At 39.0% G+C, this 457,324-nt stretch overlaps 1 protein-coding gene across 1 annotated transcript; it reads left to right on the forward strand.

The window, feature by feature from the left end:
- The first annotated feature begins 6,560 nt into the window (after nucleotides 1-6,560).
- Nucleotides 6,561-440,568, forward strand: SMYD3 (SET and MYND domain containing 3). Its single transcript, XM_086460934.1, has 12 exons — nucleotides 6,561-6,721; nucleotides 63,079-63,142; nucleotides 71,248-71,355; nucleotides 72,449-72,506; nucleotides 77,653-77,789; nucleotides 352,331-352,398; nucleotides 354,834-354,936; nucleotides 363,583-363,693; nucleotides 386,218-386,305; nucleotides 389,794-389,968; nucleotides 431,693-431,801; nucleotides 440,467-440,568. Exons 1-12 carry the CDS (start codon nucleotides 6,561-6,563, stop codon nucleotides 440,566-440,568), a joined length of 1,284 nt encoding a protein of 427 aa, XP_086317060.1.
- The last annotated feature ends 16,756 nt before the right edge of the window (nucleotides 440,569-457,324 follow it).

Below are 457,324 nucleotides of genomic sequence, written 5' to 3' on the forward strand. Positions count from 1 at the left end.
CAGGCTGTACTGGTTCCGTGTTCTATACCATCTCTTCTGGGAAAAGCTGTGGCCAAAAAGATGCTTTTTTAGCAAAGCATGAGTTAATAAAATGCCTTTTCGGTAAAGGCTGAGCTCTTTTCAGGCTTTGGAAAACAGCAGTGACCAAAACAATGCAAACACAGAATTGTATTTCTTAAGCCTAGTGTGAGGTATAGATGTGACAAGCATTCGTCTTTGTCTTCCTCCTCCAGTTACTGCTGCAGAAGAAAAATTGACTTCAAGCAGCCTTGGTTCACTCTGCTAGCCGGGCTGCAGCTATCTGTTTAAACTGCTGATGAACCTTTGTAATGTTGTGGTGAAATTATTGGAAAGGCTGAGGTTTAATTTGCACTCTGTCTCGGAGCGTTACTGGTGTTCTGGTGTAGGTTGTGAAGATTTGAGGCTTTCTTTCTGTTTACATCTCTCACTGTTTCAGATAACTTGCACCACAAATTGACTATGAATGGCAAACTTGCATTAACAGAAGCAATTCCACCTTTTTTCAGTCTCAGTAGATGGTAACTGTCTTATCTACTGGCCTACAAGAATGCAGGGTCTCCTTGGCTGATTCCACCACCCCTACCTTGAATTGAATACTTTGCTCTTGTTGCAGCAGGATATCTCATATCGACACACCAGGAGAAGTATTCAATGCATAAAATGTAAGACCACCACTGTCTATGTATAAACTTCTATAACTGTGTTGCTGGTAACATTTCAAACATGAACTGAAAAAAAAAAGAAAATTATGCTGTGATTTTTTTGGATGCTATTGGAAAACGTTTACTGAGGCAATGCAGAGACTCCCAAGGTAACAGCAGGAGCCTGTAAGTGGAAGGAAGATTGTGTAACTGGGGACTTGAAATGAGGAGATTTAATGCTAACCAGAGCTCTGCTATTAAGTCTGAGTGTAAGCAGTATGTTTAGCCCTGATGACAAATGCGAAATGAAGAGAACAATGGCTGTCATAAAAATGATTTTGCTATTGATGGAAAAGATGGAAAAAAGCGAAAGTTACTGGTGTACGTGAATAAATATGGGAGAGTGAAATTGAAGTAGATTTCAAATCAAATCTATGGATTTGCCTAATTGATGCTATTCACTCGGTACTTCCTGCTGTTGCAGGTTTACAGCTTCTGTACAATAATGTTGAATGCAAACTTTAACTGAAATTTAAAATTGTATATAAAGGCTTCTCATGCATTTTTGTTATGTTTTTTAACCACCCCTGTACTACTTGTGCTTCTTTCCTTTGCATATCTGCCTTTGCCATATTCCTCAATACGTTGATGGAAAATTGAGCCAACATCAGTTATTTTTGATTCATATAACTGCAAAGACAGAACTTGCAACTAGGAAAACTATAGAAATTCAGGTTAGTACTTACAGTTTAATAACCCTCAAAAATGCTATTCAAAGAGAAAACAAAACTGCAAAGTGACTCAAAATTTAGAATGCTAGACCTTCTTGGAAGAGAAGATCATGCTAACTTTTGAGACCAAAAGGTTTACAGGAACTACTTTTCTACCATGGTGGGTTGACAAAGTTTCCCATTTCTGAAAGTGCATTAGTTTGAGTGAGTTACTATGCCAGATAAGAGTAAGTAATAAAAAATATTTTGAAATTAGCACCAACATTTAAAAACATTGCACATTTCAGTTGTTTTTACATAGTTTTGTGTACTATGATGCTTTATATATAAGATATAAAGTAATAGATTTTTAAAATTACATTAATTAGCTGCAATCTTTTAGGCAGATTTTGTTTCTTCCTATGTTTTCTCTTTGAATCTGTGATCTTGGATGAGGTGAAGGTTACACCATGTACACAATATACTTAACAGAAGGTCCACAGCATAGCATATTCCTTTCAGTTATTTCCAGACTGTGAGGTTGTAGTTTCTTTTTGTTTTCCTTTTTTTTTTCCCCTCAAGGCTGATTTAATCCATGAACCTCTAAAACATGAACCACACGACACATTTATCTAGTAGTTGCGCCCACTCTTCAAATACTGTTTCTCAGAGGAGTTGCAAAGAAAATGGCTGTTGGCATATTAAAGCACCACTATATCATAGTTTGTATATTGATTGTAACTTCGGAGGTGCAAAGTCTTTTCTAATGGCCCTCATCACTTCTGCCATCCATGTGCTTGTAAAAGAATATCCCATGACTGTGGTGGCAATTGCCTAAAGTTTTACTACTTAACTATGTTAAAATTACAGCAAACACAAATACAGAAAGCAACTTGGTCCTTATGATTAAGGATATACTTATTGGCCTGGCTAACGAGAAACTTTGCCACTTGGGAAGTAGGAGATCAGTCAAGTTGGGTTCTGTAGTTAGTAGTTTGCTTTTGATCTGGAAGAAAGGTTTGTGAGCATGTACTTAACAGCAGATGATGCGATAAGGGATTGTTAAGGTGGAATGTGTAAATACTGGCTACTAGGCCTGTTCAGCATTGGACATTTTAATAATTACAGCTTAGCCTTGCAGGTAATAATGATAACCTTGATAGAAATATCAACATAAAACTTGGGAAACAGATTGTGTAGTGTAGTTTAAGACTTGTAAGCGTGATAGGAAGAACCTGAGGCTTCCTGAGAAATAGGTTGAATTAATTGTGCTGGCAGGCTAAACGCAATCTATGGGGCTGTGGATTGAAAACTCCATCTAAGCTTTGCAAGTTTTTGATTAGCAAAGCTGTACCTTTCTTCTATAAACACTGAGAAAATGGAAGTAAAAAGTAACTTTTCCAGAAAGGACAAGTAATCAGTGGGAGATGTCCTTGCTCAACAGCTATTGCATCTTTCCCTGCGTGTGCTGTTTAACACGTCAGTGCTAAAAATAGACATGCTGGCTGTCCCCAGCTGATAGAATGCAACAGGCAGCAAGCATAGGAAGCCCAAGGGAAATTAGGAGTAGTTAAGATACACCAAATGGAACAGTCAATTACTAGTAATGTAAGCAAGACCTCGACACTTGATGTAGTTCCTATTGATAAGACACCAAATAGATGAACTTCAGAAGCTTGTGTCTGCTATCTGAAGGGAATTAATGTGTTTGAGGCAGGCAAAACTCAAAAGTAGAAAGTTTTTCTAAAGTTTGTAGTAAAAATTCAGCAGGCAAAATCTACATAACTGAGTGAAATTTATTATGAATTTGTGCTTAAAATGATTCTGCAGTGATTTTTTTTTTTTAGTTTCTAGAATCAATTTTTAACTAGCACACCAACATTAAAAGTGAAGAGACTCTGTCAAGAGATTCCTATGTGTTCATCTGTCTGTGCTTACAAGCTTTCAACTAATTGATAGTTAGTCTATGGCATTAGGGACACAGATTTTGTATTAATCCAAAATTTAACATTTTGTGTTTTGAGCCATAATTTGGTCTCAGAAAAAATCACTTTTGTGCCTTGTTGGTTGGAATGGGTATTGCACATTTACGACTAAAGAGCAGAATTTGGATTATTTCACTACTGCAATTCTTTCTGTAAATTCATGTAAAACATGCTGTCATGAGGTAGGAGAGCTAAACTTCCACTGTGGTGTCTCATATACGAACAGTAAGGAACTGTGACTAATTCAGCAGCATCAGCCACAATTAAGTGATATTTCCCACAAAAGTGCCTCCATTACATGCCTTGACAGCTGCTTCTGTCCAGAATGTGTCATGCATTTCAAATAGCTGTTGGGAAGTCTGGCCTGTCAGATGGATGACTTGGTCATATAAAAACGCCATACTAATAACAGGGATTAATTAAACTAAATATAGTCAAGCGCTAAATGACCACTTATTGGAATCTATTGCCATAATATCATTACGCTTTTCAGAAAATTCAGACTGATGTTTCCAAAAACGTCTGAGTTGGGCATTTGGTTGATTGTCATTGCTCAAAGACTCTGTTGAATGGCCCCCCTCAGCAGACCAGTCTATAAACTAGATATCCAGAATCATCCTTCCAGGCTCTTCTTATAGATGTCGAAATACCCAACACTGTATCAATGAAAATGTTTATGCTGTGTTTAAAAGCGTATCTATACTAGAAAAGCCTCTATTACTACAATGGTGGTGTTGTATCCGTTGAAATGCAATGTCAGCCAAAAGTTGTTCTTGGGCTTCTGTGGCTTCATTCACTGTACAACTTCTGCCAACCTGGTGAAAGCCCCTTTCTTCAGGCATTCATACCCGGGGTTTTGCTAGAGTAGCTGGGCTCTCTGAGGTTGTGATTTTATTTTTGTGTGTGTGAAAGACTATTGTTCTTCCCTCAGACATGTTTTTTTACTTTGTGAGATTCCGTTGTGTTATGGGACATGTAAGCAAGAAAACCTGACTTGGGAAACGGAGAAAATAATGAAAATTACATCTGGTGTCGAATATTCAGGGAATATTGTATATTCAGCTCTTCCCTGAATGTACTTTTTGCAGTTTATGGGTAGGACTTTAAGTTCATGTTTTTGTATATTGTTTGACCATTCATCTCTTAAGTTTATCCACACAAGGGGTAGGCATCAACTTCTGTTATTACTGGGTTTGTTTGTGTTAGAGGTTTTAGGCATTGCCTGCTTAGAAAATCAATAAAACAGCATACACAGGGAAATACAGAAGATTAAATAGGTGGAGTAAAGCATACAAGCCAAATACAGAGGTAGTAGTTTAATATTTCAATAACTGTCGAGGATAATTCTTGAGTATCTCACAATATCACTGTAATTGAACACTAAAAATTTGCTAGAAGTAAAGATAAGCACGGTAATGTGCATGACAGTTTAACTGACAGATTTCTGGCAGTTCTTTTTGTAATGAACTACGTCACTGCAGCCTTTAAGTGAATGTCAAAATACATTTTTTCTGTGGGAATCCTGTGGCTTGATGGACCTTGGTTCTTTGCAACAGGAGTATTTTGCATATGCATATTGCAATTTCCGATTACCGTGTTGCAAACTGGATGAAAACAGTTGCAGACTGAAATAATCATTACTGAGAACAAAACTGAGTTATGTTTTAGAAAGGAAAGGCTGTTTTGCACAACTGTTAGGTCTATTTCAGTGTTCTTTGACAGGGCGACTCAACACTCCTTTCCAAAACACGAGCCCTAACTCCCTCTATAGGCATAACAACGAAAAACAGACGAAGTCTACAGTTTAGCACATTTAGCCTGCATCACGTGTGTAATCTCATAAATGAATGAAAGCTATGTAGACCCGTATGGAAAGCACTTATCATCGCATGGGCTTTGGACATCACCATTTCAGAATGGTGCACTTAATTGTGCAAGTGTTTTGCTTTTCCCCTGTGATTTATCTGGTGCTTCTATAACTGATGGCTCTGACAAAAAGCAGCTGCTGTATGGGGTGCATTCCCAGTGATAACACATTGTCAGAGCTTGGGTGCTGAGCAGCTCCTGGACCAGCCATACTTTGTGTTCAGATCACAATGAGGTGCAGAAAAATGTCTAGATGCTAGCTCCTAAGTAAAACGTCCTATTTTGGGATGTTTTTCACAGAATCATTATTGTGTTTTTTCCTTGGTGAATGAAACTGTTTAGTATGTTGATCAAGATAATAAACTGAAAGGTATATCATCTTCTGCAACGAATGGGTTTATGTATGATGAAGCCCCTGCCTGAAATCTCACTTCTCTACTCTGGTTTCAATGTCACATCAGTGAAGAAAAGTCACTGACAAACCCTTGGGTGTCAGTACAAAATTATTTCCCCTTTTGCGGTACATTGAAGGATGCAGCGCACTTGCTGCACTCATGTGCATCAGCTGCCCAGCTGGAGGGGCTTTCTGGTTTCCTGCAGCCTCTTGGAGGACACAGCCCTGGGCTGGGGCTGCAGAGGGCTGCCCACCTCTGCGCAGCACAGGGCCTGGGGAAGCTCACCCCATTACACACAGAGCTGTGGGTATGCAACTGCCACGTGTCCTCATGCCATTTTTATTTTCATAAGTATTTTTTTCCACTGTGTCAGCGTTGAGGCTGGCTCGGTACAAAAGTGAAGCAGTTAACAGTGCTGACAAGGCCAACGTGGCAGCTGGAACTTTATCACCTCGGGTTTCTTCCAAGGCCGGACTATGGCAGCTGCGAGGCACCTGTGCCAGAAAGGTCCCGTCTCGAGGCTAACTCATGACGAGATATTTTCTCACTGCCCCATTTCCTTTAAAAATAAACCCACCAACCCACGAAGTAACTGGGAAAACTCAGAGATATTCCCTATTTGCAACTGGCCATAGAAACATCGATAACCACTTCTTTAGCATCACAGAATGATGCGTTAACAGAGACATATCCTTAACCCCCTCTTCAGGCCAAGGGCTGCCCTCTGCCCTGCGGCCTCAGCACAGGCAATATCTGGTCTCGGCCAGCAAATACGCGTGTCCAAAAACCCCAGCTCGGCCCCCGAAAACCAAGAGCCAGCGCCTCCTTCCCGCCGCGGGGGCGGCCCCGGCCCGCAGTTAAGATGGCGGCGGCAGCGCCGCATCACGTGGCGGCGGGCGGGGCTGCCGCTCGCTCTCTCTCCGTGGCGGCGCACGCTGGAGGATGGAGACGGCGCTGGAGCCGTTCCCCAGCCCGGGGAAGGGCAGCGGCCTCCGCTCCCGCCGGCGGGTGCTGCCCGGCGAGCTGATCTACCGCGCTGAGCCCTTCGCCTACGTCGTCACCAAGGAGCAGCTGGGCGGCGTCTGCGAGCGCTGCCTGCGCAGGTACCGGCGAGCGGGCGGACACCGCAGCCGCCTCTCCCGCCGGCCCCTCCCGGCCAGCGCCGCCCCTTCCGCTGAGGCGGGGCAGCGCCGCCGCGCCGGCGTGGCGTGGCGTGACGGCGGGGCGGGGGTGTCTCTCTGCGGTGGGGGCTGGGGGGCGGCTTGCCGCTTTCCGCTGCTCTGTTTAGTAGGGGCTTTGCTAAATGGCTTTTCTGTCTGGGCGTCTCTTCCCGGGCGGGCGAGTCTCGGGCGGAAGGTCCCCGGACTACCTGTCCGCTGCGGGCGACAGGAGCGGGCAGTGCGGGGGGTGGATCGGTGCCGTGCCGGTGCTCGGCGGCGTTTTCGCGCCGGGCGGGCGGTGGCTGGAGGGGCCGGGCTCCCCCTGGAGGCCTTCATGAGCCTGGAGGGGCCGGGCTCCCCCTGGAGGCCTTCATGAGCCTGGCGGGGCCGGGAGGGACGAAGGGGTGAAGGCCTGATCTGGCCGGCCGTAGCGAGCACTCTGTGAATGGCCCCGTCCTGCTCAAAACCGCCTGCCGCGGTGGGGAGAAGGTTCTCGCCCGCTGTAGCCCCGGCAGGAAGCCATCTGTATGCCTGTGGGCGTGACGCTGTTCCCTGCCGCGTCATGCTTTGCCGAGGGCATACGTAGAGGTGACGATGGGCGTGAGGCACCAGCAGTCTTCATGACAGGAGGCAGTGTGAGGTAGTTTCCTATCACATGCGCAAGCTCATCTCTCTAAGCAGTAGAGGTTTTGAGACACGTTGGATGAGTGCCTGCCTTTTTCCTCCAAAGCCTTACAAGAGAAAACTGACAAACCCACAGCAGCTTTCTGTTTTTGTTTAAGAAACCCGAACAAACCCAAACTGGTTTATACCCTTTAGTAATTTCCTAGCAAGGTCGATTGTGATAGAGCTGTTTGTAGGAGATCTGTATACTAGTACCTGAAACATACTTGTAGGTAGTCTGGAACAATGTATAATTACCAAGATTTGAAGAGGAGAAACAATTTAATACTTCTAGCCTTTGCCTTTTTTTTTTTTTTCTTTTTTTTTTTTCTTTTTGAAAGTGTTTGATGTTTTGTTTATTGAAACTTTCCCAGTGTTTTGCTTCATGTCCTTGAGGGGAATCCCAGCTTCTGTTTAAAGGAATTATAATGTGATCCTCATTTTCCCAGAGAAAAGTTTGACAATGAGTTCCAGGTGACACTTGTATCTAACCTCAGCATATTAAAAAAAACAAAACCAAAAAAGATTTTTTAGCTAATGTATCTGTGACATCTGACTCATGACTTTCGAGTCCTTCAGTGTGATGACTGCCTGGACCTTTTCGACTTCAAGTCATGAGTGGCTGCAGACTTCAGAAGACAGGCTGAGTGCATGTCCTGGTTTGGCTGGGACAGAATCACAGCCCAGCCATGCTAGGCAGGACGTTAGCAGTTTCGAGTCAGCTAGGGCAGCTGACCTGAGTTAGCTATAGATGTAGCCCATCCCATAATGTCGTGGTCATTATAAAGGGGGAAGGTTTGTTGAGGAGGAAGAGCTCTGGGTTACTGCTGGGGTTTCTTCAGCTCTTCCTCTGGCTTCTCCTGAGGACTGCTCTCTCGTTGATTGTGACAACTGGATATTCATTTGGCTGAGTGTAACTCTGTGCATCTCTGTTGGTGTTTCATTAAATCTGTTTTACCTCTACCCATGGGTCTGCTCTCCTTTTCCTGATTCCCCTCCCTGGCTGGTGAGGGGTTGTTGGGCGATAGAGTGACTGCTACAGTTTAGCCCCAGGCATAGGCTAAACATAGTCAGTGCAGCAACTGTTGGAATGAAAATGGATCTGAAGTGTTTGCATATAGAAGTGTAACCAGGTCAGGGTTTGTTGGGAGAAATAGTGGTGTTACCCACTGATATATCATGAAAGGTTATGTATTTGTGAAAGTTTGTCTTTTTTCTAAATGGTAATATCAGTTAAATTAAAAAGTTAAGTAAGGAAGTTAAAAGTAATTTTCCACCAATCTAGCTTCCATTGCAATATGTACTGTGGCTAGAGAGAGTTTATAGATCAAGACTGTGCAAGGTGACTTCTTATTCGTGTAATTAAAGGCAGTGACTTCTTATTCAACAGACTTTGTTAAATTAGTGAGTGATAACATAGGTCTCTTTAATGTATGGAAATTAGAAAAATGGTGAAGTACTGCTGAAATGATATGTGGAATTGAACTGTTTAATGAATACGCAGTGTGATCTTTGTTTTGTTCAAAGGCAGGTATCCGTAAAACTATTATTACTAACTTCCAGGACTACAGATAAAAGTCACGTTGTCTACTACTGTACCTGTTTTTCACTCTGATCTTCAGGTGGCAGTACAGGAACACGAATTAAAAAAAAGGTCTTGTGCTTGATGTTGATTTAGCATTTTAGCAATCTTATTATATGTAAAATGAATGTTTCAGGCTTTATACTGTGAAGTGTAATTCTATACTTACTTTTGCCTCACAGCTTTTAGTAGTAAATGTTGTTGGATGCAGCTTTTAGCTGTGTGAGAAGTGCTGTGTGAGCCAGAAGATGGGTGATGATGTGCAGACTATCTTATTTCTGGGCTGCATGCTGAGAGGCAGCATGGTCTCACCAGAATTTGGGGTCACAGACTTTCTATAGTGCTGACTCACTCTGTGACCTTGGCTGTCTGAGGTACCCAAGCAGGGTAAGGATGGCTGTTGGGGGCAGTTTGCTGATCTGATTGAGAGAGGAAGGCTTAGATAGTGCAGTAGTTCTGCTTAGTCTTATCTCAATTAAAGTGAATATTACTCTGGATTTAAAACACTGAAGTCTTTATACAGATAGATAGTAACCAGTAGAAAGACTAATGTACCTTCCTTAAATTATTGGGCTGTTGGTACTATTTGTATAGTGAAATTAAAATTCTTGGTCAATGTTGTTAGGTCTATGTTTTATGTAGACCAGATGGCAGATTATGGTAACTGTCTCCCTTTTTGTGATTTCTTTTTACTTTAGAGATAATCCTGTATCTTCTACTGAGTAGGTTCATGTTGTTTTTTATATAAGGCTTGGCTAAAATATTGTGATATAGCTGATTTTATATGATAACATAGCTGTTTTAAATCATATTCCATTAGCAATTAAAAATATACTGTCACAAAGTAAGATACGTAATAAGGATTTGCTTGGAAATATAAATTTTGATAAAGGAGAAGAGTGTTTGTTGACAGTGTGTATTTCTATGGAAGCAGCGTCTTGAGAGAACATATGACATTATGTGTGTGATTGTACCTTCTTTGCAAAAGAGTATCTGTAGTGTTAGAGTCAGTGCCTTGCTGAAAACCTGCTGTTTGTGCTTTTATGGAAGTCTGACAAGATTTGAATGACCAGCATCATCTTCCAACAACTTAATGGAGAAAGCAACAGAAAAGATTCTTCCTCTTTTACTAACTAAAATTTTTCTATATGGCTTCTTCCATGCTTTAATACCTCTTTAATGTGTGGTCAGTGGCAGTGCAGCTCAGTACAGTTTTATGTATCCCCTTTATCCCCAGGACCGAGGGGATAAAGAAAGCAGTTTCATTTATAAACTTAGGGGATTTCACTGTATTTTCCATTCTGCTGGACGCTGATAAAGATGGTGAATAAAGCTAATTGCCAGTGATTCTCAGAGGCTTCTATCACCTTTCTCTGTTCTGGAAAGTGACTATTACACCTTCTTTTTTTCTTCTTCTCTATCCTTTACCTGTCTATCAGGCTATAAAATGACTTTTCTTCCAGTTCCTGGCAATTTAGCTTAATTTAGCCTTTCCTCAATTATGTGATGTTCAGTGGGCCCCCTTTACTCCTATGTATGTTGACACCCTCATAGAACTCAGGCAAGTTAGCAAAGTAGACTGTCCTTTCATGAGAGCTCTGCTTGCTCTATCCTCCTAGATTTTATTCAGCCAGGTGATTAATGATCTTATTCCTGATTACAGTCTCTATTGTCTTGCCAAGGTCAGAAACCAGGCTTGCAGTTAGTATAGTCAAGTGAGTGTGCTGATTGAATTCTTTTATTTCCTTAAAAAAGCAAAGTATGGCAAACACTGGAATACTTGAGTTGTTTATGTTTAGAGTTCTGCTGTTAATGTTACATGAGACTATAGGTGACATGAGAATAGATCAGAAAATACCGATATTCTCAACTTTCTATGCAAATTTTAGGTTTAAAGGAAAAGATTTATTTGACTTCTTTTTCTGACTTTCACTTTAGTATTTTTAATATTACTTTTTTAATTTTATGGTTTCTTAGAATTTGCTTTTATGTAATTGATCAGATTAGAAGTTCTGTAAAATTCTGTAAAATTACTTCTTGATTTAACAAAATAATTCTAAATCAGTACTGACTTTTAATGTAGGCCAATTTAACATTGCAAAGTTTGCTTGCACATGCTGATTTATCAGGCTGCTATTTTATGTGGTGATGTTGCTCAGTTTGCCTAACTTGTTAAATCTTTACATGGCTTTTAAAGATGTTCTTTGTATGATAAGTGAATGCAGAAGTGGCATCTTGGTGCTTAGCCGTTCTCTTCCTCTGCATATTTGATGTTCTATTGGCCCTTGATCCCTGCTGATTGAGTTTCCTGCAAGGTACTGGTAGTGATGGCACTGCTTGATCTGGTTTTCAGGACTTGAACTGAAGGTACACCCAGTCTGTTATAGCATGGGAGTCCGAATGAGGGTGAAAGTCAATTATGCCTTTGGGGTGTGTTTGCTTTTTACAGAACATTTCTGTGATGGATTGTATTTACAAGAATCCACTTCAAGAAAACTTAAGTCCTGGCTGACTCTTGGGAACAAGCAAACAAACTTTCTAGAATTTGTCTTGGAGGAAGTAGGAAAAGAGGTAACACTAGCCTATTTCCAAATGCTGTACCACTTACATCTGTAAAGGAAAGAGACACTTAAGAAAAGGAATATTTGAGAACACGTAATGTACAATGTTATGTCTTTTATTTCATAGTTTATACATGTGTTTCTTGTTTGGGTAAGGTCAGAGATTCAGACTCTGGTAATGATATAAGAGGAAGTACAAATGTGTTTTTGTATGACTGCAACTTTTGTAGACCTATCTAGAGAGGGGAAAACCATCTCAGTTAGGACTATTGGGAAGCTAGCCATGGCAGCAGACACTACTGCAGTATGGGAAATACAACCAAAAATTTGATAAATAGCTGGGTAGTTACAAAGTGCTAAACACAGGCCAGGAAGTGTATGCTCCTTGCTCTGTTTCATCTGGCTTAAAAATATCCAAATGGATACTTCTTTATATTATCTTTGTGGTAAGAAACAACTGAAAATGTCTGCAGCATTTCTTCTACTAAACTGAAACTAATGGTAGGAAATGCTTCTGGAGAAATAAAGTATGTCAGAAACATGATTGGGTAAATGAATGAAGGTGGGGCCTGACTACCCAGGACGGAACCAGGCTACAAGCCAGAAAAAAGTTCTCCTCCACACTAACAAGCCAGTCAGTCCTGCACTCCTGAAGACACCCATCAGAGCTTGGAAATTCCCCTAACCGTCCTTTTTAAGGTTTCATTTTTAGCTACAGCAGACTAAAGGCTAGTTACTACCAGAAGGCACAGCCCTGACTGTTCAACCTTGACCCATCCCTTCAACGGCCACTTCAACTCCTCTCTCCCCAGAGCAATAATTTGATTCAAGGGCACCGACAGATTTTTATATTCTGGTAAAGTACGTTTTCTGCCAGCTTATCTCCCTGCACCAATATATCACAGGCCAGATAAGCAGCAAAGCTGCCAAATGAGAAGCAGAAGGAGCATACAGGAAGGAAAGCAATGACTTAGGGGAGCAGTAAGAATAAACTTTCTAGAGAGCACATCAGGTAGGCTGTCATGTGACCTGTACCCCACTTCAAAACATGAATAGGTGGGGTGGAGAGACATGCCAAAAATTCTGTAAGCCTTCCTATATAATTTTGAATAATTCACAACAGCTGTTGTGACTGGTACTGAAGAAGACTGTAAATGCTCCAAGGGAAAACAGCGTCACTCCATAAACCGTAGCCACTAAGTGCTTTTGGCTGTTTGAGTACACAATGGAAGACAGCACTAACAATTAATGAATTCAAATGCCTATGGACCTGATATCATTAATAGTTCTTAAAGAATTTAAACAAATTCTTTAATGCAGGGTAAAACTTCCAGGTCTTGTGCAAAATGAAAAACTTTCTCAGGAGCTATCTGAAACTAACTGTGTCATTATATATTACATAAGCTAGAAGTTACTCATGTTTTAATCACTTATGTTTTCCCTCATAGCGCTAATTTTAATTTTGTACTTGCACAATTACAATTCACCCTAAGAAAATGAATACTAAAGATAATCCAGTTCACTAACTTATTTTCATAGCTTTATCATTTACTGCAAGTGAAGAATATTCATACAGAACATTAATATTTTTAAGCACTAATATTATAGACTGCACTATGCAGAAAAGAAATACAGTATCAGGTGTGGATTGCAGATCATACTGAAGGCTAAATTCAGAAGAATTTACAAGATGACTACAACTTAAATTGTCAGCCACAGCTTGACAAGGCAACAATTTTGATATAATACCTTTCAAATTACAGAGCAGTATAAGCATGGAAATTGTAAACACAAAAAATCACAACATGGTAAGACCTTTAGGGACTTTTAAAGCATGGCTAAACTTAAATTTTCATTTTCCATAAGTGAGACATGGCAGTGAACACTTGACCTGGGAGAATTTATTTTTAACAATGCCTCTCCCTTTTATGTTCCTCCCGTTATTAACAGGAACAAAGCTAGGTTGGCAGCAGAAGGCATTAACTACAGCCTCGAAACTGCAAAGCAGAGGAGGAAGGGAAGGAGGAGATGGGCAAAGACCCACACCTTGCCTAAAGCAAGCCCAGAGCATCCAAAGCAGTATGGAGGCATGGAGCAAAGACCAAAATACTGCTCAATGGAAAGGAGAGGGTTTACTGCAAACAGAATCTGAATTACACTGCCAAAACAAATCTCAAAGAAACAAACAGTTGGTCAAGGAAAACACCTACCAAGGGATATTCCTACCAGGAACATGGGGCACTCCTGCCCACCCTAACAGGCACTGTGAGGGAGGCAAACCAAATCAATGGGCAGGCCAGGACAATTTAGTATGAATGCTACCCTTCAGGACAGCCAGAGCTTCCTCCTTCCCCACCTTCAACCTGACTCTGAGCAGAAGGAAAAGGAGATGGAGTCTGTAAGTTTAATTTCTGCTACAGGCTTTGTTCCTCTAGACAAGAAAGTTCAGGGCCTTCTCTGGAGGGAAATAACTGCAGGAAAGCAGTCAACAGCCTATTCTCTTCACTGCCTTGCAGAGTATTTTCCCCACAGCATGGTACAGCAGCCTGGAAGCCACTTCTCCTATGGCTCCAGCTGGCACGAGGACAGAAAAAAAGCATTTCTGTCCTGCTCTTTGTAAGGTTGCTTCAACCGTCACTATCACAGTAAGACAACATGGGGGATGGAGAGTATCTTCTTAGGAAAATGCTACTTTTTTAGGCTAGTAGTCATTCAGCTACAGATAGAAATGTTTCTGGTGGTGGTGTGTGATTTCTCAGCTCTTGCGAAACATTCTTACACATATACGTAGAACCTGAAATTCTGAGCGTTTGTATGGCTCGTGTCTCATACAATTTTGTTTCACATCCTTTGCCCTCACTTCACACAAAGCCAGAGATATCAAGAGACTAGAGCACTGCAGTTGCACTCCTACCGGATTAGTCAGAAGTGCTACATCAAGTTATAGCATATGATTCCCAGGATTATCCCACCCTGGAAGCACAAAAACATACCAGCTCCTAACAGTCACGCTGTTCCCACACTATGATTACCACTAATCAGATACAATTTGTTTATATTCCTATACTTCATACACGGCTAAGCATCTTGAAAACTACTGGAAATCCATCTGGAACTTTCGACTGTCACTGAAGGTATATGAAACCCACCATGCTTCTCACATCTTAAAAATGTTATTGCCAACAAACTCATGGCACCAAGTCACGCTGACCAACTTCAAATAATTCTTAGACTTGCCATGTAAATGGTTTTATACATAAGTTTTAAGGAATACTAAAAACCTTGTTATTCCAGTCTATTAACAATCATGGAAATACGATTGTCTACAAAATAAAAAATAAAAAGCTTTTTATATAAGCAAACTATAAAATGGGAATATTGTTTTATATCTAAAAAAATATAATACTTGACAATCTTCATATGATGAGAGTTGGGGGGAAATTATCAAAGAACATACCATCAAATATTAGTTTTCCACATTTCAGTATTCCTGTAGAACAAAATACAAGTATACCATGAACACCTAGAGCACCAAACCAGTATGTTTTCAAGAAGTTTGCATAGTTTTAAATCTCTCTCTATACTAACCAGCAACAGAAGTATTTTTCAGAGATAAAGGAGGAGACAGTGTAGATTTTTATAGCTCATGCATCACTGGAAGTCTCATATATGCTAAACTTCTATCTGCATAAAGAGCATCCCTTAGCTCATACCTCCTGATCACCCAGCTGGAAGCAGCAGAGTAGAGGTGCTGTGCCAACAAAGATGCTCTCCTTGGCATTTAAGGAAGAGTCTTAGGTTTGTTGGTGAATGACAGCACCTTCATGAAGAAACCCCCATTGCTACAGAGCCAAAATAATGAGCTCCGCTTCACTCTTGACCTCCCAGTTGTAGGGTGAAAGAGGTACACTTGGAGGGTTCAGGGCTAGCTGTCCTCAGGCAGAGCTGTGCAAGTCCAAGCCAGGGTCACAGTGGCATGAAGGATCATGCAATCACACTCATCACTTGCTCTGAATCCAACCCTGTTTCTCTCTACTTAAAATACTCCACACTGTGGTTATAACTTAATGGTATTTTTGTACCTTCAGGATGCCATTAACCTAGGCACACCACACTTTAACAATATTACACCAACTTTCATGATGATAACAATAATATAATGTAGTAATATTGTTAAAAATAATAAAATAAACCAGCAGCTCATTTAAGAGTGTGCCTATGCTGAAGGTACAGTACTGATGCATAGTCTTGGTTATGTGGGAGTGTTTTGACTTTTTGTCACTGATTTTACTTATTTCAGAATCCGTGCTTAATTCTTGAAATCCTAGTTATCACAGCTTGCCTCTGGCTCAATGGGGGATTTTATTTAGAGGCCAAGGTAACATTTTGAATCATTCCCAAAGGTGTCCCAATGACTGAAGGGTTTGTGCCAAGTGGCACAATTGCTTGAACACCAGTGAGTAGTTCCTATACTAACTCAAGCTGTAATCCCCTGTTCATGAAATATTTAGCTTTCCTGTTTATCATTTTAGCAACTAGCTGCTTCAGCTCAGGGCTTGTTCTGCTATGATCTTGATTGCTCAAGCTTAAGTGAAATTAAACACCAAATATTTTTTTAAAGTAAACTATCTTCCTGGCCTCTGAGTATCAGAGCACTTGGTCTTTCAGTCAATAGGCAGGAAATACCACTCTTGGCTTCACTGGGGAGGGCTTGCCTGGGTATTCATGTGGGGTTTGTGCGCTGCCTGCGTAATGAGGTTTCAGCATTCGAAGGAAAAAAAGCCAATAAGTGTGTTGAGAAGGACTTCTTAGGAGGGTGTGATTAGGAGTGGTTGTAATGTAGAAGTGCAGGAAAGGAGTAAGAGATCATCATTGAGAAAGGAGGAGTAAAAACGCTCTTATCAACTATAAGCCCTTTATTACAATTTGAATGAATATGGCCTATTTAACTGCTAGGGTGTGTGCTAGTGACCTGAAAAGCTGATTTCTGTGGTGGTGGCGGCGGCATTCTTGGTAGTGGGAAGGATCATGGTAGAATAAGGGCAGAGAAACTGAGACAAGATATATGGTGAAGTATTGCCCTCAAATAGGAAAGATTTGTCTTGGGAAATGTTGAGCACGAAATAAACTATGTATGTTTCCTATGTAAAAATTCTTTGTTCAGTGTATTTCATGCTTCTCAAAGGCCAGAAACTTCTTGTGGTTTAACCCCAGCCAGTGACTAAACACCACGTAGCCATTTGCTCAGTCCTTCCCCCTCCCAGTGGGATGGGGAAGAGAATCAGGAAAAAAAGGTAAAACGTGTAGGTTGAGATAAGAACAGTTTAATAACAAAAATAATGTCAAATATAACAACTGTGATACGTGATGATGATAATATACTGAAAAGAGAAATAAAACCCAAGAAAAGACAAGTCATGCACAATGCAATTGCTCACCAGCCATTGATGCCCAAGCAGCGATCTGTCCCCCTGGCCAGCTCCCTCCAGTTTGTACACTGAGCATGATGTCCTATGGTATGGAATACCCCTTTGGCTAGTTCGGGTCAGCTGTCCTGGCCATGCTCCCTCCCGGCTTTTTGTGTACCCGTATACTAGCAAAGCATGGGAAGTTGAAAAGTTCATGATTTCCTAGCAACAACTAAAACCGTCAGTAGATATTTGGGATTGTTTAGCCTGAATAAGAGAAGAGAAGGCTCCAGGGCCACCTTATTGAGGTGTTTTGGTACTTAAGGGGGCCTGTGAAAGAGATGGGGACAAACTTTTTAGCAGGACCTGTTGCAACAGGACAAGAGTAATGATTTCAAACTCAAGGAGGGTAGAGTTAGACTGAATATAAAGAAGAAATTTTTTTTTATAATGAGGGTGATGAAACACTGGAACAGGGTTGCCCAGAGAGGTGGTGGAAGTCCCATCCCTGGACACATTTAAGGTGAGGTTGGACGGGGCTCTGAGCAACCTGATCCAGCTAAAGATGTCCCTGCTCACTGCAGGGGGATTGGACTAAATGACCTTTAAAAGGTCTCTTCCCACCCAAAGTGTGCTACACTGTGATTACCAACATTGTTCTCACACTGAATCCAAAACATGGCAGTATTCTATCTATTAAGAGGTGAGATTTTGAGAAGGAAAAACACGAGCTCTATCCCAGCTGAAACCAGGACACTTTTAAAGTTTATTTGTCAGGAAAAGCTTGAAAGCAGCTTGCTTTAATATAAAGGTTCAAACTGGAGTGCCATCTTGAGTTGTGGGTTTTTTGTTTTTTTTTTTTTTTTTCCTTCTTCTTCTCTGCCTGCCCCCCCCCCCCAAAGAAACCAACCACCAAACCCAAAAAACCCCAAAAAACCAACTTCTACCTGATAAGACAAACCATAGCATCTTTTCTTCTGGATGTGGCCTGGCTGCTATTTTCCATCACGCAATCACAGAAATAGAGCTTGCAGCTCCTTCTGAGATAAGTGGTGTACCGAGGAACACTTGCTGTGTATAAAAGTATATCTCGCAAATTTTACCTTTTCCATTTCTATGCAACTTGTCTGTGTGTGAGGAGTAAATTCAAGTACCACTTTGCAGATCATTGTGCTAGGAATCTTTATTGAATATTGTATGGAATGAGAAAGGTTTGTGCCAGGCTAGTGCACTGCAGTTTAATTTCCTCTGAAAAAAAAAAAAAGAGATTTTTTTTTTTGATCAGACTCTTGATGCAGATATTATAAGCATTGGGTGAGTATTGATGTGGGTCTGTACTTTGTGTAGCTTGCTTTGATTTCTGTGGTGCATTGACTCCAAGTTCTCTAGCTGTTGAAAGTATCTTAGTCCAGTTTAATGAAGAAGCAAAAACAGACTTAAAATATTAAAAAGAAAAATTGGAGTGGCACAGAAAACCACTCCAGAGATTTAGGTTCCTAAGTGTCTATGTTTTTTTAGCAAATGAGACTGTCTACTTGCCTGTTTACAAATTTTATCCACTTGTTGTATTAAAACTGTCTTATTAGGTGATACTGCTGCACAACAGATGGAATAGCTGTGGAAACAATTTCTTTAAATACTGTATGAAACTCAACATGTGATGGTAGATTTATCTGAAGTTTTTGCCCCAGGAAAAAAAGAGGCTATGCAGTAATCCGCATCAGATATATATGACATCAGGTGTAAAACAGATAGAGCAGTGAGAAATGTATTTTATCTTTAATAAAATCTATTACAGAATTGTGTGGGTTTTTTTATAAAGACTGTAGTTTTGCTTTTAGTCCCCAAAATAAGCACAGCATAGTATCTCTTACACTAAGAACGTCCCTTTCTGTGCCTGAGGCAGTAGATGAATTGTGCTGATGAGCACTAAAAAGAGTGATAATAGCATAAGGCATAATAATAGCAGGAGAGTTATGAAGGCTCTTAGCAACCCAGTTACCGAAACAAGTGAATCTTGCCATTTCTAATAGATACCTAGTATTTTATTAGACATGTGGTCAGTCTGTATATTGCTCATATGTGGGTTTTGCTGCCACTTAGTAACCTTTGCTGCTTTGGGAGTCATTGTAATTGAACTACACTGGTTTTGGTGGTTAGTGCTTTATTTTGAGTCCTGATAAGTCAAAACTACTAAAATTAGGTTTTTAGTGAAACTCCATAAGCAGTGTGGACATGCTGAGTATTTTATGCAAAACAACTAGACCCCTCTAAAGACTTTGTGGAAATCTGAGGTGGGGTTGTTTTACTGGACTCACTTTCCGCTGAAAAGTGTGCTGACTGGAGAATCCTGTTGCATCTATATAAAGTATAACACAGGCTGGATTCACTTGTGATGAGTTAATGCCCCTTATAGGATTTAGGATTAAAAGTAAATAAGTGTGTGGAAGGTGGTGTGTGTGTTTGTGCTGAAATAAACATTCAACTAATTTCTCCTTGATTAGGAAGTTACTGAATTTATCAAGACTTAAGTAGTTGGTTTTTTATGGTGTTTGTTTTATTCAGTGTTTCAGGAGAGGTTTACCCTTCTGTTCCTCTTCACTGCCTTTATGGAGATGCCCTTTGTAATCATACCTGTCACTTTACTTATGTTTTTATCTGAAGAGTCTATTATAAGATTTCTCACTTGTAAGGGCTGGTTGTCATGTTCCTCCTTTTCTGCCACCAGACAAGCCTTTGTAGACAATCTTCAAATGCAACTTGGGACGGGAGGTCAATCAAAGCAAAGAATGGCAATGCTTGCCTCCTTATTAATTTGTCTTGCTCCTGTATAAAACTGAAGATATTCTCAGCTAATGGATATATTTTAATGCATGTATGAGGAACACAGCGTTGAGGGATGACCTTGTAGTTCAGATACATAACTGGAGGATTAGAGCCCTTGTTTTGTCACCAACTTCATCTGTGAACTTGAATAAGGTCTTTTATTGCTTACCTATTTGAGAGAGATTTGAAGTTTATTGCATTCACCTATATACTTACAAGTTGTTGATAGCATGTAAAATAGAAAATATTTTATTTATGTGTTTGTATATCACCTTAAGGGCACTATTTGCCCTTAGACCACTTGAACATCTTAAAAAGTGATTGTAGGCAGCAGAAGGCATACCTACTATAAATTTAATAGTACTACTAGGAAAAAGTCTAACACCGACAGGTTTGTATGTATATTTAGAATTAACATGGATTTTTAAAATTGCTAAAATATGTCCTTATTTTGCCAGAGCTGAAAGCTTTGCCGTGTGAAACTTTATGGCCTGTGCAGTTTACCAGATCAGAATATTATGATGCTAGATCATATGATAGTTCCTTTCAGCTTCAAAAGCTGTGAAACTTGCTTGTCCTTGGGCCAAAAAAAAAGTGTACATGTGGAAAAAAGGCAACTTAACTGATACCGCGGAAGAACAGGAAAGGGGCCAGTGGAATCTGAATTGCAACAGACTAAAGAAAACATCAATGTGAAAAATTGTTTACCTGAGATGGGCTCAGGAGACGTAACCTAGAGAGCTGCTCTAAGCAGAAGGGATATTAAATATTTCTTGAAAAAACTGATTGTAAAGTGCGGAGACGGGAGTCAGAGAATCCAGGAAAAGACTCAATGTGAGTTATGCCAAGAAGCTCACTCTATTGCGCAGATACATTTTCTTAAATAGCATACTTTTCCAAACTCATCGTGACTTGCAACTTTCATAAGCTCTGATTGTGTTATACATACATCAGTCATTTGCTTCTGCCTATCACTTTACTGCTAATTATAATATGTTCCGCCTCACACGGATGTTAGTTCCTTATTTTATATAACCTAGTTCCTCTATTCTGTCCCTCAAGGTCGAAGCATCCTTGAGGCCTACTATATTAGTTCAGACAAGCTGCTCAACAGAGTTTTCTTTGTGCAGGCCCTCTAGCATTCCATGCCCGTTTTCAGTGAGCCACGCTCCCACAGTAAAGGAAGAACATGTCAGTCTTTAAGTAGTGGTCTGCTGTGGGTGGTATTGTGATATGAATCACTTATCAATCAAAGAAAGAATTTAGCAGGTGGAATCTAAAGTATGGTATGAAGGGTTATGAAATGTGCTTTCTGATTTTTGCATGTGTATGTAAAAATCTCAAGAGAGATTTTGGAAGGAGAGACCTACAGTTCTTACTTTCCCTGGAAAGTTACAAGGCTGTGACCCCTTTGTGTGACTCATGGGAACATTTAAAAGAATGGAGGGGAAGTGGCAAATACAGATCTGGGAGGAGATTCATAATTTCCAAACAAGATTTGAATTTCCTGAAGTTGAGAAGCATCTTAAGGAGAGGATAAAAGCGTTTTAAATGAGCAGGATTCCTTAATGGTAGAGATCTCTAAGAACTTGTACGCAAACCAGCGTGGAGGGAACTGGATTTTGGGCTGGGCAGTAGAAAGTTTTGTCTTTGTATTTGGCCAGGAGAGCTGTGGGGTGGAGCACCAACGCTAGACAAGTAGCTGGAGAGCCTGGGGCTGTTGGCATGGTGGCATGGGGGTAGTTAGGCTGCCTGGTAGTGAAAGAGCATTTAGGTATCCTGACCCATACCAATGAACGTGGACATTACCTGCAATTCTGAATATCCTGTTTCAAAGTTGTTTTTAGCCTCTTATCTTGTTCCTCATTCTCAGGAGGAATTGAATTATTAAAGGACATGTTCTGCCTTTGAACAGGTAGCTCTTAGCAATGTCAGTGTTTTGTGTGTGCAGAATACAGCGATGTTTGGCTTTCTGTTGGGGGGAGCTGGCATAGGGCTCTGGTAACTTCTCCTGCAGCGTTCTTTCCCTTATTAATCTGCTTTGAGGCAGATAAAATAATTTACAGAACTCTCGAGTGCTTCAGAAATAATTATAGAGCCAAATTCCTTGTCCTTAGAGATTGCTGTGTGAGTTGTGACTTTGGGAATAAGTCTGTTCAGAACAACTGTACTGCAGACTTATTAATTTTTAATTTTCATATCGTCTTTTTAACCTCCCCCCATGGAGTCTTGCAAGCTGTAACTGTCTGTATGCATACTATTTTATGACCCTTGTAGTTAGAGCTGCTTGTGAAGCTTGTATTTGGTACTCATTCTCATATGCTCACATAAGCTTTAATTATAAAATTCATTTCTACTAAAAAGTACTTGACTCATAGCTGTTTGTTATTAATTGAATGATTATGCTTGCTTTTCTGCTTGATAGCACATACGGATTCTGTATCAGTTTAAAAAACTGCATTTGTTGGGACATTTCAATGTCGAGTCCATTTTACAGCCAGAAGGTAATGGCATTTTTAAATATTAATTTTATTTTCCAGATAGAAAGTCACCTGCACTGTGTGTTTACCTCTCTCTCTTTTGCTGTAAATTCTTTGAGGCATGAAATAGCTTGCCAGTTGTCTCTTATGCTCAGAAGTTAATGAATGGTTATCAGTTTACTGCAGATAATAACTTAGCTACAAACCGTAATGCATGCATAAGCTCATTGTGTAGAGTTTTTGCCTCAAGACAATGTTTAATTGGTGGTTGTAGATTTAGTAATGTCATCCCAGGCTGTGCTTTCCCCTAGGTCTCTGCAACAGAAACCTCCTCCTTCCCTGCCATCCTGCCCCATTCTGTGAGCAGATGAGGTTAGAAACTTTTCTCAGCTTTAAAGTGCTTCCAATTTTGCCACAAACTTTCAGTAGCTCTTAGTAGAGCAGGTATTTTAGTTTTATCTTGTGATGAGCCCTTAGTGTTTGTTCTGACTGGTAGAAATAAATGACCTCTAGTTTCTCCCAGGCTTGTACCTATGAAGTGAAGTCTGTCCTTGACATGTGTATGTCCTGTTTACTGCTGCTGGGGATGTGAGTTCACAATCAGGAATGACAAAATCTTTGTGGACTCACTCCTGCAGTTATTCCTATCAGAATTTCTAATAAGAAGGGAAAAAGGTTTTAGTTTTTTGGAACTTCTATGTCTCCTAGAATTAGTAATTTCCAAAAGTGCATTTTTTTTGTGTGTTCATGTGTGTTTTGTTTTTATGCATATGTATGCTGCTTAGGCAATAAAAAAACGTGGATTAATTTTAGTTGGAAGAACAATATGTTCTCTTAAATTTATTTTGTAGCTGAAATAGAAAATTATGTTTTAACAGCCTTTGAATAATTTAGTTCTTAGTTTTAAGAAGTTATTTCCCAAACAATTTTGGATTAATTTTTTTAAAAATCCATTAATTCCTTCTTGATTGTTATTTTACTCTTACTGAGGATATATTTAAAAAATAAATATGGTGTGCATTTGAGGAAACAAGTTTTATTATAGCAGTAAAGTTACTGCTGGCACTGTGTACTACAAGGTAGTATGGTGGTGGTAGGCCATCAGATCAATTTGTTACTTAAGGAGATTTACCGCAAAGCTTTGTACAGTAACGACTTCAATATCAGGCTTTTGGAGGAATCCTTCATATCAAAATTCCATTTTATTCTATTTTTAAAATGTCATAGCAGTTACTGGAAAAACATTTACAACACAGACTATTTTTTTTTTCTTGCATCACCTTAGGCTTTTCATCTACTTTGCATAACTGTGGGTTGACAAAGCCTCATCAACAGAAAGTTAACTCTCACTTTACATCTACAGTAAGCATAAACATCATATGTTAATGTAGTTCATGTGGCACTGTCCATGACGAGTGATGTTTTCCAATTACAGTTTAATTCCCTAGCCTATTTCAGCAGTAGACTTGCTTGAAAGCAAATGTTCCTCCTCATGTTGAAAGATTGTAAGGTTCTTGATTATGCCGTGGGGTTGGGGGGTGTCAGTGCAGTTGCTGCTCTTGTGCTTTGCTTTAAACACCCAAAGAGTGGTGTTTAAGTGGTGCCAAGGTAGGTGTTTGTGGGTGCTCTGTGTGAAGGTGAGGTGCTCCATGCTTTGTTTTTTGGATTACATGCTGCTAGCAGAGCCTGGCCTTGAGTGACTTCAGGAACTGTGGTTTCCTTTCAGCACTTGTGCCCTGCAACAGCTGCTGTGGCTTCATCTGTGACCAAGATGCTCTGGGGCGTGGACTTGCAGGGTGCTCCAGGGCTGAAGAGTTTCCTTAGGAAGGCTGACGTGTCCTGGTTTGTCATGTAAACAAAGCTGCTTCCCAATAAGATGAAGAAATTTTCCAGGACGTGTTGCTGTAGTGAGGAGAAGCTGTTCATGGTGAACATGGGTAGCAGCAGCTCAGGAAACAAACATCCGAGAGGATCAATGCAGTTTGATGAGGAAGTCAATGGACATGATTGTGATAGACATGATTAAAAATGCTCTCTTGTGTACTGCTTTACTAACTACGTTAGATTAGTGGAAGGAAGAAAGAAATTTTACCACCTGAAATATGATGGTGTCTGCTGATTCATATGCTGGTGTGAGGGTAGGAGAAGTCATGTTTGTATTTCAAGATTGGCTTTTTTTATATGATTGTTTTTCAACACCTAAATGTTTTATATGTGAGGAGAGGTGTTTTGGTGGTTTTGGATTGTTGAGGGTGGGTTGTTTTTTTTTTTTTTCACCTGGGAATATAGTCAACAAAAACTTAACAAGACTAAAATAAGAAAAATGCAAAGAATAGGAAAAATTAGTTTTTATAACTGGAAATGAAGTTGCAATGTGAAAAATAAAAAAAGGGGGCATTGCTTATATAAGAAAGAAAATGACTTGTTTGTGGGTGGTTTTTTTGGTGTGTGTTTTTTTTTTTTTTAATTTAAGTCTGGAGACTTAAAAAAATATGTCTGGAGAAAGCCTGACTTATAACAACTTTGGTTTGATTTCTTGTGTTAGCCTAACACAAGAATTATCTGGGAAAAAAATTATATGTCAGACAAAAACACTATTCTGTTTGATTTTTATTTTCCTAAGCCACGATTTTTAGTTGCATTTGTCTTACTTTTTCCCCTAAACTCACTTTAACTTTTTTAATGTTTGGTATTTAATGGGTCTAAAAAGCCTTAGTACTCAGGTTTTTTAATTCTATGCTCAGTTTCACTGAAAAGATGCTCATTGAAAAGATCAGTGCCAGACACAGAAACAGTATTTAGGTAGGATGTAACAACATGTTGTAAACACGCATAATGAATTAAAAACTGTCATGGATATGAATGGCAAATTTGTCAAAAACACTCTTACATAGTTATTATTTTTCTGCTGAACTCGCACGGAAGCCACCAGGTTTAATTTTGCCTGACTTGTGGTTTAGAAGAGTGCATGCGTCTAACCTATAGGAACTTAATGATATGGAAGTCACCCTTTTCCCTTTGCGTGGGGAAGACTGAATATTTACGTATGGTCCTCACATTTGTGATTTTGAACTATCTGAGTGTTTTTAATCGCATCAGAAATGTAGACTGCAAATGGACTATGTATGGGAGAAGTATTCTGCAAGTGTTAGAATGTCATTACTACATATTGGGTATGCTTAGTGCATTGTGCATATAGTAAAGTGACCTGTCCCTTTAGCAGACAGATCTTTAGGCACTATGAGGGTTTAAGGAAAAGCTGTTACAGTTGTGCTAGTGCTGCTCTTCATGTAAAGCCTCATGTTTTCCTAACTGCAAATGTATTAATCTCTTATCTCAATTACCGTTTTTCTAGATAAGAAGTAAGGTTATTTATTTCAATAATTCTGTGGGATTTTTTTTCCTCGGTTGGTGACTGATCTGTTACTTAGGGCTGTAGGACCTAACACTTAGACAACTCCATCTTTCTTGACAGCTGTTGAATTTCTCTGTGTGCATATAGATAGATGTTAAAAAAAAAAGGCAAAATAACAAACGAAGTGTCTTTACCTACTTGCAAAATGGCCAGCAGCAAGAAAAACAAGTGAAAACCACCAAAATTAAATTAACTACAGCTTGATGGTACTTTGGTTTTGTTTTCTAGGCAGCCAGAGTGCAGCTGGGTGTCTAAGAGAATAGGAGCTGGTGCTCTACAACAGAAATTTTGATTGATGCCTTCCACATGCCTCAGCTAATCTGAAATTTGAGGTTATACTCTATTTTGGAGTATGTTTTTACAGTTGCCAACAGATTTTTCGGTGAGTGTTAAGTTTGTAGCTCTCTTTTTCCCTGTGAACATGAAGTTTGACCTTGAGAGGTATGTAGGTGTATCCACTCCTGTTGAGGTGAATAGACATTGGACATGAGGCGCAGGAGATGCGCCATCTTGTAGGATTGAGCTGTTTCCATTTGCGGCCTAATCAGGATTTGAACTCAAGTTTCAGTAAATGAATGCTCACTCTTGCTATTACATTTCCATAGGTGCTGTAATGAATTAGAAAATTATACTTCAAGAGTACATGAGAACTCAGAACATCTGTTACAGCACTGGTGAAATGTGCATTTCACATGCCTGGCACAAGCCAAATAAATCTTCTAGATCTCCATATATCTTGCTATTGCATTTTACCCCTTTAACTTTTTGCCTTTCCCTTGTAAATTCCTAGTTTTCCTTGTAAATTCTTCCTCTATTATTTGCAGAAGACCTGAAACAGTAAGCCTGCAGCATTTTTTTTAGGATTATCATTTTATTTAGGATTATCAATTTTTATTAATTATCAATTATTTTTTTAGGATTATCAATTCATTTGCTGAAGTTACTTCTGATTAGAACTTGAACTCTGGATTTGGATGCTTAGAAAATCAAAATTTATTTTTAAAGCCTGATTGATGTACAGTGTATGTACAAGGAAGGTCTACTTGTTTTTCCTGCGCTTGTGAACTATTCTGTATAACATTTTGTGATACAAGATGTAGATCACACTTGATGCCGAAAGACAGTAGACTGTTTTTCGCATGTTTTTATATTAAACAGCCAAATGCTGAGACGTTTTCAGTAGTGGAGGAGGTTATCTATTTATGCCGCCCCCCCCCCCCCCCCCTTTTTTTTTTTTCCTCATAGCAAATGAAGATTTTGGTAAGCTGTCTTTGTTACTGTTGATGCAGTTGTATTTAAATCTGTTTGTTCCTTCCTTGTGATTCATCCCATCCTATGACAATGGATGGCTGACACTTTTCTGGAGGTTAGCTCTGCAGGATTGCTTACAAAACCCAACCCAGCTTGGCAAGGAATGGAAATTTCAAAACTGAAAGGTGAGGGAGTCCAATTGCACTGATTTGTGTCAGCCGGGGTTGGTTCCTTGTGTTCAGACGCTCACTGGCTTTAGTCTGCAGGTTCTCCCGCAGATGTAAATATACCTTCAGCACTCATGGTTATCATTCTGACAGATGAGGAGGCATATTCAACATTGGAATGCAAAGTTATCTTCAAATGATAGATCTCTTTTATTGGGAATTGTCTAGCGTAATGTGAACAATGAATATGGGCCACTATATGGCTAGAAGATGCTCAATTTTAGAGGTCTTACATTGGGAACCAGTCTTATTTATAGTGCTGGAATGTTTAAAACTACTTCTGAAGACACTAGCTATACTGTAGAGCTCTGTATGTGTCTAAGAAATAATTATTTGCTTGGTCTGGCTATTGATGCTTGATGCATTTGATGATTACTCTGCCAGCCAAGAAATGAAATTGCTGATGAGAAACAAAATGACTGTGAAGAACAAAAAACATGAAGATTGAGTCAGGTTCTGAAAAAGCTGTGCAGAGTCTACTTAAAAAACCCCCAAACCCTCCACTTTGAATATATGACATAGAATATAAAATTTACATATGCTGTCACTATATGGAATGAATAATAAGTGGATCAATGACCTGAAAAAAATGTCCAAACTGTGGATTTTATTAAGAAAATGGGCAGTATTGCAGTCTTCCATATTCAGTAGTAACAGGCTGTGCACAAAATCCATATATATCAGCTGCAGTTGCTATGAATACCTGAGTATGTTTTACATCATTTGTCTCTATGTGATCACTTCTAGGATCACAGAATTTTATGTGAAATGGTTTTGGTGGCTCAGAATTAATTTAAAGCATACAGAGTATATGGAACAGTTATCTGATCATGTGACACACTTGCAGGAGGAAAGATTTATTTGATAAAAAAAGATTTTGCCAGCTCTTTCTTTCTGCTGACAGATATCTTTTATATGTGTATGGATTTTGAGGGAGTTGAACTTTACAAGAGTTCTGTCTTAACTTCTGCCAGAGTCAATGTCATTTCTAGTTAAAAATGTTCTTTTGTCATGGTTGTATACATGCCAGATGAAAAAAAAAAAAAATTCTAGTATGCCATAGCGAAGGACAGAGTTTTTTTATTTAGCTTTAGTTTTGCAATTCAGGGCTATTTTTATGCCAGCAGTGAGATTTTCCTCAGACTAGTTTGCATCATGAAAAGAGATGACTTGACATCATGTATTCTTCAGCTGTTCTGTGGTAACAAGAAGCAGCCTATCTGCTGAAAAAACTAAACGACAAAACAAAACCCCACAACAGTAACAATTCTGGTGAGGGATGGGTGTTGCTAACTAGGGAGTTGTTATGCTCAGCTGTTATTAGTAGCATTTTGTAAGTGTAGGAGAAACTAGATTAAAATAATGCAAAAGCAATCTTGTTTGTGAAAAAAATGAAATCTGTTTTTAAAAGGGAATGTGCCTGGCTTGTTAAGGTAGTGGTTTTTTTGTGGGACAGGGGTCCGTAAAAGGGTGAGCTCAAGAACTGCAAGCTGAGGGCACCATGTGATGGGTGCTGCTGTTACTGTTTGCCTCTACAGAGGGCAGGTGAGCTTGTTTTCTGATTACCCAGAGAATGGACTGATTTTTAGTAAGCGATGGGATGCTACTCCACGTGGAGCTGTCAGAACGTTCCCTCTAACATGTTGCCTAGTGGCACCCCAGATCATATTCTGTTTAAAAAAACCAACAAACCAACAACCCCAAAACAAAAAGGCAGAATACGTTACTGACCTCTTGATATACTATGCATCCATCTGTTTCCTATATCCTTTAAAGGTGTGTCTTAAAGGTGCATAAGCCTCCCCTCCCCACCCGGCTAGTATCTTAACTGGAAGTTGTAGGGCTGCAGTGTACACTTCAGCCATGTGCTGTTCCACTGTGATGTGTTATTTCAGGACTGGGTGACTGACAGGGGAAGGTTAACTCTGCCACTTGTCTTTCAGAAGAACAGTGTGAACATTGCATATGTCTTTGCTCACTGCACTGATTTCCAGTTGCCTGTTACTGCATCCAGAAATGTTTGAGAACCAGGGCAGTTGATGCAGTTGAAGGTAGGCTGTGCATACTAATGTGTTCTCCTCAGCAGCCTGGCTGCAGTATCCTGAAATAACGAGGAGTTTTAGCTGGCCTTCAAGAATAACACTGGGATAAATGCATTGCTGTAGATGAATGCATGAAGGAAATGGTTGCAGGAAGGTCTAAGACGACCTTTTTTGTTGATTAGGCTGTAACTAACTAATGCTAAAGAACCACTATGTGCACATTGGCTGTGGCTTTGCAGCCCAGCGGCAGCTGGTGGCCCAAAGGCAGGGTGAGATTGATGGCTTTGTTCTGCTCGTTCTACTGTCTGTTCCCATGAGGTGCAGTGTGGTTAAAAACCCCAAGCTTTCTCTTTTTATTGGCAAACTGTAGGTGTAGCTAATACTAAACAAGAAAGAGAGCAAACCCTGCTTTTTTTCTTCTTACTTTGGTATAAACCTTGGAGTTTACTTCGGTTAGACGTTGAATCTGGGCTTCATGATATGCAAATTGTCCTGGGTCTGTTTGTTAATTTGTGTTTATTTTACAGCTTCCTTAGCTGTATCTGTTGCTGTGATCTGATGGATCCTTTTTTTCCCAAAAGACAGTTACGAATTTTTGTGGTATTTTTTGTATGTGTTTTATTTTAAACCTAGTAGAATTATTGTCCAAGATGATGCTATGCTTGTCCTCTTCTATAGAACAATCCAAATAAATGAGAATATATGCACATTTATTAAAAAAATTATGGGGAGCCCTCCCAGACACGTTTATGGCTGTCAGTCATCCGTATTCATAGTCTGTCAACATGCAGTGATTTTACTGGTCTGAACTATGTTCTATTAGAGGAGACAATTTTGATTTCTTCAAAACCATGTGGGGAGTGTTCTTTCTTGTGTTCCTGTTATGAATAAGCGGGCTTCCTCGCGAGAAACCAGCAGGGTATTGTTTTGGTAAGGGTTCAGCCATGGGGCTATGTTGTTCACGGGTGCCTGCAGTACAGCACTTGACGGGGCTCTCGAGTGCTTCTGCAGGGGGCAGAGTAGTGACAAATAGCTGGACTGCAGTTTCTAATTACTCTTTTGTATTGTGTTTATGTAACAAACACAATAAAAGATTATGTTTCGAACTGTGTTAGCTTATAAATTTGAGTTAGGTATTTATGTTAGAAGTCTGCTTTTGAGCATAAGCAGTAACTTTTTAATGCATATGAATATAGGTGTGCATTTTGAGTTTGCTCAAAATTCAGAATGTTTTGGAATCTGAAGATAAGAATAACTGGTAGAAATAAACTTGAGGCCTGTTAGTATTACATTACTGCCTAAGGTATGCAACTTGAACTGGAAAACTGGGTTGATTTGGTTCCAAGAGGGGTGAAAAACCAAAGGTTGAAGTAGCTTTGGTAGAATAAAGCTCAAATTTCTGAAATTGTGTACTATGTGAAGAATAACATTTCTTTTAAAGTTGCAGTTAATCTTTTGGTGCTGTTAGGAGGTTCACTTCTAATTGTTAAATTGTGGTGCTTTCATAGCTCAGCTGCCAAGCTGTCGGGTGTTCATACAATGATGCAGCCTGTATGATATTAGCACACGGTGCTAATCACCAGGTTGGATATCTGTGGCCCTGATACCCATTAGTGATGGCTGGCAAGGTTTGGAGTCCCGTGAGTATTTTTTGGTTTAGAAAGGATGGCTTTAGTTTGCAAGAGCAAAATTTGCTATCTAAAGATTAGGATTTATTTTGCTATGCAACTGTTACTTCAAATGTAATTCTGCATTAAAGAACAGATTTGAGACTGTGGTTTTTGATGAAAAGCCATCTGTAATTATAAATGGAGACATTTTCAAGGGTGTACGTATAATAGTAAGAAAAAGAGATAATTCTGTTTCAAGTTAAGTGCATTAATCCTGTGTAAAGTATTTAGTCCTGGGCAATAAACTTATTCAGATTGAGTATTCCTTTAATTTCTTTCATTAAGAAAACTATCTTTCTGAGAACATAATGATTAACTTCATAATTGATGTGAAATATCTAGAGTTCTTCCATGGAAGCAGGATTTTTTCCTTAAAAGGCAGATTTAAACTTGTAATCACTCTTTAGAGTATTTAAAATACAGTAGTGACTATAAATGAGAAATTTTGATAGGCTCTTTCTAAGCATCCCGCAACTGCTACCATCATCATATAAGCTTTTCCAAGTAAAAGGATATAATTCAAAGATTCATAGGCTGTCTAAAATATTTCTATATTCTTGTAATGGTGGTCATATGTAGACACTGGGTAGTTTTTCTGCCATATTGTCTTAGCTTATTTTTAGGAGGTGTATTTTTTTAATTTTGATTCAAGTAGTAAGTTTTGCGTATGTATTAAATATTTTTGTCTGCCACAGGCTTGGTTGCAGTGTATTTTATAAGTGCAACTAATAAGCCCACATAAATATTCTCTGCAAGGCAGATTTAAAATAAAATCCAAGTTGATTTTGTTTGTTTTCCATGTATGGGAGAAGTTTGCAGGTTTTTTAAAGAATGTCTATCAATTATAGTAAAGCAATATGAAGGTGTCCAAATATGCACATTTTTTTGTTGTTTTCCTGTTCTAATCTTACTCCCAATTGGTATCAGTAACTGTACCTTACATGGATTGAAATTCAGGCCAGTGTAGGTGCTCTCATAAATCCTTCCTTACTTTAGGGCCCTTATACTTTTATTTAGATTTTGAAAGATTTTTTTTTTCCCTTGCTATTTTTCATCTTAGAATATGGCTTTCATTTTGGAACACAAACATCTGCTTTGTTAATTACATTTACAGAAGGAAATACAGTGATATTACATGAAGGCATATTCTGCCAGGCTCAGGGTATGATAAGCCCCCCCTGTGTCCCTCATAGCTGTTAGGATGCACAATTTGAAATTGCTGAGATGATGCAAAAGGTGGAGAAATTTGCCTGGAGGCATGTGTGTGCTTTACTTTGAGTGGTGTGGCATGGCCTGCTGGCCAATGGTCTAATTGTCCATGTGTGCTGCAGCTTTGCTGTGATGGATGATGTGTGTAGCTCTGATGGGTGAGCTGTGAATGCCTGCTTGTCCAGATTGCTTATTGTGAGAGAGTGCAAGGGAAGAGAAGTTTGTTGTCCAAGATGGTATTTCAAGAAGAGCACTTCCTATGTAGGTAGACAAAAAAAGGTAACTAGCTGATCTGGTCTGATCTTCCAATATCTTTTTTGCAGTTAAGCACCTGTACACCACTGCGAGGAGGCTAAATGTCGAATTCTTTGGATGGTTATGCTTATTTTGATATAAGTACTGCAAATTTTATCTACAGACCTGTGAGATTTATTCTTAAAGAAAAACTTGCTGTGAATATGTGTCTTTCTGACGACCATTGTGTGCTTATCTGAATCTGACTTTCTCCATCTTTAAATCAAATAACTTGGATTAAAGAGGTGAGTTTTGGATTTGTAAAGTTACAGTGAGGGATTCATAAAGCTCCCTGGTTGAGGGATGCATCTTTTAGTGGTTGGGATGATGTCAGTAAAGATAATTACAGTGTTAATAGACTGTGTGGATTTTTCTATAATCTCGAGGAGATTGGTTGCTCTCTGGTTACAATTATGATGTAGTTAATGCATTTACTGGAAGGATTTATCTGTTTAAAACAAACCAGTAGAGGGTTCTGCTGTCAGGATAGTGAAGTCAGCCCATGCCAGGCTCTACTTTCAATATCAGTTCAGTTGTATTCACAAGTTTTGTAACTTGCAGGTACTTCATTCCTGTGATTTGGCCTTTTCAAAGTGTTCCCCTTCAGGTTCTACATTAGCTGCTTAATTCCTCTAGAGTTTCTATGTCGGTATCTAGTTCAAGTGTTTAAAGTATCTTACTCTTTGAAATCTGAATGTCTTTGAAAACTATTTGAAGCCATGCAAAGTGCATTTAAACTAGCAAAAGTTAAATGTTTTTATGTTTTTGATGTAGTTGCTTATCTCTTGCACTTTATATGATATTGCCTTTCTGTTTTCCATATGCGTAAACATTGCTCAGAATGGGCCCATCCGGGCTTCTACAGTCTTCATCATAACCTCCTGAACTTTTAGTATGGTGATAGGTTGTTTCCAGTCATGCTCTTATTTCCATGAAAAAATTGGTAGCTGATGTTTCTTGCTTTCATTGTCCCATGTATCACAAGTGTGATATTTGGCTAATTAAATTTACCTGCTTCTTTTCTGTAAGCATGTACTGCTTAAATTTGAGAATTATTTCCAGCAGATTTTATTAGAGCTTTCATAATTATGAAAGTAGTTCCTATACACAAAGCTACTCGAATCTTTCTTTGTAGAAGGATCAAAATTGTAGAAATTCAGGACTAAAATGATAATAATGGAAAAGAAATACCTAAAGTTCAATTAGTGCCTTTGTTGTACCAGTGTTCTATGTTCATAGAATCACAGAATGCATTGGGTTGGAAGGGACCTCCAAAAGCCAACCCCCAAAAGTCCAACCCCCCCTACAATAAACAGGGACATCCCTAACTAGGTCAGGTTGCTCAGAGTCCCATCAAGCCTGACCTTGAATGTCTCCAGGGATGGGGCTTCCACTACATTTCCAGGCAACCTGTCCCAGTGATCCGCCACCCTCATATTAAAGAACTTTTTCCTAATGGCAAACCTAAATCTACCCTTTTCTAGCTTAAAACCGTTACCCCTCATCTGATCGCTACAAACCCTTGTGAAGAGTTCTTCCCCTGATTTCTTACTGGTCCCTTTCGGGTATTGGAAGGTTGCTATAAGGTCCCCTGGAGCCTTCTCTTCTTCAGATTGAACAACCCCAACTCTCTCAGCCTGTCTTCACAGGAGAGGTGCTCCAGCCCTCTGATCATTTTTGTGGCCCTCCTGGACCCGCTCCAGCCAGGTCCACGTTCTTCTTGTGTTGGGGGCTCCAGAGCTTGGACGCAGCACTCCAGGTGAGGTCTCACCAGGGCAGAGTAGAGGGGCAGAATCACCTCTCTCAGGCTGCTGGCCCCACTTCTCTTGATGCAGCCCAGGATGTGATTTGCTATCTGGGCTGCAATTGCACACTGGTGGCTCATGTCCAGTTTTTCATCCACTAGTTACCCCCAAGTCTTTTTCCACAGGGCTGTTCTCTAGCATGCCTTCTCCCAGCCTGTATTGATACCAGCAGTTGCCTTGGCCCAGGTGCAGGACCCTGCACTTGGCCTTGTTGAACCTCATGAGGTTCACCTGGACCCACCTCTCCAGCTTGTCCAGGTCCCTCTGGATGGCATCCTGTCCCTCAGGTGTGTTGACTGCACCACCCAGCTTGGTGTCATGAGCAAACTTGCTGAGGCTGCACTCAATGCCACTGTCAATATCATCAATGAAGATATTAAACAACACTGGTCCCAGTACGGACCCCTGAGGGACACCACTTGTCACCATTTTCCATCTGGACATTGAGCCATTGACCCCTACTTTCTGGATGCGACCATTCAGCCAATTCCTTATCCACTGAACAGTCCACCCATTGAACCTGTATCTCTCCAACTTTGAGAGATGGATGTTGTGGGGAACAGTGTCAAAGGCTTTGCAGAAGTCCAGATATATGACATCTGTAGCTCTTCCCTTGTCCACTGATGCAGTCACTCCATTGTAGAAAGCCACTAGGTTGCTCAGGCAGGACTTGCCTCTAGTAAAGCCATGCTGACTGTCTTGAGTCACCTCCCTGTCCTCCATGTGCCTTAGCATATCTTCTAGGAGGATCTGTTCCATGATTTTCCCCAGGCACAGAGGTGAGGCTGACAGGTTGGTGGTTCCCAGGGTCCTCCTTTCTACCCTTTTTAAAAATGGGCGTAATGTTTCTTTTCTTCCAGTCACCAGGGACTTCCCCTGACTGCCATGACTTTTTGAATATCATGGAGAGCGGCTTGGCAACTGCATCAGCCAATTCCCTTAGGACTCTGGGATGCATCTCATCATGTCCCATGGACTTAAGGATGTTCAGGTTCCTCAGATGGTCACGAGCCTTGTCTTTGCTTATGATGGGAGGAACTTTGTCTCCCTGGTCCCTGTCTTGTGGGCTGTTAACTTGAGAGCTGTGAGGAGAGAGGTTGCCTGTGAAAACTGAGGCGAAGTTGTTGAGAACCTCAGCCTTCTCCTTGTCTGTTGTTACTAGTTCACCATTGCTGCTCATCAGGGGGCAGTATGCTTTCTTTGACCTTCCTTCTCTGGTTTACATACATGTAGAAGCCCTTCTTGTTTTTCTTTGCATCCCTTGCCAAGTTTGGGTCCAGCTGCACCTTGGTCCTCCTGATCTCATCCCTACACAACTGGGCAACATCCTTGTACTCTTCCCAGGATACCTGTCCCTGCTTCCATTTCCTGTGGTGTTCCATCTTGTCTTTCAGTTTGACCAGCAGGTCTTGACTCAGTCATGCTGGTCTCTTACCCTCCTTGCCCGATTTCTTACACCTGGGGACTGAGAGCTCTTGTGCTCTGTGGAAAGTGTCCTTAAAGATCTGCGAGCTCTGCTCTGCTCCCTTGTCCCTGAGGCCCATTTCCCAGGGGGTCCTATTGACTAACTCCTTGAAGGGCTGGAATTTTGCTTTCCTAAAATTTGAGGTCCTGACTATACTTTTCATCTGCCTCATACCCCTTAGGACAGTGAACTGCCCTAGTGCATGATTGCTGCAGCCCAGGCTGCTTCCAGTCTTGACATCCCTGATGAGTTCACTTGCATTTGTGACCATCAAGTCCAATATTGCATCCCCTCTGGTAGGGCTGTCTATTTCTTGCCTTAAGTTGTCATCTAGACACTCCAGGAGTCTCCTGGATTGCTTACAGCTTGCTGTGCCACTTTTCCAACAGGTGTCATAGTGGTTGAAATCCCTCAGCAGGATGAGAGCTTGTGTGTGCAAAGACTCCTGGAGCTGGAGTAAGAAGGCTTCATCAATATGTTTCCCTTGATCAGGTGGCCTGTAGTAGACACCAACCACAAGGCTTCCTTTGTTGTCTTGATCCCTAGTTCTTACCCATAAGCTTTCAACCTTCTCATGGCTGTTCTTTAGGGACAACCCTTCACACTCTAGCAATTTCTTAACATAGAGGGCAACACCTCCACTCCTCCTTCCTCTCCTGTCCGTTCTGAGCAGCTTGTAGCCGTCAATAGCCACACTCCAGTCATAGGATTCATCCCACCAGGTTTTGGTAATGGCCAGTATGTCATAGCCTTCCTGTAGCATGGTGGCTTCCAACTGCTTTTGTTTTTTGCCTATGCAAAAAAAAGTGTAGAGGCACTTCACCTTCTTAGAGGGACACTCCTTTATTCCCCCAAGGTGTCTCATGGATGCTACCCTGTCAGCTCCTATTTCCTCAGGAGCCCCTAGCTCATCTCTGTAAGACTTTGCCTGTGCTGCAGTGTCCACAGCATGCCTCAAGGCAGCAGATTGAAGGCCCTTACTGTCACCCCATCCTTCCAACCCTAGTGTGTCATCCTGCTGCTTATCACAGGTAATCTTGATGTTGTTATCCCTTAACATCTAGTTTAAGGCCCTGTCAATCAGCCCTGCAATCTCTTGGGCAATGACCCTCTTCCCCCTTTGAGAAAGGTGTCTCCCATTTGATGTCAGCATTCCCGATGCTGTGTAGGCCATCCCATTATCAAAAAAAAAAAAAACAACCAAAAAACAAACAAACAAAATTGTGGTGGCGACACCAGCCATGGAGCCATGTGTTGATAGATTGGATCCTCCTGTTCCTTCCAATGTCACTGCTTTCAGCTGGAAGGAGAGAATAAAAAATAACCTGTGCCCCAGATTATCTCACTAACTGTCCCAAGGCCCTGAAGTCTTTCTTGATTGTTCTTGGACTCCTAGTTGCTGCTTCCTCTCCACCCATGGAGGAAATGGGTAGTAATATGTGGACCTCACTAAGCTGGGAAGTTTCCTAGTGACATCCTTAACCCAAGCGCCAGGGAGACAGCAGACCTCCCTGTAAAGGAGGGTCTATGCTGCATATTGGACCCGCTGTTCCCCTCAGAACAGCGTCTGTTATGAGATGTCTTACAAAGATTTTTAGGGTGATGGTCAGTTTTAATGTCTTAACATTATGAGCTGAGATGTCCTGGTTTGGCTGGGACAGAATCACAGCCCAGCCATGCTAGGCAGGACATTAGCAGTTTCGAGTCAGCCGGGGCAGCTGACCTGAGTTAGCTACAGGTGTAGCCCATTCCATAATGTCGTGGTCATTATAGAGGGGGAAGGTTTGCTGAGGAGGAAGTGCTCCTCTGGGGGTTACTGCTAGGGTTCCTCCTGCTTCTCCTATTGCTCCTTCTCTGGCTTCTCATGAGGACTGCTCTCTGGTCGATTTGGCTGAGTGGATATTGATTTGGCTGAGTATAACTCTGTGTATCTCTGTTGGTGCTGGTGTTTCATTAAATCTGCTCTCCTTTTTTCTTCCTGGCTGGTGAGGGGTTGTCGGGTGGTAGAGCAACTGTTATATTTAGTTCCAGGCACAGGCTAAACATAGACAATAGTTGAAGGTTGCTAAATATTTATAGCTGAGGAGTGTCAATAAGTTTTGGAAAATGAAGGAAGAATTATGGGCTCTTTGTTTGGGGTTTCCAAATCTCTGAAAAAGGATTAACCCAGATCTTTTAACTTGCAAGTAAATAGAATATGCTTTCTCAATAAATTTATCTGTTTTCCTTTAAAATTTTGTAAAAATAAGGGATCTTGCTCTAGGGTAAACTTTAGAACATTTGGACAATTGCATTTGCACACTATATTAGTTTTTTTATGTGGATCCTGGTACTTTTTGAAAGGACAATATTTAGACAACGCTGGTTTTGCTTTCTGCTCCCACTTTGTTCCTGAAATATTTCCAGGTTTTTTTAGATTAGAGATTTAAAACTCCTTTTCTAATTTGTGGCGTAGAATGGGATGCAGTTGACTTGTTAACAGCCATCTCATAACGTCATCTCTTTTATATTCTATTGAGTTAGACTAAAACAAAGTGCTTATACATAAATCAGGCTCTCTGCTTTTAGTTATTGTGGGCAGTGATGCAGGGACCAATTCTAATAGAATTTGCAGGGAAGAAGTCAATTGAGTTTTGACAAGGGGTCATGTAGGATCCATAAACTCCCATGGGGCAGTTATCAAAGATGTAACTGTATGCAATGGAGCATAACGGAGCTAATGCATTTTACTTACTGACTCTTGATTGAACAATTAATTTGACAGTGGTCACCATGCACTTTGCCCTTATTAGATAGGTTTGATAGTACAAACAATCTTACAAGACGTTTATAAGCTTCAAGGTGATTTTAAGTTCACAGGTAGTTCTTCCCAAAAGCTAGTTAGGTGTTGATTATTATGAAACTTTACTTTTGCTTTCTACGTTGTAGTTCATAGTTAATGTGTTTGTTCTTAATATTATCACTGTTTTATAAAACCCAAAAGTTTGGGGTTTGCCAAGTGCCATTTTAAATCTTTTGTTTTAATTGGTTGGCTGGAGTGCTGCCATATGGCCCCTAGAAAAAGGAGGAAAGATCTTTGAGAAGACCTAGAACATACATATTCATGTCTTGGTGGGTGTGTTAATTTTTGAACAAAAGTTACACTATGACTGACCAATTTTTGGTAGACAGAGAAAAAAAAAATCAGGTTATAATCAACAGGCACAGCATTAAGTAATATCCCTGGAAAGTTTTTTAAAGGGTTAAAAAATAATTGCCAATTTATTTTGGGGCTATTTGCCTTAGCTATTTATGCCTGCAATTAATGTGTACAAATGATAATACTTTCATGACTAGAACATTACTATAGTAACAATCCTTATGGCAAAAATGGAATATAACGCATAGCTTTTATTCTGTACAGTATAACTCATGTTGAACCCATTGTTTCTAAATTTAGTGTGATGATGTGTCTTATTTCAGTGTTTGTGTTTTGAGTCACTGTTACCTTGTCTGTCTCATGTTTATGTAGGTAAATAGGCAGGAAAAATAGAAATTGTGCACTGGTTTTGATGGAAACTTTAAATTATTTTTATAGCTTTCACATACATAAAGTATTTTTGGCCGGGAATGATTGGATGGTAAATAATTGAGTTTCTGGTGTGTGTGTACATTAAAATATTGAATATTAAAAAACATTCAATGACTCAAAGTGACTTCAGTCACTTCCACATCTAGATTCATTCAAATAATAATTTTTGGAGCAGGAATGTAATTATTCTGAGACAGTTTTTATATAGCAGCTGGGTACTTAATTTAGTTGCATTCAATGCTCAGATTAGTTGCAAATCATTCCTAAGCTCTACAAGATAGTCATGTTGTTTTTCCTGAAGGAAATTTGGGCTTTATCACCTGTGGTTGTTAACTTGTAATCAGCTTCTGTGAAATCCAAATCTACACATACATTTGAAGGAAATTACAGGAAAAAAATAAAGATGATCAAAGCAAACCCAAACCTCTGCAGAATAAAAATAGACTGTCAGGACAACCTGTTTCATAGTTAAGGCAGCTGAACCATCCCTCTCCCACCTGGGAGCAGCGCTTCTGAATACTGACCCTGAGGAGGACCTTGTGTACAAACACTGAGGTGTGTGTGAGTGCATAGACAGACAGACAGGAATGTTGCTGGAATTGTGGACACAATAGAAAGCCCGTTTCAAAAGGGCATTGTTGGAGTTTAGTGCTTCTGCCTGAGATCAATTTCTGCTTTTTCATTGAGAGGACACAGCAGGGCTGGCGGTATTTGGCTGTAGGAGGGGGTGGTGCTTCTCCCCTCCCTTTCTCTTTCCTTTCTGTGTGCCTATCCCCTTCTTTATGGAGATGCCTGTAGCTCTGAGCTTGACCTCTGTGCCAGCTGGTGCCCCTTCACATCAGTCTCCTTTGTGCTGACTTGCTGTGGGACGTCTCTGAGCCTATCTGTTTCACGGCACCTCCCTTAATGCTTTCTGATACCCAGTGCTACTTAAGTGATGTTGCTAGACATGGTAACAAACACAGCACTGAAATGAGCAGTGTAGGAAGCAGTAGAAGTCACATTTGATTCTACCAGGGTTGTTTGAAGAGACTCTTCATTTCTCTGTCGTCCCCCTCCCCCCCCCCCCCATTTTAAGATAAGATTGGCAGAGAAATTAGATGACAAGGAGTAATGTAACAGTGTGTGAAATCCGTGGCATAATCTATCTTGTTTTTCTTTAGAACAAGTTTGTCTAGCTTAAAGAGGCTTAAAAATCTGTTCCTGGCCTTGGGTTAAGGCTTGTGGCTCTTGCAGTACAAAAATAGGTGAAGTCCAGGCTTCCAGACTGAGGGCACAGGACAAGGGGTTATTGCTATCACTAACCCCCAAGAGTTGTCATCTTTCAAGCACAGTGACAGGGGACACAAGGCGATGGAGCCTTGCTTCTTTGAGCCACTGCCCCTGCTGAGCAAAGCCACTGCCACTGAGATTGCTAGTGCTGGGGCTCTCCTGGCAAGTCAACCTCCTGGTGGTGGCCAAGCTGCTGACAAAGCACATCCGCCTGGGCTGTGGTGCTACTTGTCACAGTGATGCTCCTCCTGTTACTTGGGCAAATCCTGTTAAAGCATGTGTTGGTGTTTCTGTGTCCCTACAGTATTCAGCATGTGGGAATAGACACTTTTTTTTTTTTGACTTTGGTAGCCCTGCTCATGTCGTAAGTTGCCCAGCTGGTGTAATGTGGGATCTGCATTTGGCACTCTCAGTCAACATTACACCATGGTGGGAGTACAGCAGGGTCAGTTTCAAAGTGACCAGAAGCAGCTGTAATGTTGTACCATTTCCTTTTGCAGCGCTTATCCCCATGAAAATGTTGAATTCTCCAAGCTGAGTGTACCAATAATTATTGAAGTGTCAACAACATGTTTTCTTTTTTTTTTTCCTATTCATTATTAATTAAATGATGATGAAGTATTCTGAAAAAGGTTCATTGTGGATGGATTTCCCTGCCCCCCCCCCCCCCCCCCGAAACTCCTGAGTATATAAGGCTGGGAGAGTTACAGTGAAGACTTAAAAAAAGCGGAGATGCAAACCAGGAAAGATTATTCAATAATGTGAGTGCAGTCATAGGACTGAATTCTGCCACCATAAATACTATTTCCCATCTTCAGAATACACTGTAGAACACCTCTAGTGTTTTCCAGAAGCACTGTATTTTGAAATAGTTTTTAAAATTATAATTTTCCTTTTTCTTCCCATGAAACTGTATAAAGTTTTTCTCTGCTGCTTACAGCATCTAGTATGTTTTTAACAGCTTTTATGATTTTGAGACTAAGCAAAAAGGTGCTTTAAAAAACAAAGTGTTGAATACTTGCCTGGACATGATCAGTACTATGGTTTACTGTAACATACTTCTGTATTGTTGCTGCTTTGTGTGTTATAGGGGACGTTTTTGGCTTCTGGGTTATGGTAAATCATTGTATACAAATGGAATAATGTGGAAATAGCAGTGAAATGTGCAACAGTTCTCTCTCTGTGATATTAGATTTTGAATTGTCTTCATCTGGCTGCTAGATCAAGGTTGTTTTTGACAATTCTTGTGTTCAGCTCTGTATGCATAAGCAGTAAATGTCCAGTTCTCTCTTCTATCTGACTAGAGAGTGCAAAGAAATTTTACTGTGGATTGATTCTTGCTTTCTTTGATAGTGAATGGTTAAATGCATACCTGGAATCTATGATAATAAGGTAATCTGTTTCCATTTGCAGTAGGCTTTTATTATTCACTCTTTGTAAACCATTTAGGAGCAGGAGTATGGGCTAACATTGATTACTCCGTAATTACTGCTCACAGGCGGTATGGTTGGAGCCATGTTGGAGGGGAAAATTTATCAGCTGTTAAAAGCCACCTGACTTGCATAGAAGAACCAAAGTGCAAGCTCTAAAGTGTATTAAATTGCCATGTTTATCATCCACCTAAATGCTACTGTCAGTTTTCCAACTGCTTTATGTGCAACTGTTCCTCAAAGTGAGGCAGGAGTATTGTGCGTTTTGTTCATAACAGATTGAACATGAGGCAATTATCAGTAAGCCATTTGATGGTGAAGCTTATTCCCCAAGTCAGGAAACTAGGAACAGGTATTCTGTAACAGATTGGGAAAGGGCTTTTCAAAATGACCATGTCAGTGCAGATGCATAGTGGGGCATCTGTGCAACCTTCAGGAAGTCGTTTATATACATTAGTGAGAGCATCAGTCTTTGTGTGACTCTTGCAGGGCATGCAAGCACAGCTCAACTGTTATTTTGCTGGAAGATTTTCTTGCCAACTTTTATTGAAGTGCATCATGCGATAACGTACAAATGAAGTGAGATAAAATGCCTAAAAAGACTATTTGTGAGTCTGCTTTACTGCTGTGACTTGTGACTGTTTATTCTAGAGTTTGTCTTCCGTTAAGTTTCAGATCTTCACAGGCTGGCTACATTTGGCTTCCTTTAGAGAGATTCCCTGTGTAGCACTAAATGTAATCTAGCTGCCTGGTGTGTAATGCCAGTGCCACTGGCAGGGCTTGGTAATACTATTGGTGTTTGAGTTCACAGAAGCCTCTGGCACATAAAAGGACTTTGCGGCAGCAGTGGTTGTGAGAGAAGTTTGGAGGGCACAGAATTGCCCCTGTGGAAATGGGAGAGGCAGCATGGCCTCGGCAAACAGGAGGGTTGTGTGTCCACATGTGCTGCTGAGTGCATTTCTTCTGGTGTTAGCACACTATGCGGTGGTGGAAAGGCAGCTCCAGGTGCTGTTGCTCTGGGGTTGGCCAGGTCTGCTGTGGCTCTTCCCCTAAATCACTGCTCCTGGGCTCTTCTGAGCTTGGATTTTCAAAAGTTGCATGGTTTTCCTGCCCACTTTGCCTCATTCCTTGCAGTTTGCTTGGCATTTTTACCTTGTTTCTTATTTCATTCTCTCTTTTTGTTGCTGCCCAAACAAATAAAAATTAAAACTCCTACTGTTAACGTGAGTTCAGAATTGACACCAATGCTACAGTACTTGAAAATTTTCAAGAATTCATGCCACCGATCCAATAACTATTCCAGGTTTGTGGAAAATAACCAGCTGCACAGAACTCAAAACAATGAAGTGAGTGAAATTAATTTATACATTTTTGTTTGGAGGTTCATTTGCTCAATGCATGGAAACCCTGACCTCTAAAAGAATCAAACTTGCAAGTGCTTGACTGCAGGGGAGAAAAATAAAGAATCCTCCCAAGTGAAGGAGGATGATGATTTGGGCAGAAAACTCTCTTGCGTAATTGCAAATATTGGGAAATATAACTTTTAATGTAAGAATGTAGGTTTTGAGGTTGCATCTTGTATCTGAGCACTGTAGTTAAGGATATGCTTTCCCTCTGCTTGTTACTGTAAACAGCTACTGTCTTAGTGTTATGCATTGTAGTGAGAATTTGTATAATTATAATTTGTCTTCATAGTTTTATATCATGAACATGAACATTAATCCAAACTTTCCAACAGCTCAGTGACCTTTGGAAGATACTGTGTGTGTAGTGAAACACAGAAGTCAATCATGGATGTTCTTTGTCTATTAACTTGTATAATCTTTCCTTTCCTTTTGGTATGATGAATGGGGGAATCACTGCCATGAGCTCATAAGGCAGTTATATATGATGTTCCATCCTCTTTCAGATGCATTTGCTAAATTGTTTCAGCTGATGACGTACTTCATTTTTAACAGTATTTGTGTAGTTATTGAATGCGAGATAATGAATCCATTGTTAATATTTTGTTAAGTTTTGTACCCAGTGGGTTATTGCAAGCATTTTGGGTTTATGTTGTACATGTAGTAAGCTTCCTGGCTGTGTAATAAAAAATTATGTAATCTCTGCTATATATAGATACCACATTATTTTTTGAGTAAATGTCTTTATTGATTTTTTTTTTTTATGATGAGGGCCATATGTGCTGTTAGCTGCCCCTTTTTCCTACCTGTTCCTCCCCAGCAATACAATTCTTGAATATGTAGATCTAGAGAGCTGCTTTTTCTTCTGCTGCTTTTTTTTTTGTTTTGTTTTAAGCAAAAGATTTCTTTCTTTTGTTGTATGGAAAGAGACTGTGAAAATGTATGGTGTATACTTGATAGAGTGTTCCTTTGAGTCTTTGGACAGTTTGAAAGAACTGGATTTTCAGGTGATGAATATGACCTATGCTTATTGGTGCTAAATAATGACCTCCTCGAGTAGCTCTCACAAGTGTGATCTGCTTTGTTCCTCCATACTCTCCCTTGATTCTCTATACTTGCTGCTCCCAGTGATGGCAATTTGAGTGTCAGTGGCTTCTGGATGTCACCAAAAGGAATCCGTGACCCAACTCGTGTTGGTAGCTGCTCACCAGTACAAATAAATGGTTTGGATATATAGATGTATAGCAAGACCAGCGGAGTTGATGATTGTGGGATTTTCAGTGATGCCTACATTTAAGCAGAACATCTGATTGTATTAGCGCCTGATCAGCCTCAGAATTCAGCCCTACTTTGGGCAGGAGGTGGGACAAAGGTGACTTCCAGAGGTTTTGTGCAACCTAACAGGTTTTATGGTTCTGGGATCTCTTACGCTGAGTTGTGGTGTAAGCATCTTCCCACAGCTGCACACTACTTCCTCCTTGCAGTTATGAGCAGTCCTGAGAATGGTCCCCATGAAACTCGTCTGTTAATTTGAATTGAAAATCTTCAGGAAGCTACTCTTCTTAGGCTGGTCGAATCTATACCTGCTTTTTCCCTTTTTCTTTGTTTTCCCAGTCCCTGAATCAAAGACAGTTTAGTAGTTATTGAAGAACATGTTGATGAGTCTTAAATTTGAGGATGGACTACTTCCTGGCTGTCATTATGTAGATGGCTTGTTTATGAATAGCAGTCACTAAAACAGCTTTCCGTTACTGCTGAAGTTTTTGTAGAAGATTCCTCCCCCCCCCCCCCCCCCCCCAAAAAAAAAAAAAAATTAAGGTTTTGGGTTGTTTTTGTTACAAAATGTAGATCTGAATGTGTGTCTGTGCTGCAGAATGACTGACTGGATAGTACAACAGCTGAAGCAGACTTGCTGGGTTTACTGCTGGTTTCAGGTCATACCACAAGGGGGTGCCCCCTGTTTGCCCGAACTAATCTCACCAGACTGTTTTTTGCAGTGCGTTAGTGCACAGTTGATATACCCTGGGCTGATCTGAAACCTAGAGACGATGATTTGGTGTCAATGCTAGTTTATTTTTTTCACTGGCCAGTGGGGAGCAATCCTTGCTGGAAGAAACTGACCCAATTGTGTAACTTGTTTTTCTCCTACTGCCTTCATCCTGCACTAGTGTAGTCAGTGAAAACTTTGTTGAAGACATCAGTGGTAACAAGAGGAGTCCGTTGCTGAGCAAGGTGATTGCATTCTTCTAAGTTTTGTCTTCTAGACTCAGAATTCAGCACTGGAGAAAACACCAGTTCTTGTTCCCACAAATCTGTGGTTTTTCTCCTTTCATTTACGTAGTTGCCTTTATCCAGTATTTTTACCTGCAGCTGTCCACTCATCCAGCAAACATGTCTTCCACTAGAAAATGCTAATGTGTAAATGTTTTTGGTGTATACATCCTAAGTATGCTTTCATAAACAGAATTTTTGTCATCTTAGAAAATGTGCTTGGACAGTTTTAACTCTAAATCAAACAAGTGTTTGGGAAATTAATTGGTTTCTTCAGGTTATAGCTATGAGAGTTGTTGTATTGCTTGGTAATTACGCAGAATGAGGAAACTGTTAAGAGTAGAAGAGATCCAAGAATAAGTAACTCCTTTTTAAAAATACACAAATCCAGTGCAAAGATGGACTTAAGCCACTCTTTGGTTTATGTCTTTGTAAGAGTTCCAGTTAAACATTATAAGTGTTATGGGGTGGTAGGATGCTTTATCCTGCCAATTTGCCTGTTTGCAATTAGTTTAGGGTACACTGAATATGTTATTTTAATACTTCACAAGTTAAACTTAATGATGTACTGCATTTAGGATTTATTTTTCTTGCCAGCATTCTAAAACATTTGCACTTCCTCTTTTTAATTTTTTTTTCCAATCGAATTTTCTTTTCAAAGTCAGTGACTGTGAAAATAAAAGCACCTTCTAAGTCCATGTAAAAGTGTTAATACGTTGGTAATCTGTTATCTGCTTTTATCCTTAGCTAAGGCTTTGATTTTGAGAGTTGTTCCTTCTTAAGTATTTTATGGAGTCCAAGTCTCAGTGATTCTTCCCCCCCCCCCAATGTATTTTTCAATATGTGGTGGCACTATTAAGTATATCATATTTTCACTCTAGAAGAGATTTGTAGCATGTTCTTTTGGTGTCCTAAAACAACTGTGTTGGTACTGCCTTGTTTATGTTAATCTGTTTGGTATTTTCATAGGATATATGCTTTGCTTGGGGGTTATGTGTTTATAGATATTTAATTTTAGCAGATGACTGCATATCTATTTATTTTGGCAGTATCATTAATTGTTCAGAAGACTTTTATCTCCAAATCCCTTAGTTTTTCAGACAGACCCTGGAACATCTGTTTGTAATTCTGTCTTGGACATTGCCAACACAAATTAAGATTGGAAGCTAAGTCTATATTTTAGCTTCAAATGTTCACAGACACTTTCAAGGTTTCTGAGATTTACAAGAATGATACCAAACATGCACTAATCCAGATTTCCACCCAAGGTTTTCGAGGCTTTACAAATACGAACCTTGCAGTTTCCTGGTCAGGTAGGTTAAGGAATTTCTGATATCCCCTATGGGGTGAGACACTGCTGCTGTTCACCTAACCCATAGTTTAGGATGAGGAATGTAGAAAAATAACTTTTAAAGTTTGTGTTTGTGTGGGATTGATCCATCAGTCCTTGGCCTATCATGTTTGGGGATATGTTTTGTTGTGGTTTTTATTTTTGGCCAAAACCACTGAACTTGGGAGTTTTTTGTGTGTGGTGGGTTTTTTTTTTTTTGGCTGTGGTGGTTTTTTTTTCTTTTCTTTTTTTAATGAATGCTGTGCTCAGACCCTTGGTTTTTTTAGTCTCCCACAGAAAGCCTCATCTTTGGCAGTGCAACTACCTGGTATCATGCTGGGAACATCTTATCAAATTGGATGAAAAAGTAATTTTATGTGAAGTGCAAACACATGGTCCTGAATCAGCAAATTATTCTATGTCAGTGTCTCCTGTATACTCTCCCAATTTAAAGTGGCTTAGTTTGGAAACACCTGACGCATATATATGCACACACACATAAAAATATATGCAAGCTTTTCAGATTTTGGAAAATTTCTCTCTTGTGAAGAATTTCTACAAAATCCGGGGGGTTACTGATGTGAAGTTAACCAAACTTTGATCGATTGTCATGTAACCAGCATGTACTTAGCCTGACTTCAGTAACCCTAGTGCACAGCAGAAGGGATGCTGCTACTCAGCCCCCCAAGTGATGTTGTTTTAGAACTGAATTACCTTTCTTAGAGAAAAAAAACCCAAGAAATTTATTTCTAAGTAAGAATACAGCTTAATTAAAATATGTACGTTTTCTAATTGACAGCCCTGAACAAACATACATTCTTTAAACATAACCTGGTCAGTGTGGAAGCCATCATGCCGGTACAAAATGCACTACATGTAATTTCTGAAATATAGTTTACTTTAAAGTTAAATAAGTAATCACAAACAATATGGATTGTCTAGAGGTTAGATTTTTTTTTTTTAATTTGAAATCTGAGTGGCTCCTTGGCTGGTGGGAATTTTGTTCCATGGTCTGCAGCTGACAGCTGTCAAGAAATCTTATCTCCTCCAAAGTTCAGTTTTACCATGGTAATAGGTAGCTGCATTGTGGTGGGTTAAAGGTACTCTTCACCTTTTTGTCATTATGTTTGGCTTTCCTGTGTTGGAATTTTATCGTTTTTATTTTGTATTAGCAGAGATGATTTCCACAAGCAGTGCTTACAAATGCAAAAGAGTTTGTTTTCTTCAGACAAACATTTTGGTAGTAGAACTAGTTTTTGTAGATGATAAAGCTGTGTTCACTGAGAAGTAGCAGATCTCTTTTTCAGATGATGTATTCAGGTTTTGAAGAGTCCACCAAAAGGAGATGTGGAGTCTTTTCACGTTGAGTTCTTCTTATATTCATCTTAAATTGTACATGTGGTTTGGGTTCTTTTAGCTGTCTTAATGATCTGTGTGAAATTAATCAGAGGCTTCAGTCCACTTACTAGCTGAGAATAATACCAATTTAAGTGAAGAGAGGAGTTGGCCTCTTGATTGAAATAAAACAGAAATCCCTAAACCCAAAACTAAACCTGCATCTCCTACTGTTTATACTGACTATTCAACTCTGCTTTTTCTGTTCAGACCTTAAAAAAACCCAAAACTAAAACCAAAAACCCATAAAACACAAACCAAAAAAAAAAAACCCAAAACACTACCTTCCTTCAGGGAGTGTTTCCTGCACAGCCGGAGCAACCAGAATGACAGAGACCAGGTGCTTGCCTTGTGGTCTGCAAGGTGATTGCTCTCGCAGCTGGCCTGCAGAGGTATGCTTTCTCTGCACCTCTCAACTAACTCATGGTGAAGCTTTCATCAGAAATATTGAAATCAGCTTTAACTTAAGTACCTATTGCAGTCATGTAACAACAATGGGGACTTAACATGAGCTACTTAAAGTTGTTGGCATGCTTTGCCGTTTATAATGGCAAAGTCTTCAATTTCAACACAAAGTTTGAGTGGAAACCAACATTCAAACAGTAAAATAAGCTAAATGTAAGGTTTATGTAGATCATTCTGACACTGTACCAGACGTTCTAATGCGCATGAGCCATTCTTGTGGGCCAGCAGAGCTGTTCGAAGGGGGCAAGTGCACGAGCTGGTGAGGGACCTCTTCTGAGTTTCATTGTTACTGTAGGGGTGGTGGTGGGTATTCAGAAAAAGTGATTAATTGGAGTGTAACATTTTCATGAGACACAGGAGGAAGTAGGAAATAAAAGACGAAAAATTCAGAATAGGAATAAGAAAACCAAAGGAGATTGTATAGATGGGGAAAAATATATGCATACTCTTGAGAAAATATTTTTATTTTGCAATCTTAATGGACGTGAAGTTTTTACAAAGCAGTGTGATTGTGATAGATCATTCCTTCCTACATGCTTTTTCAGTTCATTGATTTGGGGCATGGTTGACTTTAGAAATTACCAGAGGCTTATGTTTTTTGAACATGCTGCTGGAGTTTCTTTTATTCTGCAAAGCAGAGCATTGCTGTTGGTTATTTAACTTTTGATATGTATAAGCCATATCAGCACTGATATACATTAACAAAAACTCTAGCTCTTTCCCAACGTTTGCCCATTACAATAAACCTTCACTTTCTTCCTTTGCAAATAAGGAATAACATATTTCTCATTTTCTTGTACTGTGCTCTGCAAAGTCTCATTCCGTGGTTGTTGAACTGAAACAAATAATCTGATTTTGCTCATGACCCATCGCTGAAGCTACAGTATGATGATTAAAGGCCTTTGTTTCTTGGGCATGGAGAAAATGAGATTTAACTGAAGACTTAGTGATGTAAAAGTAGTATTTTCTGGAACATAAAAAACAATTTTAACTGGGTAATTGGGCAAAATCTACATCCAATCAGTATCAATTTGTGATTCGCCATGTTAATTCAAACCTCCATACAATGTCTATACCTCTTTGAAGCTTCTTCAATACCAGTGGCAATTTTTGAAATGGAAACATTTGCACTTATGCATTGTGATTGGGACAAGTCATCAGGAAGGTAGATGTTGATCTCTCATCTTATTATGGCTTGGCAGCTCCTCCTTCTTTCAACATTTGCTATGGAATGTTGTTGTAAGAAAAATAAATGAGAACCAGTAGTTAAGTGTGAGGAAGCATGTTCTATGTTGAATTTCCCGTGACTTAATTGATTCTATTAATGAAAATAGCTTCAGATTTTTAAAAAGCACTGTGTTATTTCTCATGTTAATACAACATCATTATTATATTGTGTGATAAACTGAGCTAGAAATGGAGAAGGCTTAATTTAAAAATACATGGGATCTTTTACTAAGAATTTGTTTGAACAAAATTAGTTCAAGAGTTATTTGAATTCTGAAAGCTACCCATGTTTTATCTTCAGTTTTACATTTCCAACACAATTTATTAATTTTTTGCAAATGTTGTTTCTTCTCCCTCTCTAAAAAAAGGAGTAGTTTCTGGGAGACACGAAATTATTCAAATGCTTCCGTAGTTGGAATAAGTATCTTTTATGAAGGCATTGACTACAGTTAGAAATGTAGCAGTATTAATAACAGAACTGGTTTATGAGAGGGGGCTGCTATTTGCAGGCATGCCTAAGCATGTGCATATCTTCAAGCGTGTCAGTTAGTGCTACTGAAATTTTCAGGGTTACTCCTGGAGTTAGATGCCTTCCTGGTCAAACTATTAATTCTTCAGCATGAAGAATTCTTCATGCTGTTCTTGTTCTGAGGCTGCTGATGCCATAGGGTTCTCAAATACCCTTCTGAATTGGGCTCATTTCTTTTTAAAGACCTTGCTGTTAGAAATGGACAAATTTGGAAACCATGAAGGGTTGTATAGGTTTTGCTTACTTACTAATTGATATGTAGAATGGATATGTAGAATGAGGCAAATTAACACTAGTGCTCTCAGATGTTAAATTATAATTGTCTTTTTTCAGAAAATGTGTAGGTGTCATGATGGTTATAGAGGTGTTTCTTTTGACTTATTTTGCTTCTCTGCTAAATGGAAAAGGGAAACTTGGATGACTAATCTTTGAAACTGGAGAAACGCCTGTTACACTTCCAGCCATCAGATGTCACCAGAGTACAGAAAGTATTGGGTGATGTAGAACCCATTTATGGCTTTCCGTGGCTGTTTATTTTGGAGTGGGAAGACTCCAGTCCTGCAGAGGCTTTCTCAACTCAGTAGTTGCAGCATCTTGGCCAGCTCCACAATGGCTGTGACTCTCTTAAGAGTATTGAGGAAGAAGCAGGTTCGGGACCTCATGCTTCTATAAGGGCATTGACACCAAATGAAGTGGGGGTGGAAGCAAGCAAAAGGTGAACAGATACCACCACACAATTCAGTGTTGGTATTTCTGTGCTTGTTACAGTAGAATACTTAGCAGAGGCCTTAAAAGCAACTTGTGTCTTCACTACATGTGTAGCTATGGGAGTGCTTATTAGCTTGCATACCCTTGTTTGCTTTCCACAGTTTGAGTGGTGTTCTACTAGCCATGCAGCAGTGTGGACCTCTGCCCTGTTAGATACCTGGATGCTTACTGCTTTTTTCAGCAGCACCGTGCACTGCCTGTGCCTTCCTGTGGGCCCTCTGTCTGCAGTGGTTGAGGCTGAGTGCAGGGACGTCTTGCAAGAGTTTTGGTACAAACAGGTCAACTGAAGCGCAGAGGAACCTTGCGAAGATCTTTGAGAACAAGGTGGAGGCTCCAATGCATTTTTAAGCTCTAGGACTTTGTGGTTTGAGATGTGAAAACTTTAGTGACTACGGTTTTTGTTGGTGGTTTTTTTTTTTAATGGTAAGACTTCTTTCAGTCAATCTGGCATTATAAATGGACTTCAGGGCAGTTTTAAGGTTTAACTTCAACCTTTAGCTATTGCATGCTTAGTCCTGCTTGAAGGTCTTGCTTTCCATTAGTAATGGTGCAAAGCAGCTGTAATGAAAACAACCATTTGGCTTTAAGTGCCTGATAAAGTCAATAGTAAATATTTTAAAAAAATGTAGATGTTCTGCATTTTCTGAATAATTTTGATGTTGCATTGCTGTCTCATTGCTAATATGAAATACCTTCATTCTTATTGGTGAACGTCTCCAAAATTAGGCTTTAGAGTGGGACTCGCAGAATCTACCTTTCAGTGGTGTGTAAAGGAGGGGGGCAGAAGGGAAGGCATCCCTTCTGTATTGACATCCAGAACCTGTTGGAGAGAGAAGTGAGATGTAACCTAACAGATCTTATTTAACCACTTGTTAGAAAGAAACCTTGTAAAATGTTCTCGGATCAAGTTTCTTGAGTGTGATCACCCTGATGTGGAATAAAAATTGCTGTATGGAATGTAAAATGAAAAATCATCATTTAGTAAGGGTATTTGGTACTGTGCTTTAGAAATAAAAGTCCGTTCTTTTTAGGTATTTCCATGCCATGTTATGTTTCATTATTGAACAGAAATTATTGGGAGATAAAAACCTTTAGGGGCTTCTGGGAAACAAAGTGAGATTTCTCCAAGAAAAAAAAGGCCTTTGTAATCTAGAAAAGGGAAGGGAGATTCTCAAACAGGAAAGTTGTTGAAACATGGAGAAAATTAGAGAAAAAAAAACATGAACAGTGGCAAGAAAACCAAAATGCATGAAAAGGTGGAAATAACAAAATGCCAGGAAAAGAACTGATGAAATAGAGATTTGAAGACCAGTGAATGTTTAAAAAAAACTTGAAAGGTGTGTGTTAATGGTCATTTAAAAGACTGTTACATCCAGCTAGGCACAGAGAGAACTGGTTAGGCAGCTATTTGTAAATTTATTACAGGTGTTTGTAGATCTGCTAAAAGTGATCTATTCAGGTTTTTCCAGTGCCTCACAATTGTGTAGAATAGTTCAGGAAAGTAAACAGTGGTAGGGTCAGGAATAGTCTGCATTTCTAAGTGAAGATTTGGCTCTGTGTCAGAAATACTTTTATCTGAGGGAAGCTTACATGCATTTAAAGTGTGTCTCAAGAGGAACAAGTACAGCAGAAAGCCACCCTGCTCTGGAGGGCTGGCTGGAGGTGGGAAGCAGATTTGCTGATGTCAAGAACATTTTCACATTCTTGTAGTGCAAAAGTCTTCAGTGGGATTTTATGAGCATCCAGTTCATGACAAGAACGCTTCGAATATCTTGCAAGACTTCACAATATCAGATTACACCTAGGCAAAGGGGAAACAAGCTGTTTCTCTGGGCTCTGTGACGGTATATTTGTGCATCTCTTTCTCTGTGTCGTCAGCCCTCTCTGCTATCTGATAGAAATAATTTTTTTTTTTCTCCTGTATTTCACTCCTGTTTTCTAGCATTGTAAGTTCTTCAGCTTATAAGCAGAACTGACTATCCTGTTCCAGTCACCTGCATTTGTATCTTAACTTGGGTGTGACCATAAGGGCTAAGCAGGTGAAACTGAGGGGTTAACTTGGTGGACATCCTTACCCAATTCTAAATCTATGAGACAAAACGCACCATTTGTTTTGAGCCTGGCTACATTCCTATGTCTGTCCAAATTTGTTGCCTGAAATGTTTTTTTTTTTTTGCAGTACTTTCCAAATATGTTCTATAGGGGGTCAAAGGACTTTCGGATGTAACTGCTCATATTTGGAAGAAAAGCAAGTAAATAATTGCAGGACCTCTAAAAAAAAAAAAAAAAAAAGGGTATCCTAAAGCTACAAATATGGTCAAGAAGGGAAAGGAGCTAAGAAAGAAAAAAGCTGGTGAGGATATTCTGCTCTGAGAGGGTCAGCGGGGTTTATATTTTACTGAAAGTTGTAAGTCCATATGATCCAGGAGGTAATACTAGCAGGATGTAAATATTTACAGCAGTGTGATATTTTAGAGTAACAACTTTTTTTTTTTTTGTGGAATGTTGACTTAACTGGTCAAAGGAAAAAAATACTTGGACATACAGCAGATTAATGAACAACACATTTATCACTTTTATAGGGAAAAGTGAAAGATGGGATGTTTTGTTATACTTGGCTTCATTGGATTGTAACCACGTGTTCCAGAAATAAATATTTAAAAATATTACATGTAGCTTTTTTTAGATGTTTCTAAGTTATAGATATGACCTTTTCATATTGTGAAATGTAATCTTAGCCTTCCTCAGTATTTGGCTTTCTTTTTTGATTAAAATCCCAAGGTGGAATGAATGTACTGTGTGACTGAAATTAATCTGTTTAAGCCTGAAATTGCTGGAGGCATGTTGGCATGCCCACTGCAGGCAAAAAAGTGATGGCCTTGATTTGAGGGATATTGTGTCAAAGTTGCTTTGCAGAGCAAGTAGGTGTAGGAGACAATTTGTAGTATTTACCTTGTGCTCTGGGAGCCAACTTTTGCTGTGTTTCTGCTTCAGTGTGCTCAGTGGGGGGTTGCTGTGAGTTTCACTGGGAGGATAATTACAGTATTTTCACGCAATTATTGATTTCTGTTGTGATGGCATTTATTAATGTTCACAATTAATAAAACAAAGCGTGTGTATATATATGCTATGTGTGTGAACATGTATACACATATATAAATGTAAAAGGTGTTTTATTCTAAAGCTACTGTGTTTTCTAGAACAAAAAGTTACTATTTTGGGAGATGCCGAGTGCTTCTCCTGAACAACCTTTTCAGTTAAAGGGCCTTTTACTACTGAAATGGCTTCTGAAATCTTTTCTTGTTTTTCAGTAGAGAGATTTTGTTGTATTTCCTTGCATAGGTTAGGATCAGAGATAAACATTGAATGAAGGAGTAGAATTCAAAGGTAAGATTGAATTTCTTGCTTGTTTGAGGGTCATATTTTTAGATATTTCTTTATAAGTTCCTTCACTGCGTCTGAAACTTGTTATCAGTTACCAGTTTAATGGAGAGGTGTATAATTCTGTTCTTGGATGTGTTAGAATAAGTGCTGCCTTCTAGTGGCTCTATCTTCAGAAAATTAATGTGGGTTCTTTTTTTTTCAGTTTAACCAAAGGAGGATCATCTTTGTGGCTTCTAGATAACTTTTCAGTTCCAGTGAAGAATATTGCATGATTTTGTGAGTGGTGGATATTTTTAAAAATCCAGCCTTTTTCAAAATAGTGCAAAGAAGTTTTGAAAAAAAAAAAAAAATTTTCATATCAGAATTTAGCAATGTTGCAGTCACAGCATGAACACAAGGACTAGCTTCTACTTAAGAGTAAATGAAAATTTACCCTTTGGATGTTGTCTTACTGTTTTTCCAGCCTTGATTTTTGTCTCCTGTGACACCCTCCCCTGCCCCGAAGAAAAAGCTAAAAATACAACATAAATTGCCAGAAAAGATGATACTGGAATGAAGAAATGACTGTAGACCATAGCAAGCTTTCATTTAGAAAATATTTTTCACAGTTTCCAGACCAGGTATTGTTCAGAAGAAAAATGAAGATGCAGAAAATAATTTATGGGTCATAACACATAAAACCAAACAAAAAATACCATACAGGAACCTCCTGTCAGCTGAAGTTGTACGACCCAGCATGTTCATTACCTGTTCAGTGTATATTTTAAAATCAAATAAAGATAATGCATATGTTAAAAAACATTAAAAATTGTAACATCTGAGCAGAACTGATGCCCATAGTAAGCAGAAGGATCCTTTCTCTCCCCTCATCTATTTGGATACTATTTTTTCCTTATAGAATGTATCCAGAAATGTTTCGGGGTGTTAGATATATGGCTGGGTATAACTAATTACAGAAAGCGGCAAATGTAGGCATTCAGGGTGGCATGTGAGACTTCAGAAGGCAAGACTTAAGTTATGGGAAGTCATCCTGAATAACATGTATTTTTGTTTGTGTTAGTTGGTGGTGTGCTTAGGAGTGCAAATGCCTTAACTAAACTTTCGTCGCAGACCAGGTGTTTTGGTTATTCATGTGTTCTCTTTTTTTTTTTTAAACCTGGACACTGCAATACCACTTCTGTAGTATGTTCAGGTGTAAAGTAGGTGATCATTGTATTTGGAAATAAAGTAGGTGTGGGTTTTTTTTATATAAAAGGTCTTAGTTCTTACTTGAATAAGTGACTCCGATCATTGATGGTTAGCTATAGTTACTATGTTTTAAGTCTAAATATTTGTCATTCTTGCTACCTCTCAGAAAGCTATTTTACCCTGATGCTGCTGTTAGGTTAAAAAAGATTAATTCGTATACTTAACACAATGAAGTGTGCAAATGGAGAATATGGGATATTTTTGCACGACGCTTAGGGACAGATTTCAAAGGCTTCTTACCTGTTTTACACTTGTTTGCCCAGACCCAATGGGCTACTGTGGGACCCGAGAGCAGTGTAAAGAATAATCTTGGGGCAGAAAAACCTGGCAGCCTTATTTCAGAGGCCGTGGGCCATGAGGCACATGGAGGATGGCTTCTCTTCTGCCAGCTGACCTGCAATTGCAGAATGGGTCCAGGGCCCTGGCAGGGGAGAAGGGGGGGAAGCCCTGAGCCTGCCAAGCTGCCCCAAGTCAGCACCCAGGGCACTGGAGGGGCTGGGAACACCTGCTGGGGGCATGGCTTGCTGGCTGTGGAGAGTTGTTGCTTGCCAAGGGCTGGGACCTCAGATGTTGCAAAGGCATATGCCCTGGGGTTTTTGCTGCTTGTCCCCCAGCACCCTTCGTCCTTGTCCCCAGAGCTGTACTGCAGCTTTTTGGTATGCTGGAGATGCCCCCTACCTGCAGTGCCTGGTGCCCATCTGGGTCAGCAGTGGGGTAACAGCTGCGGACCAACTGTGCCACTACACTGAGTTATCCTGCTGGGAGAGAGGTGAGGAAAGCAAATTGTAGCTGCATTTAACATAATCGCTTTGCTCTCAAATCTACTGATTTTAAAATGGCTGTTTGTTATTCACATTTTTATTATTAGAAGACAGAGGCATATTAGTAAAACGATGAATGACGTGTTTGCCTACTATAGGTACTGATCACTTTCACTCTGTGACAGGTCTGAAATGCACAAACTTGAGAAAATCTGAGTAGACTTTATGCACTTGGCATGTTTGACTGAATCGCAAAGGTCTAAGTTTGTTCAGGAAATTAGTTCAAGATGACATGCGTCCGAAAGAGCTGTTCTTTTGTTACGTGTATTATAGGGCTGGATTATTAACTGAAAAAACAATATCAATAACAAAAATGCAGTAGGGGATTCGTGCGAGATTGCCCTTTTTTTTCCTGTGAACTGTGGCAGAAGCGGAAGTGTGAATAAACTGCATAGAAAGGAGTGTTGAGTGCAGTCTGGTAATCAGATGTTCTGTTATATCTGACACTTATCTTCTGAGTAGGGCTGAAAGTCAAGTGTCTGCAATCAACAGAGAAGTGTAGATGCATTTTCGTTATAAAATAAGTAGTCTAATTGTATTTGGTTGGGGTTTGTTATGTTTTTTAAAATTATATTAGAACCTTTCCTGGAAAACAGAAGTATTTTGTGATGTTTTTGAAAGGGCACGTTTTGTACGTTGTGAGAGTTCAGGTGTGGCTCTGGTAGGACCTGACAGTCCAGACAAACCCTCATCAACCACTTCACTCTGTGATTCAGACTTGGCATGTTCTTCTTGGGATATTAGCCATGCATCTTCAGGGTGTCTCTGTTGCTGCCGCTTATATTTGGGAGCAGCTTCCTATAGACTCAGCTGCCTCACCGCTCGTCATCAACCTCTCATTACAATGCTCTAGTCTTCTCACACCTTTAACAAAAAAGAGGTTTAAAAAAAGTGAAACGAAAAAAAGTTATTTTGCTGAGGAGGATGTGTGCACCTGTCCTGGGTTACAGTGTAAAATTTGCCAAAAGAAAAAAAATATTCTATTACCATCTTCAGGAGCTGTTGAGACCAGGTGGGGCGGTGCTCCCTGCCTCCCCCCTCTGGACTATCTCCTGTTAATGGGCACAACAATGCCTTATCGCCTGACCCATCGATAACTTGCTCCTGGGCTATCTCCTGTTAATGGCCCATCAAGGAACTGCCTCACGACTCCCCATCCCATTGTGAGCTGCTCCGCCCGGGGGGGGGGAAGGAGCCAAGCAGTCCATGCCAAATAAAAACGGAGATTTTGAACACCCTGGCAGCCTTTCTTCCACTGGATTCCCAGAGGAGCTTTTCCCCCCACTGGAGTTCCAGAGGACAAGAGCTACCTACCTACCACTGGACCTTCGGAGGAAGACCAGACTCTTTTACCTGATTGCTGCTTCCACAGAACTACATCCATCGCTTCAGGAGGACTGCAGCCACCATCTTATCGGACAGCTACTGCCACCCTAACGGTGTCAGGTTGTATTCCTGACTCTGTCAGTGTAAACCAGTGGGTTGTTTTTTTTTTTTTTTTTTTTTTCCCCTGCCTTGTGTTATATATATATATATATTAGTAAAGAACTGTTATTCCTGTTCCCCATATCTTTGCCTGAAGGCCCGTTAATTTCAAAATTACAATAATTTGGAGGGAAGGGGGTTGCACTTTCCATTTCAAGGGAGGCTGCTGCCTTCTTCCACAGACACCTGTCTTTCAAACCAAGACAGCACCACTTCCAGTCGAACTGTCTTACTAGTTTTTTCGTAACTCATAGGTTTTCTTTTGTCTCCTGTCCATATTGATCCCTTTGGACTTCCTCCACCTATCTATATATTTGTGTTTACTTCTTTTGCCTTCTTGGTACACATTGGGAGAGCTTATTCTGTGAATGGTTGTAGACAATAGTGATGAAAAGGTTTAGTAATGTGGAAATTCCTCCGGGTATAGATTCTTCACCTGACCATAAGACCGTGCTAGAGGACAACTGACAACCCCTGCTTGCTTTATTCTTGTGGATTTTTTTAGTATAAGCTAAGATCCTCACTTGTGTTTCTCAAGGGTTTGTGCCTGTTTCAAAAATCTTGTGGAAGCTGCATTGGAAAATTAATGACTTATTTTCAATTGCTGCATCTTTCTTTTGTTTTTTATTGCAGCAGAAACTTTTTCAGAGATTAAATTCTGTGCATTTTCTCATCCATGAAATTAGTCACATTAGGTGAGATGCAGTAGCTATCTTGTGAGTAACCTGACAAATGAGAGTATTTGACAGTGACTTTAAAATTGTTTCAATAAAACCTAAACATTAATAAAATATTGAGAAGGACTTGAATAAGCTTGGTGAATTGATTCATTTTTAAAAAAAAATGTTAGAGTACATGAATCCTGTATATATGAATACATGAATCTTATTCTTAAATTCTTTGTATTCAGATTAAGTGTTTTAGATCATGCTGTTTTAATATGTCATGCAGCAAGATTCATAGATGCTATAAATTTAAAGGAATTTTTTTAGTCCAAGAGGGACGAGAGGATTGGAAGAGAAAGCATGGATTTCATCAGTAGCTTTATTACTCAGCTCTGTAACAGGCGTTCGACATCTGCTTGTCATTCAAAGAAACATCAAAAGATGAATGGAGAGTTCATTCATTGCATGGTGCCAACACAGAGTTGTCTTATTCAAATAATCTGACTGGTACTGTCAGTTTGGCAAAAGTCCAAGTTTTGAGTGATGATCCTTAAATTTTTGTGCCTTTGTTACTGCAGCATTGTTAACCCTTAGGCATGAAGGAAATAATCCTGTACATTATTGAAACTTCAATGGGTGCTGGTGGTGACAGATCCACTAATTGTTTTACAAAAGAAAATGAATACACGTTGCTGACTTCACACCAATGATTCCAGTAAATCCTGGCATCTCTTGGAGAGATATCAAGAGGTATACCATGGTAAGGTATGCCTGCAGTATATTAAGGTTGTCAGATCTAGCCTTCTGATGGAAGAATGCGAAATCTGTAGGAGAGACTTCTCTGATAATTATGGGCATTCATTCCTTTAAATTCTTGCTCCAGAAAGTTATAATTACTCAGCTTTGGTAATCTGTATTTTACTTGTTACTGCTGAGACTTTTTGGTGCTTTAATATGTATGGGACTAAAGTCTCAAATGCTCTGTACCAAATTCCTAACTTGTTACCATGTTTTGATGAATGGCATTTAGAACAAAAAAGGTCTGCCTTCAAAATGGTTTTGCTCGGCCTTTCTGCAGTAGGGTGAGCATTTAGTCATTCAGATAATACTGTAGAATGATGAAAAGTTTGCTAGAGGCTGCTAATACCGGGTGTAGAATATTGAATACAAAGGAAGTATTGAGAAACAGAGAGATGAAAGTTCCTTTGTGACATCTCTGATTCTGTACAGCCACATAAAACAAACTTATGAAGAGTAACAGGGACACACTGCAGAGTGACCGTCTCCAGGGCTGTGGCTGTGTATGTGGGGAGCTGAACAGCAAACCAAAGTTCTAGATGCTTGGTCTGCTTTTTTTTGTTCTAGGTCGGTAGGCAGATTTTTAGTGGTAATGTTGCCTGCAATGTTGTGAATGGTTCACAGGGAGACACTAAAGGTAATAAAGCAATAACTGAACAAGTTAAAATGATTGTAGCGTCTTCTTTCAGTAATTTGAAAAGTCTAGCTTCAGAAAAGTTTTAATCTATCCTGTTAATTGTGAAATATCTAGAAAGAAGGTGTGGATTTCTTATACATGATTCTTTATGTCCTTAATACAAGGTGCTGCTTAGTATTAAAAGATGTGTCAAAACTTGTCTCGGTGGGAAAGAATTTGTATGTGTAGTTTATGATCATGTATTTACACGTGGACTGCTTCTGATATCCAAATCAATGAGCAGGTCCAAACAGCACTTCTAGTGGTGGTTTTTTTTGTCTACTATAATTATTCCACTGAAGGGAATTTTTTCCCAAAATTACTCTGATGTGAGCTTCTAGTCTAGAATGAGAAACATGCTCCTCTATCATAGGCTGGTTAAAGTTGTGTCATTGCTTGACTTTGAAAATGAAGCAGCTCTCCCCAGCTGGCAAAACGATTTCACATTTGTTTCTACCTCTGCATTGTCCTCCGACTTCGCACCTTGAAATCAAAAACTGACTGTGCATGTGTAAGATCTTAGATTCTGTTTATAGGAATTCAATAGTTGCCAGTTTTTATCAGTCTCCAGGGCTAGCTTTGCAGGTATGAAGGTAAAGAAGACAATTAGCAAAACGTGTGCTTATATCCGAAATATTTCAAATTTATTTTTCTCCTGTTACTTAGTAGTAATGCCTACAAAATATTGAGCAATAAAATAGTGATTTTATGAAGTAGAGATGAAAAGATTATTACTTGATTGTAATGATCTGTACATAATGCTCCTCTTATCTTTGACCAATGCAGCTATGTAAACTCCTTGAATGCTTACAAGAGTCCAAAGATAGCGCATAAGCTGTTATTTTTAATTATTCTAACATAGCTATACTTTGGTATATCAGCAAAATACCTCTTCTACTTGTGGGACTTGAGGGAAAGGAGGGGTCGGTTTGTGCTAGAGGATGCTCCACAGTATTTCTGGTGTTGTGCCCCTACTGATAGTTTTGGTGTTATGGCTGAAATCAGTGGGCAAAATTAATCATCCGGAAGTTCTAGTTTGAAGTTTGTGGGCGGGCTGGTGCTGTCTTTTTTGAATATGGCATTTGGAGAGCATTCTACCATTTTGAAGTCACCCATAGATATTAAAATTTGGGGACAACTGAGTGGTGTAAGTAAAAGAAGAAAGATCCTGTTATAAAAGCAGTTGAGTTGGGAATCTGAGTATATGACATGCAGTCTCTAGATTACTGATGACAGCAGAGGGTTTTTCTTTTGGTGTCAGCAGAGACAGAGAATTACACCTTGTTTTAGTTGCACCAGTTGGGAGTGTGAGTGAAAAGAGCCCATCTAGTACTGATGTGCAGATGTGGGGAATCTTGTAGAGAAAGGTCCTTCATCTGATCATTTAAACTTGCACTTTCAGTTTGAAATGGGCTGTGTACCCTTAGTTATCTCCCAATTAAATTTGAAATCTGAAATAATCTGTATAATAAGATTAGAGGCAGCTAAATGTAAAGCACTATAGCAATGCAAAGACTGCATTCCTAAAATTGCCTTTTGAGGGGAAAAGTGGCGTGACTGACACATACCTCCTTCCTTGCCTTGCAGAAGGATGGAGAAGCGGATACTGAGTAGCAGCTCATGGTGACAATTTCTTGGGTCTGAGCGAGCTGTGTTTGGCCACATGCAGCTCATGAGATAAGTGGTGTCCAGTGAGCTGCTGTGCTTGGTTAAGGTCAAACAGATGGCCATGAGGAAGTCTGAGGGGAAGTAATAAGGATTATGCTGTCCATACAGTCTAGTTAGTTATTGTGTCTGTATTTGTAACTCTCCTGCCTTCAGTTTTAACAACAGCAAAAAAAACATGTACTGTTTTCCCAGCCTAATGAATGCCTCTATAGCATATAAGTAATTTTGCATGTTAAGAAATCAAAATGAAAACTTCCCTGTGTTACCAGAATAATGTAACATGTTCAGTATTTTCTACAGGAAAGTAAGAAGAGAGGGAAGCTTGAAATCTATGTCTTGTTTCTACTCATTGGAATTAAATGTCTTTACTTCTGTATTTGAGTTGTAAGAACTAAGACAGCATCAGAAAGTGGTACTAGAATCAGGAGATGCTTTGTGATGTCTAACTCTGGCAGTTGTCCTTCGAGTTTTCACTGGATTTTCATCCACCCATCCACCCACAAATGAATTTTTATTTTGATCTCACTGTCCACCAGTCAGAAGTATTTTCTTAGAATGGAAATTTCTGCTGACATGTCAACTTTAGACTCTCTGATGTAGTAACTTCAGGTTCACAGCAGGGTCTTGCTTAAGACAGATAGTGATGCTTGTTTAAGACAAGACTCAAGGTAGATAATAAATAAAATAGCTGTATTGCACAACTCTAATTACGATGTTATCTACAAAATCAAACTCCTCAGGGTTATAGCTATATGGCAAAAAACCCCCCACATTTGGTATCTTTACTGTTGATCCAAAGTAGCCCCAGAGGTGCTGAGTGAATATAGCTTTGAATGTAACCATACACAATTTTTTCTTGTGTAACAGTGCATTTTAGACTACTATTTTTCAGATATTTTTGTTGCCTTGGAATATTTGAAAATTGCTAGTTAACTAAGAAGGATAAACACAAAACTCTATTTGTATTTATAACTGATTTTCTTTTTTTCTAAACAGGAATGAACATCTGCACAGATGCTCTCAGTGCAAGGTTGCTAAATACTGTGGTAAATCTTGTCAGGTAAGATGAAAAATAACAGCTATAAGAGGTTGAAGAAAACAATTTGAATACTTTATTCACAGGATCTTCATGCATTTTTGCACATTGTCATACCTCCACACTGCAATTTATTTGTAGCTAAGGACAGAGTGTGTAAACATGCTGCCTTGTTTTATTTGAGTATTTTTATAGTTACAAATATAAGATTATAATCAGTGCAATAGACAAAACCAAGCTAAAATGTTTGTGTTTGGCTGTGCTTGGTGAGAGGGGGAGACACAATTCTTCAGCTTTGATGGCTGTAGGCTGAAGGCTCTAAGTCAATTTTGCAATAAAAAAATTTGTATTTCAAGAGTAATTTTTATCATGACAAAGTACATGTTGCAGTTTCTTAAGAGGAAATGAAGGTCAAGAATGTGCAGACGTGAGGCAGCCTTGGGCAAAACTGCACCTCTGAGGAGGTTTTCAAGAAGGTGAAGCCAGGCTCTTCACAGTGGTGCATGGCAGGAGGACAAGGGACAATAAGCTTAAGTTGGAGGAAGAGAGATTCACATGGGATATAATGAAAAGCTCTTTCATCCTGAGGACAGCCAAGAGGTCATCTTGGAATCCTTAGCCAGCCGCACCTAGCCTCCCACCTCAGTGAGGAGTGTTAGAAAGCAGGGGGGTTTGGAAGCTCCAAATTTTGTTTAGGGTGGAACAGGCTGGCCCAGGGTGTTTATGTCATCTGCATACTTCGAGGGTTTCAAGACCCTGCTGGATAAAGCTCTAAGCTGGGTCTTACCCCAGAGCTGATCCTACTTTGCCACAAGAGATCTCTAGATCCCTTCCAACCTGAATTATCTAAGAATGCTATCATCTAAAACAGTTCTTAAAGGTGTTCACACCTAAAACTTTAGCTCTTGTATTTGGCTTGTCACTTCAGCATGTGTGGTGAAGTTGGCAGGACTCTGTACTGAGCGGACATGCAAGGGTAAATAAAGGGTAAATGACTGTGTAAAGTCTAACATAGTGGAGAACCAGGCATCTGAGATTTGAACTGTGAGGGTCCCCTTAGAGAAGACTTGAATTTTTAAATGATTCCTCTTAGCTTTGCATTGTGACTTCTGTGGTGTGTTTGTTGTTTGTTTGTGGGTGGTGTGTTGTTTGGGTTTTTTTTTGGTTTTTTTTGTTTTTTTTTTTTTGAGAAAAATGAAGACCAGCTAATCGTCAAAACATACTGGTAGTGATACTCTATTAAATGTTTATGTATTTAACTTTTTAAGTTAAGTCCTTGACGTTCAAATGATCTTTTCACATACTGTGCTTCTATAAACAATTCTGCCTCAGTATAATCTGCAGTGTTCTTCAACATGCCAGAAACCCCTCCTTTTGGGGATTAAAACATATGGAGAGAAAAAGGAGCAAGATATGTCATTTTGATTCATTGTATGGCAAATGTGTGCAACGTACACTAGGTGCTTACTGTAGCATCAATAATAATGTCACAGGTAGACTTATGGGAGATCATAAGGAAAATATGACTGAAGAATGTAAGACCAGAGTATTTGCAAGGTAAGTTTGAAACAAATATCTGCTAGGAGAGTCATTGGTAAAGCTTCTAATGGCAAGTCTCTAATGTGAACAGAGCAATGCAAGGTGTAATGCAACACCCTGTTCCAACTTATGTGTAGTAACAATGAAGGTAGGAAATGGGGCTTTGTCTTTAGAGAAAACAACAATGGGAACATGCTTCAAGGATTCACACTGGATAGCCTGAAGCTGTCTTGGGTATCTTTGCTTTGTGCTTCTAGCTCTAGGGTTTGTGTGCTTGAAGCCATCCACAGTTGTAGGTATTGATTTCAGCAAGACATGCTACTGCTGCTAAAAGTAATCTGCACTTAAAATGCTGTGTATTTACTGTTATGTAGTGTCTTGAACTATTAATATTAATAAAGTAATATTGAATTAGTATTATATAATATCCCATAATATTAGGTAGCAATTGAATAACTGAAAAAAATGTTCTTTTCTAGTCAAAACAGTGAATTTATTGGGATTGATGACTCAGGGCAGGTGATCTAAATAAAACTGAGACCAGCCAGATCTGTTTGCTTTTGAGGACTATCCTCTAATTCATATTTCTTTTGGTAAGCTAGCTAAACTACAGTGCAGTTCTGGTTTTATAGCAGCTGTTAGTGAAGCTGTCCTTGCCAAACCAAAACCTTTGTGCTCTACTTAGCCTCTGTAGCTTTAGTGCAATTTATTAATAGTGCACTTCTAATTGAACTAATTGCTGAGCAAAATAAGCAGGGTACTGAATGAAATTGGAGTTTGCACCTTTAAAAAAGTGAATATTGGCAGGACTATTTCTGTTTTATAATTATGGATAACTTCACAATGCAAATTGTGAAGTTGGATTTAAAATTTACACTTAGTTGTAGAATGATTTGAGTATTTTATGTGTGCTTAATGAATACTACTACTTAAAACACTTAGGCTTAAACAGGCAGTTTTCTGGAGTTTTCTGATGAATACACTAAATGAAATCAGAATGAATGTAAAAAATTGACTTAAAGATTAATCTGAGAAGCTGAACTAGGTTTATGATAAAAGCAGGGATTTCTGTTAGGATGTACTAAAATGAGCCGCACTTTAAAGCTGAAAATATCTTGTAGACTTAACTTGATTTAAAATGTCAGGTGATTAATAAAAACTGTTTTCAGGCTAACCTATAGGAGAAGAAATAGTCTTTTCAAAAATGTTTCGCTTTTTGCAACTTACCATGAGAATTCTTGTCCTTTAAGGGAGATGTGTGGGCAGAGCTAGGAGTCCTGAACAAAACTATATGGGAATTAGAATTTCCAGTTTGTAGAAATCTCCATAATGACAAGGTTGAAAATTTCATGTGAATTGTGCCAAACTTCAAAATTTCTCTCTCTTTTTCTTTTTTTTTTTAATTTGTTTGTTTTGTTTTCCCAAGCCAGTTGAAGCAGTTTGCTTTTACTTTTACCACTTCAATTTACTTCAATAAAAATATTAGAAATGTGGGACTGGAAGTTATCGCAAGAGATCCTTTGGGCTGACCTTTTTCAATGGAATTCTGATTTCAGGATCAAGTATATGTAGACCTTTTGTTTTTAAACTTTTTTTCAGTTGGATGTCACTGAATTTTGCACCTCTTTGACACTTCTCTATTGTAGACCCTTTCCCAGTTGTTGATGCCTAATTTCCTGGAGCTGCCTTCTAGCAGTGTTTTATGTTGGCTGGGTGTCCTTCCAAACATAGAGTTACCACATCTGCTGCTCCTTGTAATCACTGCTGTGATCTCTCCTGGCAATGTTTATTAATTTTGTTCATTCCATAGACTGGGGACCAGTGATATAGATAATAATCTCTGACGAATGGGAGAGTCATTTCAGGCAGAATTCAGAATGTGCCCTTATCAAACATTATTGAAATGGTTTAATTAAAAAGACATTTCTGCAAAAATTTGAACGATCCTTTGGAAATTACAAATTATGTCTTTTTAACAAATCAAAACCTTCCAATGGAAAAATATCTCACTTTGATATTTTTTTTAACAAGTTCTAGTCTGTAACTGCTTTTCATTACCATGTTAATCTGCAGGAAGCATTAATTTTTTTTTTTTTTTTTTTTTTAAATCTGCATAGGAGACAAGGGAAACATTAATTTCATAAACATTGGTTTTAGGTCTTTCATAGGGTAGGGGCCATTGGGAGACAGGGATAACATATGTCTGCGCAAGAATGGATGCGCATTGGCAAACTGACTCAGCTAAAAAGATGCAAGACATTGCAAGCAGGTGTGATGGGTCTCTGCCTGTGCCCTGCACCAGTAGGAGGTGATCCTTGGCCTGGGCTGCCCAGTGATGCATTGGTGTTTGTGTGGTGCTGGTTTGGGGTGGGAGGGGGGAAGACTCTCAATCTGCTACCAGTAAACAACTATATCCTGCACTGTCTCCTAAGCCATGTGCGTGCTGACCCTTTTCACTTGGGTAAAGCCTGAGGAATTGCTCTTGGGATACAGTAAGCTTGATTGAGAGATGATGATTTGGGAGGACATAAAAGGAGGGATAGTCTTCCTGAGTTAGGAAGTGTAGTGAAGCCAGGAGGAGGAGGAGAAGGGCTGGGTACTGCCCTGCACTGTTTGCTTGTCTGTCTTTGCCTCCTTCTGACAGTGTTCATTTCGAACAGGGGAAAAAAAATCTGTTGTTGGAAGACCTTCTCTGGTGGGGAGGGAGAAGAGTTGTACTAGGTGGCTGTACCTGTAGTATCTAGTATCTGCTCTGTAGTATTTATACTCATGCTGTATATGGGTTATAAATACCGTGAAAGACAGGATATGCAGAGCTATGAAAACCTTCCATAAGTATTGTTAGAGACTGACTTTAAAAGTAGGTCTCTCTAGGGTCACAAATCTTTGTGTTTGATATTGTTCTGTAATTTGTATCCCTGTTGTATTGGTAGTGAGAAGAAATATTGTTGAATTTCACTATCCTTAAAGCATTTGGAGCTTTTCCTCCTCTCCCTGGCCAGTTGGGAGGAAGAGAATGGCAGTGCCTGTACTACCTTCTGCAGAGGAGTCGGGCTAATTAATTTTGGCATCAGTTTTGGCCAAAGTGCTGTTTTGCAGAAGGTGTGTGTTTGAACTGTTCTTTTCACATGGGACACATATCAAAGAAACATGGCATATGATGCTATATGGTACTGCATATTTCATCTCATTAGAGCTTTATTGGTTGGGTAAGCTATTAATTATTTTGGTGTCACCTATATCATGTTTAGAATTCTGTGCGACATTTATGTAGGGAAAAAAATTGACAGATAAAGGCTTACTCCAAAGAACAATTTTAAGTGGAATAAAAATGCTGATATAATTATATTACACAGAATGATGTCTGGACATTTACAAGCATGACCTTGTTTCTTCTAGACAAGAATAATTCTATTCAGCACTAGGTACTTAACTTTTATTTTTCAGACAGTATGTGACACCAACTGTATTTGGATTAATGCCTTCTTGGTGTCATTTTTTCACCTTGTAGAGTTATAGGTAAAGGAAATGAAATCACAAATCTCCCATGTATCTGAAAGAAATAAAAAGTCCCATTTATTTATTATGTGTAAGCCAAAGGGGGGGCGGGAAAAAAGCCTGAACGCCTGAATGAAACAGAGTGAATGCTGCTGGTGCTGAAAACTGGTCACCTGAAACAATTTCCCCACTTAAATGCAGCTTAAGAAAAAGTTGTATGATAGCATTTGTAATCTTTATAACTAGCATGTCAGTGTCTACAGGTGTGATGTGCACTTGCACATATCATTGCTATTCCCTTTTTTTATTGCTGAACATGTAATTTCTATTAGACATTTTATCACGTTCTGTGTGGCAGTTACCTAACAGAAGCTGGTTTTCTGAGCTTGTTTTTTTTTTTTTTTTTCCCTCACTGCATATCTGTGAGAAACAGCCACTTTCAGAAGCCCTTGGTTATTTTGAGTTCTTGTCATTGCAGCAATTTTTTTTGTGGTGCCCTGTTTTTTCAATTTTCTTTTTAAAAGTATTTGAAACAGCTGGGTGGCTTCAGACATATACTGTGAATATATGGGACTGAGTGTACCCTCAGCAAGTTTGCCAACGACACCAAGCTGTGTGGTGTGGTTGACACTTTGGAGGGAAGGGAGACCATCCAGAGGGATCTTGACAGGCTTGAGAGGTGGGCCCCTGCAAACCTCAGCAAGTTCAACAAGGCCAAGTGCAAGGTCCTGCAGCTGGGTCAGGGCAACCCCAAGCACAGATACAGGCTGGGCAATGAGTGGATTGAGAGCAGCCCTGTGGAGAGGGACATAGGGGTGTTGGCTGATGAGAAGCTCAACATGACCTGGCAATTGTGCGCTCACAGCCCAAAAAGCCACCTGTAGCCTGGGCTGCATCAAAAGTGTGGCCAGCAGGTCAAGGGAGGTGATTCTCCCCCTCCACTCCGGTGAGACCCCACCTGCAGTACTGTGTCCAGCTCTGGGAGCCTCAGCATAAGAAAGACATGGACCTCTTCCAACTGGTCCAGAGGAGGGCCACGAAGATGATCAGGGGGCTGGAGCCACCTCCCCTATGAGGACAGGCTGAGAAAGCTGGCGTTGTTCAGCCTGGAGAAGGCTCTGGGAAGACCTTATAGTGGCCTTTCAGTACTTAAAGGGGGCCTACAGGAAAGGTGGGGAGGGACTGTATATCATGGAGTGATAGGATGAGGGGTAATGGCTTTAAAGTGAAAGAAGGTAGATCTATATTTGGTATTAGGAAGAAATTCTTTACTGTGAGGGTGGTGAGACACTGACACAGATTGCCCAGAGAAGGTGTGTCTGCCCCCTCCCTGGCAGTGTTCAAGACCAGGTTGGATGGGGCTTTGAGCAACCTGGTCTAGTGGAAGGTCTCCCTACGCAGAGGGGTAGGAACTTCATGGTCTTTAAGGTCCTTTTCAACCCAAACCGTTCTGTATGTGAATTAAACATGTAAATATGTATTATATTAATGAGATAGGCTTGGAGTTTTTGTAAATTATAAACAGAATTTTCATCTTGTAAAGACAGAAGGTAAAAAAAAATCGGAAATTGCCTGTCTCTTCCATCATGTTCCATTAGCTGGAGACTCATTGTTGTTGCTCTTCCATATTGATTTGGGGGGACAAGGAAGAGGAAAAAGAAATAATATTATGTATTTCAATATATAGCAGCTTTCTCTCACCTTTTCATCCTGTCTCTTCTCTGCTATGGTAGTGTTAGTCTTTATCTGCTGCTCCAATGAAAGTGTCTCATGAAACTAAATTTGCAGGTTCAAGTAGTACATGCAACTACAATAGTTTTGGTTCCGTGTTCTATTTTGGTAAATTTTGGTTACAGCAACCGTTCTGGGTCTGAACTGTGAAAATATCACAAGTGCTCCCAGCTATGGGCATTAATGCCTCATCAGCTTGGAGATCTTTGGGGACAGTTTTTGCAGTGTGGAAAACTTGACTGTTGCTATAGAGCAGCTGCATTTTGGTGGGTAGACTCTGAAGGCCTCTGTGCTCTTGACTGCTGAGTGGATGCTTGCCTAGAGTGTTGTGTATGTTGGCAGAATTAAGATAGTAGAGGAAATTTTAGCATCCCTTCTAGTTCTCTCCAATCTTGTGGAGTATGCACCTCCATCTCTTCTTGCCACAATGAAATGAGAATCGGAGCCCATTTATTTGTCTGGTGAAGATTTCAGCTGGCTGGATTAGTGATAGCAATTTGAACTAAGCTGATGATGCTATTTATAGCATGTTGCATAAAGGCAAAGAAAATTATTTGTATAGCAGAAACATGGGGCAAAACATAAAGGTGTTTCTTCTAGGTTTCTGTGCAGTTTTCATTCTATCTTTACATGTTCCTTTTGTGCATTAAAGGCATCAGATAAAATGTTCAAAAAAGCATGGTACAAACTATGTTGTTACAGTAGCATGAAACAGACTGAAGTAAGGTTTGTATTGGCAAGGAATTAGACTGGGAACTTGACCATACAGTTTTTTGTTTCTCTTGGGCTTTCTTAAAGGTAAAGTTAAATTCTGAGGTAGCATAATGGTAATACTGGTGTGTCCTGAACTTGCACTATACTGTAGCTCCCGTCTCCATAGTATCAGTTACACAATTAATTACATTAGAGGAGGGAATTGCATGATGGGAGTTGGTTTGAGTGGATAACCCAACGTGTCCCTTTCCACAATACTTCTGTTATAGCTGCAGTCTTACACTTTACCAGCATAGCCTATGTGCTGTTGTTTCTTTGACAGTCAGCATCTGAGGTTGCCTGTGTTGGAGGCTGCAAGAGTCAGTGGACATCGGTGCCCAAGGAAGGTCCCTTCCTGGTCCTTTGGAGCTGTCTTTTGGCTCTGCAGCTGTTCCTCCCAGCCCGGCTCAATGGCTGTGATGCTGTGGTGGTTCTGGATGCCCAGATCCAGCCAATGGTGAAGCTGAGCGTGTTTGTTTGTGTGCATACATAAATATAAATAACTATATATAAAACGTGCATGTGTATATGTATGAAAAAATGGGATATATGTCATATAGAATAACATGCAGTTTTTTTTTCTCTTCCTTTTAAAAATATCCTAATAGAAAGAAGCTTGGCTGGACCACAAGCAGGAATGCAGGTGTCTTAAGAGCATCAAGCCTAATTTTCCTCCAGACTCTGTCAGACTTGCTGGCAGGATTGTTTTTAAACTAGTAAGTGACATTCTTTTACATTTACTCAGTGTAACAGATTCAGATAAATACTTTTTCACTCTACATTTTTAATGTAATTAAGAGCTAGAAAGCTGAAGTGACTGGGATTGCTGAGTAAAATTGGAGACTGCATATTGCATTACAAGATTACTGATTAATTTGCAGAAATGCTGAAAGGATCAAGAGATAAGAAAATGGACATAATTAACCTTAAGGGACCTGTTTATTGACTTTCTCTTCCTATGACTTTGTGGTAGCATTCTAAACTTTTTTTCTGCCTTGAAGGAAAGGACACTGTTTTGTGTTTGGTAGGTTTTTTTGGATATGGGTTTTTTTTTTTTTCTTCATTCTGTGGTGTTGAAGTTATTGATGCTTTTCCATTAACTTCACTGGGAACCTCATTCAGCCTTATTTGGGTGAGTGGTAAGGACAGAAACACTTTTAGCTAGCCTTCCTTTTAGAGGCCATGCTTTCATTATTGGGTTCTCTTAGTCTTGATTACTTTTTTTTTTTTCTAAACTGTCTTAGAAGTCCTGGGTGTTTGACATTCCCATGGCTTGTTTAATTTATGTGGACTAAATTTTCTTTTAGTCTAAGCAGTTTATGACTGTGTGGGATTGTAAATCAAAATGATTTGCCCTTTTTTGCTGACCCTGCCATGGTGCTGTTTGTCTTGGATAAAAACATGTGCATTTGTTGTGGTCTGAGGTGATAAAATATGATTTAATATCTTAATTTATACATTGTTGGGAAGAGTGTGTGCATGATTGTTTTTAAAGGGCAAATATGTACCCAGCTATACTGTGCGTTAATTATAGTCACATGAAATCTGAGACTGCTAACCTTATAAACTGCTTTCTTTCAATTATTGTGTGAAGGGCCAAAGTAAATTACTAAGGGTAAGGAAAAAAGTAGCAAATGTTTTAATAGCAAAACAATTTACTATTTTTATGATAGTTTACAGAAAGTATGGGATGACCGAATTTGTTGATGCTGTTAGCCATACCTAATTATCTTACGTTGAATAATCAATCTTGTAGAGTGTTTTCAAGATAGTGTGCTGTGTAAGTGTTAATTATCTTTTTCTCTACAGCTTAGACAATCAGTATGCCTTTCTGAGAGACTCTACTCTTTTTCCGATCTTCAGTCAAGTAAGTAATTACTAACCATATTGCAGGAAATGCTTCCAAGTTCTGCTTTACAGAATGGCCATCTGATTTTTCTTGCAGCTTGCATTCTGAAGGTCTGCTCTGTAGAATAGCAGAATCAAAGACAAAACCTGCTAAAACCTCTGGTGGGAAAAAACCAGGTTTTTTTCAAAGATCAAGGGAAAAACATGTGTATCTTGTTAAAGCAAAACTTCCATCTGATTTTTTTCTCATTTCCCAGTGTACATCTTGCCTGTTCAGTTTTCAGTTTAACCCATGTCTACCTTATTACATACAATGCCAATATTTTGATATACGCATGCAAAAATATGTATATTTTTACATTGAAGTTTTACTATTTTAATATTAATGTGTTATTGAGTAAAGCTTCAAAATAACTTCCAGAAAAAGGAAAGAAATCTAAAAATTTACAAGAGATATGTGTATGTCTGGCTTCTACATGACTTTTCAATGGAGAAAAAACAGATAAAATTGGGCAGATATTATTTTTGTGGTTTCGCGAGTTTTAACTGCTTGGGTAGGAACAGATGCTCATTATAATTTCTCAGCATAGCTTATGTTAAAATAGAAAACATTTTTTCCAGATTTTGCGGTAGCTTAAAGACTTATAAAGGAAGAAATACATCCTTAGTTCATCCTTGCATCTTGCTTAAAGGGACTTTCTAGAGAGTATTTTGATTACTTCAACTTTTTTTAGTGTTATTCGGAGCTTTAGCTGTAAACCAGCTTTATCTATTGATATTGTTAGGTAGAAATAAAAAACATAGAAACAGAAAAAATACAGTAACTAGTAATACATTTTACTTCTGTACATCCTGACATTCTGTCGCCTCCTCCCAAACTGCAATGGCAAAAGACCTTAGTAAGGCAACAAATTAAAAGGGGTAGAGGGAATGCATTTCAATAATTTAAAACATCGGGATTTTCTGCCACCAATATTCTCAAATTGTGTTACAAAGGTTTATGGGGAATTAGATGAGTATCTGAATTTAGAATATTTCCAGATTCTTCAAATGAAGTTGAAATGATGAAGACTATGGACTTCTATGCTTCACAGCACTGCTGAAATCCAGGGAAAAAAATTCTTTATGGTCCTCTATAGTACCAATGGCTGGTTGCACAGTGGCACTGGTGGCAAGGGGATAGTTTTGCTTTAAAAATTAAATATTGATTGCCTATATAGCATTTTTCTGTAGTGTAGGCAATGATTTTTGTGTAACTGATAGTTCCATACAATCTGAGGTTTCTCGGTACCCCTCAGGAGATGATCTCCACTTCCTTTAACTTGACTGGAGACAAGGGAAAAAGTGTGATAAATTTTCTGGAGACAAGCTTGGTATTGAACAGTCCTGAACTGCAACGCACAAATTGTACAAAAATCTGTAAAATGGCTGGGAGCTTCTACTAAAATTCTCATTCTGAAGGGAATGCTGATATGCCCTGTGATACAGGAGGGATGACTGTGCTCTCACTGACACAGAAGCAGCTGGTCCTTAGCAATCTGGTTTAGGAGGAGGCAAATGAGAGATCCACAGCTACTGTTTCATCTGTATTTACTCTAAGATCTTTAATAACAATTCCTGTGTAATCTTCTTAACTCCAAAGCGCAAGGTGTTCAGGACTCCCAGACATTAGCCAAAATTGATACTGTACTGAATACAGTACAAATGGCTTGTGATGCTTGCATAATCTTATGTAAAGATTTTGGTTAACTCTTTCCTTTTGCTGTTTTCACAGCTTCCTTGCTAGAGTGAAGAGATGGTCTTTATGGTTTTGCAGTTAGAATAGGCCAAAAGAGTGGTTTTGGGGATGGTGTGACAGTTTGTAGTAGCTGTAATGTTTTTTCCTGCCTCTATATCCTCAAAAAGCTGCTGTTACTTCATAACAGTTTTCCTATTTAATGCACAATTTACAGGTGGTGTTGATAAAGATTTACTTTCCTTTGGTACTTGGTAGAATCCACAGGAAAGTCAGAAAAGCAATTTCATTAGAAGACTAAGTATATAGGGGAGAAGGCTTCATGGGGGGGGGGGGGGGGGTGTCACATGATCTACAAATACAGGTTGTGATCTTCTGAAGCAAAAAACTTCTCAGGAAGCATCTGTATAATAGAAGAGAATGTTTCAACACTAATCAGAAATATGATAGAATTCTAATTGATACTCTTGCTTTCTTTTTTTTTTTTTGTTTTGTTTTCCTGGAAGTCCAAAATATCTGAAAATGGTTATTGTCACTGTGCTGTCTCAGTCTCCTTTACACTATTCACTATTACTTTTCAATGCTATTTTATATGGTTGGGTGATTTTCAGTGTGGGTGACTTATGTAAACTGAATGAAAGCATATAAAGTTTTATACACTTATTGAATAATTATATGATAAAATATGTAATACTTATTAAAAAAAAAAAAGCCAACCCCAAATATGTGAAGGTATCTAGCCCTTTATAAAGTTCTATTCCTAGCTGCATAGATCCTTCAAAATCATTGAGTGCTCTGAAACTCAGATTAAGTAGGGAGGCGTGTCTGTGTGTATTGTTACTTTTGCTAATTCTCGTTTATTATAAGGCAATTCCTTACTTATGTGGCTCTACAGGCTTGCTATGGGTTATGACCATTCAGGAATCAACTTTGCTTTCACTTGCCAAGATTCGGGATGCAGAAAAGAGTTTGTTTGCTGTACTGTGGGCAGACTTTTTGCTACTTGTATCAGTATCACAGCTGCATAATTAAGTCCCCATGCCTTATTGAGAAAACTTTCCACAGGCCTTTTGTAGCATTTCCTATCCTACACCAGGGTTCTTACACAACTGGGAAAAAAAGAAAAAAATTCTTAAAAACACAAAATGAAAACATTCACATTTTTTTTTTTTTTCTTTTGATTTCTTGATATGCTGTGTAAAACAGGTCTTGATCATTTGCTATTAAAGATCCTGTGGGACTTTTTGCTGGGATCATTAACTCTGATGTCCTGGACAGATTTGAATGTGAATAATTGCATTGTGCTCCCATCTTTGCAAGTTCTCCCTGAAGTTCTAGTTGGATTTGGTGTTCTTGTTCACATCTGTCCTGAGCTGCAGTGTCCATTTATACAGTGCTGCTTAGTTAATTCCTTTTCTCCATTCTAAAGGTGTTTTATGTGCTAATAATAAAGCAAATTGTGCCTTCCTGTCTTTGTCGTAATACATTTTGCAATGTACATCAGGTAGTTTAAGATAAATGAAATGATGTCTTGAAAAATTACGTTTGAAGCAAAAAGCATCTTTAGTTTCAAAGGAATATAAGAAATGCAAGTGTATGTTTATGTTTTTTTTAAAAAATTTTTAAACTTGAGTTTTCCAGTCATCTAAAAGTTTGCTACTTTTCTTGAAGACACAGATATGATACTTCTCTGTACCAGAGATTTCCATATGTTGTGAAAAACGCACGTCTGGATTTCTGATATGTACATTCATTCAGGCTTGCAAGATCACCCTCAGATGTCTGCACTGTTAAGATGCATGCTGGTAGTGCTGTGGGTAGCTATAAAAAGGGAAATACTTTGATTAAATAGCTTTGTGCCAGGTATGGAGGGGCTTATCTCAACATTCTTTGGTTTGAACTTTGTGAGGAGCTGAATCCGATTGTTCTGGGAGAGCATGTCTCTCCTTCCCTAACCCTTGTAGGGACAGACCACCCTTAAGATTCCTCTGGAGTCATTGCTTGCTCAGCACATTGCAGAGTCACCCCAGGCATGGCTTGTAGATGGCATTTCAGCAGCCACAACTGACCATTGGAATGGGAGCAGATCTTGGAAGGTGTTACTTTACGCTGAAAGGGAAACAATATACAATAGATAATGAGAAATGAGACTAGAAGCAGATTGTAGCTGGTTCCACTGGAAGACTCCTAGCTGGTAGCTAACCATGGGTACTGGCCATTTTAGTAAGCCAATATTTAGTGCTCTGTCAGAAGTAGTTCGCAGAAGATTATTAAAGCAGCCCACTTGTGTGGTGAGTGTGAAATGGAAACTGTGATAGCCAATTTACAACTAACAAAATAGCCAATACCTTGAAGCAGAGGGATGGCAGGTGGGATAGAGCACAGAAGCCTAAGTATTGTACACAGTAGATGATTAACCAAACCCAGCGACATCTGCTTTAATTGCATCCTTTTTTCAAATGAGTTACTAGGAATTGGCTTTGAAGAGGAGCAGGTATCTTGAATTGCTCTTCCAGGAGGCCAAGCTTGCATCTAAAGCACAGGGAAGAACCTTTCTTGGTAAAAGGTTATTTCCATTCCCATTAAGGCTGGATATTTAAAATAAAAGAACAGTTCACCATTATGCAGAGATGAAGTTGATTCATAGTGCATAATAATCCTCTTTGCCTTTTGTTATAGACTGATGCTTGAATCTGTTCACCTTCACATTCTTCATTTAGGTCTTATTCATTTTGTGCTAAATGGCAGGAAAATGTGAAGCAGGTAATCAGGCACTGAACTTGCTAGGGCAGCTGAATTTCACTTTCAGTGTTATCAGGGACCTGATGTGTGCATGATCACGTCGTTAGAAAATAAGGCACTATGTTTCTTTCTGCTTCAAGTTTCCTGTCCATAAAGCATGACTAATTGTGCTTTAGTATTTAATAAAGTGATATTTGATTAGTATTCTTCCATATCTGTTCCTTTTACCGGCTGCTGTGTACAAAACTACCTTTGTCTCTAAGATACATTCCCTTTTGATCTGCTAGCATAAAATGTTTCTGATACATCTTTGGAGAATACAGTATAAAGTATGTACTGCTGCATGAACTTTCAAGTACATTTTTAATGTTATGAACCCAGATGCCTAATTTTCATATATAATGTCTTACATCTGCTGACACATCTGCTTTATCTATTGGCTTTTGATCTTTAACTCACCGTTGTATTCATATGATTTGGCAGTAACAACCCGATAAACTCTTCTATGTTGATAGGTAGCTGTCACAAAAAATGACAAATGTCTGCCCTCTGTCAAAATTACCCTCTGTCAAGATTAGTTCTGGGACTGGAAATGTCTAGACTGTATGGCTGCCATTGGGCATTTTCAAAATGTTGTCAAAGGGTGCTGTTTACGACATGGTATACTTTTTTCTCCCTTTCCCTTAAGATATTGAACACATAAGTGAAGAAATGAAAGACGGCCTCGGGCACCTTGCACAGATGTTGCAACTATATTTGAAAACTGAGATCCAGGATCTGTCTCGCTTGGCACCTGCAATTGACTTTTTTCAGATCTTCGCCAAAGTAAGTATTAAAATATGATTGCTTGACAACTAATAAATTATTCTTTTCTTGTGTTCTTGATTTATTTTTGAGTGGGAGTTCAATAGATATGTCCAGAATGTGAGATATGACAAAGTGAAATCAAACTATGTATTTTTTCTCTATTCAGTCAGTATTTAAGCAGAAGTATAGCTTTTATATAATTGTAACACTTCAAAATTAAAGCAGCAGCTGCCAGACAGTATTTTTTTCTTTTCCCTTTTTAAATTATCATGTTAAATATCTTGGGTGGGGAAGCTGCATTAAAAAGCAAGTTAAAAACCAATTAAGTTAATCTTAAGTAATTTTTCCACAGTGATAAAGAGCATATAGCATCACTTTTCAGCCTAGAATTTTTCTGCAAAGTGCAGTATCTTATATTTGCAGATATACTCCCATCCCGTTTTGTCATTTAGTAGTATATGCTCATGGGTGTTCATGACAGTACTGTATCCCACAAACTGCTTTCTCAGGGGTAATGTGGATCATCTATTCTAAAAGACTACATGTAAAGTACTTGAAATTGACTTCCACAGTATGTAAAATGTTTGTTATGTTACTAATGAAATATTGTTGGCTTTGGCTGTACATATTTTACTGCTTTCAATTCAGAAAGCTTAATTTGAGCAGAAATATTTCATATGGAGAATTCTTAGTTTTAACTTGATTTAATTTTTTCATTCTAATTGATTGATAAATTCTACTGTAACAGTTGCCTTAGCTTATGCATGTTTTAGTTGTTTTAATAAGTGTTTTCTTATGAAGTAAGAGTTTTTATTTACTTTAATCTTTTTGCACATCTGTGGAATACTTTTGCTGTGGACAGAAGGAGTAGGAGTAATATAATAAACTGTGTTGGTGTTTTTTTTTTTTTTTTTGATTGGTGATAGACTGCTGTGATGTGAAGTTGCAGTTTTCCCTGAAAAAACACACGGGCTGAAATACACCCAGTCAAAAGAACTCATAGATAAAAACCCTTATGCACTACCTAGTCTCCACTCAAACTATTTTACTGTATTGCGTTGGCATGCCAGTTAGGCCTGAATTTTTGTCAGATGCCCTTCATGTGAAATACACACTCTGTGTTATCCAGTTTAGAGAATTTGTACAGCTGAAAATAAAGCTGAGTATTGGAAGATAATCGCTGCCTAACTAGTTTGAACTGAGTCACAGCTTGTAAGAAATTCTTTACAAATATTGTCACCTATGTAATAATAAGCTTAAGATGGAAGCTGGCTGTGGTGGCTTTACAGGAGCAGTGTGATTGCCCAATATATTGGAGCACTGGTGAAGAAAATAAAGAAGCTTTTTAATTTTTTCATGTACACACATGCACAAGCGTCTGCACATATGAGTACCCTCCTCTTCCCTCCCATGTATTTTACCAAGGTGATGCAAGTGGGCATCAAGGGCAGAGTGGAAGTCAAGACTTTGTAGCTCCATATCCTGTTAACTGGAGAACTAGGAATGCTCCTGTTAGTAACAACGTTTGTCCCACTATAGCTTTTCTGTCACAAAGATACTTCTAACTTAATGCATTCCTTATGCTGGCTGTGAATTTATCCTTACCCTATTCAATGTGCTGCAAGTACTGCGTTTTTAAGTTGTTTCCTCTCCCCCGCCCCCCCGGAAATTCAGAGGCTACCAGACCATTAAAGTAGGTTTTATTTCCTTCTTTTGATCATGTTACTGAGTCTGTGTGATAGTCTGCCCTAGGAAAATGGAGAGCAAATGACGCAGACCTGTCATGGGTACAGGTATTTCATGTCATTAATAATAAAGAGAATTGATAGAAGGGACAGAAGAATTTGACTGAACAGGTGAGTTGTTTGGGAGAAAGGAGCTGTCAACTAAATATACCCTTATGCTTTACTTGTGAGTAAACTTAGTATCTCATACAGAGTTCTGTCAAGCACAATGCTTTTTTGGAAAGCTCTGTTGTCACTCTCTAATTTTCCATGTGGTAGTTTATAGCCTTCCCCATTTGGTTGTCAGATGAGTGCATTATGAAGTATGGCATTATATTAAAATATGATTTTAATATGCCCCCATCCCTAGTGAGATAGCAGCAGACATTTTCTGTCACTCCCATAGGATGTTTTTGGAAGATAAGCTGAATGTCAATGGAAAAGATACTGGTTTTCTATATTTTTTTTCCTTAAGCTGAATAGGGATGCTTATTTCCAGCAGGTAAAATTTAAGGCTTTGGAACTGTAAAGTCTCTGGTAAAAGACTTAGGCAGTCTCTTTTCTCTAGTGTAACTCTAAAAAAGACCAGCTGTGATGACTTCTCTGCGTGGTCATAGAATAAAGAAACACTGCAGATACCTGACTTCAAGATGTAATCTTGTTTTCCCAACCTCTTCCAACATTCTTTTCAAGTTCAGTAGGTGCTTATTCTACCATTGAACTTTTTTGGATCAGTTCTTTCATTGCATACGACAAAGAGATGCAGTCAAAGGTCATTTTTTATTCTGTTTGATGCTGGATCCTCAAGAAGGAAAACAAGCAGGCAGCCAGACAAAAGAGAAAAATGGTCCTGGAGCAAGATGACTAAATTCCGGATAGTTCTTGGAAAATCTCCAATCTGATTTAGGTCAGAAGAGCTTCTCAGAAGCTCTTATAAACAGTCATCCTTCTCTGCTGGCCACTGCTCTTGTCTTTGTGAAAATTAATTATAGTTTTATTCATTTGCTTGTGACACTCAATGGGCAGAGAGCCTCTTGAGTGCAAACTTGTGGAAACTTCCTATCAAAAATCAAAGAGTTTTGCCATTTCTTTCCATGTGAACAGAATTTTGCCCCAATGTATTTTTACTTTGCATAAGACCTGTGGAAAATATCAGCTGTACTGGATGGGGAGGTGTTTCAGAAGGGTAAAGTACCTTTCTTTTTGACAGTGTTGCCTTGATGATTTGCTTTTGTTTCGACTGTCCTTTGAGCTGGATTTTTTCGTTCTTGCTATCTGATCACTCTTTGGAAGCTCTAGTTTATTTAACATGCCATTTATCAAGGTTGTGACTGTTTTAAAATTCTGATCCTCAGTATTAAACAGAATTATCTGCAGTTAATTACGTGATAAGGCTTTAACTCCACTGAGACGTTTTCTAATGTCAAGATAAATTTTTAACACTATGGTTTTATGGTTTAATGATATTTCCATAACCTTGAGATAAAATCAGTCCTTGCTTTTTATTCTTCAGCTTTTACTTACAGGTGTGAGGAGGTGGCCTGGAATCCTGTGAGACATTTAATGGATGCGGGATAAAGAATTAAATTTTTTGTATACATTTACAGTTATTTTCATACTAGCAGACAGAACCACGGAAACTACTTACGGCATTGAATGAAATATGTATCTACTGTATTGTCTGTAAAACTGTGAGTGACTCCACTGACTGGAATCAGGCCTAAGACAACTTTGAAAATGTTTGGGGGTTTGGTTGTATATATATTTTTTTTTAATCAATAAGAAAAAGAAGAGATTCATATGTTAGATAAGCCATTTTAAAGATCTCCTTATTTCAGATCCTCACATTTATAAAAAAAAAAATACGTGCAACTCCTGTCATTAAGAAACAGGTAAAATCCAGTGACATTTAATGAACTGTAACATGGTAGACTTCTAGAGCAGTTTAGTAATCTGAAAACAAAATTTAGTTGGAAAAGAAAGGATTTCTAAAGGATGTGTTGATGAAAGAGTTGATAAACTTTTGGGAAAAGGATGCTGGACTGAAGATTCTTGGGAACCCCATAGAGCTGAGATGATACTTTACTCCTGAGACAGCAATCTCCCTAATTTTTCTGTTGTGCAAAATTTCACTTTCTGGATATTATCTTAACTGCACGTGGGGTGATGGGGCTTAGAGAGAGAATTTCTAGCTTTCTGGAAGCTTTAATCTTTCCTACAGTTCCAGTCTTGGTACTCTTTTCTTATGAGCAGATTCTACTTAGAAAGTAGATGTATTGCTTTCATTCACTTCACTGAAGAGGTCACACACCTGTTTATATGTGAGCTGAATATGCCTCTTTATGCAGGTGGTGTGCTGCCCACCACCCTCTTCTCAGTTCCCGTCCTACTCTTCCCTTTTCGGGTTGGTTTAAAATTGACACACATAATGACAGAGTAAAACCAGGTCTAAGTAAGCATGGAGCTGTAAGTCTAGGATAGGATTTAAGACAGTCAGTATCAATATATATTGGAAACATATGCATCTCTTACATGTCAGGCATTTTTTTTCTACCTCATTTTTTTTTGAAGTTTGTGGAGTTGAACTTAAAGTGAAGAGATACAAGTTTGATGCTGCATGCTAGTCTCTTTGTACCCACAGACAGCTTTAACCGAAAGACCAGTTGTCTGTTTAGGCTGTTGGCATAATTGATTTTATTTTTAGCCTAAGAAGAAATAAGGAGACTACTGTAAAGTGCAGAGGTACGTCTCTCAAGAAGTGAGGAGTCTGAAGTGCAGAGGTGTATCTCTCAAGAGACAAAGTGCCCTGTTCGCTTTAAAATATTTTGTTTATTCCAGCTATCAAAGTTTAAATATATTTTACTTATTCTTCTAAGTTTTCAGTACTTACTTTCTGTTCTACTTGATGCTTTGAAAGAGTCTCTTTTCACCATAGAGGGTATTAGTACGAAGTCAAAAATTCTTGTTAAATGGGTTTTGATATGTATCTTCATAGGCAGAAGAGAACTGAGAGTTAAGCAATGTCACTTGGCCTTTGTAAAGTCTGAATACTGAATGATGTGATCTGTTTGGGTATCTTTTCTAAGTGCAAGTTGAAGGAAATTGTCTCACTTAATGATATGCCTGGAAAAAGTGTATTTAATTTTCACATTGCTCCCTCAGATCTTACAGGCATCAGGTAGCATATGTTTTCAGAGAAGACCTTTGAAGACAAGGTATGTCTGCCTGCTCAAGATATTTTTAGCAGCACTTTCAATAGGTTACTCTTACTTAGGATTTACTAGTTAAGTTAGTAAGCCATGTTAGCAGGGAAATGAGTCATTTGTATTAAGAAAGTGAAAAGAAATATTGGATACAGTTAAGAGTGAAGTTCTAAGCAAGTTAGGAGCTGTTAAAGGCATACAGGTGGAGGTTACTTTCTGATGCCAGGTTTGCTAATCTAATTAACTTTTCATACACTTAGTCAGTTTCCCTATGATTAGGAGGCCCTGAAGTTCTTTTTCTGGAGATAACAAAAGCAAGTGTGTGTTTATCTGTCATTGCTCTTTTTGTAATTCAAACCTAATGTGTATTGCTACCCTGTTTCATGCAAACTTGTGTTTTAATGGTAAATTGAAGACCAGGCCACTATTGACAAATTTGATTTTAGTCATGGCTCAGGAAACTATTTTGCAAAAACCTTTTCATTTTGATAGTTCTTTTTTCTTATCATTTCCAGTCTTGTAATTTCCATAAATCATTATGCCTGAAAAAACAGTGGTTAAGCCTAAGTGCTCAGCACACAGTCGTTTTCATATCAGTCTTCTTGACTCTTTTATTTTCTGTTTTAGAGTTGGAGGGGTATGTTCCTGCTCATCAAACTACATCAGAACCTTTTTCTCTGACTATGGCCGTATTTGTCTATTACATGAGATTTGTGATTTAAAAAAAAAAAAAATCTGAAGTGCTATTGATTCAGTATTTCTGTTGATCAAGTTTTGTTTGGTGGGAATACGGACATGGTGTGTCCTCTCTCTTGCTTGCTGTATGTGTAGTTTTAAGCCATTGTGATCTTTACACTTATAGCTGTTAAGAACAGACTTGTGATAATCAGAAATATTGTGCTCAGTTACTGCCTAAATAATTTCGGGAGAATTTTTTCTGTATTCTTTCCAGTGTATTCCACAGGAGCTGTAACAAAACTCACTCTCATAGACCTTCATGTTTGTTTTCAGAAGATGTGAATGATGGCTTTCTTAACACTAATTGTTGATTCTGAGGAGAGGAGCTGTCTTATCTAACAAGAGGGAAATAAGCTAAGGTCAGCCTCTGCTTTTGCAGTGCATAAAACCAAGGGAAATGGGAAAAGCTAAATGTATTAGGAGAAAATTAAGCCCTGGTTCATGCAGCATACTAAAAAGCCAAGATTTATTTGAATATTGGATTTTATTGTTTACATACTTTGACTTCCACCTTTTAAACTCTTTTGTGATGATCCAGTAGCTGAGACACTAGAAAGATTCAGGTGTCCACGTGTGCTTCCTGCCAAAATGGCTCCATTTGATTTGTTAGACAGCCTTGCAGAAGCCTGGATGAGCCAGTGTCATCTAATGGGCAGAGCTGTTTGACCCCTGGAGTTGAGTACAGCACTAGAAAAAGTCCATGATAAAGACTAATTTCTGGCATAACATTCATTCTGCATCTTAGCTCTTTTGACAAAAGGTGACATTTCATAAGTACAGGGAGGGGAGAAAAGTCAGGAGGTTGTTTTGTAGTGAGGGAAGGTAGGGAAGATCTTGGAGCTATTTAACAAATTCTTTACTTGGTCTGGGATCACAGGGTTGTCTGCCTGCTGTCCCTTGTTCTCCTGTCAATTCTGCTCCTCTTGAAAGAGTAAGAGTGAGTATGAAATCTGAAGTTGACCTTTTTGTTTTTCATTATCTCTGCCTATGATTTCAGCATATTTATTAAATGGCAATAATTCTTTTCACTTGCGTAGTGCTTCTGATAAGACTCAAGAAGAACTTAAAGAATCATTGCTAAATCTTCTTCATAGTTTTCTTGTGTAGCAGGCTAATATTTCTAAGGAAGAAAATTAAGACTAATAGAGAATGATTGTACAGATGTCTCTTCATACGAGGTCTGTAGGGCAATTGGAACTAAATCACATGTCTCCTGCACAGTGTAGCAGTTACTCACTGCTGATTGTTTCCACAATGTAGTGATGAGTAAGTGTAAAAATAATTGGAATAGGAACAGTTGTGAATAAGGGACTACGTCTTAGTTTGAGTCTTTTTAATTTTGCAGAAATAGGTCTATACCACTGCTAAGATTCTCATGTTTGGTTAATTAGATGGCAACTGCTGTGCATCAGCTTTGGAAACAATGGTGTAAATAGAAATTAAAGAAAAAATAGTAAAAATTGTAATAAAATGGGAAGAAATGTTGCAGCAGGGTCTAGAATGAGGATGATAAACAGTCTGAGTAGACTTCTCTTTTTCTACTTCACCAAATTAAGTTTGTGTCTTTACAGGAAGTTATTTTTGTCTAATGTGATTTTTCATGTTTAGGTGTTTCCTGTTATTTCCCCATTGAATTATAATTTGGGGAGATACTATTTTCCATAGCAATTATCTTAATTTTTAGTCACAAAAGTTACCTTCAAAGGCAATAAGATATTGTACAGACCATGAAACAAGGCTTTAACTATCCTATCTGATTTAAAATTTAGAGCAACATGGTTACAATTAAAATGTAAGCTTTTGCTAACAAAGCTTGGTGCAGTGAATGTAAGACCACAAGACTACAATACTTCAAACTGAGCCTATGATACAATTTGTGTCCTCTCATTTAGTTGCATGATCTGTTTTACAAACTGCCTGCCGTATAACAAACATCAGGTGTAGAAAATGGGGTTAAAAAGTTCTAGAATAAGGAGTGGTTGGGTAAAATTTGTAATAATTTGGTTACATGTGATAGGAAAGAAATCTTTGTTCTTGGAGGGTGGGGGGTAGGGAAGAGAAAAGGCTATTTTAAGGAGGCTAATTCAGCCCTGATTGGAAAACATAAGCTTCTAGAAAAGTTGCTGCCTTGAGTGGGGCCAGGAGGAGGAAAGTGTGTATACTTCTTGTTCAGTTGACCCTTTTTCTGTCATGCTAAGTTGGAAGTAATGAGACAGAAAAGAGACTGAAGAAATAAATGGCAGAGTAGTGTAGGCTATTTTGCAACTCTCACTTTTTTAATGTTGGTGGGTGTGTGGGTGTGTTTGTGTGGGTGTTGTGTTTTTTTTTTTTTCCTTCCTCAGGTTTAGGTCTAGAGCTGTGATAGTGCTGTGCAGAACTGGAGGATCCAGGTGTCTAGGGACTTAATTACCATTACTTTGCCTAATGCTGCTCAGAGCATATCCACAAAACATAGTGCTTAAAAAGCTAATGGTCTCTGATGTGTGATATACATCAGTCTTTTTTCTGGCAGCATTATGGAAGTGAACTGGAAACAGCAATGTTAAAAAGCTTCAATGGTCTACATGCACAAGAATACATGGGGTGAGGCACCTTCTGTGTTTAGGAAAAGCCAGCATGAAACAAGGTCATGGAGATGTTTACTAAAGATCTGAGTGGTAAATGAAAAACATTTACATCCTCTATCAGCAATGTTAAAAGCCTTTAATTGAGGAGGATAAGCCTGATAACTGCTTGTAATGCTTTTGGCAGCAAACTGTTCTATCCTTGTCTTTAGCATGACCTGCAGTGGGGTTGCTTAAAGCGTTTTTGCTTGTTTGTTTTGGCTGTGAGCAGAGCTAGAATTCTGTGTGGCAGGATTATTAATCAGCTCTGAGACTTGTTTAACATGTTTAATAGATGAAAAGGCTAAAAATTGTTTTCTTTCCAGAATGGTGTTGGAGTAGATTGATAGTCTGTTGGAAAATACCATGCTCTTTGAATATAGGATGGGGAACAATGTATATGTGGTGTAACTGTTGACTTGCTGTTATTTCAGCTGCTTCAGAGCCTCTCTGAAAATGAGAGTGACTTTGTCTAAGGTATCCTATAGAGCTAAATAGCTGTTACAGTCTAAACATCAACAGGTGAGATGACTTCTGTCACATGTAGGCATTTCAGTGGGTGTCAAATTATACCTACTTACATGAAATTTAGTCCTTAAAAGTGTGTTCTCTCCCTCTTTCCCAGTGTGTGAGTACACATATTTTTGGTTTTTTTAACACTGTAGTTGTGATGTTAAAATTTGTTGTGTCCTATTTCATTAAAATTACTGGTTTTGTTGTGGGAATATGATGGAGAAAGAAAAAGTAGTCATACTGGGTCAGGATTGTAGTCTAATTGATCCACTATCCTGGATTTTAGTATGGGTGAGCAGCAGTCCCGAAGTGGTTGTAGCGCTGATAATGCTGTGAGCTTGCTTGAGATCACTTAACTTGTACTATCACAACCTGAAGCTGATGAAATCTAATTTAGACACTTTCTTGGCATGGCAGTGGGTAAAGCTATGCTGCAATAGCAGCTGGCAGTAGATAATGCAGAGCAAGGTGCAAGAACTCTGCAATTGATGGGCAAGATGATTTGTCATAGCTTTCTTCCTTGCATCTCCCTACATACCTGACCTGGAAGTTTCCATGCTGTCCTCAGGTAGCTAGATGTTGATTGACTGGCAGATTGAGATCCAGGAATAGTTCCTTTAGGAGCTCATCTAATTTGCCTTAGTGGTTTTTTTTTTTTTTCCTCCATACCTACCCCTTTCTTCTTGATTGTGTAAATATTGACTCGATTTTTCATACCTATAACCATCAATTAATTGCTTTTTTTTCTTACAGATACTTTGAAACTTCCTCTGCTGGTTGTGGGCTTTTTGAAATTTTAAATGTGTGCACTCAGATGTGTCTCCCTGATGTCACAGATACTGCAGATGAGGGATTTGAACATGTCTCCCTTCTGAATTTAAAGTAATTGTGGGCTGTTACTGAGGCTTTTATAAGCATGTTTAGAAACTTGGGGTATTTTTGTAGTTTAAAATAGAAAAACTGCAGGATTAAAGCTCCCTTCCATCTCCTGTTCCATAAGAACATTTTTCAGTCTGTCAACAAACCTTGTGCTTTGCCTGTACTCACAAGTACAAAATTAATCTTCTTTCTTCCATTACTATCAAGGCCAAGGTTTCACTCAGCTTTCAGAGGCAGCTGGTTTGGACACTCACTCGTTGATGGATATTTCTATGCATCACAAGATCACTGAAGTCCGAGTTGTGTACACTTATGTAAATAGACAGGATGTGGTTATGTGTTGCCACTAGTATGCTAGTATAGGTAGAAATAGCCTGCTGGTTTGTCAACGTTCATTCAGTGTTATGGGTGAAAAATCTTTACCTTTTTTGGGCCTCTAGCCTGGGAAGATAGCAAAGAAGGGAGGGAGATGCACAAATTTTGCTGTCTGTAACATCAGTTTTCTCTGCTATGCAGAATTATGTAGACTGAGTAATGCTGACATGTTTCTTGTTCTGTAGTCATTTCAGCCTTACTGAATAAGCTAATATTCAAATTAAAAAAAAAATCTGCATTTAAAATGGCAACTTGCACTGTGTGCATTTGTGCTGTCTAATCTTTTGAAGAGTTGTGTTTGCTTTTGTACTTTACAGAGCACAAGGTAAAATTCCATAAACTGCGTGATAATGAGAAACTCTTGTAACAGCATAGAATCACTTATTTTGCTTTTAAACTTCCAACTTCTTTTAAAATGTTTTTATGTGGTTGTTTTTTAACTTAAGATAATATTCATCATCTTGGTGATACATTAAATGGCATGAATCTGAAAGCAAAATCTCTGTAAATGAGAGATTTAACTGCCCTAGATTTTATAGTTAATGCTGCATGTGTGGACTGTGTTTTCTTGTGTATTAAAAAGCAAAGTATGTCTATAGTTTTATAAAAAGTTACATATTGGCTGGAAAAACAGCTTATCTTGGGAATATAACGATAGCTTTGGAATTTTTATAGTGGTTTTGGACGAATGACAGACGTCCAACAGGATTTGCTGTCTTAATTATACAAGTTCATTATGTTTCTTATTCCATAGCAATTTTTTTTCATTAAACCAACTTTTTAGACATATTGGACATGGTCTGGTAGTAATTTTTGATGTAAGTTCCAGTTCATTTGACTGAAAAGCCACAATTCTGAAAACAAGCTCCAGTGTAAAGCTTAGTGTAGTACTTCACCAGTTTACCCCCATTCTGTTAGTTTGCCAGCAGTGACACTCAGGGCCAAAGTTTGTACCGTTACCTGGATGATGTAACTAGGCTGATTCCACAGCTGACTGATGGCAGGAATGACCAAGAGAAGAATTTGGGTTATTATCTTAATTTCTTTATACCTGTTAGTTAATACAGGAATAAGCGTATTTAACTATCTCCTGTAAAAAGAATGTACTTGAGATAAATTAGCAGTGGCTGCTGAGAATTGTTGCAGGTTTTGTGCCATCATCTTCAGCATGCATGAACCACAGGGTATAAAAATTAGAAGCAGTTTGGGGTAATTGTGTTAAATGTAATTTTGAAAAATGTGTTTCCTGGTTAACTCGTAAGTTTACACAGTTCTCTGAAAGACTTCTTGACTTAATGAAAATGTTAATGGATATATTCCCTGTCTTTTATTTAACTGTCCTTGTAATATTTTGTTATGGCACAAAATTAGAGAATATAAGAACCTGGAAACAAAAAGTACTCTAACAGCAGGATCTTGTACAACATTAATGGTTTTTATATGCAATACTTGTATCTTCTTGGAAGCAGCTGAACTTAGCTAGATTTGCTGATGTCTTGGAATGACCCATTGCAAGACATGCTGCTGCAGGCAGTATCAGTAGATAATGAATCATAATGTATGTTCCTGTGTCAGAAAGATAAAAGCAAATCTGTGTGTGGATACAAGACCAGCGAGATAACATATTTCTGTAACCGCACAAATTGTGCATATATAGAGAAACCCATCCAGATAGAGATGTGTCTGGTAGCTTGAGTGTTGTAGAAGAAACTGTGATCCATTGGTATGGCTCTGCTGGGATTGTGAATCGAGTGTCCAGAGCTGTGAACAGTATGCTTTCAGCAAGAGATTTTTGAGCATGAAGCAGCCTACTGTTCAGGAGTAAGCATATGCACATCTGCTTTCCAAGTGTGTTGCTGCCAGTGGTATTTCTTTGAAAGTCTTTATCTACTAATAAAGGAATTGCACCACAAACAACAAAATAAATATAAATTATGCTGTCAAACCTGCCCATGATATAAACAAACCACCCAACCAACCCAGTTTAGTAGGTCCGCAATTGTGTGATTTCTAGTAACTATTTTTACTACTATGTAAATGTTGTAGAGTCACAAGAAATTGAGAGGGATGAGAGAAATGTGGAGTCTTGTGAGAAAGGCACAGAAAGAGAAAACGGAGCCCGGTTATTAGGGGAGAACATGGTGTTTTACAGTTTACTTTGAGGCAATGTTTGAGCGCCGTTGTTTGCTGCTGGACGATCTCTCTATTGGTTGGGATGAGAATACAGATATTTGTAGAAATTTAAGTGAATGTGCCCAAGTGTGAGAAATGGAGCTGGTGAGAGTGGGCTGGTGAGTTTCTGACTCATTTGTGTAGTTCGTAATATTTTGTATTAGTTATTTTACTAGTGTCACCCTGTTCAAGGGGAAGTAGGAAGTTGTGAATATATGTTACAACATGCTATTAATCACCCTGTATTGCTAATACACACTCGACTGGAGTTTTATTGTCAGTGTGCATTGGAGGAGGATTTCCCTGGAGTACATTTTTGCATTGCTGGGGTGGAGGGGAGAGATGGTGCATAGGCCAGTGAGATGAAGCTTGTTGGATCAAACAAGTGAATAATAACAGTAATTTGTATTTATCTACTGCGACCTCCTGAACTGTTTAACTCCACAGTTCTTGCAGTCAGCTTTCCAAGGTGTGAAGGTATGAGTGTGTCACGTTCTGTCTGTCTGTGGCATTTGCCATTTAGTTCAGCTAGGATTAAGTGGAGAATGCTCGATTGTCTGATGATAATTCTGTAATTAGTATTGTTACTGATTAGGAATCTCCTTGGGGTCTCGTTTAATGATTTATAATCATTCAGTAATATGAAATAAGGTGTGTAGCAGCAGTTTGGCAAGCTTTCTCCTGGTGTCTAGTATTTTCAGTGGGTATTTGTTGTACATCTCCAGCTGTTTCAGTGGAGAGATGTTAATTGTCGTAGTTCTTTATGGCAGAAAAAGGGACAAATCTTTTAAACCAATAAAATTTTATTCATCCACTTTAACCTGTCATTACTAACAAAAGTACTCATCGCTCAGCAGATGAGAAGCCCTGAGTATATGAATGCTCTTCCCACTTTTTTAGAATCAAAATTGCACAGAGAATTTGCAGGATGTTGGAGACGAAGGGCAGGTGGCTGTTCTAGCTCATGCAAGTAAATTCATGTAAAGATAAATAGTAGAATTTAGAATAACGAGGCACAGTGCCTTTGATTTAGCGTTCCAAGTAAAGCTCAGTTGTCAGGAAAAAGATAACAGTAGAAGAGCTGACCATGGGATCCTACAAAGTTCATCTGGTCATTTTAAAAACTCTTAACTAGCTTTGTTTAAATAGTCAACTTTGCTCTTCTCCCAGTAATGCTGATGTTATAACTAAGTCTAAATGGAAAGAAAAAAATGTATTATTATATCCAGAATGCCTGGAATATTTCTAAAGCTCAAAGATAATTTTACATAGCGATGTTTATCTGCTGTTCTGGCCCAGATTGCAGATTAGCTTGCAATTCCACTTGATTTACTCTCTCTGACACTCTGAATTTTGAGAGGTAGGAATGATTTCTGCAACTTCTGTTTTTGTCTATGCATTCAAAAAGTTTAGTCTAGGAAGATTGGCCTTGACAGACTGGATTATATCTATACAGATTTCTCCTCAGGATTGTGTGTAGCACTTTCTTGACAAAGGCAAGCAACAGCAGCTACTGCCAATGGTAATGCACTATGTGCATCTTCAGGAGGTCTCCAAACCCTGAAAAAATAGGGTTCATAATTTGACCTCCCTGAGGTGGACCCTCAAGTCTCATGTGCCAGGGCATGCTGTTCTGCTGTTGGCTCCATTCTTCACTAAGGCTCACTGATTTCTGTATTTACAGTGTAATACTCATCTTCTCATACCCCTTGTGCTAGATACAGGCGCAGTTAGGGAGTCCACTCATGCCTCCTGTGTGGAGTCCTAGAGGAAGTGCTACTGTGCAGCTGAAGCGCTGTCCTGTTGGAAGGCATGACTTCCAGCTGCATCTGGTCTCCAGGGACCTTGCCTTACTGTGTGCTCCCGTGTGCTGGGGACAAGCCTGTCCTGGGACCACATGCCCACCTGGGTATCCATTCCCACCGTGTAGCCTTGTCTTGAACCTTGTGTGTTGACATTCCAGTAACTTGAGATTCAGTCATTGGGAGTTCCAGTCATTGATTTCATGGGATCGGGGACAAGATCTGAATGTACTCATTGCTGCTTAGGAACAAACGGGGAACTAAACTTGATTTTTTTTTCCCTGCATGATTTGGTGCTAGAAGCTGCCTCCATCCTCTCACATGTCATTCTGTCTTGGTAAGTCGATCTACCTCCACATATCTGCCTTAGCTCTTCTGTGTGCTGGGGGATGTTATATTTGAATTACCTTCAGCACAATGCAAGTATGTTCAGTGTGAGATGTACACCATGGAGTAATTTTTAATGCTAGCAGCATTGTGCATACTGTTTTGCTAATGGTTAGGATGATTTAATTAGCACTACTATTATTATTGTGTTACTAATTAATCTTACACTGTAGTCTTATGCTATAAAAAGCTTTCAATAATCACTGTTTCACATGTGTAACTGGAATGTGTTGTTATGCAACTAAAAGGTAAGTGAAGTCAGGATTGCTTGAGGTTTTTACTTGATGTAGGATGCATTTTCCAGGTAAAATGAAACTAGCTCCTAGATCACACAAGACTTCTCTATGTGTACGTTATATAGAAGAGTATATGTAAACCTGTGAACTCTGAATCCCTTAGAGAAGACCTTTATAACTGTCATGAAACTTGATCTTATACTAGAACACTTTGAAAATATTATTGATGTGTTCATTGTAAGTTAAGACACTCAAAATCTTACAGAAGTACTAGTGTACTTTGGAAGTTAGATTGAAAACTATAAAAGTATCTCCCACAAAAACACTTGCTCTCTGATGCTTCCATATGGCTGTAACACATGCTTCTGCTCTTTTTCTTTTTTTTTTCTTTTCTTTCAAATTGGGAGGGAACCTGTAATTAAAATATAGAAACATGCACTGGAAGACAAATTGTGGTTTTACTTTCAGAATGCCACTGGATCTCCTAGCTGTGGGGATATTTGTATTTGTAGAAAAGTAAGATGTGCTTGGAAATGAAGAAGGCTGCTCTGATACTCTCTTGAGACATCTGTCCTTGATTAGCTGTTTGAATCAGTGATGTTATGTGTTTGTGTCTTGTTGCCAAGGAAGCCATCATTGATAGCTTTTTTTGAGAAAGAAAAAGCAGCAGAAGAAAATGTGCTTGTTTATTGCTTCATTCTGAGGTTTAAAGATTGCCCAAATTAACTCTTACGCATTTCATTTTTTGAGTGCTTTGTGGTTCTGTGACTGAATAATTGAGAAATAAGTTTGAAGACTTTGGTGCAAAAGCATAAACGATAGAAAATACACCCTTTGAAAAAGCTGAGCTAAGGTTCACCCATTTATAACTATAATGTGGTATAAAAGACACCCTGTAAACAGAATTTGGTTATGCAGTTATTTGTATTAATGGACTTAACCCATGAAAAATTATTTCAGATGTACTTCTAGTAGGTGGTAAGTTGAAAGAAGCAATTACCTTTTATGTCTTCTAATGTGAGGCAAACTCCTTACCTAATATCTCATATTTTAAGCATCAGCAGTTGTTGCCAACATCCTACCTGTCTAAGCTAAACAGCTTATGGATCACATCAAAATACTTTGAATAAAATTCTTTTAATAAGTAAATGCTTTTTGGGGTTTCTGGAACTTGCTTGGCTATGAGGATCTGGCAGTGCCGAAGCTGAAAAGATTGTTGGAATTAAATAGAAAAAGTACTTGTTTTTTACTTATTTCCAGGCAGATGTAGAGTTGAAATTTTAATAGGTCATAATAAATAATTAAACTTTTAAAAGTAATTTTTATAATTTTACAGTGGTTCTATCTTATCAGTATCATCATCCTAGCTTTGACTGTACATGATATTCTTTGAGTGGTGGGTTTATTACAGAAGAATACCCAAAGACTTTAAATAGGTATGTTTTTTGAGCTGAAATGGATCATCTTCACAGAAGAGGAGGGGGGCTATTGTGACACTTAAAACTTCCTAAACAGCTTCAGTATTGCTGCTCTTATGGAAAGATTTGGCGCTGTCTTTGGATCTAAATGGCTTTTTTCTTGGATCTGTCTGAATCAGCTTGGTAATACCACACTTACAGAAATGCATCCTATGGGAACTGCTGGCTACAGGAAAACATTGTTGCAAGCAGAAGAGATCTGTAGGTAGGAGTATCTCCTATGGGCTAGAAAGGATTTAAAAGAGCAGAAGAGGAAATCTAAAAGTTATTTGAGCATGGTTAAGAGGGGACTTTTTATGTGGTTCAAAATAAAATAAAGACATTTCACTACAGGGTTTATTTTCTTTTCTTGCAGTGTTACTGGATTACCAGAAAATCCATCATGTAAATAATTAGCTGCTAACATGATACCAAACCACAGTGAATATAAAATTACAAATAATGCTAAGTCCAGACAGGACGCGATGTAGAAATTTTCAGCAAAATCCCTCATGCATTTTATGGGTGCAGTGGAGTTACTTTTGGCATTTAAGAAATATGTAGTCACACAAGTGACATAAGACTTAGTGGATCTTTTTCTATAATTTAAAATGTATCATCGACTTTCAGTAGAAGCTGAGCTAGAAAACAGGAAATGTTGATCATATGTGACATGATCTAGGATTTAATTATTCATGCGTTTATCTCTTTTGGCATACATATTTCTCTGAAATTTGCTTGGTTTAGCATTAGAAAACACAGTGAAGAATAATCTCAATACAAAATTATTATAATTGATACTTCTGTGTAGGCTCAGCTTTGTCAGGAAAACTAGTTGTGACTACTGGGTGATTATAGGGTTGGGATTGCCCTTGGAAATCCAGATGAGTAGATTACTGTGGATCACTTAAAAGCTGGTGGACTTTTTGGGTTTCTTTAAAGGGATGTTGTTGTTGATAGCAACTTTTCCTTTTTTCATTAAACACAATCCATTTTGATAGATTAGGTTTCAAGCTCATTTTCTTTGTTAAAGAGGGACTATGTCAACTTTTTACATGCCTATTTGGATTGATTTGAATAACATGACTGGTGTTTAAATGTTGCTTCCAGAAACTGCTTTGTTAAGGGAGACTCTATTTGCTCTTGTCCTGTTACTAAACAATTTGAAAAGTGTAAGACTAGTTCACATTGAAGCTCTAGTGTCTTTAATGGCCTGTTAATATCATATAAATTAAGCTCAACTGGGTCGGTATATTGTGATCTTGATCTACTCAGGCTAATGCAATGATTTACTCCTTTTTTTTTTTTTTTTTTTTTAAATATTGCTGTCACTTGAGTGGTGTTTCCTGAACCTTGAACTTGAAAAAGAAACCCTTGTATGTTTACTCCAACTAGGTTTTTTTGAATTTTTTTTTCTATTTCAATTAGGAAAATGCTAATTGTTCTTAAGATAAGAGTAGAAAACCAAGAAACGATTTGACATGCTTGGGGAAAAGGAGCAAGAAAGGCAGAACTAAGGGGTAGGTGGCCTTTCCCTGTTCTCCAGTTAGCTTCAGGTAGAGAGATATCAGATCAATGAGAAAAGGGCTGGAGTTCCAGTCACAGTTGCATTTTACCTAGCATTTCACAGTAAATGGGCTCTGGATATTATGGCAATGGTTTTAACAAAGTCCTTTAAAAAAGGAATAAATTGTGCACCTAGTTTAGTGTTTCGAATGTGGAGGTCTTCTCTGGCTTGGTTACTATAACAAACAAACAGATTTATTAGATTCTGAAATGCTATAGAATATTTTTAATAACTCCCTTAACTATTTTGAATTGCATGGTACAGAATAAATCTAATGAAAACTGAATCTCACATTTCTGTGTTCCTGTAGCAGTGGAATTGTTAGATCTATGATAATTTGTGTTGGTTAAAACCATGGAAGAAAAACCATTGATAATATAAAGATACCACCTCTGGCTTGCAATGTGCTTGAGAAGCAAATCAAAACAAAGTTTCACCCAAAGTAGCATTTATCTTGTTCACGTGTCCTTCCCTTGACTCCTGCTGCTGGTCACTTTTGGAGACAGGCTAAAAGGATTGATGGATTTTGAGTCTGCACTGGTAGAGTTGTTTTGAAGGTCCCCCAGGCTGCTGACCAGCTCGTTTCTGGTAACAAGTACCTCTACTGTCTGACTGTGAGTTCAGGGTAAGGGTGCAGGCACCTGAGTAAGTTTCCAGGCGTGGGCCAGGTGGTGGCTGTGCTCTGCAGCTGCTGCGAGCATGCCCTGAAGAGCATTAAATGGCTGTGTTTTCATCTGACCTTTGGAGTGGGGAGAAATTGCACAGAGCTTCTGTGGGTGAGCTATGCTGAAGTAGAGCAACTCGTTTGTGTATCTGAAACCTGATCCTCACTTTCCCTGCTGTGGAAGAAAGAGACAGAAAAAGGGAAAGAAAGGGAGTATAAGAGGATGAGTAAAGGTTTTCATTTGGTGCTACAGACAAGTTATGGACTGAGAGATCTGTCCTGGCAGCCATTACCTTGGACTTTGGAGTATTTTCCCTCATCAGTGGTATCATTTGGCTGGTCTGATCTGATATCACTACTTCATCAGTATTTGGTAGTTGGGTAGATCTGTGGGAGCCATTTCATCCTGCATTTCTAATGCTGTGTTGCTGTTGTAATGTTAGTTGCATGTAAGAAGTTGAGAGATCGAAAAGTAAGGCCTGAGGGAAGAAGATAACATCAGATTTGTCGTGTCTTAGACTGGTGTGACTGCTGATCTGCTGATTTGAAGAAGTAGTCACTGTCATTTTTAAGATTAATTCCTTTGGCTCAGGAAATTCCGAAGGCAGAGGTTGGTGGGTGCTGGGATAGATATATTGGTGGAAAGATCCCTCTATATCTGTGCTGTTTACTGTGCCTTTTCACAAAGAATCTGGTGTGGGCTGGTCAGAAAGGTGATAATGTGCTGCACATCGACCTGTGGTTTGACCTGGAATAGCCATTCTTAAATGATTTGTTAATCCTGTTCTATCAAAATAGAAACCTGATGATCTGTCTAGAATACCTCTAGAATTCCTCATGTGTTTTCAAACACCCTTTAAAAGAAGGAAAGAAGGATTTTTCTCCGTATTAGTGGGCAAAGCAATGTGATCTGATTTGGAATGGTTACTTTGTTCCACCAATTCCTGATCCAAGCCCTGCTTTGCTTACAAGACACAACCTTAACATCATCTTTTGGCTCTATTGATACACCTACTCTGGGTCACTTGCTGCTTTCTCCATTTTACACCTCTTTCATCAGTGTCTTGTGGTGCAGAAAGTTAAATATTGTGTAATATTTCATTTTTTTATCTTGCTCTGAAGTCAGAATTGATTGAGACCTACTGAGACTTGTTACAAAAATACGTGCAAGTGAAGTAGCCAATAGTTCTCCTTATTCTCAATGCCAGAGTTTTTCCACAAATCTTTTTATTTTAAAAGATCATTTCTGTGTAAGATTCCTGAAGTTGCATTTTATTATTGTGCTGGAAAAAGGTGAACAGCACTCCAATGCTTAACCTCTGGCGCTGGATTTAGGCGGAAAATTAACTTAAGGTGAGAATTCTGATATATCTGCTTGTATTGGAACCCATGTTTGTAAGAATAAGAATTAAAACTCCCTGGTAGAGTGAAATTAAATTTTACACATTTCAACTGCTTTAAAAATATTTTAAATAGGTCACATTATTAAACAGGATGGATATTTAATGGAGGGATGAAATTATAGCAATCACTGTAAATGTTTATCCTTATAATGTGCGCTGCTCTTTTTTGTGCTCTAATATTCTCTCTTCATACCATGTGAAAAATCTTTAACTGATATAAAATCAGATAGCTTTGCTGGAATCAGTGGATAGCTGTAGTAATTTGTGTTAGGAACTGCAGTTGTACACTTTTTTTTCCCAGAAACACAGTATCATGGTCACTGGCACAGGGGCAAATGATTAATAACACGTGGATTTTATGATCAATCGATGGAAATGATCTGCACTTGATTTTTTATTTTGGAAAGTCAACAAATAAATTTACTTGTGTTGTTTTGCAGGAATTATGTATGTGCTTGCTGCAATAAACTGGTCTCTGGATGAGAATATAGCTATTGGCTAAAATATTACCAGTTATTATATTTATAAACACAGGAATGTTACATAAAACCAGTCTGATTTTTAATTTTTTTTTAATGTATGTGATCTTAAAAAACCAACAACCCACATTTTCTGTATTTGCTTTGTTTTAATGCCACACTATGTATTTAACACCATAATATGAGAACTTGGATTTAACAGGACAAAACAGTGTCAGGAATATTAATGCTGGTTGCCAGGTTTTTGAGTCGTGAATTTTTTGGAAACTGGACAAAAGCTGATGTTCACTCAGTATTAAAAAAAGTTCAGCCTGCCTCAGTTACTTTCCAGTTTCTCCTGATAATGTCACTGTCAAATACAAAATACGCTCAATAGAGACAACATACAGATAAAAATGAAATCTTATCAAATCGATCTTGACTGATTTAGCCCAGAGAAGAGGAGGCTGAGGGGAGACCTTATTGCTCCCTACAGCTACCTGACAGGAGGTTGTAGTGAGGTGGGGGTCAGTCTCTTCTCCCAAGTAACAAGTGACAGGATGAGAGGAAATGGCCTCAAGTTGTGCCAGGGGAGGCTTAGATTGGACATTAGAAAGAATTTCTTCACTGAACATCTTGTCAAGCATTGGACCAGGCTTCCCAGGGAAGTGGTGGAGTCACCATCCCTGGGGAGGTATTTAAAGGACATGTAGATGTGGTGCTTAGGGATATGGTATAGGTGGTCTTGGCAGTGCTAGTTAATGGTTGGACTTAATGATCTTAAAGGTCTCTTCTAACCTAAATGATTCTATGACCTTATGGAAAATAGATTCTTCTTAAACTGATGATATGATTGTTTGGTGAGTTTACATGTTTGGTGGAGAAAGATAATATTGATATTAAGCCAATTTTTAGGTTTTTTTGGTCATCTAAATTAAGAAAAAAAAAATCACATTTCAGCTCAAAGCCTTGTAGAATTTTACAGGTAACTCAACGTTCATTGAAAATGAGTGAGTAGTCACTGTGCAGACATGCTTTTTTGAGGTCTTACTCAGAGGGATAGATTCTTGACACTGTGCTATTCAATACTTTATTCATTTTTCTGAGCACTGACAAAAGCGATCATCTGCAAACTCTGACTAACGATTAGTCAGTGGTCAGCTATTTGGAATGACCTATATTGCTTGGTAGAGTGGGAAGAACCAAACTTTTAATTTCAATACAGCCAATATTTATTGCGTCATGTTGTGGCCAGTAAATTGCATCCTCAGTTGACCAAAACCATGTATTCTTACTGTAACAGAAATTGCTTATGGGCTCAAAGTGGCGATCTTGCAGGGATTTTTACAGAGTAAGGACTAAAATCTTTAGTATTCTACTTCTGTGGTGGGAGACAAAAGCTAATATATTTTCATTTATTTCAAAGTTTCCATTTCCTTAGTTTATTGTAAATAAGAAGCTGAAGAAAGTAAGATTTTTTTTGTATCAAAAGGAAATATTTAAACCAGTCAGTGCATAGAAATCATTGTCTTGTGTTTTAAAAGCTAGCGCGGCAGACTATTTCCTCCCTCTATCTAACATTACCACAGTACTATATCTTTTTACATTCAAGTGTTTTCATAATTCTTGGAAGACCTTTCGTGCTACTGTCTTTGAGTTTCACAATGTTTTTGTTACTTTTCTTTATAGCAAGGACATGGAGGTTAGAAGCTGTATGGTACTTACTCTGAGCTAAAGTTTTAACTTAATAGCTTCTTGAGAAAGAATGAGGAACATTACTCTCTTTCAGCAGTTCTTTACCAAAATGGTATGTGTGCCACAGCAGAAGTAACTGGGATGCTTTCCTCCTTCAGCTGTTCTCTAGGATTTAAAGATTTCATTTTGGGTACTGGTGAGGGGACCAATGGTGGGTATTGATGAAAAGCAGAGGTTGTGTGTGTGTACTTGTATTCAGCCTTTTTTACATCATGGTATATATTCTTGGAGGCAGAGCAGGGAGATGGTGGTGTCTTACAGTGGAGAACTGCAAACCAACATTTCTGTGGGGTTTATAGTCGTAGAAGTACTATGGATGGTCTTGATCTAGACGTTGTATTTAAAATTATATTAACACTTTAATAATATTTTCCCCGTATTTTTTTTAACTCTTCAGAGAACACTAGCTTGCTATTTACTTGCATAACTAGATAAAGATGTCTACAGTGTTTTAATTGGGATGAAGTCAAATGTTCACTTCCAGCTAAGACTCTCCAAAATATTTAAGTAACTTCTTTTCCAGTTATTGTGATAGCAAGTCCATCAAGTAGTGCAAATGTAAACATTTTATATGAGGAAGTCATAAAACTATTCTTAATAAAAGCATATTTAATAATTGTATAAATCTTATTTGCAAATCTTGGCTTCATAGAAGGATTAACTATGAAGAAGTTGCACAATTTCTTGGTGGACTCAAGACTCTCAGAGGGAGATAGAACAAGTTCAAACAATAGAGTATCCTCATTTTCTGTGGCTGACTGACTAAATTTATGCTGAGGTTGTATTTGGAGATAAGTAATCTTTTGATGATCTTCCTGACGATCAGATTGTCTGAGAAAATTCTCTGTCATAAATCCATGTCTGTACAGTCATTTTATGCAGCAATTTTAAAAGGGAGCTTTGTGACCTGATAGAAATGGAAATATTTTTTAGAAGTGAGAAGGGAGCATCAGTGAGGAATATATGTTTGAGATTATTACTCTTTAAAATCTACAGGCAAAAAATTGTAGACACTTTTTGAAAAATACACTATATCTTCACATCACATCTCAAGGAAAGCCTTGACAGTCTCATGCAAGGTTGCTTAACCGATTTCTATAAGAAGCCCTGTGTCCACCATTTCCTCCTATGTAAGGAGAAAAAAAAGCAGATTTGGTGCTGCTAAAATTGGCAGGCTCTGCCTTCGGCTGAGAAGTGAGCTCTGGAATTGAGGATATTTCATGGAAAACACCTGATTGTTAATGCTTTTTCTTTAAAGAGGAGTGATATTAGCTAGAGTATTAGCTGGATATTTGCCGGTAAACAAATGGCAACCTGTGTAGAGCTTTAAACAGTAAAAGCGATCTGAGAAGCAATATATAGCTAGAGGCCAATCTGCAGACAAGTTCTAATATGTTGCCAGCATATAGCAAAATTAAACAAGCAGCTGTTTTCTGCACTGGCTTCAGCTTTTAGCTGGCCTCAAGTGTCTGGCTGGATTGTTACAGTAATCTGTTCCAGATGGAACAGTCTCAGGTAAACATAACAAAAAACATAACTGGAACTATCCTTTCTTACAGACTTCTTCGTAGGAATAGAAGAGGCAAAAAAATAGTGCTTACAACTTGTGGCTATCCATTTGAATAGGATTGTCCCAAGAATTAGTGCACTTAGGTGTGTTCCTGTATGAAAAGAAATGGAGTTTAGCTCTTCCCCAGAAGAGTCACATGCACAGGTATCACTTGGTTGAAACGTAGGCTTTTTCTGGGACTTGTCTTTAATATTTACTTACAAGTTGTTGATAAAGACCAATCATGTATGTACTCCAGGTAGGGGAAGTTTTCCTTCTGTCATGTTGGGAATCCATTATGCCTGCTCAATAACAGCAGCAATATTCTCTGTGTCGTTTTCACCTGACCACTGCTCCTGTTAAGTTTGCCTTGGTAGAAGCCATGACACTGTGTCTCACTTGCTCTACCTCACAGTTTACCTGCTGGCAAACAAAAGCACCGAAATAATCTTCTCTCACTGTTCTGATTGATTTCCACCATCTTCTGGTATTTCGGTTTTGCCTCAGCAGTCTTAACCAGCTACTTCTGGTCCAACTTCTGGCTATATTCATGCACAGGGTTAGTAGCTCCAGTGAAGGACATACATCCGACTCACGTGCTTCAAGCCTCAAGAAATGATTGCAGCCCTATGTTCTTCCACAAGACAGTCTGACAGAACAAAGGATTATATGAGATCAGTGTAGTAAAACTGTGCCTGGCCACGATTCCTTTCAAACTTACCAGCTATGTCTTTTTTTATTGAACTGAAGAGTGGCATAAAACTTCTGCACTGTCCTGTTGGTGAGGGAGGGCTGGAATTTTCTGTAGCTAGCTCATGGGAATTTCAAAGAGCAAATACATTCACCCTTGCTGGGAACTGTTTATATGTCAACAATTTATTCTTTTATGGTTGCCACTACTTAATGCTTCTTTTAAAGTGTTGGTGTGTTATATGGATGCAGGTCAATTCAATTTGTCTTTCTGCACAAGTTATTGCAAATGCACCAGTACTGATACTCGGTCTTAAGTTCATCAGATCCCAATAAGACATGACTGGCTTAGTGTGTATTAGGAATGTGTGTTTGGTGCATTTTGTAGTGACATATGACACAGTTTTGCTTTTGTTTCTTAAACTACAGAGGGGAACGCCTCCCCACCTCAGATTTTCTGAAAAATAAAAAAATGCTCTAATAAATTATGTTTTGGGAGGTAGGGGGTAGGGTGTGGAGAATGATAGATGCTTAAAACATGGTCAGAAGTCACAGAAAACCTAAAAGGCTTAACATGCCAGTTTATACTTGCTGAGGGATTTGGTAAAGTGTTTCAAATTTTGAGTTATGACAGGGTTCTACTGTGCTGATTGCATGCTTACTAATGTTTTTTCATGCTCTGCTTGATTATAGATTATAGATTATAGACATGAAACTTGATGCCTGATAGTCAAAAATACTGAATTAGCCTTACTCCTCAGTGATACTATTCCTTTAGGCCAAAGCAGAGTAGAATGCTGGCAGGCATCGGGTGTAGTCCCAGGTATCTCGGGAGTTTTATGAAATAGCAGTTCTAGCTATTTCCTACCCTGTGTTACTAGTTCCAGCGTTCTGATTTGTAGCAAGTGAGGAAGAAACAGTTTGCTATTTATAGTCACATAAAATGAACTTCTGAACTACTTTAATGAAATATGAAGATATTTCATTACAAAAATTCTAGCCAAGTTATAATATGGTAGCTGTTGGAAGTCTAGTCCTTACAGTTATGAATTGTCTAAACTGTGACATTTCTGCCTAGTTGATCTTGCCACACAGGAATGCTAATGTATAATATTTCTTTTCAGTTTTACATTTAATTTAAATTTTGAGGAAAATCCTATATGATAGCTTTATAATAAGCATATAAGGTAATAGCTTCATAACCTTGTCCTGGCCCCTTTATCTGTAAAGGTGCTGCCTCTAAAGGAGGCAGAGTTTTTTGTCTCAATACTGTATGTATAGTATATGTACCTTTGTCCCCAAACACCTGCAACCAGGGGAAACAAAAGGTAAAATGAAATACTTGGAGTGAACACAATGATAAAATGACATTTTTAAACCTTTCTATAAAAGATTCTGTGCCTTTGGGAACTTTTACCATAGTATGAACAACTTCACCCTCTCCTAGAAAACCTGAAAATTGTACCGATGTAACCATGAAAAAAGCACACATGAAGGTAGCTCTCCCCTAATAATGCTTGCATTTCTCATTAAACATTGCCTGATGAAATACTTTCAACTTCATTCCTTCAATCTGTGTATATCTGTTTATGAAGGAAGATAAGATGTATTTAAGCACAGATCACATATTGTGTCAAATATTCCGAGGTCTTTAGTCAAAAATGCAGGACTACCTTTTGGTATACTGTGTGCTGCCAGTCAACATCACTTAGTAACAATTAAATGATTTTTTTTGACATACGATTCAATGTAAATGTATTTTATGAGAAGGCATGTAGGAAAAATGTGATCCAGTTGAGAAGCAGTATGCTTTTTTATAGAAGAAAACAGAATTAGAATGATATAATAGCTTGAATTTTACATTACTTAATGTTTTGAGTCCTCAACAACATAAGCTGGTTCTGTAACTTTCTGAGTTCGTTGGCTGATACACTTAAATTAAACAACTGAAGAAGGGAAAGGAAATTTGAAAGTAAAGTAATGCCACCATGACACTGTATTTGACTTCCTTACTTTCTTATGGGAAACTATATTTGTGATTAGGATGAGTGAGCTTCTTTTGGTTTAAAAAAGGAGAAACTGGAGTTTTTGTGCATTTTCCAAACTATTCAAAACTCACTCAAAGAGCTGAAATACCTTCCTTATCTTTACCACCTCATCCCTCTGGACACAGACCTCTTTCATCTGACTCCTTAAAGAGAGGAAGAGGTAAAATAAGGGTTTCCCCCCCTCCAGCTGTTGCTTTAATCTTCCTTTTTTTATCACCTTACCTGCTAGCATTTTCATTCCAGTCTCCATAAGAAGCGCCAGAATGAGCTCATGCTAGCTTCTTCATAGATCTTATAGTTTTATTTCCAGTTATTTCTCTTCCCATATCCCTTTTGTTGTTGGTGCTTCAGAAAACGTGTTGTTGCCGAATTTGGATATTCTGAAGCATGCAATGCAGCCTGTCGTAGAAAAATGCCAGAAAAAGTGAGATTTATAGGAGAAAAACAGATTATTGAAATCAGTCCTTGGTAAACAATTTGAAAGAGTGTGTTTAAACCCTGCCATTAACGTTCTTTCTATTTAAAAAAAAAAAGGTATTTTTTGAGCTACCTGAGTTAGCCTTATTTCCTGTTATGGATAAAAAGTATACTTTGATATTTCTAGTCTGTAACAATCCATACTTGCTGTATTGATTTGTGTGTTTCTAGCAAACACAATCAATGACTTTGATATAGCAGAGAGCAAATTATAGTCTGCACGCACAATCTTATTTCGAAATCTCAAACAACGAAGGGAAACTCTGAAAAGCACATTTTTCAATTAGATTTCTAATACATTCACTATAACGAAAGAATCTCGAGAGGTTTCAGGTGAAGGCAGATATTATAAAAAGTGCCAGTAAGCCACCAAATGAATATTATTTTTGGATACTTATCTAGTGTTGTTTAATTATATCAGAGTGGAATTGACAGTTTTCAATTATCTTGTTATAGGACTAAAACAACTTTTGCTCACAAGGGATTAATTATCAGGGTATGTTTCCTGATGAGCCTGTACTTGAATCACTATTGAGGTGTCACTTCAAGACTTTAAGTCTGTTTTTTTCATAGGTGACTGTAAAATCACGAAGTGCTGAAAGATTTATGAAGTCTGTCATGGAAAAACTACTTAATCTTTATTCTTCTGGTAAACTTGACTCTTAAGGACCCCCACATGTATTGGACTCTTACCTTGTATGGGGTTTGTGCTGTGTAAACAAAGCATCTGGTCTGGCTCTTGAGGTTGTGTGGCTGACACTAAATTAGTTGTGCAGTACCTTTGTATCTGAATTCTTATTACTCTATGAATTTTTGAGTCTTAGTTTTAGCAGGGCCAGGATGATGAGAGAGCAGGTGTTATTTGGTGAATTTTATGTGACTGGACCCCAGGTACCTAATCCAGAAATGGAAATGAATGGAAGTGTGGTCTTGCTATCATCATTAATGCTAAACTGGGCTCGCTGTGAAGCATTGCTGGTGGGGAAAACTAATTCTCCAAAAGGTGGTGTGGAGGGTGTGTGTTGCTGTTGTCAGCCAGTGAAAATGTCTTACCTCCTCCGCTTATCAGGCTGTGAGATCCTAGAGAGAGTAAAGGTGGACCAGGAACATAGTCAAGACTGAGCTGGAGAGGTTTGCCTCTTCTGATGATAAAGCTTATCTGTAGGGTCAAACTGTACCTCAGAGCATGCATGACTCCATGACTATGCAAGTCAAGCTGAAGTGGGGATACTTGTGATTTCTCTTTCTTGCCATCCTTAAGCACATAGTTGCATCTTCTTTGCTGCAGCATTGGCACTCATATGACCAAAAAGAGAAGGATGGTTCAGAGTCTGAACCAGCTAAAACTAATCCAGAGGAAGCAAGCCTCATCTGTGTGAGGTGAAAAAGCAGGCCATAGAATTAAGCAGTCTCAAAATCTGTGAAAGTTATAAATAAAAAAAGTAGGCATGAAGGTGGCGTCATAATTATAGGTTCAGACAGGACTTTATCGTGATGATTCAGAATTACTGTCGCATTTGGTTATAGCACATTTTTTTCCAGTGCTTTCTACTATAATTAATTTGTGGGTGACCGTTCAGTAAGTTAACTGATCTCATCTGTTTGCCTTTGGCTCATATAACAGAGCATTCTTCCTGTCTTTAAAATTATTTATCAGGAAACCCTACATCATGAAAACCAAAGTGATTTCAAGATCTGAATCTAAATGTTTCTTGGTAAAAGTCTCATTAACTCTAGTCATATTTCTGAGTGAAGTATAGTGACCCAGGTGTTGTTAAATCTGATTCTTTTAAATAAAAGATGCTAATCAGCAATTGTGAAGTGACGGGGAAAAAAATTATGCTTGCTACAGAAGAACTAGGATTTGAGTTGGTTTTGGCTGGAGAAAGCCAAGGGAATTTTTGAAAGTAAGGGGAAAAAATGTTAAGCTTTATGGTGCTTTATTGAGGGCAATATTAATAGATCTATTTAAGGTAGGGCTGTGAAATAGAAGGTTGGTTGAGCAAGACTTTGGTTCTATGTTGAACTTGCTTTAGAGAGAATTTGAACTGCAGATATTTCCACTTAGAAAGAGAAGCTAAATTTAGATGTAGTCATACTAAAATTAGTAATAAATATTCTTTAAATATTTTCATGTTACCATTGGGCTAGCTCTTCTCACAGTGGCAACAATTGTAGGGAAATTTCTGTTTCCTCCTCTTTAACACTAACCAAAGACTCCAAGGGGAAAAAAAAAAAAAATCTTGTAAGCGAAGTCATGCATGGGAGTGATTATAAGCAATAATACTAATACATGTGGAGACCCTATAGTTTAATTTGTGTGTTTGCATAGGGCCTTTGTTGCTACCATCGTATGCCAGCTATAGTAATCAGTGCTGGCAAAAATTTATATTGATAGTTTATTCTGATTTTTTTAAAAATTTTATTTCAGTATTATATAGGCAAAAGAAAATAAAAACACTAGCTTTGCCTTCCTTCTTGAGTAGAGCAATTTGTCAGCTGAATACATCTGGCCTTTGACAAGACATACTTGTATTTGATTACCTACTGAAGATGTAGTGCAGGCGCATACAAGTTTGGTAAACGTGCTGAGTGGGCAGTTTCCATACCTCCCATGAAGAGTATACTTAACAACTTGGTTTATGCAGAATTAAACTGATGCAGTTCTTGTCAGTAAGGAACTTTTACAGACTCATTCATTATTTTTATGAGCTTACATGCTGTACTTTTGCCGAAAAATGATTTTATGGTTTAATGTTGAGTTTATGAATATGTATAATAAAGCAGTGTTTTTTAAGATGCTGGATCTTAAAATAAGTAGGAAGCTTATTCTTTTTGCGTTTTACCTGCAGATGATGCAATTATTTTGTGTAAGTCTACTTAGAGAAGAGAGCTAGAGAGCATGAAGGGTTTAGTGATTCATTTGACCTTGATCCTCAGTCTACAACAGGACACAAGAAAGCCTTTGCTTAACCAGTACAGTTCAGCAAAATATCGGTAATATTTTTCTTGAACATTCTTCATTATGACAGTCGTCAGAACTTTATATTGCTGCATCAGCTGTTTTTCTATTCTACTCTTAGGTGCTATGATTTGATTTTTTTTTTTTAAAGGGAAAAAAGATGCATAGCTAAACCATAATGATTTACATGATGAACATTTTTAATGTAACAAAAAAATTTAAGTAAGACCTGACAATTGGAGTTATGATGTATGGCAGAGAGAAGGGAAAAATGCTTTAAGGGGGCTGTACTGCTCCAAGACATTGAGAGCTCTGCAAATCAATGCTGAGAGTGACGGACTCATATATCAACCATGACTCTGCACCAGCTTGACTGTAATGAGAACTTCAGTAATTTGGCTCTGCTATGGTTGAATGCTGCTTCTGGGTGAAATTTCATGAGCATGTTAAAAGTAAGACCAGGCCTCTTCTGTCTTAGCAGACAGAGGTAATTTTAAAAATAGTAATACTTGCCCTAGAAACAAAACTTCAGTGAACAGCAAACTGTAGCTGTACGAGTGTATGGGAATTAAGTGTATGCATTACACTTCAGCCATTTGTTTCCCTCTTTCCTGTATTGTTTCTGAATTTCCATTTTGTTAGCAGATAGATTTGAGGAAAAAACCTGTAAATAAAGAGGTTAAAAAAAGTGTTCAAAGGCAAATTTCGAGAAACTGGTGAGGTTTATATTGCTGGTTATTGGAATAATTCACTCTGCGGGAGATGTTAGAAAAGGTGTCGCTACTAGGGCCACTTCTGTTTCACATATTTAACAATGATCTCGATCAAGGGATAGAATGTACCCTTAGTAAGTTTGCAGATGATACCAAGTTAAATGGGAGTGTTGATCTGCTTGAGAGTAGGGATGCTCTACAGAGGGTCTTGGACAGGCTCGATCAATAGACGAGGCCAACTGGATGAGCTTCAACAAAGCAAAGGGCTGGATCCTGCACTTGGGCCACAGCAGCTCCATGCAGCGCTACAGGCTTGGGGAAGAGTGTCTGGAAAGCTGCCTCGTGGAAAAGGACCTGGGGATGCTGATTGACAAGCAGCTGAATATGAGTCAGCAGTGTGCCCAGGTGGTCAAAAAAGCCACTGGCATCCTGACTTGTATTAGGAATAGCGTGTCCAGCAGGAGGAGGGAGGTGATTGTCCCCCTGTACTGGGCACTGGTGAGGCCACACAGAATCACCAAATATTAGGGGAACCTCAAAACATCATCTGCCTGCCAAAGCAGGACCACCTAGAGTACATCACACAGGAATGGATCCAGGCAGGTTTTGAATGTCTCCAGAGAAGTAGACTCCACAACCTCTTTGGACAGCCTCTTCCAGTGCTATGTCACCCTCACAGTGAAAAAGTTTTTCCTCATGTTAATGTGGAACCTCCTACGCTCTAGCTTGCACCCCTTGTCCTTTGTCCTGTCATTGGGCATCACCAAGAAGAGCCTGGCTCCGTCCTCCTGACACTCACCCTTTAAGTATTTATAAACATTAATGAGGTCACCCCTCAGCCTCCTCTTCTCCAAGCTAAAGAGACACAGGTCCCTCAGCCTTTCATCATAAGGGAGATGTTCCACCCCCTTAATCACATTTGTGGCTCTGCGCTGGACTCTTTCCTGCACTTTGCTGTCCTTCTTGAACTGAGGGGCCCAGAACCGGACACACCATTCCAGATGCGGTCTCACCAGGACAGTGTAGAGGAGGAGGAGATCCTCTCTTGACCTGCTGACTATACCCCTCTTAATACACCCCAGGATGCCATTGGCCTTCTTGGGCACGAGGGCGCATTGCTGGCTTGTTGTCATCCTGCTGTCCACCAAGACCCCCAGATCCCTTTTCCCTATGCTACTGTCTAACAGCTCAGTCCCCAGTCCATACTGGTACAAGGGATTGTTCTTTCCCAGATGCAAGACTCTACACTTCCCCTTGTATTTCATTAAATTTCTCACTGCCCAGCTCTGCAGCCTGTCCAGGTCTCGCTGAATAGCAGCTCAGCCTTCTGGTGTCAGCCACTCCTCCCAGTTTTGTGTCATCAGCAAACTTGCTGACAGTGCACTCTATTACCTTGTCCAGGTCATTGATGAGTATATTGAATAGTACTGTTCCCAGTACCGACCCCTGAGGGACTCCACTAGATGCAGGCTTCCAACTAGACTTTGCCCCATTGACAACAACTCTCTGACTTCTTTCCTTAAACCAATTCATGATCCACCTCGCTACCCAATCATCTAGACCATGCTTCCTCAGTTTAGCTCTGAGGATACTGTGGGAGATGGTGTCAAGTGCTTTACTGAAATCAAGATAAACCACATCCACTGCACTACCATCATCTATCCACCTGGTTATGTCTTCATAAAAGGCTATCAGGTTGATCAAACGTGAATTCCCCTTGGTAAAGCCATGATGACTGCTCCTATTGACCCTCTTATCCTTGATATGCCCAGAGATGGCACTGAGGATAAGTTGTTCCATTACTTTTCCAGGGATGGAGGTAAGGCTGACTGATCTGTAGTTACTCAGGTCCTCCTTCTTGCCCTTTTTGAACACTGCAGTGACATTTGCTTTCCTCCAGTCCTCAGACACCTCACCTGTTCCCCACAACTTACCAAAGATGATGAAGAATGGTATAGCAATGAATTCCACCAGCTCCCTCAGCACCCGCAGGTGCATCCCATCATGGCCTATGGATTTGTGTATGTCCAGCTTGCTTAATTGACCCTGACCCAGTCATCATCAACCAAGTCAAACTCTTCCTTTATCCTGACTTCCTCTGGGGCCTCAGGGGTCTGGAACTCCTGAGGACAGTCTCCAGCAGTATCAACAGAGGCAAAGAAGGCATTCAGTAACTCTGCCTTCTTTGTATCCTCTGTCACCAGGGCACCCGCCTCATTCAACAGTGGACCTACATTGCCTCTGGTGTTAGTTATGTCTGCAATTTGAAGAAGTCCTTTCTGTTGTCCTTTACCTCCCTTGCAAGGCTTAACTCCATGGACTCCTTAGCTTTCCTATTTGGCTCCCTACATCCTCTGACAACAGTCTTATAGTCCTCCCAAGTGGCTATCCCCTCCTTCCAAGATCTATAGACTTTGTTCTTCCACTTGAGTTTACACATTAGTTCTCCACTTAACTATGCGAGTCTCTTGGCTCCCTTTCTTGATTTCCTACCTACTGGGATGCTCCGATCTTGAACTTGGAGTACACAGTACCCCTCAAGTACTGTGTTCAGTTTTAGGCATCTCACTGCAAGAAAGACAATGAGGTGCTGCAGAGAGTCCTGAGAAAAGCAACAAAGCTGGTGAAAGGCCTAGAGAATAAATCTTATGAAGAGCAGCTGAGGGAACTGGGGCTATTTAGTCTTAAGAAAAGGAGGCTGAGGGGAGACCTTATTGCTCTGTGCAACTATCTGAGAGGACATTGTAGAGAGGCAGGTGCTGGTCTCTTCTCACAGGTAATTGTCTTGGTTTGAAAGACAGGTGTCTGCTGAGGAAGGCAGGAGCCTCCCTTGAAATGGAAAAATGCAACCCCCTTCCCTCCAAATTATTATATTTTTGAAATTAAGGGGCCTTCAGGCAAAGATAAAGGGAATAGGAATAACAGTTCTTTACTAATATGTGTATATGTGTGTGTGTGTGTATATATATATATATATATATATACAACACAAGGCAGGAAAAACCCCCAACCCACTGGTTTACACTGACAGAGTCAGAAATACAACCTGACACCCTGTTAGGGTGGCAGTAGCAGTCCGATAAGATGCTGGCTGCAGTCCTCCCGAAGCGATGGATGTAGTTCTGTTGAAGCAGCGATCTTGTAAAAGGGTCTGGTCTCCGAAGGTCCAGTGGTAGGTAGGTAGCTCTTGTCCTCTGGAACTCCAGTGGGAAAAAAACTCCTCTGGGAATCCAGTGGAAGAAGGCTGCTAGGGTATTCGAGATCTCAGTTTTTATTTAGCATGCAATGCTTGGCTCCTTCCCCCCCACTCCCCCCCCCCCCCCCCCCCCCCGGCCGGAGCATCTCACAATGGGATGGCGAGTCGTGAGGCAGTTCCTTGATGGGCCATTAACAGGCGATAGTCCAGGAGCGAGTTATCTATGGGTCATGAGATAAGGCATTGTTGTGCCCATTAACAGAAATAGTCCAGAGGGGGGAGGCAAGGAGCACCACCCCACCTGGTCTCAACAGCTCCTGAAGGTGGTAATAGAATACTTTTTTGGGCACATCTTACACTGTAACCTAGGACAGTAATTAATGATAGAACAGGAGGGAACGGACTCAAGCTGTACCAGGGTAGGTTTAGGCTTGGCATTAGGAAAAATTTTTTCACTGGAAGTGTTGTCAGGCACTGGAATAGGCTGCCCAGGGAGGTGGTTGAGTCACCATCCCTTAATGTGTGTGAAGGTTGTTTAGATGTGGTGCTTGGAGATATGGTTTAGGGGTGTACTTAGAATCATAGAACAGTTTTGGTTGGAAGAGATCTTCAAGATCATCAAGTCCAACCTTTGTTCTAGCTCTATCAACACCACTAAACCATGTCCCTAAGTACAACTTCTACCCGTCTCTTATTATTGTTATTTTTCAAAATTTATCTCAGTATTTTAAAATTATATTTTCAACTATTTTTCATGTATTTGTTGTTTTCTCCACGATGACATTGATTTTAAAATATGCAATGATAAAAAAGTTTCATTACAGCATGAACAGATGGCACTTCAGTATTGAAATGATCTTTGAATTGAAAAAGAAGTTTTTATACAAGAACCTTTTTGACTTCCTCTTGACTTTGAAAATGGAACTAATAAGAGAGTCTGTTACACCAGAGTTTGCACTGAGTACCAGTCCATGAAAAGGTCTGATTTAAGGCAGTAATCCTGAAATAAAAATGTGTAGCAGGGTGAAATCCTGTTTCTTGAAGTCTTATCTTCCTTTCTGCCTATCTGCGTGATACCAATGGTAAATATGGGCAGGATCTAGCCTGAACACCTCCCAGTGCCAGGGTGATAAGTACAGGAGTCCTTGGGCATGGAGCTCAAGAATGACTGAAGTCCCAGTGTTTCTAGGACACATCACACTCTCATTTCTAACTGATAAGCATTTCCAGTAAAAGAATTGCGGAATAGTTAGTGTCAGCCTCCTGGAAGACACCTGATTAGATGATCTGTCTTGCAGAGTAGAACATGTCAACTAGGTGGAGGGAGGAGACATTTGGTCTTTTGGTGCTCAGTCAAGTTGATTTTCAATAATGCAGGTGGCATCTGCATGCTGGAGTTACAGACATAGAAAACAAATGAATGTGATTTTTGCCCCATTTCAATCAAAGTGCAGAGGTAATTACTGGCATAAGGAGCAAATGCCACTCCTTTAGACAACTGTTCAGCACATTAGATTAAAACATGAGTCACTTGGTAGGAGGAATAGCCATTGCAGAGACAGCTGTTGGGCTTTGACAGCTTGGATGAGGAAGGTTGTTAAAAGTCCTGAATAAGAATTTGAAATGAAGAGTACTGAATGTATTGCCAAAAATCTTCTTCCCAGGAACAGGTACTTTACATCCCATTTTAACATTAATTTTAAAATGAAGACATCTTTGGTACAAGAAATTAAGTTTATCTTTTGCTTTTCACAGTCAATCCTCTTAAACTCATTAGTTTTCCATGCATTAATCCTTTGTAGAGCATAATTTTGTGATAACCGTCTGTTCCGTTTATACCATCTGTAAGTTGTTCTTGAAGTGCACGTGAGCTTGTCGGTGCCTGAGAGAGTACCGGCGGTTACCTGAATGGTGGAGCTTGTCTGGAGAGTGTTGGGTTTCATGTGTCAGGGTTTTCTGCCCCGCAACCGGCCCAACCCCTTCTTTTCTAATTAGATGTTGCTCTGCAGACTTTTCAGCTGAGAAGTATATTAAGAGATATTCAGACTAGTTGTTCTATAATGAGGCTTCATTAATAATAACTTGCTTGACCTTAGTGCTACTCTGATACTCCTGTTACAAGTAGAAATTGCTTGCATAAGTTAGAGACAGGCGAGGGTTTTCATCCATCCCTGTGTCTTGTACCAGCCTTATTTTTAACCAATATGCAACCAATCTTGAAAATGAAATTTGAGGTTCATATTGCATGCCTCTTCACTGCTATCCGTGGAATAAGCTGCACCATCAAGCTCTTGTTCACTCCACATGGAAGCCTGTATTGGTGCTGCTGGACCCGCAGGTTTGCTGTGGTTTTGGGTGCCCACCCAGGGTAAGAGAGGCGATGGCTAGCCTGGAGAAGCACACTCCTCATCCTTGAGACTGTTAGTACACTTCCCAGCAGATAATTTCTCATGAGCCAGTGCCTCACTGACTTCCACAGAGAGCTAATACAATTTGCTTTGTAGTTTTAGTGAGAGAGAGATGCTACTTCCCACCTTCATGTTCAGTTGCCTATGATAAAACTGTGTGCCAAGCTAAAACTAAATGTGAATCAAGCTGCGTTAAGAAAAGGTGGTGTGTGTGGGAGAGAGCTGACTTATTCCCATTTGTTTGCTTTTAAGAAACACTGTCTGAACCAAGAGATTGCTACTTGTCAGGAATCTATTTTCTGTTTCATCAGCATGCAGTTGTTTGATTTCCAGTCCTTCATGTTTTGTGACAGGCTTATAAGAAACTAATGCTGCTGCTGTGACTGCTCAGAAAGAAAAAGGGAAAGGTGTGTTATCTAGAATTGTTTTGCAAACATGCTTTCACATAAAGACCCCATTATGGTTTTTATAGCTTTTATCTTCCACCATGTCCTTTGTGTTTTAATCAGGCCATGTCTAATTCAGTTTTGGGTTTTGTTTATTTTATTCAGCCTCTACTGGAGAAGATGATTAATGAACAATATTTGTGGATTGTGGGTGGGGTTTTTTTGTTGTTCTTGTTGTTTTTTAACCTGCTGTGTATGCAGTGCTGTATGCCACTGCAGTTTGTCTCTTCTTTTTGTATCCACTGGATAACTGTTTGGGGGTTTTTCCTTTTTTTTTTTTTTTTTTTTTTTCCTCCCTAATATAGAATCATAGAACAGTTTTGATTGGAAGAGACCTTCAAGATCGAGTCCAACCTTTGTCCTAGCTCTATCAACACCACTAAACCATGCTCCTAAGTCCAACATCTACCTGCCTCTTAAACACCTCCAGGGATGGTGACCACCTCCCTGGGCAGCCTGTTCCAAAGCCTGACAACCCTTTCAGTAAAGAAATTCTTCCTAATATCCAGCCTGAACCTCCCCTGGTGCAGCTTAAGGCCATTTCCTCTTATTCTATAAGTCTATTTAGGCTTGCTGATACCTCCCAGGAATATTTAGCCTCTCAAAAAGTTTGTGCGTGCGTACATGTGTCTATACACACGTAAAATACATATGTAGATGTTTGTCTTAATTTTAAATCAGATGTGTATGGTATTTAGTATTCGGATACAGTAGTTGGTTTTGGACATGTAAACGTTAATTATAAGGCAGATTCTACTTGTCTTTTTATAAACAGAGTACAAAATAAGAACCTACTGTGTTTTGTTTCTTTTCCTACAATAACCATTGCATAAAAATTCAAATTCATAGACTATTTGTCACACAAACAACTGTTCCTGCAGTTATAATTCATAAATAAGGGCAGCAATTAAATTCCAAACAGCCTCTTGGCAGGTGCAACAGAAGGAAAAATGGTCTAGTTCTATAATGGGGAGTCTGTTGTCTTCTGAGACAAGCCTGAGAATAGATAATGTGCATATGGGACTGATATGGAGGTCAAGTAAGGAGGAATCTTTTAATTTAATTAAAAGCATAATTAATCCTAGAGAGATTCTGTAACCCTCTACAGTTGGATTTTATGGGCCTGCACTGTTTGCAAGCCAAGTAGTAAATAAAATTTTGACATTTAAAGATAAGAAAGTATCACTTTTTGGTCAAGAAACTTATCTGATGGAGAAAGAATTAGCAAAATATTAAATGTCAATTTGCTGGCAAATATAAAATAGACAATGCAAACTTTTGCCTTTTATAGTGAAAAGATAATGATAAAACCAGTTTTTTTCCACACTGACTTGTTCTGATAAGTTTTGCCTCGGGTTTTCCGTGGTAGTGTTATATGCTACAATATTTGTAAATGGCGGTATGTTCCAGTGTTCATAAAAGCTAAGGTATTAAGTGTGCATTTTAAAACAAAATGATACATTAAGAATGTAAGAAAATAACATTTTCAGTATGAAACTGTCTTGCATTTTTTTTTGTGAACCAGCTGAAAAATGTAATATAGTTAACTCTATTTTAATGGAAGCAATTGATTAAGCGAGAATTCTTTTGCTTGATGAATCTTCATTTTATCAACTGTTAACGAGCCTTGGCTGCAGAGAAGAGGGTGGTTGTTTCACATGGCTGAAACACTATAGCTACTGTCACACTACTGATTCAGCATTTCTTGTCATTGGTCTGACAGCAAGGGGTCATCTCTTACGAAGCTGCTGTTCATCACCTCTGTCATACTAGAATGAAATCAATTTATGTATCTATCGTAAAGTTACTGGACCAGCAGTCTGAGACTGATGGCTTATTTCAATACATAGGCATCCTGAGATGTAATGAATTTTACTTTATGAATTTCTCAGATGCAGAAATACTGAAATAATGATTAGCAAAACTGGAATGGTTCTGACTTGTTTGTAGTCTGTGACTTTTTCATGCTTTACTCTGCTGTAATGAATAGTAAAATGTGTTTTTAAATTCTTATGTTGCACCCTGATTGCTCAGAAAAGTATCAATTGTCTTGAAACTAGCAATAGACAGTGACAGTTATGAAGACTGTTTAGAATAATTTACCAGGACTATATGAAAGGCCGGATTTGTGAGTCTTTCTAGCATAGTATCTTTAATTTGTTAGGGTGACTTCACAGTAATGTGATAGGTAGAGACACGGACAATTTAAAGTGTCAAAATCCAATGCGAATTTTATTATATTAGCAAGCGAACAAGAGCAAAGGCAGCGCTGGGCTGCCGGGGAGTCTGCGCTCCGCCAACGGCTCGCGCCTTCCCGTCTCGTGTAAGCACATTATATACAGTCTCATTTCCTGCATTCGTGATGTCGCAATCAGGTCGATACTCTGCGCATGTTCCTTCTGTTGCTGGGGGGTCTTTCTCTGCCTCCTGGTGATCCTAAGGATGAAGGCTGAAGGTCTTCCTCGTTGTCCTGTGGGTGGACTTATGCAAGAATGTGACTACTCAACCCCCTCAGTTACGGGTCCTGTTGACTTATGCAAGAATGTGACTACTCAACCCCCTCAGTTACGGGTCCTGTTGACTTATGCAAGAATGTCCTTCGGTTGGGCTATCAAGCCTTGTGGGCACATAAATCTTCCATCCATACCTTCCCATACAGGTTTAATGAACAAAGCACAATATGTTACTTATTACAATAACATCAGCTCTTCTCAAGTGGCAAAGATTAAACTTGAGTTACTGCCACTGAGGATGAATGTCTGTACTGACTAAGGGAAAGGAGAAGTTCTTGTCGGCCATGAGCTGGTAGAACTGGGTAGCCTCTTCTCTTCCCCGACATTGTGCTATGTGTACTTCCAGCTCATAGAAATTATTCTAAGATTCTTAGTTAACAGAAAACATATTTCTCTTCTGCATCACTTTGTTTCAGGATTTTCTGACTGGTTGTTCTGAGTTTTTGCATTTAAATCTTTTATTCTGTGTCCAAGCATAATTTTGTATTGAAAATCATGGACACCTTCCATGGATTGTGTTAACTGGAACAATTGCAGGCTTCTCAATTGCTATTTAGAGCATATAACCTCCTATTTACAGCATATAACAATTTACAAGAAATGAAATTATAGTGTGATTAAGTCCGTTCATCATTCTTGGGTTTTGAGCAGTGTTGAAAGTTTACATAAGAGGTTGCAAAGCCTGGATAATTAGACCATCATAGAATCTCATAAAAATTGATATGTTGGTATGTTTGCATAATCTTGTATATTAAATATGTTGCGAAGAGAAAAATTAATAGAATACAGTGGAAAAAGAAGCTTAATGACTTCTTCCCAAGTACCAAGAGGCGTGTAGCTAGAGGGTTTATACGTGTGTCCATGCACCAGTGTACAGGTTGCGTGTGACTCTACAAATTGGAATGTTCTTGTGGTCCCAGCTTTCGAGGAATGGAGCAGACTTCCATGCATATCCTTTATTCCTGACCCATTTGTTTAGATGCATTTGAAAGCTTCAGGTTTGGTGATGCCAGTGCTGCTTCTGTTTCCTCTGCCTCTGTAGGATCAGTTAACATTTGCTCCTGCATGCCTGCTTGTAATGTTCCACTTCATCACCTCTTTGTTCACTAATTAATCAGGGAGAGGAGGAACTTCCTCAGGTGTAGGAAAGAGAAAGGAATCAGGAACTTTGCTTTTAAGGGAAGTAGGAATATGGCCTCTTTTGCTAGCTGTTGATTTCACAGCTGTTGTCATGCAAAAAAAATGCAGATTAGTTACATCAGCGTAACTGTAATTTCTTCTCATTCAAAGGAGTCCACAGTGGCACAGAACCAGACGCTCTCCTGTATATTTTGGTAAGCCCAAGTATAAAATATTATAGCATAGGCTTAGAAGTCAACTAATTTAAATTTAGGAAGGAAATGCAATAATAAGTTAGATTTTTGTTCAACTTGCCTTTTGCTCTTCAATTTTGTTCTTTTTTTTTTGGGAATCTGCCCACAGTGGGCTTTAACCGACCTTCGTCAATCCCTCTTCTCACCTCTTTGCTTTTTTCCTTCCCACCACTTATCTTGGGGGTTGAAAATGAGCCCATGTACTCAGATGTAACAAGGCTTGTGTCCATGCTTCTGTGTCGGGAGAGAGTTTGGAAGAGTATTAGGAATGGCTACTTTGTGTTATAAATGGAAACTGGGATTTTGCACAGCAAAGCAATTTCAGTACAAAGGAGGATCACAAGTGTCACATATGCTGAGGTGCTGCAGCCTGGATTGGTCTTTGAGCAGATTGCATGAGCTACAATATTTGTAGTCTGCTTTGTGTTTAGCTGCAAGAACTTTTTTTTTTGAAGGTCAGGCAGTAAAGCAAGAGGAGATCATGCTGACGTGGAGGCTAGTAACAGAGAGCCAGCCAAAGAGAGTGGGATTTGAGTGAGTTTTAAAAGGTTGCATCCCAGGAAAAAAAAAAGACGACACCATTTGAAATACAGGCAGCTGTTGTAGGGTAAGCACAAAGTAGCAAGTGGGCTAAGGAGAGAAAAGAAAAAGCAGAGCATAGGGTACAAGAAATGGGTAGCAAGAGCTACCCAGGTTTCAGGTTATGATTGAAGGTGATACAAAAAAAGGCAGAAAATAAGAAATGATACTAGAAGAAGTGATGAAACTGGGAAGGTGATAAGAGCTGAGGAGAGGTATGATGTAGCTCTAACACTAGGGGTGGTAAAAATAGGAGAGATGCTTCGTGCTGATTTCATGTGGAAGTGGTAGGATTTCATAGTAGATTTCTGTGTCAGGCCATCCTTTTCCAAACCACTTACTCAGTTTATGTGCTATGTAGTGTGTATTCTGTCAGTGTGGTTTGAGTTATAAAAACTCAAATGCCTTGATGTGTTTAGAAATGCCATTGCAAATCTTCAATAAAATCTGTTTGAAAGCTGGGAAAGGCTTAAAGCTATAAAACACATCTTCTAGTGCAAAAAATGAACTTTGCTTGTAAAATTTGTGAGGCGAGCAGTTTTTTAAATCTCTGTGGTTCCTTTGAACATTGTCTTTGTTCTGCCTTTATGAATTCAGATCCCTTGTGTCCTTTTCTCCTCCCCCTCTTCGGTGCACCTCTTGACTGTTTCACAATTTATCTTTGCTGCCCGGGGAGTCCAACTCTCTGGGGCTGGTGGCTTCATCCCGCCTTGGTGTCAAGGTTGAAATCTTTTAATTTTGCAGGTAGAGTGGATATCATGACCCCAGGGTCTGCTGCTGTATATTTAAATGCTGTCAGTGTTCCCAGAATCAGTGTCTTGGTTTTATGTCTGTTAGATGCCTTGTTGAGCTCTTTGGTGATATTTTGTTTAGTTCTCTTGGCAAAAATATAACAGTATTTTCTTGTTAATGCTAAAAACCTGTGGTATTAAAAACTTTCAGATAAGCAAAAAGAGCTTAACAACATTCTTATTACAGTTGTTAAACTGAAGAGTATATTTACAGAAGGTAAAACCAACAGTTTTGGCAATTTAATAGAGATTAGTTTGCTTTTCTACAGTTTCTATATCCTATCTTTAATCAACGTTGGAAATGTTAGTTATGTTAAGGATGTCTTGTATATCTTTCCATTCTTGGAGTAGTCATTGCAAAAGTGGAGAATTTGAAATACCTTTTGCGTCTACATGGTTTAGGATTTTAACAAAAGATTAGGTTTTCCTTCAGTGAATTTTTAGCAGTACAGAGCCTAAGTACCTAGAGTTTGTGATTGGATTTGCCCATCTTTGAGCAATGAGGTGTAGTAGGAATGTAAACTGAAACACGTGATCTCTTGTGCATTTTCAGTGTGACTTGGATGTTAACAATGATCAAGATCAATATGAATTCACTGAAACAAATGCAGTAGCTCTTTTGCACTAATTTGGTCAACATACTGATATGTTCTCAAAAACTACAAGGTAAGTAAATTAAGGAAGGTCACATGAAAAGCCAGTTGGTCTGAAAGTGGCAAATAGATCTTCAATCACACACAAGAGTTAAGAGGCTAATGCACCTATGAAGCAAAACTAGAAGATAGTTCAGCTCTAACAAATTATTACTGGAAATTTGTACGCTGGCATTTTTTCCAGGTCTTATAAATTTGGTTTCTGGTGAATTATTTTTAGACACATCTAACAGATTTTGTCATTACTTTAAGGTGTAGAAGTGTTATAGTAACCCAACAAAATAAGTTGGTTGGTTTTTTTTTTTTTTTTTTTTTTTTTTTAATGAGCAAAAGAAAGTATTTCAATCAACTAAATCTTTCACTTCTCCCCCAGATCATGCTGCCTTATTCAGTTGAGTAACTGTGTTGACTTTTAGAGAGTGTGGCGTATTTGTGTGGGTAAGATGAATTATTTCTGGTCAAAAATGGTTTTATGTCTGCTCAGTTTGGAATAAGATAGATTACTCATGCTGTATGTGCAAATTGTGGTTGCACTCCGTGGTCTAGACATATGGCATTTATGTTGACTAAGCTATCTTATCAACTTTTATCAACACTTTCAGCAAAAATTTTCCATATTCTTAATGTAGTAGTATTCCAAGTTTCTCAGCATTCATCTCCTTTCTTATTATCTGTAAAAAGATTGCTGCACTTCATGAAGAATCTTTATTTATTAATTTTAATTTAGGAAATTATCTTATCTGAAACTGAGCTGAAGTCCACATATAAATAAGCAGCAAGACCAGATGCAGTGGGCCTCTTACACTCTTAATGGCCTCCAAATATGTGGTCTAGTACTTCTGGCTAAATGCAAGTCACAAATCAGGCTTTTATTACAAGTTCTGCCGTTATGTACCACTGCTCTGAACATGTAAATACAATTTACAGAAAAAAACCATTGAATTTCAGTTACTGATTCTGTGTGATAACTGTATTTTATGTGTATTCAAAAGACACAGAGATATAGTTTATTAAGAAACTGTGTTTAAGTTATGCAGTTTGCAAATAGTGGTATTCCAAATGTATAGTGAAGTCTGCCCTACTTGCTTAGGGTACAAGGATGCTAGGAAGCACTGGAAGTGTAGTTTTTACTTCTATTTTTTTTTTTTTTTTTTTCCTGAAACTTATCTGACCCAGTCTTTAAACGTCTCCAATTAAATGTGTCTTATTCTTAAATTTTTCAAAATTATTGTCAGATTTGATCTGTGTGCCTTTTTTAAAATAACCTTAATTGACTCAAGTTTGCTTGATACCTTGAACAGAATTAGCCTTTCTGGAGAGATGACTGACCATTTTGGTACGGTGTTTTGCAGGCATCTTTGAATATGCTCCTGTAAAGCTTTCAAGTAGCCAAATAGGAGGCTCTGTGACCAGCACCAGTAGCATAGAAGTGAACCTGAGCCCTTTCCTGAGCAGGTTTGGTTAGCTGGGACTCAGTGCCAAGGCAGTCCTGGCTTCTGAGTTGGAGTATGGGCACACCAAGCTTGCATTTGCTTTCAGAACATATTTTGTCCTATTGAAGAACAAGGCTTTTTATATTCCAGCAAGGTGCTTAAGCTGTAATGCAACTGAGTGAATAGGTGAGAGGACTTGCTTTCTGAACTAACTAGCTGAAATAGCATTTCATGTCATAAGCAGAATTATTCTGTTACTGTAATTCAGCAGGTCAGTGCCCTATTATATGAGCCTATGGTCTCATCTGTGTATTTAGTCTTTAACTTTTTTTTTATTAGTGTGTGGTTAATAGAAGATGCAAGGTGACAAAGTGGGGACAAAAGGTATTAAGCTTATGTTTTTACTGTGGAATGATTTGAAATGTTATTTGTATCTTTAGAATGTTTCTGGTTAATTTGTTATTATTATTGAGCGCTACATTATTTTACTTTTATTGTTCAGATGAGGAAACTAAGGCAGAAATGTGTTTGCTGAGTATACTGAAAAATCAATAACGCAAGCTAGAATTCTTGTCAACCCATTTCTTGCTTGTTGTGTTAGTCTTTGATACTTGTTCATGATTTTAATACGGAATTAGGCTTTGTGGTTTTATTTGGTGTTTTTTTGTGTGGGGTTTTTTTTTAAATAGTTTATTTTGCACTATGCATTCCCTCTGCTTTGGCTTTTTCCTTGAGCTACAGTAGTTTACTTCAGAGCGTGCTTAACTCATTTCCTTGTAGCACTCTGCATACAGTTCCATTTGAATGCTTAGAAATATAAAATATTTGCCTTGTAGAAATGAGGTTGACACATGGCTGGAAGAAATTTGCATCTGATAAGTGACAGCAGCAAGCTTGTATTATACAATTTAAGGAGGTTCATAGGTTTTGTCACTATCCTCCATTAATTTGGATTGTGGTATTGCAAAAAACCCAGGTTAAGCACGAAAGACTTTTGCTTCTTTGTGTCATCCCTGGAAGAATTTTTTTAGACAGCCTGGTCTAGTAAAGGGGCAGTTTGAAGGCAGTATCGCTTTATCAAAACAACGTAAATCTGAACCTCTCTGATCTCTTCAGTACTACTTTGCAGACAAATGTCCAGTAGTACTAATTTCAAAATGTGGAGTAGAAAATGTGTCTTCTGCATGAAGAAGCATATAATTTATCATTGACTGGCTGATAACCTCTGTGAATAAAACAGAGTTAATCTGCTAATTGTTGCACTTTAGATGTAAAACGTAATACTGTATCTTTAAAGAATGCTTGAAAACATGCTTTCCCAAAGAAGTATGAGATAATAAATTAATAAACCATTCTTTTTCTATTAAAGCATTTTTAATCTTCAGGAGTGACTTCGTCTTCAAGAACCAGCAAAAATTTATCAATTGGAGAAGCCAAGAAATAATTAAATAGCTATGTTGAAATTTGTATGCTGGGGAAACTTGTGAAGTGGTAGGTGAGAATAGCTCTTTAGCCAGAAAACTATGGTGTTCAGGTTTGTTTTGTTTTGTTTTGTTTTCCTTTTAATAGTTACATTTGAAGCTTTGTTTTGATTTCAGTACTGTAGGAAGGGAGGGAATGGATGTACATAACCCGTGCCCACTGTGGATACACAAATGTCCCACGGGCATAGGAAGCACCTCAGTTCCATACAGATGGTGGTTCTCTTCTGACTAAAAAGCATAGATTGTTTTTCCTGTGTGACGCACTAATACACAGCTTTGATAGTGTTTGTATCCATCTTTAAAAAAATCCATAAATTAAAAAATCCTCATTTAAGGTAAGATTTTAGATCATCTTAATTTCATCATAACATTTCCTTATGTGAGTGTGTATTCTTTGTTGTCAACTTTAGTATTCTAAAATGCTAAATAAAAGCAGATAGCATTTCAGAATGTCCAAACACACATGTGATAACCTAAAGATAACAGCAGCAACAAATACAAGGCCTGGCTAAAGAGTCTTTTTAAAACTCATTTACAGGGTTGTGGTCATATCTTGTAGCCTGTATCTGGCTACACCTGAGCCATTGTTGGTTATCAGGACTTAGTACCTGCTTTGCATTATCTAAAATATGTGCATGTCCACAAATGACACTTCATCAATCCCAGCCATCCAAATGTTTCAAATATATTCTTGAAGCTTTTTATAATTACACTTTGCACACATGTGCATATGACACTGAAATATATATACAACAGCTTGCCTATAGGTACTAGGGAGATGTGTGCACGTACATCTATAATAATCTACCCTGAGCCTGGTGGGATAAATCAGAACATAATAAAAGCCCACTTTGTAAAGTGTCAGCTTCTTTTTCTAGTTTTCCCAAAAGTGTCTTTGGAGAGTGTTAGTCTGCATTGGCTACTAAACTAAACTTCATCCCCCATCTTGCTGTTCTCAATATTTTCTTTCCAAGCATATATAACTTTGCACACTACATTTGCAATTGTTTGAAAGGACTAAAATATTGTATGAGTAAAATGACTAAATGAGTTCTTTTTGACAGGATGCAGAAAAAACAGGTACTCTGAAAAGTGGGATGGGTTTTGACTCTATTTTCCCGATGCTGTTATTTCACTGTTTTCAGTTGTTTTCTGCCATCATGCCACTCTCTTTAATTATTCTGTCCTAAGGCAAAAACCCAACAACATTACTTTCTAGGTCTTTTCTTCTGTAGTTTACTTCCTTTTTTATTCTTTTGCAGTCTTTATTTTCAATTCATATCCATTTTTGGCTTGGTTTCCTAAGGAAATATGTGACTTAGTTAATCATGCTCTGTATTGCCTATCTGACAATCATTTCTTCTTTCCCTGATAACTTTTAGAACTGCTAGCTCATCACCACCACCTTTAATAGAGGAACAGAGGTTTCATAGCTATTCCTACAAGTTTTATGAAAGTACACATGTATGTGAGAAGGAAAGAGACCCCTTAGTGTTTTCACTAAGGAAATGGCCACCACAATATAGTAATAGACACCAGGTGATTGAAACAGAGAGAGGTGTTGTGAATGAAAGCCAAGGAGACTAGGCTTTGTGAGTTCTGCTGTTTGTGGATTCCGTTTCTTTGTCTAACAGCTTTCAGTGTCAAAACATGTATGGAGCCCATGCATATTTTCAAGTTTGTTTCGTCACAGTAACCATGTTCGTTATGGACTGATGGAAAGAATTAGGTGCCATTTATTTTGATTTGTTTTAAAAAAAGATGCATGGACCCACCTATTTACACATGTATGTGTGTGCCTGAGAAGAGACCTTGTGTTAGTTCAGATTGCCTTTTCTGTGCATGCCATAGGCTGCCATTTAGCAGATGGGGAATAGCAACAAAGGAAATTTAGCAGAAAAAGAAATGGGGGAGAAGTGCAGTTGGACCTATTAAGGAACACTTTCAAGACCTGTAGGAAAACATGACAGCACTTTCTCAACTTTGTCTTGACCCTTCTCCTGATGAGTATTTTTATTTGCATGAGGCGCTGAAGCTTGGTCCAGGCCTGCAAAATCAGCTTTACCTTTGAGGTAGTATTTCTGAGAAAATTTTGTGATGGGATCCATGTGGGGGAATTTTATTACTCTATAGCATCCTTATGTGAGCATTCTCTGGGAAAAACTAACCTAACAGAGGAAAAAATCTCCAAGACAAACCATCAGTTTCAACACTTGCTGTTAACATTATACTAACCCCCCCCAAAAGTCAAGTATCTTAACCCTCACATTATGCAACTTCAAAAATGTGTGACTATATTAATATTTTAAATTTTTTCTTGTAGGTGACATTGTTTTGTTATGAAGAGTTTATATGATTTTAAGGTTGGGGAGAAAGTGTTATCTGTTAGGCACAGACTTGCTCAATAGCCACATGATCCTGAAGGTCTCTTCCAACCAAAACTGTTCTATGATTCTATGATCTTGTATGTCTGCCCTCACTTTTCCTCCCTAGACTCTGATTGCTTCTTTCTGGGTCATTTCAGAAACTGCTTTTTTGAGTTCCTTGGGTTACAAAGATTTGAACAAGGAGGTGGATTAGCACACTTTTGGGCGCCATTAAAAAATTTGTTTCCATCCTTATAAACGTTTTTAAAAATCCAGATGTTTTCAACAAATACATATCATGCCAGCAGGGGTCAGTTTAGCACCAATGGAAATTGAAGCTGCAGGCCTCTATACTTGAGGAGCTAGAACGAATGTGAAGCTTATATAATCAGACTACAAGTAAACTGTGTGTATAAGTTGGTAGACAGCCACTAAAACCATCTCTGCTATTCCTGTTTGGTTTTGGGTTTGAGTCCTTTTCTTAAAAATAAATGAATAAATAACTTTTTCTGGAGTTTTGCCGATTTTCAGTGTTTTCCCCTTGAAGAGTATGTGAATGGTGTATATGATACTTTGCAGAAGAAGTGCATATTCATTACAAAAAGCATATGAACAATAGGATAGGAAAAAGATTAATTTTTGTGGTGACTGAAATTTAAACTGAAAAATTTGAACCTGATGTAGGTATGTGAAAGTCCTCAGGTCAAGTTCTTCAAAGGCAGAAGTACTGGTATATCTATAGAGGCTATACACCAACTGAAGTTTCATATCTCTCCCACCTTTCTTCCCCCTTGTAAAAAAATCTGCATTGACTTTGTTAGGACCACTGGTGTGCTTTTGAATTTCTAGTGTTTGCCCAAGATTATGAGTGGCCATAGTAATTCATTAAGCTAAGCGTGTCTAACATACAAAATCAGAAGGCAGGAGGAGGATGAATTAGGGAAAAACAATAAATAAGTGTCTGATAAGGAGAGTCCCTGTTAGCTTTGTTTTTCATACAGTTGCTTTTTCTGCAGGTATCTAGCTTTGTCTTGTTTGCAGTCCTTGCCACTTTGATGCATGCTGCATGTATGGAATAGCTACCTAAGTGCATCCAGTCTTAGATTCTTGCATTCCAGAGAAAAGTAATTGACAGCATGTGTCTTTTAAAAAGATTTAGCTTTCTTAATTCAATAGTGACACCTGTAGAAATTCTTAGTTTGCATCTGATCACTCTTTCACAAGTACATGTGTGGCTCCTTCCCCTGTGAATATTAAAAACCTTGGGTATTAAGTGTCATGTGAGACATTTGAGCTCAGCAGAGTTACTAAATTTAACTTGTCCTATATTGGTTGATACTGTTAGCTAATATTAACAATAGGAATGTTAAAATGATGGTGTTTACAGAAGTATTTTGAAAAGGAGTAATCACCTTTTAATTTTTTCTGTGGTTTTTTTTTTGGTGTGTATTTTTTTTTTCTATGCTGCTTTCTAGTTGCCATAGTTCAAATTAGGTCCAATATTAGTTTTCTTAATATGATCGATGCAACGTAATGATGTAACTGAGGCCAGGGTTACAATGGACCGTGTTTTAATGAAAGTATAGAAGGAAACATGCCATTGAGAACATTCAAAATTTTGGGTTCAAACTTGTTGCCCAGTCAAGACTGAAATAACATAAAAAATGAAAGATTGGAATAATATCATGTTATTGGAAAGTATGAGTGGAGACTTTACCGCTTTCTACAACTACCTGAAAGGAAGTTGTAGCGAGGCAGGAGTTGGTCTGTTCTCCCTAGTAACAAGCGATAGAACAAGGGGAAATGGCTTTAATCTACACCAGGGGAGGTTCAGGCTGGATATTAGGAAGAATCTCTTTAATGAAAGGGTTGTCAGGCTTTGGAACAGGCTGCCCAGGGAGGTGGTGGAGTCACCATCCCTGGAGGTGTTTAAGAGGCAGGTAGGTGTTGGACTTAGGGGCATGGTTTAGTGGTGTTGATAGAGCTAGGACAAAGGTTGGACTCGATGATCTTGAAGGTCTCTTCCAACCCAAACTCTTCTATGATTCTATGATTTTACAACTGTGTTTGCAGCAGCAGCAAATACAACAACTTTGAATTTGCCTCAATTTTTTTTTTCTTCTTTAAAATTTCCTTTTCTTTGGCAAGTGTATCTTCCTCCTGCTTTTCTCTGTACTTTTATTTCCACTCTGTCACACTCTGCAGATTATGTAACTGAAGCAGATATGCCTTTATGCATTACTAAAATATATGCAATTAGATTACACAGAAATTCAAGGTGAGGACCTAACTTCTGTTTCTATTTGTCATCATTTCTCAGAGATTTGCTGTGATGATTTTGACCTTGTCTGGTATTTTAAGCTAGTGCAAGATTCCCAAAACTTTGGGACTTCAGGTGCAAACTTTAGATGCCTCTGTCCATGTGTATGTTTCTAAATGATATAGATAGACTTAAGGACTTGGCCATGTTTCTCTGGAAAGACGTCATGAATTAAGTACAGCTTTACCCACTGCTACCTTTTAAATACTTTGAAGGAAAACATTTTCCCGTTAGAATATAATATTCCTTAAAATGATCTTGTGTGAAGTTTTTGTTTAATACAAAATGGAAGGAATTAATTGTGACCATTTTGCGAGAAACTGTATTTTTTTTTAAAAGTTGCGTTGTCGATTCTGTGCTTCTTGACTGACTTTCAATTATAAAGTTAGCTTTGGCAAGCTTATGAAAAATTGCTGGTTGAAGGTTTGCTAATGCTTGTGGTATGTTACAACTGTTGAGGACCGTTTTCCTTCCTGAATTTAGAGAGTAGGCGTGTTGATAAATCTTAGTTCAAAAAGCATCTGGGAGCTGCTGTCTCTCTCAGTTGTCCCTTTTGAGCTGCCACAATTCAAAGCTCTTTGCCTCTTTCATGTCATTCCATGTGTTTATGTGTGTGTGTTGGCACCTGTGTTTTTTTCCTGGGCAGAAAACAAAAGAATACTTTTTTTTGCCAACCTACTTCCCCTGGCATGGATCTACAAGTCTTGGACACAGGTCCTAAGTTGTTATTTTTTCTAGTCAATTGAACCCTCAAACAAAAAATTAGAGTGACTTCCCTTCTCCCCAAATGTTTAATCAGTTCCTTCCTCCATTCCTCCATTTTGCTCTTGCACTATATTAAGCGTACCAGGAGGCATTCTTCCAAGATCTGTGCTCACTTGCTGTGTCTTCATCTTTGCTTAAATCTTAGCAACAGGGTTGCTTGCTCAGAACTGTTTGTGGCTCTCCATTTTATCTTCTGCAAAGGACAAACCCTTTCTTTTCTTGACTGCTAGTCTCCCTTGGAATGGGTAAGGTTTATCCCAGAAAAAATATTTAGATTTCAGCTCTTTACTTATCAGAGAGCATTGTGAGTGTCTTGAACTTGAATCTTGGCTTTGATTTCAAAAGTTCCAGCAAGACTTCTGAGCAAATGTGTCTTGTGCTTCTATTCATAGGCCCAAAATGGGCCAAGGTCTGCCAGTGTTTTGTGCCAGGGCATTAGAGGAGGACTGCTATATTTTCTGCAGAGGGCAAGTGGGAAGGAGTGCCAAAACTGCTAAGTCTTGAATTCCTGTTCCAACCCCTGCTATTACCTTCAATGTCTTGTCAATTGGTACATAACCCACGATGCTGCAAGCAGTGCTCCGTTGCAAGGCTTTTTGCTTTGCAGAACGTATGTCAGGCATATAGGGTGGTTCCTGCAAGATGTGGGAAATGGTTCAGGAGGATAATATGTTGCAAAATTGGCAAAACTCTCAATGATGTGGAAGTAATTTGCAATAATCAGCAGGTTTTCTGATGCAATCACTTGATAATTGCATACTTTGAGGCTAATAACATATAGTAACAAAGAGCAGGAAACCATACATCTGTAAGTGGAAATGTTGCTTTAAAATTTATATAAGCCCCCAATGCATAAAATGCCCCACAGGATGGGAGGTGGTATGTGGAAACTTCTTTTTCTATTTGTTTTGAAATCAACTCAAATCAGGTAGGTGGTCTGAAAAACCATTTGCAAAGGACTCTGAAGTCAAAAGATTCTCAGGAGTTTGGTGTTTCAACCTTGAAAAGGAAGCATTTCTATATGAAAGTACGTAGAATAGTGATAGTGTCCCCAAATTTATACTGCTGGGTAAAAGAAGTGTCTCAAGAGGAAACAAAAGATACTATTATGCACTTTAAAAGCACAAAAGCCCCATGTCCCCAACAACCAGTACACACCCTTACACCTTTGCAACTGAAAGATGGCTTATTTCAAGTGACTGATTTCAGTATCCTCCAATGACTGAGGCAGGAGCTGGTCTGTGCTTGTGTAAATCAGAAGACCCACAAGGCAGCAGTTAACAATGTGTGAGTTTTGTGGCTCTTAAAGCTTCGTTTCTCAATCTTCGTCAGTTATATTTGGGCCAATAGCCAGGGAATTCATCTTAATAGGGAGCCAGAAAGCAAGTAAGCAATGATCTGAGGTGGGTAATATGATTCTCAGTACAAAGAGAGTACTTGTCTGGTTTTTATGCTGAACTTACGCAGGGTGAGCCTCAGAAACACAAGAAAGCTATATGTTGGTGAAAATATGAAATGAAATGGGTTAAAGGAAAGCCAGCAGACCAGAATGTTGAAGTATTTGCCATCGCATTGCTTGATATTGCCAAATGATCCTTCAGATGGGAATAGGATAGTATACCTGAAAAATGACCCCCTGTGTGGGGGGAGAGCAGTGGTGCTGGATATTAGCATTCGATTAGGTCCATAGCCCCTCCCATCAAATAAACTCCAAAGGTACCTGCTCAAGGAGAGGATGACAGGAAGAGAATAGAGACAGACACTGGGTAGGAGGGTGCCTAAAAGCAATCAAGATGGGTGCTGACAAACAGAGGGTTTCAGGTAGGTTTTTCAGCAGTTCTGCTCTGTGACTGATGGTCTTTGTTGAGAAAGCATCCTGACTTTCAAATTAATCTTTTCTGAAATAAATCAACATATATCGACCTTCAGCATTCAGAAGTAATCTTGGTTAAATGTATTGGTGCTTGACATAACTTCCAGTGAGCAGTTCATTTTTGATTTCAGAGCAGGTAGGATCTCTAGAGAAGTCAGGAATTAAGTGACATCCTGGGATTTTCCGCTGTGATCTGAGTTGGAGAAGTTTTCGCTAAGATCAAGCCAAAGGTGGGCAAAAATAGTTGCTCAGTAAGATTGTCCAGTGGCTGAAGACCTTTAGCAGGCATTTTTAATGCAATAGTTAAGACACTTTTGGCCCTAATGGTTTAAGCAGCTGTATGTTTTGGCCCCTGCTGTGCAGAGTCAGATCTATCTGTATCAACTGTAGTACAGTCCTTTATTATGACTTCTGATACTCTTTAAGGAACCTTAGTAAAATATAGGAAAGGTAAATGATTAGGCTTGGGTTTTTTTTTCTCCCCACTTTAAGATGATGGCTAAACTAATGATTTAAATTTAGCCTTTTTATGATTAAATAAAATGTTACTAACCAGATATCCTACATGCAAGCCCACATCCTTCAGAAGTGTAGCTTTAAGTGAGACAGAGATGATAGTACCCAAAACTATCTTCTGTACTAAAAGAGATGCTGACAGACTCCACAACCTTTGGGGTGAATTCCTTATTAAAAGAAAAAGCCGTTATAGAAATCTGTGCTTTGAATTGCTTTTTGCCCTCTGAAGTGTAGATTTTTGTGTGTGGGGTTTTTTTTTTTTTTTTTTCTTAAACTAGTAAGAAGAAAGACTTCATTAATAGGAAGCTGTACATGTGATGTGTTCTTCTTCTTGGCTTAGTTTCTCACTTTGCCCTTACTGTCATTAAACAATTAGTCTTATAATAGTTTTATTTCTAAGGCAAGAACAAAGTGTTGTCAGGTTTTTTACGTATGTAAAAGGTGTGTTGTTGATGGTGAAAAAGGCTTTATGGAAAAGACATTTCTGTGTGCTGGAGGAATATTCTAAATTGCATTAGAGGAGGTCTTCAGAAGAAAATGAATAGGACACTGTTACTAGCAATAATTTGGATGACCTAGTGTTTTTCAGCATTTGCCCACATTTCCTACCAAACTAAACAAAGCAAAGCCAAATCTGTCTTAGGGCAGTGTCACTATGTTGATTATATAAATTAGGTATTTCCAGTATTGGATTAAATTGATAGGAGAAATCCATTGGTTTGGTCCATGGTTTACCCAGCTATACGAACAAATGTGTAAGGAGAGAAGAGACACAAACTAATGAACGTAAACATAATCTAATATTCTCTATGCAGCAGCATTTGCAGACCAGAGGATTGCTGCAAAGAATGACCTGCATGCTGGTTAATAAGAGAACACAGTAAAGCATTATTGATCCAGTAAACTGAAGGCTTTTTGTTCATTCTTATCTCTCTCTGCTTTGTGCCTGTTTGCAGATTTTCCCATTGTAAGCACTAGAAAAAATTTGGGATTTTTTTTCCTTTTGAATTATTTCACAGCAGGAATGAACTATTACATGAAGATGGTCATTGTCATTCTGACAAATCTGAATGTGCCAGCTTCTCCCTGTCTAGTCAGCACAGAAGTTGTTCAATTTAGCTAAAAACTGGTTTAGTTAAAATAGTGAAAAATCTTACTTGAACACAACTAGGTTGGTTTATGGTTAACACGAACTAGATCAGTATGAACTACATTGTACTGCTTTTATTCAGACCAAATTATTTCTCTTCAGCTTAACAAATAATTTTAAAACTAATTTCAGACTAGTGCATTTGGATGCTGATGGTGTACAGTAGCCTGTATTCAACTCTTCTATTGCAGTTTAATTCAGTAGACAGGTATGTCAAGTAATGAAACTATCTTAATTTTCTCATGTTTTTGAAGTTGAAATATCAGATTGACTTTCATCTTATAAAGGAAGGAAAAGAAAAAAAAAACAACCAACAAACCTCAAACCTCACTGAGCCATTTCAAGCTGTGAGAGTGTAAGGATTTAGACACGTGAACAAAGTACACGTTGTTAACTGCTCCACAGTAGCTGTCCATAAATATACTCTCTGGCACTTTGAGGTAAAACATTGTTAATGAACTCCTATTCCTAAACTGTATACTGAGAGTGTGCAGACTAGTTTCTCCAGTACGAACTGATGCCCTTTCAACTTCATCTATGATCACTTACCTTTGTAATGCCATCTCTAATAAACATTTTTTTAAATATTTGTGCTTTGAAAGCATGAAACAGTTTGAAGAGATATTTTCTGTGAATTCTGCTAAAGGTAAGAAGTTGGATTTTTGGCATCCCTTTCTTTTCTACCTCTGAGCTGTTGGAGATCCTGCATGGAGTGTGGAAATGGATGTCTGAATCACAGCAAGAGCCAATTATTTTAGATATCATGGCCATCCACAGCAGTCACCAAATTCCAAAAGTTATCAATTCTAGCTACATTGTTAGAAGAATGAATGAGGTTTTAATAGACAGATATTTGGTCTTATTGTCACAAGCAATTGATTTAAGCAAGATTAACATCTCTCCTATAAATTAATTTGAAACCCTATAGGTGTTACTGATAAATGTCTGAACGTATATTTCTGCCTTGAAATATGTTAAGTTCTTTTTTTCACTTACTTTTTGGTGGAAGTGAGTTTTAATCACATAATTTGGGGATAGTATTTGGTTTATCCATTTTGAGTATACTCTCTTTTGAGTGTTCTCTTCAGCTGAGATTTCCTTTGTTCTTACATTATGAGAAGCTCATAACTGATTTATAGACCACTCAGTGTCATGTGCTTTTAGGTTTTCCTTCTGAAGGTAACAGTGGTGATTTGTTTTTCATACATATGGCTTAAAGGGATTTTCTTCACTCTTCTTTTTCATCCACTAATTCAGTAATATCCTTCACATTTTAATCCACGTGCTTTGTCATAGTATTCCTTATGCATCACTGTTGGTCTTTAACCACAGCTGCTGACAAGCAGAGATTTTGTTCCTCTGCCATTGCTCTCTATGGTGCCAGCTTTCTCAAGTTGGTAATTTGGATGGTCGTTTTTCTTTCTTATTTTGCATTCGTCAACATGGGGTGTATTTTGCTATTGCTTTAGTAGTTAATTTAGTTTGCTCTGAAGTGCCTTATTGTATTCTCTGGTCCTGCACACTATACTACCTTCTCATCTGCAACTATTACTGACTCTTTTTGCTTTATCCATTTCCACTTTATTTCCTGTTCTAGATCATTGGTAAGTATGCTAATGATGGGAGATCTAAAGTGTATGTCATCTGAGGTGAAAAGGTACTGCTGTGCCTCTTCCCACAGGCAGTGTTTCATATTATCTATGCCAAGTCAAAATTTAAAACCAGGCAGAATTCACCATGCACCAAATCTGTTGGCTTGTTACACTGATGAAATGTGTGGGAAGGCTAAAAAATATGAAAGAGAATAAAGCTGCCAGCTTCCTTCTTCCTGCTTCCAAAGCATGAAGTAGGTAACTAAAATTGAAAATTTTAGCCTAAAGATTATAATTCCCCATATGTAATTACTGTATTGCATAATAATTTTTTTTAAAGCTCAGAAAACAGGAGAGAGAGGATTGCTTTAAGCAATGTCGATTAATGAATTTGGACTTGAGGAATTGCTCTGTTTCCCATGCTTAATTTCCTGCATCAGTTCAAAACCACCTACTTTTTGACATTTCACGGTCTCTGAAGCAATTAACGATGATATCCCAAACTACTGTTGTGAATTTAGATGAAGAGTAAGCTGCAGGGACAGAAGAACTGTGAAGCAGCGGTTAAGATCCTGCTTTGCTGTTGATACTTCTAGTAGTTTTAAAAAAGAAAGAATAAGAGGAAGATCTCTCAGCACAACTACCTGAAAGTGGGATTTTTTCTGAATTTTCTAGGTGGCATGAGTAGCTGTTTTATAGTTTTGTTTGCATGTTTCACCTCCTTTTTCTGCTATTTAGCATGCCCAGGTTGCAAATCATAGATTAGTATGTATCCAAGGACAAAGCAGATAGGCACAAATGCACAGGTTTATTTGCAGCAATTCAAAGCACAACTCTATGCTATACGTGTGTGTTGCCCCGTTAACTTTCTAGATTGGAGGCAGGTATCCACATCCAATAAGTTTCCTTTTAAGTGACAGCTGCGAAAAATATTGCTGCTATTTGTATCATTAATTAGATTCTTTTATAGATTTAATCTCTGCTGCAGTTTCCAGAGAAGAAAACTGGTGTATAACCTGTGAAGAGGAAAAGGGATCACTTATTTATATTTCCTAAGGTCAACTTGTACATTACTAACTCATTTTTTACTATCTCTTTTCTTCCATGTTATTAATTTTCCTGATTTTTTTCTAATTTTCATTGCTTCCTAGATTGTTTGATACATGTTTATTAAAACTTGCAGATTGTTGACCTTCCTCAATTTAGTGAGTGTCTTTCTTTGAAGATTATATAGCTTTGATGGGAGAAAATAGAAACTTTATTTCTGTAAGTAGCTTTATTGGCCGTATCGATATCAAATGATGGATTACTAACAGAATGTGGTTTAAAAGATTTATTATATTAGCGCTACTGCTTTAGTTCATGCAGTTTAGAATCAGTTATAGACTAAAACATTAATGCTACACATAAGTTGAAAATATTTTCAATTTGCTCCAAAGATTGCAATGATATTCAATATTAAAAATATAATTGATTTAATACTGCCTCTGTCAAATTGATCTAGTATTTTGAAATGATATTGGTTATGAATTTCACTTATTTTTAATGTGATATTGTTGCCTGTATGTTAGCTATTTCAGGGTAGTTATCAAATAATTTCTTTTTTATGTGACTGATTTAAGCTTCATTGGTAAATCACTTGAAGCCCCTTAGAAAAAGTATAGAAGTTCTCCAACTGCAGTTATATTCACTGGCACAGTTTCTACTGAAGTTTTTACTGATGATGTTAAGAGAACTTTATCTTTAAACTTTCTGTTTGTTCTGCTGCTTTTCCTGATGCCATTGTTATGGTCCTGTTTTTTCCCTGCCATCCTAGCAACTACAGTGAATCATGCTGTGGTACAGAATGACAGCCACCTTCTAGAGGATGATCCAAATGCATGGCTACCCTTGCTACTGCCATGCTCTGCATAGTTTTTGTAAGTTATTATGTAAATCTGGCATGGGTACTATGAAACTACAAAATGACTTAATTTTTTTTCATTTCTGTTCTTTATGCAAGACTTAAGTCTTTGAAATGTTATGTCACATCAAAGTAACGATTTGGATATGTAACCTGAAGGATGTCTTAACAGGAGTTTATGCTCGGATACAAATTTGAGCAATCAGTGAGAATGACAGCATTGTCCAGAGTGCACAGAGGGAAACTTGGTTAGAAATAAAAGGCAAAGAGCTTGTTTGTGCGTGCTAGATTGAGCGTGTGCCAAGACATCAAAAAGAGCTTTTCCACTCTCTCATCTGTTTCTATCACTTTGCCCATTGCTTGTACTCTGGTAGATGTTATTATGAAGTACCTACTTTCCTCACACATCATAACAAGCTCTAGAAAATGCAGGCAAATGAGTGGAGTTTCTCCTTGTTTGTGTTTTGTAGCCTTTATTTACTTTTTTTACTTTGTGATTGTGTACCGGTTCTGCAATGGAAACGCTATCTACGTACGCCATTGATAACAGCAGTGCTGACGTAACTCTCAAATGTCCTGTCATTTTATGGCTACTGTTTCTTTTTTTTCAAAGAGGAATTGGTGTCCAATTATTTGAGTGCTTGAAATTATTTACACCACAGTGAATCACGAAAATGAGATGAGAGGTGTGCTGATTTCATTGGGAGAACCAATCCCCCAACATTTTAAGTTGCTGACATGTGCATGTCTGTTGTGGCTCTTGATGTATGGAGAGAGATGAGCACAATTTTCTGAACTCGTTCGTGGAGATTACCGTTTGTGGTCATGAATTGCAGAGCCTGTCTGTCAGTGAAGGTTGTGGTTAATGCCAATAGTGATAGCAGCTGTATTACAAAGGAAACTGAGATCAGCAGCTTACTTGATATATGGAACATGTCATAGGATACTGTGGGATTTACTCTTCTTCCTTAGGGTTCATCTCTGTGATTTACACAGGGATTTCCCTGTGCCCTTTTGGATACTGCTGGTGAGATGAAGGAGTAGAAGTCAGGACAAGTAAGCTGATGAGCTTTCTCTTTCTGTGCCCTGAAGAAAGATGTCAGCAGGGTGGAATTTGCTGGGGTGAGGATGGGGCAATCAGAACGGCTGTGCTAGGTAGAGCCAAAATCCGCCTAGACCACTCACTTATATGATAGTGACTGGCAATAAATACTTCAAGACAGATACAAAATTATCTTCCTTCCAATGTAGCTTTCCAGGATGCAGTATGCTGTAGTTTGAGTCTTTCCAAGAAGAGTTAATTCTGGATTTGTTTGAGGTCTAAATATACTTTTTTCCTCTTAATTTAATTAATTACTTTTTTTTTCTACCTTTGTTTTCTACAGCATCCTACAGCAATACTGTCTATAATGTAATTATACTTTATATAGAGTTTAATTTGTGGTCAATATTCTGCATGATATTTCTATTCTGCTTCATATTTCTCATATGTGAGAAAATGAGTATTTGTTTATCATCTCCCTTCCATATGTAATTTTGCCTCATAAATATCTAAGATGTCTTTTTCTGAGGTGAGTCTGTTGAGCTTCTCTCGATGTATTCATCACCCCATAACTTCCATCCTTAGTGTTGCTCTTCTCTGTAACGTTTCCAGTTCTGTTATATTCTTTGAAATAGGGTGACCACAGCCACCTGCTGTGCTAGAGAACTGGATGCTTTATGGAATTACTCGTCACATTGACCTTTTTCTGGTTTGTTTCTTGTTCCATTGCTAATAGCACCTACCATTTAATTTGCTGGTTTTACTGCTGCTTGGCTTTCAACTGATGTTTTCAGGGAGTTTTAAACAATGACACAAATCTCTGGTCTGATTGGTGTCAGGATTTGCACTCTAAAGCCCGCTATGATGTGTGTCTTGTCACAGTTATTTTTTATGAAAGTGTTACTCTGTGTTTATCAAAGTTGAATTTAACCTGCTAGTTTATTTTCCAGTTGCTTATTATAGAAATTCCACAGGTCTTCATGATCATTTTAGAACTTGATTATCCCAAATAATTTTATATTGGCAACAGACTTTGCCAGCTCACCTCCTTTTGTATGGTTTGGCACAGATGCATGCGAGAGTCCACAGACCCTTTCCCCATTTCGAGAACAGACCATTTCAACAGTAATTTTGTACACTTTAACCACTTAATAATTTGCAAGAAAGTTTTTCCTTCTACTCGACGTCTTAGCTTCTGAGAGGGAGAGATTTTGGTGAAGAATTTTGTAAAAACCTTTCTTTGAAATTCAGGTATGCTGCCAGCTAAATCAGTCATCCACTCTATAAGTTAGATGATTTCTTTGATGAAGTCTGGTAGATTTGTGAGGTGTCATTTCTTCCAAGAGCCCTACATAGACTTGTTGTATTCCTCTCTGTCAATATTTGTTCTGTTCTGTTTGTTGTTTGGTAGGGTTTTTTTGGTTTGTTTTTTTTGGTTTTTTTTTTTTTTTTTTAAATTTCTACAATTTTGCATAGCATGCAAGTCTAACTTGGAGGTGTTCATTTCATAGGTGCCCTCTGAAACTGGTTTGAAAAACTGGTTTCATATTTTTCATGATTCATTTAATTTGACAGTTTTCTGATGTTAAAACAAAAATTGAATTTGTCGCTTTGATGCATTTGCTGTTTCGTATAAGTATGTCATTTCAGTAAGCAAAAGCGACTTGCTGTGTGTTTCCTGAGCAGCATCTGTTACCATGAGAAACAGCCTGGTCATAGATGACTCTTCTCACAGCATGCTCTGGTGGATGTAGCTTAGTGATGCAATGGTTTTGCCAACACAAACCTTTCTACTCCTTTGTCCCTGTCTGTCTGTACATGCTGTACTTCAGCAGACTTCATCACGCTGCTTACAGCAACTGTGCTATAAATTGTTCAAGAAAGTGTTCTGGTTCAAAATTCCTCCTCCCCTAAATTATTTTTAACCTGAGTCTCTCTTTTTTTGGTTCTTACTGATTAAAATCCTGTGCTGTATAAGCAAAGATTACAGCTGGGAAGAGGGGAGAAAGGTAAAAAGTCCATAAAATGCTATTGCTGTCAAAGTCCTTGTATTGTGAAATGACAGCTTGTATGAGCTACTTTCACAAGGAGTGCTTGGTTGGAAAAGGAATTGGTTTATGACAGAGCGTAGTGATAAACAGTGATTTTTACACCTAACCAAAATACACTATTAAAAGCTACAGTGACTAATAAATGATAGTTACTAATAACTTATATAGTTTATAATTTATTTTCTGTTTTGTTGTAACAATAGCCTTGAATATTCAGTGTCTAATTTATAAAAAGTTCTAAGTCTCTAAGAATGCCATAAAATAGTCTTCTGAGATCTAGTATCTGGCAAACTACAGAAAATCATGTTGCTAAACGATCTCTGGGTCAAATTCTAAGGTGGTTGAGGTTGTGGTGACTGTCTACTTTGTGCTCAATAAAACCTTCCTGATGGATGTTGCTCATTCAAGAGTTGACCACTAAGTTGGCTGAGGATCGATACTGCTTACTTTCAGATTCCCTGGGTAGTGATAGATTACACATAGCTACAGTATAGTATAGCTGCTGTAAAGCTAGTTGTTACTGTACTGTATGGGGCCTGAAGTTCAGGCTGCATGCCAACCACCTGTGCAACATGCAGCCTGCTATAAAACACGGAGCAGTTTTTAGGAGAGCTAGAGAGTTACCAAATGTAATTGACAACTGAAAGGTGTAAACGTTCCCCAGATACATCATCTCCCCCTGTGGTGGTAGATGATTACACTTAAAAGAGAACAGTTGTTACAAGAAACCACATTAGCTTACAAAAAATTCTTCAGGTTTAGTGATTAGCAGCATGCCTCCAAAGTACGAGGTCCGTTCTGCCTGCAGAGGTGAGTGTTTCTTTGGTACATCTCCAGTGGTTGTAGTACTACTTAATAAATCTTCTTAGAACAGTGTACATTGGGTTTTAAACTACATGTGTGTTTGCTTGTTTGTGGTACTCTTTCTGGCTTCTGCTACTTATTCAGAGTAGAAAATGAGTTGAAGGAATGCGTGCTTAGGGTTTAGCTTCAGGTTGCATTACAGTTTGGCTTCGTAACAGAGAAGGATTTGCTTTCAAGTATGAAAAGAGCCTTTGGACTGAAGCGTGGTATGTTGCATCACCTCTCTTTTCATTTATTTATTAATGTCACTGTACTGTGTGGCTTGCAGGGGAAGGAGGTTACCCTGAAAATGGCTTTAGGAACCGTGGCTGCTACAGAGCTCTTCTGAGCACCACAGGCCTGGCTCGCCTGGAGGGCTGTGGCTGGGGTCTCACAGCCACCTTGAAGGTGGGAAATTGCACCTGCAATCAGAAGGTAGGAGTCAGGAAGGGCTGTTATTTAGAGAGAAGCAAAGGCTTCATCCAAGTTTTGAAAGCAGCTGCTTCCTCTGGTGGGGTGCTAGCCTTCTGGCTTGTGTTTCTCAGTGCGTTCAAGAGCTTTTGTGTATGGTAATTCTTCTGCTTTCGGAGGCATATTCAGAATAGAAAATAGGTGGAGGAGACATGGGTGTCATGTTTAGCTTCAGAAGGTGCTAAGGAGACATTAGAAGCTGTCTTAGACCTGATAAGAGATTTTTCTTGAGAAGCAGAGTCTCCCAGCACTGCAGCTCAGTGGGTTTCTCGCTCTGAAACAGCAGCAAAAATCCATTGATCAGCTGGTCAATAGTGTCATGTCTCTACATAAAGTATGAGCAGTTAAATTACAAACAGTGTTTAATTTTCTTCTTTCCCTTTGATGTCCAGCTGTGTGTACACTTGTGCCACAGTGTCAAGATCTTATGTCACACACTGGAAATATGGGCTTAGGCAGTAGGATTCGGAGGAGGCAAGCCATTCTTATGAGACTCCTGGTTTCTTTGGAACAAGCATTAGAACGTTATGTGAGAGATAGACAACCAAAATCAGACTTTTTGTGCTTTTGGCGGAGTATACTCACTAATCCCTTGTATTGGTTGTTAGAGTCCTGTTTATTCTTTGCTGTGTTGTAACAAGACCTCTGTCGAGATCTCATTTGTTCAAGGCTGGTGACAAAGTGGCAGTGCTGATGACAAAAATCTAAAGCGTCATCCTTATGCATGTACTCCAGCTTGTTAGGATTTGTGATTGCTGATATTTGATTGCTACTTCAGTATGCTGCGGATCCTATTAAAAATGGCAAGGTCTGAGTACCTTCTATGACATCTGAAAAGCTTTGTCTTTCACTGTGTAGTGACGTGGCAATGAGCACCATGATAGAAGAGTGTCATCTTAAGTTGATTGGTGAGAACCCTCTTTGCCTGGAAAAGAAAATGTATCCATACCAGTACACTCCAATCATTCAATGCAGATTATTTTATTTTACTTGCTTTTATTGATTTGTTTTGGGGAAGGTTTTTTCCTTCTGGGCTGCTGTGTAATTACTTAGGTTCAGGGACTATTGTTCAGAAACAAATACAAGTCTTTATATAGAAGTCTTTTGGTTTTATAGCTGATGAGTTGGCTTAAAGAGATACTCTGCTTGTATAATCATAGAAACATTCAGGTTGGAAAAGACCTTTGAGATCATCAAGTCCAACCATCAACCCTACTGTAACAAGTACACCCCTAAACCGTATCTCCAAGGACCACATCTAAATGACCTTTAAACACATTAAGGGATGGTGACTCAACCACCTCCCTGGGCAACCTATACCAATGTCTGACAACCCTTTCAGTGAAAAAAATTTTCCTATTGTCAAGCCTAAACAACAAAAAAAATAATATTAAAATAATAATAAAAAAATCTCATTTATTCATTAATGACTAATATCATACGGAAAAGCTGAAATTTATTCTACAGCTTGGAAAGATTTTTGTGTTGCTGTGGTGTTGGTAGGGTTTGTTTTTTTTTTCTTGTTTGGTGAGGTTTTTTCGAGACCATCACTGGTGGAAGACAAACATCAGAATCACCTGAACCATTATCCTAGATAAATTAGAAAAGATAAAATAGCATCTGGGCCATCTTATCTAGATTGTGTTTTTCCTAAAAAAGGTTGGACCAGATGATCCTTGAGGTCCCTTCCCACCTGGTATTCTATGATCATTGAATAACTTGTGTCCAAGTCAGTGCTGAAAGCAGGATCTGCTCTGAGGTCAGACCAGGGTGCTCAGACCCTCTAAGGATGGCAAGACTGCAAAGCCTCACTGAGCAGCATGTTGTGTAATCTATAATTCTAAGTGAGGCTGCCATTGCAAATGTTTCAGCAAGTCTTTTATTTTCTCTTTTATTACAGGACTGATGTGCATATTTAGTTAGTGTTATGCTGCACCAGCTGCTGTGTGTTTGTGTGCTCCTGTGTGTTTTAATAAAGCTCTATTAACATCATTCTTAATTATGGCTGGGCAATACAAGTCAGAAGTGAAGAAAGTTTAATGTTTTTAATGATGCCAAAAGATATTTATCAGCCTTTGCAAGTTGTGGGTTGTATTTCCAGCCCTTACTTTATTTATTGTAAAGAGATACTATCTTGCGTAGTTCTGTTATGAGCCTGAACTCCAGTCTTTTACAAAGTTAAATTGAAGTTTCAGGATTGATTCTCTGTAGAGTAGCTGAACAAGATTAATTTTAATTGATGGTTTCAGACAAACTTCAGTGCTAAATAATACAGCTACATTTAATTTTTAATATGATTTAGACTTACAGATATGGATGGATCAAAAAAAAAAGGAACCTGAGTACTTCCTTGCCTGTAAAAAGCTCCTAGCATTTCTTCATTTGTAAATTTAAGATAAGATGCTTTATTTACGTGGATTGTTTAGTTAAAGAAAACCAAAAGTCTTTAAAGTCACAGAACCACCGAGCAGTAGGGATTGGAAAGGACCTCTGGAGATCATCTACTCCAACCCCTGTGCTAAAGCAGGTTCACCTAGAGCAGGTTACACAGGATCATGGCCAGGTGGGTTTTGAATATCTCCAGGGAAGGAGACTCCACAGCCTCCCTGGGCAGCCTGTTCCAGGGCTCTGCTGGCCTCAGAGTAAAGAAGTTTTTCCTGATGTTGAGGTGGCAGTTCCTGTGCTCCAGTTTGTGCCCGTTGCCCCTTGTCCTGTCACTGGGCACCACTGAAAAGAGCCTGGCCCCATCCTCTAGACACCCACTCTCTAGACCCTTCTCAGTCTTCTCCAGGCTAAAGAGCCCCAGATCTGTCAGCCCTTCCCTAGAAAAAGTCCCCTAGAAAAAAATCACTTTAGAATGTCAGTGAAACTGAGGGTAAAAACTAAGTACAAAAAATGATACTAGTGCAGTTGTTCTGTAAATGAGAATTGTAACTGGAAATTAGGAATTTTGGAGTCAGTTACAGAAATTATTAAATTAGAAAAACTAGGTGGATATAAAGCATCTGAATACCTTCAATAAATTTTCAATGGATTTTATGCATTAAAAAAATGACTGTGATAAAATGAATTTTAGTGTTTGTCAAATGTAAGTTCAATTACAATGACTTTTTTTAACAATGCTATACATTTTTTTTTTTAATATATTGTATTTGTCTCCTTATAGCCTCACTTCCAGCCAGTTAGGTCTGTGCTTCTTCAATAGCATGTATATATGTACATATATAAAGATAATAATTGTAACCATAAGTCCAAATTTCCAACAGTTGCAATTCCCTGGACTTTTAATAATTATAACTCCTTATATTTGTTTTTACCACTAAGAATGGATTTGTAAGTTTTGCTTTCACATGTAGCATAGTTTATTATTGAAATGGAAACTTTAAAGTATGCTGCTTTATGGTCTGTTTAATGACTTGGGGGTATTCTAAAAGCATTTGCCTCAGAATGGCAGAAATCATGCTTTGCTCTGTACTGCCCTAGTGCAGTGCTAACCTCCTGGCCCCCCATCCACAGCAGAGTCAGAGGATCTGCCTAGCAACATTAAGAAAGATCACTCTTTGCATATTAGCATGTTGTCTGCTAAGTGTGAGATGCCCGAGCAAAATTGGCAGCCCACCCTGGGTTCCTGTTCTCTGATTTACACTTGGCCAATCCTACAGATTCCTTTTTCTTATTTCTAACATTGAGTGCCTTCATTTTGACCCAACTGCCAGAATCTTGTAATGAAAAGATTGATTTATATTTTCTGTATTAACCAAATACTGCTTTCTGTGAGAAAAAACAGAGTGGAGGAGAGGAAAATTACAAAAAACCCAAACCCAAACTATAAAAAAGATTTCTTCCAAGGTAGTTAGAGAACTACTTTTCTACAACTCTGAACATGAATATTCCCAGTATCAAGGTTTTAGGGTGAAATACATATATTTTCTTTTTATTTAATAGTGGCAACTTTCTGCTCATCACAAGTCTATAGTGCCCAAGGTGTGGGAATGCAAACACCAGCTGCTGCTGCTTGCTGGTGCCACAGTGGGTTTGCCCCATTGCCATCCCTGACAGTTCCTTCGCTTGTAGAAGTCAGCTCCTGGGTGGTTTCTCTAGTTTTCCTAATTGACTTGTTGGTTGATTGTGGAGGTGCTAGGTCCGTGCTCACAGAAACTTGTATTTCCTGGCTTCCAGGTGCTGGCTAGAGCTCTGCAGCACCAGGGAGCTGCTGCAGGGTTTTAGCAACCTGGGACAGAAAGGTTCTTTTCTGCTGGCTTCAGGAAGGAAGCTGCTGAATCTGCCTTTTTCTGCATTTTTTTAATGCCACAAGGTGTGCCACAAACATTTGTGAGACTTACACAAGCCTGCTTCTGTTAACACATGTGTCTTCAAGAATCAAACTCAAGTGCAGAAAACTTCCTGTGTGATACTGCAGTGTATTTTGTGACTTGGTTGTTTTAAACCATGTTGGTGACAAACTACTGTCAGCATACAAAGCAAAGAGGTTTTGGTGTCTGGGTATTTTCTTTAAATGAAGAAACTTCTAAATCTTGCTACCTGCGACCATTAGAAACTTTTTTTTTTTTTCTCACTGCTGCAGTGCTTTTGCCTCTCCTCCTTTGCTCTCCCATTTCCCTTTCCACATGTAAATGCCTCATGAAAATGTTGGCAGCTATGTGTTTGCCTTCTCATTCTGTTTTCAGGCTTCTAATTTTTTGATCCCCTAATTCTATCTTTGGGATCTTGGTACTTTCTACTTGTACAGTTCTGTTTCTCTCTTCTTTTCCATTATTCATGTCCTGTCAAAGCTCATTCCACAGTGCTGACTGTCTTTGTTATCCTGACCATTCCTTTCCCTCCCTCCCTGCTCCCATCCCACACAACTGCACCATGCTTTCCAGGTTGTGTTCTCACCGTGCCACTCTTGCATTAAGCTGTGTTGATGCTGTGCTCTTTCAGCCATGTGGCTGTGCCTTCAGGGGGTGGGGGAGAGGGAGCAAAGCCCTCAGCAGTGGCTGTGTCTAGTGAATTTGGACAAATTTAGCATGTGGTAATGACTACATGGTATGAGATGTATGCAAGAGAAAAAGATAGCCATCTGCCCCTTATCTTTAATGAGAGGATGGTACAGACTTTGGATGTAACCACCCTGAGAGGAGAATGCACTTCATAATTTACTTACTGGAGTACCAAAATCACAGTGGTTTTTTGGGGCTTTGTTATTTTTGTTTGGAGTTTGGTTTGGGTTTTTTTGTTTGCTTGAAGCATTTTATAACTGTGAGTTGGTTAGACAAAACAAAAAGTGAATTTAGGGTTAATCACCCTGACTATGCAAATGCTTGTCTCTTGATAATGGGAAGTCTTAAACCCTTAACTTATCCTTGCATAGAATCTTTGTGTTTTTATTTCATCTCTCAAGTTTCCTTAGAGCCATCACAATCAAATTGTAAATGAGAGTGAAGAATAAGTAATTGTCGTATGTTCAAGTGGCCAAATGCTATTTCTGTGACAGCATCAAAATGAAACAGAAATGGTTGGGAATAATTTTTATATTTCTCTAATAAGGAAAAATTTTACAAGTGTGTTTTATGGTGCCTGATTTTATAGTGTCTCAGACACAACATACTTCCAGGCTGCTGTGTATTGTGAGATAGGTGAGGACTGAACGTTAAACTGTCTGAAGTCAAATTAATAAACAAAAGGAGAGATAATGCTATGAGGATTAATGTTAATTTTGCTCTTCTTGATATAACCAGGAATAAGTACTTACTAGTGTAGGTATAAATCCTATCTGGGAATATTTATGAAGAAAAGAGGTGGGGGTAACGAGGGAGTAAGGCTGGAATGTGAATGTTCAGCACAACATCTATGGGGTAAAAGCACACGAGTTCGGTTTTGGGAGGGTTTTGCATTGATTTGTATTGCAGAATGGAGGACTGTGGTGAGTGCGTGGGTAGGGCTGCGCCTGGAGTTGTGCCTCCCTATTTGGCCTCCTCCCTTGAAGGGGATTTCAAACTCAAATGGTCTGAAGCAAAGCAGACAGAAAAATGCAGTTAATAGCAGTCATAATGAAAGTGATATACAACAAATGATGGTTACGAGGGAAGAGTTAAGGGGATTAAGCTTATTTAGCCTTCAGTGACAGCTACAGGTTGCTCTTAGGCTGCTGCTCTACAGTCAGAGCATAGAAAGGGAGCATGGTGCCTGCGCCCTTGGACCTGGATCTGTCACAGGCAGGCACAGACTCTCATGCGGCTGTGGGTAGCTCTTTGGAAGGTTCTTCCTCAATACTCCACTGTGAGCAGCTCGCCATCAGTCTGCTCTGCTATCCCCTTTCATTCCCAGGCGTTCCCTGAGGGAAGCTTGCCTTAGCTGCTCTGCAGTCTGTGAGCCTCTCTGGTGTGTGCAGTAAAATCTGTAGGAAACAGAATTTTAAAATTAAACTTCTCATTAGATCTTAAGTAGTAGTTATTTTGCAAAGTAGGAGAACAAATCTGAAACACTGTCATGGAATCCAGAGAAAGAGCGAGTTTGTGAGGCATACAGGCTAAGCACCTTTTTTTTTTTTCTTCCTCTCCTCCTGTGCTGTAAGTGCACCTTGAAATGCCATTACCTGCTGTTGCTGAGAACAAGGTAATTTGTAATGTGGAACAGCTAATTTTTCATTGAGGTTCCACTGGGGCATAATGCAAAACAATCTGGTATAGCTACGGTGGTAGCGCAATAACCTACATTCAGAACAGGTACCGTGTCAGTTGCTGTATCCTGTCACCTTTGGCCAATAATGAAGCTATTTGCAAAATTACTGTAGGCTTTTAAATACATTTGATGTATTCTGCCTTTTGCAAAAAAGTGTGGAAGCCTATGCAGGAGGAAAAAATTGAGCTTGGGCCATTATAAAAAAAATAAATAAAAATGCAAATTATAGTTAGTTGATGTCTTCCCCAAATCCAGGAGCCTTAACTACTTTAAGGAGCTAATTTGGTGAACCAGATAGAAAGATAAATGTTTTCAGAGCCAGCTTAGGCAGTTTTCTGAGGTGTTTTTTTTTTTGTTGTGTTTTTTTTGTTGTGTGGTTTTTTTTTTTTTTTTCTCTAACTTGTAGTGCATGTGAAGGAGCTGGGAAATGCCAACTCTTTTAGACAGGCAGCACCCTGCATGTATTGACTTTGAGAAGAATCCAACTTAGAACAACTTTCAATAGGACAGTGAGCTGCTGTGTTTCGAAAGTGTTGGTGCGCAGCTGCAGAATTAAGCTGCCCCATGAATTTTGTTCTGTTGTCTGGAAGCTCGGCTTTCAGCTGCAAAAAAGCTTAAAAGTTAAAGTTTAAAAAAATCCCTAACTACTTGGAGTGTTAGGTCCTAAACTGCTCTGTTTCATCTATTCAATTTGGGTCACTTCCAGGTCACCGAACTAAGAGGCGGCATGCCCTGTGTCCAGCCAGAGCACTGATACGGTCATTCTGCTCGCGCCTCTTCAGAGGGACAATGTTTTGTATTTCTCTTGTTTTTACTCAGCCTCTAATTTTCCTGTAACTTGCTGAAATGTGATGTCTTCCAGACCATTGTTCTGTTGTTGAATTAAACTAAAATTGGCCAGGAAATTTGGGAGTTACTTGGAGGAGATCTGGTAGGATCTGTGATTGTACAAGCCTGCTTTCTTATACTCTCTGACTACAAAACCACCCTGACCCTCAAGAAAAAGAATCCTTTAATTTTGCTACAGAGGTGGTATTCAAATGTCGCTGTGTGTTTGATCTGCGTGTTTGGATTCAGCAATCAAAATATTACTGTACATAGCAGTATCTGTATCATTAATATGCTGGTACTCTCAGTGGATTTTTCTTCTTGGCAGAGCAAAATTTGCTGTATTATATTGAGTTCCTGGAGAATCCCTGAAAGGTGACTGAAATTTTAAATCTTGAATAGCATCATAATTCATTCCTTGTGGGACAGTCAGAAAACTCATTCTGCAAAGCTAGATTCTATCTTCTTTCCGTAGATAACAGGAAAAATAATTTTTACTGTGTAATCGCAATCCTCTTACAAGGATGCCTGAATTAGCAGTTCTGATAATCTTTAGTATGCTTCCTCAGTCCCTGTATTTACAAATGATTTACTTATTAAGGGCTTGCCTACCTGAGTCGAAACCAACTCATCTGCCTTCAAAGAGAAAAGGATTACAGACTCAAATCTCCTTTTTAGTATGAATTCTGTTTTGTATGGAACTAATTACTATTTTCCTGGCTTTAATAGAGCTTGAATTATTTCTGGTATCATTTGATATGAGAAAGAAACTGAAAGCTCTTAAAAATAATAGTAATAAAGGTAAATTCTCATTATAAGTTGCACTCAAAAATTTAAATTAAAGTCATGTAAGTTATCGTGCCTCAAATGAGAATCTGTCTCATTAATATTAATCTCCAGACTCTAATGAGAACACTAAGCTACTATGTAATACTAAAAGGGCACAGGTGTGACAGTCTCAGAGAAGGTGGAAGCCCTAAATCCCACAGGCTATTAAACTATAAATTGCACTACCTAATTATTAGGCAGTTTCTTGCCAGGTTATTGAAAGGGCTGAGGTTTTTAGTGTTTATCTGTGAAAAATAAATGCCTATAGAAGACAATTTGTCGTACATGGAATGACATATTGCTGAATTGCCCCCTGTAACGGAAAAATGGGATGGAAAGGAGTCTGTGACCCCACTGCTTTATCAATATACTTATTCATACACAGACAGAATAATTCCATGGAAATCCATATTTTCTTTTTTTTTTCTTCCATGGATTCATGATCTCCTGGGCTGCTCTGTTTGTGTCACAGTGATGCTGGGTTGGCAGTGTTGAAACTGCACTGCTCTGAGTTGCAAGCCATTAAAATGAAATACATCAATTCAAGTGCTTTGGTAGAGGGCATCTGTGCCAGGGAAGTTACAGGAAAAAGCTGATGCTTATATTTAGAAAAAAAAGATTTATTTTCAGTTTACAAACAGAAAACTTTTTTTAGCTAAAATTTTATTTTCCAAGCAGCTTTTTGGGGGCTTTCTGTCTTTCCATCACCATGTATCAATGTGTTAGGAAGACGAAAGTTTTGAAGCTTAGGTGTGTTCTCCACAGCTCAAGCATCCATCAGTTGGTCTGTGATTGACACTTGGTAAATACTGTGGTTTAGTCTCAGGAAGGAAAACTCAGTTCACAGTTTCACTGCTGTGCTCAGGTTTGAAGGGATAAAAGAGAAAATAGAATCTACAGTTGCTTTCCTGGGCAATGTCAACAGCAGCCTTGGTGCATGCAGGGAAAGTATTTAATCTGTTTATGCGCCTAGACTTTGCAGTGATGGATTCCATATAAATAAATAAAGACTCAGGAGATTTAGTAAGGTGCCATAGGAAGGTGATCACAATTCATCTTTACTAAAAGCCTTGTGGTAGAAACATACATAAGCTGTATACTAATATGTTGTCCACTCCCCCTGAAATTAAATAAAAATTAAAGGAGAGGAAAAAAAACTTTAAGTCTAAATGTCCTTTCATTATTCTGCCTGCTAGTGTAGCTGTTGTGTTAATTAATAGTTCTTAATGAGTCCTCTTGTGCTGGAACAGAATTGAGGTGGGAATGTGCTGTATATGTTAAACCCACAAGTAAAATATGATTCTGTTGTCTTGAACAGAGAATTATTTACGTGGTGAACTGTGCAGATGGCTTGTAAAGGAAAATTACTCTTCCTTCCTGAAAAAACACTTGATAAATCACAGGCTTCTCTTTATATTTGCTTCTCTTAATGTCTAGAAAATCCAAAAGTTATGCAAATGTGTAGTACTCCAATCACACTAAACACCTGGAAAAGCATAGTAAGTACTCTTAACGGATTATCTTAATATGCACTTTTTTATTCCTAACATTTGTTAAAAACCTCATAAGTCCTAGGCAATGTTTTTTTAATTGGAAATGAGAAGTTTCATGTGTTATGCAGTTAATGAATGTTGTATCATTTGTAATTGACAGAACCAATGTTTTTGAGTGGGTCACTAAATGGAGCATATTAATCTGTTGCTATTACTTTTTTCTATAATAAGCGATGGTAGTGCACAAAAAAGTCAATCCATAGGTTTTTTGCTACTTAAGGCTGGGCTTGAGTTTGATTTTCAAGTGGTGAACTGATTGGACTTTCAGGTGGGACAAAGTTTGAGATCCTAGCTCTTGATTGTTGGTGATCACCAGTAATGCTGTGGACCGCCTTGGAGTCGGGAGGTGTTGCTGTGTTGCTGTTGGGGACGTACGTCACAGTTGATATCGGTGTTACAAATTCCTCCTGTGATTCTCTATGGGAATGCAGTGTGTTTGGCTGCCTGTCCTGAAAACTTCAGTGTAGCTCTGCCCTCCTGCCATGCCTTGCTCCAGGTTACCCAAACTTTTAAACATGCATTTGAAACATGGCAGTTGGCACTGTTGTTTCTGCCCTGCACTCCTTGGGTGTTTCAAGGAAAAAGTGATCCTCACTTGGCCCGCTGTGCTGCAGTTCAGTGGTACCATGCCACTGCCTTACTTCCATGAAAAGAGTTGTAGGATAAGGTCTTAAAATTGTTTCTCTGAGGTGTGGAGAGCAACTGAAGTAACATATAGTGGATCATTAGTTCATCAGGATTGCTTTTTTAGGTATGCTGGATTTCTGTAGTCTCAAGAATCTGTTATTAGCAAGTCAGCTATAGCTGCCTCCTGTGCTTATTTTGCTGCAGTTGTTCGGCTGATTTTAGCCAGATCTGTTAGGCAGGCAATTTTTAATTTTTTTTTTTTTTTAATCTCTCTGTGTTGCTGCTGCCTCCTCCAGGAGTGTTTTAAACCTATCAGTGAGTTCTGAATGACTTTGGCAGGAGGATGGAGATCTTACAGTTATATTTGCATGAGCTTCCTCAGTACTGATAGCTTCGTTGGGGAGTGCCCAACGCAGGAAGAGGCTGTGATGTGGACTGCCGCTAACACCAGAGATGCCAGTGAGCCCATGTGAGCGAGGGCCTCAGAACCAAACTTTGTACTGTCAGCTGACCTGGGAGTGCCTTGGGCTTTCTGGCCTCTGAGAGGTGGAACAAACCTCACAGATGGGTCATCTCTTCCTTGTTCAGTCCAGCCAGTCTGTGTATCAGCAGTAGCTTCTCTCACATGAGCCTTCCTCATGGAATAAAGATCTGCTGCAGTTAAACTACTGGGTTTACTGCAGCAGATCTTTATTTCATGATATGAAATCACCACTGGCTTAACTGGTGGTCTTGTCCTTTGCTATTCTGAAATGGGAGTAGACTGTAGTGAGTCTAGACATGATAGATTGTACTGTCTCCATTCCCTGCCTCACCCATCCCGGCTTGTCCCTTGCTTAGAGGGGCTGCATGACTTTAGTGATCCCTGTGAAAATAGCAAATGTGGACATGTTCTTCACCTTTCATTCCTGTCCTTTCATTGCCGCTTAAGTCCAACAAAGTTTTGGTATCTAAAGGTACGTGTTCTGAACCAGAAAAGAGCACCAAATCTGATTATTACTTGTTGAAGTTTATTTCTTTTTCTTCAGTAAATATTTCATCTTAATGACTTTGTAGACAGCTTGCTGTTCGCATTTGGGAGAAAAAAAGAAGGAGGAATCCTCAAGAGAACAATGTCAGATCGTGGTAGGGGAAAAAGCTTTAATGCTTGTTAATTGCATGCTTTAGAGTCTTCTGTTATTAGCATAGCTTGTTAAAGACAAGTCTTTCCCTTTAAGCATTGCAGGAAAAGTATCATATGGTTTCACTTCCTTTTCTTAAAAATAAAAATCAAACCAACCAAACAACCCTCATCTAGCTTTTACTGAGAACAAGGCAGTGTCAAATCAAAAGAAGGTGGATAATGAGACAGTGTTGGAGGTAATGTTAAAATTTGAAAAAAACAATCCAAAAAATGTTGTGCCTCTACTTACCCTAGAGTATAGCTAACTAGAGAGTGTATGAACAGTCACGCAAAATGTTAATAAAATGTCAGTAGCTTAAATCTCATGTTTCAGGTCAAGACACTGTGCAGGCATGCCTTTGTGGTGTGGTGAGCTGTGCAGTTTTGGCATTAGCTCAGGGACCAGGAGCCAGACAGCCAGTTGGTGCAGTGTCATGTCTGAGCAGGGAGGCCGTGCCCTGGAGCCAGGCAGCTCAGACATGGCACTGCATCTGTGGCCAGAGCCAGGGTGGCACTGCTTACATAGAAACCTCTACTACTTGTTTGTATGAGATTGAAGGAAAAGGTGGAGAAAGCAAGTTTGCAGATGATACAGAGTTGGAAGGAGTGGCTGATATATCAGGTGGTTGTGATACCATTCAGAGGGACCTTGACAGGCTGGAAAAATGGGCTGATAGGAGTTGCATAAAGTTCAACAAGGGCAAATGCACAGTCTGGTCCTTGAGGATGAACAGTCTCAAGCACCAGTGTATACTGGGCACTCATTGACTGGAATGCAGTCCTGAAGAAATAGACCTTGAGATCCTGGTGGATAATGAACTGATCATGAACCACCAGTGCGTCCTCATGGCAAAGGAGGCCAACAGCATCCTGGGCTTCCTTAGGAAGAGTGTTGCTGGCAGGTTGTGGGAGGTAATCCTTCCTCCCTGTGCAGCACTGGTGAGGCCACGTCTCCAGTACTTTGTCCAAGATCTGGGCTCCCCTGTCAATGAAGAATATGGACTTACTGCAGCGGGTCCAGTGTAGGGGACTGGAGCATCAGTCGGAGAAGGGACTGGAGCATCAGTCGGAGAAGGGACTGGAGCATCAGTCGGAGAAGGAAAGGCTGATAGAGCTGGTGTTGTTGAGCCTGGAGAAGAGAAGGGTTGGGGAGGGTCTTATCAATGTGTATAAATACCTGATGGGAGGGAATGAAGAAGAGGGAGCCATACTCTTCTCAGCAGTGCCCACTGACAGTACAAAAGGCAATGGACACAAATAAAAAAACCCCCAGAAATTCCATCTGAACACAAGAAAAAACTTTTTCCTTTTTCACTGTGAGGGTGATCATATACTGGAAGGGATTGCCTGTAGATGTTGTGAAGTCTTCATTTGTGGAGGTATTCAAAACCTGATGTGGCATAGTCCTGGGCAACCTGCTTCAAGTGACCCTGTCTGAGCAGGGGAGGATGGATTAGAAGATCTCTAGTGATTCCCTCCATCGTCTGTTTCTGTGAATTACATTGAAAGTCACCCTATGTGGAAGATGTTAAAATGTCCACATAGCGTGGTATAGGCAATTGTTTAGGAGGTAAGCAGTTGGTTTTCAGTGCTTTCTGAGACTAGGGGCTTGAATCGAGTTAGGCTCTGAGAAAGGATACTTGCTACAAACTGTTCTGCATGTGACACACATCACTGAATTCATACCAGAGTCCTCTCGGGGGTCCATTACAGGCTCTATACAGTTTTGTCTAGGCTGGCTGGGTTTTTTGAAAATGAGAGGCTCAGGTTTTCCAGTGGTTGTGTGGGTTGGTCTGATCTTGGTCTTCCAGATAATGTCAGACAGATGAAAATAAAGGTCTATGCACAGCAAATGGTCAGAAAGCACATCTGCTTTGGGTTCTTTTTGACCCATACCTGTAGATTCCCCAAATGAGTCTTTGGGAAGTTCAGTCTGAGACCTGGATCAGCTCAAATCTTCCTGTCTTCCTTCAAATGTGGATGATATGCTTAATTCTTAAAGAGCTCTATAAGTGGTGTTTTCAGAGAAATTAGTAGTTCTGTACACATAAGCTTATTTGTCCTTTTTCCAAAATGATTGCTGGTGTTGTGAAACTGTGTTGGTTTGGGCTGGGCTTCAACCATAACACATATATGCTCTACTTGCCCAAATCAGTTTATTTTAGTGTGTGCTTTTTTTTTTCTTCTGATGAATAGCTAACTACCAACAAAACAACATTCTGTATTAGAAGCTTGTATGAACCTGAATTTTTGTCGTGTTTTGGCTTTTACTCATCTTAATGTTATCTTCTGCAGTTGTTATAATAAAAACGCAATACCTCCTGTCCAGACTTAAAAAACATCCTCGCAGTGAAAGATTTGGTGCAGAATGCTCTTTCTAAAGGTTTATACCACTGTGCATACTTCTAAACAAATGTTTACCTTATGACGAGGTTCATTTTGAAAGCTGCTAAATGCATACTGTTTTGCATGCTATATGCAGCATTCAGTAATGGAGAGAAATATAATTTCCAGGCGCTAAAATGCATACTAGCATATACAAACCAATAACCATCACAGTATGATTTGAAGAAATTACTTCACCCTATACAGTGCATGTTCCTTAAAGAGAGCAACCACTGCTTTCTAGCTCATTGTAATTCACACTGCGTCCAGCACTACTGGAAAACTAATGAAAATGCTGGGAGTACAAGGCTTTATTTTACTGTTGAGAATTCTCAGTGGTTACAATATTATGTTGTGCCTAATTCTCCTGGTATCACATTTTTTTTAACAGTGATTTTTATTTTCAGCCCAGTGATCCATTTCATGCATTAACCCCCTAACTACTGAATGTACCATATAGCACAAAGGAGCTTTCAAAGCAGAATGCTTTTACTAGATTAATTGTAAATAGGAAGAATCTTCTCAATCAGGTAGAAATCTTATATGCATAGGCTCACTGGCATGGAAATCTAGGAAGCAGGGGCTTTTAAGTTCACCTCCAAGATGATCAAATTGCAGGGATAGGAGGAGGCGGCGCTGGTTTTATTTCTTCATCCAAGACCGTGTGATATGAAGCGATGCATCTGTTGCCATAGTAAAGTTATACTGAATTGACTAGAAGGCAGTCAACACCACTGTGCCCCCCCCCCGCCCCCCCAAACAAACAAACCAGAAGGATAAACACTTCTCAATTGATTTTGTTTTCCCTCCTATAATAGGCAATTATAGGAACTGATTTTAGAACTCTCTTTAAAAAATATAATTGCCAGCAGTGAAAAGTCAGTCAATATTTTTGGGATTTGGGGTATATTGTGTTTCAGATATAATTAATGTTTTATCTAAAAAGTGTCGTTCATGAAGCACCTTCATTTGCCAACTGTGTGACAAAAATAATCTCCTTAGGTAACTGGGAGAGTATTAAAATGAAGAAGATATTATTGCTAGAATATTGTAAATGGCATCTTTACAAATTTGTTTAATTTTTGGAGGAATTTACTTTCATCCTTGCCTTGTTACTCCAGAGTAATTTATAATGCATTTAAAGAATTGTCTTATCTCCCTCTCTGCTGCACCTGACATACGCAGACTTGCAGGGACTGAAAGACCAGGAAATATCACATGTCCTGGTCTGTGCTCCTCAGGGTCTAATTTTAGGGAGACACCTAAGAGGGTGTGGCAATGAAATAAAAGAAAAAATAACTTTTGGCTGTGTTAGTGTTAATATTTGCGTGGTTCAGGAGTTCTGTTAAAGGTATACAGTGGAGTTGGTATCTGAATTGTTGCTACACTGTTAGAAAAAAGCCATCAAAAAATCCAACAAACCTGAATTCTTGTGACCAGAGCAGTTGGACACAAAGTGCAGAGGCCTGTCCATGTTAAGATCTCTTTCAAACATTGCCCTTCTGCCGCACAGGAGGTGAGGGCTGACAGCCTTGTTACAGAGCCCTTCTTTTACTTCAGAGGTTCTTAATTTCCCCTTGCTGCAACACTTGAAAACTTTGAGTAACATGTAAGAGGCTGGATGCTGCAATGTGAGCCTAAGCGTCCACTACTACTTGAGATGGTCTTGAGTGTCCCACCTGGCCTCCAGTTGCTGGTTTCTGTCAGGTTCTGTGTCTGTGTCATGTCTGCCAGCCTCTGAGGTTGTTTGAGATGCACAGAGCATCTCATGGGGCTCTCAATTTAGTTAACTAATCTTGCTTCAGGCAACTAATACCCTCAGTAATGTGATTTGCTCTTTCAACTTTTCCAGAGAGGCAGGTGTACTTTGAGGGGCTTTATTTTAATTGAAGGGGCTTCATGTGTTTGTTTTGTGCTGTGGCTTTAGGGGGGAAGGCAAATTGGATAAGTGTTTCTTGCCCACTGAAGGCAGGGATGCTGACGTTGCTCACAAATTTGTCAAGGAGCCATCTCCCTCATAGCTGTATTGCACAGTCAGGCTTCTCCGTTAGTGCTGAAGGCTTAGCCGTGTCAGGCGGGTTGACCATGGCCTTCCTTTCGGAGAGCAGGTGGTACCTTCCATGCTTAGAACCTGTGCCCTTGATTGTCTCAAATGTCCAGGTTGAAAATAGGCAACTAATTACCTTTTTTAAAATGAGCACTCCAGCAAACCCCTTCCTGACTTATTAGGTGTCTGAGAAATCACAGGTGTTCTCTATTTTGGCAGTGAAATTATGCAGATATTAAAACCTGCTGTCTTTGTGACAGAGCTAAGTATCTTAAATTGGCAGCAACAATCCGAAATCCCTGCCTGCATTTGGCCCAGAGACCTTGAATTTGGTTTGATGCTTTAGAGGGAACAGGCTTTAAAAACAGATTTCTTGTGTTAGAAGCTCAGAATCCACCTAAAAATGAGAAATAAGAAATAGAAGAAATAAAAACATTAATTGAAGTGGGCCTGGAAGAAGGGGAATAGCTGAAGATCCTTGTGGCCCATCCTGTCCTGCGGAGAGCGCAGTGAGACACAGCACTAGTCAGCGTGTTACGTGCTGATAGCAAAGCCCTGGAAAGTGAACTGCTGCTCCTTGAGGTACATACGAAAGTGTGGATTTGAAAATTTAACAAATAGGCGAAGGACCTCATTTGTTCTATCATTGGCAAACTGGGAAACAAAACATCAGGGATTTAAAGAGAAATGAGAATAGGCCAGAGAGCACCTTGACAGTCAAGGAGCCTGTGTCTGAATGGAGAGGAAAAGGGAAGCCAAGGTGAGCCGAAAGAGACAGGTGGCATGGCCACAGTGATGGGGCTAGGATCCTCTACAGCACCATGTGGGAATGCGTAGGAGTAAGGAACAACTGCATTTGCCAAAGGCAAAGAAGAATGGTTGTTCTTTCAGACTGAGTTTGTACCTAACAAAAAAGTTGTTTTTTTTCTGAAATCTGCACACACAGGTAAGGTTTCTGCTGTGAAAGTATTTGAATATGCTTAAAAAAAGATCAACCTGAGCGTGTTTTCATTTCAGTTCAATTTGTTTGAAGCAAATGCCTGGTAAATAACTTTTCCATTCTTGCTTTTAGTCTTTGTTAGAGAAATCAAAGCCGTTGTTACTCAGATGTCCCCTTTTTCCAGGAGCTGACATTCCTCTGCACTCTCTGAAAGCACATCAGAGTGCTGCAGGGTTCAGCTGCTTTTGACAAGGAGTGTCGGTTTTCCACATGTCATCCCCTCTCATATAAAAATATGGCTTTGGTAGTCAGGACTGTCCCAGGGGAGGTGTTGTCCAGGTAAGGTGCTCATTATCTGCAGTATATATTGAATAAAGCTTGGAGACTTCATGTAACGGTCAAGTGTGAGCAATAGGATACACATAGGACATACTGTTAGTTTTCCAGGTACTGCTATAATTAATCTTTTTTTTTTTTTTTTTTTTTCTTACAGCATAGCAATCTCATGAGTGTATACTTTTTATGTTTTGTCTTTACTAACCGTAATTTTCAATTTTATGTTTTTTTTTTTTTTTTCCCTACCACTTGTTTTCCAGTTAGGGAAGGCTTGATTTAGTGAGCAGGTACAATTCTTCTAAAATAAGTGGATTTTTCTAAATATTGTATTTTTGTACCTTTTAAAAAATAATTGTATGCTCCAGCGTTACAGCTGATCTTTCTTCTGCAAAACATAGAACACATTTAGGCATGAGCGGTAACGAATAGTATGGTGCTGTCCCATTTCTTCTTCTTGCTGCCTTGTAATCCACTAAGCAGCTTTCTTATTTACAGCATTGGCCCAATATGTTTATATGAGTGAATTAGGTATTACAAAAACAATTGTTGAGGAAACATCTGTTAGTTAAATTGTACTGACTTAGCACTATTGATTAGCAAGTGTTTATCATGATGTCTATTGACTACTTTTTTGGACTGGCATTTTTAGGGGATTATTTTATGGCATCCTCTGGCTGCAACTGGTAAGACAAAGCCTCCCGTATTTAAAATAAGCTCATCCATTATTTTTCATTGTCTTTTCTATTATAGCCATTACCTTAGATTATGTAGATGTAGAATAAACAATATTTATAGGAGACAGTTCAATCTCTTCTATTAAAAGGAAGCCTTTCCAGATTCTACCCCACGAGGAGGGTAAAGGAGATAAAAAGGGAAAAAAAAGGCATGTCTCAAGCTATATGTGTTACAGAAACAGCATCGTGTCTAGTACTTCTTTAAGGTAAAATTTGCACCCTTAATTTCGCTAATATAAACGTAATCGGAGGAGCACCATTAACATCAATGTTATGTTGGGCTGATACTGGATCAGAACTGTACACACAAGTTTAACCTTCAAGTGAGTAAGTGAAGATGGCGGTGATGTGGAATATGTATATTATTGAAGGACCCTGTTTATCTTCATGGTTCAGATTATATTGTAAAGATCATGGAGTGTATATAGAACCCATTTCCCCACGCTGCCTCAAGAATTTTCTTGGCTCATGTTTCCTAGTACCTCACTAACTTTTACCAAGAGGGTTTACATGGTGTTGCCTTCTTCACCATTAAAACTTGCTGGATTCAATCCTCACGTTCTGACCTTGTGTTTGGAGAAAACCCCCAAATATTACATAAAAAAGTTAGATGTCTCTTTCCTGTGGTTATTGATGAGGGCTGTGTTTTGAGTAATAAGAAATGGAGGAGATGCAAAGGGCCCCTTCATCAGAGAACAGCAGGAACAAGTCTTTTGAGGATTGCCCCCTTTTGTAGCTGTTGCAGAGAAAGCAGACCTTGCTAAAGCCTGTGCATAGGTCAGAGGTTTCACCCAGTCTGAGTATTGTTAATGGGAATCCATTTTCCCCCTCTAGAGATAGCCAAAGCGGGAGTGAGCTGACTGGCCATTAAGTGAACACGTCTTTGAATGCAGACAGGCATTTAAAGCCTTCTGCTATATAAATTACGATTGTTGCTTACAGAATCACATTTTCACAGAATATTTTTCTCATAAAAAATGCAAGCAACCTAAAAGCTGCACTATTAAACAATATTTAGAAAGAAGAGTTATGCTCTCAGAAAGGAAAAGAAATGCTGTTTTTCACACGTGCACTTTAGCTTTGCAGTGTCTTTCTGCATTCACTGTTTCATTCATTGCAGGTGAGTACGATTTGTAGCAATTTTCTCTTCTTATGAGACAAAAGAAGGAAAGAATAATCAGGGCTTTTTGGCTTTTTTTTGTGTTTTGTTAACTGATCTGGAGAAAGAGTATGCATTGGTGGGAACTTCAGACAATGACAGTAAAAGATGAGATATTTGCATAACTGATCTGTCTGCACCTATGTGAAACTTAGCTAATGGCAATTTAGTTCCTGATCACTAAATGAAGGACTTAAATTAGAAAAGACAACTTCTGCCAGAAAAGATGGAAGATAAAATGGATTTTGTCTCCTTTATAAAATGTTGTGTCATTAATTCAAAAACTTCTATGTGATAGATGAACCCGCATATATTATACAGGAAAAAACTTGCCAAAGCTTACCAGAAACTCTCATAAACCCTCTGTATGGAGAAATGCTACAGTAGTAACTTTCTCAGACCAAAGAGCTTAGAAGTATGTGCTATCTGTATCTGAGACCATTGACAGTCAGTACAGGCTTAGAGCATGCTTTTACAATTTTTTCTTTGATTTTACAGATGCTGGGATTTGGCTGAAAATTTGTTTTCCATTCAGATCTCTGCACAGTAGGCTAAAGGCTCTTGCCATCCAGGGAGCTGAAATAGGGGACAGCAAAATGTTAGTAGGCAAGCAGTTTTTCCCTTTGTCATTCAGGTTTCATTGTACTGCGATTTTGTTCAGAAATTTCAGGCTACTTGACAATGTAATACTGACATTTATCTGAATCAAATGAGATTTTTTTTTTCTTATTATTTTGCTTTTTCTGTCAATCTGTTTCTTCTCTGTTGTTTTTTGGATTGTTTTTTGTTTTTGTTTGGGTTTTTTTTTGGTGTGTTTTGTTTTGTTTTTTATTCAGTGCTAGTAAGCATAACTCCTGGAATATACTTTGGGGATTATGAAATGGAGTCTTGGAAGATTTCTGATGTTTGAAAAACACTGAAATGTCCAATAGACCGGAGAGGCTTATAAACCATTGGCTATAAGATACAATAATAGCTGTTTATCTCAAACCTTATTCTTATCCTTACCTCTCCAGCATTCTCCAGGAGGACTTTCACGGTTCAGTGGCATTAGTCATTTAGAGTACATGCTAAAGTACGTTTTCTGTTGTGTTGGAGAAGCCCAAGAAGTGAGGACTGAAGTTACTTCTATGCTTGCCTTGTTTGTCTGTACATAGGTGCAGAGGATAATTCTCTTATGTAGGCCCTTGCCTTGAGAGAGAGAGAGAACAGCTGCTGTGGGGTGGGTGCTTTGGTTTTTCTATAGGGGTGGACAGGTGTATGTGAGAGGGAATAAGCTGCTGGTGGAGCCATGGAAGGTTTTGTTCTGGTGAATGAGAGGAGAAGGAGAGGGCACTTTGCACTGATTTCATGTTTGCAAAACAGAAATATTTCCAAAATCCACTGCAAAACGGTGATAAAATAATATGTAAGATTTATCTTGAGAAAACTTAACTTTTGCTTCAACACCAAATTTGTTTTGATATTTATTTAATTTTTAGATTGTAGTGTAATGAAAGTAGTAGCAGTTCATGGTGTGCTTGGTGTTGTCACACTATGAATATTCAGTTGAAATACTTCAGTGATTGTAATATCTTGTCATTCTGGGCTATCAGTGGAAGTCTATCAATGATATTCTGAATGAGTATTGGGAATGCTTATGAGTAAGCAAAGTAAAATATGTTTTACATCAGACGTTGCAGTGAAATACAATATTTTGATTTAAGAAAAAAAGCCACTTTGAGTGTTATTTTAAATTAGTGTTTAGCAAAAGCACAGTGCCTTCGAAGACATACTGTAGTAGAAAACTGTTTTAATGGCAATTTTCAGTCAGTTGTGGTAGCAGTTTTCTTTTGCAGGAAAGCTGTCATGGCAATGTATATACATATATATTTGTATATAGTGAATCTCTCTGACAGAATTGTGGAAGTCAAGAAGATAGGATAGGTTAAGATAAGAAAAGCAATGCTAATGAATAATAACATGCATTATGCCATCATTTCTCCCTGAGTAGGAAAATAAAGGGGAGGTCACAAGAGAACAAACAAAAAAAAAATATTGAGCCCTCCTCTCTCCCTCCTCCTCAGGCACCCTATGTCTGAAATCCTTTCTCTTGTTAGGAGACTAATTATACGGAGGTAGCTAACCCAGTTCTCTTTCAAGTGCTAACATAATAGAGACTCTTTCTCAGTCCAGGTAGCAATTAGCAGTCACCTAGTTGTAAGGCTGGCACTATCCTGTTGGCAATCTACTCAGGGAGCCCTTCTGCATTGATTTGAATTGGAGCAGTAGAAGAATAGTTCCCATTAATTCCTGATGAAATTTTTTTAGTTCTTTATCACATGCCTGATTTCCCCTGTAGTACACTATTTTTTCTCATGTCACCTATGTTTACACTGGCTACTGTTAATTTTGCTATCTATTGTGTAAATTTGTTCACAGAGTTCATTGTTCTGCGAGATGTGTAGTCTTCCCTCCCTTTGCGGGTGACTGACACCACCATTAATACCTCCACTCAGGTCTGGGCACTGTGTTTGGGTGAAGTAGCTATGAGTGAGAGGAACGGTCTGTTCTTCCTCTGTGAAGTGTCCAACGTGCTTTTGGTACTTCGTGTTATGGTAAATAGATAAGCTACTTTAATAACCAGTTTTAGCATGTGGCCAAATCGCCACAGTCTAGAAGGCTGTTCCTCATTCTTACTATTTTTGGAAAGCTGGAGTTTAATAAACTCCAGTCCTATGGAAATAAGAAATCTACGCAGCACAGCTATCAAATGTGTTTAATTATTGCATGCTCTGAAATCAGAACCGTATATGGTTTATGAAGTCAGCTATTCTGCAGCAGCATCTAGGTTAATTAGTTTATTGAAATGAAGTTTTAAAACTTAGCACTGGAGCATATTGTTCTGTTTGGCCTTGTTAATCATAAATAGCTAACTGACATGTTCCAGTTGTCCCTTCGCTTTCTCATTCCTTTCTTCTTTACTCATGGACCAAAATTGGTTAGTAGAATGCTCATGACAAGAAGGATGTTTACAGATCTCCAGGACTGGTCATGTGTCCATGTATGAACACACATTTTTATGTGCCCGAAATCAATGTCATGATTTCCTCAAAATTCTGTAGCAGGCGTTCTGCAAACATGACCTGCTTGATAATGAAATAAAACATTAGATGGCTGCTTACAGTTGTGTGGTTTTTTGATTTTTTTTCTTTTTTTTTTTTTTTTACCCGAATAACAGAAGAAGCTTTTAAAGGAATGAAAATTAGGGTTTCATAGAATTTTTCTCTTCATTCCGAGCAGTCCATTTTGAACACTTACATATTACTGAGAAGTCTGTGACTGAATTTGGGGTTTGTAGGGAAACATGTAACAGAGAGACACTGTAGGTAATGCCATGCATTTGTAGAAAAAAAGTGGACAAAAGGAAAAAGAATCATATGTGAAAAAAATATACATGAAATTAAGTTATTTTAAAATCAGGAAAATTATTTATTTCATGTGATTCAAATAATAGCAGGGTTTGTTCTGTTGAGAAATACTTCCAGTTTGCCTGAACTCTCTTTTCCTTTTATTCCAGTGGTATGTATTTTATGGAGATGACACTTGGTGATATGACTACTAGAGAATGCATGAAAGTCCTGGTAACATGAACAGTCCCCCAGATATTTGTGGTTCAGCACCCAGCGTTTCTTGGGTCCTCTGTGGAACATCACATGCTTCATTTTTCACTGTTTAGCATTGCTTCCTTTGGAGAAGGAATAAAAAAAGAGGAGGGATGTCTGTACTGTGCTTAAGAAAGTCAATGTCATTGAAGAAGTGCTCGCAACAGTTTCTAAATTTTCTTTTCAGACAAGACTGGGTCATGTATTTAATTATTAACTTCTTTAATTATTTATGGATTTGGAACCAAATGTTTGTGTCTCTCTGTAAATGATTCTTCAGGAAATCAAAGGCTTCTCCCTGAGGACCTTGAAGCACGGACTGCTTTATGGCAACACTTTCTATTGAAAGCCTGATTTAGAGTGCTGTCTTGTTTTATCCTTATTATCACTGTTTTGTTCATCCTGTGCAAACCAGTAAGTCATTTTTCTCAATGTATGTTTTTCAGGGCCTCTGGTGGTTTGCTTAAGAATTTTGGAAATTTGATAAAAACTTTGTGGGGCTTTTAGGAGGACAGAGGGGAAGGCAGCAGGTGGTTTTACCAGTGTCAGGTTTGGCTGGGTGCTGTATGACTTTGTATACTTAGATAAGCTCTGGTGAGTGCATTGTTATATTTGTTCACCGTGAACATAGATGTAAACTTGGTGATTTATTTTGATGTCTGTTCTGCCTTGGGCTGTTCTGTAGATGGGACCACGTTGCACCCTTACAACCGCAGCAACAGTGGCAGGATGCAGAATCAATGTGTGCTAGCAACAGGAGGTGACTGTCCATGCACACAGTGCATGGACAGTTTTCTGGTAGCTTATGTGAAATGCTCCATATTTCTTGTCCCAGTTTCAGTGTATGGGTAACAGATATTTAACAGAGAAATTATTAGTCACTGGCCATTCTGCTGTCAACCTAGAGGACATGGGAAGCAACCCACTTCCCACTTCTCTGGGTGACATTTCTTTTTCAAGAGTAGTGCTTGTATTTTATTCATTTTTATGGACAGGATCATAGAATGTTTTGGGTTGGAAGAGACCTTAAAGACCATCTGGTTCCAACCCCCCTGCCATGGGCAGGGACACCTCCCACTAGACGAGGTTGCTCAAAGCCCCATCCAACCTGGCCTTGAACGCTGCCAGGGAGGCGGCAGACACACCTTCTCTGGGCAACCTGGTCCAGTGTCTCACCACTCTGGGTAATGAATGTCTTCCTAATATCTAATCTAAATCTATCCCCTTTCAGTTTGAAACCGTTACCTCTCATCCTATCACCACACTCCCTGATAAAGAGTCCCTCGCCAACTTTCCTGTAGCCCTGTACTGGGCTACAGTACTGGGAGGCTGCTATAAGGTCTCCCCAGACCCTTGTCTTCTCCAGGCTGAACAGCCACAACTCTCTCAGCCTGTCCTCACAGGGGAGGTGCTCCAGCCCCCTGATCATCTTTGTGACCCTCCTCTGGACTTGCTCGAGCAGGTCCATATTTTACACTGCAGACCCCAGAGTTGAACACTGTATTGCAGGCAGGGTCTCACCAGAGTGGAGTAGAGGGGGAGAATCACTGCTCTCGACCTGCTGACCATGCTTCTTTGATGCAGCCCAGGATGTGATTTGCTTTCTGTGGAAAATGAATAAGTACATCTAGGACTTTAGAGGATGGTTACCGTACTCCTCCTACGAGTAGTATGCTTATCTTAAAATACATAAACCCCCTTTATTTTTTAAGTTTGTTTGGTTCTCTCTAATTATTCTTTGGGGATTTAAAAATGTGCAATTTTGCATCTTCATATATACAGAAGTATATACTTGTAGTGATTGAAGGCTTTTTTAATAGCGTGAAAAAAATCATTTTAACTCTGCAATCCATAAAAATTAGTATAATTTACATTTAGTGTTGTCTTCTGTTTTCGATGTTCTCTGTGGTTGTGTGGGCTTTGGGGATCAGCTTTATGCCATTGCAATTGTTGGCAGGTATTCAAGCCTTAAAATAATTGCCCATCTGTGTAACTTCAGTGAAAAATTAACCATTCAGAAAGAGTAGCTGTGACATAATGTGAAGTCTGATTTGACAACATGTAAGATAACAGGAAAGTGAGAGGTAACGTAATACACAGTTTATCAGTAAGGTTGTTCATGAACCTCTGAATTTATGATTCATGGAAATGGCAAGTTGAAGAATGAAGAGCCCAAAAAATCCAGGCAGAATTTGAAGAAAACTCTGGACATCAAAGGAAGATGTAATCAAATGTCTCCTAGAAGAAAGAACTGTATATGGAGGAATGCAGAATCTGGGGTGGGGGCTGGAGGGGAAAGAAAAAGTAGTATTTGAGAGAAATAGTGAGGGGAAAAAGTGTGTGTGCTATCTTTGGGCAGCTGAAGTTGTGTGACAGTCAGCTTTCTGATAAACAACTATTGTTTCTGATCAGTGATTAAGAGAAGATAATACCAGAAAATACTCTTTTTCCGAACTCTTAACTCTCTTAACTCATTATTTTGATGAATGTCAATGTTACCTATTTGATCTACTCCATTCAGGGTGAACTTAAAAAAACCCCAACAATAAAAACTTGCCTCTGGTGCTGTGTGTGGCATCCACCTGTGCTCGAAGTGGATAGACTAGATGTGAATTTCTGTCTTGCAGAAACCAAAACTCTTTTACTGTTAAAAGAGTAACATATTGTAAACCCCCCCCCCCATATTGTAACCTCATGTTTCTTCAGGGACTGAGGTAATATGGTGATAGGAGAAATTGGTGTGGTTAAAGGTAGAGCAGCAGGGTAGGGTGTGACTGACTATGTGTCCCTGCCTATCTGCCTGCCGCTCTCACCCCACCACTACCAGACAGGTCCTGGGTGCGAGTTCATATTTGCTTCATGGTGCCTGGGTGGCTCAGCCTAAACACCTCACAGCAGTTGTGTGAGCAATACTGGTTGACTGCACAGAAGTGGATGACCAAGTGCTTGTGTGAGCTTTGTTTTTGGCAAGACCCTTATGTTAGCCCGACTGCTCTGCTTGTGACTTTGTTGGTACTAAATGTGTGATTACACATTTTCTCAACCCGTAAAGCTTGGATGTTTTTTGGAGAGAAAAGACAGCTACAGTGAGAAAGAGGCGAGGAGTGAGACAGACCTCTCCCTATTACAGAATAGCTAATAACCAACCTGTTACAGCAGCAATGTCATTATTTGGAAGGTACGGCCTGAAGTCTCAGAACTGAATCAAGCAGAGCAGGCCTTTATGTTTTGGTCTTTGAAGCCCCAGCTGTATTTCCATGCTCCAGGAGTAAGTTGAGGCAGTTGAAAGACCTTTGGCTGTACCAGAAATTCCAGTTATGCCAAAACGGGTTACTCTTGTTTCCACTGTTTTTGAAAAATACGTTTTCCCAATGAGCTCTGCTATGCATCTCTAAAATGAAAGGGTGGGGATTGAACTGCTAGGGTAAAGCCGTGCCTGTGTCTGAGATGACAATATAACCACAGCCTGAATGTTCGCCCTTCTCACCTCTGGGTCTTAACAGAAAATTCTCTGGGAGCACAAGTGATGTTGTTTTGTCCATTTAGCAAATAACACAGGATAACTTGGGAAAGTATCTTAGGAAAAATATCTTCTAGTTTGTTAAATTGCCTCTCCAATGAACTTTCCTGTAGTATTAATGCTTTGGATTCAGTCCTGTACCAGAAATACACACGAAACATCTGTAATTTGTGAATGATGCATTACTTTGGGCACGTGTGTTTGTGATATAGTGCCACATATGACTTGGAGCCAAGGAGAGCGTATGTTCACAAACAGCCAAAGAAAAAGAAGTTACTTGCCAGGTCAGTGTCTGATCTTCAGATCTACAAATCCTATATATCCTATCTCCTCTTATGCTTTGATTAAATGGTGTAGTACATTTGGGTCTCTGAAAGGGTGTGTGTGTATATATATTTAAATATACATATATTTATGTATATATAGGAAATGTGTGTGTATAGGCATACATATGTATCTTACATGTATATATAGGTGTATAAATGTATGCATACATACTAGTTCCAATATGCAGCCTTCATGGATTGAACTATGGCTAGCAAAATCTGTCATCTAGAACACATGAAATGTATAAGGAAAAAGAAAAAGAACCCCACTTATTAACTAAAAAGTAGCTCTATCTGTTTACTGATTTGTAAATTTACATGCTTTTAATAAAGACTAAATCTCTGAATTTCAAACATTTTTTTCTTCATTAGACTTTTTATAAGGGTAACCTGTTGTATAAAGTAAACGGAGTGAAATATTTAAAAGAGTAGATGACGGAGAAACATATGAAAGCATCTTACAGATAAGTCACCTGAGCTCTGGTTAAGGCAGAAAGGAAAAGAAAGCACAGCTCCTCTTCCAAACATTGTTGCATTTCAGGTGCTTTGATCAGCGTGTCAGTTCCAATGACAGCTTAAATAGCTCTGCTGTGTGCAGGATTCTGCAAGAGCAGCACATAGTGAATATGTATATAGCATATTAATTTAAATATTACTGCCTTATTTTCTCATTTCCGTGTCTAGGAAAGTATGTTCTAGACAATAGAGATTACAGTGGAACAGTAATTGTTGGTTTCTGGTTCACTCTTGTTAGGATTGTAGATTCTTAAATTTTTTTGTTATTCTCTAATATGTAGTGCATACTAAACCGTCTAAGGTGTTGCACAAGTTTGACAGTAAAAGCCAAGCAAACTTGTAATTATGAATCCTTCTGTCATTAACCAGTAATGATTTTTGACTGACCAACTTAGACATTCCCTAAGTGGCTAGAAGCACTAGGCATCCTCACAGTGATTATAGCCACATGAGAGGCTTAGCTTCGTATCGAATTTGCTTGCATTCACTTAGCAGAATTATTTTGAGAGTATATTGCTGCATTCACTTCGTTATTTGACTCTCGGGAACAAGAGTGATGCTTCTTAGAAATTGTGGTTTGTTTCACCATCTATGCAAATTACAAAAATGGTTGATTCTAAGAGGTCTACAGTAGCAAAGGTGTCACTGCAACACTAACTGCTGTGTTAATAGTGTTAACTGGATCAGCTGTTACTTGAGATATGTTGAATGTATGTATGCAGTAAACAATGCCATTTTTAAACTTCTTGAATGTGTAAAAAGTACCAGATTTTAACAAAGTAAGACACATTCCAATTTACTGGGAGATGATGACCTAATTAGAGCTTTAATGTCCCACCACTAAAAAGTTCCCATGAGCTTCCTTCCAGTTGTACAAACAAAATCAATAAATCAGCGAGAAGCCTTTGTTTTAGAATAAAGGGAGGATAATTTTAAGTCCTTGGATGTTAGATTATATAAAGGCACTGATGAACCCTAAAGCCGAATAAAGCCCTCTTGTAACATTGCGTTATGCTCTGAGCAATGTAACCTGCTAATTTAGCTGTAAAACTGTTTGGGTTTTTTTTGTTGTTGTTTTTTTGGTTTCTTTGTGGTTTTTTTTTTTTTTTTTTTTTTTTTTTCTGGTATATTTATCTTGAGTCCAGGTAAGGTGAGGAAAGAAATGTCCGGTTTCATCTTTAAAACAGTACATGTCAGCATATTTCTCTGAGCCTCATGAATTTCAGATGGGGACTTCTGCTGGTGATCAGTCTGAGGAGAAATTTCTGTTCAGAAAAGCTAATGGGGTGCCCTCCTTGCTCATATTTCACAAATCTGATTGGTGCCAGGTTTCTCATGTGATTAGGGGTAAATATGAACCATCTCTGGCCTTTCACTGTTCCTGCCTTCCAGAAGCATTACAGATGCTGTGGTAAGTCTGGTACTTGGGCACTGTGTGGTTGGCCACAGGGTGCTGCCCTGGTGTGGCTGTGTGCCCAGTCCCTCGCTGGTGGGGCTCCCCTGCACCCCAGGAGGCTACAATGCTGTTTTTCCCTTGGCTTTCTCTGGAATATTGACCAAACCAGGCCTCTCCTCTAGCTTCAGAAATGGTACTTCACTGTCCGGTTTCTGTGTGTCCTCAGGGTGAGGTGCTGCAGTCACCTGTGTTCACTTCTGCACCTCCACCAGGGAGCACAGCTGGTGATGCACAAGCTTTGCACAGGTTTCCAAACAGCTTTCTGGTACAGTTAAAAGTTAAACACAAGATTCTATGGAACAGTAGGGAAAAAAAAAGCCACCTTTCTAAGCACAGTACTGTTCCTTTAACTCACCAGTGTCCTGGGACACCACCTGTGCCCAGGAGGGCAGGTTATCTTCCTCCTAAGGTGCTGAGGAATACCTTGGATAGGAGGGCACCTGCCGGCTGCCATGTTCCAGTTGTCGCTGTTGCTTTGCCAAACGTAGAGGTGGTGGTCACAGGTGCCAGACTGGTGAGTGGGCCACTGAGTAACAAACTTCTTTAATGCCCTATTTCTCTCTAGTTGTGTCACTCTGAGGTGAGAGCATCTGCTCCAGGGCCAGATTCTTGGCCAACCCACCTCCTTAGCCCCCAGCTGCTGGCACACCGAATGGCTGTGGGCAGCATATGGTGAAAGCCACCATCTCCCATCTCTGCAGCAGGAGACGCTGCAGCTTGGGACTGGCACTCAGTGCCGAAAACCAACGGGTCCAGGGTCAGCACCTGACCCTGTGCTGCAGGTTGCCGAGTTGCTCTCTCCTTACAGCAGAAATGCAATTGTCTTTCTAGGATTTGACCCTCCTGTAGGGGAGAGTTTTTGGCCTCCTTCACAGCTGGTGTATTTATAGGTGTTGAATAACCTAAGATATAACATTTTGCTAATACTGATTAAATCTTGGATCACCTAGGTGTCAACGTAGAAAAATTTTTACTCTTTGTTGTCTTTCAGAAAGGACCATGAAAAAATATGACAGGTTGTAGTTTGGTTATTAAAGGTATCTGGTACAGGGAAAATGAACTATGTGGAAGGTATTAGATTAAAAAAACCCCAAACTTGTAAAGAGTTTGATGTAAATATTGTAATGAAATAATAATAAAAAAATTCTATAGAAGTAGCTCAGCAGCATAATTCCTACATATAATTATTCCATGATAGCAAAATAAAATAATACCATGTAGAAAAGATATGGGAGACTCCACAGGGAGTAGGAACAGAGACTGTGCAACTATTTAGATGACTTTTCAGAGGAAATTACAAGAGAAACTGTTGAGAGGGTAAACTTGTTTTGTGAAATTATAATCCAATACACCATCTGGGAATGTGCACAGTTCCAGCTGAGCAAGAAGTCTTAGTGGTTTAGTGTGATAAATACTAACTCATTGTAAAATTTCATTTTCCTAATGCTGTTAATTTATTTCTTCTGTTGAGGGAAAAAAATGGGCATAAATGTACATAACTTTATTTCTGAAAAAGAGAGTAGTAAGGGTAGAGAAAATGAACATATTTTCAGTACCTTAAATTGCTGAAAATTCACCATTTGTGAGGAACACTAATTAGTCTCTTAACTACATTACGCTATATGAACTATGTTAGTTTAAATGTTGGACACAAAACGCATCTTTTCGTTTATGTATTTTAACTGAAATTGATGAAATCTCCTCTGCTATGGGATGCCTATAAAATGCCCCTTGCAAAATTTGTTATTTTCAATATATTTATAGTCTAGCATGTATCAGAGGGCCTGGATCAAGTCCTTAAAAAGAAATAGATTAAGTTTATATTAACATTAAATGAGAAATAAGGTGTTTTGCAGATCATGGCTTTCGGATGTGTTTCACCCCCAAGTTAGTTACCTTTGCCAAGGCAATTCCTTTTTCTTATGGGTTAACAAAATGGGAAAACCTCTGACTTGTTGGAAAAAAACAACTTTAGCAACCAAATGTGAGTATGTGCCCTAAATGTTATGCAGTATACAGTTTATTTTTCATTAGTATAAGATCAAATTGTATTGTCTATAATAAAGCAAGACGCTTACTGACGGCCACAGGAGCTTTGCTTGTTAAGCCTCTAAAGAGTTGTTTGTTGATGTATAAATGTTTTTTTAAACTTGATTTGTTACATCAGGGAGTGCAGTGATATGACAAGGGGTAACGGTTTCAAACCGAAAGAGGGTACATTTCAATTAGCCATTAGGAAGAAGTTCTTTACTATGAGGGTGATGAGACACTGGCACAGGCTGCCCAGAGAAGTTGTGGCTGCCTCCTCCCTGGAAGTGTTCAAGGCCAGGCTGGATGGGGCTTTGAGTAACCTGGTCTAGTGGAAGGTGTCCCTGCCCATGGCAGGGGGTTGGAACTAGGTGATCTTTAGGGTCCCTTCCAACCCAAACCATTCTGTGATCAGCAAATGATTTTTGGGAACAGCTGCTGGCTTGTTTCCCCATGCATACCTGAAGTCATCACAAAGCTTTCTGTGTGGCTTGGTCTGTCCTTGCTGAGATGTACCAGGGACTGGGCACTCCTGCTGCCCTCCCATGCTGCCCCTGTTAACCCAGGGCTGCAAGCACCCACAGAACACAGGGTGATCATGGGGGACCATCGCAATATTCTTTGTAGAAAGAAATCCTGGTCGCGCCCAAGTCACTTTTAGTGGATGCTTTTACTCATTAATGTTATTTAAGCAAAACACTAAACGAAATGGATCCCTTCTCAGTTCTGCCTGCTTTTCCTGTTCCCATGCATATTGGGGTCAGCTCCCCACCCTTTCCCTCCACATGTGTCACATCCTGCTGAACACTCCATGGGGCTCTGAGCTCTGGTGCCCTTTCTGACAGAAATATTAGAAGGTTGCCTGATTCTTGGCTTCCAAGCTCATGAAGGGACAGGCAGCCCCTCTTGCCCCCATTGCTGTTAGGGGGAGCAGAGGAGGGAGATCGGGGTGCTAAGTGGGGCTCATCTCATGCAGGAGACCATGTGAAATATGGAGCAAGGTGCAAAATGGCAAGCTAACTGTCATAAAGTTGTCAAGCGTGTGATTGTGGCAAGTTAGGATTGGGGTTGAGTGGTTTTTACTGAGCAGCTCTGAAGCACACCGAGTTGAGTCTGTGAGGGAATACCTCTCTTTTTTTAGCTCCTTGGCCAAATTCTCAGTTGGTATGAACGCACAGTGATTTCCAGGGGCTGTACTGAATTATGCTGTGGTAGAATCAGGGTACATGGTATACAGAGAAGAGTAAGAAAAAACTACCTTGAGATTTTGAAAGAATTGTACAGACATTTAGATTTGAATGTCTGAAATATGGAGTTCCTGTTTTGTTTGAGCTTGGCTTTACTTCTAGTGCAACAGGTCCTACTTATCTTTGAAGTTGGTTTGGGTGGAAAACTAGCTTTTTTTTTGAAATTTTTTAAGAGCAAAATGTTAATAAAAATGTAAAATAACAATTATACCTATTCTTTTTAATATTTTGCATCACTCTTTGGTAGTTTTGTAGTGGTCAAATGAGATAAGTGATAAATTTGGCTCATCATTTGTTTTTTCATATTTCCTCCTGGACTGCTTAAGAGCCTTGATTGTGGATGAAGACTGCAAAGTGCTAGATAATGCACAAGTTTTAAAAAAAAATAATTCTGTTTGTTGCAGTCAAGCAGTTCACTCCTGTGTCTCACTCACATCAAACAAGCTCTTAGGATATTAATATTGTTAATAACCGTTTTTTAATTGCTTGCTAATATTTGGAGATGTATAAATGCCAGGAGAGCTGCAGATGAGGAAGAATAAATAATATGCCATCAGAAAATATTTAATTACAGTACAAAATTGAGACAGCAAGACTTTTTTTTCCTATGTGAAGGGAGGAGTGGAATTGGTAGCACAGCTATAATTCATGATAGGTCAAGCCATATATGAAGAAAAAACTTTTATTTGTAAACATTGTCAAGCCCGGGGGAAGCAATTACTGGTGAGAAACAACTTTCTTTCATGTCAATCTCATAATGAATTGAGGGGTTATTTTGTTTTTAAATAAGGGCTGCTCTTTTTTCCTGATTACCTGTCATGGTTTAACCCCAGCCAGCAGCTAAACACCATGAAGCTGCTTGCTCACTCCTCCCTGCCCTCACTAGTGAGACGGGGAAGAGAATCAAAAAAAAAAGTAAAACTTGTGTGTTAAGAACAGTTTAATAATTGAAATAAAATAAAATATAATAATAGTAATAATAATTGTAAAGAAAAGGACATTAACAAAAAGGGAGCGAAATAAAACCCAAGGAAGACAAGTGATGCACAATGCAATTGCACACTACTTGCTGACTGATGCTCAGCCAGTCCCCAAGCAGGCATCCATCCCTCCCAGCCAGCTCCCCCCTGTTTATATACTGAGCATGATGTCCTATGGTATGGAATATCCCTTTGGCTGGTTCAAATCAGCTGTCCTGGCCGCGCTCCATCCCAGCTTCTTATGCACCTCCTCCCTGGCAGGGCACAGGAAACTGAAAAATCCTTGACTTCGGATAAGGAACAACTAAAACTGCTCAGCAACAACTAAAACATCAGTGTGTTATCAACATTGTTCTCATACTAAATCCAAACTACAACAGCTGCTAGAAAGAAAATTAACTCCATCCCAGACGAAACGAGGACATTTCCCCAGAAACCAACAAAAGCAACATGCAATATAATGTAGATTGAAGAGGAGTTTCAACTGTCAGCTTCATGAACTGAACTAATTAGTACTCATTAAACAGACTCAGGTCTCTGAACGTACTTCTTGTAAAGGGAAGGGCTAGATCTCTCTTCTGGGCGCAACTCTGGATCAGGACAGCTAAGTCTGTTACTAGATTGGTAAAAGCCTGAGGAAGCAATGTTGCTACTGAGGCACCCTCTGAGATATGACTTTGTCCCATTTTCTCTTGCTGTGCCTGTGTGTAGTAGTTTGCCCTTGGCCTACACCAGTCTCCCATTATGATCTCTCTGCAACCATCCCAGCTGACTATTTTGGAGGAGTAAACCCCAGCATCTATCTATCCTTACCCATCTGCTCATACGGTGAAGCCTCAGTGCCTGCTTGCTCTTTCCTTGTGTCTCTGAGGGACTTTACTCCAAGTCCTGTCTCAGGGGAGGAGACAGAGTCTGGTAGGACTGGCTAAAGAGACAAGTAAATATTTGCTAACTTTTTTTGTGGGTGAACTGTAGAATAGAATCATACAATGGTTTGGGTTGGAAGGGACCTTAAAGACCATCTAGTTCCAACCCCCCTGCCATGACAGTGACACCTCCCACTAGAGCAGGTTGCTTAAGGCTCCATCCAACCTGGCCTTGAACACTTCCAGGGATGGAGCATCCACAACTTCCTCAGGCAGCCTGTTCCAGTGTCTCACCACCCTCAGGGTGAAGAACTTCTTCCTTTTATCTAGTCTAAAGCTTCCCTCTCCAAGCTTCCAACATTACCCCTTGTCCTGTCACTGCAGGCCATTGTAAAAAGTCCCTCCCCACCTTTCCTGTAGGCCCCCTCCAGGTACTGGGAGGCGACTATAAGATCTCCCTGAAGCCTTCTCTTTTCCAGGCTGATCAAGCCCAACTTGCTCAGCCTGTCCTCATAGGGAAGGTGTTCCAACCTTCTGACCATCTTGGCAGCCCTCCTCTGGACTCGATCCAACAGCTCCATGTCTGTCTTGTGTTGAGGGCTCTGGAGTTGGATGCAGTACTGCAGGTGGGGGTCTCATGAGGGCAGAGTAGAGGGGCAGACTCACCTCCCTTGACCTGCTGGCCACACATCTTTTGATGCAGCCCAGGATATGGTTGACTTTTTGGGCTACGAGTGCATATATTTGGCTCACGTTCATCCTATCACCCACCAGCACCCCCAAGTCCTTCTCCCCAGGACTGCTCTCAATCCATTCATTGCCCAGCCTGTATCTGTGCTTGGGCTTGTCTCAACCGAGGTGCAGGACCTTATGCTTGGTGTTGTTAAACTTCATGAGGTTGGCCTGGGTCCATCTCTCAAGTCTGTCAAGGTCCCTCTGTAATAACATGTAGAATCCTGTTTCCTCTGGTTTATCTGTCGTGGAAGGCTTTCTGCTAGTCTTTTGTGTTAGATCAAAGAATAAAGAGCACCTTTCCAAGACATTAGTGCTAACTTGTGTCTTTGCCATATCTAGTTTGTTATTAGTTTTTATCTCAGTAGAAGACTCTCCACTAGTTCTAAGCTTTTGTGATTGTCATATTTATACATATGTCTTTGTAAAAGAACTACATAAGTAAGATAAATTTAGCTGCTGTGGGGCTGTTCTCTGCAAAATTTTCTTTAGCATTTTGAAAAATATGCTAGAATGCGTTAGCTCCAACTCATTCTCATTTACATGAGAGATCACCTTCAATTTGAACAGCTGGTAAGTAAAGGTGTGGATCCAATAGGCAAAATTAGCAGGACCTCATGACTAGGAATGTGAAGAATTAGACAAACCATTTAGTGTGCAATCACTTGTTTATAGCCAGTTTGTTACCTTGCAACTTCAAGAGGCTAATGAAATGCTAGTTAAAAAAATAATAAAATAAAATAAAAAATTGTTCAAAGGTAAATCACAAACCAATGTTTCAGAGGAAGTGGATAGGAACTGTAGTAATGAGTGAAATTTATGGGCATGTGGCCCATAATTCTGGGGAATTTATAGGCCATATGGAAGAAGAACCAACACAGCATTTGTAAAGAGAATTTGTGCTTCAGAAATCAGTGGAATTCCTTGATTGTTTCAGCAAGTGTGTTGGCAAGGGAAGTCTCTCAAAGAAATTAAATCCCCATGAAGTAAGAGAATAAGCCATTGGTTGAAAGATAAAAAAGAAGAGGTCTATTAGTCGGTTTGGTCAAAGGAAAGAGGGCATCAGTGACGTCCAGTATGTGTGCATGTAGCACAACGTGTTCATAAATGATAGAGCTTGCATACTGTGGTGATTAATGGTGGGTCAAATTCAGTGTAGAGATATCTAAATGATGCATAAGGAAGGGGAAAAAAAATCAAAACCCCAAAATGAGAAGTAGAAATTATTGGAAGAGAAATGGAAAACAGAGCAGGGAACATCAATGCCAGTTTGTAGGTCAATGGTGCTCTCACATTTGGACCCTTCTTCCCTTTCCATTCATAAAGGTGTGGTAGATCTGAATTAGGTACCTAGAAGAAGGATTGAAATTATGGAGCAGTTTCCATTGTAGAGAATCACCAGCTTAGGACTCTTCAAGCTGGAAAAGTCAACTGTGAAGAAACGTATTTTCAAGCTGAGTTTTGTCAGCAATTACCACAGATACTTTTCCTGGATTGAAAAAATAGTAATTTAATATACCTCTTTAAACAAACAAACAAGCCCTCAGCTATAAAGAATTTAGTTGTGACTTCAAAGTATATTTTCAAAAGAGTGGTGCAATTACTAAACAATCTTATGTCAGACTTCCGTGATCTGTAGTTCTTAGTTATGGCCATGTCTATTAGCTGTTATTCTCATAGAATGTGCCCCAGTTATTCTGCTGAAGGAGCTGCACAAATATAGTGCATATTTTAAGAGGATGAAAGCTGGTACAAACACAGACAGTGCTAAACTGGAGTCACCGTGTGGCTCAAGCCTCCAGTAGTTTCTGGAATAATCAAAAGTCCATCTTGCATCCTATAGTGTTGCTGGTTTTGTGTGAATCCTGACCTGGAATAAAATGCTGTTTACATTAAAGTTCGTCTTTTAAGTAGAGATAAGCACAGCAGAAAAATCCAGGAGCTGCTTTTGCTAGAGTCTCATTTGACCTTGAGCTTCATGGACCACAGGGCACTGACGTGCAGAGAGAAGGGGAGGTGTGGAGGGTTCAACTTACTTGCCTTTTTATAGGTATGGGCAGATAAAAGAGAAGTGTCACATAATGGTCCATGCAGAGCAAGGAAATAACAAAATGTGTAAGCTTTTGTTTAAGTGCAGCTATATTATTCTATCTGTTGCTTCTTCATGCTTGGTTTTGTTATTTAGTCACCATTTGTTTAACATCTTTCTCAGCTAGCTGCTATCTGGTGAAACACCTGAATGTAGCAGATAGAAAAATAGTTTTTCCCTTTAAAAACTAGTCTATGGAAGGTTGGGGCTGGGTGGGTGGATGGAGGAACTTAAAAAATTGTGTACCATGTAAATACACATGGACAGCGTGTGTGGTGTGGAAGATGAAGAGCTAAGGGCAGTTGTGTCAAGTGGAGGAAATGCTGTTTTGGGGGCTGGCTGTAGACCAGGGAGTTTTCAGGCTCGAATGCAGACCTGGTAAAAGTATATCTGGACATAGTGGAAGAAAGGGAATATATAGGCACATCTAGGTTTTACCAACCTGTTTGATCCTTCCTGCTACCAAAGATAGTTGGTTTTGTGATGAGGAGAGTATGGGGCCTTTGATGTTCACCAATATGTTCCGTATGTAGTAAAAGCCATTTAAATCAAACTTCTACTCCTCTTTCAATATGGTTGGGAATAGAACTTGCTAAAACCTAATGAGTAGGCTTTACCAGCTTTCTTTACTTCATGTTTGATTGATTTGTTCCCTCACTTGCGTAGCCTGTTTAATATCTCAGATACTAATTTCTTTTTTTGTGTTGACGTGCACTCTGCAGTATGTCTTCTGATATTCAGCTATTACACGTATGATAAATGAACATTGTAATGTCAGGCATACTGAAAATCATTTATGTTAATATGCAAACAAATAACAGACCTATAACCTCTCTAAAGGAAAAGCATCTCGGTAACTACAGGAATCGAAACCTTCATGATTTGGTATTACCTTGTGAAATTTACATTCAGAATGATAATTCAGGCTAATGGCTTCAGGCTCCCATGGGGCAGCTGAAATAGATTCTGAAATGGCAGAAGAAAAGGGTATAGTAAATAAATGCAATGAGCTGTCAAAGAATATTTCTGCATCAAACAAGTCTCTGAACCTTTTTGTGCTTCATAATCTGACCTTTTCTGGTTGCTCTGTTTTTTGACCGAAGCAGATCATGAAATGAAACGTTAGCTATGAAATACTACTACTACTACTACTAAAGCATTTATATAGCTACTAAAACATAAGGTGTTATAGTATTGTAGAGGGATTTCTATTAATTTACAGTAGATCGGTGAGGGCAAAACACCCTTTGATTGTAGTTGCTAGGCAACCCTTCTCCGAGCAGATGTAGGTACCGTGCCTGTTTGTTTAACAGCAGCCGTACTGGAGTCTGTCAACAAAATATGCTGCTGCAGCAGCAGGGAATAGCAAAGAAGAACAATTTTAGCATCGTGGTGCTAAAGTATCTTTCTCTTGCATCCTTCAGGCATGAATAATACAAATGAGGTTGTGTGGAGAAAGCTTGATATGTTGGAGAAAATAAGCTTGTATTAGCTGTATGTATGTTTTCACCTGTTGATCATAAAGTGCTTTGTATAGAAAAATGCTGATATTCCCATTCTGCAGATGTGGAAATGGGGCACAAAAAGGTTAGACTTTCCTATGAAAAGCTGCTGTAGCTGCTTGTTAGGCAGTCTTGGTCCCATGCTCTGTGGGCTGTGTAGTATTTGCAAGACATACTGGTCCTCTGAATGCTACAGTCCAACCAGTTACGTAGGATGATTTTGTGGCATTTCTTTCACAGGAAACATCATTCCCATTCACAGGACTGTATCAGAGCTTAGAAAGAAAATAACCAGAGTGTTTAGAGCAATGTGATCTGTGCTTTTGTATAAACAGTAGTGTAACGTATGTTTTTGTTGTTTATACTCAACTCCCAGAATGTTCTTACTTATGTTATTTACTTTTACAATTAAAAACTAAGTATATTTTATTCCAGACAAAGACCAAGAGAGCAGTCTGTTTGGATAAGTCTATTGAAAATTCAGATTTAGTGTGTTAAAGTGTGGTAGTTTCCTTCCAGAAGACCTCAGACTTAGAAGACTCAATGTATGCAAAAGCACTTGTTTCAGAAGATCTTTGCCATTGAAAGTGGCAAAAATAACACAACATTTTTTTGCTACTTTGTGGTGTAGCATATGTTGAGGTGGCTTCTGGCATTAGGATGTGAATGAGGTAAAGAAATAAATGATAGAAAAGGTTCATCTTCCCACCCAATTTTTAAACTACAAATAATTAAATATGTAATTTAGGGAATATGAGGTCAAATAACTAGTTGATGCTGAGTATAAGGTAGTAAGATCTGTAATAGTCTTTAATTTGGTTTGTTTCACAGGTGTAAGCAGGCTTTTTTTTTTTTTTTTAATCTCTGGATAGAGGAGGGAGGATATACCATTTCCTTTGGGGAAAGAGAGTTCGGAGACAGGAGGTTACCCTTTGCTGTTCTGCCTGCAGCTTAAAAGGAGTAATGATCTCTTCAGAAGAAATGAATCTGGGTTTGTTTGTTTGGCTTTACAGTCTGCACCACAGCACGCATGCAGCTGTGGCTGCTGGTAGGAAAGCTGGGGTGTCCCAGAAGTGACATCACCAGGGCATCCTTAGTTACTCTAAAAAATGTCTGTTTCTGCAGCTGGGGAGGGAAGGAATGAGTGCTGGGGGAGAGCAGGAGGCAGGAGAAGTCCCCAAATAGTTTTAGTCACAGATATTCTGGCTTCATTTTCCTAATTAATCAGTGTGTGCAAACTTTCTTCCCAACTTTGCTGTCATTTGAGGAATTCTGTGTAATACAGCTGAGGGTCCACTGTGTGATCAATATTCTCAGTAACATAGACAAGTTTTACGGTGGGAGATCTAGGGCTCTGGACAGCCCTGTAAACAGGTCTGAGCTGCTGCATTGGTGAAAGTAGTGGGCAGTTTTCAGGACTGAAGTCCAGCAGACAGAGAAAATGCACATGCCCAGATTTATTATATGAAAAGGCGGGTTTAGAGTTTTGTGATGTTTATTCTGATGCTAGCATGTGCAGGTTTTTTTTTAAAGGTAGTAATAATGCAAGCTATAAACAGAATGGCTTTGCCTGGGAATTTGGATATTTCGAAGTGGAAATTTTGTCTGGTGATAGGTATTTTTAAAGCTTATACAGCTCTAGAGGAAAGTTTTGACCTCTTAAATAAGTTTACACAATAATACCATCTATATACTCAGAAGAGAAATGCGTGTGCTAAGGAGGAATGAGGTTTCAGTACAGCTGCAACTTTGCAAATAGAAAATGTGGTTTTCTAAGGACCCACATAAGGACCAATGCACACCGATTATTACTTTGCCCATCAAGTTGTTGTTATGCTTTCATCAGAACTAACAACGCAGATGTTTTATAAACATGCATATACAAATATTTATTAAGCTGGCCTTGCAATGTATTTCTGTTAATGACAATCTTAACCTTACTGTTTATCCCTTACAAGAGTTCTTTCAGTTTCTATTGTGTAGCATAATATCTGTCTTTTCTGTGTTTCCAGTTAAGTGCTTCATCAGGTAGGATTTAAGTGTTGTACTAATCAGCAATAAGAAGTATTTAATGTACTCTATAATGAAGGTGACTTACTTTACTTTTATATGTTGTACATTTCTTTCTTTTCCCTCCCCAGAAGAACTGCCTCTGAGGTAGGACAGAGAAATTACTGTGAGTTAAAAAAATTAAATTGAAAAATATACAGTTATATTTACGAACGATCTTCTCTTTAAATTGGCACTGAATGTATTTCAGTCATGAAGTTTAAGGGAATAATTCCGTTTTGTCTAAGAGGACCCTTCAGAGCTCAGTTTTCATCATCCTAACTATTAAATCCTCATTAAATGCACAGGCTCTCAAGAAAACCAGCAGCTCCGAAGCATGCTCTAATGTAGTGTAGGTATGATATAAAAGAAATGCTCATACTTCAGTTGCTTGATATGAATGGCAATAGCTTCCTTTTCAGTTTCATGGAGCAGTGCAATACTTGGTCTCAAGGTGTATAGTCTCCCTTCCTTCATACATGTACTTTACATTAATAACAATGAGAATTACACATGTGGATTATGGTCAGGATATTTTGAAAAAGCATTCAATAAGTTCTAAGGTGAATTCTTATTTAGTGTTCCAAGTGTGTTGAAAAGGGACAGATGACTTCAGCCATGAGAAAAAGAAAGGAATTGTGGAGAAACTGGCTGTTTTCAGTACCTTATTTCAGTTGAGAATCTGATAATTTAATAAACTGACAAAAGCTAATCTTTCCCAGTCTGTAAAAGTCATTACCGTTTGACAGCTGTTAGAAGGGCTTGCATGAAATATGTTAGAGGTCTCAGTTCGGTTTCCAGTGCATAGATATCTTTAAAACACCACAAGCACCACAAAAATAATGGTGTTGCAGCTCTTCTTGTGTTTGGAGCAGATGATCTTCTTGGTTATGGGTATGGAGAGGGATGTTTTACTAAAGCAGGTGTGTCTTTTGTTTAATAAGCAACACACATGATATTCTGGGATTTGAAGGAGAAATGAAAAAGCTCTGAGACAGCAATTATAATCATCCAGTTCAAAACAGAGCACAGGGAGAGGGGACTATGGCTTAGGAATCGTAATAGAAGATAATAGTACTTAAGTTTCAGACATTAGCTACTGTGCTAATGTGCTATTTCAAGTGACAGGAGTGGGTGCATATATTTCTGTCCCTGAAGTTGCTCATTTTTTGCTTGGCCAAATGAACATTGTCACTGTTAGCTTTCTTTAATTAGCCTTATTCTTAATGCAAAATATTCTCATCGGTCTGTCATATTTTGTGTTGAAAAAATCAGTAGTCATCTCCAGATTGCTTTTGTTCAGTTCCCCACCCACTAGTTGCTGTAATTTTCACATATTTTGTTTAAACTTCAGAAACACTGGCCAAGTCCTTACCCATAGGTTCATGCACATTGCACTATTGGGTAACAAGGCAGAATGAAAGTTGCCTCCAACTACAATCAAGTATCTGAAAGCTGGTATGGGTTAGGAGTAATGCATCCAGCTAGAGTTCGGTATCAGTCCTCAGCAGTGTGAAACGTCTTTGTGTTGCTTCAGATCCTGAATTCCAAATACTGTATTCTGACTTAACACAAAGGACATGGCAATGTTGTTTTAGAGGTATATGTGTGTCTCCTAAATGCTGTACTAAATGTCTTGCCATCTTTGTCTTCCTGGGTCCTGAATTTGTGAATATAGAGCACCTCCTATATAACTTCCTTCTGGTTTTACTTTTTACAAATTCTGATGAATGGTCCTACCTTTTGTTGTTTCTTCTCATCTGAGTCTCTGTGTGTGAAAACAGACTAGGCAGATGCTGCAGTACACCTGCCTTTGTGGGTTTTTTTGTTTTTTTTTTTCTTCTTCCTATTCAAGGTAAAAATGATCTCCCTGACTTTCCAGTCATGTGTTTCAACTTGCTATTTATTTTCAGTACCAGCCAATTTGTGTGCTTGCCCTTGCTGTTCAATGGGGAGCTGTGACTTGTTTCTTTACATTGTGCTGCAATTTCACTGCTTCTGAAAACCAGACCGTAATATATGAATTTTATGTACATCCTACTGACTACTGGAAACAGAGGAGGACAGGAACATATTCATGCAGGATAAGGATGAAAAAACAAAGAGTCTGAGATGCAGGCAAAAAGCGAGTGCTTGGTTATTTGAATGCACAATTGTTGTGGTTGACACTATTCAAAAGATAGAAGAGAAACTCAATTTAAAGGGAACACAATTTAAAAAATCAATTTTAGGAAAAAATTCTCTCTTAGTTGGCCTAAGGCCTGGTCAGATCATCTTCTTTGCAGTGACAGACCTGTGTGAGAGAGGCTGCCATTCCCAGACTAAGCAGGCACTGTCACTGGAGAAGGAAAATTAAAATTACAGGAAAGAGCAACTAGGGACAGTTGCATCCTAACCTGAATCTGCTGCTGGCAGAGTGTATTTGCTGGCCACAGCCAGAGGGGAAAAGCTGAATGTTTCATGTCTCAGCTTGGTATTACAATGATCTTTCAGCAGATTGCTCTGTGCTCGGGTCTTGCTGCTAACTGCTTTAAGACTCCTGAAAGTGCAGAAATCTGCAGACCTGGAAACTAAGGGGTGCTTTTATGATTTTGGGAGTTAAAAAGTGTTACATCATGTTTAAGCATATAAGTAGAAATAAGGGTAAAGTAACATAGTAGCTGCAGATGCCCTCAGCATTAGCACTGTAAGTCTGTATATTAACTCCTCCAAGGTTAACTTTGATTATTATTTTTTTTTTTAATTTACATGGTGCACTTGACTGCAGCCAAAATTCAGTACCAAGCTGTCTCACCCCGTGAGATGACCAGAATCTTTTGATGAACTTTGTCATTAAAACTAATTTTAATGTCTCCTCCGTAGAACAGCATAAATCTCAGTATCTTGTTTCTATAGCTTCAGTCTAAAAACTAGTCAACATCACTGGCAGAGGAGCAAAGATGTTCTGCATTACAAAGTGATCTAGAACATGCAGTGGATATTCAAGGTTGTGAAGGCTGTCTTATTTTCTAGCGACAAGGTTTTAGAAATCTTGTGGACTCCTGGAGTACAGGTGCTTTGATCATGGTTGATAATGGCTGATGCTCTTTCTGACTCTTGCTCTTCTTAGCATCAAAGACTAAATGCATTTTTTTTTTTTCAAGAAAAGTTATCTGTTAACTTTGTGCTTTGCTTACATATTTAAAATATACTAAATATAAAACAAGCTTGACTTGCTACCTGTTATCTATTGATTGTCAGAGGGAATGACAAATATACTCATCTAAGAAATGCTGAAGTAAGGATTCAGTGCAGCCAGGACCTAAATTGCTTTTGTGTACTACAGTGGATAAAAATCTAGAAAACAATTGAGTATTGATTTTCCTAATATAGTTTGTGTTTGTATCAACAGACAATGCCTACATATGCAATACCTATGCCAAACCCCCTTATTTTCCCAATAAACTTTCTTACATATTTATACATATATGCACAAAATATACAAAGATCTCACTTCTCTCACTTTCAGGTATTTTGCTTTAAATCCTCATTTAATTTGACATAAAGCATTCCCTTAACATCATAATAATTTTCTTTACAATCACCAAACTCTAAAATCACATCTAAGGTTTTGCTGAGCCTGTTATTTAAGTAATATTCTTTTGGCTTAAAAACTGAATCTCAACTTCTGCTTTTATTTATGTTTTATTTGCTTTCTTCATGCTGAGTCTGGAGTGGTATATGCCTCTGCAAATGATCTGGGTTAATGCAGACATTTATAGACATCTTATTTTCTCTCAACAAAATAGCAGAAATTAGTATAAAATTGCTGGTTTACCTGCACTTAGTAGTTTTTCCTAAATACCTGTGAGGCAACTAAACGGAAAGCATCTGTTTTGGTCAGCGGTTAGGTTTCTGTAGTCCCATAATATATAGACTTGCTATAACTCAAACTGTGGTCATGAATAGCCCTGCCTTTTGGCGGAAATTCACTTAGAAAACCCTTATTTTGAATTTTTATTATGATGGGATCTATCAGCTGCAGGCGGGTTAAGTGCTCTGCTGTGCTTAACTGCACTCAGCAGCTGATGGGGGCATTTTAGGCTTTAAACAAATTTAAAGCTACTTGTGTTTAATCTGGAGCTTAACAAAAGATGGTGGAAGGTCTGCAAGATTAAACCAGTGTATTGAGAATGGTAAATCGCAGGTTTTTGCAGAGGTAGACTGGTAGTGGGTCAGTGTGGGGAAAGCTAATGAGAAAGAGACTCCAGGGAGTGCTTTGCCTGAAACCCTCCAAATAAAGATCCTAAGCTGAGAATGAGCTTCAGATTTGAGGAAGTTTGGATTTGCCTTTAAATTTTGCAACACAAGTTCATCTTTAATATTTTACATCACCACTTCGTTGTACTAAACACATGAGAAGAAATGAGATACTTGCAGCTGGGTATGATTAACATACATTTATACCACTAATTTAACACTATGCAGATTGTATTCTTTCCCAGTTAGCTCATTGAGCACTGGATGTGAGGTGTCTCTCAGCAGACTGAGAGTCCTCTTTCTGTAATTGTTTCATGCTTTTTGCTTGCAGAAATTAAATTTTCTCTGTCTCGTCACACTTTTTATCATGTTTCTTTTAATCTTGTAGTTACTTGGAAGGAAAGCTTCTAAATGAGAAATGCAAACCCAACAAGTAATTACTTGACAAAAAAGATTTTGTGAAGGGTTCGGATTTATTGCCTCCCCCCCAAAGGCTTGGGGACTTTGATTTTGGGCCAGGCTTTCAAGAGATTTTTTGTTTACAATGAGCTGAAGATGGTGGGGGTTATTTTGATCTCATATGGGTGTAAATCAAGAAAAACTTTGAAGTTTGGCTTAGGCTAAAACCAATGCAACTCTGATGAGACTTGAACTCCTGTTGTTTTTATAAGCAGTGTGTGAGGAGCATATGCTTGTGCTGGTGGACCTGTGGCCCAAGTGACTGCGGCCAGTGCCAGAGCCACCTCCTGCGGATCGCTGCATCTCCTTTGCCACTGGAGTGCCATTTCCTTTTTGGTGTGTTATCATGTACACATTTGTTTACCAAATGTCTAAAAGGAGCTGAAGCAGCCACTGAAGAACTTCTGACATTTTTCCTTTTCTTCTATTTGAAATGGACAAAACAATGCAGTGACTTCAGTGAAGTGGTTTGTTACAAATTACCACCATCAGGGCCCCCATTATAGCTCTGCTCAGAACCTGACCAGCACAATGGAAAAAATCACAGGTTTCCCTGATGGATCATACCACTCCATATTCACAGAAAGGCTTGGGGGCTAAGGGACAGCAGTGCTTTGTGGGGGGAAAAAGAAAAAAGCAATTTGCAGTTGTTAGTACAAACCAAAATAACAGTCCCTTCTGTTTAATAGCAAAAAACCTGGGAGAAAATGGTCCCATGCTGAGCCCAGCTGTGATTTGTGTGCTGTTGGTGTGTTAGGGGAGCATGGCAGGGCAGGCACTGTTTTTTCTGCCAAGACCTCAACTGTGGAAGTTACTCCGTCTTCCTGGCTTTTGTTGGTCAGACCTGCAGGGGGTGGTGTGAGGTCTCTGTGGTTATGCTGCAGGGGCTTTCTTGGTAAGAGATGTTTTTGTTGGGAGTGTTTTACTTCAGTTGTTGTAGTTGAGCTCACTTGTTACTGCTGTTGTCAACAGGTGGTACTCAGATGTAGGCTATCCATGGTTTTCCTGGTTGGGAGAGTGGGTTTTTACCCTTGAAAGACAGCATGGTGTTAGAGGTACACTTCTTAGTGTGATCAGCTTGTGGAGAGAGAGGAGACCCTACAACCATCAGAAGAGCTGACATGTGGTCTTTGGTTTTGAGTAACACCTTCATAGTCAAATGTAACCATGAAAAACTATACAATGTGTGTATCTTCACCTCTGGCAGGACTTTTAGTGCTGTAACTGTAAACATGGGGAACATCACTGCTAAAAAGAAGTTTTGCTTTTGAAGCTTTTTTAGTTATACACCAGCTTAAGTAACTTTTGGACTCTTTTGAAAATGCTGTTTAGGAACTACCTCTGCAATTTAAACATTAACATGGCACTGCATTTATTTTCACTGTTTCCTGCTTCCAAGAGGATATTAGGAGATGAATGTCAGCTGCTGGTGTTGCTTTTAAGGAGTTTGTACGTTTGCCTGGTGGGAAACATTTTCCTGTTTTCCGGCAGTTTTCATTGGATCAGGCCGGTTTCCTTGACCTGAATTTATTACTCCTATGCTTTGTATGTTAATGAAATTAGTTCAGTGTACTGTCAACAGTGTCATTTTTGGTTGTGTGTGTGAGCCAAAAGCCTGTGAAGTCAGTTGGACTTCACACGTCCTGAGAGCAAGTGTGACATGACTGGGAGGCAGCAGTTGTGGACACAGTCCTCTGTTTAGTGAAGCACTGTGGGACCCAGGGAGATGAAAGGCAGAGTAAAATGTAAAATATTGTAATTACTCAAGCAGGATCATTACTAAAAGTCTCTTATTGTTCTTGTATGCAGGAATATGTGCCACACTCTTAATTTAAAAAGTAATTCAGATAACTTAATGAAGGCTTATTGGCTCAGTGATGGACAGCCTGAGCTAAGGGAGATGTTAGAAACACCTTTCCTGTATTTACTGAGAATATTTTGCTAAATCCAACTTTGTGGTGCAGCAAAGAGCTCCTGACTAGCTTGAAATTCTCAAATGTTTAAGATTGTTGGTTTTGTGAGAGTTTTCAAACCATAAAACTAGATTCTGTGCAGCTAGCTGTTGATCTAAAATGCAAGTACTTCACCTTCAACCCATGCAGAGAAGCAGGAGTGAGCTGTGCATGCTAAAGACAACCTGAAGTATGAAAAAGTCATAAGGCTTGCTTAAGAAATGTAACTTGAAATAACTTTCCCCAAAATTTTGGGTTAATTTTATTTTTAGCTTAGGCTTATTTTGTAATTTTGTACTGTTCTTACTAGCTCTTAATGCTTATGAGCTTTTTGTTGTTTCTGACTTTTAATTTGTGTTATATTCTAGGAGTTAAGATGTTAGGAAAAATGCATCTTTGGGACAAAGACAAAATCGAGAGCTTTATATTGGTGCAGGAGGCAGAGAATTTCTAACTCCCCTTTATTTGTATATCATCATCTGCCATGTGCTTCTGGCTATGAAACCTGGCCCAAGAGCTCTGTCTGTTCCTGGCCTCTCCTCTTTGTCCAGTGAGGGATGCTTACAGGTGGCAAAGCATGTATCTTACCAATCCTTATTCAGGGGCTACAGTTCTTTGCTTGGCTTTAAAGGCAGTGGGTAAGGAAGGCGAGATGGGTATTGCTATTCTTCTATCAGTCCATCATCCATAGTTCCACTGAGGAAGAGCACTTGTGGTAATTTATTGGTAGTGTCAGCTTATATAATTATCTGTAGCCAAATTCTGATCAGAATTAATGTGCTATACAGAGATTTGGCCGAGGACCTGAGAAGGATAAGGTGGTGGAGGCAGCACCTCTACAGGTTGCATTATTTTGCTGTCTTTAAGTTCTAAATTCATATGTGGGCAAGGTACAATGTGTGGAATGCTTCTTGCAATTACAGCATATTAGTCTAATTTCCTAGTTTTGGCTTCTATTTTGCAGAGGTGAGACCAAAGGAGGACTCAGGATGGGAAAAAGAGAGTAAAATGACTTTCTTTCAGTGTTGTCTAAACTCCACCAAGGTCAGCAGGCCAGAACACCTACTACTACTCTACCTTGCCTGGCATGATTAAATGTTTTGCATACTGTTCATGTACCATCTGTGATACAATGACCAAAATGAAAAGCAAAGACATTTATATTGGCATTGTGTGAAAGAGACTGATGGAAATCTAGAGCACTTCCTAGCTGCCTACTTTGATCCCTTGTTTATTCTGATAAATGGCTGTCCTGGATGGTTACTGCCAGCCTTTTGGAAGATTGCATGCCCAGGTGCTGAACGTTCAGCAGACACGTGTACACAAACATGCTGTATATCTGGCACTGGCATGCACTAGGGCCAGATTTTCAGAAGTCCTTCGCTTTCACAGAAGTGTTATGCTAAGGCTGCATTTCCAAAAAACTGAGTATCAGCAAGAACTCATATTTTTAAGAACCTGGCTGCTCAGAATAAATTATTTTGCTGCCTAAAATGAAACGAAGCAAGAATTTGCTTCTTGACAGAAGAAATGAGAAGAGCATGAGAAAATTCTGGCCAGGGTTAGTGACAGATAGCTGTGTTTCTCTTGGTTTCTCATTTGAAGTGTGAGCACTCGGAGAGAGCCTAAGTCTTTTCAGGAGCAATGACCTCCTAAAGTGAACTCTTACACATAGATTGAAGGGAATCTGCCATGTATGAAAAAAAAGTGCAAACCCCATGTTTTTAAGGATGTGGCAAATAATACATATTCTTTGTATTGTTTAGACAAATGCAGAAATTGTCTTTCTTGAAGTATATTCAGCAAAACCCACTACCTCTCTAAAAGAGGAGATTTTATGCAAAACACTGTGTTAAGAGAAAGCTGTCATTCAGATGTCTGCTGAAGTGTCAGCAAATGCCGAATTTAAGTTTAAATGTTGGATCTTTGTTCTGCCCTGCAAACGGTGCTGTTAAGGAGACCTGTACCCAGGAATGAAGGATTTGGCAGTCACAACTGTGACACTATCTCAACTTTGAGTTAAGTCAAAACTGGGTGGCTTTTGACACCGAATTATTTGTTCTACTCTTGCAGTTCAGACAGATGTAACAGACACATCAGAGGTCATCAGCACTAGTGAAGGCACGCCCCATCTTTTCACAAATCTTCCTAGAAGCTTTCTGTATATGCTGAGCTAAGGGATGACAGCAGAAGGTCCTGGGAGCATGCATAAGACATTGTTTTGAGAGGAGGAAGAACTACTCAGGAGTTAGGAGGAAACACCCTCTGCACTTCCAAATTCTTACCTTGCTCCAGTGCCTGCCTGTGACTTCTTTTGGAGAATGGGTCCATTAGATTTCAGTTTGACCTAGGAGAGCTGTCCTGTGCTTTTCAGTAGGATTGTGCTAATAAAGTGTTATTGCGAGAGGGAAACTGAGAAGAGGTGGGGGTCCATGGTCATTTGCGCCACTTCCATCCTCCCCCCTCTATGCAGGCATTGGAGTGAGGTGGTGCCACAACCTAAAGGGTTACCCGATCTGTGGGTGTATAGAGATGGCAAGCATGGGTAGGATTTCATGATACATGGAGGCTTTATCTTCTAAATTTCTCTACTTTATTACAGATTACTATAAATACTAAAAAAAATCACCACTAGTAGGTACAGCTAAGATTAATAAAGAAAAAATATTTATCTATATCTCAAACTATTACAAATTACTATCAGCAGTCAGTAATACAGTGTCAATCAATAGTATAGCAACAATAAATATTGTAGCACCAACTAAGTAGATATATACTATTACGGGTTACCACAAACTACTTCATGTTAGTGAAGCAAACTTGTCAACAATATAACACTGGATATACGTATGATCAATTACTTATATAAGACTGATATCAAGCAAATTAGACAGATTGCAGAAAGGGCCAGACCATCCTAGAGGGGAGGACAAACCAAACCAACCCCAAAAGCAGGCCCAGAGGAGACCAACAAGTTACAGACAGAGTTTCACTTCGTTCAAGTGCACACTAAGCAAGTTTGCTGATGACGCCAAGATAAGTGGTGCAGTCAACACACCTGAGTGACAGGATGCCATCCAGAGGGACCCTGACAGTCTTGAGAAGTGGGCTTGTGTGAACCTCATGAGGTTCAACAAGGCCACGTGCAAGGTCCTGCACCTGGGTCAGGGTAATCCCCGATATCAATACAGGCTGGGGGATGAAGGGATTGAGAGCAGCCCTGCCAAGAAGGATATGGGGGTACTGGGGGATGAAAAGCTGGACATGAGCTGGCAATGTGTGCTCGCAGCCTGGAATGCCAACTGTATCCTGGGCTGCATCAAAAGAAGCATGGCCACCAGGTCGAGGGAGGTGATTCTGCACCTCTGCTCTCTCTGGGTGAGACTCACCTGGAGTGCTGTCTTCAGCTCTAGGGCCCCCAGCATAAGACAGGCACGGACCTGCTCGAGGGTGTTCAGAGGAGGGCCACAAAGATGATCAGAGAGCTGGAGCACCTCCCCTATGAGGACAGGCTGAGAGAGTTGGGGTTGTTCAGCCTGGAGAAGAGAAGGCTCTGGGAGACCCTATATTGGCCTTCCAGTACTATAAGAAAGATGTGGACCCCTTTTTAGCAGAGCCTGTTGCAGTAGGACAAGGAGGAATGGTTTTGAACTAAAAGAGAGTAGTAGATTCAGACTAGATATAAGGAAGAAATTTTTTTACAGTGAGGGTGGTGAAACACTGGAACAGGTTGCCCAGAGAGGTGGTGGAAGCCCCATCCCTGGAAACATTCAAGTTGGACGGGGCTCTGAGCAATCTGATCCAGCTAAAGATGTCCCTGCTTACTGCAGGGGGGTTGGACTAGATGGCCTTTAAAGGTCCCTTCCAGCCCAAACTATTCTATGATTCTATGATTTTATAAAAGGTGATCTGTGTTACAGGGTCTGCAGTCAGCCAGGCGTCACAGGTAAGTGTTCAAGAGCTTGTAGAAAGCTTGAGCAAAATTCAGCCTGTTTAGGAAAAGGAAAGGTATGAGAAGTTCTTGGAGAGACCTTCTTTCTCTCTTTGCCAGACTATTTTTCACCTTTTCAGATGATAAGTTGCTGTCGCAGTTTCTGTTTTTTGCACCATTCGACGTTATCTGAGGATGTCTCCAGTTTCTAGGTACCTAGCTGTAGTCCAAAGAGAGCAACTGCACTTTTCAAGGATGTTTTCAAGGCTCACAGCTCCCAGGATGGCAGGCATTTTCTCTGTCAGTATTTTTCAGCAGACATTTTCTTTTGTACAGTAATTTTCCCCTTTTAGCCAGGCTGCCTTCATGGCTGCTCACATCAGGCAGACAAAATAGCATCCCCTCCTTACTGTGTCACCCTCCACAGTTCCCCTGACACCCCAAATGTGGTGGGTGTGGAATGGCAGCAGCTGTTCATCCCACATGATTTTAAGGTGTGCTACCCTGTAAGTTGATTGTGTAAGGAATCCCCGTGGGGGACCGTTCTGGATCAAGAAATCTTTAATTAGCCATTGATTCTTGCTTTTCCCCCACACAAACTGCTGTTTGCTTGGCCTTTGCACTGGGGGATTTACACAGAAGGGAAGGTAACTGAGCCTTTATTTCACACAAGTTCTTCTGCAGCATCTCACCTGATTTAAGATGTTATGGTAATATTTCTGTAATTAGTAAGAATATCTGCTTGCTGATCATGTCAATTTCATGAAATCTAGAAATAGAAATGATAAGGTATTTCAAGTGGTTTTCTGTTTGTTTGGACCAGTCAAGAGTAACTTATTAGCAACTTCTAACAGAGTTAAGTGCATGCTGGGGTGCTGTAAAAATCCCAGTTTGCTCATGTAAATGATGAACTTTGATAATTGATGCCAGTAATTTATTTTTCTATTTTATGCCGAGATTAGCACTTGCAGACAGAGTTAAAGTTCATAATTTACAAGTGCCAGAGGCACTGGTGGGCTATGTTGACAAGCCTTTTAATGACTCTGGTAGGTTTGATATTAAGCAAAGCCACTGGAAGTGCCACATGAATATTCATTTTAATGACATATATTGGTAGACAAAGAATTGCAACTTGCACAATATAGCTGTCTCTTAAAAATTAAATGAACATATGGTAAATGATAAGCATTTTAAAGAAGCTCCAAGTAGTTTCATTACAGTTAGCTGGCAGTGATGGAATTAAATAATAATAAGGAGAAAAAGAAAAGCTTTCCTTCTGTGAGCAGACTGAAACTGGGATTACATTGGTATCATCTGTATAGGGTAAGTGGGAAGGGACTGCCCATACCATCTGAAATTGCTGACAGATGATAAAATCAGTTTTGTACCATGTGCAAAGGCATTAATCTTGTTGCTGACTACATCTGTTCTTGGGAAAGGGGACACGTCTTGCCTTTGAGGACAGTTACCTGGCTAGAAAAGGCTTGTTTCCAATTGTTATGCAGAACCACATGTCATACCATTGCCACAGACTGTGAGCTCGTGATAAGAACTAATTGACTAGCAATTCCTTATTTGCATCACGTTTTTGATTCCCGGAAATCAATGAGTAACCTGAAAGTCATGACATTGTAGAGGTCAGTGTGTGCACACACACCACAGCAAGCCACAGAATTTGATTAGCTGAAATGGTAACAAGGTTTTTGTACAATTTTTACCTTTGCTACGCAACACAGCCAGCCAAGGTAGGTCTGGCTGAGATGTGTTTGCCTATGATTTTTTTTCTCTCTCATAAAACTGGTGGCAGTGTACTTGGGTGCCATTACGTGTGTATTGCTGACATCAGTTGGTGATCTTGGAGTTTCTGGTGAAGTGTTATGATGCTGAGGAAGCAACTCTTAGTTATTTCTGACATTGTTCCTACTCTGGCTAAATAACATAGGATTTTCAGGACAAGCCTAGGGAAAAAAAATAGTCCACTGAGGGAGTTGCTTTAATACCAAAAACGTGTGCGGAAAGCTTGAGTAATACGTTTTTGTTCCTCCAGAAGAGCAGCCCTTGCTTTATACTAAGCTGGATTTCTAATATGGCAATTAATCTAGATTTTCAGGTTCTGCAATGCAGTGTGCTGTATTCTGTATGAATAATGAATACTTTGAAAACCCAGCCATTCTGCAGCAAACTTAAAATCTAGGAATGTCAATTGTATGTACTTTGCATTATATTTATCATCATAAATGGTCTTGATACCGCAGAAAAGTTTTCTCCATGCAGCTTGTTTTCATTAACAAGTTGCATGAGAAAAGGAAGATTAGTAATCATTGCTCATGTAATGTCTCTAAATTGTCCATTAGAGTGCATGTTAACAGTGGCATGTTTTTTAAGAGGGAAAGGCTATTTGCTTGTCTTCGTTGTTGCTAATACGCTGAATGGGGTATTGAATTGAATGAAATGAGGTCGTGGCAGGAGAGAATGATGAGAAAGAAAGGGAATTGACAGAAGAGAAAGACAAGTGATAGAGAAAATGGAAGTAAGTAGAAAGCAGTGTGCAAGTGGGAAGAGATCAAGATGTCTACAGATAATTCAGGCTAGGTGGCTCTGGGAAAAGCAGGCTTCTGAAGTCTTCTACTGGGCTTTTGCTTCTGGTGGTTTTTTTTTTTTCAACATATGAAGTAGAAGAAAAATGAAATAAAACCTTGAAAAATATTGCCAAATACAAGAAACATTGAAAAGAAGATAAATCAAGGAAAAGAAAGGAAGAAAGAAAAAAAGGGGAAAATGCTCTGGAAAAGGGTACAGCTGTATATTAAACAGCAAAAAAATGCTGCTCTTCCTGACCCCACTCCCCTGCCATCTGCAAGCAAATGAAATGTTAACTAAAATACCCAGTTATATGAACATTTGTTCAGTAAGAGATGCAAGAGCAAAATCTAAGATGAAGGAGGGGAAATAACAAATCATAAAAGTGATGACAGGGATGTTACGTGAAAATACTATGTAAAACTAAGGGTGTCTGTATAGTTGCCAAAAATGAATAGCTGTTATTATTTGAGGCATCCTACATGGGATGGGTTGGTAAGATCCAGGCCTTATGGTAGTGTTGTAGCCTCAGGAGTGGTAGACGCCAGCACAGCCATCTAAATTGTCATTGGGTGCCTTTGGGCAGAGAAATAAATGCATCTTAGAGGTTACAAAGCCTCACAAAAAACCAATGGCGCTATAGATACATGTGTGTGCATGGTGTGTGCTTAGCATGTGCCAAGATATACTTTGTGTTAGAACACTAATAACTTCATAGTGCAGTGCAGTAATGGTGGGCAGCGCTGAAGAACTTTGTTTATTGTTATTTTATTTGATAAGCAAGTTAGATGCTGATGTATACTCAAGTTTTCTTAGGACCTAGAAGATTCTTCATCCTGCAAAACCACAGTGCGAGGAACTGTCTTCCCTGCCAGGCTTTTGGGCAGGTCTGGCTTCTGATTGGGTCAACATCTCAGAAGAACATCCTAGTTTGATCTCTACTATTTCTGTCTCTTGCTGCATGTGTGAGAAAGCAGTAGGAACTTAAGCAAGAGTGTAACAGCACACTTGCTTTCTTTGCGTCACTCATAACTTTTTTAGTCTAGTACAGCTTGTAATTTGGATCAAAATCAGTGTTTATTTTGTGTAATCTCATTCACAGATCTGTTACGCTAGATGCTGTTAAGGAATTAAAACGTGTATTAGAGTCATGTGGGCACTGCATATTTGTCAAATGTTTTAATCTGTGAACCAAATATGTGGAATTTGCACTTAACTCACAGCAGTAGGTCGTCATAGAGCTTTCTTTGCAGCGTTTGATTTGATGGTTGTTTTTTTTTCTAGTTTTGCAGATGTTTGTGTATCCTATCATGCTGCTTGTTTCCCAAAATTGAGCAGGATTGTAAGAAAAGAAAGGAAAAGAAGCTTCCAAAAAAGTTTGATTTAAAAAGCTCCCAACACCCCCAAACTACTAGCCATTTCATAAGAAGCAGTATTTGCATTGTACAATATGCATTAAAACGGGAGGGAAGGATGAAATGCTTTACAGCTTTCAAACAAATTGCTAATGTGCGCACTAGGACAAGTCTCCTTGCATCTTGGGCATTTTCATTTATTACATTAATATGACTAGGAGTTATAAATTTTTTTACTGCTTGAAATTTTCCTCTTTAGGGAATGAAAGATTTCTATGTTAGCATGGCAGAAATTTCCTCAAAAGTGTTATGATTTTATTTACTAATTAGGAAAATCTTTTTAATCCTGTGGACTGAAAAGAGACCAGAAGGTTTTTCATCTAAATAGCTAGCTGTTATGCAACATGTATGTTGACACAATATAAATAGCCTTTATTTCTCTTGTCATTTATGGATTTCATACACAAATATGAGTGTTCTCACCTACCAGTATGTTACTGTATATGCATGTAGCAAAGAATGTCACATATTTTCTCAAACTCTGTGTCCATGAAGTAGAGACATCTCTTCAGTAGAGCTACCAATTTTCATCAGCTCTTCATAAAAAAAACCCAACATAATACCAAATTGTGATATTATTTTTTAATATGGAATACATATTTTTCATTTTATTTAAAAAAAATCATTTTGAACAAGCAGGATTTTCCCCATTTTGAACAGTAAAAAAACAAAATCTGAAAATTCATTTAATAGAGGCATTCTCATACTGGTAGGAATGCATTATGAAATGGTGTTTTAAAAGAATTTGTAAGAAAATGTAAAATTATATTTGTAAATGCAAAATAATGGCAGCCAAAAGAAACAATTTCTTTTATAGGTTCTGCAGTGTTAAGACAGTGATGTAATTTATTTTTATTCATTGCAGAATGAAAAACACCCTCCCTAAGACAGAAATTCTTTTGAAGTTGCTGTATATGTTAGAGAAAACACCGTGGTACATGAACCTCTGCAGAGCTTAGGCTGTTAGTGCTGCATGGCTCAGCCTGAGCTCTCCTGCGGGGCTGCCCAGCTCCATCATGCAAACAGGGCTCCTGCTCCTGCATGCACTTAGCTGAAGAGCTTCATCACTAAAACAAAAATTTTTTAAAAAAAATAAAAATCTTCAGAGTGCTGGTTGCTTTGAAGACACATGGAAAATCCTTCAGTCCCTGTTACCTGTGGCCCTGTGGAAGAAGACAGGGAGGCCGCTGTCTTGGTGCTGCTCCTTTGCACTGTGTTCTTTCCACGACTTTGCTGGCCAGTACTGCCCCGTGATATCTCAGAGGTTCTACTTACTGGTGAAGATGGTCAGCAGTGTGTTATTTGATGTAAGCTTTGTGGTATTGGGGGTTTTTTAATGAATAGATAACATATAGTATCACCACCAGCACTGTTGTAGCTTTTGTTGATCTCTGTAACCTGATCTTCACAAGGCTGGGACATTGCGTGGAGAGACAGAAAAAGACACAATTTTGTACTGGTAGATGATAAGGGTGTGATCAAGCTCTGCAGCATGACGCCATCTGTAGCTTCTCTGTTGTGGAGTCATGTTATGGTTATGTTAAGCAGGCTTTTGGAGGACTAGGAAGCTGGAATCGATTTTTATTTTACTTATTTATTTTCTTTAAACAGAGGTACCTGGTATTTTATGGTTTATACAATAATGAACCAAATTTTAGCATATCAAAGATTGTTGTCTGACACTTTCCTGGGATGGATTGCACGTTGGATCTTTTATACCATAAGCATTTAGGAACAGCAGTGTTTGCAAATAGAGACTTCTCTATTCCACTACCTTTAGAAAATTATTTCTTGCTTGAAACAAGCATATCAAAAGACAATAATTAGTGCAACAGAAAAGAGATTAAATTAATACCATTGATTTGTGTTGGTCTCCTTTGAAAAAGCTTCATTTGGTGAAATTTGGAGGAGGAAGTGCAGTGGGCAGTGGGCTGAGTGCTTTGAAGGGTGCATTCATCAGCCCAGGGAAGAGGGCACCTGGGCTGCTTCACAAAGCTGGAGGGGAGGGGCACTAACCTGACCTTTGGTATTTCCTTCTCAGCATTCTTGGTTTGTTTCTCTGGTTTTCCTGGTGTGCTGCTAGGAAGAGTCAAGAAAGCACTTTGCATTATCTTCGTAATAGAAACCAAGCGCTCCTCTCCATCTCATATAATATTATGTTACCTCGTTTTTAGCAGCTTAATAAAAGAAAAGTTTTGCCTCATCCTCTGAGGTGCTGAGGATCCCTTCTGCTCTGTGACTTCTGTAAGAGACAGAGTTGGTCAAACAATTGAGGGACCGAAGCAATGCTGTTGTGCTGCAACAACATGGTGAATCAGACTGTATGTGTGGAAACTGTAATTCTCTCCTGCTGACTGGAGATTTCATGTGGATTTGAGAGTGCCTGCACAGGAACCAGTGTGATGGGTACAAATGTTTTAAACCAGTGATGTTTTTTTCACAACAGATTTTTTCATTTTTGTGGTATTTTTTTTTTTAATATCTTGATAATAAGGTTTTAGAAACAAAAGGATTTGATTCTGCAAGCCTTTACTCTTTTATTCAGTCCTGTTAATGTAAGTGGATTTTTCTGCTTTTTCAACTATATTAAAGATAAAATTGAAGAGGTGTTTTTGACTGCTGTTCATAAATGTATCACAATCTACAGTGTTTTTTACTGAATAGAATTTGAAGTCAAAATGGCCTAAAAGATTAGTATTGCAGTCATGTAATATCTTATCTCAAATGTCCCTTTCATTAATATGGGAGATGGTTTCAACTTTTATAATACTTAAACCTTCCTGCCTTGTAAATAATGCATATGTGCTATGCCCCTACTCAGTATTCAGTCTATTGTTTTCTATTATCTTTCTTATTTATACAGTCTTCCTGCAGTAAAATGAAGAAGATTTTGGACGTATTCCTCCAGGACAGGAAAGCTGTTAGTCAAATTCAATCCTCTCTCCTATAGAAATTTGAATATAATTGGAATGCATTAAAATTAATCTTAAAAGGTAGCATTCTTTGTGGAAAGGTATCAATAGGTGTTTTGCAACAAGTTAAGGAAGGATTTTTTATGTCCTAGTAGTTTGCTGTTGTCTTTCAACAGTCATAAAGAAAACTCAAAAAATGACTTTCAGAAGTCATTTTACAGTGTATTAGAATATTAGTATAACTAAAGTTTTACTTGTTGCAAATACAGTTCTTGATATCATTTTGCAAGTAAACGCACTGTCTCCAGTGCTACAGCATACCTTGAGAAATTACTTTCTGGGGCCTGCCAGGGGGCAGCTTCAGTTTGGGCTGGTTTCCAATGTACTGCTGTGTCCGAAAACTCGATGCATTACCTCTGCTAGCTTCTCTCTTTTCCAAAGGTGTGAACTGTAGAGCATTGTGCATCCCATGGTGGTGTATGGTGTTCTATAGACAGTCTTCTCAAAACTGTAAAATTTTTGAAGTAAGGAAATCCTTCCCTTAGGCTCAGGCTGGCATACCGTATTTGTCCAAGTAGATCTTGTGCAGCCTTTTCAAACACAGGCAACAGACAGTTGTGAGTAGGAATTAACTATCTGCATGAAGATTGATAGTGTAGGCATCTAACTTTGCACTATAAAAATGGCAGTAAGAATGGAATTTGAGTCAATCTGGTTTCTACGCCCCCCAAAAAAGAGAAGTGAAATAGAACAGAATTAATCCCTTTTTGTTGGACTCTAAACTACCACAGATGCAGTAATACAAAATGGTAAAGCCACAGAAATGAAGCAACACATCTGACACAAGGCTGTGTATGACAGTAGTTTTCTGAATAAAATAGCAATAATGCTAGATTCTTGTAGTCCATTACTCACAGTTCAGAAGACAGCTTTCTAAATATTTTTTCATTTACAGCATACAAATAAATCAGAGTAAAATAATTATACGTCAGACCACATGCTATCAAAGCATTATACTGTGTACATTTAAAGATCCTGTGTCACTTAGTCATTTCATAAATATGGGTTTTCATTGAATACAAAATGTATGCACAGTAAAGGCAAGTGATGTGGACAGTACCAAAGTGATACATACTACAGTAGTAAATAATCCAGAGAGTTGAATTTATCTACTCAGGGACACTTAACTGTCGCACTTCAAGTTGTATCGAACAGTTACAGTTATGGCAGTATAATATATCTCATGTTAGAGATGGACTTTGCCTCCTTTCCACCAGTTACAATTTATTTGAAGAGTTACTGCTTTTAAACTCAGCTAATTAATTATTGGCTTCATACTCGGCAGTCTTTTTACTTTGCAGCAGGGTCTAAATCCAAGCTATTTATGATGGTAGTTCAGGCACTGGAAGTGATCAGTTTTCAGGAGCTCCAATTTATTCTGGTTTGTGGATCAGCACACACTCAGTCATATACATAAGAAGAAGAAAGGAAAGCAGAGCAGTGACAAAGAAATTACTGCATGAAGAAGTGCAGCTCCCATCATGATGCAAGAGCAGCAGCAATTGCATCAGACACACCAAAATGTCAACATCTTGATTTCTGGAGGCAAACTCCTGTTTTGCAACCACAATTACTTTCAGTAGGGGTGTGCATGTGCGTGCATCTGTGTGTTGGGCCAGGGGTCCCACACGCCATGCAATCTCAGGTCTCAAAGTTAGCTTCGGTTCTTTAATTAGGACTTCTACAGAGAAATCGGAGCTTTTTGTTAGATAACTGCCTCTCTTTATTGACCTTATGGTATCAGGTAACCCAAGCATCTAATTTAGTGCCTTAACATTAGATACTAAACCCCTCCTTCCTATATATAGCTAAAACCCCAAACAGCTAGATAATCTTACACATACAGTGCCATGACTTGATTCTGCCTTAATTGAATGAAATGACTGTAATCAGAATTAAGTGATGGCAGGGTTTGGCTCATCATTTATACAGTATTGTTATGAGTAATGTAAGGTGAGAATTAGCAAAAGCTTGTCCTTCAGGGCAGTGTTTGGTTTGACGTGGAAGATGCTGGGAGTGTGGCAGGAAGCAGCTTGGAAGGTTGTGAGCAGGCTCACAGGCTGCTTCAAGCTCACGTGAGGGAGTGATTCAGTGTGCATTGCCCCTTGCTTTTGTCACAAGCAGTGTCTTGTTCAAATAGGTTGTCAAAGAAGACCAGAAAATGGGTCTATGTTAAGCTCTGGTGTTTCTAACCTCTGAACCTCTCCTTTCTTTCTCATCACGTTCCTTCAGAGGTGTGCCATAATTAAGCTGAAAATAACAGAGCTACTTCTGGTTTTATCTTCTGTGGTGTCTTACTGTGTCTAAGATGTTAAGTCATCGGTTTTATGAAAGAAACCAAATATGGAAAATTTGGGTTTTCTTTTGACATTATGTTTACTGAACACCCTGAATGATCATATTTTGTGAGTATTGGAAATTGCAGTCTGTGTCCAACCATACATAATGGGGAAATTTCACTGAGTTGCATGAATGTATAATGAATTTTTTTAGAGTTAATGGAAAAACTGAGGGAAATTTTATGTATAGATTTGGATCCAGAATTTTATAAAAAATGTAAATGCATTATAAAGTAGTAAAAGCCAATAATGTCTACCAAAAAAATCTATTATAGTATTATCTTTTAGTTAGTGTTAGTGTCAAATTCAAACAATTGGTAATTCTGGTTTGTTTTTTGTGTGGTGGTTTTTTGTTTTTTTTTTTTTTTTTCTTATTGAAGTTGATTTTGGGTGGGCTGAAGTACTCTTGGCCCATGAGTACCTGTCCAGGCAGAGCTCTGGGTGACATTTCTATATTAAGTGCCTCAATTGCTTTCCTAAATCCTGGCAGAGATGAATCTGTCCTCCATTTCATCTTTCCTTTTATGCCTGTGCAAGTCTTGATGCAAGTAAACAAGTTGAAATACAGTGAGAGAAGAGGAATGAAGCTGATTTTTATCCACAGGCTGTCGTTACATGTCATAGATCAAGGTTATAAAAGTTTGTAGCCTGCAAAATGGCAGTAAGCATGTGCTGCTGACTGCTGTGGCTCCTGTAGGTGCTGTTCCTATGAAGGAAACTACCAGACTTTGTCCTTCAGTCTGTCTAAAAGATGTCTTCTGTATGTCACTGTGCTCACACATTATACAATGCCCCTTCCTTAGATCAAGCACACAATCCTTGCATAGATGCTTAGATTTCTTATTTCAAATACAAGATCAGGATTGGTGTGATCTGTATTTACATAATCTAGGTTTTAGTTTTCAAATAGTAAAATATAAGTTGAATGTAGTTGAAGAGGCAGCTTTGGCCAGTCTTGCCAGCTGAGCACCCCTCAGCCCCACCTCTGTTCAGCAGCAAAGCACAGAGCATTGTCCTTTCCAGGAAGTCCACTCCCTGGACTCTCCTAGTGCTGGAGAATGGAAATAAAACAGGTTCTCAGTTGGTCCAGGCCCAGTTTGTTTTTTGCACCCAAACTAGATTGTACCAGACACAGATGATTCCTGGCATGTACAGTGTTCCTTTTATTCACCTCCAGGTATCCTTTCCCAAGACCAAAGAACAGAGTAGAAAATATACTAATATACTGATTTCTTATTTTTATTCTGTAAAAGAGATAAGGCCCAGGACACCAGCATTTAGTGATGCTTAACAGGACACAACTGTCTGAAGATACTGCATGCATCTTTAGTGTCAGCACATTTTATTGTGCAAACAAAACCAAAATCTAAAAATAAAATCCCACATTATTTTGGAGCAATAACAAAGCTCCCTCCCCACCCTTTTTAGATAAAGCATAAAATAAAATAAAAAGAAACTCCAAACCAAAATGCCATATTGCTTTTAGAGAATTCATAGCAAGATCTCTGTAAGCATCATGAATTAGTAGAGCATGGAGTTTCCATTATAGAAATTATTTGATTTTTCAACTTGAGGTGTAGATACAGATGTCTTAAATCACAGAAGCTAAAGACAGAGCAGACTTTACAATATTTAAACTTCTGCATGTAAAATTATGCCATTGTTGCTTGTAAATATGCTAAAAGCCTCATGTAGTATCTTGTAAATATGCTAAGCACCCCCTGTAGTTAATTCTTCCACTACTGTTATAAATGAGAGCAAAGAAAATGTATTTCTTACATTATAGCTTCCTTTCCCAGGTGTAAATCTGCTGTTTTGTTTGGCATTAGGAGCTCTGTTCCTTGACTGACAGGTTTTGGAGTTTGCTGTAATTGTGAGCCACGCTCACAGTCACTGTGCTTTAGAGTCAGCAGGGAATGGTACTGCATGCTATTTTTTCAAAGAAAGGGTATTACAGAGCCAACATCTAATAAATTCTGAAAGTTTCCCCCCTCCCCCTGCCCCCTCCTTTCCCTTCTTGGTATCTTTCAAATTACTGTAATGGCACAGTTACCTTTGCATTACAACATCATCGTCTGAGCTCCTGTAGTTACAATTGTCTTAGCACTCCCATTATAAACCTGAGTGTTATTGAAAGAAGTGGTGTAGGTTGGCCTGACACTATTAAATACTGTTGTGTGCTTGCTTCCTAATATTCATTCCAGAAGCAAAACAGTATAGGTAGAAAAAGAGAAAATTATTTCCAGGCAGTTCTAGTTACCAACAGTGAAAGAGGTGCTGCTATGCAAGTGCTGCGTTGGTGCAAAGATGCCAGAGCTATCCACGGCCAGCCAAAGCGTCAGTCATAGGCAAAAGTCACGTAAAGCGTTTGCACAGGATGAAGTCCAAGCAGCACGCAAGAGGCTGCCGGCAGCACAGGGTGCCTTTCTGCAGGGGCTGCCATGTGCCGCATTGAACTTGCTGTTTCTGCATCTGCTCTCCTCCACGGTCTGGCCAAGAGAGACCTCTCCTGGGTGCAGGTCCTTGGGGACCTGGGCAGGCCCTGCTCAGGATACCCCGATTTTACACAGACTCTTCTAGGGGAGGCTCAGGACAAACACCACAAGTCCTAAGCCAGCTCCTCAGTTTGCAAAGTGAGGTTGTGATCCAGCAGCACTAACCACGGATCTTTCTGGTCTCTTTCCCAGTGGGGACCATTTCACAGAGGTGCGGGCCACAACGATGAAATTGGTTTTGCTCTTTGTATTTCACCAACATTTGGGAGGGGGGCAGCCCAATAAGTATTTCGGGGCAGTTTGGGGATCAGGAAGAAGAAGAAAATATTATATATTCGTTGTGCAAGTCAGATTTTTCCCGCTGATGGCAGATATCAGCTGTAAGTTATACAGTTAAAAATACTAATTAATAAATCATTTACCATGTACTAAAACTCAAATATCCCTATTCATTAATGTGCTGTGGTCAGTAGAGTTTATCTGAAATGATGCCAGCTTAATGAAGAAGGACGTTGTATGGTCATAGCTCTGTGTTCTCTTTAATCATCTTCCGATTCTTTAAAAAACTGCTGCAGCTGTGAGACGCAGTTTCTGATACTATCTTGACTGCCATCTCTTTGTTTCGTTGTATTATTGGAAATTTATTATGTCGGCCAAAATTCATTATTTTGTTTTGCTGTTTGGCAAATGTAAAGTTCTAGGTCTCTAGGCAGACCACACTACTGCAGTCCTACCATCCTGTAGGTTCTGCTAAAATGGGATCATATTTATCGTATTATGTTCTTTAATGTATACAGCATACTTTGCATGCTTATTTAAATGTCCTCTTTCTGCTATTTATTATTTCATGTGCTGTTTTTCTGCTTTTAACACAAGTCGATATAATTGCCTTTATGTGCTTGCAGGTGGAGAATGATTTACTTACCAGACAAAAAATATGGTATTTGGCATAAATAACTTCTGAGTGTGTCTTAACGTTCTCATATTTATTATGTGGTCAAGAGAGACTGCTGCCTAGTTTGAAAGCAGCTCTTTCCAGAAAATAGATTTCAAAAAGTGTAGCATGTGTCTAGAGAGTTTTAAAAAACACAGTTCTATTTCTGGTGCAAGGAACAAAGAACTGTGACATACACGTTAAACCATAATGCAGAGTGGTTTTTGCATACCAAAGGTGCGGACACATGCTAAAAAAATACGTGCTAAGAAAGACCTGAATGTTAAAGGTCTGTTTAAAAACTGGATAAAATTCTGAATAGACTGGAAATATTCAGAAATATATTTTAAGGGCTTGAGAAACTTGAGGTATTATGTCTTTCTGCATCCTTTTTTGTGTGTCAGTTGGGACTTTATTTACATTTTTTGTACACTGTATTGTGTACCATCAGTTTTCTAGAAAGTAATTCTATAACGAGGTGTCAGTAAGATTTATTACACTTCTGTAACTGATTACCACTATAATTGTTGCAGTACATTATTTCACCATGGGTTAAGCTGGTTATTGTCTAACACCCTCTACTCATACTTCTTCCTGCTTCTATTTAACATTGACATTGAATATTCTATTTAATGTTTAGTGCAGTATGTTGGGTGGCTTTTGTAAGGTTGAACACTGTTTTTTCTCTAGAGCCTTAAACTTAGCACTAGAAAAGTGTCAGTGTTGCAAAACTGAAATGTTGAATAATTCATCTCATTTGGTCTGGATTTTTGTGGCAGCTTTAATTCTACTTGCCTTCTGAACTCAGTCTGGTGTGCATGGGAAGTCCCAACTCATTTTCTTGGTATTGTTTCCTTTATTAATAGAGAAAGCAATAAGAAACTAAAACTTACAGAAGTTATTATTTTTTTTTTTTAATTGAAGAATGGCTGCTTTTTTGTGGTTTGGTTTTTGGTTTTTTTCAGCACTAGTTAAAGCAGGTCCTTGAACTCCACAAGTTTGTCCACATATCACTTTACTAATTTCTGAACAGATTCTTCTACAGCTCTTCCTATGATTTTCTTGTTCCACTGGAAGTTGTTTGAATAACAAAAAGATAGATAACTCTTTTTCAACTGATTTGGACTTCTCAAAAGAGGTGGAGTGTTGCAAATGAACACTACTAGTTTGTTAAAATACTATTATGTTTAGAATCCAAGCTGTTTGATATTTGAGATATTTCAGGTTAGGTGCTTTTCAGTATATTAAATACTGATCCTTAGTACACAATAGAGCAATATGTCAGTCAAAACAAAGATGAAGTTAAGAAAATTAATGAAGAATATTCCTTCCTTTTCACTGTGTCATTTCTGTTCATCCTGTTGTGACTTTCAAGATTATCACTGATGTCTCCTGAAAACTTTGCGATTGCATAACAAGCTAAAAGACATGAATTAGAAAAATTGGAACGACTTCAAAGTCTTTTGGACCCTCCAGTGTCCAAAGGTACTTTTTGGTATCCTCAATGAGTAACTTTGCCACTAATTATTTATGATATGTGTTAAGTTTCAATGGATCAGCATCTTTCTCTTGGGGTATTTTTATTGTTCATTAGTCTCAATGCTGGATGTTTGGTTTGGGTATGATCTAATTTGCTAATCTGTGCAGCTGTCTACTATAAAACTCTTTCCTCCTCCTGAAGTATTTCCACTCAGTGTTCTGAATCCATCTGCATGGCTTTTTCCTTCCTTTCTTTTGAGTTTTTCCATATTAATGTCAATCCCAGTTGCAATATCTTCCATTACCGCTCTGAAGTCCATAAACATGCTATTATACTAATAGCTTTTCCTGGTGTCTTGGCACAGGTCTGTTCAACTGATAGTACTGGTGAAAAGCAATTTAAAACAACTTGTCAACCCTACCCAGTGAGTGCTGGCAGTCACTCTGCCATTTCTTACCTCCAGTTATTAAATGTAAATGTTCAACAACGTTAATTTTCTAGCTTCAGAAAGCTTATAACTTCTGTGACCCTGCAATACGACTGTGTGTGCCTGGTGGGGATAAGGAGCCAGGAGAGGTTTTTTGGCAATGATTTTATATTTTCCACTTCCATCCTCCTTTCTCTCTTTCCTTGCAAGGATCATACCAGTGTTCATACCCTTCTTGAGTCCTATGAGGACAAAGTGTCTTGTTCAGCCCACCCTTAATTATCCAAAGCTTCTTTTGAAAGTTCCCTTCATCCTTGGGGTGGAAATGTCTTTTCCTGTTGCCTTTGCCTGTTCGGGGTCAGTCCTGCCCAAACAATCAGGGAGCAGGAGTGGGGGCTCCTTGTTGCTTTGGCTTTGGGAGGCTTGTCTGTGCTTGCTGAGCCTGATCTTGCTGATACTGCTGCCTTTGGAGACATCCTCTTCAGAGTAGTCTCGCTTTTTAGGAATTACCTTTTCTTTTCCCAGGCACTGGGCCTTGGAGACATCCCTTGTGCTCCTGTAGCCAGGGAACTGGGCAGCAGGCTTTGAGATCTGAGGGGGGATGATGAGTACAAAGTTCAAAGTCTCTTGGGTCCTCCAGTATCTGAAGACACTTTCTGGTATCCTCAAAGAGAAATATTACTACTAATTATTTACACTAAATAGCTCCCAAAATGTCTTACATGTACTACCTGCACACAATCACAGCTCACTGAAATACTTTCATAGAATTATATTATATGGTATATATTTCCCAAACCAAAAAAGGTAGTGGGCAAGTTACAGTTGAATAGCTCCTTTTCCCTCCCTTTTCCTCTCCCAATTTTCTGTTTAAAGGCTTTAAAAAATCTTTTATAAACAGTACCTCTCAGTTAATTCAGAATTTTTAAAAACTTTTTTGTCTTAACTGTTGGATATCAATTCTGGCCTGCTGATGTGATGATAGAAAATGTGATATAAAGATTTTAATTGACAACCTGTGCTGAATCACTACGCCTCTAGCTGGCAGGGACAACCTGTCCTGGCGATATTCCTGCTGGTTTGCCAGGTCCCTCAGCAGTCCTGAGAAAACCACAGTAGCTCTGTCTGCCAAAATTTTTCTGTGTATATCAATGTATAATCTGGCAGGGTACTGAAGTCTGATTCTATTTTTTATTTTTTTTTCCTCTCCTCTCACTTAGACTTATTTTTAACGTAGACTTCATTACTTCATGTGTGTCTGCATCCACAGAGGAAAAAAAGCAGTAAATAATTTCTTCTTCACTGCTTTTGTTTGATTTTTCTAATTTGTGGTACTATGCTCAGGCCTCGAACCTTTTAAAAGTTGTTACATGCACCACTTCAGGTCTTGCTCGTGTTGATGCTTTGGGCTCTTGACTTAATGTTTCTCCACAGTATCCCTGTGGTTTCTCCCTCCTCTGAGAGTTCCACCAAAAGAGCATTTAGATGTGAAATGGATTGTTTCCTTACACTCCATTCATTCACTTTTGCTACTTTCTTGCGCAGTTTCTCTGTTGATGAAACAGATGCTTCTTTCAATGGAAATATTCATAGGTCTGCATGTGGTTGCAGGATTCACATGAGCCAGCCTTCCCCTTACCATTTGGGCAGGGCTGCTGTCATCCGGTGGTCCTTGCACTGGCCAGGCACAGGCAGAGCGCGGAGCTGGGGGCGGCCGCAGTTTGCACTGCGGGCTCTCTGCAGTGCCAGCATGACAGGCAAATATGTCACAGTTTTCTTGAGGCATGGGATCACGAGTAATCTTAGTTCCTCAGTCTTCTTATTTGTAAAATGGGAATAATAAGCTTTCTCGTATGGTTAGTGCTTGAGAAACTTTGGTGAAAACTTCTATAGCAATTGTTCATATAATACAAGAAAAAATCAATGGAGACTAATTAAAAAGTAGGTGTTGTGCTGCATACTTTTCATTACTGCAAAGCTAGTATAGGCAGGCCATCAGAATGAGAAATTGACTTGCTTGAAGTCTTCTTTTATTTCTTTAATTTTGCAAATGTCTTGTCAGTTGTTCCAGGTAAAGCCATCTTTAAATTTGTATCGCATGTGACAAATGAAAATGTTGCTGCCAGTCTCTGGACCTCTGAAGTCATATCATGTCTCAGTAACCCAGTTCTGTTTCACAAAGCAATACGCAGAGACTGTAGTGCTTGGCTATTAGGGTAAAATATGGAATCTCTTCCTGTTTGTAGATTTACAGGAGCAGGTTGAACTGCTGTGTTACAATTAGGCACAGAGACTGGGATTCTAAGAGTTCTGCTGAGTTAATGTCCTACAAAAATCAGATCAAATTTTCAGCTGATGGATTTAAGTGTGTCTTTATTAAAATAAATTAGTTTTTCACTATTACATTAGCAGTAATAAATTCTTCAGTATCACTGTGAGATAATTAATAATGTGCTATTTTGATCTCTCGATGTCAAAGTAGGCAAAGAAAGGATCCAGAGGCAGAAGAAGAAAATTTGATGATAACATTAAAGATAAAACAACAGATGGGTGAAGGAACTGTTAGATTTAAAGAGGTATCATGTAAATAGAAATGTCATAGAAGTGTATAAAGAACTGATAATGTAGAATAATGAAATGTGACATATATGATGCAAATATGTCTCATATTTCAAGGAAATATTTCGAGGAAATATTCCTTGAAATCAAAAGACAATTTTAACAGAACAGTCTTTAAAAGTCACAAGTGCTGTTTTGCAGAACATACAGTTTTCTCATGGTGTACGCTGTTTCTGGGGGAGTGGAGTTTATTGAAGTTCAATTAAGCTAAGTGTATATGTATTTATAAATCTGTATAATAGAGCATATGGCCATATGCTCCTCACACATCAAGCTTTGTATAAACACACATCAGTGAGATCTGGTGGGAGGACTGAGAAGAAGTAGTCTCAGCACACATAAAAAGAGAAAAAAGGAAGTGCATTTGTAGCATATAATAAAGAAAATTTTGAGTTAAGGAATAAATTCTGTCCTTTTGACTTCAGAGGTGTTGGACCTTTGTACCGTGGATCTGTCTGGCCTGCAAGGCAGGACAGTTCAGTGTCTGTGAAGCAGATTTGATGGGTTTTGATGGATTGGACTCATGCCAGGCTTCCATGCATTGACTGATCATTTCTTGTGAAATGCGTTCTTTTTTTTAACTTAGGAGAAATATTTTGTTTGCAAAACACGTAGCTGCCCATTTGCTTACGCTTCCCAAGCATCTGAGTGCATGGGGTGAGATGGATGACAGTAATTTTCACAGCTTAAGTTGCCACTTTATCACGAGGAAGTAAATAGGATCCATACGATGTACGTATTATTGCAGAGTATGTTCGCTGTGTAGCATTCGGCTGCAGTTAAAGCCCATCAACTCTCCTTTATGACTCCTTATGTCTCAAGACTCTATTTACGTCAGATTTAGGATGTGTAATTCACTAGTGGCTGAATTCAAAGCAACGTACGCCAATCAGGAGACTAGCTGCTGTATGCTGCCATGCTAGGATGGAAATTCAGGCAAAGAACATCTGCATAAGCAGGGAAAACTTGAATTCCCAGTGCTAAAGGAGATGGCTGATTCAAGATAGTGTATTTCTTTACTAATTCTTACCTAGTAAGAATTACTGGAATTTGCTGTTTATTAATCTCATTAGGTCAGACAGGATGCTTTCTTTTAATGTAATTCATACTATGAAAACCCCTCATGTTTAGACATAAAAGGCTAAGCAAAATGCAACTAATTAAAGAACATAGTTGTTTATCAGGTGGAGGTACTATTGCATCCTGGTACCCTTTATACCCTATTTCTTGTAACAAAACAGGTAGGGACACTAATTCAATGTTTTAAATATGCCAAAAATTATTAAAGATTACTTGAAATACTGACTTGATTGCAAGTGCTGCCATTTTCATGCATTAAGAAAGCAGGGATATTCATTCCTGGGAAAATACATTATCGTGTCTCTAGATTTTCTGCGTTTTCGAAGTCTGATGTCCATTTTGTAGCCCGTATCATTTGATTGAGGGTTCTGCTGGAAAGATCTATCTTTTAATGAAATGATCGCTTTGACAATGAGCTTTCTTGGGTCTCTACAGTTCTGCATTGGTTTTCATACTCCATGAATCTGTGCCACAGTTTGAATGATGATGCTGTTGAATGTGCAGGTGAGTGTTCTGTTTGGTGTGTCCTGCATCACCTCCAGGCACGAGAAGACGAGTTTGCTGCAGCTGCCATCTCAGAACCTGTGCCCAGGGCTCTGTAAGTAATTAGGTGGAATTATTGTATATTATGATATACATTTGAAAAGAGGTTACTGTAACAATGGGATTTTTAGAAATGAAAGCTGTCCTACTGTGTTTCAAGTCTGCCATGGCCAAGAGCTAGTCTAGTATGATACACAGCCTGCAATGATAGGCTTTTCTGGAGGATTTAGTAACCTGAATTTCTGCTACAAAAAGATTTTACAGCTGTCATATATCTTGATGAGGATAATCTATAGACAATTTATCTCTGTAATCTAATTTGACATATTATTTACTGAGCTGGTTTTTTTTTTTTTTTTGTATTTTATCCTTACATTCACAGTAGGTACTGTAATCCTAATTTACAGTTCATCTTTTACCAATTCAGAAATTGAACCTGTGCTTTTGAATGCCATGCTAACACCTGGCTTGAGTGACAAAACGGCATGGTACTTCAGATGAAACGTTGCTCGCTGCTTTCCTTCTGTAGTGGCTGAGAACAGCAGCCCCAGTTTTGCAGTCATGGCACCAGCACGGTCCCAAAAACACACTTCGGGAGACATTGCTTGCGTGGCACTGAACATGCTCTACTTGCTACTTTGGACTGTTGTACCTTAACCTGTATAGTTATGTAGGAATATGTAACAATACCATTTGTTTGAGGAAGAGTTGTAGCTTGCATTATTTTCTCCGTAGCAGAGTTCTTGTTTTCTGCTACCACTAGAGAATATTTCAAGTGGTTTATAGAAAATCCAGTCTCTTTGTGAGCTAGTTATATATGACTGTCATTTGCTCACATTATCACATCAGATTTTTCAATATTGTCATTCATTTTCAAAGTATCTGAAAAAGGCAATAAACTTCCTTAGTTCCTCTCCCTCCCTCTCCACACACTACACAGCCTTACAGCTGCATGACGTCGGCATTGTGTGGTTTTGGGCTGCCTGTATGGTGCAGACAGGTCAGGAATGTATGACAAAACACTGGCACCGATTTCTGAGGAATGGTGAAACAGTGATTTTTAGCTGAAAAGAGAGTAGAGGTGAGGTCTTGTGATAGTCTCTGAAAGATGAATGCTCAGGAAATGCAGGGGGAGGAAAATGAAAGGGGTAGGAGGAGGGTGAGTGGAACCTTTGGGGTATGCTTAGATTATCAAATTACAGACAGCTTTGTGAAAAAATGAGGTATGAACTACTCTGAGAAGCAGTAACACAACAGAGAGAAAAGATGTAATAAAACATTTCTGCATTTGAGGAAAGCTTCTTCGCTGCTCACCTGAACTTAATTTTGTTTTGAATATTGAAGGAAATTATGCATCATGTGACAAAAGGCTTTTCAGATGCCTCTGGCAGTTTGCATGCTAAATCACACCTTGATCAGTAATAATTCATTCAGAAAATCTTATAGGCATGGGGCTTCTGTAATGAGACCACATACTTTTTTTGGGGACATAGTCCTAGTCTAGAAAAAGGTGGCATTGAGCTAATTTTGAACCATTCTGATTTGGCATTTCAGTGGAAGTTGCATGGTAGCTCTGAATGGCAGGTAGATAAGGGTGTCTGCCAAAAGACCTGGGTCAGAGCATGGAAATGGCTTTCAAGCTGTTCTGCACATGAGAAACTATAGCTTTTAGTGTTGAAATTTTAATTCTCACAGAGAGCAAGCAAAGCTCTAACTGGGAACTTGCTCTCGCATCCAAATGAAGAAAATGTGGATTTGAAGTTCAGGTTCATTCTCTAATTACTGTTCTTACAACGTGGAAACAACCAAGATGGATGCTGTTGGAGATTGTTGCTGAGTGTAGAAATGCATCATTAAATTCATGGGAGCATTCAGTGCTCCCTTTTGTGCATGCATATTCTTGGCAGCTGAAAAAGTGCTGCCCTCTTAAATGAGTATAGTCCTAGCAGGCAATATCTGATCACAAGATGAACAATTGCAGTGTTTTATATTTCATTGTCAATTTTGTTAATTAATTTTTTTCCTTTTTAAACAAAGGCTATAATAGTAAGTTTAGTTTGAGCTCAGGTTATCTTCTTTTTTTAACACATACTGTTGAATGTACTGAGAATCTTTGGGTAATTAAGGAATTCTTTAATTTAGAGTGTAAATACTACTGCAGATCCATTAATTTTGTGACAGACATGCCTAATACAGCTTCTAATTTTTAGGAATTATTTAAACCAGCAGATAGCCTTCTGCTTTTTTAGATTCTCTATTAAGATAATATTTGAAATACCTCAGAACAACAGGTTTCTGTAAAAAAAAAATTTGAAATATGGAAGTGCTTTAAAATATGTATTGAGTCACAAATAGGAACTCTTGGATTCTAACCTGCTTGTTGCTTTGAGGGACAGCCAAAATTTCAATACAAAGTTTCAATATCCGTGCTTGCCAGAGACTTGATTTGTGATCCAGAACAAAATTGGGTGTGTAAACAGGGTTGCTCGTTAATGCTGAAATCCTGCCCAGCTTAAAGCACATCACTACTGCAACATGCACAGCAAGCTCAGCCAGGTGTGTGTCCAACAGGAGAGGGGAGGTGGTGGCAATTATATGTGAACATCCCTGTTCCATGTCCCTTCCATGCTGCCAGGACATGGCAAGCAGAATGGCTTTTCTGGCGTGACCACAGCAAGTGGCCTCAGCCAGCACTTAGTTAAAAAGTTGTTGTTTCAAAAAGGGGCAGAAAACCTGCAGTTATGGGTTAAGAGAGCTGGTTCAGCTTTGCTGATTGAAGTAAAAGCTTTGGTTTGCTCCTCAATCAGCAGATATGTCTGTGTACAGGCGGGCAGCAGATTTGCTGTAAAATTTTGTTTTATTATTTTATTCCATTTTATTTTAAATTTTTCACAACTGGTTTATTGTTGTGAAATATAGTACTCTGGTACTATATTTAAATAGGGTTTAGGGCATTGTTTTTAGAGCATGTAGAGTGAACATAACCCAGGGAAAGCCATGATTTTACCATGGGAAGCTTCATATGTGAATGTTTTCTAACAGCAGCTGAAATCTTGTATTTTGTTGAGGGAGAGGGCACCATCACTTCAGTTCTGAGAAATCTCTCTGGGGATCACTACGATGTTTGCCTATTCAGTTTTTAAGACAGACAGAGCATTAATGAATATTGCAAAGAAAACATGATCTATACTATTTTAAGCACTTTACCAAAACAGTAAGAAAACTTTCGTCAACTCATCTGATATGTTTTCTGTGATTATGCAATAAAGCCAGACTTAGCTTGTGGACTGGTTCAGGACCAGGAGGCAACTTGTCATGAAGTGGAGATCTTTCCACAGGTCTATTTTTGCCCTTCCACAGAGGCTGGCCAAATAAAATGTTTTCTTCGTGCCCTGCTCATCACTCTGGTGTTTCCAGCAATTTGCGCTCTGTCTCTGGGGTTACAAGTGTCAGTCAGCTGCAATAATGTGCAATAATGTGTCATTTTTACCGATTCTGTGTTTATTGAGAGATCTCAGATATTTAGTGCCCAGTTTCTTGGACCTGTGTCTTGGGTGAGCCATGTGGGACACATGCCCAAGAGCTGGCAGATAAATATGTGTAGCTGATCCCTGCACAGCAGTAATAAAATACAGAGCTAAGGATAGTCTTCTGCCCACTGACAGGAAAGTTCAGCTAACTTTGTTTCTTGCTTGATGCAAATTTTTGGCCTTTATAATTCAGAGGACCGCTTGAAAATACTGTCCAAGTGCACCGTTATGAATCAGTAGCCAAATAACAGGAATCTTGGCTTTGTTACTCATAGAAAAATCCTTGCAATTTTTAATATCTTTCTTCACTTATTTCCTTTTCAATGAAAATGACAAAAATCTGTGATTTTTTTTTTTTTTTTTGATTGCTTAAGCATGGTGTGACTGCAACTGCTGTTTCTCCACAAGATTTTGGGAAGTGGGCAAATTAGATCCTGGTCTGATGTCAAAAGTGCAGACACAGACATACAACAGCTGAGAAATCCTGCACTGGGGCAGTCCTGCTATATGCTGTCTGCCCTTTGAAATGAATCCAGGATGTTGTCTGGAGCCTTTCTGGGAATTTGTCAAAAAATCCCAGTGGCAAGATTGTTCCCAGTACATCTTCCAGCTAGGCCAGGTTAAGGTGAAGCTGTGTGATGTCCCAGCCCAGTGTGTTGAAGGCTGGGCAGTTAGGCAGCTAATAAACATTAAGCAGTTTAAATAGAAATGGGGTGCAGAGGATTTTGTGACTGTTCTGCACCTTGACTATTTTGCCATGTTAGGTATTAATGAGTGTATTGCCATTCTTCAGTGAGCCCCAGGCTGCTATCTCTGTTAGCTTAATTACCTTCGAGGTCTCTCTCCCCCACTTTTAAATCAGGCCAATTTTGTAAATATCAAGCAGTCTGGGACTAAGGAATGATTAATTTTGTGTCATTTTATATCTTTTGGTAACTATGATTATATCTTTCTTGAGTGTGATCACTTAGAAAACTTGAAAAACAGTGCTGTCTTCAATTTAGGCAAGGTAGTACCACAGCAGCATTTAGTAATCCTTTAAGATTTCAGAGTCAGAATGTTAGGATCCTGTAAAGTTTAAAGATGCACCGAGTAGTGAAAATGATGCAAAACCTCAAAATTAAACAGGATACTTCAGTTGCATATTGGAAGTTAGAGATGCATCTGGTGTTTTTCGCTTGCTATGAGGGAGTGTTGTGATGCGGTTTTGTTTTGGTCACCCTGTATGCAGTGCCTGTGATTGCCTTTGCAGGATGCATGTGCAAAATGCAGCTGAAATTGAAGAGCCACTTATGAAGTACCACAGGGGCATCACGTTCTGAAAAAGCATGACCAGGAAACAACTTGAGCAGCTAAAACATGGCCTATAGCATAGAGAATGTGATGTGTGATTTAAACGCTGGTAGTAAATAATGTAAAAAAAGAAAATACTTATAATCTGTCTTAGAATCCTGTCTACAGCTTGGATGAGGGAATGGAAGAAATTATTCTGGAAAAGTTTTGTGGGGCACACTTGGTATACTGGCTTTAGTGCTACAAATCCAGATTTCCTCTCACATCCAGAGAGTAGTGGTCAATGGCTCAATGTCCACATGGAAGATGGTGCCAAGTGGTGTCCCTCAGGGGTCCATTCGGGGACCAGTGTTGTTAATATTTTCATTAATGATATTGACAGTGGCATTGAGTGCAGCCTCAGCAAGTTTGCTCATGACACCAAGCTGGGTGGTGCAGTCAACACACCTGAGGGACAGGATGCCATCCAGAGGGACCTGGACAAGCTGGAGAGGTGGGTCCAGGTGAACCTCATGAGGTTCAACAAGGCCAAGTGCAGGGTCCTGCACCTGGGCCAAGGCAACTGCTGGTATCAATACAGGCTGGGAGAAGGCATGCTAGAGAACAGCCCTGTGGAAAAAGACTTGGGGGTAACTAGTGGATGAAAAACTGGACATGAGCCACCAGTGTGCAATTGCAGCCCAGATAGCAAATCACATCCTGGGCTGCATCAAGAGAAGTGTGGCCAGCAGCTTGAGAGAGGTGATTCTGCCCCTCTATTCTGCCCTGGTGAGACCTCACCTGGAGTGCTGCGTCCAAGCTCTGGAGCCCCCAACACAAGAAGAACGTGGACCTGGCTGGAGCGGGTCCAGGAGGGCCACAAAAATGATCAGAGGGCTGGAGCACCTCTCCTGTGAAGACAGGCTGAGAGAGTTGGGGTTGTTCAATCTGAAGAAGAGAAGGCTCCAAGGGGACCTTATAGCAACCTTCCAATACCCGAAAGGGACCAGTAAGAAATCAGGGGAAGAACTCTTCACAAGGGTTTGTAGCGATCGGATGAGGGGTAATGGTTTTAAGCTAGAAAAGGGTAGATTTAGGTTTGCCATTAGGAAAAAGTTCTTTAATATGAGGGTGGCGGATCACTGGGACAGGTTGCCTGGAAATGTAGTGGAAGCCCCATCCCTGGAGACATTCAAGGTCAGGCTTGATGGGACTCTGAGCAACCTGACCTAGTTAGGGATGTCCCTGTTTATTGTAGGGGGGTTGGACTAGATGGCTTTTGGAGGTCCCTTCCAACCCAATGCATTTTATGATTCTATGAAATGGCTTAAAAGTTCAGTTACCAAAATTAGTTCTCATAATACAGTTCAGACTTTTTGTTGGGTGAAAAGGGAGCAGATGGGGGAAAAAGGGAAAGGCCAGGTGGGTGTGCAGCGCTGTTTGAGACTGGTGGGTAAAGGGAGGTTTATGGGGTAGGTCTCCCTCGTTAGAAGAAATGCTCACTGCCCCATGTTTTCCAAAAATGGCCATCAACATAGGGAGGATTTCTACAATTATGTTGGAAATGTACTGGCTGGAAAGATGGTTGAGGAGAGTTGAAATTAAATATTACTACCTGTAGCAAAAGTATATCTGCATACTAAAGCTGATGGTGTGGCAGTGAAATATCTACAAAAGTAAACTGAGGTGTACTTCCACACTAATTCTCCCACTCTGAGTTAAGAGCTGATGCTTCCAGAATCCAGAAATGTTCATTCTGCAGCATCCCCAAACTGGGGACAGAGCAGTGTCCTATAAAAACCTATGTCCCTATCTCACCCTAATCTTATGGCAGAAGAGAAAGTGTCAGTAAGAAGACATAAGTGGAGCCCAACCAAAACCAGCTAACAAACCGTGTCAACATTTTAACATCAGAATAGTTATTAGGTATCAAAGTAATGATCCTGCTCTGAGATTCTGCCTCCAGTTGAAAGCATTTTCTCAAATGAGTGATAATGTCTTTGTCATGTGTCTGCCCTGTACTCTTATTGTTAGACTAAGTCCAAGTTTGGGGATTTCAGACTGATTAAATAACTAACAAACCGTGCGCATGTTCGGAGTCTGACATTGCTGATGAACTTTGCAGTAAAGAAGTGATTCTTCACCAGCTTCAGAGCATGTGACACCTGCTGCCATCCCTTAAGCAATAAATGAAAGAAGGGGTTTATAACAGTTGCTTTATAAGGCATTTTCCTAATGTAATGTTTTATGTTTCCTTTTACTCTCTCTATTAAATCAAAGTTTTTAGGCTGTTTTCTTTTCAGACAGATGACAAGTGAATCAGTAAGTAAAGGTACAGATGTAGACAGTTTGACAGCCCATGAAAACAACAATCCAAGGTACCAATGGCAAATCTGATTTGTAATTCTGATTTATACATTGCAAAACAGTGAAAGTTCCTAGGAACAGTTGCATACTCTTGGAAGTTTCTTGTTTAAAAATAAGCTTTCCCTGTGTTGCAAGTGAGTGTCAGTGGCTGCTGCTCAAAACATGGCCAAATATGAGGACTGAATTTGAATTTTGTTTTCTCTTGGAGTTCTCTCTTATCTGTCAGCACTGCAGTTCTCATGACTCTCTGCCCTCTGTTTCCTGTGATTTTTGAATGACTCCTGTCCCTTTGATGGCTGCATAATTCCTGCCTCTGCTTTCATAATATCATTTTCATGAAGGCCTGCTCAAATTGTTCATGGCTTTGCCACTAATGCGTAAAGTAGTCATTAAATCCGTGATGCTCTAGTAGAGGGTTTCTTTCCCTATTCCTGCTGAATGTTTCTGTGCACACACATTGGTGCAGGCGATTTTCAAGACCCACTATAAATTTCTCTGTGGTCTCTATGAAGAGTCTCTGCCATTTGGCTTGCTGGTGGTGAGGCAGGTGCTGCCGTGTATGCCCGAGTCCCTCCTTCGGTGGCACGGTGGTGCCAGGGCTCCCTTTGAGCTTGCTGCCGGGTGTGCTCTCTGGGGTGCAGAACTCACAGTTTCATCAATTTACATTTTCATCACTCCAACTGTTGCCAAACAGGCTGATTAATCAATTTGCCTATAGTAATTTCTGCATCTCCTTACTGTGTGTTAACACAGTAAAAGCTAATTACTTCAGCAGAGTGTAAGATGAGTTGAAATTGTTCCCTCCGAAGTGCATTACTTCAAAATTATTTTCACTAGTTCAGAGTCCTGTGCTGTTTTGAGTGTCCTAAAGAAGTTATTATTTATAAGTCATCTGTCTAGAACTGGGTAACAGCTCAAGGACTGCTATAAATTCTCCTAATATAATCAGGAGGATGGGATTAGACAGCTTTCCCAGCTGCAGGCTGATAACGCTTGCACTGAAAGGACAGATGATCCCAAACCAGGTAATATTCTGAAATCCAGAGGCAGAGAAAGAACTTCTTGAAGAGGTTTCCATTCTGATTACTCTTTTTTTTTTTTGCACTTCACAATCCAGTGTTTTTTTTTTTTTTTTTTTTTTTTTTTTCTTTCTGGGAAAATCTGTTGCTTCTTCAGAGTCTTTTACAGTTTGCCATGATGGCTATGGCTTGATGCCAGCCAGGCACACAACCTTGCTGTGAGACAAGACTGGGGACTGTTCCAAATAGCTGGCAACTACAAATATCTGCAAAACAGAGACAGGCAACCTTGCTGCCAGCTGTCACTGTCTGACAGAATGCCATCTTGGGTTATATGTACAGAAGAGAATGAATTAAAAAAATGTGGTGGGTTTTTTGTTTTGTTTTGTTTTTTAAGCCTACTGAGCTAAAGAATCAGAGTTTTGACAGCTTATGTAGAATTTGAGAGAGATACACACTATGGCTCATGTTTCTTTAACAGATCCAAGATCTTTGTAGCGATCTTTACAAAACCAAGGTAACTATTTTTATTTATGTTTAGAGAACAAAATAATTTATGTGTAGATGCTTCATAACAAAGAAGATGTTCACATAATTATGAAGAAAATTTACTCATTGGAAGGGGGGGAAGATTTTAAGATAAATGTGCATTAAATATAAATAAACACTAATAAAGGGGAAACTGCGCTTATCACTGTGTGATGGTGTGTATTAAGGCAAATAAATGTTTTCTAAGCTGTAGAACGAACCGGGAATTCAGTTGCACTTAAAAGTTGAGTGGGAGATGCTGTTTCATCATCTAATTCTCTACTTCCTACTACACCGAAATTTAATCATAGGGGCATCTCCCATGTCTCAGGGAGTTGAGTCTAGCCTATTATCTAAGCTGTTTGTATTGACAGAAAATATTTTATTGCTACTTTTGTCTTTTTTGTTTTGTTTTGTCTACAAGAATTATTTACGGAAAGTGCAGGAAAGTTCCTACGTTTACAACAGCAGCCAAGAGGTATAGAAAGGCAAGTATATAGCCATATAGTGTAATATGAGAATTGTCAGGAGCTTCAGGGTAGTAATAAGCCAATTCATTGGGCAGAAGTCTTTAGTGCTGGTTAGTGTACAAGAGAGGTGCAGTTCTGAGACAGTAGCCCCACTTTATATGTGGGTATAAAGATTTTAAAGAAATATTAACTGAAATGCAGATGAGAAAAGGTTCAGTTGCTGTAGGATTGCATCTAATGAGATTACAATTTCTGAGGACTGCGTGTCTGCCAGTGCCAGTACCACAACTAGGATGGTTTAAGATGTTTTGAACGCTAAACTCCAAGGACCCCAGTGTTCTTTTATTCTGGGCTTGGACTTGGCCCAGACTTTGGATTAAGGTCTGTTTTTGAACTGGCCAGCCCAAACATTTCTGAAGTCTGAAATGCAGAACCAAAGTGGAATCAGAAGTGTTTAACTTCAGCCATTCTCCAGTGATCACTGCAGGTCTCTCTCAAAGGACTGTAAGAGGTGTTTTTCCCTGTAGATATCAGTATAGGAATTGACAAGATAAGGCTATGCCATCTATCTCAAAACCATCAGGTGAAGTCTTGCTTTCTGTTTAAAAATCTCGTCTCACCCTGAAGTGTTACAATTCTGCTTATCCAGAATCTCACTGTAACTGCATGAACTATTAGAATTATAATCCTCTGAGGTGCAGGTGTCTGAGGGGCGAGGAAGGCAATGAAAACTCTGATCAGTATGGTATGAGAGCTCCCAGGTTGAGCTGCTTGGTGACTTAGCAGCAGTGTGAGAGGCCCCAGTTTTTATTGCACTACAGATGAAGGGCTTGGGCTGGACTGCTCCTGATGCGGGATGGGGATGAGGACAAAAACTGGTGCTGCGGAGGAGAGCCCTGCTGAGATGAGTGAGGGGCGTGAGTGTCCAAGGGGAGTGTGGTCTTTGCCAGAGTGGCTTGCATGTGCTGTCCCCTCTGAGGGGAAATGTGGGAGACCAGAGGCAGCAGCAGAAGTGAAGTGCCACATACTAGAAGAGAGAGAAGTGAACACACAGAATAAAAGTATTAACAAGTAGTACCTCTTACCTCTGTCTTCCTTTCCTCCTAGGAGGAAAAAACAACATAATGCCCCCCAGCCCTTTGTTGTTCTGCCTCTGTGATTTCTGTTCCTCTGCAGAGATCAGAGGAGCTGTGGTGGTGCAACTGGATGAGAACCGGGAGTTACAGGTAATCCTATTTACACTCACTCTCCAGAGGATTTAACTTTCCAGGTTAGTTTGAGGTCTGTAATTTAAATGTAATCCTGTAAGACAATAATACTGAAAGGAAAGGTACAGTGGTTAGAGCGGTGCTGAGCTGTGGAAAGCCACCCCACACAGTGGCACTAGCACAGGCAAAGACCAAGGGGGCAGTTGTCCTCCCTCGCATGGGACATACAGCCCGCTATGCGATGTGCCTCCCGCTCCAGAGACATCAGCATCAAAGCTGCATCCTGGTCGTCATTTCCATGCCCTCAGTGCATTGCCTTGCTTGCCTTCTTTTGATGATTCTTCAAATGATGCTCTAAGAGCAAGTGCCACTTCTCCCAGACTTATTTGCTGTTGTCAAAGCAGGTGATGTATGGTAGAGCGGCATGTCTTCTCTGGTGAAATGCAGCTGGTTGTTAATGAAAAGCCAGATCTGGCTCTTCCTCCTCAGCTAAAGCCTTCCCATCAGTCCTGTGAAGCACATCAGAAGCAGGCTTCAGAAATATGGAGTCCACTGTATGATGTCTGAATTTGTATTTGGTTATTGATCTGAATCTAGAGAAAGCCATTTTAAGGAGCAAAAAATCAGCTGAGTAAAGCTGAAAGCCTATTAATTACCTTACAGGAAGGTGCCATAAAAACTGTGTATTTCCCTTTGGTGCTAAAGCTGTGAATGATTCCTTCCAGGAGCAGAGCGGCTCTCCTCTCCACACAGTATGCTCGGCTCAGTAGTGGACCCATAAGCTACATGTTTTGGTTTATTTTACACCAGGCGTGACTAAGATGTAGAGGGATAATCTCTGTCTATTCCCCTTTCATCTCTGAAAAGTAGTATCATTCAGGATGAGATTCTCCACTTGGGAATCTTTCTTACACAGAGTTGCTTATGGATTCTGGCTTTCTAATTCATCCAAGGATTATACACACTTTGTCAGTTTTCACTGAGCTCTTTTTTGGTCTTGGTATAAATGTACAATTCTCATTCATGAGAAAAAAAACCAAACAGCTTTAGGTACATCTATCCAGGGTAAAATATAATTTATTATGTGACGTAATTTAACCCTTTAAAGGCATAACCTAGCTTTTATCGGGGGAGCTGCTTTGATTAAGCTAAACCAGAAAAGTGTATGTCTTCCATTCTGTTTAAGAGGCACAAGATTTTGAAAATGCTTTATGTTGCTTGTGAAATAGGAGACAGCTAACAGCCTATGCTAACAGATCTTGCTGAAAGGTGTTTGAAGGAGCATGTGAGGCCTGGATACCTCCAGTCCCACTGCAGCCTTAAATATGCCAGCAGTGCTGTCATAGAAGGACATTTCCTTGTTGCTGTCATGAAGGGAGGAAGTGATGCTTTTTAACCATTTTACACTTACATGCTTAGTGTGGAGATGAGCTTTTGTTTCTGAGCCTCCTCTAGATCTCAGAGCATAGGGAGTTGTCTGGCAACATGTTGTAGCAATTTATTTGCAGCTGAATCAGAAATCTACATGCAAAAAGCTTATTCTTAGGGGTTAACCAGCAGATCTCTTGACATCTTCGGGTGGAGATTTCTATAGGCTTTCATAGAGTTCTTTGTTTAACATTACTATTTGAGACAACTCCACAGATAAAATCTTTTATGTGTATTTTTCACAGCTCTGTGAATTTGTACCTTTGATGCTGAATGCCTTGCTGGTGTTGGATAGGCAACACAGAAATTGAAAATGGATGTCAGAGACAGCTTTTGGGTTCTGATACATGTATACCTCTCCCCAAATTTTCTCGGTCAAAAATTAATAGTCTCAAAAGCTCCCTACCTGTAAACATCAAGGTGTCATTAGCATAGATTTCAAAATTTTGATCTGTGCAAATCTAAACTTGCACAAGACCTAATGGGTTTTCAACTTGAAACTCCAAATCCAATTCTGAAATTTCTCAGCCCATTTTTGTTTTACAAGGAATCTAACCATGATGTGTATGTTAATATCATAACCCCATGCAGAAGCCAGAGGCCCAAATGCTCAGTTGCTATGCAGTGAAGGATTTTACTATGGGTATTAGGTGGGGAACACTGACTTAGCCCAGCTGAAGGTGCCACACCATATTTTCACTGTCTATTGAAAGTATTTTCCTGAACCAATCCTGTGCTCTGGTGGACAAGATCTCTGGATATATCTGTATGACTTTATGAGTATTCTGCGGCTTAATTGGTTTATAGAAATGTATACTATGTGACTGTTGGATTAAATCCACTGCACGCATAAACTGGTTAATTAATAGTAGAAATGTTATGAAACCAGTCTTGCAGTAGTACAGTGGACCAACCCTCTGCTTTAGGTGTGATTACAAAGCTCTGTACTATGTAGGAGGGTGGCAGAGCTGTGCATCGTGCCACCACAGGGTGATGTGGAGCAGAGGGTCTTTTAAGTCCCCAAGTTCCCTAGTCAGAAGGGGGAAACAGTTTTTACTATGTCATGAATGGAGATTTAGCTTCTCCTTTTCCTGAATTTGTACCTGCTGGTGTGCACACAGCTGTATCATTCTTCTGTTTGGGTCCCTGGCTGTCAGACCCTGCTGCTGGGCAGGGTGATGGGAGGCACTGGGGCAGGCAGTTCTGGATGTCTTGTGTCTTTGGGTCCTGGATGCTCATTCCTGCTCTGTTAACAGCTGAATCCGTCTCTGTATTGGCTGGTGCTCAGGCAGTCAGCCAGTCCTGCTGACGACTGCTGTGGTTGATGAATTCTGTTGGGAATCACATGTAGAGGTTTTGCAGGCTAGAAGTGACTTGCTGATTGCACTATGCAACTCTGCTGGAAAGTGATTGAATTTTTACTTATAGTAAATGCTGTGCTACATGTTTTTTGCATGTTCCTGCTAGAAATTACAGTATGATTAAAAAGCTTGTAGGCAGCCTTTCACAACATGACAGAAGCTAGGGAGTCACTAACTTTTTATACATCCTACAACCATCCTTTAGTCTCATAGAAGGCTACTGCTGACAGAAAAACGCAAAGGGTTTTAAAGCTCAGAGGTGTCATCTACTGCCTTTTTGATATAGAAGTCATTGGTTTGGTGGAATTAATTTTTTACTAAGAAGGATAATCCTGTATTTGATGTTCAACTCGCAGTCACCTGCTTGCATCCATTTATGCATGGTCCATGTGAGGCTTTGTAGTTTGAATATATTATCTGACTGGATTGCACATACTTGTGCCCAGTTGAGCTGACATCCTGTTTCTCAGCTTCTGGTTCGGAAGAAGCTCATTGGTTGTTGAAGGTGTTGGATTGATGACTGGGGGGGCTTTTTAGAGTAAAGGGTAGGAACAGCCAAGTTCAGTAAGCTTGTGAACCTTGAACCTGAAACAGAAAGATTGGTACGGTTATGTGCAATGTGCTCTTTTGACTAATGACAGTTCTGTTTCACTCATCAAACCAGAGCATGTGTTTACACAATTTTTATCTTACTCAAAGACCAGTGTCCAAATACTTCAGATCTTTCTGGATCCATGCAATGTAGGCTGTCATGAGCCAAACCTCCAGTTCTGAATGTCTCTGAATTGGGAGTCCTGTCTCCAAGTGAACTTTTTGGTTTGGGTTTGGTTTCAAGCTTTGTGAATACATATTTTCTGGTATACTTTTCTGAAGTATCACGTTATATTTTAGAAGAAGGTAGATGGTTATAATGAAGGGAGGGGAAGAGGATAGGATATAATGCAAACACCAAAATCAATGTATGCACATGGTTACAAATAGCAGTGTTTCTGCAGAGATGCATAGGCGTGCCTTAGGTGACCAATGCACCTTGAATAATAAAGTAATCCAAAATAAAAAACTTTCTTCCTGCAAAGATATTTTACAGTGGTATTCAAAACAAACCAGCTTAAAAATCCTAGTATTTTTACATAGAAGATGCTTTCCCACATGCTACAGCCTTTTATTTCTTTTGACTCAGCTAGTGGAACCAACCAAACAAATCACCTGTCTGAAGCATGTGAAGTGTAAGGGGAAAGAGCACCAAATCATTTTTCTTTTTTGTGGTGAGTGATAAGTAGTCCAAAATAGTTACTGAAAGTGATCAAGGAATAAAGTGTGAATCTTGCAAAATGATACACATTTATGATGGCCTGTTAACTATGAGAGAGGACGTGAAAATCTAGCCTGTAGGTCCCTTGATAAATTGTTCTACAGAATTATGTATTGCATTATAGTACAATCCTGAGCCAAGGGGTGCAACAGGAAACTTCCTAGAGAATTCAGTGGAGCCTGATTTTCATACACTGTTCTTTGAGAGCTGTGTAAGAAACAGTCTAAGACACTGTAGCTGTTGCAAAATTAGAGAATTAGCCTTGCTTTTGTTTTCCTGATAAATTTTTCACAATTTAATTGATATTTTTTCATTTCTAAATTTTCAAGAGTACTTTGATAACACTTTTTGATAAGACATGAGCAGAGGCAAAATTCTGTGTTCACTTTGCCAAATATCTGCTCATTTGTGCTTCTGGACTTGAATAGTCTAAGGCAAACTCTTGGTATTTTCCCCTTTGTCATCTTCACTACAGCAAATGCAGAAGAGCTGAGATTAGGAAACTTATTATATGATAAGAACTCCAGCAGTTATCGTTGGGTTTTCAGTTCTTAATGCTCCCTCCTATTTCCTATGAAAATTAACATGTTCAACAGTTTACTCCCTATTGGAAGTCTAGTATTTGATAGTTTAGACAGAGACTTTCTTTTTCTGGAATATGCAGTTTCTCTTCCTATACAAGAATCTTTAAAATACTAAGCTGGCAATTTCTATTATAGTTGCTTATTTGGACCAGGCAAATTGCCGAATAAAAGGTTTGTAAATTATCTGCTTTATATTTGTGCTGTCCTCAAAGGACTGAAATTTGCTTTGGGGAAAAGCAAAGGACCAAGTAATAACATTTTCTTTTTTAAAGCACTGCCAGAAACTTAATTTCAGAGAGCTTTTTATTATTGAATTTCCAAGCCTTCCTTTCAAGCACTTTATTAGGAACATGGCTCATTTATTTGAGAGGGGGAGGAAAGCATTGAAGAAGGGGGAGATGAAGGTGAAAAGCAAGCTCATTAATTCATATTGTGATCTAAGTGTAGTGTTCATGTTGGCAACAATTTCAGTTTTCTAATGTGCAGTCATTGTGAAAGACTGATTTTAACACGGAAATCTTAAAGAAGTAAGAAAATAATATCTCTTGAACTTTTTTTGGAGCTCATTTATATTGAAATTTTTAAGGCCTTTGGAGTTTTTTAGAGCTTCTTCTAGAGCAGGTGAAAAAGACCTTTGCTGCTTTATCAGCGAGAACAAGAGAAATCAAACCTTTGCTTGTTTTAATTACAAACTAGATGCAGCTTTGAGCACTGGGCTTGAGTCTGATGTGCTAGAAAAGTGAAGGGAAGTCTAGGTAATAGAAATAGTGCCAGAAGGAATTGACCCTGCTTGTGGGTTGTGTTCTGCAAATGTCTTTTTGTTCATTTACATTCAAGGCTTAGCAGATGGCACGTAACATTTAAGAAGGGACCATTTGTTTCCAGCCCATAAAAGAAAGTTCTCCTGGTAAGGTGCAACAGAAGAGTTCAGTGACTGCTATTAGTTATATAATAAATGCACTTATTTTCTCGGTGAAAGATAAATGGTGTTAGCCCACTTAAAGAAAACTTAGGTGCAGGGACAATCAAAAGTCTGATTTTGTCAGTGACACCTGGGAGAGCTGACTGGAAACTGGAATTTCCATTCTCTAGGAGCACTGGACATTTTGAAATTTTCTGTTGTTCTGCTTTGAGGTGAAGTATAGCAAAATTAGGATTCTATGATACTCTGGTTTAGGGGCATAGAAATAGTTCAGGCTTAGTCTTGTCCAAAGAAGTGAGAATGCTGTAGTTTTTTCTATTTAAATCTTTACCAAACCTAATCTGATTAAATTAAAATTTTCAACAGCGAACAGTTCTCCCGAGAAATGCCCTTGCTATTTGATTAACTGGGGACTGATGACACGTCCCTCTGAGAGAGGGCCTTCGTTTTCTGCCCATTTAATTTAACTATTTTTCTGTTTTTTCGACTAGCTGTCCAAGCTGAGGCTCTGAGCTGTTGACTGTCCTTCTCCAGCAGCTGTTTCTGTAGTGTGTGGATCTTGTCAAGGAAAACACTGAATAATATTCCACTTTGCTTAGCACCGTTGATGAGATGTTTCTAGCTTCCTGAAATCACTTTCAGGCACAGGTAGAGTTCTGAGGAGCCATGTGTGTCTCTGGTGCTTTTAGAACTTGAGATCAGGAATGTTCTGCTCTTCTACTCTACTTTTCCTTTATTTGCTTTAACTCTTTCCTCAAAAAAACTTGCTGCTGCCTTATTTATACAATTTGTCAAGCCTCCTTTTCCTGTTGATTTTTATCTTTCACAGTGTTGAGGTTTTTTAACAGCCTGATGTGTATTTTGCATGCTTTTTCTCTCTGACTGTGAGGCATAATCCTTCAGCATTTGTTGTGGTGCAAGGCTAAGGACAGGGTTGCTCTACAGCAAGTCATCTTGTTTAATGCGAAAAGGATTTGTCTGCAATGGCATCTAGGTGGAGGGAGCAGTGCAAATGATGTATTTTTTCCAGGTGGCACATTGCACTATTTGTAGGCTAGGGAATTGTGACAGACAGCACAGATTTGAAGGAATACACCATACTGTTTTAAAAATTACAAAAATAACAACAGTCAGCTGAGAGGAGGCAGCTTGAGCAAGGCAGAATGGGCAAATCCTACTTTTCTGTGTTGTGGTGATCTTCTGTGGGGTACAGCGGGACATAAGCTGTCAGGCGTACCTTCAGGTGTTTGAGAGATGCACCATTACAGTGTTAGTGCGAAAAGCAAAAAAGCTATTGGCACTTTTGCAAGAAATGAAGGAGAAAAGACCTTGCCACTGCTATTTGTAAATGCTAAAAAAATAAACAAATTTTGTAGGTGTTTGCTGCAGAGAAGTGAAGAGAAAAACGTCAGATAATGATCTGGTAGCTAGTATGTAGCATGTAGGTAGTGGTTTTCCTATGGTAAATCTGGTCCTGTTTCATCAAGTTTACTCCTCTGACCTTGACCTTTCTATGTCTATGAACTTTTCAAATCCCACCTAAGATGATGGGAATCTGATGGGGAGGCACTTCCAGAACTTTGCTGCTAGACATGTTTTTTCTTATTTTCCTTTAAAATTTATACCTGTGTGTCTTTTAGCTTAAAGCCCCCTTTGGACTGTTTAATTTACGTGGTAAGTGAATGGACAGGAATACTATCCTTCCTATCCTGGTCTTACGAGGGTAAAAGGTGAGGCTGTTTAGTCCTGTTGCATCAGAACATTATCTTGATAATTTTGAAGCCAGTTTCTGGGCCTGTTCTGGTTGGAAGGACTCTTTCTTGAACATGGCTGGCATTGTACACAGTATTTCAGAGGAGGCGTTCTCATAGGGGCATTTACCATGAGAATTAATCTTTCTTTGCTCTTCTGAGGGTACACCTGATGGGTTTAACCTTTTCATGGCTGAATGTTCTACAAACATACTTCTCCATACATAGCTCTTCCAGCTGACAACCTTGTAGTTTATAGCAGTAAGTCTTGTTATTAGTTCCAAAGCTTCTCATCTTGCACACCACTATTAAATTTCATCCCATTTCTACTACCCCTCCAGATAATCCAGCTCTTGCTGTGTGAGCCCCCAATCCTCCTTCTATTGACAAAGCCTCAAGACATTTTAGTCTCAGGAAATGTATTTGTTTGCTTTTATATTTTTGTGCCAATGTCATTAGTACTACTATTAAGTGAGATTGGTCCCAATACTAGTTTTCAAGGGTTTTCTTTATTAACCTGCTGGAAGTTTAACAGTTTCCCTCCTGCTGCAGGCCGTATGCTACTTTAACAGGCTGTAGCTGGGGAGCAGAGGAGAAGCCTGGTACAGCCCCTGTGCCCCACTTTTAGCTGTGCTTTTGGGGCACAGGGCAGGCTGCCGTTTCCCCAAGCACCACTGGGGAAGCCCACTGAGGAGAGGCTGGTGGAGCAGAGCTGATGAGCGCACACAGTGAGCACTGCCTCTGCAGCCAGGCCAGTGCCAGGAGAGACTAAGCCAACCTTTTGGGATGGCAGACAAGAGATATATGAAAGTGCATCAATAAAGACTATATACATTTTGCTTTGATCCAGGAAATGAGCAGGTATTGTTCAGCCAAGAGGCTGTCTGGAGAAAAGGATCTGCCCTGCGAAGGCACAGAGCTTGAGGAAGAGACTTATTTGCAGTCTCCCTTGCTTTCACTCTTTCATCCAGCAGAGCTGAGGATATATATTTCTTCTGTTTATAGTTTACTGCTCTAGCTGATGTTCAAGCAAAACTGACTCTCTGAGATGTTGGGGTACTCGCTTTAGGCAATAGATCTTGGCATCTCCTCCTAAAACCTCATGTTGAGTTGAGGTCTGCTACAGTTATGAAATAATAAAAAAAATGAAAGGTAGAAAGCTGAGAAATAACCTCCCTTTCACCAGGCAGTACAATGTAAGGCATTGAACCAAATCTGACTAAAGGTATTTTAACAACACAACACCTACATAGCCTTGCAGTGCCAAATGTGCTAGTTCAGTGGGTTGAATTGGTAAATTTATTGATGATCGCAGAGATTTTGTCATTTGGAAAAAATAAATTGCTCAGGATAGCAATATCCACTGATGATATCAATTTATGACTTAGTTTCCGTGGTCAGAAATGATGTAGAGAGACAATATGCTAAACACCACCTTTTGTGGGCAGTAAAGTGTGGGGGTTTTTTTGTTACAACACTCATGAACATGTCAAAGTTACCACTTTGCATATTCATAGCCTTGTACAAACATTCATGAATCAATGTAAACAGTCATTTTCATAATGTGGCTTAATATAATAAGGCACTGTGAACCTTGCTTTGCTTCTGTATGCTCAAGGGATTGTAATTTGTACCTTTTTGAAAGGGCAATGAAGGCTATACCCATCAGCTACGCTCTCCCATTCATCCTTTTCCTGTGCAGTTCCCGCCAAAGAGGGGAGCAACTTTGATTTCACATGGCTCCAAAGAGCCTGGGCCATAATTTGTCTGGCTCTCTTCCAGCCTTCTAGATGGTGCCAGTTTGCTCCAGGCTTCCTCTGTGCTGTTTCATTGCAAATCCCTTCTTTTGGGGGGTCGATTTCCCCACATCTGGAACTACTGCTCTCATTGCACTGCCAGGAATAAAAGCCCACCTGCATTTCAAAAGTGAATGCCTGCTACATTGCCTTACGCACTTGTCAGCAGGAAAATACTGCCTGCCTTGTGTTTATTTTACTTTTAAAATGCTAGTTATCCTTTTGCTTCAAGTTAGAACTATGTACATCTATTTTGGCAGTGTGATTTCAAATAGCTGTATTTCAGATATTAAGTGTGCACTCTTGAGACCTCCAAGGCCAGGAGCAAGTGAAATTAGTGCACTAGAATGAAGTAAAGTACTGCAGGATTTGAGTCAGTTTAGGATTACAGCAGAAAGCATAATATGAGGGCCAGCCTCCCAGTTGTGGAAAGTGTACTTAGAGAGAGCTGAGAAGATACCAGCAGAAGTTTTGCCTCCTACCAGCTGTGCTAACTGGGACTCCCACAGCACTTTAGTTTTTTTAAAAGCTGCAGTAGTCTTTATTGGAGGTGTCTCTGTATGATACTTACCTGCACTCAGGGTATGGCCTTTGTAGCCAAACTAGCCACATTCTGTGAAACCAGAGCATTTATTGACTCCACAGCAAGACCAGGCTCCTCATTTGCCCTCAGGGAGGGTTATCATCTTGGCCTGAAATGTTAAGATGAATGGGGGTGTGTGTGTGTTAATTTTATTATGCTGTTGGTGGACTACAGACTTCCACACTGGCTAAAATGTGATTAATTGAGCAGAAATAATTCAAGCCTCTGTCCTGCAGTTTGTTGAGGGGAGAGATGCACCTGACAGCTGATAGAGTTAAGCATTTGCAGCTTAAAGGTGTAGATCCTCAGCACTTCTGAAGGGAAAACAGGAGTTGAATTATTCACGTTATCCAGTGCAGATGTCTGGCTTTTAATCTCATCCTTCATCATTGCTCAGCAAGCACCTGTGTTCATACATTGCATCATAAATACTGCAAAAGGAATATGTAATTTTATATTCCTTGAATATGACTCTGATTCACAGCCACACAATGATATGCACAACAGCCATGCTGTATTCCTTGTTAAATATATATTGGAGAATGATGGTCAAACCCAATTATTCCTGTATATAAGAGATTTCTTTACTTAATAGCCCCTGTGCCAGCAGGGGATTGTGCTCTTTTAGGTTGGACTTAGGCATGCCAGAATGATGTCTGGGAAGAGCCTCCCTATAATGCCACTTTAATTAAATGATTGGATGGACAAAAGTAGGTCTGTAATTTGATGTATCTTCTAACTTTCAAAGCATAAACTTTAAGGAGTCTCATTCATGCCGATAGCTACAATGATGAGCTCAAGAGCTGAATATAGGGCCGGACTAGAATTCCATATGTCAGAGATGCAAAACCTGTAGAAAAGCCTGAATTCTTGTTTTGCTTGGGAAGAAAGGTGAAAGGCTCCTGATCCATGTGGATGAATAACCACCTCCAAAACAGACCTTAAGAAGTTGACAAAAAGCCTACAGCTTTGTTGTCACAGTCAGGAAAGACAGGGATAAAATTAAATCGCCATACTGGCTTAAATCTTGCAAAATAAGTGTAAAGAGTACCTTATGTATAGTGATAACAACAGTTCATTAGAAGAAACTGGCTGATCAGGTCACTAGAATAAAAGAACCCAAGAGTAATTTAGGTTGAAAGGAACCTCAACGGGGTCATCTGGTAAACCCCTTGTTCAAAGCAGGTCTAATTAGATCAAGTTGCTCAGGGCTGTGTCCAGTCAAGTCTTGAATACCTCCAAGGAGGGAGATCTACAACTGCTCTGGGCAACCTATTTCAGTATTATATTATTTCAGTATTTTACCTTATTGTAAAAACCAACCAACCAATCAACCAAAAATTTCCCTATATCTAATTGGAATTTCCCACTTCCCAGCTTGTGTCCATTGTATCTTGTCCTACTGCTGTGCAACTCCAGGAGTCAGATTCTGGCTTCTCTGTATCCTCCAGTCAGATAGCTCAGGAAAGGAAATGAGATCAGTCTGAATTGCAGTGGCTGGGGACAGATAACAAGAACTGTTTACGAAGTGGGAGTCACCAGCCCTAATCATTTCCACATCTGGAAATGACTAACCAGTATGTACCAGTGTGTAATGCGCAGCCATACCATGAACCACCAACACTAGTGAGATGCTGCCAAAAAGGCAAACGCACTCTTGAAATTTGTCAGTTCAGGACTTTCCAGAGATGGTTTTTAAATGTAGCACAAGTCCTGTTGGAGATGGATGAAATAAAAATGGAGCAGGTCCAAAGCAGGGCAGGCTATGAAAATGATCGATTATGGTGAATAGGGAGGAGTAAGAGAGTTTGATTGTTCAGACAAGTCAAATGAAGACTTTGAAAGGCATCTTACTGCTCTCTGTAAGTTCATTATCACTAATAGGTATAAATGGGAAAGGATAGATGAAGACTGTTAATTAGAAAAAGGTTTTGAGCATGAAAGCAGTGAGGCTTTGGAGCAGCTTTCAGAAAGAACAGTTGTAAAAATAGTGAAACAGAAGCAAAGCCAAACTGACATTGACATGGGGTCTGTGGGCGTAGCCTTTTGCTGAATAAGCCGTTTGTTTTTTTAGGGAAGACACTGTGTTCAGGAAGAATTTGCTTGGCATTTCAGTAGACGTGATAGCATTTTGGTTGCTCCTGTCATGCCCCATTATTTCCCGAGCACATGGACACAATGAGCAGTGTGTGTGCAGTTTGCTTGGCAAATCCCAGGTGCTCCCCAGTGCCTGCCCCTTGAGTCTGTGTGGTAAGACTGGACAAATCGTGGAAAGGTCATGTTTACTCTGTGTGTGTGTAAACCCTCAGTGCAGTGAGCCCATGTTAGGCCAGGGGCTTTGCTGATGTGTCAGCTAACTGCGTATGAGCTTTGCATGTGTGTTTCTGCTGAGGAAGTCCAAGACAAAAAATACTGCAGCCCACAGGAAGAAACATTTGTGAAAGAAATTGGATGATGTCTACTGAAGGTATACCCTGGGTTCCTGTGCTTTCAAACCCAGGTCTTTCTTATCCTTGAGCAGTTACAGTATTTTTCCATGATTAAACAAAATTTACAATTTTCTTAGAATGTTGACTGAATTTTTTTCAGTTTTATGTTTTATTTAGCATAATTGTATGCCCTTACAAGCAATTTAAGCTGAATCATTAAACTGAAAGTTGAGCTAGTGCTTGTTAATCCAGTTAGAAGTTTTGAACAACCTGGTTCTGAAGCAAACTAAATTGAAGTGAATTCCAGCTTAGAGCTGGTTCTAGTATTTGTGACTCTGAAGTCATGATTTGGAGTTCTCAGTTGTTACAGCATTTCTGTATTTCATATTTAATTTTAATACTGTTATGTATTTTGTGACCATAAATGGGATAGAGCAATGTGAGGGCATTGATGAAACAGAAAGATATTTCAGTGTAAAATAACAGGTTATCGTTAAATGTATCAGGAGTAACAATAAGGGCTTAGGCAGAATACAGAAATACCAATATGAGAGGCAATGAGTGACATGGGAGTTCAAATGAAGGAAAAGCATGGAAATACTAAAGGATACTTAAGAGGGGTTTTTTGGAGGAGGACAGTTTTAAGGAGGTTATCAATAGAATATTTTTTTAAACCCAATATTTAAAAATCAAAAGCAGACAGTAGAAAATAACAGTGCTGGTGAAAGGTGGCATGAAAAATGGTTTGGAAAGGCACATGTGGCTAAAAAAGAAACAGAAGCTGCCTGCTCAAAAAGGGTATGTCTGTCAGATAATCAACTGATGTTTGCATCAAGGTCAGTCACTGACAGTGACTGCAGTGTCTCTAAGTTTTTAGATAAAAAAAAATCTTTGAACTAGATTGATCCAAAGGAGTATTTACACTGAATTAATGGAACTGCTGACTGGGTTGTGTGATCCCCCGTTGTTTTGGTTTAGATCAGGTTTTGCCTAGCAAAGCTCAGTATTATTGTACTTTGTGTCACTGGGAGTTTTTATTAATGTGCAAAGCTAAAAATAACGGCATATCTGCTGCATTTCAAATGTGACCTTCTGGCACAAGCACAGACTTTTAACCCTGCCAATCATTGAGCTTCCGAAATTATTTGTTGGGGTGAATGACTTTGTCCAAAGCATAGATTGGATAAATCCATACGAATTTGCCAGCTTCTGGAGAAAAACTTTGCTCAATTTCTTGTAATGTAATTGTGCATACGATCACAGCTATTATTGTAGCTGTTTCTAGGTAGTTTTTGTGCTGGTAACATGAACAAGTGTTTGATGTTTGGAGAAAGGGGTGTTTTAAAAAATGAAATCCGGAGCTGTTGCATTGCCGTAGTGGGAAAAGCTGAAAACAAGGTGATCAACAGTGCTGCAGCTTTCATGTACCTGCTTTCATCTTGGCACTGATGACTTTCAATGTGATGGAGAAGAGCTTGTTTATACGGAAGAGGTGCAGATTTTCTAAAGTTAATCAACCATGTTTGTATCTTAGGAAATAATTGTTGCAATACATGTGAGAATTTACCCAGATTAAGTCAGACCTGTAACAGAAATCATGGTATTGCTTAAAGATCTATTGGCAGGAGGAACTTCCCTGTCAAGGTTCCCTTCTGAGTGTGAGCTCAAAATCTAGTCCTTGTTCAGGCAAAGCTTAGTTCGTGATCTATCGGAGTAAGAATTCTAGGATTTTGCCCCATAACTTGGAGACGTAAGGATTTTTAGAAAAGAACTGAAGTGCATTCTTATGGTAAGTGTTCAGGTGTAATGAGAGTACACCCAGAGATCTACATTTATTTATAAATGATTTTTGGTTTTTAATACTATTGATCACAGAAGTCATCAGGTTTGATATAAGCCTTTTTACTGGTTACCAGTACCTGGATAACCGTTGCTGTTCACAGTTTATGGATGAAGAGAATGACATGATTGTTGTTCTTTGATAATAAATAAGTTCTGACTCATACTGAAACACTAACTTAGTGGATGCGAGTTCATTGATGTTTATTTTTTAGGGACCACTTAAATCCTGATTTTTTTATTATTATTTGTGGAAAATTATATTTAAGAGATAGTTCCAGAACTGAGTTAAATATTTTTTGGGTGCAACAAAATATACTAAAAAATGTTTTCTTTGAGCACCAAAAACTTGATCCAAATGCCATTTAAAAGTCTGTAAAAGTTTGATTTGAATATGCTTTTGATTAGGCCACAGTGTGTGACATGTTTGATGTTAGGTGCATCTTAAATATCTTTGAAAGCTGGAGCATTATGCTTAGGAAGTGAACAAAAGCAAACTCTTTAGGCAGTAAATTTATTAGTGTGTATTAAACTTAAGTGTAGCCAAGCAGATCAGTTATAGCATATATGAGGGATGTTTGTGAAGCAGCAATACAATATCCTATCAGAGAAATAACATATACACACTACAGAAATATATACTAAACCAGAATTTAACCTTAAAGTATTTATATTTGTTGTCCAAAGGAATACATCCTTCTATCTGGGCATAGATGGGAAAAAACAGCTTGTGGGATCTCTTGTGGGCTCAAAGGAGGGTGTTAGTTTTAATAAGAGATTTTTGATAAAGCCCAAATGTTGAAAATTTTATCAGAGTTACAGTAGAAGACAGGAGGAATTTTGAAGGAGAGTTACAGGGATGCTCCTTACCCTTTATAGGGTAAGCTTTTCTGCAGATACATGTTGCTGTGCAAACAGAAATGTCTCTTTTCCTTTTTACCTCAGTGACCAATGACATTGTTAATGAGATTAACATGTATATATAAAAACCTGGAAGCTGGAGACCCTCTGTTGTGAGTTTAGAAATCTGTAGCGGTGTGGGTTTGCTCTGCCTGTTCAAAATGTATGGAAACACTCTCGTTTCTTGTGGGTGACAAATTATAGCCTGATGACTGAAAGCACATCCTTGCATCTTATAGCCTCATTCTGCTCTATCAGATGTTCCTATGATGACCTAGCCGTTCAATGAATTAACAGCTTCAAAAAGCAAACCAAGAACACCTACAGTCTCTGTGTTGTTTTCCCCTTTCTAAACCCAGTAAAAATCTGACTTTTGCTGATCTCCTGAGGTTGGCAAAAGCTTTTCAACAGCACTCTCTATATCATTAAAAGTATTATATTTCTGCCTCCTGGAAGGAAATGTGCATGGTAGGATTCAAGCCAGTCATTTAAATGATTCTCAGGGGCATGGCGTCAGATTGCACTGTTGGTGCCTTTTTATTGTCATCATATGAAGGCAGCAACTGTTGCATAAACAGAATTTTTTGAGGGAGAAATTTTTGAGGACAAATCCTGCCCATGTTTCTGTGGCCAGCTTGAAGCAGAACTTGTCCAGTGTGCAGGAGGAAAGAAAAGGACATGAGGTGCTATGAAAAGGCAGGTCTGGGAAGGCTGTGAAGCCCAACCAAGTCCGCTTGATTTGCTTCTGTTGAGTAGGAGTAGATGCAGAACTGCAAGTCAGCTTTCTGTTGGAGAAGACCTGTAAGATTTGAAGAGCCTTGGTTCCTCCTTAAAGTGGTGCGCCTTGGGGCAGAATTATTTACAAATAATAGCATGTAACAGCCCTGTGCAAACACCAGAGCTGGATCTCCTGTGAAATTAGTTGTTTCCGGAGTTCACTTTCATTGGAAGCTTTTCCTAACAGCTTTTCCTTCCCTCCAACTGGTTTGCGAGTTCAGAGTTTTCCAGTTTCCCAGAGACTCAGCAGTGCTTATCACTCCCTGTGGCAAGGACTGCAGACCTGTGTGTCTGTGCCACCCAGAGCCTTCACTGTCACTTGCTGACACCTCTCTTGTGTTTTCCCAGGAGCACCCTCGTGCAGGAGCAGGCACCAGCATTGCATTGTGCCCCTGGAGCTATGGCGGTGCCAGGGCTCGAGAAGTTGTTTGCCTGGGGTTGGTGTTGAGGGCAGAGTTTGTCCCAGAGCAGCAAGGCTGAGCCCCTCAGGGCACATTTCTGTTTCTTGTGGTAAAGCGTGTTTCTGAATACTAACTACCATTTACAACTTTTTTAATGTCTGCTGAGGGACTTAGCTCGAGGGAAGCAAAAAAAAAAAAAAGAAGATGGTAGTAGTTTCAAAAGAGTACAAAGGCCACATTTTTAGCATGCAATAATATCAAAAGACTACAAAGGCCGCAATTTTTAGCAAAGCGTTTGGCTTGCTTTACATTAAACATGCCCTCAAGTTCCATATTTATTTTTATTGTATTACTCCTACAGCTTCTCTTCCTCCACAGTGATTTTCCCTTGCTGAATAACATCTGCTCGGCTTTCCTTGTCTCAAACAGAGCTGTCAATCCTAAAGATTAAATTGGCACCATCCTTTCCCCAGCCCCAGCTGTCCTTGGCTTCCTTCAAGTTCTTGTCAATGCGATCAAAGTGTAGTGCACTTTTACCCATATATTTTAAAATCTATACTGGTTTTGTTTCTTTTGGATACTACCCAATCTCTCACACTGGTCAAAATTGTTTCTGGCATCCATGGAGATAATAATAGCATGTCATAATATTCTAAATGGTGTATTACATTAATCTCCTTACATCACCAGGGGAATTCCAGGTATGGAAAATAACTGTTGGGCTTATAGTCAGAAATATAGAGATTTCTGCTGTTCTGTAGTTTTTAGCATGATTGATTAACAAACTTGACTTAAAAGAAGAACATACCTATAAGCTTTTTCTGGATTTATTTAGACTGCACGAGACCTGTTTCAGATTTTCAGCTGAAATAAAATGCATTTAGCAAGAATTCTGGCACGATCAATGTTAAAGCTATCAGGGGGAATGTCTTGCCATTTTTAAGGCTGCAGTGCTGCTTCTGTCTTCATCCCAGTGATTTTTCTTTATTTATTTTTCTTCCCAAAACATACCTTTTTTTTTTTGACAAGGTTTATTGTTCAAATTTTTGTTCTATTTTAAATCTTCAAAGCAAAAGACATCATTGCCATGGTGGATTGTAGTAGATGATATTTCTAAATGATCTTCTGGTCCACTTGTCAGTCTTCTCTGTTACGGAAGCTGCCAGGACTCCAACATGAATGCAGGCCACCCTACATTTTTATGAATTTAGGATTTGGACACTGGGTATACATTGTAAAAATGTGACTTTGGTATGTGTGTGGACTGTAGATATATTAAAAAAATATGTAGCATCTTCATTTACATTTTGTATTTTAAGGGATAAATAACACAATATTTGGTTACCAAAAATGCTGCATCCCAAAGAGTATTCAGACAATTTTCTGTGAACTTTGGGTTTAAGTGAAGAACCTGCTAACTCCAGTAAGCTCAATCCTTTGTATCTCTAAGTACCACAGTAATAGAGTGTCTGCTGTAAAAAGATGAGGTGTCAGACTGTACTACATATTTAGAACTGCTTAATTATAGTATTTCACCAATGAAACAAGGGTTGTTCCTTTATTTAACTCCTTGTTTGATATTTGTATTTTAAAGAATACTAAACTCAAGAATTTATCTAATTTTATGAAAACGCATTCCCAGTAGAGGAAGTTGGACTAGATGATGTCCAGAGGCTCCTTCTAACCAACATTTTTATCATTGTTTGATTAAAGACACTGCCGTTAATGACTTACAACCTTGTAAATACTTTTGATAGAAAGATAACAGATGCTACATTTGTAGTTTTCACAAGGAAAAAAAGTTTTGAAAGAAAAATGAGGCTAAGACATGGCAATGTTAAATCCAGTAATGGGAGTACTGTTACCCAGCTCTCAGTGAGCTTGTACAGTACCTTAGTGGAGTTTGCTAATGAATTTATTTAAGTTGTGAAATTCTGTGTATATAAACGATATTGGTTCATTCTGGAAAAAGAACATGCTGGAGACTACCTCGTAAGGAGCTTGTATCCCGTGTTATAGAGGCTCATCTTAGGTGGGATAGAAGCAGTTCTGAGAGTCAGAGCAAGCAGGTCTTTGTGTGAGACCTTTGTCTTAGCAGTCTCACCATCACCTTGGCAAGGTCTTAAGTCATAAGGTGTTTTTGCTGAGACTGAGCCTTGGACAGCCCTTCCTGTGTTCAACCTGGAGTTTGTAATATATGTTTCTCTTTTTAGTAAATCCTGAGTTCACTCCATTCTTCCATCTAACTCTGGTATTAAGAATAGGAATGATTAACCACCGAGCCACCTAAATTATATCCACTCTTCCTATGCTGTTTATTGTGCTGTTAAGTAACTCTCTGTTTGTTTGGTTTGTTTTGCAGGTAAGTAGCACTTAGCATCTGTTAGTCAATAATTTATGGTAAGTATATTTTGTACTTAGCAAAAGCAAAGTTAAACTCATGTTATGTTCTTTAAAGGGGATATACGAACTAGGAAGTTAGTCATACAATAAAATCTGTTTCAGATGCTAGTTTGTGCCCAGAATCTGCAGATGTTGTGGGTTTACAAAGCTTTTTCTCCTCAAAGAAATCATCTATTGCAGGAAGAAATAAATATAAATACTCAAGGCAATATTTCAAGGAAGTTGAACAAGCAACGTTTACTTTAAACAAAATAAACAAATGGGTGGTTTTTTTTTTTTTACTCTCAACTACTTTCAGCTATAATAATCTTGGAAGTTGTTTGTAACTAAATGAAAATCTCATACACAAATGCAGTACCTAAACCTTGGTGTCCCTTTAACTTTTTTTGCTATGGGATATTTCTTAGACTCTTCTGCTTATCCTGTCTTTGGCTTGATGAAAATATTATTAATGCTTAGTTCTTAACTATCTAGTTTAATTAATAGATCTCAGAGTCCTTCTAAAAGATGCCAGTCTCATCATCTTTGTTATTCAGCTGGGGAAAGTGTGGTGAAGAGACCATGCTCACAGAGTATGGTGAAAAAATATGTCCTGGGTCACTATCAGGGCTCTGGCACGGATCTGTGGATGCATAGGTGTTCTAAAATAAATCTGATTTTTCTAGTATACATCATTGTCTCATTAGTTTAAAGGCTTAATATGGTAGTAAGTTGCTGTCCAAGCAAACTTTAAAATTTGATTTTTTATTTTTTGCTTTTTTTTTTTCCTCCTAGCCTCTCCAAAGGCAGTTGTTAGACTGTTAAAATTCTGTGAAAGGTGTTACAGCTTTGCACTGCAGTGTGCGGAGTTTAATAAGTGTACATGGTACATTTTTTCTTGTACTGAGACTGATAGACTCTCAGCACTTGACAGATGCTGTTTGAGCATTTGATCCTCTTAAAAGTCACTGTTGTTTTCTTCCTCGTAGTTTTAACTTTGTAGAAAATTTTTTGGTATTGCTAGACTACATACAATTCTTGCCTTGTCTTTTTTGTTTGATTGTTTGGTTTTGGTTTGTGGTGTTTTTTTTTTTTGTTTTTTTGTTTTTTTGTTTTTTTGTTTTTTTTTTTTTTTTTTGTTTTTTTTTTGTTTTTGTTTTTTTTTTAAAACATTCTCTCTTTCCTTCTCTTCATAGGTCCTGTTTTTCGTCCTGGAGCGTTTTTATTTTTAATTCATATTTTCCTCTTCAACTGATCACATAATTCAGTTGTCCTTACTCACAGAGGCTTTTTCTTTCATCCTTACTGTACCTTGACAACACCTGTAAGTTTATGATCCAGTCTGTGTTTATTTTAAACTCTAGTCATTATACCATTGCCTTAATTAGCTGGTTTTCTTTGACTGTATTTTCTCATTTTCCCATGGCATTTTCTCCAGAGGTTTACTTGTGCTACCTGCTTTCTGTCATCTTTTGTAAAATGTTTTGCAGGAGGATTATTGCTCCATGTCAACTATCATTTTCTTCCCAAAGATTTTTCTAATACGTATTTGTGCATGCACATACAAAAGTGAGGTAAATGTGAAGTCGGATTTAAATGCAGGCTGACAGAGAAATAAGATGTGTCTGCTAAAACCATCTAGACCCAAACCTGGACATGGAGTTACATATTCTCTGCAGATTTCCTTCTGCCCTTTGAGACACCACTGTCACCTTGCATCTCCATTTTATCTGTTTTGTGCTAAATTGGCTACGCTGCTGTATGTCTGCAATTTAATTCTCTGAGGGCAGGTTACAGGGCTGGTATGGTGAAATAAGAAGGATGAATGGATGCTTTTCATTCCAATTTTTGGTGTTTTTTGTTTGTTTTTGTTTTGTTTGTTTGTTCTGTCCGGTCACGGGTGTGGAGGTGGGTCTTGGACTTACAGCTTTTCCTGGAAGAGACTCAGCTCATGGTCCAGCTGCAGGGAAAGATTTCAAGAGGTGATTTCCTAGCTCTAGTGCCTCATGTTAGGCCTGGAATTAAGAAAATCTAGGTGGACCTGCTTTGGCTATCCCAGTTCAGAGCACTAGCTGACTATTTTGGCTGAAAAGGTTACCCCTGAACAGCAGAGGTAAAAAACCTCAACCCTTGCACTAATTGACTCAGACATATGCTATTTTGTGGGGGTTTTTTACACTTTTAATGTAACTTACTTTCAGTATGTTTTCCTAAGACTGAATGTATTTCCTAGCATATTTTCCACCTTCCAGCAGAAACAGAGTATATCATATACGCAGGTCATACTGCAAAAAAAATTCTTAGGATGTTATGGTCTCAGAAATTTGTAGCATGTAGTTCTGCATATTGTTTCTGAAGAAATGTTTTCATTTCTGTAGAAATGTGGAGACTTAACAAAGGTTTAATTACAATTCTGTTCCATGAATACACTGGAAATAGTAGCATGGGAGACTTTTTTTGGTTTAATACGCAGAAAAAAAAAAAAGGACAAAAGAATCATCAACAATTGTGCCTCTATAATGGCAATGAGTTTTATAGTAAGGACTGAAATGTATCACAAGGTGATGTATGAAAAATATGATGCGTCTCTTCAAAGCAATATCCCTTATTCTTGAAATGCTGAATACATTTTGTGCAATTTTTCTAACAGACTGGCAATGCCTTACATGCATGAAGGTTCCTAGAAAAGTGACTAGTGAGTACCCCTCTGTAGTTTATGAAAATATTTCTAGAGGTAATTTTTCTTTTGCTTTTACCTGGGAGTTTCTATGCTGAAACAGTTGAAAATAAATTAATTCTTTGAAGAAACTAATGAAGATTTGCCCTCTCTAAAAGTGTTTTTTATCTTCTATTCTGCATGAGCCTATTAACTAAACTAAAGATAGCCTTAACAGAAAGATCACACTTCATTAATCTCTTGACTGTGTCTTGGGATGGGCAGTGCTGTGCACCTTCCCTAGACAGGCTTCCTGACTCTGTGACAGTGTGGGAAAAGAAAGTCTGTCCTCATTTCCACAACGAAACATGCTGCAACAAGCAGCCATGATCACTTGTCCTTTCACTATAGAATTTCATGCACTGTTTATCTTTGCTGTTTTTCTTTGGTACCTGTTTTGTTGTTGTACTCTTTATTCTGAAACAATAGAAATTCTGGTCAGAAATTATGCTTTTCCCAAGAGTATCATCAGCGCTATAACAAGATACTTAAAATACTGAATATCAATGGAAATAATGGTGCTGTTTCCTTTGTCTCACTAGTTCTATAGTACCTCTCTTTTACAGGCAGTCAAGATTAGATCTCCTGTTGGCTTTAGATGACAGGGATTTACCCTCATATAGCACCAAAAACCATAAGCAGGTTGTGTCAATAGAAATAATTACACTAGATCCAGCGCATCCCATTTCATGTCTTATCTAAGTAAAGCAGCTAGATTATGCATTTATTAAAATAATAATAAAATACCAGTTCATCTCTCTGTGAATCCATTTTAACATGCAACTGTCACATTCACTGTCTCATAACTCTTTTATTACTGTGGTTTCATCAGTGAAGGAAAGAATAAAAACATGTCTGTCCGAGAGATGTATCTGTGACTTTCTGTTCTCAATGAGTTGTCCTGATATATTTATGTCTGTGGTTCTCAAATTTTTTTGCTAGCTGCCTTGTTGAAATATGTAATGTGAAAATTCAGGTGCTGTCTTGGAAGTGCGAAAGGTGTGTTTTCACTTTCACTAGACTTTCTAAAAAGCTTGGGAAAAGGCATGAGAGCAAAAGGGATATTTTATATAGCAAGAGGACAAGGCACTAATTTCTTCCATCCAAAAATTTAAAATCTCACTTTCATACCAGAGGATAACTATTTGGGACTTTGTTCTTGTAAAAAATTGAAGGAATTGATTGAAGAATTTGTAGTTCAGTAGTTGTTGAAATGTAAAAGGTAACTAACATTGTTTTGGTTGTTTCCCTCTATTTCCTTTAGTGACCTTTAAAACAAAACCCATTTAAACTTGCTTAAATGTTAAAACTTGTGTCAAGCAGAGGTATGTTTATTGGTTTCCTGAGAGTGGAAGGGTCCCAATCTGATATTGTTTCAAGTTCCCAATTGCCAGGTTGGAGGAGGGCACACCATTTGTAGAAGAGTGCAAGTGGCAGTTTCTCTGCCCTATTTTGTCAGTATGCCTCAGGAGGAAGATCTGAGGGACCACATCTGGGTGTATGAAATGATGTCCTTCTCTTTGGACTTTCATCCTTTTTCCTGTCTGCAGGCCCTTTCCACAGTGTTGCAAATTAATACTGACTTCAGTGGTGCCTTTGATGGTGTTGGGTACTTGTCTACAGGCTGGGTTGATAGGGCCAAGATAATGTCACTGAGCAATCAGGTGCTGCTAAATTCTAGTGGTGATCAAAATTGTTTGTTGGGCCAAATTCACACTAAATAGCTTCTGGGGAATTTCTGTTCCCTGTTAAATTTTTTTTTAAAGTATTTTTTTTCCCCATGTACTTTGTAGTGCTTTCAAAACAGCAGCCATTTTGCTAACTTGACTTTGAAGCTGAAAATATCAAGATACAAACTAGAACCAACTTATGTGATGTCTATGCCACACTTGGAATAAGGGAGCTGCCTGGGACCTGGTGCTGCTGCTACTCAGGTCCTCTCCTCTGCATCCAGAGTGTCCTGGAATGTGGACAAGAGAAGGACCTCATCATTCAGCCAAGAGCTCAGGTTGGTTGTGAGTAGAGAGAGAAGCTGGCTTCCCTGATATGCTGGCCATGCCTGTGATCTCATTCCCTGTATTCCTGGCCTGCAAGTAACTAACGTGCAATTTGGCATACTTTTTGACAATAAAAATCACAGAATCTTGGAAAGAGGGGATAAGCCAGTTGCAGTGGTGGTGCACACACATACATTATACGGTTGTGCAGTTATTTTCAGAGGTAGATGTTTCCGCCCCATACAGACTAATTTCTGTAAGATGAAGTAGAGACTTATCTATCAGAGAAAACCATTGTCATTATCAAATTCTTTGGTCTTGTTGCTCTCCTGCGTCTTCCCTAAGTGTTAACTTTGGTTCCAAAGTGTGAAAATGGCTTCCAGGTGGGTGGAGAGGTGATAAAACATTTCCAGAAAGCCTTTGTAACTTTGCATAGGGAACATGATCCAAGGGTTTCCTTCTGTCAAAGCTGCTGGAAACTAAATAGCATGTGTGCCGTTTGCCAGAGAAGCCTCAGAAGTTCGCCGTACTTCTGGTACACTTCAGACTCAGATGGTATTCCCGGTGCTGGGTTATACATTAGTTACTAGGTCCACTTTCAAGCCTTTGGACTAGTTATCGTCTAAACTTCTGAGGGAGGTCAGGCTGTATTGAGATGGGCATATGGAGGGTGAAGGTGAAGCAAGGATGTAAGGAAGAAGGCTTTATAGGATTTCCTGATAGGCCCGGCAACCCCTTTTGCTGTCTGCTGTCCATTTTGTCTCGTTTCTGAGCTGCATTCTCCCTCGTGTCCAGTAGATGGTAATGACGTGTAAAAAATGCTGCTTCATCCCTGTTTTAATCGGAGGAAATACTGGTGCCACAAGCACGATGGGTGTGCTGGTTCCCAAGGATTATATACCAATGATTCATTTTTACTTTTTTTTTTTCTTAATTGTTTTCTTTTCATTTCTTGTATGTTAATCAAGCTGCTGTGATAGCAGAGGCTTGGTCTGTATTGCTCCCTCATAATATTTTGGCTTAGATTTTGTTAATCACTTTCACAGATGTCACTGATTCAGTGTTATCTGTAGACCTCTTATGAAATATTACAATAAAGGAGGATGGGCTACATGATTTAATGGCCCCTTCCAGACCTGAAATTTTATGAATCTCACTTCTACGGTATATTGAAAAGATAACTAGGACTTCCTACACTACAAAGGAAGAAAGGGAGGGTTTTTGAACTAAAACTTCCAAATGCATTTCTCCTGCGTCCACAACCTCAGGGTCAACTGCTTTTGGTATCTGGAATAAGCATTTTAATTTCATTTAATAACGTGCTAGGGACTAACGCTATCTATTTACGTGGCACAACTACTACCTTACTGAGACCATTAACAAGCTGCTATTTGGAATGGCTTCTAATATCTAGTTTCAAGGTAAGTATCCAAAATACCAGAATTTTGGAAATGCTGGGGTTTTCTGGGTACTACTTAACTATGTGAAAATTGGGCTACATTTGTCAAGGTTTGTCGATAAAGCGGCTTCCATGCTTTGGACAGATTAGCCAGTATTGCTCCCTGGCATTTCTGTCCATCTGTTTATTTAGGCTTTTCTATACATCCTACAGCATAATTCTTAAGCAAGTGATTTAATGTAAAATCAGCGTAGTAGGTTCGCTGGATTACAATACCTGGTTTAACATTTATGTGCTTATTCTGTAAAAGATATTTATGAATTCACCTATACAAATGTGCTGTTACAAATATAAGTATCTTTAACTCCATTGACTGTTACGATTTGCTTCAAAGCTGTTGACGTTGGTTTTGTAATGCAGCTCTTTTAAAGCTATTCTGAAAGGAGGTCCAGTCACCATTAATTCCTGTGTAAATTAAGCATAATCACTCAGAGAAGAGACCCTTTATTTAGTGAGTTTAAAGCTCATTATACAATTTTGTAGGGGGAAAATTACCATGCCTGGAAATTAGCTGCATTTCCTAATGAAATAACTTGGCAAATTTTTTTCAGCTTCCTTTGATAGGAATAAGAATTATAGTGGCACTGGAAAGTAAAATCATGCTATTCCTACTGGCAGTTTTCCCAGTTCTAGAAGAAATTATAACTGTGAACACATTTTGATTCAGATTCATCTCAACATGTAACAAAAGCATCTTTTGTCATGGTGTTTTTTCAGCTTCTCTTTTCTACCTATTTTATTAGAGCCTACAGCCAACTCCAGCAGCCTTACTCGTGGTGTATGATGACACAAATTCTCTGGGGGCATGTGGCTTTCTCAAGCAATAAAGCATCATTACCCTCCTCATTCTTGAGGACAGGCTGTTTCATGTGTGAATCATGTTTCGAGGGATGAAACAACAGAACTTACCATGTTTTCACAAAAAAATGAGGCTTGCATCAATATATGGTATTTTAAGTGCTTTGGCTGCAGCTACCAGCAACAGGAGTGGTAAAAGACAAAATAATTGTTCTTGAGCAGGCTGTCCTCTTCCAACCAGCAGCACCCCTCATGTGCAAATTAAGAAGCCGGTGCCTGTAGCTCTGCAATGCATACACAACCGTCTGCTAAGCCGGGTGTCATGACTGTGCTTCAGCAGCTAAAAGCAGAGATCCATAGACCTGCTGTAAAAATGAAAATAATTTTAAGAATGCCTGAAATAATTGCCTTTTCCTGAAATTGGTTACATTTTATAGTATGGATATTAATCGTATGTACTCATAGAGAGCGGTGGCGTTTCTCTCATTTGGGAAAGGTGTAAGTACATTTAGGGGCATATGGATTAGTATCCTCAAAGTTTCTTTTTTCTGTTCCTGCTTTGGTCAGTTTTTGTTGGTATAAAATAAATGTTTGAGAATAGTTTGGCTTTGGAAAATAGCATTAAGACAGACCATAAAGGAGTATTCAGAAAGGTCAGCTCAGTGTGTGGATGCCTTCTTCATTTCTTCACACAATAAGTTTGTTCTGTGGTAATGGCAAGATGCAGTGTTTCTTGAAGTCTTTTGCACTGTATTAAAATTAGTGAAAGAATAAATGAAGTTTTGTTACATTTGATTAGTAGGAAACTTCACATCATCGCAAATGATATTCCTTCAACAGTTAGGAGCTGGTACTGAAATTCTGCTGCTGGCCAGTATTTTTGGGTCAGGCTAACGCAGGAGGTCGAAAGCCATTTCTCAAATACCGATTCCATTGATTTCTGTGTAGAGCCTCATTTAAAGCATAGGGCTGTCTGTACTTGTCAAACAGGTCATCAGGGTGAAAAATCATATTTCTATTTTGGATGGTATCAGAATGTAGCTTCCTGAAGTTAGTGTACGTAGGTCTGAATTTTCAGTACTTTTGTGTATGTACACTGCCACTGATTTTCAGCGCTTAATGGTAGATGCTCAGCAATCCTCAACAGTGATGTATTTCTGCTAGCATTTTCAGCATCTGAAGATGGACCCCTGAAATAGCCATAATACTAAAATTCATTCTTTTTGGAATTATAGTGAAAATAAAACAATGTGGATTTCCCAAGGCAGCGATTTCTGAAAAAAATAAAATTGAAATATTTATTTCTGATGAAATTGAAGTTTTTTTGGTTTGATTTCAGTCTTGATGTATTTTATCTTTTATAAATTAAAAAGAGAAATAAGTTGCACAGAACCAATAAGAAATAAGCTGGTTGTTGCACAGAACCAATAATTAGCATTAACAAAGCTATAGGATGGAGGGAAGGAAAAAGAAAAATAAGCAAATTTGAGGTGAAGGGCACATTACTCCATCACTACTCTGATAATTAGAGAGGAAAAATTAATAGTTGCCATAAAGTATTTTAAATATGAGAGTCTCTTATTAGGTTCTTCGAGAGCGTAATTAATCACTTCCAGCCACGTATGTTCTTTGTGTAGTGGTGTACAGTACTAGCATTTCATTAAAAACCAGTTCAATAATAATGGGTCACTCAAGCTGTCATTTTCTCTGGAGAAGGTTGGTAAGCTGAAGTGTGTTGCTTCATCTCTCATCTTCTGTGCCAGCCGCTGAGTTGGGTAGGAGAAGAATGGTGCAAGCCGAGCGCCCTAGGGTCACATTTCAGAAACCCCCTTGGTCTGGGTGCAAATGCTGTTGTGAGCCTCAGGAGCAGAGGGACAGGCGTAGGGCATTGGGCTGGCAAACACAAAATGCAGCAGTGGATAGACAGGGTGCCAGCGAGCCCTTTGGCCAGGCTGGCCCAGGTTCCCTCAGCCTCCTGCCAGGACCCCAGCCTTCCCCTTGGGCAGCACAGGGGGCAGTGTCACCAGTGGATGATGCTGCAGCATCTGCCCGTGACCATGGGACTGAGCACATGCATGCCAACACCAGCCTAATTCTCATGTATCAGTGGATGATCTATTCGTGTTTTTGATCTGGTAGTGGATGCACCAGTGACCCTGCAGTCATGTGGAGGTGGAATTGCCACTGCTGGAGCTGTTTAGAGATAATTATTTGATCTTATTGTGTAACTAGATGCCAAATTAGAAATTTTTAGGCCATAACACTGTTAGGCTGCTGAATTTACATACTGCTAGCATTGGCTATGCCACAAAATTGTTGTGGTTTTGCCTCTTACAGACTTCCAATAAAGAGACTGCAGGTCACAGTCAACTTCCTGCCAAAAGGAAGTCCCACAGCTATGTAGAAATGCTTCATTAATAATGTAAAATAAATGCAAGTAATATATTGCCCTAATGACAGAGTTTTTTGCCTGTAACAAGTTTTGGGGTTTTTTGTTGGTTTTTTTTGTGTTTTTTTTTTTTTTTTTAGCAAAGTCATGGGTTAGATGCTCACAGCTCCTGTGCTGCACTAGTGCCCTAGCTAGTTTGCACTGACAGTGAAGTTAAGAGAAAGATAGGTAGATGAGGTATTGGAGATGCTTTGATTGTTGCTTCGTTTTATTAATCTCTTAAGGAGTGAGATAAACTTGAGGGGCCAGACTGCCTAATATGTTCCATGTTACTTCTGAGGGATAAGATGAAATGTAAGCAAAGATAAGAAGGTGCCCTTGGTTCCCACTGGGATTTAGGAACTGAGAAACATTTTGGCGATGCGTGGTTCTCGGGAGGCCTGGGTATTGCTGGTTTTCCAAGTAAGTCCTAATAAAAGGTTGGAAACTGCTTCATAAGTTAGTCATTGCATCCTCACTGGGTGGCCTTTCATGAAGTATACAGTAAATGAAAGACATTTTCCCATGCAGCTGAAGGAACCTGAAGCCCTGTCCTGTCCTGCACCATCTTCAACTTGTGACTCACCTTCCTTTTGAAATCTATCTCACTAGCATTACAAGAAAAGACATTAGTCTCCTGGAGTCATGTTTGGAGTAAATGAAGAACAACATACATTGTGTAGTTGCACTCTATTATTTTATATTTTACTTTGAAAAAAATCTTTTGCAATTACATTGTTGTTGAAGTCTGCAAAGTACAAACACGGGAAGCAGACTGGTTTTGATAAGGAGGGGACCTGTCAGTAGCTGAGCAAGGATTATTTTTTTAATCTTAAATATCATTTAATGCTCTGTGAAAAGAATTAAGAATCCCATTTTACACTGAAGCATGCTGTTAATGTGCATATATAAACCTCAGCAATTTTATTGACAGTTATAAATTCACAGCTGCTGTTGGCAATTTTTTTAAAAGACTGCTTCCCTGTCTCCAATTCTTTGCAGACCATTGTCATAGTTTGCTGTTAGCTATGGCAGAACCTAACCTTATTTAGCAGAAATGCATAGGTCTTCAATTTCACTGTATACATCAGAAAAAAAGGAAATCAATTTGAAGCCCAGACTCAGTCTGCTGATGCCAGAGATGACTATCTCTGGAATACAGAAAGAAAACCAGGCTCAGATTAGTTTTCTCTTACACTTTGGATGTTAAAAATGACAGAAAGAGGCTACTGCTGGTAAGAGTTGTTATGACTATTATCTTCCATTCAAATTTGGGTTTAATCCTAGAGACTGTCAGTGTGTGTATCAAATAGTTTAAGTACTTAGTATGAATTTCTGTTTAAGTTAATTGATGGAAGGAAGAATGAGTACTAAGAAACTATGTGCATTTGCAGTTTCATATTTGCATTGCGTATCCATTGTGTACGTGTGCAGATGATTGCCATGTACCTAGAGATATATGTGTATCTATACATAAATAGGCATAGATGTTTCTATATGTGTGTGTACATTCACCTGACCTTCTAGTCTGTTTATGTATAAGAATGTGGGTCTAAATGACTCTTAGATCATGAATGAATTTTTACAATTCTTGTGATATTTATACAATATCTAATCATCAAGAATATAAAGGGATGAAGATAATTTTTAATTTTATACCAGAAGTTTGAAAAGAAAAAAGCCCAATGCCCAGCTTGCAGAGCTGAGGCCCATTAAAGCTTCATAGGTAGAGTCTCTGTGTGGTTCACTGCAAACACAACTGTAGCTACAGCAGCAGTGATTTAAAGCTGGTAAGAGTACTATCTGTCCAAAGAAACCCAGTGAAAGACAATCAAGATAGAAAGTGAAGGTTTGTGTGATGCTATTCATTTTTGGTCTAGGTGCAGCTCCTGTTAAAATGACTGTCACTGATTATGTTCTTATAAATTATGTTCTTTAGGCTGGTTAAAAAGCAAGGAACAGATTTTATAAATTTTTTAAAAACTTGAAAGTTGTTGTTTCATTGGATTTAAAATAGACTTGTTTTCTTTTTGTATAATGCTTCCCATCATGTTTTTGTAGAAATGTCTTTGAAATAATGTCTCAGATGTGCCTCTTGGCCAAGAATGTACTACTTAGTAAGAAATCATGCTTGATGGTGCCTGAGAATATTCAGTAAAACATTAAGAAAAAATATGGAGCTATTGAGAAAATGGAAAGATATAATTATAGCAATTCTGCTTTTGAAAATGGAAAGGCTTCTTTAGTTAACTTTTTTCTAACCCCACTGAAGTTGCTATTCTGGCCTGACACAAATGGCATTGACTGGTCTTTACATGATAGCATGGAGATATTCTTTACATCAAGAGGAAGCTGGAGCTTCCCTGTTATTTCTATCAACTGTTATATTTAACAAAATAATCTCATAGACCTTTCTAATGTTACTTCCAATGGTTATATTTGATATTGTGTTTGTGGGATCAGGGTCTGCAAGTCTCATATACTAGCTTTTCAGAATAATTTTATTTATAATTGTTACTTTTTAATTCTGAGGCATTACCTACGGCTGCCAGTAGACTCTGTAAAGTGACTGAATTAAATAATTAATTCCAGGGGAATTTTGAGCTATTCCTTGCCCAAACTTATTATGTGGTTAAAAATGGTCTTTGGTTTTCAGAGATGTGAATTCAGCATACTTGAGCCGTAAATTTGCCTGAATTTCCAAATATGCATAAATGTACGTAACTCTGCTTGGGAACCCAGCTCTGACTTGGAGCTCAGGAGGTGCTGGTTCTGGACTCTGTCCTGACAATCTTGACAGCTGACCCTGATTCATTCAACTGATCTCTTTGAAGTACCCCAGGATTCCTGTAAAATGTGTGTATATTGTTTTCTGTCTATGTAAAATCATCCCCTCAAGATTCTGTAGTTTGCCGTAGTGCTTCAGATTTTAACATGTTTGAGATACTACGTACTTCACAGAGATTTTTTTTTAAAACTATTCCCCATTTTAATTTCCTTCATTACTCGTGTTTCTTTTGAAAAAGGAAGAGAGTTGATTTTTGAAGGCAATAGATTTTTAAACCTCTTTTAGAAAGGTTATTTTCTTTTTTCATTTCTTAATTTTTCATAAAGTTCTTTTATCTAAGGACTATCTTAGAGGTGCTAAGACATTTTCTCATTCTTTCCAACATAGAGCACCTATATGAAATGAACCCTATGAGAAGTCAGACTATTACTTCATGATTAAATATACCGGATATGTGTGATGTAGAAAAGAAATGTAAAGACCTGTGTCACATGCTGTGTAAGGTATTTTTCTGTACCTAATAATCATGGTCCTTTCCCAAAGATGACTGTTAAATTCTAAGTGAGCTATACTTAATTTAAATATAGTGATTTAAATTTAAATAGCAATTTTTTTTTTTTTAAATTGGAGGAGTTGCTTTTTTTTTTGTATGTGAGCTAATTAGATCTAATCTCACTTTCTAGCTCCATTGTCTTTAATCAGATTTCTCTGGCTAGATAGCACTCTTAATTCAATTCTTTAACTTCCAAACTGTAACTATGTACGTATTGTAGGCATTTAGGGTAATGCTTAGGCTTGCTCATTTGCATGAGCCTCAACATTTCCCCATAACCCTCCAAATGGTTTTTGAATCCCGTGGTGATCATAAGATAGTGGGGGAAACCGCTGCAGTAACATGTGCAGCAGTTTTATAGTACTGCACATGAGAATGAAATGTATCATGTTCTTCACAAGCTGCTGTTTGGGATTTGATCTTCAGGAAAGACTTGTTTCATGCATCTGTTTTCACTCTCTATTTCTGATCTGACAATTTGGAGTGGCATTTATAGGATTCCTGTCTCACTTCTCTACCTGTTTGGTAGAAATGACGCGATCCCCGCAGGGTGAGTTATGAGCACATCTGCATCAGCTAGGAAATGAATCAAGCCTCCATGTGATCTGCTGACTCTGCACTCTCAACAAATCTTCCACCTCTAGTTTGATGAGTGAAGAAGTGTTTATTTTGGGAAACTAATGTCTTAATGTGTTTCTGCCCCCTGCCTGAGCCACGGGGGCTCTCTGGGGTGCTGTGGAGGTGAACCCGGATTTTCCTGTGCTCCGCACTGGCAGCATTTTGCCCCAGAGCATTTAAGCTTCTCTTCCTGAGAGGATCCCTGTTGGCACAAGGAGCCGGCACTTTGTGATGCATCTGAACACAAGCGTTGGAGCACTAGAAATTGCTAACTACCTTTGTGGGTGTTTTAAAGTAGTGCAATTGATGCTGAGCACCTGATGCCCCTGAAGCCTCATTTTTTGATATGCTCAATTACTTATATAGAGCCATTTTTATTAATACTGTAAATGACCCATTTTTAAAAGACAACCATCAAATGGGATCATTACTGTGAGACTCAATGATTTCAAAGTCTTTCAAGGGGCTAAAGAGCAAAAACTTTCCTCGTGTTTTGTTTTTCCTTCATTAACATTGTTATCTGCCTTTAATGTTCCCAAAGCTTTTAAACCCAGTGAATCAGCAGTTCTTGACTTTTAATTCTTTTTTTCAGAAACTCTTATTGTTACCACAGAGAGTGGATTTGGGCTGAACTTTTAAAATGAGTTGTAGAATTCAGTCAACTTCTATTGTAACATACTTAAAAATGAAACACCTCGAAACATCTCTACCATCAAAAGAGCATTTCCCTTCATTGCTCCTTGCTGTCTCCAAAAAAAAACCCAAAGGCTAACTCTGATCAATATTTCAAGTATTTAGATAGTCAAATGTTAAACCATTTTTTAATAGTTTCCATTAATAATTTTAGCTAGACAGTAGCAATTTTGTTGGAGCAGGTTGGATGGAGCCTTGAGCAACCTGGTCTAGTGGGAGATACCCCTGCCCTGCCATGGCAGGGGGGCTGGAACTAGATGATCTTTGAGGTCCCTTCCAACCCAAACCATTCAATGAATTTAATTTAAGTTAACCATTATGCTTAAATTCTACAAAAAAAAAAATTATGATGTGCATTGCATGTGAAGTCAGATGTTTATTTTGATCTCAAGGCAGGACTGGTTTTGTGCCTACTAGTGTTAGTTTGGGTTAGATCAAGTACTAAGAGTTCAAAATGGCAAAGAAGTATTGAAAATGGTTAAAGGATGTATATTTGTGTATTGCATAAGACATACCTGTGATCTGCTGCAGAGAGATTTTCTTTGCTGCTGTAAGACATTTTTTTCTTTCACTAATTAAGGATTAGAGCAAAGCATTTGCATCAAAGCTTATTATTCAAACTTTGGTTTATTGTTGGCAATACACTTACTGAACCTGCAAGTGAGCACCTTTACGTAGTTAAGCAGCATGAAGTATGCCTGCCTGTTGGAAAGAATCCAGGACATCCTCAGCCTTTCAGCTTTCCTCTGTGGAGTGGGTTTTTGTTGCTGCTGTTATTGTTGCTTTTCTTCATTTCCTGTGTTGCAACGATTTCTAACTAAGTGTTGTTTGATTTCTCTAGTTGTTATTTCTTACTTCAAAGTTAGAGTGTTCGCTGATCCACTGAACAGATATAAGCCTTTTTTCCTGGACAACTTAAATTAGGATCTCCTCCCTTTGCCTAACTGTAGTACCTGACAGCAGGCTTGCTGGCCACAGTGGGTGGCCATCTGGAAGAACCCCAATAGCCCACATGGTGCGCGATATCCAAGATACCAAAGGTTGCATCTTTTAAACGATACCTTATGCTTATTTGCAAACCATACTAAGTTGTTAACCAGAAACAGGCTAATGAGACAGTGGTGACTCCTGCCTCCAGAGCAATGCATGAGGAATTGTGCGGGGAGGAAACAGCAAGGCTGAGCAGTGGGCACCCTTGGGGCTGGGGAGCGAGCATCGGCAATGGGGGCTCAGTGGTTCAGCAGTGCTGGGAAGAGTGCTCATTCCCCAGCCTCCTCCCAGCTCCAAGTTCATGAGGATTTCAGAAGTCATCATGTCTTAAGGTTACTTGGTGATGGACTTTCTGCTTCTTTTCCCCAAGCTGCTTCTTTTCATCTTTACAAAGCTCATACAGAAATAGTCTGTAACTGACACATATGCTCTGTTTTAGAGATGAAGGCTGCCATTTGTGTCTCTTTTTGAATAATGACACATATCACTACATGGTTAAAGATTTAAGGAAGAAGTTACTTTTTAAGAAAGAAACTTTGTCAGTGATGAGGACATTTGAATTTCATTTAACAAAGTGGTGGTTAGTTCTCAGATGATATGCCCCCTTTTTATATGTAACAGTTTGATGCAAAGTCTTCAGTGCATTCTGAACAAATACAGAGATTACAATTGGAATTATGACATGATTTTGGGAGGTGATGCTGCCTGGCAATAACATCTTCAGTGCTCTTGCAAATTTCACTCAGTTGTGCTTTATGTTCAGTTTGCAATGCCAGTAAATGTATAAAAACATAGCTCTTCTAGAAATTCAAAATCTTTGTGCGGGGATAGAAGCGCCACTTAATTAAGCAAGAAGGAAAACAATTAACATTGTGCCGTAGATGTGGTAAATGTCCAGCTCAGGCAGGTGCACAATGTGATTGTGTTCAAGAACAGCTTCTGCTTGAAGTACTACCAAAATATTTGATTCTGTGAATGTATTGCATGAAATATCTAGTAGAAATAGAGAAAAAAACCCCAAACCAATGTTTACAATACCCAATCAGTAAAATAGTAGATTGAGAATGAATGGAGGGATAGTTTTGAACTCTACTATTTTGAGGACTCATAAAAATGCTGTTTTGAAGGGCCTCCAGCAGGCACCTAGTTCAAGGTTCTGCTTGGAAGAGGGCTGTTGCAACACAGAACGAGATCAGCCATTGCTTTGTCTGGATGAGCTTTTCTAAGGACAGAAACTCTCAACCTGTTTGACATGTATTCTGATGCTGCTAGGTAAAATATTTTCCCAGCTGTCCAACTTTAACCTCTGAAGCTGCTGTGTGTGGTTTTCCTTGTTATGCTGTCTGGCACTACCAAGAGGAGTTTGGTGGTGGTGTTCAAATAACTGCCCTTCAAATAGTTGTAAGCAGTTAAATCACCCTGTGGTTTCCTCTTCACCAAACTTACCGTGCCCACTCCTTCAAACTTACCATTACTCCTTCAGCCTCTCTATGTAGTAGGCACCTTGGTGGCCCTTTGTTGGACCTTTTCCACTTTCTCTGCATCCCACTTGAACCTCAGTTCAGGGCTGCCTCACCACTAGCTTCCCTTGGTCTGCTGCCATGTTCCTCCTAATGCAGTTCAGCGTGCAATTTATTTTGTTTGTAGTGAGGGCTCACTGTTGCAGCCTGGTGTCTACTGTAACATCACAGGCATGTTCTTAAGGGCTGCTGCTTGGTAAGGTATTTCCCAGTCTGTATCAATATATGAGGTTATTCCACTCTGGTTGCAGAATTTGGCATTTTTCCCCATTGAAAATGTCACAACTTTCTCTTGGTCAATCCTCAAATTTATTGAAATCCTTCTGGACTGAGGCTCTGGCATTCACCATGTCAGTGACTCTCCCTAGCTCAGTCCTGCCTGAAAGTTTGCTGAGTCTGTTAACTTCCTGTCTGAATGGAGGTCGGTCTATAAAAGCCTACTGATAAAATCCATCCTGTTATTTTTATTTTGATAGCCTCCTAAGATTCTCAGCAATGCTTTTAGGAGGAAAAACTTCCATTATACATAACATTATACTCCTACTTTTCTAAAGAGAAGGAAGGACTCAGTAGTAAAGCAGAAGTTGAAATTTGAAGAAGTTGAAAAAAGAAGAAAGAATTTTATTTCTTATGCAGAGGTGGTGTAGATATATTTAGGTTAATGTATGAAATTTTGTAATCCTTTCCTTTTTTTCCTCTTCTAAGCACAACATTTTCTGTTCTTTTTATTTCACTGGCCAATATGAACACTCTACTGTCTCTAGCTTTAGCTATAATTTATTGTGATTTTGAACAAGAAGTGTTTGGTTTGTGATAAAGCAATGTGATGTGTGTTAGGAAAGTATTGTGATGTTAGACTTTAAGTCTCTTGCAGGGGAGAAATGCCAGCATCATGTTTGGTCTTCTAAAATATTTATCAGACATCTTAACTAGTTTCTACATATTTGTGTGAGTTTGTATTACTTCAGGTACTATTTGACAATTTTAGTCTGAGTAAGGGATACTGGCTGAATTTCTGTACCACGTTAAAAATGTGATATAGTGGGATTTTGTACTGGAGCAAAGGAATGTGTCTTTGATTATTTTTTTTTTTTTTAGATATTGTTTATCTTACATGCTAGCCCCCAGCCAGACAAGCATTTATTAAACTCTTTATATTTGCAAATTTTAATTTAAGTCAGGGAAGAAAACCCTGGCAAAACATGAAAAGCTGCTTTAATCTAATGTATTTATTGTTTTGCTGTGGGTTTTTGTTGTTTAACTCTCATTATTTGAGCCTATTAACTAAATGACCAAGTGGTTCCAGCTCTCAGTTTATGAGCTAGATGATGGATGCTGCAGTATTACAGCACTGTTCTGAATTAGTCATTTTTTACAAGTTAAGAACTGGTGCTTTCTAACTGAAAAATGGTTGTTGTACATTATGAGCGTGTTAATGGAACTGGAGAGAAGAAGAAGGTCTACAGAAATTCAGAGGAGGACTTCCAACACTTTCTGGAGGAGCTCATGGAACTGAGCTTAGTAATGACCCCGTGTTCACTCTCCCCAGTGATCACTGGGTCCACCTGGACATCTAAGGAGGCTTTTGGTCTTGTGTGGAAGACATGTATTTGACTCAGGTTATCGCCTGAGTCCAGTAAACTTAGCTGAAGAAAAGCGTCTGTGCAGGGGTGGATTTTGTGATGCAAGTCTACTTTTATTTCAGTTAAAGATCACGGTCTTCCCTTGGCCTTGTCAGAAGAATGAACAAATCTGGTTCACTTCACCCTTAAATTTGTCTAGATTTCCTCATGGATTCAACATGCAAATTACCATGAATACAAGGCTAAGCAAGGAGTGCATTTATAAAAGACTGTCCAAGAATTATAGGATACTGTGTAAGCACTTGTTCACTGCCAGTATAGCAAGCCACAATAATGAGGACCATGTATAGGGCTTTACAGTAATGTTAAAGAAAAGGAAGGAAATTACAACTGAGTTTATCTTCCAGAACTAGAACTTCATGATTGGTCCTAAAGCACCACATTAGAAATGGGATTATAATTTATACCTACATTATTTAAATACTTAGTGTGGTTGCTGTCCAGTATGTTATGCATTTTGTTTGAGTGTTTTATTAAAGAAAAACCTAATGTGAGAATTTTACTATGGCAGAAGACTGCAAGTTGAACCAGATGGCAGTAATTATCCTTGAGTGAGTCTAGTTTCGTCGTACATGGCAAAGTTGTAAAGCCCAAAGGACTTATTGTGTCTTGCCTGGCTACTGAAATCAACAGAAACAATCATTATAATCTTAGTTTAGATTGTACTTTTTTTTTTTTTTTTTCCCAGAAAATGTAACCTCCTGCCCTTGCTTTAGAGGAGGAAGTAGAATGGACCGTTATTTGTTCAAGAAAGCAGCATTCGGTTTAGGCAATTTCTTGCAGCAATTCCTTTGCCCACCGCTTCTTACACCTACACAAAACCATTGAGAAAACAATGGCAAGTGGGCTCTGATGATAACATGTTCTTGACAGCAAAGTTCAAATGAAGAGAAGGGGGGAGCAAGCAGGAAGAGCTGTAGTAAAAGGAAAATATTTGCTGTTAACCTTGCAGGGGCAACAGATAGACAGCTGAAACTCAGTGCTCCTTCACCTGAAATTCCTTGTGGTCACAGCTGCTGCCTTGAGTGCTAAGGCGAAATTACAGGTGGCTTCCCTTTGCTTGCACAGGCAGCTAAAGGGTACTCCTGGCCATGAATACAGCATGTTGGCTGCTGGCTGCTTGCTGGAGGTCCATGATGGGCTGTTGTCGTACGCACAGCCTTGTGACACCACTGGTAGCATTGCACCATATTCTTTTTATTTTAGGATGATGAAAGGACTTACTTTGTGAATTTTCTAATTAGATTGATATTCTTAAATTGAAATGATGTATAGTTACATGATGTTAATATAATGTTTGAGTTTGGTAACTTCTATTTTGCTTTGTGTGTTCTAATTCAATGCAGTCACACTGCATTCAGCTAAAAGCTGTTGATTCCCTATGAACCAAAAATGCAAACCAAACCAGCTTCTTTTGCATATTCATCTCTTGTGTTCCAAATACCAGTATTTTCAAGCACTAGCCACTTACAATAAGCCTCTGAAAATAGGTGTTTATAATGGAAGCCACATTTTTTGCTTTGAGGGTGACAGGGCACTGGAACAGGCTGCCCAGGGAGGTTGTGGAGTTTCCTTCTCTGGAGATATTCAAAACCCACCTGGACGCAGTCCTGTGCAATGTACTCTGGGCAAACCTGCTTTAGCAGAGGGGTTGGACTAGATGATCTCCAGAGGTCACTCCCAACCCCTACCGTTCTGTGATTCTGAGAAGGACCAAGTCATCCATTTCCCTTGGAGTGATTCCTGCTTTCAGAATGACATTTGTCTTACCAGCCTCTATCTGAATATATCATACAGTTCTCACAGTGACTGAGAAGCACCTGCCTCTGCATTGACTGCTTTTTTAGGACATTGGAATGTTTCAAGTTGAAATGCTAGAACCACCACTGGAAAATTTGTTTGCTGGTGATTTTGGTCAGTGGCAATAGCCATCTTGATGGAAACAAGTCATTCTGAAATTAAAAATAAATCCTGCTGCCTTTCTTTTCTTTCATCGGTAGAAATTTGACCACATTAATATTTTTGTTGATATGTTGCTGCACATTCACCTTGGCAGTCCAAGCATGATGGTGCTGTAACCCGACTTAGGGATATTAGCTGCAAGACCTCAAGGGGACATATCTGTCTTCTGAGATTTGTAGAATTGCTAGAAAAACTCCTTCTGGGTAAACGTGCCTGTCTTAAGGATTACAGAGCAAGTGTCACCGAGCTCTACTGTGGATTCTGCCAGCAGCCCTGCAGCAGGACACCGCAGGGATCCTTGTTGCAGCTGCAGTAGCGGTCCTTGTCACAGCCAGCACTGCTGTCACAGTGCTGCGCGATAACTGCGGCAGCCCCAGCCTCTGCCAGCTCCATCTGGGCCAAGCTTGCACATGGACAGGGAGTACAAGCTCTGCATCCTGCTGGTGACCCAGGAGCAGCATGTGGTTTGAAGTCACCAACGCAGCCCCAAAGAGGCTGTGCTCACCAGAAAGCATTAGAGCTGACCGGTTATATCACCTGCATCACTGCATTGGTTTGAACATAGCACCGGGCGCTGAGACCCGGATCAGGCCCTTGGTGGGAGAGAAGAGGCTTTTCTCAGGGCAGATCTGTCTCCATGGGCACTGGTGGGCCTGACAGGTGAGGAAAGCTTTAAAGACCTAAAGATTCAGAGCTTGTTTCAGTGATTACTTAGGGGGCTATGGTAGCAGCATAATGGATTTGAAGCATGGAAAAAATTTGCCCTGTGGTTCTGCCCCTGCATTTATAGACTACTTTTAGCCCACCTGTGGCATTACTGGAGCACCTCTGTGCTTCTTCATGATACTTCTTCTGCAACCCCCTTTGCTTCATATCTTCCCAGCCTCCTTGTGGCTCCGGCAAGGTAAAGGGATATTAATGGACAGCTATTAAACTTCCTAATATTATGTAGGTACACTGGTTTTGATTCTGAATCCAGCTCTTGAGTTTTTCAAATCTTGAGAACCTGAAGAAGACAAAATACTGTAAAACGCATACATGAATGCATATGCCTGACACTGCATGCCCTTTACAATTTGCGTCTTTCCCGCTGGTACAGGACTGATTATAAAGATTATTAAAAGTCACTTGAAGGTATAGTAAAATCTTCAGACTTTATATTGTGCATCACTGTTCCTAGACACAGCTGTAAAAAGTATTACTAAGTACAAAAGGCAGTCCATTTCTGATGTCGGTGGTAGTCATTTGCTGTACAGACTGTCCTATAAGGCAAGTTTTCTTAACCTCAAATATAAATGCCTTTAACATGTGTCTGCACTGGATAGTTTATAGGGGTTTCACGGCTAAGTGTGTTTGCCTGGTGGTGTCCTGCTTTTATCCGTGCTTCCTTCAGTATTGTGATGTAGTGCTGCAAAATGGAATAGCAAAAAAGTGTCTCTTGAGTATTAGTAGCTGTTGCGTAGCAGTCGCGTTAGCAACAGATTTCACTGCTTGGAAACAAACACTAAAAAGCAATCTTCATGACAACGGTTGCTCCAGTTGCTTCTTTATACAACTGGAAAAGATTTTTCTGTTTGATTCTGAGGTAGTATTTCTGTATCTCTTTATCAAGAGACATTCAAAGTACTTCCATTTCCCCTTTGGAAATGGAAGAGATTTTTTTTTAAAAAATGATATAGAATACTTGGAAGAGGTATATGTATTTTACTGTAATTATTATAGAGAAGTGAATTCAGTTTTTTCCCCTACGTGTGTTGAAGTCTTATTTACAGAATTGTTCTGATTCTTATCTTCCAAAGGATATTTTCGGTTTGCACCCCCTCTTTTTCCTTGTGTGAGGACTAATGCTGTGTATGTTTGAGCCACTCTGAATCAATCCTGTGTTCCCTGGCAGCAACTTCCCTTTTCTTTCCTTATATTTCTGAGGTGCTATGAGTGTTTGATCTGAGGCACGTTAGTAGAATAAACATAATGATTGCATCAGTTGCTTAGAGGTATCTAATGTATTTGCTGGATATCAGTTGTTGCTCAGTAATGGAAACAGGTCAAGGGAGGTGATTCTGCCCCTCTACTCTGCCCTCGTGAGACCCCACCTGCAGTACTCCATCCAGCTCTGGAGCCCCCAACACAAGACAGACATGGAGCTGTTGGAGCGAGTCCAGAGGAGGGCTACCACGATGGTCAGAAGGTTGTAACACCTTCCCTATGAGGACAGGCTGAGAGAGTTGGGCTTGATCAGCCTGGAAAAGAGAAGGCTTCAGGGAGACCTTATAGTCGCCTCCCAGTACCTGGAGGGGGCCTACAGGAAAGGTGGGGAGGGACTTTTTACAATGGCCTTCAGTGACAGGACGAGGGGTAATGGTTGGAAGCTGGGAGAGGGAAGGTTTAGACTAGATACAGGGAAGAAGTTCTTCACCCTAAGGGTGGTGAGACACTGGAACAGGCTGCCTGAGGAAGTTGTGGATGCTCCATCCCTGGAAGCGTTCAAGGCCAGGTTGGATGGAGCCTTGAGCAACCTGGTCTAGTGGGAGGTGTCACTGCCATGGCAGGGGGGTTGGAACTAGATGATCTTTGAGGTGCCTTCCAACCCAAACCATTCTATGATTCTATGAATACTTGATGAGTCTGCAAAAGAAAAGTATTACAGTTGACCAAGAAGCCAGACGCCTGGCATGTTTCATAGAGGCACGTGGGCAAGTTTCCTGTGTGCTCATTGCAGTATGAAGGTTCCCTCTGGTTTAGGCTTACCCAACTCTTTGGTGTAATCTACACAACTTCCAAGGTATAGTCGTCCTTTGGATTCTCTGTGAGCGATTACATTGTCCCAGGCTCAAACTGGGAATTTCTTTGCTCAGGTTACATTTGTCTTACTTTGCCAGAGACGTGAGCTGGTGGCTGCTGCTGTGTATAATACTTAAAAATAATATAGTAATGTAGTAATTGGATCTGTATGTCAATGTGGGAAGTTCAGTATATTGTCATTTCAAACTTCTTCACAGCTACACTAGGATTTTTTCAACTATTATTTACCTTTTTTTTTTCATGTGGAGCTATATAATTTTTTTTTTTTAATTATTGTTTTAAAATTTGATGATGTTACTTTATTTTCTTGCATCTATTTGGCTTTTGCCAGAACTTTTTCCAAATAACAACAACATAATTTAGTGGAGGAAATCAGCTCAGCTGGTCTATGAAAGCTTTATTGAAAGGCCTGCTGTCTGCATGCAGTGAATATTTAATTACTGCCTTTATTTTCTGCTCTCATTTTCAGTTCAGTGTATCGATTTTAATTATGTAAAAAAAAGACAGATATGCTCTTTTCTTCTTTCTCTTTAGTTTTTCTAAGATAGTCTCACTTGAATTTGTCACTGAAAACTGTCTTTTACTGGTTTCCGGTTGGTCTTAGACTTTTAGACTCATTCAGAGTCTTAGAATTTGTAATTATGTTCAGCATTTCTAGATCTAGAAAAATACTGTCTCAAACCTTGATGCTGTTAAATTCAATATACATTTTGCTATTGACTTTAATAATTGTAGGATTTACACATTTATTTTTGGGTAGGTTAATACATTCATGATAATGCATGATTTTTATTGAAAATGAAGTAAAGTTTAGGGATTTTCATTAGTATCTACTTGTGATTACTCAAACAGACTTTTTTTAGCCATAGTTAATTTATGGATAACTAGCAAATAAATTGACTTAACAACTTAAGAATTGCAAATTCTGTTAAACATGATGTAGTTTTAAAGTGTATTTTTAATACCTGTCATCTGCTACAAGTAGTTGGTATATACAACATTAGTAGAAAAAGGATACTGCAGGATTTTTCTGTTAACTATTTTAAGAGCTGTCTTTTCTCTCATTTGTTTCATCTGAGGATCAAATTTCATTTCCAATTATGATTTTACTGAGAACTCTATAAGTTATTAAATAAATAATATAGCTGGATTTATTTTTTTATTTCAGAAGTTCAAAGATTAAATTAAGTTCCTCTAGAAGGCAGTAAGATGTCTAAATTCAAACAACTTTTTTTCTGCAGTGTGCTAGATTTTAACAGCATCAGTGTTCACAGTGGCCTTTCATTCATCCGTGACCTAGCAAACTGCACAAACTACAAATCAATACACTGAGCTACAAAAGACAATTAAATTATCAGATTCCCAAATTTTTACTATTTAATTCCTACTATTGAGATGATCCTGATTGAGTGACTCTAAACAATTAGCAAACATTACATTCATAAGAAAGAATTTGCCGGGACTTAAGCGATGATGTTCTTAAATTGCTGAAGTTATTCCTACTTGCAGTCAGTTATTTATATCTGGGGACAACATTGCATGTCAGGAGCAGAGGATTTTCACAGTTTCTACTTCTTGATGATTGATCCTGCTTGACATAAAAGAAGTGGTTTTTGCTGCTTTTTGTGAATCATTCGTGAGAAGAAAATTTTAGGACAGAATAGATGAAGAGGGGAGAGATTATGTTATCAGCAAATGTCAAGGTATATAGACCTTGAACTGGTTTGTCTGTCTCCATCTAAATCGTGTTGATCACAGAAACGGTCTATCAGCTCTTGTTCAATAGAGTTAGCCAAGTTGAAGACTTGCTAGAAATACTGGGTTTGTATTTCCAGGTATCTCTCTGAGATGAGAACTGGCTAGTTTTAAGATTTGACCCTATATATATTTTAAGATAAATGATTGGCAATTGTCGATAGCTGAAACAAACTTGCAAACCTTTCTTCTGGAGTAATGTGCACCACAGAAGTGTCTTCATCAACTTTAGTCAGGTGAGAGTCACAGGGTTATTCCATATTTGTTAGAAGACTTTGTGTATGAGCTCAGGCTTTTGCTGTTCCTGAAGACTATGCGGTGTGGCTGAAAGGCTGGGAGTGTGAAGATGACTGTAATCCTCCAGCCTTACCCTGTTCAAGGTCATGTTTTGCATTGGCTCAGTGAGAACCAAGAGATTAACAGAGACTCCAGATTGAATGCATTTTTCCTATTCAGATGCTCATTCTGCAGGTTCTGAGTGTTGTTGTTGGAGCTCTTGAGACAGCAAAGCTTTACTTATCCAACAGTGGTTCCGTCTGTGTGCTGAGACATCCTTTACATCAGAGCAGTAGCAAAAGGCTACCAGCCTTCACCGGTTTGTCAGGTCCAGGACTTGTACAGTGAATACTAGATGACTGCTATGTGGGTACGTGGGGAGTGGAATAGTTTTTAAAGATGCTGAGCTAAATTGCACATAACATATCGTGCAAATGCATAGCGTTCACAGCGTAAAATTTGCAACATCAAAATAAAAGCCAATGTTTGCTAGGAAACCAGGAGGCTGATTATTGATTTGTTTCTATTGTGAGCATTTATGCTTACATCTCTGGGTTACTGATAGCTCTGGCAAGTTCCTAGTATGATGGAACTGAATCAAGAATTGCTTATTTGCCCTTTATAATTAATTCAAATTCAGAGAGCAGAGTATTTTTTTTTTTTTCATTTCCATGTTCAGTTTGGTTTTTAATTCGACACTTAACAGAATTGGAATTGATCCTTCTGTGAAAAGATGGTGGTATTAGCAGCCACTGATGGTACTGAAAACAAAAGTTGTTAATATTGCTTGTAACTTCTAACCAGGTTTACTTGGAGAATGGAACATCCTCTTCTTGCAAAATTCAACCTTGGTATTCTTTATCCATGTTGAAGTTAAAATGTTATGGAAAAGACATTCTAAAATTTATAAACTCACAGAATCACAGAATGTTAGGGTTTGGAAGGGACCTCTGGAGACCATCTAGTCCAACCCCCCTGCTAGAGCAGGACCACCTAGAGTAAGTCACACAGGAATGCATCCAGGTGGGTTTTGAATGTCTCCAGAGAAGGAGACTCCACAATCTCTCTGGGCAGCCTGTTCCAGTGCTCTGTCACCCTCACAGTGAAGAGGTTTTGCCTTATGTTAATGTGGAACCTCCTGTGCTCCAGCTTGCACTCATTGCCGCTTGTTCTGTCATTGGCCATCACTGAGAAGAGCCTGGCTCCATCCTCCTGACACTTGCCCTTTACTTATTTATAAACATTAATGAGGTCAAGAACTCAAGAACCTTTATGAAAATGTCGTTCACATAAGATCTGTACCATGTCAAAACTCATAACACAAACTATTCCACTAAACATTTTTCTATTTTCTCTGGATCAGAGGTCATCTGGTCCTGTCCCCTCTCACAGCAGGGCCAGGGAAATCAGGTTGCCCAGGGACTTGCCCAGGTGAGATATCTTCAACGATCGAGATTCCACATTTATGTTAATTATGTTTTGAAAGTATCATTCAGCTTTATTTATTTGAACCCATTAATGTACTGAAGTAAAGTCAGGTTTCCTTCAATAACATCATTGTGGAATGATTTGATGAGTCTAACATCTTTGTCTAAAAAAAACCAACCCAAAAATAAAGGTTCCAGAATGATTGTACAAAGAGTTGCATGAAACTAAGGTAATTATACATCCTGTTAACACAGTCCTTGGTTTCCTGGTTCTTGTTAACTTCTGCTGCGGTCTGATGGAAGCAGATTAGTTTCTATCACACAGCTGCCATTACACCCTTAATCTCAAGGAAGTTTTCTCCCAGTCTTTTTTGTTATTCAGAAACCCAGGAGAGGAATTGGGGTGTCTTTTCTAAGACTCTGAAGTGAATGTGTGTGTGCAGCCTTGAGTGCATAAAGTCCCAAAGAATTAGAACAGAACCTCTACAGTCCAATTCATTTAATTTTATCTGCTCAAGACAAGTTTAACACTGTGAATATTCTGGTTCATGATTGGGCTATGTGGAATGTAACATTCCTGTCTGTTTGGCCTGAACTTTGGGAGCTAGACATCACATGTGGGCTTTTCTTTTTTCTTTTTTAATGGACCTTAGTGTGATGTTTTGCCTGGCCCTTTGAATAATGCAGTACTCTCCCTGTTCCTGGTATGTAGGTGTGGAGCCGTGAGTTTATGCTGCTTTCATATTAAGGGACTAGCGAAGTGGAGCGCTGCTTACTGTTTTTCTGGCATAAAGAAGAGGGCTTAAAATTAACAGAAATAATAACTGAACTTGTATTAGGTTTCTACATGCATTTTTCATCACCTGAAAAAAATTGTCTTCACAAACTAACTTTTTAATGAGAAAGCTTCTAGTGTTGCTGGTAGCAATGAGTAAGTGTCTACCTACCTGTAGCACTTCTTGTTAGTTCATTAAAAGGCTAGTCTTCCTAATTACATTTGCATGTCTTTCCATAATTTGTACAGACCTTAATTATTAAGTAGGTGATGATCTGTCAGCAGAATTGCAAAAGACCTTGATCCTTAAATATGCAATCCCTCTGGCAGTATTTACAGTTACATAATAGTATGTTGCCCTTCCTACTTGATTTTTAACTGAATATTAGATGCTGTTCCCCATATTATCTTCACACTTTGGGGCAGATATAGGCAATCTGTCCTCTTGCTCCCTGATCATTCTAAAGACAGATTTCATTTCTGGTTTAGTTATTTGAAACTGTCAGTGTTTTTATTTTTCTACTAAATAATTTTAAAATCTGTAATGTTATTTTTTTTGCTGTTTGAAGGCCAGTTCTCTTCATGATGCTTGTGTGGCCAAAAGATGGTGAATAAAACACATATAAGGTACCTGCAGCATAATTTCTAGAGGTGCAGAGGTGAAGCTGGGGAATTGGTGCTTACCCTCTGAAGGTCAGAGCACAGACTGAGTTGCATGACTGGAGGTGCTTAGGGCTTACAGCGCTGCTCTGAGTACATTTACCTGTTTTCTCTTTTGTATGTTCTTTCCTTCAGACAGATAGAAAAATAAACCATCCTAATATATTTTCTTTCATCTTTTGTTACCTGATCTTCAGTTTTAGTGTAATTTTACCTCTTCTTTAATACTTATGTGAATAAAATGCTTTATGTTTGTATTTCATGTGGGAAATGCCTCCAAAGGCATTCATTTAAATACAAGAATTTCAGTGCATTGCTTTCTCAGTAATTTAGAGGAAAACCATCCATCATTAGATGAAATTTGTGCACACTTGTCAGTGCAGTGGTTCACTTTTTGATCATGTGAAAAGTCTTCAGACTCACACCCATGAGTTATGCAGTCATCAGTGCTCAGTTTCTAGCTGCATCCACAGGTCTGTGTGTGCTGCCTGCTCTTGGCTCTCCAGCTCCCCGCTTAGTCTTCCCTCAGAGCAATGCGGGGTGGTTATCTTTCTAACTCATTTGGCTTATTGCATTTAAGACTATACTTGGAGAACAAGGTCACAGCCTTACATCTGCATCATTCTCTTCTGAAATATTTTTAAAATGTGCCATTTTAGCACTATTATGCATTCTGTCCTGAGAACAAGGGAGCTAAACTGTAACAGGGAGAAAGGAAAATGACTGCTGTGTTTTGAGTTAACTGTTGTACCTGCTGGGATATGTCTTTGATACAGGGTCATGTGAAGGCAGTGCAAATTGTGCAGGAAGGCACTGTGCTGAAGTTGAAAAGGGAGATCACAAGCTGAAAGAGTGGTTTCTGACCACCTGCCTGGACAAAGTGATTTCATCTGGGCTTTCTGCTGTTGGAATTGTCCCTGTGTGGTTTGGCAACTGTTTGTAGCATCCTTTCTAATTCATTTCGGTTTGTGCACATGTTGTGAATAAACATGAAGTAGGAGAAAATAAGGAATATCTTCTCTTCCAGAAAAGCTTGTAACCTATGGCCTATTCTTCCAAATCACTACTCTTTTGCAAAGGGGCAACTGTATGTTGTAAATAACAAACAGTAATGTTAAAACAGCTGAGAAAATTTAGACAAGAACCATATATTGAAAAAATACAATTATTAAGGTCTGAGAGTTTTCACAGTGTGCAAAACCACGTACTTTATGATTTCTACTATTCCATTTTCAAAAATCACATTTCATTAAAAGTTAATTTATTCTAATGAAGGGATGTATCTCCTTATTACACATATCTGTCTGTTTTGTGAGCTTTAGTGTTGTCCTGAGTTTCATGTTAGATTGTTATGCAGTGCCACCATTATTTTTTAAAAAAAAATTATTGGCTGTTAAAGATACTTAGCAAAGGTCTTCTGCATCTCTGACAGACTTTATGAATTCTTAGGCTTGCACTCTTTTTTGCTCTTCTGTGTATTGAAGTGACCATGTAATTGAGATATGTGTGCATTTATCTGGTTTGGAGCTCTTTTCTTCCAGAATCCTCAGAACTTAACCAGCATCACTAGTAGAAGAGCAGAAAGAAGTTCAGCCTTTATTTCCTAAACATATGGATGAATGAACAGCTGAAGCTGCCAACCAGCTGATATAACATGGTACACAAACTGTGATGTTAGGTGTAAAGAGCTGGTTTATTGGGATATTTGAATATAAATCAAGTGACTTGTAAGCTGATGGTACACAAAATTTATATCCTGCCTCAGTATTTTCCCAGTACTCACATGGGAGTGACAACAGAGTTCCTGCTCTTCAGTTCAGGTTTTAATAAACTTGCCTGCCTTCTTGCTGTCCAAATACTGGTGCGAGGAGTTAAGATTGGGTGCCTGTGTGATGAGAGAGTGAAAAGGATTGCCCTCTGAATGATACTGAGAAGGTATGCAAAGGAGCATAAACCTTTTTAAATGATTGGGTGAAAGCTAAAAACAAGCTCAAAACCATTAGCTTTTAAAAATATGTTTTGCTGCTTGCACGAAGGGGTTTTTTTTTAACATTGTGACTCCTCATTGTGCTTCAGATACAATTCATATAAAAGTTTTAGGAGTTATCGTTACCAAGGCGCCCCTGGCATCCATCAGTGCCATGCTTACAATACAGACAGTCTTTGTATAAAATGTCTAAAGCCACTCAAAGTTATACTTCTAGATATGGCAATAATATTAAACAGATAATATTAAAAGTAAAAATTTCTGGCATTTCCTAGCATTTTCCCTTATGACTATCAAGAGGAAGAAACTTGTATTTCAGTTTCCTTAGTGCAGTAAGTGTTGGCTAAGGTGGATTTAGCTACCTGACTGCATCATGATAGACAGAGATTAGAACTGTGTAGATTCAATACTAGGCACATGATTAATATTTTTCCAGGAATCACCAAGGCAGTTTATACTAACTAGAAGCAGCAGCTAAAAAGTTGGGCTTTGTACATCAAATTAATTTAAATAATACTGCATTTTGAAACTTGCCCCACGTTCAATTATCTTTTTCTTGTTCTTTTCTCCTTGTTTGGTGATGCTTGCTTTATTTTACCAGGGATCAGCTGAGTAACATTGGTACAATATTCCCGATGGAAGCTCCGGCACTGGTGTCCATTGTTCAGTGATGTTGTGTCCCCCATGTGGTCAGTCTCACCAAAGGTGTTACTGTACCCGTTGCTCTAAGTTTTTACAGAGGTTTTTTTTCCTTCCTAAAATTAATCTAAGGCATTTAAAATACTTGATCTCCAGGGCACAGCTGGTTCATGTGGGAGATTTTCAAAGCAAAAATGGTAGTAATGTGCCCAAATTCTGTTTTTGAACTGTGGGAATAGGGCACTGAAAGGACTCTGTGCCTTTGAAAATGCTTTTCCTTTAGGTCCCAAATTTATTTTATTTTTGATTGCTTAAATATTACCCATGAAATATTTGACAGTTATAGTCCTTTATTGAAGTATGAATAGGATGAGCTAAAAAACATTGCTCTTTTATGTTTTGTTGTGTCATTCAATAGCTCTGATCTGATTTTTAAAATATATTTACAAATTCTTCTTGGAGTTTCATGACATCATCACATCTGCAGTTTTAGAGATCTGATGCAAATAATGATCTGATTCTGTGAAAGTGATTGTCTGCCAAAACATTAATAACGTCTTGTATTCTCTCCATCTGCTATATGTCTGAATACATTCCAGTATTTTATTTATGTTATGGACTTTGTTTTGAATTATGTTCTTTTGCTGCATGCATGAAGGTTTTATGAAACTTTCTTCTGGTATATCACTATTGGGAACAGCTGGTCCGTCCTTCATTAAGCACCTGATACTTTTGGAAAACTTTTTGTTCATTTGAAAGAGTAGCTTTTCTGTTGTTTGACATCATTTTAGCATAATGTCATTTGTAGTTAATTGCCCACACAAATAGAAATGAAAGGAGGCTTGGGGTGAGATAAAGTTTTTTGGATTAATCGATCCCTGTTGAAATGTCATTGACTTATGTACATGTGTATTATAGGTCAATATAGCTCTCTGCTTTTCTTCATGCCTACATGTAATGAATCTCCTGTGGGCTGTAAGAAGAACAACTCAAGAGATGTTTCTTGGATTTAATGTTAAGAGTAGTCCCTAAAGATTATTGTAGGAATAGTACCTAAACTTATTGCTTAACAGTTGTTTTCAAAACACTAAACAGATAAAAGGTATAAGAATTTACCATGCAGTCAGATATTTCAGGAAATATATATAGTTTGTACTGCCACTTCAGTACAGAATGTAAGAAATCGTCTTTAGATTGCTACCAGCGTGATGTGTCTCAGAGAAGTAGTGCTTCCTGGTCTAATCAAGTATTACAACAAGTGGCGAGGATCAGGGGCTTCATGGATTAGTGTATGGGCAGAAGTGGGTTTTTGTTCTTTAGTATAAAAGAAGTCATCTATTGATTCTGTTGAAAAGATTTAGTTTGAACACTGACCTGGAAATATTGCACTGAAACATAGACATATGACTTAAGAATGACTGTAGTAAATGCAATTATGCTTCAACCCACAATAATCTTAAATGAGATACTGTATTAAGTGTTAATAACTTTGGGGACTACATTGGTTTCTACTTAGGTCTTTCAAGTAAGAGTTACTCTGTGCAACAAGGTGCCTGCAATATAAAGAAGGTGGAATGTGTACCAAGGGCTGTTTCTGAGGGCCTAAAACCATTTGAGATTTATTAATTTTCTGGATTTGGGTTAACATGGTTTCATGAATAGGCACAAGGCCTGGAGTGTGGGATTAGGAAAGTTTCCAGAGGCTCTGAACTCATGTCAAGCAAAACTGTCGTGCCAAGCAGCCAAGTCAACTGAATAGGGAAAAGCCATGAAAGTGCTTTATCAGTGCATAATGTTTGTAAATTTTATTCAATTAATTTACAGCTGCAGGGCTCATGAGGCTGAAATTAAAGTTTCGTAAAGTTTTGATAAGTAGGCAGCCAAAAACAAATGAAAAAGTTTGATTAGCTCTGGATGTTTTAAACAAGTTGGCAGGGGAACAAAATTACAAGCAAGTATTGCAGAAGAAGATGCATCTAGATTTAGGAGTTACTGTAGTTGACTGGACCGGTAGCAGAATGCCTGGTAGCACCCTGCATGAAGTGCCTGCAGGTGTGTTCGCTGTTTGCTTTCCTTTCTGCCAACAAGTGCCTCAAAGAAAAGTCACATCCCAAAGAAAAGCCTCTAGAAGCTAGTGCTATCAAAAATACTTAACAAATATTTTTCTTGAAATTGCTGTAATTTCTATGACAAGATTAAATGGGATTTACTTCAGACAACTAAAAATAGTCTAAAAGAGCATATGCCCGAGGACAGCCAGGGTACTAAAATACAAGCTTTACACAAAATATCAGTGCCTCTGTTGCAGGGTTGAAGATGAGTAACTCTTGAATAGATGCTAGCCATGCCACTGCTTATTCATTTTATGTTTGTTCCTTTTTTCTTGGGTGGATCAGGGAAACCCTCAAGTTCCCCAAGAGCTCTTTGGATATATCTTGGGAAGATCAGAGTGGGGCTGCTGCCCCACTTCTCTGCTTCTTGTGAGTGAGTTAGAAGAAGTGGTGTTGCCCATTGTTCCTCATATGGGGCCAGGATAAACCACACTTTTGGAACCAAGCTTAAGCTGAGCCCTCTCTCTTATATGCAACATGTGTTGCTGAGGTAGCAGTTTCTGTTCTTTTTAGTTGTGTGTATTCATTATTTCATGTTTGCATTGGTGAAAAGAGCAGTGTTTTTGTTGTTTTTTTACATACATTATTAATTTTTAGACTTGAGTTCCCATTTCTCAGGATTGTTTCTTAGAATAAGAATAGCAAAGTGGATTATCCACACAGCTTTTTCACTTCCAGTCATTGTGAGGTTTATATTTTATTGGGAACCTTCTGCCAGTGTATCTACAATGAGAAGAGAAATTCCATTAAAATTGAATTTTCACATGGGAACCCATCCACTTTTACTGAAATATTTTGATTTACTTTGGGAAAATCTAAACAAAATACTTCAATTTCAGTCAGGTCACTTTAAAAGCAAACATCTCAGTTTGTTAACAGCATCTTTTAAGAGTTTGCGTGTATAGGTTTGATGCATCCCAGTCATGTCAAATTTATGGCAGAGGCACTTAGAGAATGCTGATCTGTGTGGAAACGGGAGCTTTAACTCAGTCAGAAGCTCAGCCCACATCTGGGCAAAATGTAAACTGCTTTTTCTGGGAACAGAGCAGAGTCTTAAGGAGAGAAAAGCAGTGCGGTCCTTGCTTGAGTCTCTGCTGCATCTATTATTGAAGTCTTACGATTTTGAGAGAGACCTAAGGACAACAGGACATTACTGAAGGTTGTGGTGGCGATGTTGTTACCTAGTACCTTTTCTGTGGAGGGCACAGCTACCCATGTGCCCTGGGGAAACTGCTGTCTCACCGTCAGTCCTTTCACCGGGGTTTCACTGGGTCGGTAGGCGTTCACACCAAAGTAACTTGGATCATATCCAAATGCTAGTGAATTGCTTTCAGAACGTGGATTAGTTTCTGAAATTTGAGTAACTGTGTCAGATTAGGATCTTTCCTGCAATGCTGTTGGTCTGGATGAACTTGAAGGCTTTGTGTGAGTGTAAATTGTGCCATGCGCTGTTGTTATTTGACTTTGAAGTCATTGTTTGTGATTGCATGCTAAATATGTTTTGTAATCTCATTTACATAAGTATTTGAAAAGAAGCAAGTCTTCCTTTATTAAGTAACGTTTCCTTCAGAAACTCCACTGACATTTTTAGAACTGGAGAAAAAAATTGAGAAAAACAGCTTTCAGTGAGACTTCCTTCTGATCTTAGAAGGATGCTAGGGCTGAGTGCTCGACTTTCTGGTAAGGTTTGCATGCCTCCCAGTGAGTCTTTTACACTGGACAGCCAGTGACAGGCATCTGGGTTTGTACTGGGAGGGTTTGTACAAAGTCTTGAAGGACATCTTTTAAGGTTTTACTGAAACCTTCTTAATTTTTCCCATGTTCTGTACCCAAGTTCATAATTGTGAAACATATTATATGGATGAACATTCATTTGTGCTCAGCTGTATAGTAGTCCTTAAAATTTAAAAAGTACAGAAAGAAACTTTGTTACCAGAAGACTGCTTCTGATGTGGTTCTTTTGTCTAATAGCAATAATTCCCCCAGAAAGAAATATAGAAGTAATTTATTACCTTCCTCGTAGACTGGGTTTTGGCTACATTTTTAGAAACATACTCTCAACTTCACAGAAGTTGGTAATGTTTTTTGATTCTAGTCTATCTCTGCAGTACAGAAGAGACACCAGAAATTCATTATCATAGAATCATAGAGTTATAGAACTATAGTAGGAAGAGACCTCCAAGATCATCGAGTCCAACCTTTCTCCTAGCTCTACCAGCACCACTAAACCATATCCCTAAGTACAACATCTACCCATCTCTTAAACACCTTCAGGGATGGTGACTCCACCACCTCCCTGGGCAGGCCGTTCCAAAGCCTGACAACCCTTTCATTAAAGAAATTCTTCCTAATATCCAGCCTGAACCTCCCCTGTGCTGCTATCCAGCCTGTCTAGATCCCTTTAGGGCTTCCCTACCCTCAAGTGGGTCTTAATGGTTTGGCATGACCATTTTTGGTTTTATGTGCTATGTGCCCAGTTTAATTCTGATTCTCCTTATTTCCTTATTCAAATCCCTCTGTGGATTGTTCCAAAATAATTTAGAAGTCAGCAGAGTGCTATCTTAAAACTGAAATCTGAAAGTTTTGGTGCAGAGTGACAGCTTATCCATTGTTTTCCACTGTCACCACTAATTGCAAAACATTCTTGCAGTGCTAGAAAATTGCACACTTAAAATCAAGTGCTGTATTTATGTGGAGCTACACCTGAACTGAAGTTAAACATATGCAGTATTTGGACAAGACAATTATACACACTTTGAACAAGATTCAGATTTTTCTATCCTAACTTTTCGTGAAAATATGAAGTAGAGCTTTCTTTGAAGTCTCTGAAAAGATTTGGTTTGGTAGTCATGAATGTATGCGTGAATATATAGGTAGCTTATGCACTTTAAAAACGGGCTCCAAAAGTCGTATTTCTTTTGCATATTTAGAATGATCATGATTTGTATCTCACTTAAGTGACAGTAAGTTTCTTAGAAGGCAGTCATAACATATGGACTCCTTAATCACAGCACTAATTGCAGATGTTTTTTCAATGTATTTTCATCAACCTGTTTATTTCTGTGTCACAAAAATTATGTTTCTATATAGGATTCTTTAATGATGGTAGAAGAAGTAAAGCAAAACTCTGTTGTAACTTGCATCTATTGTTAAGAATCTCAGAGTATGAAAAGCATTAGAATAATAACCTGTTACAATAAACCTATGATTGACCTAAGCCCTCTCTTCTTAAAGAGAAGAAAGGCTTGATTAATCACCCAGGGGTAAATATATGCCACAGAAGTTGGCAGAATATTTGATATTACATGATATACATGGATCTGTGAAATCTTTTGTCCTGGTTTGGCTGGGATGGAATCCTAGGCCAGCCATGCTAGGCAGGCCATCAGCAGTTTCAAGCCAGCCAGGGCAGCAGATCCAACTTAGCTACAGGTGTAGCCCATCCTATAGTGTCATGGTCATTGTAAAGGGGGAAGGCTCTGCTGAAGAGAGGCAGTTCCTGCCAGTTTGTTCCTGCTGGGGTTTCTTCTGCTCCTCCTCTGGCTTCTCCTGAGGACTGCTCTCTGGTTGATTGCGGCAACTGGATATTCATTTGGCTGAGTATAACTCTGTGTATCTTTGTTGGTATTGGTGTTTTCTCATTAAAATCTGTTCTCACTTTCATTCATGGGTCTGCTCTCCTTTTCCCGATTCACCTCCCTGGCTGGTGAGGGGTCATCAGGTCATAGAGTGACTGTTACAGTTTAGTCCTGGGTACAGGCTAAATGTAGGCACTTTAAAAGCGAAGATATTTAAAGAAGCAAATAATTAATTATTTGCAATACCAGGAGTTATGGGAAAGAGGGACTTGTCTCCATAAATAGTGGTTTGGTCAGGACTTAAATGAGACCATTTTATAGCAGTAACACTGTAATATTCTATACATTATACTGAAAATATTATAAGATGAAAAATTTTCTATACCTACAAAACATACCTGCTTTCCGATACCAGTTGTAGTTTGTTTGTGTGTGATCTATGCAGTTAGTCCATTTTAAAATCTGTCACATTATTCCCTGTATTACAAATTGCCCCTGTACTGTTAGTTTCTATTTTGGAGGGGGAAAAAGTAAAAACTGCTTCTGTATAGTCTAACCTAGAGACTTGGAAGGCATTTCTGGAATTTTAATTTGGTTGTATTTGTTTACAGCATTCAGTGTGGCTTAAAAAATAAATCTTGGGAGAACAGGGAGTACTGTTCTTCATAACTTGAGCTATGTGTCCTGGTGAACTTTAATTCAGTTGGAGGAGACTGATTGTATGTCTGAGGGCTCCCAAGCTCTCTGATATGCAGTTCCTCTCAGTTTTAGGAGCAGCAAGTCTTTGTGACGTACTTTTCCTTTAAACTTTGAAGTCAAAGAGATGCAGATCTGTTCAAACAGGTACTGACTTTATACGGTTGCATTTGCTCTGCATTTGTCCTTTTGTTGTGCAGGTACTCCAGTTCCCTGTAGCGTCTGCACTACTCTTAGTGCTGCGTTTTGCCTGGCTCTGACCCTCAAACCATCCAGATACCTGGGGGGTGTCAAAAAGCCACCATTTGTTCCAGCCCACCATTCATGTCCCTGGTGTGTTGCTTCTCAATACTGGCTTGTGCCACTTTCACTGACAGCCGTGCTTGGAAGTGTTGGTGACTGTCAGAGGTGTGGTCTCAAAATGGCTTATTTATAAGAAGATAGTGGAGGTGGACATTGGACACAGACACCGCTGACATCTTCATTTAGGCATAAGAGCTGCAAGAATGTTATTTGATGGAGGCTGACTTTCAAAACACACTTACTTAATGAGGAGGTGCTCAGTGAGGCTTCCCATTTAAGAAATGTCCATCTTGGGGGAAAACAAGAACATAACAAAATAAGCAGCCAGGCTGATGCTGTTTCAGGAAACTGGTTTATTCATTAGTAATGGCAATAAATACTCTAAATTTACTTTAGAGTAAAAAATACTCTAAAACTGTGCTGGGCCAAAAGCAGAATTTGAGAAAGCTGTTCTTCCCATGACAAATGGCACATGGGGTTGAGGTGTCATGCTTGTACCTGGATGACTTACAGCTAAGATTTCACCCTATTTTGTAGCTTCTTTTTTTTTTTTTTTTTTTAATGAGATTTCAGGAAGTTACTGTTTTGCAGCCATCCTTTTTTACTTTCTTTGGTTTTGTAATCTACCGATATGCTCTTACAAAAAATAGCTGTCCAGAAATGGTAGATAATATGAGGGAGATATAGTTGTCTGCAAACTTTCTTCTAGAGAAATTTAACTCTGAGTTCAAGGAAGTCTGAATGAAAAGAGGGTAAGTCATGGTCAGGGATGTATTATGAGTACAGAAATCTTCCTGCTACGGGGGCACTTGACAAGAACAAGAGAAAGCATGTGAAGAACCAAACATACGGCAAGATTGTTTATATCCCTGTGACTACTTCTCTGCCTATACAAAAACCGCTGAAGTTTCAGTCTTTATCCTTCTCCTTGATTTTATGTGGCTTAATCCAGGATTGCTTATGGCAATTTACTGTCTGTTTATAGTGCAAATGTTTAATCTCTGTTTGCTATGAGACAAGTTTCCCCTACTGAATTATTTTCTTACCTCTATGCAATCTTTGCCCTCACTCAGGTGGGGACTAAGGGAACAGATATACTATATACACTTTTAATTCTGCCTACAGTATTTTTCTGTTACATTGCAGAGAAACTCAATGTCTAGGAGTAGTAGTTTAATCTTGTAGCAGTGTATCTTTGGAAGAGGAAGGCAAAGATTGACAAAAGATTTATTCTTAACATTATTTTGTAAGTGATCTAGATTTGCTGGCGTTTATCTCAACATTACTACTTGCAGCCTTACTAGAATAACATCTTTAGCTTCTTTTGAAAATACATCTCGCCTCCCTGCTATGGAATCCCTTGCACTACTTCCTCAGAAATATTAGCCAAAATCTTGTCCCTGAAAGGCAGCTTGGAATAAGGGTCATCTTTGTAGCACAATATTGACAAGATGCTGCAGAATTTATCTGCATTCAGTCAATCAGAGAGGACTTTCAGTTCATTGTGCACTTCTGTCTCCCACAATCTTTGGTGGATCTCCCTATTACTAGCTGAACTGTGAAATAACATTAATTAAAATGAATTGGACCCCTTTCCATTTAATAATTTGATTAAAGAAAAAAGAAGTATGTTAAGACCAGAGACTGAAGCATATAGTACTTCACAAAGCAGTGTGTGCGTGTGGTAGCTCATCAGATTCCAGGCTGTACTATGAAGGTGCCTGTGGCGTACCATTTGCAATATGTTCCTCAGAGGGATCATGCATGATGTGGAGGGTGTGTGCTGTGCATCGTGCTATTTCTCTGGGTAGCTGGATCACCCTTAAAAGGCATAGTAATGGGCATGCCAGAAAGAAAGCTAGATTGGCATTCAAGAGGTTAATTAGAATGGGAAAGAGCAATTAAAGGGACGTAAGGAAGTCTTCATAAAACTGTAATTGAGTGCTCTTCATTAAACGATCTCATTAAACGAGGCAGAGGATTTTTTGTTGTTGTGGAAATTCTGAACCTCCCATTAAGATTGTCTAATCAGCTTTCTGAAAGAAGAGTTATTACAATACCATAATTTTTGAGACCTTTTATTGTCCTCAAGACACTGCTAGGTATGTTTAATGTGGATATGTTTTCCTTGGCCTCAAAATGGGGAGACGCAAGTGATAATATTGCTAGGGTATGAATGTCATGAGTCCACTCTTTTTATTTGCCCAACCTGTGAGACAAATGAAGATTTAGCTCTTAGTTTCAGTAATTACATTGTTGTATTATGTATACTGTGTGATAATGTGGCTACATGTGCAGAATACAAATCGGTACCTCAACAGTAAGTAACAGATGGATGGTTTCTGTGAGAGAACTTTGTTGTCCATTTATTGATTGCAGTTAGTAGTTTATGTTAGCAGAGACATACCATAACTACTGGTGCCAAAATAAACATCCATTTGAATAGCGGTCCAGCGAGGACAGGTGCTTGCTGGTTTACTTGGTAAGTGCAATCTTGTCGACTGCTAGACTGACTCTTTGGTCGAACTTGGGGAGAGTGCAGGGGTTCAGAGAGATAAAGCAAAATTAGTAACATCACATTTGTGTTGATATAAAATATCTTAAATATTATGAAGAAGTAAATTATTTAAATCACAACAAATAAAACCTGTCAGGGAAAAAATTAATTTAAGAAGAGACATGGTGAAATGCTGCTGGTTTAAAACCAACCAAACAGGAAGTAATAGCTTTGCCTAATGTGATGCCATTCATGTTCCCTGCTGCATATCATTGTGCCAATGATTTCTGGGTTTTTTTTTTCTATCGCTGGATGAAAGACCTGCAGAACTGCAGGAGCACATGTGGAGAGAGGAGAGCAAAACTCCATGTGCACAAAATATTGTTGGCATAGAAAATAAGCAAAATGAAAGCAGAAGCAAAAGCTTCATCTCTCTCTACTTCCCTTACCATGACCCTGGGTACTGTGTGCTGTAGCGGTAAATGCCTACACAGTGATTAGATTATGAGTGATTTTTGAAGTTATTGGTGTCCTTCCAAAATCTTTTAGAGTGATCTACATGTGTGAGTGTGTGACGCGCATCTTGTGGATATTTTTACGCCGTCATTTTGTCTGACTCTGTTTTGTGCCGTGGCAGTGGCTCTCTGTTTGTCCAGTGCCAGTTGTCTTCTGGCCTTCTCTTGGCACAAACCCAACTTGTTCCCTGTTAGAGGGAGCCATGGCTGCTGAACACAGAGGTATATTGACGTATTTTTTACATATCCAGTGGGCTCTGCTTTCTGCAGGGCACTGTAAATATAATCAACCTGGAACGACATGGATACAAGCCAATATATGCTATTTGCTGCTAATTTTTCTTCTATATTGCAAAAACAGTCTAGAGGCATCGACAGTATAACCTTACTGTAAACAGGATTGCTCTGATTAGTCATCGTTATAAAGATCCATTTTTCTTAAATGGCCCTTCAGTGAAGTACTAATTAACTCTAAGGATTTGGGAATCCACATTGTGTAGTTTGTGTTTTCTGTTGCCAATGTATGTAATTTATTGAAAAAATACATTGGGTGGGAGAAGAGATACAGTATATTTTAAAAGTGATAGGGAAGGTAGTAGTTTTTACTCTCGGAGAAACTCCTAGACATAAACGAGGAAGGACCCTGTAGGAAATGTGGCTTTTCCTCTCCTGTCAGTAGGAGATTTTGAGAGTGCCTTGCCTGTGTTTGCTCTTGCTTTTTGCTCTTGAACTCCAGCAGATACCGTTACTCCTCAGTTGTGTCCTGGCAGCTGCACTGGCTGCATTTTTGTCCTCAAAGTTTTGGGAATGTGGGAAATTCTAGGGGGAAAGAAGTGGCTAAGAAGTATAGCAAATGTTTTCTTTCCTCTTCTAGCATTTATACTTGTTATCTATTTTATTTATGTAAATTACTGAAGAAACTGTGTATATACAGACTTGCCCAGACCAGCTACATGTACTGGAAAGCAGCTGTGGCAACCACTGCTCAGTCTGCCTTTTTTTGAGGGTGGGGTGGGGCGGGGGAGGGGACACACAGCATTCTTTTTTTTTTTTTCTATAGCGGTGTGTCAGGAAGTTCAAAGAAATGCAATGATTTGCATAATTTAGCATATGGAGAAGATTCCCAGAATTCAGCCTGATGTATAGGTTGCATCTGTGGGAGGGGAAAAAACCAAAGCCCAGACTCTATGGTTTGCATCATTGCTACTTTATATTGTGAACTATGCTCATAGCTGGCTGAATTTGACTTACATATGTGATTGATATTGCATGTACTCTTTGACTCTTCTTTGTCTTCTGCTGAGGAAGAAAGAAACAGCCACTCCATCCTTAAACAGAGATCTTGAATAGGGGAGTCAGAGGCATGCAGCATATAAAAATTGGATGATTGTAATAAATAAAACTTGGTACTTTTCTTTTTTTCTGAATGCCCTTGGCAGACACTCTTTCCTGATACTTTGCCAGCTAATTAGCATCTTGTGATAGTCATTTCATTTCAGGGTGATAGCAAAGCTTAATTTGTGCTGTTAATTACTTTCCATCAATTTTCCCATCTTTGAATGGACAGTGTATGTATCTGTACTATTACTGAACAGGAAATAAAAGGAAAAAGTATCTTGTCCTCTCAATTTTAATGTGTTTTAAGAGAATGAGACTGGATTATGACACACTTCATTTTAAGTGTAAATGCTAATTCAAATTGATTGTAGATTCTAGCAAAAATCATAAAGGCAGAATGCAACTTAGAAGTATATCCAAATTAACTTCTGGAGTCTTTCTAGGTGCTATAAAAGTGTTTTAAAACATTAAAATGTTGTCTTAGATAAAGAATTTTTATTTAGTCATTAGACAGAAAATTCTAAACCGACGAGATCTTTATAATATGACCTATTAATGATATTTAATGGAAATAATTGAGGAGACAGCATAATGTAGCTATGCAATGAATTATCTGAAATACATGAAGGTCTGAAAGCTGATGAGGTGACAAGCTGGATAAAATTGCTGTATAAACACAACTTGACTGTGGAGTGCAAACAACAGTTTCTTTAATTGTAGGTTTTGGTTTAGTGGGACTCATGTCTTATCTGTACTTTTACTTTCTGATGGATGCAAATATAACACTTTGTGAATATCCCTATTTTGTAAAGGTCCATCTTGCCTCTTTGCTGATGGAAAGTGAGGAGTTGCATATAACTGGGGAATGGAGGAAGGCTGCCAAAGTGATTTTTGTTAGTGGGGTCATTACAAACCTTACAGAGGCTTCTAGTTACTGAAGTATGTTTATTTTGGGCTGGGTAGCTGTGAAAGTTAACACTCAGAGGTGGGGAGACAGGTCTTGTGGTTTCTTCTTACTGTATTTGCAAAATTGTCATTCAGCTCCAAACCTGAGGTGATGCTGATTTCTGTGAAGGGTGAAGAGTCCTGTCTATAGTTTGCGCTTGCTCAAATCATCAGCAAGCTCCTTGCTGAGGGATGAAACCACTTCAGACGCAAGAGAGGTGCAGGTATGGATGTGTCCCCTCTCTCCCTGCCTCACATTAGTGCAAGTGCACAGGACGCATCACCCAGGGGCGGGCTTACTGTGTGTGCTAAGGGGAGGACCATTCATCTGTGGCCTGCTGCTTTGAATGTTATCACCAAGAGCTCTCAGCATGGTGTGATACCTGTTCAGACTGGTGAAAGCTCCTCTCTTGACTTCAGATAGTTCTGAACCACACCCTTAGGACAGAGGGTGACTGTTTTTTTACGGTATACACATAGTATTGCTACCATCTGCTTCTAATTTTTTCTAACCCAGTAAAAGATATATGTAACCAGAATTGTCTGTGTACACTGCAAGTACCAAAGTTAAATAAGTAATAGCACAGCATTCAAACTTGGCAAAAGCCAAAGCAAGGTCTGTCAGTGGGAGCAGATTTTGCCTTCCTGGTTGATGTGAGGATGGAGTAAAGATGGCCACCACCTTTTATGTAGTTGTACAGCTGTTGTATTACAGCAAGGCAAGCTATTCCTAACACTTATTCTCTGAATTTGGCTCTGAGAAAGAGATTGTGACTGTAACAGAAAGTGTGCCACTGCCTTGACAGGTGCCAGAAGTGTCCCTGAAAGAGCTGTCGGAGTTCATGATACCTGTTGTGGGGGAAGGTGGGAAACTCTGGGCAAGGGGATGGTGCCTCAGGGATCCTGCAGGAAGCAAACTTGGGATATTTGGATTCTTTTGCTATTAGTTGTCCAATTCAGCCAAAACTAGTTGAAGAAAGAGGTGGGAGTTAGACTTCAGCAGTATTTATCCTTCTTCAGAGTGTTATAGCTATTGAATGATGGTAAAGGATACATGATTAAATTTCCAGGTGGTAAATTCAAAGTAAAACAAAGAAGCTGGTTCTCTGCATGAGATGTTGTTAATCAGTGGAAATCCTTGCCATGGGACATTGTGGATATTAAAAGGTTAAACAAATTCTTGAGAGTGTTCTCTTGAGAATTAATAAATGCTTGAAAACATGCTTGGCTTAAGAAAAGCTCTGGCTCTAAATGTTTGTAGAATAGGAGAGTACTTGGAGCAAGTGTAGTTTGTCCTTTTCATATGCTTGTTCCTGAGGCTTTGACTTAGCCACATCCCTTGTGGCTCTATTCTTGTGGTTTTGTTGAATGTTTTGCCCGCTGAATTGCTTACAAACTTTCTTCCATAGTTATTTGCTTATAATCTCATGTATCTGTGTATCCAATGTTTTCCAGCCCTGAGCAGGTGTCTGGGTTTTATTTATTTGTTTTAAGTAGGATAATTTCAGAAAAGAACTTCCACATAAACTGTACCAGAAACTAAAGAGTTTGGAAGACCTGCTATCAGCATATGTTCTAGAGGAAAAAACTAATAGAAGAACATGAAAGCACCAATTTTTTTTTTCTTCAGGTGCTGGTTGGAAGAGGAAAGCAGGGACAGAGAGGGCTCAAGGGTGCTCGGCACTCCTTTCTTTCCACAAATGCTCTTATGCAATTCTTGCTTTTACACTTGTCACAATCTTACCCTTAATATAAAAACAGACAAAGAGAATTTGCAAATGATAATCCAACTAGAAAGCATTTTTGAAGTATTCTAAGTATTTCCAAAGATATTTTGGCCATGTCCTATCACTTAAAAATAGGCCTTAATTTCAGTCTATATTATCATAGGATTATGTCAGAAATAGTTGCAGGAAGAAAACAAAAATTGTAATGGCCTGTGGCCAGTTAACTATTAATTTCATATTCCTCAATTCTATGGGAAGTTTAGATAAAAATATCATTACAATAATTTATCGATAGTTTATGTCAATTTTACTTATGCTTATTAGCTTATATTAAATGTTTTTGAGGAGAAAGTTCTCTTTGCTTTCTATTCACATCGTGTGAACTGAGCTATCCAAAGGACACACTGTGTGACTTAGCTGGAATAATTTTAAAAGCATTTTGATCATTACTTCCCACTCTTCCTTCCTAAATAAGCTAGAATTCTCCCAGCTTGTGGTAAACAGGCAAGACAACCACGTTCTAGTAATGATTGTCACTCCAATTGTGTGTTTTATATGAATTATTTGCTTGCTAATAATACAATTGAATTATAACAAATGAGTCATTCTCCTCTAAAAAAACCCCAGAAAACACTCACATTGTAAAAACAGATGTAAAACTATCCTAGCAAAAATCTCTTAAAATGAAGAGTTTGTATCTTTTTAGTCCTCGTTACATGTTTAGGCTGGTGATTTAAGTTGACATCCAAACGGATTTGTTTTACCTTCTCTTCTGACACAGTCAAGGTAAAATGAGTAGCACCATAGATTAAAATGTTCTATGGCCAGAGGTAGAGCCAAGATCTTCAGTGATATCCTTTATATTATGGGACAATAAACTGCAACAACAATTGCTATGTCAGTCCCATACATGTTACAAGTTATAAACCATCTTTGAAAAGAAAACTAGCTTTGATTTAAAGGCATCAGGCAGTGGTAAAGCCTCTGCATTTCAGTGTGGTGCTGCGGCGATTGAACTTCTAGCCTGGTTAGCTTCACCTTCAATTGAGGTGAATTGTTATGAGTTTGTCTGAGGACAAAGCAAAGAATCTCTTCCATGCTAAGACTATGCACTAATTGCCTCCTTATCTTAAATAAACTAAATAAACTGTTTGAAGTAGATGCTTCCAACATGAGTAGTTGGATTAAGAACATTGAAGTTTACTGTAGGGAAAAGATACACACCAGCAAGGTGTGTAAGTCAGTGCTTGCCTGATGGTTACTGGAAAATATGTGTAACTTGAGTCCCATTTTGTTAGACATGTCCATGGATAAAGAATGCCCTCAAAGTTGCAAGTGTGAATTAATGGTGCCCAAGACCTGTAGAAAGGAAAGGAGCTTCCCCAAACAACAGTTTTCCTCTAGATTTTTCTGGTGCTGGAGCTATTGGGAGCTGTTTTCAGCAAAGTAGGGGATGGTCATGCTGCAGGACTCAGTCTTTTGCCACTATGAAAGTGTGAGACTAAAAGACACGTGAAAATTTTCTCCCTGGATGTTGACCAAAGTCAATATTGCTTTCTGTGGACCTCCTATATGATCTGCTTATTTTTCAATTTCCTAGCTGATTTAATTCTTTTTGCAGTGCTCATCTGGATCTTATTGACTGTGCTCAGTCTGTGCTGTGACAATGCAGATGAGCAGAAAAGGTAGACGCATGGCTTTTGCCATCTATGTGCTTAGTCCTCATATCCATCTTGTTCTAGGAACAAGCTAGAGAAGTTGCCTATTAGGCTTTCTCCAAGTCAGGACTGACAACAGCTATGCTCTTTCTGCAACAGCTATCGTTTTTCCCTTATGCAAGGTGAATCCTATTCCTTCACTGCTGTGTATTTCTTAAGCAAGGTGGATGATATCCTAATGAGTTGCACTTGCTCCCATAAGCAGATCTACTGATGTTAGTGAGAACATGCTGCAAAAGGGAAATGGCTATTTAGCTATTATCTACTTGTTTATAGTCATTGTCTTAGGTAGCTAACTTTGAGGGATGGCTCTTTACATCCCCTTTAGGGATATTAGATTTGATCTGTGACTAAAAAGCAGTTCCGGCAATTTTGTTCTGGTCTTGGTCTTGATATAAGGAAAGAGATTTTTAGATTTCCTTTTGTTGTTTGAAAAAACACTGCCAATTTGTCATTAAATACTACTGTTTGTATTGAAAAGGCAATAAGTCACAGTCAGACTTTTGGATCTGTGAGTATTCTGTTTTTGCACTTTTGGCGCGTAACTGATTTGGGGGTCACAGTGATTCAATCTCAGTCATTTTTCATGCCTATCGTGGAATCACTGTTAAGTTTGTTCAATCTCTACTGACGTGAAGAAGAAGAGAAGACAATCTGCTGAAGCTGACACGAAGGGTACCAATGTTGGGAGTGAATTCCCTCTCACTAACTAGTCAGTTTGAGGGCAAACAGCTGTCCCTTTTTCTTGCAGGTCCTTTTAGTAGCCCAGGTGCCTCTCTTTGGATGGGTCTGTGTACTTGTGCTCTAGGACTGTGTCCCTGCTGCCAGTTGCATGGAAAAAAAGAAGTGGCTCTTCAGTGTTAGTTCACCGGAGTAGACTGTCACTGCAAACCACTTCAGCAAAAGCTAGCATCGACCTGTGCCTTCATCTATATTTTCACCTGGTTAAGTTCACTGAGAGGTATCCTGATTTTCCTGTGCAATGTGTAGAATAATAAATGTGGCATGGAAGCTGGGGCACATCTGGTGAAATTGAGTATCTACAGACATTGCTCCAGTGTCAATAAATTCTGTAACTTAAGAAGATTGTACTCTGCTTGATCTGCACTTGCTCAGATCAGCTCTAAGTTTGTGAAACATTTTTGTATATTGTATTTCCAAATGATATATTTAATTGATATGTACTCAATGGAGTCTTGATTTGTTTGAATGTTTATCCCACAGGCAGTGTTAAGTATCTTGCAAGCAGATCTGTCTGTGCTCTTCATGTTGTTCGTTTCTCTACGCAGCCCACTCAAGGCTGGGTCTTAGCAAAGGAAATGCTGAAAACACAGAGTGCTTCAACAGTGCATGAGCTGTTTATCTTCAGATTTGTATTTCTGTGTCTGGTTTGTGTGGCACATTGAAGAAAACAGATCAAAGTGATAGATCCTGTAATTTCATTACCTTTGTGTTCCACAAATTCTGTTTGTGCCTGTTCTCAATAGAATAGCATTGGGACCAAACAGAGGTTTGAAAAATCTTTGATGTTTGGAACATATTGGAGGAAGACCAGTCTTGTGACAGTGGACTTTGCTTGAAAGCTAAACTGTTAATTTAATATACAGACTGCATTATGGAAACCACTTGTTTAAAAACATGGACAAAGGATCAGTTCTTAAACAAAAAACAAATCTGTATTAGATTTGCACAAACTCTCTGTTCTTGTGTTGGCAGTGAATGAGCATAGAGTCTCTATTCAAGACCATGATGTTTCACAAGCCTGATTGAATTGTTTTGTTTATTTTGGGGGGAGCAGGGGAGTAAAAGATCTTTGCAGAATAAGTTCTTCACTAAAAAAAAAGGCAGCTCTTCTACCCAGATTAATGAAAATGAACACATACTGCTGATGGGCCTGTTTTTCTCAGACAAAAAAACAAGAGGTGGTGTTGAAAGCTGTGAGGGGCCCACTCCCATCCCAATGTCCAAGATTTTAGTATGACCATTTTTATCCTAGAACCATTATTTGATGTTCCTTGGTACTTTGCATTCTGCCTAGTTATTAGCAGTAAACTTCATATAAAGCAGCTGAAAAATGCTGCCAGGCCAGGATCTAAACTCTGGGTTGTATCTTTTTAAGCATGTTTAAATGATATACAAAGAAGATGGCTTCCAGTTCTGGTACATAATGTCATGTCTTTCTAAGCTGAAAATTGCTAATTTTACTAAGTTCTTACAAAACACAGCAGAGTACACAATGTGATGAGGAATCCTGTAAGAAGTCTGGTGTGCTTTTAAGTCTCCTTGAAATCAGGAATGGGCATTAAAGATCATGTTTTCAGCTGAGTCTGGATTTTCTTTGAAGATCAGATCCTAAAATTTGTGGTGGGATAGTTATTTCCAGGTTTTTGAATTTTTTACTTTGGTTTCTCTGAAAACAAGTTACATATAATTCATAAAATAGTATATTGTTTTATCTGTAAGTATTGAAGTGTGTATCTAGTTTAAAAGTGCAGATGTATATTTTAAAATTCCTAAATGTGTGGTAATTTTTGTGTGCTGCTTCTGAATAATTTTCCAGATTAAGTATAGACCAATTTGTAAAAATCATAAGTGTAACTTCAATTTGTACAGGAATAGGTGAATAAGCTACAAAAAAGAACACACTACAGTTTGGCATTTTTGATAACCTTCAAAAATTACTCTTCATGGATCAATATTTGGTCTGAGGCAAAATGTGTGATGCAGTTGACTTATCCAGCCAGTTTCACTGAAACTGAATAGCCTACATTCATTCCTAAAGCTCAGAGAAATTGAGGAATGAGTTAAAAGAAGATTCTGAAAGTAATCCTTCACTAGTTAGTGTTGGGTTCTCTGTTTGATTCAGAGTAAAAATTTGTATCCTGCTCCGTGTCACTGCAGTGAGAGCTCTGTATGTCCAGGAAAACCCTGAAATGTTTGATTGCTGAGCAGTGTTGGTGAGAATGTAATTTTCCACACACGCTGCATTTAAATATAGGAAAAAGTAAGCATTTTAGTTTTGAAAAGTTTAAAGCTGAAAATAGACACAACATGGTAAATGTGATCCTTATTCTGATCCTATTTCATATTACGTTAAAGTAAATTTTAATACTAGTGCTTTGGCTGGTGAAATATTTTGAAAAGAATGGTTTATGGCCAGTATGTTTTCCTATTTTAATGTTTTTGAACATAGTTGTAAGATATATTGCCATAAGGAAATTAGATGTTATATACTTTCAAATAAGGAACCTAAATTTTATGTGTTCTTCCTAATTGTGGAGAATTCCCCCTCCACGTGCCATAGGTAAATCTAGTTCAGTTGATTATTGTCACCGTGAAAAGAAATATTCATAAAAATCAGGTTGCGATTCACTTAAGATTTAGAGTGGTCTCCAATCCTTTCCCTCTGTGATCCTATACATTAATATCTTTCCACCCAAAGGATATTACAATGTTTAGAGCAGGCAGGTCACCTCTCTTCACCATCTTCCTGGTACTGTATCATCTCAGTGAATGTAGGAGCAATGCAGGGATGGCCATAAAATATCCAAAACACTCGTGAAAGTATCTGTACTTTTAACCAGATACTTTGTCCAGAAACAGATGGGACCTTTCTTGTACCTTTGTCTCTGGAAAAGCAGAGTCCAAGCTCTGTGCTCATGGGATAACAAGGCCATTGACTCTTTGTAGATGGTCAGCCAGGTGCGGGCAGTGATTTCATCCTATTTTGAAGATCTAAGTGGGATTAAAATCATCCTGTATTTCCTGTAGTTTGTGTTCTGCCTTCACAAGGCAAGTGAAGGTTTGGGCCTTGTTCCTTGTCTTACTCGAGTGAATCCCTGGTTCCGTCTTCAGGGGCTGAATGAAGAGACATGCGCGTACAAAGATTTTTTTCTAGATGCTCAGATTTTAGTTTGCTTTGTAAATTCTGTGTTTATATCTGAGTTTTTTGTTATAGTTTTATTTTGATCTCCTGGGCCGCTCCACCGCAGTGAGATTTTGATGTCTGAAATATGATGCTTCTATGCACGATGCTCAATTTCAGATAGAACTGGCTAAATGTATACATTTTGGAGGTTTGGGGACTATTTAAAGATTTACTAAGACATCTGGAGTCTGAGTTTTGGCCACAGTTTGCCCTCTGACAGTCTAGCCTGAAAAAAAAGGAAAATAGAGATGAGCAGAAAAACTTGAAGGAGTTCTTTGTGTACACTGACATTAGCTTAATAAGAACTAATGCTGGAAGAGGAGTGGGCAAGTGGAGGAGAGAGCATTTCTCCTTCAGAGAGGTACTCAGAACAGTTAGATTAGGCTTCACTGGTGAATGGTTTTCTCTCCATCGACTGGAGGCTGTTTAGACACATTAGCCACACGTGATTAAATTAGCCTTGATGAGTATTCTTTCTGATGGGATAATCTAAGAATTGAGTTCCAGTCATTAGGAAAGCTGATATGCTAATGGTATCTCTGTATCTTGGACAACTTACCCTAAAGATGGGCAAATTAAGCAGCATTATGAAGTTCTTCGTAGATCATTTTGCGTTAGGGTTGTGTATTTCAGAGTGGACATTGATTCCTATTACTATAGACAGGACAGTTTGAAGACAAGGAAGAAGAGAAATAAGTATTAAGAGCAGAAAGATGGAAGGAAAACAGTCTTACTTGAACCAGTGGGTTTGTGACGTGAGATCTTCAATTTGTATTATTTTTTTCCTCATTAAAACAGGTGTGTATGTGGTTTTCATTTACTGAGTGAAAATGGAAAGGTGGCAAAAGCAATCTGATAACCGAAGGAGATGTTCAGGGTAGGAAAACTATCTAATCCTCACAGTTGGAAAATCTTCAGGTGGCAGCGGCCCAATATCTGAATGGACTGACCTTGCGTGGCCTTGTGGATTACAAGAGAGTTTGTAGGAAATAACCAGAGCTAGAGTGCTGAGAGCTAGGGGAACATTAAATACAAAAACCTAGACTCATGTAATGTTATGATTGCAAGTAGAAAAACAAATTGGAAAATGCAATACAAACTCAGTCATAATAGATATACATTAATTACATCATTGAGTACTGCTGGTGATGTTTATATTTGCATATTATATTACTAAAGAAAGGCGAATTTTCTCTTTGCCATTTGCATGAGTGGTTCCATGCAGAAGAAATATCTGTAACTTCTTTATGTAAAGATTTGTCTGTTACATGAAACACTGTAGGAAAATGAGAATGTGACTGACTCAAAATAATCTGATTCATACTGGCTTAAAAAACCTGAAGTTGTGTTCTTTTCCTTTATATGGTGTTATGACATTCTCTCTGGTATAGAGCAACTTCTGTAATGCAAGGTGGCATATCTTTCCAAGGGTTTTATGGGAACCACATGCCTAGGGGGTTCCCTGGAGGCCCTCTGATGTAGGACATGTGCAGGATTGTTGGGAAGACCCACTCTTTCAGAAAAAAGAGAACACTATGTTCTTGGACTGTCACTGCCATAAAGTTGGTACTTCACAACAGGAATGAGCAGTCTGTTAATTGTACAGTATTCTCTGGTAGTAGTTAATGGGAAGATTGTGCCAGCTCTTGTAACTTTAATATAATATGTAAACTACTATATTGGGTTTGTGTGGCCAGGTTTTAGTAGGGAGGGGCCTACAGGGGAGGCTTCTGTGAGAAGCTGCTAGAAGCTTTCCCCATGTCCAACAGAGCCAGTGCCAGTCAGCTCCAAGATGGACTCGCTGCTGGCCAAGGCCGAGCCCATCAGCGATGGTGGTAGCGCCTCCTTGATAATGCATTTAAGAATGGGAAAAAAGTTACTGGGCAGGAGTAATTGCAGCCAGAGAGAGGAGTGAGAACATGTGAAAGACACAACTCTGCAGACACCAAGGTCATTGAAGAAGGAGGGGGAGGAGGTGTTCCAGGCAGAGCAGAGATTCCCCTGCACCTTGTGGTGAAACCATGGTGAGGCAGACTGTCCTTCTGCAGCCCATGGAGGTTAATGGTGGAGCAGATATCCACCTGCAGACCATAGAGGATCCTATGCCAGAGCACATGGAAGCACCTGAAGGAGGCTGTGACCGTGTGGGAAGCCTACACTGAATCAGGCTCCTGGCAGGATCTGTGGACCCATGGAGAGAGAGGAGCCCATTCTGGAGCAGGTTTGCTGACAGGACTTGTGACCCCGTGGGGAATCCATGCAGTCTGTTCCTGAAGGACTGCACCCCATAGGAGGGACCTAAGCTGGAGGAGTTTGTGAAGAACTGTAGCCCTTGGGAAGGACTGATGTTGGAGAAGTTCATGGAGGACTGTCTCCCATGGAAGGGACCCCCTACTGGAGCAGGGGAAGAGTGTGAGGAGTCCTCCCTGTGAGGAGGAAGGAGCAGCAGAGACAGTCTATGATGAACTGACCGCAACACCCATTCCCTGTCCCCCTGTGCCACTGGTGAGGAGGAGGTAGAGAAAACTGGGAATGAAGTTAAGCCCAGGAAGAAGGGAGGGTTGAGGGAGAAGGTGATTTTAAGATTTGGTTTTATTTCTCATTAACTTGCTCTGATTTGATTGGTAGTAAATAAAACTAATTTACCCAAGTCAAGTCTGTTTTGCCGGTGATGGTAAATGCTGAGTGATCTCCCTGCCCTTATCTCGACCCACTTATCTCGAGCCTTTTGTTGTATTTTCTCTCCCCTGTCCAGCTGAGGAGGGGGAGTGGTAGAGCAGCTTTGGGAACCTAGGGTCAACCCACCACAACTACCAAACATGAGAGCTTGTGAAAGGAAGACAGGTTGAAAGAGTACTGTCAGTCTTCCCTGGGAGTGCTGTTGTGCCAGGTTGTCTCCTACAATGGGTAAAAGTGTGTCTGCCTCAGGAGCATCATAGTTCTTTCCTATCCTCAAAGAGGCAGGATAACAGGCAACATTGGAACTAAATTGAGATAAAATATTTCATATTGGTTAAATAAATAAATATTAACTGTTATCACTTTGGGAGTTGCAATTACTTGGTTTTAGTTAGGAGTGCTCACATTAACCACTTGTTACTCGTGGTTTAAAAGTGCTTTGTATAACATAAAAATATCAGAAATATGTTTAATCAAAAGAGGGAAATTTATCTTCTGCTCTTTCTCTGTGTGTGTATATATGTATAGGAGGTTGTTTGCAATTCAACGGCCTTAAGACTTGATCAGGCAGGTGCAGAGCACTCTAAAACTGTTTCAGCTGATCCCTGAACTATGTGATTGAGTTTTTGCTGAGATTGTTGCAAAAGCATTCAACACCTTGCAGAATAAAGGTTTTAGTGGTTTTTTTAGTTGTTTAGGAGTATAACATAAAGCTAAATTTTCACATAATAGATAGACAGTACTTACTGCTGGGAGTGATATAGGGGGCTACATGTGGTTCGTGGTCTTTATGTGAGATCCTGTGAAGATCATGTGAATCTGATCTGTTGGTTCTGATAAGGAATGAGATCAGTGGGATTTAACCTCTGACATGCCTCTCTTCTACAGCTAAACATCTATATGCTCCCAGTTCCACAGTATTCATATGACTGAATACCCTTTTTAAGCAATGACTTCATATATTTTGATTGAAGACCAGAAAGACAGGAAATTAGATGAGACACAGATCTCAACTCTCACTTTGAGAAGAATGTTTCTTGTTTAAGAAATGACTGCTTTCTTGTTTAAAATATTATGCCAAGACAAGTGATTCAGAAGGGATAACTATATGCACAGATTTACCTAAGCTAATGCAATTCTCTTTCCCCTTCCCTCAAAAGTCACTGATACTGACGAAGACGTTTTTAAGAAAAGTTTAAAGAAAGCAGAAATGTCTTTATAACTTCTTTTAATATCAGTTCAACCCACACTATTCATTTCTCTTAATAGTTCATAAGATCGTAGTAACTAACAAGCAAATGTTTAGAGATATTAAAATTGCTCTCTTTGCAACAGTGATCTATTGGATAGTGGTAGTCAAAGTACCAGATACTTGAGGATGGAAATGGTGACACTCAGAAAACACACATCTTAAGCTTTTATTTTATTTTTACATTCTAAATAGTTTTACTGTACCATCTAAAGGCCTTGAGTTTGGAGTCATGCCACCCTGTGCTAGAACTGCCCAAACCCATTATGTGAGATGGTCTCTTCCTGGAAGATACAATGGAAACAGCCAAGGCAAATAATGGGGAGGGGGGGAAGTGCAGGAAGGTGAAGAAACTTGCTGAAGGTAATCCAAGAACAGAGGTAATGCTGGGAAGTGAATCCAGGTTTTATAATTGTGATTCAATAATCAGTCCGTTACCATACTTCATCTGCTGTCTTCCCTGCTATTTCTTCTGTGAGTTCAGTGTTTATTATAAGACTTTTGATGTTGGCTCAAACTAAAATGAAGAACTTGAGGTCTAAGTTTAGAAAAGCTTTAAAATAATTTGGTGGCTTCACTGTGGGCAATAAAAAACTTAAGACAGGCATAGAAGTTGGGCTGAGGTGCTAAAGTTTCAGTTTAGCCCATGATAATTTGCTCAAATATGTATTAGCTCATATTTTCGGATCTGACAGACACAGCTGTATATAAAAAGCATCATTACAGTCAGTGGAACAAATTTTGGTTAAATTTCCTGAAATTCTACAACTACGTAAGTGTTTGAAGCCGATAGATACTCTTTGTGTCTTTTTGGTAAGCATACATAAATTCTTGCCAGACTATTGACTTTTTTTTAGCCACATCCAGTGCATCATGAAAGGACTAAGAGCACTTATTACTTTTATTTTCTGTGTAGCTATTATCTGCAAAGTTTCTAGTTTTCATTTATCTCACTTTGGCTTCCTATAATTGGATGAATGATTTAAAGGAATTTATATTGTCCATGCCCTGCATCCAGTAGATCTCATTCAAAACCAGGTCTGCTTTTCTTTCCACCAGCACACGTTACATGGAGATATGCAGATTCTTCAGAATCAGGACGTTAATAGGAATGTATTTCATTTTTTTCTACTGTGGAAAACATTTCTTTTTTTACTTTTGTATTGTAATTTACATAATAAATTACTTTTTTTTTAATAGCATAATAGACAAAATTAAAAGTTGAAATTAAAATATTGATATTTGGTTTTCATAGATTCATTTTTACCATGTTTAGACCTCCAATCTGTCTTAATTGCTTAAGAAAGAATAAAAAGAAAAGACTGAAAAAAATTTCAGAATATTTTGTGTGTTTAGAATAGCTTAGTTTTTGCATGCCAATGCTTGCAGTGATGAATTAATAATTTATATACAGTGAATAACAGCTTAAAAATTCAAATGCATGTTGCATTTCCTAGAATATTTGCAGATATATATAATATTTGCACTTAGGATATATGAATAAAGCTTTAAAAATTAACTGCATGTTTTGCACCAATTTTATTCTTCATTTACTCTTCTCAATTATAGGAAAGAAAGATTTCTAGACTTTAACGGACATTTTCAATAAGGTTCATATAAAGGAGGCCAGAATGTGCATCATTAGGCTATTTTCCTTAGAGTTTGGTACTTCTGGTATTTGGCTTCTTTAATAGTGGCTAAAATAACCCCTTAAGTCTGTATTTCTTAGACATTTAGGTAGCTCCGCTTATTATTAGAGGTCACTGAAGACCCAGCACTGTGGCCCCTACTGTCACTGTTAGGAGTCAGATTACAGCGTGGCTACTGACAATCACGAGGCTTGCAAGCTGTTTATCGGTTCCATGAAATGTGCAAGAAAAGGTTAAAAAATGAATCATGACCTGAATGATGAACTGTGCCCACTTTGCCAAACCAAGATACCTGTATGCTCTGTAGCACAGAACATCTTGTTACAGCCAGTGTAAGACTCTCTGGGGTGCAAAATTACTTGTACATTGCGAAAGTTTTCCAGGACACAGCAGCAAGGAGTTGGGTCATGGGGTGGTGGACTCCCACAGGTCTGGCTCTTGGACTCCGCACTGAAAAGGTAGGACCGTAGCAAGGCTTATTTTCTCTCCTACTGTACTCTATTGTCTAGTCATAACCTACTCCTGGAGGCTTACAAGTCTTCATCAGTTTTGGATGCCAATCAAAGCTGAGTGTAAGTAGGGTTCTGACACACATCTATAATACCAATATACCTAGACAATCTTCGTTTAACACCTTATTTTAAAATGATCTTGTATCACTTCTTGCTATTACAAATACTTGAAATATTTGTCTTAGCATACCTTTGTAGTATATGGCTTACTATGAAAAAGACTGAAATTGCCTGCATTCCTAATTGTCTTTCAAAATAATGACCTACAAACCCTCTTTGACTTTGTTTTTCCAAACCTAAATAATAGAACTCTTCAAAAACAAACAAACAAACAAAACCCAACAAAAAACCCCACCCAAAACTATGCATGCAGTATTTCGGAATCAGCCTACAGAATGAATCCTGTCTCTGTACTATTGTAGTTGCTAGCATACTGCTCTTGAGATCTTGAAAATGCAGCATAAAATTACATGTTAAGTACTGATTTAATTATTTTTTTTGTTATTCATGAATATGCAAGTCTGTAGTTGAGAGATGTTATGATTAATCTCTGAACTTAATCCTTTGAAGGAATGAAAAGTAGAAGGGACTCAGCATTATTTGGCTTGCTGATGCTGGTTGACAAGTACTTGAGTGTTCCTGCATAGAAACAGGCAGCCAGATACGCTTTTAGATCTTTCTTTTCTAAAAAATTGAGTGAACAGTGAATAATTTATTTGAAGTAGTTCCTCTCTTTGATTATAAAAACATTCAGTAGAATGGAAGCATAGTACTGGAAAATCTTTAGCATCTTTAAATTCTAGATCAGATGCAACATTAGTTGAAACTTTGCATTTAAACAAAGCCTGCTGCTATGTTTTTTGGCAAGCAGAGTTGTATAGGGCCTTCTCTTAACAGTATTTTTTCACGATAAAGCATGGGTGTGGAATTCCCCTGCTGGTCCCTCCCTTGCTCCTAATCTCTTCCTCCACCTCTAACAATAATGCAATAACGTGGACTACTAAAGTTAGATAACTACCTCCTGACCTTTAGGACTGGAAAAGAGGGTCTTATAATGGATTAAGTGCCAGACTGTCTTCAGGTACCTGGCACTGTATTTACTCAAGCTCACTTGAGATGTTATTCACATTTACTTGAAATACTTGCCTAATCTCTCTGAATTTGTATTCCTATGCTTTTCTCTGGCAACATAGAGTTTGGAAAAATCTTTGTTTCCAGTATGTTCTGCTATTTGTAATAATAACACTTGTTCTGTCACTTAGGATCTCAGGTTTGTTTCTCATGCTATCATGATATTTTGGCATATAAGTTACTGCTTTTTAAAATCAGTTGGATTTACTCCAAATCTATCTTCTCTTCTCTTAGCTTCAACTAGGAAAAGGGAGCATGCTGGATAGATCAGGAATTAGCAGTTTCAGAACTGATCTCCTCCTTGTGCTCTGCCAAAGAGCTAGGCAGACTCTTGAACACCGTTTGTTCAAAAGATGTCCTCTTCCTGGGACAGTAAATCTTTGTTACATACAGGATGAAGCATGTAATCAATACTCTTTCAGCAGTGTTTCATGGCATATCTTCCTCCACTTTTTCCTTTCTAAAACCTCATCTTAATTATCGTATGTGGTCTGAGACTGCAGAATTATGGTCACATATTCACACTGAAGAAGATCTACTCTCATGTCAGTTGGAACTTGACCTCATTTGTCCACACAAAGAAATCTTAAATTATAGGATTAGAGAGAGATTTTGAGGATGCTGGGAGTACCACATATGTAGCATGTATGCAATCCCCTGCACTAAATGTGGCTTTTGCATGAAGGACAAGGGAAGAATTTGGTGTAAAACTTGGATAGGACTTATTTTCACATTCTGAAGTTGAGCTTCCTTATTATTGGCATTGCAAATTGTATGTGTAGGCATACTACAGACATACTGCTTCAAAACTCTTCACTTTAGTTTAGACCCATTAATTTAATAAAGCTTAGAGTCCAAATATGTTGTTTAGAAATGTAGTCAAATGTATGTTTCGCAGGACGAACGTTTCAGTTCTTTCTGGCCATTATCCATGATGAGAAGTGTGCGACTGTAGTTTTAAAAGGCTAAGCTGTTTGACAATACCCAAACCCTATTAGAGAAAAAAAAGACTAAAAGAAAACATTATGTGTTTGACTGTCACAGGCCTTATTTTTCAAGGAGTAAAGTCAGAGGTACTGTTGCATAACTGTCACGGGGCTTGTTTCCAGAACTGAGCTTCTCTAGATTAAAAGAAGCTTCATGAAAGCCTACCAAAGACCAGGATGAGCTATGAGCTTTCACAAGGCACCACTGCTGTTAGGAACCAATTGTAGGCAAATAACAAAAGCTGTCAAATGTGTTGATGGTACTGCTTAACATTTAGAATAAACTTCTCCTGCTCACCTTAATGGGCCTTGCTTTATCCTGTGTCATTTTAGACGTCTAAAAAGTAGATATCTATTTCAAAGTGGGTTGTTTGGGTCCTCTTTGCAGTCAGAAGTTCAAAAGTAAGCTGGGATGAAAATCATCAAATATAAACCAGACAGCAACTTTAAAATGAGATAACTCCTGAACTAGAAAAGGCTATATATCTCTAGTCATTCAAAAGGGAGTTTGGAGTGCTCTCTGGGATGTACGTCTAGAATTAGTTTGACTAATCCTAGCCTAGATTATTAATTACTCATGCTAATTCTGTGTGGGTGTGTGACTTTCTGATGAAAAAAGCCCCGGTTAGAGGTTTTCTTGCATCTTTGATCTGTAACTCTAGCTTTGATTTCCTTGTGTCTTATAGCCAGACTGTAAATATTATAAAACCATCTCATCATCTATGAAACTTCCGATGTTATATTTTTAAGCAGTTCTGTGGTCTGTAGCTTACAAACAGGCAATGAGCAGTAAGAAGTAAGAAACAGAGTATTACTATACCAAGTGTTCAAAAGTCCCGGTTTTCCTACCAGTGATTAAATCGCTGATCCAGCTAGTTGATGTATATTCTTGTGTTCACACCTATGGCATATATATTCAAGGGCTGCTGTTCAAATCAGGGTTTTTTACCTCTATAGTACCTGTAGCACATAATCTGGACTCTCCACACTATGTGGCTCATGTGACAGTAAGAGCAATGCAGCTCATTCCTATTTCAGTTTCCTCCCATTTATTGTCTGTGTTACACTTCCCCGTTTTTTTCCCCACTGTTTAAGTGCATAACAACCCTTTACATTTTTAATTTTCAGTTGCTTTAGGTTCTCTTTTAATGCTTTTGAGGACTTAGACTATTTTATTCTTTTACTTTATAACTTTGGTCCTGGATTTCACCATTATGCTGGTTTTGGCTGGGGTGGAGTCAATTTTCTTCACAGTAGCTAGTAGGAGGCTGTGGTTTGGATTTGTGCTGGGAACAGTGTTGATAACCCAGGGATGGTTTAGTTACTGCTGAGCAGCACTTACACAGCGTCAAGGCCTTTTCTGCTCCTCACACCGCCCCACCAGCGAGTGGGCTGGGGGTGCACAAGGAGTTGGGAGGGGACACAGCCGGGAGAGCTGACCCCCAACTGACCAAAGGGATATTCCATGCCATATGATGTCATGCTCAGTATATAAAGCTGGGGGGAGGAAGAAGGAAGGAGAGTATATTTGGAGTGATGGCATTTGTCTTCCCAAATACCTCTTACGGGTGACAGAGCCCTGTGTTCCTGGAGATGGCTGAACGCCTGCCTGCTGATGGGAAGTGGTGAAAATTCCTTGTTTTGCTTTATTTTTGTGCATGGCTTCTGCTTTACCTATTAAACTGTCCTTATCTCAACCCATGAGTTTTCGCACTTTTGTACTTCTGATTCTCTTCCCCCATCCCACTAGGGTGGAGTGAGCAAGCAGCTGGGTGGGGCTGCGTTGCTGGCTGGTGTTAAATCATGACAGTCCTTTTTGAGAATGTGGGTACGGATCCCACTACTTCTCGCTACCTCTACCCAGCACAGCCATCTTATTCTTTAATCTCATACTGTAGCTTCTGGCTTTTGTCCAGAAAGTGTGTGGTTATGATCTCCCCTGGCATCAAGGGCTGTGGTAGAAAATTTTTGGTCTCTAATGGGCCTACCCAGTTAGATTTCCTGTCTGGAAGAAGAAAACATCACAATTAAATGTCCTTCATGGCACTTAAACCCAGAGATAAAAAGGAATTAAGAGCGGCATCCCACACTGCTTGATAGGTTTGTGTACAAAGGACTGCATGTTTCACCTCTCCAGCACACTTAGAATCAGCTATAAAGAAAAATAAACCTAATTAAAAACACCCATGGTTCCAGGGCTGCTCTCTGGCACAGGTTCCTTGGGATGCAGGAAGCTGTGCTCTTGTCAGCTAGGCTCCAAAACTAGACAAAATGGGTCTTCAAGAGAAGCTTGTCAGTAACTGAACTGCAGGTGTGTGTTTCTGTGTTGGCAGAACACAACCCTTCAGAGGACTACCCACCTTTGTGTGTCTACAATAGAAATGTCAAGCAGGCCCCTATTCTAAAAAAAAAAAAAAAAAAAGTACCACAGTGAGTTTCTTATGTAAAGGAACATTCTCAAACTGCAGGTTGGGAAGGCCAGCAAGCAAGACTGGAGGTTTCTTCATTGCACAGTGTCTGAGTATTTGGCGGGGCAGCTGTCTGGATCACGAGTCACAGTTTTGCCGTGTGCATCACTGTATTTTAGCAGCAATGCAGTGCTTGGCAGGGGCTGTGTTTCGGTTTTTGTTCGTGTCATGGCTTTGTGAACCACTGTGGCCCCCTGGCTGTAGTCATGGAGTCCTGGCTGGAGCCATTCAGAGAATAACTGTATGTATAGGCATTTGAAGGAGAAGGGCGGGATACTTGCTTGTACCTTTTCTACTTTGAAATGTGCCATTACTGTGTACATTTGCAACCTTTTCTCCTGTTACAGTTCTGCTGTTGAAAAGTTTCATCTCTAAATTCTCTGGCTGAGATAAAGGACCCCTCTCTGCCCCTTTGCTCACTGCATGAAGGGAGGGCAGCTCGCAGCATGCCCTCTGCATCTACTGCTAGAATAGAAATTCTCCAGATACCAGTACATACATTGCCTGTGAGTTACATATGGCATCACATCTATTAGGAACAGTTAAAGGTTAGCAGCATGTCTTTTTATGCTGGCACTTACCTTTACTTTTACAGTCCTATCCTGATCTCTTCTGGGCAGGAGCCTTTGTGTGGGTATGAACTTGGCAGCCCGAGTTGTCAGTTCCCCTGTAAAATCCCTTAACTACATTAGGGGGCAGGGGTGGGGGGTGTTTAGAGAGGAAATTGGCCATGTATGGATGATACTAGTAATCCAAACTACCTATGATTCATTGTACTTAATTTCAGAAAATAAAATCTCCATCTTGTGTCACCAAATATTTTTCAGAAATGGGTAAAGAATAATTTAACAAGCACTGTCAGCCCAGCTGAAATTTGAAACACTGAACCTGTGAGATGGGGTGTTTCATAACATCGTGGTCTTGCTCTCATGATTGTGCCCATGCCTGTGTATGTGCACACACACTTGTACAGACGTACTTTAAATTGCCTGGTGTACTACAAATATATAGCAAATATTTGCCTGCAGGTCTACTATGGTAGTATTCGCTCCCCATACTTCCTACCTGAGAGTGGGCTGTTTGCAGCCTTTGCTAAACGTAACAGTGTTTACGGAAGGAATGTGTAGGACATTTGGTGCTCTATCGCAGGATATACTTTGACCCTTTTTTTGGAACATTTTTCATACATAGCACAATTCCCAAAATCCCAGTTATTTCCTATTTACTGTGTTGTAGAAGTTTGTTATATACATACAGTTTTTGATTCAAATGGAATAATAAAGGCTGGTTTAAATAATGTATTTTTTTGTAATTTTCTTGTTAATAGAAGTTATCTCCTTTAAGGGATTTCATGGCCAACAGCAATGTCACCTTCATTTAGTATATTTGCAGGCTCATTCCTTGTTCAGATGCCTGGAAGGCCTCAGCACAGAAAAAAAATGTTGCCTAATCTTTAACAGAACTCAGAAGTCTTGCTGAGAAGTTGAAACAGGATTAGAAGTCTCAGTATCTGATCCTTGGAGGACAGCTGCTTCAAAGCAACTATGCAAAGCTGGGAAAAGAGAGTGAATGAGCAAGCTTGAACCCTTTGAAATATTTACTGTTCAGTAAGTTTGGAGAGGAAGGGGGGACATGATGAGGCCTTCCCTCTTCTGAAAGTTGATAGCACCCTCTTGTTTTATTAATAGGAAAAAGATGACATTACGACTCTTGACATTTTTGTTTGACAAAAGCTGATCTAGGTATTATACCTTATACACACACACACATGTAATAGAAAAAGGCTGTAAAAGTTCCATTTGTTCCAAAATATTTTCAGTTTTTTTTTTTTTCAGGAATACTTCAGTTCCTTGTAAAACACATTCAATAACTGGATCAATAGCTATCATATGTTGAACATGAAGCATTAAGAATTGTTCTTTTACAAGGTTTGCCCTGTCGCTCAGTGTCCTGGCAACAGTTTATCGCTATTTCAAAGTGGATGTGGAGCCTGAGCTTTTGTTTTGGCGCTCTGCATCAGATGGAGATGTCTGTGCCCTGATGAAAATTCAGACTTGGCAGGAAACTAGTCCCCTTGTCACACAGTGTATATCTACTCCTGTGCTTGAATTTATTTACACAGCTGCTATTTGCAAAGAACTGTGGAGTTACTCTCCAGTTTCTTCTCTCCTGGTAGTGATTTTTCTGTTTTTTACCTAGGCTTCAGGTTTTTGTTGGTAAACTTGAATGTTTTCATGATGTATTTCCTTATGCTCCTCTTCTAAAAGCATCTTATACTTACCTGTTTTATTTCTGATTTTGATATTAAACTATGGTTAGATAAAAATGAGTGGTCTTGAATCTCTCTAGGTGACTATTTTCTTGCAAGACACCTTTCCAAAGGATTCGGCATCACACACCTTAGATGTCTAGGGACTCAGTTAATAGTCAGTGTTAACTACGCACTTGTGTGTTTATGAGTTCCTAAATGCAAGGGAGACTTTTTCAAACATAAACCAAATATAATTTTGAAGTTTTTATTTGGGGACTTCATTGAATTGCTGTGTGGAGCCAGTAAAACTCAGTGTGGAGGAACAGCTTTTGCCACTCAGCCTGAGGATGAAGATCCTGGTAACCAGACATATGCCCTTCCTGTGTGCATGGTATTGGGTTTTTAATTGCATTTAGTGTAAAGGTAATCAGAGCCTGCTAATAGATTTAGGAAAAATAATTATTGAAAAGAAAACCTAGTCTTGAGTCAAAAGTTCATTGGTTTTGAGAGGATTGTAAAAATATTTCAGGGGAGGCCTTAAATTCTTGAGTGGATTGCTATTTATCTATGGTCATGCACATGCTAAATAATGATACTAAATAAATTACTCTCCTGTTGTGTTTTATAATAAAGCAAAGCCTTCCAGCTATATAAACAACACTTTATTTTTCCAACATTATGGAATAAAACAGGGAGAAATGGCCTTGTGGGTTGACTAGTTGAGGTTCATGACTGAATGGCAATTTCCAAAGCTGAGCCTAACTGTGATGATAAGTTATGCTCTTTGCTATGCGCATTCATGCAAATTAAGGCAACTTTTGAACAACCTGTGCACATTAAATTTCATATTTGGTAAATCTTATGTATTTGCCATCATGTTGGATGGAGCCGCATTTTTAAAAAAGCAATTTATTTTGTCATCTTTGAAGTAGCTGATGCATTTGTAACCCTGCCACCTTTGAGATTAAACAGGGTTTTGTCTGCAGTTTAAGTACTCTGAAGTGTCTTCTATTTTTAAATCTCATATGAGTATTGGAAATGCCTTCAGCTCTCCTGGAAATGGGTTTTGTTTAATGATTGCTGTTGTCTCTAAATGAGTATTGGAATTTTTAGTCAGTTTGTGGTGAAGCAATTGTTTTTGCTAATTGAATTTACATGGGAATGACTTGGGACAGGGAGCAAACAACATCACATAGTCACGGGCACTTTACAGTTGAGAAGGTCATCCAAAATACAGGATAGCGGCCTTTGTATTTCAGCTTATAAATATCTCAATATATGAGTAGTTTTAATATCTGTGATTGAACGGCTTCATTACTTCTTCTAAGTAAAAGTGAAGTATTCACTTTACATCTGTAAAGCTTGCAACAGAAGTGTCTTGGGTGGTGTTTGCCAAAGCACATTGGTTTTTGTACACTGCTCATTATCGTTAACTGCTCAAGTAGTACATTGGTGCAAACACTAGAAAGATAGATATGCTGTCAGATCCTTCTCATTACCTGAGCTTTCTCACCACAAAATCAAAGCAATGGAAGAAAAGATGGCTTTGAGCCAGACCTGCGGGTCTCAGATGCTTCCCACAACAGTAGATGTTCACGCATGCTAGGAAGATAGACATGTCCCAGGCTTTTTCCTCCCAGTCCTTCATGGACTATAGCTTAGAACAGTGTAAAACGTGCCTTACTGTAGCTTTTTCAGTGTGGATCATCACCAGACATGCCATTAAATAAGTTTCAGGCTAAATCAACTATTTAATTCCTTCAAAGAGTCTTCAAAACATACTAATTTCTGCTGAATTGTATTGATAGAAAAAGCTAAGGAAAGAAGGGAGCTTACTAATTGCGTAGCAGTTGAGCAGTGAGATAGCAAAGCTTTGGGAGGAGATGAAGTTAACTCCTATTCAATGCACAGCTGTTGCCAAGAAAGGAAACCAAACTAGGTCATATTGAGATTGGCAAAATAAGTAGTATTTGAAAATACCATACAGATAATGTTAGTCACTTGGTGTTGGACAAGGTGAATGATGAGGTTAATCTAGTGTGGAAAATCCCATTGATAATGATGGCATGCCCAGGAAACAAGGGAAGCACATCTCTGCTTTAGTGTGTGACACAAGATCAGTCAAAAAATCTGATTACTGAAAGACAGTACACAACCAGATAGCAGGCATTTGCTAAAATAGTATGTGCTTGACAAAGGACTTCCTTAATTTCCTTGTATAATGGCTGGATTTGTACTGTGGTGTACGCATCACTAAATTTCCTAAAACTGCAAAGCAATCTGATCAGCTCTGTTGGAGAGTTTCTAAGTGTTGCAGATTGTAAAGTACTGATTCTTAACAAGTACCAGAGAAGAATATAAAAGAGAAAGCCACAGAATCCCTTTAAAAGATGCTAAACAGAATCACAGAATGTTAGGGGTTGGAAGGGGCCTCGAAAGATCATCTAGTCCAACCCCCCCCCTGCCAGCGCAGGACCACCTAGAGCAGATCACACAGGAACGTGTCCAGGTGGGTTTTGAATGTCTCCAGAGAAGGAGACTCCACAACTTCTCTGGGCAGCCTGTTCCAGTGCTCGGCCACCCTCATGGTGAAAAAGTTATTCTTTATGTTAACGTGGACAAATCAAACAAGGACAAAAATCAGGGCCAGAAATTGCGTTTATTTTTGTGAACAGGCAAAAATGAAATTCTGCTGTAAGCGATTTTGCTTTGCCATCACTTAGCACCATTATTTTTGCACTAACATTCCCTGAACAAACTCTCTTTGTCAATGTATTTCTATTAATTTGACAGCCTCTGGTAACATTCAGATCTCTCTTGAGATGCTAATATGCCCTGGGCTGAAATGAATAGAGTGTGTAAGCAAGGTTTGTAGCTCATTTTAAAATGATTTTCTTCAGAAACTTAAAAAAACCCCTACTCATTGTTTGAACTCTCCACTACCCAGGTGATGGGGAATGGAATAAACTCAAATAAAAACTGGGTGGCATCCTTGCAGCGTGCTGTGGCACAATGTCAGGTCCTGGGAGGACCATATTAATTTGACTGTAATGCCCTGTGAGAAGAGCAGCATTGCTGCAGAGTAAGCCTCCATGTAGAGTCAGGTGAAGCATGCCTAGAGCGGTGGCACAGTGTATCTGCCACCTACTTGTGATGTTGGTGAACCCCCAAATTCTTGGGGGGTGGGTGTGTCTAACAGCCACTTTGAAAATATCAGGGTGAAAGAGGTGGACAAGTCATTGTGCTTTTAAGTAAGACATTACAATCAGTGGGTTTTTTGCCTTCCATCTGATAATCGTGGCCTTACTCTTTTGTTAGATTTCCACATTCCCGTGAAAAAGAAGTTAGGATATGCACAGAAATACTGCTGTTTATTTTGTATGCTTTCCAGTGTACTTTTCATCTACACATCATGGAGCAGAAAATGAGAGGCTTGCACTACCCCAATTCTCACAGGGGATCATTAGGATTCCCCACTGTTGTCTAATCGTGTGCTGTCCTATTGATATGTAGGAAATTGATAGGATAATTGTGTTTTGTGCAGTAGATCTTGCTTGAGCATAGCAATGTGTTGGTTTTAGTTACGAGAAACTGGTATGGATTTTAAGCTCTTTAATGAACAACAGATTTTTCTGTGCTTCACAAAGTATAAGCAAAAATTATGAAGGGATTAAGCAATGGAAGAAGGAACATTTAAAATATATATATTTGCAGATGGGCTTTTGTATGGAAGAAGTATCAGATGCATGTCAAATCAGCTGAGTTTTTAATTTTTATAATTCTTGAAGGAGTTTACAAATGAGACTGCTGGTCCATTAGAGGGGCTGCCTTAGCACCTGGAGCGTGTCTGTTCTAACACACTGGACTGAAGTTCCTGCTGTGAGACAGAGAACTGCAAGACCTGAGCACCACCAGAGAGAGCTAATGAGTGGCGTGGGAGGAAGAAGTTGTCTTCGAACTCTTTCTTAATTGTGTGTACTTTATGCTCTAGGCTGCTGTCATTAGTCCATTGGGTGAAGGGAATAAGACTGCAGCTGAAGTCGTGCTGGTTACTCGAGCCTTTTTGGTCTTGGTAATACTGGAGAGGTTTTCCTGCAGTCTGCGGGAGTGCTGGATGCTGTAGTCTAATTTCCAGGTATATGTTAAGAAAAGTCCCTCGGCACCAGGGCAGTTACTGTGAGCCCCACAATGCCTCATGGGCATAGGCTAAATGTTATTTACAAAATAAAACCTTTTCCCCACAAAGCTATAGGCAGGCTGGGTTGAGGGAAGGCTCACTTATTTCATTTAAGTAGCAAATTCACTGACCCCATCAACTTCATTTACCGTGGTCCAGCTTGTCAGCCCTGAAAATCCTTCTGCCTTTGAGGGTTTCTGCAGGAGGGGCCCGTGCTCTCTGTCCCAGGCAGATGGTGGGGTCACCTGCTGGGGGACATGCTGGGGTGTCCGGCTGGGTTTGGCTTTTGCTTTCTTGCCACCTCCGTGGGGTACCTTGATCTATTTTGAAGCTGGTGATATCGTTATGCTGAATTAAATTAAACAAGAAAGCATCATGAGGATGTGGGAATTGCCCTCCAGTGCTGCAGGGCAATATTGATTAGCCCCAATGTGAATCTAAGAGTGGCAGCACTGGAAAAGTTACTTAATATTATTTTATGGCAGCACATATGTTTCCCAAACTGTTTTGAAGTTCAGTCATTTGCGCATACGATTTTCACCAGTTTTCCTGTCTGCCTTCAGCTCACAGCCAGGTTGGTCGTGGTTATTTCCTTATAGTAATTTTTGAGGTAGCGTTTGAGATGAAGGCAAGTGGGGCAGATTATCAGTGATAACTGATGAGGTTGGTATGATGAGATGTTAGCTAGGGATAGTAGAGAAGTGAGAAGGTAATGCGTTCGCTTGCCTATGTGATAATGATGTAACAGTTTCTGTTTGTGCATGTGTATTGCCAGTAAGTCAGCGTGTTGAGAACAGGTTATAAAGTCTGCAGAGTTGTTCTGGCTTTGGTTTGATACAGGTGCATCACAGTATGAAATGATGAAATTTGCTTTTTGCAAGGGTCGCTTCCTCTTATTTTAATGTATTTCATATACTAATGTGTTTTATTATAAAACTCCATCTTCAGTGACCCATACGTTCTCTAATGTGCAGCAGCTTTCTCAGCCAAGGCAGGCACAAATTTTGTTTTCAGTTGTTTCAGTAAAAGTAGGGAAAAGAAGTGGATGATGATGGATTTTGTATACAAAGGTGCATCAGAACATTATCAGAAATAAGACTTAAATAAGAGCTACATAAATCCTTTGTTTTATCATTTTTCCTATTTTTCTTTCTTTTATAAATTTTATTTCCCTTTTCCCTAGTCCTTTTTTAAAGATTGGGAAATTCATATTAAAAGATGTATGTGAGCACAGTCTAATCTTTACTGCCCAGGCAAAGTCATCATGACATCCAAATGCAGAATTCCTTCAGTCTAATGACTCCTCGAATCAAAAAAGTTTTTTAGTAAAGAATGGGAGGTACTATAAAGGCCCAGTAAGATTAAGAGGTTTTGTTTTGGTGTTTTTATTTTTGTAAATGTAACGACTGAATAAACACGTCCCAAGAAAAGTTTGTTTGAAACTGAAAACAAATCCTTAATTTGGCCATTAAAGTTGGCTTCCTAATTCCTCAGTGAAGTTATTTTTACTGCTACAAGGTAAAAATGTAGTGAGTATTACTGTAACATCGCTGATTGTTAAACGTAGAGGTAAAAGCAGAGTATTCGTGCTTTATGAGAAGGTAGAGAAGCAACACAAGAGATATGTAAATATTAGTTCATATTTATGTTCCTTGATAGAGCCACTGAGGGGATATGGCATTACCGTCTCACTGTGTATTAGAAAATATAGGCATATATGCCAAATAGAAATAGTTCCACATCGTTCATTGTGGCATTTTCAAGACATCCCCCAAGTCTCTGTTCCATTCACCACTCTCTTATTACCTGCAGATAGCTTTGCTAATATTTGGTGAGTCATCATCTGATTTCTGAATTTAAGAAAACTAAATGTCAATTTGATGTGAACAGGGCTCTTCCCACCAAAAGAACTTTGAAGTTTGCAGACTTGTCACAAGTTGCACATTCTATCTTCACAATATGGCTTTATATGTTATAAGGATGAGGAATGCTGTCTGCTACTACCTCTTAACAGATAGCAGGGCCAACCAGTTAACTGGAATGGATGTTTTGAGGTGGCCAGCACGCTAATTACTACTTCACCAATTTGGGAATTCCAGGTTGTTAATCAAACATGAAATATCAAAATCAACAACATTCTGGCGCTTAACATTTTCATATTACCAACCTCACTGTTACTCATATGTTTTTTTAAGTTGCAAACGAGTTGGTTTTCAGTGTAAGAACAGCTGGTAACAGCAGATCGGGAAGGCAGGAAAGAAGAGATGAATTGCCCAGGCCTATCAGTGGCACACCAGAGAGATCCAGGAATTAAAATGTCACTGTTTTGGAGGGGAGGTGATCAATGTGATTTTGAAGCTGGTCTCCACCTCACTTCAGGTGACAAAATATTCCTGACATTAGGAAAGGCGCTTGTATTATGTCACCTGTGAATTGGTTAAGACTTGCTTGTATGGAGAACCTTTTGATATATCAGCAGCTGAAATTCTCATCAGACTTATAGGAGAATTGCAGTATTGTTGATACAAACTCACTCAGCATTTCATAGCATGGACAAGAAATGGAAATCTCAGTGGTAGACTCTTATTGCAGGAAAGTAACTGAAGAGTGCAGAGCCCACTTGACTCCAAAGGTAAACGTTTTAAGGTCAGCTCTTATACACCACAGTGCAGAAGCTTGAGTTTGCACACAGTAAGTGGCCATCTACTGACTGGAAAAATGTAAATGAAAGTGTGAAGTGTTAAAAAATATAAATGAAAGGGTGAAGATCTTACGACACCAGGAAATGAAATAAAACATAAAGACCCCAGAAAAATTTCCAGCCTTTTCAAACTAACTGTTGCCTAGGCTAAATCAATTGCATATTATGTAAGTAGAAGTAAGTATTTAAAAAATTTAAAAGCAGCTATTCTTTTACTTCCCTGCTAAATGTTATAGTCAAGATTTGTTCCTTCTGTAAGTAAAATTACGAATATATAAACTTGTGCCAGGATGTGTGTCTCATCTGTTGGATCTGTATACTCACTAGAAGCATAGGGATCAGCTAGGGTAGGGATCACCAACCTATTCCATGCATATCATTGAATATTCCTTGTAGATGATAGCTGTGAGTCTTTTGTGAGTCACAACACCCATATGCACCATTGGCTCCTCTAGGGGTGGTGCTCAGGCTGAAGAGATCTGAAACACATGCGCCCTGTGGATAAACAACCTAATGTACTAAATTTGCACATATAATGCAAATCTGAAAATCAAAGCAGGGCAAACGCACGAACACCTATAAAGTCTTGGTTGTATCAGTACCCTGGTAAGCAGAGTCCAAAAAAAGTGTCTGTGTTCAGCACATTGCCAGCTTCTCTGTTATATCCTAAAATGTTTGTACCAGTAAAATTTTTCCATATGTCAGTAGAGATTTCTGCACGAGGAAGGACTGCAAGATATAATTCTACAAATGTCTATACCTTTTGAGGTTTATCACTGCTTCATTCTGTAGGGGTTTGTACAGATGGTAGCTCTCCATAAGCCAGCTTAAGTATGTACCCTTAAGAATTTATGTTGGTTGTAAAATTTCTTAACTGAAGTGCAGTATTTCCTGTGAATTATTAGTGTAAGCCTTCCTAAGTCTCTTGTCTTACATTATGTTTCCTGAATTCTTGGCAAAAATGCCATACTTGTTAGGCAGTTCTGTCTCGATTCATATGTAAGAAAGAAAAATAATTGTAAGAAAGCATTGCTTTCCATTGGCTTTTCCATATATCTACTTCTTATTTTTACTTCATTTACAGCATAAGATTTCAGGGCATGAAGCCAAAGGGGACCTTTGCATCAGCTAATTGCACTTGTATATAGCAATTCCTTAATTATCGCTTAGCTTCTCTTTATTGTGCTTCTTAGTTATAAGGATTGCTTTCAGTAAGACAGCTAAACTCAATATGAATGTGCTTGGAGATGAAAAACCTGCCTATTAATTTGTTTCCCGTTCCTCATTTTTTCTGTTAAAAATATACGTTACATAGGAATCTGAACGCACTTGGTTTTGGTTTCTGGCTGCTGGTTCTTGCTGCTTACCAAGAGTGTGAAGCCATACAAGAACTTGGGCTATAGGGAGGGAAAAAAATGTAAATATGATCTGAATGCTAATTGTGCTTTAGTATCTTGAAGACGTCTCGCTATAGGCCTTATTATTCTTTTATGCTGTTGCGTTTCTGTGCTGGTATGACCTGAACAGAGAGAATGAAATAATAATTTCCCTTCTGCTGGGGGCGAATGTAATTTATTTTTCTTATTATTGGAGTCTCTTAACAGGAATTAAGACTCATTGCTTTAAAGACACATGTATTTAATAACAAGGATTTGTTATGTTCTGATCTTAGTGCCCATATGTCGTCTCCTACAGATCAGAAGCAGTGCACAGCTGCAGATATTTGTGCACATGAAGTGCCTTACAGGACCACTGCCTAACTGCATACATTTTACGTGCTTTCCTTCTGATACAGATCTAAAGCTGCCAACAACAGCGTGGGAGCAGCAAAAATGAGAAGGAAGGGAAGGAATGTTTCCAATAAAAGTCTGCTTCACTTGCATACTCTAAATGACAGTAAGCATTCCAGCTTTGAGGGCTTTCAGTTGGCATTGTATGCAAAAATATTTCAAAGTGGGGAGAAAAAGACAAATATAAAGAGGGGGAGGAAAGGACTGCGGCACCATTGGGCTTCATTCAGATTTGCAGCCAAGACTGTGAAGAGGGAAGTGGTGACAACCGCAGCATTACACGTGCGTAAGAGCAAAGTTTCCCACACGTGTTCTCATCCGTATCACAGTTTGAGGTGCTTGGTAATGGAGGCTGGGGCTCCAGCCAGTAGGGAGGCAAGGCCAACCACAAAGTTCAGATCTGGATCCAAACTTCTGCATGTTTGGGAATAGTTAGCCCTCTGGTTTGAGATTTTGCTCACTTTAACTATGCACAAAAATAAATAAGAACTGTGAACAAAGATGATTTTCAAGTTGTAGCTGTAACACTTCAAGCCTTTTAGCAGTTTCGATTAACCAGGAAATTATGCAAGATTTTGTTGGGGGTTTTATTTGATTTTATTTTAACAAATTTATATATGACAATTACTTTGTCATTTGTATTGTGTTTCAGTCTCAAATGAGCCTGAAATCAGGTTTGGAGTAAATTCCACTTGTGCCTCCACATTAGATCTTGAGTTTTAGGGAGCATGTTGTTATCTGCAGGAGAGAGTGAGCTCCTGTCCTACTCTAAAACCGGCTCTTCAACCCTGCTAAGGAAGAAGAGACTGGCAGGGAGCCACTGGCCAGTGTCACCAAACCATGAGTTCTGCTGAAATGGCTGCACTGAGATGCATGTTGTAGGGCACCACTGCCTTTTGCTAACCAGCCCTCCTTTTTGCCTGAGAGGTCTTTCTACCCCATGTCTGGGGACTGTGCTGCTATAAGCATAAACATAGGCATCCTGTGCTCATCTTCCTGACCTAATTGCATGAAGTAAAGTATGCAGAAGATGCTGGAGGCTGCTTAATTTGTTTGAACTTGAGGGAATGGCTTTGGTTCCTGGAGTTGGTGTGGCAGCTGCCTGTAACTGCTTTGAGCAACCTGCTCTAGTGGAAGGTGTCCCTGCCCATGGCAGGAGGGTTGGAACCAGATGGTCTTTAAAGTCCCTTCCAACCCAAACCATGCTTTGATTCTATGATAACCTTCTCCCCTTGCTCTTGCACTTCTGTTGTGGCAGGAGCTGCTTAGTTCTTGGAAGTGTTAGAGATACCCTACTTCTTGTAAGAGACCCACTTTTGCTAGAGCTCCACTACCTGAAATCCTAAAAGGCAATTCCTCTGCATACTGGAGTTCTGCCTGATTTGGGGTCCAAAGCATGTCCAGCAGCTCCTTTGGGATGAGAGAGACTGGAATTGTGTCCATCACTTCTCATTTCATTCCATTTGAACCACAGATGAAACCATCACTGATCTATTTAAACAATCTTGATTGAATGTGTTGATCAGGCTCTGAAATTTGAATTTTATACTATAGCTACAGTGATTCATGGCTTATACAGAATGGACATATTTTGAAGACATCATTTGCTTTGTTGTTTTTTTTAAGAGAAGCTAGTGGCCCTTTGTAAAAACTCAGTAACTAACTCGGGGAGACTCCTAAATGGCAAATGTTTGTCTTGAAAATAATTGAGCAAACACACTGCAGAAGTCTGAAAATAGATAGGTACTTGGGCAGAGTCTTTCATGGTTTAACGTTTTTTTAAGAGAGCACAATCTTTTTAATGTAAACCACAGTTTTTTTCCTGGTCATTCAAAAATAACACATCTAAGTAGTCCTCATGCTACCCCTAATTACACTACCTACTGATTTTCTATTAATGTGGTTCATTCCAATACAGACTGCTCACGTTAAGATGCAGTTGGCATCAAAGTGATCCTATCTTATGACTACTACTGTATATAATATAATTTAATTAAGGACTAATCCCTTTCAAAAATGGTCATTAGCATTAGCTAGCAATTTGCTAAGTTTGCTTCAAAAGGTTAATACTATAGCTATGGTAAGCAATAACTAATTTCATGGGGATTTAATGCTATTAAAAAGTATAATCAATTTCTAATAGCAATACTTAATTTTTTAAAAAGGCTATAGGTTGGTTGAGTGCACTCAGATTACTTTACAATGGATATTTTTATGGCAGATGAATAATTCTCTGCTAATCAATTCAGTTTTGAGTTCGCAGATTTAGCACTTCAATTATGCATTCTTCATTTGTTTTATTAATTGTTTGGTTATATTTGGCTATGCTGAACTATACATGCATGCATAATATATGACATATTATTCATTAAATTTTCCAATGTGACAGGCTGTGGTTACTCATGAATAATACAGTATCTGTCAGAGAATAAATAGAGTAAAGCAACTTTATGTAAGCTTGTTCTAAGTTCTTAAACATAATTATCTGAATTTGTTGAAAGCAAATAAGTGTTGAAATTACTTTGATGCATGATGTAGTAATTTGAGGAAAGAAATTCTTGCGTGTCAGGTAGAACTCTCCTAAATACGTTTATGACAGGAACAAATGAGATAAATGGAGATATTCTGTACTTAATACCAAGGCTGAAGCTGGCTGAGATTGTCATGCCAACCCTTCCTCTTACTTATTAGCAGTTCATTCTTGCTGGGCCAAATTATCTGCTGCTGTAAATTTCTGCAGCTTTATTAACGTCAGAAGAACTGGATTGAATTCCATAGGCATAGAATTTGGTTGTGAAGAAGGATTTATTGCTGCTGTGTGGAGCTGAGTTCTTGCAGGATTGGCCCTGCATGGTAGGAAACACATGACTGGAGAAATCTATGAGATGCAGTACGCTGGATGGCCCAGTTTCATGTATCCTCTGGTCATCAGGTGCAATAACCTCAGCTCCCTCTCAGTGCCTTCAGATGCAAATATTCTGATATGGAAATTGAAAGGAAACCTTCTGTCTTTGTTTGAATCAAACACAATGAAAACATTTCAGTTTGACGAACTGCAGTCTCATTTCAGGTGAGTTTGAAGTCTGAATGGCTGGTGTGTGCTGCCCTGGTGCCTCGTGGGAGCTGTGGGTGGGTGGTTTGTTTCTTCATCCTTCACTCCTCCTGTGCTGCATGCTCCCCAGTTCTCCTGGCACACACAGATATTTCTGAATTTGTCATGACAGAGTCTGGCTGCAGACTTTGTAGATGATGGGATAAGGTGAGGTGGCAGTCACTGGAACTACAGCTCCTATCAGGCTCCAGTGCTTGAGAATGGCAGGTTTTACACCTGTTATTCTTCCTGAAAAGTAGCATTACATAAGGACTCAGGGAAATATATTCCAGCACTGATATTAAAAGTTTGGAGGCTTTAATGTCAAAAGACTTTTGTTCAAAATGAAGGTACCAGAAAAAACACTGAAATTCTCAAATAAAAACATTTCTTTCTGTAAAGCATTTTGATTTAAAAAAAAAACAAAACAAAACAGGTTTTCCTTAAGGTGCATAATGTTACGTTGGTCTTGTTTTTACATGGTAAAATATTTTTCAGTGATATCCTGCATGATATGGGGCTTCTGTATGCATAGAAGGAGAAATAACATTAGTAGATAAATTTTGCTGCTTACTGAATTCCATAAAGTGCATACCCACCTTCTCTGAACTGGCAGAGTAGCTTAAAATTATTTTAAAATTTCCAAATACTTTGTTAAATCCTCCTCTTTGCTGCCTTTTTTTCCTCTCTAAAGCCTCTATTAGCATTACTACTGTAGGACTTCTACCATTGTTTAAATTCCAATAAAATTTTGAGGTAGTTCAGCCTTTAAATAGATAGCAGAAATTAATAGAAAAGGATTATTTAAAGTGAAATCACGGAAATCATCAGTATGGTGATCAGTTGTGCTTTTGTTATCTGTTTCTGGTTGATTGTTATTCACCTGTAGTGCAGTCAGTAACTTCACAGGAGAAAACCACACCTCAACAGAAAGAACATCAGCCAACCTGTCAAGGACAACATTTCTCAATGTTCACAATTTTTACAATGCTTATATGCCCTGGAGAGTTATGGGGCAAACACAATACAACAGCTCTTTCCACGGTTTCTAGAAGACAACTAGAAAATTGTATCTGTTCCTTTCCTTGGAAATCTTAAAATTTTATCAAGAGAGGAATGCGCTACTGAAAATATTTAATTTGTGGAGTAGGTTCTACAGCAAAGAAAGATTTAAGCAGATATTCATTATGTGATGTTAATTTTGGTTCCTCTTTTGGATTGTTGTGTTTAAAGACAATCTGACAACCTTAAAAACTAAAAACTGTTACTGCTGAAATTCATGTGTGTTCATTAATATTGGAAGCTACGTTTTGAATGATTATATTCATATTATGATGTCTTGAAATGCTACTAATGTATACTATTACTTTTGTAATGTTCTCTTCTGGTAGTAAGAATTAGGTTCCTCTTTCATTTATTACAAATGCAAACTGCAGTGTAAAACTGCAGTTAAGTTGCGGCACCTATTTTTGCCTTCCTGGTACAATACAAAAAGAATTCTGACTTCACAAAAATTTTCTGCTGTGCAAAGGGAATTTTGGGATACTCTGAGTGAATTCAGTGGCTTTCTATAATCTTCTTTGTTCCACACTCCATTACAGAATTACACAAAATAATATTTTTTTTAGGCAGAAATATGTTAAGCTAGTAGAACAGTGAACCACAGTTCAGCCGAAAAAAGTTCTGATGTAAATTCATTGCAAATGTAAGTAGGAGTATCTCCACTGGCATTGTGCATTTCAGGAGACAGAGCAGTCTAGGGAGTCAGTACGTCACACAGCACAAATGAGTGTATACTTCCCTTTTAGTCTTATTATATTAGATCTATGATTCAGCTTGCATCCGTGCTTTGATTTTCATGCTACAGATGCTATTGTATCTGTTCAGTGCATATTAAGTACCAGTTCATCCAGTATCTTGACTTTTCTGACACAGGTATGTATGTGGTCACGGAACGTTTTATTTCAAAGGGCACATTGTTACATACATGAAGTCACACAACAGTAATCCATCTGTTATTTTATGGAGAAGTATGTATGAATGAAATGCATAGTTAGGATTGAATAAGTAAGCTTCACTGTGGCAATTTTTATGTATGGAGAGTATGAAAGGAGATCTGTCTTTCTGTAATACCTGACTAATAAACCTGAAATGTACCAAATGCCTAGTAGAAATGTGGTTCCTGGAGCTGTTCTCTTGTGCTGAATGCTAAATATAGTCTTCTGAGATGGAAGAATAAAATCAGCATTCAAAGCATATTTGTGTTAGGGCTGTTAAAAGATTTACTTTCCATTCACTACCAGAATTTTTGCTCTCACATTTCTCATCTGTTTACCTACAGACTCACCAAAGGGCTTCGTTTTGTGCCCTCTTCCGTCACACAAATGTGCTGGCTAGCGGAAAACCAACAAGAACATTAATGCATTGATTTTCTTTCATGCCTGCAAGCCATGAAGTTTCCATGATTAATACAAATCAGTATTTGTGGTAAAGCAGAAGGCGATCTGCATAACTGCTAATGAAAGAGAGATCACTGAAACCTTCATTCAACACACTTTGTTATTTGTAAATACTTACCCAGAGAGGATTCCCATGGCACCAGGCTTCGTACTGTGAAGCCTGAAGGTCTCAGTGTGATGCTGGCAGAACTTCCTCAGCTGTGACCCCCTCAAAAGATTTTATTGCAAATTAAATTAAAAAAGAGGTAGAACCTGAGCTAGTTTCCTGCTTTTTTTTTTGCTGCTTGTTAGAGGGGAGATGCGATAGAATGGAATGGAATAGAATAATTTCAGTAGAAAGGGACCTACAACTATTATCTAGTCCAACTGCCTGAGCAATTCAGGGCTGACCAAAAGTTAAAGCATGTTGTTAAGGGCATTGTCCAAAAGGTTGTTAAACACTGACAGGCCTGGTGCATCGACCACTTCTAGGAAGCTTGTTCCAGTGTTTGACCACCCTCTTGGTAAAGAAAGGCTTCCTAATGTTCAGTCTAAACCTCCCAATGAAGGCCATTAAATCATTCCTTGAAGACTGAGAGAGTTGTGTACATAGTGATGATGCTGGGCTTTTTACAGTCTGGAGAACTGCAATCCTAGCTATCCTCCAGCTTATCTGGTCTCCTCTGTAATAACAGGAGGCCCTGTGCATTGGTATTTCCTTTTTGCTTTCCTCATGTAGGATTCTTTTCAGTCTCTTTTATATCAACCCTCCATAAAGACATTGAAAAACAACAACTGGGGACTTTGAAATTGTAACTAGTAAATTAATCTGTTAAAGGTATGTGTTCGTATATTACACGTATACAAGTAAGCACAGTATAAGAATGTTATGCAAGTGATACAGGGAATGAATTTCAGGTCAACTCTTTATAGGTATTACCGATGTGACTCATAGTGCAAGTTTCAGCTAAGAGTTCACTAGAAGTTTTATTCTTCCTGTGCTCTTTTTTCAGGAAAAAAAAAGCTATTACTGTGAACTTGGTATATAATAATTTAAAGCCTTAAAATGACGTGTGTGGATTTTGAAAACTTAGTTATTGGTTTTCAAAACAGAAGAACTCCAGAGCGTGGTTGTGTCTCAGATTTTTTTCGGTTGCTTGTACAAGTTCTGCATAGAAAACCTGGCCTGCCACACATGTGGCATAATGTGCAATAGAAAACAGCTTTGCAATACTTCGCTTTGCTCACTGTTACTGACTGACTTTCTATCAACAAATCTACCTTTTAAAAGCTTCACGTTTTAAGCGTATAAGTAACTCACTGAAAATGAGTCTCTTTATGGGCTGGTAACTGAGCGTACTGAAGTAAATAGTGGTTCTGTATCTCCGAAGTTTTACATTACTTGAAAGAATACTGCATTACAGCTAAGCTAGCTACACTTTTAGGGATACATATGTTTTTTCTGTGTCTAAAGAACACGGCATAGCAAACGGTCTAATCTGACTATCACGACCTGTCTATGGACCTGGATAACTGAAATGTCAGTGATCACAATGATAATATTTGGCAGTTTGTTCTGTGCAAAAAATATCCAATCTTAAAACAACCATTAGTATTGTAACACTTCGTATAGAATCTGCATTTCAGTGTTTAGATCCATACTTTTAAAGGTAAAGAAATGAAAAAGGGAGAAATGGTCACATCCAGCCTATCTACAGCATGAACTGAGACAGGAAAAAATAAGTGATTATGTCTTCATCAAATTTGTGCAGATGTGTGTACAATAGAACAATTTTGGTTCTTTGTTTCTTGGCATTAGAAATTATTGTTTGTTGCAAGTAGCCTGCTTGTATTTTTTGATAGAATTAATACTGAGAAATGTAAAAGGCAAATGCTTGCAAGCTAAAACTGCATCCAATGATGTGAATTGTGAAATATGCAAATTATGTTACTCTGGGTAGTGATTTCCTTTTAATGCTAGAGACTTTTCTCTGATATCTCTTGAACTTATGTAATTTGTATGGGAGATGTAACAACCAGTGCAGCAACAATTTTGCTTATATAGAATTGCTGCAAAACTCCGTGTCCCAGAAACAAGTCATTTCCCTGAGACAGATAAGTAACTGGTGATCTGATGCAGAAACAAGGTTTGCATAAGTCCCAGCAGTTCACATCAGTAGTTTGACCACAAGACCATCTGCAGTTTCATTGCTCTTGTTCTGTACTTGTCTTTTGCTACACTGGTATTCATCTCCAACAATGCTTTTTAGTCCAGTACTTTTTGAGTGACTACCTTGTCTTCTTTTTTTTTAATAACAGCAGACAGGTGTCTGCATAGTTTCCAATCAAGAAAGAGTGCTAATGAATTATACAGAACTTCTGACTTGCATTTATTAGCACCATGACATGTTGTAACAACCTGCCAAAACCAGCATTTCTTATAAATCACATTTCAAGGGACAAAACTATCCTACCTGTCATAGGTAAGGACTCTGCAAGAGTCCATGTTTGAAGATGACGTGATTTGCTCCATCTTGTAAAGTACTTTTTTATGATAGATGTTTCCTTTTTTAATGGACAAAATAAGATAATTTAATATATTCTTTCTGCTGCCCAACCAAGACAGCACTGTGCACTTCACTTAGTTTCTGGAAACACTCTATTGTTGTTTTGCAAGAAGAAAAGCCGTTTCAGGGATGGTGTTTGAATAATAATTGGCAACATGCCCAAAGTACTGACATTGTCTCATCAGGACTCTGTACACCTGCGTGTCCAAGCAATGTGTAATCTTATTTAGCAAGAAATTGATTTTATGTAAGTTTGTTAAATACTGACTGTGTTTATGTATTTGTCTTTGTGGTCATACAGATGACCTGGAGCCTAGACATACCATCAGCAGAAACTCTATAAAGACTGATGATTTATATCCTAACAAATGGTGGTACAATTTGTAAATGTAACATACGGAACCACGTACTGGTTATTCACTAGACAGTGATGTGTGTCCTGCAACATGAAAGCAAATGGGTAAAGTGATTTTCTGATGTAAAACAGGGAGTGTTTGTTTCAGAATTTATCCTCAGGCCTTTGAGTAAGGATTTATTCATTGTTTTCAGAGGATCATAACAATAAATTTGCTTTTGCAATTTGATCCAATTAGCAGAACACAGTAAAGAATAGTTTTTCTTTTTGAAGAGATCAAGTCATCGGAGAGTTACTTCTGTCTGACAAGTGAAATGAGCAGGAAGGAAGTGTCAGCACTCTGAGGAAATGTTCAGCCATCTTAGCACTTTTTACATTTTCTGTTACACACCCGTATAAGAGATCTGTACAGCTCTATGTGATACTGTTCGAGTTCATGGAAACAAGAAAGGCTAAATCCCCAGCTGGTATAAATCAGCCTTGTTTTACTGAATCAGTAGAGCTATGCCCTTGCTTTACACCAGCAGACAAGCTGGGTGAAAGCACACATTAGAAAAAGGAAGCTTATGTGCGTTTAGATATTACTTATTATGCATATTAGTGGTAATTATCAGTAATATAATCCCAGTGGCTCCAGGGGATACATTAATAAATTTAAAAATAGAATTAATTCTAAAAGTAAAATAGATTTGAAAATAAAAAGAGGATTAAAATAAAAAAAAGGATATAGCTGTACACAGCTGCCACTGGAAGCACAAACCTGGTATTTTATTTTATATATAACTTGTTCTGTAATTTAATTCAAACTTTCATGTATGTTAGTTTTGGGCTTTATTTAAGGGTAAACTGTACCTCTTTTTTTTTTGATTGAATCATACTGCTTCTTTATGTGATCAAAAATCCCCTCTGGTCATATTGCCTAGTTTCTGTGGTATTGCCTTGTATTATTTCTGCAGTGCATAAATTCAGTACTTGGATGCTCCTCCATTTGCACAAAAAAAAACCCCCAAACAACCCAAAATTAGGGAAAGCATTAGAACCAAAAGAAGGGGAAAAGGAACTTGTCGCTTTCACTTGTTTTTCAATGTGCTGTTTAGGATGTTTTCTCCATTCTTCCCAGGAATTGGTGGGGAGTTTTGAAGGTTTATTCAGGGAATATTGTGTGCAGGCAAAACAAGGTCATGCTTGCCTTCTTTCCAAGGCTCATTCCTCAGACCACTCCCAAGAAACATCTCTTGGCAGCAGACTCGAATTGTCTCAACAAAGATTGTTTTCTAGGAGAGAAAGATGTCATTAACTGTATGAAAGCCAGTTACATCTAGCAAACAGTGTTTCCTGCAGTCCTCACCATTGCACTACCTTTTGGACCGATGCACATGTTGATTAACTACAGAGTTGTGAGGTGGGGTTCACTAGAAAAAGGAGGAAGTTGGCACAGATGCAGTAATAAGGAACAGGACACACACACACAAATGTGTGAGTGCATACATCATGAATTAATAGTAATAAATCTATGCAATGAACTCCATGTGTTCAAAGACGATGAAAAAATACTTTAGATATTTTTTCGGTTTCCCTATAGAGTTATGCTTTTCTTATGTCAAACCTTGATCTACAGTTCTATGGAGGGAAGAAGCATTTGGAATGTTAAAACAACCCCTTTCACTTCAGAGTTAAAACAGGATGACAGAAATATAAACATTGTATTAACTAATATTGATTTCTCTTTTCTTTTGGAGGGAAAGGAACGAAAGTAGTGAGAAGTTCTGAATTTAGTTTCAAAGCCAGTCCCTTCACCCTTTTTCTGAGAGTTTAGTCTTTTATGTGAAAGAAGTGCCTGCTGACATTATTGAGTACATAAGTCAATGACAAATCTTCTACTAAATTAAATGAGGCCATAATTTCATCTCAAGATATCAAAACATCTTTTTGTACATGCTCATTTGTTTCCTGTTTTAATTTAAATTGAAAGCTTAAGAACTGCATGGTATGCTATAATAGTCTAGATTATGCTGAGGAGGAGATTAGCAATTACAATTTGGCATATACTTTAACAGGAAGGAACTAAGCTGTTTAGCCCTTTCCTGGAATATTTTGGATCAGTTGCTTGATCTTCTCTGAAACTCATTTCCTCCACTAGAGTTCAGTTACTTCTACTTCAGATTTTGACCTATGTCTATTCTGCATCATTTCACAGTAAACCTACAGATAATGTTTGTATTTGTAAAAATGCCACATAAGATACTACTGGGACTGAATTCAGCATGATGGTGGTTGTTTGTAGCATTCTTAGCAGGGGGATGTGTTGGTGAAAAGTCAAAGCAATGTAATTCATTCACACCCAGTCTGGCAAAGAGCAAGCATAATACATCATTTGGGAACTAGTATGCAGCAAAAGAATGTTTTAATGTGACAGACAGGTCTGCACAGGCATTTAGATCCAGCTGACAGCTACAATATATGCTAGACAGATACTTCTTTTTAGGAAAGAGAAACCTAAGTGTTTTACCAGATCACATTTATATTCTATCTGGGAGTCCTCCTGCCTTGAGAGAATCCTACATGTCCTTTCCTGTTGTCTGAGGTTGTTGAGTAAGCATCCTTGTCCAACCCTGTGCATATGTACGATAAAGTTGTCTTTATAATGTATTTACACTTAGCTGAGACGTGTATTGCACCTGTGAACATGCCCAAGCGGACTCAAGCAGCATAACTGTGATAGCAGATAGCCCAGCATAGGCTGCACAAGTTCACCTGCACACAGCCAGCTGGCCAGTATTACAGTTCAGCTGCTTTGGCTAATATTGGGATTGAATTGAATATTAATGGTTGAAATTAATCTGGCTTGCTCAGATGCGCCTTTGTGAGTTGCAAGCCAATTGCTTTGTAGATGTACCATGAGAAACCTGAAGTGGGCTATGTTAGGCAGCTGTTAGAAAGAGTCTGCCTTCTTGCTTGCTTAGAGCATTCTTGGGAAACTTTTAAATCAAAATCTTGGTCCAGAAACACCCTGGTAGTCAAAGAGCCAGAAGAAATCCTACAGGTCACTAAAGAGTATCTTTAGTGTTGTCACAATGATGTATTCTGTTATTGAATTTGAGATTCTGGTCAAGATTTCTATTTTAGGCACAAACTTTACAGCTCACTGTTAGGTGGTAATAATACAGTCACTGTAATTGTTAAGCTGCTATGTATTCAGAGGATGATAACTGTTAGTGAAGGAACTATGGTAAAATAATGAGAAAATTCTACAAATTCAGGATTATGGGGATTGCATTATTGCTGTAAATGCAGAAATGGTTATTGTCAAAGATAAGGAAGATTCTCTGAAGGTGTATTCTATCTAATAAAAATATTTCCTACATGAAAAAGTGATAAAAGCAAGATTAAGCTATAGAAAGATGTGATATGCAGACAAAGAACCACTTTAGAAGGAAGGTTTCCAGTTGTGAAAGACAATTATGGCTGTTTGGTCCCCTCAGAGCTCATTAACAAACACTTGGGAGCACTGATTAGGGCCCATATCTTTGTTCCACTGGCATAACAGAAATAATTAATGGCAAAAATCTGAAAAGATGACTAAGAATTTGGTATTAGTTTATGGGACATATTGTTAGATTTAAGCTGATTAAAGTAAACTCTGAAAAACTCTTCTGATCCTCAACAGTTGAAAATTTTCTCCTTTATGTCATTTGGAGATCATTTAACAATACAGATATAAGGGAATAGCAGAATGATTATTTCATTTGTTTAAGTTCCTTTGCTGAAGAACTGGTTTGTAAGACCTTCACTAATTTAGATCTTTACAGAGCTATAAGAAGCCAAAAGCATTGTTTATTTTTGTTTCTCCTGCCTGTGATTCTTTTTAGGCTTCAGAGTTTTAAGAAAATAAGGAAAAATCCTCTGATTTAGGCTTTTTTTAGATAAACCAACCAAAAAACTCCTTAAGATTCTGCAGTTTTAAAACACTCTTGCTTTTGTCTGTTCCTTCCATTATCAATATGTCTTTTCCCATGGTTCATAAATTTCCAGTAGACCTCAGAGAAATATTCCAAGACCACAGATAATGTTTAAGACCATGTTAAATTAAACCCAGCCCATAACGATTATTAATTATTTTAAATGCTTCCTCTTTAGGCTTCATTTCCACTATGGGCAGACTGGGTTTGAGAATAGCCAGTGATCTGAATACCAAAGAACACTTGCAACTTAAAACCAGGGATCTAAATTTCAGATCTAAACTGCAAGCAGTGTCAGTCTGTTTTGCTTCATGGATTTGCCTACAGCTTACCACATGGGATCCAATTTAAGGACTTGCCTCAAGTCCCCTAAGTCAGCAGGTTCATCACGGACTTTGGGGGACTTTAGACTATGCCAGCAAACTCTAGACCGGTTCTCACATCTATGGAGATTGCTATGGGTAGAGGCCATCTTCCCAGAGCCTGTTGCTTCTGGGAGGCATGTGAATTTCTGCCGAAACCTTCTTCCATACCTGCACATTTCCCTGCCATTCCCTGTCGTGCCATTTACAGCTGGAGGGAAGGACACAATTTACATCCTCACAACCATAAAATACATGTTGGAAATAAGAGTGTATTTGCAATTAGGGTAAGCAGGATGGTTGTTTCCTCAGGAATAGGGTTCCCCATCTGTAAGGTTATTTGGAAGTTACTCATATCATTATGAAAAATCAAAGAAAATAATGAGTCAAGTTTACATTAGGTATTGAATTACAGAATGAGAAAAAAAGTTTCACGAAGGAGAAAAAAAGAAAGCATGTGGTCAGGCATATCTGTGATTTAATTCAGTGTCTTTTTGGGGATATCTCACTCAGGTACCAGAGCTAAGGGCACTGTTCTTCCTCACACACTGCCCCAAAGCATCGCATCTCAGCACCTCACCTGAAGAAAGGCTTGTATAACCAAAAACTTGTCTTTTTTTTTCTTTTTTTTTTTTCCCTTCCACACTGTATCTGTTGTTCTGATGAAAGTCATTAGCTTTACTTGCAAATTTTGCCTTGCTTAAATACTTAACCCGTCAGGAATATAGTGACGCCAGTACTTGGCCTCTGAACTTACCCTCTTAGTCACTGTGTCTTAGTTTTGACTGGAATGACTTTGGCTGTCCTTGGATTGTATCTGCGGAGTGAGCTGCTGAGAAACCACCCTTCCCTTGGAGCAGCTTCTGCTCTGAGCTGCACTCCCTTGCTTTCTCTTTTGTTCCTTTTGCCGTCCTTCTTTTCAACTTCCTTCCTAGATCTTTTTCAATAGGAAGGCTGCCTGGGGACCTGCACTAAATAGAGATGCGAAGGATCAGTGTTTCTCTCCCCTGCTAGCTGTGGCTGGGCCCTGGGATATGATATGCAAATCTAGCAAGGGGTGTGCTCCCTCCTTCCTTCCTGTTTGGGGCCAGGATTCTCCCCTCTCCTTATCTGGCTGCTTTTAACTTGCTTTTCACTTGTATTCTTTAATTAGCACATTCCTCCTAGCTTGGCTGGCTTTTTCCTGTTTACTGCATCTCCACAATTGCTACTCAACTCTATAAATCATACAGTTCATGAGAAGTACTTATTGTAAATATGCGTGTTACTAGACTCATCAATGCTAGTTCACTGCGAGCTTTGAGTATAAATTCTATTACATACTAATAATGCAAATAGTAACCTAGTGCTGAAAGTGACTTCCTAAATGGCCTTCCTTTTTACTGTGTTTGGGGGTGTTGTCATACATGAGTGCGTATTTCCAAGAAAGAGAGCAGTGCCCAAATGTATCAGGTGAAAAGACATACAAATTAACTATATTGAAAATGAAACTAATCATTTTGTAGAGGAGGAAATGGTAGAGAGTGAGGACACTACTTCTTAAAGGCAGAATTTGGCTCATGTTACTTCTCACGAGGAAGAGGAGAGGAGAAGGGTTATGATGTAACCCAATAAAAGTCTGCAAATAATAGTATAACAGAGAGATGGAAGGAAGGAACAGGAATAGGGTAATGTTTTCCCCTTGAGAGCAGTGTGTCTGCTTGGCCAGGCCAGATGTGCATGTGACAGTTCTTTGCGATAGAGGATCATGTGCAACATTAGTTGATGTGCTGCTTCGATAAGTTCTCATTTAATAAATTTCAGCATAAAGCAATGGACATGTGAAACACACTGCGCAGTGAATTTTAAAATACTTTTGTATGGAAGGTTGTGTACAAAGGGTAGATGGTTTTATACTTCTTAAGTGATATATCAAGATTACAGAAAGGTCCTAATAAAGTCTCTTAAGTTCTTTATGTATGAACTAGCAAATCAGAAAACTAAATTATATCTCCAAATGGTGGAATGCTTTTGAAAGTAAATTTGATCTGTGATTATGTAAATTAATAAATACGTTACTTATGTAAAATATCCAGAAATACCTTTAAAATGTGAGGTGCCTTTCCATCTATAATAGCATTGCACAAATCATAGCAGAGTGATTAAAAGTTGGACGTGTGATTTAAGCAAGACCAGAATTTGTCTCATGTTACTTCTGCAATCAATATGAGTTGTATCTATATATGTACCAATATCAGTGGGAGAATATGAGATGCTCACTGCATTGTTGAGCTGTGATTACCATACAGTGCTATGAGACATACTGAGTTCAGGAAATGTGTTGTAGCCATGAATGTCAAAAGAAAGAATTGAGGTTTGTAGGCTGAGGCAGTCTGATATAATTGGGACCATCTGATATAATTGGGAAAATGATCAAAAACTTCTGGTTTTTTCCTTTAATATCAGTCACTCTTATGAAAGATACTACCTAGTTCCTTCAAACCTTTACTGTCATATTTATCTTTCTAAGTGTAGAGGACATATTCTTATGTCAAATGTGCACTTTTTACTATTGATTACCTGAGACATTGTATGTGACAAAGGTAAAGGAAATAAAGAAAGGAGCTTTGATAAATGCATAGCAGAGTTTAACTCAGGGAGACTTTCCAGGCTGTGTTTATTATAAAGCACAGATGTCTGATGTGCAGAGATCTGAACTGAACTGCAGTGAAGTGGCTAGAATTGTACTATACAGTGGCATGAAGCTACATACTAAAGGCTTTAAACTGAAGTTTACAGATTTAATTTTGAGGCAATTGTCAAAGCTGGAAAAGATGTTACGGTTTTCTTTTTCTCCTTCTGAAAATCAGAATAATCTGATAATCTAGTCTTTCTTTATGTAAAACACAGACTGCAACATTTCAAACCCAATTCTTTCATTAAGACCAATGATTTAAGACTGAATTAAAACATTATCTTTTGGAAAGATATGTACTCTGGATCTAAGAGTGCAAATGCAGGAGAATTTATCCATGTCCCTCAAAAATTTTCGAAACGTGCTTCTGCTAACTTGACTATCCAATTAGTAGATCTTTCTGCATCTTTTCCCCAATGACCGAGAGACTTTGGTTGGCCAAAACCAAAAGATTTTTGATAAAACATATCACGACTAATTGCTTTAAATTTTCTGTTCTTGATATGGCTAGGATTTTTAGCAGAATGATTTTTAATAGCTTCGACCTGTACTTGCAATTCCAGCTCTGAACTCTGATACACTTGTGTACTCCAAATGTTAGTCTTGCTGTGCTACACATGCCTTGAGCAGCTCAGATCTTCGTGCAGTGCCAGTAAATGGGAGACAGAAATATCTGAAGATGCTGGATTTCAAGCATGCTGTGCATACTGTAGCTTGACACGGATCACTGGCTGGACTCCTGTTAATTTTGGTGCTTTCTAGCGCATGAAATGTTAACTGAAAAATGTTATTACATGAGTTTTTGGCCTTTTATGGACAGAATGAAGGATCTGAAATTTGAAGCTTTCACAGCTCAGCTGAATGTCGTATTCGCTTGCTGCGAGAATGAGTGTCAGACAGGTTCACCTCCTGTTTCCTAACAAAATTAATTTGAGACCTTAAACTTAACCATAGCAAACAGATGAAAAGTTCTAAGATATAAAAATAAGGAGATCATCCTTGAAAGCTTTCAGAAAGAAATGTGTCAATGAGGCAATTGAAGTAAGAAATGATCATGTGGTCCCTGACAGTTGGGAAGAGTGACGGAAAAATACAACAAAACCAGAAAAATCTCCAAAGATTTGGTCTGGATTTTAAAAGTTTTCAATCCTGCCGGAAGGAAAGATAGGACACAGCAAAGGTTTTAAGTGGGGTAGGAGGCAGACACAATGAGGGGAAAAGAGAAAGTAATATTCTACAAAAGAGATAGGCAATAACAGAAGAAAATAGCTAATGCTATGCAGAGAATACAGAATCCGGTAGTAATCATCCGTTGCCTTGATTTAAACCTTAATATAATACACTAAGCCAAACTTTCCTTCTGTAACTCTTCTGATTTCAGTGGAATTATATACAGGACTGATTTTGTCAATACATTTCTCTGCTAAATCTCACTTTCTAAAAGTAAAAATTAAATAAAATTATTTGGTTTTAAGTACCTGTATGTGCAAAAAAAGGTATTTAATGAATGCGTGTAGTTGGATAAAACCAGTTAGAAACAAATCACTTAATGACTCCAGTATGAGTCTGTTGAAGTTGTTATGCTTAAAGAAGATACCGAGCTCCAAGGAATAAGCGGTTTATGTATAATATAGTTGTTACTTTAGCAGTGGTGGAAAAATAATTTGCTTCAATCATATACCCTTAGTGTATCTCACCTCCCACAGATGTGGGGGATCATTTGTAGGTGTGACCTGCAGCACATATGGGAAGGGAAAATAATTATGGCAGTGGTATGTCCTTGCTTTACTGAGTCAGGAATGTCATGGGAGAGCAACACTGATGTCAGGTTTGTAGAGTTTAGCTGTGATCCATTTTAGCTTGAGTAAATGTAACCATGGAAGAGAAGAGCAGTGAGCACTAGGGTGCACTGAGGACAGTATTTTTCTTTGTCAGCGCATGGAATCGTTACAGATTTACTGGACTGTACTGGGTTTGGCTGAGGTGGAGTTAACTTTCTTCATAGCAGCCCATATGATGCTGTGTTTTCGATTTGCACAGCCCCAAGGCTTTCTCTTTATCACACTCTGCCCTATCCTAGTGAGTAGACTGGGGAGGGGACACAAATGGGACAGCTGACTTGAATCAGCCAAGCAGATATTCCACACCATATAACAGCTTTCTCAACAACAACAAAAAACCCCTGGGGTGGGGTTAGGGGTGAGTTTGTGGTGTGCCGTCAAGGTAGCAGTTGCTTGCAGCCTGGCTTGGCAATGGTTTGCTTGTGTGAGGTAGTGGGTGACTGCCTGTGCATTGCTTGTTTTTTTTCCCATTCCCTTCAGTTATTAAACTGTCTTTATCTGAACCCACAAACTTTCTTGCTTTTGCTTTTCCTATTCTTTTCCCACTGAGGTGGCGGTGGGGAGTCAGTGCTGGGTGGGTGTCTCATTGCTGATTGGGGTCAACTCACCTTTACTGCACAGGTTAACAGACTGTTTGGTTCCATGCTCTCTGATGCCTGCAATCTGATTTCCTGAACAAGTATATAGGCATTTGGCAGTTACGTATCCTTAAACTCTGAGTCACTGAGGTCCATTTTCAATCAACCAGAACACCAGGAAAAATACCCTGCTGTTAAATGCCAGTACCTATTGCTTCTGGATATACGTTTGCATGGGTGAGTCATCCAATTAACATCCTTGTATTCTCCCATGGATTTGAATGAAACACAGATAGAATTTTTTTCCAGAACAGGTGCTTTTATCAGATAGACTGATTCATAACTATTCAATATGTAAGTACATCCTTCCATTTTAACTGCCTGCACCACTTAGAATTTCCTGTCAAGGTGATGCCACAACTGAACGCCTGTCCCACACATTATTTTTGTCAATGTACCCAAGCCACCATAAAGTGCAACTTAGTCTTTGAGGAGCTGTTCTTCATAGGAGGAAATGGTTATAAATGTGTGCCTGGAGGTAGAGCAGAAAGAGCAAGGGCGCTTTGTGCCACAGCCAGTTAGCTGAGATGACTAGTGAAGGACAGCTGGAAGGATTATTCCTACTGTAGGGGTGAGGCTGGGGAGTCCAATAACCAATCAGCTGGAAGGCAAATAGAGCAAGACAGAAAACATTGCAGCATCATTCAGAAGATCAGCACAATTTCATCTCCAGTTTGCAATTTGTAAAGTTTCCTTTGTTGATTGAGTTTTCATGTCTTTTCTTGGTGACTATCTTGCCATGCGCAGTCAATTAAAAAGAGAGTCTAAAACTTGAAATCCGCACTGTAATAAAGAAAGGTAGGTTTGAACTTCATCAGTCACGAAGATTTCTAAAACTAGTGTTTTCTTGTGATGCTGAACAGGTAGCACCACCTGGCACCACTCTGCTTGCATCTTTTATGAAGAGCGACTATATGACATATGGTTGTGCTAGTCTCAGTGGTTGATACTATAGTGAGTAGAAAGTGATGGATCTCAAATATCTTCCATCAAGACATAGACAGTTGTCTTGGAAACAGTGATGCTCATCCTCGTGCTGCTTTTTTGTAGTGATAAATGCCTTTGAATGACTTTCTGGACTGGAATAAAATGCTCTATGATAAGGGTGGTAATGAATATGCAGGCAACTGAGTATTTCTTTTGCTTGGTTCAGTAGGCAATTTTAATACTGCCCTAGAGTGCTGCTGAAGATGACTTTAACCCATAAAATTTTGGTTTTTTTGGCAGTGATTTTTTGATGTATATAAGATTGTTTGTTAAGAAAATAGTCTACCAGCAGTCGTGGAAATGCTTTTTAATAACATAGCAAATATTTAATGGATTATAATCTGTTTTTTGCAAAGGTAGTTACTATTAAAATATAATTATTATAAACAAAAATTAGAGGAAAATTCCTTAGGAATGTGAGGGAGAAATGCCTTTTTTAGAGAGCAGATGTTATTCTGCCAAAGAACCGACAAAAAAATATTATGAAAATGTATTCTCTTTCTTCATTTTCTGCAAATCATCAGCTCTCAGGCTTGTATATGAAAATACTGGGTCAAAACACTTTGAAGTCAGTGGGAATTTTGTCATGAGCTTTGTGTCAGACGCTTGTGGCTTATAACATGCCAACTTGTTGGACATGGAGAATGTGTTTCTCCACTGTTCTAATGCTGAAAATGGAGAAGTAGAGTTGGTTTTCTGCATCACAGATTGTAACATAGCCAATAGGTTTTACCTAGTTCTGTGCTGATGAGAAAACTAACAGTTTTTTGTAACTCCTTTCAGCCTTTGCAGAGACAAAGCATAACATTTGTCTTTCTAATGCCAGCACATGATGGTTTTGAGTATTATAGCCCAGATGCTGAAGACAGAATGACTGTAGTCATTGCAGTACTGGGCATCTGCCTATGACAGCAGATGTTGCTATCCTCTTCCTAACTTCTTCTGATGGCATTAAAGACCAAGAACAAAATGATCCTTAAAAACAGAATTTACTTCTCAATACATGAACTAGTTTTGTTGGGGCACATTTGAGACACATTAGTAAGCAATTTCTCGAAGGAATACAAATTTGCCACTTCTTACCCACACATTACCACACACAGTAAAAAAAAAAAAATTTAGATCTGTTTGCTCAGTGATGGCATTGTTTCATGATTACATTTCTGTGATCGTACTAAGTGCAGAGGAACTCCTCATTTCAGTTGGTTTCAAGCAAGTAAAATTGCAGCAAGTATTCAGGGCCTCTTTCAAGAGAACTTTCTCTCATACCATTCTTGCCATAAACCACTAAGAGTTTCTTAAAGAACTTAATGTTTGATATTTATACTTTTTTCCCTCTTGGATGGAAGTATAATTGAATTAAACCAATCTTTCACTGATGAATACTTCATTTACAATAAGCATAACCGTAGTAATTTTATCTGTCACTCAAGATGCTGCTACCTTGTAAAGCCACATTTAAGAAAACCTGCTGTTTTCTTCCCTAGATTAATTGGAACTCACAGTTAGTTGAGCGACATTACAGAAGGTCATTGTTCTTAAAAATAAAAAATAGAAGCTAGAATTATCCAAAATAGTTGAAGAAAGAGCTCTGGATATCTTTTTCACATAGAAGTACATTTTTATAAAACAGTGTTTGAGAAGTTGGCATCTGTCTGTCAACCATATGAGACAGTCTAATCAAAGTCAGTTAATTCTCATTAAGAGTTCAGATATGTTTGAAACACTGGTATTTAGTTTGTTTGTGTTTATACCAGATGAACAGATTTTGCATTCCAAGAGGTTTGGCTGTAGCTTGACTCTAGGCTTATTTACTGCAGAAAACAAGGTGTGACATTAGGGCAAGTTGTGGGAAACAAGAACAAAGGATCTGGGCTTTTTCTTGTTGTTGCATCACATCCTTATGAAATGATATTGTAATCCTCACAGGATAGGGAGAAAACAAAGAAAAGTGGAATACAGAGCTGTAGAGTTGGATCAGACTATTTCTATTAAATGCAGAGCTCAGGGTCACAGAGAGAGTAAGTGATTTGGCCAAAGCCACAGAGGAAGTATGTTGCAAGTCAAAGGTTTGAAAGTTGGTGCTCAGATTCTGAGTTACTCTTCCTTTACTGAAAGAATTAATGAGCATTGGAGCCAAACACATCATGTCTTTTTTCTCACTCATTGTCCTTATCACTTTCTTTCTATATATGATACCTTTTGTTTTATTTTCTTATGTGACACTGCAACAAAAAAAGTCATGAAGGCAATATCTGGTATTTTTACTGATGTGCCACAGTTTCTGGAAGCCCCATTTGTATGTTATGTATTCTAGATTCTGCACCACTAGAATAATGATTTGTGACTGAGTGTATAGCCAAGGGCCTGTCCTAATTTGCATTGTTAAAATTTTAACTAATACAGTAATATCCCTGCAGGTTATTTGCAACCTGCATAATCTATTTGCTGATGCAATGTCATGTAAATGAGAATCGTGAGTAGATGATTGTAAATTATTAAGTTAGCATGTCTTAAGAATTTACCACCCTTGAGCTGAGATGCAGTAACTGACTGTTACATGCTTCTATTTCATGACAGGTAAACTCTGTCTAATTCAATGCTAATTTAAGTCACTATGCCTTGCACGATTGTCTGACCATACCTTACAATCTATTCTTTCAAATACCTAGGTAACTTTATTTTTTCACAATGAAGTCTGAAGCTGCTTACAAGCTATCTAACACTCTGATCTGCCAGTGTCAATACAAGGTCATACACTTGACTCTTAGACATTTCAGAAAATTAATTTTGTTCATGGGTGTTTGTATAGCACTGGAGGATGCTGCTGGTTTTAGATTCTATTTTCAGTGCAGGTGCATGGCACACACCAGCCAGCATAGTTGCTCTGGCATAGGCACTGAACACTCTGTCCTTGGGGACAGTGTGGCCTCTGCACCCTCCCTACTGCCTTTGAGTTTTCTATGTTTACTGAAGTAAACAGTGTCTTTATATTCAGTGAGTAACATGATAATATAAATGGGGAAGCAACCAAACGACAGGGGAATTTTCTTGGAAGTCTCAGAAGTGTCGCTATTCCCTACTAAATGGCTCTATATACATATAATTTTGGTACATTTTAGAAGGAAGGGCAAGGCATGACCCAGAATGCTCACTTAAGATTCCTTTATCCAATGTAAGACACATAGATTGACACAGGCAATGTTTTCTTGGATATTGGTGAAGCTCAGAATAGCCACAGCTACCTTTCAGAAGAAACAGATTTTCAGAATGGGACCATAAACAGACATGCGCTGTTGGGGGAGCTTTTGGGACAAGATGGATTTCCAGAATAGAGAGTACAGGCTGATAGTTGGGAAGTTTTCAGATCCTACAGCGAGTGCTGCCAAAGCAGGGCTCCAGCTAGACAGTTTAGAAACCTAGACAGAGATTATATCTGGCATATTTTTAGAAAATAACGATGCACATTCTTTTGAATATTTAAAGTTATGGTGAAAACTGTCTTTCATCAGGCATGTTGGTTTAGAAAACCAAGAGATGCTGTTAGAGCCTGAGAACAGAGACATCGGATATTTGTGAGAGATTTACAGGTGCTTGATTTAATTCATCCACCCACAGAGTCTGAGATAAGCATAAGAAAATGGATCTGCTTCAAGATGGAAAGTTAACTGGTTTGAAAAACCTGTCTTGGAGGTCAAGGGCTTCTGTGATAAATTTACGTTTTTATTTGATCAATTTGATGATGTTTTTTAAAGTCCATATAAGAGTTGGTTGGTTTTATGTTCTAATGTTCTCCAAGCAGAGAATTCACATTTTGACAAATGTACTGCTATACATTATCATGAAACTGCTGTCATTACCAATTAATGTTCTTATTGCCGTTTTCTTTCTTATGATAATGTTTAATTCATTCTAACTGTAACAGAGATTCCTGTCAAAAAGAAATGAGAGTGAATCTCAGACAAAAAGAAATCAGCAAATGAGTTTGGCCTAGGTAGAATATTTAACATTACAAAGAAAGCCACAAGCTTCCTCCCTAATTATGTTACATTTTCATCACTATCTCATGGATCTTTCACTGTTATAAATTGTAACAGTACCATGTGAAATCTGCTTGAACTGTTCTGATATGCGTAGCTGAGGAACTGGTCCAGTACTGCAAGCACCTATTGGGACTCAGAAGTTGGATGGGCCTAATCATTACAAGCATGGCTACATTAGTGTGGGGTCTTCCAGTTATTAGTGCAATTGAGAAATCACATTAGTCAAATAGTCTGACATGCAGTCTGTTTAGCAACACTGTTAGAAACATTTATTGTGGTTTTATGATAATGTCTTTATTTATGATGTTGGATCGCTTTGTGGTGATGTAACTGGTTGAGTTCCAAGTGCCTGACTCATGCCAATTTAGAATGAGACTTCATTCTAAAAATCTTCTTACAAATAGGAAATTCCTGGAAAAAGAATCAGAAAACTCCCCAAACCTCATACAAGTTATTGCTCAAGTTAAGTGTGCTCTCCATTATGAGAGCAACAATTGTACAAGATTGGCATTTCTGTAAAATACTTGGATTCTGCAACATGGCATTTTCTGACAAACTATCAGTTGAATCTATTTACAGATTATCCTTAAAGTGTTCAATGTCAAACCCATTTTCTCCTTTCATATGGAGGATATTCTCCTCTGGTTTTTCTAAGCCACAGCTGCTTTTCATTATAATTGCCAGAAGAGATGTTGTCTGGGTAAAACATAAAGTCAGGTACCCTGCGCCATCTAACTCAAACCGCTATACTTTTGTTAAAATCTTACTTGCTTGAGAAGGAAGTTTCTGGTCTGCTAATGTAAACGCTTTTGCACTCTCTTAAATTCATGGCATTTACATAGTTGTTTTCAACTGTCTTGCATGAAGACTGAGAGTTCCTGAAAGCAGCACGAATCATTCAAGAATTTGTCGTTTTCTTTTACTTGGTGTTGTTATTGAGGCTTATAAACCATACCTGAAAGGGAAAACTTGTGTTTCCAGTGAGACTATGATTTGTGTGAAGCACAATGCAACATGGCTACACAAGAATCGCATTATTTTCCTGAAAAGGCCTTGTACTTTGGCACTATTCACAGAAGGCTATATGTAGCGTGCTTTGACAGTAGTATGCATATGTGTAAAAGCATCTGTGAAGGTTTCAGAGCACCAGAAATTTGTTGAAATTATTTTTGACGTATGATGTAAAATTGAGCAAATGGGTGTATGATCTGAAACCAAATTAGACCATGTTTTTTCTCATGGTTTTTAAAAAGTTGTGTATGCATTTGAATTAAGAATCTCTAGTTGAAGCTTACTGTTAAAACAATCCATGGAAATAAGTTACCATTCATCCCACTCTGCTCCTCCTGAAGTGGCAAATAACATAGATTTCATTGTGCACTTTCAATGAGTCCAAGAAAAACAGCTTATAATATTTGTCCACTGAAAATGAATAGCAGTGAATGTTCTCCTACGTACATATTTTCCCACATGCATTGTTTTCCTACATACATTTATGTATGCCCTACATGTTTTAGTTCTCTTACTTTCCAGAGTAAGAAATACATTCTTTTTTTTTCTAAACTCATTATAGATAACTTGTATAGGAGTCAGAAACTGCACATGCTTTCAGTATACAGAGAAGAGAATAATTTTGGAAAATACACAGTTGATGATGAGTTGTTTTTCTTCTGTCACAGCGAAAGTTTGACTATTGAGGGCTATTTCCTCATGGAAGAAGGGGAAGGGGTAAGACAGCCTTTTGGATCTTGTCACATTTTCTCCTTTCAGTGAAAAAAAAAAAAAAAAAAAATTATTCGAGAATCACTGTGGTTTTCTTGTGATACCTGTTTTGGAGACATCTGGTTATGCACTAGTTTTCTACTAAACCTGCTTTCTGCAATATTTTGTTGGGAGTATTCCTCGGTCGTGGAGGTGGGGAGGAGGAATGGAAAGTAATTGCTGTCAGGCTGGCATGATTATGTCTTATGTACTGTCATCTTTCCATAGCAGTATTTTGCCATGACCTGATTCAATGAAGAAAACAAGTAATGTAAACTGGCACTGCGAGGCAGGGGGCTGGGGGTGGGGGGGGCTCCCCCTGGACCTGAGGAAAGGGCAGGGCTGCCAGGGCCCATCCCACTGCCCCAGCCCGGAGCAGGGCAGCCCCAGCCCTGGGTATCCTGCACCTCCCCAGGGATGGGGTCAGGCTGCGGGCCCGTGGGTGGGCCCAGCTCAGCAGGCTGCGGTGAGCTGGCGAGTGGCCCTGCTGCGAGGTTGCTGCGATGGGGACTGATGGCCTTGTGGGGGCTGACTCAGGGTTCCTGGGCCGTGGGGTAGGCCCTGAGGGAGGCCACTGGTGCCTTCAGGGCCCTGACGGGAAGCTCTACCATGTGTATACTCTGACTGCTGACTGTGACAGCCTCAGGGCTTCCTGGGGACTGTCACGGGTGGGCCCTTCCGAGGAAGCCTCCATTCTGGGAGGCCGGTGCCTTTGTCAGCTTGCTGGGAGGCTGGAGCCAACTCGGAGCTTTTCAGCTCCCAATATGAGTGTTTTGAGAACACGAACTCTACCAGGGCACACAAAAAGCACACCAGCTGTGTTGGTTTTAGTATTAAATTGAGCCTGACAAGTTTAGTGCTGGGTACCTTCCTAGGTGCCTTACTGGCCTGACACAGGCACCTGTGTTTGAGGGTGTGGACATGACAGCCCCCCACTGATGCCACTTCCACCCCTCACTGGGTGGGGCCCAGATGAGCCATTCCCTGTAGTGGGCACCCCTTTGCTGTCAGCGCTGCAGGTGCCAAGAGGCAAAATCACCCCTGCCAAGGCATGCTACAGCATCGGGATTATGAATGCCCTACAGTGAGCAGACGAGGTGGGCTGCACAGCCTCTCTGTGCTGGTTTGGTTGCTCTTGTCCCCAGTTCTTCAAGGGTTTCCCTTCCTGATTCGTGGTTGAAGTTTTAAAAGCGCTCTGGTGCTTCATGCGTTTTTGACTTCTCAGGAGATTTCTTTCTCTCCTCTTTGTGTTGCTCACTTTTTTGTTTTCTATATGATGAGCTCTCTCTGTAATGGCATTTAACAGGCATGCAGTAATCTGCATAGATAAAGGCAAATGCAGACTGAAAATGCACCAGAGAGGTGTCTTGGAACTACCAGCCAATTTCACAGTATCACACAGCCAGGACAGAAGACATGAAATATTACATGACCCCTTAACTGGTGTCACATGACCAACGCTGTGCCTGCAGCTGTACAGCAGCATGGCACTATCAGCATATGCTACAGGGAAGTGTAAAGTGGGGAATCCTGTTTCAGTCTTGGATTTTATGCTTCTGCTATTTTCCAGAGAACATTAAGGGGTTTTCCTGTTTAACTGTAAACCTTTTGCATACAGTGAAAGACTCTCAAAAAATTTCTTTTGTATGCCAAACTGCTGCTGATGTGCTCTGAGGCCTTGGTGTTACATTCAACCTCTTTATGATTCGGTTGTGCATTTCTGTTCTTCACAAGGCTGTTCTAATACTTAACTAATTAACGTCTATACGTTGTTTGATGTCCTTGAGCAAATAAAAGTATAAAGCTACAGATATACAGACAAATAATAGTATTTCAGGCCTGCCAAACTCTGGTTTCAACCTGTAGTCACGAAACTGAATTGCCACAGTGAGGAGCAGGAAAGAAGGTCTGTGAGAAGCTGCCATGAGGAAGGGATCTCCAAAAGCATTATCTTTTTTCTTTCCTACTGGTGAAATGCTCCATTATTTTACTTCTGAGTTTAAAGCATTATTGTTTTTTGATCCCAGTTCCTTTCAGAAAGCATTTAAGTAGTTGTTAGTCCAATAACAAGATTATAATGGGAGGAGAAAAGAAAAATTTCTGCCCAAAGTCATAATTCTCAGCATGGTCTGGGTGACAATGTCTGTGTGGGCTAAAAATTAATATTTTCCAAGATTAATTGTTGCATTAATTGCTGCTGTTCTAGGGCAGGGCTTCTGACAGCTTGTCTTTGGGATTGTGATTTACATTTAGCATGTATGCTGCAATGCAATCACAATAAGCTACAGTATTTTCAGTTTTTAAGTCAGCCAATGTTTCTGCAGACTCAGCAACTGTCACAATTTTAGTATTTGAGTGTGAATTTTTGCTATCTAGTTCATGGTTGGTTCACTGAGTTCAAAAATAGAAAGAACAAGAAAGAAAGATTTGAGCTTGTTTTAAAGGAATTTTGACAGATTTATAGTCTGCCTTCAGGGATTCCAAAAGTAAAGACAGAAACTGCTTCTGTAGGGTAAAGGAGTTGTTGAAGATTATTTGCTCAGCTCTAATTAGGATAAACATTTTTACTTGTGAAAATGAAGGGAATGTGCAGGCTCAGGTGTTTATTAATTCGAGTATGTAGCATTCTTTTTTGTGAATAATTTTGAAACTGGTAATACCCAAGTTCAATTATTGTGCAGTTAGTTACTATGGATACTTGGTTTGCCATATATGTGGCTTTATGGATAAATTTTTGCCAAAGACTTGTTAAATAACATGTCTTTTTAGAAGTGGCATGAGGATATATTCATAGTCATGCACACAGATCTGGCAGAGAGAAGTTTGAGTAAATATTAGTGAGCTTTATTTTGCAGTCATCTCTTTGTATGGCTTGGAGCAAATTTGTCAGGTTTGTATATATAGGGCTTTCTAAATAACAGCTTTTATGTAGAAGTTGAATCATTATTTTTGACAAATACATCCCTGCTTGTATCTCCCCACTTGCCAGTACTAATGCAGCTCCCCTAAAGCCTGGTCACTTTTCCTGCCCTTTGTTGTTGTTGCCCAATCTCATGTTTGTGATACAAACAGATCATCCTTCAGTTGTGAAGACAGAGTGTGCTTCACTTGGTTTCTCACTATAACATGTTTCCTCCGGTCAAAGACCTCTGCATTCATTTCATTAAATATTGTCAGGTATTACTCAGTAACACATTTACCAATAAGCAACATGTAAAAAAGCTGCTCTGCACAGTTGTTCCTGTCGTGTTCCCATCTCACACACAGGTCCTGGGGCTGTCACTGAATCTTCTGCTTTGGGAATCCTCCCAATGGCCAGATTCTGCATGAAAATCACATGTCTATTCAATAAAAAATAAGTTTAAAGTTAAAATTACTTTTTTTACAATAGTAATATTGCAGGGTCTTTACACACAGTAAGACACAACTAGTTATAACTAGAATAGCAATGCTCAAGCGAATGGGTGAGCCATTTTTGGGGTGTGGGTTGCAGGGTGGCTTACTGAAGCAGGTAAGAAAAGGCAGCAGTAACCTTTGAGCCACCCCTTTGAAGTTAGTAAGGAAGCTCAGATGAAAACAAAACTTCTCTGTAAGTGCTTGTGTAAGCAGGGCCTGTTTCTCAAACAAGAGCAAAGCGTGAAGATTTACTTCTCCATCTTCAAAGGTCTAACTAGCTTGTACAAAGTTAGGTGATAATCTTAAACTTTTTACTTGTAAAGTAGAAGAGAAGCATTATTCAGTCCACCACTTGTTCGTACAGTCATTCCTACAAGAGTTGAAGGAGTAGTCTCCATGTGTAGGTGCTGACTGGATAAGAAGGTATCAGTGGATGGACCCCTGTACTTATGCAGCCCCCATTGCAAGGCAAGACATATGATTTATGGAGCGTCAGCTGTCCTGTGGATAAAGTCATCCTTAGTTAATAAGAGGCAGGTTTTGTGTATTGGTGAGCGTGGCTTGGAGCCAGGGGATCCACAGGCAGGTGAAACTTCAGCTTCTTGGGGCTGAATTCAGCCCGGATTTTGCAGGCAGGAGCAAAAACTGCTGCTGGCTGTCGTTTGCTGCACTGGCACCTTTTGAGAGCATGCCAGCAGGCGCTTGCGGGCAAGTACTGTGTCAGAGCTGCATTTCTGCTTAGAACTGATGAGTGAATAAAGATGTGTAACAATTCTTATAACAAAATTCTATCTTTACCTATATTCTATTGGGCCTGCATATTGTAATAACTTGAGGTGGTGGAAATTAAACACCGTTGGCCTTGACTGATATTTTGCCAGGTCCTCTCTTCCATCTTTCCATAACCAAACTGTTAATTAAGAAGCAAGTTATCTATTTGAACTTGTTTTTTGAATACTTTATTGCCTGTAGTTTGAGCTTCTATTTTATTTCTATTTATTTAATTAGTCATTTTATAGCTTTTATTACTTCTCTTGCTTCTTATCTTTGTTAAAAATCATGGACGTGTAACCGGAGGATTGGCAATGTAGTTTGAAGAAACAGGTTTGTTCTGTCTAAATTTTGTCCTAAGGGATAATTTTTACGTATTTAATATTTTACGCAAACCAAATGATTGACTGAAGTGATCCATCAAGTGGTAATAGCTCAACAGACTGTTCAATGTGGTGCTACCACAGTGAGTGTAAAATGTCAAAAAAGTAATAAGCAATAAATAGTAAAATAAGTAATAAAAGTAATAATAAGTAATAAAACCCAATGAAGTTTAAGAGAAGTAGGTGCTTCATTCATGTCTAGAAAGAGCCTTGCCAATGTAAAGGGGCACCTGTTTCAGCTTCCCTGAGGAAGTGCTGTTACTGACTGTCTACCGGAAAACACTTGGACTCAGTCTGGAAAGACTGGTCACAAAGGCTAGCTCATGATTCAGACTTTCAAAATATTTTGCATTTTCATTAAGATGAGCTTAATATTAAAAAAAAAGGTATTTGAAAGCTTGGTATTTGGAATTCTTGTTAGATGACCTAAAGGTTACAATTTTATAAGTTCACGCAGCTGATTAATATTTGAGATGAATGGCCCAGAGTAACACAGCATGTAAAATACGTTAAAAATACATTTTAATTGTAACTTAAACAGAAATTAATGGAATTACTCTTTTCTGTTATAATATGTAAACCAGATAATTATTTCCACATTTGTGGGTGAAAAAATACATGTGTTTACTTTGTTCTCCTATGGCTCTCATAACAAGAGCTAACAATGAAACCCTACCTAGTGTGATTTTGTAATTTTTGTTCTAAATTCTTACTGTATCATGAATGGATCCTTAGGGTGAAACATCTTGGGTTTAGGAATCACTTTATAGCTTTGCCTCATTCTATTAATGTAAATATAACAACTTAAAGGTAAAATTTTCATAGGCGGTCAAATCAGATGAGACACACATCCTAGGTGAAAGGAAAATGTACTCTTAAATAATCATACCCAGAATATTGAATGTTAAAGGTCTTAATTCATCAAGGAAGAATGCATTTTTAGCAGGTAGGTTTTTGGCATTATGCTTGGGTAAAACAGTATGAACATAAAGAGGAGAGTCAGTGTCAAAATGGAAACTGTGAGAAGAAATGCCACAGTAGTTTTGAATAACCTCGTGCCTTGTGGTTCTGATCCAAATTTGCCCTTTCTTTAGTTCTGCGATGTTTTTAAGAGAGCTTTGAGGTATAAACTTAGTTTTCACTGGAAGTGGAGGTGAGGAATTTGCTAGGATCCACTAGTATTGTTGTGACCAAAAATTAGTGTGTTCTTTCCTGTCCCCCTGGGTTTTACAAGGTGTAATAGAAATGCCAGCTGCTCCTTGTTGCTTGCTGAAATCACTATTTATCTAGCTGGTTTTCTTATCTTGGGTATATGTAAAGATCTGGTTTGCACAAAACAAAAAAAAAAAGCTCAAAGTAAGGAGTATGCAAACTGCAGATGAAGAATCACTGGGAGTGAATCAGAAAAAAAGAGCATGAAGCACTAGGAGAGTGGTGTGAATCAAAGGGCTATTTTGTAAATCTGTAGTTAGTTTTGTAAAGCCAGCACAGCCATCTCAGCCATCTTTCTTGTTTAAAATATAGAACACAACACCATTGTAATTTTCTCAGACTCTAGTGAATGTCGGGACTTTGAATGTAGGGATTGTGTGTGTTAAAGTTTCTGAAATCATGATTCTGGGCTATGGAAACGATTGAATTGGCTTAAAAATTGTAAGATAAAGAAAATTAAATTCAAGCACATTGGTATGCATCAGCTTTCCAGGGTATCCTGCTGGTATTTGTTTTCCTGGTCTTGCATATACGCGGGAAGATGATGCAACTTTTCCTATAAAGAAATTTTGATACTTGTTGGTCAGCAGAAGCGTCACTTTGACATGAAGGATTACGTGCTTATGGCAACCACTTTGTAAATGGCAGTATATCATTTGAATGCTGGGAAAGCACAGGCATTTTTGATAAATGCAAAGTTTCAGTGCCTTTCAAGCTGTCTCAAGCTAGGGGAAAAAAAAAAAAGAGTGAAACAAAATTTCATGTTATTTTTCAAGTTTGACTAGTCGGGCTATTTAATGATATCACATCTACTGTCTGGGTTTTTTTAAAACTTCTGGTTTTTATTTTAGTATTTAATGTGAACTTGAGGCATTTGTGGTGAAGTGCTTAGGTTAAGAATTAGGCAACCCAAAGTTTGCAGATGTTTAATGACAAAGATTTGTTTTGTCTGAAATATACAGAATTTTAACCACATGGAGTTAGATCACCCGATTTCGATGCTCACAGAATTTTTCATTCTAGTTCAACATGTGAACTTTCTTCCTACCTAATTGTTCTTTTGTGTAATTCATCTGGTGCCACTGAAGTCACTGCCAATTTGCATTAATATAAGTGCAAATTTTGTGCTCTTATTTGTGTTACAAGCTTCGAAAAAACACGTGGAGTCTACACAAGGACAAACGAACAGGGAGTGGATTTTTTTTTTTTTTTTCCCAAGCTTATTTGTATAAAAGTATATTCTTTATCAATTAATACGTGCTAAAATCGTGTTTCTGAGTAGTTGACAGATTCTGTTCCTGGCTATTAGATTTAATTCATCTCATAGAGGTGGGGAAAGTTCTGTTCATCATGGAAATGCTCGTGGGAGGTTTCTTTGCTGGTGAGTTTATGGAAGGGCAAAGGTGAAGAAGTGAGGAGAAAATTATTTCACTAACACAAGTATTTCCTGTAGACAGCAATTACATACAGGTCTGTGAACTTTAGTTAGCTACCCACAAGCATTTGAACTGTGAGCTCAACGTAGTGTTTGTCTAACCTTCTTTTATTTCTGTATTTCCAAGATCTCTAGTAGAGACTTTTCAAAATGAAATACTTTTTTTTTTTTTCCTTTACAAGTCCAAGATCAAATAATGCAATTATTTGACCATTTTTCTCACCAATTTAGTCTGTATACCATAAGAGAGTTTATTGGGTAGGAAACATACATAGGAGTTTGGCTTTTTCCTGACTTTTTCTGCAAGCTATGATTCTAGCTGTGCTAATAAAAGCTACTCTGTATGTAGCTATTTTACAGTTCTTTTGTCAACTCATTGTTTGATGTCCCATTGACTAGGAGTTCTCTGAGCTTAATTTATGAGCTTATTTTGGAGTAAATCATTATATTTTCTTTACTCTGTGGCTCTTACTCAAATGAAAATGTAGCTTAATGCTGCCTTCAAGTAGTGTAGGTTTTTTCCTGCTAGTAATAGCATATAGTAACGACACAGAAAATCTGTATAATGGCTAGTACTAATCTGGTACAATAAAGAAAAATGCTATTTCAAAGGAAAATCTATTCTCTTCAGTAGCAGGTAGAACAATGTACTCGGAGTTATTATCTGCTCTGTTGGAGTAATGGCATTTCTGCTAAGGAATCCTGATGGATGGGATGGTGACCTTCTTTCTGCTAGTTTCTGGGGTACAGGCATTGTGGGTGCTGTAAGCCTTGTTCCCATGTAAGCATCCAAAATATGGCCGTGTTTTCTTCTCTTGGGGAAACAAAACAGTTATTTTCTACTAGTACTTTCAAAAGTCACAAAGTAATCCAAACAACATGTGAAAGGCAGGTTCCTCTTAATCGGTACCAACTATCCAGGCGTTTCTGAATGGAGCAGGTTGTAGCATCCAGAACCTCTTAAAGCAAACTCCCCCTCACCCACCCCCACCCTGGCCTACCAATGGGGAATGCAGCTCTGAGATGCTTTGGTTTAGATCCAGTGTGCCAAATGCACCCTGTGGATCCAAAGGAGTAGAGCAGGATTTTATTTTATTTTTCCTGACTTAACTGCCTGTCACTTCCCAATATGGTAAAATTCAGCACACAATGCTAGCAAATTGTCTTTGGTATTGTTAGAAGTCATTGATTGGCTGTGGTATATTATCAAATAGGAATGTCCAAGAACGTCAGACTAGCATTATGGAAATGAGAAAACAAGTGGTATCAGCATGAAAGCTATGACTCACAGTAACTAGAAGCGTATGTACTGTGTTGAGACTAAACATGTCCAATGTTACGAAATTCCAAAAATTAAATTATTGCAACTGTTTCCTAATCAGAGCAATGTTTGAAATAGCCCAAGAAATAGAGCTGTAGAAAAAAAAAAATGCTGCTGGAAACCTTTGAGGAGTTGATTTTTCAGGGATACTAAGAATGCACACATCCTGTGGAAATCCAAGAACTCCTTGAATACTGAGTATTTGGGTTATACAGTCCTTAAAATTACTGCTTTAGCTTGAATTTTTTCTGTGCATCACATCACATCTTTACCTTAAATGTAATGCTGTTCTATTTTGTCCTGGAAAGGAAATGGAGTTTGACTTATATTTTCTGCCTTAATGTATCCTGCTATTTTCTGATATGGTCATGTTCACCCTTCTATGCCTGCGCACATGCTCACAGTGCAATCAGTTTTCCCTTTCATTCAGAAAGGGATCTAGAACTGTGGTCTGGATTTAACCATCTCTTCAGTGCCTTTAATAGGCATTTACCCTTTTTGTCCCCAAAGTCCTCTCATTAAGGCAGTCAGCCAGGTATTTCAGTGCTTCAGAATGAAATACATAGTGGTTGTTTTTGTTTCACAGTTTTACTTTGTCCTGTTAAACTTATAATTGCCACCTGGACTTAATATATTTGATAAGTATCAGCTGGTACTCCACTCATTTTCCCTGGCCACTGGCAGCTCTGTCTAGTGCAGAACACTTCCTATGGTACAGCAGCATGTCACCATATCTGACAGCACTGTTCATGTGGTGTCTGTGGAAGCAAGGAGTAAGGGTGAGTTCAAAAGCATTTTAGAGTCATATGCTAATCAAGTGCTAAAAACCTGTAAAAGGATAGTATTTTATTTATGAAAGTCTACACTGGCATTTTGTAAACACCTCATAATTTTCAAATTATACTTTTGCATGTAATTTAAATTACCTGCTCTCAGCAGATATTTGATCTGCCAGCTATCTGGAAGAACAAAGTGCATGTTTCCTATTGCCTTACTGATTTCAAAAAAGGCCTTTAATGGAGGGAAAGGGGTTTAGAGCACCGACAGTGATGGATTTACAAAAGAGTATGTCTGGTCCACTGATTTTTAGAAGTGGTAATGTCACCCAGTTTGAATGATAAGTTGAAAAAGAAATGATATCTCAATAACTTAAATATTTTTAGGGTTTTTTTGTTTAATGTTTTGATAAAAAGAACAACACTTTTTACTTTTTGTAAAGCTGTATGCCAAACAAAAAGTAGTAGTAGTAGTAGTTTGTCTATAAGAATAATAGAAAGAACTGGCAGAGGTATCTGTATTCTTTTGGGCCTTGGTGTGTGAACATCACAAGAGCCTGAGATTTTGTCTAGTTAATCAAAACAGAGCAGGTTGTAGTTAGCCTTGCTTTGCAATGATCATGGACACATACAGGTTTACGGTGTCATATGCTGGCGTGAGTGGTTTCTGTGTATTTTTTTCACCATGCTAAGAAAAAAAAAGGTCTTAGATTCAGTTCAAGAACTCCTGTTGTCTCTGTTTTAAGTTGTAACTCAAGTAGCAAAGTGAGACTAGAGTTGGTTGAAACACCACGTGCTACTTATAAAAAAAAAATAGAAAAAATGTGGGTTTTTTTCTAAAAATTATACTTTCCACGTTTCTAAGTTAGTCAAGATTAATGTTTTTGTTGCCCTTTTCAGAAATCAACTCTTTTATTTATGTTTAAGTTTTTAAGATTTAAAAATACTAATTTTGTACTGTCACATTTTGGAAGATTCAATTTTTTTTTCTACTCATTTTGAAATTTCCTCCTCTTCAAAGCCTCTCAGCTTTTGTGCTTTCAGAAATTTCCTGGTGGAAGCAGTTTTAAAGAAATGGTATGAAAAAATTTTTACCCAGATATTTATCTTCTCCCACACTTTCCCTCCCCCTGCCACCCCAGTAGAAATGATATTGTTGGGCAATAGTTAAGGAGTGAAAAAGAGAAGAGGAAGGATGCAAAAATCCACTAAGCCCAACAGACCAAATCCAAAACTGATTAAATTCAAGAGGTAAATATACTTGAAGGTCTAGCTTAACAAGCACCTCCAGAAGGAATAAGAGTTATACTGCATCCGTGAGAATAAAGTCAGCAAACTCTGAAACATTTAGGCTAGGTTTCGTCTCAGCTAACTTAGGCTGCCTAGCAGTTATGAGTCTGGTATGAGGAAATCATTTGGGTAATGGAAGGAGACAACAAATCGTAATTTATTCCACCTGTAGTATTAGCTGAAGTTGTACAAGATTAATTCATTAGCGTTTTGCTTTTACCTGTGTACCAGCAACCATAGCTGAATCTCAACCTAATTTTTCATATTAAGTCCAACATTTATTTTTTTGTGTATACCATTACAAAGCAGATAAACAGCTATCTGTAACAAAATAGGCAAGACAAATACAAAGTCAGTTAACCACTCCTGGATGCCCATGAAGTTTGATCTCATTCAGTAAACAAGCAGTTTATTTTCAATAGGCTGGCATGCAGTGGCTGTTGAAATCAAGTTAATAACTCTGCCCCATTTCACAGGAGTGGAGTTACCAGTAGGAAAATGAGGATGAAGAGAAGGATGTCATGCCTCTACTCCACTCCAATTAATAATGCCAAATGCTGCAAGCTGTAATATGATCCATTAGTGGCTTTGCAGCTCCCTCTCTCCCGTTCTGCTCCAGAAATAGATGCATTTCAGTTCTGTTCCTAAAAGCAGGAGTCATAATAACATTTGCAGAGCTGGGTAAAAGCTAGCATTTCACCAAAGGGAACAAGAGACTTTCTGACTGTTGTCAGTGGAGAAATTTGTGAAAAGGTTAGGACAGGTTGCACAAAACTTTTAATGGGAATTCTACAAAACTTGAAGATATTTCATTTTACCCAGAGTGCGATATTTTTGCATGTTTGTCTTTACCTTTTCAAGTCTCAGGATTGTAACTACATCTTGCACACACTTTTAAAAAAAAAGTTCCCATAGCAAACATAACATTTGTCTTAGTAATGGTTTTGAAATTCTTAGTAATCAAATACATTTAGATGCATAGCTAAATATTTTTATTTGAAAGATTGGAGAGATATGTGTGGGGTTAAAAAGAGAGGAGGTAATTTGCCATGACCTATTTTCATTCCATTCCAAGCAAAATTGCACCACTTAGCTGAATAGTAAAAAGGGGTGCCTGAAGCACACTTCCGTTAAATCATCTGTTAATGTCAGGCCAAATTTCTGGACTACCACCTTGTAGGTGGTGACAGCCCTCCACAAGGGATACCTGTGTTCTGCAGACTTGTCAGAAACTTTTATGTGCTAGGATAGCAAAAGAGGCCTAAAATTCTGTTAGTTGATGTTAAGAACTCCAAAAACGTAAGATGAAAAACAAGGAAAACTGTTGGAAATACACATCTTTGCTGTAACTAGCTCTGAGTAATGGTGGAGACTACCATACTGAATTAGAGACTAATTCAGCCAAAACATTGAAGTTCCGGCACAAGCGATTAATAGGATGGATTCTTGAAGTAAAATGAAATATTTGCAAATTCAGTCATGGTGTGAAAGAAATGTAGCTTCTCCAAATGTCATGGCATTGTAGCAAAACTTGGCTTCTGAGCAAGTATCACAAACAGTTAACTACTTGTTCCCTTTCCGTAGTCTGAAAATCTAAATAAGATAAAGCTTTCCCAAATTCATTCTGATATGTTTTGATTTCTGTCTGGAACAAAGCACCAAAGAATCTTTTTTTTTTTTTTTTTTTTTTCAGTTTATTTTGATCCTTCTGGTATCTCATTTATCTAGTTTTTGTTCTGTGGCTCCCATGGAAGCCAATATGTACGTTCTGAGTACAGTGCGACATAGAATTGAATTTAAAGTTCCTGATTTAGTAAAATGTGCAAGCATGTACATATAAGCCTCAAAGGTGTAGTTTGCATATGTGCCTTGTAACAGGGCTTCTTTCAGCACAGCATTCTGGTAGCAGATGCTTTCCCACCCTTGTCCCGTCTCCTCTCTCCCTCTCCAATACCCTGTCTAGTGAATAGAGCTGAGGTTTCAGAACGAGAAGCTCTGCCTGCGTGGGAAGTCTGGGTGTCGTGGGCTGTGACCACCAGCAGCTGAGTGAAATACGCTCAAAACAGGGGCTTGACAGGTCTGTCTCTGCCATGCCATACTGCACATTTACAGTTTAGCATTGTTGGTGTGTTTAGCACTGTTGCTCTAGCACTCCATGTGCCAAATGAAGTCATTAGCAGACTTGAGATCTATCAACCATCTGTGCCTGGTATCTGTTCATCCTCAAGTGGGAAAGAGCTATTGGTGCAGAGCTGTAGTGGGATGTAGAGGTGCTAGACCTTCGTCTCTGGGGTATATCTTGGTCATTTGAATTAGTGTGTCCCTTGCATAGCATTTACTGCCCATCCCTTCCTCCTGGATAATGTTTGAGTCTCTTGAGAAACCTCTTAACATGAGAACTGGTTACAGCATTTTTCATTAAATGTTTGGCAATGAACAGGAATACCCAGCCAGCTTTGAATGTGAATGAGAAACTTAATAATCCATGAAGGTTTTTTTTTTTTTTAATATCTTTAATTTACGTTACATTGGGTTCATAAATTAGGGAAAAAAGTGTTAGTTATAGCTTTCTTCCTGGTGGTGGTTTAGAATATGCCAGCTGTGGCACACCGTTTGTAAAGATGTCTGGAGTCATTGCATATCAAAGCTGAAAATTATATTGACCCTATCAGTGCAGTATACCCTTTGGAAGTCCATCTTGTGGGGTTTTCTTAAGCGTGTTCTGAGAGCTGCCTCACTGTGTTGCAGCAAAGTGCAGGAACATGTGGAGACAAAATGATTGATTATTAGTCCTGATGTTTGTAATTTGATCTGCACAGCAAGCGTAAGCCAATAATGATTTGGTTTCTTTCCCTTATTCCCTTCTTGACATTTTTCATTGTCTTAGTGACCGAAATACCAAAGCTAGAATGTCCTGGTAGCAAGTCTGAGTCTACTTTATTTAACCCAAATGCAAATCCATAGTATAAAGCAATATGAATGAGGGCTGAACTGAAAGCAAATTCAACTCGGTGTGTTGCCAAACTGCAGCCTTCATACCCTGTCAAATGCGAACACTGAAATAAATCTTCATGGCTGTCCAGTAGACTGTGGGTCTGGCACAGACAGAGATTGTTCAGACAGTAGCTCCAGATGTCTTGATAACAGAGACCTCCTTACGGTGTAAATTTACAGAGTTTTCATACGTCACTCAGAGAGGAAATAAAATTTAAGAGGTTGCAGTAATTTTTGTTTGATGATAAAGTATGCCTGAGTATAATGGTCAGTCAGTAAAGTTGGTTTACTCTCTGTGTGTTTACCAGTCTGGGAAAGATTATGTCTTCTACTTGGGTTACCTTCCTGAGTACAAGATACCTCTCTAAAACATGTGCAGTCTCTCAAAAGAACAAATATTTTTATTTAGTTCAATCAGTTTATATAATATTGTTTATTGTTTGAAATAGAAGTTTCTTTTAAATAAACTTGCAGGATTTATTGCCGTGGAGCCAACTCAAACATTGAGAACTGATTCTTTAAATTGTTAGTGAACTGTACAGCCAGTCAGGCCATGATGATAAGCTTTAAGAGCTCTAGGATACTCCTAAGTGAGTTTTGCATTACGGAGGTTTGAAAAGTCTGCGACTCTCCCCTGAGGATTTTCTCTCTGTTCTCATGCTGGGAGATTGTAGTTTCAGAAATTTTAGAAATGACAAGGAATTTCTCTTTGCAACTTGGACATTCTGAGATATGTTGGCATTTTTCCTTATTTGTTGGTATAACAAACCGTGTGAGTACTCTGTTCTGTCTTCTTGTGTGGATATGCAGTTTTAGTGCTGCATAGCTGGATAGAGAGGAATTTTTAGAGGAATCAGAAGGGACAGGCTGAACAACAGCACAAATTAAATAACTGAGATAAATGATTCTGCAGGAGTTAAGATGACAAGGGCCATGCCTTTGTCAGGAAGAATCCATTTCTTGAAGTGCCAGATTGCTGAAAAATTGTTTATTCTTTCTTATTTTAAAATCTGGGATCACACAGAATCAGAACCTGACTGTAGTATAAAAATAAGGTGGGTCAGTTAAGGCACAGAAAGGACAACACAAGGTGACCGTGAAACCTGAAAGAAATACTGTGATGCGTGAGAAAGACATTGTTTGTTTTTCTGTGCATATTTTGTTTTTTTGTTTGTTTGGTTGGGTTTTTGTTTGTTTATTTTGTTTTTTTTTTTTTTCCTAGAAATGGAGTTAGTTAACTTCCAGTCTCAGTAGGTTTTGATCCATAATCAATTGCCTCAGGAATAAGCCGATTACCAGTGCTCTCCTACAGCAGTGTTAGATACTCCAGATTTAGCTGTTATTGAGCTACGCCTGTGAATCCTGGGAAGCTAGGCAAATGGATTTTTCTTCAGGTGTTCTGTGAAAGAAATGCCTCCTTCCTTTTGTTTCTTGGGAGGTGTGGTGTTCAACATCAACTCTTGTGGTAGACTTCTGGATTGAAATCTCAGAAACTCCCCTTGGTAGGACTGATCTTTAACTTTGAGATTTAAAACCTTTTAAAAGTTTACATGAATAGAAGTGTAGAGGAGATTCAGTAGATTTTTAGAGACTTTATAACAAATCTAAAAGATAACAAACAATCCCATCCTCAGTTGACAGACTGTGGAGATTCCATATGTCATTCCTGTTACCATCTGCTAACTGTTATTATATTAGAATTTCTCACACTGTAAATGATGAGATCTTCCTTCCACCACCATCTCAATTTGTCTCTCTCCACTTGGTGAGGACAGAAAGCAGCCATGACAAAGGTTACTATCTGTAGTACTCTTTATATGTGCATTGCTGTTTTTTTGTTTAAACCTGAGTGTAAAAGGGGGGGGAAAGATTTTCTCCTAGGAGGTTAATTAAACCTCAGAGCACCTGAAACTTCTTATCCCTCTGGTAGAATTGTGTGCAAAATCATGTAGCTCAAAATTCATGGGACCAGTTAGACTTCTGCCTCTGTTTACGTACTTAAATACATTTTAGATCTGACCCTGTAGACTTCGGATTCCTGGTCTCGTATTTGAAACTGCAAATAATTAGAAATTAGAAGGTATTTCACTACCTCACTGGGATATTGAGATGTAACTGCATGCTGTTAAAATATCTAAAACAGAGAGGTTAAAAAGTGCCTAACGGCGAACTACTCTTGAAAGAAGCTCTTGATGTCTGAATCTCAGAGCATCCATTCATCTCATTTTTAATTCATGTATATGCTGGTAAAAAAAGCTAATGCATGTTTATGAAAAAGAAAAAGTAGAACTATTGTGACTTATGTGTATAAAGCTTTTAACATAATAGAATACATACCTTTAATAGAAAATGATGAAGCAGTTCTATAACTCTACAATGATTCAATTCAATATTCTTAATATAAAAAGTTTTATGGTAGTAATAGGAGATTTGCAAGGAAGAGAGATTGATTCATTTAGTTCTAAGGGATGTTCGACCTCTGCTACTTCATAATCTGTTAGAGAGCGCTAAGGTCTACATAAGCTGGCTTGCTTCCTCTTTTACCTGGAAGGCATTATGTTTTCAATAAATACCAAAATCAAGTCAATATTTTTAGAACTAGGATATTTGCCACTTTAAATGTACTAATCTTAGCTCAGAAGTTGTCTGACACTTTATATCCAATACCAGCAGGAAAGAAATCGTTAAGATGTATGCTTTTCATAATTGATGAGGAACATTCAAGTGGGTTACATAAATAATAGACTAATCAAAGTATTGTCTAACCATTTCAAAAAGCACATGCTGTTACTGCATGTACATTTATTTAAATTAATGTTGCTGTCAGAATTTATGAGAAATTTGGAAAGAGGATTTCATTTTCACCTTATGGTTAAAGCTCTCATAAATAATAATTTGTCAATTTATAGAATAAGCTATACTACTAAATTGTTCAGTGTACCTCTTTAAAATAGAGGTGTCCATTTACTGTTCTGGGCAATTACTCTATGGATAAAACTGCAACTTTCAAATCTCATTTTCACGTCTGCCAAATCCTACTCTAACTCATTTTCTGTTCTAACGAGAATTAATGATATTAATAATCTAATGTTATGTAGAAGAGATCTGTGATTGTTCTTGTATATGCTCTATCATGTAGTGGTTTTCTACACGAAAAAAATTTATTACTACACCATTGATAACTGACCAACAGATTAAAAAAAAACCAAAGACTGAAACAAAAACAGCTATTCCAAATAAATTCAGATATTTAAAAAATATATTAGGAATTGGGTTCTGGTTCTTGTTTAAGCCCATGAAAATGATACTTGCTAATCATTTACAAGATGCCAATCTATCTTGGAGCTGAACACCAAGAAACTTCAGTCTGATAGCTTGTGATAGGGCTATATCTACTTGCAAGCAGCTTCCATTCTTCTCCACTCTTTTCTAAAACCACTTTAGCTTTGTATGATTGTATGAGGAAAGAATACACTATCCAGCTGAATATTTGAGATTAAATGAAAGGTTATATTTCTCTTGAATGGTGGTTTGAATGTGCTTTTTCATGGGATCTTTTACATGCAAACCGAATACCCATAACGTGAAAGATATGCTATAGTGCAGTTTTTGTATTTATTTATGCCCTTATCGGGTGGCCACAGTCAAGGATGCTATTTACTTCAAAACTGTCCCACATATATATTCTTTGGACTCCGCTGATACTCGTTGAAAGGTGCTGTGACATCCTGGCATCAGCAGAATCCCTGCATGGAAACAGCCACTCTTTTCATCAGCAGACACTGTCATCTGCTATGTTGTCTCTGGCCTGGCCTTCTCAGGCTCTGTGTTGGGTAGCTTTTTTTTTTTTTTTCCCCTCTGGACAGTAAAGTAGAGCCTCTGCATGTGTTTAGCCCCACATTTTTGCAGGATACTAAAATTTCTGCTTTTAATTGACTGCAGTTTTATGGGAGAGTGTGTCCCAGATGTGATTGCTCTAAAATGAAAGAGCACCACTGTTGGGCTTGAATGTTTCCCATCTAATTACCAATTGCCCCTTCATTTTATTTTGAAAGTTTTTTTCACTTGAGTATGGAGTTTCCAAATGATTCTGGTAATCCTGGATTTTTTCCCTTGTTTTTACAGGTGACCTGTAACTGTTTCACCATCAGTAATGGAGAGATGCAGGATGTTGGTGTTGGCCTGTATCCCAGGTACCGTGGACACTGTTTCATTCACAGGCAAAATCTATGTTAGGGTTTTTTCCTTTTTTCCTAGGTAGCTGTGAGGGTCATCAAAGCAGCAGGTAACGTGTCTAAACAAGAAATTGGGAAATGCAAATAAATTAAAGGAGAATAAAAAAAATATGATCAAGTTGAAAACATTCTTAATAGTCCTGATTACAGAGTTAAAACAGTTTAAATTAGGAATGTCTTTATATTTTATTTTTGTGGAGATGGTAGTCTTTTCTAAGAATAAACGCTGACCAAAAATGTGTGACTGGGGCTAGTAAAAGGAAATCAGTTCAGTGTTGCTTTAGAATACAGATATTTTGCAGACGGGAGCTTTCTGAACTGGCAATTAAAAGAAAAAGATTGAACACATCTATTAGTAAATTGCCATAAACTAAGAAACCTGGAGGGTGAAAAGATAAGTCCCTTGAGTGATGGATGTTAATATTTTAATTTCTTCTGATTCTTTCTTATTTGTATTAAGTAGGTAGTACCTACCAGGGAAGGTTTTGCCTTCACAGAATTAGTAACCTGTTATTATTAATGTGGAAAAATTTTTGTTAATGTACAATTGAACTTTGTTGTCAATACCTCAGTGGACTTGTCACTGTTGTTTCTTTTTCTACAAATGTCACACATGTAAGATTTGACTAAGGACACCTAATATCTTGGGGCCTGCCTTGTGGTAAATATAAGGGAAAGGTGGTTAGGAGGATATGGTTATTAGTATAATGAAAAGTACAGAACAGTCATTTGATTTCATAGTGGAAAGGAAACAAGTCCTTTCACATACTTGAGAAAAATGGAATATTATTCTGGAGCATTATTATTAGTGAAGTTTTATTTTCGTTGAAAAAAGCCTCTGACTGTGAAGAAAGTGGCTATCTATGTTTTGTGATAATGCACTGCCAAGGGATGCAAAAGACTCCCAAACCAATTCAGAGCAGTTTGAGTTTTGCTGTAGCAAGTCACTCTGAGCTGGGAAAACTCTGAATTTAAATCCGTCGTTCCCAAATCCTAGGCAAATGCCCTTCCAGATTAATTAGTCTGCTTCCAGATGAAATTGTCATCAAACCCACTAGTGTTTCCATGAGATTAAATTTGATTAAAAGTGTTTTCTTTGGTCTCATTAAGAAGTTGTATATTATTGCATGGCTTGATAGCTTCAGCAACCCAATATATTTTAAAATAGATAAAATCCTGTGGTCCTTCTCTGCATCACCTTGCCAGCAGCTTTGGGAGTATGCCCAGTGATCTCACAATAAGTGAATGGATACTCTTTCCCAGTGTACATTACTGGGTTCATGTGGAGATTATTATTAGGCCAGAAGGGATATTAAAAGAATCAGGTTCCTGTTGATAGCTCCTTTAAGAGTCAAGAACTGAATAAACATGGTTCAGTGCAGGGCTCTGACCCTCAGCAACATCCTCTATTCTGCCAACACAGTTGGGATTTTGAGTTGCTGAATCAGGCAGACAAGGAAAGCAAATAAAGGCAGCCAGGAGCTGGATAAGTCAAAAATTCTTCTTCCAGTCTTCTTGTTCTTCCAATGAGTCATTCCCATATGGGAAGATGCATCAGTCCCACGTCTGCTCTGGGGCTGATGTTGGCCTGGCAAAGTCAGTTGCTTCTCAGGTAACAAAACATGGGAGTCAAAAGAATATAGTGGATGTTGCTGATGTTGTTCTTAACGGTCTCCTTCAAAAAAAGAGGGAAGGGCATGGCTGTGTCCAGAGATCCACCAGCATGTGTGTCTCTTGGGGATGGCAGCAGCTCCCCAATGAGCTGTGCTGCTTCAGCTGTCACATGCACAAGAACAGAGACTAAACCAAAATATGTGCAAAACAGAGGCAATGGCTGTATCTCTTCTTTCAACTCTATACATTAAGTACTTTGGTTTTGGGACTCCATTTCTACCTGATATGAAATACGGGTTGGTTGCTGGCCCCTTTGAGCTGCGGTTCCAATGTCAGGGTAACTGATAATGCTAGTGCCCTGAAACTTAGTAGAAGCAACAGAAATAAAACACAGTCCCAAGGTACTAACCTTTTGCTCTGAACTGTCCAAATTGCCTTGTTCCCTGCTTGCCTGCTTTGCCCACTCCCCCGAGTCAGGCCTCTCAGAGAGTCACTGGGAGGCCATTGCCTCCCTCCTGCCCTAAGTACACAGAAGGCAGAAACACATGAAGAGATCCAGGCATGGCTTTTATTAGCAGGGAATCTTTTATCCATTAATTTTACTCCCCTAACCAAAAGCAGCTGATTTACCAGGGATTTTATTTGTTTCCTAACTTAATTGCTTGATGCTTCAGATGTAATCATGTTAGCTACTTTTAAATGATTAAAGGGGAAAGGCAGTGGAGGCTCTTCTGTAAAGTTCTTTCTCTCTCTTTCTTCCCCTCTACCACCCCCCACAGCATGTCTTTACTGAACCACAGCTGTGACCCAAACTGCGTGATCATTTTTGAAGGATACCAGCTTCTACTTCGCTCTGTCCGAGAGATCCAGATTGGTGAAGAGGTAATTAGCTTGTCCTCCCTTCCATCACAGACACCTGCAACAATGACATCTCCTTAAATAAATTCCAGACTACAGGGCCACCAGCTTAATATTTTGATGATATATTGATGCCACTTTCTAGCACATAGCTATCAGGGGGAAATGATAAATAGAATCATCTCTTCACACTGCCTGGGCCCCATAATCATTACTTCTCATAAATCACTAGCAGTCTTGATAAATTCTTGTTCCTCCTTTCCTCCTCTAGGCACTTCATTTTGTTTGTATTTAAACATCTTTGCCCTGATGGAAACACTTATAATATTTCTGGGTGGAATGCAGGGTTCACTAATTCACTGCAACAATAAGCATTTGTCAGGCTGCAACCATACTGTTGTCATAAACCTTTCATTGACAGCAAAAGTAGCAAGACAAGGTTTGTTTTCTTGTCCTTTTCACTAGAAGAGACTTCAAAGTATCCCTTTCAAGAGATTTCTGATTTGATCTATGGTATTCTCAGCTTTGTTTTTATGATAGCATATGTATTACTTCAAAAATAATAATTTGTGGCTAGGTCTTACTTTCAAAGTAAGATCTTTTGCAGCAATGCAATATTGAATTTGCTTAGTAAGGCCTGCAAAGATGTGTGTATATATGTAACTTTACATGCACCAGTGACCTATGCAGTCCTAGCTGTTGGTCATTTCAAAATCATGGCTTAATGTAAATATGGCACATGCCTGTGGTTCAGACTCTGGGAAGATCAAGGGCATATGTATTCTAGTTTAGGAGCAGTATATCTTCTTTTCCTTCCTATGAAGTGTGGGGTTTTGTGGTTTTTTTTTTTAATGTCTCCTTTCTCTAAGATAATAGGCCATCAAAATAAGTAAATGGTAAAATTTTTTTTTTTTTTTAGAGAAAATACTGTGGAGAACCAAGAAAAATGCTTTTGCATACTTATCTTTTTGCCAAGAGAAATCTTTTAGGATGCAGTATACTTTTGTGGAGCTGTTAAGTGTAGACACCTTTCAGTCTGGCATTCTTGTTCAAGCCAAATTATAGACACCTTCCTTCCATTTTATCCATATACCGTAACTTTCCTTATGACTTCCCAATTCACCCAGATGGATTGTTTAATTAAAGATACAGGAGATTTTAATGTCTTCCCAGGATGAAGTTGGGTTAATTGTTAGAAATCTAAATTCTGAAGCTATCTCATTTTTATGTACATGGATGTATTTTTCTAGATAGATTTCATAAAACAATACTTTGTAACAAGCAGCTTTTACAGAGTGTGAGAGGCTCTCAGGTGGCCCTAGGTGGTTCTGGAGTGAGAAGTGAAGTAGAATTCCCTTGCAGGTATGACCACTATTCAGACCATGCTATGGTTGTGAAGCTATGACCCAAATTTTAGTGTTAGTGGTCTGTAACCCACAGAAGTCTCTAAGTTAAAATTAGCGGTGAAACAGTTATGGTGTAAGTTACATCATTTGTAAGGCAGTCCAGAAATAAATATAAGTTATAAAGCAGGGCAGCTAGGACCAGTTTGTTTGCAGTGACTTTGGCAGTTGTGTGAATACAGGCTTTAAAATTACTGCACCTTATGTGGGCATATAATATTTCCTGAAAAACTTTGCCTCCATTGAGGCAGTGAAATAAAGTCAGAATTTTCCAAAGAGCTCAGGTTCTGGTGTCTTTATTGTGACTTTCACTTCTGGTTTTGCTACTGAAAGGAAAACTTGCCTTAAGGAACATGTAAGATTATACACACACACACTGTGTGAAAGCAGGTGCCCTCTTGACTTCCCTGGAAATAAAAGTCTTGGTCTGAGGTGCATACATAAGAATGTGTCTAAGGAAGAAAATGGGCATAAGTGGAAAAGTAAAGATACAAAGTGAGTATTAATTTAGATCTGTTATGGGAAGAGGAAGGAAAAGGAAATTATTATGAGGGTATGTACAAGTCAGCAGTTTAATATTATTTTCAACACCCAATTACTTTTCTTCTTACACAACTGCTACCGCTTTTCATTTTGTGTTCTGTGCGGTAGCTTTACTACAACTTCTTTCCACACTGCCTTACTGCTTGCCTGCAGCAGGGTGAGCTCAGGTTGCTTAATAGCCATGTATTGAATTTACACACCTATGTCCATGGAACTACATTGCCTGTTATGAGCTGAGTTTTTGCTTATATTACTGAGGTCATGATCTGAGCTAATGGGAGAGAAAATACATGTTAGGGAGGGATCTGATTGGGTTTTCCAAATAAATTGAGTGCTCTGGGGTGGTAAGATGAACATTGTTACAAGTCATGAGGCAATAAGAAAACTTAAATAAGCAGTAGAAAACTTGCCTTATCCTGTTCATACTTACACTAGATTTAGACAGAATGAGATCCCATATGTAATTATTAATAGAAAGTAAATAAGCACTAAGATTTATTAGAAATGAAAAGCTAAGTAGCAAGTCAAGCTCAGATTAGTACAAGAGGACTGTGACTTTACTATCCATATAGGAACAAACTTGACAGGGCTTCTGGACCCTTGCCAGGAAAGTATGAACCACTGCAATGTGATGTGTTCACTAGCCCAGTGAGAAGTAAAACTATTTTTGCACATTCGTAATGCTTTCTATCAGAGGATTCGACAACAATTTACTCATGTTAAGGAGTTGTTGACCACCTATAATCACAGGGAAAACAGAGATACAGGGAGCTGAGGTGACTGGCCATTATAGTCATCTCACAATTATATGAAGAGGGAAGCACTGGTAGACCTGATTTTCGTTGTAAACCAGAAGAACAGGTGATATTACACTGGATGTAGCTACTGCAGTGTAATTCAGGAATAACATTTATGCCCCTACCACAGTTTAGAGTGCTCATGCTATACACAGTAATTATATTTATCAAGTCAGTGATGCATGCAAGATTATGAGAACCTCAAAAAGTTTTTATGTCCTAATGGAATTTGTTTCAGTCCTGTTTTATTCTCTTGTCTAGGCAGGTTTTGTTGGCTTTGCATGTTTTTGACAGGAAGGCATGTGGCGTGTAGTTGTTTTTAATTGCATTTTGGTTTGGGCATTGAAATTTGTTCAAATCCTAAGGCCAAAATGTATCTCAGGCAGTAGAAAATTAGGACTTCCGAGACAGAAAATGTTTGCCTGAATCCTTATAGAATGAAAGTGCTAAATTTGATGGTGATGTGTATTTGGAAAACTAATTGCTGCTAAAATCATACACAAAAATTCTAGCTGTCTAGACCTTTTTTGTGGCAAAGATGGTGTTGCCAGTCCTGAAACACTAAGAAATCATGAGTCTTGAATGTTACTTTTTTGTAGGCATTGAAAGAAGGGATTCATGTATAATTGCATGGTTTCCCAAGTTGAAGCTTTAAGAAAACAGTGTATTGCAGGAATCATAATGTAATACTGAGAGTTGGCAAGATGGAGAAGTGTCTGGTCCTTAAATTTTGTGTTGGAAACCAAAAGCTGAGATTTTTCTTTAGGTATAATATTTGGGTTTTATACTAGTGTGGTTCTATGGAATTGCATGCTCTTTGAGGGCAGAAAGTTACCATTTTAAACAAAAACATGCTACGTTCCCCTTGGACTTTGATGATAAATACTTTAGTTGATGTTCAAAATAAGAGCTTTCATTTCTGTCATTATATAATTTATTTGTCTGTTTAAATGACATTTATAATCTTCGTTAAATGTAGAATTTTTATAATGAAAATTTGGCTCTGATAGGAAACTTTCTTCAAGCTTGATAGCCTTTCTTTTTTTTTTTTTCTTTCCCGTCCTTGCTCTGTCTCTGTTGTAATTCATGTAAGGGCATATGGGTCTATGATAATACCCCAAATTCTAGTGCTTTTCCATCTGGTAATGATCACTACTAAATTTGTTTTCTGTCCTGCAACTGGCATAAAGGGAATGAAAGAGATAGGGAGCAGATGAGAGGATGAAAGAAGTGAAAGGAAGAAAAGACTTAGGAGCAACTGTTGATCTCCGTGCATAGATTGGGGGTCAGTTTGGCTAGAAAGGGTCTCCGAACACTCGGTAAACTCTACTCTGTACCAGGGTTTTGAGCATAATTGATTCTAATAGCAGGAAGAAAGAAATAGAATATTTTTGTGGGCATCTTATTCTTTATGTCCCCACTTAAAAGACTACAGAGCTTTCTGAACCTTGCTTTCAGCAGCTCAAAACTGATAACACCTTTTAGCTCCTCAAGATAGTGTTAGTTGTAGTGCTGACTATCACAGCTTTTGTAACTTAAGGTGATGTTACTTTGATAGTATACAAAGAGTTCCTTTTCTTGCACTTTCTTCTTTGCAAAAATGAAATTTAAGTATTGCAAAGAAAGGTAAGATATGGGGAAGGATTATAAGAAAGCAAAAATCATTCAGTTTGATATCACCAGGGCTCCTTCAGTGATAAGGTAGACTATCAGCTAATTTACTTTCTCAGAAAGACAAGCAGCCTGCTCTGAAGAGGTCTTCATCATTTCCCTACCGTTAAGTAACCACTTTAAAGAGCATCAAGATGTGTGCTATAATTTCAATTGACTTTTTGTTAATTGCTGTGTCTACTTGATGTTTTGCAGGCAGACATGACCTCATTTTGCTCATTCTCCAGTCAGAAGTTGTATAGCTATGGTTAGTTCAGTGCATAGCTCAAAACAATTAGTCCTGCTGAGAGACAGGATGTGTTAGCTGAGGTCCAGTTCTGCTCCAAAATGGGTGCATGGGTTCTCATCAGCCTCAGACTTCAGTTAGAGCAAATTTGTACCTTTCTGCAGAAAGTCACGTAGCAGACAGTACTCTTACAGAGCAACTAATTTTTAAAATCAGTACTAAATACAAATCAGAATTTCGGATGATCAGCAATTAAATCTATCTTCATGAGAGATTTCAACCAAGATATGTAATATTTATGTTGTTGTAATTCTATGAGGAGAAATTTTTTATGTGTATGTTTGACATATTATATTTTGTCACATTACATTTTTTAAAATAAAATTTTTCCTTGAGTTAGAAGGCATTTTGATCATATATGCCAAAACAGAAAGATCACAGACTATCCACAAGTTGTATAACTCTGTTTCAGGAACAGATTTTTGTACACAAGCCTTCCTAAGACCCTGAGACCCATGATTGTAAATACAAGAGGACTCACTTTTTTCCCCTGCTGTTTACATTAAAAGAATTTATTTTAAATTTCTACAGGATCCCCTGTCTAGAAATTTTGTACCTTATAGCCTGTTACAAAAACCATAAATTAAGTCCACTGCAGCATGGCTGTACTGGAAAATTATGTCCACCTCATTTGGCAGATGAGGAACATGAGAAACTAACCACCATACCCATGGTTAAAGAATTTCTGTGTCAGAGCAAGAAGTAGGGCTCAGACAGTGCTGTGTTTCTAAGGAGAAAGCTTTGAGAATCAATAAGTCTTATGGCTCTTAAATAATTCCTTGCCTTCATAAATGTTATTTAATATATGTTCTCCAGAAAAGTTTTACTGCATTCTTTATAAGCGATGCAATAAAAAGGCAAGCTTTGGTCAGCTGAAATAATGTTTTAATTAATACCATACATCCGACATGCAAATACTATTAAGACAACCTTTGATTAATGGGCATATTTCCTAAATATGTACAAATTAAATGAGCCTTGCATCTAATGAAGGGATCCAAAATTAAAACAAGTGTAGGAGAGAGACTCGAATACAGAATACAGAATTTTTATGTGTAAACGATTAAATGATTCGTATAGCCTTAGTCACCATTAGGTTGGTCATGTTTCTAAATATTCTAATTACGTTTTCCCACTCAGTCTGCCAGCTACAAACATTTTTTTACTTACAGATTTCTGCTGGCCAGAGTGGGAATTTGGACTTGAGCCTCTGATAGCAAGAGAAACCCTAAGTTTTTAAAATACTGAAAGGAAGTATCAGTGTGACAAAGCCTTTTGTCCTCCTCTTTCTGTCCAGTCATATGCTCTAATCCAGATCAGGTTGTTGTGTGACTGTTCATATCCACAAGTGTTTAGTAACCTCTGAAAAAGAAATTACTGGATTCAAAGTTGTTCCTGCTTCCAAGGTCTCCACAACATGAATGCCAAAAAAAAAAAAAAAGGGGGGGGGGGGGCAAAAAATGAAAAGGGGGAAAGGGAATGAAGCCTTTAGACTGTAGATACACATGCTCAATGTTGCCTATGTGTTTGTTTTGCAGTATTAGAACTGAATCCTGCCTAATGATGGGTTTATACCATTAGGTGGGTTATGCCAGTAATGATAGAGTTTAAACCATTGTCTTAAGTATTTTGAAAAAGAATAGACTAATCTTGCATGAATGATTTTCCCCAGAAGATTCCTACTGTCTTGCACTGTCCCTGAAGTTGATTAAATCCCTTTTACTGCAGGATGTCACCTGAACCTAAAGCACAGTAGGACATGGGTCAGAACCAGTGATGTTTATGCAGAGGATAAGAAACAGGGTGCAGAATGATTTTGACAGAAAACACTTGCAAGTTGCAAGGAGACATGAAGATCAGAGGCTTGTGATGGGAGAGGGAAATTGGGCTTGGAATGCCTGAAGGATGAGGTTGGAACTACAGCTTGATTCGAAACGTCTTTGTGGGAAGGAAGGGTGACAGATCTTTATTACCACACCAGGGCGGATGCAGAGTAGGACCAGCTGGGGAAAGAAATGAGGACAAAGTTGTTGGGGTCACTGAAGATGATTGAGAAACCAGAGTAGGGCAACAAAGACCATTAACTTGGGAGAGTAAGTGTGTTTGGTGATCAAATATGGGGAAAAGATGTAAGCCGAAGCACACAGAGGAGGCAAAAGGGCAGATCTGGGACTGGCAGGATGACGAAATCAGCGCATTGTACCAAGAATGACTATGTAAGGAGAAGTTCTATCTTCTGGGCTGGAAACCAGCTTTAGATATCCAGACGTGGAGAATATGACTGGAAAACGATACTCATGCCCAGGGGCAAAGAAGAGAGAGAATGAGAAGAGGGAGAGGTTGGAGAGAACAGGGCAGAAGAGACCAAGCTTGGTGGAAAAGAGTGGAAAAGAAACAGGCAAAAGAATTTCCATCCATTCACCACAGGAAGCTCAGAGGGAAGCCTTCTGTTATTGTGTAAATTAGTAGTACAGACTATTCTGCTGTAAACCAGCGGTGGTGAAAATAATCCCCTCTTGGCTCAGACACGCACAAGCTGGGACAGAACATTATATAGAATGCAAAAGCTAATGAAGTTCTCACACTTTCTAACTTTTGATTATCTGTGGAACTTTAATTTGTCTCTTTCATTAATTATACTATTAATCTTCAGTTATGAGGTCTTTTTTTTTTTTTTTTTTCTGCAAAATTTCTTCTCGTGACAATTTTAAATGCTTGACTTTGCCATCTCGGTCGTCTTCTTTTAATATAGTCCTCCTTCAATATGTAATCAAATTACACTGTAATAATAAATGAAAAAAATGCAGGCATTGTTTTAGTTGCTTGTTAATTGCTCATTTGATTAGAATGCTCACTAATTTGCAAAATGCAGGTTCTGACAATGGGTTTCATAGTCATTACTACAAATTGGTCAGGTTTTCCTGTAATTTCTTGGAGTGGACTCTCATGATTTAACTGAGAACCATGTGAAAATTCTCTCAATTAGCTGAAGTGTCTAGGCTCAGGATGAAATAATGCGACCTGATTTTTTTAGCTCTGACCTTTCTGGAGTGTTTCAAAGTGTGTTGGGCGTATAGTGTAGTCATTCAATAGCATGTATGACTGAATGCTGGTCTGAGTTGGGCTGTTATTTTGTTGTATTTTTTCCCTTGTCATTAGTTTGTGCCTGTGCAGCACGTTAAACAATTGAAGAACTCTACAAATGATTAGCCCTGTAAAATTCCTTCTGGCAGGCGTCAAAGTGAACAAACTAAATTCTTCTCTGTAGTTCATTGGAATTCACTCTGTACAGCATGAGGGGTTGAAAATGATGCAAATGTAAGCCTTTTATCATTTTAATAAATTTTCTTGTCAATGGTCTGAAACAACTTTGCAATACTTTTGTGCTTCCTTGGTCACAAAGTAAACGTCACAGACATACTGAAGATTAATATGACATGAGAGGAACTTTTCTCAGGCTCAAACGTATATTTGCAAGAAAGCAGAGTCTTCACTGAGATGAAATTTTTTGAGACAGTTGAATGTTATATAACACCAGTTATATAAATACGTAGTTAAGCTTTGGAGCTAGACAGGAAATGAGACTTCATGCACAGGGAATTCAGATACTGAGCTGCTTCTCCCTTCTTTATCTTTCTCCTTGCTGTCTCTCCTTTCTTTCCTTTTTTCCATTTTCTTCCAAGTTACAATGAAAAGTTGAAATAGTGATAATTTTGGGGTAATTAATAATTTCCAAAAATTTTGATCCGTAAATGTGAAAAAGTGATCCTCTATGGAAATTATTTTTGGCCTTTTTTTTTCACCCTTTATAATTGTAGTCTATTTCTTCTAGGAAATCATCTGTTAAGATAAAATTTTATTTTATACTGGAAAAATGTTGCACCCAAAAATGTTACCTTAGATATACGTACACCTAATATGGAATTTTTGTAAAACACACCAACTCTGGTTTTATATGTACTGCACACAGCTCACCATCAGCTATATTGAATCACTGATGCCCAGCAGTGAACGCCAAAAGCATCTGATGCGCCAGTATTGCTTTGAATGTGACTGTCCTCTCTGCCAGAATCAAGAGAAGGTAGGTTGAGTGAAGAAATTCCTTGCCAATGAAACAGAATTTTCCAAGGCTTGTCAGCGGCTTCTCTTCCTTTACGTAATACTTATCTTTTGCTACTAATTGAATGGCCAGAATAGAGAAGAAAATGACCTCTGCCCTCAGTGCTGTTTACGTTGCTGTGAAAGACAACCGTGAAGGAAAGAAAAGCAGGAAATGTTGACAACATGATAAGAAGAATTTCTTGCTAAAATATGCATTGTTCATAAACCTAGGAACCACTTTCAGTTCCAGGCTGTGGTTCAGATAATTTTGAGATTCAAGAACTTCTGAACATGAGAGTTAACATGATTTTAAACTGAAAGAATATATTTTTTTTTTCTATTCAAAAGAATAATCTTGGAACTTGAACTAAAGCCACTTGTCTGATGCTACAGGAAGGCTATGCTTATCCTTTCAATAATGTTAAATTAATTCTAATAAACACCTGCATCACTAATTTTCAAGAACTACCAGACATATTCAGTAGCTGTTAAAGAGAGTGGTGAACCTCCTTGGATGAGTGGTTTTTATGCTTTCTTTCAGAAGTTCTTGGGGTAGCAGATCGGTAGTTGTAGTAGATAAAATTTTGTTCAGTGTGACCTTTTACTAGGGTTCAGCCTAGCCTGGTTTAATTATATTCTGGGTTGTTTCATCTTTATACAGCCTGGCCAGAATAATTTTGTCTCCAAGCCTGATGAGTCATCAAATGGAATATGCAAAATTGGGCTGGTTTCATAGCAGTTTATGCGCTTTGTCTCTCTAGATATATGTACTTGTTCTTATTTTCACAGGTGCCTGTTTTGGGTAAGTCACATGCCATAGATAAATCTCTTCCTAGTAGATTAGAAATGATAAGAAAGGTATGGATGAAAATGTGATTCCATGGAGCATGATATGATTCATGAAATAATTGCTGTACAGCAACAAAGTAAAAAGTCAACCCAAAAGTTTAAACTTTGTGTTGGGTAGGACAGTTGTGTGCATGTAGTCAGCTCCAGCCAAAGTACATCCATTGAGTACATAATGTATCCTTTTATGCGTCAGCACGCAGTTCAAAAAAAAAGAACACAGAATAGTTTCAGGCTTATGACATAATGCTAAATGACTTCCTGTCCATGTGCAAAAGTTGTTGGCATTCTGTGCCCGATAGAGAATGCTGCAATGCTACTCAGATCCAGTGAAGGGAATTGAAGACTTCTTTTTGTCTTTCTTTTAAAGATGCTCATGAAGTGCCGTGAAATCTTAGATTAGTTTTGGGGAATGGCATCCCCACAGATCCAGTGATGATTAAGAAAAATATGTAGGCTAAAGAGTCTTTAAGAATTGCTTAACAGTTTGTGAAAGACAAGTGGTATAAAAACCATTCAGCATGTGGAATGTTTTAAGAAAGAGTATCCACAGGCTGGAGTACACTTCACTGTAAAAGTCAACATACAGCATCAAAAAATATTGTAGTGAGATTGTATGTGCATGTATTGATGAGAACAATAGTGTCATATGTAGGTTAAAAGTTATTAGTGGTTTTTTTTCTCTTTGAAATTTTTTACTGTTGTTTCAGTTCATATTCTATAGATCTTTTTTGCCGATTGGCAAAATTCCCTTGAGGATGTTACTGCAAAATGTTTGGAAAGCTCTTAGTGACTGCATTCTGAAATTCTGTAGTTTCCTTGTAAAGAGGTCTGTGATGGGCAAGGAACCTCATGTCAACTTTGTGTGTTGATGTCTATGAAGAAGACATCTTTATCCTCAGCTTCAGTCGAGGATGACTAGATATAATCTGCAGCAGTCCTCATAGTACTGCATTTCATTTTTCTGTGACAGAGGTTTTATAAATACAACTGTTTACATGACTAACTTGGATACATAGATTTTTTTTTTTTTCTATTAATCATAGTCACTGCTGGTAAGCTGAGAAGCATATAACACTGCAGGTACAGTGGGTGATAATATTTTCAGAAATTCTGGGGTTTTTTAAATTATGAATGGCTGGATTTAGATGCTTGAAATTCATCAGTTGGCAAAATTATTCAATAATATCCCTGCTGAAATACTTCAATACCTAGCCAAATTTCCAAGACATCTTGGAAAATTTTTAAAAGGCAAAGTCTTTGTCAACAGAATAGGCAATGTCTGCAACTTTGGGTCATCAAGGTTCGCGGATTCCACATTGTGATTCAATAAATATAATCAGCTAACAGTAAATTCCCATATTACAAAATTACTTTGCGAATACGATGCCTTATTCAACAGCAATCCATCTTGTAAGTCTTTGTTATAGATAAAAATGCTAATTTCAGTGTGGCTAAGAAATGCTTTATGCCTTCGAGTAAATTCTTGGGTATTGGGGATTCTTTCAGTTGTTAGTTATCACATCAAAAAATGTAGAATCCTTTTTCTAACAAACATTTACAGAGATCATAGCTTCTTGTTGCTCCCGAATTCCAGTCTTGCTGAGTGTGCCTGCCAGCTGCTGAGCACATACTGGGGACTGGTGAAAGCAGAGGAATTGCTCCTGAGCTGCACACATCAATTTACAGTAAAACTATGTCAAGTAATTTCCATTGTAGTTTTTATTCTACATCTTTTGTCATGTTTTAAAAGCTGTCATGAGAATACTGTGCGAAATATACATTAAAGTTTATATGAATTGCATATAAAACTTATATGTATTAGTACTTAGTTATATGTATGCTTATTTATTCATATTTATAAAAATAGTTTGCAAGTTTCTTATCAATGAAATTCATGTCTCCTGCTATATTTTCTAAAGGTTTATTCATTTAGTCTTATATACCCAAGTGAAGGATGAAGGTGGTATCAAGTTTGTGTTCTCAAATCAGTTACTGACTTCGTAAATGACCTTGGGTAATTCATTTTATTCAAAAGCAACCTTTGTGTTTTCTAAGACCCTGACCTTATTTTTCGTAATTAGTGAGAAGCTACATTTTGATTGGCACTGGGCTGAACAGATTTTTGACTAGAAACTGTATCAGTCTGCCTAAATCAGGGACCATTTTTGTGAATGTTCTGTGAAACTCGGTTTTGCTCAGTTTCACCAAATGCAGTGTGAAGATGACAATTCATACTTCTGATGAGTATTCTGATGTCCAAAGAATAATAATAAAGATGCTGCGTTTTCTGAGGTCTTCTAGCTTTAAGTACTGGATTTGTTTTAATGAGAATAATTCCCTGAAGTGGAATGGTTTGAGGTTTAGTCTACATGAGCAAATAACAGATTTAGCCTGCAAAATGCTACTAATTTCTCCTAACTTTAGTTAGGCATCTAATCTAAGCCAGTTTTTAGCCTCCCTCCCTACCCAAAGGACAGACAACCAGCTCACTCATACTGTCTTGCAGTAGAAATCTGTGAAAACTGGAATCAATGTAAGAGATTAACGGAATGCCTTCAAATAAATACCCACGCTTTAGAAAGATAAAGTCGGGTGAGATAAGTTATGCTGCTCCATGAAGTATGTACAAACACAAAATCAAGAATCACATGATTATGTTTCTGTACTAGCTGACATGGATAGCAGAGTGCACTTGCAACTACATAGATTTCAGCACACTGACATCCAGATTGTCGATAAAATTTGTTTATGCAGGTCACTTCAAGCATTTGTCTCTGGCTGCTGCTGTAGACAAATGTATCTTACAGCCAGTGCCACTACTTCTTCACTTATTTGTGCTGAAATTGATTAAACTTAGATAGTGGTTACATCATACTACAATCTCACAGTTTAGCTATGCATACAAACAAGAGAAGTGTGTCAAAGTGCTCTTTTGCCATTCTAGGTTACATAATTCTGCAAGGGCTTTTTCTAATATTTCAGGTCTCTGATGAACTATGATTTAAGAGGCAACTTTTCTAGGAAGAAATATTCTTTATTTCTCGTTTACTGTAATATTTCGTGTCACAGCTATGTAAATCAGGAAAATTCACTCCAACACCAGCAATGGCTTTGAAATTCAGTCACTTGGTCTTTTTAGCTGGATATGGCAACTTCATATAGCATAGGAATCTTCTCTAACCACTGCCTAAGTATACACATGGCAAAGGCTGCTTTTTTCAAGTGCAGCCCACCCACATGAACACAGTTGAAGTTGTTGAAGTTAAGCAGCAACTCCAGCTGATGCACACTGTCACATTCAGTGTAAGCAGGCACAGCCCTAGACCAAATGGAGAGGTCCATAGCTGTGCAGTCACAATTGCATTGCATATTGTGAGAGCAAATGTCCCTCACTGCTGGTGAAAGGACTTGAAAGTGAATCTCTGTTTGCTATACGTTACTATTTTTTTATCTGTCTCTGCAACTGTGAGCACAGCCATGGAATAATCCAAGTGCATAGCTGTCATCAAGGATGAGAAAATACAAACAGTGGCAACTAGCTGGACCTGCGGGTCTCAAATAATTTTTGGTGCCTGGTCCTTAATGTCAGCTGCATTTTGATTCTAAGAGGTCATGCGATAATGCTGGCCAGTTTCTTAGCAACCTGGTCAGCAGCCTGGCTGCTGATTTGACAAGGGAAGAGTAGCAAGTGCTAACATATCAGTGTAGACTGGTTAAGATAAGATTAAGGTGAACCTTTTGGCAATGTAGTTACTGCCAAATTAAATGGCACTAGCTACAAATCTAAACAATACTTTTAATTGATTTCAGCCCAAGTTGAAAATCAAAATAATCAGTATCTAAAAGAGGGGAAAAATACCTTGTCTTTCTAAAAGTCACTCATAGAATATTTCCTCACTGTCAGTACTTTAAGTTATTGCTACTGTAATGTCTTCTGTTCGTTGTATCTCTGACAGCTTTATACATTATTATTTGCTTCGTTTTAAGATCAGTCTCCACTGTAATTCAGAAATGTGTGCCTTCCTAAAAGCTGAACTCTTGGCAACATATTACCATTCCAGCACATAAAAGCCCCTTACATTAATTATAATTAAAGATGGGATTACATTGATGACAAACACTTTAAATGGAGAACAGTTTTTTCCACAGTCGTGAGCCAGAGTATTGTTCATGTTCTACATTTTCAGCCAAGGATTTTAGGGAGATTTGTGCTTATAGAACCACTTTGTTATAAGTTGTCTTTCTCCTTTGGAGCCAGGATTTAATGTTTTAGTCTAGCTTGGAAGGCTTTTATTTATTACAAGGTCAGAAGCAGTGAGTTTGCATCTGAATCGTTTTTATCTTTGGCCAGTATTTCATAGTTGCCAAAGTTAATAACATAATGACAGTTAATATGTTATTCCTCTAATCAGTTTATTGCTTTGCTTAGTACTTACTTATATTGCATCCTGAGTTTTGGTGGAGAACATCAGAAGTGCAGTTTCCAACTCAAGGATTCTCAAAATTACGTCACCTGAACAGCAGCCAAGCCATCTACATCTATATAAAAATGTCACTTGCAGTTCTTTAGCTGATATTACACTTCTGTACATCCACCAGCTCTTTTATAAAAAGAAATTAATAAATTCCTGAACCTACAGAAGTTTTGGCATTCTTTTCCTAGCCTAGGAAACAACACAACTGTAGTTCAGAAATTTCATCAAATGTAAATGGCCCTCTACATAAGTTGATCAAATTTGTTGCTAGAGCATATGTCTGTGGTTGATTTGCCTCACCGGGGTTTCTGAGAGATAGTTAGGTATGGCTAATGAAAGAACTTACAGAACATTTTCACCTTTGATCTTCATGTTTGGTGTCAGCAATACCATTGAAGTACATGTGCTTAAATCACAGAGGCATTGTTACATGATAAATGTTATTATTGACTGTTGCTTGAATTAGCTTGTAAAGGCTTCACGTAAAATCACTGTACTGGTGTTAGTGCAAAAATATCACCCCTCCGTCAGGGAGCATGTATTTAGGACACAGGAAATACAAAATCATATGTTAAGAAGTGCCTTTATAAATTGCTCAGTTGTTAAGTTCCAGAAGTTTGTGTCCCAGTTTCTCCAATATTTATTTATTTTCAGGCATTTACATTCTCACAGTTTCCCAAGTACAATATGAAAGATGAGATCTCCAAATTAATTCGAAAGATGAAGCCCGGAAAGCAAGGATTAAATAGGATTGTTGAAAAAAAGTCTGTTCATACAGCTAACTGAACATAACACCCTTGATAAAAAGCAAAGAATAAAGTAGGAGCACCTGTACCTCTAGTCATGATACTTGCAAGGGCACTTGCTAAGTACTGAAGTACTAAAGGTATATTAAAAAAAAAAAAAAAAAATTAAGAAAAATCAGGACTTTGTTCCAACAAAATACTGATTTAATCAGTTTCCTATCAAAAGATAGAGTTTGCAATAGTTCATTTTAGAAATTATCTCTTAATTCCTCATCTTCTTTTTACTGTTTTGCCACTGGAACTGCCTTTGAAGCAAACTACAGAAGGAAGTCAAGCCAGAGCTCAGTCATATTTCACCCACCTACCCTTTCAGCCCAATGTTAGTGTAACCAGTGTCTACAAAAGCCACTGGCAGTAATTAGCAGCCCACTGAGAGACTATGCTGGTTCTTTCCCTACGTGGTTGGCTGATTAACAGTTCCTTCCTTCTGGCAAGGCATTTAGTAGTGGCATAAACCCTGGATCAGTTCCTGAAATCCAACAGTCAGTCTAACACTCTTCTGTTCCCTTTCAGAGGATCTTACCCTCTTGGGATGTATTTCTGAACAGCCAAGGACAGAGGGCTTTTATTTTTTTATTTTTTTTTTTTGCTAGTGCCAAAAATGACACTAAAAAACATGACAACTGCTTCTAATTTCTGGGCTCTCTTGTTCATTAGCAAAGGCATCATCTCCAGCTTCTTACATGACTTCTGAGGCTTCTTCCGTCTTTCAACGTTGTAATTTTTTTTCCATCAAAGGGCAGTCTCAGAGGCAGAGACAAACAGACTGTGATCTTTTTTCCATGACAACTTACCTCTCCCAGTTGCTTCAGGACTGCCTCAGTGTGCTCTGCTCACACTTTGGCAGCAATCAGCTGGAGCTCGCTTGGTTGTCAAAGGTCATGGAAAAGATACTGCTGTTCTTAGAAACAGACATGAGTTCAGAGCTGTATGCAGACTCCTTGTGTGTTCAGGGAATCCTTAATAGGGAAACCTATATCAATCTGGGCCAACAAATTCATATTTGGAGCCAATATAGGAGTTGGAGTGTGGCACTGTCCCGGGAGTCTGTATTTCTGCTCATCTGAGGGGAGGAGAATCTTACTTCTTTCAGGGGTAGCCATCTAAGAGGAAATGTAAATCTTCTGGCAGATGTTTTAAGCAGAAACACTTTTTTGCCAAGGGAAGGGAGTCTGCTCTCATCGCTGTTTCAGGCTGTAGCAGCTACATTTAAGTGCCTGCCTAGCAGTGTTCCCCTCTTCTGGATGTCTAGCTTCCTTGGGACTGTCATTAGAACTAGTTATTACTGTTATGATTTCTTTTTCTCAGATGGTGAGACTCATTCCTATATCAGACACTATTTGGTCTCTGCTGAATAATAAAGAGAAGTAAGAAAAGTCTCACTCTGGGTTAGCAATCTAAAATAAACATGAAGACAGAATATGCTCAGAGAAACAGCAGTAATTTAAAACATAAGACTAGATAAGACAAACTATTTTCCACGCACCTTCTCCTTGCGGTGATTTTGAGGAAACTAGTTCACAATTTTTTTCTGAATATATATTGAAGCTAGTTATTGCTTTATCTGATTCTGGATCTCTGAAATCTCTTTCATTGAGGTTGCTGTAAGGTCTTGTGTGTTTCAGCCTGTCAAGTTGGTTTCTAACATCAGTAGTACCTAATGGAATAAACTTGATTTTGGATGCCTTTTCTTGATCTGTTTATCAGGTGCTTTGTTCTAATCTGCAGGATGTTCAGTCTTTTCAAATCCCACGAATTAGATAATTTATTGGAATATGATAGATTTTAATTCAGATTCCGTTTCAATTGGAAAGAAGGATGTCGCAACTTTAAAACAGTCTTCTGGACTAACTGGGATTCAGTGTTCTGGTTTCAAAAATATCCTATTGAAGGTCTCAGCTTTGGACAAAATAACTTGCATCAGAGCAAGAATGATGTTTTATCCTAGGTGTCAGAGCACTGTCAGGGGACCCCACAATTCTGTCAGTGCTTCAGGCAATGGGTGAGGTTCAGGTGAGTCCAGGATACAGACAGTTCTCTGTATCTTTCTTCTAGATTCCTCCTCCAAATCAAGTAGAAATATGAGCTTTGCCTTCCCGAGTGTATGTTGTAACCAATGGGCTATGAATTTTAAAGATGAAGGAAAAGGAAGTGAGTGGAAATACCTTTTTTTTTTCTCATCAGCTCTGTGGATGTAAGCTAAGTCCCTTTCTGACAAGGAATGAATTTTACTATTTACCTTTAAAGGCACAAACCAGGACATCAACAATATATGGCCTGATTAAAACTTCCGCCTTTGCTGGCATGCTGTATATTTTGCTCCCTCCATTTCACTGTTTTCTCTCCTGCTAGACTCTCAGCTCTTTGGGGTGAGTACTCTTTTTACTCTCTACAGCCTGAAAACCTGCAAAACAGCGTAGCTGTGATTCTGATATTGCCAGATTTATAAATAATAGCAACAATAAAGTCTACAAACTTATTGAGTTGCACCAACATGGAGGAAGAAAAAAAGATGGGAAAGGACTCTATCAGCAAATTTGTGAGTAATGGCACAAAATTTTATTGTCTCACTGAAATTTTTTTGCAGTAGGCCGTCTTCAAGTAATTTCACCAAAAGCTTTGTCTTCCCCAAACTCACTCCCTGTTGAAGACATCACCCAAAACTAGTCCAGATGAACGTTTTTTGTTCTGGAAAACAACCTTTTTCAACTGTGGTTCCTTCATATCAATGCATCACGTGCCTTTCTCTTCAGATTCTGAATATACGTTTTTCATACTCCAAATTTCTGGTTCCTAATGCCATCCTGATCGTATACTATATACTTTCTTTATGATGTTGGGCGGTTTGTCTTCTTTTTGTTTTATTTTCCTTAGCTGAAAAGTTGTCCTAATAAATCTTACCTTTCTTACAGTATATTTTTTCTGAGGTTCATTACATGTCCATACAATGCCTGGAATTCACTAGAATGAAGTACCACATATATCAGTAGGTGTAAATCCTCAGTAAAAAAACAAAGGTTATCTTCATTGCGATGTCTGTTGTCCTAGTTTTCTGATAATTCCAATCAGAGGAGAGGAGTGATGAGTGGTTTTGTAAAGTAGACTTGTGCATAGTGAGCCCTGAAGTGAGATCATGATTTTACTTTATATAGGTCAAGAATGGGTTAAAAAATTCTGGAAAAAATGTTAATTTAGTAGTTCAGATTTTAATCTGATAATCTACCCCATCGTTAAATCTATGAACTAACAATCTCCTTAGCCTGTCTACTTGCTAGGAATAACAGGGTATTCTGTAATCCATTTCACTGCAGTTATTTTTTATGGTGAAGTGGACACATCTACACCGGACAAAACCAGATCTTAATGGGAAAAGCAATGTTGTCTGCGTATATGTATGTACATAGGTGTGTGCATGGAACACACAGGGACAATTTTAAAGATATACCTTTTTGTAGTACGCAATGTATTACACATGCAGTACATGATGATAGTTGTTGTCTTTTGCTGCTATTTGTTTTGTGATCTTTGGTAAGTAATGTACAGCCTTGTTTCACTTCTCCCTCCATAAAATAGATATAGGAATGCCCATTATACAAGTAACATTAAAAAGATTAATTATTCTTCAGAATATGCCACATTGTGGAAGGGCATCTTTCACTTTAGTTTTCTTAATTAAATGAAGAAAGATGGTTTTCCTGTCAGCTGCCTCTAAACTTTTAGACGCTCTTTGCAAGACAAATTTTATTTTAATTTTATTTTTCAGAGATTGATTAGTTGATTGATTGATTTAGGACCCTGTGGCAAGATCATTGGGTATCATGACTTCATTCTAATTATTTTTGACAGTATAATTCTTCAAAGTTTGGGGCTTTGGCTGAATTTGTAGGAAGCACCATAGACTGGGAAAGACAAAATCAGGCTCTTCAGTGCCTAAATCAATTGCAGTCCTTAACTAATAACCTCTGAGGTCTACTAAAGCAAGAATGAGATCATCTGAATAGCAAGGAAGCCTATAACTTTGGAGACTGTAAAACTGCAGACTGAATGCTTTGGATTAAAAAATTACTGTGATAAGCAATATGCCATATCAATTTCTTGCCATTAATTTGATTAATCTAACAACAAAGCAGTAACTAAAGCTGTAGTTACAAATTTTGCATTTGTGAGCTTTGTTTTTAGACATGAGTAGGAACTTTTTATTGTATGAAAGGTAGCAGGCTTGAAAAGGTTCAGTTTACTCCAGCCATGTGAGTTACAGCAGAGGACTGTGTAATTTGTTGACCCATTGCAGGATGTCCTGTTATTTTCCACAAGGTTGCTGCGTGAATTGTATGAAAACCATCGATTACACTGCAAACAGTGATTTGAATTGTGGAGTGTGGTAAAGCAGAGTATCACAACTCTGCTCAAGATTACACACAGTCATTAAGAAGAATACCTTGCTGCATCATACTGCTTTAGAAAAGATAAGGCATGAATTTTTGTCTTCATCAGTGCTGACGAGTATGGGATATAAACCAAAGTTTCTGCACTTCCTTTGACAATATCTTGGCAACTAAATATTTACTATCAAAATATTTCTAGTGTACAACTTTACATTAATTTTGCATCATTCCTGTGCATGAAAGAAGTCCTTCTGAGCTTTGAAAGCTTTTGATGTGATTCCAGCTACTGCCTAATAATACAGTAGTTTGAATCTATAGATGTTTGGTATAGGGTAGAAAATACTGCGAAGTTCAGCTACTAGTACATTGTATTTGGTTAATGAAGGTGGAGATCTGTGCAAAGTGAGCTTCCTCTCCCCTACCCCAAACACTCACCTGTAAATGAAATTTAAAAAAGGAAGGGTTGAGACAGCATGCTCTTCAGAGAGGCAACACTCATCCGTCTGACTGGGAAAAATATTTTAGGACAACAGTATGTCTGTTTTTAAGCAGTAAATGAAGTACTTAGTGGAGAGTACTTAACAAGAGACAGAGAAATCGATTACTAGTACTGTGAACTGTTTGGAAAATTGGAAATCCAATACAGATTATATATCACTAAATTATGTTCTTCCAGCAGGTCCCATGAACGGTTGCTTCCATGTAAGTCAAGATGTCTAACTTTCAGGACATGTTTTGTGATCTAGACTACCTCTCCTTGCTTTGAATCACCTTGGCTGATCACCATTGATTTCTGAGGCACATAAAAACTTGTAACAATGGCAGTCAACAGGAACCAGCTGCATGATAGCTATTCAAACAGAAAATAAGGACGCAGAAAATATTCAAGGGTCTTATAATAGTTTCCATGACATTATGATATTTTAGAGAATGCCCTTTTCACTCTCTGGGATGTGGCCATTTTCCTATTTTTTTGTGACAATGACTAAAATGTCCGTATTATTGAGTCAGAATAAAAAAAGTACTAGAAAGGTACTGGAAACGGTTTGTTTCAAGCACTCTTTTGCTTTATGGAGTATTTCTAGCTGCTTCCCTTAAAGCCTGGAAGAACCTCTACTGGTTTAAATTGGTATTAGTTAGAGAATAATCAGTGGTGATCTGCCAAGGTGATTCAGTAATAATTCTCCAAAGTAGTTGTTCTTGAAATGACTAAAATACTGTACAGTATCTTTTAAAGGTATTTGCATACCTGTCCTTTGATTATATGAAATTAATATTCAGTCAGGGGATGATCAAATTTGTTGGCAAAATTCTAGAGGAGGAAACTCCAGATACTGTACAAAATTAATTCAGCGTTTTTTTACTCATGACTTTAAAAAACTTGGAGACTGGTCAATGTGGATTTGAGCATTGACACTGAATATTCAAGCAATATGCTGGTGAGTTAGACAGTCAATTTTTATCAGCACTCTAGGAATTGCCGCTTTCACTTTTGAAATCTATTAAATATTTTAAGGTGTAGAGTAGATTGATCAACTGTGTATGATCTTAACCATGTTGCATGTGTTTTTCTAACCCCTAAACTCCCTGTGTTTCATACACAATCATTCAGAAAACATGTGCTATGGTAAATATTGTTAGTTTACATTGCAGTATACATTAAAAAAACATAATTACTATAGTTACTGTTTTATTGTGTGTTATATCATGCATTAAGATATTAAATTGTTGTGATATTAGCATTCAAATTAAATATCTAACTTCATGTCAGTATATCTTCAGTTAGAACCAATAATTCAGTGGGCACAAATTCCTCAAGTCACTGAAGCATAAATTGAACTTTGATAGAAAAATAACTACACCTCTACTTAGTGAAGTGTTTAGTCATTCGCACAAATATTAACTTTAATGGAATTTATGCATGCATTTAAACTTAAGTACATATTTCAATTCACTGATGAATGTGGATTGGATTATGCATTGTGAATACCTGAATATTCTGAGGATTTTGGACCTACACATCTCTTCTGAGCCAGTAAATGTCCTCAGTGGCATTCTGTGTCTCCATAGGTTGCAGAATTAAGGAATAAAGCAGATTTGCCTTATAGCTGTCAGTTTCTCTGGTAAGATAGATATAGAGATTCCCTTAAGAAATGTGCAATGTCTAAGGCAGTCTGAAATACCAGTCTCACAGTTGCTAGGAATTAGGCTGAACAGTATCCTTCCTCAGGTGACCAAATTACCCACAGGGTTTTTTTGGACTGATGGTGGAAGTTACAATGGAATTACAAATGTGCCAAGAATTTTTGGGTGGTCTGGCATAAGGCCCTATTTCTCTGATGCTAAACTGTAACTACTTTCCTTTGCTTTTCCTCCCTTCCTCCTGTACTCTGGCTTTTATGAGTTGAAAAATAGTGAACTTCTATTTCTTGCTCTTCCTATGGTCCAATCAATTTTTATTTCAGCTTGTAACCTATACAGATGGGAATTTTGCAGTCAGCTCTAAGCTGAAATTAGGAGGTTTATAGAGGCAGTGCTGTCACAGACACAAAACTTGGTCCTGTTGCTCATGGAATAAGCTGCAACTTTCATTGTCTTGACTGGGAGTAGGTATTGGGGTCTTGGGCCTGCAAAGTGCCAGTCATACCCAGGGGCCCAAGCTGTGTGCGGCATGAGGATTTTGTAAAACAGTACAGAAAAAAGGCAATGAAAATGACTAGGATAGCCCTTGTGTAATTATGACTCCTTTTTCACCAAAAGGAGTAATTGTATTTAAGGGACCTAGTTTTAGAATATACGGGAAATGTTTAGGTCAGCAACCATAATGACCAACACTTAACTGCAGTGACTTGAGAATGGGTTAAATACACGTGCCTTTCATTTGAAGAGTCTCCAGGCAAAATGCTATGGTGAAGTTTAGCTGCCTAGCCCTATGTATTGTTTATAATTTGACAGATCTCTTTAGATACTTTCTTACTCTTTTGCTAAGTAGCCTAGTATCCTTGTATGCTGCTTTTTGAGAGAGGAAATGCTGTCTAATGTTATTTGCTTCCATTTTTATCACAGAGAATGCATGTAAAACAGAAAAGCTTTAGTATTAACACTTGATCTGTGAACATTATTGGTCTTTAAAAAGTTCAGTTGGGCTGTGGTGTTCAAGACTAATGAAAGCTTTGAGCTTTTTTGGTGTCTTTTACTACAGGAATTTATACATGTACACACTAAGTATATATACATTCTAAAGATTGTTCTGACAACACACTTAAACATTAAATCACATGTTCATCAGTTATATATAATGCTTACCAAATAGTTTCAGAGTGTGTCCGTAATAACTCTGTTTCTACAGTACCCAGCGTTTTCATGAATGAATTGGAAGTAATTGCAGAATCATTGCCAGTAAAATTCATGGATGACAAAGACTGAGAGAATAATAAACATTTATGAGGACAGGTAAATAACACAGAGTAACTGGAGTCGCTTGGTTGATTAGACCTATTGAAATAAAATGTGCCACCGCTGCAAAGGTAGATCATTTCCACGTCTGAAATGGGGATCTACAGCTTTGATTTATTTCAGCATATCTCAGACAGCTACAGTGTAAATGTTGGCATCTGAGCTAATTATTCTAGACTTCCTTTATGGATAAAATGGAGAAAAATGGACGCACTTTGACTGTTACTCATCTGACGTGTTTTAGAAGCCTGCTTTAGGGTTATGCAAATTACACCCTGAGAGTGCCTCTTTTTTCTCTGTGAAATGGAAGGGTAGCACAAATGTCTACATTCGGCTAGATGAGTCTCAGTGTGGGTAGCTGAACAGAAATGGAAAACATTGTGTCTCCTTTGGCAAAGAAGGCTGATGTGACCCTTGAATCTATAAGCAGGGGAGTCAGTAGGGAGAGGCATGTTAATTTGCTTCACTATAAAACATTTATGAGATTGCCTCTGTAACATACAGTATACAACTGCAGTGATCTTTGAAAAGGTGTTTAAAAATGCTTGTGTCTAAAAAAATCACATAAATTAACAGCTGAAGTGTGATTGCAGTGGATAAGAGTGGAGTATGTGTTTGACAGAAATGCAAGTGCTATTTTTGGTGTGCAGAATTTTGAGCCTGACAGATATTGGACTTGCAACTGGAGAGGTTGAGAACTATTGGTCTGTTAGCCTCTCTCTTGTGTTATGCTTTAAGATTTAATTAAATCTAAAATGTTATCGGTATAAAGTTACCTTATCTTATAATTTAATTTTATTAAATTAAACTGACTTCTAAAAAATGGACTTGCTGATCTTAATTTTCTCTTTGTTAAAAGCATCTCATTTTAATAAATTTCCCACAGTTGTTTTTTATGCCTCTTTTTAAATTCTCAGTAGATGTTGTAATGTTATAACTAAGTTGGATAATGTTAAGGGAAGGTTATTCATACTGCCATGTGAAGGTGCTTGGTTTTTTGCACTAATTGAACGCAGAGTCTGGGGAAACCTTTGTCTTGGTTTGAATGCCTAAGTCGAGCACTTAAACATGAATGGTGTGAACAACTGTTAAATTTTCCAATAACTATACAATTTAGAATATTACTAGCCTGTGCAGTTCTTATGCACTTCCACATAGGGTCAGTAATCCGTGAAGAGCTGATATTGATTATGTGAGGTAGTCCAGCCTGCCTAATACTGAGCAATGTACTGAGCAACATACTACTCAGCTGCAATATGACATCCAGCTGCAATGTGTCTTTATTTTACTTTCAGAATTCAAAAATAAAAAGTACAAATTCAATTTGTTCAGGGGTCAGTTCGCCCTCTCCCAGTAACCTCACAGGGCATACAACATTGTTTTTGTCTGCAGACAGAGTAGCTTTGGAATTGCCATGAGTCTCATCCACCCTCTTGAGACGTATGACAGAAAAGACAAGGTCTTCTCTTCTGACAGCTCAGCTTCTGGTGAGGACAACCTTCTGCAGGTTGGAAAGGATGATTGAACTGGCATTTATGGAGCTGGCATTATTTTTGTGAGGCAGGGCAGGGGAGCTTTTGAAACTTCAGAAATCACGTGTAAATCTTGAATCAAGATAGGGCTTTGTGCACTGATCATTTCATATACTCGTAGTTCTTAACAAAGTACCTTTGCAAGAGTGAAGGTGAGTGAAATCCTCAGCTGAAGCTGCAGGCTCCTATAAACCACAGCCCTCATACTAAAAGATAAGCTGTCTTTGATGCTGAGTTTAAACTTCATCTAGTATGCAAATATAAATCTAGCCCAGGTTCCAGCATGGAGTCAAACTCTAGTACCACAGTTCGCTTCACAGCAGCCTATGCTTCCTAGTGAGTATACATTTTTCTTCAGCTATACAGTCCTCTATCACAAGCTGCTGTCCCATCAAAAAACTGTGGCTTCAAAGTGGAGCACAAATTATCTATGGAAATGAGAAAGACTGGAAATGTTTTATGAGATGACCTCAGATATTTTGGGAAACCACTTAAGTGTGCTTTCTTTTGCTGTGCCTGTAGCTACATGCACCTGTGATTGCCCGGCAGGCCTTCATACCCTGTTTGCTCTGGAGCACTCAAATCACATATTCAGTTTAGCAGCAATGTAGCAGCTTCTGTATCACATTCTCTAACCAACATTTTTCTTCATCTGACCCCTACCATTCTATGATTTTGTGATCTTACTAAAAGTGAAGCTTCAGGAGACCTGCAATATCTTCTACTTGTTTAATGCCTTCCTTTTGCTGCCAAATATAAAACAATGAGTTACTGAGGTTACTAGAAACATACGTTCAGTAGTTGCTGCACTTTAAAATAGAATCAGAAATAGAAAATAGTTATTTATGCTTTCAGAGCATAATGTATCAGGGATCTGTTTTAAAATGTGATGCCCTAATTTAACTGTGTCTGAGCTCTTCTGACACCTACTTCAAACAAAATCTAAGAAAATCTCTTTTGGTTTGAACCCATCAAGTTGGTCAGAATTGTTCTGTCAGATGCACACCTGTAGTTGCCACTTAAATTTTTAGAAATTAAGCAAATCATAAGCCATGGTCAGCAATTTATGTGAAATGTTCAGATATTTGAGGTATCTGCAGCTTTTAAAGTGTTAAAATATTACAGTCCAGAAAACTTCCTTTTTAAAGATATTTTTAAAGCTTCCACAAAAAGAGAACAAGAACAGAATTATATACTGTTGTCTCACAGGATTGTGATCACATAGCCATAGATTTCGTGACCAGAAGGAACTATTATGATTACTTAGTGTGATTTTTCCTGTCTTGCAAAAATACCATACCCAATAATATTTCATATTAAACCCCTAATTTCTGTTTGAACTGTGGTTTATAGGCTTTTACCATTGTAAAGCTGACATTTGCTGGTGCTTACATTATACTCTTGTATTCCATTTGTGTATTTAGAAGAGAAGATATTGGTCATGGAAATCTTTAGACCTTGTTTTTTACTCCTCTTAGGGCAGCCTAGCACTCCAGTACCCCCTACAAAGCTTTGCTCTTTTCTGCCTATGTGCGACTGGATATCTGAACACTGAAAACAGGCACATAATGAAGATGCCCTTGGACCCACTTCTTGTAGGAGGAAGACTGGGAAGGAGAAAAAGTGGTATAGAAGTTACTTATTGTTTGGAGTTTCCTGTCCCCACTTCCCCCTTCTGTGGAGGGAGGCGGGGAATGCTTCACGGTTCCTCTCCGTGGCAAATCTCTGTCTTGTTTCTCTACCTGTGTTTGTAGAAGGGGAAAGATGCACTTTGTAGTGAGGACAGAAGATCCATGTCCTATTTCTGTCCTGTAGTGTAAGTATGAAAGGAAGACTAGCCCTTAATCAACCGTTGCAATGTTCAGGAGATTTTCAGAGGTGCAGCGCATTACAGATGAGCAATGGTGAGGCTGCGGCAGTGCATTTGGGCAGAGGGGACAATGGCACTGACTGGTTGGCATATGCTTGCTTTTGTGAGAGAGACATCTTCTCTCAGAGGACATGCTCTCTGTGTGGGAATCTTTTAACAACATAATGTTGTTAACGTTAACAACAGAGAGATAAAACTCTGTGTGTTTTATCAAGAAAGCTGTAGCAGCACCTGCCATGATATTGGAAGAATTGAGATGGAATTGCATCTTACCTTTTAATGAACAAATTTCTCCTGCACATACTTGGATTAAGTGGAAAGCAGGTGCTGGAACTATCTTCCATCTGGAATAATTTCTCAAAATAAGTCACAGGATTGATTTTTCTGTCCTTGCGCCCTAGATTGTGGGTTCAGCTAGCACATCCCGTGACACTTTGCTATGTTGGGATAGCAAAGAACAGTGACTACTAACATCGTATGTAAAAACAGTGGCGCTTGAAATGAATAGGTAGGGTTACTTATACTTTAGGAAGTGTAAGAAATAGACGAGTAGTCAGGGAAAGAGGAGTCGTGTAAAGTAACAGGAAGGAAAGAGAAACATGTATCTGTACTTTGAAGATTATTTCCAAGGAGAGTTCAGTTAAGGATGGGGTGTGTTCAGGACACTAGAATAGCAGAAGAGATACAGAGAGAACTAATTCTTACAAACAACATGGCAGCAAAGGAATAGGAGGGGATGCTACAGGTGAACATTTTCAGATTCTCATTTCTGTGGTGCCTGATGTCTGTAATTGTTTCAGGAGACAGTGCTTGTATAATAAATCTTCCTATCACTTAAGCCCAGAACCACAGAACGTTTTACATTTTATCACTATGCAAACAGATTATAATCCTCATCAGATACCCTCTGGTTTTCTTATTTCTCTCTCTTTTGTTACAGCTTTGTTATAAGTGGTTATAACTTCATTTTTACAAGTGTCACTAATGGAACCTAAACTGTGGAAAACTGTGTAATATTTAAAGCAAATATTGGCATTTAATGGTGTATTGTGTATCACAGACTATTTTCATGAGCATTTACAGGATGTGCTGGGCAGAGTTGACCATGTCTGTTCTCAGGCTCCTGAAACAGAGATTGCAATGAGTATGTACAAATTTTAAAAGTCTGAGGAATCACTGGATATAAAATCACTAGAAGTATTCTGAAAGAAAAACAACTAATATTCTGATCTACAAGCTATAGAAATTATGATGTTCAAGAAAGTATTTTTAAAAAATTAATCTTGCTCTTGAATCCTTTATACAGTGAAATTACTGTGAAATTTAGGGGAGGAAAGATGGCTCTTTATGGCAGGAAAATTTTGCTTTACAGTACATTTTGCATTTGCCCATTTTGAAAGACCAAATAGATTTCAAGTGTAGAATTTTGTCTGGTTGAATTATGTAGGTGAGCTTTCATGTTTTATGTACCCTAATTAAAGTCAAGAAGATGTAAAGGTACACATTGTCCTTTTGAGAGGTGTCAGGTTTGGAGAGTTTAGCTTATAGATTGTTTTACTAGAAGAACTGAGTGTAACTGGGAATTGTTCCATCTAAAGGATTAGAAGCATAGATCTAAGCAGTCAGGGATAGGTAGTCCAAAGGATAGGTAGTCCATGGAGATTTCCAGGAAGCTTCAGTGTTAAGATGATGAATCCCCAGGTGTGTTTTATCAAGAAAGCTGTAGCAGCACCTGCCATGATATTTGAAGAATTGAGATGGAATTGCATCTTACCTTTTAATGAACAAATTTCTCCTGCACATACTTGGATTAAGTGGAAAGCAGGTGCTGGAACTATCTTCCATCTGGAATAATTTCTCAAAATAAGTCACAGGATTGATTTTTCTGTCCTTGTGCCCTAGATTGTGGGTTCAGCTAGCACATCCTGTGACACTTCTGCCTCCAATGGATTGTACCTGTGTTAAGAGTATTGCAAGGTTGTATTCTTGCCATGGAAAAGTATGTGTTGCAGCTGTCTTTTCTGCTGTCCCCATGAGCCTTCAACACTTCTCTCAGTTTTCTCCAGCATGCCTCTGTGTGCAAAAGCTGAGTTGTGAAGCATGCTGGTTTCTGATATCATAAGGTTGTCATGCATTTTTGTGTCTAGGTTATCTAGTCAAATTATTTTTTAGACCAAGTCACAAGTATTTGTTGTTCTGCAGAGCAAATTCTTACGTTAATTGTCAATGTTAGAAATAAGGAACACAATTAGGCACAAGTCACTAACTCTTCCTTCTTTTTTGAAAGCCTCTTCCTTTTCTTCAGCGAGGGTTCTCCTTTTCTAGAGATGAAAAAAGCCTGTCTTCCTTTATTGTTGGCAGCTCTGCACACCTGGAGGTTTGACTGGGAGCATGTTCTGAAAAGAGGTGCTTTGAATGGGTGTTACTCTGTGGAAAGCTAAATCTCCCATAGCTGTTACTGCCATGCTCTTAGATTAAATTAAACAGTTTGGCGTAACTATTAATCACTTCAATTATTTCTGTAATTCCAACTCCAAGACAGCTTTGTACTTTAGCTGGCTTAGTCGTATCACATGACTGTGACTTTCAAGGCATTGTCCAAGGGAGAGAAACAACTTACTTGGAAAAATCTTAGGCTGGAAGGCAGAAATGTTCTCAGTGACAAGCCCTCCTGGTTGTTTTGCAGCCCCTGCTTGACTGCCTGTTTGGAAGCAGCCTCTGTGCCTTGAACCAGAATGTTTAGGAAAGTACAGGAGTTCTTTGGCATATGGAAATCTGATGAAGAACGGTAGAAGTGTAAATGGCCCTGTTAGCCAGGTCTTAGCTTGTTCTTATGTCAGCCAATCCCCAAAATGCCTCATTTTGAGAACACAGAAAACATCTCACTGAAACCTGTGACTTAAATCCTTCCCAGAGCTGGGCATTCTGCCAAGCTTCCTCCATCCTAAAGTCTCTTACAAAAGGGATAAAGACCATGAATCCAGAGAGGGCTGGGAGATTATTGGTCCAACAGACACTCCCTATTCTCTACCTGGATATGAAGCCAGTGTTGACTTAACGCTATGCACTAGTGTAGAGGTTAGAGGAAAACCCAACCTAGCACTGCTTTGTGTTGTTAATGAAATGCTTGTGTTGTTAATGAAATGCTAGAAGACAATGGAAAGCAACTCAAAGAATGCACAAGAAAGAGAAAGATTAATCCCATGTCAACACTTTAACCTGATTCATCCATCGGTCCCGCTGTGTGCCAAGTGAGCCCTAATGATGCATCAGGCATTGGCCTGTAACTCGGTGTATAGGTTTTTTTCTTTCCCTTGTAAGTCTGTCCCAATTCCCATGTTTCTGAGGTTTTAGTTCTAAGGTTTATAGCAGGTTACAAAATACTGAGAATTATGCTTGGGCCAGTGGGAAAAGATAGCTTAAAAGAAATTTTCCTTTTTTTTTTTGGTAGCTCCTTAAACCTAAAATTTCACAGATATCATTATTAGTATCTTACAGGCCAGATTTGTTTTTCAGATCTATCGGTGAGCAGCACTTGATCTACAAAGATATTTTAGAGACAGATTATTACAGGTTAATAGGCCGAGTTCAGAAATTGATATAGTCCTATAAAAGCTGGTAGAGGTTACATTGAAGCTAACAGATTCACAAAGCTGTAAAAGGGCTGGGTATGTACATCAACTGTGCTGATAAAATTTCTACAGTATGAGCTTGTTTGTCCTAACATTCACCTTATGCCTTCTGGTGGCAAATTCAGCTATGCACAAAATTATTTCCAGGTGATCTGTTTGATCAGAGGACTGATTGTAGGGGAAGTACATGTGCAAAATGCAGTGGGGTCAGGCTGCCTTCCTTGTAAGGACATACAGAATGGTGGGGCAGCTGAGACCAATCTTGATTTAATCATCCCAGGAATACAGATGTCTGCTGTTTCATGGAGCAAGTGGAAAGGCAAAACTGCAAATTAAATGTGAAAATGAGTGCTGATTCTCGCTGTATTTTCTATTCTGAATTTATGGTAAATAAGCAGTGGAATAAGAAACTTATGCAGTTCTAAATAGATACAGGTTACAGGCTTTTTAATAGTGGTGATCCTGTGATGCCCAGTGAGTATCTGTTGGTTACTAAGTGCTTGGCTAGATTTTCACACACCTTCTCTGTTCACCATCAGCCTCCTCCCCTGCTGAAGGATTATTGTTTTAGAACTGTATTTAAACTATTCCTGCAAGAATTTGCACTTGCAAAACCCTTTTGCATGTAGCAGGGCCTTTTATAAGGAGAGAGAGAGAGAGAGAGAGAGAGAGAGAATGAACTGCATTGTCTTAAAGGACAGATTTTTAAAGTATTTAAGTGCTTATAGCAATGGAAATTGAATATCTAGATGCTTTTGGAAATCTGTGTATGTATCCACATATGTATCCACATGCTTTAATAAGTTTGTTCCAAGTGGTTTACCTAAGGATCAGTTAGTCACTGCTAGAGAGTTGAAAAGGGAAACTTTCTCTTACTGCTGTAGCCATTCATCATTTTTGCCTTTATGAAAAAGAAATGGGAAAATATAGCTGGTTTTAGAATCCAGTGGAATAGGGAAGAAATAGCAATGAGTTCTAAAAGAAAACCAAAGTTTATTTTCTGAATAGTAGACTTCTCCTGTAAGCTCATACCCGTAATGGATGAAGGTAGCCTCCTACTATTTGTAAAGTCTCTGTAATCACCACATGGTTATTCAAAATTATTTGCTGAATCCTTTATGCAGTGTGGTTGAAGATCTGTGATGTATTAGGTAGCCGGACTTTGAGAGAATTTGATCTGCTGAATACATTTTGATAGTAAAAATCACATGCTATTCTTTCTCTTTTCTGATTGGTCATGGTTCTTGTTGCAAACCTAATACCTGGTTTGAGTATTTAATGTTTCCAAGTTTGCATTAATTTTTCTTTATATCATCTCATTCACTTACAAGCACAAGGTGAGTATGAGGTGAAATGATTTTTTGTGTTTTTACAAAAATGTGATACAATCCCCACAAGCACCTTTTGTCAGTGTAACCTTTTTACCCAGGTTTTCATCATTACTGCATATTCTCAATGTAGTGTTTTTCTCATCAAGTGCTTTTGTTTCCGTTAACCAGGATGCTGAGAAATTGGCTGGTGAAGAGCATGCCTGGAAAGAAGTCAAAGATGCTGTAAATGAAGTGAGATATCCAAAATCAAAAGAAGGTATCCTTTCAGTGGCAGGCTACAATCTGTCATTCAGTTGTGAAAACAATCCAGAGAGCCCCTTAGTATGCGGTTTATCTTTTGACATTTATTTCCTAAAGGTTTACATTTGTAATGTTGTTTTAAAATGTATTTTTAATTCATTTGATGTTTAAACCATGTTATATTCTTAATTGTGTTAATGTAGAGTCTGTGATTACTTGGACTGGAACTGCTTCATGGCAAGGAAAGTAGATACGTAGGATGTGATGGGATACTTTGACTCAGGTTTAGACTTATGCTGTCACAGCCCATGACTTTATATAAATCCACTTCTAAATTAAATTGAGCTTAATCTGAAACGTTGTTAAATTTTTGTTCCATTACTTCCGTTCTGAACATTTCCAGGTTCTTATTCTTTGCACAGCAATGACAATAACAAGGACATAATCACAGTCAGGTTCACTGCAAACATTTTAGAATCATTATAATAAGTTATAATAATAATGTTATAATAACTGATAATTAAGCAAATTGAATGAGGTGATCTTGCACTAATAAACAGAACTGGAGCCTAATGGCCATCATGTAGATATGCAATCCAATTAAAAAAATAAGTGAACAGCAACAGCCAAGAAAAGATGAGCAGAAGAAAGGTGAGATTTTTACTAGAAGACTATGAGTATATTGATCTCTTTCTCATCTTTGAGGTCTTTTCCAACCTCAATGATTCTACAATCTTAGTCTATTCAGTGGAATTTCACTGACTGAATTTGGCCTTTTGTAGCAAGATACCTTACCATTTTCAGAAACATGGTCTTTCTCTGAAGCTAGAGATAATTAAATCTTCCAGCAGTCCTTTTCAGCAGCATAAGAAAAAAAAAGTTTGCATGGTGATATTCCAGGTTGGAAACAAATGCTCACAATTTTTATTGTAACACAAAAAAACCCTGAGATTTTTTCTTTCTAATCCAGATAGATTCATTTGTTAGCAAAAGGGAAATGCTCATCTCATCTAACTTTAATTTTCATATAGTGTCTAGTCTGTCTTAGGTTCCTCTGTAGTCACTGGATTGAGGCAGACAATACTGAAACAAATCTTCGGGCATTCAGTTTTACTTCAGGGCCCATATTTTAACCTTAAAGTTAATTTATAGGTATGCAACACGCAATTGCAATAATTTTTATGCCAAAAGTGTGGATCCAGAATACTGGTCCTATTTAATATTCCTATGTTTAATTGCAGGAGAAATTTCACCTACTGAATTTTGCTAGGGTCTTTAATTAAGATTACGGATTTAGCTGATATCTGAAAATTTATCAAACACATTGTACTAAAAGGTATCAGGAATGGTTGAAAAAATATGTCCTTGTTGTCTGTTCAGCTTCTGTTCTCAGACATGGACTATTTGAAATGTGTCATCTTTCCTTCCATTGCACCACAATACCAGTGCTAATTGGCGTGCAGTGCCCAGTGCAGTACCTGAAAAGGGGGCTTGGCGTTTGTCCACTTGCCAAGAATGAATAGAAAAACTTTCTTGCTGACTGACGCACATAGTCATTAGTTTCTTAAAATGTAATTTTTTTAGCAAATTAAACCAACAGTTCCTACAGTTGAGAAAGTTAGTGACTTTGTTATAATCAGTAGCTCAGATTTTCAGATATGGTGGTGTAATGCTAAATCTGCAGTTAGAGAACTTGAAACAATATGTGTGAGTGAACTGTCTCAGACACAAATTCTAGTTTAAGCATACAAATTGAGACACTAAAGTCCAGTACAAAGGGATTTTTGTGCAGAAAAGGATTTCTCTGCATCTCAGGCCACACAACAGTAGTAGAGCTGCTTGAGGGCTGCTCCTCTAGTCTTGGGCAGATACAGCTTCTCTTTTGTCCTGTCACAGCTGATACTGGGTTTTCTAATTTGCAATTTATGTACCTGATGATTTGGTCCCAGCAGGTTTTGCATTGTAGCACATCTGCTATTAGATACTAGTGAGTGAACGAAGCAGTACAATGAGAAGTAAAAGCAGACAGACTAATACTGTGCATCAGCTAAAATGGTAATCTTTCAAGAATGTCAGTGCTTTGTGCTTTCTGCAAAAAATTGTATCAAGTGGAAATAATATCCCTCATTCTTCTGTTTGTCTGTCCTTAATCAGTTGTAAAGAATACATGGATGTTTGCCAGAGATATAAAGGTTAAGGTGCAATTTTATAATAACACATTCCTTCCCTTATATGGTTTTTTCAGTCCAAGGGCAGGAGAGCAATTCACAAATAATTAGTTTAGCCTTGTAACAACCATGCTATAAATTCTGGCCCAGCCACATAGTGGTCAGATTCTTAAATTTAAGTATGTAAATATTCCCATGTTCAGGAAGGACAAATTAGTTCATCACAGGGTTATCATTGTACACTTAAATCCATTGCTGGGTTGGGGTGAATAGTATTTTCAGTAATGTTGTGAAGATAACTGCTGAACTTCCTTGAGTTGATTGTATGGAAAGGACTGTGATACAAAAAATGTTATTACTTCTCTTACTCTAAATCTAGTATTTTTTTCATTTCATTTGTTCTTACTGGTGCGTATAGTATCTTTTTGGTGCTTAAACTTCTTGCATTCTGGGACTCCCTTAAAGTCTCAGATGACAGTACTCATTTAAAATCTGGGGGTATTGGTATTCAGCTTAGGTATGGCCAGAGAGAGAATCTGGTCCACAGACAAGTCAAACCAGTGTAGAATGTAATGAAAATAAGTGGTTTGTGGTAAGGAATATCCAACTAAAGTGAATGCAAGCTCCAGCTTACTTTCCTCTCTTCCAGACACACAAAAAATCTTGTAGCATTGGAGGTAAAAATCTTCTTTACTGCCAAGATTCTTAATCCTGAACTACAGTCAGACTTCAGAACTGTGATACTTTTTTTTTCTCAGGCATGAATCATGGAGCTGTATATGGAAAAAAACCCAACAATGCTCTTTAGAACTGTTTCAAGGAGAAAGAAAATTAATTAATTGCAAGACAAGGTTCTAACTTCGTGAGAATTCTAAACTGAATCTTGGGCAGCTTAAAAATATGTGTAGTTATTTTAATATATTAAAAAATAATTTTCTTTTTTTAGCTGTTGAGACACATTTCCGTGGGTTCTTGCCCTTGGGTGTAAGATTTGGAGGAGTATCTTAAATAAATAATAATGTTTCGGCAGCTAAATAAGAAGTATTTGGATTTTAGTTTGTTATGTATTAAAATATCCTTTCATTTTGTCATATATTACCCTTTACTGCTGAAATACTGCCGCCTTTAGAAATTGTTTTGCTAAATGTAAACTAAACTAATAGTTACCTAAGCAACTGCTTCTGAGTTCAAGCAGTTTTCGAGAATTGAAGTGGAGTCTGGAATGATGGCAGCTTTTTTATCTTAATGCCCTGTAGCTCTTACTCCTTGCTAACAGCATTTAGAACTTGTATTTTTGTTCGATTAAAGATATTTCTTTAACTAAGGCTAATAACAGAGTGGGAACAGGTTCTGGCAAGATGTCAGAATCTCTTGAGCAGCAATATGGGTCGTCTTCCAGACACAAATATCTATCAGCTGAAAATGCTTGACTGTGCCATGGATGCCTGTATTAACCTTGAATCCTGGGAAGAAGCTTTGTATTATGGCAGCAGGACTCTGGAACCATACAGGTAAGAGATATAATTGGTTCAACTGTTTCCAAAGATGGGGAGAGAGGGGACTGTCTCATTAAAAGTAAAGATAGTGTTTCATCTAGATGCTTCTTACTGTTTTTATTTCTTGCTGTACATCTCGCCTTGCTTTCCAGGTTAATGAATGAGGCAGAACTCCTATTCTGTTTCCACAGTCAGGCTGAGAGCAAACAAAATTATAATAGGAACTATAATAATAACTGATTATGAGCTCCTCATTGTTTCATGTGTTCAGATGCTGCCCCATCCCTGATCAGATGCTGACTTTCTGATTCAGACTCCATTGCCATGAGGATATCAGTATCTTATGCTGAGCTAGGTCAAGCTTGAGGGACAGGCAGCTGACTGAAATAATATATATTCTCTGTATACTCTATAACCTTGCAAAATGCAGTTTCAGCTGAAAATGAAAAGGCCTCTGGTCCTTATTTTCGGCAGGGGCCGAGGTGGCGAAGTACTTGCTGTTCTTCTCTCCTGGTTAGTACTTGCCTCTATGCTATATGCTGGGAGAGTTTCTGAATCTGATGGACTTTTATTGATAAAAAAGGATGCTCTGGAAGATCCTACTTAATGTGATAGGTCTTGAAATTGTTTGGAGCCTGGACCTGTAATGCAACTTTGGTCATCTGGTGGAGAAAGGGCACATGCTGTCTGCTTTGGTCTGTGTTCTAAAGGCTTTAATACTCAAATCTTTGCATTCTGGATATTTGTGTTGTTGTAAGTAAATATAAACCTGTGCTGAATGTCCAGATATAAGGTCACTCAGGCATGAATGTTCATTCTTGGTAAGGTATTTTTTTTAGAGCATCCATTTCTTCTGTGCTAGTTCTTCTTCACCGTGTGATGTTCCAGTACACAGGATGATGTGGAGAAGTGTGAGCTAGTGCTGAATAGTATGTGCTGCTGTAAATGTGAACATCTTAGATTTTACATGTCTTCCCTAATCAAACTAGGATACCATCAGCATTCAGCAATTTGCCTGAGGAAATTTCATCTGTAGAGAAGCTTGGTATTTGTAATGACTATTGCTTCTCATAGATGTGGGCATGAGTGCCTACAAATTCTCACATTTCTTCAGGGTAAAATTTACATCAGGCATGTTCCACTTAACCTTTCAAACAGGGCTTATGTAGTACTGCAGTAGTACATGCTTCCTGCCAGCCTTCTACCATGTGGCATGCTCCAGGTGAACAGAGAAGTCTGCCTGTTTAAATGTTCCTTATTAAATGAAAAAACAAAAACAAAAACTCGAAAACCACCTAAACGCTCACTTGTTTTTTATTTTATAACTTGTTAACTCAGTTCTTCACAACTGAAAATGGAGGATTTTTTTACAGATATTTCCGAGAGCAGAGATTACAGTGAGACCAAGTACAATTTTACCAGATAATTTAGTAAAGCTTTCTCTGTTTTGCTTACTGAAGTGTACTGTAGTTTTCAAGCTGTTTAATGCAGGAGTTCGGAGATGATGGAAAGGGTTCTACTGTGCATTCAATTAGTATCTCTCAAGGAATGCTATTTATATGAGATATTTGACCTTTTTTTTCACCTTGAAGAGCTTGTCCTTGTTCTGTCCTCATCCAAAAGCATTTTCAATTGTTGTTTTTTCTTTATACCTTCAAGTCATCACTACAAGCTTTGATACACCTGAAACAAAATCCTCAGTTTCTCATCACAACAAATTGTGCCCTAAGCAGCAGGAGAGCAAATCCTAGGAAATCTTTTGGGATGCATTGTATTTCTCCTGTTGAATCAATCTACTGCTTGGCTGCTCCTGCAGTTCCATTATAGTTATCTATTTTCCTTTCCTCACCTCTGAAAAAAGTATTCATACAGCTCTCCACAGGGAATCACCTGAGAATCCGAGCAGTCCATATAAATAGGAAATCATTGTTACAACTTTAAAGGCTCTGGAGATTTGGCCAAAACCAATTTTAATTTCAGGTAATGTGTTTACTGTGCATTTTCCATTTCTTTAGCAGCAGGATTAATTTTCAGTGCTCTGTGACACATTGTATCACACTGTATGTTTTCATTATGATGGTTACTGACTTTTTCAGAGTTAGCCACTTCATGTAATTGGCAGAGACAGATGGTTAAACTACATAAAACTGATTTATCGTACTGAATACCAACATCTATGGTTTAGGTAGTGACAATAGCCAATGAGAAACATTGTTTAGGACTTTTCAAATACCTCTAGAACTTCCAAAAGAAGGGGAGAGATGGTGGTTGTCAAGATGAAAAGCTGCCTTCTCCTTTTGTGCTGAACCATAACTGTCCATTACTTGTTAAAACCTACAACATGTGCTTTCACTGAATAGCCTAAGCTAAATGTATCTACACAGCTTTTCTTGTAAATGTCACAGTAATAGTCTGTCTGTCCAAGAGCCTTAACAAAAGCTAAGACATTTGCCTGAGTGAAAGCTGCCCCACATCATAGTCAGCACTCAGCAGCTTGCAAGAATAAACTTCCTTTCAAAAATCCTTATGAGCCTTAACCACAGAATAACAGAATATCAGCAAGAGGTGTTACAATGGTTTGTCATGTCTCAGCACATTCACACTCTAGGCTGACTGCTGCTCGTGAAGGACTGGATTCAGAGATACTGGGTAAGGCAGACTTCTCTTTGGTTACCTCTGAGGAAGGACACCAGTATTTAGCCCTTAAATTGCAGAGAAGGCACATATGTTCTGGGGTTTTGGTTTGGGTTTTTTCTCCCCTTGTCTCAAGTATTCAGTACTTATACCACAGACAAAGAGTGAAAGTATGCATTTGTTGCAAAACTCTGCTAGTTGTCCTCAGCTATTGCAACAGGAGTAATAGGAGGAAAAGAAGTAGCCAAGTGACACCATGGGCCTACTGGATTTAGGAAGCAGAAGGGACTGGGTAAAGCCATGTCACCTCTCTAGGCTCCTGTGGCGTCAGGTCTGGTGAGATTCTGATACAGAGAGGGACAAACATGTTTGTTTCTATTCTGCACTGCTCATAATCCCCTGCTGAACTTAGAGCTGGTATATAAGTCCCACGGTTTTTCAGATGGGCTGTTTTAATTAACAACCCTTCATCTCCAGTGCTGCAGCATTAGGAGTTACTGGAGGCCTCCAGCATTAACAAGAGGAAATTCCTTCTTTTTATCCTGTGCAGAAGTGTTGTGCAGAAGTGCTGTTCTGTCTCTTCCCCCAGCAGCCTTGAACATCCTTCCCCTTCCATCCTCCCTTTCCTGAGTCAGCACCAAATACAGGGCTTGTGCTGATGTGGCTGTTCTGCTTCTGGAGTGGGAGGGAATTGAGTAGGTGCAAGCATCCTATATTTGTGTTGGATGTGCATCATTTGTCTGTTCTTCTCACTCCTCCTATTCTCTGTTCCTTCCAGTGATGTTTTGCTGTATTAATTCACCTTTCGTCAGTGACTGAGGTCTTTTAGGGAACAGGGAAAACAATCCCTGTCAACACAATTTCTCTTTGTTTTGCAAAGGGATGGGATTAAGTACAGTGACTGGGATGTGCTTCTTGTTGAGTATTTTCTGAGAACATGGTTGAATTTTCATTGTGTGAACAAAACATCAACCAGGAGGTTTTGATTTAGCATTCTAATTCAATAGATATGGTGGACTGTGGTTTCTAAATATGTGAACTTCAATCAAAAGGCAGATTAAAAATTGATGGTTGCTATAGTATTTTTTCCATGAGTCATGATCTTGTAAAAAACCCAAAAATATCTGTAGAACCTAATATTCTTGGAAGACACTCTCAACCTGTTTTCTCTTTTTCAAAAGGGCTCTCCAATAAAGAGTTTGGATTTTATTTGGCCTATTTTTCCTCATTTTACAAAAAAATCCTGCTTTTACATGTGTTTCATAATACACACGATACATGCAATGACTGGAAATAAATTAAAATTTTTCATCTTTACCTATGATCAAATATATATGGTTCTTTACTGAGTTCAGCAGAGTCCTGACTACTGGCTAGTTCTGAGGCACTTGACTTGAATTTACGTTTGCATCGAAAGTAAGAGTACCTAGAAAACTCAAAAAAAGTGAGCTGCAGTGATAAATAGGACCACTGGGGGCTGCTAGTGCTTAAGGGTTAAAGTCTGGACTCAGCGCAAATCGGCACCTTGGTTGTGAGAGGTCCCCTGGGGACTTGTGCGTGGCTGGCAAATTTCTGAACCTACAGATAATAGTAATTCAGTGACCAAAGTTCAGTGTCTTAATCCTAAAACATCAGTAGTAATCATAAATCTTACCTCTGGGATCACCTGAGAGGGAGACAAAAATATGAAGGTGGAGAAAGCAATTCAAAGAAAGAATGAAACAAAGAACAGAAAGAATAAAATCTACCTTGCTCACTTTTCTGGGTGTTTAGAAAACGGCCACAGGCATTTATCTCTAATGTTTAGAGTAAAATGTGTGGAAATAAGAGAAAAAAAATAATCTTGGCAAAGAACTGTAAGAGATTAAAAAAAAATAGAGCTCATGGGAAGATCTGAATAGCTGGGATATCCTTTCTTTCCATTGTCTAAACAAAGAGAGGTGAATTAAATTAAGATTCAGGATTTTTAGATTCATGAATGGTTCCATTGATTTGTCATGTACAGATAGTAAGATAGGAGTCCCAAGTAAACATCAGAGCTTTATGAAAGGAAGAACGAGGTACATTTGCTAAAAGGGTATCATAGAATCACAGAATGGTTTGGGTTGGAAGGGACCTTAAAGACCACCTAGTTCCAATCCCTCTGCCATGGGCAGGGACACCTCCCACTAGATCAGGTTGCATCTGTGCAAATGTGAAAGGCTGGGGGCATCACAGCTTATTGCAACCTCAAGAAGCTGTTGTTAGAAATCAAATGAAGATCACTAAGCAGCCTCAGTGCACCTTCAACATAAGGAAATCAACAGAGGGATAAGATCTTGATAGTGATAAACTGCTAAAGCAGGTAGAAACAGTGGACAGCACCAAAATCAGTTCTCTACTTTCTTCCCAGGTAGTTGATAACAGATCACTCTTCACTGCTTGTGCTTAGTGAGTTATATGAAATTAGCTGACACTATTAGCATAACTCAGTGGAGGCCAGACCATCTTTACAAACCACAGTGGCTCATGTAGCAGTTAGAAATCCTCATGAGAGGCTGTTGATGTTATAAGTTCTAATTGTAGTCTAACAAAAACATTCTTCACTTGAACATGTGTCTCCTAGTGTAAGTCAGACCTTCTCATGCACTTTACTCTATGTATTGTTGTGTTATACAGCTTTTCAAAAAATGAGAATATATATGAACATTTGTATGATTTGTATGATAATTGCCTTTGTTCCTACTTTATCTCCATCTCACGTGTCCTTTATGTGAGATAACATAGACCTCAATATTTTTTTTTCTTATTGCATATTTGTTATTTTAATCAGAAACTTAAAGATGGTTTGTGTTCTGGAGAAGTTTGGATACCTCTTGTGCAGATCTGAACGGACAAAAATACACATCATAAAACCATGAAAACTGTAAACTCCAGTTGGTTCTTTTTTGTTGGCCCTCTCAGTAGGAAACCCCAGTATTAATTGGAGAGTGTATTGACTGGTTAATTTTAGGTAATTTATCCAAATGACAGATGTTTGTAGCAGTATTTGCACAATTTCTGGCTTCAGTGTACCTATTTTATAGAAAGACAGGGAGCATGCTCGTCCCTGTCTTGATATCTTTAGGTATTCCTTAAAATGCTTCAGCAGCCTACTCATATCTTCCATCCCTCCCTCCTCCTCCCATCCAGACCCCTCCAATCACAACAGTCTTTTCCAAAAAAGAAAAGGAAACATTTTATGTCTAAAGTCTGGTGCCTGAGTTATCAGTGTCTTGATCAATCCATTTCCCACACAGGAAATGGATTTTCTGGTTTGCTGCTTGCTTGCTAAGTATATCTGCATAGTACCAGCACCTTTGCTTCTTTGGTTCTTTTCTAGTTGTTTTTCTTGTATCCTTCCATTACAACCACATGTTGACCCCAAAAGTGGTACTGAGTTGCATGATCCTTAATGACTTCTGTGAGCTCACACTCCCGTAAGTGTCTCACCATCTACCTTTCCTTATTTTCACATATCGTACATATAGATAAAATTTCTTACTATTCTCTGCAGTCATGCCAGCTGTTTTTCAGGCATGATTTTGATGTCTCTAGGTTGTCTAATATACTCTGTCACACATGAATAGAAGTTCAGCAACATCAGTGTTAATTTGCAGTACCTCATTCAGTATATACCACATTTCTTAGGTAGGCTAAGAATTTTGAATAGCTTCATGGCTGCAAGATTTTTCTGACAGTGTTTATCCAGTAGCTCTATATTTGTATACTTGTCCTTACTAGCTTCAGTTTTAGCTTCTAGTTTCAGTTTTATTTTCTAGTTTCACCTTTCGCTTATACCAAGAGGTAATTGAATTTCAGTTTTACAGATAGCGATTTTCTAGTGATGTTAGTGAACTAAACCACCAAGTTTCCCAGAGTTTCATTTTTCTCTGACACAACTACAAGTGTTGATTTCCCCACCTCTCACATAGCATTTCCAAGGTGTTTTAAGACACTTCTTGAAGGAGCTGTGTTCTCTGTCAATGATAACTTCATCTCTAGAAGTACGGTTTTGGTTTTGGTTTTTTTTTTTCACTGTAGGATCTCTTTCAGATTAAGATGTTAGACCATTCAGGGCACTAGAATAAGGATGTCAGTCCTAGTCTACCTGCCTACCAGAACTGAAAGATTTGTTTATGTTTTGTTTTGTTTTTTCTTTTTTCCTACTTAAACAGTAATCAGGGGATTTTTAAAATATTTCTTTTTGTACGTGCATTCCAGCAGTTTACAAAGTAAGGACTCATGGAGCCCTTACCTTGGCCTGCTTGTTGTTACGTACCAATTAAAGAGCATGCACAGATAAAGTAGAAGTGAGTATTAAACATGTGCTAAACAAATACATATACTCTCCAATACTAACCTACAAATGCATCAGTAGATACTACAAAGACCTGTGTGCTGTGAGCAAAATGCAGCATACTTATTCAGCTGGAACGATTTTGAGAATGATTTTTGGGAATTCACAGTATCTGTGTGAATTTTGCTAAGAAGAAAAGGAGGGAGTTGATGGCATACAGATTCTAAACAAAGGTTTGGTTAGAACCTGGGCTAAGATGGGATTGGGAAGTGATATCAAGGGAACAATTAACAGTTAAAAATAGATACATATGAAGCATTTTGGATTCCTTTGACAGTAACTGAACAGTGCTTTGAAAAAGCTATTTTAAAGGCAGAAGCGGTGGTGAAAAGGGAGACAAAGGGGAAGGGAATCATTAAAAAAGAAAGATAAACTTACAATGCTATCTCTGATGAAAGAGACAAAAAAGAGAGGGCATTTAGAACATAGCAGCAGAGAAGTTGTAAGGAACAATGCATTCTCTGGGGGGAAAATGAGGAAGAGTCTGATTTTAGTCAGAAAATATCTACTTCTTTGTCTGAATAAATTGTCAATTTGAGTTGAGGAGGCAGAGACTGGAGACTTGGCAGTTCTTCTAAGGAGGAAATCAATTAAGAGTTCCTAGTGGTGGAGGTGTGAACAGTGGTGAAAAAGGAAAATTGTGGTATTTAAGCAAGAAAACAAGGTCTAAGCAACCTTTGAGGTAAAGGCTAAAAAAGTGGAAAAAAGCCCAATATTTTTTCTATTGAAAAAGTGGAAAAGTTACTAAAAAAGAAAAACAGAGTTCTGAGGGAGGGAAGAGGGAAGGAGCAGCAGATAAGGACAGCAGAGAAACTGAAGAGCATAGAGTTTGTTTAAAGGCTGAATCAACATGATTGGCCAGGGATAGTGAGTGATGGAAAGATGGTGCTTTCAAGAGGGGCATGCAGAACCGGAAAATTGAAGGAAGTATTGTAAAACAAGAACCATGCTAGTGAATGATCAAATTCCTAGTGAGATGATCCATCCAGCAGCAAAACCAGAGAATAGAAGTCAGAGAGGTTCTGCAGCAAAATAGGTGATGCTGAGTAAAGCTAAAATTTCCCAGGCTAATGTTGACAGGAAAGGAAGAGAAAAAACCAAGCATGCAGGAGAGAGGAAATGGTAAACTACTGAAGTGAGCAAATCCTAGAGACCACACAGTTACTGATGTGATGGTAGACTACAAGCTCACCAACTCTTGAATTTACCAGGTATTGAGTAAAAGGGCTAAAATGTAATGGAAGATCTCATTATGAATGCATTACTCACAAATTTCCTTATTTTTAGGTCCTATGTTTACTAAGCTTGTGCATAATGCTACCTTGGTTAAGAGATTCATGCATGCTTCTCTCTGCCGTATCAAATATCTGTGAGCTGTATTTCACTTGACCTGGTCATGGAATCATAGAACCATAGAATGGTTTTCGTTGGAAGGGACCTTAAAGATCATCTAGTTCCAACCCCCCTGCCATGGGAAGGGACACCTTCCACTAGACCAGGCTGCTCCAAGCTCCTCCCACCTGGCCTTGAACACTACCAGGGAGGGGGCAGACACAACTTCTCTGGGCAACCTGTGCCAGCGTCTCAGCACCCTCACAATAGAGAATTTCTTCCTAATATCTGATATAAATCTCCCCTCTTTCAGTTTGAAACTGTTACCCCTTGTCCTATCACTGCACTCCCTGATAGAGTCCATCCCCACCTTTCCTATAGGCCCCCTTTAAGTACTGGGAGGCCACTATAAGGTCTCCCCAGAGCCTTCTCTCCTCCAGGCTGAACAGCCCCAAGTCTCTCAGCCTGCCCTCATAGGGAAGGTGCTCCAGCCCCCTGATCGTCTTCATGGCCCTCCTCTGGACCTGCTTGAGCAGGTCCATGTCTTTCTTATGCTGTGGGCCCCATTGCTGGATACTGTACTCCAGGTGGAGTCTCACCAGTGGAGTAGAGGGGGAGAATCACCTCCTTCAACCTGCTGGCCACGCTTCTCTTGATGCAGGCCAGGATGCGATAGGATTTCTGGGCTGTGAGCACACATTGCTGGTTCATATTCAGTCTTTCATCCACCACTAACAACCGTAAGTCCTTTTCTACAGGGCTGCTCTTAATTCACTTATTGCTCTGCCTGTATTTGTGCTTGGGATTGCCTTGACCCAGGTGCAGGACCTTGCACTTGGCCTTGTTGAACTTCCTGCGGTTTGCACAGGCCCACCTCTCCAGCCTGTCAAGATCGCTCTGGATGGCCTCCCTTCCATCCAGCATTTTGACTGCACCACACAGCTTGGTGTCATTGGCAAACTTGCTGAGGGTGCACTCAATCCCACTGTCCATGTTACAGCCCAATAGCGACCACTCATCACTGGTCTCCACTCGCACATTGAGCCATTGACCGTGACTCTTTGAGGGCAACTATCCAGCCGATTCCTTGTCCTCTTTGGCTGTCAAATCCATGTCTCTCCAGTTGAGAGACAAGGATATCGTGTGGGACAGTGTCAAATGCGCTAATCCAGTTAGATGATGTCAGTTGTTCTTCCCTTATCCACCAACACTGTAACTCCATCACAGAAGGCCACCAAATTTGTCAGGTGCAATTTGCCCTCAGTGAAACCATGTTTGCTGTCACCAGTGACCTCCTTATTTTCCATGTGCCCCAGCATAGTTTCCAGGAGGATCTGCTCCATCATCTTGCTAGGCACAGAGGTGAGACTGCCTGGCCTGTAATTCCCCAGATCTTTCTTTTTTGCCTTTTTAATAATGGGGGTTATGTTTCCCCTTCATCCAGTGAGTGGGAACTTTGCCAGACTGCCACGACTTCTCATATATGATGGACAGTGGCTTAACCACTTCATTCACCATTTCCCTCAGGACCCATGGTGCATCTCATCAGGTCCCATGTACTTGAGCACCTTCAGGTTCCTTAGATGGTCTTGTACATGATCTTCTCCTACAGTGGGTGGTTCTTCATTCTCCCAGTCCCTGCCTTTGCCTTCTGCAACTTGGGCAGTGTGGTATCAAAAAGAAAAAAAATCACCAGAAATCACCTTCAGAAAATTATGCAAGTCTATTAATGAATAATTAAAGAAATACATCTTTTACAAACAAAGTCATCTTGGAGGAAAACTGAGGAATGCAATGCACACATGACCAGTAAATGGAGAGAGGGAAGGTATAGGTAACCAAAGAACAATTGCAAGAAGCCTGGAAATACCAACATTTGTGAGCAAAAGCCTTTCTTTTAACTTCCCCCCATCATCACAAAAGATAAAGAAGAGAGGGAAAAAAAAATGGATACTGCCACAGCTGCAAACACTTTTCTAAGAAGAAAATCATCTTTCTCTAGCTGTGCAGTGCACTTTTGGAAGATATGGTTGATGGGCTGCCAGAAGTGAAGATAAAGTTCTGGAATCAAAATGTGTTCATTACAGCCACATGATGAATACATTTCCATATTAATTCAGGTATGTTGAATGATGCACACCAAGGATTTAATGTACTTTTAAGGCTGGCCAGCATTTCAGAAGTCATTTGAAAACTGGCAAAAGTGACAGCCAACAAGTAGAAGCATTTTAAACCAGGTTTTCCTACTCAGTTCATTGTTGATGAAATAGAAAAGAGAAAGAAAATCTTTTCATGCAATGAAAGTGTGCTTGGCAGACTTTGAAAAATGGAATTAGATCCTACATTGCTGCAAAACAAAAGGCTCAGTATATACAGTCATAAAAAGAAAAAACAGTTAGGAGATTAATTTTCTTGTCATAGAGGGAGTTTGCAAGATTTACCACAGCATTTTGTGGAGAACTTTGCTTTGTGGCACAAAATGCATGTTTTGAAAATATTTATGTGAATACAACTGGACATCTTGCTTGGGAAGAATGGGAAATTGCTGCATGTTGTACTGTTTGAGGTGTTCTGAAACAGACATTGTGTCCCATGAAACATAACGTAACTTCTCAAATCTTACCAAAAGATCACACAAAGTAAGTTATGACCAGGGAAGTGTCCTACTAGTTATTTGCTTGCTCTCATGACAATAGCTAGAGATAAGTTATCTTAGGTATTTGTCTCAGTACTGCACCACCATAAGGCCTTCTATTTTTCAAGGGATTTCAAAATGTGCAGCCAAGTTGGGTAATATTACCTCTACCAGTTCAACATCTCAGAATTTTGAGATGAAAAGCAGATTTACATGCTTACAGTAAGATAACATCCTGAATGCATACTCAATCTTTATCTGTTGCTACCCGTCTGGATTCAGTTCATCTGTGTATTGTCTTGCTGGCATGTTTGCAGTGCATGTGAGCTCTACCAACACTGGATATTTATCAAGAGATGGTATCAAATTGTGCAAGGTTGCTTGTGCCAGTAGAGAGAAAGAAAGAGAGGGAGGGGGAAAAAAAAAAAAAGAGTTCTTTTTCATGTAACAGAGCATCAACATTAAGCTGTGACACAAATGAAAGTATATTGACTTTCACTAAAATTGTTAATTTTATTAAGTACTCCATGCTTTCAACACCCTGCCTTGCTCTGAGAGCAGCGTTGTCCCCGGGGAGTACTCCTACCTTCTCATACCTTGAGGCGAGCAAGAAAGTATGGTGGTTATACACCTCTGATGTGTTAAAACTGTGTCCATCAATGAACAGCCAACTCCAGGTATTGCAGTGGGACATGACTTTTCCCTTCCTGTTTGCAGTGGCAAGGACTATCAGTGTGCCTGATCTTTGTATTTGAAAAACACCAGGGAATAGAGCATTTTCTGCATCCAGCCACACTCATAAAAAATCTACTCCAGCCCTGCTAAGTTAAGCAAGTGAAGATTGACAACAAATTTACTGATAAATGAAAAGGACACAGCTCCACAGAAATTGGTAGTGATTTGTGGGTCCTGATTTCACTGAAGTTCTCAGCAACATACAGTTTGGGGGCAGAAGGCCTTCATTATTGGTGACAATGGTGTGGTATATACAACTGGGCTGTCAGTCTGCTTAGGGAGTCAAGCACTAAGTTTTCTTCTATAACCTCCATTTTTAAAGGTCAGAACCAGACAAATATTTACCAGGTTGAATGTGGAAGAAAATTTACTTATGATTTGTCTGATGTTCACCCTAAAACTCAATCCCTCCCTTTCTGTGCCCTGTATGTAAACGTAGAACAAGGTGAAGTTCTTGTCTGTGCTGAACTAATCGAACTTGGTTTACATCAGGTAAGGATGTAAAGGATTCTCCATGATGCTCTACCTTTTTCCCAGGCATATATGCAGATATTCATGATATATATTCATGTTTTGCATATACTTGTACCAGTTTCTCTTGCTGTTTCTCCTTCCTAGCTAGATAATTTCATAATTACTGTATTGCTGATATCTTTGGGAGGTTGGGTTGTATTTTACTTCAGTTTTGTTGCTCTTGCTTTTTATATCTGCCTATTATCCCCTGTCTTTGTAGTCATTTTATCAAGTTCTATTTGTAATGACTTCAAGCAAATATATGCATGCTTAAGCCATACAAGTTTCGTTCCAGTAAACAGCGCAATCCTTTGTCTATTTCTGCATACTCCTCAGGTGGCTCATCTCTAGCTTGCGGGGCTACCCTTTGGCAAATTTCTCCTTGCTTTTGTTTAACTGAGGTTGACAAAAGTGATCTGATTTCCAGAGTCTTTGGCAGTGCTTGTGACAGCAATGGCTTATATAGAGGTACCTTTGCCTGTTCCTGAAACAAAGTTAGTGTATTGTATTCAATGCAAGAATACTACCCCAACTTGTGATTAAGTGCTTAGTGAGTTCCATTTCCTTATAAGAACATGTGTAAGAACCCAAGAATGTATGCCACAAGTGAACTAAGCATTAATCTGTCAGCAGCTTAAGTGTGTTTGGGATAGTGCAATGGAAATATGTGGTATAGTGACACAGTGTTTGTTCTCTGGTAAGCACTTAAGAGCAGATGGAACCTGTAAAATAGACTGGTTCATGAAAGTGTGCAGTTTCTATCAGATTTGTTGGATGCTTCCTTGTTTTAACCTAAATAAACCTGGGCCACGTATGCTTGAATTTTCAGTAAGGTGGTGAACCCATCATTAGTAGGTGCACAGAAATTTATCAGGGAGGGACTTATCCTAAGGAACTGAAAAAAAGATTAAGGATTCTATAGCAATATAAAGAATAAGATGCTGGAGCCTCATTACAATTCAATGGAAAATTAAGTCCATAGCAGATGTGTCTTAAAATTCTAGTATAAATCAATAGCATCTGTAAAAATTGGTTAGAGCTGTATGGAAATGACGTACAAATCTGTAACATTTAATAGAAGAATATTAAGCATCCTACAGATCTGTTGAACCATACTGTAAATCTCTGCGGACAGTGGATACAGTTGCAAGATGAATTCCACTAGGGTATGTATGTAAGGGAGACATTACATTTGTATCCTTAATGGTGACTTTCTGAGCTCTAATCTGAAGAAATAATAAACTCCATATCAAGATCTGGAAGACCCTTATTTTTGTGCAAATCTTCACCACAGTCACTACTTTATGGATTTTGAGTTGTGTGCCATTCTGGCAGTGACAATTTAGTTTTTGTGTTCCAAAATTTGCACCAAGTTGAACCTTGGAATGGAATTTGCAGACAACCTACATTGACATTTATCCTATTGTTTTACACTGAACTAAATCAGCTGAATTACTGAATCAAAAGAAAGGCTAGATTTTCAGAAGCTTGGGGGTTTTTTTCATTTTTTGAAAGCAATCGTATCAATGTGTCCCCCAAAATAAAAGACAGTGTGGATTTCTAATGTCTTGCTTTCTGTTTAGTGCAGAATTTCTGTACTTGTAGCAGAGATCTTGTTTCAGCTGATTGTGAGAAATTTGGCTGGGGTGAACAGAGCAAGAGGTAATATTAAAAATGTGTCTCTGGAAATATAATTCTACTTTTGTGAATTATGTGTGCTGCAGTCTCCAGTTAACTTTAGAACTACATTTTATATGTTCTTCAGGATATAGTATATAATATTCTATTGAGCTAGTTTGCATGTGCTATTGGTAGGAGGACACATCCTTAGCATGCTTTTGAAAGGCTCAGTAAATGTCATACCTCTTCAAACCTAGGAGAATCTTAACTATGCAAAGTATGGCAAAACCTGTATAGCTGGAAAAAAAAAAAAAAAAAACAACAGACCAAACCCCTCCATTTTTCCCAGCAATAGTGTATCATGCATATTCTTTCTGCCCAGAGCACAGGAGAGCAGAATGGCAAAGGTCAGGGATGTGTTGAAAGAATGCCATACATTGTCCAGTAAGTGCTTTGTCTTGCAGCAACCACTCAGAAATTAAAATCATTTTGGTGTCATTGGTTGTGTTGTCTGTGCCTTTGCTTGTTAGTACTACCTAGCAACTTGCATAAAGACAGAGACGTCAAGCATATGAAGTTCCTAGAAGTTTGTGGAAGATAAAAGGCCACATATAGAGTGCCTGTAGAGAACAAGTTTAAGCTCATGTTCAAATGTATATGATAGACACCAAAATGTCTACATAACAAAAGGCAGTTTTTAATTTCCTGGTGCCAGGGAAAAGACTTCACACCTGTCTTATAATGGTAGTGGTCACAAGGAGTTTAGTAAATTTTGGTGTTCCCACAACTAGTTGAACTCTGTCATTCTGCTGCTTACCTCAGTGGCACAGCTATGGGCAGAAGCTAAGCTCTTTCTCACCCCCATTGAGGAAGGGGAGAAGGTGCAAAGAAGGTGAAAGAGAGCCATAAATAGCAGCCAATATATTTTTTTTTTGTTTTGAGGCCCATATTTCCCTTAGAAATTATGTCATCAGAGCTCAACATCTGCATTTTACAGGCATAGTACTCTGTGATACTACATCTCAATAAATGCTTTAAATTAACAGGATTTCCACATTATCAGTGGAAACGTTCGCTTGCCTGCCTGCTTTTTGTGCTACAGAATTGTTGATTTGATTTGTTTAAATTATTTTGCTTTATTTTTAATGTATGGAACAAAAAAAATACCATGGTAAAAATGGGATGAAAATTTTAAACCCAAGGAAAATCTTGAATCCGGTCTGCAACTTCAATGTTACTTGAACGTTATGTGGAAAAAAATGTGATTGCACACACAGCAGTTCTTACTACACTGCCTGGATGAAGTTGAGAGGGTTTGTCAAGTCTGCATTCTTTTATATATCAAAGAAAACACAATCTTTAGTTAATGTGTTTGGAAAAAATCCAAAGCCATCAGGTGGAATACTGGGCACTGTTGTAGTTACTGGCAAAATTCTCTTGGCTTCATTAGGGCTAGAGTTTCATCTGTTGTGCTGGTTGTAGGTCAGTCAGCTGTAGATGGCTTGTGGATGAGTCATATGGAAGCATCCACTGTATCTTCAGAGCTGTCAAATCTCACATGCTGAGTAGGAAACTTGCTCTTCTGACCTCTCCCTCGTACTCCCCATCTCCAGTGTAGTGGCTGTTGCTTGTCCCCATCTCCATGTCTGTCACATCTGACAATAAGGGTCCCAGGGAAAAGTCAGCTGGAATAATTTATTGTTAGGTGATTCATTATCGAGGAGCAATGCAGTGACAGGTCCTTCTCTCTCACGCACCTTGAAGCGCAATCACATGCTCATACACTCCTCATTCAATGCATGAACCTTATGTGTATGGATCCTGTAGCGTGTTTGTCTTCCTCAGACTTTATGGGTAAGAACACTTCCATAAATTCAAGACCTGATTCATTTTCATGTACATAATTTTTAAATTAGCAAACTTCTCTGGAAGTAAGAGAGCTGCATTTATGACTTTGGTACACTGTAGGAGTTTTTGTTATGATATATTGACAGATGTTTCTAATTCTCATTGAGTTCAATTAAGCATCATCCACTCTTTAATTTTAGTGTAGCCATGTTTTGCAATTTTACTTTATTCTCAATAGTTGAGGATACCTGCTTTTCACAGTCTGATGGAGATTAGAAATTATTTTATCATGTAATCCAGACAAAACAATGATTTAGAAAGCAAAGATTTCATGGGGCATCGACAGAATGTTCTTCACTGTATAATGCACCCTCTTCTGCTAAGCAAAAGGGGTTTGGATAATGCAAAGAAAAACCGTTATCAAGTATTTTTTTAAAAATTATCATTCTTTAACATCAGTGAAGAAAACTACTGAGTGAGAGTTCAGGGAAATGAGAAGGGAACTTATAATTAATAATTTTGAAACTGACTACATAACTTTCCTTTCCTTGAAGAGCACACTGTGCCGTGTAGGAGTTTGTCATAAATTATGGTCTTTTTTTGAATGAGAGTCCTTACTAAGCTGATATTTAAATACTTAACATTTCTCAGAGATTTTTTTTACTTGGAGATTATGTGGGGCCAAAAACATCGTGAGCTTGTATATCCAGTTTTGTGAAGACTGATACTTGCATGAGTGTTGCCCTCTTTACTCTTTCACAGCTTTTAGTTTTCAGTGACTTCAGTACTGTGATTTTTGATTTTAAAATATTTTTAAAAAGAAGACAAAGAGAGGTTGATGGGTAAGAGAGACCAGAGGTAATGGTACTATCTAACTTGAAATGATACAAAAATGAAGTTAGTGTGTAGTGTAAGTGTAAGTTTAAATAGTTAGTGAGAATAAATCCAGCCTCTGGCTGATGCTGGCAATTCATTTGGTAGTGGAAATGTTGGGGATGGCTTATCACAGTCTGAAGGAGCAAGCCATGATTTATGTATTGCCTTGGTTTTAATAGCTGCCACCATTGTTCCTTCTCTAGTGTGAAAGTATCTCCAATTTTGTACATGATCTGTCTTCTGCGTCATTGCATGTTGCCCTGTTCCATCCCTGACACCAACCTATGCATGCCCTTTGACCAAGCTATCACTAACCTTTAACTTTCTGCTGATACAAGTCGTACCTTGACCAGTGTCAAGTGATACTTAAGATATATCCAGCCCTCTGTGTCTAATAGGAAGACTACATTATTTCAGGAAAAAAAAAAAAATTAAATAAACATACTTTATAGAATGTTGTCAGGTTTATTCTCCTCCTGTCCTAAAGACAGCTTGCTAACAACATTCACTTAGGAGATCTGTTTTTCTTCTTTACATTTAGATGTTTGCCTTTTGTAAGCCACTGATTTCCCTGAAGTGCTATCCATAAACGTACAAGCATACGGAAAAGTTGGCTGCAGACACGTGCAGTCCCGGAAACTTGCAGTCTGTGGACTCCTCAAATCAGAGGATTTCAGAGCATAGCTCAGTATTTCGTTGTAGCCTTTCACTGCTTGTTAATGCACAAGTCCTTCATGAGATCTATGAGCAACACAGACAACTTGTGGCTCTAAGCAGCTCAGGGCAGTAGCATGTCAACTCTAAAGGAAAAATAGTACCATGCCGACACTCAACAAGTGAGTATGTTCACTGGTCTCCAGAACCAAGGGAGCTATTTTTCCCTTAGATTTTTGTCTCTGATTGACTGACTTTTTATGCTGATTGACTGAATGATAGCTATGCTGCAGTGTTCTTGCACTGCTTATTACACATCAGAGAATTCAGTAGAGGGACAGCATAATGGGTTTTATAGTGCACATACCAGAGTTTCCTATGAGTGGAGGATTTATAACATTTTCCTGCACGCATTCCATCATATCTATCTCGAGGCAAGCTCACACTGTGTTCTTTACCTTGGGGAACGTAGTATTGGTATCTTTATCTTCTGTTATCTTGGTTTTTTAGAGTACTAAAACATCTTTGAGATTTCTACTTCACTGCCAAATTTAGCTAAAATTGGCCAATGGATTCAGAAGTTGCTAGAGAAGAACTGGCAGACAGATGATGGCTCCATAAATCTTGTTATCAGGCTGAAAAAGGGATTCTTTTCCCAAGCTGTCACAGAAGATAAAGCCAGCTGGTCAGGGAAGGACAGGCTAACAATAAGAGTATGACCAGGACATCAGTCCTTTCCAGCCTTAGGCAGTCTGACTACTGGTGGGCATGAGTGACATGTTACCAGTTGCCACATAATCTAGACATTATCCAGGAACTGTGACAAGGAGGAATTTTAACAAGGTATTTACTGAAAGCTGATGAAGTAGTTTTATGGATGCTTATAGGAGGTTTCTTCCAGGTGTGAAGGACAACTCGAGAAGAAACTATAGCAGGAAAAAATGGAAAGTTTAAACTTGGGGGGCATGTTTCTCCAGTTAGTGAAACTAAGCAATGGCAATTGAACACTGCAGTTTGTTAGACAGCTTTAGCTAATCAGTTTACTGATTGTAATGGAGCATCAACTTCTTTTTGCAGACAGTTTTTACAGCTGCCAAATCTCCAGGAGAATCCCACCTGGCATTGGACTCTCATTTCTGTATCTTACATAATACCAAACACTATCTTTCTATTTCCCCACATTCCTACTCATCTCAGGACACCTTCCCACTACTGCCCACTCAGCTACAGGCATATATTTTCTTTTCCAAATGACAACATTTTTGTCTTAAAAGACAAGCTACAAATGACAAGCAGCAGCACAGGATTTTCGTTCCTGCTTCTGTGTTTACCCACAAATACTATCTCCACTTCCACTACCAGGATGGTGCCCCTACTGCAGGTAATATTCACCTTTGGATGCCTTCCCAACATTTACAATTGAAATACTTGATTCAAGGGGAGACCTTTGCATAATCCAAATAAATCCTCAAGAGACTATATCCTAGGAGTTGCTACATTAGGATCTATCACGATCTTGTGTTTTGTAGTTCCTGGTAATGATTTTTCAGCAGTTGAACACATGCTGGTCCCACACAACATGAATCAACTCAGCCAGAGGTTGTGGGCCTCTGTCACTGATACTGGAATTGGGCCTGAACAGAGCAAATTATGACTAGCGCTGAGAAAGCAATGAATAACTAATTTCTTGCCCAAAATTCATTTCTCCTTTGCCTTCAGAACAGCCACGAGCACATTTGCAGTTTTCTCAGATTTATTTTTAGTGATGTTCTTTAAATGAATGTATTTTAGAATATTTTAGAATATTTTACTTTGTGACTGTATTGTGAACCTTTAAAACCCAAAGCTCAGTTTTTATCCCTCAGGTAAAAATCCTTGCTTCATTACTAGCTGAGCATGAAGGCACTTCCAGCCAAATGCTGGCGTTAAAAAATGGAAATAATTCTTCTGCCAGTTTCTGCACAAGCACAAAGCCATCTTGGAATCCTTACTAATGGCTTTGATTATGTGAACTAAGCTTTAACTTTGCAAATTCACACGTATGACTGGAATATGCATGCTTTGAATATTTATTTCAGTAGAATTCAACTTGTCATTGACTGTGAAACAAAATCAGGGACCTGATAAATTCAGTTAAAATGCAGGCAAGTGTGTTCCACTTCATAGCAAAGAAGGGAATATTTTGTGCTGCTTCTAGCACACTTCTGAAATGAGGAGAAAAAAAGAAGCACTGTGTACATTTCCAGATGTTGTATAGATTGTCAAATGCCTTAAATGTTGCAATTTTTTTTTTTTTTTTTTGTGACAAGAAATGAATGCTATCTGTAGAAGACTTTTTGTTTGTTTGTTTGTTTGTTTTTTTACCCATACGGTCGAGCTTACTGTATGGTCTAATTTACAGATTGAGTTTACCTCTCTTGTATTCTCAGCCCTGGTATTTCACATTTTCCAAGTGGTTCCTGACTTCCCTGAGCTACTTAAAACACTCTTAAGTAATTAATTCTGAAACAAAGACAAGAAGATACTAATGTGATGTGTTTGTGTTGGATCCAGTACACTAGAAACAGTGGTTAAAGTCAAAATTCAGCTGTTCAAGATTTCTTAGTTAACTTGTGAGTGAAGGCAGGGCAGAAAACAAGCCTCCTCTCCAGGCTGCAAAACCTGGTATTAGACCTGAGGGTTGTGTTGATTCACTGGTTGCACCCATTACTATGCAAGATTGCTGACTTGGGTATATTTTGTTAGCCTATCTACCTGAGAAGAAGGAACTAGCAACATGCAAGGGCGTTCATGGCCCTGTGGAGGAGAGTTGACCATGGCCACTGTCTACTCAGTAAAGGCGGGGAGATGTAGAAAGTGTTCCAGGAAGGAGCGTGATGCATTTTCATTTTGGGGTTTAAAGATCTGTGAACATTCGGTGATAGAGGCTCTATGGATGTTCTAGGATCCTGTGGTTCAGGTTCTTTTTTCTTTGTCTCAGTAGCTAACCTCAGGGAGGTGTTTTGGATCAGGTTCCTTCCTCTCCCAAGTTCTTCTTACACTCTTTTCTACTTTGTTAACTCTGACCTGTTTATCTTAGTTTCTTTGACTCCTCTCTTTGTTCCTTGGGGAAGATTGAGTTGAAGTGTGTGATGAGGGGTGTGTGTGTGTGTGTATTTCAGAAATTTCTTTGACTCCTTTATCCCCCATTACCTCAGCAGCTTGAGTGTACAAATGTATATCATCACTGATGGCCTCTCCTTTTACTATAGGAGACATGAAACCAGTCCTCTTCCCAGTAGCTCTTGAGGAAAAAGGGTTAAGACCCTGTAACTTGACTTCTCTTTTCTACAAGGAAGGGTTGTTCCTGTCACACAAAGTCCTCCTTTCATAAACTGTCATTTTTCCCACCAAGGCAGCAGACAATCTTTTCCATCTTCCAAGAAGAGCAAGGTGAGCCACCTCCCCTTCTCAGGTAGTGCTGGAATGAGGAAATTAATCAGCTTGCTAGAGCTTGGCTACTCCATTCCAAATGGACAGACGAGCATCTCGGCACCTGGTTAGAGGGAAATGAAACTGCAAGGACATCATCCAAACCTCGTTAATTTCTATGGTTGTCAGAAGGTAGACTTCTGCTACAACCCAAGCATTTCACACCCAAAGCATCTGCAGACTGGCAGACTGTCATAAGCTAGAAGAGCAATTTCAAGAAAGACAGTTTTTGGAGAGTAGCTTTACCTTTGTTACCCTTCTCCAGCATTGCCTTCCCCAGGTTCATCAGCTGTCTTGACAAAAAAAAAAAAAAAAGCTGAGTGTAGAAAGGGATTTAATGTACTATATAGCTGCTTAGTCTGTTAAATTTTGAGATACCTTTGGATTATATATAGTTTCCCCCTTTACTTATATTTAAATAGACTGTCAGATCCCATGGAACTACACTCCCTGGTTACCGTTTACATTACTGTGCAAATTTACTGTGTGGATGATTCAACAAATGCTCACAAAGTGTTGCTGTTGGGTCACAGCAATTGTGTATGCATGTGCTTCAGTCGACAATGGAGGGTTAAATGCATTCCCTTGCAGTATATGCTTTCTTATGAGTTTTCAGAGTATTTTGTAAAGCTATTTTCTTTTCACCCCTTTCATCTATTTGTTGTGTATGCCCACATGACCTCCTGAAAATACAAACACACTGTTTTATTTGCAGAGCCATTATCAGCCTTGTCTTTAGCCTCATGATAAAGGTCAAGTAGATTAGTTAGGGAGGCTCTTGCCTTTCTAAATCCAGGTTGGTTATCTCCTTTTAGATAATTACTATCCATGTACTTCTCTAATGTGCCCCAGGGTATAGTTTCCATTCCTTGAATGCTACAAGGTTAAATTCATCTACTTTTGACACATTTTGCAGGGTTTCAGCTCTGCTAACTGATTTAATACCAGTGCTTTTGTGATTAGTCATCCCAGACAGGGGAAATAGAGCAAGCACACAGAAGGATAATATTCTCCAATGCAAATCCTCTGAGAAACACTTGTGCTACACCAGCTAATGTTTCTGACTTTTTGTGTGACAGTTCTTCAGCTATCCATGCTCTAATCTCTTCCTGCAATACTGTATTGCCTATGCAAATTCATGCTGTTTATGGAATACCTGTGGGAATAAAGGAGCACAACACTAAGAAAGCGATGACTAATATTAACCTCCCTGTAACCTCTAGTCATACTTTAAAATGCTTTGAAACATCAAGGCTTTCCAGGTTCTTATTTTAAAAATTAATATTCTGATATTAAGAAGCCCACATTTCACACCTGTCAAAAAAAACCATAGTAGATTTCTTTTATTTTGTACATTGTCTTCATGATAATAATTGCAGGAGAAACTTGAGGGCTTTAAATATATCTAAACATGCAAGATGCAGCTCAAAATTACTTGCATCCAGTGAGTGTTCCTTATCTACGAAATTGTCAAGTTGGATAACTATGCTTTAATAGGTGCTTTATCCATAGTTAAGCATGTGCTTTTTTTCCCTGGTTTTCATTGTACTCTTCGTCGCAATAAGACATTTAAAATGCCACATAGGATAATATGGCATAAGGAATGTGGAGAAAATAGTGTTCCTTTCAAGATCTTTCCTCTGTAATTTGCTAATGAAAATACCTGGTTCTGCCTCATTTACACTTTCGGTATATATTGATTCCTAATGTGATAAGAAAGTGGGAGCATTTTGGTATTTCAGTTTTGACAGTACTGTATCTTTAGAGGCCAAATGTTTTCTTGTGTGATGTATCTTTTTAGCAAAGCAGCTGTGAGGATTTATCACAGTGAGCAGCACTGTTTTTTCAGCTAATTCGTATTGCTATTTAACTCCTCCCTTTAAAAAATGGCAAACATAACAATAATAGTAGTAGTAGTAGCAGTAATAACAATAATAATAATTAAAAAAAACCCTGTGCATGTTACTGTGCCTGATACAGATTTACCAAAGATAAAATTACTTCATCCTTAGAGGGATATTTACATTTGTAAATAATGCATGTGTCATGTGGACAAACGAATCTATTATGGTAAGGAGCACAAAGCCTCACATACATTTTCCGTCCATCTTCTTTCTGTGAGCATGGATAAACAAATAATTTCTCCCTATCACAGGCTTCCTGTTCTTGCTGTTTTCCTTTGCTTGCTATATTTTACTATTGAGTACAATAATGTGTATTGAATTAAATTCCAGCCATACATTTGTACTTAGGAAGCTCTCCTGTGCCTGATGGTCAGGTCAACATGAACAAAAGGCATTGAGGCCAAAATGAAGACATACTGGTTTGCCTGTTTCCCTATAACTCTAAACAGAAACCCTTTTTTAAATGTAAATTTGTTTTCAGTTATGAGAAGATTTAAGCACTACAGAGACTTTGTCAACATATTGTCATTTTGAATGCTGTTCAGATGCCACCGTATATGGGGTGTGGTATAAAAGCCAGGCTAGACTGCTCTGTATCCAGCTAACATTTTGCATTAGCTATACACCCATTTAATAAAATCCTTCAAAATTCTGGTATGTTTTTATTCATAAGGGTTTCTCTATATATGCAATGTTCTGTGTTATTCCTGAATGATTATAACATCTCTGTAGAAAGAAATGAGGTATTGCAGTATACAAAATATTTTTCAAATGCTAAAGCTCTGACCTTATGAAACAAAGAAGCAACCTTGAGTCAGCCAGCCAAGAGCTTTTTATCAGTTTAATGTAGCAGAACTCGACAAAAGGCGCAAATTTTTGCATTACCTTGCCACTGATGTAAACACTGCAGCTGTGTTTGTGTATCCATATTCATTATTGCTACTGTTCCTCCTGGATTATGACTGATCCAGAAGAATTCAAATCTTCATTTTGAGGTTTTTTTTCCTTTTTTTTTTTTTTTTTATTTTGGTAGAAGCAGACAGAAGGAATACTCAAGGCATCCATTATTTCTTTCCACAATTTGCTGGAAGTGGCAGAAGCTATTAAAAAATGAAGGCATACATATCTCATGCTATTCAGCTGACTGGTAATTAAAGTGCAATTAAATTTTTCATGGTGTAGATTGTGTCTGGTTCCAAAGAAATTAGAAACCATGGCCCTTTGGGAGCTGTGCTTTTAGTCTCTAGACATTTGCTGCTACAGCATTTATTAAATGTGATCATTCATGAAGTTTGCATATCTAACATACTTATAGGAGGAGGTTTGCAGTTAGGTTGTCCTATAGAAATTTATGTCCTGAAGCTTCCCATATGTGTCAAAGATTAGTAAATTATAAGCAAAATCAATCGTTCTGTATCCCCATTTCAATTTGGAGAATCAAAACGTGGCACAAATTGCCCCACAATTAGGAGTCTGAGGCAACATGACAGAAAACTGAGCTTGTAAGGTGATCTTGACTTATTAATGCTGGGGAGTATTCAGCAGAGTGAGTTAGGTATTCTGAATTTCCTTCTCAAGGAGCCCTTGGCTCTCCACTGCATATACTGGGAACCTGGGAAGATTAAGCTTCCCATCCAGGCATCTAACGTTCGATGCCTGTGAGCTGACAGTGTGACTATACTGTTGAGATAAATCCTACTCTTACTGCTGTGTAAGAGTTTTCTAAAGTCACGTTCAAGTGTAGTAGCAGCACTGATTGTTTGTTAGCTATTTAGAACCAACTGCAGGTAGCTCTGGAAAGGGTTTAGAAAGTGCATAAGGCTCACAGAAGTCAGCTAAGTGGATGCTTAAGCACTTACTTTAAAACTTTCCTGACTAGAGCTGGAATTAGTGCTCAAGTGCTTAGAAGGTGCAGTGCAGTGTACAGTACAAAGACATGAAATGACCTTGAAGCACAGACTGAATGATAAATGGACAGAATACAATGTTTCCTCAAAAAATCCAGTAGCAGGAGTTACTGGGGGAATCCTAGGGTGGGAAAAGATTCAAATTCTGCTTTCTTCAGGCACTGCAGAATATGCAGTTTCCTAAGAGAGATTTAAACAAGGCAATGGTGATATTTTGGCAGTTAGGCATAAGAGGAAACATAAGGAGATACAGAGAAAAATACAGAAATGAAACTGAAAAAAAAAGTTTTCTCAAATCTGGTGTCATTAATAGATCAGATAGGCACAGATAGGAGAAAGTCCAGTAGAATGCAAAACCTGAATTCTGTAGTGCTTTCAGTGCAAATTCCCCACCTAAGTATCTATGGCTTTTCTCTAGGAATTATGAGGAAAATTATTCCAGTAGATTTTCCTTTATTTCATAATTTAGCAGGGATCCAAGTAATAGAATACTTGTCAAAATGTTTCATCTCTCAAGTAACAAAAATTGTTTTCTGCTGAATTCTGGAGATAAGTAGAGGTTCCAGATTTCAGGATTCTATCTTCTTTAGAAATGATGACTAATGCAGAAATGTAAAGGAGTGGAGAAACCTGTGATTATTAACAATCCATGAACCCTAAATTGTTCATCAGGGATCAAATTCCAACTCCTTATATAATGCAATTTAATAATGGATTTAAAGTTTTCTATTTGTGTGAACAAAAGACATAATCGAAGACTTGTGTATCCTGGGAGCTTAGTACAGTATTTGTCCTGCCCTGCGTTTCCTCACATAGAAATGAATTTTATTGAGTACCACTACAACCTCTTCCTTTAAAGACAGCAAGAGAGAAAGTATCTTTTTCTTCAGAGAATACCATCCATCTTCCTCTTTAGGGCAGCTTAAATGAGAAAATTTAGTACTGTGGCCGCAGTTGCTTGCACTTGCTTTGTGCATGTAACCACTTTGTTTTGCTATGGGAAAGGGAAGAGTGACAAATACAATTGAGGTGACAATGTCTGAGAATTTCGATTTTGATTTGCTAACAACCTCCTTAATGTTCGGATTTCAGCTATCTTGACAGGTATATTCACAGAGGATGGAATTCACATGCAAATAGACAGCCCCAGGCTCATGCACCACATAAATCCTGTCTAAGCCTTTAAAATGTGATTTAAGTGGGCCTAATTGATGTACAGGACCTGTACTGGCCCTTATACACATGGGAGAATTGCTCACAGTTTTTAGGCTTGCAATAATTAACTATCGTACTTTGCTTTAAAAATCTTTTATTCTGTTTGATCTACTTCCATTTTTGTTCATGAACTGCTTTCAGGCTGCCTTCTGTTTAAACACAAGCAGAGTGGAATATTTGAGATCACGATATATGAATTAGATACAAACACAAATGAAATGTATATTGGAAAGGTCAGCATCCAATAAAAATTCAAATTGGATATTTGGATCTGATTAGACTCTGTGTGATCTGTGCAGTATGCACATGGGGATTGTGCAGAAAATCCACTAAACATGATTATGGGAAAGCATGCATTTTGTAAAGGACAAAATTCATCATATCCCTTAACAATTAAGACATAGGTGGAGACTAGAATTACTATAGCAACTAATTATGTGTTTGTTGATAGTTTAGTATTTGCTAGTACATTAAGCACAATATGCCATTTCTGATTAATACTTCATAATTTATATTTATTGTACCATCAATTTTGGATCAAAATGTAGCACAACCAGCTTATCAACCTAATAATGCAAAATATATTCTTGTATCTCATTTGCATCTTGCCCCATTTTGTCTAGTATCTGAAAGGACATATCTTTTTTTTTTTTCTCCACGTTAGCCAATTTTCTATCTACCTCCTCTCCTCTTAAAGCAAGTCATATAGAAAACATCAAACTTTATTCTGAAGAGAGGATAGTTACACAATCATCATAGGATTTTATCTTTACATACATTTTGGACCAATGTTCTGAAGAAACGTGAGCTTTTGTTTTTTAAGCATACCATTTTTGTTTGACCAATGCCTCTGCCTCAAGGGTAAATAACCCAAATAGATTTTAAAGTGCTTTTGTCTTTTCAGATACTTGTGTTTTTCTCAATTTAATGCAGTATGGCCCAATTTACTTTGGAAATTAATCAAGCTAAATATGAAATAACTCTGTGTTAGTTTTCAGTGACAGCATCTACAACATGGCTGAAGTGATTACTTTAAATTTGTGCCATTAACAAATTCAAATGAACCCTGAAAGTCCATAGGTAGACAAGCTGACTCTGGTATTATGCAGAAGAATTATGCCTACCCAAGAATTGCAGTTATGTCTAAACTCCTCCTGGAAATCAGTGTGCTTGCCCACATATTAGAAATGCTGAAAATTTGAAATTGTAATCCAGAAGGTGTTTCATGTTGCAGTCATAATTTCTAATCATTAGGCTAGTCCCATGTACATTGGCAAGTATGGAACCGAGGTTTGACCAAACACCATTTCTTTAAAGTATGTGTAAATTGTCTTTAATCTTTTTTGTGTTGTTGACCTTATCAGTAAGGTAGAGAGATTTGTTGGTTTTCATGGAGTTTAAAATAAAATGTTAAAATTAAATGTGATTCAGTAATACACATACAGCGAGGTAATCAATAGCAATGTTGTGATGTGGTTACTGGGTGACAAAGACACTGGGTTAGCAGCTCTACAGGTATTAAATGCCAAATTAGTGTCAGTTTGTTCACTGCTCCAATTTATGGAATCAATTCTTCATGTAGATCGTCATTTGCTGCTTTTAAGAGTAAAGATCTTGTTTGTAGGGTCATACTACAAAAGCATTGACAATGAGAGCATGTGATGGAAGTAATTCAGTACAGCGTACTCAGCTTATGTCTCAGGTTTGATACCCTACTCTATACATGAGGCTGTGATGCAATTAAAAAGTCTGATGACTGTGGAGGTTAGTGGTCTTGTCAGGACCCCTTTACAGGCAAAGACACAGGAAAGATGTTCAGTGAAGGAGCCCTGGGCATGGGCAAGCCATGTTAAAAGCTAAAGGAGGCTTGGTGGTGGAGGGTTCAGAAGAGGCTTGGCTGTCCCAAAACAAGAAGACAAGGCTGCCAACAGAAGAGAGAAAAAGTCAAGATGAGTGTATGTGCTCTGAAGTGGAGACGGAACAAGGCGTTCCCGTAGTCTGTAACCCAGTAATCTCTCCATTTATTGCTTCTCTGTTGAGTGGAAGGTAGCCTTTTTCAAGGGTTGCTTTCTGATATAAATATTTCTCCCCATGAAACTGGCTTAAAATGTTGTCTTGTGTGTTGTACAATATTGTATGACATACTGTACGAAATGACTTGATCTATAGTCTATCATGTAGGAATCAAAAAAATTGTGGTGTGGTTATATTTAATCTGTCTGGGCTCATATTTTTAAATGGTAAGGCAATCTGCATATCTGCACACATTCATTTTAAATCTACTTATGTCATGGTGAAAATACTTTTACTACACAGTGGTGTTCATGCTGTCAGTATACTTTCGTGCATGGCAAAATTTCCATCTTGGCTCATGTCTGTTCATAAACAAATGTCATGGAGAAGTTAATACTCCAGTTTTAAAGAATCTACAGTATCATGCCTCAAACTAGCAATGAAAAAAATACACGTATTTTGCAAAACTTAATTGCGTGGTTAGCATTATTTGTACTTTATAGCAACGTTTTAAAAAACATCATTTGCATGGGTAAACTATCCAGGCCTTCTGCTGTGTTGTAGCTAAATAACTCTGTGTTCAGAAGTGGGCATCATTCTTATTTCTGTTCTGGAAGCGAACTGTTAAAAAGACTGATAGTATCTAGAAATGAATAACTTTGTGTTCCCTTTTCATGTGATTATGATCTTTTAACTTAAAATAGCATTGATACCAAAAAATTACAACAGAAATCCAGGTGCTTTCTGAGAGGGAGGGGTGTTAGATCTCAAAACCATGGCCTAAACACCAAAGCAGTGGTCATTCAGCTTTAGGATGGGATCTAGAACATGCCTGAGAGAGGTAAAATGCACACGTGGCAAAGGTGTTTAGAAAAGTCAAAGTAGGTGCTCAGCCATCAACATGTCCACCCTGTTGTCTGTCTATAGCAGATGTGGATGAGAGCAGAACTGATGATTCAAGGCTAAGGATGACAGTTGATGGAAGCATCAACCAAGTAAGGGCTAGAACTGAACCATATACCTTCTTATATGAAAGTACAACTCTCGTCACTGGTTCATCTGATAAGGGACAAAGTCAAGAACTGGTCTAAGTATCAAGGACTGTGATAAGGTATGCCATAGTTTTTGCCCAAAAAAGTCTGCAGAAAGCCAGTGAGTAATTAGCAAGGCCCTTTCTAAGAAATAGTCTTTCATGTGAGTCAAAGTTGCCTGTCCTTTGACGGATACTTACGAAAAAAGGGAGGAAGTGGACCAAGAACTTTACTTGATGTACCACCATGAGCAGAGAAAGAAAGAAGAACAGCTCCAAGGAAGAGCATGAAGTCTTTTTTATTACAAAAGCTTGCAGTGCCATGATGTGTAGCTGCAAGGTGACTCAAGGAAAGATCTCCATGTTTCTGGAAGCGAAGCAGAGGCCTTATTCTGCATTCTACTGAGATACCTCTGGTCCAGTACAAAATACAATCTGGAAGAGATACGAAAATCCTCAGAATGGATGCCGTGAAAGTCAAGAGATATCTAGGCCATATTTCAGAGAAATCACAAATTTACCATCAAATGGTGAGGTCCCATTGTGGTACTTTTCAAAATCAGATGGAGCTGTGACATTTTGTCTTTGCTCGAGGCAAGTAAATGCCATTTTAGATTTTGATGCCTGCCTTGTGCCATGTATTCATTTTTAATATCAGACTCAGTATATGGTTTTCCTGTGCCTCACAGAAGAGTATTGACAGATTTCTTTTCATGGCTGCCTCCTGTACCGATTTAGAAAGATGTCCTTTAGGCTGCAGAGATTAATGGACATATCGTAGATCAATGAATAGTTTCCTGAGGCTTTATGCACAGTACACCATTGCATGTCTTAACAAGTAATTTTCAGTGTGTATAGGGAGTTTACTTTGAAACAGCTGTTAGTGGTCTAACAGTTCCATCAAAGATGTGAATCTTGCATGTAGCTGTCAAAATAAGCAGTCAACCTCCACAGGACATACTGCTTCAGTTATGTGTAGGTTAGACAGGACCCAGGAGTGGAAAAAATATATAGTGATGAATAAAAAGATTGTGAAAGGAGGTTAGAGTAGAAAAATGCAACTTGGTGGGATAGAGAATAATGAAAGAAGAGAATGTAAGGGTAAGGGTAGAGAAACTAGGAAAGAAAGGTACAAAAACTAGAAGAGGAAAATGGAGAAGAAAACATGAGACAAGTACCTGGGAAGAAGGAGAAAAGGGAATTTCTTCTTACTGTTTGAAATAACGACTAGTGAGATAGACTGGAGGTTTCTGCTTCAGACACAGCTGGTACATGTAATGCAAAACCAACAGTATATATTATGCCAAAGGGTTTTAGCCACCAAAGGGGTATAGCTTAGGACACAGAATGATATAGTAGCCCAGGACCCATAGATTGGTTACCCTGGCAGCTCTGCTGCATTTGCATAACAGCTTGCTGGAGCTCTTCCCAATGTGCTAGCTATGATTTCTGAGCTAGAACAGTGAACCTTGTCTCACTGTGCAGAAATGGTCTACTGGGAACTGTGGGCCAAGTATTAGAGCATTTTTTTAGCTCAGTGGGACACAACTAATATTTGATAGAAAAAATAGTAGTTGATAGAGTACACGTGTTTCTTTTGCTCGTTTCCCCTCCTCCACTCATCCATAAATCAATATGCTGATTGCCTCCACACAACTGGCTGAGAGAGAAATGTGGTTGCTTACTGTTTCACAATTTTAGAGTGCTACAAGCTGTTTATTCATGTGCTTTAGGCATGATAGTGCAGTTGTAGCTCCTTTGTGCCTGATGCCCTCAGTGAATGGGGTGCAAGGTAAACATTTATCAGATTGTTTCAGATCAGATGTGTACTGCATGGATGGGATGTCTACCCACGGCCTCTAGGAAACAGAGGTTGGGCACAAAATGTCTGTGCCTCTACTGGTGCCTAAACAAGTACCATTGTAGGAGCTGGACTGATCAGGTCACTGTCAAGTAACTCCACAGGATTTCCTGTGCAGCTTCCAGGGTTGTCTTGCTTACTTGCTTGCTTGCTTTCTCTCTTGCTTTCTCTCTTTCTTTCTCTCTCTCTTTCTTTCTCTCTCTCTCTCTTTCTCTCTTTCTCTTTCTCTCTCTCTTTCTCTCTTTCTCTTTCTCTCTCTCTTTCTCTCTCTCTTTCTCTCTCTCTTTCTCTCTCTCTTTCTCTCTTTCTCTCTTTCTCTCTTTCTTTCTCTCTTTCTCTCTTTCTCTCTTTCTCTCTTTTTCTCTTTTTCTCTTTCTCTCTTTCTTTCTGTCTTTTTTCCTTCTGGTGGGCTCCTGGCCATATTCTTCAGTGTCATGTTCAGCCACTGCACTTGTGGTATGGCCCAGAGGTGGCCACCCTTCCATGGCCTTCTTCACAGGGGCTGGAGTTCCCATGATTGGAGCAAATGTTATCCTGCCAACAGACCCATCATTTACTTTTATGTAGTAGCCACTAAGTGGGAGAAAAAACAGCTAAGTCTTTGGGAACTGGGTTCCTGTGTATCGTGCCCTATATTTTCAGTCTGGGAACTCTGTTTCTGGTTTTACTCAAGAGTTTTATTCAGTAGGGCCTGAATGCATTGTACTTTAGCTTGAATTAATTGTTCATCCCTTATCTTGCCAATAGAAATATATCCTTGCCATGTCAAGACACAAACCTCTAATGACCTAATCTTGAAACACAATTCAAAACCTCATACTGAGGAGGTTCAGCGCAAAACGCCTGTTGGAGAGTATCTTCTATCCTCCTGTCTCACACAATGCTAAACAAGCTCCAAGTAGCTGGGCCACGTAACTATGGCTAAGTATAATTTTGCAAAACCTCAGAATATTTTAGGACAATAACATGATTACAAAATGGTGGATTGAGATTACAAATAATTCTGAGCCAAAATCTGGGCATAAAACTTTGCTCTCTGCCCCAGAGAGCACTGTAGGAAGAAAGCAACATTTGAACAAAAAGTGAGACAAAAATATTTTAATTTATGCTGGGCAATGTTCTGGAAACTTGGTTTTGATTCTGTGATGCTTACATTAACATTGTTTTATATCTCTTAGAAGCATGGTGTTCCCTGTGCTAGCAATAGACAATATAACCGTGGCAATCTATGCATCAAGCATTAAAATCAGTGGCATTGTACTGGTTTACATCAATGGAAAGTGTCTTGAGATGTTCTGCTATCTGTAACGTACATGTTGGATTTAGCCACTGGAGACAGTAGCTCACAGACTAAACTAGCTGCTGAAATGAGATATCATGTAAAGCATGAAATCTTGAGAATTGCTTTACTTTATATGAACTGAAATATTTATTTCATGGATCTATTTCCTCCTCAAGCAATCTTCTTTTAAAAATTTTTTACCTCCTGCCTATTCTGACAAGGTACAATTGTTCTCATTAATCAAGGTGTACACCAAACCTAGCTTTGCTTGAAAAATGCTTGCTCAGTGAACATGCTACTTTCAATTACAAACAGAGAGTTCAAGCATGCCTTGGTCTTTTGAAGTACTGCACACTGTTTTCCATGCTGTGAAGAGGCATAGTGGTGTTACCTGAAAAAAATCTCTCCTTTATATTCAGCCAGCATTTCAGGCAGCACTTTAGAACCTGGGAGAGATTATTGCTCATGATTGCTGTTCATAAAGTTCATAGCAGGTCTCCTTTTTTTCTGCAAAGAATGCTTCCCCCCACCTCCCACCCCCCTTTTCTTCCAGATTGTTTTATTTCCTAGGAAACTCTGGAGCAATTTATATGCCTTTTGGGTCATGCAAGAAATTTTCTAGCCAGCTGAACAACTGGATGGAAGTTAAATGTTCTCCAGTTCAGACAGATGGTCTTGTTTAGCTGTCTTATTTTAACTGTGTAGCTTACCAAGGATTTGCAGTTCTCATCAGAAGTAATGCTAATATTTTGAACTTCTACAGAATCTTCCTATTGAAGTCTCAAAGCTCTTCACAAACATGATTGAATTTAGCCCTCATATCAGCTCCACTGAATAGATCAGTATTCTCATCTTATAGATGGAAAAGCTGAGATGCACGGAGTAAAGCTAATAATAATGTCTTCTCATCACTGGCAAAGCTTTTTTGTAATGCTTTAGGGATGTGCACTAGCAGTTACCTCCAGGAAAACCTCCCTGCTAGTGCTGAGCAGGCAGTGCCAAAATTCAAGAGAGAGAGGTCAAATCTGGGAAAATACAGGAAAGGCCATTCCATGCTACCTATGATTTTGTAGATCCATCAACAAGTCCTTCCACAATCATTTCTTTTGCAGACATGTCCTGGTGTATTTACTCCTTCATTGCACTGCCTCTAATTGTCCTCATCATCCCTGTTTATACCTTTCTAATGAACTCTTTTGAAAAGACAGGATCAGATTTGCATATAATACCTAAGACATAGGGGGTGTGATGTATTTTTACAGCACTTCTCTCTTTTCTTTTCCTAAAAATATCCTAGTATTTGATTTGCTTTTTTGACCCTAATGTTCACAGAGCTAGTGTTTTCACAGAAATATCCACTATAACTCCAAGATATATTTCCCAAATTATACAGGGTACTTCAGAACCCATCACTGTATGTATAAATGCCTACTAAAACACTGATCTGTGTGTTTCAAAAAAATAATAAAAATAGCAATAACTGTCTAGTCCCCAGAAGTGGAAAGTGACAGAAATCCAGCCAAAGAACATGCTGCTTTGATTCTTTAGTGACCCACAGCTGTCATGAGAAAAATGACTCTGTCTTTCCAGATTTCAGCCATCCTGTCAAAAACTGGTATTTCTAATCATCTCTTTAAAGAGAGAGAGTCATGGCACTGCACATGACAGTTTCTGTGGAGAGTTATCTGGAGATGCGATAGAAAAGGAAACAAGGAAGTGTGATACTATTGCTTAAACCAGTGATCTAACTCATGTTATCAGTCTTTTGCATTACAACAGATTTCTGAGGTGAGTGAAGACATTTTGCACTGAAGATGTCACTACTATTAGCTGTGTCCTTCCTTGTGCAGTTTGTGCACCAGAAAAAGCAAGCATATTAAGGGATTGTTTTTCATAGAATCATTCAGGTTGGGAAAGACCTTTGAGATCATCGAGTCCAACCATCAACCCTACTCTCCCAAGTACACCCCTAAACCATATCTCCAAGCACCACATCTAAACAACCTTTAAACACATTAAGGGATGGTGACTCAACCACCTCCCTGGGCAGCCTATTCCAGTGCCTGACGACACTTTCAGTGAAAAAATTTTTCCTAATGCCAAGCCTAAACCTACCCTGGTGCAGCTTGAGTCCATTCCCTCTTGTTCTATCATTAATTACCTGTGAGAAGAGACCAGCACCTGCCTCTCTACAATGTCCTCTCAGGTAGCTGTAGAGAGCAATAAGGTCTCCTCTCAGCCTCCTTTTCTTAAGGCTAAATAGCTCCAGTTCCCTCAGCCACTCTTCATAAGATTTATTCTCTAGGCCTTTCACCAGCTCTGTTGCCCTTCTCTGCACTCCCTCCAGCACCTTAATGTCTTTCTTGTATTGAGGTGCGCAAAACTGAGCACAGTACTCAAGGTGTGATGTCACCAATGCGGAGTACAGGGGAGCGATCACCTCCCTACTCCTGCAGGCCACACTGTTCCTAATACAAGCCAGGACGCCATTGGCTTTTTTGGCCACCTGGGCACACTGCTGGCTCATTGTGTTTTCTGGCATTCTTCTAACATACTCTATATGGCTTTTAAAATCTTTTTATAAATACTTTGAACTAAACTGTTGATCTTAATCTCTTACTTTTCTGGTTATGCAAGGACTGAGACAGTATGTTCCTATGTGCAGCGACAGTCCATCCTACCATCTTTCATTGTAAAGATGGTGACCTCATGACAAAGAAAAATAACAGCTACAAGATGTTCTGAAGATCAGCCAGAACACAGGGACAATCTATGTAAAATCTTTTCCTACTTCCATTCCAGATCGAGCACTATTTTCTTAACATCTCTTAACAGCTAGAAGACAGAACATTTGAAGTGGACCGTTCAAAGAGGCGGTGCCAGCATTTTAAGTGGTGAGTTAGTTAGATCGAGAGCCAAGATGAAAATTGCAGTTTATACTACTTCATTGTTTTAGTGAAGTTATCATTCAAAACTTGGCAGAGCCAACATCTGGAACAATATCCATTTTAATGTGACATAAATTATCACCGTAAGGAATACGGCAGAATGATCAGTAGCCAGAGAGAAATTATTTCTGAGATGGATAGCTAACATTTCTTGAGAATTCAGTCAATTAAGAAGTGTGATTGCTTATTTGATTGCATCAGTTAAATTACTGAAACAAATAGTAATGGAACAGTATGAGATGCAGATATGATGAAAAATATTTTGAGCCATGATTTCCCAGATCTAAATCCTGAACTGTTTCCAGAGGCAGTTGTTTCACTGAAATAGACATTTCAGTGGACATTTGTTGAGTGAGGACAGAATGAAAACAAAAAAAAACAAAAAAAACCCCAGAAAAATAAATTGGCAGTCTGTCACAGAAGTTTCTAAACTAAGGTTACTGTCTCTACATTTCGTTTGCAAAATACAGCAAGCCTGTTAAGCCTATAAAACTACGTTTACTTTCATTTGGATTGGCAGAGCCAGTCCGATAGACAAGACAGCATAGACACAAGAATTGGGCTCTGCGTGAACCAAAACCATCCTAAATTACAACAAGATCTAGGTACAACTCCTGGCTTTCCCAGAGATTTTCTTTTTTAACATTGGACAAACCACTTCATCTGCCTGGGCCTCCAGGACTTGTGTGTGCACAACAAAGGCTGTCATGCCGTGCTCTTTAGTGCTTAATATGATGAGGCTTGTACATGAGTTGTACTTGCTGGTGAAAATTTCACTACTGGGGATACCGAGAGTTTTGCCAATACAGCAATAATACAGATAGAGAGCACATGTAAATTAGACGGCAAAAGTATACAGCCAGGATATATTATAAGAATATGGAGACTTCCAAGTGAACTCTGATTGGAGGTGTTGTGTCTACACATCTGTACTGATATCAGACCCCAGCTGGCTCAGAAAACGATGCCGACTTTCTGCTGTTATTTAGTTAAACTAGAAGAGTAAGTCTCTTAGGGGTAATTAATACTTTTATATAATAGTAACAGAAAGTAACTTTTCCTGCTTTAGTTTGTAAGACATTTTCCAGCATAAAGCTTCTACTAATAATAATGTCTTCTCATCACTGGCAAAGCTTTTTTGTAATGCTTTAGGGATGTGCACTAGCAGTTACCTCCAGCAAAACCTCCCTGCTAGTGCTGAGCAGGCAGTCCCAAAATTCAAGAGAGAGGTCAAATCTGGGAAAATACAGAAAAGACCGATGCCATCATAAACTGTTCACTGATGCTTTGATCGTCACCATGAGACACTGTAATGGGGAGATAAAATGGACAATAAACATTTCAGGGTAGCTGGAGTATATCAGGTCTGCCACAGGTAAAGGATTTAGTCTGCTACTCCAAAAATGACATGGCTGCTGCAGAAGGTGTAAGGGGAGTTGTAAGGTACTGAACTGGTTTAAACTTATCTGGTCATCTATGATAAATGGGAAGTTGTTAAGAAAAAAAAGAGAGGGAGAAAGAGAGAGAAAGAGAAGCCAGAAAGAATAAGACGTTAACACCATTATTATTCCAAGAAAAAAGACATTATTAACATGAAAGCTAGGCCAATATTCTTTTGGAAAGCTTTCACAGGGACCTGTAAAGATTATACACATGGTAATATAGATATATTTCCCTTAGAAATTTTACAGTTCCAACTAGACTTCTAATACTTAGCATTCAAAACAGAGTCACTTAGTCTAGTATTGATAACATGTTCCCAATTCCTCCAAAAATAACCCTGTAACCTTGTTCCATCCCAGGCAAAACTCTTGCACAAGGCTAGTGCTTATTAAAAAATACCAATATTGAGCAAATTATGTATAAACTGCTTAAGATTATTTTCTATAAATGCAGCATTGCTTGTTAAGCACTATTTCAGCCTCAGATTGCTGTCTGTAAGCTCATAAATGAGCAGAGTTTACCTGTTTTATGTTCCTGAGGCATATGATTTCTTTGACTATTCATAAAATAACTGGTTCCTCCCTGGAAATGTATATTTCACACTTCTTATCATAAATAATAATTTGTCCTTAGATTTGTCCTAAAAATGTTTCTCGTAATTCCCATATTTAGAATTCATTGATCATCCCAGCCAAGGAGTAGAAATCATATCATGTGAATTAGATGACCAGTCTCACATCACTGAATAATGAAAAAACAAATAACTGGGCAACACAAAAATAATTCCTAGGCTTCAGTTCAGTTAACAACTTTAATGAATGTACTCAAATACTGAGCAGTTCAGAATTAAGGAATGAGTCAGAGAAAGAAGAGAAGGTTGAACTTATTGGGTGCTATATTTTTGGTGAACATTTCTGCCAGCTGTAGTGAGTACGTTTCTGTCATGAGGCTGACGCTGTCCTCTTTGCATTCTGCCCATCACCTTCACTGAAGACCAGGAACCTCTTCTTAATTCTTTCTGTGTTGCTGGGGCTCCTAAAACTTTATGTCTTTTATGCTGATATTTATTTACTTGCTCTAAAAGGTACTGCAAACCAATTTACAGTTATGTATAGCATCACTTTTTACATGTCACCATATTAAAGAACCTTGTAACATTTCCATTTCAAAACCTTATTTCAGGTTTTATAAATCCTCCCTGCTTCTAATTACATCAGGCTGAAGACAGCAGTGTAAATGTTAACTCTAGAGACTGATTTACAAGGAATGGTAGGCATCTATTTATTTTAAAATATGAGGCATCAGAAAAGGCAGTGATTTTGCATAGTCTCTTTTTTTAATACTAAGCTGTAATTCACAAGAGAACAAAAAAGCTCTGATTATTTACCCTGTAATGGGAAATAAGTTGAGTGGAATTAATGCAACTACAGTATTAAGAAATAAAAGGAACTGGCTAAAACTTTCAAGGGTTGTCTTTTTTACATTGTCCTTTACATAAGAACACAAGGGATTGCTTGGAGAGATTCAGAGCTAATATACGGAATGAAGAAAAATATTTTTTTCTTTATAAAGTTTATGATCATTGTCTGCTCTGGGGGTTAATCAAGGCAAGCCTTGTGGCTGAATTGCAAATAGGAGCTATCAATTTCATGGTGTATTAGAAGCAGCTATTGCTTTACAAAGTATGGGCCGTGTCTTTGCCTAGCGAAAACTGGTATCCTTGTATTTTGTGAATGAAATGCTGGAACTGCTGGTGCCTCGAGCAGTGAAACACTGATGCAAGCTACCTGGAGACTAGGGAATAACTTTCATTTGAGGTTTTGAATGGTAAGCTAGACAGCGTCTTCTTTGCCTTACTATTCACCTGTGAAATCTCCCAGCCACATCCCAGAATAAGGCTGAGTCAAGGATTACGTGAGAGAGAGTGACCCCTACAAACCCATTAGACCCGATGGCTACCTCCAGCAAAGGCACTGAGAGAGCTGGCCAGCTTGTGCACTATTATCTTTGCAAGGTCAAGAAGATCAGGGAGTTAACAGCCAAGTTAGGGTGTTGCAGTCTAGGTGGGTAGAGAGCTAGATAGGTAAAAAATTGGTAGGCTCGTGGGTGTGAGAGGATATTGCTGTTAGCTCGTAACCTGTTTGGATGCTAGTAACAGTGGGATGCCACAGGGATCTGTCCTGGGACTCGTCATGTTTAACATCTTTATCATTGGCCTGGAGCAGGCAACAGAAGGCACTTCTGTGGGGTTTGCAGATGACACCAAACTGGGGTGACACCAATCGAGAAGCGGGAGGGCAGGCTGGAGGAACAGGCCAGCATGGATGCTGTTGGTCATAGGCGGGAACAAAGGTGTGCTGCGTTATGTAAGCAGAGGATACGATACAAAATGTACAGATCTTTCTCAGCCACCTCCAGTTCTCTTGTTTACAGCGCAGCTTTAGTTGTTACTTGTTGTATTCTGTTTAATCCCTCTTTGCAGTCAACTACTGGGCATTGACCAGTGCCAAGGGCCAGGAAACATCACTCCACAGTACTATCTTTATTTCAGCTTTCGGTATGTTACTGTCCCTTAGGCCCTGGTAAATCTCATAAAATCCTTTTCAGATTGAAATGCTACAGTTTCCAAGCTCTATCATGTTTTACAGCCTGTATTTCTCTATAGTTCTCTTAGTCTCATGTCGACAGTCTTTAGGTAGCAGTTTCTTGGCTGGTAAATGTCTTCCTTATTCTTAAATTTATCCATTTTCTTTCATTCAGAGCAATGTGTGGGGATAATAAATTGGCTCGCAAGTACCTGACACAGCTTCTTAGTTCTTTCTGCCATGCCAGTTTTTCATAATACTGAATCCTAGGGATGCCTGGAAGAAGCCAGCAACTTTTTTCCCACTTACACGTGTCCCAGAAGAGTGCAAGCTGTCTGGATTTCTCTAATAAACCCATTGTATGGATGTGCTTCCACAAAAGGTGTTCTAATAGTTTCATAGATTTATTCCAGAATATGATAATAAACAGTTGTTTCACATGTCAATTTTAAGGCTTTCAAAATGTAACTATGTACATGCATAAGATCAGAGCATAAATCAGCTCAGTAAAACAGCTTAGTAAATATTTATGAGCACAGGGCTCTTTGTTTCACACTTAATCCTTCCACGTGCTCATCTTAAATTTTCACTTGCTTTAGTTTATGGCTGGTAAGTCTGGGCCGAGTACCTGACATTGCTATATTGCCACCTGTTTGCTCTGGTATTGTGTATACTACAATCCTAAATCTGTATTGACTGCAGGTGAATGTATGATCTATGTTTGCATAGAGGGGCAGATTCTGAATTCTGATGGATCTGTGTGAATTTTAGTAGGTACTATGTTGCTAAACTAAAGCATAGCCTGGATTTGTCTATGTGAGCTGCCATCCCTGCAGTGGCTGCAGGCAAGGCAGGACTCAAGTTCCCTGTTTGTGTTGGTTTGTTTTGGATGGGGCTGGTTATTCAGGAGGAAAAGGAGAGACATTAGAAAGATGGATGAAAGGATGAAAGGTAAAGGTGTGGAATGAAGGAGACATAAAGAGGCCATGAAGGAGCAGTGGGAAAAGAATCAGAGCTCAGGATACAGCAGAGCCAGTCTAGTGGGGACTGCAAATATAAGTTACCATCTCATGCAAAAGTCTTTGCCTCCTTGGCTTCTTCTGTGGCCGTGATCCTTGCCCCAGGCATCCTGGCATTTCGGTGGCCCAGAGGAGAGGGAATTACTTTTCTACACCTTCCTTTGCAGCAGTCACAGCTGAGGGCAGAAGTACGCAGTCATATAGGCATAATTTTTTGCAATTTTTACAAAGTTATGCATGTGCTCACTACTCCTATTTGTGCCCATAGTGCTGTGATTTCTATTACTTGTCACTAATTCACACCAAAATCTCTGACTTAGTTGCATTTTCTTCCTTTCTTACTATTGATATAATAACCAGAAACAAAATCTGAAAATAACATACTGATAATTTTCAGCATTTGTTTAACCAGATCCTTGAAGTTTCTGAGTGGTCAGTTTGGACCACTTTTCTTCTTTCTTGTCTGTTGGCTTTCCAGCCTTTTTGAACTGCAACACACAAGGGGTCTGAACAGGTGGTGCTTGTGGCAGTTCAGGATGGATTATTCTCATTGAGGAGCTGGTTTTTGCTGCTTTGTGAGAAGCTTTGGCAGATCAGGAGCTGTTGCTCCTGAGATCCTGCCAGTCATTCTTTCCATGTGTTTCTGTATGTCTTCACTGAAGTTGTGTGGAATCAGCAGAAAGGGGGTTTTTGGGTGTGAAAACATTTTCCATGATATTTACACATCTTCAGAGATTTGTAAGGACAGCCAGATACAGTGCCATTTAAACAATTACTTGTATTTAATCATGTTTGCATTTTCGTTAGTGCACCACTGGCGTACTTAAGGAAATAAAATCCTCTTTGATCAAATAGGACATTTGTCTTTGCTGAGACGTGCTTAAGGCTTTTATTCTTTCATTTGTGTAGTTAGTCAAAAAAGATCTAAGAACTTTTGCAGGTGACAACTTCCAAGTGTGTCCCTTCACCTCATGTTTCCTGCTGGCTGGTTCCAGGCAAGTCACATCTATAGCTTTCTGCAGCTGTCAGGTTGCTCCTCCGAGATGCCGTGCTCTCCACATCCAGGACACAGGGCTGGGGTTAGATTCAGGTGTTGTGAGCTAAGGACCTGTGGGATATGGAAATGCAGAGTGGCCACCATGAAAGCATGGACATTTCAAGAGCATCTTGAGAGGAATTAATGATGACATTGCTCCCTGTCTACTTCCTAGAAAACAAGAGAGCATAGTTCTGTTTTTATTAACTCCAGTGAGATTGATAGAAAACCTCTGCTTCTGTGAAATTAATTGAGTAGGCACTGGAGTGTATCCTCACACTAGCAGATACCCAGCCAAGTCCGAGATGTTTCCTTGAATGTGCAGCACCAGTTCTTTCTGTAACAGGGAGCAGCAAGCAAACCCTCAGAAATAGTGGCCTTGATGTTACATACCTGCTTTACCTACAGTCCTTCTTCATCTTGGAGGATCCAGGACTGGGTTCCCTGCTGAAGCTTACTCTTAAAATTATACCTCTCCAGAGACCTGAGATTGTGGACGACCTCTGTTTGCAACACTAAGTACAGTAAATGCTATTGTATTATCCAACAGTAGCAAATTAAATAATCCCACTCTGTCACTTTCTAACAGGATAATATTAAAGGCATTCCTCTGAGGTGGAGAGTAATAATTTGCTAATTCCCCTCAGTATTTCATGCTTCTCAGTAGTGCAGCTAATTTTCTCTGAGTACCTTATTAACATTCACAATGACTTTGCAGTCCCACCCTAATAGCTCTCTGCAGAGGCAGTGACTGTGAAGGTGAGAGCTGACAGTGACATTTTCCTCCTTTTTCTCTGCAGACTGTATTATCCTGGTTTCCATCCGCTGAGGGCTGTCCAGCTGATGCGAGTGGGCAAACTGCAGTACAGTCAAGACATGTTTCCTCAAGCGCTGGAGACCTTGAAGCAGGTCAGTATTTTGAAATGTTTCTTCTTTGTCCCCCTCCCTCGCTTCCCCTGAACCTGCTGTGTGTCCCCCACTTCTGCTCTGACTGTACTTCATGCCTTTGCATACTACTCACTGCTTTTTCCATCAGTGGTGTTTCCCTAGGCTGCAGCAGACTATGGCGATGGGTCACAGTTGCTCAGTGTTTCAGGCACTGACTTCCTCCAGTATCAGTCACTGCTAATTACAGTTCGATAGCTCAGAGGTGCCTGGATGAAAAATTACTATTAGATCCAAAGAGATAAAAATATCTCAGTGCCTCATACTCCTCCTTACCATAGGAAAGTGAATCTGGGAGCACTGAAAGTACAAGAACAGGAGCAGAGCCACAGTTTCTACCCTCCTTTTTCTGTATCAGGGATCTGTGGTTTCAGATTGGAGAACTTTGCCTTTAATGCTTGTGTTTTATTGTGAGCCACACTCAAATCAACAGGCATGCTTCTTGATCCCTCCTATTTCTATATCATTTATCATCTTTCTTTTCTTTGATCTGGTTTTGCAGCTGGTGCTTTGCTAGTTACATTTCAGCTTTAAGCCACCCCTCTTGTACCTGTGCTGACTTTTGTATTAATTTCCTCCTACCCCAGGCTCTTATTTGTCCTGCTGTTATATTGCTGTTAGTATCATCTTAAATATATTGAAGAATCCGCTTCCATGTGCAACATGTCCGTCTCAAACCCTCAGTCGCTGCTAGGGTGTTTTTCTCTCCCTGGAAGATCTGCTGCCCCCAGTTTCCCTCAAAGAGGTCTTATGCTTATTACCTTGTATTATTGATTGTCCCGTGGTCAGCTTGGCCTGAAGACAGTACATGCACCGTGCGATTCCCCCTCTCGTCTCTCGGCCCACCTCCAGTGGCTGACACAGCCTCCTCGTTGCCTTTGCCAGGTGCTGCAGAAAGCCAACTGGCCCAGATACTTGCCTGTTGCTGCTGGGCAGGAGCGGGCCCCAGTGCTGGCCCCAGTGTTGGAAAGAAGTGCGGAAGATGGCTGTATGTCCCCTTTGTTTAATGTCCATACCATATGAAGAGCTAGTCTTGTGGCAAAGAGTTAGGGCAGCTGCTTGGAATAGAAGGGGATGGGTGTCTGCACTGGCGGGGGGGGGGGGGGGGCGGGGGAGAAGTGGTTTTCACTCCTGCCTGGATCCCCTGTAATGTTAGTATCGGTCATGACTCTCTAAGTAACTTAGTATTATGTACTTACTTTTTTCAACCCCTGTATCTGTTTAGTTTTAACATCTGATTAATTATGCAAGCTGAATAACTGGTAATTTCCACATGTTGAAATAATAAATTAGTATTTAATACAATGCCAGTCTTACTAAGTTTTGGTAACTTAAATCTTCACTTGTTATATTTAACTTGAATTATGGCAAATTCTGATTATTAAAAAGCAGATGGAAGAGTAATCAATTCTATTTTTCATGCATTATTCAGAAGTAAGTCATATATCTGTCATGTACCAGGTAATCTGCTCAGCTGTTTCCCCTGTAATATTTATAATTTCCAAATATTCAGACTGCCCTTTTTAGCAGGTGGAGTGAGACCCCAATCAGAGAAGCTCTATTTTCATTGATACTGCTGCAATATACAACAGGCGTTCTTCTAATTGCATTTCTAATAATACTGCATTAAATTAAGCTGGGGTGAACATCTGAATGTTGCTCACTGGTGAAGGTGGAAGTTGTGAAGTTTTAGTGAAGAAGTTGCCCACTGCAAGCAAGATTGCTACTGTGTTATCCTTTGAATACTGAGCAATGCCTAACATAGAAATGTTTTTTCAAGCTGTGATCTCCTCTTCCCTGAAAAGGGAGAATAAGGTGCTGCTTACAATTCTATGTCATACCTCAGTGCATCTCTAACTGTGGTCTCCAAGCCATTAGTTGTCCACAAGGACACAGTAAGTTCTTTACAGCTGAGATGCAGAACCATTTACAAACTAATCTTGTTGTGGTTTTGCCTATTCCCTGTTCAGTCTCCCCCTTTTCACCCGTATGTGTAAGACAGTGAGAGACTGAACTCCCACTCCCTTGGAGCACAGCTGAGAGCTTCTTGTCATCTTATTTCTCCATGCAACTTGTAAGCACAGGACACAACACTGAGTGTGATCTGAAACTGATTCCCTCCATTGCTGTCTACACTGGAACAAATTAGAGCGAGATACAATTCCCAGCTTGTTGTGAGTAAAGGATGTGATTCTTAGTATAACTCAGATAGTGTCCTAGAGTTATATGAGAACACAGTTTGGCCCTTTGTGATTAGATGTGTCAACAGAGCATGCCACATGCTCAGAGCAGAAACTCGATTACCTTCTCTGCTTCATTACTCTTCTTAATACACTCTGACACTGAATAGCACCCTGTTGGAACCATCGTCAGACTAATTTCAGTGTGGCATTAAGGAGAAGATGTGGAAGACACAGAGGAATTGAGATCTGAGTGAAATTCACCTCACTCATATAAATCCTGTTTAATCAGGCACAGCCTCAGAGCTGCTGGGGATTGACAGCCTCTCTGCACCAGATGCACAGTATGTTAAGACCAGTAGATCTTCATAAACAGCTCTGCAGCCCAGCCCTTACTGCTGCTCTCTGTGCCACCTGAAAATGAATCACTATCATTACCACCTTACTTTTGGTGCCCTTTGGGTTTAGCTGTCTGCCCTGCAACCCCAAAGAAGGCTTAAATAATGTGGAGGGCTTTATGTTGTCCATTAAAAAGAAATCACCCCCTAAAAGTATATTAGGCCCTGCAGAATCTGATTTGCCAGGTTTTGGAAGTAGAAGTGTTACAGAGAGGCAATACTCCACTTCTGGAATAAAACCTATGTGTAGCCGTATTCATTACTGTTGATACCAAAGTATTATTTTTAAATTTATGTGTATGTATATATATATGTATATATATGAAGGATGTAATGCTGGGAGGACAAATGGAATTATAGATCAGGAAAACATTTGTCAGCAACAGGCCAGAGCTGGAGCCCAGTCTGACAAACCTAATTTAAAGAGCCTGGAATGACTGTAAAAAGCAGCAATAACAAAAGTTGCAACAAGACATCTTGTGAAGAGAAAAGCTTCTCCACAAGAAAGCGGCAGTCCTGCAGAGGCCCAAGATGGGCCAGCATCTCTGGAGCTCATGGGAGCCCTTAGCAAGTGTATAGATTTGTCCTGAGGTTCACTTATTAGCATAAATATTTGTTAGTTGTCATTTGTTACCTTCACAGCACTGTAAGCTCACTTGTTTGGTTGCCCGTAACCTGAGTGGAGCTGGACTCAGTTTGGGAGGACAGGCAGGGTGCAGAGGGGAAGGCTTGGATTCAAGGAGATGACTTCATTTCTGAGCTTTGTCACGTCAAAGCGAGCCGATGAGTGCTGCAGCACGGTGTCTTGGCTGCTGCTCCATCCTCTGGGCTGTGGTGGTGGTGGTGGCTGCCTATACCCAAGCACTTTCCTGAGCAGGGCAGTGGTGACCAGCCACTGAGTGATGGCTGGTGGGGACGGGGGCAAGCAGGCAGGAGAATGCACGCATGTATGACACTGACCGGCCAGTTTCCCCTGCAGACCCTGCACTTGGCTGGCACGGTCACAAGAGCACCTTTGTGCTCCCACAAGCTGATGGACATGGCTGTCTTGTCTCACCAAGACCTGCAATAGGTACAATATTGTTTCCCTTCTTACTGTAATCCCTGGTGTGGATGCAGAAAGCACAGGAATTAGAGTAAAATCCCTCCCAGGTTTCACAGCAACACTGAAGAAATCCCTTTTCTCTTGGTGTTTGCTTCAAATGCTGAAATTTTTGCCAGCTGTGGTTGACAGTAACTGCAATAATTTTTGGTTTTCTTATTCCTGCTTTAACAAGAGTCCCCTTCAACCAAGAGAGATGGGAAAACACAGATACTCCCTCTGAAATGCTAGCCTTCACGTCATGCCATTTTGGTGCATGGCCATTTGCTTTCTGCTTTCCCTGTGGTGGAGCAGTGCCGTCCTGCATCTGCTCGCAGCTCCCCGCAGCTGTGGTGATGGGCATCCCATCCCATCCCCATGCAAATTAGGCACAAACGACTGCACTGCACTTCATTTGTATTTGTGGAGCAACAGCCATACCACTAATCTAATGGCTTTTATATTCTTCAGGGAGACAGTGTGTGGTTGGTGACACTGTGGCCTGTGTTGCTGTCTTGCAATTACTATAGTTTTTCATAATTAGATTTGTTCTTTTATCTGAGAGGAAGACCACACAGACCACACGACTGCTCAGCCTCGACTGCTGGTTAGCTGTGTGATTTAGGAGGGCAGGGGAATGTTCAGAGAGCCTGCATGTTCCCGATTCTGCCCGGTAAAACAATCCCTTGCTTTGGAGGTGAAATTATCCCCAGTTTTGCACTGACCTTCGCAAAACCAGCTACATAACTTAATGCCAGTTTAATTTGTGGATTACTGAAGTCATTGCTATTCTAACTTTGATGCAGCTGGTTCTGACTCATACTTCAGTGTGTGAGACAGTACATTGCATGAGAATGATTTTCTGCCTGAGGAAACAAAAGGATAAAGACTGGGTGCATTTATCTGCCATACAGAGGAAAGAAAGGAAATGGAAACAAAATATTGGAGGTGAGAGAGAAGTCAGTAATGGTAACATTATCTCAAGATTAGCTTTGATATTAAGGATTTTCGACTTTTAACAGAGGCATATCCATGTGGACATCTCTGGCTCTGCATCAGAGTGTCCAGGTCCATTACTACCTGCCTGACTTCTGTCCTGTAGGTGAGCTGAAGGTCAAGATCAGCTGCCTGAGGACTGCAACTCAGATGTATCCAAACACACAGCTCTTAGCACAGGTCATTCGCAATAAATCCGTCAGCTTTCTTGGCCAGGGCATGCAAACACTGTGCACCAACTGTCTGGGTCCATGGCCAGTTTACCTGGCCACTTTGCTCTAGGGTGATCCTGTCTCTTCCTAGTTAGCCTGGGCACAGCTATGTTGCTGCACTGCAACACACATGGGATATCACCTGCAGCTGTCCTGCTCTGCACCATCCAGGGATTCCTATACTATGAAAGTGTTCATCTTTCTCCATCGCACTGTCTCAGTCAGTGAAGGACTGGCTCTTACTCTTGCTTTTTACATTATTTTTTCAATTATTTATTTTTTTTTAAAAAAAGCTCTTATGCAACTTGATATCTCACACTCCACTATGTTGAAATACTTCTGTGATCTATTCTTTACAACATTTCCCCAATATGTTAAATTAGGAAAAGCAGGAAACCAAGAACAATTTAGGTAGTCTTTTCAGGGAGTATAATTATGATTTCAGCTTTATTTGGGGCCCAACTTAAATGCCTCTACGCAAACACATGTAGCATGGGGAATAAACAAAAGCAGCTAGAGACGTGCACACTCCTGCAGGGCTATGATCTTATTGGCATCATGAGACATGATGGAATGGCTCCTGTGACTGGAGTGTTGGAATGGAAGGGTACAGGCTCTTCAGGAAGTACAGGCAGGGGAGACGAGGAGGGTTTGTAGCCCTCTATTTCAATGACCAGCTGGAGTGCATGGAGTTCCGCCTGGGGATGGATGAGGAGCTGACCAAGAGCTTATGGGTCAGGATTAAAGGGAGGGCAGGGAGATTATAGTGGGGGTCTGCTACAGGCCACCTGACCAGGAAGACTGAGCGGGCAAGGCCCTCTGTAGACAGATAGGAGCAGCCTCACGTTCACAAGCCCTAGTCCTCATGGGGAACTTCAACCACCCTGATATCTGTTGGAGGGACAATACAGAAGGGCATAAGCAATCCAGGAGGTTCCTGAAATGCATTGATGATGACTTTGCTATGCTGGACTTTGTTCTCACCAACAAGGAGGGGCTGGTGGGGAATGTGAAGCTCAAGGGCAGCCTTGGCTGTAGTGACTACGAAATGGTGGAGTTCAAGATCCTTAGGACAGCAAGGAGGGTGCACAGCAAGCTCACTACCCTGGAATTTGGGAGAGCAGACCCGGGGAATTACAGGCCAGTCAGTCTCACCTCTGTGCCTGAAAGATCATGGAGCAGATCCTCCTGGGAACTGTGATAGGGCACATGGAAAATAAGGAGGTGATTATGACAGCCAGCATGACTTCACTAAGGGCAAATTGTGCCTGACAAATTTGGTGGCCTTCTGTGATGGGGTTACAGCATTGGTGGATAAGGGAAGAGCAACCGACATTGTCTAACTGGGCTTATGCAAAGCCTTTGACACTGTCCTGCACAATATCCTTGTCTCTAAACTGGAGAGACATGGATTTGACAGATGGATCACTTGGTGGACAAGGAATCGGCTGGATGGTTGCCCTCAAAGAGTCACGGTCAATGGCTCAATGTCTGAGTGGAAACCAGTGATGAGTGGCGTTCTCAAGGGCCAGCACTAGGACCAGTGCTATTTAATATCTTTGAGGGTGACATGGATGGTGGGATTGAGTGCACCCTCAGCAAGTTTGCCAACGACACCAAGCTGTGTAGTGCAGTCGACACTCTGGAGGGAAGGGAGGCCATCCAGAGGGATCTTGACAGGCTATAGAGGTGGGCCTGTGCACACCTCAGGAAGTTCAACAAGGCCAAGTGTGAGGTCCTGCACTTGGGTCGGGGCGACCCCAAGCACAGATACAGGATAGGCGATGAGTGGATTGAGAGCAGCCCTGCTAAGGAGGACTTGGGGGTGCTGCTAGATGAAAGACTGAATATGAACCAGCAATGTGTGCTCACAGCCCAGAAAGCAAATCATATCCTGGGTTGCATCAAGAGAAGTGTGGCCAGAAGGTTGAAGGAGGTGATTCTCCCCCTCTACTCCACTGGTGAGACCCCCACCTGGAGTACAGTATCCAGCTCTGGGGCCCTCAGCATAAGAAAGACATGGACCTGCTCAAGCAGGTCCAGAGGAGGGCCACAAAGATGATCAGGGGGCTGGAGCACCTTCCCTATGAGGGCAGGCTGAGAGACTTGGGGCTGTTCAGCCTGGAGGAGAGAAGGCTCTGGGGAGACCTTATAGTGGCCTCCCAGTACTTAAAGGGGGCCTATAGGAAAGGTGGGGAGAGACTTTTGATCAGGGAGTGACAGGATGAGGGGTAATGGTTTCAAACTGAAAGAAGGTAGATTTATATTAGATATTAGGAAGAAATTCTTTACTGTGAGGGTGGTGAGACACTGTCACAGGTTGCACAGAGAAGCTGTGTCTGCCCCCTCCGTGGCAGTGTTCAAGGCCAGGTTGGACGGGGCTTGGAGCAGCCTGGTCTAGTGGAAGGTGTTCCTGCCATGGCAGGGGTGTTGGAACTAAATGACCTTTAAGGTCCCTTCCAACGCAAACCATTCTGTGATTCTATGACTTATCTGCAAACATTTTGCAAAAACATGATCAGCTTTGTATTTCTACTAAAATAGAAATATGCAAAAAATGAGGATTTCTGGGTTTATTTCATATTTCTTAGGCACCTCTAATGGTGATGAAAGCATTTCCATTGTTCTGGTTAACTGAGAATTTTATCATTTAGTAGTAGGGCATTGTAGTAGCTCAGAACATATTTGACTCTTTTTAGAGCTCCTTGCACACTCTGATTTGTTTTGACTTTTATTTCAACTTGTTCTTTCACTTTTTTGCTGCCTCCCTCTTCTTTTAAGAATTAGCTAATTTGAAGCAAAAATAAACTGTGCTAGAATCTCCATATGCTTGCCTGTCTCTAGAATTTGGAAGTAGGCTTTCATTCATTGCACCAAAGAATATGTTTAATTTTTATTTTTATCTTTCCAATTTAAATGAGGCCCAGCCAGGCTGTATTTAGTTTTTGAAAATTCCTCAGTTTGGAGTGAGGAAAAATCTCTGATGTCTTTACTCCTACCAGCACACTTCTTGCTCCCTTGTTCTTTCTTCAGAAATTTCCATCTGGTACTTCCCTCCTTGCCAGAGGAATTTAACAGAAGGAAGAAGCAGAAATGTCATATGAAAACATGAGCTGGGCAAAAAAGCATTTTAGACGTATCTGTGGCAACACTACAGGCAATATCAGCAAGTGTAAATTGGTCTAGCAATAGAAGATGACAAACACAGACACAACATAATCCCTGGGAAAAGCAGCAAAGACCCATTCCCTTGCATGCCTTTTTAGAGTGAAACTATTAATGTACTCATTTGTTTGATGCTATGCATAGTTTCTCCTGATACAGGTAAGGCACTTTTATTCCATTGGTTGAGCATTAATCCAGTTCTATATACAGGACTTTGAGGCTACTAACATCATGAACATCACCCTGATCTTTTGAATAATGTATCAAATCCTTGGTTGCTGTAGTTGACCAGTATTAAAATGGCCTTCATGCCTCAGTGCAAAAGTATCTTCCTCTACTGTTCCAAAAATCTGTCTGTGCAACATATTTGTGGGATTTAACACCCAAGAAAAATGTGTCAGTGCCTCCTCCTTTGACAGGGACAAATCACTATACACTTTGGGATGCTCCACTCCTGTTTCTACTACACCATCCATTCAAGCCCCCAGCTGCCAACCACCTGAGGACCTGCACTTATATTCTGCCTCACTGCAGGGACCAACCCCTTTGCATGGTCTGTGCAATGACTAACATGTCCCTTTCTGTTCTCTCCTCTAGGCCTATAATATTATGAAGGTGACCCATGGGACAGATCACAGCCTGATGCAAGCCTTGATGGAGATAAAGGAACAGTGTGAGGCCATCATGAGAATACAGTGAAGATAACCTTTATTCTCGAAAACAAAATATTTGAGGAGAAAGGAAATCAAATGCTTTTTATTGCATTGAGAAGCTTCTTGATGACTTTGGTGTTTTTCCATTAGGTCCTACTTGCTTTCCAAAATGTGTAGTATTTATTAGTTTTGTTCTATTATCTGAATTGAATTGATATCTGCAGTTTTCAGAGGATTTTTTTTTTTGCTACCAAACAATCTAATTGACAATACCTAGTTATCAATTTACATCACCAATTTTAACTGATAATAAGTATTGTGAAGTGCATACAGAGTCTTCATCAAAGCGATATAATTCCATTGATATCAGCAGGCAATTTTTTATACCAGTTTATGCTAGCAATTAAGGATCTCGTATCAGACACATTATAAGTAGAGAAAAAATATTTTTCCCTTTGCCTTGCCCTTAAGTGTCATTTCCAAAAGCCTGATCCAGTGCTCTTTGACATCAAATAAGGTTCCCAATGTTCTAAATGAGATTTTCCTCCCTCACAATATATCTGCAGGGCTCTGTCCCTCTTCTTCTTGCATTTCATATGTTATAATATTGAATATTAAAATGGATTGAATAAAAAAATAATCAAAAACGTATCTATGTGGAAATTGCTTCCTCTGTTTTCTCCCCATTTTGATTGTTCAAGAGTTTCTCATTTCATACCAGTTTTTAAAAGAGAGATTTGGGCCTGTGAGCTCAGTGGTATGGTTTCTAGACCTTTCTGAGCCTGTGGAGCTTGGATTTCATTCCCAAAGTAGTGAACCTCTGAGACCTACAGATGACCACTGAATTAGGAGGTCACCTCTGGGGGAGGGAAGGATGTCTTGGAAAGCAAGGGCACCCCATTTCCCACTGCTCATCAGCGAGAGAGTTGTTCTTGCCAGAGCTGCTGACTTCCATTTTCAACACAGAAACGAATGTTAACAAAAGCCAAATATTTATGAGGAACATTGAAACCTAAATAATTTAAGGCCTTTGAAAGTATCACTTCAGGTGTGTCACTCCTCTCTAACAATTTATTGCTGCTACTCCAGCCATGACTGTTATTTCATTAATCCATCGTTGTTGTAAAGTCAGGCTTTTTTCACACCAGTAACTTGACACCATTAATTATTACGAGATGAGAACACATTTAAAAAGAAAATGAACACTCTGGGTGTAATTTACAGCCACAGCACATGAATGCCAACGCTGAGGAAGATATTTCCTTTCAAGGCGTTTGAATTTGTTCCAGCGTATGGAGCGTTCACTTGCCCGACAGTAATATGCAAGCAATAACCTATGAAATGCAGAGCATTTCTGGAGTACATAGCATGGCTTCATGCCAGAGGCCAAGTTCTATCAGCTGCCCAAGAAGTGCAATAATCCACACAGAAATTCATTGCTTGGTTGGGTCTTCTTGCTATTGTGAAAAGGAAGTTATCTGGGGGAAAAGGTCAGATCTTTGCATTTATTGGGTTTTCTGATAAAGTAATGGCATCACTGATGGACAATCAGAAAGTGTGAGGGGTACCTAGTCTTCAAGAGCTATTTGCTGGTTTTAAAGGGGCGTATGCATATTAGAATTTATGTTATTTTGCATAAAGATGATGCCTATGCTATCTCAATTACATATCTAATACTAAGATTTGCAAATGGAAGGGACTTCAGAATGTAAGGTAAGATGATGTGTTAGTTTATGCAGCATATACTGGGAGATGGGAGACGGCCCGCCAGCTCTCATGTGTGCAGACACGTGGATATGTATGAGCTGCAGCACTGTTTTCTGGGGCTTCTGGTACAAGGACACCTCAACTCTCCAAGCACAATGGCAGGGAAAGGTGGGCGCTAGAGGAGGGGCAGTTAACTGATGGCAGATGAGAAAGGCCACATTACATCAAGCTGAAAGATCTACCTGCACTGATATTTTCTCTCCAGCAGTGGTCTATAGAAGATACTTAGGAAAAATGTAGAAGGAAAACAGTGCAATGACCGTCTGTTGGGACATGGAGAAAGAGCATGTGCCGTGTTGGCTGCAGTGTCACACTAGCAAGTGTGCTGCCACCCATGTAGGGCTGTAGGAAAATGATCTGCAGCCCACTGGGCAATGCAAAAAACCAAATTTGCCCCAGGTCAGTCTGTGGCTCAGGTTTCTGTATTAGGGTCCTGAGGGCACCACCATGTCGCCTGCATTGCCTGGCCTTCTCTGGGCTGGTTTGCAGACACTCAGCATGGTGGAGTAATTCATGCTTCATATTCATTACTGTTGATGCAAACCTTGTATTTCTTTCAGTTTGGTCAAGGAAAGAGTCAAGTTTTCTGGTTAGTTTCAATCATTTACTGAGTGGTTTCCCATAGAGATTCACAGGTACTACCACCACCAACAGGTCTGTTGATGCTGCCAGGCAGGTTGTTGCAGGCATATTTTCTCTCCCTGTGGTCCCACTCCAGCATGTTTTCTGCAAAGAAAGTTGGCCGGTGACTGTGGAGAGATTTAGCTAAATGCATCGTTTGAAAATGTGTTAACAAGCAAGTGTGCCAGCAAGGAAGGCACATTAGATAAGCACTCATTTCAAATCAAGTAATCTTGTTTTTTCAGCTTGGATTCAGAGTTGATGGAGTTGTCTTTGCACCGACATCATGTTTCAATCTTCATGAATAATATCTGTCAAATTTTTCAGGTGGTATCAGCTTGCTGAGATAAAGATGCTAGTCAGAAAGAGGCAGACTGCAATATTATCTCTAAGGCTGGCAGGCATGCTGCTTGCTTCCAGCAGGTCAGAGACTTTTCCAGTGCCTTTTGGAAAGCAGTGGTAATTTGGATGCACCTCAAGTTTTAAAAAGGAATACATTTTGAGTTACATTTCATCTGTGACTATACCTTAAATTAGTCCAGGGGCAACAATGTTAGATTGCACTTAGAAAGAGTTGAACTTCATTGTAGCATGTGTTTGAAAGAAAAGCAGTACCAACACACAGGAAAAAAAATTGGGGGGTTATACAGTTTTGCTAATAGATTCCAGTTGAACAAAACAACTGTCTTCTTAAAAAAAAAAAAAAAAATCACTTCCCTAAATTGTGCTCTTTCTTTAAGCATGGTGTACTTCTCTGTATCCATACCCGTCAAGGTGTGCTGATCTGATATTGGAAGGAAAAACTCTCTGGGACCTCAGCAAAGAGAACTTGCATAGCAAGTGGTGGTAGAAAGTAAAAAAAAAAAGTGTAGTGAGAGAAAGATGCAGTGAATCAGTTTTTTAGAGCTTTGACCTTCTTGAGCCTGTGTGTGGAGTTTATTGTGCATAGGTTTATGCCAACAAAACTCAGCTCTTTCTCTGCTTCTTGCTGTAACCCTGTTCTCTGATGGCTAGTGTTTTTTTAAGCTAGGTTTTCTTAGACTTGTTATTTTTTTACATAACACATTTATGAAATACAGAGGCTATTTCCCCACACTGTATTCCAAACAGTCCCTGGCCACTGCAAGGCTCTTAGTGAACAGAGTTCTGTTTTTCACAGAGGTTGTGCCAATTTTGAGGATTTTTTTTTTTCCTGATTCAGAATTAAATCTCCCATAAGACAAGGAGAAGGCAGGTCTTGCAGTTATGGATATGGAGTTCTGTCTTGGCTTCTCTGCCGCACCAGAAACTGTGCCTGACCTTGGGCAGGTCAGCCAGGCCTAGACCGACATCCATAGATGGGCTTTGTCATTGTTGATCCTTGGGAAATTTCTCCTCATTTTAAAAAAAAAAAAAAAAAAAAAAAAAAAAGAAAAAAGAAACTGGATATCACACATGCCTCTCTACTTCCCTACCTATAAGAGCTTGTAGAGTCTATGTGCATTCCCTTAGTGCAGGAGAGCAGGAGAGCTATGCACAGAAAATGTAGTTCTCAAAATACCTCTTGAGTACTTTAAAGAGGAGGCTAAGTATTATTTCACAGTTGAGGAAACAGAGGCCCGTAGATAAGTGACTCAATGTGCTCAAGATCATGCAATAGCAGAACTGCAAACAGCCCCAGAGCAACAGGGTGTGGGTCAGCGCCTTCTCTCACAGAAAAAGGTGTTAATGTGAGCAGCAAACTCAGTGACAGTGTTGCAGAGAGACCCCCTCACCAAACATAATAACCATTACAAAAACTACTAAGTATAGGGGAGAAATATTTGGCCAGCCTAGCTTTCAGGGAGGAGCAGCAAATAGCTGGTTGCCATGTCAATTTACAAACACTAATCATGTCCCACATGAACATGTTCAAACTGGTGACAGAGCTGTAGCTACAGGCAATGTCTCTGTTCCAGTCCTGCCATCTCTGCTTGTGGGATGTGCGGGATGGGATGGCATCATCGCACTTTTTTGTCATAATTGCAGGTATAGGCAATAGGCAATCCTCAGAGTTCCAACACAACTGAGTTGTCAGACATGGGCAGAGCACTGTGAGCTGCCCCTGCCTAAGCTGTGCCTCCTCCAGGCAGACAAAGCTTTGGTCTCCACCCACGGCACTTCTAAAGAGCACTCTAAAGTCTAAAGAATGGTCAAAAAAGGGCAAGCAAATTCTTTAGGGCATTTTTAGACCAAAGCCACATTAGAGCTCCTCTTTTTCTTTTTTTCCTTCTTCTTTTTAAATGTCTATTTTCTCTTCCCCATCAATGCACATTTTCCCATACAAAAGTAAGTAATTTTCTTTTTCATTTCTGATTTTACAAAGTTAATCAGCTGAAAATACATTTGAGAAGGCTATTTTGTAAAATGCTGCCTGCAAGAACGTCTAAGTGTGTATTTTTCCTGCTCTAAGCACAAAGAGTGCACCTTACCTGGAAGTCTGCAGTCTGATATTCTTGCTGTTCAGCACAGTGGTTTTTGTTTATCCCCACAATAGTGATGTGTAAGCCATGCCTATATGACCCCCATTAGTATTTCATGGGGAAAGTTCAATGTTTTTATTTGCTCTGCACTTGTGATCAACACAGACAAATCGATTCTAATTCCATCATTCTTTAGACTTTTTGTAGGTTTTAATAAGGACCTTAGAGATTCCCCTCCCCCCCCAAAAAAAAAAAAAAGAATAACTAAACAATAACTCAGGCTTAGTAATTAGGCTTCATACAGTCACTGCTCACACAGAGGAATCTAACAAATTCTTTATGGTTCCCAGGAGGCCAATTAACCTTCTTTTAACTATATCTCTCTATAGCTACAGAGACAGGCACACACAGAAACACACAGACACAAGCTTTTCAGTAGTCTCAGGCGCTCCAGCTCCTTGTTAACCAAACTCTGATGGGGGTCACAGCAAGAGAGCAGGGCTGAAGCTTCCTCCCTGAGTCCTTTCTAACTCCAAAGATGCTTAAATCAGGACAGAGCACAATCTCTTCTTCTGATTTCCTTGCCCCCAGGACAGGAGGAAGGGGATAATAACACAGCCTCTTCTTTGCTTAAAGTTCCCATCAATCTCCTGGGCTCAGACAGGCACCAGTTGCTGGTCTTCTTACCTGGAGCTAAAGTGCTGCTCTCTCAACTCTGTTTCAGCTAAGGTCTGGTCTAGTGGGGTTGACAAGCCTGGAGGAAAGAGCAGTGTTTTCTTCCTCCGCCCTTCCAATTCAGCAGCTCTGATTCCCAGTCCCCAGAGGCTCCGAATAGGAAGGTGGCAATTTTATGTACCTCTTGGAGAAAAACTGCAGTTTAAATCACAGGTGATTCCTCTTGACAATTCCACTTGACTTTCAGAGCAGGAGCTAGGAGACGGTAATAGAGAAGGGTGTCTGATGAGAAAATTAGCAGAACTTCACTCTTTCCCTCCCCCAGGCCCGTGCTCTGCTCTGTGCTGTACTTGCCTGCTTACTTTTAATGAAGGCTTTTTAGTGCTCCTGCTGTAGTAGGTGCCAGGTGTGGTGCTGAGCATCCCGTGATGAAACAGGTAGAGAACACGTCTGGCCTGATCCTCCTCACTGAGCTGGGGACATCCAAGCGATGTGTTGTGAAGTCACAGAGCTGCCATCCCTCCCAGTGGCAGCAGTACGCTGCAGGTGCCCACAGTGAAGGATGTATTCTTTGGAGAGAGTTGCAGAGAGGAATTGTTCTCTGCACCTACAACAGCAGCCATACAGCTGAGGGACAGTCAGTGGTGTGGGACCTGGAGTAGCAGAGATGGTGGGGACTGTGTGAAAGGGAGCAGTCACTGCTGGGGGGTTTGCTTCTGCTTCTCCTGGGCAAAGCCATTCTCCCATTTGGATGCAAGGGTCCTCGTTGTACTTCAGTCTCCTTTTCAAAGTCACATCAAGCTCTGGGGAGAAAGTCTTCAGTGAGGTACTGGTAATGTCTGGATTTCTATTCTCTTTAATATCATTAACATCTTGTACCCAGCTTATACCCTATGTAGGACTGTAATCAAAATACCATTACTGGGGGGGTAATTTTCTCCATCATGCTAACAAGACTGCTGGATGAGGGCAATTCTCTGTCACAAGTTGGGAATGTTAATTTCTGAACATCTGTGGCCGAACGCACCAGTAATTAACAGTATTTTAAAAGGTCAGTGTAATGAGGGTATACAAAGACCTTTTTTTTTTTTTATTTCCTCACCCTTACAAAATGTTTTCTGTGGGGACTGTTACATAATTTGTGAAAAATAGACGAAAATCTGATTTTTGTATTTTCTGCAAAGACCAGAGGAATGCTGATCCCAAGTCTGGGATGGGGCAGCCTGCCAGCCACCAGACAAGGCTGCCGTTGTGCTTTATGGCTGGCAGATGGGAAGGTGGATAAAAATCCTTCAGATGGGCATCATCCAAGTTCATTTCATCAAAGTCCCAAAGCTCTTTGTGCAATCCATGTAATGCGACTGTGATACACCCAGGCCACAAAGCTGTTTGTTTTACCATTCAAATCTAAAGCCTTGGCAAAACGTGTCCTTCCAAGGCGGTGGTGAAGATCATCAGTAGACCAACATCTCTGCTATGGAACAGCCCTTTGAAATCTGCTGCTAAGGCACAAGTCACAAGTGATGATGGTTATTAGGTGTCAGGAGAGAGGAGCTTGTCCTGCTCGTAAAGTGGGAAAAGGTCTGTTGCTGACAAGCCCTTGTTGGTGTTTTTGTGCCCGTCACTCCCTGGTACCAGCTAAGCCAGGCTGGTTCTGCCTTCCCCTAAAGCCTTGCAAGGTGGTGGTGGGTGTGCAGTGAGTGAGGCTCAGCTGTCACCATCATTTTGTAGAGCAGGGCTTTGCAGCCATGAAAAAGCTTATCAGTCTGCCAGATGAAAATGATGGAAACTCTGAATTGCCTCAGGCCGGCAGATGGTCCCAGGCAGAGAAGCCCAGGTTTGGCACCAGTGCCCCTGTGCCAGCCTTCACCCAGCCCTGCTATACACCTCCATATGAACTTTCTCATAGCAAAATCGCCCTACAAGAATTATCTGACAGCGAGTGGGCCAGCTCCTGGCCAGCCTACGTGGCCTTGTAGCCAAGTGAATCTTCTAGGATGTGGTTAGGTGTATGATTTCTTAAAGAAATGGGTTTACAGCTTTCCCATCTGAAACACTTTGCTTACTGTTTAATTACAAGTTACCTCACTGTGTGCTTTAAAAAAAAAAAAAAAAAAAAAAAAAAGGCAGTTATATTCTGTCTTGGCTGGGGAAGAATTTCTGGGGTCATAGAGGGAATTTAAAGCTCAAAGGTTTACAATCCCAGCAAGATAAGACAGTATAACAGCCTCCACACTTTATGGTGCTAGCTTATGAAGAGGTCAAAATGGCTTAGCACGAGGGTCAATTTTACTCAAAGTTCCTGTTTAAGGAAGGGAAAAAAAACATTCCAAATCTTCATGTCCAGCTTTGACATAACTATTAGATTATAGAGGTTTGGGTTGTTTCACTCCCTGCCCCCCGCCCCAGGCCCCGGTGAGTTTTCTCCTTCCAGTGTGACAACAAAATTAATTCCAAAACGAGCTGGCGTCTCTGCTGCAGGCCTCTGGCCAGGTGGTGCCACTGCGTGTCCTGTGCCTTTGTAGGGGCGAGATAGACACCATCGTGGTCATCCTCTCTGCAACCCACCTGGTGTTGCTCTGTTCTTAAAGTGGCGACAAGTCTATCAATGTCCACCCGCATCCATGAACCCAGGTTCTGCCATCACCTTTGTCTCCCCTTAGTCCTACCTCACTGCGGTGTAGTGCTGCCTTGTCCCTGTTTCAGGAGCACTGGCCTCAGTTACAGACTGGAATCCAAGTCTATAAACACATTGCACTGGGACCTGTCATGGGGGCTGTACACAGGGAGCTTCACTGTCCTAGTGTCTATGTGATATACAGTGGGGAAAATGACCAGCTCAGAATAGCCTTAAAAACATCTTAACAAGAAAATAAGGACTTCTTTGCAATGACCTTCTAGGGAGGGTCACATGCCTTGACTTTGATTTCTACACTAACCCGTCAGAGGGAGTTGGGAAACCAGTCTCTTGGGCCAGTGTATGTCGCAAACATACGGAAAAATTTGGAAAGCGAAGTATTAACAGGACATTAAAAACGAGCCAGGAATTGTTCAGAGGGGCAATGAAAAAATACTTCATAGAATGAATCATGAGTGCCTAGGTGATATTTCTGGGTGGAGAAATCAGCCCCAGAACAATATTTTTTTACTGTAGAAGTACTTCAGTGCCCTGGTACTCTCACGCTAACTGCAACCCCATCAAAGATTTCAGGTGCGAAGCCTGCTTGCTAGGTTAGGGCTTTGTTTAGTATGCACATAGCATTTGTTCCTGTGACTGACCCACTCTGCAGACCACTTCATGCTGCCACAACGCTAATTGTCAAGCAGACTAAGATTGGTGCTCCCATTGTTTCAGCCTTGCCAGCAGAAAGACTAGAGTCCAATGAATGCAAAGTTTGCAATGCTGAGGCCTAGAGTCTGTCCAGAAGCTTTTCTGTGGATTTCACAACGTCTTAATGGCTTTACGTATAACCTTCAGAAATATTTTTTGAGTGTCTGGAAACTCAGGGCAGGAGTGAATCCCAGCTATGCCAGCCCCCGGGGAGCAGCACACAGCCACAGGGTGAGTCACCAGCCGCAGGAGCTGAACTGTTACCTTTCTCATTAGTTGTGAGATTGCCATGCCTTCCATTGTCCTCGGAAATCTTGAGAAAATTATGTTTACACTGTCTTGCTTGGCTCCCATGGTCTTGCTTGCTGGGTATTGTGAGGTTTCTATCAAATACGGTTTAGGAGCAGGCAGCTTGCTCTTTTACAAAAACAGGGCTGTGAATCTTCCCACAGCTGCCATGACTCGCCATAGTTGTGTCCTGGGGCATCCAGGCTAAAGCACAGAGATGGGAGGAAGCTGGATCACGATGCGTGGTTGGACATGACAGACAAGGCAGGTGAAAGCTCTGCTACCCCTTCAGCGCCACCATGTGCTCTTGTTTCAAGCAAGCTCCAAGGGGAAGTTTGCAAGAGGCCGTGCTGAGTGACACAGACCATCCGACAGCACTGGTGTGGCAGTGTCTGCAGAGCACAGCCCAGAGAGTGGGGTGGCTTGTGTGTTCCCCCTCGTCTGCTTTATTGTAACTACAATGAGCGACTCCTCTTTTGACAAAATAAATATAGGAAACCATCCATTTTTCTCCCACCTCCCTGTTTCCCATCATTCAGAGAATGAAGATGAGCAGGGATGAGATAGGGACAAGGACAATCCCTGCGCCTTTTAAAGTGAGTGACAAAAGTCCTCCATCACTGGATGTGTGAGACTTCCTCTATGCAGCAAGCCCCAAGTCCCGCACACCTCACCTACAGGTCTGGCTGCACTGTGGTATCTAGGAGATAGAAATGGAAATATAGATGTCTGCCAAATGCACACAGCTGCATACATTTGGCTGCCAGTTGGCTGGCATGAAACCCACAATCTGACACAAAGCATGGGTGCCAGACCTGTGCAATAAGCGTCCACAGAAGAGACGCATGTAAACAGGTATGGAAATGAATGCAGGTCTTTTCCCTAGACAAGTGTCCATTGGGGATGGAGCATTTTTGGCTTTCTCAGAATTTTTCCCATGTCAGAACTTGCCAGGGTTGTTCTTGAAAGGAGCTGGATAGGACCTCCAAGCTACCTACTTCATTTTCAAGGTTATGAAAGTAGTCCTAGAATAACATAGAGCGTTTGTGTGGTCACAGCCAGTATAGTGTTGCTCAGTGGTTAAACAGAAGATGTCAGCCTCTAAACTGCCAGATTGGCAACTGTCAAGAATACTACAGCTATTACAAAATATGAAATCCATACACAGATGGCCTTTTTCTAGAGGAACTAGACATTCATTTTGTGTTCATCTGAGAGACTGTTAGTTGAATTTTCTTGCTCCTCTCCCTGGTCAGTGGCTTCCAGGCAGCTAGTGCTGTCAAACAAAATGAGGGTGAGGTCCCGGGAGCCCAAATGGTTTCCCAGCAGATGTGGGAGAGGAACCAGCTTTAGCAATTATTTCCCCTTCTGTTTTTCCAGCAGTTGGGAACTTGTTCAGGATCCCATAAAGAGATGGGGGCTGCCAGGTTCCCATGTTAAACCCTCTCCTGATTTTTAGCCTGGCAAGATATTGTTTTTAAAACAAGGTAAGACTTGGTTATGGCTGGGGCATTAGTTTACAAGCACTGCCAACAATTTCAAGCAGACCTCATAAGGACACCAGCTTTCTGCTAGGCGTGAACCTCTGCTCTTGCTCCATGTCTGAAATCTTTCCTGGCAGTCTTTCTTGTCCCAAACTAGAGGTGAGCAGCAGTGATGTCTGTAAGGCTTCAGAATTGGCCAAGAGTGAATTGGTTTCATTTTCAGCTCATATTGCATCCTCACCATCAGTTCTGCCTCAGACAAAGTCTAGGACTTGTGCTAACCCATTTTTCTCTGTTTTTGTTACTGTAAGGCACTTCGGGCTCTTTAATACTGATGTGGCTGCATGATAACAGCAATGAAGATAAATTACCTCAAAAATAGGCAATAAGCCTTTTAGCTCTTTAGAGCAAATCAGAACTGTTCTGAACAGCTCACAGACGAAATAAATGGCCGTTTATCTTCATTTACAGCTACTGTGGAGAGGCACCAGCATGCAAATTCACTGGCCCAGGGGCAACAGCTAAGGTAGTACTGTAGAGTCATAGGGTTTGCTGCTGGGAGAGGAGAAATGAGGAGAAACTCCCCTCCACTGCACCGTCTCATCACATGCCAGCCTTTGCCTCTGTAGCCACCTCGATGTTTTTCATTTGGAAGAGCTGGTCATCCTAGATGACTGTGGCCCCCTGTCACTGCAACTGCAGCTTTGCCACCCAGCTGATAGAATAAAAAGAAAGAAGAAAGGACTAAACGCACACTAAACTGTCAACCACATATTTAGACACCTAGCACACTAACATGTCTGTCCTAAAGCAGGGCACATGAGGGAATCATCTGCCAGCTTAGGACATGTCTTAAGGGAGATTTTAAAGAATCTCTTTTTTTTCTCTTCCCCACAAGAAATAAGACTTGTTTCCTTCCAATGGCGAGAGCACAGTATCCTTATTGGGGCTCACCCAAGTGTCAAGGGGCATTTAAGATTTGCCCAGAGAGATAACTCACATCTTGCCCTGCAAGTGAGGCGCTCTTTTAATTATCAACAGAGAAAGCCACAAATGTGAGCAAAAAACAAGCAGATACTGCACATATCTCAGCAGAAGCTCAGGGGTCAGCTGAACCTGTCACCATTGCTTCTCTCAGAGAGAAGCATGTCTTGAGTAATGGACACAAACTTTTTATTATTCTTACATTGTGTTATATACCTGCAGGTTGGCCAAGGGAAATCTGACACAATTGCTAGACATGACAAAAATTATAGCTATGAACAATTTTTATGATTTGTCTGGTCTCAGATTCTTCACTTGCTCCCAGATGCAGGTGGAGCAACCCCCATTAATACAGGGAGGCACGTATGCATAACCAGCTTATGAAAAAGCCTGACCAATTCAGGCCTTGTGACTGTGTATTCTTCCTGTTTCTGGACAGCAGCAGGGGATAAGTTAATGGTGCTATGTTGGTTGTAGTATTTCTGTCATTGTTATCAAACCCTGCAATTCCCTATGTTTTCTGGTGAATTTGCTTCTCAGCCATACTTGCTCAGTGTAACCCCTTCGGTTGTTTTTATTTTCAGATTTGATCTTGTGCACTCTCACTATTATAACAGCACATTCTCTTGTGGGCAAAAGTACCTTCTCTGCCATTTCATGAATGCTGTCATTCAAAGCAAAATAGTCAGAAGGAGGAGGCAGATATATTGGTAAGAGAAAAGTAAACATTTAATGCCACTATAATTTGATTTTTTTTTCCAGACATCATATTTTTGACAAAGTTTCACACCTCAGATACCACAAAAAGGATATTTTTTAGCCAGCAAACAATAAACTTTACAATTTTAATGGCAAAAGGCTCAATGCATTTGTTGACCAACTTGGAAATGGCTGTGACTTTCCACATTTTGAACTTGTCCTCGTGCTGTTCTTTCTTTTTCTTTTCTTTTTTTTCCCCATAAAATTTAGTTGATAAAATATATATATCTAGTACTGACACATCCTCTTCTGGCATTATCCACTGGTGGGACCAGCATAAGTTCTATATCCATCAGTTTGTCTCCTCCTTTTAGCCCTATTTTATACCATTGTTATAACGAGAAAGAACGTAGCCACGGACAGAGTGAAATGGATTTAGGAAACATACACTTCAATGCATAGCACTTAGATAAGCATTTCCAACCATGATGTGTAAATAAATTATAAAATACAAGCAACTCTATAAAACAAGAACATCCTGAGTTTACAAATAAATTATATCCTTCATACATAGAATATGATGTGGATGTTAGTAACCAGCAGTTTCAGCTATGGGAGGGAAAGAAGTAAAACTTGGAAAAGTTAGTATCTATGCATACATAAACCATATATGTATGTGTGCTATATGTAAACACTCACACACATACATATACAATATAGAGGGTGAATACATCCATACCTATAGTCTATAGAGAATATGTAATATAGCTGAAACTGCCTCAAGCACCAATTTATTACCATTATTATAAAGTTTGCTCAATACTTAAGTAGGACCACTCAAAGTAAGATGGTTTGGGTTGTGTTTTATTTAATTTCCTGTCCAGGAGGGTTTTGAAGGTGGTTTGAAATATTATAGATGAATGCTACTATTTCATGTTCAGCACCTCCATTCTTTGCAGAATCATCATGCCCTTTGTGAGCTTCAAAATGTTGCTTGCATAAGTGAGCACGAGTCTGCTGTCTGCGAAGCTGGTGGCAAAATCCCTGTTGACTTCACTGGGGTTAGGATAAGGGTGCTACATTTTCAAGGGAAACCGATTTCTCTTTTTTTCTTTTTTTTTGAAAGCTTGCTTGAGAAAGAGAAAGAAGAAAAGATAAAGACAATAATAAAATGGTTTATTATTTCCAAGAGCAGGTATCGAAGCTCAGATAACCCTGGGATGAGCGCACAATAAATGCAAGAGATAGAGATTATTAACTTTGCACTGACAAATCATTCACAGTTTTGTTTGCCATAATTACTTGGAAACCAGTTTCAAATCTTGCGATAGCTAGCAACGGTCAGCCTTGTGTCTCCAAAAACTGCTGGGTGTCACCACTGCAAAAGCCTATGGAGTAACAAAACAAAGACTGTGAGGACATCAGGATTAAGCAACATATGTCACTCATCAGTAGATATGAGAAATAGTGCCTCTCTATATGGCCATCAAGCAGTCCTATCAGTATTTAGAGATATGAATGCTTTGATCTCTGCAGTGAGCTGGTGCATCCCTAATGCTGCACAACCGTCTCTCCCATATGAACTGGCATCAAAGGGTCACTCAACCTCTGGTTTATGATAATCACATTTGCTTCTGCAATGCAGAAGCTCCAAGTTAAAATTTTAAAGCTATCGTCAGGACTAGATAGAAAGCTTTGTCCAATAGACAGCTAAGAGTCCAGGCTTTCAACTGATGTGACTATGCTGTGTGTGCCATGCATATGCAGAAATTGTTGTATTTAACAGGTTTGATTGTAAAATATCTTGCCTTAAATGCATGACACCCTGAAACATATAGTAGTTCATTTGGATTTTTACAGGCTGCAATGTTTCAATGACAGCCTCTACATGGGTACTGCAGCAACTTGACTTTGTTGGCTGAAGAGCATGGGGAAGAAAGGACCTTTAAAAGAAGCTTTCAACAGTGTTTCAAGCATAAGTTTTCCCTATAGTGTGGCATAGGTCAGCTTCATCCTGATGAGTGTGAGGAGGTTTTATAGGAGTGTAAGGTTTTATAGGTACTCCTTGGAGGAGGAAGGGGGAGTGATGCTGTTGCCATTCGTTAACAGCTATGCCACTTCCTCACAATAATGTGTGAGGCTACTGGCTCTCTCAGGCTGTGTACATATACACTTGTCTGTACATATATACGCTTTATTTTTACATTTAATTTTAGCTCAGAAGAGATGATGCAACAAAATCACAAACACATGAAAGGCAATGTTTGTAAAAGAGTCTATATCCTTCAGCTGTCATAAAATTTGAATTCCTTGCCACAGGTAACAGTCGCTATTTTAAGACAAACTGTATTATTGAGATAAATGAAAAAAAAGAAAAAAAAAATCTCTTCAAGATGGACTGAGTCTATCCTGTGAGCAAGCTTGGGACTTGATGTGCATTACTCCCAGCATCACTTCCAGCTTTCTGCCTCTATAATTGCCATGGTCAGAGATGAAAGAAAAAAATACCAGTGTTTATCTTTCATCCTTTTCTGTACATTTTCTGCAGCTCTCACTTAGTATGCTTCATGTCAGAGGATCACGCCATTGCTCTTTACCAGTTACTATTTTATGTAGCTGCAGGTTTCAGAAATTACGTTGTATGGCAGTAGGAGTCTTCCAAGGCTGGATCGAAGCCAGCAGATGTTGAGAGCCCCATGGCAAAATGAGGGGGTATCAAATAGGTAAGAAAAGAGTATTCTTTGACTACATAACTACTGGCACAGTAAATACCCAAAGAAACATCAGGTAGATGAATTTTCCTTTTCTTCACAACTGGGTTTACTCTGCTATAACTCTCCTGACTCAACATAATTGTGCCTCAGTTATACCAGCACAGGTGAGATGGGAACAGGCTCAGTAAAGAACGAAGAATGGAGAGCCCGAGTATCAGTTTTCTTCCTTGCCTTTCTGTGAAATAACACTTTGGATTGCTTAGATCTGAATTAATTGACAAGGAATCGTTTTGAGGTAAATACAAGGCATGCATGGCAGGAGAAAAGGCACGTGTTGTTATGAAAAACGCACCAGGAATTAGGGCTCTCCCATACCCTCTAGGATATGAAGTGCCACAGCACCCAGAGTCAGTGGGTGTGCGATCTGTGGCTTTCTGCCCGCTGCGAGAACTCACACAGACCAGTGGGATGTCTGAATCCAGATCACAGCCAAACTCTCCAGTCTAAGGTTTCTCTTGGATTTGTGGCTATAAAGCAAGTTCTGTCCTTTGTCTAAATAAGGTTCACGTATGTCAAGACGAGCAGTTCTCAGAGTGAAGCCTGAAGTATCCCCCAGCTGCCCATGCCTGAGCACAGCGGCGGAGATGCGAAGCAGTGATGGTATTCTGCAGCCATGACACAGCCCGACATTGAAGAACTGTCATCTCCTGTTACACATGCAAACAAAGAATTAACCTTCAAACCTAATTATGTCAACATTGCTGTTTCCTACTAAAGCTGTCGCAGGGAAATAAGATTGATTTCTGAATACGCAAACAAATAAGCATTGTGTTCACATTGCTTTTGTGTATTTTGGCCAACTCGATGCCTTTTAAAAAATCAGCATAAAACCAGCATTACACTGGCAATTGCTTAAAGAATGGGACTTCCTGGATGACTTGCAGAAGTGTATGGATCTTCTGTAAAATACTGGCTACTGTAGACTAAGATCAATTCATAATAATGTCCTGATGCTTTGAATTGTCTGTTTTGCAGATATTTGAAGTATAGTAATATAAATTCTGAAGCAAGAAGCTATTTTCAACAAGAAAACATTTCATAAGATATAAAATCTCCACAAATTTTTATTCCTTTTTATGCATTAAGGTACCACAGTTCCTAAAAATATAGTGGCAAATTCTGAAATGCGCTGACAGAAACTCAAAAAAGAGAAGATGTGTATGGATTTTAGGGTATGAATAGGAGCATATGATAGGACTGTTAATGGCTACTCTAGTTAAGTCCTCAGAAATAAAACATTTGTATGGATTGTGATTCTGCTCATTCAGCACATAATATTCAGTATGCCAAATTCATCCTTGGCATAATCCATGTGGTTTCAGGAATCAATTTTGGTCCATTGTGATAAAGAGGGCAAACATATGCTTTTACTGTTTAAAATAATGGCTAGATAGACATGCTTTTTGCTATGCTTCCTAGTCTACAGAGGTACCAAACCTAGAGACAATGAATGATTGAATTAATGATGCTGAGGAATATTACATGTAATAGATATTTTACAATAACTCTGAAATTTGTTGACTTGATTTATAGAAACATCACCACTTCTGTCTAAGTCCCAGACTATGTGAGAAGACATCTCTTACTAATAATGCATTCTGCGCATGCACCATTTGCTAGGATTTCACTTTCTTTCTATCAAGTGTATGTTTACATTTACTGTACCACTTGCTATTTACCATCTCACTGCAGGTCTCCAGGGAGCCCAACATGCTCATTTTGGGCTGCTTGTTTTCAG

Source organism: Leptosomus discolor, chromosome 2 (genome assembly GCF_034619465.1).
Source record: "Leptosomus discolor isolate bLepDis1 chromosome 2, bLepDis1.hap2, whole genome shotgun sequence".
Lineage (NCBI taxonomy): Eukaryota > Metazoa > Chordata > Aves > Leptosomiformes > Leptosomidae > Leptosomus > Leptosomus discolor.

What these genes read in the sequence shown, in the direction of transcription:
- SMYD3 (XM_086460934.1), top strand. Translation starts at nt 6,561, where the DNA reads ATGGAGACGGCGCTGGAGCCGTTCCCCAGCCCGGGGAAGGGCAGCGGC. An exon ending in TCTGCCAGAATCAAGAGAAG is followed by an intron (nt 363,694 to 386,217) that starts GTAGGTTGAGTG and finishes TCCGTTAACCAG; the next exon opens with GATGCTGAGAAATTGGCTGG. An exon ending in CGCTGGAGACCTTGAAGCAG is followed by an intron (nt 431,802 to 440,466) that starts GTCAGTATTTTG and finishes TCTCTCCTCTAG; the next exon opens with GCCTATAATATTATGAAGGT.